Genomic DNA, 576,716 nt, shown 5'->3' with positions numbered 1-576,716 from the left:
ATTTAGGACAGACATCCAGAAGATTTTTCATCAATGGAAACTTCACCTTTTTTTTTGAAATGAGAAAACCACTCGTGCACCTGAGTTGAATAAACTGTGTTCAACATCACAACTTTTGCAGTATTTTCCCCAAGCAGGACACACAATTTCAGTCACACACTGTTCTCTTAAATCAGCCATCACGAAAAACGAGAGTCAAGCAAAACTGCTTTTATGAAAAAAATCACTGTGACCAAAGAGAACTTTCCCAGGTGATGCCACTTGGTGCATGTGGTAGTCACCTAATCTGCTGTCAATTTGAGTCTTAAGGGTTTAGGGGTGGAGTCTAGTCTGTCAATCTGAAGATAGCCAATGTGACCTCTGTGTGGGTATGGCCTTCTCCTGAGAATTCTGGGAAATCCAGTACTTCCTCCTTGGAGGCAAGAGACACCTCTCTCTGCTACTTCCTAGGGGACATTGCAGAAGGCAAGCTACATGGACATAACCATATCTCAGAAGCTGGAGAAGCCACAGAGAGACCCCTGCCAGCACTGAGATGCTTACAATGCCACTAGATCTAAAGACTTTCTACCCACTGGCTTATGATCTTCCTGTATTTGGCTTCATTGCATGTGTTTGGTATCGGACATATAGGCTAATATCAGACTTATGGCCTTGGATTGGACTGGGTTGGGATGCTTTCTCAATGTTCAACTCCTCTTGTATATAAAACTCTTTCTTATACACATATGTGTGTCCATGGATTTGTTTTTCTAGTCTACCCAGATTAACACAATGCACTAACTCAGAGCAGGTTACTCCATGCTCACCTAATGGGAAAAATGCATATTATGAAGGCTCTGCCAAGTGGAGACTTTTTTTCTTCCATTTTGGGGTACCCCTTGTGTTACCTATATGGATGATTTATGACCTTCTCTCTTAAGATGGTAAAGATACAGTTACTATGAATCAGGGGCCTGTGTAAACTATAGACTTATGAATACATTTTGAACATTCACTTAATTATAACCGTTCTTGTGACTTGGTCATATGATCACTGAAAATATGGTGCTATTGTAAAGTGTGGCAAACATCAGATGGCACTCGCCTATTGCAAAGGATAATGTGTGGGGCCTTAAAGGCTTGTCTTGATCCAATTTTTGTAATTAATGAAAGCCAAGACGAGAGAAGGGAATGGCATTAGAGCTTACCTTCTGTGCATCCAGTTTGCATAAGGCTGCGAAGGACAGGGAAAGTCCCAATACATTGTCAGGTTACCAACCTGGATTAAGCCTCGAGGGAATTCCCTCTGGCTATTGGCCATGAATGGGAATGGCCTTCCTATCAGACAGATTGCATTGGAATTGGATCAATGTAGATGTATTGCTGTTGTTGGTATCATCAAGTCTGTTCCATTTCATAGCAACGCTATGTAGAGCAGAACGAAACACTGCCTGGCCATGGGCCATCCTCACAATTGTTCATATGTATGAGCCCATTGTCATGGGCACCGTGTCAGTCCATCTGGTCAAGGATCTTTTTCTCTTTTACTGCTCCTCTAATTTACGAGTCTTGATGTCCTTTTTGAGACTGGTCTCTCTTGATAACATGTCCAAATGACATAAGACAAACCCCTTTTTCTGTCCCTCCACTGCTTCCCGCTGATAACATGTCCACAGCATGGGAGATGAAGTTCTGTCATCCTTGCTTATAAGGAGCAATTTGACTTACTTCTTCCAAGACTTATTTATGTGTTCTTTTGACAGTCCATTGTACTTTCAATATTCCTTGCCAGCCCCATAATTCAAATGCATAACTTTTTCTTTGATCATCCATATTCCATGTACAAGCTTCACATGAGCATGAGGCAATTGAAAATTCCAGGGTTTGAATCAGGCACACCTTAGTCCTCAAAGTAGCATCCTTGCTTTTCAGCTCTTTAAAGAGGATCTGTGCTGCATATTTACCCAATGCATTGTATCCTTTGATCTGTTCACCGATGCTTCTAAGAACATGATTGCGAATCCAAGCAAGGGGGAATCCTAGATAACTTCAATCTTTTGTCTATTTATCATGATGGTGTTACCTATTGGCTTTTCTTCACATTGAGTTGTAACTCATACTTAAGCCAGCAATTCTTGATCTTCACCAGCAAGTGCTTCAAGTCCTGCTCATTTGCAGCAAGGAAGGTGCTGTCCTCTGGCTATCGCACATTTTAATAAGCCTTTCTCCAGTCTTCTTCATAGAGCCCAGCTTCTCTGATTATTTCTCAGCAGCCAGATTGAAATACAGGCAAAGTTGGGTTAAAAGTTAACACCATATGCTTTGTTTCCTGTTGGACCAATTTTAAATTTGTTCTAGGTTTTAATATTTTCTGCTTTCCTTTCAATTGAGATTTTTCTCTGATTTATTTCATTGTTGGGCTTTTTGTGTTTGCTTTTAGTTTGGGGTTTTTTTCTGCATGTGAAATCTAGGATAAGTAAATCTATAGAGAGAGTTTCTTAGGGTTAATGGGGAAGTTTGAGGGAAATGGGGAGCTACTAAAGAGAACAAGAAAGTAGAACTATTCCAAAGTTGATTGTGGTTATGACTGCACAACTCTTTAATATGATTCAACAATTGGAGTTGAAAAATCAATCAATCAATAAAATCACAACGGTTGTTACGCATGGCCAAGGGGAGTCCAGAAGTGTATGTGGTAGGTGAACTTGTCTACCACGTTGAGCATGTGGAACAACAGATCGCATTGGCATACACATCTTGTCTCTTGCTGGCCCTGCCCTCTGTTTTGGTGTTCTCCATGGCAATTTGATCGGCTTCCATGTTTCCAGAGTAGATCTGCTCCCTAAGGTCTTCAAGGCTGAGGCCGTTTGGAAGCAGGGCACCAGACTCTTCCAAGGCACCTCTTGGTAGACTTGAATTCCCCAGCAGTCTGATGCTTTACCGCTTACAGACTCCTCATTCCTTTTCAACTTCTCAGAGATGTAAGAGTGTGGAAATGCTCTGTCTTTACTTATGTGGCCACTCTGTAGAAAAGACAATTGATTTTGACTATAGTGTATTTAGTCTAACTGACAAACAGTTCATAAAAATGTCACTTTAATAAAATAGAAATTATTTTGATTAGTATAAATTCCAGTTAGAGACTTCAGTTTATCTTATAAATAGACTTTAAGCCTCATTGCCAATTTGTGAACTTTCAGAGACCTACTAGTAATTGTTTGACTTTCTGTCATAGAGAATGCAGCCAAGTGACAAATAGAATCATCATTTTAATATGCTGAGGCTTGCATCATTGAATGTGCTATGAGGCTGGGATAAGGTATTTAAAGTACTTTAAAATGGACAACAAACAAACACAACTTCTAGTTAAGATGGCATGTGCTTCAGAAACTACACATTTCCTCATTATTTCATCAGGGAGTAATTAACTGAAAAGATGAGAATGGTACCGAAGATTAATGATAACATCAATAAGCTGTTTGAACTCAATAGGCTAAAAAAGCAATACATCGAACATAGCAATTAAGCACATTTGGTTTAAATAAAGCACCTTTAGTTGCCAGGAATATTACCCACTGTGTTTGTGTTTTCACTGGGAAATGTTTCTTGGGATTGGGGTAATGAAAACATTTAAAAAACAATGGGAACAATAAACTAGTTAAAAAGAGTTCAGAAAGAAAGCAAGAAAAGATCCTCTGGCCATTAGTATTTAAATTCTCAGTAAAATTCCAAGGCAGATATTAAAGGGAAATGTATACATGCATCAAGAGAGAAATGAAAGCTTGTATGATAAACAGCATGAGCATATAAAGAACAGATAATGCCAGAGATATTCAATTGCATTCCTTTGATCAAATTACCAAGTGGATGAAGGGAATTTAGTAGATGCAATATATCTGGGCTTTACTAAATCATTTGCTTTATGCTTTATGAAAACCTACTTAAAATTTTAATTAAAATTAGCTTAACTATTTACACTGTCCCATAGACTGAAGTAAACTCACAAATAGATCAAGAGAAATGAGACTTTGCAGCCGTATCTGCACTGAGGAAAAGGGCTGTGGAAAGTCCCCCGATGGCACGAGATGTAGAAGGAACAATTGTATGCTAAGGACAATGAGAACTGTTAAAAGCATAGAGGGGTGAGATGCTAATGTCGTGTTAGAAATTTCAAGGTTTTTCAAATATTATAATTCAATATTCATTTTAAGGAGCTTAGGAAAAATGAATTCTTTCACAACCTGATATATGATGCAGATATCAATAGTTTATAGATGTGCTAGCAGGAGGATATCTAGTTTATCACTGGCAGATGGTTTTCTTTCTAGAGAACCTTGAGTGATTGAAATCTGCCCTATTAAAATTATTATGTCAATAAAGCAAAGGGCCTTACGTCCTAAAGAGTGTAAAATTTGTAACAATAAACTTGTATTTCCTGTATACATCTTGATAAGTATTATCTGAGATCCTTTCTAGTTTTGGGTCACTATTAATTTTCCAGGGCTGTTCTAGCAACACACTAACAGGAAGGTGGCTTATCACAACAGGAGTTATTGACTAAAGTACAAATCAACATGTCAGACAGGCCAGGCTCCCTCCAAACCCTCTGGGGGCAGACAGAGCCTGTCTTGTGTCTCTCAACTGTTAGCCTGAGGCATTCTTGGGCTAGTAGATGTATCATTACATGACTGTTCTTCCCTTGTCTGTTTTTCTGTATCTCTTCTCTTCTTTTATAAGGACTTCGCGCAGATTTTATTAGTACCTACTCCAGTATGACCAAATGTTAACAGACGTTAACAGATGACAACATCTTCAAAGACCCTATTACCAAATAAGTTCACAATTACAGGTACCAGCAGTTGGTACTTCATATCTTTTTCAAAGACAAGTCAATCTGTAACACCAATTAATAATCATCTTTGTTTACTCATAGCCTTTAAGTATATAATTAGCATAGTGATTTCATGTTATTATCATCCATATTATCCCTATTATAATAAACAAAGTAGCTATTGTAGTAATTGTTTCATTCTTTTTCTTATATTTCCCCTCCTGACATTCATGTACCTGATACCAATATATTGCATAATATGTAGTCTGAATACTATACTTTCTAATTAATCAATCACATCATAACCAATCCAGAATGTGAAAATTTACACTTTCAAGCAAATACTGTTTATAGACACACATCAAAACTGAATCTCATTCTGGGTAACTAGGTAATTATAATATTATTATAATTTGCAGTTACTGTCACTAGATAGTGGAACTAGCTAATATACTGATTTTTAATAAAGTCTAGAGCTCCCCACTCAGAAAACCAAGCATTCCCCAGGGTGGCTGATTGCAAAAGCTCTCAGGGCACCTTAGCAGAAAAACCCATCAGCTTTGACAGGGTTGGGAGATACATTTTCCCTCCACTCTACTTGTGGTAAAAATTTCCCCGTGCAACATATGCTTATAAAAGTTGGCTGTGTCTTATAAGCTGCCAAAGCTTATAAATGAGAAAATACGGTGATGTGTTCAACAGATATGTAGTCTTCCCCCAACTGTAGCACAAGCTCTTTTTAAGTCAAACGTTGTTACTATGAATCATAATTCTGTTTTCATCACTCGATAGAAATGTAATTGAAAAATAACACACTGGGATTATTTTAGGACCAGAAATTAGCATAAACTGTGAAAAGAAAATGGGTAACAGAAATGATATTGTCATTTTTTGACTTTGGACATTCATCAACACTTAAAGTCAGAGCTGTGTTATACCCATAGAATTAATTCACACACGAGGCAGAATTTTAACTGATTAAGTTTTGCTATTTTTTGAGAAAAAATAAACAAACATAAGACATGTTTATTTGACAATGAAGAAAGAACATGAAAACAAAAAAGAGAAATATTTTAAAATCCTACAGAACACTTATATTTCACTACATTGATCCCCCACTGCTCTGTCAGGCCCTGGCTCATGTATGGCTGTGGGGCTTGACGAAGTCACCAGGATTTTAAATCCCAGAAAGGTGACTGACGGTAGACAGGCTGTAGTGGAGCTTCCAGCCTAAGAGAAGCTAAGAAGAAGGAAGAGGCATTTCACTACTGAAAAATTAACCACTAAAAATCTTATGAAGAGCAGGGGACATCATTTTACATACTAGAATCAGAAAAAAAACAAAACAAAAGTATTGCTGCTATGGTTCCAGTTCAGACACGAATGAGTTCCTTCCAAACAAACTGGTTTATACCTGGCTCAGCCATCAGCGACTGGCTGCCAACAAGGTAGTTCAGTGATACTCTCGTGTCAGTCCATTGGAACACTTCCAACAAGGTCTACTCAAGTAGTCGCTTCCAAGGACAAGTTAAAGGAAAGGCAGAAAGGTCAGTTCAGAAGATTTTGATCACTTGGGGGCGTGGGCAGACTTCAAAGGACAAATCATTTTTTCATTTTATTGTCTTTTTTAAAATTTAATCATTTGATTGGGGACTCATACAATTCTTATCACAATCCAGACATACATCCATTGTGTCAAGAACATATATACATTTGTTGCCATCATCATTCTCCAAACACTTGCCTTCTACTTGAGCCCTTAATGTCTGCTGCTCATTTTCCCCCTTCCTCCCCACTACCCCTTAACTCACGAACCCTTCATAATTCATAAATTATTATTATTTTGTCATCTATTACACTGTCTGATGTTTTGCCCTACCTTCTTCTCTGCTGTCCCTCTCCCAGGGAGGAGGCTATACGTAGATTCTTGTAATCAGCTCCCCCTTTCTACCACATAGCGTCTGGGGTCTTAAAGGCTTGAAGATAAACAAGCGGCCATCTAGCTGAGAAGCATCAAAGCCCACAGGGAAGAAGCACACTAGCCTGTGTGACCATGAGGTGTACAAGGGACCAGTTATTAGACATCAAAGAACTAAAAATCACATCAGTGGGTGCCCACCTTCCTGATACAATCACTGAAGACAAACGTGTGCATAAGAAAATGTGGTGAAGAAAGCTGATGGTGCCAGGCTATCAAAAGATGTAATGCCTGGGGTCTTAAAGGCTCAAAGATAAACAAGTGCCCATCTAGGTCAGAAGCAACAAAGCCCACATGGAAGAAACACACCAGCCTGTGTGACCACAAGCTGTCGAAGGGATCGGGTATCAAGCATCAAGGAACAAAAACTCATACCATTGAAAATGTGGGTGAGTGCAGAGTGGAGACTCAAAGCCCATTGGCAGCCAACCAGACACCCCCTTACTGAAGGGTTGTGGGGAAGAGATGACCAGTCAGTGTGTAGGGTAGCAAAGATGAACATACAACTTTCCTCTAGTTCTTAAATGCTTCCTCCCCCCCACTATCATGATCCCAATTGTACCTTACAAATGTGGCTAGACCAGAGGGTGTACATAGGTACAGATAGGAGTTGGAAACACAGGGAACCCAGGACAGATGACCCCTTCATGACCAGTGGTGAGAGTGGCGATGCCTGGAGGGTGCAAAGGACTAATCTTGATAGATTTTCTATAAGGGCATAGCACAATCATTCGGTGAGGAAAGGTCCAGTAAAATTGTGTCAAGGAATTTTCCCATCACAACAGTGCACCTGCTCATTCTTTGTGGGAAGCAAATTATCCTACAAGAACTTAATAGGAAACCTTATCCCATCTGCCCTACAGCCCTGATATCACCCCTTCAGTCATTGTGATATTGACAAAATTCAAAGAATATTTAGACAGAATATTGTTGTAGGCTCCCGAGGATGCCCAAAGTTTTGATTTAGTCTAAATCAAAGAGCACATTCTTCAGGAAGGATTACAGAGATGGAAACCACCTTCAGAAGTCTATAGACCTAGCTAGAGAACAATAGCTTCATATTTTGAAATTTTTGTTTAGTAAAGATTTCTGTGATGTTTTTGGCAATATTTTTTAACTTAACTTTTGGTGCCGAAGGTGGGCCCCTCAGGTTAGAAGGTATTCCAGATAAGGCTGGAGAAGCCATCTCCTCAGAGCAGAGGTGAACGCCGTAGTGGACGGCGGCTTTTGAGACCTTCATCTGCGGGTGTGACATGACGCAAGATGAGAAGAGACACTGGCAAACATCCATTGCTATTCAGAAGTTGGAATGTATAAAGTACAAATCTAGGAAAATTGGAAGTCATCAAAAATGAAATGGAAGGCATACAAAGCCACATCCTACACTTTTGTGAGGCGAAATGCACTGATCCTAGCCGCTTTGAATCCAGTCATTGGTTTAGTATTGCTGCAATGTCACAGTGTCAGGCATTCATCATTAGAAACGAACATTTCAACATCGATACCGCAGTACATCAGGTTTATTAACAATCTGCAGATAACACAGCCTTGGTGGCTGAAAGAGAAGATGGGAAGCTCTTGTTAATGAAGACGAGTGACTGCCGCCTTCTGTATGGACTGCAACTCAGTGTAAAGACTGAGATCCTCATCACATCATGATAAATGGAGCAAATATTGACATTTCCCAGGACTGTATCTTGCTTGCACCCATAATCAATGCTCATTACAGCACTAGTCAAGAACTCAAACAAGGCATTCTATTGGACACTCTGCTGCACAGGGTTCTTTGAAATGAGGACCATGGATGCTATATTGAGGACTCACGTGTGCTCGGCCTAAATCAGGGTCTTCGCTAAAGAGTGATGTATTTGAATTATGGTGCTGGGGATGAATAGTGCAAGTACCACGGCCTAACGGAAGAACAAACAAACCTGTCTTGGACAGAAGTACAACCAGAATGCTCCTTAGAAGCAAAGATGGCAAGACATTGTCTCACATACTTTGGATATGCTCTCAGGAGAGACCAGTTCCTGAAAAAGCACACTGTGCTTGGTCAAGTAGACAGGCAGCAAAAAAAGAGTAACTTTCCAGAAGACAGCTTGCCACAATGGCTGCGACAGAGGACTCCAACGTAACATTTGTGGAAGTGTTGCAGGACAAGACAGTGTTTCACTCTGGGGCTGCTAACCCCAAGGTCAGCAGAGTGAAACCACCAGCACTCCTGAGGGGAAAGATGGCGCCTGAACTTCCTGGGGGCAGTTCTTGTCCTCTGGAGTTTCTGGGAGTCGGCATGGATTCAGGGGCTGTGAGATTTCCTTCTCTGAGTTGAAGCTGACTTCACAGCACTGGTGGCAACAGTAATTGAAGTACAAGATGAGCAGAGGTAGGATAATGACCAGACGTCTTCAAGGAAGACCAACTAATATGACTATTATTCAAATGTACACTTTGGCCACTAATGCCAAAGATGAGGGACTTAAAGAGTTTGACCGTGTTCTGCATTCTCAATTTGATGAGATGTGCTATCAAGATGTATTGTCAATTACTAGTGGTTAGAAATTTGGATAAAAAGATGATTTTGAGTTTGGAAAAGATGGCTGTGGTGATGGAAACAATGTTGGAGATCATATGATAGAATTTTGTAATACCAGTGATACATTTTGAGTCAAATGGGGTCAAACCTGTCCTCCTGCATCAGCGTCTATAATACTCTATGCACGGACATTGCCAGTGGATAAGACAGCCCAGAGGGATACTGAGTGGTTTAAAACCGGAACAGATGTGGTTGGGGTTTTGTTATTTCCGTATACTTTTTCAAACTCTATGCTCAACATACAATTTTTGAAAATTGAACTATATGGATGAGAACCTGAAATCAAAATCGCCAGTTCCAACTCTTTGCTACATAAATCCGAACAAAACACTGCCTGGTCTTGCACCATGCTCATAATTGTTCTTACACTTGAACCTGCTGTTGCAGCCACTGTGTTGATCCATCTTGAGCAAGGCCTTCTTTTTCACTGGCCCTCTACTTTAGGAGACGGGCTGTTCTCTGGGGACTGGTCTCTCCTGACAACTTGTCTAACGTACTTGAGACAAAGTTTAATCATCCTTGCCTCTAAGGAGAGTTCTGGCTCTACTTCTTCCATGATAAATCTCTTTGTTCTTTTGCCACTTTCAATCTTTGCCAGCATCATAATTCATATCCAATGTTTATTCTTTGGTCTTCCTTATTGAACACCAAACTTTCACTATTATATGAGATGACTGAAAATATGACATGAGTCAGGCGCACCTTAGTCCACAAAGTAACACCCTTGCTTTGCAACACTTTAAAGAGGTTTTGTGCAGCAGATTGACCTAATGCACATGTCCTTTGATTTCTTAATTGCTGTTTCCATGAGCATTGTTTGCAGATTCAAGCAAGATCAAATTCTAGACAACCTTTTCTTTATTTATCATGATGCTACCTATTGGTCCCATCATGAGGAGTTTGGTCTTCTTCACATTGAATTGTAATCCCTACTGAAGGCTGACTTGATCTTCATCAGCAAGTGCTCCTCACTTTCAGCAAGCAAAGTGGTGTCATCTGTACATCACAGATTGTTAATAAGCCACCGCCTTCTTCCTGTAATCCAGCTCCTCTGATGATTTGCTTAGCATACAAATTGAGTAAATATGGCTGGTGGACACAACCCCAATGCACATCTATCCTCACTTTTAGTTATGCGGTATTCTCTTGATCTGTTTGTAAAAGAGCTCCTTGATCCAGGTACAAGTTCCACAGGCACCTGACAAAGTGCTCTGGAATTCCTATTCTTTTTAAGTCTATCCTTAGTTTGTTGAGATCTAAATAGTTGAACGCCTTTCCATAGTCAATAAAACACAAGTAAACATCTTTTTGGAAATCTCTCATTTCATCCAAGATTCATCTGATATCAGCAATGATATTACTCGTTACATGCTCTCTTCCAAGTTGGACCTGAAGCTCCCTGTTGATATTCTGCTGCAACTGTTGTTGGACGATATTCAGCAAAATTTTACTTGTATGTTATATCAATGATCTGGTTCTATAATATGAGCATGTCGCCTTTCTTTGGAATGGGTACAAATATGGATCTCTTCCAGTCAGTTGACCAAGTAGCTGTTTACTAAATTTCCTGGCATAGACCAGTGAGTGCTTCTATGCTTCGTGAGCTTGTTGAAACATTTTAATTGCTATTCTATTGACTATCCTGGAGCCTTGTTTTTGGTTAAGGCTCTCAGTGTAGCTTGAACGTCTTTCTCTAGTAACTTTGATTCTTGTTTATATGCTACCTCTTGAAATGGTTGCGTGTCAACTAGTTCTTTTTGGTACAGCGACTGTATCACTCAATATTTTGGCCATAGAATCTTTTAGAATTTCATCTTGAGGCTTGATTTTTTTCTTGAGTTCTTTCCATTTAAGATATGCTGAATGTGTTATTCATTTTGTATATTTCATTATAATATTTTACTTTGTCTTCTCAATCTGCCATTTGAAATGTTCTGTTTAACTCTTTGACTTTCTAAGCCCCGCCTCCATTTGCTTTAGCTACTCTAGGATTAAGAGCAAATTTCAGAGTCTCTTCTGACATTCACTTTGATCTTTTCTTCTTTCCTATGCTTTTAATGATCTTTTGCTTTCTTCATGAATGATGTTGTTTTCTTTTATTTTTTTGAAGTTGACAAAGATGTTTTTACTTGACTCCACAATCAACACCCATGGAAGCAGTAGTCAAGAAGTCAACTACAATATTGCTTTGCGCAAATCTGCTGCAGAAGTCCTCTTTACATGTTAAACGAAATAAGTAAATCACCTTGAGGACTAAAGTGCTCCTGACTCACAAAGTCATTATATTTTCATTGATTTATACCCAGCTGAAAATCAGGCAATGAAGAAAACTCAGAGCAGAATTCCTGGCTTTGAATCATAGTGTTGGTGAAGCATATTGAGCGTAGTATGGAGTCCTATAAGAACCCTCGGATCTCTTTTGGAGGAAGTCCAGTCAGAATACTCCTTGGATGTGCGAGTGACAAGGCTTCACCTCCCATACTTTGGTTATATCATCAGGGGTGAGCAGTCTTTGGAAACGAACACCATGCTTGGTAAAGAATAGTGCAATGAAAGAGCACAAACCCTCCAGGAGATAGATAGGCACGATGATGAATGATGTTCTTGATGTTGTCTCAGCAACTCAGGTCTCATCGTTCATGTTGTGTTCAATGTATCAAATCTGTCCTTGCGATATTCTCAGGTGGGATCTACTCAAGTCCTATTTTGGCTCTGGTGGACTTGTTTAATTTCTGCTTCACAGTCAAATTACATATAAACAAATGATGTCCTGTTTTACAGTCATTCCCTGGTCTGGCTTACCTGCTAATATTGAGCTTCCTCCTTGTTTCTTCTTACAGATGGAATCAATTTTGTTTCCTACATATTCCATATGGAGAAGTCTATGTGGACAGTCACTTTTTATATTGAACAATGGTATTTGCTTTGAAAAAAATATATTTGCATTGGTCTTGCAAAAGTCTCTAATGCAATCTCTAGCATCATTTCTATACTGTTCCTTCTTCTCGGCTTCTAACTTTTGTGATCCAATTTCCAATAATAATCAATGCATCTTGATTGCATAATTAACCAAGTTCAGAATGAAGAGTTGGTAGAAATCTTTAATTTCTGCATCAGTAGCATTAGTGATTGGTGTATAAATTTGAATAATAATTATCATAAATATTTGTGTATAAGTGGAGTTTTTCAGCACATTTTAATGCCATTTTTGTGGTAAAATTAGGTGCCTCGGCTGATATTCGGGTCAGCTTATGCTGAAGTATATATAGTATATTGACTTATTAACTTGCATTTGGATAGATATTATGCTATCACAAACAGCAGTGAAATGTCCTTTTTGACAATAAATCAGACACCATTCCTCTTGAATCTATCATTCCCAGCATCATAATTCATAAGATTTTTTCATTCAAAATGGCTAATACCAGTCCATTTCAGCTCACTAAAGCCTAGACCATCAATCTTTATGTGTTTCCTTTCATTTTTCACAACTTCTGAATTTCCTAGCGTCGTAGTCTATGCATTCCAAGTTCTGATGATGACCAATGGCGTTTGCGGTGCTTCCTTCTCATTTTGGGTCAGAGCCCATCAGCAAGTCCAAGTCCCAAAGGCTTTGCTCCTGTAAGCCTTTTCTCCATCCGTGTCATGATGACCCACCCTGCTTTGAGAAGCCAGGGCCTCATGACCCTGCATTGGCACCACACCGAGGCTGCATCACTGGGATGACTCATAGAAGTGATTGTGAATGCAGCCTGACCCTGGCAGTGTTTCCGTCTTCTGTCCATAATGTTTCCATGCGCTGGAACCAATGTGATGTCCCCTAGCACTAATCTGAGTCTTTGATATTCCAGAGAGTTGTGACTCTTTTCAGCATTTATTCACTTCCTTCTTTTCATTCTTATGTAAATGACGCGGCTATTTCAGCCTACTGGCCTAGAAGAAGTTGTGGAGGTGGTGCACACCATGGGATGGGTACCATCTTTTCCTTACCCAAAAACGCCTCTCCCTATTCCTTTTGAGGACCTTCCAGCTGATGACAGTCTGCTGCTGCTGTACAACACTTCGGAAAGCCCCCAACGGGAGTTAGACGTGGCCCGGGAGATCTCTTCTCCCCTTCACTCTTTTGGTCTCATCAAACCAGACCCATGCTTTTCTGTTCGCTTTGTTTTTATGTCTAGACAATGCAAACAGTACCTCCAGGAACCCAGTTTATTATGATTGGAATGTTGTCACCACTAAGAACGTAAGGCTTTGGGGTTACTTTTGAATATTCTGAATAGAATATTTTTAACTTTTTTATTAAAAATTACTGTGAATTAGGTGAAGGTTTACAGAGATGGTCATAGTTTTACATACAATGAGTCATACACCTTATGATTAAAATAATCCACTCCAATCCCCTCAGTATTTCATCATGTATCCCATATCCCCTGTTCAGACTCAGAGCTGAAGCTTTCGTGGGGATCCCACCTGATCTTTCCAAGAGGTTAACCTGTTTGTTTTTGAGTTGTGATACCATTTTATTTAGAAACATACCGACACCATTAAATCCATACAAAATGATTCTGGTATTTCATTTTTTTCTTTAAAATTGCATGAGTTACACAGCTCTGGATAATGGAAATATTAACACTCTGAATGTAAATTAAATACAAAACAACTGGACTCCTTTCGCACCCCCACTGCTCATCTTCTGTGGCATTTTTCGTTGCCTTTTGTAGATCTTTTTCTTCCTGGTTTTCAATCCCACCCGGGACTCTGATTTCACCCACTCGATTTTGATGGACTTTTCCTCGGCTGGGGGTTGAGCACATCTGCAGGGGACCATGGGCAGCTCAGTCGTGGGCTCTTTCTTTCTCCGTTTCTGCACCTCCTCCCTTGCTGTCGTGCTTTGTATTTTGCAGCTGTGATGGATTTCTTGATACGGCTGCGTGTTTGGTGACTGAATAGGGTTTTCCTATGAAGTTGGTGCTCTGAGCCTTCCCTGGAAAATCTGGATAAAGTTTAAGACAAAACGTTCCCTATCTCTACCAGAGCAGCATCTTCCTCTATAATCTGGAAATTCTGCAACCATAACCGATTATCCACAATGCTGAAAGCAAACACATGATTCACAAAGGGCTGACAAGGAGGTCAGCTGGGGCGACAGCGGGGCATCCAGAAGATCTGAATTTAGCAGTCTTTTAACAAAGTATCCTGTGGGATTCATCCAATACAGGGTCAAGACACAAAAGGGGCCGAGAAACCTGCAAACAGCTTCCAGTCAACTTGAGTTCAGCTAGGGTATGATTATTCTGAACAAGGAATTTAGCAGATGGTCCGTTAGGTGAATTTGAAAGCCACATATAAAGATGCTGCTTTTTCTTGGCCTCAAAATAGATGCACTTATTAGTTTTTCATTTAGTAGGCCTCATTAATCACGAATAACTTATCTTTATGATCTATTTTAGTATCTGCTTTTGAACGAGGCATCACCATTCTTAAATCTTGCATTAAGCATCTTGTTCTGAAATTTACTCCTCTGGAAGAATAGATGAGAACTTGATCCTTATTCTTCCACTTGCCCTTGCTGACAGGGCCTGGGATATGGTCTATGTATTCCTCTTGTGCCTCCTTTGCAGTGTCATGCTGCTTAGCCGGTGATGGGACATCTTTTTGGTTCCATTTTCATGTCTTGGCTTGGATGACCAGGTTTCAATGCCATCTAATATGATCTTTTTAATGCTTTTGAATTATGTTCCACATTTTCCACTCGTCATGTTCATGACATCCTACTGTGATGCTGCTCAGAGCAGTTGATAGTGGTCAACAAACATGCACCATCTACGTGTTTTGGTCTTAGAATGTTTACATGATCCATTAGTCCATCAGATGAATTATTTCTGTGTTTTTATTTTTATCACTCTTTTTTTGTTTTGAATTTGGTTCAATGTAAACACATTGTTCACAATTAAGATGCTGGAATCGTTCTGAGTTAGGAGGCACCACTTCTATTAAAGAGTTCAAGGGCGGTGGACAATTGGAGTACAACTAGAGAGTCAAAGTGAGGGCAGATGGTTATGATCTTGTTTTAATCCCTAACCTAACCCTAACCCTAACCCTCACCCTCATCCTAGCCCTAACACAACTCTAATTGGCTATGATCTTATAACCAGAGGTTGGAATTGGATTTGTGTGTTGTAACAAAGATTGGTTTTGTGTATGTGTATGTATGTATGTAATAATTTTCAGTTATACCGAGCTAGACTCTAAGACAGAATTTTGAATATTATAATATTCCGTTATAATAAAGAGAACCACCATTATTTTCTAATGAAATAAAAATAATTTCTGAGTTGCTCATCTGCTACCTGAGAGAAATTCTGGGAAGGAGGTATTAAGAACCATAGTCCTACCATCTTCCTTACCAGAACACTAACTTCCAAGGGGAAGGCCTAGCTCAAGTTCAAGGGGGAACACCTATATCAAAGTCTTTTTTTTCTTATTTCTAAGACATACTTTATCAGCATATATCTAGGTTCCCCCCTTATTTTCTTGATTCTATTACCAAAATAATACCTTCAGTCAATCTTCTTTCCCGCTGTCTCATATAAATCTGTTTTCTTCCACAGAGTCTCTTTTAATAACACCTATCATTCTATAATTTATACATTTTGCTTGTGTACTTTGCTTATTATCTATCTCCCTCATGAAACTGCAAGCTTGATTAAAGCAGGGAGTTTCATCTGTTGTGTTTACTACCGTTTCTCCATGGTTTTGAACAATGATGGCACACGGTAGATGCCTACTAAATATTTGTTGAAAACATCCCTTAATGAACCATGATGTCTGATGTTCAACTTAAAGCTGCTTTCTGTTCTTTTGAAACCTTCAATAACTTTTTTTTGCACACACAGCTTGAGGAATGAAGGCAGAAACGCAGGATAAAACTACAGGGTGAGCGTTATCTAGAAGGAATGTAGGCAACCTCAATCTAGTTCTTAGGAGGTAAGGCAACTGGGGTTTGGAATTTCCTGAGCACCTGGCTTGGGATTCAAATAATTTTATTTGAGTATTAATTTTAATTATTGAGTATTAATTTTAATAAAATTCAAATAATTTTATTTGAGTATTAAAAATATATTTGATTATTAAAATATATTCCAATTGGGTAGGGCAGTGGAGTGCGTATGTAGCACAATGATATTGCAAGAAAGTCTTGGGTAAAGAGAAAAAAATATTTTTAAAATATTCAATAAAAAGCAAAACTGTTAATAAGTTAAGTGAAATTCACAGGAAAAAAGGAAGCAACATGAGTTTCGTTTAAGGGAAGAGACATATTATATCACTACTTGTGTCATTCTCAATATTACTGTGTGATAGTTTCTCAAAACTGGGGTGATTGGCATGATTGAAATAACTCACCTGAGTCTGAATCGAGGCTTCATTGATTACTATTTAGCTACCTATTTACTTTTTGACTGCTATCTACTTTGTTTTCTATTTTGCCTTCAGAAGTGTACTGCCTGCTGTTTGGAGCCTTCTGACATTCCTGGAACATTTAGAACCTGAATAGCCAACAATGGAGGAGTCAAGGATGCTATTTGCAACAAAATGTGTGTTTGCCAGAGTGGTCTTGCAGGAGTATTTGAGCAGCATGCCTCAGCACGGTTATCCAGGGAGATGTTTCAGAGGATCACTTTCTAGGTTGGAGGGTGGATTAGCTAACCTTGCACTGTTCAATTTGCTGTTTTCCTATACATAATCCCTAATCCTGCCATCGCGCTCACCTTCTTCTTACCCCATTTTTCTATATAACGGTTCATCTCTCTCTCAGAATGTCAGAACATTGAGTTTCTTTTCCTGGGCTCTCTATTTCCCTTTTGACCTCTTAGTTTTACTCTGAATAGAGGATTGGAATTTTATTCTATGGCTCTTCCTTGATGATGTTCTGTGTGCACTTCACTGATATATGAGAAACACAAAACTTCAGCATAAAATTTCCTAGTTTGTGAGTCAACAGTGAAGGATAGGTACATAATGCAGCAACTTTTAGATACATAAAAACACTATTATTATTTCATACTGCTTGGTAACGTTATTCTCTTGTATACATTTTCAAAATTTAACTTTTGAGATGTGTTTTCTTCCCCAGTCAATGCAATACCTTTTCTGTTTTGTCACCTAATTTTTCAATTACTGACTTCCAGCTGATAATAGAAGAGAATGAATAATACCCCAGGTGTGTGCTAGATTCTGTGTTTGTATTGCAATAGTAGAAACTACTTGTACATAACGATAGTAGACCATTTCTCTAAACTGAGGGTAATTTAAGTTATTTGTATTTGTGATGTGACACATCTGCAGTATACCTCTGTAACAAGGAAATACTGAATTTATTGTAAAATTTCTTGATGAGGTATAGTATAATTCAATTTTGGTGTAAGTGAATACAATAATTTTTTCCTGTAAGTGATACAGAGAAAATATCTAAATATTGAGTAAATCCTTGTAATTTTTATGTTCACCGCTTTGTCAAAAAGATGTTATCTTCCCAGCAGCATCATGTTATCAAAGATGCAAACTTTAAATCAACAGTTGTTACACCTCCAGCAAGTCATGAATGTTTTCTGATTTATAGCAATCATTCTTTTTATATCTTTTCTCAGTCAAGCTGGGGCATTACAGTTATTTTCATGTAAAAGATCAAAACACTGTGGCTTACTGGTTCAAATAATCCACACCCAGTACTTTTAAAATTAATTGGCTATTGAAATAAATGTGACTTGAGGGCTCTTTTGATTAATAACATAAATATTGTTAACAAATACAAGGTAGAGACATTTACATAAGAATAAAATAGAAGATAACATAGACATAATGAAAAGAATCCTTTTTATGATTTATATTATAATGATATGCCAATAAAATATGACCATAAAAGCTGAAGAAATTTGTGGTATTTCAGGAGAGAAATATTACAGTTTTGTTTTTTGTTGGTTTTACATTCTCTTTTTAAAAAATCCACTTTGCCTAAATCAAACAAAGAAGGTTACCTTTTGGTGAATTTGCATAAATAATACTTTGAAGTTACAAACTACAGTACGCTAAAACTGACCTTATAGATCATAAAATTGTTTGCCCAAATTAATAATAATTAATCTGTTTTGATTTATAGTAAATTACAAGTGTAAATTACATACTGTATGAAAATACTTTCTATACAGCAGCTAACAGTTCTGGAAAGAACTTTTTGGAGCTAAATACTATTGCGTACTGATGATTCTGACTTACAGAGTCATGTGAGAGTAAAACTGTGCCACCCTCCTGGGCTGTAACCTTTATGGGAACAGAACAGCTGGTCTTTTCTTCTACGGAGCCTCTGGTGGGCTGAACCACCGAGCTTTCAGTTAGCAGCAGAGATCAGACTACTTTACCATGATAGCATCGGGGTTCCTAAGCACTATTATTGGTTCTATGTCATTGATGAGAAAAGTGAAATCCAGTGTCTGGGCCAGTGCCCAAGTCCTAGGTTGTTAAAACCTAGGTTTTTAAATCCAGAATTAAAAAACAGGATTTTGACTCATCTGAAGGAATAATTGAACAAACATAACCCTTAAACATTTTATTATACTGGCTTTGACTACAGTGTCTTAGAAAAAACTGGGAGAGTCTGATTGAAATGAAAAGAAAAGAGCTTTTATTGAGAGAGGCGTCAATTTACAGAGGATTCTTAACTGAGACAAGGGGGAGACAATTCACAGTGTTTATATATGGAGTTTTAATAAAAATTCAACAATTGGTAGATATTTAAGTAATAGTTACAAAATTGGGTGATAGTGTATCTGATTGGAAGATTATACAGTTTCTAAAGTGTTTTTTTGTTGCTGTTTTTTTCTTTTTACAAAGTGATCATTGCATTGGGTACATTTGGCCTTCAATCATGAGAACTTCCCCTGCCTGCATGGCTGCAGGGTGGACATACATAATTCTAAAGTTTCTTTTGGGTAAGCATCTTTTCTGAGAAGTGTTTTGGACATTGCTTCCTAAGCGGCAAACAAAACTTTTCAGTAAGTAATGGAGAATTAAGATCTGAAGTTGCTTACTGAATGATTTTCTCAAGACAGAATAGAAATTACAGGAATGAAACACTTCCTTCCTGGTGCAGAGGTTATATTTGATTTGAAACAGAATTGTTAGCCTTGACCTTACCAGAGTCACCCTCCTACATTAAGAACCCTAAATTAATTAGAGTTGCTCTCCTCCAGCAGGGAAGCACGTTTGCCAAACCCACACCAAGAACCGACCGGCCGAAGAAGCCAATGTAGAAATGGCCATGTTTTTTACCAGGGAGACCTAAAAATGTGGTTTAATTATACTCAAGAAGAAGAAGCAAAAATTACAGGTAGAGGGATAACAGTTCTAGTTATTTTCCAAACTAATTTTAGCTTGCTTGTAGAGTCCTATGCACATTGCAATTGTGCTTAACATTCTCTCCAAGGCCACTTATTGTCAACAATCAAGAATCACACTTTGGACACATTTCTCGGGCTCGAATAAGACAACTTCATAACGTGGTTACGTTCTTGATAGAAGTGCTTTCTCAACACATTGATTGGTTTATTTTATTTATCAAACACACTAGTAACGTAGTAACTGTGTGCTAGCTACTGTTGTAGGAACTTTGACATATTCGATTTTTGAGATAAATTCTATTATTGTCTCATTTTATGATTAAGATGACTGAAGCATAGCTTAAATAACTTGCTCCCATAAAACGTAACCGGTGAATGGTAGAGATTGGACAGAAAACGGGTTGCATTCACAATCTGTACTCTTAACCACACTACATTAGGATTCTCTGTATCACCCCACTATTGCTACATTGTTGCATTTGGCAAACCACCTCCAAACGTCACGATTCAGCACAAGGATGCTCTCTTCTTGTTTACAGATCTTCCGTTTCAGTCAGGTTTACATGACTTCAGACGGGCGCAGCTGATGGCTCTGCTTTCAGTTCTAATCCAGGCTCCTCACCAGACTCTCAGCTAGGGCCCAGTCTATTCCATATGTGTGTGCAGAGAGGTTCACGCCCACGAGGAGCAGAAACAAGGGCAAGCTCTTCTCAGGTAGATCACCAGAGGACCAAGCTAAACTTAATAAGTACATTAACTCGCCTTTAGAGTGAGGCATGTATTAGCTAACACGACTTTACGCTAGTGAATTAGAGACATTCTCACTCTACATTTGTTTAATACAAGAAGAGCTTGTTGCTCCGCAGCACGCCATATGAGCAGACTTCCTCAAGTGTATTTGTGGATTCAGCTAGGCCTCCATGTATCCTGGCTATTCCTTCCTCTAGCAATCAGACATTGTTCCGTCATAAGGGAAGGTACAGAAAGAATGGGAATTGGCCCTGACGGTAGCATCCTTTAATTCTCTGTATTACATTGGCTAGAACTCAGACACATCGTTCCTAACTCTGAGGGAGAAAGGAAAATGAACTAGAGTTTGTGCTCCAAGAGGGTATTGGGTTTGGTTAGCATCTAGCCAATTTTGAACATGCAAAACGAATCACGTGATTATACAACAATGAGCAGATATCTGTCTACACTTGTTCTTCATGCTATAGCAGCATTAAGTGCATTAGAGAGGTACCTTAAATCCCTTACTAAAATGAAGACAGAATATTAGCATAAAATCAAATCTTTAGGATAATAAATTCAACAAACTACTAGGGGTTTTTTGTTGGTAGTTGGGTGGGCAGGGTGGTCTTATAAAAGTAAGAAGTCACCAGCCACCTCTTTGAATTCCTAGTTCACACTATCATGTAAAAATGAACTTGGAGTATGAAAATCCATAGTTTGCACCAGAGTGAAACAGTTAAAAATGTGTAAATGTGAGTTTTTGAAGTCTCAAAGCAGTTTGTGTCTTCTGAGAAAAATATTTTGAGAAGACATTGTTTTTTCCTAGAGCCATAAGAAACAGACATTGATCTTTGGTTTTTATGAAAGTACACTGCCTTTCTGCAGACTCTCAACTACATCACATCTTCCAAAATTAATCTTCCACCATTTTTTTGTCAATCGTGACCAGTTAACACTCCATATCATTATTTAACCTCATGGTTTTTCTTTTCCTTTTTTGTATTCAGAAAAATAAAATTATTCATACGAGACAGATGGAAGATTAAGGATTAAATCTATGCTTCTCTACTGCCAAATTGAACCCCATTTTGAGTCAGAGCACCAGCTACACGGTGAACACAAGTATTCAATGAAGGAAGTTATTCACGATATGACTGGCCCATTACTAATGCAATTACTATAGCACTTGTTGCAATGACTACGAGTTCAATTACGTTACAACAAAATGACTCCGAAACACAAAATGGATATTTCTGGTCTCGTTAGTTGCAGGAGGTTGGAGCACCTAAATCACATCATGTAGCTGTCACTTTTCAATCATTATTTATGTCAGAGGTATTATCGACTGATAAATCCAGTTATTCCTTGCTCCCCTGAAAACACTTAGCATATTGCTTTTTTGTCTCTCATTTTTGACAAGTACTTTTTGTGTCAAAAACAGATTATGTCACAGTATAAATCACTGCTTCAACCTCTGCATGCATTATTTTCTTAATGGAGATAAAATCTGTTATATTCTTTTAAAGTTAAAAAAACCATAAAACACAACAATTTTTAAAAAGAAATGTCTGTTACTTCACATCCTAAACATTTAGCTTGATATATATAATTTGCTTTACCTACTGGTTATGCCACAAATATAATTGAACTTTGGATGAGGTCTTTTTGTGTCTGTGAGAATAACAAGGACAACACTAATAAGAATCCCTGCTTTAATTGATTTTGTTATTTTCATGGGAATGCCCGTATTTTGTTCCTACCAAAAGAAATCTTGCAATGTTAAAAAAAATCCAATTTATGTGTTTTTCTTTCTTTTTGGGTGTTTATTAGGTTTAGGTAGCCCTGCAAAGTAGTCTTGTATTTTTCTTTCTATTTTAAGTAACGTGTTGGTTCCTAGGAAGAACTAGTCTCCAGAGTTGAAACAGCTGGGGCTTCAATATCCATATTTTTAAGCTGAAATAGCACCGTAAGAGCATTGCGGCTAGAAAAGAAGGAAATAAATCAGCCTGTGAGATGTTATCATTCACTTTACATCGTGCAAAACAAATACAGCTGCCATATTCTAACATCCACCATAGATAGATTGAAAATGTATATCATTATTTAACATGGTGCAATGAGGGAGAGGGCGAGAGCATCTATGGCTTTGAAAGTACAGTATTTTGGTAATATGTCTTATTAAAGCAAAGTAAATTGGCTACTGGATGGTAAAATTTCAAAGAGGTTATCAAAGTGTTGAATTGTAGAGACTCAAAATTATATGAATTTAGGAGTGGAGAAGATTTCGCTGTTTATTAATCTCTGAAATAGGTTGTAACACCATGTAACATTTTTAAAAATATGAAGAGGTATCACTAGGCTTCTATTGATTTTTCTTCTTAATACCTCTGGGGAAAATGACTGTTTCCTTTGGAGAAATGCTCTCTCCTCGTTCCCTTTCATCTGTATGTTCAGGGTCTTTGCTATTGGGGAGTGCCGCTGGCATTTCTGACGTCAGTGGCTACTGTCAGAAGAGTAGCTCACCCCGTGAACTAAGCCTAGTGATTCACCTTTTCTATGAACAATGCACGTGATTCAAGCCTGGACCATTTCCCCCCTGTTATTTGCCTGTAATCTCTAAGAACATCTTGTGTCATGAGCTACTTCTCCTATTTTTTTCCTATTAAAATTTTCATAGTTTTATAGTTTCTATTTACTTCTCCGCTACATTTTGAGTTGTTTTTTTGCACTGTGTATGAGGTTTAGGGCAAGATTCTTCTTTTTTGTTGATGTTACTATTTTCTTCTAATTCAATGGCCCATTATCCTAGTACTGTTTTTATACATTTTCATTTCAATCCATTATTTAACTATTAAATATTTTCCAACATCTGTCAAAATCAATTAGTCATTTTTATAGCATTCTGTTTCTGGGTTCTTTATTGATCTTGATATCTTTCTCTGTGTCTGCAACATGTCATCTTAATTACACTGGCTATGTAGGAAGTCTTACAATTAAGTGAAATAATTCCTCCTGCTTTATTCTCATTTGTCACACTTGCTTTGACTCTTCAGGATCCTTCCCCTTTCCAAACATATATTATAATGAGCTTACTCATATCCAGAAAACAGTCTTCTGGAATTTTGATTGGTATTGTTTTAATTCTATAGGTCAATTTTTGGAGAATTGACATGATTATTGGTTGAAACTTTTGATATTAAAGCATTAGATGTCTCTTCATTGATTTATTGAATTAGTATTATATAATTCTGAGAATACAGACTCTATACATGGTTTATTATAGTAATTATTATTTCCTATTTTGTTGTTTTAGATATTTTACATGAACTAATTTTGATATTTTTTATTCCAATTCATTATTACTAGTTCATAAAAATACATTCTTTTAATTGATCATGTGGCCTGTAACTTTGCTAAACACCAGTTCTAACAGGTCCTTTGTAGATTCTTTGAGATATTTTTACATTAAAAATATTTCACCTCTGAAAAGGGTTGGTTTTATGCCTCCTGCTGTGTTTTTATGTTTTTAAAAAAAATTTCTCCTTCCTTTCTTTGCCATATTTTCTGTCTAGGGCTGATTAAAGTAGAAATTCTTATCCTTTCCCCAACTTTTGGGATGAAGCATTTAGGTTTGCATCATTAAATACAATGTTAGCTACAGATTTTTGTATATAACTCTTATCAGGCTAAGGGAATTGTTATATGTTCCTATTTTATTAAGAATTTTTATCTAGAATGCCTGTTGAATTTAAAAAAAGGCTGCTCTGCACTAATTGATCGAATCATCTGCTGTTTTCTTTAAGGCTGCTAATCAGATTTTTTCTATTGATTGATTTCTGAATGTTGAACTGCATTTGCATTCTCTGATGCACTCCACCTGACTTTCCTATTCGTCAGTTTATATATTGCTGAAATTGGTATATGGATATTTCTGAGAGTGTTTGTATTTATGTTCATGAGGTCTGTTTATCTGTTTCAGTTCTCTTGAACTCTTTGCTCGTTTGCTAGCAGGGGAATGTTGGCATCATAAGATGAACAGAGAAGTGTTCCCATTGCCCCTATAATTTGGAAAGTTGTGTAGAACTGGTGATAGTCTTCATTAAAAGGTTGATATATTTCACTGATATATACCAGTGAAATGGGGTTCTGGAGACATTTTTGGTTTTACTAATTTATTTTAATTCTCTCTAAGCACAAGATTTTTCTCATTTTTGGATTAATATTAAAATGACCACAAATATATTTTCTAGCTCCAGTCTCATAGATTCTGATTCAATAGGTAAAAGTAAAAACCATAACCCTGTATTTTTAGTAATCATTGATTTCAGTATTCTAGAATCCTTACTATAGATTAATATGTCTGACTATGTGCACATGAACTCACATGTTGCCATTTTCTTCAAATGCTTCAATTTCTCTCTTTACTCTAGGTTTTTGCCCCAAGATTCTACTGACACAGGCCTTTCAGAAGGTGACCAATGATTTTCACATAACTGTAACAGGCAATTCCAAATCCTGTGCTATTTGGCACAGTTTAATCTATAGTGAAATTCTTCCAATGTGGAATTCTTCGTTTGGATTCCAGGACACCAGTTACTTTTGTTTCTTCCCTATGGTCTCACTGGCTGATCCCTGTCATTGTCCTTGATTTTTGCTCCTAATCACTTAGACCTCATTCCTCGTGTTCTGTTTGTATCTGCAACCTTCTCTGGAGGCTCTCCATATGTCCTATCCGTGCTAATGATTCTCACATGTGTATCTTCATCCCAGATGCCTCCTCTGAATTCAGGACTTACATATCTAACTTTTCAACAGTTCCACTTAGAAATCTCATAGGTATTTAAATGTAATATGTCCAAAATAAAATTCCTAAAATTATCTCCAAATCTACTCTTTCTGTAGCCTTTCTCATCATAGTAAATGACAACTCCATACTTCAAATTGCGTAGATTAAATTTTTTATATTTTCCTTTTAAAAAAAGAAGCTTGGGAGCTCTTACAGATATTGGAACAATCCATATTTCAATTAAAATAAGCATAATTGTACAAATGCTACCACGATCAGTTTCAATATATTTTCTTTCTTCTTAAACTCTTTGATATCAGCTTCCCTTTATTCCCCCTTCCCCACCCTGCCCCCAGAGACCCTGTTTTATTACATATTATTATTTGCTGTATCTTACACCATCCAGTGAATCCATTGACCAGCAATTCTGTTATTCCTTCTCCTCAAGTGGGGTTATACAGTCATCATTACTATCAGATCCCAATTATCCCTCCCACCCCCCTCGCCAGTCTTCCAGACACTCAGGGAATCTTTACTCTCATTACTGTTACAGAAGGGTTATCTACTTAGCTTTCATGCATGGAGCGCTCTTAATTGTACAGATGAACATATGCAGGCCTACAAGTTTAATGAGGCAAATCAAAGACCATAATAGTAAGGGGAAGAAATGTTACAGAATTAGAAGATAGTTATGTGTTTCATCAGTGTTATCCTGCTCCCTAGATTTAACATTCCTACCGTGTGGCCCTTCTATGAAGTACTATCTAATTATCTTAGAGGTGGGTTTTGGGTCTCAACTTTGTCCATGCTCTTCCCTTCAATTTGATAGCTTGCTTTTGAACATCTGATACCCATTCCCATTGACACCTCATGATCACACAGGCTGGTGTGCTTCTTCCATGTGGACTTTGTTACTTCTCAGATAGATAGCCACTTGTTTATCTTCAAGCCTTTAAGGTCCCAGGCACTATATCTTTTGATAGCCGGGCACCATCAGCTTTCTTCACTACATTTGCTTATGCACCTGCTTTGTCTTCAGCGATCGTGTTGGGAAGGTGAGTATCACACATTGTCACATTATTAGAATAAATCATTCTCATACTGAGGTAAGGTTTAAGTAGAGGCCCAAAGTTCATCTGCTTATTTATTGAGTTGACACATGTATACATACATAGACAGATACAGTTATTTTTATATGTTTATATATTTACATTATATATGTATATTTATACCTTTATCTATAATTGTTACTTTCTTCTTCTTTCCCCTGTTCTGTCTGCTGTATTTCTCACCTTGCATCATTCAAATACTATCCTTAACCCAAGTCCATCACCCCATCATTTATACTCTATTTCAAGCCATCATCAAGTATTGTTTATATTATTGTAACAATGTGTATAGTAAACACAAATAACCCTCTTGAGAAGTAAGGTTATTTCCTTCCTCTGTTCACAGTCCTTCAGTGGTGAAACTCATCACTCAGGGTGGAAGGGATAAGACGGTCCCTGCTACTTCATTAACCTCATTGCCTCCTACTCCTGCTCGCTCTCATTTCGCTGCCGTCATGTGAACTTACACATGCCAACGAAGCTCCCGAAGAGTCTTTACTCTTCCTAGTCCACTACCTATCATGTGCTTTTTCTGGAGAGATATAAGGTTTGCTTGCTCACTTTTTTTGTATCGCTACTTAAATGTATGTGAGACCATGTGCCCACTCCCATGATATCCAGTCTTCCTTAGCTGGTTTTATTGTGGTCTTTCCATTGTCCTTATCACAAACACATACATGTGCATATATGTACATGTATATAAATATGTATGCATATACATATGTGTATTCTGTCTTCCTCCTCCCTTTCCTGCCCCTCCTAGAATATAAACTCCATCTGAGCTTGGTAGTTTTCTCTATCATTCATTGCTCTGTCTCAAGTATCTGGAGCAGGAATCAGCAACCTTTTGAGATGGAGAAGCCACTCCTGTTCCTCACAGCAATTTACAAATTATTCAAGAGCCATAAGTATATTTTCACAAACAAATGAAACTAGTACTATCTGAATAGTATCCATTAAAGGAAATGATGTTCGTTTCATTTTCATTTTCAATTTTACTTCACATCCCTGGGTGCCTTCTGAAGGAACTGCATACGGCATATCAGCTGACCCGGATCTAGAACAGTGTCTGCACAGGAAACTCATTTCACATCCAAACTAAGTCATTCCTTCCTCTTTTATTAAAGTTTTATCGGGCTTTACTCTCACATTTTACCTCTTGATATCTTTAGATTCTGATGCTTTTACTGTAGACTTCAAAGGATTTTATATTAAAAGAGGATAAAGAAGTAATAACTACAGAGTAGTTTCTCTCACAGTTTATTTTCTTTCTAGGGATTGCAAATATTAGCACACACAATTACGAACCTTTCAGGAAATTTATTAATGATGAGAACAGGTTGGTTAATCCATAATTGATATTCTCTGTTGCCCCTTTGTTGGTGTCATGAGCTACGTAAATGACGAATGCAGCTTCTCTGCGACCGATACTTCTTTTCTGGAGAGACAATGGAGGTGGTTTAACTCCGTTTACTCACTTTGATCCTAGGAGATTTGGGCCTGGTAAGACAAAATCTTGGACAAGAACAAGTGACTTTTCCACAGGGGCTATACCATTTTTGCATTCCCCTTAGTAATAGAGGAAGGTTCTGATTTCTCCACATGCTTATTAAGCCCTTACGTTCAGTTATGAGGCTCTATTTATCATTTGATGTTACTACATTTATTATCCTTTTTTGGCCCATTGATGCACACATGTTCAAGTCTATGATGTTACTAACTCCGTTCGTAGCAACTTCCTCATGGAATACCACTGTCAATTATGTCCTCTTGCTATACCATGATCTCGAAACTGCAGTAACCATAAACTTGGAGGTCAATGAAGCTACTCTATAGGTTTGATATTAGAATGGGAAATTTTACAGAAATGTATTTTAGATTCTATTGTAAATAATATATTTAACAATACATTTGAAAATTCAGCTCTTAGCCGTCACTTAACATACCTTAACATACTCTTCTTTTGGCTATTAATTTCCCTTCATTAATGATAGAAGTAAGCATTCCTGGTTAAATGCTCAACGACTAAATGAAAGATTGGCTGTTTGAACCCACAAGTTACTCCACAGAGGAAAGATGTGGCCGGCTTCTTCCATAAATATTACACCCTGCCAAATATGGGGCTGCTCTATGACCAACTGACTTGCCTACAGAAGTCATTTTGTTTTCTTAAAATAGATGAAAATAACTATTTTCTATAAATATATACACGAATTGCTAAAAAGGCATCACCATCTCATTAAGAAATCAATTTCGCAATTAAATATTACTTTATGTTTCTAATTATAATGATTTCGATATGTTTTTGATGGATTAGATACTAAAAGTAATTTTGTTGCTGTAAGGTGTTGTTGAATCAGTTCTAACTCCTAACGACTGTGTACAACGGAAGGTAGCACCACTGGCCCTGCACCGATTCAAAAGGAAACTCACTGTACTTGATGGGTCCATAATTATTTGCAAAGTAAAAATAAACGTTACATACATATTTTACTGATGAAAATGTGATAGGGGGTCAATAAAAGACTTCCAAGAACAATATTCAAGATAGTGTTCTGAGAACTAAGAGGTTATATGATTTACATAGGAGCCTTGGTGGCATAGTGGTTGGGCTGCTAACCAGAAGGGCACGGTTGGAAATCACCAGCCACTCTGCCAGAGGCCTCGGGGCCTTCCTATGCCCATCAGAAGTGACAAAACGGAAACTCCCAAGTCATCTCTACCTAGTCCTTCTGCATCAACTTAATGGCAGGTTTGGTTTCTGATGATTTCGATGTTGCACGAGCTAATAGTCCGGGCCTGGCTCTGGAATATGTTAGCGCTTAGTGGTGATCGTGAGTATGCCGAGAGGGATTCGCTTTATGTTTCATTTTCAAATTATATTATTAGCAGTTTGTCCATATTTACTATAGATCCCCCGGCACATTCATTAGCCCTGTTGCTTTCAGTGGAGCCAATCTTTTACAATGTAGAGCATTTCTTTTCCTTTTCTGAGTATCCTAATTGCCATGTGGGACAAGCCTAAATCGTGAGCGATAACATTCACTCATTTTCCACTTTACTCTTGTTCGTAACCTTGCTTCACTTCTGAATCAATATTTCTGCCTTTCCTTTGTATGTAGCTGCTAACAGTGTCAGCGATTCTGCCTTCCTCGGGAGCCATGAAGCACATCATGGAAATATTTTCTAAGGAAAATTGCAGAGAGATAATGCTAAAACTCTTGAGAGTTGTGCTCTTACATGATATTGCATGTTGCTGCCTATGAGTTGAAACATATTTGTTACCTTGTACATTTAAAAATAGAACAAACCGTACCATTAATATAAATGGTTATTATGCCTAGCCAGGCATACATATTTTAGTTTTATATTTTGACCGGGCAGTGCGATCCCTTGTACCCAAGAGGAATTAGATTCCCCTTGTCTTACCTGTGGGAAGCGTTGTGTTCTCTACGTACCATTCTTCAATTGGATTTTTGCACTCTGCACTAGTACATGTACATGTGTCAGATGTTCTGAGTAGATGTTATGTGGCATATGACTGCAAGATCAAATTCTTTGGGGACAGAGGACTAACAATATAATTTTAAAGAGGAAAAAGAATGGTAGAAATTTTCTGACTACCAAAGAGGAGCTTTATATTTATATTTCTGTGGTGTTTAGGCCATTGGCTTATATTAAACATAATGAAATGGGATTTTTAATTGAAAAACAATTTATTTTATATCCCTTAAATCATTAATCATAAAAGTGAAAAAGTGCTTGGAAAACAAGTAGGGAAATAGGAATGAGACAAACAGTCTTTGAACAATTATTTTACCCTTGAGAGATAGCTTAGTTTTGTTTTTTGCCATTCATTCAAAAAATAAACAAGCAAACAAAATATCTATCAGATTCCTTAAAAGGTACCTTTTAATATTTGAGTGGAAACACAGAAAATGACTCTTTCAACATTAAATTATCTATATTAGGCTAATTTATTACTTTACTATTTATTATAAATTGGGCAGATATAAAAGCACACCAGTTTTCCATCAAAGAATTTATTAATGTTTTGGTACATAGCATTAATTTCAATAATGTAACATCATTTACCCCACTTTCATATTTCCCGTTTCAATTCCTTTTTTTCTCACCCTTTTGAACTCTGCCGCTGCCCTTTTCACTACAAGTGGTGGCTTATTTAAGGTGTGCATATCTCTTTAGGGTCAGTGTTCTCCTTATTGACCTCACAACCGCTTGGCTAAAATACTGAGCCACGGAGGTGAGTTCATTTCCAGACGTGGAAGGTGACTAAGGGCCGTAGTCTTGGGTTCCACTACTCTCTGCACCACCAGTAAGGCTTCTCGTTATGATTTTGAGATCTCTTTCAGAACAGTTGTTTCTAGTATTCCAGTACCATGTAGTTCTTCTCCTCTTAGGGCCACAGAGGTTGTCTATGATTTATCATTACAATGGACTCAATTGTTTCCATGCATCCTCCGTTTTCTTCACTCCTCTCATCCATTCATAGAGAGACCAAGTTCCATCTGAGGCAGCTCTTCTGGAGTGTTTGGAGCCCCAGTGACACAGTCAACAGCTTGTTTTATTGATGCTTTGCTGTTTCATTTATTTCTGTTCTAAACTTCTTTTTCTTTCAGTAATTATAGGCCTATTTTGCTGTTCTTATCCTAATTGTTGTAGATATTGGGTTACGATGTTGATTTTATTCATTCGATGTGGTACTCATTGCTTTAAATTGCCTCTGAGCACTCTTTTTGTTGTGATCCCAAAACATTCTGATATGTTGTATTTTCACTATCACCTGATTCAGTAAATCTTAAATTTTCATTTCTTCTATTACCCAGTTTTTAAGCAAGTTGTTATTCAGTTTCCATGTATTTTACTCCCACTACCCTCAATCTTCCAATTGTTTACTTTTAATTTTATAACACTGTGAGCTGAAAAGATGCTATGTTGTTTTCCTATTTTTAAGAATTTCTCAAGGCTTGCATTGTGGCCTAAATTAAGCTCCTTTCTGGAGAATGTTCCATGTATTCTAGAGAAGAATGTATATTGTGGTGTTGTTAGGTAGGATGTTCTATATACATGTATGATGTTAATCTGATAGAACTGAAGGCAAACAATTAAAGTCTGTAGTTAGAATATTAAAAGATTATATGGACAAAATATTAAACATAAAAAAAACCCCAAGCCTTCTTTCCATCATGTAAATTCCAACTGACAGTAATCCTATAGATAGAATATAACTGCCTCTTTGGGTTTCTGAGACTTTAAATCTTTAAAGAAGTAGCCCGCCTTGTCTTACAACAATACAGGAGGCACACATTATGATGGAAGGAACACACAGTTAGTGCACCAAAAATAACTGATGGATATTCAATCCTTTCAAGAGATGGCATGTGATCAAGAACCAATGGTATAGAAAGAAGTCTAAGCTTCCGGAAGTCATCAGTGACAAATAAGGCTCCTGGAATGGATAGACTACCAACTGACATGTTTTAATAAACTGTTGAAGCCTTGGAAACCCTCACGCTTCCTTGCCAAGGAATTTGGCTAACCAATTGGAAGCTATTCATATATGTGTCTATTCCAGAGAAAGGCGACCCAAAAGAGTGGAGACATTATTGAACAATATAATCAATATTGCACACAAGTAAACTTGTGCAGAAACAATTCAACCATGGTTGCATTAGTACATTGCCAGAAATTCAAGCTGGATTGAGAAAAGGACGCAAAATGAAAGATATTATTGCTGAGAGTAATTTCATTGTGGCTGAAAATAGAGAATATCAAAAAAGAGGTTGACTTGTGGTTGATTAACTATGTAGATACATTTGTCTGAGTGGCTCATAACAAACAATGGATAGCCTTGAGAAGAATGGGAATTCCAGAACTCTTCATTGTGCCCCCGCATAACCTGTATGTGGACAAGAGGCAGTATTCAAACAGAAAAGGGGAATGCGGTGTAGCTTAAAAACAGGAAAGTAGCATGTCCGGGTTATAGCCTTTCACCCTACATATTCATGCCTGCTGAATAATCTGAGAAGCTGGATATCAATAAGACTAGAATCAGTGTAGGAGAAAGTCTTATTAACAAGCTGTCATTTGAAGATAACACACTCGCTTGTTGAAAGTAAGAAGGACTGGAAAGATTCGCTGAGACACAATACCAAGGAGCTCAGCTTGCGGTGTGGATTGCAACTCAATGTCAAAAACCAAAACCAAATATGCTCACCACTGGATGAAAGTCAGCATCATGATAAATGGGGAAAAAATGAAGTGCTCAGGATTTCATTCTGCTCATATTCACTTTCAATGCTCTGGAAGCAGCAACAGGGAGTCAAACAGTGCGTTGCACTGGAGAAATCTGCTGCACAAGCCTGTTTTTCAGTCTGGAACAGGAAGGCTCTCACTCTGAGCACCAAAGTACATCTGACCCAAGTTATGGTATTTCCAGTCACCTCACATCTATCAAAAAGTTGGGCAAGGGATAATGAAGACTGAATGATGTGTGGAATTATGGTGTTGGCGAAGAATATTGAAAGTACCATTGTCTGCCCAAAGAGCAAACAAATCTATATTGCCTAAGTACAATCAGAATGCTCCTTCGAAGCCAGGATGGTGAGATTTCATACTCTGGAAATGCTCTTAGGAGCAACCAGGCCTTGCAAAAGGACAGCAGGCATAGTGAACTCGAAGGTCAGCGCAAAAGGAGAGTCTCAACACAGTTAGGGATATGGGACAGCTAGGATGTGGTTTCCCAGTGAATTTCTCTAAGGAGAGCCCTTGCTACTCCTAAAGAACGAGCAGGGGCACCATTAAGATGGACGTGGGTCTGGTTACTTCTGGCCATTTTTTCACTAATTTAGGTGTACAGTTTTCTTAAAACTTCATATTAAGTTCCAGGAATCACCAAAACTTACTGGGTACTCTGTACCTCAAGAAAATCTGTCAAAATTATCCCTTTGGAATAACAGAAAACAACGGCATGACCCCCTAAGATGACTTGTATTTTACTGGTCAGTAGATGCCTTCAAAAGTCAGTTTTGATTGGACTTTTTTTCCCTTCCCCTCCCCCCTATTCCACCCACTAGCCGATTGGATTTTTTTAAGGTACTCTAATGAGGCTAAGATAAACACATTACTGAGAGAACTTGCCTGCAGTCACACACTGATCACAGACATATTTAAATATTTAATTTGGAATATATCATGCATGTGAATCAACTGGAACTATCGTAGCAATAACTTTGTACTTACTTTGTATTTATATGTAATCAGCCACTCATGTCGCTGATCCTACTTTTCTCCCCAAATCTCAACTTTAGTGGGAAAAAATTAAATCACTCTATTCTCACACACCTTGAAGGCTACACATTATTCAATTTTTCATCTGAGATATCCTAGTGCTGCTAGAAGTTTCCCAAGTCTCTTCTATGAAAACACTATGTTCTGATTCCTACAAGTATTCACAGGATATACTTTTCCTTGCAAAAAATAAACTTTTACTCCTATGGATATGTTTACCTATCTGTAAACCTTAAAACAATTTAATTTACTACTCTTTCAACATTTCAAAAAAATGATTAAGTAAATGAAGCATATGACTTTACAAATTACATTTTTTTACATTGCATTCTTCTAGTAAGGAAATTATTGTTAAAATTTTTGGTCATTATTTAAATTTACACAGGTACAGATAAGTTGATTAAAATTGATATGCACATATATATTTAATTTTAGGAGAAGCATATAATATATTAGGTTAAGTTTAAACAAATATTTTTCACAACAATAAAGTCTAAAATGCCATGATGTATTTAACCACACCCTAATGGTTTTTCCGCAAGATGTTTTCAAAGTCTTTCTCTTAATCACATGCAGTGTGACAAAGAGCGTCCTGGTGAAAATATCACTGCGTGTGTTTGATTATTTCTCAAATATAGATTCCTAAAGTGGGGTGACTTGGTCAATGATTTTACATGCTAATGTTTCAAAGATATTGTCTCCCCAAACAAAACTATTTTACATTTAGATAACAGTGGAAAAAAGGTTTCTTACACCTTCTGCAAAAATGCATATTTTCAACTTTTAAAACTTTTTGCCAAGCAAGTACGTGTGAGAAGCTGCAAGAAGTGTGACTTCATGTGGACATTGGCATTTCTCTGTAGCATATTGCTCTGCAGAGAGAAGTGGCATGTCTATAATTTGAGTTTCAGTAATGCTGAGTTACTTTTTCTCCCCCTTAGGCCATGTTTATCTGCACAATATCAGTTGGATATGGATTTTGATTCCCCTCTGTCTCCAGAGAAACATATTTTCCTGCTTTCTTTTTGGATCATTTCCTCCTTTCTATTTTCATCTTCAGGAGCTCTGGTGGCTTAGTGGGTCAGCGGTTTGAACCCATCAACAGTTCCACGGGAGAAAAATGAATGCGTCTGCATCTGCGAAAATGTGCAGTCTCTTAAACCCAAAGGGGAAGTTCTACTCTGTCCTATAGGCTTTCACTGAGTCGGAATCAACTTGATGGCTGATTCTGGGAGTAAAGTATAATTAGCATAACAAATGATTCCTTGTCTCCAAACAGGATTTACATCTACAGGTTTAGAGGTTAAATTTACAACATATATTTCAGGGTAACATAATTTAACCCATAATATTATTAATTCTTTTTTTATGTTGGACACAGAATATTGGAGTTAAGAACCAGTGAATTGAGGTGAGTGAAGAGGAAACTGACTTTTTCAGTGTTACACACGTTTGTATTTGACACACTAAATTCTACTTGTTTGGGAAGTTCAGAAAAGGAAGCAGGAGCAATGGGGAGCAGATGACCGCTGTTCCAAGATTGTAGACTTTGTGCTTGTTGGCCTTTGCTTCCAATTTCTTGCTTTGAGGGTGCCCAGTGAATAATGGGTGGCCTGGGACTACCAGATATTTACTATGTGAATACACTCTGCTTATTTATGACATGTGTTAGCCTGGCAGTCATGGTTTTGCCTTTGGTGAGTGAGTGTTATTGAAAGTGTTGCCCTATCCGCAATCCTCGCTGCTCCTGTGAATAGTGGCCAGTGACTTACGCACTGAACTTGACAGATCAACAATTCATGTATTGCTGTCTGAAAAGCTGACCTGTACGTGAACAATATCCTTTTCTCAACAGTTTTCAAAGTCTATACCTCTGGCTAAACTAATGAGACTATCAATAGGATTGCCTCCTGTCCATGGAGATGATTTATCATATTCTCTATCAAAAATAATGATGGCCCCAAAGTGACCAGAGACCTGTATTATTAATGGATTTTGGACGCACACTTAAGCATAGTCACAGTCTAAGAACACCTAGGTCTCATGATGTAATACTAGCCTTCTTGAGGAGAGCCCTGCGGATAAGGGCGCTACTGCAGAGTATGGGGAAGAAACCCGATGGTGCCTGGCATACGAATGAATACTATCTTGGGTTTTAAATTCTCGTCTCCAAGCAAGCAAGCATCTAAGTGATGGGTCAACTAAGTAAGTCCACATGAAAGAAGCGCATTAATCTGTGCGATCCAAGGATTGCAAATAATCAAATCCAAATCTAAAGGAGGGGACCATATCAGATCTTAAATTGTGAACACCTGGGCTTAAAAAGCTATGGAGGAGAATGGACGCCCAAAATCCATTTACAGGGTCCCCACGCCGAGTGAGGCTTCCTTGAATTCCCTCGGATGGCACTGCACCAATGGAACATTGCTTCCCCACAGAGAGTAGTATAAGATCAATTATGACAGATGTAGTTAATACCTTATCATTTGATCCCTATATGATCCATTTGAAAGCTGTTTCCATTTTTAATACTTTCTTTTCTATTAAGATTTTTTCCTCTGTCTCATTTTGTCATTGTTTCTGTTTGTGTTTTGTATGATTTTCTCTTTATGAAATCCAGAGTGGGTAACTCTATTGACAGTGACTGCATTAATAATCATCCGCGGGCATGGCAGGAGATGTTGGCTGCTGGGGTAGGATGCTAACAACAATGGGCATGAGAAAAAAGAAAATGTTCTGAAATTGACCATGGTGCTGATTGAACAATCCTTCTCAATATGCTCTATTAATGGTATGGCATGTGAATTATATCCAATAAAATTATTTAAAAAAGAAACATGTAGATCAGCACTTCTCAAATTTTTATATTATCAAAAGTTATTGAGGGCCTCAAAGTACTTTTGTCTTTGTGAGTTATAGTTATCCATGTAAACTATGAGATTAAAATGTCTTTATAAAATATGTTAATTAATGTAAAAAAACGATTCATTTATATTAATATAAATTATTTGTATTTTATTGAAAAATAATAGTTCTCCAATTAAAGATGACATTAAATGAGAAGAATGCCATTTTTTTACCCTTTTGAAAATCTCTAAAATGTGTGACTCAAGAGAAAACAGGTGTATTCTCATCTTTGTATCTGCTGTCTATCGTTGCAATATATGCTTAAATTGAGAATATAAATGAAATTTAATCTTTTACATAGTTATATACATATAAAAGAAAAGGATACTTTAGAAGTCCTTTTAGATCAGTAGTTCTCAGCCTGAGGGTCATGAGAAGACTCAGCACTATCTGGCCCTTTCAGGAGATACCTGTACCCAATCTGTCTGCTTTTGTGAACAATGTAGCGACTTAAAAAAAATTCCACAGATACTGCATTAAAAAACATGCCTTAACCAGCAGTTCTCAGCCTGTGGGTTGTGACCCTTTTGGGAGTATGACCCTTTCGCAGGGGTAGCCAAAGACCATCGGAAAACATATATTTCCAATGGTCTTAGGAACTGAGACACCGCTCCTCTATCCATCTCCAGGCGAGTCCACCCACAGGCAGATACGCCCACATACGAGCACCCAGCAAGAAGACTGTTACCCATGCTGTACCATGCTTCAAGACAAAATTTCATTTATTTGTAATTAGAAATATGTCACAAAATATAAATATATGTTGTTTTTGTGATTAATCACTATACTTTAATTATGTTCAATTTGTAACAATGAAAATATACCCGGTATATCATATATTTACATTATGATTCATAACAGTAGCAAAATTGCAGTTATGAGTAACAATGAAAATAGTTTTATGGTTGGTGGTCACTACAACCTGAGGCACTGTATTGAAGGTTGTGGCATGAGGAAGGTTGAAAACAAGTGGTGGTTTCTTGAAGGTTAGTTATAATGTGAAATCTACAGTTTGTCAATGTTTTTGTAATCTATTATATTATGTGCTATTGATCCATCCTGTTCTTTTACTAGATCTTTTACCCACGCATGACCTTGTAACACTATGCATGGCCACTTGTAAATGATTGATTTTCTGAGTCATGTAGGGTTTCCAAATGTTGCTACACTGCTTTGTACCATATAAAAAACTTTTTAGCCTAAGTATAAATTTCTTTAGAAAAATCATTAAGCCTTTTTATAGGCAGCAGTTTCACTGTGGCAGGAACACACTTTGCAAATTTCTAATTTTTCACTTCAAGTTCACATTTGATCATTGGCAACTGTTAGTGTATTGTTTTCCTTAAAGTGACAGCTAATTTGGTTTGTTGAGAAAATTTCTGCCAAATGCTCCTGTAGAAATAATTATTTTTCAGTCTTTAATTCAAACAAAAATTATGTTCATGCTAGAGTGATTAGTTTCATTCAGGACCTAAGCAATCACACAAATCCCTCTCTTGGAGACAAGTCATTTTATACAACAGTGTAAAAGTCCTGGATGTGTTTCTTTCATCTTGGTGCATAGAAGAGTAAAGGGATGTTTCTAAGAGTTAATATTTAATAACATTCATCTTTTTCTAATTAAATAATGGACATTATTTAATTTTGGGGGGTGTTCTCTTACCACGTGTTGGTGTGCGATGGTTGTAAGTTGCCGTGGAGTAGGTTCTGATGCTTACAACCCCATGTCCTACAGAATAAAACAATGCCCAGCACTGGCCCAGTGCCATGGTTTGAGTCCATCCTTGCAGTCATCAACCAGCAGCATTGGTCCATCTCCTTGACAGTCTTCCTCTTTGTTGTTGATCTTCTACTTGACTAAGCTTGAAGTCCTTTCCAGGGACTGGTTGGTCATATGCCCAAAGTACATGAGACATCGTTTCACCATACACACTTCTAAGGAGCCTTCTGGCTGGGTTTTTCCCATGAAAGATTTGTTTGTTCTTCCAACTGCCCATGGTACTTTCAATATTTTTTGCCAATACCATAATTGAAATAAATGCATCACATCTTCTTCGGTTTTCCTTATTCGTTGTCAAACTTTCACATGCATACAAGGTAATTGAACATATCAGGTCTTAATCATGTGGTAGTGAAAAGTTCAACAACTGGGGTAGCTTGTCCCACTTTCTTAATTCATGCTGCGACTCCAGAAACTTTACTAAGCATTAATAAAAATGTCGTCTTAACATTTTAAAAAAATGACATCTCTGCTTTAGCCTTTTAACTTTTGACCTTGTGGACCCCTGAAAATGTACAAGGGGCTTCCCGTGGTCCATGGACCAAGTTTTGACACCCCACACTAAAAAAAAAAAATGGTTCTCAATCCTGGCTGCATGTGACAGTGTCTTTCACACTGCAGGCCCTCAGATTACATGCTGGGATTATATTGGGAAACCTACAAGTACATAAACTTTTTAAAAAATTAAATCACCTTATATAACTATGGTACTTTGTGCAGAATATGGGCCAAAGCAATTTCAAGAATCTCTTTCTCAGACTTACAGAGAATTGAAAATATTTTGGAACTTCATTTATATTAGGTATAGAATATTTAGATACCCCAAACCAAGTCCACTGCCAGTGAGTTCCTTATGATTCAAAATGACCCTGTCTGGGGTTTCTGAGACTGGAAATCTTTATGGAGATGGACAGTCTCACCCTTCTCCCTGGAAGCAGCTGGTACATTTGAATCACCGACACTGAAATTAGAAGTCCAACATCTTACCCACAGCACCACACCAATGTAGACAAATGGAAAACAAACTATAAATCAAAAAGTGAAATTTTTATTTAATGCCTTTTCATATTTATATACAATTGAATTGCTCTTAAAAGATACCTTTGCTAAGTCTTCATACAATTTCCCTTTTTTGGCTCCTGAAGCCAACTTATTTCAGAGGGTAAATCATTCTAAATATGTTAGAATGTTAGGGAACAGAAAGTAGAGTGAAGGCATAAGATTTAGGGTTCACTAACGAAGCAGTAGCTGCCCTGACTCTTCTTGAGTATGGGAGGGGGTAGAATTGTTGGTCTCCTTTAGTCACTCCAGGAGAATCAGAACATTTTTATTTAAGGCACTTGCCTTGGTGTATCTGAAATATGGATATTTTGTTAAGAAACTATGTTGCTTATAAGTTTGGAGTCCATATTAGTAGATATCAGCTTTCTTATTTATTCCATTGATGGGAAGTTTTAGGTTTTAAAAGTAAAATATTGAATTTCTAATACATTAAATTAAATACTTGTTTATTTTTAATTTTATTTTATTGTTCAAAACAAAGGCAGGTACTGGCTGTAGACCGACCATCAGTTTCTTTATTTTCTATTTTAAATATCATTTTATTAGGTTCTTACGGTCCTTAAAGCAATCCTTACATCAGTTGTATCAAGCATAATTGTAAATATGTTGCCATCATTATTTTCTAAATATTTACATTCTACTCTGTCTCTGGTATCAGCTCCTCATTTTACTCTCCCTCCCCCAACCTTGTGACCCCTTGATACATGATAAACCATTATTAATTTCATATATTTTTAATAATTTTATTGGGGCTCATACAACTCTTATCACAATCCATACATACATCAATTGAGTAAAGCACCCTTATAGATTCATTGCCCTCCTCATCATTCTCAAATTTCACCTTCTGCTTGGGTTCCTGGAATCAGCTCATTTTCCTTTTTTCCCTCCCCCTCCCTCGCAGCTCCCCCCTCCCTCATGAACCCTTAATTATTTATAAATTATTATTTTATCTTATCTTACACTGCCCGGTGTCTCCCTTCACCTCCTTTTCTGTTGCCCATCCCCCAGAGAGGAGGTTATATGTAGATACCCGAGATCGGTTCCCCCTTTCTACCACCCCCTTCCTTCCCGGTATTGCCACTCTCACCGTTGGTCCTGAGGGGTTCATCTGTCCTAGATTCCCTGTGTTTCCAGATCCCAACTGTGCCGCTATGCATCCTCTGGTCTAACCAGGTTTGCAAGGTAGAATTGGGATCATGATAGTTGGGGGCGAGGAGGGGGACGGGAAGAAGCGTTTAAGAACTAGAGGAAGGTTGTGAGTTTCATTATTGCTATACTGAACCCTAAGTGACTAATCTCCTCCCCACTACTCCTCTGCAAGGGATGTCCAGTTGTCTCTCTTATACCCACTACTGTCTTCCTTCCCCTGAAGTTTCTTCCCTGTCTTCTCCCCACCTTCCCCCTACCCTCCTGATATTGCTACTCCCATTTCTGTTCCTGAGGGGTTTATCTGATCTGGATTCCATGTGTCCTGATCTGTATCTGTACCTGTGCACATGCTGTGGCCTAACCCACAGTGAAAGAAAGGACTGGGGTCATGATAGTGGGGAGGTGGGGGGTGAGGAAACCTCAAGGAACCAAGGACTATTATGTGTTTCATCAGTGCTATATTCACCCTGGCTTACTCGTGTCTTCCTTGTGACCCTTCTGTGAAGGGATGTCCCATTGTCTACAGACAGAGTTTGAGTGTCTGCTCTGACTTCCCTGGTCCTCTGAAATATATTTTTGTTTGTTTGTTTGGTTTGGGCCTTCTGGTGCCTGTTATCTGATCCCATCAATATCTCATGATCGCACAGACTGTTGTGCTTCTTCCACGTGGGCTTGTTGCTTCTCTGCTAGGTGGCCACTTATTTAACTTCAAGCATTTAAGACCCCAGACACGATATCTTTTTTCTTCACCACATTTGCTTGTGCACCCATTTGTCTTCAGTGATCGTGTCAGAAGGGTGATCATCACAGAAGGCCAGGTTGTTGGAACAAAGTGTTCTTACATCGTGGGAGGGCTTGAGCAGAGGCCCAACATCTGTCCACTTCCTCAATGTATTGTCATAGAAATGTATGTACCTATGCCAATACCCCTATTTTTATGAATTGATATATTTACATAAGTGCACACCTATGTTTAGGCCTCTATCCATAGCTCTGCTTTCTAGGTCTTTCCAGTTTCCTTTTACCTTCCTACTTTCCCACCATGATGACCCCTCGCTGGAGCATACCATGACAGAGGTCAGTGCTGGGGATACATGGTGGGGAGTGCGTCCAGTCTGAACCCCCGCAATAGGGCGACCCAAGAAGGGAACATAACAGATCCACAATGGGAGCAAAGCCAAGCCACAAAACCACTGAAGAGCCCCCAAAATAGACTTCCGGCTAGGAGGGGCAGTTCCCGGAACCCCCAAAGACCCATGGGAATATAATCAATATGGTCAGCAGGCAGCCCTGGAATTATTTATGCTTGTTCAGGGTTTTTATTTGTTTTGCTAGTTATTATTATTATATATATATATTTTTTCTATCTCTTTTTTCTCTCTTTTTATTCATATATTGTTTTCTTTTTGTATTGTCTGCATTGTTGTTGGGTTGCCTACCTATATACGATAGGCATGGGAAGCAAGCCAAAGGACCTAAGGTTCCAGAGGAGGCAGAAGGAAATGGTGAGGAAACAACTCCATAGACAGGGGAACAACTAGGGAATTAAAATCAACAACGAGGGGGACGTAGAAATCCTGGGGTTGCTGGAGCAACAACAATCTAGCTGAGAGGAACTACAAAGAGGCAGAAGAGAGGAGCATGCTGATGGGAAATACTTAAGTTTAATACTGAATACTTTAATACTAAGTAGTTAAGAACTAAGTTTAATACTAACTAACTTAAGCACTTAAGTTTAATACTACCTGAGAAAAAATTGAATTTAGCTCTGGATTTTATTATTTTTTAAAATTTTATTCCAAAGCTAGTTGGAATGTATCATAGACTTGATGTAAAATATCAAACAAAGGATCCTTTAGACAAAAAACAGTGGTTAAGATCTTTATGACATTGAGAGGAATAGATTTCTTGAGGCAAGAAACAAAAGGAATTAGCTATCAACATTTTATGTCCTAATTAAGATCTTGTTAGAATGAAAACTTCTGACAATTTATTATACTCTTAAGAAAAAGTATTAAAGTAAGAAACATATTGGGAGATAATATTCACAATGTATGCACACCTGACAAAGAGTTTTTATCTGTTATATATAAATTCCATAATAATAAGAAAAAGAACCCAATTAGAAAATGGGCCAAAATGTGAAAATTTCAATCAAAGAAGATGTGTGAAGGCCAACAAGCACAAAAATCTGTTCAGCATTAGTAATCACCAGCGACATATACCTTAGAACCACATGGCATTCTACCTACTAGAATGGTAAACATTTTAATGATTTCACAACAACCGAAAAAGCCCCGATCTTATCAACGATGCAGAACTAGTGGAACTCTCACACATTGCTGATGGGAATCTTTTCTTTATGTATTTGAGGGTCTGGCTTTCTTGGTTAAGTGGAACACATGTCTGCCTTTTGATTCTGCCATTCCACGGCCAGCTGTGTGCTCAGGAGTCTTTAGATAGCCCATAGAGACTTGTACATGAATGCTCTTAGCAACTTTATTGGTAATAGTCCCAAACGACAAGCATCCCCGATATCCTTCATCAAGTGAATGGCTAAGGACACCTCAGGTCATAACATGGAACATGCCTCAGAAACAGCAGCAGCAACAAAGCAACTGCTTAGATAAATCTCAAGACTCTCATCCCGAGTGAAACAAGTCAGACCCCAAAACATACATGCTATGTACTTCAGTAAAATTATGAAAGAGGCGAACTTAATCTATATTGATGAAAAGCAAATTAGTGGTTGCCTAGATCTGGGGTTTGGAAAAAGGGGACAAGTCAATTTGGGATGTTCAAAATGTTTCATAACTTGATTGTGATGATGGTTCCACAGGACTGAATCTATTTGTCACCATACACTGGATGTACATGTAAAATGAGTGCTTTTTACCACATATTAATGATGACTTAATTTAAAATAAATATGTTAATATAGGTAATAAGGGTTAGAGAAATTCAGAAATGAGCAAACTCATTAGGGCCTGGCAGTTTCAGTTGTAGAAATGTCAGGCTGGCAAAACTCTCTGAAAGGGGATCTAAATGGTAGGAAGATCACACTGTGAGTCAGATAATCCAGCTTTGAAGATGTTTCTCATATCCAAATTTTGTTGTCACAAATTTTAAAGGGCTAAAAGATGTTTCTCCATCATGCTAAAGGTCAGAAAGCAATCAGGAACCAGATAAAAGAGAGCTCATTTTATATGGTCAGCAAACAACACAAAAAAATTCTAACAAGTTATAAACAGGCTTTTAGATGATACTGAAAGAATTTTTGACACCAAGCTGCTTTGAAAAAGCGTCCGAGGCTTTCACAGTAAAAAGGGCAGGAGAAGGACTTTGAAGGTGTCTTTCTTCTTGGCCAGAGGTAGTTTGACTCTAATAGGTTGACATTAGCTCTCACAATGTATATGCTGCTTTTATTTCCTTGACTTTTGCCAAACATGTTTTGCTAAAATTTTCCGGATATTTTTTTGCATTTAAGTTCATGAGAAACATTGATGTATCATTTTTGTTCTGTCTTTGCTAATTTAGGGTAATATTATCCTCATAAAATGAATTGAGAATCAATACCTTTTCTTCTACGGTTTGAAGATATTGAATAAATTATTTTTACTTTTTCTCTCTGCTAAAATTGCCTAGTGAAGTTATCTGGGCCTTAATGTCTTTCTTTTAGGTACTTTTACAAATACATACTCAATTTCCTTAATGTTTATAAAACTACTTAGGTTGTTATTAAGTCTTGGTTGAGTTTTTGGTAGTTTGTGATTTTCAGGGAATTAGTTCATATTTAGGAGGATAAAACTTCCTGTAAAAATATAAATATATCCCATTTAATTACTGCAAGATATGTGGTGATATCCCTTTTTCATACATACTCTTGGTATTTTATGGCTTTCTCTTCATTCATCATGTTTTGGGGGTGGTATCTGACCTCCCCTAATTTCATGAAGAGGAAAGAGAAGAATTGCCATTGGTAGCAGCCCAGCACTGATGTCTATAAGATAAAGTTCAGGAATGCTTCTACCCTCCACATTTCTTACCAATTCTGACACCAATCGCCTCTCCCAAGACACACTATGCTTCTCTACTATGTTCAGTAGTTCGTTTTGAAAGCCACACAGAACTCACAGGCAACATTCACCATGAAGGGATTTATTAGTAAAGTTAACAGATACAGTTCAGGGTCAGAAATGCTCAGGACAGCATCTTTTCGGCCATGTCCACGGACATAACTCTCTCTTTTCCTTGATCTCTTAGCCACTTCTTTTGGCAGATGACGTTTAGAAATTATTTTAGCTCTGTCGATAAATGTCCAGAGGCACCAGACTCTGCCAACAAGCTTTCTCCTTGAAACCCCTTAACATTCTTGCTCTATCGGCTGGGAAGCTCACTGCACTGTCTGCTGCCAGTCCCCTAGCTCAGCTGCTGCCCTTTCTTTGCTGTCGCTCTGCCATTTGTGGTGTCACAGCCCTGTGGATCTGTGCAGGGATTTCTAGGTCAGCCTCCCCTCCTAGCTCTTCTTTCTTGATGGTGGTTGGACCCACGTGGCATCTCTGGAGTGGTTCATTTTCAGTTTAGCAGGATGGTGTAACTAACCAATCCCTTTGTCAAGGTCCCATCCTCCTTATTTGCAAGGTCCCACACAATGGTTTCATGTTTCTTATTTACACTGTTAACATACTAATTCAGTGTAGCAGCAATGAAACTCAAAACCTTTCTCTAGTTCTTGAATGCTCCCTCCCCTCCCAATTATCATGACCCCAATTCTACCTTGCGGACCTGGTTAGACCAGAGGATGTACAGTGGTGCAGTAGGGATCTGTAAACACAGGGAATCTAGGACTGACGAACCCCTCAACACCAGCGGTGGGAGTGGCGACACCGGGAGGGAAGGGGGTGTAGAAAGGGAGAACCGATCTTGGAGATCTATGTGTAACCTCCTCTCTGGGAGATGGGCAATGGGAAGGTGGGTGAGGGGAGACGCCGGGCAGTGTAAGATAAGATAAAATAATTATTTATAAACTATTAAGAGAGCAGGGAGAAGGGGGGAGTGGGGAGAGGGGGTTAGGAAACTGAGCTGATTCCAGGAACCCAAGTGGAAGGCGAATTTTGAGAATGACGAGTGCAACGAATGTATAAGGGTGCTTTGCTCAATTGATATATGTATGGATTGTGATAAGAGCTGTATGAGCCCCAATAAAAACATTTAGTAATAAAAAACAAACAAAACAACTAATCAATCCCTTGGGTGGATAACAAACACCTTAAATTTGTGGAGCCATGGTGGTGTAGTGGTTATACTTTAGGCTGCAATCTACCTGGTCCACATAGGCAGCAGTTCAAAACCATGAGCAACTCCACAGGAGAGACTTTCAACTCCAGTGAAGAGTTACCGTCTCAGAAACCCACAGGGAGTTGCTAGTAGTCAACATTGCCTTGATGGCAGTGAGACTACACCTCATCATGAAGGAGCCCTGGTGGTATAGGGAGTCACTCCGTGAATTGCTAATTGCAAGATCAGCAGCTGGAACCCACTAGTGTCTCCATGGGAACAAGATGAGCTTGTCTGATCCCATTACGATTTAAAGTCTCAGAAACCCAAAGACCGAGTGTTATTCCGGGTTGTGGGTTGGAGACCCAGTCTTTTGGTGAAAGTTACACAGATGATAGCTAGAAGAGCTATAATAAGCAATACACTACAGCACACTCTTTTAAACTTTATTGTTCTTGCTAAATGTTAATTAGCTATTTTACTTGTATTTCTAAGAAAGCAGTCTTTGGTATTGTTGATTTTCCCTATTGTTTACTGTTTTCAATTTCATTGATTTATCTTCCTTATCATATCCTTCTTTCTGACTATTTGAATTTATTTTTCTCTTTTTAAAAATTCTTTAGGTGAGAAGCATATCCTAGATTATTGATTTGATATTTTTACTCTTTTATTATATATAGTCATACATTTATCTTTTACCAAAGTTAGAGAGTTTTCAACCATTATTTCTTTGAATACTTTTTCAGTCCTGTATTTGCTCTCCTTTTCTCTTGGGACTCTGATGATGTGAATGTTGGATCTGTTATTGTCCCACAGGACTCTGGTGGTCTGTTCTGTGCCACCACCATCCCTGCCCCCCATTCCCCGCAGAATATTTTCTCTCTGCTTTACAGGTTTACTAAATTCTAATCAGCTCTTATCTACTCCACTGGTTCTAACTCTATAACTGAACCCATCTATCATTTTTCTTTATCATCATGTTATCTACTGGTATAGTGGTGAGGATTTTGGTTTCCTTTGCATTCACTTATAATCCATATTGAAGTCTGTAAACCTTGATCTTCATCAGCAAGTGTTTCACGTCTTCCTCACTTTCAGCAAACAAGATGGTGTCATTTGTATATTAAAGGTTAACAAGCCTTCTTATAATCCTGACGCTGGATTCTTTTTCATATATCCAGTTCTCAGAAGATTTGTTCAACATATAGATGAAACAAATATAGTGAAAGCATACAACCTTGATATAAATTTTTCTAATTTTAAACCATTCAGTATTTCCTTGTTCTGTTCAAACAACTGCTTCTTGTTCCATTTACCGGTACCTCATGGACCCAATGGTGTGCTTTGAAATTCCCATTGTTCTAAATGTTATTTCTTTATGATCCATACAGTCAATAAAACACAGATAAGTCTCTTTCTGGTGTTCACTGCTTTCAGCCAAACGCCAGCTGATGAAAGCAATGATCAGTCACTCTTCTATGTCCTTCTCTGTATCTGTCTTGAATTCCTGGCGACACCCTGTCTATGCATTGCTGCAACCATTGTTGAATAATCTTCTTAAAATTTACTTGTATTTATTATTAATGACATTGTTCTAAAATTTCAGAATTCTCTTGGGTTGCCTTTCTCAAGGTTTTGCACAAATATTTCACCGTAATATTTTATCTTCTTAAGCTGCTCTTTGAAATGTTTTCAGCTGTTTCACTTTGTTATTTCATTCAAGTGATTTATGTTAAAAAGCAAATTTCAGTCTCTTCTGACGTCCACTTTGGCCGACTCTTTCTTTCTTATCTTTTAATGACCTTTTGTTTTCTTCATCTGTGATGTAGTCAAGAAATAAAATAAGGCATTATATGGGTAATTTTTTTCACAAGATTTTTTTTAATGTGTTGAAGATCATTGATGTTACTATGAGGATTAAGGTGCTCCTGACTCAAGCCATGGTATTTTCAATCACCATGGTATTTTCAATCACCTTAAATGCAAATACTGGACATTGAATAATGAAGAATGAAGAAGAATTCAGGCATTTTAATTATGGTGCCATCAAAGTATACTGAGAGTACCATAATCTACCACCGGAATAAGCAGATGAAGTAGAGCTAGCATGTGCCTTGGAAGAGAGGATAGCGAGACTCTTTCTCTCATTCTTTGGATCAGGAGAGACCATTGCCTGTAAAAGAACATGCTTCTTAATGTAGAGGGGCAGCAAACAAGAGGGAGATCCTTGACCAAATGGATTGTTACAGTGGCTGCAAGGATGTACTTGACCATAACAATTGTGGGGGCCGGACCAGGCATTGCTTTGCTCTGTTGTACATAGGGTTGGTATGGGTTGAAACTAACTAGATGGCTCCATTTTATTTCAATTTTCAATTCTATAATTTCTTTTTAAAACTTCCATTTCATTCATTTGGAAGAAAGCAAACCTTTATTGTTGTGTCTAATTTATGGTGGCAACCTTATATTCTTTGTCAGATGGTTTCAATATTTGATTCCTCTCAGAATTTGTGCCTGCTGAAATGTCAGTATTTTCTCAGTTGAGCTGTGATTTTTAAAGGTTTTTGCTATAATGAGTAATCTTTGATTGTAGTGTGGACATTTTAGATATTATGTTTAGAGGCTCAGGTTTATTTAGATCTTCTATGTTAACTTGATACTTTCTGATGCTGGTTTGGCAGAGGTCTGGCAGGCCTTCCCCGTCTCTGCTGGGATTGTCATTTGGCAGAATGGGCGTGCTGGCTTAGGGAAGGACAGCTGTTAGCGCACTGGATACTGATGATGGTAGATCATGTTTGTGAGGCAAGGGATGAATTAACCCTCTGGGTGGCAAGTGACTGGCAATTGCACCCATTACTGTCACCCAGTGTGAATCAAGGGGTGGACAGGATTGCTTAGTCACTTGCTGACAACCCTATTGTTGACAGATCAGCTGCTGCTGCCAGAGTGTGGCTTGTCTCTGCTGGGCTACTGTCTCCCTTTGTTATTTTAGTTCATTAGTCAAAGCAACAGGACATTTCTCCCTCTTTCATCTTTTTCTTGTTTATGCCTGTCGAGAGTTCTGCATTGCAGGGCTTTCCAATGTCCAGCCTGGGCTACAGGAAAAATTAAACACCAGCAGCAACTTATAATGAAGTCTAAGAAGTCATTATAACCTTATTCTTTAAGCCCTAAGATGCCTAGCCAAATAATCTTCTTTCCACCTTCAGAGTTCTCCTATGATTTTGAGTGTTTTGCAGGGTATTTAGTTTTGCTTAGAGGGAGGGAGTAGAAGAAAGCTACTTTTTCTATTTTATCTCAGAAATAGACTCTTCTTTTAAAAGTTTTATTGGTAATTTCTTTATCCACATGCCATACAATTCAATAATCCAATCATACCAAGAAGAGTTGTAGAATTACCACTTCATTCAATTTTAAACATATTCTTCCTCCTTAGTATTCATGCAATTATTTTTTTAACCTTGGCAAAAATATGCATTACAAAACATTCTCCAATTTGACAATTTCTATGTGTATAATCAAGTGCCATTGGTTATACTCTTCATGCTATATATTCATTATTAATATCTGAGTTAGTTTAGGTAGACTAGGGAAAACAAATCCACAGAAACTCATATATGTATAAGAGAGTTTTATATAAGAGGTAAATGTACATTAAGGAAGCATCCCAACCCAGTGCTGTCCAAGCCCTTAAGTCTGACATTTGCCCATATGTCCAACACTGATCTACAAAGTCCTCCTCAATCTCACAAAACACATGCAATGACGCTGACTGTAGGAGGAAAGCCAAATCAGTCAGCCTGGAAGCATCTCAGTGCTGGCAGGGGTCTCCACGTGGTTGCTCCAGCACCCAGGGCTGCATCAGGGTAGGTCCATGTGGCTTCTCCTCAGGGGTGTCTCGCAGGAAGTGAGCCTTGCCAGCTGAGGCACGGAACTAGCTATGGCTGCACACTGGTCCCACTATCAGAGAGCAAGCGACAACACAGGCGAGGCTCGCTGACCCATTTATCTCTCTTCCCTTCAATTAACCCCAGGTGTTCATTGGCCAGTTTGGCATAACTATCACAATATCCTTTCCTAACATTAACATTAACTCTTCCCCTAACTATTAACATAAACTATTCCCCTAACATTAACATAAACTCAATGACTTCTAAGCAACAATTCTTCCTCCTTTACCCATGTTAACCATTAGTCAAGTTTGGTTTCATTTCCCCCCCTCAGTTTTCTTAATATAGTATTCACATATCATACACTCCTATATTTAAATTGATTTTAAAAAGAGTTGTATACACGTGATCACAATCCGTTCTAATGCTCCTTGCCCACTCCCGAATTTATTGTTTGTTCTCTCTCCCTCCAGTTGTCCCCCAAAATCCCCAATAAATCATTGCATCATGTATTAAGAAATAGATCATTCTTTCAGAATTATTACATCTGTCTACTTGGTAGCACTTTATCCAGGTTGCTTAGTATCTGTCAGGGAAATAAACATCCTGTCAAAAAATACAGAATGCTATTTTCACCAGAATTCTTTGTATTATTTTGATTTCTGTTATTTAGCTTTAATAATTAACCAGTATGTAAATAGAAGTTATTTGATTGGAAGATTTGATGTCTGAGTCTCACGTTATCTGTTTCCATCCATGACCCTTCTATTGCAGAGATAAAAGTTGAGAACCATGTCCTGTACTCATAAATGACACACATAATATTTTGTAGATTAAGTAATTTCACAAGTACATATATGCACCCATATAATTTCAAGGTTAATCGTATCTGAAAAGTCTCTTTGTCATGTAAAGTAATATAGGCATATCTTCCTGGGATTAGGATATGGGCATCTGGGGAGTCATTATTCAATGCACTGTGCCAAGCATACATAAAACGATGGCTTTAATTATGAATTCTTAAGGAAAAAAATATCTCCATTCCCTCCACACAGCACTTAAGCCTAGCCCAGAATAAGCTGCCGCATTGTTTGCTTTTTCTGGTGGAAACGATTTTATCTTATTCATCTGTTCATTGAAGACATATGTTCAATATAAAGTTCACCACTCCAACTTCGTTTGTTGGATACTCAGGTATTGACTATAGTTTTGCAAGGTAATTAAACACCACCTACTTTTGTTTTTAAAGTGGCACTATTCCCAGGTACCTGTCTGCTCAAGAATGTACCTGTATTGGTTTCTACCTTCTCTTTCTTTTTATTGTATGGAGGTATTTTTGTTGTGTGTGTTTTTTTTTAAAGAGCCCTGCTAGAATTGTAAAGGATCACTTTAAAGTAGTTTTGTTATGTTTCATCCAGAATTTCATGGTATTTTATTGCAGAATATCATTTAGGATACACCTATTTTCTTAAGAGTATATTAGACATACACTGAACCTTATAAGGTCAATGGAGACGATAAGAGAATAATCCCCCAAAACAACTCACTACCATCCAGTCAATATGGCCTCACTGTGAGCCGATCTGGATTTTTGAGGCGTAAATCTTTCCTGGAACAGATCACTTCCTCTTTCTGATGGGAAGTGCATCTGAATTGCCAACCTCGTCTTTAGCAGCCCAACACCAGGTCTATGGGGCTCACAGCCCAACACCAGGTCTCTAGGTCTCCAGGGGCTCCTGGCTCCTAGAGAATACCATAGTCTAGACTGAGAAATAGAGCCCTTGCTGTTCTTAAAGACCCTTCTATAGAAGTGCAGATTTCAAAGGAATGTTTTGGTTTTATGTATTTGATGTAGAAAATTGACAAAAATTTACTTAATAGTGTATGTTTTTTAAGATAAGAATATCAGCATTTTAAACTTAAAATACTGAATTATACAACTTTAAAATATTTCCTAATATTTGACCTATCTATCCAATATGTGCATTTTGTGATGTAATACTGTGCCACCCAAGACCATGGCTAACATCATGGCTAAAAAGAAAGATGATACCTTACACGAAACAGTATGTTTCCATCTTTATAATCATATTTATCAATAATTTCTTTTCTGTCACTCTAATAAAAACTTCCAGCTCAATTACATTCTAGTTACTTTAACCAATTTTAAGTGTTTCTCCAAATGTCATTTCATACCTCAAACTAGTTCACCTGTCATATAACATGCTGCAGAAATATATATAATTGGTATATATGTATATATTTTTATTAAATATTATCTGAATGAATTTTTAAATTCTGACTTGTTTCTAGTGACATTGCTCAATTTCCTTACTGTCATGGTTTATTTGTATTTCGTCCATACATAGTTATGTTATATGTGGCCAATGAAGCTTTCATTTCCTCTTTACCAATCCTTAATGTTTTTATCATTTTATTTGGGGCTCATACAATCCTTATCACAATCCATACATCCATCCATTGTGTCAATCACATTTGTACATTTGTTGCCCTCATCATTCTCAAAAATTTGCTTTCTACGTGAGCCCTTAATATCAGCTCATTTTCCCCCTCCCTCCCTGCTCCCTGCTCTTTCATGAACCCTTGATAAGTTATAAATTACTATTATTTTGTCATGTCTTACACTGTCCACCGTCTCCCTTCACCCACTTTTCTGTTATCCATCCCCCAGGGAGGAGGTTATATGTAGATCCTTGTAATTGGTTGCCCATTTCCACTCCACCCTCCCTCCACCCTCCCGGTATCGCCACTCTCAGCACTGGTCCTGAAGGGATCATCTGCCCTGGATTCCCTGTGTTTCCAGTTCCTATCTGTACCAGTGTCCATCCTCTGGTCTATCCAGATTTGTAAGGTAGAATTTGGATCATGATAGTGGGGGGAAGAAGCATTTAAGAATTAAAGGAAAAGTTGTATGTTTCATCATTGCTACCCTGCACCCCGAGTGGCTCATCTCCTCCCCACAACCCTTCAGTTAGGGGGTGTCCAGTTGCCTATGGATGGGTTTTGGGTCTCCACTCTGCAATCACCCTCATTTACAATGATATGATTTTTTGTTCTTTGATGCCTTATACCTGATCCCTTAGACACCTCATGGTCACACAGGCTGATGTACTTCTTCCATGTGGGCTTTGTTGCTTCTGTGCTAGATGGCCGCTTGTTCACCTTCAAGCCTTTAAGACCCCAGACGCTATATCTTTTGATAGCCAGGCACCATCAGCTTTCTTCACCACATTTGCTTATGCACAAATTTGTCTTCAGTGATTGTGTCGGGTAGGTGTGCATCATGGAATCCCAATTTAATAGGAAAAAAGTGTTCTTGCATTGAGTAATTACTTGAGTGGAGGTCCAATGTCCATCTGCTGTCTTAATACTAAACCTATAAGTATATGCACGTAGATATATTTCCCCATCATCTTATATATATTTACATATGTACATGCCTGTATTTGGGCCTCTATAAATACCCTTTGTCTCCTAGTTCTTTCCTCTATTTCCTTTTGCTTTCCTCCTGTCCCACTATCATGCTCAGCCTTCATTTGGGTTTCAGTAATTTCTCTTGGTTACATTGCCATTGCTGAATCCCTACCAGGCCTCTCACACCCTCCTTACCACTAATTTTGGAGAACTTGGGTCGGTCCATACCACCACTAATTTTGGAGAACTTGGGTCGGTCCATACCACCTACTTATCCCCACCTCCCCCTCGCCCATGTCCCCCTGGAACCATCGGTCCAATTGTTTTCTCCTCCAGACTGTTCATCCAGCCTATCTTATCTAGATAGATCTGTAGAGATAATAATAGACACCAAGAAACATGGCATAGCAAGACAAAGCAACAAAAGAGAACCCAACAATGACAACAAAAAAGAAAACCAATGACCCACAAAAGAATAAATTAATTTAAAAAGAAAAAATTAAAAAAGAAAGAAAACCTGTAAATAGATAAAGGTCTGAATTTTGACCTCTAGGCATGGCCTCCAGTCAAGTCTGATGGGGTGCCACGCTCTTTATCGAGTTTATCCTTTGTACTTCCACCAATCCTTAATTTTAAAATGAATTTTTATTGTGGTTGTGCACTGGGTAGGACCTTCAGAGCAATGTACTCTATAGGAGTGACAGATGACTTTTATTGTTCACAATTGTGAAAGGCATATTCTTATAGATCACCATTAATTATGATTTCTGCTGTAGGATTCCTGCCCCCCCCCACACACACTTTTTCTGGATATGTGTTGGTGTGTTTAACAAGTATCTTTCTACTCCTAGTTTGTTAAGGGTTTAAAATTTTTTTTTATTCTGAGTACTAGAGTTTTGTGGAATGCTTTTTCTATAATTATTTTCTTAAACTGATTGTTTTTCTTTATCCTGATGATAGGATACTTTATGTTGATTGATTTTTAAATGTTAAACCGCCACTGCATTCCTGGAATATACCATTTAGGATCATGATGCTTTAAAAAACCAAAAATACTGGATTAAAGTGTTATGCCGGGTTGACTGGAGAAACAAATCTAGAGACTATCTATCTATCTATCTATCTGTCTATCTATCTATCTATCTATCTATCTATCTATCTATCTATCTATCTATCTATCTATCTATCTGAAAGAGTTTTGTATCAAAGAGTAATGTATACCAAGAAAACATTCCAGTCCAGATCATCTTTTAGTCCAATTTCAAACAATAAGTCCAATACCAATCCATATGTCTTTCTTCAGACTCACACAGCCACATGCAATGATGCAGAATGCAGGAAGATCACAGGCCAGTGGGTGAAAAGTCTGTGAACCCAGTGGTGGTGGATGTATCTTGAGGTGCTAGTTGGTCTCAGCCATGTGGCTCCCAACAGGAAAGAGAAGCAGAGAGAGGAAGTTCCCGAATCCTCCTGAGGCCTTGCCCACAAGGAGGCATCATCAGTCTGTGACCTGATGGACAGACTAGACTCCACCCTTTCACTCTGAATACCCTCAAGTTGACACAAGATTGTATAACCACCACAGTGCCTAATATATGATTTAGGATTTTTGCATTTATTTTTATGAAAGAGAATGGTCTATAATCTTCCTTTTAAATTACATTCATGTCATTTTATTATGACAGTTATGCTGACCTCATAAGTGAATTGGAAAGCATTCTCTTTTTATCTGTTTTCTGAGTTTGTGTAAGGTTGGATTTATTTTTTCGTGAGCTATTTGGAAGAATTTATTATGGGAAATTTTTTATTACAAAGATTTTTAAGTAAATATATAAGGTTTTTAGTGTCAGATCTGATAAATTTTATTTTCTTAGGACTTTTCTTTATATCTAAACTTATAAATGTTTTGACTTATGTTTTTTCCATTGTATCATTTGATGTAATTTAATATTAACATTTGTAATTTGTGCCTTGTCTTTTGTCTTGATTAATCTTGTTAGGATTTTATAAGTGTTATCGGCATTTTCCAAGAATCTAATGTCAGTTAGTTAACTGTATTAATATGTACTATGTATGTTTAGATACAACTCATAGTATGACTTATCCCTCATAAAGTGTATTATATTAACCTTTTGAAGTACATACAATGGTTTTCAGTAATGAATCAGTGCTACTTCATGATTCCTACCAAACCATTAGTATTATTTATTGTTCTGGGCTAAGGATGTTTTAGGGTGTCTGGAAGTATTTCTTTGATGCATACAAAGAAGCCTCCAAACATGTCTCTTGCTGTCAATTTGGTTTGACTCGGAGACCCTGTAGAACTAGGCTTCTAAGACCATCAATAATGATGGAAGCGGATTTCTAAGTCTTCCGGGCAGCACCGAGCCCTGTGCCACCACGGCTTTTGATGCACACACGCTAGACTGTATGCGAAGACAGACGCTTGACTGATAATTACGTCAGACCTGTTTCAACTTATATGCACATTTGACGTCAAGACAAATTTGGCAACAGAACTCGTCATAATCCAGAGATTGCCTGTTTCGTATCTTTGCAGTTCTCTTGACTGACGGAGACTTGTTCGCGGCCCCACGCGTGCATAATTCTGCAAATTGGTCCACGTGTACTGAAAGGCATGAACGACATGCATTCTTCGGATGCTGAGTTCTCCATTTTCTGGCTAAGTTTGTGGATTATGCTTTTAAATCTTATGCAGTCTTGATATTTTCCCTGCTTATTTTGGAATTACTGAAAGATATATGTAACATTGTGAACTGTGAGTTTGTCCATTTGACTTTTTATTTCCGTCAAATCTTGCTTTATGTATTTTCAGGCTATGTTACCAATTTCACGCAAATTTAGATTTTGTCTTCATATGTTCTTGAATCTTCTATTATGGAAAATATTTTTTAGTGAAAGTTTTTAGTTAGTAAACCCTTCTTGTTTTCCAGCATACTTTGTCTGCTATTAGTAATGCAATCCCATGTAAATTCTTTGAGTTCATATTTGCTGTTATCTTTTCCTATTCTTTTATGCTTATCTCTTCCTCTATCTTTGCATTCAAGATGAGTAGTGCAATTTTTAAAACTCAGTTCATAATGCTTATCTTAAAGTGTTCAATGTCTTTCCACTTCATGCAGCTGCTGGTACAATGAAGGAAAAATTACCATCTCATCACTAGTCTTCCATATTTGCTTAAATAACCTTTTCTTCCCTTTCTTTCGTATTTGACATTAATCAAGGATTTTTTTGCATTTGTTTGGTTTGTTTGTCCCACGTATCTTCATTAGTTAGGTCTTGTTACAATTCTTTTGTTGATTACTTAAGCGTCTAGAAATGTCACCATGCGATACGGAAAGAAAACGTTTCTGTGCTCTCTCGACCACTTGTCTACTCCCACCACTTTTATTTTTCATTCACTCGCACTGTCTCCACTGCCCGTGTTCATGTTGTGCTCACCCATGTTCTTCAGACTGGCAAATAAGAGCAACCATCAGACCGCATATCAATTGATTACCAACAAGAGTAACCCCAAAATTTTTGTATTTTTCTCAATCTTGGTCCTCCTTCAGTCTTCTCTACTTCAGTAACTAAGTTCTGTCTCCTTATTGCTCAGGCCAAATATCCTGACATTATTCTTGAGGTCCCTCACAGGCAACAATAGAAATTCTTTAGCAAAATTCAGTTACTTTTCACCACTTGAAATGCTGCCACTCTAGTCCAAATCACAGCTGGCTTTTGCTTGGCTTATTATTATTTTTCAACTTTGTGTTGTGAATTGGATGAAGGTTTACAGAGCTGATCAATTTTCTCTTCAACAATTCACAAAGATTTTCATCTCACTGATTGTAATCTCCACACGTGACATCACTTATCCACTTCCTCTGTTTCCTATTTCGAGTCTTTCCTAACCCATCTGAAGCTTGTCTTTGGGTCAATGCTGCCCTTTTATAGCTCAGATGGTTGATGGCTCTCACTGGGCGGTTCTCAACCTGTGGGTGGCGACCCCTTTGAGGATCCAACGACCCTTTCACAGGAGTCACCTGATTAATCACAGTAGCACAATTACAGTGATGAAGTAGCAACGAAAATCATTTTATGGTGGTGTGCGGGGGGGAGGTCACCACATGAGGACCTGTATGAAAGAGTCCCGTAGTTAGCTAAGTTGAGAACCACTGCTCTAAGATAAGGATACCCCTCTACTGCTACTGTTCCTGTATAGACCTATTGTTTGGCTGAATAGTGAGCCCTGGGCAGGAGTTGTTTCCAGACCTGAAGCGTAATTAAGGTGAAAGTGTTGGAGGTTCCATTAGTCTCTATCTGACCAGTAAGCCTGGTCTTTCTGTGACCCCAGGTTTTGTTCCACATCTCCACTCTACTCAGGTGCTTCTAATGCGATCCCTTTTAGAGCCGTTGCCAGTGCTAGCTGGGTGCTCTCTACTTGTTCTGGTTTCAGGGTCATGGAGAATGATGTTTGCATGGCCTGTTAGTCCATCAGACTATTTGCGTCCACATGCTTTTGATTTTCTGCATGCTTTCCTCTGGACAGGGAGAAACATATGTTGAACATTAGATAGCCTGTATTATTTTGGATAGTTTCCACACTGTCACTTTTTGGGTTTTGTAAATTTACATCAATTACAAGAAGAATTTGTCATAAAGCTTTTGCTTTGTCCACTCCCTCAAGTACACACCTTACTTACCACTGGTGTTTATTCACATATAAGGCCTTCCCTGTCAGTTTAAATCCTGGGTCTAGCTCCATTTATAATATACTTATTTATTTTAATTCTAAAATTTTGTCTATTAGAATGAAATCTCCACACGGGAAAATTTTTGTTTTTGTTTTGTTCACGGTGCCCAGAGAAGTACTTTGCACAAAGTTCTTATAAGCATATGGTGAGTGAGTTAGTAAATAAATACCAGGAAGGACAATTTTGGGACAAGTTTCAAGACCCATGATCTAATATAAGAGAGGTTATGCTGAGAAGAGATTGGTTTAAATGGGGCCACATGTCCCAGCCCCTTTATTGTGGCAGAGAGTACCCAAGGAGGGCTGCAGATCCTGGCCTAGAAGAACTAGACCCAGGATTCGCAGCAGCACAGAGTGTGACTTACCAAGGGGCTGTTCTGGATGAAGTCACACAGTATAAGCTTGCAGTAGCTGGGTTTGAACACTGCATCATAGGAAATGTCCAATAAAAGCGGTTAACAGGTCTGGTTACAAGTAGTTCTCAGGGGGATGATCGCTTGGGCAGGGATTCTTAGAATGCCCCAAATACTACTTACCTGATTTGTGATTTCCATTCTTCTTCTATGGCCATTTTCCTTCTCGCCATTAACACCGAGACGGAATTAAGGAGAATGTGAGGTGATCATGACCATAATGGAGATGAGGCAGTTGGTGATTGCAGGTGAGAGCCCCAGGTTATCTAACCGTGTATTCCGTTAGTCTCTGTGAGGCAGATGAACACGAGAACTAAAATATCTCACCAGATAGACTGTGAGTCTATTGTTTCTCCTGATTTGTGGATATTGTTCCAGGTCTTAGAAAGCTCTGTGGCTGTCATTGCTGCTTCCTTTGTACTCCACCTGTCATTACTAAAGAATGGTGGCGATTTTAATTGCAGTCAAGGTGATTTGAATTTAGATCTTCTAAAGTTTTCTTTCAACAATTTCTCACATTCTTGACAAGTGGTGTTTCAGAGTGGCAGGCTGTTTTATAGCCCTGACTTGAATTGCAAGGGGAGAAAATTTAGAAAACCGAACAAAAGAGAATGAAAAGGAGGGGGGATGCTTACCACCCTGATTTCCTTTCTTCTCACAGCTTTAAGGGAGGGTTTGGAATAGAGTATAGGTCAAGAAATGTTGATGGTGGGCCTCTCTCTTTGAATGAGTCTCAGAAGCATTTTTACATCTCTGGTCAAGGGAAAAGGAGGCCTGGTGGTGTAGTGGTTATGAGATGGGGGCTAATTGCATTGTCAGCAGTTCAAAACCATCAGTCTCTGTGGGAGGAGGGTGGAGCTTTCTACTCCCATAAAGAGTTGGTCTCAAAAATTCAGTTCTCAGTTCTACTCTGTCCTGTCTGGACACTGAGTCAGCAGCAACTCAATGCAGGTGAGTTTTGGTTTTGGTGAAGAGAAGAGAGGAGGAAACGATGGATAAAGAAGAAGAGGCCTGTGAGGTAAATGAATGGGATAAAGAAAGCTAGGAAGACCAAACTAAACTCCCTGTCTCATAATTCAGTGACTAAGTTCATTGTGACTCACAACGATCCTATAGGACAATATAGAACTGCCCATGTGGATTTCTGGGAATGTAACTGTGGGAATAGAATCGCTCATCTTTCTCCTATGAACCGCTGGTGGTTTTAAACTACCGACTTGGTAGTTAGCAGCTAACGCTAACGCCCCAAGTTACCCCTTCCTCCGTCGGTGCTCGCAGGTGATTCATGGGGCTGGGAGAGTGGTCTAGCAATTTGCTGCTTAGCGTGGCCTCTTCCAGAATAATAAACGATGTCTCTAAAAATAAATTCGTGAAGAACAGGAAGGAAAACATACTCTCAAAATAAGTCTTTTTCGGTGTTTAAAATGGTTACACAGGCTTTCTTATGGTGGAAATGTACTTGCAAGACACCAGGAAAGTGAGTGAAAGCAAAAACTTGACTGTGAATTAGTCGGTGGATGGCTGCCACATGACCGCTTCACCTTTTCCCCCACTTTACTCCCGCTTTCCTTACTGCCGCTCTACCAATGTTCTGTTCCTAGCAGCACAGGGGCACCTAAAAATAATACTGATGAGCAAGCAGAGAGGCTTGCCAAACAGACTTTTATTTTCAATAATTCCAGCCTGATAGAAGCGTTGTATGAATAGCACAGCATGATGATCTGCCCAGTAACCGCGTTAGTCTGGGTGCTTCAGCGAAACAAAGCCATAGCAACCATGCATAAGACAGAGTTTCATATACAGGTTAAGTGCACATCAAGAGAACATCCCAGCCCAGTGCTGCCCAAGTCCACAAGTCCAACGTTAACCCACTAACCCAGATGTCCAATACCAATCCACAAAGTCCTCCTCCATCTCACAGAACACACACTATGACGCCGACTGCAGGAGGAAAGCGGAGTCAGTGAATGTGTAAGCGTCTCAGCACTGGCAGGGGTCTCTACACGGGTACTCCAGCACCCAGGGCTGCATCGGGGTAGATCCATGTGGCTTCTTCTTGGGGATGTCTTGCAGGAAGTGAGCCTTGCCAGCTGAAGCAGGGAATTGGCTAAGGCAGCTACATATTGGTCTGACCATTAGAAAGCAAGAGACTCGAGAACTCTAAAGGCAAGGTTCACCGAGCCATTTATCCCTCTGTCCTTCAATTAACCCCACATGTGTTTATAGGCCAGGCTGGCACAATAAACTAACTCAGTAACCTTCTCCCAGAGACCAAATTCAAAATATGCCAATTATTCCAGTAATGTGCTTGCAGCAACAACTGTCACTTCAGGATCGCATTACTCTCAGGTGTCATGTCTTCTCAGCCTCCGTCAGTCTGAAGTAGCTCCTCTGTCTCTCTGACGTTCATGGCCCTGACGTTTGTGAAGGCCAGTGATATTATAGAAACCCCCTCCAGTTTTGTTTGATGTGTATTCTGTTAGGTCAAGGTAATGCAGTTTTACCTGGAATACCAGAATTAGGATGCATTCTTACTGCATCTCATTAGGTGAGTTTTAATGGTTTGGCTTGCACTGACTGTTAACCAGAGTTGGCGGTTCAAAACCACCTAATAGTACCACAGAGGAACAGGCCGGACAACCTGTGTCTGAGAGGCCCTAGAGCCCATCGCATCCATGGGGCCCCCACAAGTGGAATCAATTTGATGACAATGAACAAGTGTTCATTTTTATCATTTGATTCAAATGGTGTTTTTAAATTAGGGTTCTCCACTATGAAGTTTTCTTCTTTTTTGCAATTGGTAACAATTTTGTCTGAAGATACTTTAAGACGGAGTAAAGTCGTGTCTCACTTTAAAGCACTAGATTTCGCATCATTGTTGTTTCTTGCTGAGTTCCCGGTACCTTGATTAGCTGGCATTCTAAGCTAAGAAAGCACTTCCTTTTCTATTTGTATATATCAGTGTGGACAAACAGATTTCTCTTTTATTCATGAATTTATTATCCATTACTCGCTTCATTGTGCTGCATCAATTGTCTTACCTTCCAGGTGGCTCCTGTGTTCTTTGGCCATGTTCACATCGTTCTTTGAGCTCACTGACTCCGTGGCATACCAAGATGTTAAAATCTCACTTCATTCCTGCTTTGACCCACCGTTGGAACCTCCAGTGATCTTGATTTCTTTAGTACGGAGAGATATTTAGAAACCAGGATTTGGCCATTAACTCTTCTCATTGCTTCGGCAATGTTGCTGCTTCCAGGTTATTTTAGTGGATGCACGCACCATCTCTCGGTGTGTGTCTTAGTTACATGTGGCAGAGTAGGCTTCATGTCGAGCTGCTAAGCACAAGGTCAGCAGTTCCACTCCACCAGCAGCTCCAGGGAGACGAAGCTGTATGCTCCAGCAAAGATTGTCAGGCTCAGAAACCCCAAGGGGCAGTTCTACTCTGTCATCTAGGGTTGCTATGAATCAGAATTAACTCGATGCTAGTGATCTGGAGTTTGTATCTATATTTGTTAAAAACTATGAAATTACATCTTTACCTCCACTTACAGCTTGACTCCACAAAGTTAATTTGAAGTCCTCCCTTTGCATATTTGTGTCTTCCTAAGAGACTTGGTTCCTTGTCCTCATATGTCAACATTCATCTGATGCTGTTGGTCCTCTGATCTGCTCAGGCATCCCTCCTTAGAGTCCTGAACTTTGCCAGATTGCCTTCTTGTCAGCTCCGATGCACTCTTTAGGCAAGCCCAGACAAGCACTGGACTGCTTTTCCTGCGGGACAGAGAGGAAGGCATTACGACTACAGGTAGACTCTGTATCTTTAAGCATTTGTAGACAACTCAGAACAGATGCATATGGTTTTTAAAATTTACCCTTACTTTATCACAAGAAGAAGAGGCCTGGTGGCCTAATATGTTGTGTATTGGGCTGTTACCCTCAAGTCAGCCGTTTTAACCTGCCAGTCATTCTCTAGGAGCAGGTGAGGCACTGGGTTCCTGTGTAGATTTACACCCTTGGAAACCCATAGGAGCAGTTCTACTCCCTCTGGATAGTCACCATGAGTAGGAATAGACTTGATGGCTAAGGGTTTACTATAGGAGCCCTGGTAGTGCAGTGACTAAAGTGCTCGGCTCCTAAGTAGAAATACAGTGATGTTAACGCACATACGGCAGCCTGCTTTTTTATTTTTTTAAAGGATTTTCAACCTAGGCAACCCTCTGGTTTCAGTTCTACAGGGTCCTAGAAGTCAGAGAAGACTCCAGGCAAGTGAGTTTAAAGGATAGGTTCCCAAACTTCTTTGGCCTACTGCCCTGTGTTCAGGAAAAAACAAACCAAAAACAGCACCCCCAAAACCAAAGCAAACAACTCCTGCCACAATAGCACACAATCCAGGATAAAGCGCAGGTGTCTGACTTTTCCAATCACTTGCAGCAGTCCAGCATCCCCAGGGGATGTACTACCTACTTCGGGAAACACAGATTTAATGCAACAAAAGGCTTGCTATCTTTCCAATGCCTTCAAGTGGCACATGCAGCAAATGCAAGCGACTGTGATGAAGAATTTGTTAGAGGTCTGTGTAGTTGGCTTTGTGTCAGGTTGTTAACCGCGTCAGCAGTTAAAGGTACCAATCTGTGGAAGAAAGATGAGGTTTTCTACTTCCTTAAAGATTTATAGGTTCAGAATCTCAAGGGTTGGTACGAGTAGCAGTTGACTCGATGGAAGTGAGTCTGGCGATTTGTTTTATTGGAGAGGTTGGCTCAACGGTTTCAAAGCAATAGCAAAATTATGTAACATTAAAATGTAAGTAGAAGTAGTCCATGAATCCTAGGTTAGTAAGCCAGTGAGCATATTTTTAAATTAAGCTTTCTGTATTAGCAAGTTATTTTGACATCATACAACTACAATAGTAAATTAGCAGCAGTGTTATTTAAAAAGGGAGGCAGACTAAATGTTGTGAAAATATCAACATTTTCAAAATACTTTACAAAGTCAGTGCACTTGTGATCCAAATTCCATCACAAATTTTCAAAGAAATGGAAAAACTAATTACCAAATTTATATGAGAGAGAAAGGAACCTAGGACAAACACACACACCCACAGACACTATTCAAATTTTTCACAAAGCTAAGTGGGTCTTTCACTCCCAGCCTTTCAAACCTACTTTATTGCCATGCTAACACGCAGCCTGGGACTGGCACAATGGCAGGAAGACCAATGGATGATAATAGACACCTCAGAAGAAGAACCACGTATATACAGACACCTCCATTTTTAAATAAAAACTACAACCTATTAAATGAGTGAGAGACAGCTTTTCAACGAATCATGCTGGAAAACTGGATCTTCACCTGCAGGAGAATGAAACAAGAGCCAAACTTCATCCCATGACCCCAAACATTACCAAAGATGACCCAGAGGTGGCCAAGAACCATATGAAGAATTGTTAAGCTCATTAGCAATGAGAGAAATACAAATGAAAGCAATAAGTTTCCATCGCACACCATCACTTTTCAAAAAATTCAATAAACTAGAAATTAAGAAGTGCTGCAGAGGATGCAGAGCAAGAGGAACGCTGTAACCCTGCTGGTGGGAGGGGGGCGCCGTGCCGGAAGCCAGCGCGACGCGTGCGGCCATCAGCACACGCAAAGCCAAGTCCCTTATGACCTGACCTAGCAATCTCTCTCCTCTCTCCAACTTCTACGAAGAAATTAAGAGGAAAACACAAACAGACATAAGTACACCCATGCTTCTTGCCGCGATTTCTGCAATAGCAAAAACAAAGAACCAAACCCCCAACCCCAGAGCCATGGCTAAACAAGTTCTGGTACATTCATATGATGGAATCTTATACATCAACAAGGAGCAGTAACACTCTTACGCACAGAAAGACATGGACAAATCTAGAGATCTTAGGCTGTCGATATTACAAATTGACATATTTAATCTCCATTGTTATATGCAAAACTAAAGGGGAGCAATGTGGCTTGGGCACCAAAAAACGACTTGATGCCCGCGAGGAGGCCAGCAACAGGCGTGGGGAAAGGGGGAGGGGATACATAGGAGATGACAGGTTAAAAATAAAAAAAGGTTTCCATTAGAGAAAATAAACGCACAAAACCCCTCCAGACTCCCCAGTCTTTAGATGTAATAAACATTGGTCTGAGTGGCTAAACAATGAACATTGAAGCGAACTTGAAGTCTTCAGTGACATACAAGTTCATTTCAAGCATATGGCGGGGTGGGGGAAAGGTAGTCAAATTACTTGAGTGTTTTATTGACCCAAATTTAACGTAATTAAAAATATTGTTTATGTATTACATGTGGCATTTAAACATACATATTGGTATAATGAAACAGGCACACAAAGCTGACTTACCAATTATTGTAGTAAGTCTGAGGTACTGTTTAGGAGTAAATTGCACCGCAGGTGCCTGTTACCTTATAGTCTTTATTTCAGAGTTTAAGTCCCGTGTGAAGTGTAGCTCATTTTGTAATGCCTAACGTGTTCCAACATCTAGTCACATCCTCCATGTGGGAAAACACATTCACTTTGGTTTCAAAATTTGAAACTTCGAGGATCTGATACTAATTTAGATCCTACTGACTTACTGGCTCATTCAGGGACAATGCTGTCATTTCTGTTAGCTTGTCTCCTCCCAAAATAGGTGGAACTGCTTTCAATAAATATTCTGGTGCCAAATCTCTGACGGGGTTGGAGAAGAGGCACCTTAGTGATGAGATCGCCCCCCAAAGGCGGTTCCTTGGGACGGGCGGTAGACGTCCGAGGTGAAGAGCGCCTGCAGCAGGCACGCATCCCGAGAGGATGTGGCAAAGCAAAGGCAGTGAAGGAGCCAGAAGGCCAAGGGAACTGATGATAAGCACTACTGACTTCACTCATGTAACGTATATGTACTAAGGGCTTGGGATGCCCTGGAGTGCTTGCTTTGTGCATACATAAATAAACATGCCTCTTTATTCCATTTTCCTACGAACCCCTGAAGCCCCTTTGACATATTCCTCACCCCTGAACAGCCTGCAGTCTAGTAAGTGAGGTTTCTGTTAACATTTATGATACAAGGTGTCTCAAACATCTCACTGCAGCTGTTTACTTTGGCGAATTTGACAAGCATTTGCCAAACTACTTTCCATAAGGTTTACATCACTCTATAATGAGAGTTGGAAAAGTAATTTCTAAATATTACTTAAAATCCCCACTCCACACAGGATCTTGTGTATTGGGAAGGCAAAGTGGAAGAAGGGTTTTGTTAACAATTTTAGACTTCCTCAGGACATTTTTTCCCTGCACATTTTCTTCTTCTTCCGAGTTGCTTAACAGGTACCAGGGAAGTGGTAATGCTTTTCTGAGAAACAGTGGCTAGTGGCTACATTTTTCTAGATGTTGACGGTACAGGACTGAACTCCAAGGGGTATGGAAATGATCTTCTTGTCCAGAGGTTGGTAAACTGTGGAGACAGAACAGCCAATCCTGTTCCACACCATTAAAAATCAAAGAGCCAAAAAGATACTTTTACAAACAAATGAAATCACAATTATCTGAACCCTATCCAAAATCCTTTACAATTTTCTGTTACTTCAGAGCCACACATGCCTACTCATAAAACGACATATGGTTTGAGAGGCGCAGTTTGCTGACTCGTTCTAGTCAAATCACTATTGGGTTGTTGGCCTGTTTATTGCCTATTAACTATATCCCAAACCATCGAGTCAATTCCAAGTCATAGTGGCCCTGTGTAGAGTAGGATACAACTGGTCCTCTGGGTTCATGAGACGTCAACTCGCTACAGTAGACAGCCTCAGCTTCCTGGATGGAGTGGTTGCTGGTGTCAAATGGCTAACCTAACGGGCAGCTGCCCAACTCAGTCATCATGCCGTCAATTGTTCAGCGACTGGTACATGAGAGGCATTCAGCTTAAAGCTCCCGGGACTTTGCAAAAGCAGGTGATCATTTCATAACAAACGCTTCCCTGAGATATTACGTGGCTGAGAGAAACCCATTTTGAGGTTATGGAAGAAATTACAGATTGCTCTTAAGTGATCTTCAATAAATAAACGATGAAGTCTGACATTTACACCTGTGCCTATGTATCTTCATTTTTCCCTCTAGAGAAAACACTGGAGAACATAGCAGTTTTGGGGAAAGTAATTAAGGAACTCAGAAGTAACACCAGAATATAAAGGTCCTCAGGCCGGATTACTGTTGGAGTTGGGGAGCAGACAGTAGGGAAGGTGTGCAGTGGGAGTCTGTCATTCTTCGTAGCAGAAGCTCCCCTCTCAGCTAGGAAGGTGCAGACAAAGCCTACTGAAGAGAGGGGAGATGCAGACCATAATTAATTCTCATGGTTAATGCAATTTCAACTAGCTAATAACAGACAAGGCAGTTCAAGAACATTAACACTTTGAGCCATAGGCAATCAAAACGGAGGGCTCATTCTGCTCAAGTCATAATACAGGTTATAGATTATAATGTTGCTGGGAAGCAACTATTTGCATACCCTAAAAGGTATAGCTTCTGCTTAGAATATTTCAAGAGAACTGCTATAGAATTCTGAACATTAAACAGAATTACCAGAGGTAAATCTCATGGAGCTAGAAAGAAATGATTCTACAATCATGGTTTTACAATTATATATTTGGATGATTATCACATCAGTTTAATTTGGCTATCTTGGCAAAAACTGAAAATGGAAGAGTGGCGCAGTATTTTATAATACTACAGGTCAGCAGAGTCTCTATTCAGACCCTATGGAAACATGTATTCCTTTCTCATCAAATGATACCTCTCTCTTATTCATAGATTTAGATACATAAAGTAATATATACGCAAATAAGACACAATGATCACAGAGAGGGTTTGTAAGCATTGATGCTAACTTGTGGGCACACATTGATTTTAAGTGTATCTTTTACTTTAAATAGCTTTGATTTTCTGTCTAGAAGACAAAAGGGAACATTAATAGGTGTCACTTACTGAGTTTTCCTAGTTGAATGTTAGCGCTTTTAAGAACAAGTCAAAATTCATCACTTTCCACTTTGGAAGATTAAAGGAACCAAGATGCTAAAGAATGTCAGGAATATATTTTGTGCAGCCAGACTTTAAGAGGAACTGAACAGAGACCATACATGCCATTTGACTTTAAAGTAGAAGTCTGTTGGTCTATAATGTAATCCAATTAGGATCTGTCCAACTTGAAATCTGTAACAGAGAAGATATCAAATATGTTTCCTGTATCTATTTACCATAAATAAAATAGAACTTCATCACTGCAGTTCAGCAGTCCCTATCTGCTCAATGGGTTTTCTAGATGGCTTACATAGCAGTTTCTGAAGCTTAGGGTATAATTTGCTGAGAGATTTATATCTGTTCCTAGCTGGTCGTAAGGGCGAGAAAGAAGATAGGCTTCTAATGTTAATGCTGAAGTTGAAGCATGAAGGAAAAACTGCTCAGCACTCTTCTTGGTCCAAGGTATAGGAGTCTAGCTCCGGGGTTTTTGATTTTAGGTTTGGATTTCAAAGCAACTTTCCGAGCACAGGATAAATCGAGAACAACGTAACTGACATCATTTGAAGGTATCTTTAAATTTGTTCCTGTATGAAATCTGTGGGAAACAATGAGGGCAAAATGGAACAATTAAAGTTCCTGAAATGGAAAACACAATGTATTAATTCTGGAAGCACAGTGTGAGACTTGATCAAGATCAAAGGTGAGTAGGGAGTTATATTCGAAGGGTTTGCAGTCTTACTGATAGTGTTTGACTGGACTGTGTCCTAGTTCTGTAATTAGACTTTAGCAAGCCTAGAAAAATACTTACATTTTCTTGTTTTGTTGGTGTGCTTCCAGCATTGATAACCAGTAGCTTAAGACATTCCGGTTATAGGTCAGGTCCGAGGCCTTATTGCAGATCCAGGGAAAATTACTTTTTGAATAATACATGGCCCAACCTTCAAATGTTAATAGGTTAGGAGGAGTTCAACTCTGAGCATTTACACATTCCAAGTAACCAGACTATACATGATTTTTACTTTCTCTTAAATGACTCCAAAAATACAATTTCAAAAAGTGTCCACATACACCCACAGCAGTAAGTTCAGACACATTCACTTTTTTTTACGTTTGTCTTTTTTTTTCTTTTTTTTACATTTTATTAGGGGCTCATACAACTCTTATCACAATCCACACATATACATACATCAATTGTATAAAGCACATCGGTACATTCTTTGCCCTAATCATTTTCAAAGCATTTGCTCTCCACTTAAGCCCTCTGCATTAGGTCCTCTTTTTTTCCCCCTCCCTCCCCGCTCCCCCCTCCCTCAGGAGCCCTTGATAATCCACAGATTGTTATTTTGTCATATCTTGCCCTATCCGGAGTCTCCCTTCCCCCCTTCTCTGCTGTCCATCTCCCAGGGAGGAGGTCACATGTGGATTACATTCACTTTTTAAAGAGGATAAGCCATGGATTTTTCTTTGACAATTTAAAAGATTATTATAATATGTAGAAAATGTTATGCCCTCAACCTTCCTCATGCCGCGACCCTTTCATACAGTTCCACATTGTGGTGACCCCCAACCACAAAATTATTTCCGTTACTACTTCATCACTGTTATTTTGCTACTGTTATGAATTGGGCGACCCCTGTGAAAGGGCCGTTTGACCCCCCAAAGGGGTCACAACCCACAGGTTGAGGACCGCCGTGTTAGGGAATATATATTTCCTGTATGTCTGAAAAAAGACATTCAATATATTGTGCGGAATTTTTCCTTCTTCTCTCATAGCAGCAGCATAATTGAAAAAAAAAAAACCTGAGTATGATAACTCAATGCAAATGCAATCTCATGTTAGAAGTAAGCTGCCTTAGCGACGAAATCAGATACCAGAGCTTTTCTACAACAGGATTAAGCAGCGCTGCGAATTACCTAGAATCAATTCTCATGGGACACTGTTGGAAACATCATGATACTGAATTGAGAAAACACTTTTCTTATGGAAAAATCACGTCCGAGCTGGCCAGTTATGTTATCCAAGATAAGTTTGGTGATTATCCTGTAAATTAACATCGATTTTTGTATAGACTCCAATATTGCCGATCTCTGAGAAATCATCCTGGTCTCCAGAAGGGCCAGTTGCAGAGGTATGGCACATACCTTCTGGTGCAGAGGCTGTCTGAGGACACGAATGGCCGAGTTTACCACACCACGATGAAGACTAGCTTAAACACAGCAGAAGACAAAAACTTCCCCCAAACCCCAGAGACTAAAAACTACGTATTTATTGTTACTGGCGAACCCACAAGGTGGCACTAAAGAGAAAAATGACTAAAGTGAATATACAAGGAAGACTTACATAATAAATCCTATACTGAGAATTAACCAATTTTATGAAAGGGTCAACTTTTATTTAATAATTCACAAATCGTCTCCTTCAGGTGCATTGCTTTTCCCCTCCCACAAACTGTTGAGAGGAAAAATGCTTCATTTTATGACACAGTTGGTTATTTTTCAAGAGTCAGCAGTTTGCATTTTCTGTGGATCCCTTTTGCAGGGACGACTTTGTACAGATATAAACTGGTCAACTGTTTGGCATATAAATGATGATCATTGCACTTTTACGTTTTGTATAGTCCCCAGCACTTAGTTTCTTAATATAAAAGGCAATCAGTGTAACAACATATTATATGAGCTGGGGGCCTTTCAAACATTCCTGGGAAAATTCCATTATTTCTCAAGTCCATTTTTTTATGAACTTTTTGAAGATCCTTTTAGTGAGATTTTTAATATTTGTAATAATACCCCATAGCCAAAAGTCTAAATGTTCGAGTTTCAAGAATATTTCTGCATTCCCAAATTCCTACTTTCTTTTTAAGCCATTGAAAAGTGCCTTCTGGGTGTGTGGAAATGTTCTCAGAAAACAATGTGTGTCTCAAACAAATTTGGTGTAGTCTTAGTATCCAATCCTGAGACTGAAGATGGGTTCTGAATTAGGGTATCATGAGCTGAAAGGAAGAGTTTCCCTTTACTGACTATGCACAAGCTTTACTGACTATGCGCAAAGAGATGGAGTGAACCAGAAGCTGCTCTTCAGTTCCGAGGGAAGGAATTATGCTATTTGCACACAGACCTAAAACTTGAAGAGGGAAAAAACACAATAATTCATTCCTGTGTTAGGCTGAGTTGTCTAGAGAAACAAAACCAGTGACACTCAGATATTTATAAAAAGAACTTTCTATCAAGATAAAATTATATATTAAGAAATCATTCCAGCCCAGTCCAACCAACGTCCGTGGTCCTCTTCAGACTCTGGTAGCCCAAGACTGATGACACCGAAAAGTGAAGCGGGACGCAGGGACATCAGCCTGTGAACACTGGGATCTAAGGTCGACGGAAGCAAGGTGGGGCGCCAACAGTTCTCTGGAGAACCACAGGGTGCTGCCCTTGGTGGCAGGCAGAGTCCCAGCAAGGAGGCCAGTCAAGGGCAAGAGAGGGAGTTCTTCCTGCCTCGCTTGCAAAAGGCCATACCCTAATGAGGCATCCTCAGGCTGTGACCTGAGGGATAGGTTGGACTCCACCTCTGCACCTTCACACAGACATAGTGGACTGACATCTAAGCACAACTCCTTTGCCTAGTATCCCGGTAGGAATTTAGTGTAGTTGACAATGTGATTTAAATTTTTAGCATTATTTTGCATGTTCGTCATGAACTATTTTCTAGCAGAAAGTCTGCTTCTGACACAGACATTAAAATGTCCTTGACCAGGAAGCTGACTATGCAAGAACAGGGTTTAATATTACAATATTAAAAATAAGACACCGTGTGCCAAAATCAGCTTTTAAAAAAATCACACCTAGGCATATGACTTCCATGTTAGCTGTATTTTAATACTACACTAATTCACCATATTTTTGTCAATTTATCCACAATGATCATCTGATAGCTAGATTTAATATTCTACTTAGTATAGTTATATTTATATATCAAATAAGGGGCTGTGATGATTTTTTTCTATTAATGTAAAGAGATGGGATAAATTACTGTAAGAAAGATTAACATTTACAGATTAGAGTACGTGGAGGCACTAAAGCAGGATGTGTTTCACCTTTATGTGCGTTTACACTCAGTATGTCTTTTATGCAGATACTGACTGTGGTTTGAAAGTGGTGAGGCGCCGTTCAAATCGTGTAAATTTGATCTGTCAAACCATCTTGGGTCAAAGGGGAATATTTTTAATGCATCCACAAGTTAAGATTTGTAAAGCACATAAACTGCTTGTTCTGCAGTATGAAAATAAGCTATCGTCAACTCTTTCAACTACTTAGTTCTCAATCCAGGATGGATAATGCTGTGCTTTCCATAATCATTATTTTATAAAATTATAATTATTCTGCGGAGGGTCACACTACACTATTCTCTATTTATTCACTTCACGTAACAAACACCCAGGTAGCACTTCTGTACGCTAGTAAGAGTAGAGCTCAGAGCTGTCTGGTTCTGCCCTACACTCCTAGTTCAGTGTCTCACCAACTTCATAACTTATATAAAGAGTTTCAGCTATGCACTCAGACTTGTTACAGTTGCTTACCTTTCTGAGAACAGGATAGCATTATGGTTACCTGTAGAAGTTACAGAACAACATGACCTGATTTGGAATCTGAGCATTGCCACAGCTGTTGATTGAAAAGGGCTCTCACAAAGGTATGTTGCAGTTCTAACCCTTGCTAGGTATGACGGTAGCTTTTTAGCACATAGGATTCTTGCAGACGCCCTCGGTTGGCATGAGGTCATCCTGGAGCAGCGTGGGTTCTAATCCTGTGTGGCTGGTGTTCTCGTAAAAGAGGAGCAGCACGGACTTAGGGCAGCCATGTGAGGATGCATCTGACAACCCGTGAATTTTTCAATTTTAAAAATGTTAAATTTTTAAAAAATTTTGAAAACTCATGAAACAATATTTATTGTAAATTAGGTGCGTGTTTAATTTTCAGATCACTAACTTTGTATTCAACAATTTAAACTACTAATCAAAGTCCCAATAGTTCACCCTTCATCCACTCGATTTCTCTTCTCCCTCTTGTGGACCGCCTTATTCCATTTCACCTAATGAAACACCTGTTAACAGCCTAGCCCATTGCTTTGTCTTTCCTCCATGGCCTCCCAAATTCCAAAGCCTGTTCCCTTTAGCATGGAAGTCCTCATCTTGGTTTCCCCCCTCGTTATAAGAGTGGTCTCATATCACACTTCTCCGTTTGTGACGGCTAATTTCATGCATCATCATATTCTCTAGTTCCATATGCCAGGACATGATTTGTGGTTTGGTGTTGGTAGTTTTAGTGATGCATACTATTCTATTGTGTCTTTGTGGCAGTTTCTTTATCCGTTCTTCTACACTTAGGTTTTTTCCATCTTCTTGTTCCAGCTTACAGTGTTGCATTGAACATGGATGTGCTTATGTCTGCTCCTGGTACGGCTCTTACTTCTTTATGATTTACACCCAGCAGCGAGATTACCAGGTCCTATGGAATTTTTATTCTCAGCTTGATTTCTTACCGATGACTTTATGGCTCTGGGTTTTACTTTTAGGTCTTTGATCCATCTTAAGTATGTTTCTGTTCATGGGGTGACAGGTCTTGTTTCATTCTTCTACAAAATGGAAATCTAATTTATCTAATGCCATTTGATGGTTTTAGGACCTTTTTTGAAGATAAATTTTCTTTAGGTGGAAGGATTTATTTCTGGCATCTCGATTTGGTTCAACAAGTCTATGTACCAGTGTCATTGTGCCAGTACCAGGACGTTTTCGATAATGTGGCTGTACAATGGGTTGTGAGGTCCAGAAGGGCGAAGCCTCCTCCTTTGCTTTTCTTAAGTATTATTTATTTTTATACCTCCTGGGTATCTTTCCTTACCACATGAAGTTAGTAGTGTCTTCTTCATGTCGTTAAAGAACGCATGTGGAGTCCGGATCTGAATTGCAATTGTATTCATAAATATTCTTTAAGTGGTTCTCTTTCGGCTTCTTGTAGAAGCATAGTTTCGCTGTACACGTCCTAGGTTTTTCTGGTGAGGCTTATCCTTTATTCCTAAGTACGTCTCATTGTTTGTGTGGATATTGTAACTAGTATTGTTTACTTGATTCCTTTTTCTCATATTCTTCCCGTATTGCTCTCATTAGCACACAGGGATCAGATTATGTGTATGTTAATCTTGTATCCTGCCACGTTGCTGAGTCTCCTCAGATTGTTTCTAACAATTTTCTGAATGTTTGGGGGATTTTCTATGTATAAAATCATATAATCTTCAAGTAGTGAGACTTTGACTTCTTCCTTGCCAATCCACATTCTTTGATTTCCTTTGACTGTCCAATAGCTCTGGCTAATCATTCCAGCACAAGGTTGAATAATAAGAGTGATGAGTCTCTGTCCGATTCCCACTCACTAGGCGGGGATCTTTGCCGCTTTCCTACATTGATGAAGAGAGTGGCCTTTGGTTTATAATCTATGGCCTTAATTGTGTTGAGAAATTTCCCATCTAATTCCCATTTTGTTGATTGTTTTCATCAGGAATAAGGGGTGGATGTTGTCAAATGCCTTTTCTGCATCAAACGATATGACCATATGGTTCTTAACAAAAGATCTTAAGAGTAGCAGTTCGCAACCTGTGGGTCGTGACCTTTTTGGGGATCAAAGGGCCCTTTCAAAGGGGTTGCCTGGTTCGTAACAGTATCAACATTACAGCCATGAAGTAGCAACAGAAATAATTATGTGGTTGGGAGGGGGTCACATGTGAGGGACTGTATTAAAAGGTCGCAGCCTTAGGAAGGTTGAGAACCACTGTCTTAGAGACTTGGAGTGGGGGGGAAGGGCTATGGCCTGGTCTACACATTGAATTAGACTTCTAGCTTCTAAAATTATGGGATAACATTTCTGTACTAATATGTTAACCACAGTTTATGATGTGATCTGAGCCTTAGAAACCTAAGACAGTCACCAACTAATTAAATTAGTTTAGGCACATTAATTTCTTTCAGTCTCATTTTTTTCAAATAGGGATCATGGTAGCAATGATCCTGTTGGGGTCATTTTCACGATAAATGAGATATTCTAAAGTCGCTCAACAACCATAGGGCACGTGGCAAGTTCTCGGTGTTGTTAGTTGCGGAGCTGGTTCTGACACACAGGGACTGCATGTACAGCAATGCCGCACCACCTCACAGCATTGCTCTGTTTCACATTAGTGCTGCGGCTGGGGCGCCGCTTTATCTGAGGTTCTTCCCATTGTCTTGCTGCCTCTCTAGTTTACACTGAAGTTCGAAGTTACCATTGATCGGGTCTCTCCTGATACCATGTCCAATGTGCGTCAGGTGACATTTCACCATGCTTGCCTCTAGGGAGCCTTCTGGCTGCACTTCTTCCAGGACCGGTGTGCTTCTTCTTATAGGCCACAGTATGATCTTCACCAAGACCGCAATCAAAGGTAACAATTTTCCTTCGGTTTTCTTTATTCATTGACCACAAGGGACTGAAAATACCATGGCTGTGGTCAGGCTCCCCTTAGTCATCAAAGAGGAACCCGCCTTTTGAACACCTTTCATAGGTCTTTTGCAACAGCTATTCCCAGTTCGGTATGTCGTTTGGCTCCCTGCCTGCTGCTTCCGTGGACATTGACGGTGCACTCAGTTAAAATGAGATCGTTGGCACTCCCATACTGCTCTCTTTATCATGGTGTTGCTTATGCTGCGAGGGCCTGTGTTTTCTTGATGCCGAAGGGAAATCCACATTGAAGGCTGCGTTCTTTGTTAGTCATCAGTACGTGCTTTCAATCTTCTTTACTTTTAACCAGCTAGGGTACATGATCTGCACATAGCAGGCTGTTAACGTGCCTTCCTGTAATCCTGAGTTCAGTTTCTCAGGTTACTGGCTGAGCACACAGATGGAGTAAGGATGATGAAAGCATACAGCCCTTCCAGTAACTTAGTCCTGATTTTAAACGATGCGCTATCCTCTTGTTCTGGTACAGCCTCTTTGTCTGCACACAGGCTCAATAGGAGCAATATGAAGTCTTTTGGAATTTCCATTCTTCGCAAAGTTATCCATAATTTGTTATGATCCACACAGTTGAATGCCTTTGTGTAATCAATAAAACACAGGTTGACTTCTTATTTGTATTTTCTGCTTTTCTGTAAGCTCCATCTGCCATCAGCCATAATATCCATCATTCTCCACCTTTCTCTAAATCTAGCTTGAATCTCTGGCAGTTGTCTGTCAATGTACTGCTATGCCCACTTAAGGATATTTCCAGGGAAAGCTTACTTGTACTAATATATTGGTGGATAGTTGCCAGAGTGAGCCGAATTACCTTTCTTGGGAACTGGCACAGATGTGAGTCTTTCCCAGTCAGTGGAGCAGGTGTCTCTCTTTCCCATTTCTTGCTGTAGGTGAATGTGTGCTTACAGTATTATCTGTTTGACAAAACAGCTCAATTGCTATCTGTTAACTGCACAATTCCCAGAGCCTTGTTTTCGCTGATGCCTTCAGTGTAACTTGGACTTCTTTTTTCAGTACTGTCAGTTCTTGATCAGCTGTTCTCTCCTGGCGTGAACTGAACATTGGTTGATCAGTTTTTTTGGCTCTCGATTCCTTCCTTATTATTTTGTTACTTTGTTTTGTTGAATTTTTGTCCATTCAATCTTTCAACATTGCAGTTGGAGGCCTGAAATGTTCTTTCAGCTTGAGAAAGTCCTCGATAAACCTTTACCATTACCTAATTCTTACATAATTAATTCTTGTCATAGTTATGTATTTGAACAACTTAAGTTCATGACAAAAATATGTTGGTATCTTATAGTTTTCCTTTCTTCAGCTAGTAGACTAGTTAGTTCAGACTAGTTCAACATAATGTATCCCTAGAAAATGACCCAATTTCTGTTCTGTGTGTAAAATCTGGTGCCTATTATGCTTGCAAGCTTTATAAATATATAAGATTTCCACAGTACATACTTTGCCTTTTTATAGAGTTTGCCTCCTGAGCTTATAAAACAAAGAACCCAGAGCAAACACTGAAGTTTTAAGTTGTCATTGATCCAGTGTCAGAGTGGAACTGAGCTCCACAGTGCTTCATCAATGTTTTTTTGGGGGGATGGTGGTGGTGGAGGGGGTAGTATACATTAACAGGCCTTTCTTCTGCTATGCCTCTGGAGGATTCGCTGTCAGTGATTTGGTTAGCAGCTGTATCTGTAACTGCACTACCCGGGGACTATAGCCAACTGTGTGTGTTACTGAGTTGATTCCAACTCATAGTGATCCTGTAAGCCAGAGCAGAACTGCCCGATAGGGCTTGCTAGGCCGGATGCATTACTGGAGCAGATTCCTAGGTCTTTTCTTCTGTGGTGTTACTGGATGGGTTTGAACCAAAGAGCTTGCTGTTAGCAGTGAAGCATTTAATTGTTGTGCCACCAGGCCTCCTTGATTAGGACCCCCCAACACCCCACCTTGGTGGAAACATAACTTTCCAGAGATCCCAGTTATCTCTTCTGTGCGTATAGTTTTCAATGCTTGATTGGGAAAAACCCTGGATATTTGGTCAGATTTTTCCTTACATTTCCCATCTATTTTCTGCTTAGACTTAACCTTGTTTTGATGTAAGAATAATCAGAAGACTTTCAATAATTCTATAGCAATGCTAGTGGGGGTGGGGTAATGACAGCTTGAAAGTTATTTGAAAAGTTCAAACCTACCTTCTGCTCCACAAAAGACCTGGCAATCAGATTTGCTTCCCCAGAGATTATAGCTTAGGGACCCTGACCACGTGTTCTACTTGGCTCCATGGAGTTGCTTTGACTTGACTTGAGATTGATTCAATGGCCTACAACAAGTAAACATATTAATGCATTAAGGGATTAAGGGACAATTCCATAGTTTCACCATTGTTTATGTGAGGAACAAAAGACAATGACATTTAGATGTAATTTCTATTCACATAGATCTTTAAAAACAAACAGAAGTCAGACAACTCCCAGTTAAATCAAAGGCCTTATCTATAGTGACAAACTACTCACATCATGGACATTTCCATGTTTCCATATTAGGGCTAATTTTAACCAATTCTCTTTCCATCCTCAAGATGGTGAGGAACGTTCTACCCACCAGGGTTGTTCTTGTGGAAATCCCTCACCACTGCTGACAGGTGCAGTGGCGCCACATGTGAAATCAACAAGTTGTGCAATATGAAAAGATTAATAAACCAGACAATAATATGAATTTTTCCAAAATAAAAATTTCATCACAATTTCACGAAAGGCAGTTCATTTTGATCATTTACAGGGACAGGTGAAGTATAAATTTAATTAAAAACAACTTCTCTTTGGACTCATGAATATTAAATATTCAGACTGTTTCCATTTTTACAAGTCAACTAGGGCCACAAAATTGACTTCACGGAAAAATCATAATATTATTCAAACAAATTTGTGTTTTCATTTTTCTGTTGTCACATGGCGGTAACCAGCTTCTCCATATTCATGTCAGCATGGCCCCCAATTGCGTGTGGTCTGCAGGACCTCAGCCCTCACAGCACACGCATCGACCCTGTTTGACTGCCAGTGTGGGGAAGGTTTGATCCTTCCTCTCTGCTCCACTGCTCCATTACATAGATGGCTTAAAGAACAGAGATTGTCTTGAAGTTAGTTGTGGAGGTTAGGAGTTCAAATCCAGGGTATTGGAAGAACCATGCTCCCTCAGCTCTAGAGCAAGATCTTTCCTTTCCTCTTCCAGTTTCCGCAGGCTCTGGGCGCTTCTCAGTGACTGGGCTTTGAAATGCATCTTTACATGGCGGCCCTCTTCCTCGAGTGACTTTATCCTCTCGCCTGCTCTCCTCTTTTAGAAACCGTCTCTCAGATGGAATCAGAGTCCTCTCTCATTCCTAAGTGACAAACCTCATTTCCAAACAGGGTCACATTTCGATACAAGGATGAGGGCTTCCACCTTTTAATTCAATCCATATCATATTTGCTATTAAACATTTTATAGTGTCTCTTTACCCATTAAAAAGGTAAAAATTAAAAATTTCTCAATGGAGATAATTGAGAAATCTATTGAAAGCAGAGAGGGTAATATATCAGTTTCTAAGTCTTTCATAAAAGTTAAGAACTAGTAGCGTTTGCCTAGTCCCACTTCTCCACAGTCAGTCACCCCCAAAACTGAGCTCATTCAGTCACTGGACTTAGGTTGTGTAAGCAGCTGGGGCTGACTCGGGCTCTATCTAGCTCTTTCTCCTGAGCAACAGCTGCTTCTGGATGAGAAGCAGTAATCGCACTTGAAGGGGCCGAGAATCCAAGGGCACTTAAATTGCACCTCACCATACAAACCAGTTTCCAAAGGAGAGCAAAAAGAGCTCAGGTGTAAACAATTAAAGCATAAAGTCTCTGCTCTGAAGCCAGCACATTCACGAAAGGCAGTTCATTTTGATCATTTACAGGGACAAGGTGAAGTATAAATTTAATTAAAAATAACTTCTCTTTGGACTCATGAATATTAAATATTCAGACTGTTTCCCTTTTTACAAGTCAACTAGGGCCACAAAATTGACTTCACTGGAAAAATCATAATATTATTCAAACAAATAAATGTGTTTCTGAGAAAAAACATCATGTACTTGGAAAGCTCGATATTTCCCTAGGGAAATGCATGGCTCCAGAACTGGCCCAGTCAAAAGTGTCTTTATCCCAGTGACTCACAACACAGAAGGCCCATAACACCAATATTCCTTGGTAGAAATATCAGGGTATTATTTCTTGATATTTTTGTTGGACATACAATCTAACAGAAACACAGGATAGAAATAGCAGGTTCTAAGAAGATATTACTATTTTTCCAAAGACCCTGCTTCTGAGGGTGAGGGTGCTAAAACACTTTCAGAAAACACAACACCATAAAATCAAACAAAACCTCACTAGGATGCTTTTATAACATTGATCTGAAAGGCAGAAATATCCATACACTTGACCTTGATAGTCAATTTATTGAGTGAGGCTACATTTGGGGAATCAGTGCATTAAGAGGTCATGTCCAGTCTACTTGAATTTCAAAAAAATCATTTATTAATTCAGTCACATTTAGTAAAGCCTTTACTAATTGGTACATATATATTCTTTATCTCAAAATATCTGAGAGTTTCCTTGTTGTAGCACTGAAAAGAACATGAACACACTGAAAAGGCATAAAGAACGGAAATGTGCCCCATCTTTTCATGACGACTAGCACTTCAGAGCAATACTGAGTGTGTAAACTTCTTCATTAGGTGGCGGCTGTCAGACCCCAGCGAATGGTTCCAGACCTTTCTGATCATCAACGTGTGATGAATCCATGGACTTCAGATCAATAACCTGAATTGGCAGATTAAAACCTGAGGTCAGGTGATCTGAGAAGGGTCCCACCATTCCGTTCCCCTGCTGTGTGATGCTATGAAAGCAAAATAGGTAACGCTGCGCCTTGCTTCTTCCAATGCATTTAGCCAGATACATATGGGCAGCAAGAGCACAGCGATGTAAAAACAGAGCAGAAAAAAGTAACTTGAACAGAATGTGGCATTTTCCCTTGGTTTTGCTAACGGCCCACATACAACATGCTTTTAAAAAGCCACCCTAGAACATTTTCTCTTCATCATGTTCAAGCAGCTTAAATGGACATTTAGAATGTATAGCACTGGGCATGTATTCAATCTGGGAAAAATGGAAAAGAGATTTAGCACGATGGGTTGCATTTCTATAATTGTTGTTAGGACAAAGTTGATGTGTACTTGATCTCTTGTCTTTTGGTCATATTTTAAGGTCATCGTACCTTTTCAGCTCTGCAGTAGCACTACATGTTGCTTTTTGTAAGGAAAATAATTTTGAACATAATCAGTACACTTTATATTTAATTATAAATATCGATTCATTTTAAATGCCTTGAGGATTTGAAGACTTGAAAGACACATATAAGAGGAATTCTCTTTATATTGTGAAAACTATTTTTATGGACTCTAAAGCCAGTAACACTTCGCTTTATTAAACACCAGTCCCCTGCCTCCTGGATGTTAATTTTATTGGGGCTGTCCTCTGAATATTCTTCCAATTCGAGCTATTCCTGCACAGCCCATGCACACTCATAGAAACTCTGCACCACCGTTCAGAACTTCCCCGTGCAGACATGTGTCCACAGCCAGCCAACGCCGCTCCGTGCCTTGATAAATATTGGCCTATTATAACCATTCTTAACAAAGTTTATTTCCAAACACATTTTTGTAACAATCTTCAAGATAACACCGAAAAACTGCACAAGAGTCATCTTGACTGGGTGAAGCGGGGAAAAAATGCCGACCAATTATAGCATTGCTTTGTTTACTCCTCCAGCAAGTCTGAAGTATTGGGGCTCTGAACCCTGTTGTTCTGTCTCAAGTATATGGTCCTGGATGTTATGTTTAGGTATTATGTTTTTATCATTTCTCAACTCTAAAGATACGGGAGGGAAATTCTCTCTCTAGCTTGTACAGCCAGAGGACTCCAATGCTTCCTTGCTAACCACAATTTAGTACTGCACACCTGCACACATCATACTGTATAATATATGTCGACAGTCTATGGAGAATTTATCTCAATTTACATACAGCTCTCCAAATCCTCTGGTGAGCCTGATGTGAAATCTGAGACAGGCCAAATCTCCCCAACAGGATCTTCTTTTCCTCCAGGGGGTTCACCGCCGAAGGCAATACAGATCCTTGGACAGCGCGGTGGGGCTCGAGATTCCGGGAGAGGAGTGGCTGCGGGGCTTGTTTCGCTGAAGATTTACAATGTAGTTCTTGCAGGCGGCTCAGCAACCCCCTCTGTGGCGGTGGGTGTCTGCTGTGACAGAGCGGGGAAAAGCTCTCTAATCTCCCGTGCCTGCCTCTGCCTTTCAGCCGCTCCCCTCTCCTGCCTTCCCTGCCGCCGAGCGCTCTCGCCTCCTTTGCCTTTCTAGGGGAGGGGGGGATGTTCGGGTGGGGTGGCGGGGGGTAATAGGTGTTCAGTCCCTGAAGGCAGCTAGAGTAGCTTTGGCAATATAGACCCGAGCCTGTGTGCGCGCACACACACACACACACACACACACACGCGCGCGCGCGCATACACACACACACACACACACACACACACACACTCACTCACTCCAGCTCTCCCCACGGGGATACCAAGCCAGCCCGAAGCTCCAGCTACCTGCAGGGGGTGGCCCGGCCGGGCGCTCAGCGCTTACTTGCCATCTGCGGAGGGCAGAGCCACATCCAAACCAGGGAGGGCGGTTGGCTGTCCGGTTGGCAAGCTGGAGACGTTGGCCGCCACCGCGGCTTAAAGTGTCCAGGGTGGCGAAGAAGGAGTCTCCAGGGCAGATTCCCGGAAGGGCTCCGAAGCTCCCGGACTTCCTCCGGCGCCGGCGCTCCAGTCGGTCCCTCCTGGCCATCCTCTCGGGCCCTTCTGCGGGGTGCTGGTCTGGGGCGCCCCGGGGCCGCCGCCGCCGCCGCCAGCGCAGCCCACCCGGAGGAGCACTGAACGCCCCGGCGACACCGGAGTGGGGGGCGAAAGCGGGAGCCCTAACTTCCCCCCGCGGGACCCTCGCTCGGCGTCCGCCTCGCAGTGTCGCGCAGCCCGGGGCCGGCGGACGGGCTCCCGCGGAGAGCGCGGCGCAGGGGAGGGCCCGGCGGGAGCGGCGGGCGCGCAGGGGGCGCCCGGACCCCGCCCAGGAAGTAGCGCGCCGGCGGCCGGCGGCGGCGCCTTCCAAGTTGGGCGCGTCCGCGAGCCCGCCCCGGGCGGCCCGGCCCGGGGGGAGGCGGGGCTCCCGGGGGCAGTCGGGGCGGCCCGCGCCCCGGGCGGGCGCCCGTCCTGCGAGAGCGCGGGCCGGAGGCTCCCGGCTGCCAGGCGGCGTCGCGCCGCGGGCCCGCGTGCGCTGCCGGATGCCCGCGCCGGAGGGGGCTCGGGGCGCCCGCCCGCGGGAGGTGCTGGGGAGGGCGGGGGAGGAGGCGGAGGAGGCGGCGTGATGGCCCTGGACGGCGAGCGGGGGGAGCAGGAGGAGGAGAAGGAAAAGAAGAAGAAGAAAAAGAAGAGGAGGAAGAAGAAGAGGGCAGAGGAGGGGGCCGCGGAGAGCCGCTCACCCTCGCAGGCCACCATGGGGGAGGCCGCCGTCGCCGCGCCCCGGCCGGGCGGCAGGGGGCCCTCGGACCCGTGGGCGGACTCGGTGGGCGTGCGACCCCGCACCACGGAGCGCCACATCACGGTGCACAAACGGCTTGTGCTGGCCTTCGCCGTGTCCCTCGTGGCGCTGCTCGCCGTCACCATACTCGCCGTGCTGCTCAGCTTGAGGTTCGACGAGTGCGGCGCGCCCGGCGCCGACGGCGGCCCCGCGGGCTCCCCCGCGCGTGACCGCAACGCCAGCCTCCCGGGAGCCGCCCCGCGCAACCACCCCGCGGGCGAGGGCTCGGCGCCGTCCGAAGCGGCCGGCCAGGCGACGCCGGCGACCCCGTCCGCCCGGCCACCATCGGAGGAGGAGCGCGAGCCGCGGCGCCCCTGGACCCAGTTGCGCTTGTCGGGCCACCTCAAGCCGCTGCACTACAATCTGATGCTCACCGCCTTCATGGAGAACTTCACCTTCGCCGGCGAGGTGAACGTGGAGATAGCGTGCCGGAACGCCACCCGCTACGTCGTGCTGCACGCCTCCCGGGTGGCCGTCGAGAAGGTGCAGGTGGCCGAGGACCGCGTGGCTGGGGCCGTGCCCGTGGCCGGCTTTTTCCTCTACCCACAGACCCAGGTCTTGGTGGTGGTGCTGAACCGGACCTTGGACGCCCAGAGGAATTACAACCTGAAGATCGTCTACAATGCCCTCATTGAAAACGAGCTCCTGGGCTTCTTCTGCAGCTCCTACGTGCTCCACGGGGAGAGAAGGTAGGGAGGGGCGGGGCCCCGCGGCGCGGGACCCTCAGGACCCTCTGGGCTGCCTGCCACCCACCCCCCAGACTCGGTCCCATTCCCTCTGGGAAGCAAGGGGTGGCGGCGTAAAGTCACCAGCCCAAACCCTCTACTCCCCAAAGCCCAAAGCCCGTCCCCAAAGCCTGTCCGCTCCGCAAACTCACTCACTCACTCAGTGCCAAACAGGGAATTCCGCCCCCCTTGCATAGTTGGGACCTTCTCCTGGGGTAAGCTTGCTGGGCCTTAGAATAGATTCCCACTCCCAGTGCTGCTGCTTTTCTAAGGGGAATGTGTAATTTGAGCGATGCCAGATTGACAGTAAAAGGCTATAACAAGTTATCCTCTAAAGAAAATGACTGAGCGCCTAAGGCCAACATAGCAGAGCCTCTCCGTTAAGGTATTGGCAAATTCCTCTTACCAGGTCCACCCTGTCTGACTCTTCGTCCCCTGGCAAACGCTTGGCAGAAGATGGGCTTTGGCTGCGTAAAGTTTTCTAAAAGTAGAACGTCAAGTTCACAGCCCTGCCTAGTACAGCTCAAGGCCGGAGAGGCTGGAGGGGTGGTTGGCATGGTACACGCTGCCAAGAGTGCCCCGCCGCCGGGAGCTGCAGTTTGAGGATCAAGGCATGGTCATTCCAGTGGCTTTTCCTAGAGTTATTGCCCCTGGAGATGTCTCTAGTGGTGAAGGGGGAGAAAACACGGCTAGTTAGTCTTCAAAGCCGAGTGCCTTTGATGCCTTTTAGATTGGTCAGTATTCTACTTATTAGTGCCTTAAAAAACTTTCCTTCACTTGTTTAGAGTTTGTGCTTAAGAATCCAACAGAACAGGTGCGAATTGCACCAGTTCCTCCAAAACTTTATGGTTTGGTGAAGTTGTTTAATTTAGCTAAGCCAATATTTCTGAACCTGATGACCTCTATCTAAGTTCTATCAACCCCACAGCAGCCCTGTAGGATAGGAGCTGATATCCCGAGTTTGACAGATGGGAAAAGGGGAGCATCGGGAAGTCAGGTATCTTGACTGTGATTACATGATGAACCGACAAAGCAGGGATTTGAGTTCAGGCAGCAAGGCTTGGTAGAGCCCATATATATCCCCTGACTTGGGAATAATAACAATAATAAATCCATAATGATACCATACTCTCACAGTATTGCATCAGGTGCCCATGACTCATTCACTTCCAGAGACTCAAGTCTGACTCACAGAGACCCTGCAGGACAGAGTAGACAGAGTAGAACTGCTCCTGTGAGTTCATGAGTTCATGAGACTGTAACTGTGTACCAGAGTAGAAAGCCCTGTCTGTCTGTCTCCTCAGAGCACTGATTCGAACCGTTGACCTAGTGTTTAGCAGACCAATGAGTGAGTACCATGCCACCAGGGCTCCTAGGTGCCTATGAGTAAATGTGTTAAACAACACTCGACCACGTGCGGGGAATATAATCTACCATAAATAAGTGTCTGGTAGTACGAGGTTCTTAGGTATATTTTAATGAAAGAATAAGATTCTTGCTCTTCCCCTGACTCATTGCGTTTAAAGCAAATGATTACTTAAATGACTAGAACAGGTGAGAGTTAAAAAATAACAAAGTAGTAGAAACATAACAAACTTAAAAATGCAAACAACTTGATTAAAGGTGTGTTGGAAATGACTGATGAGAGATCCTCAGTGATTCTCACAACGGCAAAAACGAAGGCTCAGCAGTCCAGCGCACTTGGGATCCCCAGGCTTGTCAGTGAAGAGCTGAGTTTGAACTCTGGTTTTCTGATCCCTAGACCTGAGCTTATGGTGCCTGGAAACTCTCAAGAGAAACTGCTAGTCTCTCAGAGACGGGAACTTCACCAAAGTTCTGTTTTATGAGGTCACGTTATATAAATAAAATACCGAAATGCCTCAATAGTTGCATGATAGTTAAGGTCTCCCATAAATTAGTCACTTGATAAATCGTAACATTAGGTATGGATAATTTAAACCCCTTTCCATCATTTTCCCATATATTATAAAGAATATAGATTAACCATTAAAAACCCCACTATCATCAAATATGGGGAAAGGCATAGAAGGTATATCTTCATATGCTGAGAAAAAAGCTTATTATATCAAAATATCAATACTGTAAATTGTACATCACTACTGATAAATCTTGCTGCGGTAAAATAAATACCTCCAACTAATGCTGGTTTTTGAGCCATGCCAAAATATATTTGGTGGAACTGAGTTTGTTTTGGTCAGTGCTTTCAAATTAACAGGACTCTTAAAAAGACCAGATGTTTCTGCTTGACCCATAACTGATTTCTTATACCCCTGGTACATATTTGCATTTCAATGCACTCCTTCAGTTCTCCCTACAGATGTAAAGAGCTCAGTTGAAAGTTTAACCTAGTGCCCATGCAGCTAAACTCTCCTCTTGCCCCCCCCCCCCCCCCCCCGGAACTACAGGATTCTGTGTTCCTAAGAGTTCTGTTCCTTTTTCTTTAAGGCCATGTTAATTTGATCATGTATTGGATGTTTATGCTAGAGTTGATAAGACAATGAAAATGTAGTAAATTATTATAAAAAAATCATACCAGCGTTCCAGATATTAACTCTTGTTGTTGTTGTTGCTGTTACTATGGCTACTTAGACTAATAGCAGGAACTCAGTCAAAGTTGGACTTTTGTTAGTAATAATTTTATCACCTAAATGCAGTGTAAATAACATTTAAAAACCCCACTCTCCAAAAGGACACAGGGGCAAGCTCTGGGAAACCTGGTTTAAAATAAATATGGTTGCAAAGGAAATTAATGCCATTATCAAAGTATAGTGGCCTAGTCTATGTGACCGTAGTTACTGTTCTAAGTGCAGTGGATACTGGCCATACCTACTCCCAGCCCACTGCCATCGAGTAGGTTTTGGCTCGCAGTGACCCTATGGGACAGAACAGAACCGCCCGAGAGGTTTCCAAAGCTGAACTCTTCACAGAAGCAGACTGCCACGTCTTTTATTTCCACGGGGCAGTTGGTGGGTTCGAACCACTGACGTCTCGCTTTGCAGCAGAGCAGTTTAAGCAGTGGACCATCAGGGATTTTATTTTGGATATAGAGGAACATGTTCTTCTTTTGCATCTATAATCATTTTATAGAAATCTTTAGATGCTTTTTGATGTTCTTATGGCCATTTCAAGGCTATACAGGTTAGATCATTTCGTGAAAGGAAATCCAAGACACCTCGTTTTCTCTCTGTCTTCAAAATTTGGTGTTTGATTTGATTTGAGTCACTTAGCACGTGGGGCAGGTACCGGAGGTGCTTTCTTCGGGCATGCTCCCTTGCAGCGGTGGTTCTCACCTTCCGACAGTTCCTCATCTGGTGGTGACCCCCCAACCATAACAATATTTTCGTTGCTACTTCATAATCATAGTTTGCTACCGTTATGAATTGGGCGACCCCTGTGAAAGGTTCCTTTGACCCCCACAGGTTGAGAACCGCTGCTGTAAAGTATCTTAAAATTGTTCTCAGTCCCACTCATCTGTACTTGTTGCTAAAGGTTTAAAATCAGACACACTAATTATTTAGATGTGACTTTTTATGAGTTAAGAATCTAAGTAATTAGTAAACATTTGAAAATTTGACTTCATAATTTTTATGTAGAAAAATAAAATAGCACACTATCAGAGAGTATCAAAGGTCAATTGGAAAAAACTTTTAGTTTGTATAATCTAAAAATGCCAAGATCAGTAAAACGGAAAACAAAATTGCCATAGGGAGTTCTTATTTAATACTGTGGAAATCTGATTTCAAAACCAGTCTCGCTTCTTCTGTCACCCTTTGAAAATTCAATCTGTTTTCTTTCTCCTGCCTTTCTTTTTTTATTACTGGAAACAGATAGGAATGACATTTATCAACCCTTACCAGCTGGAAGGAGTGAAAGTTTAGCTTCAGAATCTTGAGTGGGGGATAGTCATGTGAAATCCAGGTGGCCATTACAGAGCCGAAGATGAAACTCCTTCCTTTGGGATGAGAGCGATGAAGTTGAGTAGTGTCTTTGTAAACCCCAGCTGAATGACAGCAGCGCCTCAAGGTGGCACGTTTGAGACATCAGCCATATCCTCAGTACCTGCTTATTAAGCTACCTACTCCCTCCCCCCCCCCCCAACAGGCACTGCCCTGAGTAATCGGAAAGATAAAAAGCAGTCCAAGGTCCCACTGGTACAGAGATCGGACATGCAGCCTTCAGATAGACTTCAAGCCTGCAGACACGATTTGTTTACCTAACCCCCAAACAGCTTAATGTTATTTTTCTGATTAGCTGTAAAAGTTTAGAAATTGAGGGATTACATAGAAAAGTATTTATTTCTGGCCTTTTGGAAAATTGGAAAATCTTGTACCACTGGGCTTACATTCTAGCTTGGCAGTATTTGTCTTCATTTATTACTTCAACAGTTATTTATTGAATGTCCTCTGTGAGAGTCAGGCAGTTTCATAGGCTCTAGGGTCTAGAAATAAAGTGAACAAAATCACATTGTCAGGAAGCTTTTATACTTCTTAAGTTTGTGACTGACCCATTTACAAGTGACATTTGCTTCCATGTGTAACTTAATCTAGACCACTTCTGCATCTTTGTACCTAGTCTACTTCACCTTTTTCAATCAAGTGGCTATTTGGATTTTCAACCCTTGCTTGGGCCATAATTCACCAGGGAGGCCAATAATAAGGACCAGGAAAAAGAGGAATATGAATAAGAAAATCAACAAGTTCACTAATTGTGAATTAATGACAGTAGCATTCACTAACTGTCAAGTGTAACCTGTAGAGAATAAGTTTCTTGTACATAATGAGTCCAAGAGAGTTTAGAAGAGGGAGAAATTTCTGTGAGTTAGAGTCTAGAGATCTACTTTATAAAAGAAACATGATTTGGTATTCACTTAAATAATATTATAAAGAAAAGTCATAGAAATGGGGAGGTCTGTGGGAGAAAGTATAGCATTCTTGTTATAAATAGATCTGAGAATTTAGATTTCGTTTCTCTGTGTAACATGGGTTAATTACTTAACCTCTCTTTAATTCACATTTTTAAAACTAGAAATACAAATTCTTCATTTACATTGTTTTCCTGGTTACTATTGTGATAAAACAAACCATCCCAAAGCTTAGTGGCAGATAGAAACCACTTTGCTGTACTGAAGCTCTCCTTTAATGGATCAGGAATTTTGGACAGGAAAGAGGCAGGCTAGCCTGCACTCTATGATGAGAGGTGACTCTGTGTAGGTTCTTTTGTTGTGTCCGTGGGATTGGTGCTGGCACGCTCGTGGAACTCACCTGCTGCTCATTGTGGGTACTCTCTTTGGAACGCAGTGTGGCCTGGCCTTCTAACTCACGTGGTGATCTCCGAATGGCTGGTTTTCTTACACGGTACTTCAGGGCTCTGTAGGGGAGTTCTTACATGGTACTTCAGGCCTGTGTTCTTACATGGTACTTCAGGGCTCCGAAGGGGGGTGTTCTGAAAGAACTAGGTGGAGACTGTGGCCTTTACCGGCATCCTTACGGGTTGCTCAGTATCACATACATAATATCTCCTAATTATAAGTGGGTCATTAAGGATGGCCCTGATTCATTAGAAGAGAAAGTGTACCTCACCTCTTGATAGGAAAAGGGTCAACAGCTTATGGAAGTGTTTTAAATGTATATTATTTGCTCTCTGGTCCTAAAGAATTTTATCCACCCCTGTACGAATTTCCGCTGACCCTTCAGAGAGAGCGAACCACCAATAGGCCTCCTCCTATTACAACTCAAGCTCAAGCTTGAGGTCCAGGATCTTACCCTGCCCAGCTGCCACTCGGGGTTTGTCTCTTATGTGTACTTCCTCTACTCTGAAGACCATCAAGTCAGAAGACAAGTTGTTTCCCCCTGCACATCCAGTGTGCAGTAATAAAACAGGCATACGGTGATTACAGCAGCCATTTTCATGAAAATACGGAGAAAATAGGAGGATACAGACGTCACTGGCCGATGGCAGTTCTCCAATTCAGTTGAGCCCCTGCCGCCAATTCCTTTATTATGGCTCTTTTCGACTCCTTGAGAGTTGTTCTCCCTGATACGTGACCTTCCTTGCTGGGGCCTTTATATTTCATTCTAAATCTTCCTTTCTCTACATTTAAAAGGCAGTTTGCTCAATTCATTGACATCGGCTTTATTCTTCAGTTGTATAACCAGTCTCACTATTTTTTTCATAATCACTCCACCACTATTTATATAAACTTACTGCTCCTTAAGTTTCTTGCCTGATCTTTCTGGATGCTGTTGTTGATTCGATCCAAATGCCTGAGAGCAGTGCTCAAGGCACACATTGCTAATTAAGCTGAACTTGTAACAAGGGGTAATAGAGAGCTCATGGTCTCCTCTGTTGAGGAGAGTTTCTTGAATTAATTAATAGGCCTCATGTGATTGATTGCAATTTAATTTACATTTGGACCATAATTTCCCCTTTAGATGTTTTCTTCTTTTATTAAAATTCCACTGTGTTGTATGTTGGAATGAATCAAACTGTTACTTATCCGCAAAAGATGAGCTGTGAGCAGGACGTATAAATGTCGGCAGGAGAGACTGCCACATTTCTATTAATCCAAACTGTGGCATTTTGAAAGATAGAGCATAGGTTTATGATTGACTTACACATCATGAAAGAATATGAGTATATAATTCAGGTACTAAAACTTTGATCATTGTAAAACATTCAGTTGATTCTCCAAAAAAGTTGTTTACCATTTGATGATTTGTCAGTAAACTCAGGAAAACTTATGCAGACAACAACCAGTAGGTTGTGGTTGGTGTTGAATAACCTTCTCAGTTTGTTTCAGTGCAGGGTTGGGAAGCAAGGCTTCTGTTTTATTGTTTCGTTTCTATTGCAGTTGTAATTCTTTTAAAAATGGTGGGTTTTTTATGTATCAACTGGTATCCACTCGATTAGACAAAATTACATGCACAAATCTCTTTGAGATGAGCCTTTCTTTACCTTCGGGGTCTGTAGAACAAGACCCTTATAATTCTTACCTATCCTATTATTTAAAAGACAAGGCTCGGAAGAGGCTTAATCGAAAGACTCCAACAGCCTGTTGTCACGTTGAAAAGGCCCGTTAGGGTCTTAATAAAGTCATACTCTAGCATTATCTTTAGATCAAGCTTTTCTTTTTTATTTGTTTGTTTGGGAATTAAATTCAATGCAGTATCTATTACAAAAGAGTCTTGCTTTTGAAGAGGAAAATGTGAATTTGCCAACTTAAAAAAAATTATTAAGTACTTTCATTGGGGCTCTTACAGCTCTTATCACAATCCATCCATCCATCCATTGTGTCAAGCACATTTGTACATATGTTGCCATCATCATTTTCAAAGCATTTTCTTTCTACTTGAGCCTTTGATATCAGCTCCTCAGTTTTTCCCGCCCTCCCTCCCTCATGAACCCTTGATAAATTATAGTTTATTATTTTCATATATTACATAGTCCTCTGTCTCCCTTTACCCACTTTTCTGTTGGTTGTCCTCCTGGGATGGGATTGTATGTTGATTCTTGTGATCAATTCCCTTTTCTCCCCTACACACCCCGTATTCAACTGGTATCTCTAGTCTCATTATTGGTTCTGAGGGGTTTACCTGCCCTGGATTCCCTGTGTTATGGGCTCTTATCTGTAGCAGTGTATATGTTCTGGTCTAGTCAGATTTGTAAGGTAGAATTGAAGTCATGATAGTGGAGGGGAGGAAGCATTAAAGGCTCACAAGGAAGAGATGAGCCCGCCAGGGTGCAGTACAGCACCGATGAAACCTACAACTTTCTTCTAGTTCTTTAATGCTTCTCTCCCCGCTCACCCAACTAGATCATGTTTTCTAACCCTTTGATTTGAATATTTTTTTTCGGAGGCTGCTTTTACTTTAAGGATCTTAAGCCCTCTGTAGTCTGGGAAGGAAACACAATTTTAATTTAAAACCTAGAAAGTCCTGCTCGTTTATGGTTTAGCTACATTTTACTTGAAAACTGTAGAGATTGTTCTTAACGTGTGTGTGTGTGTGTGTGTGTGTGTGTGTTTCATGGCTAGTGAGTGATAAGCCAGGTCCAGACAGGCTCTCTGCTATCGAGGTGATGAAGACCCATAGCAGCTGCGGACAGGGTGGAACTGGCCCCGTGAGCTTCTGAGACCGTAACGCTTCAGAAGAGCAGAAAGCTCCACGTGTCTCCTGCAGAGTGCTTAGTGGTTTTGACTGCTCACCTTGTGATTAGCACCCCAGTGGGTCACCGCTACACTACCAGAGCTGCTGACGATCAGCCAGGTAGCACTGTCAGTACTCTTTCTGGAAGCTCCTTGGCTAGAAAAGAAGAGTGGAATGGGTTTCTTCTCCTTTCGCATACTGCAGACAACGGTAGAGCTAAACTTTCTGTGACCACACAAAAAGTTTGTCTTTTATTATGTTTCTACCCACATTTATCGTATTAGCCTCGAAGCCCTCATCAACAGTTTCCACTCATAGTCTTCTTATGTCTGAAGCTACGGCCATGTTTTAATTAAAAGCCCTTGTTACAGCAATGCTCCATGGATACAAATTTGCTTTGGCTGATTCTGCTGTAGAGCAAACCACTTGACAATATAATATACTTTTTATGGCACACACAGGCTCTTTGTGTGAGGGACTCAGATCGTTTTTGGAACGGAGCAATTTATCTCTGCTACATGATGTCTGGGGCCTTAGCTGGGAAGTGTCAGTGTTGGGATATCAAGATAATCTATAGCTGGAGGGCCCGAGCTGTCCAGCGGCCCCATCATCCACTGTCTAATGGGTGATGCCATTAGGACTTCACCTGGGGCTGGCAGCCGAGGGGTTTACATGTGGCCTCTCTCCGTCACTTGAGCGTCTTTGAAGCATGGGGATCACATGGTATTCACATGGTAGTTGGTCTTCTTAGCTATTGATTTCATTTTCCAAAGACACAAGTATAAAGAGATTTACATCATTTGTTCCTTGCATTATAAAATAGTTATGGAGAATTGCATTTGTCACTATATTTTTCTCTCTTGTTAGGAAGGTATTACCATTTCTAATGCAGCCATGTGTCAGTATTACTTTATTAATTTCAAGCTTAGGGTGACTCATGATCAATGGATGAGGCATAAACTCCATCTCTCAGTGAGAATAGAGTCAAAGAAGTTGTATAAATTTTCTCAAACTACCAAAAGTTTTTCTAAATATTAGAAGAGATTACATAAATAAAGGGAGTCCTGGTGGCTCAGTGTTTAAGTCTTGGTTGCTAACTAACCCATCAACTCCTTCTGTCAATATTTACAGCCTTTGAAACCTATGGAGTAATGCTACAGGGTCGCTGTGAGTCTGAATCGACTTGACAAAAATGAATTTATTTCAGTTTTATGGATATGAAATCGGAAGCACAGCATTTGGCACATAATACACTGATGATTATAAATCAATCTGTTCAGAAATTCTTTAATGAATTTGTGATATATACATTTAAGAGTTTAGATATAAACTAGATTATAGAGGATCTTGATACCAGACCAATCGAGTATTTGTTTTATTCACTGAATAATTTAAAGCTACATAGAAAGCTAATACAAACTCATTGCTTTTGAGTTGATTCCAACTGAGAGCAACCTTGTAAGACAGACTGCCTTAGGATTTCCAATGCTGTCATTTTTTTAAGTGTAAGAGAGAGCTTTATATCAAGGCGTAATTATATTTCCAGCTAACATCCCAGCCTAGTACAGATCAAGTCCATAAATCTGATTCTACACCATAAGTCCAATACTAGTCCATAAATACCCCTTCAGAGTCGTGCAGCCACATGCAGTGAGGCAGAATGGAGGAAGATCACGGGCCGGTGGGGGTGGGTGCAAAGTCTTGTAGGTCAATAGTGGTAGACACATTCTGGGCTCTGGCTGCCATCAGCATGACTTGAAGTGGCTTGTCAACAGGAAGATGAAACGGAGAGTGTGTATGGCCTGCCTTCAAGGAGAAAGAGACAGGAAGAGGCTGGCCTCACAGAGCCATTTATCTCGGTCCTCCATTCAAGCTGTGACCTCATTAATACACTAAACTCCAGGTTCCTACAAGAACCATGTGGACACAAGAAAACCTAACTATCACAGTCCTCAACTTGGCACATATATACCATTCTTTAGTCAAATATAATTTTTTTAAAAAGGACAATAGTAAAATCATATTTGTGCTTAAAAGGAAAAAACTAAAATTCAGAAAATTCAAAATATTCCAGGCTTTTTAAACATAATATTCTATACACTCATAGAAACAAAACTATTCTATGCGTAATAATTGCAGTATGTGAATACCTACATCATAATCCTATCAAAATATTCTTTTTAAAAAATGTTTCCTATCAAAATATTCTTATGAACATATTCCCATACCCATGGAAGTTTGTAAGCCAGCCATGTCATTACTTTGTCCTCCCTTTTTGGGTATCCAATTTCTATACTTCCCTCTTAGATCAACCCAGTGCTCTCAGGAGACCAGTGTGTTCTTTGGTGTGAAAACTCTGCGTTCCAGTTGGGAGCTAGTGAGTCTGCATTCACGAGCGAAGTCAAACCAGGACAGGCTGTTGCTGTAAGTGTCCTGGGCATTGACTGCCACACCTTTCTCCCGTGGAGCAGGTGGTGGCTTCCAATGGCAACCTGTTGGCCAGCAGCTAAGCACTTAACTGCCGTGCCACTGGGGTACCTTCAAAGCTGCATGTGTTTATTTATACTCTTGATAATCTGGTGCAGCTTTTATGGCACGAGGAGAGTTCACATAGGTAAGACTAAGTATTATCACTACTAAAGTCATTATAACTTAAAATGCATAGAACAAAGTGGATATGGAAGGGATTTTAAAGGAGGAATTGATAGGATTTGGATAGGGAAATAAAAAGTTGAGAAAGCAAAGATTGGCTTTAAAATTTAAAGTAATTACCAACACCAAATTTGCTGCCAGTGAGTCAGTTCTGACTATAGAAACCTTCTGTGGAGTTTCATAGGTTTTATAAATCTTTACAGGAACATACAGCCTCACCTTTGTCCTTCTGAGCAGCTGGTGGGTTTGAATTGCTGACTTTGAGGTTAGGAGCGTAATGCTTACCCAACAGCACACCAGGCCTCCTGTTTAAAGCAAAACCACTTTTTTTTTTCCTATCAGCATTTGTTGTGCATTTTGAACCAACTATTCACAGGCAATGTGGGTTTTCATTCTTTCTGGCCAATCCATTGGGCACATAAAGCACACTACCCAAATAACCCATTTGTTGCATTGTAACTTATTATACAGAATTTTATTAGTCACATTTTTTATTAGTAGCTAACAAAACTCCATCAAAGCTAAAGAAAAAGAGAATTTATTTTAGAAAGTGATTGAAGTCCACATCAAGGATGAACTTAGTGCTCGGGGCGCTGTGGGAACTTATGATTCCTATTTCAGCATGTGTTAGTTTCCTAGGCCATTGCAGCAAGTGGTCATTAAACTGAGTGGCCTAAAATAATAGGAATTTGCTTTCTCACCGTTCTGGAGACTAGAAGTTTGAAATTACACTTTCCCCAGGTTATACCCCTTCAAAGACTCTAGGGAAAGTCTGTGTTTTTTTTTTTGGGCGGGGGGGGGGGGCTCTTCTAGTTTTTTTCCCTTCCAATAGTCCTTGTCCTTCCACCGATTCATAAAGATACATTACTCCAGTCTGCCTTCAAGTTCTGGGTGTGTGTCTCTGTTTCTCTTCGCTTCTCCTTTTTCAAGGACACCATTCATTTAGAATGGATTATGACCCACTTCGTTGTGATCTGAATAATTGCAAGGAGCCCTGGTGGCTTAGTGGCTACACATTGGGTTGTCAACCACATGGTCAGCAGTTCGAGCCACCAGCTGTTGCTTGAGAGCACGACGTGCCTTCCTGCTGCAGTCAAGAGGTAAAGTATTGAAACTGCAAAGGGGGCAGCTCTACCCTGCCCCATTGGGCACCATCAGTCAGAATTGATTGAATGGCGGTGGATTTTTAACTAATTACATCTGCAAAGACCCTGTTTCTAAGTAAGGTCACATTCACAGATACTGAGGAAAAGACTTGATGATCGCTTTCTGGGGACATACTTTAGCTCACAGAATAGGCCCTTCTAAATGCTGTTTCTGGTTCATTTTCTCTCTCTTACGGTGGCATTCTTCCTCTGTTCCTCGATGCAGACAGTGAACTATGACTGCCCATATTTTCAGGCTTTACATATTGCTGTGCACACTCCAAGAGAGGAAGTGACCTTTATAAAGTCCCCAATTAATAACAAGAGTATTGATTGCCTGTGTTTGAACTACTGATCATCCATGGTTGCTAGGTCTGGAAAGTACACATGTGAAGGGAGATTTTCAGAACATGATATCTTTTCCTGCATCCTTGCAAACGGGAGTGGGTGTTTCAAGAAATACATTTCTAAAGAAGGACTTCAGGAAGAAAACGCAAGTCCCAAAGCTTGCATTTTACATATTTTCACTTTGGATTGACTACAACAGAAACCATAAACCAAATATGCAGTGGTAGTGTGTATACAATACACCCCCTGGAAAGTGTACACTTGCACATTCACACACGAATGTAAGGCACATTTCTTTTTTATGTTTATATATATACATATATATATGCACACATTTTAATCATTTTATTGGGGGCTCGTACAACTCTTCACAATCCATGCATCCATCCATTGTGTCAAGCACATTTTTATATTTGTTGCCATCATCATTCTCAAAACATTTGCTGTCTGCTTGAGCCCTTGGTATCAGCTCATTATTTGTTTCCCTCCCTCTCCACTCCCTCCTACCTCACGAACCCTTGATAATTTGTAAATTATTATTATTTTGTCTTATCTTACACTGTCCGACGTCTCCCTTTATCCACGTTTCTGTTGTCCATCCCCCAGGGAGGAGGTTGCGTGTGATATGTTTATATTTTTAAATGATCTGTAAGGCACATTTCTGATGGCCAGTTTTAGTGAAGAAATAATGTGTACATTTTTAAAAATTGAATTATTCTGTGTTATTTCCCATTGGAAGCAGAACTTAGGTCTTATTTTAATAAGAGAAATAGGTTAGTATATGGTTAGGCTTATTTTTCAGTTGTCATAGAAAAAAAAATCTATGTTTGATAACAAAAGTCTCTCTGTCATTAGCCTTTCTGTTTTGATTATATTGCACATGTAACAATGACCACAGAGAGAAAAAGAAAGCAAACAGTAAGAAATGTGTTAGCTTGCAGCCTGTCTTGGAATGTAAGCAGAGACTTCCTGACAAACCCAGAAAGAGTTAGTCATCTTCCGAGATCCTCTTAAAGTACGTGGAGCATGCATTTTTCCACAGATGTACAGCTGTCCATCGGCTGTATGGCTGGCCTCTTTGGAGCGCCAAAGTCTGCACACTTTGAGGCAGGCTCCTTTGCTTACCCAGGTTTGTAGGTTCGGTTGTTCGTAGTGTATAAAAAATGGTAGGTACTTAGGGAGAGTCCACTTGGTGTTTGAATGGGGGAGTTCCTTTCAGAGAGGTCCCAATTTCAGGAGCTTCTAACTGTTTGGGGTAGTTAATATGTAGGACAGATACTTCCATTATTATTGCCTCTAAGGAATTTTCCAGGAAGATGTAGGTGAAATGAGATTCCAGAGAGAATACTGAGGAGACTGTCAAATGGAAAAATGGAACCAGCAAAGTCTAGACACTGAAGACGTCACTATCAAGAAGCATAAATCATCTTTGTTTTCTTTTTAGGAAAGGACTCTGTGTGGTCCTGTGGGGTGGGTCACTACCTTGCTGCCAACTATAAGGCTGGTAGTTCAAACCCACCAGCTGCTCTGCAGGAGAAACACGAGGGTACTGCTATCTAAAGATTTCCAGTCTCAGAAACTACGCAGGGTTGCTGTCTGTCAGAGCTCACCAGATGGCAATACGTTTGGGTTTGGTTCTTTTTGAGCATCGTCTCTAAGAATTGTTGACAGGCTGGTCATGCCAAATAGGCACTGAGCTGGCAGGCAGAGATCTGTGAGGTGGGTGCCTGCCTTGGGTCATCATCAGTAACTTGCCTCGGATGTGCGGGAGATGTGCCAAGTCAGGGTTAGCGCTCCAAGTGAGATCAGCATTGCTATCAACAGGTGAGATGACAAGGCCAGGGTTACTGGGTCCAGGAATTAGAGAATATAAAAAGAACACACATACTATGAAAACCTCAGTATATTTCACGGATGTGGTGAGAAAAGGACAGGTTCTGTGATGGATAGAATGTCTAATGGAGAAATGGTTCCAGCTATTGCTGACTCTGTCTTCCAGCCACCATTTCGCTGTCTGTCTGTCATTCTGTGGTGGCTTGTGTATGGCTGTGATGTGGAAGCTGTGCCACTGACATCTCAGATACCAGCAGGGTAACTCGGCGTGAACAAGTTTCAGGAGAGCATCCAGACTGAGAATGGACTCTGAAGGACTAGTCTGTCGTCCACTTCAGAGCGATTAGCCTCTGGAAAGACTATGGATAGCAGAAAACATTGTCAGTTACTAAAAACCCAAGTAACAGAAGCAAATCAAAAGCAAAAGATTATGCTGGAAGATAAGCCCCTCACATTGGAAGTAAAACTATTACTTGTGAAGAACTGCCTTCTCAGAGTAGAGGGGACCATCAGGCCTGGATGAAGTAAAGCCTGCAGGCCCTTCGTTTTCTGATGGGGCATTTCACTCAAAACAGGAAGAAGGCGTTGCGAATGTAAATGAGTACTTGGAACGTGGTTTGTACAAAGAATGCATCTAGGAAAATTGGAAGTCATTAAAAGTGAAAAGCACAAAAGATTGATATTCTAGGCACTGTTCAGCTGAAATAGTCTGATATTGGCTGTTTTGAATCAGAAAATTATGTATTTTATTTCCCACCAGCAAAATCGAAAGGAAAGGAAGGCATTGCTTTCATCATCCAAAGGAACATCAAGATATAGCGTGCAGTGCAGTGCTGTCTGTGATAGGACTCTATCGATCCACATTCACACAAATCCCACCAATACCACTATTTTTCAAATTTATGCACCAACCTCAAAAGGTAGTGATGAATAAATTAAAGAATGCAATCCAGATGCAATGGCAATTAATGGTAATTAGAATGGAAAAGTTGGAAAGAGAGGAAGGATTAGTAGTTGGAAAATATAGTCTTGGTGATAGAACTAAACTGGAGATCGCATGATAGAATTTTGCAAGACTTGTTAATAGAAAATAACTTCTTTTCAACACACAAAAGGTTGAAGACATGTAGACTTCTCTAGATGAAATACACAGAAATCAAGTTGACTACATCTGTGGATAGATGTGGAAAGAGACAATGGCAAAGTTGATTGACTATCAGCAGCTAAACCAGGCCAGAGGCTGATTGTGGAACAGATCATCAATTGCTCATATTTAAGTTTAGGTTGAAGCAGAAGAAAATTGAAAGAAGTCCCCCCAAGTCAAAGTATGACCTTGAGTATATTGCAGCTGAATTTTGAGAATATCCCAACAGATTTGACGCTGTGCCCCTTAATTGCAGAAGACCAGATGAGCAGTGGAATGGCATCAAGAAAAATCTATAAAGAAACAAAACGTCATTAAAAAGCTAAGAAGGAAAAAAAAATCAAAGTGGATGTCTGGAGAGACATACAAATTTGCTCTATTTGTAGAGTAACTAAAGCAAATGGAAGAAATGAAGAAGTATAATAACTAAATAGAATTTTTCAGGAGACAACTTGAGAAGCAAATATAAAATATGAAATCCGAAAAGAAAGACACCCTCAGCATATCTTAGACTGAAATAACTAAAGAAAAATTCAAGCCTCAACTTGTCATATTGAAAGATTCCATTGACAAAATACAGCACGTTACAGGAAGCATCAAAAGAAGATGGAAATAATATGCAGAATCCTTTACCAAAAATAACTCGTCAATAGTGAATCATGTCAAGAGGTAGTATATAAGCAAGAACCAGTGGTACTGAAGGAAGAAGTTTAAGCTACACAGAAAGCACTGAAAGACTTCAGGAATTGATGGAGTACCAATTGGAATGTTTCAACAAGCTGATGAAGAACAGGAAGCACTTAGTCCTTTATGCTGAGAATTTTGGAAGACAGCTTCTTGGCAAACTAACTGGAATCAATCCATCTTTCTACCCATTCTTAAGAACTGAGACCCAACAGAATGTGAAAATTATACAGCAATAAAATTGATATCACCTACATGTGAAATTTTGTTGAAGATCATTCAACAGTGTTGCAGCAGGACATTGACAGAGAGTTCCAGAAATTCCAGGAATTCCATAAGTTCTGTCTGGAATTCTGTCAGGAATTCTGGAAATTCTGTCAAGAGGATTTAGCGCCAGGGTTATCATTGCTGATGTCAATGGATCTTGCCTGAAATCAGAAAACACCACAAAGATGTTTACTTGTGTTTTGTTGACTGTGCAAAAGTGTTTGGCTGTGTGGATCATAGCACATGGGACCACGAACAGGGGCACACTGCATGCTTTGACATCAAGAAAGTTGTGCCCCAAGGTTGTATCCTCCCATCGTACCTTTTCAGTCTGCATGCCAAGGAGAAGAACGGAGACGCTGAGGAAGAATGCGGTATCACCATTGGAGGAAGGCTTGTTAGCGACTTGTGACTTGCAGATGACACACACCTTGCTGGCTGAAAGGGAGGGGAACCTGAAGCACTTGCTGATGAAGATCATGGATTGTCCCCTTCAGTCTGGATCACAACTCGATGTAAAGACAACCGAAACCCTCCCACTGGAGCAATAGGCAACATCCTGATAAGTAGAGGAAAGATCGAATTGTCAAGGATTTCATGTTGGTCGACTCCGCAATCGATGTTTATGGAAGCAGCCAGCAGAAATGCATTGTGGTCAGTAACTCTGCTGCACGAGACCTCTTTAAATTGGTGAAAAGCAAAGATGATACTCTGGTGACGAAGGTGCTCCAGAACCAAGCATTGGGATTTTTAATCGACTTCTATGCATGTGAAAATTGGACATTGAAAAAGGAAAACTGAAGAAGAATCTGTGCATTTGAATTGTGGTGTTGTCAAGGAATATTTAAAATACCATGAGCTTCCAAAGGAACAGATAGATTTGTTTTGGAAGAATTACAGCCAGAATGCCCCTTAGAGGCAAGGACGGAGAGAAGTCCCATACTTTGGACGTGCTGTCAGGAGAGCTCAGTTCTTGGAAAGGTGCCCCATGCTTGTTTGAGTGGAGGGGCAGGTGGACGGACACAGTGGCTGCAACAGTAGGTGTAGACACACGAGCAACTGTGAGGTCGGCACAGGACTGGGCAGTGTTGTTTTGTTGTACGCACGGTCACGATGGATCAAGACTGATTGGAACATCAGTGTAAACAGTAACGTGACTTCAAAAGTATCCCTTATCCTTGAAGGGGTAGGAAAATGTATTCATGCATAGCATAGTTAAAATGATTTAGATAATGGGAGAGCTGTATTTATAAGACATTTTCAGATAGCAGTCACGGGTCACCTAATGCTTAACAACTCATCTTTCTGAGAGAAATACCCAGCACACTCTTGTGCCTATTTGCAAGTTTTATTAACCCAGAAATAGAGAGAGAGGAGATGCAGATTTTCAAACTTGGGGATTCACAAGACATACAGAGCCAGTTGTCTAGAGGACAAGATTTCTAGTACAACATATTAGTGTTGTAGAAATAATTATTCCTAATGTCAAGAACGATAAAGAGGGAAGCCAACCTTCAGTGGGAGCCTATAGGGACATAAGTGAAAAATGGATTGGGTGGGATTGAAGAATATAAGTCAACATGAGACTAAACTGTAGTTTCATGAAATAGAGAGATGAAGTGGATAAGGTAGGAAGATTGTTATAGAGAGTTTTCTAGGTAAGGTAAGCAGATTTCTAAGTAAGCTGGAGGGATTTTAAGTTCTACTGCAAATTGGGTGAATTGGGGCAATGAAGATAAGAGTTCTGGAGTGTACATGGAGAGGTCAGATTAGAACAGACAGTATTATTGAGAAGGGATTGATAAGAAATCTGTAAGCTAGACTTCAGCTCCTTGAAGAAATGCACGGCCAGAGGGCTGGCGCAGAAAGGATTTGTGAATGCCGTGAACTCCATCCAATAAGAGAGAAGGTTTTCCATGAAGTAGAAGAGGAATAGCATAAAGCAGCAATTGAGGGAGCTGGGAATGTGCCCACCCCTGTCTGTCTTTGAGGGTAGGTGAACAAGCTGTTTTCAGTGGGCACAGAAAGGAAGAGGAGTCAGAGGATGAGAACTGTCGGAATGGTAGACTAGAGGGACATATTTGCAGAACAGGGGAGGAGTAAGCAGGCAACATTTCGTTAATGGAGGCGCTGACACAAGCATCAAGCCCCAAGGTTTCCATCGGGATATCGGTGTAATGGAGTGTGCCTCCGCAAATCGCCATCCCCTGGTGGCGGGCCTCGGCTGATGGTGGCTTCAGTGATGAACGATAATGGGTTTTGTTATATAATCCACAATTTATCAACAGCCTTAAGGCTTAGAAGCATATATATTGAGGAGCAGAATAGAAACTAAGGGAAAGAGCTTGAATTGAAAATCAAACGTACAAAACAGAAGAGTTCAATTAGTGTAGAGCATTCATGTTTATGGTGTGTTTAGATATGATAACGCGATAACGCGTGTGCTAGATTGTATAGCGCACAACCAGGTTATTCTCCTTCCTTGTACAAACTGGGAAATGATCCTGGGGGTCTTCCAGCAGGATTTCAGGTGTTTACAGAGGGGACCATCAGTTCCCTTGTCTTCTAGTGTAGTCTCGGCATATCTAGACTAAAGAATAGTTTCTGTCCTCCCTCTCACTCACTGCCATCCAGTTGAGTCCAACTCCTAGCGACTCTTTGGGACAGAGTCAGATAGCTCCTGTGGGTTTCTGAGACTGTAAATCTTCATGGGAGTAGAAAGCTGCATTATTCTCCTCGCTTGAATCCTGATCAGTTTTAAAAAAGAGTCTTGGTTGCCCACTGTTAGGTACTCGGCTACATACTAACATGGTCAGCAATTTGAACCCACCAATTACTCTGGGGTGGAAAATGTGCCCCTCTGCTTCTTTTTTTGTATTTTATTTTATTTTATTAAAAAACATTTTATTAGGGGCTCATACAACTCTTATCACAATCCATACATATACATACATCAATTGTATAAAACACATCTGAACATTCTTTGCCCTAATCATTTTCTTTTTTAATTTTTTTTAAATTTTAACAATTTATTAGGGGCTCATACAATTCTTATCACAGTTCATGCATATACATACATCAATTTTATAAAGCACATCTGTACAGTCCCTGCCCTAATCATTTTTTTCTCCTCTTTTCTCTTTTTACATTTTATTAGGGACCCATACAACTCTTATCACCATCCATACATATACATACATCAATTGTATAAAGCACATCCATACATTCCCTGCCCCAATCATTCTCAAAGCATTTGCTCTCCACTTAAGCCCCTTGCATCAGGTCCTCTTTTTTTTCCCCTCCCTCCCCTTTCCCCCCTCCCTCATGTGCCCTTGGTAATTTATACCTTGTTATTTTGTCATATCTTGCCCTATCCGGGCAGCGCGACTGTGTCTTGTTGGGTACATGCTGGCTAGATCAGGAAATAATGATTTAATGGCAATCGCGTGCTCATCTAAATGTGAGGGGTACCAAAGCTGGAACGGCGCTGGGCAGAGGGCAGCTCGTGTAGTCTGCATTGTTCCTGCTAGGAGAGCATGGAGCAACTCGCTCTGAGCGAGTTTACCCAGTGGTGTCCCCTGGGAAGGCTCTCTTTGGTTACAGTGAATTTTTTCTTAAAAGCAATTTAGCTCAAACCTCGGATTTTTTTTTTTTTGTGACGGTTGATTTAAGAGAACAGTGTACGGCTGTGAAATTTTGTTTCCTGCTTGGGAAAAATGACACAGAAGCTGTTCTGATGTTGAGCACAGCTCATAAGGACAGTGTTATGGGAAATACTCAAGTGTATGAGTTGTTTTCTCATTTCAAAAAAAAGATGAAATGTCAGTTGATGACAAACCTCATTCTGGATGTCTGTCAACTTCCTGAATGGATGAAAATGTTGACTGCTAGTGCATTGGGAGTTCATTTCACCAGATCAGACTGTTAATCAAGCTTTCTATTTAGAGGTCTGAAAAGATTGCATAGCAGGGTGCAACAGAAAAGGCCTGATTTGTGGCAGAAGGGGACCGGTTTTGCCACTATGCCAATGCTCCTACTTACAGAGCTATCTCAATGTGCCAGTTTTGGGCAACAAAACAGCATGTCTGTCTTGTCCCGTGCCCCTTATTCACCGGGCCTCACTCTGTGCAACTCCTTTTTCTTTCTGCAAATGAAGAGGGACATGAAAGGACAGCAATTTGCTGATGTAGGAAGGTGAAGAAGATAATCAAGGAGGTGCTGTCAGCCATCCAAACAGATGAGCTTGAAAAATGTTTCCAAGAATGGAATTGCAGATTTGGCCAATGTATTAAGTGTAATGGAGAATACTTAGAATGTGATAAGGTTGTTTTGTAAAAAAATTAAATACCTAGCTTTGAAAACAAAATTCACTTTTTCAGAGTACCTCCTCATAGACTTGATTTTCTTTCCTTTGCAGTTGCGTTTATTTTCCTAATTTCAGATTTATTTTTCTTCTTTTTTACCTTTAAGTTCTTTAAGATTTTCGCTTTAAAGGATTGTTTGGCCACGTCTTTTTTCACCCCTGCCTGGGATGGGTGGACTGTGGAGCTCAGCAAGACATGCAGTTGCCAGGAGTTGGTCTCCACTTCACGGCAGCGGGTTGAGACAGGTAGAGAGAAGGGTGTGAGGAGAGATGAGGCTGATTATTTCTGCACGGTCGGGATTGCAAAGGGATTTGTAGGTCATATAAGGAGTTTGGATTTTATCTTTAAGCAGAGAGGAACCATTAAAAGGCTGTGCCGAGAGGCATTCAGATCATATCTGGAGCTTTCTGGAGAAGCACAGGAATAATAGACAATGTCTTATCACCTTTGCCCACATACTTGCAATAGTTCATTTTCTCCATTCTTACTGACCAGTATCTGTTTTCCTATTTGGTTAAGGCTACTAGATTAATCTAGTTTAAGGCTCAAGAAAAAGATTTATTGGCCTTGTGGACTTTCATGTCAAAGCTGACATGAAAACAAAGCCAAAGTTTTGCATCTGATCTCAGACACAAATTGTGTTACAGAGAAAATTTTCTGGTAAGTATCCTATAAAGTGTATGATGAGGCAAAGTCATAGTCTAAAGTTCAATATTACCTAGGTTCAAAAGATTCCTAGAGGATTGGATATTAATTTTTAGGAAGACTTACAAGTATATTTGGTGGAAGGTTGTTTAATATTTCTGGGTCTGGAATTTCCAAGGGGAGAAAAGAGAAAAACCATTTGCTGAAAGATCAAGGAATTATCTTCCTGGAAGGCCTTTCTATTTCAGCAGATAAACAAAGCTGCACATTCAGTGTGGAAGAAGCCATCAGAAGTACTGACAGTTCTGCCTGTCCTCAGCCGTTGCCACTTACTAATGTTTCTGCATGTCCTTATCAGACCAGATGGCAGGCTGGAAACTTACTGGCTCTGTGAGATGCTGCTGTTCTCTGATTAGATTTAATTTAGGGAGGAACTGGCCAGTGTTTGAAACTAATCATTATTCATGTGTACTGTTGACATTAAAATAAAATTATATATTGCTGACCCTATATATTAAAACCACAGAGAGCTATTAATTTATTCACAAACATAAGTTGAACAACTATAACGAATGATGAACTGAGATATTTGGAATACTTTAGCTTAATTAAGCATATTAAAAAGAGAACAGCTTGGGAAGAATTCATAAGCTGTTCACATAAATATAGGAATTTGAATGATAAGAAATGGAATAATTTTGATTAACCTTAATCAGTTGACTAGCAGACACCAGTGTCTTCTCTGAGTGTACTATGTGTAGACCAGCAGGACAATATAGATTTTATGTTTATTGGTTCAGGAAGTAGTTGAAGACACGATAGGCACGCTGCCACTCATGGGGCTTTCTTTACAAGGCACGTAGAAAGGTAAAGTCAGTAGACTGCTAGATGATGAAGAACAGAGAAGAAAGTCAATGAGTGCAGTATGATTACTGAAGAGTCTTGAAGCCTGGGAAGTGAGTGAACATGAGGTGTTAGAAAGCGAGTCAGAGAATGGTGTTTGAGAAGAAGAAAGGGTCAGGAAAGGGAGGAAGGATCATAAGGCTTTCCTCAGAGGGTGAACAGGTTGTGTCAGGACCTGCGTTATCTCTGTTTGCTGGACGAGGACAGTAAGACGCTGAGAGAGTGGTGAGGGTACTTGGTCCTGGTTACGTGGTCCATAAGTGGCAGGGGTGAGGTTCCGGCCCAGGTAGTTGAGCTCCAAGGTGTGTACTTTTGACTATGCTGAAGAAGTTGCAGAATGGAGACTCAGAAAATAAAGTTGAGTACGTAGAGGAGCCAAAAACACACTTTTATATTGAAGTGGGAGGAAATGATCATCATAGAAGAAAAAAGATAAATACTTAAAAAATGTTGTTTTTTATCTAAGTAGAGTGTCAAATAATATGGAGAAACTAAAGTCTGTAGTCCTGAAAGCCCATGGCCGAGTGAAGGCAAATTCATTGAATGCCTGTATACCTTTTTAACATGGCAATGAATTATTTTTAACACACTTTAATTTAAGTGAAAATTAACATAGCAAAATAATCTCCTAATCATTAATTCATACACACATTGTTCTGTGACATTAATTGAAATCTCCTAATTTCCCCTTGGGTACTCCTTTCCATTGATCTGGCTTTTCTGTTCCATCCTTCTTTGCCCCATTAGTCTCAATATAGAGCATGCTCTTCATGGCTGTTATTTATTTTATAGCCCCGTATTGAGTTTCAAGTTGGAAGATTGCCTTCGGGCAGTGGTTCTCAACCTTCTTAATGCTGGGGCCCTTTAATACAGTTCCTCATGTTGTGGGGAACCCCAACCATAAAACTTATTTTCATTGCTACTTCATAACTATAACCATAGCTGTAATTTTGCTACTGTCGTGAATTGGACAACCCCTGTGAAAGGGTCGTTAGACCCCCCAAAGGGGTCGGGACCCACAGGTTGAGAACCACTGTCTTAGGGAACTAGCCTTGCGGTGTCTTCCAATACCTTTCAGAGCAGTAAGCTGGTATTTTCTATTTTTGTTTTTGAATTTGCCCTACTTTTTAATCATTTTAATCAGGGTCATCTTCCGTGCTCCTAGTCAGCGCCAACTGTGGTGGCTGGGCACCACCTGGTTCTCTGGTCGCACATTATGGCTCATGTGGGCCGTGCGTCCTTTGGACTGGACTACTAATTGCTTCCTTGAGTCTTCAGTTTTCGTCTTCTTTCTAAACTAATTGTGATTAATACACCTATCAAACCAGGCCACAGTTCAATCACATCTAGCAGAATTGTACATTTGCTGCCACGGTCATTTTCCACACAATCTTTTTCTGTATGGACCCCCTTGATAACAGCCTCCCTTTACCTAATCTGTGGCCCCCTCCCCCACAAAACTCATATCCTACTGCTGACGATATAGGTTCATCTGTCCTGGTTTTCATAACCTGAAAAATGAAAAAGACATATACTGCAGCTTCCAGAGGGTGACTGCAATGATACTGCACTCCCAAGATACCCCTGAATATGCACAGTCAGAAACCCAGCCAAACAATACAATCCCCAATGCATACGATTTTGGAGACCAGATCAGGTCCAGCGTGCATCCTAGGGGGAATCTGTTGACAAGTTTTAACTTTTTCAGGCAGGCTTCTGCCTTTGACCTTCTATACTCAACTCACCAATGCCCTCCGTTTAGTGACCACTTTCCTCCTGTCCCTCGATTCTGGATAGAGTCTTATTTCCTGCATAGTTCCACCAATGAATCTCGGGCTCCCATGTCATCCATAGCGTCTGGCAAACCAGATTCTTGGGCTTTAGGCTCTGAAACTGAGCCCTCCCTTCAATTTGGATTATATGCTTCACAATCCTTTGGTGACTGGTGATGGTGTGCTTCTTCCATGTGGACTTGGTTGACATCTCACTTAGATCGCTGCTTGTTTGGAGACAAGATTTAAGACCCCAGATGCTATTTTATCTGATAGGTGGCACCATCTAATTTCTTTACCACATTTTGCGATAGCACCCGTCTCCTCCATGTTCCTTTCCTGGAGACGAGTATTGGAGTATTGAGCATGGCCATGATGTACGAACTAATTATTTTTAAGTTGGAACTGGGATTTAGTGTATGCCCAAACCAGTCCTGGATGTATGTTTGTTTGACGTGGTCTTTCAATTTATTCTTACTTTGGAATTAACCCAAATATCATACCACTTAATCTCATCAAGCAGAATTTTACCATTGCTTCCATAATCAGTTCCCAAACATTGGATTTCTCCTGGGTACTCTGACATTATCTCCCTTTTATTGCTATCCCCCTCCCCCACTTTCCTGGGTTTCATTTACCAAAAAAAGGAAAAACTTATTTCACTTCTTCTGAAGGCTAATTCCCTACTCCATAGCACCTGAGGTATGCCCTGCTATGAACAAACAAAAACCAAATATAGCAGAACGATCATCACATATTTGCCAGAACAATATTTGATCTTAGCACAATCTATGAGGCATTGATGTAGCAAGACCTTATTTGTCTACCTGCCAACAATTCTCCAAAATTGATACAGCTGTTTTCTGCTTCCTTGGACACATGTATTTTCCGGTTTAAGTCCACAAGTTCTAGGTGCGTCTGAGGTGGGATTCCTGCAAGGGATCTCTTTGATTCTGCCTCTGGGGCATGCCGTACGACGTAAAGGTCCAGGATTCAGTGTCCCAAGGCCCCGTGACACCCAGCCTGAGTCCCCAGGATACAGCCAGCAGCCTGCGTCAGGGTGACCCATCTGGTGCTCCAGGCTTCTGTGATGGCCAGTCTCAAGCTTTGCAGACTCCAGTAGCTTCTCTTCAAATGAGGATGTAGAAAATTATCTTTATGAGGTATGTTATGCCAATTAACCCAGATGTCCCTCGAGACGACGGTCCTTAACATTCAAACCCAATAGCTCAGTCCTCTGAGGTGTTTGGATAGGTCTAAGACGTTTCCCCAAAAGTGCCCCTATTTGTATACATACGCCCAATTTCCCTAATGATATCTACACGTGCATGCATGTGTACTCTCAGATGCCCTCCCACACTTAGCTAGCATACATGTTAAGAAGGTAACCACTCACAGATGTTTGGTCAATATTACTGTTCTTCCAGAATTGTATATGTTACAGCATTTACATACCCAAGCCAAATTAACTGCCACAGAGCACCCTATTGGACAGGATCGAATTGCCCCATAGAAAGCCTACGGCTGACCTTGGGGCAGCAGCCCGACTTGTACCCATGAAGCCCCTAGAGCCCCATAGCATTTACCACCGTTGTCCTTTCTGCTTACGATGTTCTCAGTGTCTCCCTTTGCCTTGGTCACATTGCGCCGACTTCCTCCATGTTGTATATTGCTTTTTCTTCACCAGAATCATCCTGTTTGCTGTCTAGTAAGTGATTCCCCTTCTTTCCTTGGTAATGATCAAATGATGTTTCTAAATCTGTTCTGGACATTTTATCATGGCAGTCTCATACAATATTTGTACTTTGGAGTTTGACTTATTTCACTCACATTATCTCTTCAAGATTCACCCGTGTTTAGTGGATTCGTCATTATCATTGCAGAATATTCCGTTGTATGTATGTGCCACTGCTTATTTATGTTTCGTCCTCGGTGGGCTCTTTTGTTGTTTCCATCTTTGGTTATTGTGACTGATGCTGCAGGGAACATGGATGTGCTTTTGTCTATTGATGTAATGCCTCTTATTTAGGATCTACATCTAGGAGTTAGATTGCTAACTCTTATGGCATTTCTCGTCCTGGCTTTCGGAGAAGTGTGGATTCCCTTTTTCACAGTGGGTGTGCTGATTTGTGCCCCGTCATACTGACAGTGTCTGAAAGTCCCCGTCTCCCCAAACCGCTCCAGCATTTGTTGTTCTGTGTTGCTGTTTTTGTTATTGTTCTCCTTTTCTATCAGTGCTATTCTGACTGGAGTGAGATGATATGTCATTGTAGTTTCAATCTGCATCTTCCTTCTGGCCAGTGATCCTGAGCATCTTCTGATGTTTGCTAGCCACCTGGATGTCTTGTTTGGTGACATGTCTTGTTCACTTTAAAATGGGTTGTCTTTTTGCTTCTTTTGGATTGAAGTGTTCTATTGAAAACATTAGCGATCAGACCATTTTTTCAGATACGTTATTGCCAAAAAATAGTACCCGACCTTAGATTCTCTTTTTATTCTTTTGGGGAAAGTTATTGATGAGCATAAATATTTAATCTTTAGGAGGTTAAAGTTTTCTAGTTTATAGTCTGGTGTTTGTGCATTTTTATTTATGTATGATAGTGTGTAGGTAATACATTTAGGTCTTTGCTCTGTCTTGAGTTTTGGTTTTCTGTGTGATATGAGATACGGGTCCTGTTTCATTATTCTGAAAATAGAAACCCAGCTTTGCCAGCACCATTTAATGAAGAGATGACCTCTTCCCCACTGAATGTAGTTCAGCCTTTGCCAAACATCAGCTGTTCATAGGTGGTTGTGTTTACTTCTGACGTCTCCAGTTTGTTCCATTAGTCTTCTAAAAAAATCACAAGAACACACTGTCACTGCTGTTTACTGTCACGTTGGCTTCAGCTCATGATGCCCCACAGTTCCAGGAAACACTGTGTTAAAGAGGCAGAGACTTCTTAAAAAATGGTCTAACAAGGAAGAATTATTCTGGCACAAGAACTTCGAGGGAAAATTTTCAGTTTCACTTCCTCCTTGAAGCCTTGTGATTTTTCCCATTTTGGTTCTTCTCTTTTTATTCATAATTTTTCTCTTCAGGAATGATTCTCATTGGATAGTTATCCCGGTTTATTCATTTTGTAGTTTGAAGATATGCGCTGTTACATGCGATAATATTCCTAGTCCCAGAAATGGTATACAAACTAGCTACTACTCACCGCATGGTCCCTAGCCCAGTGCCATGCCCTCGCTGTCTCTCAGGAGGCATCCAGAGCGCTTAGGAATGGGGCCAGGTACGATTTGAAGGGAAGTCATGTGGACGTGATGAGTGCCTTGATTTCGGTGACAAAGGGGTAAAAAGGGAATCAAAGAGAACTTACAGATTTTAGACCATTTTTCCTGAGAGGATGGCAAATTATTACTGTCCCTGCACTTTAGGTTTATTTTTTTTCCCTTTTGCTTCCCCTGCCTCCCTTATCTCATACTTTTTCTTACTACTCTTGTCTGTGAAGCCTCAGGTAGAGGGCCGGTCAGAATGCGATACTCCTTTCTCTCTCTCTCCACTTCCAATTTAACACAGCGCAATCCTGTCATGCCAGTGAAAGAAAATGAAGAAGTATGGCAGGTTTTCTTTAATATGGAAAACTTATAATATGTGTCTCTGATCAAATGTAAATCTTTCAAATGCCAAGTCAGGCTGAAAGTTAGGTTATTTCCACACATGCCTAGAATTAATGCCGAAGTCTCTCACAGAATTTCATATATGTATATAATATATATATACACATACGCGCGCAAATACACACTAACTGTTCAAAATCAGATTATTTTTCCAGCGTGAGTTTTATTTACATATTTATTCAGTAGTTCATTAGACAATGAAAAATTCTACCAGAAAGGCCTTTATATGAACATAGGAGAAGTGTGTGGTGGAGACAAAGAAACAGAAGATGCAATGTCCAGGCTCAGTATGTGGCTCTGAAAGAGTCCTCTGTAAAATAATCAACTGAGCATACAGTGAGTCTGTTCAGTGCTGTGGGGTTTCTGGGGGCCATGGAGGTTCCAGTGTAGATTGGTGAGAGGCTCGTGGAAATAGCGTTGGCTTTTGGCACAGTGGGGTTGGACTTCAGATTCTACCATGAACCAGCATTGGGTCTCAGACACCAGAAACTCACTCACTGCCATTGAGTATATTTTGACTCAGAGTGGTACTAGAGGACAAAGTAGGACTGCCCGTGTCAGTTTCTGAGACTGTAAATCTTTAGCGAGTTGAAAGCCTCATCTTTCTCTCTTGGAACAGCTGATAGTTTTGAATGACTGACCTTGTGATTTGCAGCCCCAAACCAGGACTAGAACCTTAGTCTTCTCTTACGAAGATGAGGATAACAATAAGTACTCTGTAATGCAGCTGAGAGGCTTAAAGAGAGACCAAGGAAGCGAAGCACCCATCCAAGTGCCTGATATGTAAGGGCTCTTTCTCAATGTGTAGCAACTATACAGACCAGAGTGCGTGTGTGTCTTGTGAGTGAACAGGGTAGAGCTGTGCATGGAATAGGGGAGAAAGTGCACAGGAGGCTCAAATGGGGAGCTTTGTGGGAGCAGGTTTAAAGATGGAGTTTGCAAAAGGGAAGGAGGCATAGATTGAGAGGACAATATACCCAGCATAATGCATCTGTGGCTAATGCTGTAAAAATGCATAGTGCTTATTATTCCTATGATAATCAACCTCGTTATTGGAGCAAATGAGCTAAGTTCTGTCATATGTTGGATGATCAGATCTTCTTAGGTTCAAGGCACTTTGTTCTCAGTAATATACTAGAGACGAAGTATTTAAAGAGATGGAGATTTGTAAGAAGTTGAATTAGCAAATGTTGTGTGATACATGCATGTATATCTGTTTTTTAATAGCAGCAGCAGTAAAGGAACAGAAAGGAGAGAAAGAGGAGAATCGTCGTAAAGGCTGCTTATATAGAGTCAGACACCTCAAGGGGTTTGATTTTTGATTTGAAGGTTTAGGGGTCACGATTTCATAGGACATTCAATTAATTGGCTTATCATTGGTTCTGGTACTTCTGTTTTGTCCCTGATTTGTCACAGGGTGCTAAACAGCTTGCAAGCAGGCATCTAAGTGACAATAACTGGTTTCGACGTACCTACCATGGGAACTCTGATGCTGGAGTGGGCTAAGAATTGGGCTGATAATCACAGCGTGGGGCTCACAGCCACTAGTGACTTCAAGACAGGAAAAGTAGGCTTTCTTCCCATCCCAAAGGCTTACAGCCTCGGAGGCCCACAGGGGCTACTCTGTTCTGCAGTATAGACTCGCTATGGGTTGGAATTGACTTGGTGGCCATGGGGTTCATGAAGAACAACAGAGGAAGAAGGAGAGTCAGGATTAGGAGGAAGAAATGGAATGCGCCCTGGGATAACATTTCAACTTTACATGAAAAGAATTGTTTCCGAATCCTTCTTCAGTCCAGGCCTCAGTGTAGCTTAATTAATGTGGAATAACTGCCGCGAGCACTTCACTCTGTCAGCGAACTATGTAGACAGGTCCAATAGCTCATCACACCTTGAGATGTGGCATGGGAAGCTTCGGGAACAGTGAAAGGCAGGCTGAACGTGGTTGTGCAACCTGAAGAATATAGTCAGTGTCACTGAATTGTAATTTTTAACTGTGGAAGTGGCATGTAAGGATACGTAAAAAAGTAATGCTACAAAATCATAGAAACCTCTATTAAACCTTTACAAAATGCGAAGCTATTGCTTCCTGACATATCTTCTGTCTACATCTATACTTCCAAAGGCAGTGTTTGTACCTATCTCGCCTGCCCTGAGGAAGGGGCATTCCTTTGCCCTCTTGGATTTAGACCATGTCAATGATAATTTTGGCATCCGCAAGGGATACAAATTGGGTTTCTTTCAAATGTTCTGTGAGTTTTCAGGACAAAGGGAAGTGTGAGGCCCAGGACCGAGGTTGTGGGGTGAATGGGCTAGGATTTCCCGAATAGCTGCTCTTAGGACCGAGCAGGTGTATTTTGATGGGAAAATTCTTGGCACAACTTTCCTGGCCCTTTCTCACCTATACGGTTTTCATTTTTCTCCCCCCCCCCCAGTAAACTCTAATTAATTGTGCATTTTTCTTTGAGAAAACCTATGAAGATTATCCCACTGGGATCCTTACAAACAGTGGCTGTAACTTTCGGAGCTGGCTTTGTTGTCTGGAGTTTAATTGGCCCGGCAGATCCTGTGGGGCGCCGCTGTCTTGCAGTGCCCCACCTTCTATTCCCTTTCCTTTATGAAGGCGCCCTGATCAGACCAGCACAAGGACATTGCTGACAGGGTTTGTCCGTACCCATCCACGGATCCAAGGACATGCTTACATACATTTTGTTTGGAATAAACCCATGCGCAAATGAACGGAAACGGTAGTATCAATACTTTTTGACTTACAGTTAGCTGTTTTACCGTGTTTATTTTCAACAACAAAAATAAAGCAGGTAAATGATTGCATTAGTCATGCACAGGTGCCTGTGACAAGTAGCCGTATGTAAAGCAGAGTGATATCCTGCTAGTTGTCCGGCTGTCTTGAAAGAAGGGGTGGGGGTGGGGGGCTGTACAGCAAGTTCGAAAGCTGGAAAAGAGATTGTCTGCACTGTTGGGGCTGTACAAAAATAAATCATTTATTCACCAAATAATGGCTAATACTTATGTTTCATTAATCAAATAATACCTAGTGTTTGCTTTATTGATTATTATGCATCAGTTATCTCATTTCATCTTCATAACAATTAGGAAGAAATTTCTGTCACATTATTTTACAATATTTTATGGAGGAGGGCACAGAAGCTCCGGGAGATTGGAGTGATGTTCCCATTGCCACGTGACTCTAACTTGTGGGGCTGAGACTCCAGCTGGGATGGTCTGCAGAGTCCCTTCTGCTCCTTCTGCCCTCCCCCACGGGTTGCGGTAGGAGGTCTGCAAGGCAGGCGCAGCGGGAAGCAGGGCAAGCCCTTTCTGTCTGTCTGCATGGAGTTAATTCCGAGGCAGAGATGAAATTCTCTGAGCATTCTAACTCCAGCTGTCGAGGGGAGGGACCCTTAAGCACTCTTTGGAACACAGTTTCTCCATCTCAGGACCATGCTCATGTTGACCTGACTGATTCTGTGGTTGCTGTTGTGATGGCCTGTCCGGCGCGTTACCGGCTGTGGATCAGCATTTCCTTGCCCACTAGATGCCAGCAGCGCCAGCAGCTGTGATAATCAGCAGTGTATTCAGAGATGGCCACATGTGCCGGGAGGACCCTCCCGAGTCTAGAAAAATGCGTTGGCTCTTGGTGAATTTAAATTGCAAAAGTGTGGAGGTGTGCAGCCAGCCTATATTCGGAGGTGACAGAGGGCTTGGCGAGACTCACCTTACTCCTTGGTAATCTTCTTTGTCTGCAGAAAAACTTGAACTCAAATGGCGCTGCAGGCAGGACATCTGGACTACAGCGCGAGAGACTTAAGGGCTTGGCGTAACCAATTGAGTGATTAAAAGGGAAAGGTTTTCAGATTTTCATTGGATAGTTATTTTAAATGAAGAGAAAATACAAGTAAAAGGAAGTGAGAAGTAAACATTTTATGAGCGAAACCCGTGAGAGTTGGGACTCAACACTACTGCTTTGCTTTTTCCAAGTCTCACAAGTATTTTCCTTTTACAGGGAAAAATCTTAGGACCTTTCTGTCACTTGTTTGAGCGGAAGGAGCCCTGGTACTGTAGTGGTTATGCATTGGGCCACTAATCGCAAGGTCAGCAGCTTGAAACCACCAGTTGCTCTGTGGCAGAAAGACAGGGCTTTCTACTCCTGTAAAAAATTACAGTCTCAGAAACTCAGCTAACTGCAAGGTCAGCAGTTTGAAACCAGTTGCTGGGGAGGAAAGAGTTAGTCTCAGCCTTGGAAACTCACAGGGGCAGCTCTGCCCTCTCCTGTAGGGTTGCTAGGAGTCAGCATCGACTGCACGCCTGTAAGCTTTTCTTTTGTCTTATTTTAATGGAAAAGATTTGAGTTTCCCTTTTCTGACAGGCTTCTACCGTACACGAATCTGGCTTTTGTCATTTTCAGAGTACCCTGGTTTGCTTCTGGGGGTTGCTGGTGTATTTTGGAATAGTCTGAACTTGCATTTAACAATGTTTTTAATGCATGATTGATTAGCCTTCGGTCCTCCTTATGTTTTAGTAGCCCTACAGTGGTGGTCATATATATATATCAGAATAAACTGAGGACATTTTTCTCTCAAATTCATACGTATAGATGCAGCTCCAAACCTGCTGCGTTGGAGTCTTTAGATGCAGGAGAGCATATGCTTTGACAGCATACAAGGGGGCTCCAGAAATTCATGGGAAATGTAATGAAAATAACGTAATTTTATTTTTGGAACAAAACTAAAAAGAAAAGTATGACCAGGCTTACTAGTCAGATAGCGACTGATGGAACATATGAGCCGATGACCCTTGGTAACCCTCAGGTGTGGACATGAATTCACTCTCACGCTTAATGTTGAGCTAGAACCATAGGGGGAGCAGTCACACTAGAGAGGGAGAAGACCCGACACTCAGGGCTCAGGGGCAGTGTGTGCGAAGAACACGGCTCAGCGGGTGAGAGAAGCAGGACACAGGGAAGTCTGGAGGAGGCGGGAGAAGCAGGATGCATTGTGAGGTTTGCAGCATGGTTTGTGGAGTAGAGGACTGATCTGCCCAGTAACCTTCTACTCAATTCACTAAGAAGGTTCAAAAGATAACAGAAGTTTTAGGACTGAACTTTTTGAAGCTTCCTTTGAGTTAGAAAGCTCTGAAGCACACTCTGATTGAGAGGCATCGACAGTCTTTTTTCCCTGCCTCTTGGTCTGCAGTGACCTATTGTGACCAAAGGACTATCCCCCAATTCACAAAGAGCAGTTCTGTTTAATTCTTATTGTCTAGAACTTCTCTGTCATATCGAAGTTCAAGGGATGTTGGGAAATGTAAATTGTAGTTAGGAAGGCCACATGTCCAGCTAAAAATGAGGGGTTCTACGGCTCAGTAACAAAAGAGAACAGACATTGATGGACTGTTAGCAGTCCTTAGCACATTCAATTATTATAATAGGGGGTAATTTATTGAGCACTGAACGGGTGCCAGGAAGAGGCAAAGCCACTACATGATGTCCCTGCTTTGAGCATCCTTGTTTTATAGATGAGGAAATGGAATCTTCAAGGCCTGAACAACTTGTTTATGGGGACATAGTTGCTGAATATTGTGCTGAAATGCTAAAACAGTTTCTCTCTATTCTATCGGCATTTGCGACGAGGCTATTGAATTCTATCACTTACCTCAGTTGCCCAGGACAATTTAGTTACAGTGTTTAGAGTCTTTAGATTTATATGTAAAGCCAATTTGGCCTCTGTTGGTAACAGGAGTATCAATAAGCCTTTATGTTTAAGATTTTATTAGAACCATAGTACTATTTATTTTGAATTTACTATCTTTTATTTTTAGAGAAAAAACTAAGATGCTTTATTGTAATTTGGCTTCCAGTTTACAGAGAAATTTGGATTTTCCTTCCATAGTTCATATACCTTTTGGTGCATGACATTGACTGCAATGTGTACAGTGTAACAACACCCTTTCCACACCCTTCTTTGGTTTACTCTTTCCATTTGTCCTTCTTTACTATCCCTTTCTGTCTACTGAGCTTTACGCTGGTAAACATGCTACCTGTGCTCAGGGAAACATTCATGCCAAGACACATGGAGATCTCCCGGAGATGCCATGTCTACAGATATTGAAGGGAGGTAAGAACTTCATCCTAGGGCTGACACCCTGAATTTGGACTTTTAGTTTCTAAACTAGGAGAGAATACATTCTCGTTTGCTCGAACCAGTCAGTCATAGTATTTCTGTTAAAGCAAAACTAGACAACTAAATCTAATGTCCTAATTTAATGTTTTTCAGGAAGAATGAGGAGGATTTTGACACTCCCATGTTTATGTATTTTCTGAGACTACATTGAATGACAGTACTCATTCATTTTTCTATCTGTTTTTGATTTCGTGTCAGAAAGTCATCATGGACTAAGAATAGTACCTGTATAAGTCACAGGATAGTAACCCTTTCTTAGAAATCTGCATAATACTACCATTTTAAAATCAGTGATTTTACAGGGCAGAAACCATGTAAGATAAAATTCTAGTACTAAACTGTAAAGCTGACTTTTGCCCTAGTTTCTTATTTATTTTAGATTTACATTTCAGCTGTTGTAGACATGAACGCAAGCGTTCTTCTCTGTGTTTTTGTCAGTCATTTATTCATCACACAATCATGCTCACTTGACAAATACCCCCTTTTGAATCTTAGCACGTGCCAGCCACTTCTCCTGGCACTGGGGACACAGCGGTGAAATAAACAGATAAAACTTCACAGACCTTACATGTTTTCTGGTCGAGGAAGATTGACAAAACAGAAAATACATGGTAAGTTCAATGGTGATGTGTGCTGAGAAGAAAAACAATGCCATTTAAAATAGGGTGGTTATCACAATGAACTGTGAATGAACGCTTGAACAAAGGTTTCATGAACTGCAGGTGTGAGCCTTCGGATAGCTGAGGCGAGAGGATTCCAGGCAGAGGGACAGCATATGCACAGGGCTCAGACAGAACGCTGCCTGGAGTTCTTCAGGTGCTACAAGAAAGCATTGACGCAAAGGAAAGGATGATTTGGGGGATTGCGTGTGCTGTGGAGAGGCCCTTGTAGGTTTACTGCAAGGACTTCCTATTCAGCCTGCAGGAGATGGGAATTCTCAGGCTTTTAGAAAAACAAAGGAGGGACCCACCAGGTTTACATTTGAAAGGGCCTCTCTATGAGGACTTTGAAAAGTTCAAGGACAAATTGAGTTGAAAAGTAATAAAAAATTTCCATGAGCTTTTTGGAACCCCTCCTATAGGGGGGCAAAACATAGAAGCTGAGTGGTCTTCTAAGTGATTTTTGCAGCCTCTGATAGCAGAACTTAGACAGGCGGCGGAATTTAAAACTTGTCTATATAAGATATTGCGTGTGGTTTGTAAGAAAATTTGAGAATGCAAGGTTCTAAGGTTTGTTTTGTACTTAAAAGATATTTAGAAATGACAAAATAACGATGTATAAATTACCAAGGGCACATGAGGGAGGGGGGAGAGGGGTGGGAGGGGAAAAAAAAAGAGGACCTGATGCAAAGGGCTTAAGTGGAGAGCAAATGCTTTGAGAATGATTGGGGCAGGGAATGTATGGATGTGCTTTATACAATTGATGTATGTATACGTATGGATTGTGATAAAAGTTGTATGAGTCCCTAATAAAATGTAAAAAAAGAAAAGAGGAGAAAAAAATGACCAGGGCAAAGAATGTACAGATGTGCTTTATACAATTGATGTATGTATATGTATGGACTGTGATAAGAGTTGTATGAGCCCCTAATAAATTGTTAAAAAAAAAGATATTTAGAATGTGGGGATACATAGGAAACAGCTGAGCTAGTTGTTCATTGTCAGAGAGCACAGGTCTAAACAAGCTCAACTGAATTAACATTGGGATCATTTAGTCTGTAAGTGGACAGTACTAAATTACTCTGCTCAACCCAGTAATTAATTGAACAGTTGAGAATTAATTTTACAGATGGCATATTGTATGCACACCCACAACAGAGTATTTATTAATAAAATCAGATTCTTTATCGCCTACATAGTCATTTTGTCATGCTTTCAATTCTATATGGTGTCGACTCTGAGATTTAACAATAACTATCTGAAGGTATTAACAGAATCAAGGCTGATTCTACTAATTCTGTTTTTTGCTTTCGTTCCTGAAGATCTTCATCACTGTGGAGATAAAGCTGGTTAAGAATATGGTTAGGCTCTCGGAGCAGGGCAATTCCCACTCCCCCTTCTAGTACTGGCTGCAATACGCTGACGGTCGTTTTCCTCCATGCACATGCCAGTGAATGGAAGGACAGATTGCGCGTGGTCCAGCATTTGTCAATGATTTCTTCAGACAATTGGTATTTGAGAAAGATCATGTCATCAGTAAACTGACAAACTACTTGTTTAGATTAGTGGCTGTGTATGGCATACAGGATGATTTTAAAGCTTGACATTTTCTGGAACTGATTCTGCTATAATTACATATTAGCCGTGTTACTTAACTATGTTAAATAAATAATTTCATTTCATCTAACACATTTTTATGCATGTCAGGCAAAATAAGATTACATATCTAAAATGCCTGGAATAGAGAAGCTGCTTTGTCTTCAGTTCTTTGCTATCACTGGGGTGTATTGTCAAAAAGCAGCAGCCACTGTCCAGGTTATCTTAGTAGCTGTTGCAGTTTTTTAATCAAGTAATTATTTTTAAAAGATTTTTTAAAACATTTTATTAGGGGCTCGTACAACTGTTATCACAATCCATTCATACATCCATTGTATCAAGCACATTTGTACATTTGTTGCCCTCATCATTCTCAAACATTTGCTTTCTACTTGAGCCCTTGGTATCAGCTCCTCTTTTGTTCCCTCTTCCTGCTCCCTCCTCCCTCATGAACCCTTGATAATTTATAATTTTTATTATTTTTTCATATCTTACACTGTCCAACGTCTCCCTTCACCCACTTTTCTGTTTTCCATCCCCCCGGGAGGAGGTTATATGTAGATACTTGTGGTTCCACCTTTCTACCCCACCCTCATCTGTCCTGGATTCCCTGTGTTTCCAGTTCCTATCTGTACCAGTGTACAGTGTACAAATCTGGTCTAGCCGGATTTGTAAGGTAGAATTGGGATCATGATAGTCGGGTAGGGGGAGGGGAGGGAGGAAGCATTTAGAAAGTAGAGGAAAGTTGTGTGTTTCATTGTTGCTACACTGTACCCTGACTGGCTCATCTCCTTCCAACGACCCTTCTGTAAGGGGATGTCCAGTTGCTTACAGATGTGTCTTGGGCCCCCAATCTGTACTTCCTCTCATTCACAATAATTTTATTTTTTTTCTTTGATGGCTGATATCTGATTCTTTCAACACCTGTTGATCACACAGGCTGATGTGCTTCTTTCATGTGGCCTTTGTTGCCTCTGAGTTAGATGGCCGCTGTTTACCTTCAAATTAAGACCCCACATGCTGTATCTTTTGATAGCGGGCATCATCAGCTTTCTTTACCACTTTTGCACCCTTTTGTCTTCAGCAATCATATCAGGAAGGTAAACACACAATGATATGATTTTTTGTTCTTTGGTGCCTGATAACGTGATCCCTCCCGCACCTTGTGATCACACAGGCTGGTGTGCTTCTTCCATGTGGGCTTTGTTGTTTCTGAGCTAGATGGCTGCTTGTTTACCTTCTAGTCTTTAAGACCCAAGACCAGACATCCCCAAACTACGGCCCGTGGGGTCACATGTGGTCCACTGAGGACATTTATCCGGCCCACTGGGTGTTTTTGACCGCCCCCCCTCTTTTTTACTTCAAAATAAGATATGTGCAGTATGCATAGGAATATGTTCATAGTTTTTTTTAGACTATAGTCTGGCCCTCCAACGGGTCTGAGGGACAGTGAACTGGCCCTCTGTTTTAAAAGTTTGAGGACCCCTGCCTAGATCCTATATCTTTTGATAGCCGGGCACCATCAGCTTTCTTCACCACATTTGCTTATGCACCTACTTTGTCTGCTGTGATTGTGTTGGGAAGGTGAGGATCATGGAATGTCAGTTTAATAGAGCAAGTATTCTTGTATTGAGGGAGTAGATCAAGTAATTTTTAATGTTATGTCTCATTTTTTAAAATAGAAGTGATGCATAAAATATTCACTAAAATATTTCTGAATTTTTATTATTTTTACCTAAAAACTTCATCTACAAGGACTAAGTGATACCATCTTCTTTGAATTCTGGTAACACAAAACATTTCTCTAATTTCATATTAATCCCTTTCTGACTTTGTTATGGAGAAACTCACCTCTCAGTTTAGTGTCTAGCCACATAGTTCATGTTCTCACCCCTTTTGATCAGTGTAATTCACTTCTTTGCAATTCATTCTTTCTTTGTTTTCTTAATCAGCTTATTTTTAAATCAATCTTGTGGGGAAATTTATGTATGATAAACTATCTTTGTAATATACCATTTTTATAATCATTTTCAATTTATAGCAAAATGATGAAGTACAAAGGGCTCCCATGTACCCTTTCTGTCTCTTGGACACAGTTTTTCCTTTCATTAATACTTGCATTGTGCATTAGAATTGCTACCACTGGAGAACCAATACAGCAGCATTATTATTAAGTATAGTACCTCATTTACATAAGGCTCCTACTCTGTGCTGTGTAGTTCTATGGATTTTGACAAATGCACAGTGTCATATGACTGCCAGCAAAATCACCTGCAGAATAGTCTCACTGCCCTAACACTCCTTTTGCCTATTTCCTTTCTTCTTCCCCTTGAGTCCCTAGAAACCACTATTTTTTTTAAAACTGGTTCTAGAGACTAGACTTCTCTAGGGTGTCATAGAGTTGGAATCATACAGTTCATATGCATTTTAGGTCCACCCATATATTTCCATAGCTTGCTAGATCATTTCTTTGTATTGCTGAATAATATTCCGTCTCGTGGCTGGACTGGAGTTTTTGTGTAGCACAAAGAGTTAAGTCCTAAACTCTTAACTGGAAGAGTTGTTTCTGGAACTTACCCAACAGCCCCTCCAAAGAAGGGTAACAGGCGTGAAAACCCTCAGAAGGGGTTGAGCTCTGAGTTGCCACATGTTGAAATTGACTTTATGTTCCATAGTTCATCCAGTCACCAACTACAAGGCATGTTGTTAGGTTCTTGCGTGCCATTGACTCAGTCCCAACGTAGCAAGCCTATGTACACGAGAGTGAAATGCTGCCCCACTCTGCATCCTTCTCACAACTGCTGCTGTTTGAGGCAGGTGCTGTAGCCCCTGCCCCTTTCCTGTCATTGCATCTGCAGCCCTCAACTTCCCCTGCAGTGTCATGTCCTTCTCTTGGGACTGCTGTGCCTGCACAGCCTGTGCGAAGTATGGGAGACAGCTCACAGTCCTTTCCTCCAAGGATCAGTCACGTTGTACTTCCGCTAAGACCTTTTTTTTTCTTCAATTTTTTGGCAGTCCAGAAGCTATTCAGTATTCTTCACCAACACCATAATCATAGATATCATTTCTCAGTTTTCCTTATTTACTGTCCAACATTTCCTTTCACATGATATCATTGAAAATACTGGGTCAGAGGTCCCCCCCAGCACCACCGCCAGCCCATTTGTCCAATAAAGTACATTATAATGCTTCTTGGAAGCTAGGGGTTAAGACCTGATCTCTCATGCTTTGGACGTATAATCAGGGGAAACCAGCCCTGGAGAAGGGCATCATACTTGGTGAAGTTAGTTGAAAAGAGGAAGATCTTTAGCAAGATGGATTTGCTCAAGTCAACCAGTGTGGTGATGTGAAGGACCGGGCAGTGGGGCCTTCTCTTGTAAATAAGGTGGCTGTGATTTGGAACTCACATGGGGGCACTTACCAACACCCTGCACCCATTAAGGGCGAACTATTCAGTGATGCAGTGAGCCTCAAAAGAAGATCGAAGGAACACATGGCATCACCGGACCGAAGGAATTAGTTGACCTATTTCAAGAGACAGCGTGTGACCAAGAATCGGTGGTATTACTGGGAGAAATGCAAGCTGCAGTGAAGGCACTGTGACAAACAAGGCTCTGGGAATTGAGGAAGTACCAATTGAAATGTGTCAACTAGCGGATACTATGCTGAAGCACTTACGACTCTGTGCCAAGTAATTTGGAACGCAAAGAGATACGTGTCAGTGCCATTCCAAAGAATGGTGAATCCAAGGAACACAGCAAATATTGAACAATATCCTTAATATTCCATGCAGGTGAGATTTTGCTGAAGATCATTTTACACTGACAGGGCGCTGCTAGAATTTCTAGCTGGACTCAGAAGAGGATGTGGTTGTAGACTCTGAGGTATCATTGCTAGTGTCAGGTGGGTATTTACAGAAAGCAGAAATCACCAGAACGATGATTATTTGTGTTTTATTAAATATGCAAAGGCATTAAACCATGATTCATTAGAATCGTAATAAATAATGTATGTGATTTAGAAACATGGGCTTTCTTGTACTCTCCGTTTTAGTCAAGCCAAGGTTGTATGTAGACATAAAGGTGGTCATTTGAACGCACAGGGTCCTGCGTGGTTTCAGATCCAGGAAAGGGTGTGTCAGGGTTGTGTCCTTTCTTCGTGCTTATCCAGTCTTCGCGTTGTGCAAAGAAGCTGAGCAGCTGGAGTTTATGAAGACAACTGTGGCCTCAAGATGGTAGGAAGAGCCAGTCACACCTGTGGGATTCAGGTGACACAGGCTCACTTGCTGACAGCAAGTGGGTGATATGTCCCTGAAGGGCTTTGTAACAATCCAGACATGCTGGAGTATGGGCTCTATAAGTAAGTTTTTAATTGCGAGGATGGTGCTGAGTAATTTTTTTAAAAGCCAGTGGCAGGCCAAATCAATCTGGGAAGCTATGGGCTAGACTCCTCTTCAACAAGGATTACACCTCAATGTTAAGAAAACAAAACCCCAAAGTTTCTAAGGACCCTTTTCTGCATGGCTCTCATATGAAGGCGAGGGAAGAGACTGAGAATTCCCTGTAACTGTGAGCAGGATTCCCTGGAATGCCATCCTGCTGCATTTAAAATGAGCCCTCTGAAAGGCAGGAGGAAGGATGGAGCTGAGCCTATTGTTTGGATGTGAGATCCCTGTGCAGCGAATCTCCTGGATTCAGGACACAACAGTGCTTTGTTCTGTTGTCCTGTGTATCAGGTCTGACCCACGACACCCAACAACAATTGACATTTGATACTGAGCGTTTTCCTTATGCCCTGTGTCCCTTTCCGGTGAAGTGCCTTCTCAGATATTTTAACCCATTTTGTAATTGGGCCGTTTGAGTTCTTATTGTTGAATTTTAGTAATTCTTGTGTATTTTGGATATAAATCCTTTATCAGGTGTACATCTTATAGATTTTCCCATTTTCTTCTCGAACTTTTATAATTTTACATTTTGCAATTTGGTCAGTGCTCTGTTTTAAAGTAGTTTTTTGAAGGATGTAAGGCTAGTGTTCAGATATTTGGGGCATGCTGTTGTTTTGTTAATCCAGTGCATTTATTATACAGCCCGTCATTTCTTTATTGGATTGTCTTTGCACACTTTTGAAAGATCAATAGACTAGATTTGTGTTGGTCTATTTAAATGCTATTTTACTGATCTATTTGTCTACTGTTTTACATAAACCATACTGCCTTGATTATTTTTCTTTCAAGATAGAAGCATTGCTTAAAGTCAGCTATTAACTGACTGTAAAAGAGGTGACCTTATTCTAGTTCATGTGCAATACGCTCCAGTATCCTTTTAAAAATGGATAAAATGCGTACATTGGTTGGAGTAGCATGTATGCCTATCACATATGGGATATGCTGTTTACACAAATATTCTGTGGTGAATTGTGCCACGGGGGCTCTATTACCATTAAGAGTCAGAAAACTTGAGTTCAAATCTCATATCTAAATTCAAAGCCAGTGGGAAAGCTGTCCATTCAGTGCTATTTGCTTACGTCAGCTGTGTTGTAGGTTAAATTAACTTACCTGAACGTAGTTGAGTGACAATGGAATGATATACTATATATGCTTGTGGTATATACAAATAATAACACAATTTTTAGTGTTAATTGTGTGTCCGATTACACAGGAATTCTGTAAAGTAATGAATATGAACATGTTATAGGCTAGGCAAGGCTATAAATGTAGAGCAGTGTTGAGATTAAAAATAGTCTGTAGATTTTTATTATGATCATGTGGTCCCTGGGTTTTCCAAATGATCGAGAGCTCAGTTGTTTACAGAAAGGTTGGAGGTTTGTGTCTACCTAGAAGCTCCTCGAAAGAGAGACCAGACAATTCACTTCTGGAAAAAATCAGCCAATGGACATTCATTAGAGAACAGCTCTACTGACATACATGGGCTCAGCATGAGTCATAACTGACTTCAAGGCAACTGATAGCATGGTGGGTTAGGAGTTGGGCTGCTAAATGCAAGATCAGTGGTGTGAAACCACCAGCTGCTCCTTGGGAGAAAGATGAGGCTTTCTACTACTGTGAAGAGTTACAGGTTAGGAAACCACAGGGGGCAGGTTCGACCCTGTCTTCTGGAATCATTATGAGTCAGAATTGACTCGATGGCAGTGAACCAATATTTATTATGTATTTATGCAATTATATTTTTAACCTGCAGCCTCGAAGAAATATTTTATTGGCAAGAAAAGAAGGCAACCGTTTAAATTTCTCATTAACAGAAAGTTTTGCTGTTCTTGTGGTGCTCAGTTCCTTTCTTTCCTTCAGCATGTGGCGTTGGAATTTGACAGTGCCTCGGCAATACCAATTTCAGTCGATCCCAACCTCTAATAGCATACAGCCCAAGAATTCATTCAGGTACAAAATGTTGCAAGTTCTTTTAAAGATTTGTGGTAACTCTGTGTATTAACTTCATGGAGCACCATTGGAGGATAAATTATAGCATTTGCTGTCAGTGTGGGTTCCCCTACTTTCTTTTCCTTTCTCCAGTGAGCTGTTTTATTTTTAAGTCAGATTTATTCATATGTAATTTGCATATCATCATATTTATCCTTTTAAGGTGAAAGTTCTCTGGATTTTGAAAAATGTGAGCAATCATGTATCCACTAACACAATCAAGATATAGCACAAGCTCATCACTCCCCAACGGGCCTTCGTGCCTCTGCGCTTCGTCTCTTTGCCCAACGCTCAGGCCATGGGAACCACGGATCTTTTTTCTTTCCCTGCCCTTTTATTTGTTCCAGGATTCCATTTATATCAAATATGTGAAGTTCTGTGAAGTTTGTAAGTTTGTCAGAACAAGTGGTGTAGTTCTTGTGTCCTCTTACTTCAGTGCAAGAAGAGCCCTGGTGGCAGAATGGGTGACATGTTGAGCTGATCACCACAACGTTAGCAGCTCAACCCCCCCATCGGTCCACTGGAGAAAGATGAGACTTTATTCCTGCAAAGACTTGGGAACCCAAATGCAGAGTTCTACTCTATCTGATGAGTTGGAATTGACTTGATGATCTTGGATTTTTTTTTTCAAGTGCAAGAAATTCTTCTTATTATTTTCATTGATTTGAAAGTTGAAGTGGTTGTGATGGCTAATTAATTGCATGTAGTGGTTGGTTCAATTGTTTCAAAGTTAGGATGAATTCACATAACATGAAAGCAGTGGTTCTCAACCTGTGGGTCGTACTCCTTTGGGAGTGGGTGTTGAATGACCCTTTCACACGGGTTGCCTGATTCATAACAGTAGCAAAATGACAATTATAAAGCAGCAATGAAAATAGTTTTGTTTTGGGGCTCACTACCACATGCAGAACTGTGTTAAAGGGTTGTGGCATTAAGAAGGTTGAGAACCACTGCATTAAAGGGTCAGTAGGATTCGTCGCTACGTGGGAATTTTGTTACCTGGTACTGCCTGTATGTCCAAATTTACCCATGGAGGCATGCGTGGGTGTATGAGTGCTGTGTCCATGTTTGTGAGTGGTTCGAGGCAGGTGGTAAAGGATGGTGCTAATGAGCCCCAGGGCCCAGGCCTCATTTATCGCCCGAGAGGCTGATGGGATGGGATTTTTAGAGGGCAGCACAGTTGCTGAAAATCAGAGAAAGGAGGAGGTTTCTTTTCTCAGTTGCCTCTCAGTCAACCCTGTTGACTGCTGACATGGTAATGGAACTAAGGAAATAGCTTTACTGCTGGGGAGAAGTCAGTTGATCTGTATGAAAAGGAGAATAATAATAACATCAGCATCAGTGCTGTTGTATCTGTTACACTGGCCAATTTGGAGTGCTACTGTTGCTCCACACATTTTGGTAGATGGCCAGCAATACAGCTGGAGAACACTAAATTGACTACAAAAGGGTCAATTGATGGGCAATAGAAATTCTTCCCACACACATGGGTGAGAAGGAAACTCATTACTTACCTCCTTACGAGTAGAGCTTCAAATCACTTAGAACCTCCATCCTAGGAAGTTTCATATCCTGATAAATTGGGATAATTATATAATCTTCTATTTTAGATTGTAGCATTATCATAGATGCAAATAGGTGGAAAGACAATACTAACAAGTATTTAAGTTTCTGCCACATGCGCACTTATGGATGCTTTAAATACATCTTACAAGCCGGACAGAAACCCTTAAAGGGGGCTTTGTGATTCCTATTTTCTACATACATAAAGTAAGCGGAGCCTTTCGAGGGCCATGCAGCCAGTCAAGCCAGATACCACCTTCAAAGACCACAGTCAATGTGCCTCCCCTCGTTGATTTCCCTGTATGCTGTGTGGTGACGCTTCAGTGTCATTCCTTTGGTCCATTTATCTACTAGCTAAATGCATTGATATTGTTCACAGAGCATCAACTTTATGATTATGTACAAGTGTTCAGCAAATAACAGGAATTGCTTTTTCATTTTCTATATTTAGGAGGTTAGAACAACTCATAATAAATATGATGACCTTAGGTCAGACATTTCCTGTAAAGTAATGACCAGAACTTCTGCAGCCTACTATTAATTATGATCCAAGAGCACTCAGCCATTGCTTTAAAAATAATAAAAAAATAAAGAATACAACAAATGATGCTTTGGTTGTTATGTAACAGTGTGGTGGGTGTTAAAAAGGTAATTTTGTTGGCCTATGACTATTTCCCGTAACTTCACTCACAAGAGCAGGCGAACTCATTTTCCGGTAGGTCGCAAATGTACCAGCTTGGGCTTTATTACCCACTTAAACTTTAATAAAGTCTCAAGAAGGTTATCAGTCTGTTAACTTTCTATGGTTACGTCATTGAAAATCTATGAGGTGACCATTCCGTTTTTTAAGCAAATGAAGAAAGATTGGGTCCAGGAATATTGTGAAGTATTTTTTTCTGCATTATTTTTCTTCTTCCTCCTTCTCTCTCTTTAAAAATTTTAAAATTTATTTTAAAGACCCGCTCCCCACCTTCCTCCTTCTCTTGTCATTCTGGGCAGGCCTTGACTTATGAAAGATTTTCAATCCTGCTTCTTTCTTTTCTTTTGTAAGTTACAATAGTTAGGTCGGTCAAATGTTTGCCTTTGTGTGTGTGTGTGTGTGTGTGTAATATTTCTATGAATAAAAATCATTAAAGAAGTACCCTGGGATATATTAAAACATCCTTAACACAATACAATAATACTTAATAATAATGTTTTGATGTGCATTGCAAAGTACCATCCCTTGTGACTACAATCCATTTCCTCTCATTTTTAGTAGGCAACACAGGGCTGGCCCTTCAGTACAGGCTGCAGCCAAGTCAGACCTGGGTGACCTGGAGACTGCCTACATACCTGAAGGGATTTGTAGGACGTTTTTGTGGGTCTTGAAACAAACTTTTCTTAAACTTCTTAAATTTTGAGAAGGAAGAAGTGTTTTCCCTCCCTCTATTCCTCCTTTCTTGTTTTATCCACTTGGAATGTTTCACTCCTGTGATGTAAGCCATTGGTTAATTTTATTAGATTAGAAGCATTCAACTTTGGACTTAGCTGTTCAGCTTGACAATTGTATTATTTCTGGCAGGATATATGTATAATTTCAAACAACTGTATCAGGGAACAAGGCAATGTATCTGTTCTTTCCAATGGCCAAACCATTTGGCTGCTTCTTAGAATTTTCATATTTTATTTGCCTTATAGAACACCTGATGAAGTGACTACTAATATAGATGCTTATTTTGGGAAAAAATGTAATGTACATTAGATGTTGAAGTGAACATTTTAAGAATGGTATTAGGCAAATAAACTATAATAGTGGTAAGGTTATTAATTCTATCATCAAAGGGGAATTTTTTATTTTTTGTCAACAGCAAACTTTGTTCCATTTTATCACTGGGGGAAAAAATGTGCTTCCAGCGCTAGTTCAAACCTTTATTTTTAGGTAAAGCGTGGAAGATTTTAGAAAAAACATATTTCAGAAAGTATATAGCATGTAGCTGAGAACTGCTAGTGTGGGGGTCGGGTGACAGTTCCCATGGGAATTCTCCACGTCTTGTGACCATTGTTGTTCTGGACTATCTTTTCAGGGGTGTTTGCCCAGCAAACAGCTTTAGAAGCTAGGAACAGTTCTGCCTTTGAGGCACAGGGGAGATTTTTTCCTTGATCCAAATAGATTCTGTGCAGAGAGGTTAGCAGGTTTGTGTGCAGCTCTCTATAAAATTGGGGATTTCCTAAATTTGGGATTCTTCCGGTGTGACACAGACACTGTGAGTACAGCACCCCCCGTGAGTGAGAGAGTCTGTGACTGGGACGTCAGCGTTTATGGAATTGTGACAGGCGAACAGGGGAGTTTGACAGCCAGATAGAGTTCTCAGTCCCTTCACAGTGCTTGATTTTTTTTTTATCACATGTAGCTAAACATTAGAACACCAGGCCTTCCTTTTAAAAAAGAGAAAAAAAAGGAATACAACTGCCTTATAAATTGCACTTATTTCTCAAACTAAATGCACTGGGAATGAAGCATTCATATACACTATTTGCCGTATAAAACTTCAACTTATGGCAGCATTTATTGCAGAGACAAGAGTATGAATATGAAATTAATTTTACTTGCATAAACTCACACTGCTTCAAATGCTAAGCAGTACTGATAGTTCGAGGCTTGATGTGTCCATGGTGTGTGGTTCTGTGCAGTTTAAGTGTTTGGCCCTCAAAGGAGCAGCAGGTGGCACTTATATCTGAGTTCTAGCAAATGAATAAAACACATGCAAGAGATTTAATAGATCAAGATGCCTGGTAACTGTGATCTTAATTTTTTTCCCCTTTGGTGTTGTGTTCCTTCTTCAGATGTGGCGCAACTGATACGGGAATTGAGAATTGGGATTAGAAATGGGGCTACTTTTTGAAAAGCTACTAAAGACGTTGCATTGAATGCCCATGCTCAGCTTGGTGGCAAGTTTGCAGTCAATGAACCACAAATACCTGTTAATATAAGTGATGTATTCATCGCAAGTTTACCAAATTAATTTGGTGCGCCCTAGATAAAAGTGAAATGCTCAGGCAGGTGTTATGGATTGAATGACGTCTCTCCAAAACATATGCTGTAATTCCTAACCTCCATGCCTGTAGGTGTAATTCCACTTGGGGGCGGGCTGTCTCTGTTACGATGTTTATGACGAGGGCTTTATGTAGGTGGTATTTCAGTCAGTCTCTTTTGATATACAGACGCAATTAAAGAAGCAAGCTAGTAGAGATGGGACTAGACTGAAGCTGAGCCACGTGGAGATCTGCAAGAAACCAGGAGGCTAGCTGAAGGGACCGGGCCGTCCACAGAACCAACACAAAGAAAATCCCTCCTCCAGCGCTGACTCCTCACCTCTTAACCTGTGAATTTTCACACAATTTCTGTTTGCCGTGGCCACCCACTTGTGGTATTTCTATTGTAGTAGTGCTAGACATAGAAGACAGCAGGCATATTGATAGATTTATATTGAGATAGAGCCTTAAATTTTATATAGGGTATTTTGCTTTTAGCTTTAGTAAAGAATAACTTTAGTTATATTTAAAGGAAAACTGCATTTTACTTTTATATATTTTTTAAGTGACAAGTTATTCTCAGCAACTAACTTCCAGATCTTTCATTTGTATATTCTACACGAGCAAGATAAACTTCTACCTTCAACTTTGGTGCTGTTAGGAAGTATTTCAATATGATAGCTACTGGCTGCTTCCTACTAATTTTCTCGGGAAAAAATAAGCAAATTTATAGGTGTTCCACAAGTTCCTCAAGGTGGTAATGTTTTATGGAATGAGTAGTTTAGATTTTGTAAAGTCCACATATACTTTAGATTTTTATGGAGTGTGTGTGTGTGTGGTGTGTGTGTGGTGTGTGCTGTGTGTGTGCGTGTGCACCATAATTTATGATGTCTTGTGCATTTTAATCAGCGTCTAGTTATGCACAGTCCTAGCCTTCCTGCTACCTAAATACTTAAAACAGCAAAGAGCTGTGGGATATAGGGCATGTAGCTGGAAAACTACTTCCTGCTTTGCCTCCCTGTACCTGAGCAGATGATCTGCGAACCAAGGCCTCTCGGAGGCACAGCTGCTGAACTGCTGGAGTGCGGTTGGCAGCAGGAAGCAGGGACTGGGTCTGTGGCTGCCAAGGGGCCTGACCTTCCTGCTGGTCAGCCTTGGGTGCTCTAGTTAGGGAGGGCAGCATGGCACCATTTTACCCATGGCTGTCTCTGAGTAGGCTTTCGGCGCTGGCGGAAAACGGGAGCTGGTGCTGCCATGTTGTTGCCATGCAGCCTCCTTTCCCGCAGGGTTTTAATTGCATTGTGTGGCTTTGGCACCATGGTCATTTTAATGGATAAGCATTCATTTTTCCCCCTTTGATGTGTAGTTTAGTCAGAAAAAACTGCAACTGAAATCCATTTCAAACAGAAATGCGTTGTGCCAGCTGCAGATTGAAGCCTGGCCTTGATTTGCAAATTTTCACAGATTTGGAGGATGTTCTGCCAGCGAGCCAGCGCAAAAGCTGGGATAGGGCCAAAACCAAGCTCCACTGAACACTTTCCATCCCAGCTTCTCAATGTACAGATCCAAGGAACTTTTTCCTTGAGAAGACACTGGTATATATGTTTTTTGAATAGCCTTATACACACATAAATCCAGAACCCTGGCATGGAGATAAGACTTCTGGGCTTTAATTCTGAGTCATGGGTTTGTTATATGACTTTGCTGGATTAATGGGACCTGGAAAGACCACAAGGCACTTGGGGATACCAATTTTCAAAATAAACTATTTTTTGAAGTATTATTAAGTCAAAAAGTATTGCTAAAATTAATAGTGGCCTTTCTTAAAAAAATCTAAAGGTGCAGGTATTACTTTTCAACAGATTCTCCATCTAGGTCTACATACTTTCTTTTCCTTTTTTAATCATTTTATTAGGGGCTCATACAGCTCTTATCATAATCCACACATACATCAATTGTGTAAAGAACATTTGTACATTCATTGTCCTCATCATTCTCAAAACATTTGCTCTCCACCTAAGCCCCTGGTATCGGTTCCTCCTTTTCCCCCTCCCTCCTTACTCCCCTGTCCCTCATGAACCCTTGAAAATTTATAAATTATTATTTTGTCATGTCTTGCCTTGTCCAACGTCTCCCTTCACCCACTTTTCTGTTGTCTGTTCCCCAGGGAGGAGGTAATGTACACATCCTTGTAATCGGTTCTCCCTTTCCAACTCACCCTCCCAATGCCCTCCCTGTATCGCCACTCACACCACTGGTCCTGAAGGGATCATCCGCCCTGGATTCCCTGTGTTTCCACTTCCTATCTGTACCAGTGTACATCCTCTGGTCTAGCCGGATTTGTAAGGTAGAATTGGGATCATGATAGTGGGGGGTGGGTTGTGGGGGAAGCATTTAGGAACTAGAGGAAAGTTGTATGTTTCATTGTTGCTACATTGCACCCTGACTGGCTCGTCTCCTCCCTGAAACCCTTTGGTAAGGGGATGTCCAGTGGCCTAAACATGGACTTTGGGGCTCCACCCCGCACAACCCCCCCGTATTCATTATGATATAATTTTTTGTTCTGATGATGCCTGATACCTGATCCCTTTGACACCTAGTGATCACACAGGCTGGTGTGCTTCTTCCATGCGGGCTTTGGTTTTCCTCTCTGTAACCCATTCCTGAAAAATTCTGCACTCTTGCTTTACACCATGCCCAAATGGCAGATTTGCCATCCTCCAGGGACTCAGATGAATTTCCCTGTTGAACAAAAGGAAGCCTGAAGAGGCAAGCTCAGGCTGTTGGGTGAATGAGGTAAAGATTTCTCAGTAAATTCTCAAGGAATACCTTTGCCACCCTCGAAGAATGAGCGGGACGTTTTGCCTCCCAGGATTCTGCCCCTGCTCGAGACTAGCAAGGGTTGCTCTAGGGGAAATTCTTTGAGAAACCTTATGGCAGACGATGGCCCCTCTTTCCTCTGAAGAACAGCTGGCTGTTCGAATCCCTGACCTTTTGGTTAGCAACAATGAATGCCTCAATCAGTGTGCCAGCAAGTCTCCTTTTATTACGAACATACCACAGCTCATTAACGAAGCAAGAGTGCGTGGCATCAAGTAGCTTCGCGCTAGTTGTGTAGTGTGCATTTCTAAGTCAGTGATCGTTCAAGTTTCTCACATGCAAGCTACATGCTTTTCTTGGATCATTCATACAGGATCAAGACTCACTTCTGACAGGGTAGGATGTATTCATTTATTTTTAATGAAAATATTTGTGTATAGCAGACATTAAAAGAAGTGTGTGCAGTTATGACATGTCCTATCCTATTAAATTCATTAAACACACCTTGAGTGTTCACACTACTATGTACTCTGGTCTTCAGAACAATCCTAGAAGGTATTGTCATTCCTTAGTGTGAGGAAATTGAGCCTCAGAAAGCTGAAGCTAGTTGCCTACAATGCAACTTCTAAGTGGTAAAGCAAAATTTAGGCTGCTTTCTTAGCTTCAAGTTCCACGTGTGTTCAACTCTACTTTCTTAAAACATGCTAAGGCATAACCTCAGCCTTCCTGTAGCTTGTATTCTGTGGCACTAGAGATACAAACAGAGAAAGTGACTGCTTAAATGTGAACTTTTGTACAATGGCTGTACATTGTAATGGAAGCATGGGAGCAATCAGTGCCATGGAAGTCTTCAGGGTAGGGAGACAGTTGTAGGTCGAATGTGCAAGAACCATGCAAAGTAGAACAGGTGCTTTTGCGGAGGCATGGCACGATGTGAGGAGCACAGCTACAGCTCAAGGTGGGCATGGGGTAGGATAGCAGGAGAAAGCACATGGTAGAACTGAGCCTTCAGTGCTGGCCTCTGAAGGAAATTCTTCTGGGGAGAGGGAGGGCTGCCCACCTAGTTGGGATTGGGGCTGGTCCTTCAGACCTCTCTATTGGATCTACAGCTCAGGGAGAGGGACATATATGATCAGAGCACACAGGAGTAAACGGAGGGGGAGGAAAAGAATGGGGAGCACATCCTGACCCACCAAGCCCCGAGGACAATATTCCTGCTCAGAGCAGCCAATGCACAGAGAGGAACATATGGCCGGGCCCACTATGACACACAACATCCCTCACTGACACATAGCTCTACGGGGGGCAACACTAGAGACACAGTGTGGGAATTGTGCCCAACCTGACCCCACCACACCGAGGCAAAACACTAAGGGTGTGCAACAGAACAGCAAGGTGAGCAGAGCAAGGAAGTCCAGAGGGGGTACCAAAACACAGACCTTGAACTATTTATAGGCTTTTGTCTTTTTGGTCATTGGGTTTTTTGTTGTTCTTATTTTTTGTGCATATTATCTCTATAGGTCTATCTAGATAAGATAGGTGGGATGAACAATCCGGAGGAGAAAACAACAGGATCCAGGGTTCCGGTGGGGTGGGGGTGGGACATGGGAAAGGAGGAGGTGGGGGAAAGGAAGTGGGTGTTAACAAACCAAGGACAAGAGAACAACAAGTGATCAAAAATCAATGGCAAGGAAAGTGTAGGCGGCCTGGTAGGGCTTGATCAAAGGCAATGTAACCCAGAGGAATTACTGAAACCCAAATGAAGGCTGAGCATGATAGTGGGACAAGTGGAAAGTAAAGGAAATAGAGGAAAGAGCTAGAAGGCAAAGGGCATTTATAAAGGTCTCAATAAAAGCATGTACATATATAAATATATTTCTATATGACAATGGGGAAATAAAGTAAATTCTTCTGGGGGGAATGGCAGTTGTCCACGTAGCTGGTATGGGGGACCGAGCCCTCGGGCCCCTCTAATGGCTCCCGTCCTCTAGTTCTTAATGCTTCCTCCCCCCGTCCCTATCATGATCCAAATTCTACCTTATAAATCTGGCTAGACCAGAGGATGTACACTGGTAACTGGAAACACAGGGAATTCAGAATAGATAAACCCCTCAGGTCTAATAATGAGAGTAGTGATATCAGGAGGGGAAGGGTAAGGTGGGGTAGAAAGGGTGGACAAATCATAAGGATCTACATATAACCTCCTCCCTGGGGGATGGGCAACAGAAAAGTGGGTAAAGGGAGATGTTGGAGAGTGTAAGACATGAAAAAAAATTATCAAAGGTTCATGAGGGAGGGGGATGGGGAAGGAGAAAAAGAAAATGAGCTGATATCAAGGACTCAAGTAGAAAGCAAATGTTTTGAGAATGATGATGGCAACAAATGTGAAAATGTGCTTGACACGATGGTTGTATGTATGGATTGTGATAAGAATTGTTAGAGCCCCAAATAAAATGATTTTAAAGGGGGAATAAAAATAAAGGACGTGAGGCATGGACAAGAACGAGGAGGACGGGGTTTTCCTGCTAATGAGTGTGAGCTTTTCCATATAGGTAATTTGTAGTGATTATAGGACTTTTATCAGGGGGGAAACAGGAGAATCAGTACTGCACAGTGACACCAATATCCTTTAACCAAAGCCCATAAATAATGCGTCTGCAATGGAATAACCTGGACTTATTCTTACTGTAGAGTATGTTAGAAAAAGTTAAGATATGATTTGGTGATTCAGGGTAGGTCAAAGGAACCAGAGTTTCACCATGGATTTGATGTTATCAGGAACCAGAGGTAATTCTGTAATTTGGTAATTTTATAAATTGGATTTAGTAGGAGTGCTGAAAGAAATCTGACACTGTGATTGGTCTCAGAAAAAGCAGAAATTATTCATATTAGCTGGGAGAGGGTGTGGTTGGCATTTTTTAACGGAGTACACGATACATCTGTTTTTTTATATGCTTAGGCAGGATTATGAAGTAGACTTGGCTTTGCTCTCCCTTCATCAAAGTCATAGTGACCTTGGGTGATGTTGGTGTTCCCTGGGACTGTTTGTGCCCACAGGACAACACTGCAGCTGTGCTGTGAGGGCCAGTCCGGGGTGTCTCTTCAGCCAGATTTTAGTGGTGCAAGCTATGTATTCAGACTCCACTGTCTTAGCTGAGTGAGCTTTGGCAAGCTATTTAGACTCATTATGCCTCCGTTTCCTTTTCTGAAAATAGGATTAGTTCATGGAGTTATGATGGAATATATGGGATGATAATATATGTAGTTAGAATCATGTCTGGGAGATAGTAAAATTTCAGTAATTATAATCGTTTCTATTATTTTGGAAATATTACTCCATCAGAATTGGAACCAAAGGCATGAGGAAGGAAATGCTTAGGAGAGCTGGTTGACTGCTCGGCCAGGGTGCTAGAAGTAGGCTCTGAGAGAGGCAATCCAAACGGACGTTAGACAAGACTCGGCCTCAGATGGTGGCGCGAAGACAAGAAGAGGCTATACGACAGTCTCCCTATGTTTATCCCCGAATGTGCGGTGGGAGGTGAGATTCTCACAATAGATCTGGAACACAGGAATCGCAAGGAAGATTAAAGGGCAAGAATGATAGCCAGCTGGAGATGTTCAGCAGCTGCTGGTGATACATAACCGAAACTCAGGGACAGGCCAGGCGCGCTAACCACTGTGCTTTCTGCTGTCTTAGAGAGGGCCTAACTGTCCACAGGTGAGAAGTGCCACTCATTTCATCCTTGCCCCCCTCCCCCCTTTGCTCTCTGCAGGTCTGAGGGAGGAGGTTTCCATGATCTCATATATAATACCAAACAATCAGCAGACTGTCAAAAATGATGGATTTGCTTTTTGTCAACAAAATGGAACAATCTTTTTAAAAAAAAATCATTTTATTGGGGCTCATACAACTCTTATCACAATCCACACATACATCAATTGTGCAAAGCACACTTATACACTCATTGCCCTCATCATTCTCAACATTTGCTTTCCGCTTGGGTTCCTAGAATCAGTTCCTCATTTTCCTTTTTCTCCTTCTCTTTCCCTCCCCCCGCTTCCCCCACCTTCATGAACCCTTAATAATATATAAATTATTGTTTTATTTTATCTTACACTGCCTGGTGTCTCCCTTCAGCCACTTTTCTGTTGCCCATCGCCCAGAGAGGAGGTTATATGTAGATCCCTGTGATTGGTTCCCCCTTTCTACCCCCTTTTCTCCTAGTATCGCCTCTCTCACCCTTGGTCCTGAGGGGTTAATCTGTCCTGGATTTCCTGTGTTTCCAGTTCCCATCTGTACCGCTGTGCATCCTTTGGTCTAACCAGGTTTGCAAGGTAGAATTGGGATCATGATAGTTGGGGGGAGGAAGCGTTTAAGAACTAGAGGAAGGTTGTGAGTTTCATTGTTGCTACATTGAACCCTGAGTGACTCGTCTCCTCCCCACTACCCCTCTGCAAGGGATGCAAAACAGAACATTCTTATGCCAAGAAAATCTTGTCTGGGGCTTTTAACTTTGAATAATTCTGCATGATACTTTCACAAATGCTTAGATGGAAAAACATAAGGTGTTCTTCTAGATAGTTCCTTAGATAATTTTATATATCTGTCTACACATCTGTCCTTCCATCCATCTATGGCCATCAGGTTTGCTGAGTAATGGACCGTATTAATTTGGTTCTTAATAAGGTTGCTTCTACAAACCATGATTTGGCAGGGTGCAACCAATTTTTACTGAGAGATGTTATAAGGAACTGGCAAGGAACCATGGTTTATTTTTTAATTCACTTTTGGTTTTGTGAATAATCTGGTTCTCGATAGTGTACTAGGTAGACTACATGAGGACTCTGGGAGAAAAGTAACTTCCAGTGATCAATGACAGGAAGTGCTCTACTTCTCTTGAATATTCACCGCCCCCCTCCCTTGATGGTGAATTATGTAGCTGCTGTTATTTCCTTCTTTGAGTTAGTCACTGGGAAACTCAGAGAAAAGCATATGGTTCTGAATGAAGTATCTGTTACCAATAACAGTAATTATAGTGCTAATCAAAATTCTGGCTTTATTCTCTCCTCTTTTTACTTCCTGTTACACACCTTTTCTCAGTTCTCTTTAGTCTCATTACTCGAGTAAGGTACTCGGAAGATGGTAAGGCGCTTACATTCTTGTTTGTCCTATAAATACCTGAGTGTGTATGTGTACCTACACGACAGTTTTGTTGCTACTTATAGGTGTTGTGTGTTCCACGTGACAGAGTAGAGCTGTCTCGTAGGCTCAATCTGTATGGAAGCAGATATCTGGCGTTTTCTTCCGTGGAGCCACTGTGGGGACCGGGGAGTATTGCATGCTACAGATATTTTCGTTGGAAGCTAAGCTGGAAACCATTGTGCCACCAGGGCTCCTTTGCACAGGCTTACACACGTGTCATTGTAAAAGCACTAACAAGGACCTGACAAACCGTCTCTTTATTCCACTGAAATGGGCTCTTTTGTGTGGCATATGTAAGAAACATCCTAATTTCATAAGATGGGAGTTTTATCTTTATTACAAAGATATATATATATTAAAGAATAATGGAAGCAGGGTAAGAGGTTTTCTAGAGTTAAAAGGAACCAGAGGCAAATACTACTATAGACACCATCGTTCAATCGTGGAGATCTACAAGTACATGCTTGTGTAGACACAAAGGCTGAACAGCTATGGGAGGTGGAGGGGGAAGTAAGCCCATGTACATACAGAGATTTGACAGAGGTTATTTGTATATGTGATTTTACCTTGAATTCAATGACAGAAATGAATGTGGCTGAGTGTACAGGGGATCAAGCTATCAAAACTTTTTAGACATAACCAAACAACCTCAGGGAATGGACCTGCTCTCTCAAGAAGGTAGTCTTGGGAGATACCATGGTCAATTGGCATGACAAAGACAATGTTCTACATCCTACTAAGGTGAGTAGTGACTGGGGTCATAAACACTATCAGCATCCATCTAAGGTGCAAATCTTGGGGTCTCCTCACCTGAGGAAAGAAGAGTGATGAAAATCAAGTGAAACCATTAGTCCAATGGACTAACGAACCATGCAGACATCAGTCACTATAATTCTGAGAGCAGAAGAACTAGATGTTGCCCACCACCACTGCCAACTGCCCTGAAAAGGATTATGTTCGGTCCTGGATGGAGCAGGAGAAAAATGTCGAACAAAACTAAAAATCATAAAAAAAGATCAGGCTTTCTAATGGTTGGATAGATACAGGTGGAACCCCCGTGATTATGGCCCTTAGTCCTTCTGTGTGTTTTGAACTGAACTCCTTTGTTAGAATCATCAACCATTTAAGAGCAACAGGAAATACTCAAGGCAAAGCTTAGCTGACGTGGAATGAAGAGGAATGGAAATAGGACACACAGGAAGGCAATGGTGTACGTGAGAGTACCTTGGGGGGAATTGCAACAAAGTGTGTAAGAATTGAGTATAAAACCGATTTCTGCTGTAAATCTCCATCTCATGAACAGTAAAAAAGTATTTTAAAATGCTATATGCAAGAAAAATGAGTTAGCTGTGTAACTCATGTGTAGATTGTGTTAGGAAAAGCTATGGATTTGAAATCAGAAGGATTTCATCCTTCTTGGTCTTTTAATAGCTGTGTGGCCTTACACAGCTACTTAATCTGTGTGAGCTTTGAATTTCTCGGTAGAATGAGAATAAAAATATCTGTTCTACCTACTTTTCCTTTATTGCAAAGATTACACTGGATAATGCATAATCCTCTGTAAACTGCAAAGAGCTAGAGGTAATATTGTTATCCAAGTTTTGATTTTCACTTCTTAGAAGAGTATCTGTCACAGCGTTAGAACAGGAGCCACCAACTTAACACCAATGTGAACGATCAGGCGTCAAGAAAACGAATCCTGTGATTCTCTGCCTTTTTCTCATCATCGATGGAGGCATTAGTAAAAGAAGTACTTCTCTCAATATTAGAATAGAAAACTCACTGCAACATCAGGGGTAACAGCAAGTAGCAGAGAAACAATACTTAGAAGAACCATCTGCTCTGTTCTGTAGGAGTTCCTGGGTAAAGCAAATAGTTAATGATCTTGGCTGCCAACCACAAGGTTGGCAGTGAAGGTCCACCAAGTAACACCCCCGATGAAAGGGCTAGCAATCTACCCTTGAAATAAACTTGTGGGACATCATTCCACTATAGCACACACAGGGAGGCTTGCCGTGAGAGGGAGTCAACTCAGTGGAAGATCGTTGATGCGTGTTTCTGTATGTCCTGTACAAGGAGCGCAAGTGGGGCCGGTAGGTAAGCATTGGACTGCTAACTTCCAGCTTCTCAGTTCAAACCCACCAGCCAAAGACAGCTGAGGTCATCTTGTCGCATAAACACACACACAATCTTGGAAACTGACTGGAGGATGACTGTGAGTCTAAGCACAGTGGCAGGAGGTGGGTTAATGTCAGATACAGCCAGCAGCCACGAGTCAGTGACTCCTCGTGGTTTCCAGGCATACATGGGAATGGTTTTGTTTTTAAAGAGAAGGCAGAAAAAAAACCTTTAAAAAAGTCTTCCCAATATAGTTTTTGGTAATTAATTCAAAATTTTAAAAATACATATATTGGTGAACACTGTTCAGGGAGGACAGGATAAGTTGTGGTTACTAGGTCATGACCTCAGTTACAGAAAGTATTTCTGAAATTCGGCTCATGTGTGAGGCAACACGGACCCAAAAAGGAATAAATTTTTAAGTTCTTTGTAGAAAGCAAACGCACATCTATTTTTTAAGTGTTACAAAGCATTTCTCTGGTGAATATTCATTAAATTCTATACATGGTGTTCTAAAAATATTCAAATTTGTTTCTAAAAGGCACTTTTTACTATGAATGCATTACAAAGGTATATTTTTAAATGCACAATTAATATATTCATGCAGCATACAAAGGAAGCAGTATTTATAAATAATTATTTGTGAATAATGTACAGTTTTGTTAGGTGTTGCTGTCTTCTGCCTAGTTGTGGTAACATGCTGATATCAAACAACAGGTATTCCTAGGGACTGTATTCCAGGAACATCAAAGGACTGTTGGCTGCTTATCTTATTATAGTAGGTCCCCGGGGTAAGATATCAAAAAATGAAATTGAGAAACTAGCACATTACCCAGATTATATATAAATATATGAACACCAGATAATAGACTAATTTCCACCATGTATTAGACTTGTTATCACTACTTTAGAATTAAAAGGGATATCTGAAAACGTCAGTAATCACCATATGATAAATTATAAATGAGCTTTTGAGCTTGAATTTATCAGGTATGTCTCAAAAAAAAAAGTAGATCAAGATTTTCTGTAATCGTCACACACTAAGCTGGGAGTGAGTTTTAAAAACCTGTTGCCCTTGAGTTGATTCCGACTCACATGACCCGTTAGGACAGAGTAGAATTGCACCTTTGTGTCTCCAATCCTGTGCTCTTTATGGAAGCTGATTGCCACATCTCTCCTGCAAAGAAGCTGATGGATTCTGTGTTTCGGTCACCACCTGAGAGCATTAACCTGTGTCCCTAGCACTCCTTTAAGTGAGCTCTAGGACCTGGGTTCTCCAGGGCTGGTACCATCAGCAATGGATGCTGGAAATACACGAGCACTGTTTGGAGCCCTTGCCGACCTAGTGCTAATCTTTGCCTCCTAACAAATTAGCCATTGTCAGTTTCTCAGGTTTCATTTTTAATCTTTAAAAGGATGGCATAAATGAAGATTTTCAGAGTTCTATTCTTACAATTATATTTGTCTGTGAAAATATTACCACTTGTGTTTCCCCATGCGCTAGGAGAAGGGAAAAAGAAATTCGGTTACAAAAATGTTTCTATAGAAAGCATAGTACTTACAGTGAGGAAGGTCACCACCAGTTGTAAGAGAACATACTGAAATTGAAACACAAAGATCGGAGATGATGTAACGAGATCAATTAGAGCCTATGGAGCCGTGCTTTCCAGCCTAGAGGAGGAGGAGGGCAGAGAGTAGCTTGTTAGAGTCATCTGGTGAGAAGCAGAATTTTTCGCATTAAAAACACATACCGCTCCTGTCGACTCTTTATGTTGGGTTTGAATAAGGTTGAAAACCATTTGTAATGAATATTGTATGAATTGCTAGAACAAAACAACAACTTACTTGCTGTCGGTTCTGAAGGCGCTGTGCTTATACAAACTACAAACAGGTTTGTTCCAGGTGATCCCAAACCCATCCTATTGCCCAGGTACACAAATAAATAACTGAGCTATCTGTCAAAATCTGACCCAAAGGAAACCATTTTAAAATAATTGACTATGATGGCTAATAGCATGACATGGGTCAAAAAAGTGTACTGGGCCAATCACATTGCTTCATCGTAAATTTTAAATAAGCCACATGGAGTTGCAGCTAAAAGGCGTCATGGTGTTGAGAGAGGTTGGGTTTGTTATGATGGGTATTCTGCAAGAAAAAAGTTATCAGAAAAACATAAACACAGAAAAATGAGGGTGGTGGGGAGTCTGGTTGACAGAGGATGAGAGAATAGACAGAGTGGGCGAGTCACACTGGCGGCAGGGTATTTACCGCAGACCCCATGACTCATCTCTGCCACTGATTTTGTTTTTCCCAGATCACACATTGCCCATAGTCATTTTACCAGTCTTTGGTACAAAAAATAAACAAAGAAATTTTCACACCTATTTTTATGTTGACTTCACAACATCACATTGTTATAAAAATGGTTTAATTCCAATTTAAATGTTATCTTTTTCCATTTAAGCCTGTTTATCCAGTTTTATTTGCACATAGTCACCATTTTTTCTCCGAACTATTTTTTTTACATAATTTCAAGTACTGTCCACTAAAGAGATTTAGACTTCATCTTGAGAGATTTATATATCTGTATGTTTCTACTCAAATCTCAGGGGGAAAATAGGAAAGAAAGCCTGTAAAACAAATGAACATTTCTGTTGATCAAATAACTTTTGTGAAGAAAGAAAACAAGGGTGATTTTGTTTTTGTAAACAGAATTTTGTATTTTTAAGAGTAGAGTAACTATGCTAATAAGAAAAGTACAGCAATCAACAATCCTTTTTTGCTGGAGAGGAAAAAGTAATAGAGAAGAATGTTTTACTTATATCACTTGTAGTGCCTTTCGCACTGTTTTGGATGGGTCCAAACTTGGTGATGAAGTAAAAGATACTCGACTTTTAAAATTTAGTGGGATCTAGAATGCGAACAGGCATTGGTAAAAACATGGTCAAAGCATTGGAATGGCAAGTCTCAGAAGAGGCCTGATGTTGTTACATGAAATGAGGCCAGTTTTGACTCAGAGCAACGGTTTGTACAACAGAACGACACACTACCGGGTCCTGCTCCAGCCTCACCGCCGTTCCTTTGTGTGCCCATTGTTGCCAGCCACTGTGCCAATCCATCTTATTGAGGGCTTTATTTAATTAATTTATTTATGCATCTCTACTGAGTAGGATGCCCTGTGGCAGGATCTTGTCTTTCCTGATAACATAGCCAAAATACTTGAGACGAAGTCTGACCATCCCTGCCTCTAAAGAGCACTCTGGCTGTGCTTCTTCCAAGGCAGATTTGTTTGTCCAGTTAGCAGTCCACGGTACCTTCAATATTCTTCCCCAGCACCACAATTCCAATGTGCAGATTCTTCTTCAGTCTTCCTTATTCATTGTTCAACATTCACATGCCTATGAAGCAAATGAAGAAGATCATGGCATGGCGCTGGGGCACCTTATTCTTCAAAATAGCAGCCTTGCTTTTCACACTTTAAATAGAACTTGAGCTGCGTATTTACTCAATGCAATGTGGCATTTGATCTCTTGACTAAGCTGCCCTCAATGTTGATTATGGATCCAAGCAAGATGAAACCCCTGGCAACTTCAATGTTCTTTTATCATGATGTTGCCTATTGGACTAGATGTGAGGATTTCTGTTTCCTTGACACTGAGTTGTAATGCATAGTGTAGGCTGCAGTCCTTGGACTTCATTTTCAGTATGCAAGGTTGTATCATCTGAATATCATAGGTGTTAATAAGCCTTTCTCCAATCCTGATGCCATATTCTTCTCCATACAATCCAGGGTCCTTAATTATTTGCTCAGTTTACAGATTGAACAAGTGAGGTGAGAAGACCCAACTCTTGACACACACCTTTCTTGATTTCAAATCATGTCATATACAAAGGGATACCCCCTAAAACCAGAATTGGGCTGGCAGAGCTTTCTTAGTATGTGTTTTCCCCACTGGGCAAGCATTAAGCAACTCTCTCTGAGTTAGTGTATCCAGTGGTGTCACCTGGGGAGGTTCTCTATGGTCTCAGTGGATTTTTTTCATAAAACCAGTTTCTCTCAAACCTCATTTCTTGTGATGGTTGATTTAAGTGAACAGCTTGTGGCTGTGAAGTTTTGTTTCCTGCTCGGGAAAAATGACACAGAAACTGTTGCGATGTTGAACACAGCTTACAGGATAGCACTATGGGAAAAACTCAAGCGTATGAGTGTTTTCCTTGTTTCAAAAAAAAGGTGAAATGTCTATTGATGACAAAACTCATTCTGGACATCCATTAACTTCCCAAACAGATTGAAACATTGACTTGTAGTGCATTTGGAGTTCATTCCACCACGTCAGACTGTTAGTCAAGTCAATCTTTCTATTTAGAGCAGTGGTTCTCAACCTTCCTAACGCCACGGCCCTTTGATATAGTTCCTCATTATTTTTGTTGCTACTTCATAACTGTAATTTTGCTACTCTTATGAATCGGGCGAACCCTGTGAAAGGGTCATTCGACCTCCAAATGGGTCGCAACCCACAGTTTGAGAACCTCCGATGTCGAGGTTCTATAAGGATAAATGTAATTACTTTGAAATGAAGGATTATTTAGTGAAATTGAAAATATGACTGCCAGTTCTTTTTAATGGTACATTTTATTTGCCTTAACTACTGTATATACTTGAGTATAAGCTGACCTGATTAACAACTGAGGCACCTAATTTTACCACAAAAACTGCATAAAAATGTGCTGAAAAATTTGGTTTATACACGAGTATATAACTAATTATTGTAACATGCATTTTGTCATTTACAGAATATTTGATTCTTGGTTATGGGACTACAAGCTCAATATTGGATGCAGTGCATACAAGAAAATAATTGTCTAGTTTTGGAGGGAGAAAATGTATTCTTGCTGACCATTAAAAACAAATGTCAGTCTGGGTGTCAAATTGTTCCTTGTTACTGATGAAAGCCATCTTTATTAATATTGTTATGTGAAGTGTATATGGATGTAATTTAAATAAAATCTTCCAACCTATTTTTTCTGGTTAACCTCCTGTTGAAAATTTCCTTTTTTTCTCCAGATAAATTGAAACTGACTCTATAGTTGGACAAGATATTCATGTGATTCTTTTAGACCCTATTAAAATGTAGATTCTGATTCAGTGTACGTGAGATGGATGTTGAAATTATCAGCAGTGGGTTGAACTGGAATTCCCGATGTAAACACCCTGATTTAGACCTCCACCCGATTGTTAGTTTGCTGTGCTCTGATGGCTGCGTGTTGCAGTGATCCTAGAAGCTATGCCTCTGGTCTTTCAAGTACCAACTGGGTCATCCGCAGTGAATAGGTTTAGCAGCGCTTGTAGACTAAGACAGAGTAGGAAGAAAGGCCCGATACAAACATTAACCAATGAAGACCTTAGTGATATGAACTGATCATTTTAAGACTAGTTTGATTTGAACTGGTCGAGTTATGGAATAGAACAGCACTTCTGGTCAAGTAGAAGACCACTAGAGTATCTAAGGAACAATTTGGCTGTACTTCTTTGAATACATATTTATTTGTTCTTCTCACAGTCCACAATACTTTCAGTATTCTTCTCCAACATATTAATTAAAATGCATCAATTCTTCCATCTCCCTTATTCATTGTCAAATTTTCACTTGCATATGAGGAAATTGAAAACACCAGGGCCTGGTCAGGCACACCTTAGTCTTCAAAGTGACCTGCTTGCTCTTCGACACCTTAGAGTAGTTTTATGTGGCAGATTTGCCTAATGAAATACTTCACTAAATTTCCTGGTTACTAAACAGAAGGCAGCTATACCAAGATTATTGAACAGTCAGTAGGCTGACAATCATTGTCTTACCACATCAATGCCCCATATGCTATAGGAAGATATATATTATTCTAGCAAACCTGTGACTGACATTCTCAGTGAGTATTATTTTAAGTTTTCCCTGGCAGCCAACTCCCATTGTTTGTATAAGTAGCGTCCAGCCATGAAACGATTGATTCTGTACAAGCGAATAATTCAGGTCCTGCGATAGGGAGTTAGTCTACATTGGACCGATATCTCTATTTAAAAAAAATTAGGTACCAGGGGCTAATCAATGACAATATTAACAGAAGATCTTTTTGCCTCAAGGAGGTGATCAATAAGACTCTCTAACATAAATTGACAATGCGGTCTCTAAAGGGAGCCAAATGCAGATAAAAATCCATACATCCAGAAATAGATTTTGGGTTCATACAATATCCTATAGAGAACAATTAGTGCTTACATCATGGCCCTGCTTGATAGGGAACCGAGGATATATGAATGCTATATCAAAGTGTGGTGAAGAAATTAGATGGTGCTTTACTATCAGAAAAAAGATAACATCAGAAGTCTTAAAGGATTGTTTCCAAATAAGCAGCCATCTAAGTGAGATGTCAACTAAATCCACTTAGAAGTACACCAATATCAGTGACCACCAAAGGATTATAAACCATATCATCTGAAGCCAAAGGAGGTCAACAATATCAGAACCTAAATTGTGAGACATTAGTTTGCAGAAGGCTATGAGTGATGGGGGGCGCCCAAGATACGTTTGTGAGTTCTACATAGGAAATAAGTCTTCCTTGATTCCCTAGATCCATAATTGAGGGATGGGACGAAACTGGTTGCCAAACCAAGTGCATGGCAAGATGACTCTAGGGAGATCAAAATGATAACCTAACTTGAGCAGTGAAAACCTTGGCAGCTGATTTCCCCTCTGTTAAGCCTGATCTGGTTTTCATCATTTTCTGTAGTTTCTTTCTTTTTTTCATTACGGGGTTTATCTTCGATGTATTTTATCATTGAGGGTAAGCTCCTGTGATGAATGTTGGGCCTGATCTGGTTTTCAATATTTTCTGTGTTGTGTGTGCGTCTGTGTTTTTATACTGGGTTTTATTTTAGATGCAATTTGTCTTTGGGGGTAATTATCTTGAATTTTTGTTACATTTTTCTGTTGATCAGATCCAGGAATGATGAACCTATAGAGACAGCAGGCAGAATAAGGGTTTCTGGGAGTATGATTGAGGGTGATGGGAGAAGAGAGAGAGATGATGTCAGAGTTCAAGAAGGAAGCGAATGTTTTGAACCTGATTGTGGTAGCAGTTGTACAATATTGCGCCATGTGATTGAACTATGGGATGACAATATATTAGCCCCCAATAAAATGGTTTTTGGGGGAAAAAACCAACAAAATAAAATTTTTGCAAACACTGATCTTTCCCCTGTTTATTGTGATGTTACGCATTGGTCCAGTTGTGAGTATTTTTGTTTTCTTTGCATTGAATTGCAACCTATACTAAAAAGCGACTGTCCTTCATCTTAATCAGCAAATTCTTCCTCCTCCTCACCTTCAGCAGGTAAGGTTGTATATCTGCATATCACAGGTTCTTAGTATGCCTTCCTACAATCTTGATGCCAATTTCTTCTTTATATCATGCAGCTTCACAGATCTTTTGATCAGCATGCTATTGCATAAGTATAGTGAAGGATACAACCCTAACACACACCTTGTTTGATTTTAAACCAATGTGTACATCCATTCATGTTCCTATGGCTGCCTCTTAGTCCATGTACAGGCTTTGCATAAGCACTATGATATCAGTATTTTGGAATTCCCGTTATTCTCAATGTTACCCAGAGTTTGTTATGATGCACACAGCTTCATGACTCTGCATAGTCCATCAATAAAACACAAGTAAACATCTTTCTGGGATCTTCTGTCATTGTTAGTCTTGTTGCATGTCCTCTTCTGAATCCAGCTTGAAATTCTGCCTGGTACCTGTCAATATGCTGCATTGACTATTGTTGAATTATCTTTGGCAAAGTTTTACTTCCATGTGGTACTTATGGTTTTATTTGATAACTTCCATCTTCATTTTGGTCACCTTAAGCTCTTACTTTATCCTCTCTGCAGTTTTCTATAGCTGTATATGTTCAGGAGTTAGCTTTAGAGTCTATTCTGATATGGATTTTGATCTCTTTTTGCTTCCTGTCTTTTAAACACCTTTTGTTTTCTTCATGTATGAGCTTCATGTCAACCTACAGATGACAGATTTTCTCTCATTAGTTTTCTATGGAGCATATCTGTTCCACAGGTATTCTTGAAATTCAGATGGGATATACTCAAAGTTGTATTTTAGCGATGTCAATTTGTTTTCATTTTCTTTAGTTTCAACTTGAACTTGTGTGTGAGCAATTGGTGATCTGTTCCACAGTTGGCTCATGGCTTCACTTTGGCTGCTGATATTGCATTTCTCCAACTTCAAAATGTGGTCCCTTTGATCCCTGTGTACTCTACCTGTTGAGATCCATGTGTACAAGTCACAGTTTATGTTGTTGAACAAGGTATTTGCATTGCAGAATTTGTTAACTCAAGTCCATAGTAACCCTGTAGGATAGAGTAGAACTGCCCCTTTGGATTTCTGAGACTAAATCTCTATAGGAGTAAGACAACTTCCTCTTTATCTTTCAGGGCTGCTGGTGTGTTTGAACCACTGACCTTGTGGTTTGAAGCTCAATGCATAGCCCACCATGCCTACAGAGATCCTTAAGGAGTCATTGTTCTTGCAAAATTCTGTTACTGTTTCTGTCAGCAGGGTCATAGTTCCCAATGACTGCCCCTTTTTCTTTGTTGCCAGCTTTTGCATTGCAATTGCCAATAACTGTGATGGCATCTTGATAGCATATTTGTTCAGTTTCATACTGAAGAAATTGGTACAGTTCTTCAATGTCTTCACCAGTAGCTTTAGTGTTAGTTTGTAAATTTGGATACAAGTTGTATTAACAGGACTTCCTGTAGATGTATAGATAATATTTTATCACGGACAACATTGTTCTTCAAGGGAGCGCTTCAAGTATTCTCTTTGATGATGAGTTTGACACTATCCCACTTCCCATAGCCAAATCACTACCTGATTCAAACTGATCAAAACCATTCCATTCAGCTCACGAATATGTAGGATATTGATCTCTGTGTGTTCCATTTCATTTTTGGTGACTTTCAACTTTACTAGATTCATACTCTGTTGTGGGGGAAGCCAGCCCCCCACAAATAATCATGGGTTCAGTAAGCACAGTTGTACTGTTGAGCTATATAAAGATTATAATAAAGTCATAGAGAAATGGGAGAGATGGGAGAGAGTAAAATAAAGAAGTCAGACACATTTCTTGGTAGCATGCTCACCTCCTGGATGGCCATGATCTCAACAGCCAGGTCCATGCACAGCGCGGGCAGAGAGGGCAGGAGGAAGATTTATTACTAACCAAGGCTTATATATCTTTTGGGGGTGTGCAAGCCCCCTAATTACAGGTAAAGACATATGTCACAGGAAAGGGTTGTACTATAGGTACTACAGTAATGAGGGAGACAATCTAGGGGTATACGCACAATAGGAAGGGGAGTTATTGGGGGTACACATGTGACAAGATGGGCAGATCCTAGACTCATGATGGTGGGCTAACCTTGATTGCCCTTGAGCTGCAGACTCCAAGCTTTCAGGGGAAGCATTCCATTGTCCCTAACAGCAGGGAGTGAGCCCCACCTGTGGTGGGACCAGACAGTAGTCTGATGGCTGAATGCCTTCAGGGCGGATATCTCTTAAGCATCTGACCTCCCACCATGTGCCTGCAAACAGCCTCTAATGTCTGGCATATCTTTGGGGGAGACAAAGCTGGGGAGAAGTCTTTTTTATATCCCACACTCTGTACATTCTATGTTCTAGTTATTAATTGATATTTGTAGCTCCTTCTTATTTTGATGCTTTGTCTGTAAATGAAGTTTCCCAAAGCTTTCCTCTATCCACATTATTATGGTGGACTCTGCCTTGAGAAGGCAGCTCTTCCTTATCTTATTTTGAGGGCCTTCCAAGGTGAGGGGCTCAGCTTCTGGCACTTTAGCGAGCAGTGTTCTTAATCCCTCAGCAGTGGGAGCCTGGTCCCCTTCAGGTACGCAGCTAACAGTGTTCCCCTCGTTATAGTGGTCAGTGGCTAATACCTGATTTCTGCTTTGGGGTCTCTGTGTGGGAACGCTCGCTGAAATGCGTTTCCTTTGGTGGCCCTAGCTGCATTTAAAGTACAGCGTCACAGCCACCGGTGAGTCGTCCATTATCTCAAACTGACACGCGAGGGGTGGGATCGCTCCTTCGGAGGAGCCTTATTCATTTCCCCGCTTACAGAGGCAAAGATGTTTCATAATGTGCACTGACCAGATGTGTCCAGTGAGAGGAGGTGCAAGAAGGTGGAGACCTTAAAGAAACAGATTTTAATTAGAGGGAATAGAGTTCGGAGGGGAGGGAGTCAGGGGCAGTGTCCGTATTTCTCCTTAATTCACATTAAGACTTCTATTGAGGAAGTGAGAATATGATGTGAACTTGAGGGTGGGACCCTCACAGGGGTAGGAGAGTTTCTGAAAAAATAAGTAGTGCTGGTCAGGCAAGTGAGTGAGTGAAAGAATGAACGATTGTTCTTATACCATTAACTCGTGCTGTTAACAAAAGTAATTAGGTTATGTGCACGAGTGATATTCTAAAATTATTAGTCTTTGGGAAATTGTCATTATTTTTTTGATCACCTATTAGAACACACTTACCAGAGATATTTCTTCTCAGAATTCAACTTCTACCCATCATGAAATTGCCAGTGTGGGAAACTGCTGAGACCACAATGAAGACATATCGTACAATCTCCAACCCCTTGCCATTGTTAACACTATTTATTTTCCTTTTAAAGCTCCTTAAATCCAAGATGAAGCTAGCTTTTAGCAGTTATTCTCTTTTATCGGATTAATAGTAGAAAGAAAGAAAATGTAACACATAAAATAAACACCTAAGCTATTTGATTACCTATCAGGGTGAAATATAAAAGATATAGCTTTGACTTTCAAAAGATTGTTTGGGGAATTCGTTCTGCTCAGACTTCCCTTTCTGCTTGTCTCCCACACGTTTTCTCATCAGTTTTCTTGCTAGGAGTGTATGCAGGGCAAGCAGCCCAGTTTTAGTAATTGTGCGTGTTTTGGCTTTTGCCTAATCAACACCAGGCACTCTGGTTTTTGCATATTGACATACATTGTAAATTACCCAGGGGTATCAGAGAGGAATAAACTGCTCTACTAGGTTTGAACAATGTCAGGTTATGAATTATATCATTCGAAGCCGAAATACTCCAACCCAATCTCGCAAATTCCATTCTGAATTTGATATGATTATAGTATGCTTTCGTGATGCTGTGTATAAGGAGGCTTCAAAAAGTTTTTTGACAAAATGGAAGTGAAAAATAATATAAAATTTCCATGAACTTCTTGGATCACCTCATATGGACACCTACTAAAATTAAATTCCTGTGAAGGCAGTCACTGATTGGGTGGGGTGCAGACTCAAGGAGATTTAAAATAGAAGCTGAGTGTTACTGACGCGTTCCAAGTAATTTCCTAATTTGGAATTTCTTTTCTGAAGTAGGGTCACTTATTACACATTAATGGGTCAAATTTAAGTTTGATCGATATTCTTTTCAGAAACAACGTTCCACTCATTTTCTTTGCAAATGCTGGCACTAAAGTGTTGTTACAGAGATATTTGTATATTTTCTTTTAGATTATCAGTGATTTAGTTCATTGTAATCATGGACAGACACAATAGGAGAATACTTTTTACTTTTATGACCTGGAGACTTTCATAGGCAAACAGACAATCTTTACCCTAGATACTTGTGAAATTTTATTAAATTGTCACCATGTTATATTTTAGAGAGAAATGGTACTACACATGAATCATAAGTGGTCTGGGTGAGAGATAAATTTGTTGAAATAGTTTAACCAGGCAAGATGAGATTGTAAGTGGGATGAAGTAATTTTACAGAGAGGAAAATTGTCCTTCTTTCTGACTTGCTTGCATTGCTATACTACGGTTTTTCAAGTGGCACAATCTCTAGAGTTTTTGCTATTGATGTAGCTTATAATTTATATGAACATGTTTAATAATATCTAGTGTATTTTAAAACCTTAATTATATATGCATCTATATATGAGTCATAATCAACTGACAGTAAGAAATGTATGTATGTATATATATTTATATCATATATATAATTTCTGACATCCTAATTTTATGTCACTGGAAATATATATGAAAATATGAATACTAGTTTCAAAGTTCTTTTATAAAGTTCACATTTCAAAAATATTTATGGAAAGCTCACCAGATTCTTGTCTTTTGTTAGGCTTTGAGGTGCTAGCCCATATTTCCCTACTCACAGTTGACTGATTGGAAGTCTGATAGGAAACTAGAGACCGTTGTCAACTCTGCTGAAGCCAGCAGAGGGGATTATGGGAGGTTAAAGGTTAAATAAAAAACAAGGACAGAGTCCATCTAGGTCAGATAAATCCTTAGAGGCTTCAATTAATAAAAATAAAGATATTCAAGTTTTTAAAATTATGAAAATACCATTTGATTTAGAAATACATATTGGGTATGACTCAAGCAGAGTGGGAAATCAGAGTGACTGTAATTATAGTAAAACATTGAACCCATTTTTCCTTACAGGTTGGTAATGCCTACCTTTACCTACCAATTCCATGATAAGAAAGTGTATTACATTAAAACAAAGCATATAGAACTTATCAAAGAACATCAGTTTTTGAGGCTATTGTACGTTGTTTCTGTTGTGCTTTACAGCTACATCATAGGGTGCAGCGCTAGTTGGTAGCATGTTGCATCTCCATTTTAAAGGAAAATAAGTAGTGGGAGTGAGTGGAACAGTCTCTCTGATTATCATTTGTTCCATTTGGATGGAAAAAGGAAGTTCTCTTCTGATTTATGCCTTGAAATAATGTTTTATTTATTCCATCTGTTTATCACAGAGGAGACGGATAGCTTGGGGCTTGTTACCCAAAGGAATCACTTGTCCTGCTTTCCCCCAGTTTGGTCTCATCAAAATTCAAGAACACTGGTGCGACAGGAGTAGGGTGTGGAGGGGACAGACAAGGGAAACAGGAGGGAAAGAGGAGAGATGGAAGTGGGGCTGTAGAAAAGATAAATGGTTTTGCTGTCAGTGCAGTGGAATGACAATGAAATCAGCGTAGGCCATGTCCATTTCCCCCATCATTCCAAACCCCAAACACTGCTTTAAATAAAACATATTTCTTTTATTTCCCATTTCTTGCTTGCTAACTTAAAGATAAATGACTTGCTTGCAAGTGCAGTGAAAAGGAAATAAAATCAGTAACAGGCAGTGCCCAAAAATGCCCCAGCTGCTTAACGGTCTGGCCTTGAGCAATACACAGTTTTTATGGAAAAGTTTTACTATTCGGCTGTTAAGGAAACAAAAGCAACTCTCCCCAACTCAGGCCCCTAATCCTCAAAAAATAAAAGCAAAGACAAAATAAAATCTAAACCTCAACAAATCCGAGCAATCCAGAACCCTGCATGTCGTGTACGTAGGGTGGTGACATTAAGGGTACGAGAGGAGGTGTCCAGCCTGGAGCTGCGTGAGCACCATTCTGAGGCCACTGGTGCTCGCCCCTGTGATGGGCTAGCTGATGGTCATGCGCCTACAGCCAGAGGTCAGGTGCTGTAATTAGACCCAGGGGTGTTCCTAGGCAGGCAATTGGATATCGTTTGTGAGCAGCAGTTTGGAGCAGCCTCAAAGGTTGGTAATTAGGCAGCGAGGTAACTGAATCAACTAGAGAGTTACTGATATACAGGCCAGGACATGTGTTCAGAAGTAGAGTGAAAGCACTTTTAGATTAAATATATCTTAATAAAAATAATAGGAACCATTTAGCTAGTATCTCTTTGCTTGTCACTAAGCGAAGCGGTTTACACATATGATCTAATTCTTACAACTTGGTGATTTTCTGGGGCAGTATTTAGTGTGTAGTTGATTTATCTGGAGGGCTTTTCCCAACATAGATTCTTTGGTTCCACTCCCAGGGCTTTTAATTCAGAAAGTCTGGGATGGGGCCTGGGGGGTTGCCTTTTTAGATGGTTCCCAGGTGATGCTGCCACTGCATCTCTCAGGAGTGTATGTGGAGAACCATTGCCTACATAAACTTGTCTGTGGTTGTCGTAGCCAGGTTAACATTTGAGGAGTTTATATGCAGCATGTATTCTGTAGGCAGCTCGCATGTATTTTATCTCATTTACTATTTATAATGGCTTTGTGAGGTATCATGTGCTCCTTTCAACAGAGCCTCTTGGCTTTACAGAAGCTATAGGACTTGGCCAAAGCTATCGATCTAATAAGTAGGAAGCCGATTGATCTTTAAGTGCTGGTCTCTAAAACCCTTGTAAGTACCACACCTCAGAATTTTGAGTGTCTTTTAAAATAAAAAAGAAAATACTTAAAAGAGTTCACCTGCCCGTATAGCCCACGCAAGGAATGAAAAACGCTCGGATGGTTACATTTCTTTACTCTGCATGGACAGTGCAAATACAAGACATTGAACTCGCAGGGAACTTTTTACACCAATAGAGCGCATTTCATGACTTTGCTCCTAAATAGACTAAATGTCTCTGATCTGAGATGCTTCCCATGCATTTTGCTCTCTTAGAGTGCCCTCAAAGACTGATGAGGTACACATTTCCTGAGGGGCAGAATAATGTCTGGTATGACTGAAGAAACTGGGCAAGACTTTATGGAGGAGGTAGGACTTGAGCGAGTGTAAGTGGGAAAGGGAGCAGGTGTGAAATGCTCGAGAGATGAACGGGCAGTTCAATAGATAAGTGCGGTGAGAAACATGGCCCCAGCTAAGGGAATGGTGTAGAACAATGCAAGGGGATAGGGATGCGGAGTTAAATGTGGGTGACCTTGATGGCCAGCATGGGAAATTGGATGCAGAAATGATTTGATCAACCCTCAAGTTTCAATCTGTATGCTGAGCACATAAGTTGAGAACCTGGACTCTAAGAAGAAAAACTTGCCATCAGGATTGGAGGAAGACTCATGAACAACTCTTGATATGCAGATGACGCAACATTGCTTGCTGAGAGCGAAGAGGACTTGAAAATGTTCACTGGTAAAGGAAGACAACGCCCTGCAGTAGACTGATGGTTGCCGGGGGCAAGGGAAGGGGCTGTGGGATGGAATAGGGAGTCAACAACAATGGGAACGAGAAGGAAGGAAAGGTTCCAAAATTGACTGTTGTCAGGACTGCACAAACCTTCACGTGGCTGAGTTATTGAACTGTACGTTAATTATAATGAAATGAAATTATAAAAAAGAAAGACAAAAATACTCACAAACAGGAAAAATCATAAGTAGAGAAAAGAAAGAAGTTGTCAAGGATTTCATTTTACTTGGATACACAATTAATATTCATGGAAGCAACAATCAAGAAATCTAATGACATATTGCTTGCATTGGTGAATCTGCACACGACCACTTTAAAGTTTCATTTTGAGGTCTAAGGCGTGACTTTGCGGTCTAAGCGATGGTCATTTCAGGTGGGTCCCATGCATGTGAAAGCTGAATGATGAGGACAGAAGATTGATGCCTTTGACTTTTGATATTGCTGAAGAATATTGAGAGTACCATGGACGGCCAGAAGAACGTACACGTTTGTCCTGGAAGAAGAGTAGCCATAATCCTCCTTAGGCCTTCATCTCATGGACGTTGGGCATGTTATCAGAAGAGACCAGTCCCCGGAAAAGGGCATCGTTTTTGTAAAGCAGTGAGTCAGTGGCAAAGAGGACGACCCGAACAAGGTGGATTTACACAGTGACTGCATCAATGGGCTCAAACAGCAAACACGCGACGATGGAGCAAGACTGGGCAGTGTTCCGTTCTGTTGGGTGTAGAGTTGCCTCAGCAGCGTCTAGCAGCAGCACACACAGGAAAGAGCCCTGGTGGTGTAGTGGTTAAGTGCTCACTGTTAACCAAAGGTCACAGACTGAACCCACCATGTGGTCTGCAGGTAAAAAGACTTGATCTGTTCCTGGAGATGTTCGGTTCAAGGAAGTAATGACCGTAGTCAAAGGCTTTACTTTCTTCACAGCCTCATTTGTTTCTGTTTACTTTGCTAGTTCTAGGGGAGCACGTCAATTATCTTTTTTTCCTTTAAATAATTTGCTTTATCTGTTTTTAATTTTTTTTGAACAGTTTTATTGGCATATAATGCACATATCATACCCTTCAGTAATTCAGCCATCTTAAGAGGAGTTGTACAATCCTCATCACCGTTTTAAAATATTTTCTTTTTTGTTGTACTCATTGTCATTAGCTTCCCATTTGCCCCAGCCTCTCCAGCCGTACCCTCAAGAAACTATTAATACTGTGTCTATAGATTTGTATATCCTAGATTTCATATGCAGAAAAACATACAAAACAACACCGCCAAAGCTAACAACAATAACAAAGGAAAACAGAGAAAAACTTCAGTTGAAAAGAGGATAGAAAATAGAACTAGAACACAAAGGAGCTCAAATGATAAGGTGTTTTAAATGACCATTTTAAGTGAGCTTCATCTGCGCTGACCTATTTCCCATTGCACTCTGGATGAGAATAAGGCTGTTCACAGCCCTGATCTGTGCTCTGAGAGGATTCACTGGCAGCTCTGTCCATGAATATTGTCTCTTCACTTAAAAAAAAAAACAAACTGAAAAAACTGGACAATGTGTCAAAAGGGTAATCAAATGATAAGATATTACATTTTAACCTAAATATACCCACCATAATCAACCTTACGATGCTCTTTGTCGGATAACAAGTGTATTCATATCCCTCGACTATGGTCAGAGGGGACTCAGGAGAAGCTTATTCCACACGTGGGCTCTGCAAGTGGATTTGGACTTCTACTCTCAGCACAGCCTTCTGCAAACCAGGCAGGTGTTCAGAACTTGGCTCTGAGACCAGGAGGGGAGGGAACACCTTTAGAAAGATTTGAGTTTTATTGCTTACCATTTTTTTGAATCACACAGTCTGGTTTGCTTCTTCTATGTGGACTTCGTTGGCCACTTACTTACATGGCTGCTTGTTTGAAGACAAGCCTTTAAGACTCCAGATGTGAGTCTTTCTGATTGCCAGACACTATCTAGTTTTTTCGTTTTTACCACACTTTGCTCTTACTTCCTTATCTTCAGTGATCTCTTCATGTGGATGAGCATCCAGCGGGGCCATGTCATAAAAGCTAATTGTTCTTAGATCCGGGCTGGCATTAAGTGCAAGCTCCAGATCCATTCATGTCTCTATGGTTAATACATGTCTCTGGTTCACCTTAGAGACATCGTTATCATTTTATGATACAGAACAGGGGCATCAGACAAATCTATTAATAGTGTCATTCATTTGTTCACTAGAATCAAAAACACCATCGAGCAAAGGAAATTACTCAAGTATAGGCTAGCTAAGACCAACAGTACATAAATTGTTGATTTGCACATGTTGAACTCTTAAGTGACTGGACACTACATACTCAATGGAGGTTGGCACCAGGGTAAATTTTCAATAATATTCATTCCTCACAGCATAACCAGGGCTACCAGATTAATGCATGTCATAATCATGAAAAGAGGACATTAAAATAGTAAGTATGCGGTAGTCTTGGACCACCGTTAATTACACACCTTCCTTTTTTATCTCTTCCTCAGCACCTACTTCAGAGCAAAGCACTTTAGTTGAACTCTGAGCAGAATGAAGATTATTGGAATCACGGATACACCTAATACAAATTACATCAGAAACTGTAGATTGTCTGAATATTTACCAAATATATTGGTGCTGTGCTGAACCTGGCGGCACATTGGTGGCGCTTATAGTTCAAGCCATGCAGTTGCTCCACAGGAGAAAGACGAAGCAGTCTGTTTCTGTAAATCTTTCCACCTTGGAAACCCCGTGGAGCAACTGTCCTCCATCACTGTTAGTCCGAATCAATAGCCCCAGGTTGAGTTTTGCTCTGTGTTTATCAGAAAGAAAGTTTTAGCAGATAGAAAGTTATCTGAATGAGAGAATGTTAAATCATAGGAATTTGAATTAGAAGAGAATGAATCAAAGATGATTACACATTGGGATGCTAACCACAAGGGCTGCAGGTCCACAGGAGAAAGCTGAAAGTTACTATTCCCGTGAAGGCTTCAGTCCTAGAAACTCCCAGGGACAGGGACAGCTCCACCCTGTCCTAGAATGCCATTATGTGTTGGAGTCGACTCAGTGGCAGTGAATGAGAATCAGAGTGAACATAATTCAGATCCACTTAGGAAACAAGGCAATTTGGAAAGTCTCTGGAATTTGTGACATTAAGAAGGTTAAAACAGTAGTGTGGTACTAAAGCATTCTTGCTCTAGGCATTAAAAGCAGAAGGATATAGATTGAAGGGCCCAGGTAATGGGGAAATTCACAAGCATTAATGATTAGCTCCATTTGTGTCCTTAGTGAGCCATGTCTGACCCTCTTGTCCATGTAGCCTAAATATACTTCAAGTGATGGGAAATAGGGATAAAAATATCTTCATACCATTTTTTTTTTAAACATTTTATTAGGGGCTCATACAACACTTATCACAATCCATACATAGACATACATCAATTGTATAAAGCACATATGTACATATTTTGCCCTAATCATTTTCTTTTTTTTTTTTTTCTTCTTTTACATTTTATTAGGGACTCCAACAACTCTTACCACAATCCATACATATACATACATCAATTGTACAAAGCACACCCATACACTCCCTGTCCCAATCACTCTCAAGGCATTTGCTCTTCACCTAAGCCCCTTGCATCAGGTCCTCCTTTTTTTCCCCCCCTCCCTCCCTTTTCCCCCATCCCTCATATGCCCTTGGTAATTTATACCTCGTTATTTTGTCATATCTTGCCCTATTCGGGGTCTCCCTTCCCCCCTTCTCTGCTGTCCCTCTCCCAGGGAAGAGGTCACATGTGGCTCCTTGTAATCAGTTTCCCCTTTCCAACCCACTCACCCTCCACTCTCCCAGCATCGTCCCTCACTCCCTTGGTCCTGGAGGTATCATCCACCCTGGATTCCCTGTATCTCCAACCCTCCTATGTACCAGTGTACAGCCTCTGTCCTATCCAGCCCTGCAAGGTAGAATTCGGATCATGGTAGTTGGGGGGAGGAAGCATCCAGGATCTGGGGGAAAGCTGTGTTCTTCATCGATACTACCTCACACCCTAATTAACCCATCTCCTCTCCTAAGCCCCTCTATGAGGGGATCTCCATTGGCTGACACTTGGGCCTTGGGTCTCCACTCTGCACTTCCCCCTTCATTTAATATAATATATATATACACATACATATATACATATACACATAAATACACATACATACACACACATATCTTTTTTTTTTTTTTTGCATGATGCCTTATATCTGGTCCCTTGGGCACCTCGTGATCGCACTGGCCGGTGTGCTTCTTCCATGTGGGCTTATTTGTTTCTGAGCGAGATGGCCGCTTGTTCACCTTCAAGCCTTTAAGACCCCAGACACTATCTCTTTTGATAGCCGGGCACCATCAGCTTTCTTCACCACATTTGCTTATGCACCCATTTGTCTTCAGCGATCCTATCATGGAGGTGTGCAGTCAATGATATGATTTTTTGTTCTTTGATGCCTGGTAACTGATCCCTTTGGGACCACTCGATCACACAGGCTGGTGTGTTCTTCCATGTGGACTTTGTTGCTTCTGAGCTAGATGGCCGCTTGTTTATCTTCAAGCCTTTAAGACCCCAGTCACTATCTCTTTTGATAGCCGGGCACCATCAGCTTTCTTCACCACATTTACTTGTTCACCCATGTTGGCTCCAGCTGTTGTGTCGGGAGAGTGAGCATCATAGAGTTCCAATTTAATAAAAGAAGGTATTCATGCATAGAGGGAGTGTTTGAGTAGAGGCCCAAGGTCCTTCCGCCACCTTAGTACTTGACCTATAAATATAGACACAAAGATCTATTTCCCCAACCTCCTATATATATTTGCATGTACATGTCTTTGTCTAGACCTCCATGAATGCCCTTTGACTCCTAGCTCTTTCCTCCATCTCCCTTGACCTTCCTCCTGCCCTACTACCATGCTTCATTGCCACCTGGGCTAGAGTATACCTCTTCTCTAAGCAACCTTACCCTTGATCATTTCCCACCAGGCCTGCCACTCCCCCTTCTCTACCCTTTGGGGTCCCATGTTTTTCCCTTGTCCCTGGGTTTGTTAACACCACTTCCTTACCCCCCCTACCCCCCACCCCAAGTCCCCCCGGAACTGTCGGTCCCGTTGTTTTTCCTCCAGATAGTTCATCCAGCCTGTCCTATTCAGACAGACCTGTGGAGTCACTAACATGCACGAAAACTAGACAGAGGAACACAAAGCAACAGTATATAACCGGACAACAAAACAACCAAAACAAACCACTGAAAAAGAACAGAACAAAACAGTTCACAAGAGAAAAGCTTGTAGTTAGTTCAGGGATCTTTGCTGGCCCTTAGGAGCGTTTTCCAGTCCAGTCTGTTGGGGCACCACGCCCTGGCCCCAAAGTCCACTTTCAGCATTCCCTGGGGACCTTGCCACTCCATTCCCTTGCTGTTCCGCTGCACTCCCCCAGTGCATTGCCTCGGTGTGGTGGGATCAGGTCAGGTGCAATTCCCACACTGTGTCTCCGGTGCTGTCCCCTGTATCTCCCTTAGTCACTGAGGGGCATCATGTCTCATAGTAGGGCCAGCCATGTTGTTCTCTCTGTGGACTGGCTGCTCTACTCAGGAACATCATCATCACGGCCTGGTGGGCCAGGCTGTGCTCCACTCTCTCCTCCTGCCCCTTCATCTGCTCCCGTGTGCTCTGGTCAAATATGACCATCTCCCATAGCTGCAGGGTCATTGTCGTCCTTTGGAACAAGTTCTTTTCGGGGGAGGGGCAGGAATCCACTTAATTTATGGTGCTGGGGCCTGCCTCCCAGACCTCTCCACCGGTTCCGTCCTCCACGCCGGGATAATGCATTCACACCTTGCGACACTGGGTTGAAGTCTGGTCCCACTTTCCCTGTGGAGATATAAACAATACCCTCCCCTTGGGTGGATTAATGCCCCATTTCTGTCATGCTGATTGTACTTACCTCAGGGGACTCATGTTGTACCTGTCCCTTTGGGACTGGCTTACCTCGCTTAGCATAATTCCTTCCAGCTCTTCCCATGAAATAACGTGTTTCATGTGCTCATCGGTGCTTTTCAATGCTGCATAATACTCCATTGTGTGTATGTGCCAAAGTTTGCTAATCCACTCGTCTATCGATGGAAACTTAGGCTGTTTCCAAGTCTTTGCTATTGTGAATTGTGCCGCAATAAACATTGGAGCGCATATGACTGGTCGTGTTTTATTTGCTGCTTCAACCGGGTATATGCCCAGTAGAGGGATGGCTGGGTCGTAAGGTAGATCGATTTCCATTTTCTTTAGGTATCGCCAGATTGCTTTCCACAGTGTCTGTACAAATCTGCACGACCACCAGCAGTGGAGGAGGGTTCCTATTTCACCACAGCCCCTCCAACACTTGTTGCTCTCTGATTTATTGATCTGGGCTAGCCTCAGGGGTGTTAGGTGGTATCTCATGGTTGTTTTGATTTGCATTTCTCTTATGGCAAGGGACTTCGAGCACTTTCTCATATATTTATTGGCCATATTGATCTCCTCTCTAGTGAAAGTTCTTCTCATTTCTTTTGCCCACTTCCTTAGGGGGTTAACTGTTTTCCTCTTTTTGCAGGTCATGATGGTGTTGTAGATTTTAGTAATGAGCCCTTTGTCTGACGTGTCATTACTAAAAATCTTCTCCCAGTCTGTGGGTTGCCTTGTCACCCTCTTGGCAAAGTCTTTCGAGGTGCACAGGTGTTTTATTCTTATTAGATCCCATTTGTCGATTTCCAGATCACCTGTGTGTGTCCCCTTCCCTGTTGCAGTGAGCCTATGTGCTCCCTGGGCCAGTGCTCTGAGATTAGTCCCGATTCCTTCCTTAATGGTCCTGATGGTTTGGGGTTTGACTTCTAGATCTGTGATCCACCTTGAGTGTATTCTTGTGCATGGGGTGAGGTAGACGTCTTGTTTCAACTTTCTACATGTGGATATCCATTGTTTCCAGCACCACTTATTAAAGAGGGCATCTGCTTCCCACTTGACGTTTTTGGGGCCCTTGTCGAAGATCAGTTGTCTATATGCTGATGATTTTACTCCTGGGCTTTCTATTCTTTTCCACTGGTCTGAGTGTCTATCATTGTGCCAGTACCATGCTGTTTTGACCACTGTAGCTGTGTAGTAGGCATTAAAATCAGGCAGGGCGAGTCCTCCAATTGTGTCCTTCTTCTTGAGGAGTTCTCTGCTAATTCTGGGTTTCTTCCCTCTCCATATGAAGTTGGTGGTCAGTTTTTCCAATTCTTTGAAGAAGGTTGATGGTAATTGGATTGGTATAGCATTGAACTTGTAGAGTGCTTTAGGAAGAACTGTCATCTTTACTATGTTCAGCCTACCTAACCATGAGCAGGGGAGCTTCATCCATTTGTGAAGGTCACTTTTGGTTTCCTGTAATAGGGTTTTATAATTATGCTTATATAGGTCTTTAGTATTTTTTGTTAAGTATATTCCTAGGTATTTCAGTTTGTTCTTGGCTACTGTGAAGGGTACTTCCCTCTTAATCGCCTCTTCCATGGCCCTGTCCGATGTGTATAGAAACCCTACCGACTTCTGTTTATTGATCTTGTATCCTGCTACCCTTCCGTATTCCTCTATTGCTGTAAGTATTCCAACTGTGGAGTTTTGGGGGTCTTCAATGTATAGGATCATGTCATCTGCAAATAACGATAGTTTCACCTCCTCCTCTCCCAACTGGATCCCTTTGATGTCCTTCCGCTGTCTTATGTTGTTAGCCAGAACCTCCGAAACGATATTGAATAGAAGAGGGGACAGGGGGCATCCTTGTCTTGTACCCTTTTTCAGTGGTATTGTTCTTGTCTTTTCTCCATTGACTATGATGTTGGCTGTTGGTCTTTCATAGATAGCTTGTATGAGCTTGAGGAACTTACCTTCCAATCCTATCTTCATGAGTGTTTTGATTAGGAATGGATGCTGGATGTTGTCAAATGCTTTTTCTGCATCTATGGATATTATCATATGGTTTTTATCCTTTTTCTTCTCGATGTGGTGTATGATATTGATGGATTTTCGGGTGTTAAACCATCCCTGCATCGCTGGGATGAATCCTACTTGGTCGTGGTGAATGATATGTTTGATGTTCCTTTGTATTCTATTGGCCAATATTTTGTTAAGGATTTTTGCATCTATGTTCATTAGAGATATTGGTCTATAATTCTCTACACTTGTGGGGTCTTTTCCCTGTTTGGGTATCAAAGTAATGCTGGCTTCGTAAAATGAGTTTGGGAGCTTGCCGTTCTTTTCTATGTTCTGGAATACTTTGTGGAGGATCGGTGTCAGCTCTTCCCTGAATGTTTGGTAAAATTCTGCTGTGTAGCCATCTGGCCCTGGGGCCTTTTTCCTTGGTAGGTTTTTGATGACACTCTCTATTTCTTCCTTCGCTATGGGTTTGTTGAGGTTCTTGATCTCTGTCTCAGATAATCTAGGGATAGATTGTTTTTCTAAATATTTATCCATGTCTTCCAGGTTTCTGAATTCATTAGAATACAAACCTTCATAGTACTTTGTGATTATCCTTTTTATCTCATTGGGGTCTGTTGTTATTGCCCCCGATTCATCCCTCATCCTGGCTATTGATGATTGTTCCTTTCTATCTTTGGTAAGCTTTGCCAGGGGAGTGTCAATTTTATTAATTCGTTCATAAAACCAGCTTCTAGTTGCGTTAATCCTTTGCATTGTTCTTTTGTCTTCCCACTGGTTTAACTCCGCCCTGATTTTTATTATTTCTTTTCTCTTGCTATTGGAGGGGTAGTTCTGTTGACTCTGTTCTAGTTGTTGGAGGTTTTGTGTTAACATATCTGTCATACGCCTTTCTTCTTTTTTCATGTATGCATTCAGTGATATCAAGCTACCTCTGATAACTGCCTTTGCAGTGTCCCATAAGTTTTGATATGTTGTATGCTCGTTCTCATTAGTTTCTAGAAATTTCCTGATATCCTCTCTGATCTGGACCTTAACCCATTCATGTCGCAGGAGATCGTTGTTTATTCTCCAATTGGTGACCCTTGCTTTTCTGGGTGCCCTCCTATTAATCTCCAGCTTTATGGCATGGTGGTCTGAGAAAGACGTCTGGATAATATCTATGTGTTTGAATTTACTCAGGCTGGCCTTGTGCCCCAGCATGTGATCTATTCTTGAGAAAGATCCGTGTGGATTGGAGAAGAATGTGAAACCTTTTGCTTTTGGATGAAAGGCTCTATAGATGTCTATCAGGCCCTGTTGCCTAATTACATTGTTTAGCTCTCTGGCCTCTTTGCTGAGCTTCTTTCCCTGTGACCTGTCTTTCTCTGATAGTGGAGTGTTGAAGTCCCCCACTATTATTGTTGTTTCCGTGATTTCTTCTGTCATTTTTTTAATAGTTTGTTTGACGAAATTTGCCGCACCATTATTAGGTGCGTAAATATTCAGTATGCTTATTGCTTCCTGGTTTACTGAGCCTTTGAGCATTATGTAATGTCCCTCTTTGTCTCTTTTTATGTTTTGGATCTTGAGATCCATTTTGTCGGAGATTAAGATAGCCACTCCTGCCTTCCTGGAGTTACCATTTGCTTGGTAAACTTTCTTCCAGCCCTTTATTCTCAGCATATGCTTGTCTGCTTGCTTAAGGTGTGTCTCTTGCAGGCAGCAGATTGATGGGTTATGTTTTCTAATCCAATCCTCCAGCCTCTTTCTTTTAACATATGAATTGAGCCCATTTGTATTCAAAGTGATTATTACAATCTCTGGCTTCATGGTTGCCATATTCTGTTTTGTGTTTTGGGTCTTTGCCTATCTTCCTTCATATCAGTGTACTGCGTTTGAGTGGAGGGTTTCTATCCTGTCCTCTTTTCCATCTGAGACCGTGTTGTCCTGGTACGTGTTGCTGGCATGTTGGCTTCTAGATGGAGATGGGCTATATGGTGGTCTCCTGGAGGTTCTAGTTGGAGCTTGATCTTCTGGCCATAGTGAGTCAGCCAGTATGTTCTGCAGGGTCGGGTGACTTGCAGTATATTTTTTGAGTTCTTCCTTGTCCTGGAAGACCCTTATCTTACCCTCTATCTTAATGGATAACTTGGCAGGGTATAGGATTCTGGGGGAGGCATTTTTATCTTTCAGAATTTGGAAGATGCTGCTCCATTCTCTCCTCCTCTTCATGGTTTCAGCTGATAAGTCTGAGCATACCCTTACCTGCGCTCCTTTGTATGTGACTGTCTTCCTTTCTCTTGATGCTCGAAGAATTTTCTCTTTTTCCTCTAAGTTGGATAATTTTACAATTATATGCCTTGGCGTGTTCTTCTTGGTGTTTAGCTTAGCCGGCGTCCTCTCTGCTTCCTGTATGAGAGTCGGATTCTCCTTTGTTAGGTTGGGGAAATTTTCTTCCAGGAATTCCTTTGCTATCTTGGCGGTCGATTTGTGTGTTATGTTGTGTTCCGGTAGACCGATTATTCGAATATTATTCCTCTTCATAGCATCTGTCATTGATCTCAGGCTGTCTTCTGTTTCTTTAATTTTCCTATCTGATTGTTTTTCTCGCTTGCTTCGCTTGGTTTGAGCGTCCTCGAGTTCACTGATACGGTTCTCAGCCTCCTCAAGCCTAGATATAGCTTCTGTGACCTTTTGTGTGGCATCTGCTACCTCCTCTGTTAGTTTCTGCAGTTCCTTTTGGTGGATAGTATTCATCCCCTCTATTGTGGACTTCATCCCCTCTATTGTGCATTTCATCCCTTCTATCGTTGCATCCTTATTTTGGTTTGCTTCTCTTAGCTCCTGTATTACTGCAAGCAGAGTTCTGAAGATTTCCTTTTGTGGCTGATCTATATCTGTTTCTTCTATGAGTGACGTTAGGTCTGTTAAAGTGCCTCGTTTTTCTGATTTTTTTGTTGGGAGTGATGTGGTCTGTTGATTTTTCCTTGATCCTTTAATAGGCCCCATGCTTCTGGGAGACAGGAGTAACCTTATTGTGTGGAGGCTCAGGCCACTGTGCCTTCTCCTGGGGTGTCTGGGGCAGGCTGCGGCAGGCTTAGGGCTGGCACTGGGGACCCAACAGGGCCCCAGGTGGTGAGAGCTGGCTGGAGCTCACTGATGGCTCCTCAGGGACTGCAAAGTCGAGACCCAGGCTCCACTGCAGGTGGAGTGTTTGATCTGCCCGGGCTGTGAGCGGGCGCGGGTGGGGGGGGGGGCCTTGGATAGCTGCACAGGCAGCTGCGGGACACTGCAGGGAACAATGGTGTTCGCTCTCCGCCCTTTTGGCGCGAAACCGCGGGGGGTAATGGCGCCGGCAAAGGAGGCTTGGCGCGAAACCGCAGGGGGCAATGGCGCCCTTCTTCTGCTCAGGCTCAGAGTCGCGGCTGCTGGGGTCCCCTCAGCACCCTGGGGAGGGCACCTAGTCTTGTGCCTTGCGCAGGGGGGGGCCCTTGGTGGGCAGACTCAGCAGCGCGGGGCGCGGCGCTCCGCGGAAGCTCAGGGTCCGGGACAGGCGCGGGTTGGGCTATGGCTCCTGTTGGCGGGAAGTGCTCAGCGCAGGGTCCCCGCCAGGAGTGGAGCTGGCGCTAGGCTGCCAGGGGCTGGCGGGGGCGGGCGGGGGTGGGAGGCCAGCGCACGGAGGGCAGGTGGAGAGGTCCGTGGCAGCGGTGCGGGTGGATGGTCCCCCGTGGGGGTCGCCAGACAACCCGCGGGTCCGCTCCCCTGAGCTTGGATGAATGGAGGGAGGGACGTGGGCCCGAGGGCAGATCGCTGCCCTGCGGGGAGAGGGGAACTGCGGGAGAGGAAAGCTTCTCTCCCAGTGGAGATCCGCGTATGGGGAGTGGGGAGTGGGCCGCTGGAGTAGGCAGGGCAGGCAAGTGGCTCTGGGCTGGCGTCCGTTTGGGGATGGAGCCTAAGCCGGTCGCCAGTGAGCTCATGGCAGCTTAGTGGCCAGAGATGTCCCACTAGTCCGGTCCTCATTGACCTAGACCCCTGCTCCGGACAAATACGTGGGGTAGGACTGGGGTGCTGTCCCAGGGGGATATTTCACTCACCAGACTGTTACTATTCAGCTACCTGGTCGCCAATCCCGCTTTGTTTGGAGGAGCTCTCAGAGTATGCGGGTGTCCCTGTCGGCCATCTTCCCCCTCTCTTCATACCATTTTTTAGGGTCAGTGATTTTGCACTGAGGTATAGATGAAATGTATCTTGTTCATTGTTTATTTACATCATATTTTGAATAGACAATATTGGAAAAATTTTCCTTTAGGAACAGGTTTTTTTATAAATAAAAAAATGAAAATATTGCATTGGATAATTCAAACACAAGTGTTGATGCACATAGAGAAATAGTGTTTTATGGTTCAGTTGTTTGGAGACTAAAGTCAACCTTTGATTTTTTTAATCTAGTGGAATGGGTACAATTCTGGGTTTACAGAGGCCTCTGGACGGTTTTCCTAATTATTTTCTCTTCTTCTAATCTTTGTAAAGGAGAAGGAGAACTGAGGTCGTTCGCTCCGCCTCTCCAGCGTGGATTGTATCTCAAGGGGTCTGGTATAAAATAATCACATTCCGATGCTCACAGAGAGCAGAAATCTCTGTAACGTTTGTTGTTCAGCAAATCATTCGTCATCCTGATTGCCTCAGTCGGCACTTTGCTCATTTGTAGATTTTTCCTTTCTTGCCAGAATTTTGCCTTAGTAAAAATGACTTAGGGTGTAGTTATAAGGTTCACTCTGATTCTTCATGATAGAACAGGTACAAGAACTGTGTATTTCCAAATCCACTCCCACTCAGATTCTGTTATTGTGACTATGTGTTGCTTAGAGCTTGCCAGTCATAGAGTGTTGACTTTATATTCTGCCGAGGACGACATCTGTGCTCTGGCAAGAAAGTTTAGGGAACATTAAGACTGCACAGCCCTAAATGACATTTTATATTTACTTTATGAGGAATTAATTTTTTGGACTACAGATATGAAATCCAGATAAACTGATGAGCACATATACATATGAAATGATTCTGGCATCTAGAGATATTTTATTTCAGCGCCTTTTTTGTTGGTATTTTGAAGTCTTTTGTGAAAAATTGCAAAATTTTGAAAGTATAATAACTTTTGGGGTTTCATGATAACAGCACCTATGTAACCATTATCTATAGTTCGGCTTTTAGAAAATTAAAACTGTTCATTGAATTGAGTTAAGAAGCATAAAAGCAGAGCGAGTGCAAAGAGAATGAGGAGGAAGAAGCAGTGCGCGCGTGCCCCTGTTCATTCCCCAGAAACCGGCTCAGTGCAACCACCCACCCACCGCCCTTGAGTCGCTCTGACTCAATCTTATGTAGGTTTTCTGAGGCTGTCAATCTTTATAGAAACGGTCTCAACTTTCTCCTGTGGAGATCTGGTGGGTTTGAACTGCCAACCTTGTTGGTGGCAGGCTAACTCTAATGTGACCCTGTTCAACGAACAGTGAATAAATACAGCATGGATGGAAGCCCCAGAATTCTGGGCTGCAGCTAAGAACCTGGGAGTTGGGGTGACTCCAGCAGCAGGGACGATGAGGACCAGCGATGGCAAAGCAGCCGAGAGAACCTTCCCACTAACGTTGTATGACTCCTTCTTCACAGCCATTTTGAGCTGGGATTGGGCAGTCCTCCAGAGAAGGGACATCAAAGAGAAACTCACCTGAATAAGCTGTCACCTGGTATGTTAAAGCAGTGTGGCTTGGTGATAGGAATTCATAGGCCTTGAACCTGAGAGGGGTTAACAGGAGGCTGTGCCGCTACGAGAGAACACTTGAATCTTGCTGAGGTTCGAGACAAATGGACAGCAGGACAGGGAGGAACTGCAAGCAGCAGGGTCGGGGGAAGAGTCCACACCGTTACTGACACAGAGAGAAGGAGCCAGCTTTTGGTCTACTGTGAGACACCATCGGAGAGCCTGTAAAGGGGTACTCAGGAGGGTAAAGGGGCACCCATGAGGGAAAGAAAGAGCCCTCTAGTCTTTGCCCTGGAAAGTCAAGCCCTGTTGCTTACATCACAGTCCAGGCAGCTAAATATTCCCGCCATTTCCATATATACCTGTTGTCTTTCTGAATTCAAGCATCCGGAACTGAATCAGCACTGAATAATGACTTCTTTCAGGAAAAGATAGCTAGTCCATGGCTGCTCTGTTGATTCGGATACACAGGGACCTGTGGACAGAGTGCAGCACCCCGCTGGTTTCCAAGGCAGGGGTCTTTCCCCACGCAGAGGCTGTTGAGTGTGGACCCGAGTCTTTTGATTGGCACCTGGTTATTTGACCTTGGTGCTACCAGGTCAGTCAATCAGAGACAGTTCCCACCGAAAACTAGAGTATGACATTTAAAATTAAAAAATAAATAGGAAAATGACCAAGGTTTAACTAAAAATAGTAAAGCACGCAGAATTACAAGAGAAGGATCAATCAAAAGAAAAGCATGGAGGAGAGAGATTTTATCCCATGAGGTCAGACTACTGCCAAGAATCAATCATTTTCAGACTGTGGTGCTAAATGTGTTTGGAGGAAGCAAAAGTCACAGAAAACAATGGAAGGAGTGTATTGGAAAGTGGATTATTAAAGATACAATTAGGTTAAAAATGTATCACCTTACCACTTGATCTCTCTTTTGAGCCTTTTAAAATTAGAACAAATTTAAACTAAACTAAGTACAACAAGGTTTTTTAATATTTCGACTGAGATAGAAATATATCAAGTAAGTAATTGGATGAATGGTTTCCTCATGGCACAGTGGGGGAGGTTGTAGGGAAATGGCGAGCTAATGACAAAGGATACACGAGGTAAATGTTCTGAAATTGATTGTGGTGATGATTGTATTACTTTTAAAAAATATGATTGAATTATTGTATTATATGTGAATTATATGCTAGTAAAATGGTTAAAAAAGAAAATGGAGGAACAAAATGAGAGATTCAACAAGGAAACTGAAACTTAAAAAAGAAAGAAAATTGGAAAACAAGGCAAAGTAGTAATATAATAGGAGAGAGACCATAGTAGAGGTCAACAGACAAACTGTAGAATGAGTGAATTAAAAGACAAAATAACAAGCCTCAAGAACAAGAAACAAAAGAAAAGGTAATATTTGATTTAATTAGGAATCAGTCTAATATAGACATTCCAGAACTCTATAGTAATAGTAAAGACATAGATATTATTTTTCAAGCGATAACCATAGAGATGATCAGAACTGAACAGAGAAACAAATACGAGAAGCTACATGAGCAGAACTTTGAGCAGGAATCAGAGGAGGGATGACATTGATGTTGCTGGATCTTAGATGAAAGAAAACATCCTTACCAGTAGTTTACTTGTGTTTTATTGATGCGAGAATGGCGAGACTTAGTTTTGTGTACTCTGAACATGTCACCAGTAGAGACTGGTTCCTGAAAAAGCACAATGTGATAGTTAGGGGTTTTTTTTTTTTGTTTGTACCTGGCTCCTGTAAGAAGATGTGGGTGGAGGATAGCCTGCCAGCCAGGTTGCAACTTGATGACCTCCTTAGGAGGTGCGATGAAATAAATGGCTGCCTGGAGACCGGCGCCTCTTTCTCTTTCCTTTCACCTTCCTGCTGGTGAGTCACTATGAGAACTCTCGGATCCACGGCCATTGGAACCACGAGACTTTGCACCCACCGGCCTGTGATCTTCTTGCATTCTGCATCATGGCATGTGACTGCATGAGTCCAATGAGGGACTTACGGACTCGTGTCGGCACAGTGAAAAAGCAGAAGGCCCTCACAGAGATTAACTGACACAGTGACTGCAACAATGACCTTGAAAAGAACAATTGTGAGGACAGTGGAAGACCAGGCAGTGTGTCCTTCTGTTGTACACAGGTCACTCTGAGTGGAATTTACACCACAGCCAACAACAACAACCAACAGCCACAACCGCCCAACTACCCAACCACAACCAGTCACCCCGCCCAAACCAACTGCAACCAAACACAATCCATGGATGTCAACCAAAAGAGACAAAGATTAACTCCCAGCCGTCTTCTAATAAAACTCTTCAAAACCAAAGCAAAAGAATTCGGAAAGCAGCAAGAGACAAAGATCAGTGTAACTTACTGAGAAGCATTCATAGAATCAGTGTACATACCCCCCAGCAATTTTAGACAATGGAACAAAATGTATAAATTATTAAACAAAAATGATCTCTAACTAAGAATCCTCTACCCAGAAAGATGTCACTTAAAAACAAGTGTGGAAAATCAAGATATTTTCCGCAACCAAATGCTCTGGGAATTCGCCACTACCAGGCCAACGCTGCAAGTATGAAGAGAATGCACCAAGGGAACAGCAAGGCCATCACATAATTGCCTGGATTTATGCACTGCAAGAGGCAACATGAAACAAACTTCTAACTAGGATCACAATACTTTGTTCCATGTAGAATGGGAGAGAAATGGGGAGCAGAATGCCTAGACTTTCTTTGTTTGGCTGGCAAGCAGAAGATGGAAACCAAAATAAGAGAGTCAAGTGTTGTCTGTGGGTCACTGGAAGAAATAACTGCCTTCAGCACACAAGAAGGTGCCCTGGTGGCATAAGGGTAATCCATTTGTTGCTAACTACCAGGTCAGCAGTTTGAAACCAACAGCCACTCTGTAAGCGAAAGAAGGGGCTTCCTTCTCCCATAAAGAGTTAGGGTCTGTGAAATGCACAGTGACAGTTCTACCCTGTCCTTGTAGGGTCACTGTGAGCTGGAATAGACTCAATAGCAGTGAGTTTGGTTTTGGGTTTGGTATTATGCAGACCAATTCCAACATTGTGGCAACCGGTTTTGCAGACTCACCCCCCAACCCCCAGATTATACACAATCTGAGTACAGGGATAATATGGTAATCATGGAGGTTTGCCCCATCATACCTTATATGTTAGGAATTGAAGACAAACATTAGAATGAGATTATTAAAAAAATTTTTTTTTAGTAAAACCCTTCCGCGGACCCATGGTGGCAATTTATTATGCTCTGTTTTATGTCAGTGGTAGCCATTTTTTAAACCAAAAATTGGTGATCATTATTTAATGAGTGGGCAGAATATTTGAAATCCAAGCTTCCTTGAAAAACTTAAGGCAGATATACGATGACCACATCTTTACTTATTTTGAGGAATAGGCTTATGAACTATTATTTAAAGAATAATAACAGTGAGCAAGTGGAATAATACATTTAACTCATTTTTCCCTAGAAGACAGAAAATTTGCAAATTCAGTGTTTTTTTAGAGACATAAGCACATTTAGAGCAATCAGAAATGAAAGTAACTATAAAGGATGGAGGGTGGGGAGAGCATTTATGGTGAGGTTGGAGTTGCCATTGATTTTAGATGCCAATAAAAGGGGAGAGAGCGTGACACATGTTAAGAGCTCACATTTGTTATACCTTCTACAACCCCAGAGACAGGTTTTATTGTGCCCATTTCCCCATGGGAAACATTCGTTCAGAGATGTTACCTGATTTGAAAGCCCGTGCTGTTCTGCTCCATACTGTCTTCTGTTCAGTCACTGTAAAATCCCAGGCCAACCAATGTCAATCAGGATCTAATTGAATCCTTCTTATTCCTCAACTTAGTCATATTAACTATCTGTGAATGGAAATGTCACGAGAATTTCTTGAGCGTCCTTTCAAGATCTTTAATAACATCATTTTTCAGAACTGAATGAAGAGTTTTCTTCTCTGGGAAACTGCACTTCCTCAGGCTTAGTTAGTGACCTATAATATGTTGTTGCTGTGCTTGTTATGTGCTACTGAGTCAATTGTGACCCACAAGGACCTCACGGGACCCCGTAAAGCTGTCCATACAGCGTTGTCTGTCGTCTTTATAGAGCAAATGGCCTGGTAGTTCTTTTGTGGAGCAATGGGGTGGGTTCAAACTACCGCCCTTTCAGTTAGCAACCAAACCCCTCACTCTTTTCATTACTAGGGCGAATTCTATTATTTGTTGCCGTGTCGTTAGATTAGTTTTATCTCTCTGTGCCTGTCTCTCCCACAAAACTCTCAACTCCTCCGATGCTTACTATTAAAGAGTGGCCCATAACACGGCAGCCTCAGGATCATTTAGGAGCACTAAGAAAAACAGACTCTCAAAGTCTTTCCCGGATCTGTTGTTGGTATTGTGGGTTGCCAATTTAATGGAGCACAGAGCAACCTATGTACAACAGGTGAAACGCAGTCCAGTTCTGGGTTACCCTGAAACACTGTTATCTTGGAACCCACTGTGTAGACTTCTGTGAGAATCGGTCTGTGTTGACCAGGGACCGGACCTTCTGGATCACATGTCCAGAGTACGTGAGACAAAGCCTTTTCATCCTTGCATCTAAAGAGCATTCTGCCTGTACTTCTTCTGAGGCAAACTTGTTTTTGTTCTGGAAGTCCATGGTTCTTTCAGTATCCTTCACCAACACCATGATTTATAGGCATCAATTCTTATTTATTGCTCGGTTTTTACATACACGAGCTAATGGAAAAGAATATGGCTTGAGTCAGGCACACCTTAGTCCTCAAAGTTAGCTCTTTAGCACTTTAAAGAACTCTTTTTGCAAAAGATTGCCCCAATGTAATAGATCATTTGATTTTTTGATTGATGCTCCGATGGACATTGATTATCGGTACAAATAAAATGAAAGACTTGAGAACATGAATCTTTTCTCAGTTTATCATGATGTTGACTTGGGTCCATTGTTTTCTTCACATGGATTTGCAGTCTGCTGAAGGCTACACTCTGATCTTCATTAGGAAGTGTTCCAAGTCCTCTTCACTTTCAGCAAGCAAGTTTATCTCATTTATATATTGCAGGTTGTCAATCTACTTCCAGTCCTGACGCCATATTCTTTAAAACATCCAGAATCTCAGATTACTTGCTCAGGACACAGATGGAATAGACACAACCCAGACACATTTCCCTTCTGCTCTAAACCTCACAGCATTCCGTTGTTCTGTTCTAACAGTTGCCTTGTGGTCTCTGACAGCTTCTGCATGCCTTCCGTGAAGTGTTCTGCAGTGGTCATTGTTTGCAGTGTACTCCATAATTTGTTAGGATGCTCACAGTCAAATGCTTCTGTGTAGTCAATAAAATACAGGTAAATAAGCTTCTGGTCTTCTCTGCTTCTTGCCAGGATCCCCCGACTCCCCCAATGGCGTCTCTAATTCAGCATCGTCTTTGGGACGCAGCTTGAGCTTTGGCAGCTTTCTGTCCACTCACTGCTGCAGCCATGGTTGAATTATCTTCAGTAAAGCTTTAACTGCATGTGATACTCGAAGGGGCACTGAATGATTTAATGTGGTTCTTCTGGCCAAAGTCTCTAACTCCCATAAACAACCTTTCCATGCATGGGTCTGGTAAGAAGGTGGGGATAATACTGATCAGATTCACTTGTGAGTCATTGAAAACAGGATTCCTGGGAGTGCCATCCTGCTGTGTATCACCTGAGAAGGAAGAGTAGGGATGTCCTTATCAGCAGGACGCAAGAGTGGACCAGAGATGACTGCATAGGGTCCTTCTGGATCCAGATGACAGTTATCGCAGCAGAGGGGCAGCTGTCACACCAGGAGCTAGAGCATGAGAGGGGAGGGCTGGGTTTCCGAGCTGAGATTAGGGCTGTTGTTCAGGAGGCAGACTTCTCCAGTGGGGCACCTCTGGGTTCTTAAAAGAGCTGGGTTGCTGATCCATAGAGCTTGAGCTGACTGCCTTTGGATTGAGGGTTACAGCAAAAGGGTACGCCAATTTGGCCGTATTAACAGACCTGTGACTTTGTCACACACATGTCCTGGTTAGCAACTACCCTGAGCACCTCTTATGGGCATTACAATTTGTTAACTTCTTTAATAAATCATTTAATCGTGGATTTGGTCTCTGAGTTGCTGTGTAGCCACTTCAATGGATATTGGAATCTAGAGAAGTAAAATAGAGAACGCTAAGACAATTCAATATTAAAGATATTGTTTGATAATGTAGGTACAAGGGGGCTTTAAAAAGTTAGTGGAAATTCATTTTCCTAATCTCTTTTCTTTTTCACAAACTTTTGAAAAGCCTGGTATTCAATTGGCTCACCTTTCTTTGGAATGGGAACAAATAGGCATCTTTTCAGGCTGTAGTCTGGTTACTATCTTCCAAACAGATAGCCATCTTCTAAACAGATGTGTGAGTGTGTCCAGGGTTGGAGCCATTTATTGAAACTTCTGAATGGGTGTGTCATTAGTTTCTTAGTGCTGTCAGTTCTTGATTATATTTTTGTTGTTCAGTATCTGGTCTATGATGTTGGTGTGATATTGCCAGGTCATCTTTGATTTATTACAACACTATATGTAGCAGAACACTATCTGGTCTTGCACCATCTCCATAATTGTCATGGATGAGCCCATTGTAACAGCCATTCTGGAAAGCCATCTTTTGTAGGGTTTCCCTCTTGTTTTGCCGAATCTATCAATATTATGACTGAACCCTTTCCTTTTCAGTTCTTTCAACTTGAAAAATATTGGGTATGTTTTTCCTTCTTAGTTGTTTATTTCCAGGTGTTTGAATTTTTCATGATAACAACCTCTAGGTTTTGAAACCTTCTGTGTAACTCTTTTGATTCAGCATCTCTCTATTGGCTTTAGCTACCATTCTGTGCCCCAAAGCACATTTCCGGGTCCCCTCTGTTTTTAATTTTTAAAAATTTTTCTGACTTTGCCTTTTTAATGTATGGTATCCTTGATATGATCCCACAACTCATCTGGTCTAATGTGTCCTATCTATTTTTGAGATGGCCTTTTAAATCCACGCTCTATTTTGGCTTTCATGGATTTCTTTTTTCAGCTTCAACTTGAACTTGCATATGAGCCATTGATGATCTCTTTTCATGGCTGTTCCTTGACGTTGTTTTGTCTAATGAAATTGAACTTTTTCCATCTTGTCTTTACACAGATAAAGTTGATTGATTCTTGTGTATTCTAACCAACCATTTCCACGTGTGTAGTTTATTCTGTTTAAAAAAGGCATTTCAATGAATAGGTAATTGGTCTTGAAATGTTTTATCAAACAATATTCAGCATTTTTTCTATGACCAAAGTCATATTTTTAAACTGATTTTTCTTTGTTCTCAACTTTCACATCTAATCCCCTCAGACCTACTTAGAATTGCACTTTAATGAAATCTCTAGATGTTTTACCTATACTTTACAGGTTGCTAAATGCCATGTTATTACATGGTGAGCACTCATTTGAGCAAATAGAATATATATACATATATATACATACATACATACATGCAGTAGACCCACTGTTACTGTGTTTCTTCCTTTGGACAGCTGTGGGCAGTGCTATTCTAAAACGTTGGTCACCTGGAGCTCAGTGCACATTAAGTCCTTACTTTCCTTCCCCCCCCTCTGAGCCTGAGGACCACTGATATACATTCTACGCTGTACATTTGCCTACTTTATTGCTTATTTAGGTGGGATTGTGCAACACCTGTCATTTTCTCTCTGGGTTATTTCACTTTGCAGAATGCTTTCTAAGTTCATCTATTGTAGTATGTGTATGTTAACTTCATTTATGTGTATGGAGTAAGTAATATTCCATCGTATGTGTGTACCTTCTTTGGGTGAGACACATAGTTGTCAGTTAATAATTACAAGGCTGGCTGTCTGAAATTATCAAGAAACTCTGCAGAAGAAAACCCTGCCAGTCTATTTCTGTAAAATTTCAGCCATGGAAAACTCTATGGAACAAACTTCCCCTCTGACATCCACGGGGTCCCCATGAGCCAGCGTAGATGACAGCAGATTTCATAGGTATGCACAGACATTTTGCTTATCCATTCATTTGTTGACAGGCATTTTGGTTGTTTCGAGTTTTTACTATTATGACTAATGCTACAATGAACATTGGTATATAAGTATCAGTGTCCTGCTTTTAATTTTTTGAACATATGCCTAGGAGTGGAATTGCTGTCTTATGTGGTCATTGCATTTTTTAAAATACTTTTATTGGGGACTCTTACATCCCTTATCACGATCCGTACATTCATCCAGTGTGCCAAGCACATTTGCACATATGCCGCCACCATCATTCTCAAGGCATTCTATTCCCAATTGAACCCCTGATATCAGCTCCCCATTTCTTCCCCTACCTCCCCTCCGCACCCACCCTCACAAACCCTTGATAAGTTATATATTATTATTTCCATATCTTACCTTGTCCCCCGTCATTCCTCACCCACTTTTCCATTATTTGTCCCCCTTGGAGGGGGTTCTTGTTGATCATTGTGATTGATTCCCCCTTTCTTCCCCCACTATCCCCTAATCCTCCTGGTATTGCCACTCTCATTGTTGTCCCTGAGGGTTTATCTATCCTGGATTCCCTGTGTTTGGGGCTTTTATCTATAGCAGTTGGCATGCTCTGGTCTAATCCAATTTGTAAGTTAGAATTGAGGTCATGATAGTGGGGTGAAGGAAACACCAAAGAACTAGAGAAAAGTTGTGTGTTTCATTGGTGCCACACTGCACCCTGACTGACTCATCTCTTCCCTATGACCCCTCATTTTTAACTTTTTGAGAAGCCACAAATCCAATTTCTTTTTCTTGTGTTTAGGAGGGTTGGACACTGGCTCCCTGGGGTGGTTAGAGGCATGCTTCAGAAGTGTTGATTGGCAGAGGTCTAATCCCTCCACTGCTGGGGGGTCTGAGCTGTATGGTCTGTGGGACAAAGGAGAGTCCTTCTTCTTATGCAGGGCCGAGTAACTATAGCCACATGTCAACTCTTCTGCCCCAATATGTCCTGGGCAGGAGCAACCAACTCTCAACACAAAGCTGTTTTGATGCCAAGAAGTGGGAATAGAGAAGTAAATCTAAAACTTCATTTTTAGAGCTCCTTCAGAGATGACGAATATTTCCTCTCCTTAATTATTTATGGTGTTACCTTGGTGGTATTTATAGAGTGTGATCAGCTTCCCTCCTTGATGCTCATTCTGGAGACTGTGTAAATTTAGTTTCCCCGAGTGTGTCTCATATGTCTTTTCCATGGAGCCAAGACTGACATGCATTCTATCTCTCTTTACTGACGCTGTGATTTATCTTCATTGTTACTAAAGTGCTGGGGTCAGAAGAGCTCCAGCTTATGGTCTTTGGCTGGTTTAGATTCACGGCTATCTGCCTGATTGTTTTAAATGCCTTTCATAAGAGACATATCTGAAAGTTGCATGCAGATTTCTTTTATTATTTTCTATTGCCAGTCTATGCAAACTTTGAAATGTCATAGAGTGGGTAAGTGTACCATTGTCCTGCTGCATGCACTTAACTATGGTTAAGCACAACACTAATAAGCCTTTTAGGTAGGAACTTGAAAAATGTGAAAACATCAACAAAATCCAGTAAATTCTCAAACCAACACAGTGAATAGAGTAACTTGCAGACATTTCCAATCTGCAGGATTTTCTACTAATTGGATTTCCAAAATATGTTTTATATGACTTTGTGAACAAGTGACACTGTGCCTGCTTATGTTTTCACACAGAGTGTTGGAAAGCAAAGCTTTCTCTCTTTCTTGGCGATACTTATTTATTAGCTTGATGCCAAGCTTTCTGCTGGAGCCTTTTATTGCCAATTTAAGGCTTTATTTCATCATCCCTCCTCAGGCAAAAATCCTGTTATTTTCTGAGGATGGCAGTGATGATGGTGTTTTTGCTGGGAAATTATGCCAAAGGTGAGTCGGTGATGTAAATAGAGTGTCACCTCCTCAGTTGGATAGTTTCTCTCTGTAGCACTTATCTAGTATATTTTAAAGAATTCCAGGAAAGTGAAGCAATAGATGTTTACTCTTTAAGTTGGCCTTTAGAATGTGGAATTATTGTTAGTAAAGAAAAGCTTGTTTGAGAATTGAAGTGTGGTGGGAAGTGTTAGACTAGGTGTTAGACAGTGTAGGTTCTCCCTTTAGATCCCCAAGTTATATGACTTTGCCCAGTTTGTTGATACCTGAGGATAAGTTTTTTCTGGTTCAAAACTCAGTACATAGAATTTACTAATTGATATATGTAAGCCCTAACCAAACAAAATCAAACCAAAATGACAAAACTAATTGATCCCGACTCAGGAACACAGGAGCGCAGAGTAGAACTGCCCCATAGGGTTTTTCTCAAGGCTGTAAGTCTTTGAAAGTAAGGCGGCTGGTGTATTCATGTTACTGGCTTCTGAGTTAGAAGCCCACCCCTTCATGTACTCACAGCCTTCTGCACACAGTGATGTGTGGTAAACAAGTGGCAGATGATGATGAGGATGTTCCCGATGTAATTTATTTTGGTAATGTAATTGATGCCCCACGAGAAAGACATATTCTAAGTAATTATTCAGAATGTACAACTTATCTTTGGAAAGATGAGATGTAAACACAAAGAGACTACTAATGTATGCCCCACTCCCACTCCTCACCTGTGCCCAGGAATTTAAGACACAACAGATAAGATACTGAAAACTTTTAAAAGAAGAAGTGATGTTGAAACGTTTTCTCTTTTTAAGAAGGTTGCATAACTTCTTCTTGACCTTTGGCAAATATCAAGAATAATATCTGTTCTTAGCAGTTTAAAAAGATTGTCTTTAGTTGGAGAATATATATTATAAATCTTTTTATTGGGGGCTCATACAACTCTTATCACAATCCATACATCCATCCATTGTGTCAAGCACATTTGTACATTTGTTGCCATCATCATTCTTAAAGCATTTTCTTTCTACTTGAACCTTTCGTATCTGCTCCTCATTTCACCCCTCCTTTCCAAACCCCTCTCCCTCACGAACCCTTGATAATTTACAAGTTATTATTATTTTGTCATGTCTTATACCGTCCAACATCTCCCTTCACCCACTTTTCTGTTGTCTGTCTCCCCAAAGAGGAGATTATATTTAGATCATTGTGATTGGTTCCTCCTTTCTCCCCCACCTTCCCCTTCCCCTCGTGGTATCACCACTCTCACCACTGGTCCTGAGGGGTTTATGTGTCTTGGATTCCCTGTGTTTCCAGCTCTTATCTGTACCAGTGCACATCCTCTGGTCTAGCTGGATTTGTAAGGTAGAATTGAAATCATGCTGTGGGTGGAGGGGGAGGGAGGAGAGAATCATTCAAGAACTAAAGGAAAGTTGTATATTTCATCCTTGCTACACTGCACCCTGACTTGCTTGTCTCCTCCCTGTGACCCTTCTGTAAAGGGATGTCCAGTTGCCTACAGATGGACCAGATGGACTTTGGGTCCCCACGCCACACTCCCCCCCATTCATAATTATATGATTTTTTATTCTTTGATGCCTGATACTTGATCCCTTTGACACCTCATGGTCACACAGGCTGGTCTGCTTTTTCCATGTAGGCTTTGTTGCTTCCGAGCTAGATGGCCACTTGTTTACCTTCAAACCTTAAAGACCCCAGACAATATATCTTTTGATAGCCAGGCACCATCAGCTTTCTTCACCACATTTCCTTATGCATCCACTTTGTCTTCACCAATCATGTCAGGAAGGTGAGCATCATAGAATGTCAGTTTAATAGAACAAAGTGTTCTTGCATTGAGGGAGTACTTGAGTACAGGCCCAATGTCCATCTGCTATGTTGATACTAAACCTATAAATATATGCACATAGATGTATTTCCCCATGTATAAAATATATATTTACATATTTTGAGAGAAAAACTCTATGGATTACTTTTGTGAGAATTGGACATTGTAACAAATTATTTTATTTGAACTTTCTGCTTGTTTGAATAACTGCATGTGGAAGAGTGTACTTTCTTCATCTCTCTCAATAGCCTAGGACAATCAACTAACAATTTTTATAAACTTTTGCCCTGTGGAGCTCATAAACACCTTTATTTGGTTTATGCTAATTATTTTAACAACTAGTTTAAAGAAAATAGTGAAGCTTTTAGTCTTAAATTTTTTTAGTTTTATTTTTCTATCTTATTTTCTATTCTGCTTAGGACCAACATTACCTATTTTGTGATTAGCCCAACAAATGACATTTCATTCTTTATATTTAAGCTCATTTTCTGAGCATTAAGTCTCAACTTGCACTCCTACTGTCTAGGTCATTTCACACTGAGTATGAACCTCAATAATGTCATTTAACCTCTTTGAGGTCTCATTTGCCTCATTTTTAATGAATGTCAGACTGAGACATATATGCTGTTTCAACTTTGATGGTCCTGTTGGCTATAGCAGTTATTTCCCTCTCTAGTCTTCTAGCTTTCACAGATAATTTCAATTTCTTCTTAATTAATATCATCCCCTTTGCTTGAAAATATACATCCTTTTTCATTCATCTCTATTTCTGTCTATCTATTCACTTTAAGTAAATTGTTTTAACTATACAAGGAATTTGTTTCTTGAAAAAAGAACAAGACATGGGTGTACAATCTCTGCCTGTAATGGATACTGACTAATTGATATAAAGATAGCAAGCCATGTCTCTCATCGTAACTGTGACAATTCTGAAGGGCATCCCATCTCCCGAGCACCCCATAGGATAGCCTGACACTTGATTTACAACAGCACTGCAAGGGAAATTCTTCTTCAGACCAATTCATTTATCTCACTTCTTTTCAATTTGTCTTTTGAGAAGACATGCAAACAGACCTCTTCATTCACCTCTCCTTCTCAGAGTTGGTTTCTAGAGAAACCATTCTAAGATGGTACCATTCAGAAGTTTACACTTCAATTAGGATTGTAGACAATAAAACTAGTGTTTAGTGTACACTGAGCTTCTGTTATAGGTAATGGGGAAATTTGAAACTAGATCCACTCAGTTGTGATCGGTCGAGCAACTTGGCGTATTTTGAAAAGAGACAGGGAAAAGTTGGTTGTACACACACACATGAGTGAGTATACATATATGCCACTTTTTTAAAGCATGGTAAGCACAATGGTGAAATTACATTTGGTTTTATGGGAATTTGCATGGGGGAGTGTGAAAAACATACAGCAACTCATCTTGGGACATGAGGATTCATGAGACAACAGGGGAAGTCCTGACCATTGATATATGTTGAGCTAGCCACTCCAATGAAGGGATAAAAGTACTTTAGTAGCCAATTGCTTTCACCAAGAGAACTTGAAATGATTCTCACTGAAATGAATTCTGGGTGGAGGGAATATGTGAACAGATTCAGAGCCATGAGTGGCTCATGTAGAGGACATCTGCTGGTTTGCTTGTTTTCCTGTCCAGCATCTGTACTCATCTATACTCTTCCAATATTAGCACTTTGATTCCAATTAGATTTAGCTACAAAAATGTGAACTCCACAAGTAAGTCAATTGGAAACGGACCTCACTCTCTTACACACACGCACACACAGTGTAGAGGTGCTCCTCTATTGTCTGAGGCCTAGCTTCACCTAATGCTGTTACTCTACCACATATGATTTCCATTCCCAAAGCTACTTGATGGGTGCACTGGCTGCTGAGCCTACAAATAGTCCTTCTGTGTTTCAGCCAGCCATTGGGAGAAAGAGGAGGAAAAGACATGTCATCTGTTGCTAAGGATACTTCTTATATAACAATGTCCATTTAGGTACCATTGGACAGAACCTACCTATGAGGGAGAGTAGGAATATAGTATGTATGCAACAGATCATCTAGGACATTAAATAAGTGAAAGAGAAAATATTGGGAAGTCTTTGCCGTAGAAACTGTCGCCTCTCAAAAACACAGTCTTGCTAGACTCCAAAGGGTAGGCATGGGATTTAGACCTGCTAAGCCATGCTCCGTCCACGGGATTTGAATGCAAGTTGAATGAATGAAGAGTAGTGTGGTGGGTGCTCTGGGGAGATTGTCCATGGGGCTCTGTCAGCTGGAACGCTCTGTTTTCACCAGTTTCCCCTTTGGCTTTTGTCAATGAACCTATATCTTTCTTAAGTTAGAAAGTTTTTTCATCACTTTTACCTACACACACACAAACCTCTAACACATTATGTTATCTATATAAAATTGTGACATTTTTGATAGGAAGAATGCACTGAAGAGTTTTAAGCAGAAAAATAATATCAATTTTTCTGTGTTAGAAATTAATTTTTTTTTAAGTGGAGCTCAAAATGAATTGGAAGGAGTTAAGTTTGAATGAATTGGAGAGTCCCAAGATTAGTTCATGATCTAGATGAGCGGCAGAATCTATGATAGCAATGTGATTAGATCCATGAAGTATGATTTGAAGGTTCTTGGGAGGTAGTACTTATTGACAAATATTATTCATTAGCAAAAGATGAATTTGTGTTTAAAAGACACTTCCAATAGAATCTCCTAAAAACAAGTGCAATGCTTCTTTCAAATCTTTGTCTAGTGAATAATAGATGTAGAATGTGAAAACAAATTTGAAAACATTTTTGGAACAAGTAGTCTAGAGAAATGGCAAGCTACAAAAAGACAGCACATATTAAGTAGCAAGGAGGATTGAAACAATTCGAAATCAGTTTTCAAGATATAAATAAATATCTTCTACGTAAAATGAAAATACCTTAAAAAGTCCCATGTTTCTGTGAATATGGAAAATTTGAAATAAAATCAGAGCTCATTTAGAAAAACAGTGCCAAAGTTTAACAATTCTTCTTCTGGATTGTCAGTATGTTTTATTGTTATATTTTGATTGTTTTTCTTTCTTTGTGTCATTACATAAATAAATGAAAATTTAAACTTATGAACATAACCTTTTTGTTAGATTGGAAAATATTTGAGGAAAGTGGTATAAATGAAAACAAGCTAAATCTACCAGAGCTAAACATTTCTCAGAACTCTTTTGTCTTTAGATGTGTTCTATAGATTTTAGTGTTTTGAAGGCACAGAAACAAGAAGAAAGTTTCCTGCCCTTTCTGAAAATGCAAGTGTATTCCTGTTCAATCAGTGATTTTGAATGAACTCTGTTTCCTAAAGAGGGCAGTAGTATAGAGTATATGGTTACTCTTGGTGATTGAGATGAAGAACTAGAAAAATCAATTTTTATTTTCATTAGCTAGGTAAATAGCAGTTAATAAACTGGATACTATTGAAGCCTGATTTTATAGTATTTATGTCAAACTTTCTCAAATTTAGTTAATAATTCGAAGGAAGAATTAGTTGTATTGTATTTTTTAACATTACAGGATGATGAAAATAGTTGTATGTATAGAATTTTGAACACATTGTTTTTCTTCATTTGAATGGCATGGAATATAGTTATGTCAAAAAGATTCCTGGATTGAGGTTTTTATTTTCTTTTTCATATTTTTTAACACAGCCATTATAGCGGCTAGACTTTGAAATCTTATTTAATTTTAATGACAATACTAATAATCACAGCCAACATAAAGATTTTCTTAAAATTTTCCCATTCTTCTCCTGGTATTTGGACAATCATAAAAACAATAAATCAGTTTTTCAGTTACTGATTTTTGTGGGCCACATCTGGTCGCCAGGGCCATCTTCAAGTTCCTGTGGTGATGCCACGGTATGTGGAGTCCAAGATACATAGAACACCATTGTTCATATGAAGGGCCTCTACTCAAACACTCCCTCAATGCATGAATACCTTCTTTTATTAAATTGGAACTCTATGATGCTCACTCTCCCGACACAATGGCTGGAGCCAAAGTGTGTGAACAAGTAAATGTGGTGAAGAAAGCTGATGGTGCCCGGCTATCAAAAGAGATAGTGACTGGGGTCTTAAAGGCTTGAAGATAAACAAGCGGCCATCTAGCTCAGAAGCAACAAAGTCCACATGGAAGAACACACCAGCCTGAGTGAGTGAGTGGTCCCAAAGGGATCAGTTACCAGGCATCAAAGAACAAAAAATCATATCATTGACTGCACACCTCCATGATAGGATCGCTGAAGACAAATGGGTGCATAAGCAAATGTGGTGAAGAAAGCTGATGGTGCCCGGCTATCAAAAGAGATAGTGTCTGGGGTCTTAAAGGCTTGAAGGTGAACAAGCGGCCATCTAGCTCAGAAGCAAATAAGCCCACATGGAAGAAGCACACCGGCCAGTGCGATCACGAGGTGCCCAAGGGACCAGGTATAAGGCATCATGCAAAAAAAAAAAAGAAAAAGATATAAGTGTGTGTATGTATGTGTATATATGTGTATATGTATATATGCATGTATATATATGTATATATATATCATATTAAATGAAGGGGGAAGTGCAGAGTGGAGACCCAAGGCCCAAGTGTCGACCAATGGAGATCCCCTCATAGAGGGGTTTAGGAGAGGAGATGGGTTAATTAGGGTGTGAGGTAGTATTGAAAAAATAGCAACATTATGAAGGTCATGCTACTAGCTTCATACATGCATACACATCTAAACATGTCTTTGATGCTTGTGTGACTGAGAAGAATCTCAATGTCTCCAGCCTTCCCAGACTAGGTTCTTATCTCACTTGAGAGAAAGATTTTAGGCAAGAGATAAGAGTCAGAACAGAGTCAGAGAAAAGGTTTTGATAGGAAGAGTGAGTTTATTGAAGGCGATACTTTGAAAAAGAAATCTGAAGGACCCTTCGTTAGTTTAAATGGCCTGGCAAAATGTAGGGCTGACCCTTAGAGTTTGCTTACGGTGGACCTCCCACCATTGCCTGGTTTCTGGTACATCTTCTGCTATCGGCTGGTCTTCTGTAGTGCACCTCCTCTTTCTAGGCATGTGCACCCCGCACCCCACACCTGGACTTCTTGCTGGCCTCTTCTCTGCGCTCACAGCCCGAGTGCCTACTCAGTCCCTGTGGGCATAGTGTGACTAGTCTGTCTTGTCCAGAAATGTCTCTTATTTGATCTTCCTCTTCCTTTGTGCTGGAGGGGCCTGTGAGGAAATATGTCTCTAGTGCTCCGTTGTGTTTCCATTCCTGCCATATTCCTGCCATCATTGCCTCTTCTCCCTTTGCCAGCCTCTGTTGGGCTAACATCCCCATCCTCAAGTGATACCATGCAAAGTCTTTGGTAAGTTTTGTTAGGCTGGGTTGACTAGAGAAATCAATCCTGTGACACTCATATATGTGTAAGAAAGAGCTTTATATCAAGTATTATATATCAAGCAAACACCCCAGCCCATAAGTCCTCTCGCACATAAGTCCTAGAGTCCAGAGTCCTGTAGACTCATGCGGCCACATGCCGGGATGCGGACTGCAGGAAGATCACAGGCCGGGTGGATGCAAAGCCTTGTGAATCCACTGACAGTGGCTCTGGCCGCCATCAGGGTCAGCAGGAAGGTGAAGTCAGAGAGAGAGGGAGCGGTCCCCAGGCCTCCTTATGAGAACACCATTGCCACAAGGCGTCACCATCAGCCTGTGACCTGACTGACAAACTAAACTCCAGCCTACACACTTATATATCTTAACGTTGACAGGAAATTGTGTAGTTAGCACAGCAATTGAGCGGTGAAGATCGTCCTCGTGGAACTACTTCATGCCGAACACAGACGTAGAGCTGAGCTGATCCAGTTGCCACCACTTTTGTTCCTTATTTGGGCATGGGTTTGGAGCCTGGTAGCAGCCTGATCTAGGTGGGTGAGCTGCAGGCTGGGCTCCATGATTATCTTAGCCTCACAGTTTCCACCTGGAGAGACCAAACGAACAAGGGCATTAAACCTACAAGGTCCAAAATGAAGTAGGAGAATAGTAGAGGCCAAGAGGTCCACAAAAGGGCGTCACAAGCCCATGACCAGACATATGATCAGGAGATCCATCCTTGTGCAAAAGAGCCTGCAGTTCCCGTGCCCAACCCAGGAATGAGCAAGCATGTTCTTGAATGCGGTCTTGTCTGACTTACCCAGAAACGGCTTTCTTCTTTGAGCATGGCACAAGTTCTGTGCTGAGCCACGGGCAGCTGGCCTAGGCCCCGCCGCGCTGGAAGAGAACTGCCACGGGGAACCAGTCTGTGCCTGTGTGGTCACGAATCCGCAGTCTTGATGCTGAGTTGTGCTAGTTTGGAAGAAAGCTGAACTGTTTTCTGCAGAGACCACTCCAAAGGTTCCAACAGCATCGCACTGATCCCGAGGAGAGGTGTGTGTGTGTGGGGGGGGGGGGTGGAGTGTTGGGGGTGGGGTGGGGGCACTCAGAGGCCCTGCTCTTTCGCTTAAGGGAGCAGATATAGGTGCTGGGGCCTTATCAACAGATACAGTAGGCACAAAATAAGATGGCTGCAGACAAGTTCTCTCAATGGTACACTTGTCACCTTAGGGTTAGAGAGATGGAGACACTGCCTTCAGAAGTGTATAGACCGAGATATAGCTCCCCCCCCCCAATAGCTTTCCGTTTTGATAATTTTATTTAATAATTTTTTCTATGATTTTGTATTAATACTGGAGAGGGTATAAGAATACTGTCGCATTATTCCCTCTACTTTTGTATGAATCTGGATCGTTTTATACTTAAAAATAATTGAATAGAGAAGTTTAAGGAATTAAAAAAATAAAGATTTAATGGACTTATTAATAGCTAGTGCTGAAATGCATGTTCCATAGGAATATATGAAAGTGCTTTCAAAAGTTTGTGGAAAAGAATAATTAAAATACAATGAAGATTTTCCACAGACGTTTAGATGTACCGTCCATCTTGCTCGTGTTCTCGCTCATGTCAGATATTTATTCAAATATCACCTTTTCAGTGAAGCTTTCCTCGACCTTCCACATTCCCTAACTCCTTCTCTTAGTTACGTGTGTGTAGGAATCTGACCAATTCCAACTTTCAGAATGAAGGGGACACTCCATGTCCACACCAGTTCAAGGTGGACTGCCACATGACCGAGGTTAGACCTGCCTCCACCCTCACTTTTCTTACCCTATTTTGATACCTTCTGTCCCTCCCACAGCACACTCCTTTCCTGCTGGGTTCAATAAGTCATTACGATGCCACCCAAAACTCTCAGACAATACTCATGATGAGTGGGCCTTATCATGGAATTGTGTTCGGCTGGGTTTTCTAGCGAGACAAAACTACATATATGTATGTGTGTGTATACATACACATATGAAAGAACTTTATAGCAAGAAATAAATTTATGTTCAACTCAAGTTCTTCGCTCAGCTGCAAACGGGAGGCCCTCAGGAAGCAAGCAGCGACCAGCTGATGAAACAAGGAGCTGAGAGCCCACCGGCCGGGAGTGCAGTTAGTCCCATGGGTCTAACATGCATGGTGCTCCCAGTGCCTCCCCAGTCCCAGGGGTGAGACACAGGGCCCAGTCAAGCAGGAAGGAGAACAAGAGAGAAGTTTCTCCTATGTCTCTTGAAGACCACACCACCAAGCAGGCATCATCAGATTGCGACCTGATGGATGCATTGGAGTCCAGCCCTCCCTTCACTCAGACGCATTAAGTTGGCATAGAATCTAGTCATCACAGGGCGTTAACAGGTTACCAAATGTTAGGATCATAAACATTAAGGATGCAGTCTTTGTATCATAACAGCACCTCTCCTCACCCACTGCCAAGTTTTCTGTCTGTTGCTCACCCTCTCAGATTCATGGTTTCTTGGCCTCTTCCTTGTTCTTTTATTGATGATCCTGGTGTTTTTTTTTTTTTTTCTTCCTTCCGAGATGGCTTTCTTATATGCAGAGGAATGGTTTAGATAGAGGTGTCTGTTTTGCCTTTTAGCATACCATACCCACAAGGAAACAGAGTGGTAGCTTGATTCACACCTTCCAGTAAGGTGCGGGTTAGGAGTCCTGGTGTTGTAGTGTTTATGACTGGAGCCACAAGCCCCATGTCAGCAGTTTGAAACCACCAGCCATTCCTCGGGAAAAAAGATGGGCATTTCTACTCCTACTAACAGTCTCAGAATCTCACAGGGGCAGTGACCCAAGAGGGTCACTAGAGTTGGCATTGCCTCTATGGCAGTGAGTTGTATTTTTTTTAAGGAAGGTGGGGATTCAAAATACATCCCTCTTAATCCCATCTATTAGCAAGATCAAGGACTTCTTCTAAAATGAGATTAAAGGCTAGAATTTACAACACATTACAAAGAGCTCATGGATCAAAGATCCGTGCTGTCTGAGTGTTCGGTACTGTACCTCTGTGAGGGATCCCGGTGGTGTCAGGGTTATGCATTGGGCTCTTACTCATAAGGTTTGACACTGAGCCACTTCGTGGGAGAAAGTTTTACCTTGCCCTACGAGGTTACAATGAGTTGGCGTTGACTCAATGACAGTGCATCTGGGCTTGGATTAGAGCCTCTGGGCTCTACTATCCATTGCAATGGCTACACTGAACTCGGATAAAACTCATGATTGAATGGTTTATTAAGAAAGTTAACAAGTTGTAATGCAAGTGAGAAATGCACACGGTTGAGTTGATTATCAGGACATGTTACACAGTTCTTTTAGGTCTTGCTACTAAATGCCAAAAGGGTCTACCGCTCCCCTATAGGCCTCAACCCAAAGGCATTCAGCGCAAGCTCCACGAATCAACAAATCCAGCTGCCTGAATTAAGTGTCCAGAGGTACCCCACTCTAGTAAGCATCAGCCTGAAGGCACTGAGCTCCCTCCTGTGGGTCAGCAAGTCCAACCTCCTCAACTAAGTGCCCACTCCACAAGCCCGCCTCCTGCACCCAGGCACTCAACTGCATTGCTCTGTGGGTTGGGAAGTCAATTACTCTGGACCCTGGTGCTGTTACCACTCCTCCAGTGTTAGACATGTCTTCTGGATCTTGGAGGTTCACTGTGCAGGGATCTTGGGCTTCAAGGATACATTCCACTCCTGGCTCTTGCTAATAATGAGATCCCTCCTGCTGCGGCTCAGAGGAAACCTTTTATACATAGCAGGAGGCACTCCAGGGAATTCTGTGAGTAATTACTCACAGGAAATTCCTATCCCTATCTTCCCTCACTCCTTTCCTGATCTAGGCAGCATAAAGTTGTCTGATGAGAGTTAGAGACTTTGGCTAGACAGTCCACATTAAATAATTCACTGCCCCTGCAGAGCCACATGAAGAAATTTCACTTCACCGCACAATTAATGCCATTTAACATTGTATATTTCATCTGTGTTATTTTTTTGTCTTTTCTACAAGACGAGGCGCTCTCCATGAGTTACCCTCATTTGGTTCACACTGTATCCTCAGTGCCTGGAAGAGTGACTAACACAGAATAGGCTCTCAAATATTTTGGTAAGTGAATGAATTAAAAAGCCAATTCTGGAATTTCCCCCCATAGTTCAAGAGCCCTGGGGATGCAACTGTGAAGCACATGGTTCATAATGGAAAGGTTCTTGGCTTGAACCTTTGGCAGAACTCCTTATAGAAAAATTAGAGCCAAGAAAGCCCTTTGAAGCTGTTCTGTGCTATCACGGGGTCAATGTGAGTCCGAATGAACTCCTGAAGACCCAGTAGCAGCAAACACAGCACTTACTTGCAAATGGATGCCAGCAGCTTTCTCTTCAATAGAAGAGAGGTGAGTGGTATGGGGAGCTGGATGCATTTGAAATAGATGTTGACTTAGGTGGGTGTGATAGGTTGTCAGGCCAACTTGGGTGGGTCAGGATTCTCTCATGATGTGGTCGAACATAGCGTGCTCAACTCCATGGCGGGCTCTGCCATGAAGCAGCCGACCTATTTTGGAAGAACGGGCTTCTTTTGGGAGAGCAGGGGTTGGCCAACTTTTGAGATGCAAGAGCCAATCTTGTCCCTCACAACTCTTCAGAAATTGTTTGAGAGCCAGAACCTATGTTTACAAACCAATGAAACCACCATTACCTGAATAATATCCTACAGAGATTTTAATTTTTACACCAGAGCCACACGTGTGTATCGGAAGAGGTGCTTATGGCTGGAGAGCCTTGGTTTGCGAGCCCACGCTGTGCATATGGCTTCCTCTATCTGGCCACAGCCTTGATACAGTTGAGGGAGTTTCACTTGAACATGGCCCACTTTTCAGACAGATGGACACTATGTGTAAGCTAGCTCACTTCTGCTGGATCTGGATTCTGCATCTGGTTCATCACCTCCTGTTATAATACCTGCCGACCCCAGAAGCCATCAGTTGCCTGGGGACCTTGGATTCCTGTGGCCAAGTTGAGATTCATTCCATTGGCATCCACCAGCCTGTGGTCTTCATATTTCCTGTTGGTCAGTCTCTGCAGGCGCTCGAATCAGGAGCAGCCCCTAGTTCACATCAGCGGCACAGGCTCGAATCACACTGGGCTTTGCACTTCTGCAACTGCGTGAGCAATAGCTTGATGTGAACCTCTTTCTATGTGCACATTCACACAAGCATCGCTGGCTCTGCTTCTCTCGAGATGCCAGCCAAACCCAAGGGGAAAAAAGGTGCACATAAAAGTGAGGTCAGCAGGCGGTTGGAAATCAGGGAATAAAAAGACAGATGGGACAAAGTAAATTGAAACCGAGTCCAGCTGTGCACCGAGCCCCTGGATTTACAAAAATATATACTTATCAGCCACTCTTGCTGAAGATATTTGACCAAGGATAAAATAGATATCTTAATAAGGACACTTTATAAGTTCATTCTATCTTGATTAAAAAACAACCAAACCAAAACAAAAACCTTGTGATTCAAAGGAGATACTTATCTCCAGTCACCCCCTGCCGTGGAGTCAGTTCTGATCCTTAGCTAGCCGAGGACATGAATCGCTGCCGCCGCCATGTCTGTGGGCGGTGGCAGTTCTAAACAACTTCTTTCCAACCATTGGGTATGTTTCATCTGTTCTTCATTGTTTATTGCACAGGGGGGAAAGTAGTCATTGTAAAAAATAATAGTGGGCATGTTAATTATATCTGCTTTGAGGATACAGAAGTTGCAAGGGATTTAAGGAATAAAGATGTATACGTAGATACACATTTTCTTATATGTTAGGCTTCGGATACATATTTCTTTTAAGGATTTATTGAGATTTGCTTGCTGTAGTGCTAAATGAACAAAAGAATGGTTATGTTGTGGGTTGTAATCACTGCAAGGTCAGCGGTTCAAAACCACTGCTGCCACTTGGGAGAAGAGAAGGGTTTTAATACTGATGAAGAGTGACAGCCTCAGAAACGCACAGGGACAGATCTGCTCCAGCTTAGAGGCTCACTAGGAGCCGCATTGACTTGGAATTTGCTAAATGAAGATTTTAAGGCCTTGCCTGAGAGAGATGACTCAAAACTTTTGTGTGGTGAAACCTAGGAATCTGAGTTTTAAACAACGATTCCGGGGAATTCTGATGCAAAACATTCTGAGACCACACTTGGAAAAACATCACTGCAGATCATTCTTACTGTCATTCAACCAGTGCACGTTCTCTTTCTTGTGCGCGCCTATGCACATTGGTATGTCGTGTGACTGGTGATCATGTGAAATGATGTGGAGGTGCCGAAACAACACCTTGAGAGCCGTAAGGCACAGGAAGAAGCATAAATTGTGCCCCAACTTTCAAAATCTGAAAAGAAAAAATGCTGTATTTAGTGACACGGAAATAAAAAAATGTTGTACTGCAGTACAAATGATCATAAATTCATGCCTTTAAGCAATACAGATTATAATTTTAACAGTTCTGGAGATCAGACGTCTAAATGAGTCTCAGAGAGTGGAAACAAGAGTGTCTCTGGGCCTTATTTCTAGGTTTTTCCCATCGTAGCGCCTGTAACTCTCTTCGCCATCACCTACCACCTTCTCTTCTTTTATTGCCTGCCTCCTTCTTTTAGGGTGCTTGTGATCATGACTAGGGTCCACTTAGGTAAGCTAGGATAACCTCCCTATTCCAAGATCCTTAATCACGTCTTCCAAAGTCTCCTGTGCCACATTAAGGAGTCGTCTCGGAATCCGGGATGAGGATGTAGTTATCTTTGGAGGCCACATTCAGTTTACCACATTTATAAGAGGTTTCAAAATGCTCAGGGGAAAATGGAATCAAATGATAATGCCATTTGTTCTCAAATCTTTGGACACCTCTCTATTTTCACTCCCCCATGCACATAGGAAAATCCCACTGTGGAATGCGTGACTGCGATAAAGCCTGTCTTGTCGTGAAGTGCCCGTACGTAACTTCAGCTTGGAAGTTCTACAGTGAAATGGCAAATACTACGCTTAGGAATAAATGCGAAGTGATCTTCAAGAAGAGACTGCACAGGTTGCCACAGTGCTAATTTCCTTGCCTGAAGCAAAATGCGGTTTGGAGATGCAATCAATCTATGATAACAGCATTTTAGTACCAGAGTGGACAAGGACTTTGAAAGTTTATTATCGGTTTATGGGAGCTAGCAACATGTAGTCAATCCATGCTGAGTGCAAGGCATTGCACTGGACAATGGACAGCGAAAAGAGAAATTTAAAAAATGCACTTGCTCTTTAAAGAACTTAACATCCTATTGAGAAATATAGGACACACTTTAGAGAGCCTGTGAACCCGTGTTCAGGACCTCTTGTGGTCTAGTGGGTGACAAATTGGGTTGCTAGTTCTAATCTGTCAGTGATTCAACAGGACGAAGATGAGGCGTTCTGTTCTTGTCACACTTTATACTCTTGGCAGCCCACTGGGGTAGTCCTATAAGGTCAAGATGAGTCTGCTACGACTTGATGACAGTGAATTTGGGTTGATTTACGAACCATGTTATCAGGAGAGACCAGTTCCTTGGGAAGACATCATGCTTAGGAACGTAAAAGGGCAGAGGAAATGAGGAAAGCTCCTGACAAGATGGATTGATCCAGTGGTGCAGGGCTCAGCAATGCTAAGTTCTGTTGTACGAAGGGTTTCCATGAGTAGGGACTGACTCAACAGCCACTGACAACAGTGGCCGCAACAACGACAGCAAACAGCAGCAGGATTCTGCAGAGTAAAGGCTGTGAGATCCAGAATTAACGCCATAAAAGTAGCAACTCATAATTTTCAGCCAATGCTTTACTAGGGAATTCTTTGTTATCATATTAATGGTAGCCCAGTGGTAGAATTTCCATTCCATGTAGGAGACCTAGTTTAGATTACCTGTCTATTCATTTCATATCACTCAACCACAGTGGAGGCTTTTGGATATTGATATGATGCTAAATACATTTCAGTGGGACTTCCAGACTAAGAAGGACTAGACAGAAAGGCCAGCAGATCTACTTACAGAGAGCCAGTCAATGGGAACTGTGGAATCACAATAGGTACCCAAAGTGGTATCTAGAAGCAGTGTGCGAAGCAAAAGGGGTAGGCACAAGAACCAGACGTTAGAGCAGCTTTATCAGTACCAATACTCCGGATTGTCTTTATGACAGTTAGTGATAAGATGGAATTTATTATAAGTCTGGCTTTAACATCTCTTGGTGACCCCACATGTTACAAAGTACAACTGTCTCACAGGGTTTTCCAAATGCTTATGGGAACATATCTTGATACTCTAGGCAGGTTCAAACCAGGAACCTGAAGTTAGTATTTGAGCCCAAACCATTTGCACACCTAGGGACTCAGGGCGAGTCTTTGTGAGATGTTTAAAATGATTAAGGTATGTTTTATGAAACGATCTACCCGAAAGGTGTATGGTTTTGGTTCCAAGTGAGACTCCTTGAGGAGGCTTGGTATGTACTTCTGCTTTGTGATTTGACGTCATGTTAGTTTTGACATCGTTGTGTGTCAGACCCTACCATGTGCCTCACCTCCTCATCGTGAGCTATTTCTGATCCCTTCACCTCTGATTTGAAAGTTTCCTCCTCAGAATTAAGACTTTAACTAAGGTGATAGTGCCTATTGCTGACGGTTTTCTCATTAAAATCTATAGGATACATCTATGTGCATATATTTATAGGTTTACTATTAAAGTAGCAGATGGACATTGGGCCTCCACTCAAGTACTCCCTCAATGCAAGAATATTTTGTTCTATTGAACTGGCATTCCATGATGCTCACCTTCCCGACACAACCACTGAAGACAAAGCAGGTGCATAAGCAAATGTGAAGAAAGCTGATGGTGCCCGACTATCAAAAGATAGAGTGTCTAGGGTCTTAAAGACTTGAAGGTAAACAAGTGGCCCTCTAGCTAAGAAGCAACAAGGTCCACATGGAAGAAGCACACCAGCCTGTGTAATCATGAGGGGCCGAAGGGATCAGTTATTAGGCATCATAGAACACAAAATCATATCATTGTGAATGAGGGAGGAGTGCAGATTGGGGACCCAAAGCCCATCGGTAGGCAACTGGATATCCCCTTACAGAAGGATCAAGAGGAGGAGACGAACCAGTCATGGTGTATTGTAGCAACAATGAAACATACAACTTTCCTTTAGTTCTTGAATGATTTCCCCCTGCCTCCCCACTATCATGATCCCAATTCTACCTTACAAATCTGGCTAGACCAGAGGATGTACACTGGAACATATAGGAACTGGAAACACAGGGAATCCAGGACATATGATCCCTTTAGGACCAGTGTTGAGAGTGATGATACCGGGTGGGTGGAGGGAGGGTGGAGTGGAAAGGGGGAACCGATTACAGGGATCTACATAGAACCTCCTCCCTGGGGGACGGGCAAAAGAAAAGTGGGTGAAGGGAGACATCGGACAGTGTAAGATATGACAAACTAATAATTTATAAATCATCAAGGGTTCATGAGGGAGGGGGGAAGCAGGGAGGGAGTGGTAAAAGTAAGGAGTTGATGCCAAGGGCTTAAGTGGAGAACAAATGTTTTGCGAATGATGAGGGTGATGAATGTACGAATGTGCTTTATACAATTGATGTATGGATTGTATGAACCCCTAGTAAAATGATTTTTAAAAAAAGAAGAAGAAAATCTATAGGATACATTTTTCACTTTTAATAGCATGATTTTCTATACTCTAGCCTCCCTGGCTCAAGATATCTTAAATTCTGTTGCCTACATAGTCTCTCTTTGTTGCTTTCAATCACATTACTCTGCTTTAGACTGAGAACTGGCTCCGAGCTTCTCCAGGCAGCGCCTCCAGACTCTTCACTGGGGTGTTCAGGCCCTGGTCAGTTACCTGATCCTTGGCTGCTCCTGCCAGGCCGGCCTCCTGCCTCTCCTTCTTCCAGGCACCTCTTTAAGTTTATTGCCTCCTGAGCTTAGCACTGGTCCCGTTTCTGTCAGGTTTGTGTGTATTAACTCACTGTACTTAGCTAAAATGAGATAAACATAAAACTAAAAATTTTTGGGTTTTATTTCTTGTTTACTATCTCCTTTTGTCGTTGTATCAATTTATTTCTCTGCGCTTAGTACCTGAAGCACCTGTGTCTTTCTCCTGGCCTTGTTACGGTTTAGTATTTTCTGTGAAGAATTCCCAAATCAAATTATATTCACGTAGGTGCATTAATTCAGCTTTATTGGTTGAGAATTTAGGGACAGTACATTGTCGCTTTGCAGTTATTAAAGGGACTAAGCTTTCCATTAGAGCAGAAAGGAAATGTAAACTTATTATTGTTATTATAGTGATATTTTAAAGGTGTGAAGTAATTACTGTCTCCCAAAATTCCTAACATACTCTTGCAGTGTAAAATTTTCTCAGAGAATAACTCCAGCAAGCCAGAAGGTTTATTTAATTTAAATACAAAATTACAGATGACAAATCAGAGAAAATTTCATTTAACAAGTGTGCTTCTGGTGTAGATTCTGTTCTTTGTTGTATGGTGTAACGACACACTGTTTCATACAGTTCATTTTCGAGCACAACAAATAACGAAAGCCGTCTAGTAGAAATGCTTTGGGAAGTTCAGCGACTATTAAAAAGCCTATCTCCATCTTCTTCATCTATAACACGTGAATTAATTACTTAAATCCCTATCTGTTACTTAGGAATTTTATAAAGAGAAGTGATAAACTATATGAAGTGTTTTAAATTGAGATGATACTGTTTGGGCACTTGCGAGTGTGGACTTGAACTTTTTTGCATTATGTTACAATTGCGTATGTACTTTTCCCTACATCTTTACCACAGAGAAAGGTATCAGCACTCTGTCCCAGAATCTGAAACTGTGTTTCTCCTGATTCCTCTGGTCCACTTACCCTGTTTTGCTGAATCACCACCGCTGTAGGGAGGCTATATTTGAAAAGCTCCTGTAACTGAGGTCCACTTTCTGCTTCTCAATATGAGTTCTTGTAGTTCTGTGTTCCCGCTAGACTGTGCCCTCCTGCAAAAATGAGACCCGTCTCTCTCGCTTCCCTTTGGACACTCAGCACACGCATGGCAGCCTGACCATCTGTGTTAGACAGGGTTCTCTAGAGAGACAAAACCAGATTGCTGATAATTATATATATATATTTACAAAGATAGGTAGATATATAACACAAGAAATGAACTGTTAAATTATATACAGACAGATAGATATATAATACAAGAAATGAACAGTTAAATTATAAATCAGTACGAATAGCTCAGTGCAACTCACTCCTGTGAGAGTGTTGTGAGCCACTGGCAGTCCTTCAAGTCTTGAGGGCCACCAGGTAGTCCTCTGTAGAGCGATGTTGGCTATCCCAGCACAGGCAGCCAACAGCAAGGCAGGTCACCAACAGTCAGTCTCCAGCTCCAGAGATGTACATTCCAATCCTCTGGCGAGGCAAGTCTTAAAGGGACCTCAAAGTACAGCGACACAGTTCACAGGTTAGGTGTCCCAAAGGTAGTGTAGCTTGAAAATTGAGGCACAGAACAAGAAAAGGCTCTTCAACAGGTTCAGGCTGCCGTGCATTTGTTAATAGAGGCTCATTAACTATTAATTAATAAACATAAATAAATGATGACGTTCTTAATCAGCCTTTGCTGTCCTTTCTCTAAATCGCACAACCACCAAAGGCCAGATCAATTCAAGTCTATGCAGAGTTGCCTTCCCTTACACCTCCCTGAAAGGTTAGTCTGTCCTGATCATGCATATGTCCCGCACCACCACAACGGCCTTTATCTGTAAATGCACAGCAGGAATTTCACAGATCCCCCTGCTGGGTCCAGATGTAGTTTTAGGATTCCTCCCAACATAGCCTCCAGGCAGTCACTCTCAGTCCTCGGGATAACTGAAATGTATCTACTCTTTGTGGGTTGGTTTTTTTTTTTTTTATAAAGGATTGAAAGATGCCGTTAGCATCCCTCCCCCCTTTTCAGGAATAAAAAAAATGAAAATACTACAGATAAATGAAACTTGCATAAAATATGGAGAGTCCAGGAAACTACACAGTCAATCCCACTGGGTCTAAGGAGAGACGCTACCAAAAGAACACTGATTTGGGGCATTGAAGTGCTTTAAGGGATCAGTAGCACCCCTGATGGTACACTGTGGGCTGCTAACTGCAAGGTCAGCAGTTCAAAAACACTATCTACTCCTTGGCAGAAAGATGGGGGCTATGTCATCCTATAAAGAAAGAGTTACCGTCTCAGGAACTCACAGGGGCAGTTCTTCCCTGTCCTGTAAGGTCACTGTGAGTCCGGCGTCAACTCAGTGGCAGTGAGTGAGTTTATTTTTTTTTAAGGGATCAAAAGTCTGAAGTTCTTAAACTTTAGCTCTTTTTATGATGCATCACCACAGGATTGGAGCCATAAGGACACGCCTCTTCCATTTGTGTTGGTTACTACAGCTATTTCTGTCTTCCCCGTCTCAAGTTCATGGAATAGAAGAGGAATATTCAAGGACAACAGATAGAGAACGAGAGCAAGATAGTTTATTTTCAAGAGAAGTGAAAGATGTAAAAATAGCCAAACTATACTGAGGAAATAAAAACCTTTTCTTTTATTCTGCTTGTAAATGGGGACTACACAGGGGAAGACAATAGGTTTATATCGCTGATCAGTCCCCTAGGCTTAAGGGGATTCTAGATTGTTGCTCCGGGAAGACACTGAGGAGCCGAGATTCAGAGAAGTTTGCTGACTCTCTTAAGCTGACACAAGTTGTCAGAGAGAAAGCCATCCCTGCAAATTCCTAGTGCATTGTCCTCCACATGGGACTCAGTGGCAACCTGGTTGACATTGGTGGTCGGAAAAGCTTTTAGAAGGAGAGATAAAGCCTGCTCCGGGAAAAGTAAGCAATTTGCCTCTTTAGCGCTTCACGCTTATCATGGCATGTCAGAAAATGCAAATAGGCAGGTGTAATAAAATTATATTTCAGTGCTTTTGAGTGATAAACGGGTTTATGAAGATTTAGTTTGTTTGTAATGATGAGGTAGAATCTAGTTACTCTAGAAGAAGAAAGCAAATAGAAATGTTTATGTACGGTCACGTAAATTATTATACAAAATGTTATTGATTAACCACAAGGTTATGCAATATTTTAAACTCTTCCCTCCACAGTTCAATCCAGGTTCACTTAGTACAACAGAGTAAGGTATGTGCATGTGTGAGTGGCTAGTTTTCAATGCGAATGGTCCTAAAATTCACCACGCGCAATATCTCAGTGACTTGTTTAAAAGCGAGTGAGAGCAGTTGAATAGCTCCATCTTTTCTCTGCCTCTCAATTGCTCTCTCTAGATCAAATCACTGTTCTCTTTCATCTGTCTTGCTGGCATAGTCTCAATTTATTTGTTTCACTCATTCCTAGCCCCTATAAGACATATACACTAAGATTTGTAACCCTTGTGGTGTAGTGGTTACATATTGGCTTGAGAATCCCATGGTGGGCAGTTCAAAACCACCAGCAGCTCCAGGAGAGAAAGACTGGGTTTTCTCCTCCCGTAAACAGTCATTGTCTCAGAAACCCACCCTGGTTCACTTTGTGTCAGTGTTCACTCCACGGCAGTGGATCAGTTCATGTAATCGCTTAACATAACTCTAGTCACGCCACCCTGTTGCTTCAAATCTTTAACTGATATATCTGTGCCTTAAATTCCTATTCTTTATTTCAGTTTACAGTCTATTCTGTAACATGCACGAGTAGATGTTCCATACTCCCCTAGCCTCCCCTTTCAGTGTTTATCTCATTTTTGTGAGTTTTGAAGCCTGAAGCCATCCCCTGTACTTCAGTTCACTAAGGTTTAGGCCCCTAAAACGATATTTCTGAAATGCAAAGGAATGTTATCACTCTGCGGCATCAGAGCCTTCGTGAGTGGAGGGCGGTATTACCTGTAAGGGAGCCCCGGTGACCGAGTGGCTGCTGCAGCAGGCTGCAGACCACCAGGTCTGCAGTGGGAGCTGACCTGCTACTCCCAGGGACAGAGGAGATGCGTTTTTTTTCTGTCAGCATGTACAGTTCACAGTCTTGGAGATCCTGGAAGTAGTTTGACTCTGTCCTACAGTGTCACGATGAGTCAGAATTGATTCAACAGTGGCTGCTTTGTTTTTTGGATTAGTTTTAAACAGGATGAAACAGACTATAGGAGAAGCAGGATGTGTGTGTGTGTGTGTGTGTGTGTGTGTGAGAGAGAGAGAGAGAGAGAGAGAGAGAGAGAGAGAGAGAGAGACAGATATCAAGGTATCAAGGTTTGGTTTTAATATGACTGATAGATATTTGAGTGGAGGTATCAGTTGGCAGCTGCATTTACAAATCTGAAATTGTAGGGAAAGTCTTCAGTTTTAATATCTGAAAACTAGATATGATATATGATTAGCAATATCTTAAGTGTAGACAGCCTGTGGAAGAAGCCTATGGCTTGCAATCCGGATCTCTCTACCATTGAGGGAAGAAAGAGGAGGAGCCAGCCAAACTTGGGAGTGCTTAAGTGGGAATAGAAGTCAAGTAACAAAAGTGTTTCAAAGGGAACACATGATCGCCTGTCCCAAGCACTGCTGACAGGGCAAGCATGCATTGTGAAGTCATTAGTAGGGTACTTTTGGTGCGTCTAGTTCTGGTAGACTGTTGGGGGCCCAGGTGGTACTTTGGGCTGACTACCAACCACAGTGTCAGGGCTTCAAACGCATCAACTGCTTCATGGAGGCAAGTTGAGGCTTTCTGCACCCTTGAAGATTTACAGCCTTGGAAACCCAACATGGAGTTGGAATCAACTCAGTGACATTGGATTTAGTGTTGGTTTTCTGGGTATAAAAGCCTGGTTAATGAACTGTGAAAAGAATTGTATGAGCCCCAATAAATTGTTAAAAAAAAAAAAAAAAAAAAAGCCTGGTTGTAGTTCATGAGCAACTTAAAAGCAGGGGATATACGTTTCAAAACACCCCATTTATAATTGTCTCTATATTATATGCCCACTTTCATGCTGGTTCATATTACATTTTATGTTGTTTATTATAATATAGGAAACTCTTTTGAGTATCATTGATATAAAAGGGAATGGAAATATGGGACAATAATTGGAGGAACAGAGGTTAAGGGTTTTTCGGTTTTTAATTTTAACAAAGGAGACAAAACAGAGTATGTGCCTACCGAGGAGAATGATCCAGGAGGCAGGCATCAGTTGGTGATGCAGGAAACGGGGAAGGCATTTTGGCAGTGACGTCTTTGTTCAAGTAAAAGGGGATGGAATAAGGACTTGGCCTTGGACAAGAGATTAATCAGTTGATCTGTTGGAATGAGAGGAAAAGCAAAAGATGCCCTTTTGATGTTCATATTGTCCTTTTGCTGTTAATCTGTGTGTCATTTAAGATGCCGTGAAGAGTAGTGGTGCTACAACACAGCTTAAGCACCGGGATGGCTTTGACAAGTTCGTTTATTTTCTCATGGTTTCAGGGCTAGAAGTCAGAACTCAAAATGCCAGATCTAGGGGAAGGCTTTCTTCCTCTATTGACTCTAAGACAAAGTCCTTGTCTGCCCTCAGCATCTGTGGGCTTGGCATTCCTTGGAGATTTCCATCTGTATGGACATCCCTCTTTCCCTGAATCTAGGCTCTCAGGGCAGGGATCCCGGTGAAAAAGACACACTCTGCTGGCTTTTCTTTCACTGTGGTGGGGAGGGTCCTCTCTCTCTTCTTATCTCCCCGGAGGATTCTCCTGACACTGGACGAGGGGCCTTATCTTGACTAGGGCTGTTGCCTCCCACTGAATCCTGCCTCGGTGACATAACAAACATAACATAATCCTCATCACCATGACCTAGTCCAGCTTCAGCTATACATAGAAGATCACGAAGTGGGGGAGTAATAAAATCACAATACAGGAAATCATGATCCAGCCAAGCTCACCCATCTTTTGAGGATACACAACTTAATCCATGCCATTACTTATCAACATCTAGGCACTGCTATGAAGTGCATGGTATGAATCTAGTCAATTCTGACTCACACTGACCTTATAGGACAGAGCAGAATTGCCACTTTTGGTTTCCAAGGCTGTAAATCTTTACAGGAACCAAAAACTTATCTTTTTTCCATTGGAGCGGCTGGTGAGTTCAAACTTCAGACCTTGAGGGCTACGCACTCTGTGGTCTTGTTTTATTTGTAGGCTCCCGTAAAGTGCCTGGTACACAGCAGGCATGCAATACATGTTGGAATGAATAAATGAAGACACTGCTTCTATGTCTTATTTCCTCACCTGGAATTGGATCATTTCCATCAATTCTTAACAACCAGATTGACTCAATCATGCTTTTCTTGTCTGGTCCTGCAGATAGCTTGACAGACTGGTGGAGTTGATTGATAGAAATAGCTGCATTTTTACCAAAATCGGTGATGGTGCTTAAGATTAAAATCAGTGACCCTTACTCTGTCATTTTGTAGTGGTCCTAGTTATAGTTTTAACTTGAATTTATTAGTTACTTCATTTCAAACCTTCTGAAAGCTATATATTTTTCTCATGATACATTTGCCATTTATATCACAGGAAAATGTTACTTGTACAATGTGTTTGCTGGACAGAGTGGATTCCAAGGACACTCATATATGTGTAAGAGAGAGCTTTATATCAAGAAGTAATTCTGCATAAATAAAATATCCCAGTATAGTCCTGATAAAGTCCTTATGTCCAATACTAGTCTGTAAGTCTGATCTTAGTCCATAAATTCCTCTTCAGACTCACACAGCTGCAAGCAATGATGCAAAATGCAGGAAGATCACAGGCTGGTAGGTGACAAGTCTTGTGGATCAAATGGTGGTAGAAGCATCACAGGGCTCTGGAAGGTCTCTGAGTGGCTTGCCAGCAGGAGGGTAAAGGCAGAGGGAAAGAGAAAAAGAGAGAGCGAGAGAGAGCGAGAGAGAGCGAGAGAGAGCGAGAGAGAGCGAGAGCGAGAGCGAGAGAGAGAGAGAGAGAGAGAGAGAGCGAGAGCGAGCGCGAGCCCAGGATCCTTCATATGAGAAGACCATGCCCAACAGGAGGCATCATCAGGCTGTGACCTGATTGACAGACTGGACTCCACCCCTACATTTTCATATCTTCAAGTTGATATGAAAATAATGTAACTAAAAAATACAAATACTAAATTACTGAATATATGTTAAGCTTTTTAATAATGATGATTATATTATCTCTGATCTTTGTACCTTAATGCTTTGTACCTCATTTAACTAGAGACCATGTTTTCTTCATCATTAAATAAAAAATACTTAGCCTTGACCATGGTACAAAATTCCCCCCAAAGAACAAAACACCCACTGCCATTGAGTCATTTCTCTCTCTCAATCTCTCACACACACATGCACACCTGCTCCTCCTGTAGTCTTTTTCATCCCTATTAAAAATAATCAAAAAACTAAACCAACTGCCATTGAGTAATTCTGATTCATAGTGACCCTGCGGGACAGAGAGGCAGGCAGTGTCCCTTAGAATTTCCGAGGCTGTAAACCTCAATGGAAGCAGATGGCCTCATGCTGCTCCTGAAGTGTGAGTTTGAAGTGGTGACCTCTCAGTTAGCTGGTGGCTTTGAACCACTGACCTTTTTGTGAGCAGTCCACCACTTCTCCGATTATTATGGCACCGAGCACGTGCTAATTAAATATCTGTTGACAGTGAATTAGTTTCTATGACAGTTGCTGTTGTATAGGCTAGATCCCCTTCCCTATTTGATGTCCCTATTGCTCCGTTTTAGTGATTTTACTCCTAACTGCTCACACCTGAGAGTCCCAAAACACGAGCAATTGACTAGGGGAGCTCCTTGCCCAGCTGTCTCAAGAACAGGAAGTGCCTGAGGTTTTATGCCCGCCCTTAGCAGTGAGCAGCCAATGAGGCCTGGTCCAGGCTCATGGGAGCCAGCCAATCACGCAGGACACACTTTCCAGATCATCGAGGCCCTTGTGGGTCAGTCTGTGCTCCAGATTTCACCTGAAATTGCAGCCTCGCTTGGATTCTCACGTTTCTGGATGCTGCTTTGCCTATTCCCTCGGAGGTATCTCCTGGGCACGCCTCTTTCCTGATCACCCACACACCCTACTTGTCTTGTGGCCTATCTCTTGGGAATTCCACCTAAAATACCGAATGTATACAGAATAGTTGATGCCAGGCACAGCAGGGACTCAGAATGACTGCATCTCCCCGAGTGTCAAGAGTGGCATGTGCTGCTCTTTCAGATGGGCTTTCCTGAGAGTGTCGGCTTTCTACCGCTGCCGACTAAATCTGTGGTGACTGGACCCAATTTTATATCTAACTTAGTTGCTGCATGAGAAGCAGCTTCATCATTTTAGTAGTTAATTGTTATTGAATTCATTGCAGATATCTTGACTGATTTGTGGAATTGATTGATGGAAGAGGTTATATTTCTGTCAGCCATTTTTGTTGGAAATGTGTTAGTCAGTAAATCTGGTATTGAATTATAGGTCTTTCAAGCTAAAGTCAAAATGTGTTTTCCTCGATTTTCTAGGCTTTTAGATTGTACTTATATCTTGACTGTACAGATAGTTTGCGATTGGCTCACCCCTACCCAGAAATTCTGTTGAGTTGAAGGAAGTCCCGAGGAACGACTTCCAGATGAATTACCGTGATACACTTCTATGGAGCGGGTCTGCTCTGGGACATATCGAGCCGCTGCTTCAGAATTGACTTAAGAGCAGCTGCTTTGGTTTTCCCTTCTCTCTCCTTTTAATATAGATGGTAAAGAGTCACCTGTACAATCATGTGTTATATTGCGATGGGGTAGGCTAAAGAAACAAAACCAATGACATAGATTGTTTATGGATTTGAAATCAGAAAAAAAAAACCCTTGATATCAAGAAACAATTTCACATCAAGAATGCATCCCAGCTGAGGCAGGCGGATGAAACAGAACAAGTACCTTTAGCGGAAGCAGGGGGATCACAGGTGGGCGCAGAGTCCTGTGGATCCAGGGTTGGTGGGAAATGGCAGGGTGTTGAAACATGCAGGGTCTGCAGTCCACATGGGGCTGACGCTAGAGGCAGACACAATCTTGGCAAGCAGGGAAGGCGGCGGGCTTGAGAAAGAAGTTCTTGCTGTTCGCTTATAAAAAGCCACGCCCCCAAGGAGGCGTCACTAGGCGACTACATGATTGACAGGTTTGACTCCACCCCTGCCTCCACAAAAGTACCAAGTTAGTATAAGATCTAACCATTACACATGGACTACAGTTTTCCTTTGTAGTCTTTATGAACATAAATATCCATTTACATATACTAAATAAAATATTTTATACTGATTTGGGAAAATCACCAGTAAGAAAATAAATCCTTTTATCTGTAAAATGGGATTGGGAATAGGTGTTTTAGAATTGAAAAACACTGTAGAACTATCTGGTGGCAAACACCTTTATTTTATAAATGAGAACATTTGAGACCCAAGCAGGTTAAGTAATTTGCTCACCAGCATCCCACGTTCTTAGTGGCAGAGTTGGACTAAAATCCAACTCCCAGGACACTGCTCTCCACTGCTGTACAAAATACACATTTCTTATTCACACAATTGATATGAGGATTAGGGACCACATCTGTGAAAAATAGACTTAGCCTTTGGAAAGAAGGATGCTGGATAGCTTTATGAAAGCTTTATGGAAACTAATCTCATTTTAGCCTTTTCTGTACAATTGTTAGTTTTGTTCAGTTTTATGTTACTTGCCTTAGGATCCTTCTTGGCTGAGGACTAGATAATATACAATGCTTGATTTAAAATCCATATTAAGGGTCCAGATTGTGCTGGAATATGAATGATGTTCAGCTGGGTTTGAGCCAGGAGCACTTGCAGAGTGCCCACCAGAATGAGGATTGTTGATGTCCAGGCAAGAATTTTCTATCCCTGGTTTGCAGATTGGGAACAAGACAGGTTTTTTCCAAAGAAAAGAAGGGGGCATAAATTATATTTCTGCCCTGCTCAGTAATACTTTCAAAGTTTGTTATAATATGTCTTTAACAAACCATGAATTTTCTCTCCTGCTGAGCCACCGTATCCTGACTATTTTCAGCATCATTAGGGACCCATTATATTAATCCACCATACCTTCAAATCTCTAACAGGCGCACATAAGTGATCACTTTGAATATTTATTTTGAAGCAAGGTATAGAATTGTTCTCTTTGTCGTCTTGCAAAGGGAGGAAATTGTAACTTGCTCACCTTGGTTACTTCAATTGTTGTAGTTTGATTCTTTCAATTACAAAGTGCCTTGATATAATGGACAAAGGATATTGTTTAATTTTTGTAGTCCTTGAAGTAATTTGTGTAGGTTCATATTTGCACGATAGATACAACTTGAGACCAAAAGGCTAAAGTGCTGCGTCTGCATATGTTTTAGGTGCGGTTGTATGCAAGACCCGACGCCATCAGAAGAGGATCCGGGCACTACGCCCTCCATATAACAAAGAGACTAATTGAGTTTTATGAAGACTACTTTAAAGTGCCCTATTCTTTGCCAAAACTCGGTAAGAATTTTCTTGTTTATTTTTTCAGAAGGGCTCCTTGAAGGTGGAGTTTATTGGTTAAGATGCTTAGGACGCATGAACAGTCTAAGGGTTATATTTTTAGAGGCTATGATTTCACAAGAGGTAAAATAAAGTTTGGTGCTTCTGGATTCTTGCCACAAAGTATGTGTATAATTATTTAAGAACTGATGTAGGTTTAGCATTTTAAAAGATAGCCAAAATAATTCTACTTTGTTAAAAACATGCGTAAAAGGTTCTTGGCAGTGTCACACTTCATGTTCTTAACTACCGTGTACAGTAGGCACTGCTACACGATTATTTTTTATATTAAGGAAATTGAGACCATGAAGTTTCCTATTCCTGCAGACAGCCATTAAATGAAGGAGCTGGGATGTCAAACACATTCTCTGTGATTCCCCAAAGTCTTCACTGTGACACTATGAGGAGGTGCCCATTGATTAGTGCTTGTTTCCTAACTCTCACATGCCGGGCTACAGTGTGTAAGCTGCCCCTCGGTTTTTTTCATTCAGCCACATGTTGGATGCCGAGTTATAGTAAGTTAAATAAAGAGAAGAGAGAAAGGAATTGCACTGGTCATGGGATTGTGTTCTCGAGTGTTCTTATGTTTCTTCCATGCACGAAAGTAGTATACTCAACACTGTTGGTTGAATGAATAAATTAATTACTTTTATTACTTTAACTTCAATGAGGCTGCTTTGGCAACGTCATTCTATGACTTTCCAGAAAGGTAGAATGCATACCCATTTTGAATGCTGAAGGTATTTTTTCTTCTGAGAAAATCTGTTTTGAAATCTCACATCACAACACTCCTTTGTTCCCCCCTCCCCACCGCTACACGTTTTTCCTTCCCAAGGGGATTTTTGATCAGGATCCACATCAAAAGTATTGCTCATTGGCAAGAACAAAGTGCTTTCATGATCACAGTGCTAGCGTTTCAACCACAGGTTCTTGTCCCCAGAGAATAGGCCTGTTTCATTAAAGTACCTGCCTGCTGTGTAGCTTTACTGGTCATACAATGAGCTGTTTAGAAAATAGACAGAATAGTTGACACTCTTACCACTAGGTGTAGCATGTGATGGAAAAGAATGAGATTGTACATATTTGAATTCATTTTAAAACATAAATAACTTCAAATCCATAGGCAACGTGATTTTTTGTTTTCTGTTTTGTTTGCGTTTTTGTTTTATCCTCTCTCTCAAGTCCTCAGTTAGCCCCGGTTACACTGACATCTCCCTGGTGGGAACCCAAGGCAGGGAGGTGTACCTGACCTTATTTGCGCGGGAGGTGACACCATGCTCTGTACTCGGTCAAACAAACTGGAGCTTCCCAGCTTGACCCTAATGTCCCATTCACGAGTGCTTGTTGCAAGTTCAGCAGAGAATAAAATGTGGATCATTCTTTGTCTCTTTCAGGCCGGTAATTAGCAGAGGAACTCAATTTAAAACTTCAGGGGTCCCATGTAACTGTCAGCTTGCAGCAGGGAGCATTTCTGCTCCTCTGCTTCACTCCCAGCCGAACCATGTACGCTTTCTCTGTAGAAATGGACGCTGTTCACTGTGATGGTGACTCGCTAACATACTTTAGGGTGTATGGCATGGAATGATTTGACTTTACCCCGGCATAGTCAGTGTTATCTTGGGAAGATATCACAGCCCATGTGCTTTGTAAAATTTCTCTCAGTTTCTATGCATTCTATAGATATTTTCATATGTCTGTTAATGACATTATAAGTACATTTTCTATATAAAATCCTACATAAAGTTTGGTAAAAGCAGAAGTAGTTTGACAAGGTCTTAGCTTTTGTTATACATTGTGAATTGTATTTTCAAAAAAGGAATATTTTGGAATCAACTCGGTTTTTATGAATGACCCAGGCAGACTCGTTTTGGGTATTCGCTGTGGCTGTCTTACTATAGAGTCTATTTCACCCATCCTCTCTTCCCTTACCTATCTTCCCTTCCTGCCCTCTCTTCGACCTTCCCTCCTCCTCTCATTTCCTCTGCAGGTGTTCGTTGGGTCACTCACCTGTTGTAGACACTTAACTTTCTGATAGCCATAGAGTTGTGGATAAAAAATACAAAACTTCATTCTATACTAATATTTAAAACCTATTAATTTGAGGCAAGTTAAATCATTAAGTAAAATATATAGCCTATCAGCTAAGATTAAAAGACAAAACAAAAACAACTCAATGCCATAAGATTGATGCAGACTCACAGCGACCTTGTAGGATAGGGTAGAATGCCCCTGTGGGTTTCCCAGACTGGAGCTCCTTACAGGAATGGAAAACCTCATCTTTTTCCCATGGAGTGGCTGGTGATTTTGAACTGCTGACCTTGGGGTTAGCAAAGGCAGAAAGGATGAATAGAAAGTGTGTGTGTGTGGCACTGTAGATGAAGCTCATATTTTTACTTGTTTTACTTTTTTCTTTTTGTAAATTGATTTTGTTGTGAATTGGGTGACGGTTTACAGAGCAGATCATCAGTTTTTTTCAACAATTAAACACATTTTGTTTCATCTCATGTACCATCACATATGTACTTCCTTTCTGTTACCCGTTCCCATCCATGCTTCTTTTCGAATGCTCTGAAATTTGTCCTTGGGGAAATGCTGCCCTTTGGGTCTTAATTGGTTGATTATACTCAGGTGTGCCTACCACACTAGCGCTGTTATCCCTCTTTGAGACCTGTCTGATGTGTGACTGAAACGTGAACTACAAGGGTGAGTCCAGTTACAGACCTGAGGAGTGACTAAGGATCATAGACTTCAGGGTGCCACCAGTCTCTCTCCAGCCTGTGAGCCCAGTCTCTTTTGTGATTCTGGAATCTGTACTGTATTCTCCTCTGCTCTACCCGAGCCTTCTGTGTAAGCCTTTCCATAGCAGGTGGAAGTGGTAGCCAGGCGCCACCTAGTGCTTTGTGTTTCATGGATGTGAAGGCTGATGTGTGCATGCCCCATACAACTATTAGACTAATTGTTTCCATGAGAGTTTCTATTTTTATCAGTCTTCTCTCCTCCCAGTGGGGGAGCAAAGGAGACCAGTAATTGTACCCTAGATGGCCACATGAGTTTTTCAGGCCTCAATCTCTACTCACCAAAGTAGGCCTTAGAACATCGCCTTCATGAATTACCTATGTCACCCTAACCATTGCTAATAAGTGTTTGGTTATGTCTAATAAGGTGTTGAGGTTTTTAAATGGGAAATCACAGAAGACACCATTGGGAAAATGGTTTTTGAGCAAAGGACTTAGGGTAGTAGAAAAATTAGCCCAATACATGGAAGAAATGATGGACACAAAGAGATGAACAGAAAATTTCAAAGGACAGCTTGAGAAGACAAAATAAATTATTATGATTAAATGTGCAAAGACTTAGAGTTAGAACACCAAAAAGAAAGAACATAGTTGGCATATCTTTAACTGAAATAACTCATTATTAAAAAAGTCAAGCCTTCAGTTTCAATCTTGAAAGATTCTATCTGCAAAATATTGAATGATGGAGAAAGCATTGAAAGAAGGAATACACAGTCATTGAACCACACTAATCAACATTTGTCCATTTCAAGATGTAGCATGTGACTAAGAACTAATGACACTGAAGGAATAGATCCAAGCTGTCCTGAAAGTATTAGCCAAAAACAAGGTTTCAGGAATCGATAGAATATCAATTGAAATGTTTCAACAAAGTGATGAACCACTGGTAGCACTCCTCTAGAAATTTGGAAGATGGCTGCTTTGTCAACTGACTGGAAGAAATCCATATTTATAATCATTCCAAATAAATGTGACTCAACAGAATAAGAAAATTATCCTTGATATCAGATGCAAGCAATATTTTGCTGAAGTAGTAAACAACAGTTGCAGTAGTTCATTGATTTGGAGCTGCCAGAGGTTCAGGCCAGATTCAATAGAGGATATTGAACAAAAGATATCATTGCTGAAATCAGATGGATTTGGCTTAACACAGAGAAGACCAGCTGTTGTGCAGCGTGTTTCATTCACTATGTGAAGGGATTCCACTGTATGAATCACTGCAAACTATGGATTACCTTGAGAAGAACAGGAACTACCTATTATGCTCATGTGAAACCTGTACATGGATCCAGAGGACATTGTGTGCACAGAGCAAGGGACTACTACTTGGTTTAAAATTCAGTAAAAGCGTGTGTCAGAATTGAATCCTCTTGTCCTACTTACTCAATTTGTTTGCACAGCAAATCATCAGAGAAACGGGATTATGTGAAGAACTCAGCATCAGGATTGGGAGGCAGGCTTATTAACAACCTTCAATATACAGATGACACACCTTGCTGGCTGAAAGACAGGAGGACTTAAAGCTCTAGTTGTTAAAAATCAAGGATTTCAGCCTCAGTATGGATTACAACTCAATGTAAAGAAAACCAAGATTCTCAAAACTGGACTAATAGGTAACATCAGGAAAAACAGAAAGATTGTAGTTGGCAAGCATTTCGTCTTGCTGGGATTCATCATCAACACTCATGGAAACAGCACTCAAGAAATGTAAATCTGTTGCATAAAATTTCTTTCAAGTATTGGAAAGTAAGAAGGTCACTTTGAGGACTGAGGTACAGCGGACAGAAACCATGGTATTTCAGTGACTTTTTGTGCGTGTGAAAGTTGGATATTGGATAAGGAAGCAGAAGAAGATTCTCTGCATTTGAGCTACGGTGTTGGCAAAGAAGAATGAAAGTCCCACGGACTGCCAAAAGAGCAAACTGGTCTATCTTGGTGAAGGACGGCCAGACGCTCTTTAGAGGAAAGATGGTAAGACCTTGTCTCACATACTTGGAACTTATTATCAGCAGAGACCGGTCCCTGGAGAAGTCCATCATGCTTGGTAAAGTGGAGCAGCAATGTAAAGAAGGAAGGCCCTCAATGAGAGAGAGGGATTGGCAGTGACTGCAACAGTGAGCTCAAAGTGAAGGACAGGCGTGACGCTGGGATGGAGACGAGTGCTTTGTTCCGATGTGCATAGGGTTACTGTGCAGCACCGACTTGATGACAACATTCAAGCGGGTATCCAAAAATAACCCAGGTTTTTTTTTCTAAGCTATGCATTTAAATTTTTTTACAAAACAACCTTTTAACCTTCAAAGTATTATCCATTATACTTAATACATTAGTCAAATCTGTGATTCCATTCTTGGAAACATTTTCAAACTCATCTGTTTGGATGGCTGAGAGCACCTCCCTCGTTATTTTATTCTACTGGTCAACAAAGTGAATCACGGCCCATTCCTATGTCATCCTCGCCATCATTTATTATTTTTGAGCCCGTTGTTACAGACACTATGTCAGTCCATGATGTTGGGGGGGTCTTCCTCCTTTTCTTTGACCCTCTATTAAACATAATTTCCTTTGGCATGGGTTAATCTCTCCTGGTAGCATGTCCAAAGTACATGAGATGAAGTCTTGCCTCACACACTTCTGAGCAGCATTCTAGCTGTATTCTATTTTTTTAAAAATTGGTAGCTCTTATAGATATTATAAAAATTTATATTTCAATTAGATCAAGCATATTTGTACAGTTGCTGCCACCATCATTTTCAAAACATGTTCTCCGTGAACTTGTTGATATCAGATCCCCTTTATCCCCTCCTTAGCCCTCCCTACCCCCCAGGAAACCTTATTATATATTATTATTATTAAATTGCCATATCTTACACCATCAAATGTTTCTGCTTACTACAGTTTTGTTATTTGATCCCCCAAATGGGACACAGTCATCATTGCTGTCCATCTCTTAGAAGAGAACTTTGTTTGTTCTTCTGGCAGCTCATGGTACTTTCCATATTGTTTGCCAGCACCATTGTTCAATTGCATCGATTCTTCTGTGGCTTTATTCACTATCCAACTTTCATGTGTATTTGAGGTGACCCATGGCTTGGATAAGACATGCTATATAGTATTGGTTCTTAATCATGGGTAAATTTGTTGCCCCATCCAAAAACCAAAACATTCGGAGGTTTTGGGGACATTTGCAATGGTCCCAAATGCGGAGAGATGATATTGACATTTAGAAGCCAGAGGTGCTGCTAAACATTTTACATCGTGAGGCCAACTGTTCATCTGAAAATGTCAGCAGTGGTTCACATAAAAGAACTTTGTTGTAGGTGGAAAGGGCAGAGGCATGAAAAGCAGTTAAAATTCAGGCCCAAAATGATGGCCACTTAGTGTAGGCTGTTAACAGTGGCATAGACAGGAGTAGAACAATTCTGGTTGGTAGCAGAACCATTTGGAATTTGTTGACGAAGATGTATGAGGTGTGAAAGAGAGAGAAATCAAGGCACCAACTCTAAGGTTTTGAGGAAAGAACCATAAATATATCAATAAACTCACTGACCCTGAGTCAATTCCAATTCAGTGACTCTGTAGGATAGAGTGTAACTGTCCCTTTGGGTGTCTGAGGCTGTAAACCTTTGTGGGAGCAGAAAACGTCATCCTTTCTCCTCAGTGTGGGTGATGGATTAGAACTGCTGATTTTGTGGTTAGCTCCACAAGCAAGTCACTTTGGCACCAGGGCTGAAGAATGAGAAGGGTGGAATTTCCATTTGCTGAGACAAAAGATCGTCTGTCCAAGAAGGAGATCACTTAGAGACTGACATATCTATTAAACATTTAGGTAGACATTTTATATCTGCTAGAAATTTAAACAGATGTTGGATTTGAAACTGGAGTTGACTGAGTGGTTTGGCTTGAGATATACATTTGTCAGTATCTAATGAAATGTGAAGCTTCGTGCACTCACCCTGGTGGTGAAAGAAGGTAGAAAAGAGAATGGGACAAGGCAGCACTGACAGAGATCAGTCATCTGAGGCTATCATCTACATGCCCTTGAGTGGATTCCAGCAACTGCAAAGCTGCTAATAGAGGTGCTGAGGAAACCAGGAATAGACAATGTCTAGAGAGTATCTCAAATAGGAGCAGACAATTCTGACACGTCATGTTACAGGCGGACTGACTGAGAATTAACTTTAGCAACGTTAAGGTAATTACTGACTGTGTTACAGATAAAGAAGCAAAACTAGGGACACTTATAAAGAGATAAATTGATATCAAGACAATGCCTCATACAATTGTAGACATGGGTAAGTTCAGTCTAGCTCAAGTGCATGGATCAGATGTTAAGCTGGGGGCTTCTCCTGACTTGCCTAACTATAGTGACTGATTACACAGAAAGAAAGAAGACAGAAAGGTCAATGACTACAGAGGAGGATGAGTCTGAGGTCCGAGGTCAGGCTTGTGGCTGCAGAGTTCATAAAATCCATGCACAGAAGGCCAAATGGCAAACTATTGGTGACGTCGAGGGTCATTAATGTAGATAGTGGGTCTTTGGTTGAAGTCCAAAGAACCCCAGGGGTTGATGAGCCAGATGTAGGATCCCCACCATCAAAAAGCGAGGCAGTTTCCCACAGCCTCAACTGACCAGTACATGAGTAGTAGGACACATTCCCCAAAGAAACCTCCTTCCCATTGCATGAGGGCTGTGACCTAAGTCAGGAGGTTGCATCCCGCCTTTATGTTCTCACCTGTGCTTGTCTACTCACAAGCAGACCCCAAGATGGGAATTGTTGTGCTGTGTTAGATCACATCGTGGAGGATTACTGGGAACGTATTGAGAATCCTGACCCAGCCAAGATGAGGCGCGACTTACCTGTCACAGTGACTTTGACAAGTTGCAGGGGATGTTGGCAACAAATACCTGATAGATGTGTTGAAGAGACAATGGATGTGGGGCATGGCTATAGACAATGGGTTTCTAGGAATTCCCAGTGATTTTCTAAGAGGAGGAGGGGAAGAAAGGCTTATGTTCTGATAACACTTATCTCTGGTGGACAAAGGCTGCTTCTGCAGAGCTGAGAGCTGAGAGCTGCCTTAACTTGCTTTCCCCAACCAAATCCCAGAGGAATAAGGAGCTTGCTACTTTCCATTAGAAAGTCAAATTTTAGACCAATTGAGCCAATAATAAACTACTAGTTGACCTGATTTTACTTAAGCTATGGAGGCGAAATGTGCATGTAAGGGTATTATATGACCAATGACCTTAAAATAAAATTTTCTATTAATAAATATTAAAATTTTAAAAATCTTAAAAGTAATTTTTATTTCTCGATTATAAACTCTGCAATGCCTTCTCTCCTCTCTTTTCCTTCTTTCCCAAGTTCTTTTTCAATTGTAGTACTGAGCAGTCTGTTTTTCTATTGTGGTCTCATCTGTTAACATACCCCCAAGGGTTTGAATTTTCTCCTCATGCGGTTTATCCAGGAGAGACCCCAGAGGAGAATTATGTAATTGGTGTTCACCATGTGAGGATTTGTTTTTAAATCTCTAAATTTGATAATTAACCTATCTGTAGGTAATCTATTTATATGAGATTGGCAGATCTTTTCTATTTCTAGCTGTTCAATTATAATTAAAAGTGTATCATCTACTTGATACAATACAGCAAGCTATCTTATTTATATTTTATCTTCATGAGAACCCTCAGAGGCATGGAGTGCTTCTTAAAAGGATGTGTTGTAGAAATTTGAAGAATGAAATTGTCCTCTTTCCTCCTATCCCAAAGACATACTAAAAATAACAACAACAAATACTTATATCACTTTTACTATATATGAGTCACTCCTTAGGACATGGAACATTTTGACCCATTTAGTGTTTTACTATGGCCTTAGGAGATAGTCCCTCTTATATTCTCATTTTCCAGATGAAGAAAACTAGGCATTTGGTGATGAAGTAAAGTACTCAGATTACACACTTGGATCTGGAATTTCAAACTCCATGATCTGTTCTCAGGAATAATACAAGACTTTTTCCTTTGTTGTTATTGTTGTTTTAGTTCCTTAAAGGCAATACATGTTCTTTATAGAAAAACTGGAAACTTAACTAGCTAAAAGTGCACATATGATAGCTCCTAATTTTATCTCCGAAGATATATTTGAGTATTTCAAGTGTGATTTCTTCATGGACATTTCATAATTAATTCAGTGATAGATAAAGTGAGTCAGAATTTTATTGGAATATTTTGTTATTCACCCTGTTTAAATTTCAATTAATTATAGACTGATAGTTTTCAGTTTCCTTTTGGTACTGCTCAAAATCTGTATATCAAGAAGTTCTCTAAAGCGTATGCTCGATTACTTCTTTTCAACACTTTATGCTTTTATGAAGATCCATTACCCACCTGGCACAGAGGTGCCATCTTAGAGGAGGAACTGGTATTTTGTAACAAGAATATCTGCCTTCAGGGAGATTGTGGTTTTGATGAGGAAGCAATGAGATATTTATAGGAATGTGTGAATTAGAGACTTACACAATATGGGATGTAATTAAGTACCAACGTGTACGGTACAAATGTTACGGTACAATTACCTGCTAGCCAGGCTATGAACAGTGACTCATTGTACTATATATCCAGAACATGAAATACCTATTAAAAGCAGCCTTCATTTTACTTAAGTCCAGAAAAAGAGAGGGGAATTGAATGAGAAGAAGAGATAGAAGTAGATGGGAGATCAGTTTTCATGTTGTGTACTAGGGAAAGCTCATAGATTTCACTTTATACATTTGGTTTTATATAGTATGTTGATCGATTTACTTTCCTATAATAGACAAATTATGAGATATAGTACCTTTTGAATTTTTGTAAATGAGAGAGGTTAGCTTGTGTAGTTTCTCAAATTGTCACAGATGTATCTATGTCTTCATGCTGACAGCACTGATGACAACGACAGTCCTTCTCCTTGAAGGTGGGCACGCTTACTGTCTCTCATCCGGTAGCGTGGTTACAGTTCCATACTTACTCTGTGATTGGGTCTTCTCCCTGTATCAGTGGCTGTATTGTTGTTTTTAATTGGAGGTAATAGATTTATAATACTTGATTATGCATATTATAGTGATTATTTGTGATCCTTTCAGTGTGTTTTTTCTTCCTCTGTATATATTTTTTCTGCTTTTGCTTAGCTATTGGAATGTACAAATACTGAATACCATTTACCATATATACTTGTGTATAAGCCGAGTTTTTCAGCACATTAAAAAAAATAATTTTATTGGGGCTCATATAACTCTTATCACAATCCATACATACATCAATTGTGCAAAGCACACTTATACATTCGTTGCCCTCATCATTCTCAAAATTCGCTTTCCATTTGGGTTCCTGGAATCAGCAACTCATTTTCCTTTTTTCCCTCCCAATCCCTCCCTGCCCCCCTCTCCCTCATGAACCCTTAATAATTTATAAATTATTATTTTATCCTATCTTACACTGCCCAGTGTCTCCCTTCACCCACTCTTCTGTTGCCCATCCCCCAGGGAGGAAGTTATATGTAGATCCTTGTGATCGGTTCCCCGTTTTTAACCCCCATCCCTCCTGGTATGGCCACTCTCACCAATGGTCCTGAGGGGTTCATCTGTCCTGGATTCCCTGTGTTTCCAGATCCCATCTGTACCACTGTGCATCCTCTGGTCTAACCAGGTCTGCAAGGTAGAATTTGGCTCATGATAGTTGGGAAGAGGGAGCATTTAAGAACTAGAGGAAAGTTTCATTATTGCTACAGTGAACACTGAGTGACTCATCTCCTCCCCACTACCCCTCTGCAAGGGATGTCCAGTTGTCCTCAGATGGGCATTGGGTCCCCGTCACATGCTCCTCTCCTTCACAATGATATGATTTTTTCCCCACCTGTCTTTGTTGCTTGAAACCTGGTCCCCTCGGCCCTGCATGATCACACATGTTGGTGTGCTGCTTCCATGTGGGCTTTGTTGCTTCTGGGCTAGATGGCCGCTAGTTTACTTTCAAGTCTTTAAGACCCCAGACACTATATCTCTCGATAGCCGGACACCATCAGCCTTCTTCACCACACTTGCTTATGCACACATTCATCTTCAGCGTTTATGTGGGGAAGGTGATCACACAATGATGGTTTTTGTTCTTTGGTGTCTGCTACCTGATCCCTTCAATACCTCGTGTTCACATAGGCTTGTGTGCTTCTTCTCTGTGGGCTTTGTGGCTTCCGAGCTAGATGACCGCTTATTTGTCTTCTAGCCTTTAAGACCCCAGATGCTATATCTTTTGATAGCCAGGCACCATCAGCTTTTCCCACCACATTTGCTTATGCATACGTCTATCTTTAGCGATCATGCTGGGAAGGTGGGAATCATGAAATGACCATTTAGCTGAGCAAGGTGCTCTTGTATTAAGGGAATGCACGTGAGGAGGCCAAATGTCCACCTGCTACCTTACTACTAAACCTATAAATATATGCACATAGGTCTATTTCCCCCATAATCATAAATATATTTACATATGTACATGTCTGTATTTAGGCTTCTGGGTATGCCCTTTTCCTCCTACTCCTTCCCTCTATTTCCTTACGCCTTCCTCCTGTCCCACTACCATGTTCAGCCTTCTTTCTGGTTTCAGTAATTCCTCTCAGTACCTTGCCCTTGGTCACTCCCTACCAGTCCTCCCATCCCCTCCCTGGCACTGGTTTTGAACCACTCCTTGTTCCCTTGTCCCTGAGTTGGCCAATACCTCCTCCTTTCCCCCACCTCTCACACTCTCATTTCCCTCTGGGACCTTTGGTCCCGTTATTTTCTTCTTACATTGTTTGTCCCGCCTATCTTATCTAGGTGGACCTGCAGATATAATAATATGTCAGCACATTTTTAATGCAGTTTTTATGATAAAATTATGTGCCTCAGCTGATATTCGGGTCGGCTTATATTTGAGTATATGGGGGTGTGTGTTTTCTTAAGTTGATCAAGTAACACTTTTTTTGTCGGGGGGAATAAAATTTCTGGGAGGTCTGTATAGCCTAGTCTAATTCTGACTTCATCCTCAAAACACTTTATTTCAACTAGAGCTCTTCAAACTTACAATAGAGCTATTTAATCTAGTGGGTTATTGGTGGAAACTAACATAAGCTGTCTCGGTGGGCTCTCAGGGAAACAGGTGAGGCAGTCCATCTCGTTTCAGTTTTCTAAGTACCACCGGGAAATACTTTTGTGCAAATGACTATCCTTGCTCCCCATTTGGAATCAAGTAAATGTAGACGCCTCCTGCCTCATGGAGCTAATTTATTTCGTCAAAGTCCTTCATAGGGTGATTTTTCTAAGGAAAAAGAAAGGCAGTTCCCATTAATTTCAATGGCAAATATTTTTATGCGTTTCCTACCCCCACTGCCTTATGCTAAAACAATACCAAATCCATGTCACTTCAGGATTTATCAGCCATTTTACAACAATCCAGCAAGGCAATTTTCCCTTCATTAATTATAATATGATCATTTAGCAGTCCTTGTTAAGATATTTTGCATTTACCGCATAGTGTACATTTCCAAGACTACACTAAAAATGCAAAGCCAAAAAATAGCACTGTGACAATGAGAGAAATCAATGAAAACAATGCATTTTAGTGGGGACGCTGCATGAGATTATTACGGCTATAAACCAGCAAACCATGAGTTCATTGAGAGGAGCATGTAATGCAACACAACAGAATTGAATTAACTAATTCAACTAGTATTTATTGAGTAGTGACCAGATAACGTTGTCCTCAGCGATGATAATAAATGGTCTCTTCCATTAGGAACCTAAAACCTAGTTGATTTTTATGACTGTGCAGCTTGCCAGCATTGTTTGATGTTCAGTTTGCTTACCACCCTCCCCTATGCGTTCGTTTTTAAGAGTGTCTGGCCTTTACAACGTTGGGTTTGTGCCCAAACATATTTTCATTAATTTAGTATTAGTCTTGTGAAAGAGTGCTTCTCCTCCTGAAACTACATGCAATTTCAGAAAGTGCTTAACTTGCTCGGGTGTGTTTGTAAGGAGCCCCCCAAGGCGTTGTTTACAGACTCCAGCAGCAGTATCCGGTCCTGACAGCTCTGCAGTGAAGTGAGAGAACGGACTGGCTCCACTATGTTGACTTGAATCATTGCTAAAGTCTCATGCTCTGTATTCTTCCCCCCCCCCCTATTCCCATGGCTTTAATGATGCCACGCCAGTGATGGGACCTTCTCTCAGGATCACCCGAGCCCAGCCTTGCTCGCCTGCTCCCAGACATCTCTCGGAGTTCTGTCCCTGCCCTAAATCCTTGATTTTCCCCTTTTATTGGGTCCTTTTCTGTTGGCACTAAAAATGGGGAACTGTTTCTCTTCACTTAAACACACAGACCCACACACTTCCACTCCCACTCATTCCAGCCACTGGACAATTTCTCTCCTTACTTTTATAGCCAAACTGCTTTAAGAGGTTAGCTGTCTGTACTGACTCCAATTTTTCTCTCTCCTTTGTCTTTTGAATGCACTTAACACCAGGCTTTTGCCCCCTACACGCCACTAAAACTGTGCTTGTCAAGTGCAAGAATGCCTCTCCATTGTGAACTTCAGTGGTCAATTCCCAGTTTTCATCTTGAACTGCCAGCAGATTCTGACACAGTTGTTCTCTCAACTCCTTAAGATACTTTTTTTTCACTTGTCTTTTCAGACAACACATTTCTCTTCCCTGCCCGCCATCCCTCCTGCTGCTCATTGGGAATTCTCTTCCTATGTATTTACTTTCCTTTCCGTCTCTCTTCACATTTTCTCTCGAAGTGTCCGGGTCTCAAGTTGCGTAGCTCTTTTCTTAACTACCAACTTTAGTCACTTATTGACTTCACCTAGCTTCTTTAATTACTATCGGCTGATAGCTAACAACTCCCAAATTTGATCTTTCCAATTGAGTTCGCTCTCAATTTCAGATGTCTACTTTGTACTATTTGGCATCTGTTTGAGTGTCTAAAGCGTATATGAAAATTACCATGTTCAAATTTGAGGTACACATTGTAAATCACTTTCTTTTTCCTTCTGAAGTTTTGCCTATCTCAGAACAGGGCAGATCCATTCCTCCAAAAGTTGTTTGGTGTTCTTGCTGGCTGCTGTCTGGTGATTCATTCTCACGGTGGTCCTGTGTGTGTGTAGACTAGAATACGACTCCGTTTGCTTTTCGTTGTTGTGAACTTTTGGAAGTAGATCGCTAGCCCTGTCTTCGCTGGTATCTCTGAGGGGAAATGAATCGTTAGCTTCTCAGCTAGGAGCCAAGCACTGAAGTGTGCTAGCTAGAGAACCCCTACATTGTTTAGAAAACACACAAACAAAGTAGCAACCTTAGATTTAAACTCTTTGTCTCTCATGTCACACACCCAAGTCATAATGCATCTTTTTGGTTCTATATTATAAATATCTTGGAAATCTGATCACTTCTAGCCATTTACCATTGTAACAGCTCATACTGTTATCTGACTCGCCGTGCTTTCTTTGTCTTTGTGCACCTTTTAACTGAAATGGATTCTGATGTTAAGTGGTATGTGAATGTGATATGTCCTGAATTTTAAGATTCTGTTGGACAGATGTTAGATTTAGCTGCTGCTGCTGCTCTCCAGTTCACACCTTGCCTTGGCACCTAGTGCCCATTCAGGGATTCTTTGGTGTTTCAAGACCCTGGACGGTGTGGCTGCCGCTCCATCCTCGTCTCCGATTCCTCTCCTCCTTGTGCACACCTGTTCTGGTTACACTGCCAGCCTACTGTTTCTTACAAGCACTACGCAGGCTCCTTACTTGGGTGTTTTCACTTGCCCTTCTTTCAGCCTAAAGCCCCCCTTCCTTCAGATGTATGCGTACTTAAAATAATCTGTTTTTCAGAGTTGTGTTTTCTGACTTCCGCTTTTTATATTATAGCCTTGCGGTCACTCCTTATCTTCCTTCTTTGTTTTACTCCTCTCCCTTTCCCTCATTTCATGCAGCATTAAGGTTATCATTTCCCTTATTAAATCTTGGTCTCTAGCCCTTGTCCCACAGCAGGCACTTGGACGGCGGGGAGAAGAGTGTCTTAGTCGGAGGGAAGATCCATTGCCAAGGCTTTGAGGTGTGCAATGTTTTAGTCTGATTAACAGCAACAAGGCCAGTGAGGTTGGACTAAAGTCAGTGGGGAAAGGGGTAGCAAGAGATGAGATCAGAAGGGGCCAATTATATATGACTTTAGGGGTTTTCACTCTGTGTTTTTTTAAGAGTTTGGTTTTGGGTGTTAGGAATGTGACCTCAAGATAGGCGATACAAGAAGAGATGGTTTTATTTTCTTGTTTGCAGCTCGATTTCCACTGCCGAGTGCCGTGCCTGACCCAAGGGAGGTACTTAACAAATCTTTCAGTGTTTTCCCATCTTCCATTTTAACCCTTTGTATTATGTGGAAGATAAGAAGCAAACCTTTTCTTTTACTGTTGTTGAAAGTATATACCAATTCCCCATGTTGACCTCAATGCTAGTGAGTACATACCCCAGGTCTGCAACCTTCCTCATTCTCCTTTGCCGAGTCATTCCCCTCCAGGAACTTGAACGTTTTGCCCCTGAGGTTTCTAGTTAATATTTCATGTTGCTTTGGTCAGCTTGATCTCATGCAGTTTCAAGGGCTCCAGGTAGTGTGAAGCCTATGAGCATTTGAAACGCTGGTACACACTTTTCTCCCGTTTGGTCCAGTTATTCCACAGAAGCTTTGGTCAAGATGTTCAGTAATGGTAGCTGGCTACCATCTAGTTCTCGTGGTTCATCTTGTTTGAGAAAATGATGACGGTTTTCCTCATAATTGCCAAAGCTGTGCCTTTTCGGTAAATAAGATGTCAATGAGACTAAAGATGTGGTATCTCTATTTGCAACAGCCCTGCCATTAGGGCCCCCAAGTAGAGTTTGCTGTGAAGACTGGGGGCAAGTGCATTGAGCTTTGTTTACCATCAGAGCAGTGTGAGGGTGGAACTGTTAAGAAGGGTGGTTTTGCATGAAATGCTTTTTTCTTCTGAAAATGCAGAATCTCGCTTTTCTTGGGCATTAGAACCACATTAATTAATGGATTTGACATATGTTTATTGGCTGTTTACTAGATACTATTCTGCCAACTGGTGGAAAATCAGCAGTTAATGAAACATATTCCTGTTCTCCTGGAGCATACTTTTTAATGGGAAAAGACAGGTCGAAAACAAAACATTTATGATGTTAGAAAGTGATAACTTATATACGAAAAATAAAATGTTGGCAGGTCGAGCTGTAGTTTTAAACAAGGTGTGTGGTCAGGAGAGAAAGCTGCTCAAAAGGCATGGAGGAGGTCCCACCTGACCCCTGGCCTGCCTGTTGACATGAGGCAGACGTCAGCCATGCCTCGACCTTCCGTCCTTCTCTATCCTATGCTGACACGGACCATTCCTGCCATGACACTCTACGTTCATGCTGCGTTTCATGCTGAGGCAGAAGTCACACATAGGACCCACAATTGTGTATTAGGGGAATTGGGAGGTAATCCCAAGTCAGGATCAGCAAACAATACAGTTATGGTCATTGGTCCACAGCAGCATCTTCATAGCCAATAGCCAGCTCTCTCTATAGTATCAGCCTCTCGCCACATGATCTCTTGGCCTCTGGCTCTTGCGGCCAAGAAGCTGACCTGCTGCTCTGCCTCGCAGTCTCAGTGTCTGCTCTCTCTCTCATGATCTCTCTGCTTCAGCCTCTGATGTTGGGTTGGTTTCTTTGCTAAGTCCCATGGTGTCTACATCATATCTTCTGGTGTATCTGGTGTCTTTGCTCTTGGCTTGTGCTACTTTAGAAAGGGATTTCAAACATACTCCTTTGGTAGTTGTTCTTCTGATGGGTGATCCTGGGACTTCTCTCTCTGCTCCTGCTTTTGAAATGTCTCTTATATAGAGAAAATGATTTTGAGGTGTGGTGTTTAATCTTTCAGCAGACCATAGCCCCAAGGAAACAGGGTGCTGGCTTGGTTCACCCCCTCTGCTGCAGTGGAGACTTCATCCCCCTAATCTACTGTCAGTGCAGTAGAGAGCTCTCTCCAAAATGGAATTCGAGCCAGCAGCGCAGAGGCCAGCAGTTTTAGTACATCATGTAAGGATTGTGGCCAAAGGACCATATTCATTGATGCTATCTCAAAGGCCTAATGGTGAAATGGTTCATTATTCAGCTCCCTACCAACTGGTTGGCAGACGGAACCCACCCATTCATTCGGTAGAAGCAAAAACTGGAGATCATTTGATTGCAGCTAAGATCATTCTAGTGCAGGGGTTCTCGATCTTTCTAATGCCATGACCCTTTAATACAGGTCCTCATGTTTGATACAGACCCCCAACCATAAAATTATTTTTGTTGCTACTTCATAACTGTAATTTTGATACTGTTATGAATCATAATGTAAATATCTTATATACAGGATGTATTTTCATTGTTAAACAAATTGAACATATTTAAAGCATAGGGATAATCACTGTAGTAATTATATATTGTGAAACATTTATTTTTAATGACAAATAAAAGAAATTTGGTCTTGAAGCATGGTGTAGCATGGGTAACAGTCTTCATGCCCTGTACTTGTATGTGGGTGTATCTGCATGTGGGCGGACCTGCCTGGAGACAGATAGAGAAGGGTCTCGGTTCCTAAGACCATTGGAAATGTGTTGAGAACCGCTGCTCTATAGGGTAATTTTACTTGGTCACATGGCATTACTGTGAATTGACATGGACTCAATGGCACCTGAGAGAAGCCTGAAGGAGAACATTGTCTGACTCCTTGGAGAAAAGTCGGGGGACCGGGTCAGACTGCATGGACCTGAGAGTAGGATTTGTAAACTAACTGTTGCTGACAATCAAAGATCTTCCATGGTTAATGAAAGGCTCACTTTCATTTTGAGCAGAGGAGCAATTGAACTCTGCTTTGAGTTAATATTAAGTGGTCACTTAAATAACCCTGATAGCATGGTTGTTACGCATTGGGCTGCCTAATTGCTAGGTCAGCAGTTCAAAACCACTAGAAACTTGGTTTGAGAAATATAGGGCTTTCTACTCCCATAAATAGGTCCAGTCTCAGAAACTCGCAGGGGCAGTTCTACTGTGTTTTCTAGGGTCATTGTGAATCAGCATAGACTCAATAGCAGTGAGTTTCAGTTTTTAGCTGCTTCATATAATATGGCTTTGGGGGATAGAGGAGAATCAAGGGCAGAAGCTGAGAGGCTCCTGCATTAATCTGAGAAAGAATGGAATTTTCTACAAGAGTGCTAGCAGTAGAGGTTGACAGAGTGAACTTATTTTGGATGGATTTTGAGAGGAGACCCACCACAGTTTGCTGCATTACATCTGGAAAAAAGGAAGTTGGGTGCCTCTTTCTCTGAACTGCTTTTTAGTGTAATTTGGTGGCAACTAGTTTGAAAAACGATGCTCTTTCTTCTTTCCCTTGTAGCTTACACTTCTGCATAGCTACAGTGAAGGGGCGCAATCTTTTCATGCTTCCTTATTCCCTCGTGGTTGTTTGAAATTAACATAGTGGGATAAGTCATTTGTATTTTCAGTTTTGTCCAAACAGAGCAGCTGTACTTGGAACAAAATAATGGTTGTAATAATCTTTTCTTAGAGTAAATTGTTCTTTCACTGGCCTTTGGTCAATCCGGAGTTAATTATAACCAAATAGCTATCCTAAGCCTCAGAGGACAAGCGCAACATTTCATTAAAGTCTAGGCTGGGGAGTACTGCTGACAGAAGCACTGCCAATCAGGCAATTTGAAAAGAAAGGTGACCATTCCTATAAACCTGAGAGCTAAAATAGCTTATATTGAGATCAGTAGGTTTTTCAAAATAGCTTCATTACAAGAAACTGAGACTGAGGGGTCGTTATGTAAATTAAGGTTACCCTTCTAAAAGCCAATAAAGGCAGAAAGCTCTCTAAGAGAGAAATAGTCAAAATATATTTTTTGTCTCCCTTTTCCCAGTGTTATTTTAAGCATTCTTTATCCAGTTCTGAGCTTCTCAGAAAAAAGACAGGGACTACTTGTTGATTGATGATCCTTTCTGCGGTTTAGGGGCTTCGAATGACCATGATCATGGCTTTCCTTTACCTTCAGCATTTAGGCTGTCTGATCTGATACAATAAAGAAGAGTAACAAAGATCTTTGTTGTAAACCATGGAATATTCACTCCCAATCTTGTGGAGCGAAAAGCAGATGTCCCTCTCTCACCTGAGTGAGGTATACTTTGTTTACTTTTTATTTTTTGTAATCTCAGAGGGGATTGTCTCTCAAACCATATTAAAATTAAACTGGGATGGATATGAGGAAATTATCACAAGAAAAATAAATTGAAATATTTTTCCAGTTAATAACAAAGGTACAGTCTTCTAAATAGTGATCGATGCTGTCATCATTAGGAGTCATTAAGTTGACACTAACTCAGAGAGAGTGCAAGTATGCTGTTAGGTACATGGAGTCAGTGACCACCCATAGTGACCACTATACACATCAGAATGCTACACCGCACGGCCCTGTGCCATCTGCACAATAGTTCCTACCCTTGAGCCCATTGTTTCAGCCACAGTGTCCGTCCATCTCCCTAAAGACTTTCCTTTTATATTGATGCTCCTCCACTTAACCAAGTTTGGTGTCATTCTCAAGGGACTTGTTTCTTTTGATAATATGTACAAATATGTAAGATGAAGTCTCTCCTTCCTTGCCTCTAAGGACCACTCTTGGCCATATTTCTTCCTCAACAGATATTTATTTCTCCTTTGGGCAGTCCAAGTACTTTCAATATTCTTGACCAGCACCACAGTTCAAATGGATCAATTCTTTTTTGGCCTTCCTTATTGCATATCCAACTTTCACATGCATATGAGGCAATTAAAAATACCATTGCATGGGTCAGGCACACTTTAGTCCTCAAGGTAACACCCTGCTTTTCAAGACTCTAAAGAGGTCTCGTGCAGCAGATTTACCAAATGCAATGCATCAGTTGCTTCCATGAGTAGCGATTGTGGATCCAAGCAAGATGGAATCCTTGGCAACTTCAGTTTCTACATTTACCATGTTGATACCCGTCAGTTCAGTTGTCAGGATCTTGGTCTTCTTGACATTGAGTTGTAATCCATACCATAGACTGCAGTTCTTGATCATCAACAGCAAATACTTCAAGTCCTCCTCATTTCCAGCAATCTAGGTTGTGCCATCTGCATGTTGCAGGTGCTCGAAGCCTTCCTCTACTTATCGCAGGGGTTAATAAGCCTTCCTCCAATTCTCATGCCACATTCTTCTCCTTATAAGCCAGCCTCTCATGATTTTCACAGCATATATATTAAACAAGTATGGTAAGAGGATACAACCCAGACGCATAACTTTCTTTATAGAGAGAGCAGAAGGAAACACTGCCTAGCTACATCCTCCTATCAGTTTTTGTTATCTTGAGCTTAATGTTGAAGCCAGGGTCAATCCATCTTGATGAGGGTAGTAATATTTTTGTGCTTCCTTCTTCTTTAGCAAACATGAAGCCCTTTTCCAGGGGCCAGTCTCTCCAGGTAACATGTCCAGAGTATGTGAGATGTCTCACCATCTTCGCTGCTGAGGAGCATTCTGTTCTTGAGCACTTCAATCTTCTCTCTGTTTCACATGATGTTATGTATTGATCCAATTTTAAGCACTTGGGGTTTTTGTTTCTTTTTTCAGATTGAGTTGAAATCCATATTGGAGTGAATTATATTTATAAAATAAGATTTTTGCAAACTACATTTTTACTTGATTGACTGTACCACTGCAGTATCTGAGATTGAGATTGAAACATTATGATTTTCAAATGGAAAATATATTACTACGTCAGTTTTAGCCTTACAACCTCTTTCACGATCTTTGAGAACTGTGATGCAGCTGTAGCACATGTAAATGTAAAACAGACTGAAGTGTAAAAAAGAGAGGTGGCCTGCATGGGAGGTTGCCATACATAAGCAGAGCGGATCCAATATGGCAGTCGTAAATGATGCCCCTGGGGCATCTCTAAAGCTTTAGGGAGTCTAATTTTGAAAGAAGGAGTGAGTTCCAAATGCCATTTTTCAACTGGAGGAATTTTAATGGTTTATAGTTTAGATTTATTCTTTATTGGCTTTATTTTCTCCTATGGGTTTAGTCTCCTTATGAGAAATAATTCATGAATGACCTAAAGTATCTCTTCAATAAGATAGAATAGCATGTTTTTTAGCTTTTAAATTGTTTAGCATTTTCTTCTATTTTACAGACTGGAAAAACATTCACTTGACTGTAAAATAATTGGTAGGTTTATAATGTTTAGGATCATTTAGCTTAAGTACATTTAGATAGACCCTGCAAGTTTTTATTAATATTAATAAAACTAGATAGTGAGTGGTATGAATCCTGGTGAGCCAAACTTCTCCAGTGGACGAAACCAACACTCTGTAGCTGTAGCAGAAGTTTGGTTATACTTCTATACTTATGCATGGACTTGGGTCACATTCAGTGCTACTTGCTGAGATTTGAGGGATTGTCAAAGACTATATGGCCCAAATGTAGATATGACAGCCATAAAGTGTATAAGGCTTCCCTTTCACAGTTTCACTTTATATTAATTATTTAATCATTTAAGAGATTTAATTGGGTTATCATCTTAATATCTGTTAAACTACCTTACCCTTTCCTGGCATCTGTATTGAGACAATTTATAAGAATAAATTTCAATCAAGGAAATAAATCTCCAAAATCAATATGATAGTGATTAGAGGACATTCACTGTAACAGATCAGACACTAGATAAATATTTTACAGTTTGGGAGCCATAACATGACATCGACAACTACTCAACTTCGTAGAGGTGGCAAGAAAGCAGCCATAAATAATTTATAAGTGAATGAGGATAGGCGTCCCAGTAAAATTTTACACAAAAACAGGTAGGCATGTGGATTTGGCCACGGACTCTACTTGATTGCCTCCTTCATTCAACAACACAAAAACCTATAGTTTCTTTAAACTAAGAGGTTATAATCAGGGATGTATTTTCTTTCTACATTTCTATATATGCTTAAAAATAAAACTCAACTGTCACATTAAAAATAACTGGTACATTTAGTTTTTATTAAGATAATCAATTTGTCTATAAATATATATAATGGTACCCACATTAATTGAGTATACATATGTATCAAAATTATAATCATATGCTATATTATTTGTATATGATAAATGACTATATTTGTTTCTATATAACTTTTGAAAAGTTTAAATTATATGTATGGGTAAATTAATTTATTTGTATGTACCATATTAAACATATTTATGTACAGTATATTAAAAATCAATATTGCATATTCATCTAAAGACTTATGTTGATACTTTTGTCTAATTTATTTAACATTCTCACCTGGAATGAATAATATCTGGAAACTTCAGGATCGATAAACCCATTTTTCTCACCACTTTGAATAATGCTGAAAATTAAGAAGAGCGGTAGTAAAGCATAATGACTGATTCTATACTGCTGACTCAGGGAACTGGATTTAAATTTCAGGTCTGCTACTCAGTGTCTGTGAGATCTCTGGCATTCAGATATTTAAATCTATAAATGGGAATGTTTCCAAGTTCACAGATTTACTGTGTCCATGGTATGTTTCAAGGAGCCCTGTGGTGTAGTGATTACACGTTGGGTAGTTGAAAACTACCAGCCCCTCCTGGAGAGGGAGATGAGGCTTTCTACTCCCATGAAGAGTTACAGACCCGGAGACTCACAGGGGCAGTGCTACCCTGTCTTACAGAGTTGCCGTGAGTCAGAAGTGACTCAATTGCAGTGAGTTTGGTTTTTGATTTTCTTTTTGTAGGTTGTAAGTATTTTAATATGTGTTTGTGGTAGTCACCTAATCTGGTGTCAATTTAAGGATTGAGAGTGTACGGGTTAAGTCTAGGTTGTCAATCTGGAGATAGCCAATGAGACTTCTGTGTGGGCATGGGCTTCTCCTGAGAATTCTGGGAAATCTGGTACTTCCTCCTTGGAGAGCTGGAAGACACCTCTCTCTCTCCCATTCCCTGGGAGACATTGCAGAAGACAAGTTACATGGACACAACCAGACCTCGGAAGCTGGAGAAGCCACAGAGAAACCCCTGCCAGCGCTGAGATGCTTACAACGCCACTGGACCCGGAGACTTTCTACCCACTGGCTTGTGATCATCCTGCATTTGGCTTCATTGCATGTGTTTCGTGATTCTGAAGAGGACTTTATAGATTGATATCAGACATATGGGCTTATATCAGACTACGGACTTGATCTGGACTGGGCTGGGATGTTTTCTCCATGTTCAATTGCTCTTGTACAGAAACCTGTCTCTTATATACATATACATGTTTGTGAATATGTTTCTCTAGTCTACCCGAACTAATACAGTATTTTTATTGTTAGTTGCTATCAAGACAGTTTTGGTGCATGGCTACTGCATATTTTCAGAGTTAAAAACCCTTTTAAATTTTTTAAGATATTTAAGAGTTCAGAACGAGAGTGCTAGGTTTCTCTTCCAAAATAGCTTTGGGTGGGTTCTAACCAGCAGCCTTTTGGCTAGCACTCAAGATTTTAACTATTTGAGCTACCCGGAGACTTTATAATATGTGCTGTCTATTTTTATTTTTATTGGTTCAATCTTTCTTAAAAGTTTAAGTTCACTAAGGCTCACGCTTAGGCATGTAACGCCCCTGCTTTAGAACTTGGCCATAGGAAGAATAGAGTTCTTCCCCACATGGCAATGGATTTACCCCTGCGAAGTGCGGGTGAAGTGAGGTCAGAGTAGGCAAGGGATGTCTTTAATGCAACAATCTTAGAGAGAACATAACATGTTTCAGAATGAATTCTATTTTTCAAAGCTAGAGGATATAAAAATTGAGGATCTGTACCCAGTGTCATCTTTTATATATATGTTGTCAAACATATCAGTCATTTGAAATTTAAGATTAAAAAACCCTACAAATAAATGATCACAATAAAGAAAATGTACTGATCCTCATTTTTTGATGGCAGTTGATTTATTTGGGCTGATATAATGCTGTTGTATTTTGTGTTTTTGTTTTATATAGTGAGCCTAGAAAGTGAATCTTTATGGTGGATGTCATGTGTGAAGTGTTAGAAATATAATGAAGATATTACTTTAAACTTCACAAAAATATTAAAGTTTTCTATTTATTAGTCTTTTTGTGCCCTTCAGGATATAGTAGAATCAAAGTTAATATGCAATGTATCTTTCATGCATGTGTTTCTAAAATTCTTTTGAAGACAATGAAAAGGGTTTGGAGTAAAAATAATAAATGTGCACTCCTTTCTTAAGTGAACACACTCAGGCGTGATATTTAGTTATCTGTACTGAGACTGGTAAAAATTTTAAGATGTTAAGGTAGATAGTTGCAAAAGCAGTAAAATTTATATATGTGTCTAAATAAAGAAAGAGACTTTTTTTTTAATCTTAAGGGAATGATTCATAGTGTTGCTGTTAGCTGTTAGGGGCCATCGAGTTGGGCCCAGCTCATAGCTCCGCCGCCTGGTGCTGCGCCATCCTCCCTATTGTCTTCTGCTTAAGCCCATTGATGCAGCCACTGTGTCAATCCTCTTGCTGAAGGTCTTCCTCTTTCTTTCTGCCTTGCTACTTTACACCAAGCATGATGTCCTTCTCCAAGGACTTGTCTCTCCTGAAAACATGTCCAAATTATGTGAGAGAAATCTCACCATCCTTGCCTCTGAGGAGCCTGCTGGCTGTACTTTTTCCAAGACAGATTTGTTGGTTCTTTTGGCAGTTCATGGTACATTCAGTATTCTGAGCCAGCATCATAGTTCAAATGCATCAAGTCTTCCTTAATCTTCTTATTCACTGCCCAACAGTGCATATGAGGTAATTAAAATTACCAGGGCTTGGGTCAGGTGTACCTTAGGTACATAGTTGAGAGGCTTGGAATTCCCAAGTCATGGGTGAAAAGTCAGTATGGCGGCTTCTCTTTACTCATGAAGCTACAGGGTTGATGAACCTAAGATTGGCAGGTCAAACAGACTGCTAACATCTATTGGAAGCAGATGAGTCTTAAGAGCAACAAGCAATACAATAGGACTCTGGTTCACATCCAAAGAATTAGAAGTCAGATGATGTGGTCCCGATACATGTCCTATACCAGTGGTTCACAACTTTCTAATGCTGCGACTCTTTCAGACAGTTCCTCATGTTGTGGTGACCCACTACCCATAACATTATTTTATTGCTATTTCATTACTGTAATTTTGCTACTGTTATGAATCGGATGACCCTGTGAAAGGGTCGTTCAATTCCCAAAGGGGTCACGACCCACAGGTTGAGAATCACTGCTCTAGAGCGAGAAAAAACCTAAAGATATTTATCTGAATGTCTGTATGTTATTGTTCTTAAGTGCCTTCAATTCGGTTCTGCTTCATAGCAACCCTACGCTCAACAGAACAAAACACTGCTCAGGCCTGTGCCGTTCTCACATTTGTCCTTATGTTTGAGCCGTATTGCTGCAACCAATGTCAGTCCATCGCATCGAGAAGTGCATCGCATCGACAAGTGCATCGCATCGACAAGTCCATATTGCTGCAACCACTGTGTCAGTCCTCTCATTGACAAGTCCATCGCATTGACAAGTCCATCGCATCGACAAGTTCATTGCATCGACAAGTCCATCACATAGCAAGTCCATATTGCTACATCCACTGTATCAGTCCATTGCATCGACAAATTGCATCATCAAGTCCATTGCATCGACAAGTCTGCTATAGTTTATTGTACCAGCCTGGCTGATAAACACAAGTAGGATTAACTGAAGGGCAGAGGGATAAATGGCTCGGTGACCCTCACTTTGGTTGTTCTGTGCCTCAGTTTAAAGGGGTACACTACCTGTGGGATGCCTAGCCTGTGGACTGTGTCGCTGTAAGTTGAGGTCCCTTTAAGCCCACACGATTGGAATGTTCATCTCTGGAGCGGGGGACTGACAGTTGATGACAGTTTGGGACAGGCCTTGCTGTTTGCTGCCTGGATATATGTAGCCCAGCTCTCTCTACAGAAGAGGACTGGCAACTGGCAGCTCTCAAACCTTAAAGGACTGCTAGTGTCTCACTGCTTTATAATTTAACTGTTAATTTCTTGTATTATATAGCTGTATATAATTTAACGGTTCATTTCTTGAATTATATGTCTATCTTTATAAGTATATTTATATATAATTACTAGCAATCTGGTTTGTCTCTCTAGAGAACCCTGTCCAATACAAAGTCCATCGTACTGACAAGTCCATATTGCTGCAACCACAGTGTCAGTCCCTCGCATTGACAATCTTCTGCTGTCACAAGCATATGCCCTCTTTCGGGCACTGGTATCGCCTAATAACATGTCCAGAGTATATGAGACGAAGTCTAACCATTTGCTTCTGAGGAGCATTCTGGCTGTATTTCTTTCAAAATTTGTTGGCTTATTTGGTAGTCCATGATATTTTCAATATTCTTTGCTGCCACCTTAATTCAAATGCATTGGTTCTCCAATCTTCCTTATTTAATGTCCAAATATTATACGCATATGAGGTAATTGCAAATACCATAGCTCGGGTCAGGTGCAGATTAGCCTTGAAAGTGACTTATTTGTTCTTCAACACTCTAAAGAACTCCCGCGCAACAGAGGTACCAGCGCAGTGCATCACGGAGCATGTTGAGTGCTGCTCCGTCAACATACATAGATGTGCATTTAAGTCAAATGGAACGCTTGACAATGCCAATCTTTTCTCCGTTTATCACGATGCTTTCAATGAACTCAGTTGTGAGGATTTTCATGGTCTTGAATATCCATACACATATATTCACTAGAACTTTATTAGTAGTCTAGGTAATAGATTATGAAGACATCACTTTCAACTTCCCATTTCACCCAGGTGAGATTATGTGATGTCTCACTGTAATCACTCCTCTGGCTTTTGTCTTTGACTCCTTTGCCTGGTCTTTCATCATAGTCATTATTGTTGGTATGGTTGATTCCATAATTTGTGGCCATTATGTAGTGTTTTCTAGTCTACATGCAGGGAGGTAAAGTTCTGGCAGTATATCAGAAAATATTGTGTTGTGACCCATAGTGTTTTCAATGGCTAATATATGGAGTTAGCTCACCAGACTTTTCCCCTAATTTATCTTAGTTTGTGTGATAGTTAGGTATTGTGTCAACATGGCCAATGAGAACATGTGGGATTAATAAAGTTGCAGTTTGTTTGGAGGGCAAATAGATAAATGGCTCGCCAAACCCTGGCCCCTCTCTCTTGCTCTCTGGTGATTGGACCAGCATAAGGCTGCTTTAGCTAGCTCTCAACTTGTGAGCTACACTACCTGTGGGACAGCCAACCTGTGGATCTTGTAGCTAGAACTTGAAGTTCCTGCAAGACCTGCTTCACCACGGAGCTGGTGTATACAGGGCTTGAGCTTGAGGCTGTTGGATCCTGTGTCTTGCACTGCTTGAGTTTGATGTCCCATCTGGGCCTGCTTCTCTAAGCTCCTGAGCTGCTGACTATTGGTGACCCGTCCTGCTGTTTTCTGCCTGATCAGCTGTCTGTTCCTTAACCTTGGACTGAGCAGTGCTCATGAGTTGGAGGACTTCCAGTATATTAACTATTCCATGGAAGTGAGTTGAACTGAGCCCTCTATACTGCTGCACGGACTAATTAGCTGTTATATTCCTTTGTGCTGTATCTAGCTTTCAAATCATAAGTGTCTAACACAGTTTGAAAGGTCTGCTTAAGTCTCTGGTGACCTTGCTGCTATCTGCAATGCTAATGGCACAACTTACAGCATCAGAAAAATACACAGCCACCGTATTATAACATAATATGACACCAGTCTCAGTTCCTTCTCCGAAGCTTTTTGTTCTCTTTCCCTCGATCTGAAGTACTTTTTCATTAGAGATTTATTTTGGTAATATACTCAAATAACACTTCCTAAAAGGGACCTTCCTATAACCAATCTTCCCTGATTACTTATCAAATACAGCTAAACTTAGACTCTATTGCCTTGTCCTATATAGTTTTTCAGAGGAGCCCTGGTAGCATAGTAGTTCTGAGTTGGGCTGCTTACTGCAAAGTTAGCAGTTTGAAACCACCAGCAGCTCCTCGGGAGAAAGTCAGGGCTTTTGACTCTTGTAAAGAGTTACAGTCTCAGAAACCCGCAGCTGTAGTTCTTCCCTGTCACCTGCGGTTGTTTTGAGTTGACATCAACTTGATGGCAGTGAGTTTTGAGTTTTATATTGGTTTTCTATGCAGTATTCGTTATTCTGTGCTCTTGAATTACATGGAGTAGTGGTTAAGCATTGGACTGCTAATTGCAAGGTTAGCGGTTGGAAACCACCAGCCGTTTTGTGGGAGAGATATGAGGTTTTCGACTCCTGTTAAAAGTTTTGGAAACTCACAGAGGCAGTTCTACACTGGGCTATAGGTTCACTATGAGACAGAACTGACTCAATGGCAGTGAGTTTGGTTTTGAGTTTCACTGAATTATATGCCATTTTATTTATATGAAGGGTCTTTAAAAAGATTGTGTAAAACCGCAATTCTTTAAATTTTTCCTATGTCAACTAAAGCAGAGAATACTAGAATGATTCTAGTATCAATAAAACTTGTGTTGTATTGATTTGACAAGGCATTCAATTGTGTAGATCATAGAATACCGTGTATAACTTTGAGGAAAATGGGAATTCCCGAACACTTCATTGTGCTCACTAGGAATGTATACATGCATCAAGAGGCAGTTGTGTGAATTGAACACGGGACTACTGTATGGTTTAAAATCAGAAAAGGTGTACGTCACGATAATTATTCAAGCTATATGTTGAAAAAATAGAGAAACTGCTTATATGAAGAAGAATGTGGCATCAAGATTGGAAAAAAGGGTTATTAACAACCTGCAATATGCAGATGACACACCTTGCTTGCTGAAAATGAGAACTTGGCGAACTTGTTGATCAAGATCAAGCATTGTAGCTTTCAGTATGGATTATGATTCAATGTCAAGAAAGATCCAAACCCTTATAGCTAGACCAACAGATAGCATCACTAAAAATGGCAAAAGATTGTAGCTGTTAAGGATTTGTCCTTCCTGGATCTGCAATCAGTGATCATGGAAGCAGCCGTGAGCAGATCAAGACCCATTGTATTGGGCAAATCTGCTGCACAAGACCTCTTTAGATTATTGAAAAGCAAGGATGTTACTGGGAGGACTCTGGTCATCCTGACCTCAAATGTGGTATTTTCAGTTGCTTCGTATGCAGGGGAGAGTTGGAAATTGATTAAGGAAGATCGAAGAGAAACTGGCACGTTGGAATTGTGCTGCCAAAGAATATTGAAAGTAACGTGTACTGATTCAGGGACAAACAGACCTGTCTCAGAAGAAGCATGGGAAGCGTGCCTTTGGAAGCAAGGCTAGCCAGATTCCATCTTAGATCACTTGAAGCTGTCAGGAGAGAGCAGTCCCTGGAGAAGGGCATCCAGCTTGGTGAAGGGGAGCGGCCGGGAATCGAGAAATAACCTGGAGGTGAATAAACGACACAGTGGCTGCAGCAATGGGGGTGGCACAGCTCTGGGTAGAGTTCTGTCCTGTGCATAAGGTGGTTCTGTTTGAAACGGACTTGGTGGCAGCTCACCACAGCAACAGTTTATTACATGTGTAAGGTTTGCCGGGAGAGGGATTTTTACTGGATTAACCATGCATGGTAGTCTCTGTTACAACAGTGTTTGGTTTATAATAAATGCTGACTCAACATGGATTTGGTAAATGAATTATTGAAATGCCAGTGTTTTATTGTAAATTAACTTTCCTCCCTATTATTTTTTACTACTTTTAAAATTTGAATACATTGTCCATTAATTTTAATCAACAGAATCCATTTAAAAAATCTTTTTTTAAGTCCCAATATAGAAAATGAATGAAAGTAGTCCTTATGTGTTTAATGTGGAGAGGAGGGGAGGTTGAACTGCCCTTACTCTACCCATCGTCAGCAGATGAATATTAAAATACTATATGTTTAATGTTATCAAAAACATTTTCTCTAGTCCACTCGAGTATTTACAGGTTAATAGAAAAAAACAAAACACAAAACCCCCAAATCCTCTGGGCATTACCAAAAATCATAGTGAAAAAAATCTTTACAAAATAATTTAGAAAGGTTTCCCCCCAAAATTAGATCATGACATTTAATTCACAAGAGAAGCATTCCTAAATCTTACTGTGAAAAATATAAGCCATTTTGGACAGCAAATGTTATCAATTTCTGAATAATACAAGCTTGAACTTAACTATTTTTGTTTAATAATTTAAAAATATTTCTGTGCTTCTTATAACCATACAGAATATTTAGATGATTTATTTATTACAGTAACATAACTGTCAATGTTGCAATAACATTTTTCACCAAGAAAGAGTTTTTTATCCTGATCAACCCTATAGCTCTTGGTAAACACTCAAATTTGGATGCAGAAAGTTCACATGAAACCCACTTTGTAATTGATGAGACATTTAAACTGCAAACATAACTTACTTCCACAAGATTTTAGAAGATTTCTGCACAAGTTTAATTAAAACCACTCTTTTCTTCTGATACTTTATTAAAGTGTAGTTATTTTGATGACTTGTTACGAAGACTACTTTTTTTAGAAAAATGTAAACTCTCAAAGACAGATGAGTGACAAATTTCTAGATTCTTTATTGCCTCGGTATCTCAATTGTCTGTCGTCTATTTTAAAATGTAGATGAATAGGCTATCAAGGGAAAAAGTTGGTGCAATGATTCTAGATTTAATTTCCCACACTGCCACTAACTCACTGTTTAATCTTGGGCAAAAATCTCTATGGACCTTAGTTTCTTAATCTAATAAATGGGGATCTTACTCTATGTCATATTAATTTTTGTCCAGATTATTGACAGACAGGTATGAAGCTATTTGTATCAAAATGACTTTTTGGTGAATGTACATTAAATACCTATATAGATTTGTGAATACTTCAGTTAAATCAGATTAGTGTGTTTTCTTGTGTATTAATAGAAATAAATATTTTTACAGTGAAAATCCACTGATAGGACACATAGTTGATGTTCTATTAACATTAAAGTCACTTGTTGATTTGGGAGAGTTTTTTTCTCATGGCAATGGAGAAAACTAGACAGTGGTATTAACTGCTATTGGTATGAAGAATTATTTTGCTGAAAGGATAAATACATTCTCTACAACTTGAAAATTTATTTAATATCACGGTATAACCAAATCATATTTTACACTTTGGGAGTAAAATTTTCAGTTTAAGTCAGTGTTTGGCATGCACACCTTCAGGTCACGGTGAGATGGAAATTGACGCAGTTGGCAGTGAGACAGTTGCGAGCTGTGTGGTGGGGAAGCTTCTATTGACAGATAATGCAGTGACTCCAAACTTTGGAAGAGATAGAACTTTGGGGAGGATAGTGGCAAAAATCCCTTAGGGTTTAGCATGCATTGGTAAGCTGCTTAACTAAGCTGTATACCAAGTTTATAGAGAAGATTTTAAGGGAATTCATATAAGACTGGATTTAAATGACATATATTTTGTTAAATTTCACATTTGTGCTGCAGCGTGCATTATGTGCAATTCGCTTTGAGATTTTTTTTCCTCAAGGAAGTTATAACTACTAAGACACTTTGCTGCCAAGTCACACAACTCTCCTATCTTCTTGTCTAGAATATTTTATTACCTTGCTTGAAGGAAGCGATTTTCAATTAGAAAATTATTCTAATGCACTGCACTATCTTTTCCCATGAATTATATGTCCTGTACAAATGAGATTAAATAAAAACCCCCAAAACAAAACCTGTCAGATTAAATTGAGACTGTGATTATAGATAGCCCCATGTATTCTTGACTAGACCTGTGTTCTATATGGACGCCGTTGTTAATTATAAAAACCAAGCCAAACTCACTGGTGTAGAATTATTTCTGACTCATAGAGACTTATAGGACAGGCTAGAACTCTCCTTCTGGGTTCTGAGACTAAACCTTTACTAGCGTCGAAAGTCTCATCTTTCTCCCTCAGAGCACTTAGTGGTTTCAAACTGCTGACCTTGCACCTAGAAGCCCAATACATAATCACTATACCACCAGTTTGTTGTTTAGCAAGTCATTATTATAAAGTATTTTAAGAAAGTCCTATTCACATATTTTCATTCTTTTACATTATGGTTAATGTTATATACTCTGTTTCACTTGGTTTAAAATCAGAGGAATAATTCTATTATTTTATTTTTAAGTGATTTCTGGCTTTTGAAATGATCATCCTTTTTGAAAGCAGACTGCTGTAACACTTTTTACCTTTTAAATTTCTCACAAGGATATTAACACATATCTATACAAATGATACATCACCCGCGGCTGAAACTCACTGAAAACTTGCTCTATATAAAGTGCCTTAGTTTCCTAGCATTGCCATTAGGACCTAGCTGACATCTTATTAACATAACAAAAGACAATCCTCTTTTGGAGCTGAGTCACATTCACAAATTCCATGAGATCGGACTGCAACATGGATTGTGGGGTGATACAATTTGCTCTCGAATATGAAGTAGTTACTAAGCATTTTGCATCCACTATCTCATCTAATCCTGACATTGATATTATCCACATTTAACGTATGAGAACTATGCCTTTACAAGATTAAGCCACGTAAGGTCATGCTCAAAGAAAACTCATAAGGGTTGAAACCAAATTGGGATGCTCCAGAACCTTCAGTCCATCCTTATACAGACAGAAGTCAAATTTTTAAGCGAAGGATTGGTAGTCAGTTGTCTCAAACGCTACCTACTTTTACATTTAGGTTCTAATAGTAATTACAGTTGCTACACAGCAATCTCACATACAATTTTAATGATTACAAGGCTTATTGAAGAAGTTAAAAAAGTTATAACACAAGTGATGTACTTTTCTCATCGTGACGTGTTGGAAATTTTTTTCAGGACTGCTAATAATGTGCAAAGGTCATGCCACTCCCCTGTAAGCCTCAGCTCAAGGTCTGTGGGTCAGCAAGCCCAGCTCCCTGAATTGAGTGTCCCAGGCACCTCACTCTAGTAAGCCTCAGCACAAAGGCACTTGGCTCTACTTTTGTGGTGATGAAAGGCCTGCTTTTCCAATTAAGTGGCCAGAGGCACTCCACTCCCCAAGGCAGTCTGTCATACAAAAGCATTCAGCTTTACTTTCTCTGAGGGCTACCCGTCCATCACTCTGTTTCACATTGTGGCTCCTGGTTCTCCTTGTGCTCTTCTGAAGTAACAACTATCTTCTGGAACCACGAGGTTCAGTGCACAGGGGTGTTGGGGTCTACAGGATTCACTCTGTTCCGGACTCTTGTGGACAACCGCATCCCTCCTCAGAAGCTTTTTTATCCTACCTGGATGGTATTCCAATAAATCCTACTCACGATTACTCACAGATGAATTCTATCAGTCCCTTCTTCCACCTTCTGCCCCAGACCCAGGCAGGAAAAAAGCAGTTAGGTCAGAGTTATGGACTTGGGCCCTAAAAGCCACATTCAACAGTTCAGTGCTCCTGCAGACCGTTTGAACATGTGACAAGAATGATCGAGTTCACACTAATAACAGTTTTTAAAATTGTTTTACAAAACATTGAAGAACATTATTAATAAGAAATCTTGAACCTTAAAAGCAGCGTCACTGAAAAAACACAAATTGTAAAACTACATGCGTCATTACCTATTCTACCTTTTAATAAACCATGGGACTTAAAAGGTCTCCTCAATTTTAGTTAAAAGAGTAGGAATAGGTCAGTGAAAATGAACTGGATATTTACAAAGAGCACTGGAATGATGGAAGATGAGGATGCTAGCCTATTCAGAGGTGAAAAATGAGCTTATCGTTGATATTATTGGCCAGAGATGGGGAACATCTTTTTCTATAATCCAAAGATTCCTTCACCTTCCGATGTATCATTCATGGGTAAAGTCACTGGTATTGGGTTTGAATAAAGGTTAAACTGATTACATTTATCTTTTTGACTGAGTTATTTTATACCTACTGCTTTTTAAAATTTCTCTGTTTACTGATCATTTCATTTCAATTATTGCAAACTTTTACTTCTTATGAAATAGTCCCACTGACTTCCTCTCAGTAGAACATGCAGTTTCCACCATTACTTCCTATGCTAGAAGGCAGTTGATTCATGTTGGAGAGCTGACCTGACTTGATAAGGGTGGAGGTGTCGGGTAACTCTGTTTGTCCTTGGAGAGGAGAGGCTGTGTTATAAGATGATGGTCTCTTCCTCAGCCATCATCCTGTGCTTTGCCTAACCCTATGATTTAGTCACTTACCACATCATCATTAGGTGGTATAGGCATAAGATGACCTATTCAGATTAATTAAAATCAGTAAAAAAAAACCAAAACTGGTGCCTTTGTTGCTTGAGACCTGGTCTCCTCTGCCCTTCACGATCACCTATGTTGGTGTGCTGCATCCATGTGGGCTTTGTTGCTTCTGGGCTAGATGGCCGCTTGTTTGCTTTCAAGCCTTTAAGTCCCCAGACTCTGTATTTCTCAGTAGCCGGGCACCATCAGCCTTCTTCACCACATTTGCTTATGCACACTTTCATCTTCAGCGATTATGTGAGGAAGGTGATCACACAATGATTGTTTTTGTTCCTTGGTGTCTGCTACATGGTCCATTCAACACCTTTTATTTGCTTAGGCTGTGTGCTTGGTGGTGAGAATCACATCACCGTGAAAGAGGGGGAGTGCGTGATAGGGACCCAATGCCCATCTGTAGACAGCTGGACATCCCTTCCAGAGGGGTAGGGGGAGGAGATGAGTCACTCAGGGTTCAGTATAGCAACAATAAAACTCAAAACCTTCCTCTAGTTCCTGAACGCTTCCTCCCCTCCCAATTATCACGACCCCAATTCTACCTTGTGGACCTTTTTATACCAGAGGATGTACAGCGGTGCAATAGGGATCTGGAAACACAGGGAATCTAGGACAGACGAACCCCTCAACACCCGCGGTAGGCGTGGCGACACTAGGATGGAAGGGACTGTAGAAAGGGAGAACCGATCTCGGAGATCTATGTGTAACCTCCTCTCTGGGAGATGGGCAATGGGGATGTGGGTGAGGGGAGATGCCGGGGAGTGTAAGATAAGATATAATAATTATTTATAAACTATCAAGGGACCAAGGGGAAGGGGGGAGTGGGGAGGGGGGGAGGGGGAAATAAAGGGAAGCCAAGCTGATTCCAGGAACCCATGTGGAAGATGAATTATGAGAATGACGAGTGCAACGAATGTAAAAGGGTGCTTTGCCCAATTGATGTATGTACAGATTGTGATAAGAGCTTTATGAGCCCCAATAAAAAGATTTATTAATTTAAAAAAACAAAAACAAAAAACTGGTGCCTATGTTGGTGGAAGAATGCCTGGGTGCCACAAACAGGTACGCACTTGACTACTAGTCAAAAGGCGAAAGAATTGAGTCCACCCAGTGAGAGGCCTGATGATCTGCTTCCAAAATATCAGACATCAGAAGTCTATGGATGGGGGCTACACATGTACAAATGTGCTTGAAACAATGGATGGATGGATTGTGATAAATGATGTATTTTAAAAATGTCCTATGGAAGATACTTGGATAGATAAGCAGGCTGAACCGTTGTAGGGGGGAGAAGGAAGTGTACCAACAAATTGTTAGGTTTGGCAGCATATTTCTGAATGTGCTTTCACCTTTGCAGAAAATATACCATATAAACTCCAGTAGAAAGCCCCCCAGTTTTTTTGTGTGGTAGAATTAAGTGCCTCGGCTTATACTCAGGTCTATACTCTATCCATTAATGTTGAATATGCAGGGGGCAAACTTAGGAAACCTTCTTAGACATAAGCAGGCAAACACCTGAGGGAGCGAGTCACTGGGTGTAGGGATTCAGGGTACCAAGGTCTCTGGGAACACCTATCTCAATTTGAAGAACATCATTCCCGAAGACACTGTTCTCTTTACAAACAAAAATCATTTTATTAGGAGCTCATACAATTTTATCACCATTCATCCATCCATCCATCCATCCATCCATCCATCCATCCATCCATCCATCCATCCATTGTGTCAAGCACATTTGTACATTTGTTGCCATCATCATTCTCAAAACATTTTTCTTTCTACTTGAGCCCTTGGTATCAGCTTCTCATTTTCCTCCTCCACCCCCTCCCTCCCTCCCTCATGAACCCTTGATAATTTAAAAATTATTATTATTATTTTCATGTCTTACACTGACCAATGTCTCCCTTTACCCACTTTTCTGTTGTCCATCCCCCTGGGAGGGGGTTCTATGTAGATCATTGTAATCAGTTCCCTCTTTCTCCCCCCACTTTCACCCTACCCTCCTGGTATGGCTACTCTCATTATTGGTCATAAGGGGTGTTTCCAGCTCCTATGTGTACCCATGTACATGCTCTAGTCTATACAGATTTGTAAGGTAGAATTGGGGTCATGATAGTTGTGGGGAGGAAGCATTGAAGAACTAGAGGAAAGTTGTATGTTTCATCGGTGTTATACCACACCCTGACTGGCTCGAAAGACACTTCTACATTCGGTTTTTCTGAATAGTGACTAGAGTCCTAAAAACTCATGAGTAGACACCTAAGGTTCAACTATTACTATTGATCTCTTCTTATCTGGAGGAAATAAATTAGTGTAATCAAAAGTCTTAAGGAAACCATGAACCTTGCAAATATTAGTTTCCAAACTTGAGGCCAGAAGAATGAGATGATGCCCAACCACCATTGCCCAGTTTTCTAAAGGATCACATTAGGGTCCTAGGTAGAGTGGAAGAAAGTGTAGAATGAAACTTGAATGAAACAAATCAGGTGAGACCCTCAAGACCAGAGTTTCTCAACCACTGCTACTTCATCACTGTAATTTTGCTACTGGCATGAATTGGGTGACCCTGTTAAAAGGTCCTTTGATCCCCCAAAGGGGTTGTGGCCCACAGGTTGAGAACACCTGGTTTAGATGTTGTGAAAACAGAAAGGAGGAGGAATCTTTTCTTTAAGAGATGATTTTTAAGCTGAATCTTGAATAATTTAAGTGATGTAAAAATTGGAAGGACAGTTAGACAAGATGACATAGCAACCTGAATTATCTATTACCCAACATTCATTCATTCAACAAACCTTCGCTTCATTTGCTATGTATCAAGCATCATTCTAAGTGTGTACCTACATTATTTCATTTTCAAAGAAATTCTATCAAGCAAGTCCGAATATTTTTCCCGTAAGAAATAGGCTGAGAGATTACAATATGCCTACTATCTTTGACCTTTAGTTCCAAGTTGAATTCACTCTAAATATTCATACTAGACTTCAAGGAAAAATGAATTCTATGTAGGGCTTAGAGTAGAATCCCGGGGAACTACATGGAATACTGGAGTAGGGTGAGTCAGACCCCGGAACAAGAGAAACTGAACCCGAAGACTAACCAAAATTTGAAAGTTTGCTTTGCTAACCAACCTGAGGCTGTTTCATCTCAAGTTAACCCTAACTATTTAACAATAGAGCTATACTTCATTGTGTTTTCAATGTTAGTTTAGTTTAGAAATATATCACGAAGCTTTTCTTCAGAAGTGTCTCTGGGTGTATTTGGACCATGAACCATTTGGCTGAAGGCCTAACATGTTACCTGTTAAGACTTTAATCTGAAGATGAGTCAGATAGGCAGAATGAAATAGGAGGGGAACCTAAATACATATCCTGCAAGAGCATGGAGAGCTTGGGGGATGGAGTGGAAAGGTGGGGTTCTCGGGAGATGACTTTAGTAGGTATTTCTCATGTGGACTACTCTGAGAAGAAAGCATAATTTGAAGATATCAAGTTGACTCAGACACTCAAGTATATTTTCTTTAGAGCTAGGCAATGTACACAAAAGTATGTCTGTGTACTTCTATAATGTCAGTACTCAACTTTGGTTTCCTTGTTAGGAGCTGGACTGCCTAAATTAACAGGCGTATCCATAGCAATGAAGGGTTGAGGAAAGGGTCTGGTGACCATGCCTGACTCCCCAAAGGGGAAAAAGAAGCTGACTTCACATCCACACAAAGTTGATTTCTGGTGGGTGGAAGTCAGACATGCTTCCACCTTCCAAATGTGTTGACCCTGCTCTGACACCTGTCTCACCTCCCAGTCTCCCTTCCCAAGATACTCTACTCTCTGCCGTGATAGTGTGCACCCTGTCTGTGCTTGACAGAATTCAATAAAATACCCATGGTTGTGGGATTTATTGGGGAAACAAAAAGGTTACATGTCAGGGTCAGAAATATTAAGGTTTGTCTGCAATATTTTTTTTTCTTAGCCATGCCCCATAGTTGTAAGTCTCTCTCTGGCCCTCAACTTTTCTGTCTTGTAGCCTGTTGGTCTCTGCTCTGGTCTCAGGACAGCATTGCAAAGCTCCTGGAGTACTGATATATCCCACAGGGTACCCCACTCTGCAAGCCAGCCACTTGCCCAAAGAGATGTAGCTTTATTCATTCTTGGGCCGGCAGGAGGCCTACTGCTCTGTCTCATGCAGTGCCACTAAGGCTTCTCCATGCAGAAGCCTCAGATACATTTTGCTCCTCTGCCACAGGGCTCAAAAGATTCTTTCTTCCTGCTTCTGATGTGACTCACCTTATACTCAGGCAGATGACAAAACTGACTGATTCCCTCCTCAGAGCCCTTCATACTTTCCTGGAATGTTTCCACTTGGTCATTTGGTGCTTGTTACAATGACTACGGATAGAAGATTAATAGCAATTAATTTCCCTTCACTCCAAGGTACCACTGGTACCTACTAACAAAGCACATAGACCAGAGTCCAGTGTATAGTCAGTTTTCAGATAAAAATATATATATAATTAGCTATGATAAGTTATGAATACTTCAGGAGATTTCAACAAAAGAAAACAAACAAACCGCATAACCATAATGAAATGATTTATTATTAAATCCTCACTGTGTTTAAAGCATATACCAAGACCTTTCAGGAGTCATTTTATTCCGTCCTTTACATGTTAGTTTTAAAAATAATTATTTACAAAAAATGTAAAACTGAGACCAAGAGAGCAATATATATGTGTGTGGTAGAGCACCCGCTGAGAACAGCACAAGGGTACTAGTCCGTGTTAGTGGCCTTTTGGATAAGATGATGTTTAATATTTCCTTTGTTGAATTTTAGAAATTGTATTCTGCTTGCTTGTTTATATTCATTTAAAGTGATCTCTCCAGAGATTACCACTAGAGTTTCTGTGTTAGAAATGTCTCCAATGGTTCCCAACTGTGATTTGAGTTAATTCTTCAGTAGCGAGTTTGGTCTCTAATATTGGGCTAATCTGTAATTACACTTTTCCCCAAAGTCATCCCTTATTCAGGCAGCTTTGGTTGAAGGCTTCTGTTATTTCTCGCTTTCTCTATCCAAAGTCTTCTCTCACATCTGTTCTCCAAGTGCTTGTGCCTTAGAAGGGAAAATTAAAAACAAGACAAACAAATTCAAAAAGAAAACACTCTACTAATTTGGATGAGGTTTTCTGTAGATTTATTTAAAGCCTGGCCTCTAGGGTCCTTTGTGATGAGTCTGAAAGGTGAGTGTTGGGCCTGGGACAGGAAACAGACCACACTGAGGGTCACAGCTGGAAGCACGCTGGCAGTTTTGCATCAGTTCCTGAGGACTGTGAAATAGATGGCAGTGTCTCTTTAATCCATAGCACTAGTACCTTTGCAGGAATCTTTGCTTTGTGGACCTTAGGAACGGAAACAGCTCTTTCTCTGTCTCATTAACTCCCCTCAATATTCAAACATTTCTTTGCTCACTGGCCCATAAGACTTTTACTTTCCTGCGTAAGAAAAAAAAAAAAGGAAGCAGCAGCAGCTTAAGTAAGTAACTTGGCTGTTTTACTGGAAATCATTCAGGGATGCGGGACTCTGAAGACTTGTGTATAAAATAACGTGTTATATTATTTCAAATACTGCATTTACAGAGTTTACAGGGCTGAGGATTAAAGGAATGTGCCGTGACAAATGGGATTTTGAGCAGGATTGCCTCCTCCAAAAGAGATCAGTTGCATTCAAGTAAAGCTTTTGATTTAGGAGAATTAGAACTACCCCGGCATTGTATAGTGCTCCATGTAATGTCAACAGATTACTGTTTCCCGGGGAGCTCCCAGTGGAAGTCCAGCAAAGTCCAGCCACACTTCAGTCTGTAATACTGCAGCATTTGAGCAAGGCCAAGATCTTCAGGCTTCCCCTGGTGCACAGGCACATAACTTTGACAGGAAATAGGGGGTTTGCTAGTAGGTATGAATTGTCTTACTAGGAAATGAGTGGGTATCTTTGCTGAGGGTGAAAGTGTTCCCAGAGAAGACATTAAAATATCTACTTCTTATTTTGTCGTATCTTACACCATCTAACATCTCCCTTCACCCACTTCTCTGCTGTCTGTCCCCCAGGGAGGAAGTTATATATAAATTGTAAAAGGCTCATTGGGGAGGGGAGAGTGGGGAGGGAGGAGAAAAATGAGCTGATACCAAGGGCTCAAGTAGAAAGCAAATGTTTTGAGAATGATGATGGCGACATATATACAAATGTACTTGACACATGGATGTATGTATGGATTGTGATAAGAGTTGTATGAGCCCTCCATAAAATTATTAAAAAAGAAAATTAACCTCAACTACATCATTTAATCATATAAAATTATAATTTTTCAACTTAACATTTAGTTGTCACATATATAATTGTTCAGTGGTTACACATTTTAAAAAATATTGTAAATAGAATTTTTCCACCTTGAAAAAACATCTACGGGGAACTGTAAAAACAACCTTTCCTATCTTTGAGAAAACATTGAAGCTTTCTCCTTTTATTGTCCCTTTATAATATATAGAGTGATTACCTTCTTTTTAACCACTGGAATTTGGATGTTTTCCTAAATGATTGTCATTGGATTTCAAGTGGGCTTCGACTCAAGAGGTCGTTGTGTGAACAGAGCAGGGCTACTGCGTGGTGTCAGGAAAGGTGTGCATCAAGGTTGTGTCTTCGCACCATACTTGGTCAGTCATTATGTTCAGCAAATAATCAAAGAAGCTGGATCATATGATGGATTCAACACTTAAGAGATCAAACGACGTGTCGCATTAGGTAAATCTTCTGCGTAAGACATCTTTTTAGAGTACTGAAGAGAAATGATGTTACTTTGAGGACTCGGGTTTGCCTGATCCAAGCCATGGTATTCTCCATTGCATGACAGTATGTGAAAGTCAGACATATATTATGAAAGACCATAGAGGAAAAGATGCACTTGGATTGTGGTGCTGGAGAAGAATATTGAGAGTACCATGGACTACTAAATGGACAACCGATCTGTGTTGGAAGAAGTAAGGCCAGAGAGTTCATTTGAGGCAAGGATGGCAAGACTGCATCTTACGTACACTGGACATGTTGTCAGGAGAGACCAGTGTTGGAGAAGTACATCATGTTCGGCAGAGTGGAGGGGTGCTGTATACAAGGAAGGCCCTCAGTGGGATGGAGTGACACAGTGGCTGCATCAATGGGCTCAGACATAGGAGTAATTGTTAGGATTAATCAGAATTGTGCAGTGTCTCGTTCTCTTGTTCAGATGGTCACTATGGGTTGGAGCCAACTACTCCATGGCACCTAAAAACAATAGCATGAACTCTCAAAAGAACAAATGGAATTGTCTTGGGAAAGATCAAGTCAGAATGCCTCTTGGCAGCAAGGATGATGAGACTTCACCTCATGTATTTTGGTCACGTCATGAGACACCATTTCCTGGAGAAAAGTATCATTCTTAACAAAGTAGGGTACAGCAAATATCAGGATACCCTTTGACAAGATGTCTTGCCACAATGGCTATATTGATAGGCTCAAATATGGAAAAAATGTGGAGAGAATGGCACTGTGCTGACAGTGGGTCATTTTGTTGTACATTTGGTCTCTATGAGTCACAACTGGCTTGATGGTACTTAAAAAGAACAACTTATTGAAGGTTGTATTTTGTTTTCTTGTTGGTGCACTGTTTTCGTTTTCTTCACCTTCAACCTGAACTTCCATATCAGCAATTGATGGTCTGTTCCACAGTCAAATCCTAGCCTTGTTTCGGCTGAAGCTATGAAGCTTCTCCATTGTCTTTCCCAGAGATATAATCTGTTTGATTCTTCTCTATTCCATTTGGTGAAGTCCATGTGTAGAATCACCATTTATGTTGTTGAAAAAAGTATGTTCAATGAAGAAGTCTTTGGTCTTGCAAAACTCTATCACGTAATCTCTACCTTTCTTTCACCCAGGTCATATTTTCCAACAATTGGTTTTTCCTTTGTTTTCCACTTTCATAGCCCAACCATCAGTCATTATCAAATCATCTTTTTGTCAGTTTGATCTATTTCAGCCTGAAGAAATTGGTAGATTTCTTTGGTTATTTCATTGCTAGCATTAGTAGTTAGTGTGCAGATCTTAATATGGTTGTATTGCCTGGATTTCCTGTGTGTGGATAGATATCATCCTGTCGCAGAAGCACGTAAGCCAGCATAGTGCAATAAACTGACATAGAGCCTTCAGTACTGCTTTTCCTTTCAGGTCTTGAGACATGCTGAGCAGATCCTTCCATTTTGGTGTGCTAACTCTAAATCTTTTCATGTTTCATAATAATGCTTTACTTTGAGACTTTCTCTTCAGCACTTTTATGCCGTAATTGCTTTCATTAGTTTTGGTTTTCTAAATTCAAGAGCTGTTTCAGAATCCCTTCTGATACCCATTTTGGTCTTTCATTTTTTTCTTGTATTTTTAAGTACCTTTTGCTTTCTTCATGTGTGATGTCCTTAATTTGACCCCACAATTCCTCTTCAGTCATTACTTTTTCACATGCCAAATCTGCTTCTGAGATGGTGTGTCTAAATTCAGGTAGGGTATAATATTTTAATTCTAATTGACTTTAAAAATTTGCTTCCATGTCATCCTGAACTTGCTTATGAGCAGATAATGGTTTGTTTCACTTAAGCTTGGCCTTATTGTGGTCAGTGATAGAGTTCCATACTCTTTTCTCACAGATGTAGTCAATTTGATCTCAATGGATTTTGTCTGATTGGGTTCATATGTACAGTCATTTTTTTTACATTGTTGGAAAAGGCAAGTATGTGAATTCAAAACTGTCATTCAAATTTCCACCTTCATATCTATTGCCAGGTAATGGGTTGTTTTTTTCTTTTTGCAACTACTTACCCTTCCTATTAATTTATAATTTATAAATACCAGTAATTATCAAAGCAATTGTTTGTGTTTTTAATCAAATTTAAACTGGAGAAGTTGGGAAATTTCTTCAATATCTTCATTAGTGAGTTTAATAGTGGTACATAAATTTGAATACAGTTGTATTAACCTGACTTATACTCATATAGATATTGCTCTATCACGACACTTCAAATTGATACTTCAAATTGATCTTGAAATATATTTTGGTGAGGAATGGAAGAACGTGGGGCTGATATTCTCGTATGTTTCAGTCCAGGCATAAGAAACAGTGTGACTTCAGTTCAAAGTGACCACGCCAGTCTTTCTCAGTGTCCTCAGGCTCACGATATAGAACTTTCTGTGGCTCGTTTTCTTTTTCACAACCCAATTTCCATAAATTTAGACTTTATTTTTTCTACTTTCCCATTACAAGTGGGATGTTTGCAACTGTTTCCCCTCATCTTGAGTTGGGACCTGTGATAGCGTGGCTAGGTCAGGATTCTCGTAGATTGTTGAGCCCTCCCACATGTGGTCTAGGGTTAGATGTGGTCTCACATATCCAATCAAACAGCCAAGCAGTTTTGGGAGGAACCATTGTGGGCAGAAGGCGGCTCTATACCCAAGCCACAGCCAGTGACGTTTCCTTCTGGTGTGGCCTACTTAATATGTAAGTTGACACTGTGGCAAAGCTAGCTTGCGCCTTATTAATTTGTATCCTCCATCTGTCTCACCAACCTCTGGTTCTTTGGACTTGAGCCCAAAGCTTGGGAATGACCTGCTGAACCTTAGAGCCACTAGAATCTGCCTTCAGTCCTGTGGAACTTGGATTCATCCACATCTGGATCCAACAGCCATGATTTTTGTGTGCTGTTTTCCTGCTGCTTGGTTCATCAGCCCCAGCAGAATAGAGTCCAGCTTAACATCTGGCCTGAGAAATTGAAAAAGATTCATTTTACTGGCTTCTATAAGTATGTGAGGCATTTTCTTGATATACATTTATGTGTGTGGTAACAATTTCTTTTAGAAGAATTCTTTGGAGATTAATGATGTCCCCAATTTCCAAGATGGCCATCTTCCATGATGCTATTCGGCTCCATTCTCTCCTGTTCTTCCCTTGGGTGTATTCCCTTGTGTTCGTGGGTTTTGAAAACCACTATAACGCCCCACAAATGCACACCATTTTGTGGAACTGTCTCACACTGTGAAAGGTAGTGCTCAGTCCCAAAGTCAAAGGTCGGGCAGGTCTAATCCAAGTGCAGGATCCAGAGCAGAAGCCAAACATTTCCAAAAGTCACAGCAGGTCTTCTTGTATCTGCCATGACTGAGTCAGAAGGTAGAGGTCTTGTTTTCTAGGTAGGGTTATGTATGCTAGAACCAGCATTTTATGCTCTTCCAAAAATAGTGCCTTAAGTCACACCCCCTACCAAGGTAACAGTCAAAGATGATCCCAAAGAAACAAAGGGTGTGGCCTTTTTCACAACTTCTCCTAAAGGTCTTAAAGATACTCCCAAAGAAATGAAGATCCTAGGACACATCCGTTACTGAAATGGGGTCTTAAAGATAACCCCAAGGAAACAAAGGGTGTGGCCACACCCTAAGGTTAGATCTGAATACCACCCCCCTTCTGTCCATAAACATGATAGAGAATTCTCGCTGTAATAGGCCCATAGACGCAGATATATAAAGGTGAGAATCATAATGTATCATGCAAGGAACCATGGCTAAAAAGGCCATATTAATGGACTATAACTCATTGTGTGTGTGTGTGTGTGTGTGTGTGTCCACACACACTGGTTTTTACGTTCTACAGACCCAGCCTGACACAGTCACCACCAAGTAATGAAGGTCCTGAGACCTTTGTTCTAGTCACACCTTTGTATTTTGAGGAAGCAGCTCTTCATCAATAATATTTAGAGTAGCATGAACTATATCTGACAATGTTCTACCGCTATTCATAAAACTTTCATGGTTAATAGTTAAGAAGTAGATTACATTTTATATCTGCCTTGTCGGTCTGTTCTTGAGTCTATTTGTAAACTCAGTTGAACTCTGATCCTCATGGGTGACCCTGTGGCAATAGGAAACACTAGTCACCTATCTTCTGTTTTCACTTCAACATGGAATTCACCAGGGTAAGGCAAACTGACAGATGAGGCATGGTTGCAAGTTAGCAATTTAAAATATGTTGTCTATTACAGGTGATGACATTATTCTGTTTTACTTCTATTGAAAAATTAGCGAAACAATTAGAATTGACCACACTCTCTCACCACTAAGAGCAGAGATTGTGGTTAAATGTAGGATTAATTTTTTTTAATTAAAGATCATTTTATCATTATGAAATATAACATCAGAGTCTAGGATGATACTTTATTTTTGACTGATGTGCTAAAATAGTAGATACAATGATACCAAACAAGAGTAGATGTGCTATTGCTGCTATAGAATTTATAGAAGATGAATGGAAAACTCGTGATATGACTCTTGCACAACTAAGCACAATCAGACACTTGAAATGGCAGGCGAATTGACTGCCAACATAGTTTCCATTAGAGAACTCTTGCCACAGGATGAGTTCCTAGTCTGTTTCATTGGATTGATAGATGGTCTATTCATTTTCAAAAGTTAATTAGGAAGAGTTCCCATGAGAGAATGTGGAGAGGTTTCAATGTGTTTCGTGCATCTGAACATTCTAGAATACTCATAGACAACACATGTGACTTTCACGTGAGGTGTGCTGCCTGTGTGAGAACTCTGGAGGTGATAACAAGGTGGCAATTGCTTTGCAAAATATAATCACCTGGTTATGGATTTTGATTGACCCGTAATTCCAGAGTTTTCTGGGGTCAAGGGAAGGGAAGCATTTCCTTTAGTCTACATATCCCCCAAACATGATCGACTAGTTTGTAATTACCTGAGGTTTAGTTCAGTGGTCACGCTCAGAGAACGGAGACTGGAGGTATATCACCAATGAGCAAAATTAAAAAAAATTTTTTCAAATGATCAAAAGAAAGAGAAATCAATCTGTCTCTTCAGGGAACACTCACTGAATCCACAATGTAAAGTAATCCATGAAAGTAAAACATTAACTGTCAACATACATTAAAAGAATTCCATTTTGGAATAATGAGTGAAAGATATAAAATTAAAGTTAAGGATGCTGAACAAAATAGCCTGATATAATGGCATTGTAAGTATGTCCTACTGAGTATGGAAAGGGAGAGAAAGGAACTTTATAAATGAGAAAGTCCATGACAAAAATAAAAAAAATCAACAAGTCAATGAGAACAACTGTATAGAAGGGCCGTTAGAGTAATTTTCAAGGCTAGAATACTAGGAAGCAATGATAGAAAAAATGCACAAACGAGACATTAAACACCACAGAGAACAGAAAGAGAGATTCTAGTCTATGAAACTAATAGATGTGTAATTGGAGTTCCAGAAAAAAATCTAGAGAGCAACGGGGCAGAGGGAATTCTTGAGAAGATGCTAGCTGCAAATTTTACACAATAGAAAAAAGATTCCTATCTATATGTTCAAGATGTCCAAAAAAATTCAAGATTTATAATTAGAGCGAGAGACATATCTAGGTATATCCTACTGAAACTGCAGTACACCCAATACAAATGAAGATCTTAGAGGCAGCCAGAAATTAAAGAGTGATAATCTCTGTTAATAATAAAAATGGTACTAGATGAAAGTAGGATGTTATCATTGCTATTCTGAAAGGAAATCTAGTGAATATATACGTTGAGAAGTTACATTTCAAGAGTGTCAGTAAATAAAACACATTTTCCCGACAAACAAATAATTGAGTTTGTCATCCACAAACCTTGTCTAATGAAAATGTCAAAGAATGTTCCAGTAGAGAATATTAATGTCAGTTGGTTTCTGGATCTTTATAACAGGGAACCCTTGCCTTACTGCCATCAGAATGAACATATCACTTTATTTCCCAATACAATGTGAGTGGAAGTGACATAAAATAATTCTGATCAGAAATTTTAAAGCTATTGTCCCAGATAGGGGTTACTTCTACAACCTAGATTCTAAAATAAAGAATGCATTGAATGGGTCTATGGTAACTCTACTATGAACATAGATTTGAGAAAGTAATAAACCTTTATTGTATGCCAGTAGAATTTTGGAATCATTTGTTATTGCAGTATAATTTGGCTTACGTTATTGATACAGATGTCATTCAGACTGGAGGAAAATGATCCCAGATGGAAAGTCTTAAATACAAGATGGAATGACAAAGGGGAAAAAAATAATTCTATCAACTGTGGCATAACATCAATTGTCTTAAAGAACAATAATTATGTAGTATAAAATTCCCAATAAAAGAAGAAAACTGGCAGTTATTTTATATATGTAAATGGGATTATAGCATTTTAAGGTCTTTCATAAACAAATAATTATGAATCTAAAAGATGTGATTTAAAAAGTATTATGAAATAAGGAAAGGCATAAAAAAGAATGAATAATTTTTCAATATGAGAAATAAAAAGCTTATCAGTACAGATATTGTGTGTGGTAGTTAGAATTTATGTCAAATTGCATTTACCATATATACTCAAGTATAAACCAAGCTTTTCAGTCCATTTTAATGCAGTTTTTTGGGTAAAATTAGGTGCCTTGGAAAATATTCGGGTTGGCTTGTGCTCGAGTATATATGGTATGTAGTGATTGAAAACAATCTGCCAGTCAGGTCCTAGCCTGATGCTGTTTCCTGGGAGGTGTGACATTTTATAAAAGAGAGGATGGACACTGGTACATATAGGAACTGGAAACACAGGGAATCCAGGGTAGATGATACCTTCAGGACCAGTGGTGTGAGTGGCCATACTGGGAACGTGGAGGGTGGGTGGGTTGGAAAGGGGGACCGAGTTACAAGGATCTACATGTGACCTCCTCCCTGAGGGATGAACAACAGAAACGTGGGTGAAGGGAGACATCAGACAGGGCAAGATATGACAAAATAATAATTTATAAATTATCAAGGGTTCATGAGGGAGCGGGGAGTGGGGTAGGAGGGGAAAAATGAGGAGCTGATGCCAGGGGCTTAAGTGGAGAGCAAATGTTTTGAGAATGATGAGGGCAATGAATGTACAAGTGTGCTTTACACAATTGATGTATGCATGGATTTGTGATAAGAATTGTATGAGCCCCTAATAAAACGATTTAAAAAAAGACATTGGAATTCCTCTTTCTGCCCCTCAGTCTTCCTACTGCTGGGGCTCTGTACCTGCCTTAAGGGGTAGACCATACCCAACCTCGACAACTGTCAAGCCATGCTATATTTCCACACAGACTGGATTTACATACCCACACCTACCAATCTATAATCTTCCCACGTCCCACTTCAACTTTTTTTGTCATTGGCTGCAGCTATGTGAGTTTGAAGAGGTTTCTTGCTAGCTTCAAACCCAGGCATTTAAGTTGGACTGGGTTGAAATACCTTCCTGATATCAGATTACTTTTTGATATAAAGCTCTTTCCTATACATATATGATTGCCATTGGTTTTGATTCTCTAGAGAATCCAGCCTAACACAAATTCATACCACGGGAATGGGCCTTTAGGGAAATAAATGATGAAGAAGAGTGGAGACTTTCGGACCTCAGCCTCATGGCAATTGGGTGGAATTGGATTTTCCTTCTCCTTCGGATACGCCGAGGAGGTCACATATGGCCACTGTTGTATTCAGTTCATTTTAGGAAAGGCATGGGGATGGAAAATTCTTAGTTGCTCTCTTTGGTGATTCCTGAAATGAAACAAAGGAATGTAACGAATGTTAACTGAAGCTGGGAAAGTATAGCACCATTTGGCTTTATTGAGGTAAAAGCTTTGCTGCTTAGACAGAAAGACCTTTAGCAGGTCAGGTTCTGGACCCTAACACCATGTTGCATATGAATAGAATAGTTTCGACAAGAAAGGATTGAATTAGAATATTTTTTAAAGAATTATGTTTAGGATCTGACTATTCTGGGATTATATTTACTTCCCCTTACTTACAGTTATTGACATAATATGATAGAAATGAATATTTGAAATTAATGACCAGAGAGAGGATTTTTGTTTTGTTTTGTTTTGTTTGGTGCCAAGGTTGAAGGCTTAGAAAAGGTAACCTCCTCTCAGGGCCTTAAGAGCCATGCTATTTGTGTTTGAAAATTCATGCAACTAGAACTTCAGTTTGGACACTGGAGGAAGAAATAAAAAGTGACTTTTTAAAAAAAATTGAGCAAGTGATTTTCTTGTGACTATACCTAGCTTGGAAAAATCAGTGCCTATCAGCACTCCTCTCTTAGGGTTGACAATTAAAGGGAGCTTGTGGACAGCCAGGGATGCTCGCTAGATGACCTCTTGAGTTCACCTGTGGAGTGGAAGTGGGGGAAACGCCGCAATGGAGAGACAGGTAGAGACCCTATCTTTGGATAGCCAGAAGAGGTCAAATGTGGCCACATGAATCCCGTGGAATGACATAGGGACTAGAGGAGAAATGAGAACTGGCTGCCTGGCCTATGGATTAAGAGTTGTGTGTGCCCTGAGTCTATGATAGGACCTAGCCTGAGGGGGCTGAGGTTGTTGAGAACTTGTGGAGGAGACAGTGGTCTGAAGTGAGGGGCACTTGTGTGGGGAACTCCCTGACTTGATATGGTACCCATTGACCTAGCATGGAAGGGCTAGGACAGAGTGGAGCAGAAGAAGATGTTTGACCATTGCTTGCTGACTTGATGGATGGTCTACTCTAGATTTGACTTTGTTTATGGATGCAAGCACAAGGTTCCAACTGGAGTGAAGATTCTTCACATCAAAGAACACCTTTGTCTTCTCCAGGGCAGGATAGAATGGATAGTGTAGCAATTAGATATCAGAATGGGGGAAAGTAAAGTCATGAAGTGACTGGCTTACACATTTTGATGGGTGGGAAATGTTAATAAGACTAGGATTAAGGTGTAGGTGTTCACAAACCTGCAATAATTAGGCATAGAATATTTTTGTTTTGTTCATTCATGTAATATATTTAAATAGGGATGGTGCATTTTTGTGTGTATGGTTTAGTTTTACCTTGTTAGGCATAAACATGATTTTATCATTAATTGTGTTTAACTATTATGTATGATTAAAGCATTGCTTCCAGGTGTCAGGTTGACAAGAGGTAGTCTGTGGCAGTTAGTTTTCTGTCTACCTGCACTTGTATAGGGGCAGATTCCACCTGGTCAATCAGGTCAAAACCAGATGGTGCCTACTGAGAAGTGTGATATTTTTATAAGAGAGTTACTGGGGACCCCTCCCCCTGTCTGTATTTTCACCTTCCTGCTTGCCCGGTCTCTATGCCTGCCATTAGGAGCAGCCCCATGTGAGCTGCTTGACCCTGAGAGATGTGAGAACCCTTCCATGTTTCTACTCAACTTGGATCCACATAATTACACTCATGAGCATCATGATTATCCTGTGATTGTCCTGAATCCCGCTTCATCCTTCTAGGTCATTGACCTGCAGCTACTTGAATCTGAAGAGGGCTCTGGCTAGCATCAGGCCCGTGTCTGGAACTGCAGTAGGCTGGGGAACCTCTTTTGGATTTAAAGCTTTTATATATACATATATATGTGCATTATGTGTATAAAATGTGAATAAAACCTTCGTATTATTTTAGAACATATACACCATATTAGGCTGGATTGTCCATGGGGGACATATGTGTCTCTGTGTGTGTGTGTGTGTGTAGAGAGAGAGAAGTTTTGTTTGAAAATAATATAAAGGTTTTATTAATATTTTATGCACCTACTTTTGACCTTTTATATAAATGGATACATTCGCAGAAAAATAAACTTGCTGATACTGACCACAGAAACCATTCAGCAGTGGATTTCTGACAAGGTGTCAGACTGGGTAGACATGCTTCCCAGACCGTGTATTGCAGAGAGAGGCGAGACTAACTGAAGAAGTTAGGGATGATGCTTCCGGAGCCCTGAGCTTCAGAAGAAAGGATAGAGAAGTGGTGTGAAGACCAATGAGCAGAAGAAGCTGAACTAAATGGCGCGTCAGAAGACCTAAGGAACAGGTGAATTGTCAGCTGGCAAGACACCACATGGCTACTTTGAACTCATGCCAGTCACGTTCTGACAGAGATAGCAACCTGGTAATCCACTTTGCCCACAGCATGAGTGCACAAATCAGCGGGTGGGGACCAGAAAAATGCATGTTTCCGCTTGTTTCCCAAACCCTTCTGAGGACCACAAACCAGGCCAGCCAATACCACCAGTGCCTGAGAGTCGGTGGTAAGGTGCTGTTCAGTTTGACCTATGAAGGCCTGGTAGAGGTGGGACAAATAAAGGGTCCAGATTCGAAAGCCAAAAATGTTCAAAAGTCATGGCAGGCCTTCTTACTTCTACCGAAGTTCAGTCCGGATCTAGAGGTCTGGCGTTCCAGGTGAGGTAATATGTCTTAGAACTCCTTGGTAGCCCCATTAACTACAAGGACAACAATGGGTGTGGATGGGTTTTCGCCCTGTATTAAGGTGGGTTCTTAAAGATGCCATCAAGGAAACAAAGTAAGAAAAAGAGCAATGAAAAGTTAAAGACATTCTTAGAAACTCGTTTAAAATGAAGAATTTTAAAAGGCTAAGAGTTTTGTTGTAAATTTTTCTCTGTCTAGAGCCTCAAATTAAGAATGGAGTGTGATAATTGAATAAGGTCAAGAAGAAAGTGACTTAATTTGCAGTTATGAAAGCAGTAGGGACAGGCATCTTGTCAGTGAGTGTGTTAATCACGACGATAATCTAGTAGCGATGCTTGGCTGTAAAATTGCTTTCTTTCCAAGTCTTTAATATGTATAACATATAGAAGCCTAGGGAAGCATTAATTTGACTCTATTTATAATCTGAGGTGGCAGGTGGGGGTAAAACATAATATATTAATTTACTACTCTTTGATGGTTCTTTTACATACGTTAAAATATTTCATTGTTAAAACATCTCCATGAAGGAGGTATTAATATGCTTTTACTTGTAATTACAAAATTGAGACTAAAGAAACAAGTGAATTGTTCAAAGCCTAACAGTTATTAAGGTTATGGACAAAGATTTAAATTTAGTTACTTCTGATTCTGAAGTTGGTGTAGCTGCCTCTATGTACGTGTCTCCTACTGTTATGTTCATTTATGAATCATTACTTCTAAATAAATAAAAACAGCATAGCATAGCACTGCTTTATATTGTCCAGATTCAAAACTTTACATAGAAATCACAACTATAGTTCATTAATCTATTCCTTAGTTCTTAATTCTTTTGTTTCTGCCACAAAAGTGTAAAAGTGAGGTAGTAACTACAAGGGGACTGGGACATAACTTTGATAGCCTTAAGTTTCAATTGTATTTTTTCAATAGTAAGATAATGGGAATCAGGGGGAGTTTAGCATTGGTGAAGATTACAGAATCAGGCACTTATTATTCTTGTAATTCAGATATATCTGGCTTATCTGATTACTCTAGTTTTCTTTTATGCCCTGTACAGAATGAGGCAAGCCAAGACCTCAGTGACTCTCTTGTAAAACAAAAAAGTGTATTTTCCGTATTGGGTTCTTGTAAGCAACTGATATCATCTGCAGTAATATACAACTTATGAATTTGAGTTTGAAATTGTTTTCTGGAGAAAATATTGTACCAGAAGTATGGAGTTTTACTATTTTTTTACAGTTTTATTTACATCAGCACTCTGTGATGGGTTTATACATTTTATAAAGTCACTAGGCTGTGAGGTTCTATTTGGTATATATAATTTCAATTGTTATTAAAATTATTTCCTGAGTTTCCTAGATAACTATGTCCCCTTCTGTGACTAATCCTATACATAAACTTCATATTTCCAGATTCCTATAATTTCCTTTGAACAAATATTAGGATGTAACATATTTTATTTCTTTTGAGTCATCTACCAACTGTAAAAGTCTACCAATTGTAACAATCTTTCTTATATATTTTCTTGAATTTATATTTCTCAATCAAGCAAATCAACGTGTATGTTAATTGTTTACCAAATACAGCAGAAAATGGATATTTCATGTTTGGCAGTTGCTGATTATTTGACTAAGAGAACCCTTTGCCACAGAAAATGAAATCAAGAGGAGGAACCCTGCCTGGTATGCCCAATAATCCAATCTCTGGACAAACGTCTTTACGAGAAAGTATATTTATTTCAAACTGCTAAGCAAGGAGTTGGGAGAGGGCAGTTCCTGAGATCTTTGTGAATAACTGGGTGTGTTGGACCAGAGAAACAAATCCAGAGACACTCACATGTGTGTAAGACAGAGCTTTATATCAAAGGGTAATTGTACACCGAGAAAACATCCTAGCCATTCCAGATCAAGTCCATAAATCGAATATTAGCTCATATGTCTGATACTCGTCCATAAACTTCTCTTCAGACTCACATTGCTACTTGCAGTGATGCCGAGTGCAGGCAGGTCCCAGGCCAGTGGGTGACGACTCTTGTGGATGCGGTGCCAGTGTATCTCTGCAGGTCTCCATTGGATGGCTCACTCAGATTTCAGCTTAACTGCACATGGCTTGTTCACAGGAAGATGAGGGCAGAGAGGAAGAGAGGACGTTCCCAGAATCCTCATGAGAAGGTCACTTCATTTGGTTGTGACCTTCTCATGAGGATTCTATCAAGGTGACATGAAATTATGTAACTACCATACTGGGCTTTGGCACTCTTGTGGGCTGGTCAAAATGGGAAGCTGTACGTGGTCAGACATCCTTTTTCTAGAAATCTCTGTGTTATGCATTGAGGTGACAGGGAGGATTGAGACCTTGGGGTGTCATGGTTATGCATTGGCTGCTAAACCACAAGCTCTGAGGTTACCTGCTAGAAAAAGGGTTACCTGCTGTCTGTTCCCATCGAGAGTTATAATCGCAGATACTCATAAGGGGAGTTCTCTGCCCTGTCCTATCAGGTCACTCTGAGTTGCCATTGACTCCATGGCAGGTGAGTTTGAGGATTTCTTTCTTTTTTTGGGGGGGGGGGGAACATGTGTGTTCTGGTGTTGGCTAAGAATCTTGAAAGTACCATAGACCGCCAAAGAAGAAACAGACCTGTTTTGCATGAAATACAGCCAGAATGCTCCTTAGAGGCAAGGATAGATAGACTTCATCTCACATACTTGGATATGTTTGTGAGAGAGAAGTCCTCTGAGAAAGGCATAAGTCTTGATATAAAGACAGTGAAACAGACTGACACATGGCTGCAGCCAGGGCTCAAACAATTGTGGGGATGGCACAGGACCAGGTGGTGTTTCTGTGGTCCGTATGTTTGCTATGAATCAGAAGTGTCCGGGTGGTCCCTAAGAACAACAACAGGGACCATGTGTAGCAGTGGCACACCTTGTGTCCCCCAAATACCAGTCTAACTCTATTGGTGGCGGATTTTATACTGGATGTATACGTTAAGGTCATTTATAAGACATGGCCAGATGAGACTGTAGAGGTGGATAAGTTCCAAGTCTGTGGGTGAGATGTCAGTGTGGTACCGTATATACTCATGTATAAACTGAGTGTTCCAGCACATTTTAAATGCGGTTTTAATGGTAAAATTAGGTGCCTTGGCTGATATTTGGGTCGGCTTATACTCGAGTATATACGGTAGGTACATTATCTGCTGTCAGTTTGGGACTTGAGAGGATTAAGAGTGAAGGGGTGGGACTAGTTTGTCAATCAGGTCATAGCCAATGAGGCCTCTGTGTGCATGGCCTTTTCCTAAGGATTCTGGGAACCCCTGTATTTCTTCCCTGGAGGCAGGAGACACACTTTCTCTCTGCTCACTCCTTTGGAGACTCTCTCTTGGCTCACTCCCTGAGAGACTCTCTGCTGTCAAGGCTGACTTCCTGTGAGACATCCCTGAGGAGAAGCCACATGGACCTACTCTGATGCAGCCCTGGTGCAGGAGAACCCATGTGGAGACCCCTGCCAGCGCTGAGATGCTCACACCACCCCTGGATCCAAAGACTTTCTACCCACTGGCCTGTGATCATCCTGCATTCGGCATCATTGCATGTGTTTTGTGATTTAGAAGAAGACTTTATAGCTTGGTTTTGGACATATGGGCTAATATCGAACTTATGGACTTTTTCCGGACAGGGCTGGGATATTTTCTCAATGTTCAATTCCTCTTGTATATAAACCTCTTTCTTATATGCATTTGAGTTTCTATGGCTTTGTCTCTCTAGTCTACCCAGACTAACACAGTCAGGTTGTAGTCTTCTGCTGATTCACACATCTGAAAGCCTACGATCAGCAGGTCAAAGAGCAGACTTTGGTCTGCAGGTGTGGACGAATCCAAGATTGAAAGGTGGATGACTGGGTACTGATTTCTCCCATAATTGTTAGGCATTACAGAAAAGCTCCGGCTCAAAACCAAAGAACTGTTTATTAATGAGCCAAAATCAGGACCCAGATCCAACAAGAACTAAGCAAACTCTCCCATGTGTCTACTTACGTTGGGTACAGGCCAGAGACTTGACATCTCTTCAGAGAGGATTTCTATTTTACTGTCAAAACACACATTCATGACCTGGCAGAGCTGATATAAAACCTTAACTGTCACACTGTGCCTAATGGTGGTTATTGAAAATCTTGAAAGCGATTTCTACAAGTTGAGATTTCTTCATACTAAGTCCCCTTCTACTACAATTCTGAAGGCCTGATCTTGATTCAACTTTAATAAGTGGTGCTTGTGATATATTTCCTGAATAACTAAAATATACCAGAATTTTCTGGATGCATTCCAAGGGGTTTAATTCTTTACTTGTTTGATTACCCATTCTTTAAGCAGCACACATTTAATCAAAGCTAGGTCAAAACCAGAAAACAAGAATTATTTCCAAATATAGAACCTGATCAGGACTCAAGCCACGCCTGTCTGGGGTGAAAGAGATAATGGATATCCTTCTTGGGCTACAACTCAAAAATGGGTTCAAGGAGATGTCTATAGTCTAGTCAAGGATAAATCTCCAATGTATCACATAAATGGTGGGATTCAAGTAAACTAACAATTAGTGCACTGCCCTAATGACTTTTAATTATACAAAATCTATTTAATGAAAGATAGTTCATTATTTCATACAGTTAATACTTACATAAGAACAATAAAAGAGGCACACAGAGCTAGGTTGTTATAAAATTTTGAAAGTATTATTGAAAAATATTAAATAGTACCTGACAAATAATTAAATTGTAATTTAAGATATTTTCATATTGCTTCTTTAATAGCGTCCTCATTTGCAATATTCTTCACTTTTATAAAACCATCATCAGCTGTGTGATTTATCCTTAACCGTCTTTTCACTGTAGAGATAGGATTCCATTCCGTTAATGGTAGGCCAATTAGACAATAGTCATTTTAATTGATATACTATAAACAGGCAACTTCTGTTTTCTAAACATTATGTTCATCTTCGAAAAGCTACCTGTTTCTGCTGAGCTCACAGCAATTATTGTGACAATATATTTTGCTCTGTGAACCCTTTCAGGAATTGCATAATTCCCTCACAATGTCTCATGGGAATTAGAGGTGTAACATAATGCTGAAATGAAGGACCACGTGTCGCCCTCTGGTTGGTTTGTTTCTCTTTATGCTACATGTTTGCTGAAGTAAGAAACACAAGGGAATAAAAAATGCAGCATTTTATCAAAAGCATAATGAGTTTTATACAATGAATAAGCAAATGTTACAAGCATAGTTCTGTCTATTTTTTATAAGTATGGATGGAATGAGCAGAAGGAGAAAATAAATGTGTGATTTCCGCATCGAGTGACAGATTACAAGTTTTTCTCTTCGAGAGACCCCTGATCGCACATGCCATTTAAAAACCAGTTCCACAACTCAAAGGCAGCAACAAATGGGGACCGGTCCTCCTGGAGTGGTGTGGACTGGCTGAATGAACTACATCCCTGGCATCACAGTCACGTCTGTTGCAGCACCATGAATCCCTATGAGATTTTAAATGGGTGACTCTTAAGACAAAATGACTTACCCAAATGTGGTAGTTATATCATCTGGTGTCAGTTTGAGACTTGAGAGGATTAAGAGTGAAGGGGTGGAGTCTAGTCTGTCCGTCAATTGGATCATAGCCAATGAGGCCTCTGTGTGGGCATGACCTTCCCCTGAGAATTCTAGGAACTCCTGTGTTTCCTTCTTGGAGGCGGGAGACTTTCTCTCGCTACTCACTCCCTTGGAGATACTCTACTGAGAAGATGCATGGTGATACACCCTGGGAATTGAAGAAGCCAAATGGACCTACCCTGATGCTGCCTTGGGAAATGGAGGAGCTACGTGGAGACCCCGCCAGCGCTGAGATGCTTGCAATGCTACTGGATTCAAAGACTTTCTATCCACTGGCCTGTGATCATCATGCATCCGACATCATTGCATGTGTTTTGTGAGTTTGAAAAGGATTTTATAGATTGGTATTGGGCAATATGGACTAATATCAGACTTATGGACTTGGACTGAACTGAGTTGGGATACTTTCTCAATGTCTAATTACCCTTTATATAAAACTCACTCTTATACACATACGAGTTTCTATGGATTTGTTTTTCTAGTCAACCCAGACTGACACACCAAAAGTCATCTTTATTCAGGCTAGTTTTGGATTCTCAAAACATGTTGTGTTTCAGACTGTAGACTGCCTCATTTTCAGATGGAAAACTCACCTGTTTCTCCTGAACAGAGGGATGACTTACTTTTCACACTATGATTTGGTATGCATGTATTGATCTTGTCCCATGTTCAGAAAAATGGCATCTTGCATGATCAGTAGGGAAGTTTTCATAGGGGATATATCTTAAAGTCATCGTTAAAACATAGCTCGTTCCAACTGTGCAGGCTTGCTGGGCAAGGAATGGATAGAGCCAATTTGAGCTGGTCCTAATAGCCACTGTTTCACCAAACAACTTGGATAAAGTGAGTTTAAACCTATCTGAGCTGGCTTCACTGTCAAGTTGATTGCAACTGATAGCGACCTTACAGGACAGAGTAAAACTGTCCCCTAGGGTGTCCTATGCTGTAAACCCTGGGTATTTTTTAAATGTTACTTTAGAACTTATGCTATAGTTAAAATTTCTAGTTTATCTTCATAATTCCTACTTTATTAACTCTTGTTCTAAAAAGGCAACTATCATGGAGAGAGTATTGCTCACTTTCTTTAGGGCATAAAGATATAAATCAAAAATGATTCTCAAGAGAAAATGTTAATTCTCACACTTATTAAGGCATGGCTTAACGTTTATATCACTTGAGTATTTTGTATTAGATTTTAGTGGCAAAATATGACAAATATTTTCATGAATAAATTAAAAATATATAATATTTACTAGCGAATGCTTGCTTATATAGAATATTTACATAATAAGGTAAATGCATATTTAACATGTTTAAAAGCTTTCAATTGCATGCAGAATTTATAAGTAGATCCAATATGTTCGGTGGTTTAATGACAACATATGGTAAGTACAATGTCATTGAGGTTGTCATTTCTTAGCAGTTTTACTGCCACATAATTCACGTGTCACACAGTTTAATAATTCAATCATATTAAAGAATAGTGGTGTAATCACCACCACAATCAATTCAGAACATTTTCTTCTTTCTTGTATTCATCGTTGTTAGGCCCCACATTCCCACTGACCCTCCCGCCATGACCCTACATAATTATTAATGTAGTTACTCTCTCTATAGATTTACCTGTCCTGGGTTTTATATACAGAAAATCATACAAAATAAAAATAAAAGACAAACAATAGCAAATGCAAACAACCATGACAAAAGAGGGAAAAATTTTGATCCAAAAAAGCAGAAACTATTAAAAACTGAAACAACCTTAAAATGGGTCAAAAGGGAGATCGAATGATAAAGTGTTACGTTTAACCTAACTACATCTACAATAATTGACTTTAGGTTCTATGTGTCTGATAATAAGGCTATGGTCAGCGGGTTTTCATAGAAGGCTTAATCCTTGCAAATGGATTTTTGCATCGAATGTCATCCATAATCTTCTGCAACTGGGTAGTCAGAATTTAAGCTCTTATATCTCCCTGCCTCTGGATTTCAATATTATTATTTGTAACCCTTGGATCACACAGCCTGGTGTACACCTTCCATGTGGATTTAGTTTGTCTTTCACTTAGATTTTTTGTTTTAAAACAAGCCTTTAAGACCTCAGATGCTGTTCTTTCTGATAGCTGGGCACCATTTGCTTTCTTCCTCACACTTTTCTGTAGCACCCACATCTTCAGTGATTCCTTCTTGAGGGTGGTATCCAGTAAGGCAATGTCATAAAAATGGATTGTTCTTAGATTAGGGCTAGAATTAAGAGAGAACCGCAAGTACATTCATATAACTATGGTTTATATGTATATATATCTGGTTCATTGTAGAGATATCATTTTATAATTGAGAACAATTATAAATCATCCACATGGGGCATAAAGCAATTCTATTGAAAGTGTCATTAATTTAGCCACTGATATAGAATATAAAGCACTGTTGAGAAAGGAAATTTTACATGTACAGGCCTGCCTTTCATACCGCAATACATGAATTGTTGACTTGTACCGATTAAAAGCATGAGTTACGGGACACAACCAATAACTGTTGGATAAAGGGCAAAGTTTTCAATAACACCCATTTGCAAGAGCAGAACCCAGCCTGCCAGACTAACACATCATAAAAAAACAAAGAAAGTACAACAATAGTAAATACATGGTGATTCCAGACTGCCTTCCTGGAGCACCTTCAAAACAAGCAAGGGATCCTAACTAAAGTCCAGTGAGCAGCAATTCCAAATTCTTGAGCTAGTGGTCTGCTTCTTACACTAAGGCAGTCCAGCCTTCAACCTAGGGAGGATGTCAGGTTCTTCAATGTACTACAGGTTATTTTAAGTGAAAGCTCAGTTCGCTTAGTGGATTTCCCCATTGAGTCCTTCTGGTGTGGCCCATCAAGGATGCTGTGAGCCTGGAAAGAACAGACTCTAGAGTCCGACTTGTCTATAACATTCAACTTGGGTCTCCAAGATTTGGAGAAAAACTAGATGGAAAGTGTCCCATTGGTTATATAATACTGGGTAAATTCTCCCCTTGGGGTTCTATATAATCATTGTTACGCATTTTTCACAATGTCAGGTGGTCCCACCCAGTCTTTGCACCAACAGAATTGTAATCACCTTCTCTGAGACAGACTTGTCCACCTCCAACATGCCTTGACTTGAATGCCAGTAATCATTCTTTTAAAAGAATTGGTGATTTGGCATAACCTCAGAATAATGTATGACAGCAACTGATTGGCATTCTCCTTCTCCCTCTACTTTGAGAAACTGACCCCCGCTGAGGCAAAATCTCCCGTGATCAAGTGATTTTTTTTAAGATGTACAAATAAAGGCGGTGTACAAATAAAGATGTACAAATAAAGGGAGATTAAGATGGACAAATAAAGGGGACTTCGTGGTCAATAGGCAGGTTCCTTACTTGTTGCTTAGGAGACAGGATTAGAAGATCATACGACCTAAGACCAAAAGCCTGCCTTGGTCTTGGTGTTTATTCTTACAGTAGGGAACTCATAAGTCATTTGACATTTTGCAATTCATTGATTTCATTCAGCATAAAGGTTTCTATGTCCTTTCTTGTCACGGGGTGTTTCATTGATTTTTTTTGTTTGTATTTTTAAGGAATACAGAGGATGCCATTGTGTGTATGTATCAGAGTTTCTTTATTCTACCGATGGGCATTTGGGATATTCCCACTTCCTTGGAAATGTAAACGGTGTTGCTATGGACCTGGGAGAGCATACATCTGTGTTGTCTTTTACCTCTTTGGAGTATATTCCCAGTAGAGGTATGGCGGTCTTCTGGTATTTCTCTTCCTAGTTGCTTTAGGTACCACTTATAATACTTTTCACAATGGTTATTTATACGTATTTGCAAGCCCACAAGAAGCAAAAAAAAGTTTCAATCCCTCTCAACCCTCCCCAGCATTTGCTGTAAAGTTTTTTGTTTTTTTTTTGAAATTGGGCTTTCATTGTGGGTGTAAGGTGGTATTATTGTTCTGATTTGCATCATCTGGATGACTAGTGATTGTGACCATGCTCCCATGTGTCACCTTTGTGAATTGTCAATTCATGTATTTGACCTCCTTTAAATTGGATTATTTTCTTTCTTCAAGTGATGCAGAATTTTATAGATTTTAGAAATTATTCCCTTGTCTGTTTTGTCATCGCTAAAGATTTTTTTTCCCATTCCGTTGGCTCTAATTTCACTCTTTGATGAAGTCATTTGATGTGCATTTTTCCCCAATAGGTCCCAATCATCACATCTGTTTTCCGTTCTGTGTGCTGCATCTTTTATATTTAGTAGTATACGTATTCCTGCAATAGGGACCTTAAGTTCATCCCAATTTTCTCACTGACAAGCCAGCCCTATAGCTCTGGGGTTAGTGTTTAGGTCTCTAATTCATCCTGAGTTCGTTTTGTGCATGGTTGAGGCATAACCCCCTTTCATTTTTATTCTGTATCATTTTCTATGTGTTTCCTTTATCCTTTAGCTCTGTTTTTTCCCAAGTAAAGTGGATTTTTTAACGTTCCAAAGAGACTAGTGAATTGATTTCTCCATCCTTTAAGGGGAAATCAGACTGACAATGAACAACTTTCTTTGGCGACATATAAAGCACCTTATAAACATTGCCTCATTAATCCTTATACCAATAATGGGGAAACATTAATGTCCCAGTATTTCAAGTGAGACAAAAATCAAGAGATCTTGTTTCAAATCACGTGCTAACTCAGCGATCAAGTCTATCATAGAATTTTGTCTTTTGTTTCTGTTGCCAACGAGCATTGCTGTCACCTGGGCATTCTGATATCAAAGTAAGAGAGAGGTCTTCGGAACAGTCACTGATTATTAAGAAGTTATCAAGGAAACACAAGGACAGTAATGCTAACTTTTGGCTTCCATGGAGTCAAAGGGACAAGACTTAACCTTGGCAAAGGAGCCCCCACAAGTAAAGAGGAAGGAACTGTAGGAGCAGATCACAGTGGCATCCAAGAGTTAATCAAACATGAGATCTTTGGGTACATTACAATAAAAATTATACAAGAAAAATACTTAGAATTATTTTGATGGAGACTTTAGGCATGAGATAAATCTGGAGAAGTGGAAAATACTCAAATATTTGACAAGATAATCATAAAGGATTGTAATGAAGTAGAGAATCTATCAGTGTTTGAAGAAATTAATGTGTCTGTTTGGAAAGCTCCCTGATGAATTTGTTTGCAAATAGATGAATTGGATATATACATATGCTGAAAAGAGATGGGGATGACCGATGATGACAGTAGAAATACTCGATGGCGTTCGTTTCACCTTAGTAGAGCTACAACCTGGCTAATATCTCATTGCACACAGTAAATTGGTTACTATTGCTACTTATATTTTAGAGATGAGACAGCTGAGCCACAGGGAAGTTAAGCAACTTAATTAATTATGTGTTAATCATGTTAGTCAAGTTAATCATATGTAGAAAGATAGTATGAACTTATGAGAACTATTTCTGAAAGATAAAGTTCAGAAGCTGTCCAGATTTTTAATAAATAAAAGAAGTACTAATAATCAAAAAGGCAAATCATGTGGAGAAAGAAGAGAAAGAGAATGGCCAAATCTTTTTGGGAAGATGGAAGAAAAAAAAGGAAGTTCTTAACCTGAGCTAAGGGAATCAGATAGATAACTGATATAAAACTAAACCCAACCTATTGTTATCTAATTTGGACTAGCCACCCTATGTCAATTTGTACAGGAATGGGCAGCTGGTTGGTTTGATCAGCTGAGCTTATCTACTTCACAGTGTCACCAGTGATCCTTAACTGTTATAAAGGACCTGGCCAATAGTGGCTCCTTAATATTTCTGTCTAACCAAACTCATCGCCATTGAGTGGATTCCAACTTAGAGACACGCCAGAAGACAAGTTGGAATTGCCCTTGTGAGTCTCCCTGATTGCCACTCTTTATGAGAGCCCTATCTTTCTCCCAGTGGAGCAGCTGGTAAGGTTTTGAACTGATGACCTTATAGATCACAACCTGAATTGTAAACACAATGCCACCAGGGGTGCTAATATTTATGTATATTTCTTTCTAAACAATTAACTCACTGCTATTGATTGATTCCAACTCATTGCAACCCTACTGGACAGAGTGGAACTACTCCTGTGGGCTTCTGTGGCTGTAAATATTTAAGAGTATGGAAAGCCTCATCTTTCTTGGGTGCAGCAGCTGGTGGGTTTGAACTGCTGTCCTTGTGGTTAGCATCCCACTGTCTAAGCCACAATGCCAGCATCCCAGTGAATTGAAGAGGATGTCACCAGCTAACATAGAAATGCTTACAAAAATAGGTAAAATTCTACAGTGTCTAAAAGACTGCCACTTTTGAATGTACTTAATTGTCCATTAGGGCCCCTGGTGGCATGGTGCTTACAATTTGGGCTGCCATCGAGCAGGCCATCAGTTCCTAGCCACCAGCTGCCCACTGGAGAAAGACAGGGCTCTCATAAAGAGTGACAACCAAGGAGACTCACAGAACGAGGGGACAAAGCTAGCTCGGGGGAAATCTTGAAAGGGAATGGTCACAGTCTCTGGAATGTGCAACCTGTTGCCATAAGCAAGTCTGATAGATTTAGGACCTTTTTAGCCAGAGCTAGGATCGCAGTCCATGCTAGGACAAAGTACATTATAGTATCAATTTTCTTTCATTCAGTGGGCTATTTATTGTCATAGATGAGGGCACTCGAATGCCTTCTTGGGCAGAGTTCAGCCCTAGAAAATGGGTCCTGAAAAGAGTCCCGCAGATTGGTTGGGTACCAGAGATTAGGGCATAGAGCCAATCAGGGACTAGCCAGGACAAAATGTATATAGCGGATTTATAGCTCAATTTCACATATACTGAGATAGATTACACATTTAAGTTATCAGATGAGGGGATCTCACTATTTAGGAGGGGAGGAAATCTCTAAAATCTCAGGCTAGGCTCTCAAACCCAATCTATGGGCTAGCCATGGCTCTGAGCCTGTGTGCTATATTAACTGGTATTCTGGGTTCTAGTACTCATTGCATGGAAGAGCTATATAGAACTCACAGATTCAAGGATTTTTTTTAAAGGACGTGACCATGCAATGTGATAAAGCAAGTGAGAAATGTCCAAGACACAAAGTCTTCCATCAGGACATGTTACAAAGTTTGTTCTGGGCTGCTGCCTCAACCCAAAAACGTTCAGCTCAAGTTCTGTGGGTCAGCTAACCCAGTCCCTGAATTAAGTATCCAGAGGCAGTCTACTCCTGTAAGCCTCAGCACAAAGGGACTCAGCTCTACTTTATTATGTCAGCAAGCCCAGCTCCCCCAAATAACAGAGACCCCCCCCCCACTCTACAATCCAGTCTCCTGCCCTAACCTTTGTATGCTCCATGGGCTAGGAAGTCCACCGCTCACTCGTGCTGTGGCTTCTGGCTTTGCTACTGCTACTGCTACTGCTCTGCTCTGATGGTACAGCTGCCTGCTGAATCCAGAAGGTTCGCTCCACAGGGGTCTAGGGGCCAGAGGACACTGCTCTCTTGCTTCTTGCTAGTGGTGAGGTTCTCCCCTTCTCTGTCTCAGAGGGCTCATTTTATGTGCAGCAAAAAAGCATTTCAGTGCATCTGTTCACAATTACATGTGAATCCTATCGGTATCTTCCCCCGTCTTCTTTCTAGACTCATGCAGGAAAAAGTGGGAGTTAGAAACTTCGACTAAAAAAGTCACATTGAACAATTCACTGCCCCTTCATACGTAGGTAGTACACCTTCCTTAGTACGTGCGTTGATTTGGATATTATTGCAGTCTCTACACCGAGTAGGGAATAGATAATGTAGTCTAATTATATGATGCTGAAGAAAGCACTCAACAACCAACCATTGTATTATGCTCCTGGGTTTTGTGGGGACGGTTGTTATCTCCTTAATGCTAGTTGAGGCTGGTTGAGAAACCCGAGAGCTGGAAGTGATTCCTGGATGGTTGGAAAGTCGTTTAGAGGCCTGTGTACACACAGATCCAGGATTACAGCGTTCACTATCAATTACCACTCATTGCGAAGACCAAGGTCCTCAAAACAACCACCAGGTAAAATCATGATCAGTGAAGAAGAGATTGCAATCGTCAAGGATTTTGTTTTGCTTGGAACCACAATCAGTGCTTGTGGAAACATCAGTCAAGAGATTAAAAAATGTGTCTGATCAGGTAACTCTCTTTAGAGTGTTGAAAAGCAAGGATGTTTCTTTAGGGACCAAGGTCCAGCAGCCTCAAGCTGTGGCATTTTCCTTTGCTCCATATTACGTGACAGTTGGGTATGAAATAAGGGAGACTGAAGAAGTCATTTGAATTGCGGTGCTGGGGAAGAATATTCAAAGCACCACAGAGCACTGAAAGGAATACAGATCTGTCTCGGAAGAAGCAAGGCCAGAGTATTCCTTAGAGGCAACGATACTGGATTTAAGACTCTTACATACCGTGGACATGTCAGAGGACACCAGTCTGTGGGAAACAAAGATTTTTCCCAAGTTGTCTTCCCCAAATATATGCAAACCCAAGACTTTGCTTGCTACATATGGTAAATGACAGTACACTAGGAGGTCAGTGAAAGTAGGTCAGGGGTTATTCTCCTTAAGGGTATCTAGAGCACCCAGACTGTATAATCTGCCCCCTCTCTAAGTAGGGCCCACTCCCTTCTGATATTATTCTCGAAGGAGGGCTCGAAGGCAATCCCAGGACCACTCAATGATGACTAAGGTTAGGCTACTATATTGAGTCTAGGGTAAGGTGACCAGATTTTAACATTAGTAAAGCAGGACACCATTGATGGGGGGGAGGAGGGGGGGTTCTTGATTAAAAATTTAGTTTATATGGAGCAACAAAAATTTTCATAGAATGCAAAAATAGTATTGTAATATATTTTTAAAATTTCAATGTAAGTACAATTTACAAATGTAATACATTAAAATTATGTACAGTATTATTTTATTCTTTCGCATATTTCTCATTTGAGTGAATTATTTTTAGTAGATTGCTGTCGTTGTTTAAAAGGTCATGAAATTTTTCACAAGAATTTGTTAAATTATATTTAACACATAAAATAACTTTCAATGTCTCAACACTTAATTGTGATTTTTCTGATGTTTACACTTTATTTACCGTAGAAAAATGCGTTCAGTCGCAGCATTAGTTCCTGGTAAGGACAGCGCGCATTCCACAATTTTTAGTGCATTATTGTATGGCACATGGTTTGTTTCAAAATGATGAAACATTTCTAACCATTTGTTCTCTATTGTGACTTTTGCTGATGCCCAAGATTTAACCTTTTCCTTATCAATATTTTTTAAAATAATGATACCTCATTAAAAAGATCATTTTAGGAAATATTACTTTTTGGAAATTTTTTAGTAATATGATCGATTGAGTTTTTGCAAATCATTCCAATTAAGTTCTTGTTTTAATGTAACCCAATAAAAATGTTCAATATCATTGTAATGTACCGTCCACTCTTCTAAATAATCTATGTAGTTACTATAGAACTTTTTAATGTGATTCATGATTTCTGCATGATTTATTGTACCTTGTTCTTCTAGCTGGCTTATACTATTATGGATAGTTAATGGAAGAAAATTATTTTCTAATTGCTCATGACACTGAAATTTTAAATTATTAACTTCATTTGCTACTTCGATTACCAAAATTTTGTCACCTTCAATAAGTTTTATTGCATTTTGAAAAAGAGCTGCTTGATTGTGTACAAACTCTAGCCAAATTTTTGAAGATTCTTTTTCAAAAAACTCTTTTAAAATTCTAGGACATTTATTCTGTGATAGAAAGTAGGATTTCGAAGGATCGTATATTTTCAAAATTCTTTTGATGGCTGGCCAAAGAGCTAACCAGCGCGTTTTACTGTACCCAAGTATTTTCTAATATTAGACTTCCGTAGTTTCACAAAATTCTTTAAGCATTTCAACGTGCACAGTGTATATATAGAAATAAAAATATATTTTAATAACAATATTTCCCACATCTTCGGGCAACAAATCAGCCTCTGTTTGAAAAGTATTATGTATTATGTGCACTGCACAACCAACACCAAAAAAGTTTGATCAAGGTTTTTGTTTAATTTATTAAAAATATTATTTGTACCTCTTCTTGCTTTTCCTCCAAAATTTGCATCCGTGTTGTCTGCACAATATGCAATCATTTTATGTTTAAAATTTTTTCCCAAAATATTAATAATGGAACTGAAAATTATTTCAGAAGTTTTGCCCGCCACAGAAATGAAATCTAAAATTCTAATTTTTATTCCAGTTTCTGAATAAAAAAATCTAATAATGGTTAGAAATAACTTTAAATCGTTATGATTCGATGCATCAGAATATATGGATATAAAATTAATTTTTTTCTAGATTTTTGTTTAATTCTGAAAATGCATTTGGAGAAAGCACATTACACACAATTGCTTCAGATTTTGTTCTAGCATAGGCAAACTTTTGTTGATTAACACTTTGACAACTTGTGATGTACAGTCCATAGATCTGAAGGAATAATTGTGATTAATAGCATGAAAAGACATAAGTCCTTCTGCTAATGCTAATTTCTTTTCTTTGTCTCCACAAGTTGTTTTTGAAAAAAAATTCCTGTATTTTGGAGGAAGATGCAGCAGTATTTAAATATCTTTTATCTTTCTGTTCTCCAAGTGCTTTGAAATATCATTCTTTCCGCCTGCAAAATAGAAAATTCACCATTACATTTCTCACACTCTACCATGTAATCACTTTTGGTATTTCTAATAAAAGGAAACTTACTTCTTAGATCATTGTTGAATTTGCATCCTCTTTTCTTACACATTATGTTAAAAATCTAAAAAAATAATTTAAAATTATATTAAAATTATTATATACATATTGCTTAAAAACACAGCAAGTAGGTACATAATTATATGAACATATTTTATAGTTAGTTTATGAATTAATTTGATTGTTTAAAATAACTATATTTTAAAAATTATTTTAAATTTAATCCTATATATTCTTATTTTACCATAGGAGTGAGTTCAATTCCAGATGTAAAAGATGGCTAGGGGCTATAGTCTGGTGGGGCCCACCGGTTAATTATATAGAAATGTAAACCAGAATGCCAAATATTTGTATGGCCCAGAGGTGATACTTATGTATGTCTACATGTATTCCTTAATACATGACATAGATTTGTTGTTTTACACTCTCTAATATAGAGTATTTTTTACCTTGTTCATAGCTATGATTCATTATTTTTCATTCTTAAGCAACTACTTAAAATACTCCAGAGCTACTGCTGTTCAATCTCTTATATTAAATTTTTATCTCTAGAAATAGTTCCTTTTTCAGTTGGAATTTTAAGGTTCTTAGAAATAAAGATTAGAGTGTGGAAACATTGCCAATTTAAAAGTGCATCTTAAAATGGGAAGAGTTTCAAAATTGGTTAAGAAGCAGCTCGTATCCTGAAATGGAAAGGGCTATCATATATTACAACATCTACAAGTGAATTTGGCATTCCCTATACAATTCTCCAGGTCTAAGAAATAGAGGACTCTATTTCTATAATGTGTTTGATTTCTTGACCTTTCAAGTAAAGTTAAATTTACTTAGAGTGGTCATCAATGTTCTTTAGACTCTATTCCTAATCTTATTTCCAAACTTATTTTTATGAATATCTTTGAAGCTAACCTTTGCTATAGTGGAATTACACCATGTACATTTCTATAACCATAATCCTCACTTCCTTATTTCTGTACATAGACTTGAGCTGCCCCTTCCATTTGGGACATAGTCCTCTCTCAAGGTCAAAAATCTCACTCAACTCTTAAGGTAGGTGGTGTTTCTGTACCAAGGGAGATAAACAACTCTTTTTTGACAGCTACTAAACAATTTATAATCAAAGCAGTCTGGATACCACGTTTTGCAAAATACTGGTTTATGAACTTTTTCAGGCAAAGTAATAGACACCCCAAAGAGATCCCTATCCTAATCTTCAGGACTAGTGAATATGTTACACTAAATAACAGAGAAGAATTATTTTGAAAATGAAATGTTTGCTGTTGACCTGGATATAAAAAGATTACCATAGATTATCTGTTTTAAAAGATTAAGGAAAAATTCATCTCTGAAAGTTCCAGAGGGACACTGTAAAGATTTGAGAGTCAGAGAAGGACATGTGATGATGGGGCAAGTTACCAATAGACAAGATAAACACGACGTGTGTGTGTGTGTGTGTGTATGTGTGTGTGTGTATCTAGGGAATAAATGTCATACCTTGGCGACAGCGGGAAGGAAGGGGTTATAGAAAGGGGGAACCAATCTCGGGGATCTACATGTAACCTCCTTTCTGCAGGATGGGCAACAGGATAGTGGGTGAGGGGAGTGTAGGATAGGATAGAGTAATAATTTATAAGTTATTAAGGGTTTGTGAGGGAGGTGGGAGTGGGAAGGGAGGGGGAGGGAAAAAGGAAAATGAGGAGCTGATTCCAGGAACCCAAGCGGAAGGCGAATTTTGAGAACGATGAGGGCAACAAATGTATAAATGTGCTTTACTCAATTGATGTATGTATGGATTGTGATAAGAGTTGTATGAGCTCCAATAAAATGATTTATAAAAAAGAAACACACACACACACAACCACATCAGAGATTCTGCGTTGATGACTGCCTGGCATCTGTCTCTCTCCCAGTCCACAGGACCATCTTACAGAATTAATGTGTCTTCAAATGTCCAATTCCTGACAGGGACTGGGTACCCAGTGAAGACGGTAAGCATGGGTTTATTTGCTCACTGAAGAACTCACAGCCTGTGCTGATAGAAGCAGAAATCCGAGTGATTTGATGTGAGAAGACATAGTCCACTGGCTTGGAGTTGGAGGAAAAGGGCTATTCACCAAGAAAGGCAGGAGGCCACCTTCATTCGCTGCCACCAAAGTGGTTCCACTTGTCACCACCCTGTAGGACGACGGGGTCAACCTGCCCCGCGTGTTTGCAAGATTGTAACTCTCTGCAGGAGTAGAAAGCCTCATCTCTCTCCTGTGGACCTGCTGCCCACCAAGCCACCCGGTGGTCTCTAGAAGCTGAAAAAGGAAGGGCTTTCCCACAAAATTTATACTGAAAGCCAACCTCATTACTCCTTTAATCTCCAGACTGAAGGAAAAGGAATCTGTGAGGCTTTTAACTACGAAATTTGTAACAATTTGTTACACTCTTCATAGAAAGCTAATATATGCACTAAACAAGTACAATCGCCCTTATAAAAGTTCTTTATCTTCCCTTATTAAATTCCAGCTCCCAGTATTAATTTGTTTATACTTCTCTAATAACCACGAATCATTTGTTATAGTTTGTATTGCATTAATACTAAATTTTTGTAGCGAGGAGGCATTTTGTTCTTAGTTTTTATACCTGCTCCAATAGCCAGCAATAGCAATAGCTAATAGCCATTCAATAAATACGTAGTGAAAGAGTGTTAAATTCTTATTTAAAGACTAATTCTTTTGTAGAGCATAATTTCCTTTGTCAGAGTGTGAAGTCATTCTTTCCAAATAGTAGCTACTTTAAAACTAAAGTAAAATAGAAACAAAAAATGAAGAAAGGAAAACTTCCCTTAAAACTTAACTGAAAAGGCCTTTTATAGTAACTTTTAAAGCAACTATAAAATCTTTATTCCTATAAGAGAACTGAAGGCAATATTAGCCTTGTGTTTTACATTAAATTTGATTGTGGGTTGTGGATACTTGACAAAATAAAGGGCAATCGCATATGCATTTTGCTACTGCTATTGTGGTTAAAGAGAGCTTTCTGGCATAGTGGGTCTTGCATTGGCTTGGTAATCAAAAGGTCAGCATTTCAAATCCACCGGCCTGTGTGAACGAGAAAGATCAGGTTTTCTACTCCCCTAAAGATTTCGAGCCTCGGAACCCCCCTGGAGCAGGTCCCCTCTATTGTATGGAGCTGCTTTGAGTCGGAATGAACTAGATGGCAGTGTGTTTAGAGCTGTTAAAACATTTTTGTCTAGACCAAGAGTGCTTTTCAAGTGTGGCCCCAAAGGGTTTCTGCCCTGTTAGCCAGCCAAACTCTTTCTCTTTCTGTTTGAAAAGCTACTATGGGCCAGCTTTGTTTTTCTGTTTGAGTTCTTCAGTTAATATATTCTTGATCAAATATGCTTAAAATATATAATGCTGTGGATTGAATTGTGTCCACCTAAAATGTGTATTAAAATCCTGATCTCTGAACCATAAGTATGACCTATTTGGAAATAGGCTTTATTTATCAAAGAGATCATACGAGAGTCATGCTGGACCTAAATCTAATCAATTTTGAGTTATATCAGAGCAGAATAAAAATAGAAAGACACACACACGTACACATATGGAAGAGGAGAAGAAGATATCCGGCTGAGCTAGGTGCATTTAAAAGTCTCGGAATCCAATGTTTGCTGGAAGCAATTAGAAACTCATATAGACCGGGAACGAACTTGTGTTAGAGTCATACCTGGAATTCAGCTGCCAGTGTCCTAAACTGTGGAAACTGAAAGTCTAGTCTTTGCAGCTACCTGACTTATGATATTCAAGGTACCACTATTGTAACTAAGACAGTTAATGCCAATAATTTTGTTTCATAGTTGTCAAATATTCTGTGGTACATTTAGATATTTTAAAGTTCTTATTTATAGCAGAATTTGAAAGATTTGTGAACCAGATTGCCTGTATGTGTGTTGGCTCCATTTAGTTTAAAATCACACTTTAAGTTATCAAATCAGTTGAGTTTCTGTAATTTATGTTCACTTTAGATTCCTCATAGTGACAACTGATGGATAGCCCTTGAATGATTTTTTATTACAAGACAAGATTGAATATGACTTGAAAATCAGTATTTTTATCAAGTCTGCACAATACCTTTTTTAAATTTGAAAATTTTGTTTAATTTTTCTATTTCTAATACCAGTTGACAGTAATTATCTTAAGGTACTTAAAGAATAAGCCATGATACTGTATCATATGATTGATGAGATCATTTAATGGACTAATTATTATTATTATTGTCATTTTTTCCCTTTACTATGGCTCTGTGACAACCATACTCATTGATGTGACTAATAACATCAACAATAAATATATATTTCCATTATATAATAGAGGCGCTGTAAAGGAGAAACAAGATACTAAGTGTTCATGCCAATAAGCATTTGTGACAGTCACTATCAATTGAGCTAGTGGTTAGGATGAAAGCTATTGTTTCTAAGGAATCTTGCTAATAGGGTGAAGTAAAAGCAATTACACAGCAGTCACATGTAGTGTGCATCTTTCCTGAATAATTAAGGATACACTTGTTTTTATAGGTACAGGTAAAGTGCTATGGGTGATAACTAAATTTATTTTAGTTTGGTAAAAGAAACAGCCAGATTGGCAATATATATTCTCGCTGTTTAATACATTTTTTAACAGGCAAAATGGTAAAATATCTTCAGAAGAATGAGTACTGTTTTGAGTTTTACTGCTCTATAATTTTATAAACTGTAAACTTTAAAATCTGTGAAAGAGATTGAAGAGGAAAGTTTCAATATTTCTAGGGAAAAATACACCCATTTTAGTAGTTGTGTTAGGCAGGGTTCAATAAAGAAGCAGAACCAGTGACATAGATATATGATAGGTAGATAGATAGAAAGAAATATAGAAAGAAAAATTTATATCAAGGAAATGACTCACACAGTGTAGAAGTGGAAAATCCAGTTGACTCAAGTTCGCAGACCCAATGCTAAGCTAGAGACTTTTGATTACTCATATCGTTGCAAGTGATGATGATGAACCAGGAAGTAGGAAGATGAAGTAATCACAGTCTGTTGGATGTCAGCAGGTCACGCTTGTGCTTGCAGAGGCAAGTAAATCCAAAGTTGGTAGATCAGATAAGAGATCAAATGGCACATCACTCATAGCTCCTGGGATCATCAGGCAATATGGCAGACCCTTGCCTAAAGTCCAAAGAACCCAAGAGCAACAGATAAAATGCAAGATGTAGGCTCAGCAGAAAAAATGAATGTGCTTAGCATAGCTTCTATTTATATATCAAGTAGACTATACCCCTGAGGAAACAACATTTGGTCCTGTAACCCAAGTCAGGGGTTGCAATCTACTCTCATCTCATAGCTACTTTGCTGCTCACTGCAGATCTCATAATAGAGTTGATTACATTATGTTAGGTAACATGGAAAAGCCTTACTGCCAAATCATGGTGCAGCCAAGTCGACACAAAACCTAACAGTAGTCATAGTCCTTGAAGATTTTCCTTGAAGATTTTCAGGACACAAGCAAACAGATGCACTACAATGTTCCAAACACTATTATAAATAATATACATATATCATCATAATTTATTCTCACAATAATTTTTTAGGGCAGTGGGCTTTTCTTGTTACTGGATGTAATCAAGTTGGCTCTGATTTGTAAAGACCCTGTGTACTGTCAGCCCTGTGGACCAATGGGTTTTATGTCCATGAACTCTAGAAATCAGTGATCAATCACATAAAGCAAAAGAAATAAAAAGGAGGAGCAGAAAAATAAAAACAAATAAATTATCAAAACAATCTCTCAAAAGCTAAGAGGGAGTTTAAAGTTCTATGCTTATTAGTAGTAGTATTTATGCTATATTATATAAGTAAGCTAGTGATGATTTGAAGAATACAGGAAGATGTGCATGGGTTATATGTAAGCACTATGCCATTTTATATCAGGAACTTGAACAGCCACAGCTTTTTGCATCTGCAGGTATACTGTAACCAATCCATGGAGGGGGAGGACACTGAATGAGAACTGGACAACAGAAGGACACATTTCTGGGTCCTGCACTATTCCTACATCACTGCTATGTTTGACCCCATTGTTTCTGCCATTGTGACAGTCCATCTTGCTGAGGGACTACCTCTGTTTTGCTGCATCTCTACTTTACCACGCATGATACCCTTCTCCAGGGACTGGTCTCTCTTGAAAACATGTCTAGGACGAGTCAACCAGGGTGCCCTATAGCACTGAGGAAACACACAACATTCCTCTAGTGCTTTAATGCTTCCTCCCTTCCCACTGTCATGACCCCAACTCTACCTACTAATCTGGCTAGACCAGAGTGTGTTCACTGGTATAGATAAGTGTTTTCAAGACATGGAATCCAGGACAGATAAATCTCACAGAGACATTAATGGGAGTATCAATACCATGAGGCTAGGGGGAAGGTTGGGGGAGAATGGGGAGAAAGGGGAATAATCACAACAATCAACATATAACACCCCCCGGGGGTGGGGATAAACAACAGAAACATGGGTAGTAGATGGTGTAAGATATGAAAAGAATAATAATTTATAATTTATGAAAGGGTTCACCGGGGTTGAAGGTTGGGGGAGGAAGAGAAAGAAAACTAGCTGATACCAAGAGCTCAAGTAGAAAGAAAATGTTTTGAAAATGTTGATGGCAACATATGTACAAAATGCTTGATACAATTGATGTATGGTTTGCTATTAGAGCTGTAAGAGAACCCAATAGAGTGATAAAAAAAGAAGAGTAACCTTGAAAAAAACAAAGTACATGAGACAAAGTCTAGCCATCCTTGACTCAAAGGAGCATTCTGGCTGTACTTCTTCCAAGACAGATTTATTGGTTCTTTTGGCAGTCGATGATTCTTTCAGTCTTCTTTGGTGGGGTTGGTAGTGGATCCAGGTAAAATAAAATCTATTACAATTTCCCTATTTTCTTGTGATGGTTTGTGTGCCCATCAATATTTTGCCCACATTATTTTCAATATTGCCCCTTGAGGCTTGAGTATTTTTTTCTGCTTCAGAAAATCTGAATGAATGTTTCTTTACCCTTGATTTCTATATACAGCTCTTTAACATTTTGCTATAATACTCTGCTTTTTCTTTTGTATTTTCTCTTTGGAATCTCTGTTTAGCTCATGTCCTCCAGTTAGTTTAGCGAGTCTATAGCCAGGAGCAAGTATGGAGGCATTTTCTTAACTTCCATTTGTTCTTTTCTTTCTTTGCTCGTTAGTGATTATTTCCTTCCTTTCTGTAGTATGTCCTCAATGTTTATTTGGTCATCAGTCAAGATTACTCATCATGTCAGAGTTATTTTGTGTCTGGACATGAAATTCAGGTAGGATATATTAAGGGCTCTGTTTGGTTATCTAGATTTATTTTGATTTTCATTAGCTTCAACTAGAACTTGCATGTGAACTATGTGTGGTCTCTGTTGTAGTAGGCCTTTGGCTTTGTTTGGACGGATGTATTAAGATTTTCTATGGTCTCTTGTGACAGATAGAACTGATTTTATTTTGTGTATTCCATGTTTATCTGGTGTGGTCCATATGTATGGTCATCACTCATGTATTTGAAAAGAAGTTTCCAATGTTTTATGTCATTCATTTTGAAAAAATCCTATCATGCAATTTCTGGCCTTGTTCCTACCACTAACATGATGTTTGCTACTTACTGATCTTTTTATTTCCACTTTTTCATTCCAGCCATCAATGATTATTAATGCATCTTGATTGCATGTTTGATTAATTTCAGACGGCAGAACTTGATAAAAACTTCCAACTGCTTCACCTTTAACATTAGTGGTCGGCGCATTCATTTGAGTAGTGGTATCTTACCTCATTGCCTGCAGGTGTATGAGCATTGTCCTGTGACTACCATGGCTGTACTTCAAACAGATCTTGACGTGTTCAGTTTGACCATGATTGTGGTACAATTCTGCTTCAATTTTGCATCCAGGCACAGTAGACCATGAGACTGTATGATTGAAAATACTCATTATCAGTTCATTTAAGCTTAGACTATTGATCGTTAAGAATGCTCTTTTATCTTTTGACAAGTTCTAGTTTTCCCGGATTCATACATTCTACTTCCCACCTTCCAATTGCTCATGGATTTTAGAAGAGATTTTTTTGTTATTTTGAGTTGTGCCACATCAGGGAATGGCCCCAAGGCTGTCCTCCATCCTATTGTTTGTTATGTGTGGCTGAGCTGTGAGGAAGCATCTCTTCCCCAGTTACATGGTGAATGCTTTTCAACCTGAGAAATGTATCTTCTGACAAAACATCAGACAATGCTGTACTGCTTATTATATGTTTCAATTGGTCACATTTTCAGAGTAGACCATTATATCTTACTTCCTCGTCTGTCTCAGTCTAGAAGCTCTATTGAAACCTTCCACCATGTATGATCCAATTGACAGTAGAAATAAAAGTGGCATAGCTGTCAGAATCCCAACAACAATGATATTTTGGGACTCCAAAGTGACCAAAGGAACATATTTTAAAGACGTTTTAGGAAAATAAAATATTGCATGAGCTAGCCAGACAAGCTGGATTATATGATTGGAAGATTGAAAATGAGGAGGAATTGAAGCACTTGCTGATAAAAATTAAGGACTGTAGCCTTCATTACGGATTGCAATTCAATGTAAGGCAGACCAAAATCCTCACAGCTGGATGAATTGTTAACATCATGGTAAATGGGGGAAAGGTCAAAGTTGCCGAGGATTGATTTGACTTTGATCCATAATCAGTTCTCATGGCAGCAGCAATCAAGAAATCAAAAGATGTGTTACACAAGGCAAATCTGCTACACAGACCTCTTTAGAATATTGAACAACAAGGATGTTACTTTGAGGACTGACCCAAGCCATGATTGTCCATTGCCTCATATGCATGTGAGAGTTGGACAATGAATAAGGAAGCCCATAGAAGAGCAGATGCATTTGAAATATGGTACTTAAGAATACTGCTGAAAGTGTCATGAACTCCAAGCCAGTCAAACAGATCAGTCTTGGAAGAAGTAAGGCCAGAGTGCTCCTGAGAGGCAAAGATGGCAAGTCAAGTCTTGCAAACTGTGGCCATGTTGTCAGAAGAGGTACATCCCTGGAGAAGAACATCTTTTTTAGTAAAGTAGAGGGGTGGCTAGAAAGAGGAAGACCTTTAAGAAGATGGCGTGACGCAGTGGCGGAGTCAATGCGCTCAGGCAGAGGAACAATGGTGAGGATGACGCAGGACCTTGCAGTGCCTCATTCTGTTGCTCTGGGTTGGAGCTGACTTGATGTCACCTAATGGCAACATTAGCAAGTTAAAGGCTAAACAATCTATCAGTAATTTATTTTCCAATAGCATTATTCACCTGTTCATTCTTTGTGGCTTAAAAAACTTTCTTGAATAATCGTTTTTTGCACTGGAAAATCTTTCGCCATATACCCTCAGCCTTGATTTTGCTCTTTCAGTCTTTTTTATTCCTCAAACTGCAGAATATTGAAAGAGAGTACAATTCAATCCTCGTGGATACTGTGGTACTAATGTTTTCTGCCATGGTGACACACCTGTGAAAAGATATGGGTAATGTCTAACCTGTCAATCAAGTCATAGACTAATGATTTCTCTTTGACAATGTGTCCTATTTATGAGACCCTGTGGATACCACATCCCTCTCTCTTGCCCATCTCCTTCCTGCTTCTGAGGCTGGTGGCCCATGTAAATGTTAATGTAACACTATTAGGATACAGGTTCTGTATCATTCATTTCATCTATTTAAAGTGTATGATAAAATGTATTTTAGTATATCGAACAGTTATGCAGATGTTGTCATGGTAAAGTTTATCATATTTTCAGCCAATGCAGAAGTCATTTTCCATTTTGCCCAAGCATTTTCTCCTCACCTCAGGCAACTACCTATCTGTTCCTTAATTTTTTATGAGATTTTCCCATTTTAGATATTTCATATAGACATACATTTTTGGTGTCTGACTTCTTTCATTTAACATAAAGTTTATGATTCCCCCATGTGTAGCAAGAATGAGTACTTGATTATTTTTTATTGCTAAATAATATTCTGCACTGTGGACATAGCATATTTTATCTGTCCATACCTTTGGGGATAGGTATTTTGGCTATTTCCACTCTTTTTGGTGCTATCAACGATGCTGCCTCAACACTTCTGCACACATTTTGTGTGGAAATCCATTTCTTTCTCTTGGTCTATAGCTGGAGGTCGACTTTCTGGGAAACATGATCGCTCTATCTTGAACGTTTTTTGAAGAACTCCGAGGATGTTTCTAAATTGGTTTCAACATTTTCCGTTCTCCTCAGCAGTGTATGTATGAGAGCCAAATTTCTTCCCATCTTTGCCAACACTGATTACCTACCCTTTCTATTATAGAGCTTCTGTTTAGTGGGAAAGGGTCCTGCTAACCTCAGGGTCAGTTGTTTGAAACCACCAGCTGCTTTATGAGGGAAAGATGAGGCTTTCTACTTCTGTAAAGATTTACAATCCGAGGGACCCACAGGGAAGTTTCACCCTATCCTTTAGGGTCACCATGAGTTGGAATCTCCTAGATGGCAGTGGAGGAGTTGTGAAATGGAATGTGATTTACATATATCCCTGATGACTCATGATTTGGAGAATATTTTCATGTAATTATTAACCTTTTTGTATGCTCATTTAAGAAGTACCTATTCAAATACGGTTTGTTTTAAAATTAGGTTATTTTTCATTTTTACCAAGAACTTGTAATAGTTTTGGCATACTCTAGTTACAAATTCCTTATCAGATACAGGATTTGCAAATATGTTCTTCTGTCCTGTGGGTTATATTTTCATTTATTTGGTGGCACCCTTTAAAAATAACATTTTTTAAAGTTTGATCAGGCCTAATTTTATCTATATTTTTATTTTGTTGTTTTTGCTTTTATTACTATAGTGATAAAGCTTTGCCTAATTCAAGTACACTATTAGGATTTACTCCTTTTTTATTTTCCAAGAGATTTATACTTTTAGCTCCTACATATAATTCATTTTGAATTTTTGGTACAGACAGTCTACAAATTGTCATAAACATACAGAAAAATTTAATCCAGGGCTTTAAACTTGCTTTGTCATTGCTGTAGGAGTTAAACAGGAAAAGATCAGACTTTTTATAGCATGCATGACTAGTCAAGGTGACCAGAACAGGAAACATTACAGGTGGAAGCCCTGGAGTGGGAGACTTGGAAGAGGTATAGGGAGGCCTTCTAGAAGAGAACCACACATAGGAAGCATCACTGTCTATTGAGATCTTTGAGTAGGGCACTGCCTTGTTTGAAGCTCTGCTTCAGTGTCATGTCAATACCATCACTTTGAAATCATTGGACCAACCTCTAAGCACAGTACATTCATTACCACAATCACCTTCAGTTGCTATGAATGCAGCTTTTAAAATATTGAAAATGCTTCTAGCTTTTCCTTGCTCTAAGGTTGAATAAGAACTATATACACCTGTTTCAACTGACCTACAAATTCTAAAAGAAGCAATATTAATGGGGTTGCCTGTATACCGCGAGAAAGTGATCCAACTTCATTCTTTTGCACGTGAATACTCAGTTTTTTAAGGATTGATTTTTTTATTATTCTGTTTCCCCATTGGATTTTGCACTCTTGTTGGAAAATCAAAAAAAAATATAAAAGTAAATGTGATTTTTAACTTATCCATATATATATTTGACTATCCTTTTGAGTATGCCACAGATGTGCTAATTAGTGAAACTTGGAACTACATCTCAGTTATCTACTGCTGTCATAATAAAAAATATAAGTGTGTAGCTTTAAAGAGTAGCAATTTATTTTCTCACTATTCCAGAGGTGAAAAATCTAAATTAAGTTCCTGGTTGATGACTTCTGTAGGCCTCCCTTCTGACTTCTGGTAACTGCCAGCATTCTCTGGTTTTCCTGTGTGCTTCCAATGCATCTGTGCTTCATTCCTTTCTATTTGTGCTCCTGGCTATTCTGTTTGTTATGTAAAACATGACTCCAATGTGATTAGGCTTAGGATCCATGCTATTCTGATATAATCTCACTGACGTAATAAAAGAAAACCTCCTTTTGATGATAGACAATTAGCTGGTGATCAGATTGAATGATGGAATTTTGCAAAACCATCAATTTCTTCATGTCCAGCAACTTAAATGGTTATTATTCATGTAGGCCTCACCAGATGGAATACACAGGTATCAAATTAACTACATCTGTGGGAAGAGATAATGGATTAAGCTTAATATGAACAGCCAAGATGAGAACAAGTGCTAACTGTATTTATATGTTAGCTCACATTGGCATTGAAAAAACAATGAAAACAAGTCCATGACAGCCAAAATTCAACTGTGAGTATATCCCACCTGAATTTAGGGACCATCTCTAATACAGAATTGACTCATTGAACACTAATGACCTGGTAAACTGTGGGATGGCATCAACAACATCAAACATGAAGAAAGCAAATTTCATTAAAAAGACAGGATAAAGAGAAAAGATCAAAGTGGATGTCAGAAGGGGCTCTGGGACTGGCTCCTGATAGAAGAGTCTCACTCTCAAACTCACTACCATCGAGTCAATGCTGACTCATAGCAATCCCTGTGGATTTCTGAGACTGTAACTATTTATGGGAGTAGAAAGCCCAGTCTTTTTCCTTTGGATCTGCTGGTTACTTTGAACTCTCAACCATGTAGATTACAGCCCATTGCGTAATCACTACACCACCAATGCTCCATTGATAAGAGAATACAAAGTATTATAATTAAATGAGCAAAGACAAGAAATTAGAAAACAAAATGGAAAAATATGCTTAGCATATCTCTATGAAATGGAAAAAACTCACGTCTTGAGTTTTAATATTAAAATATTCTATGGGGGGAAAAAACATCAAAAGAATGAGGAAGGCTCAAGTACTCCCTCAATGTAAGAATGCTTTGTTCTATGAAACAGGCATTTCATGATGCTCACCTTCCCAACGTGACCACTAAAGACAAAGTGGTGCATAAGCAAATGTGAAGAAAGCTGATGGAGCCCAGCTATCAAAAAATATAGCATTTGGGGTCTTAAAGACTTGAAGGTAAACAAATGGCCATCTAGCTGAGAAGCAACAAAGCCCACATGGAAGAAACATACCAGTCTGTGTAATCACAAGGTGTCAAAGGGAACAGTTATCAGGCATGCATCAAAGAACAAAAAAATCAAATCATTGTGAATGTGGGGAGTGCAGTTTGGGGACCCAAGACCCATCTGTAGGCAACTGGACATCCCCTTATAGAAGGGTTGCAGGGAGGAGGCAAGCCAGTCAGGGTGCAGTGCTTCCTTCCCCCCCTACCCTCCACTATCATGATCCCTATTCTACCTTACAAACCTGGCTAGACCAGAGGACGTACACTGGTACTGATAGGAACTGGAAACACAGGGAATCCAGGACAATGATCCCTTCAGGACCAGTAGTGAGAGTGGCTATACGGGGACGGTGGAGGGAGGGTGGGGTAGAAAGGGGGAACCAATTACAAGGATCTATATATAACCTCCTCCCTGGGGGACAGATAACAGAAAAGTGGGTGAAGGGAGACATTGGACAGTGTAAGATAAGACAAAATAATAATAATTTATAAATTATCAAGGGTTCATGAGGGAGTGGGGAGCAGGGAGGGAGGGGAAAATGAGGAGCTGAAACCAAGGACTCAAGCAGAAACCAGATATTTTGAGAATGATGATGGCAACAAATGTACAAATGTACTTGACACAATGGATGTATGTGTGTATTGTGATAAAAGCTGTAGGATTCCCCCAATAAAATGGTTTTATAAAAAATGTGGAAGGAATACACATTTAATGTATCAAGAAGAACTGGTCAATATTAAACCATTTCAATGATACTGAAGGAAACAGTCCAAGTTCTACTGAAGGCATTAGCCAAAAACAAAGATCCAGGAATTGATGGAATATTGAAACAAATGTCTCAACAAACTAAAGAAGCACTGGAATCAATCTCTGGCCTATGCCAAGAAATCTGAAAAACAGTGTCTTAGAAAAGTTATGGGAAGAGATCTGTATTTGTGTCCATTCCAAAGAAAGGTTATTTAGCAGAATGCACAAATCAGTGAACAATATCATTAACAGTTGTAGAAAAGCATTGTGAGGGAGCTACCAGAAATTCAAGTCCATTCAAAAGAGGACCTGGACTTAGGGATATCATTGCTAACAGCAGATGGATTTGATTGAATGAAGAGATCAGCAAAAATTTTAACTTATATTTTATTGACTATACAATAGTGCATCATAACAAACTGGATGGATTGTAACAATCTATGGATAATATTTCCAAGAATAGAAATTCCATAGCACTTCAACACGCTTCTGTATAATCTGCAAATTGACCAAGAGACAATTGTTTGAGTAGAACAAGGATATATTATGTGTTTTAATATCAGGAAAAGTATGCGCGAGGGTTATATACTATGAGAATTTCTGTTTGCTGTTAAGTTGGCTGGGGCAGGATCCTCCCATGATGTGATAACATAATGTAATAACCTTCCTGATGGAGTCTTACGTGAACAGCCAAGCAGTTGTGGGAAGAATAAAGTAAACTCTTTCCCCATTAATTAAGCTTAAGATCTGACCCATGAGCTTGAACTGCACAGGACCTACCTGCTTCTATAACTGTATGAGCCACCTTCTTGATATAAATTTCTTTTTTTATATACACAAAAATAAGCATCATTGGTTTTGCTTCTCTGATTTATATCCCATCACTGTACCTATTCAACCAAGAAGCTGGATGATATGAAAAAGAATGAGACACCTAGATCGGAGGAACACTTATTAACAACCTTTGAGATGTAGATGACAAAACCTTGCTTGCTGAACTAAAAGAGGACTTGAAGTACTTGCTGATAAGGCTCAAGGACTGGATCCTTCAGTACAGAATTTAATTCTATGTAAATAATACCCAAATCCTCACAATGGCAGCAATAGACAATACTATGATAAAGGAGGAAAGATTGAAGCTGTCAAACATTTCCTATTGCTTGGATCTACAATCAATATCCATGAAAGCAGCACTCAGGAGATCCAATTGTGTATTGCATTGGGAAACTCTGCTGCCCAAGAGCTCTTTAAAGTGTCGAGAAACTAGGATGTCACCTGGTGGAGTAAGGTGTACCTTCCTGAAGCCGTGGTTTTTTCGGTTGCCTCATGTGCATGTGAAATAAGAAAGGCTGAAGAAGAATTGATATATTTCAATTATGGTGGTGGTGAAGAATATTAAAGTACTATTGTCTTTCTGAAGAGCGAATAACTCTGTCTTAAATCAGAATGCTCCTTGCAATCAATGCTAAGACTCTGTCTCACATCCCGTGCACATGCTATCAGGAGAGACCAGTCCCTGGAGAAGGATGTCGTGCTGGTTACAGAGGAGGAGCAGTGGGAGAAAGGAAAACCCAGGAAATGGTAGACACGGTGGCTGAAGGAATGCACTCAGATGTAGCAGCAAGTGTGAGGTTGGGGAGGACCGGATCATCGAATGCACTGTTGTATGTGGGTCATTAGAAGTTGGACAACCTCACTGCACATAACAAGCTAACGACATCATCTCCTCCCAAGGAAAGCCTGCCTATCTACTTTTGAAAAATCATTGAGGGTAAACTCTTCGACACACAATCATATATGTACTCACTAAAATGACAATGAGTCAGCACTAATTTATGGTAATTAGTTAGGTTAGGTTTATATATAATTATTTTTATGGTTTTTTTTTTCTCGGGGTTCCATAGAACTGCTCAAGCTGCCATATCAGAAATGGAATTTCTGAACTAGATTTTCAGTCCTTAAAGTTTATCAATGATTCTGAATCTGATAATAGCCTGGTGTGGTAATAATTTCTTTCAGAAGAATTTACACTAGACTAGTCCAAATGAGGTGGAAATCATTGGTGTGCCTAATAGCCAACTCTTCTGAGATACTGATCTACTCCATTTTCCTCCGCCTCCTCCTTTGAATAATTCCTTAATGTCCCTGGGGCCTCCCATTTGCTGCAATGCCCACAGAGCCTTTTAGATCTTTGAGCAAGTGTCTCATGTGGTTGGTGGGTGGCATTTAGTCCAAATCTGAAGGTCAGGCAGCAGTGAGCCACAGGCAGGGTCCAGAGCCAGAAACCAAAGATGTCCAAAACTCACCACAGGTTTCTTGCTTCTACCAAAGCTCAGCCAGCAAATAAAGGTCTGATTTTGCAGGTGAGGCTATGTGTGTTATAACTGTATGATGGAACCAGTATCCCTATAACGCCGAGTGTGACATTTTCGTAACCTTTAATTAAATATATATATATAGATAGATAGATAGATAGATAACTATGAAAGTAAAGAATAAAAACAAAATTTTTTCCTGAAATTAAAAATTCTTGTGTTTTATGGTTAAATATCCAAGGAAAACAAAGGATGTTTTTAAAATCACACTCTCCATCAAGGTAGAGTAGGGCTCAAGGAAACCAAGGGCATGGCTTGATTCACCCCTTCAACAAAAAGCCAAGTCTAACTCCCACTATAGTACTGCCCCCTGGTAGAGAGAAGACCTCCAACAAGGGACCATGACCACAGGCATATAAAGTCCAGAAGTGGGAATCGTGGCTAGAAGTTACCATCTTAATTGACTACAACTCACCCTGTTTGGTGGGGACTTGGACTCAGTAACCTTATAGGTTATTTATTTCCATACTAAGGAAACCATGGGGAGAACTAGCACCCAGGCAAACAACACAACAACAACAGCAAAAGGAAGCAATATTGAACCCTACCTACCTAATTACTCTTAATCTCAGTACACCTTCACACTTTTGGGGGTACTTGCTTTCAGTTTGATGAGCTTACATGTTGCTCTTTAATTAGACAGGAATCCCTCATGAGTAGTGGAAACATGAACATTAATCTCCATGCTATGTAAAGGACTAGTATATATTTAAATATGCTTACAGGAATGCCAAGGAAACAAAAGATGTGGATTCATACCCTGTACTAAAGTCGAGTCTTTTTTTAAAGATAATTTTATTGGGGGCTCTTATAGTTCTTATAACAATCCGTACATCGATTGTATCAAGCATATTTGTACATCATTCTTTTCTAAACATTTTCTATTTGAGCCCTTGGTATGAGTTCTGCTTCGCACCCCCCACCCTTGTGACCGCTTGATAAATTATAGATTATAAGGATTTTTATACCTTACAATGACCAATATTTCCCTTCCCCACTGTTTCTGTTGTTCCTCCCGCTCTGGGGGTGGAGGGGGTGATTTTATGTCAATCATTGTGATCCATATTAATCCCACCCTTTTAGGCATGAACTGGGACCTGGAGACTTAGGGATGAAAGAGTTAGATTCTTTTTTGGCAGTAGCTGGTCATTTCCAGATGAGAATGTCTACCATTGTTATTGCTTGGCATTTTAAGACACGATGTATTTTTCAGATGAAAACACCTAAATTTTTAGCTATTGTCAGCAAACTTTAAAAAATAAATAAAACTTTCCAAATGCTTGAGGTTTAGCACAGCATGCTTGTCTTTTTGTCTGCCCAGGAGATAAGTTGAAGATGTAATTTAATAATGTGTCTTCCTCAAAGGAGGGAAATCATCTTTCAGTGGGCAACAAGTGGATAGCTTGCATGAACTCAGGAAGCCTCTATAAACCGGGGTGGGAAGATAGGCTCCCTATTGGGTCACTAAGCACAAGGTCAACCGTAGAACGCACTGCTGCTAGGGGCAACCAGGAGCCTTTCTACTCCTGTCAAGATCTGTGACCTCAGAACCCCCAGGGGCAAGTCTACTCTGTTGTTAGGGTTGCTCTGGATTGGAATTGACTTCAGGGTAGTGAGGTTTGAGGTTGTTTTGGAAACTGGGGTGGAAAGCTGTACAGAACTGAAGGATTGCCTTACGTTTTTCTAAATTAGGTTGTTACAGGCTTGATTTGAATACTAAAAATGAACTTTATGATACAAGTAATTCTATTGTGCTTTCTTGGACAATCATTTATAATACACTAAATTCAATATTGTGGATAAAATATCTGAATAAAAATATACTCAATGTTGAGCTTCTTTTCTTGGTCAAAATCTCCCCCATTCTACTGTTGCATTGTATATGTTTTGAATGAATTGACTAGTAGGCATTTTTTCATAGTTCTTTTGGGATGTAATATAAGAATTTATTATTATCAGTTGTTATGAGAAAAACATATAATTCTGAACTAATGACCTGAGAGCTAAAGAATAAATAGCTACATTATAAAAAACAAGTTCCCAAGGACATAATTATGTTATTACTTGCAAACAGAGAGTTTCTGGTTCATTAAGTTAGAAAGGGGAAAAAAGTATAAATGATAAAGGTGAAAAATTTATTTTTTCATTGTTCATGTCTTTTTCCCCCTTGACCAATAAAAAATAAGCAGGAGGTTTTTTACACTAAAAGAAAATGTAAATGGTGAAGCTTTCTTAAAGCCAGCTTCATGTGTCTGTTCCCATAGTTTGATTATGTGGAATTTGACCTTTATTTAAAGAGCATCTCTGTTGAATGATAATTGATGGTGCTTTGAGTGAGAGTTTATGACAGTACTTCTACTTATTAAAAATATTTTCCTTAAGGTGAAGATGTTTCTTTTTAACTTTTGTCCTAGCTTAACCTTTGGAAAGATCATGTGAGCTCAGTTGCATTTATAGATTTAATTAGCATATTGTAGGCTTTTCCTGGTCATTAATAAAGATTTGGTGGATGACTAGATTTAGTCCTAATCCTGATAACTCACCAGTTTATTTCACTTGGGAAGTCATTCATTCATCCTTTTTATCTTGCTGGGTTTGAGCTTTATTTAATTATAGTAATTCAAACCCATTAAAATTTTAAATTTTTCTTTATATAAAGGTAGTCTCCTAATTACTAATTTACCGGCATTACTTGTGACCCTATTAGAAAACAACAGTGCTTTGTTTTACTTATTCAAGCACGTACCCCCTGTTGGGTTTTGTAGTCTTATGAGGTTAAACCCAATGGTAAGATAATGACTGACTAAAAGTAATAATATAAAAAAAAAAAAGATTCCAAGGCAATCAGCCCATTCTGCTGCCTATAATTTAGAACACATGAACCTTCTGTAAGGTTGAGGTATCGATGAGCATAGTAATTTATCTAATTCTTTTGCTGTGTGACTTCTCTAAGCATATCTTATTTGATACTACACAGGCAAGAAGGGAATTTATAGTGTAGTTAACCTATCCATATGCTTCCTGTGCAGTATCAAATTAACTCTCTATTAATATCTGCTTGACTCTACCCTGAAACACACACTCCATTATCTATTTTCAAATATTTCTGAATTAAGCTTGTATACAACCTTATCTGGTTAATTCCTTAAGCCACTTGACATTGGAAGGAAGAAAGGTAGTAGAGGGAATAAAAGTCAGATTGTGCACAATTCCTCTCTACAGCCCTTAATAGCTGTAGACTTCCTAGCTGTATCCTTGCGGAAGTTGCTTAGGCTCTTTGTTCCTCTCTAAAATGGGAATTAAAATAAGAGTTGCTGTTATTTCCCATTGAGTCAAGGTATAACAGAATGATACGTAAACATGAACGATTGAAGCAGTTCCGGGTTTTATGCCATCTTCTTGATCATTGATATATCTGAGCTCATTGATTAGCAATTGTGTCAATTCTTTCTGTGTTGGTTTCCCTTGTTTCAGTGACCCTCTGTTTACCACACATGACTTCCTTTGGCAGAAACTAGTCTTTTGATATTGTTATGTCGGCAGTGAGCTAGCTATGTGCTATGTGGCCATTAGTCATTAGAGAGCTGAGAATCAAAATAATGAGATCTATCTCCCACAAGCAATTATAGCAAAGTTCAAAACGAAAAGCAACAAGTACTGGTCAGAGTACGGGGAGATTGGAGCTCCTCACAGCCTGGTGGTGAGACTATACAATGGTGCGAGCACTGTGGAAAAGGTCTGAATTTTCCTTCAAAAGTAGAAATATCAGATGATCTAGCAATCTTGCCACTAGATTTATATACCGGAGACATGAATTGATATATGCATGCTAATACTCACTGTGTTATTCACAGTAGCAAAGATGGAAACAACCTAAGTGCCCCTTAATGGATGAATGGATAAACAATTGTGATACGTACACACAACTCTAAGATTGATGAATCCATGAAACACCTCATAACACACATCAACCTGGAGGACATCATTCACCAAAGGACAAATATTGTATAAGACAACTATTATAAAATTTCAGGAAAAAGTTTCTACACAGAAAGAAACGTTCTTTAATAATTACCAGGGATGGAAAAAGGAAGGAGGGAAATCACTAGAAAGTAGACATGTATTAACTTTGGTTAAGTAAAAGGTGATAAATTTTGTATTGTTATACTTTGCAATTCTCAACAGAACTGGGTTTGTTTTCTATAATTAAAGTTATTATGAGAGTTAAATAAGTTAATATGAGTCAGTCACTCACTTAAAATACTGTCTAATGGAAAATAAGCACTCCATAATTATTATTGTGCCTTGTAGACTTATTATTATGTCACATCAAAGTAGACGCTTCCCTGTTCATTTGTCACCCATTTCTCCATTGTGTCTCTCGTGGTAATTCAACTTTATTCATCATGGACAGTTTCAGGCTGTTGAAAGAGGTCTGTAATTCTACCCCTATTCTCCTACCCTCCGGACTCTCCAGGTTTAATCCAGTCATACGACTTGTCATGTAAGTGTTTCACATTATAGATTGTTGGAAAGAACTCCTTAGAAATCAGAATCCATCAAGCTTTCAACTATGATTGTCACTTTTAGGTCATTATGTGGTTTCAAAATTTGTATGGACTAACGGGATGTTGGACATCTCCACAGCTTAAATCCTAATGGATCCTTACATGCGTACTTCACAGCCTACCTCTTCTGGTTGCTTTTGGCCTTGCCACCCCTGCCTTGGATGGTACTGTATTCACTTTTCACATACATGTTTTTGAGAGTAAGCTGATATCTGACATGACTTGACTTTTTTTGTAACATTTTTTTTCCCTTTTAGAGGAGCCAGAAATACATTTACCTCTCTACAGTCATGTTAATACTGCCAACTAAACTGTATGGAGCATCCATTATATGCTATCACATGTATCGACTTAATCTTCATAACCACTCTACAACATACATATAATGTACATATATATATAAAGATAATTTTAATATATATATACTATACATATACAACATAGCTATTAAATATGGGAACTAAGACATAGAGAGAGAAAGTAGCAGCAATAAGAGGTGGATTCAGTTTCCGTTCTGGGCGGCCTGACTCTAGGATCCAGAGATGCAGCTTTGTCTATTTACTTGGCACAGCTACTGGGTGCCGTTGTACCATTAGGAGGCAGTCTCATGCAGGGTTAAGTGTATCTCAGATTGTTGCTTCATGTTTGTAAGTGGGAGCAAGCAGGACATGTTACTGGCACTCCGATGTTATGCCTTCACGGCGTCTGTAAAGCACAGAAGTGTACATATGACACAGATTTAATCAAGGAACTAATAGAAATTATTTAAACCAGTAAATTATATACACTTAGTGATTGTGAAGGGGTGAGGATATTCATGGCTGTTACTAATCTCTGAAATGAGAAAAATTCAAAATGAATAAAGAAGCATCAAAATGCTATGTTATTGTTAGATATTTATACTTTACAAGAGGGCTCTGAACTTAGTAAAAAAAAATAAATGATGGCCAAATTGTATCTATTGAACAAGGGCTGTGTTATGCTGGGCTTCTTTCTCCTTGACTTTCGCGGCTATTTTGTTTAGTTTCTCAATTGGTACTGCTCCTTTCCCCAAATAACTGGCTTTACTTCTATGTAACTGAAGTTACGGCATGTCGTCATTTTGGTGGAAAGAGATAATTTGTTGTTTGGATGAAGGAGGAATAAAGCCGCTTGATAATAGCTTTTCAGATTACCTGGGAAAGGCAGTCCTCAGAATACGAACACCAACTTACTGTGCAACCTGCAGTCACTAACAGACTATAAAGCCAGTGGATTTAAATTTTTGACTTACATACAATAGTTCTTGGTGACAAATGGCCACTGCTTTGTGATGCTCATCTGAGCATTCTTTGTTTTATTAATTTACTAATATGTTCAAGATGTTGTAGTGTATCTGGAAAGTTTCTTTTGTGTTTCTATATAAGAATACAATCATTTAAAGTACTAATGTTTGATGATAAATGAACAACTTTTATATAACTTAGACTTAAAGAGATTTAGGAGCAGAACTTGGTTCAAACAGTACATTTTTGCTCGCCTCACCCCTACTCCCATAATGACTGATTTTCACTTTCCAGCAAAACCTCTTCTAATGAGTATCTCTGGATAAGACACTCCATCATTGCTGCACGCAAGGTGGTGACATCCAGCTGGACAGCTAGGATGGGGGAAATGGCAGAAGGTGTTGGAAAAGTTTGATGAAAAGTACAGCTTCCTGTTAATCCTCCTGGAGGAGAATGTCTTAAAACTCTTAAAGTGGTTTCCTGTTGCAGGTAAACTCGTAAAATGTAAGTAGCACTGGGTTTTGATTGAATGAAGACAGATGTTACAGATGCAGTCTCATTTCCAGACAACCCGCAGCTATTTCGTTCCTCTGGCTGTCAGTGGGGCAAACACAGGACATGAGTGTTAGTTAAACATCAGCCCTAACATGTAGGTATAAGCAAGATAGTAAAGCCAATGCGTGTGACCAATAGAAAGGAAAGTTATTTTCGAGGCAATGCTTGAAATTTAAAAAAAGAAGTGGGTTTGGATAAGAATCCTCCCCATGTCTTCTATTTCATTTGTGGTTTTTTTAATACATATGGGTTAAATATAGTGTTAGACATACCTAACACATTCTTGTAAATACTAATGATGTGATGGGGTGGCCCAAATAAAGCTTTAGGTCGTTTTACAGTCGTGTCTTTTTACTCTTTGACATATGTGTAGGATAGCATTCCATCCCCACAAAGATCTTGTCATTTCTGAAGTGATTGTTGGTTGCCGTTCAGCCAGTTTGGGTTCAGGGGTCTTTACATGTGGGGTAGCCCTGCTCTACGGGGTTTACCGGCTTGTCTGTGGAGGGGCCTCTAACTGGGTTTAAAGCAGGGACTAAGACTAATTTCAAATGGCCTGTTCATGACCCATGAAAATAAGGACAGTATACAGATCGCAGAGCAACCAAATCTCTCAAGGTGTCAGATTTTGACCAGAGTGGATATGGAACGCAATGGCCCACTCAGACCTCACAACTTTGAATGTCTGGGCTGGCTCCTGTCTGAGCTGGGCAAAGCCACCTTTCTTCAGTTCAGGTCAAAGCATTGGGCACAGAGGTATTTGGCTGTTAAACAGTATGTATGCAACCCTTGTGTCTGTGAGCCTTGACCAAACTTTTCAAACTGGTTCAAAATCCTGGTTTGAGCTGCCAACCTTTGGTTAGTAGTTGAGCGCTTAATGATCGCACCACTCAGGCATGTGTCCCAAGCACATTCATTTAGGAGACCTATGGAGGTACTTCTCATCCATAATGCCTTTTTTACTGTGATTGAAGTTCTATACTCAGGCTGAGGAAGATGACTCTATCTTTGAGCCATTTTGATAAAGATCGTCAGTGATATGTGCTAAAAGCATAAAGGCTATTTCTGCTCCATAAAAATAGGACAATTAGATTAGGGCAAATCTACCCCATCCACGTGGGTTTGCAGCCTCAGGAGGATGTGCTGCTTGTTCTTCTCTACTGCGTCATTCTTCAGGCTAGTGTTTGTCTGGCTCTCACCCCCAGTAGTCTATTCAAACTGCCTGGGAAAGGCAAAATGACCAAAGACAATAATTGCTTTCTCAGTCCTATCTAACTGCATCTCTGTGCTGCATTTGGATTATTGATCCTTTCTTTATTCTTGGGATTTTATTTCCTCTGACTGCACTATCTGTCGATTCTCCCTCTACCTTTTTGATGAATGCCTGTTGGCTGGCCACTCATGGATTGTGACTCATGTTTTTGCAACAGCAAACAAAACATTGCTTTCCGTTGTTTGCCTCTTCTTATTCATTCAGTATCAGTTGTTTGCGCGCCCACGTAAAAACTTGTCTGCGGACAATAAACACAGGAGGAGCCTTTTACATTCTTCCATGTTGCAGCTCTTCATAACGCTCCTTCAGGTTCACATATTTTAAAACACTTCTTCATCTAGTCACTGATTTTATTCCTCCTGCCACTTTCATCAGAGATTTGTTTCAAACCTCAAAGCTACAAAGCTGGTCATGTTGATCTTCTGCATCATTTCTTTGCTTCCCATTGCCCCTGAAATCAAATCCAAGCTCTTTCCGTGGAAGACACTGACCCCTGTGATGAACCATGGACATTCATTCCTTCAGCCTTGGACTCTCATGCTCCTGGCTTCCAAGTCCAGACTAAGATAGCAATCGATAGCTTGTTTCCCACAAAGACTGTGCCATTTCACCCACCGTGTCCTGGTTTGCCGCATTCCATCTGCTTAGCTTAACCCATTCCAACGTTCTCCAGTGGCTCTTACTCCTGCTTCATCTGTAGAGAAACTTCCTCAAGTGCTTCTGAAAAAATCCGCCATTGAAACCCATTAAACAAGGTTCTCCAACACATGGAGTTAGTTGTCTACTCAAGGCCTGATGCTAGCTTACTCAAGCATCATCTACTACAAGAAGCCTTTGTTCCACTCTCTTACGGGGCAGAGCTCAAACTTTATGTTTTCTTATCATGCTGGACATTTTTCACTTATGTACTTCAGCTATTTGATAATCATTTGAATAACAAGCAAGGGTTTGAATAGAATATTTGCTATTTCTTTATGTTGCTTAATTCTTCAATATTTATTTGCTTTTTAGGAAGCCTTTGCTCCCTCAAACCACTTGCCCCCAAGGTTAAAAATGCAATTTCAGTTCCATAGAAAATTATCCTAGTGAAAAATAGAAAATAATGAACAAGATGATGTGATATGGTAAGTGTGATGATAGAGCTATTAAGAGGGCAATATGGAGCTGTGAGATGCATCTATTTCACCCTTTTTGATTTTGTCTTGGCAAATCATGCTTGGGGTTTCTGGGATGGTGCCATCCCAGCATACCACCCTACCCCAGCATAGGGGTGTGTGGGGGGGAAACCACTCGGTGTTTCTTGTTCTCCTCTTGGAGCATAATCTTCTGATGGCGATGGCAAAGAGATATCAGGAAAGCCTGGATGCTCAATCATATTTTTTCTTGCCTTCGGAAATTCACCTGCCAAGGCAAGTTCCAAATGAAGAGACAGCCACATATGGAGACGTCTGGGAGGTTGCTAACAAGAACCTTCTACATCTCCACAAGGGGCAAGCTGCACTCTCATGCATATTAATGCCTTTCACAAACCAGAAAGCCCTGCATTTTATTTCTTCCCATATAACTAGATATGTAGCATGGTAGCTGGGTATGAACACAACAGTGGCTAATGACTGAACTATTAAAATAATATTTTTGAATTTGTGATAAAAAATGAAGAATATGTGAAGTGAAACATTTTGCATTAAGCTCTGTGTATGAACATAAAATACTATTTTCCTCCTCTGTTTCTCTCCTCTCTTAGGTTCTATTTTTATCATGTACTATGTCAACATAGTCAGGATGAGACAATTGTTGTTTTTCTACTGCATATCCTTTCTGTAGTTTTGGATTTAAGATTAACCCATAGGTAAAGGAGTTTCTTTTTGTAGAATAATAAGGCTATAATTGACAGGCAATTAATTCTAAGTCACAATTAATTCTGTGACTTACTGTGGTTAGGATTTACATATCAAATTGCTCAAATATTCCACAGAAAAGAGAGAGTTTTAATTAAAGAGACCATAAAGCTTGTCTCCTTCAACATCCCATCAGACTGGTGATTTTGTTAAGCACAGGGCCTGAGAGATTTTAGGCCATGATTAAATGTTACTGTCTTTCTTCTTCTTGCTTATAAAGAAACATAAGAGGTGAGTGCATTTTCATCTAGAGCAGCCGTTCTCAACCTGTGGGTCATGGCCCTTATGGGGATCGAATGACCCTTTCACAGGGGTCTGTCCGAATCATAGCAGTAGCAAAATTACACGTACGAAGTAGCAAGGAAAATAATTTTATGGTTGGGGGGGTCATCACCACACGAGGAACTGTGTGAAAGGGTCACAACATGAGGAAGTTTGAGAACCACTGACATAGAATAACTGAAAAAGTGAAGGCATTTTAATATAGAGTGTCTTTAATGTGTTGTACTGTGTATTGTGGCTTCTCACAGGCACAGGTAAACACAATGGACTTCGGATTTTCAGAACAATAATCTACACATCATGCACTCAATTTGGCCCTTTATAAAAAGACTCCCAAAGTGAATGCTTATCTTAGAATCCGTATTTTCCACAGTGGGAAGACTGCCCCGGGGGCACTGAAAGTGTCCAGAGGGCGGTGTGGGCTATAAAAGTAGATGGCTATACTTTGTTCTGGGTAAGGGCACTGATAGCTAGATCTGGATCTATACCTAAGATTTCATTTTCAGGGGAGGCGTTAAGGAAGGGTTTTTCCTGAGAGTGGGGCAGTAGGACAAATAAGTGTTGGAACCTGTGAGGTTGTAGGATCATTTACACTTGAAGCCGCTAATCATGGCAGCATCAAGTGAAACTCCCTTTATGTTTGTAGAACTGTCAAAGCCTATCTGTCTTCTCCTATTTACTATTCTATATGATGTGCGTCTTCCTTGCTAAAGGAAATAATGTCATCTAGTATATGTTTGCCTCATGCGTGTGTCTTGAATATTCAACTTGAAAAATAATGAAAACATATTGGTGTTAGAATCAACTATGAGATAATAGTAGTTCTTCAAATGTTGACCCCAAATCATCCTGCTAAACTTTAAGGTTTACTTCATTACTCCAATGGCAGACACTTGCCCGTTTTAAAGATATGTCTGTAGCGTGCAGACAAGGACCTATTGTCTTAATTGCTGGGCTAATTGGAGGGCTTTGGAAAGAGATGAGTTAATGCTTTCTGATTTAAGAGGATTAGAGCTAAACTGTCCTTGTATCGTGAACACCTTTTATGACAGACTAAGAAATGGGCTTGTGATCCGGGAGTGTCATTTGAGATTATGGAGTAAAGGGTCACTTCTTTAAAAAAAAAAAAAAAAAACATTTTTAGGGTCATTTCTTAAAGGAGATATAGTCACAAGCAGAGCCTACTGAGAGGTGACTGGAAAGTTTCCTGAGCCTTTTCTGTTTCATTCCATGTGTTTAGGAAACTTTGCTTGTTTACTCCTGTTCCAGGGAAGTAATAAGCAGTTCTCATCACTTTCCTGTTCGCCTTTCTCCTTCTCAGACACATCATTTGACTTTCATGGTTCTTTTCGGCGGCTTAGCTGCCTGCTGTGCACTTTCTAGTCCTAACTGACCTTGCTGAAAGATCCCTTCTTGTTATTTTCTAGATGGTTTACAAGTTTCTAAGGTATCTTTAAAAAGGGATGGCTTGATGACGGCCCAAGATCCTCACAATATAGTGCTTTGAGCCTATTTGTATATCTCGATTGTAGTTTTTCCACCCCCTAAACTACTTTTTCTTAAAAGGAAATGATAAAATTCAATAATTTTATATAAAGATGGAGAGATACTATGGAACTGATATTACTTTGGAACTGATATACTTACTTAATAAGTGAGTATAAATTCTACATCCATAAGGCGGCTGTTCTTTCATTCCTAAAGGCTTGTGACTAAAATATTTTCCATGCCCATGGTTGTATTTATTAGTAAACATAATCAAATGCCTCAAACCTTCCCATTTGAGATGGATTGCTCTCACATCTCCTGTTCTCAAAGGCCCTCCCGAGGCATTGGGCAGCCTCTCTTGCTTCCTGCCTTAAAGCTGCATAAATTTTCTCCCATAACTTATATTTCAAAGCTGCCCTGTCTAACATTCATTTCTGCTGCTTTGCTGAGTTCTTGTCAGACAAACTATGCCCAATGGAAAATAATTATGTTACCAAAGATACCATTTATCTAAAGCTTTTAAAGAGAGTGTTCTAAAGGCATCTCCAACATTTTCCCCCAAACTAACTTAAGTTACGATCGACTTTTTTTAGGTTAGGGGTTACATTAAGGCGGTGGGCGAACTATGGCCCACGGGCATATTTTATTTAGCCTAGAAGACGTTATGAGACCTTTGAATTAATTGCCAATATTTTACAGTTGGGAGATTTCACATAAGCATCCAGATTCACATTTTTTGAGATATTGGAATACCTGGCAACACGAGGCTTGAATTTCTGCACGACACTGTTAGTGCTGAAGGGTTTCGAAGGTTAGCGCTCAAGTTACCGGCAGTTCCAGATCCTGTTCCATCCCATTCCTAGTCCTCTTGGCCAAAGTAGGGGTATAATTTACACCACGCTTTCTGAAATGTTAATTTCTCTACGAATCACCAGAGGGTTTTGTGAAAATTCAGATTCTGATCCAATTGTTCTGTGCTGTGGCTTGAGATTCTGCTGCGTTCCTTCAAAGCTCTGTGGGAGGTCAGTGTGGCTGTCCCCGACATTTGAGTAACTGGTTGCTCAAGAGTCGGGCTCAGACCAGCAGCCTCAGCATCTACAGACTCATGCATTTGGGAGGAGGCCCAGGAAGTACAGTTTTATTGTACCCTCCTAGTGTTTCTTATGATCAAGGATTGCAGCCTTTAGTATGGATGGCAAGTTGATGGAAAGAAGGTCAGAATCCTCCTCACAATTGGATCACTAGGTGGTGTCATGATACGTGGAGAAAAGTTTGAAGTTGCCAAAGATTTCTTCTTGCTCATAAGCACAGTCCATCAGTGCTCATGGAAGCAGCCATCAAGAGATAAAAAGACACATTCGTTTGGGTAAATCTGCTGGACAAGATCTTTTTAGAGAAATGAAAATCAAGAACATTACTCTGAGTACTGAGGTGCGCCAGACCCAAGCCATGGTATTTTCAGTGGCCTCATATGCATGTGAAAGTCGGACATTGAATAAGGGAGACTGAAAAAGAGTACATACATTTGAATTGTGATGCTAAAGAAGAATATTGAAAGTACCATGGACTGCCAAAAGGTCGACCAAGCCTGTTTGGGTCAGAGACCAGCTTGGCGAGACTTCCTTATGTGTGTTGTATATATTGTCGGAAGAGACCAGTCCCTGGAGAAGGATATCGGACTAGGTAAAGGAGAGGGCCTCAAAATAGAGGAGGGCCCTCAATGAGATGGAGTGACACGGTGGCTACAACAATGGGCTCAAGCATAGGAGCAATTGTGAGGCTGGTGCAGGACCAGGCAGGTAGTGTCCCTGTTGTGCATGGGGTCACTCTGGGACAGAACCAATTAGATGCCACGTAACAACAAGGCATTCTGATGACACTAAAATGTAAAGACCAATCTTCTGGGCTCTTTCAGGATAGAGTATTAAACCTAAAACCATCTATTGAAGAGTTTCTAATCTCTGAGTTGGTATCAGGAACCATTTGGGGAAGTTTCAAAACCACTGATGCTTAGATTCAGAGATTCTGATTAAACTGGCCTGGGGTAAGGCATCAATATATTTTTTAAATGCTGTAATTGATCCTACTACTCAGCAAAGCTAAGAACCATGGCTAAATAACAAGGCTGTCTTGACACATTACCTGACATTCAATAGCTCTCGTCAGAAATTTATATTTATAGCTTATGTCCATTTGTGTTTTGTTATATTTGTTCTCAAGCAAAATGTAACTAGTTTCCAATTATGTGCTTGATGATTATCATGTTGTTTGATCAAAATAGGATAGTTCCCAAGTTAACGTGTGTACGTATGTGTGTGTGCTTTATTGACTTGAAAACCTATCTCAAAACCTCTGGGTTGTCATTGTTGTTAAGTGCCAGCGAATTAGCTTCCACCCATAACAAACTCACAAACAATGGAAGGAAATGCCGCCTAGTCCTGTGCCGTGGTCACATGTGTTCCTTTGCTTGGGCACACTGTTGGATCCATTGTGTCAATCCATCTTGTTGAGGGCCTTCCTCATTTTCATTGCCACCTAACTTCCCAAACATGATGGTCTCCTCCAGGGACTGATCTCTTCTGACAACATGTTCTAAGTATGTGAAGGCAATGTTTTGGCATCCTTGCCTCTGTGGAGCACTCTGGTCATACATCTTCCAAGGCAGATCAGTTTGTTCTTTAGACAGTTACTGATACTTTCAATATTCTTTTCACAATTCAGATGAATCAATTCATCTGTAGTCTTCCATATCTAATGTCCAACTTTCAAGTGCATGTCAGGGTATTGAAAATACCCTGACTTGAGTCAGGTCCACTTTATTGTTTACTCAGTTCTCTCTAAAGAGGTTTAGTACAGGTGCATCTTTGTTGCAGGTTCAGGTGCATCTTTGTTTCAGGTTCAGGTGCATCTTTGTTGCAGGTTCAGGTGAATCTTTGTTTATTCAGTTCTTTAAAGAGGTTGAGTACAGCAGATTTACCCAAGGCAACACATCCTTTGAGCTCGATATTGGGGCTTCCATAAGCATTGATTGTGCTTCCAAGCAGGATGAAATGCTAGACAATTTTAAACTTTTCTCCACTTATCATGTTACCTGTTGGTCCAAACATGAGGATTTTCATCTTCTTTACTTTGAGTGATCTATACTAAAGGCTGCAGTCCTTAATCTTCATTAGCAAGTGCTTCATCCCAAGGGTTCATGGGGGAGGTGGGTGTAGGGAGGGAGGGGAAAATTGAGCAGCTGATACCAAGGGCTCGAGTAGAGAGCAAATGTTTTGAGCATGATGATGGCAACATATGTACAAATGTGCTTGACACAATGGATGGATGTATGGATTATGATAAGAGTTGTACGAGCCCCCCAATAAAATGATTTAAAAAACAGCAACCAAAAAACCAGGCTACTACTAAGCCATCCTCAAATTCTGCTTCTGCTGCTTTTTTTCCTACAATCCAGCTTCTTTGAGTGTTACCTCAACTATTTGTGGAGAGTGCATTAAACATTTGATCTGAATGGATTGGAAAATTTATCTTCTACAAAGTTTTGGCATAATCTAATAGGTTAAGTTATACATTGTGCAACACTAGAAATCATGTTCATAAGCATAGATTTTTTTTGTGTGTGTACTGATACTGGTTTCAGATAACAAGCAGAACAGTGCTCGGAGGGAGAGGTGATGTTTTCTAAATTGTACAATGATGCTATTTGGGCTAGCAATAGGGTATATATAATTGCACTGATAACACCATTATAAATTCACGATAAAAATATTTTCCTTACATGAAGATGCATGCTAAGAAATCAATTTCTTTGAAAATAAGAATTGGTTCAATAGAATTTTAAGGCTAAGAAGTTAAGTGTTTTCATTTTCTAATGGCCCATTAAATTTAGGGTAGTAGTATCCCAGTACAATTTATTTAAAGTTCAGGTAATGATTTCTAATTGGTTTAACTACTTTAGAATGTCTAAAAAAGCCTTTGTGTTGCGCATGGGCCAAATGTTTATAGAGTTAATCAATGTTCCATTTAATAATTTTATACACATTTTGTTTCATCCCATTGGTTGCGATCCCGACAGTGTAACATCACTCATCTCACTTTCTCCCTGTGCTCTCTGTTATCCTTCCTCCTCCTTTCTCAACGTGTGTGAGCTTTGTTTTTGGCTCAATGGTGCCCTTTGGACATCAACTGCTTGATTCCTCTAAGGAGTGTGTGCCTCCATGGCGTTCCTATTTTCCTTAGAGATCGATTTAGCTAAAAAATGGAGTCTGCGCTGAGTTCATTTCTAGACTTGAAGGGAACTGAAGACCATAGTCTGGAGGCAGGTGGGGGCAGTAGTTTCCACCAGTCTCTAGTCAGCTACTAAGCTTCTTTATGATTTTTAATTTTCCTCCCCATCTATGTGGAACCCACTAATGTGACCCTTTTAGCAGCAGGTGGCTGTGGAGGCAGAGCACAGTCTAGTTCTCCTTGTGTCATGATTGTAGAGATTGATGTTGTCATGACCTTTAGTCTAATGGAATAACTGATTTCAATTTCTTCAAGCTTTTTCCTCTGGGGAAACCAATATTTGCACCTTACATGGCTGCATACCAACTTTTTAAATCATTGTCAGCAATCGCCGAAGTATGCCACAAGGACTGTGTCATGCCAGTTGATCTTGATGCCCCTTGAGATGATGGGCCTAAGATACTAGACCTGTGACTCAAGGTGTTCGGTGTGTGATTATGTCTAAGACATTTCAGAACCCTGTCCACTTTACTGCATTTCTAAATATATTTACAGCAAAGATATATAATCAAACACGCAGCTTCCAAGTCCATGAGACTGATATTAATTGAAGACTGTAAACGGTCGCCAGGGCAGGCAGCTTCCTCTATATCCTATGGAGCAGCTGGGAGGTTGAGCCTCCAACCTTGTGATGAGCGGTCCAACATTTAGCCAGAGGACTATTAGGTCTCCTTGTGAGAGACAGTATCCTGTGTCAAGCCCGTATAAAGTTGTGGCTATACTTCCACTTTCCCTCCCATATCCATCAGCCCATGTGCCCATCTATAGATCTCTTTAATATCATTATTGCAGGAAGTGGACATAATAGCACTACCTCTCCTTCCTTTAACTCTGAAGATTCCCCAATGTCTTCCCTGAACTCCAATATTTTTGAAAACTCCCCTCTTAGTGTAAATTGCCTTTCTTTGCACCCAAGTGAATACCTGTATAACTTCCCACCAGTAATTTACCCTCCTTTTCCCTTCTATCCAGGGTAATCATCAAAGATTTTCAATTTGAGTGTGAAAAAATTTTCATGGCACTTAATAGTAGGGGTCTCAGAATATTTCACCTTTTATGATTGACTTATTTCACTCATCAGCATAGACTCCAGGTCTTTCTTTGTTACGAAGACTTCTGCAGATTCATCCTTGTTCCTTCGTGTTGTCCAGTACTCATTGTGTATATGTTCCATAATTTGCTTATCCAGTTTTGATTGATGGCCATTTACATTGTTTCTATCTTTTTGCTATTATAACGTGAAAATGAGTGTACAAAAATCTGTTAATCTTACATATCTTGTTTTTTGATTTTAGGACATCCCAGCTGTAGAGATTGTTGGATCATATGGTATTTCTCTTCCTATCTTTCAAGGAAGCATACAATTTTCTACACCTTGCCTATTATAGATGATATTCTTAAATATGGGATTATAAGAAAACAATATCTATTATCTTAAAAATATTTTAGAGAATGCAGTGTGCTATCATGGGTTAGTCCAATTATAAGAAAGCAGTTTTGGAAGAAAATTCAAAGAAAGATAAAGAAAAGAAAAACAATATGAGCATTGTTATATCTCATATGTGTTTGCCTTTGGAGATAAGCAAACTTTAAAATTTTTACTATTGTCTTTTAATATATGTAGACAAGTGTAACACAATGATTTAAGCTAACTCTAAAAGTAAAATGGATCCTTTGCCTTTGTGCTTGAAGTGTAAGTGACTGGCTTATAATGCCACTTTACCACCTGCTGTTATGCACAGAGTGGAAGCGTCACTTTGTTAGAGTGGAGCCACCAGAGCTGTGTCCTATGTATTTTCTTAATTTAAGAGTGCCAACAGAGCATGGTTTGCATCTAATCTCAAATTTTCCCTTTTACTTGAAGGTTTGAAATTTCCTACTTCTTAATATAGAGTATTTATGTATGAGAGAAGACGGTTGTGATGTTTTTCATTAACACCAGATAATATGCCATCCTACTGAATACAAGCTCTCACTTAGTAAGGAGCAACGACATTTATAAAATAGTAATCTAGCTGAACATGTGCATGAACTCATTGGAACATGGGCAAATGAATTTATAGGAAGTCTACTGAGAGCCCTGGTACAATACAATTCTACAAGGACGGCTTGTGCAGAACTCATCGCCAGCATCCCATATAATAAACCTGGAGATTTTTTGTTTGTTTATTTTTTTCTATATAGTAACAGAAGATGTCTATGTGATCAGCATTTTCAATTCTTTTGTCCATGTTACGAACTGCCTTTATTATTTTTCTTTTTTATCATTTTATTGGAGGCTCATACAACTCTTATCACAAGCCATACATCCATCCATTGTGTCAGGCACATTTGTACATTCATTGCCATTACCATTCTCAAAACATTTGCTCTCCATCTAAGCCCCTGGCATCTGATCATTTTTCCCTTCCCTTTCTGCTCCCCCTCCCTCATAAACCCTTGATAATTTATAAATTATTATTTTGTCATATTTTGCACTGTGCAATGTCTCCTATCACCCACTTTTCTGTTGTTCATCCCCCAGGGAGGAAGTCATATGTAGATCCCTGTAATCACTTCCCTCTTTTCACCCCACCCTCCCTCCACCTTCCTGGTATCGCCACTCTCACCCCTGGTCCTGAAGGGATCATCTGTCCTGGATTCCCTGTTCCTATATGTGCCAGTGTACATCCTCTGGTCCAGCCGAATTTGTAAAGTAGAATTGGGATCATGATAGTGGAGGGGGTAGGTAGATTTTTTTTTTGAAAAAGATTTTTTAAATAATAAGTTTCACTTCAGGCTATGTAGTATAGTAAAGAATAAAAAGATAGATTGAGGTTAACCACAGTTTTTTCACATTTAAATGCTAATCCCACCTATTTTTGACATATTTGACCTTTAAATGAATATCTTTTTCATAAACATTAGCTAAAGAACAGATGCATCGAGATTAATGACATAGCTTCTCAAGCAAAGTAGCCTAGATTTTAAGTACCTGAAAAAAAATTTAAGGTATATATGGTAATAGTCCCTCGGTGGTGCCAATGGTTAACACTCTTAGCTACTTATGGAAAGGTTGAAGGTTTGGTTCCATCCAGCAATGTCTCAGAATAAATGTTTGGTACCTCTCTTTCAAAAAAGTAAAAACCAGCTATCAGGCACCCTGTGATGCTCACCTTTCTGACATGATCGCCGAAGACAAGGCAGGTGATTAAGCAAATGTGGTGAAGAAAGCTGATGGTGTCTGGCTATCAAAAGATATAGCATCTGGGGTCTTAAAGGCTTGAAGATAAACAAGTGGCCATCTAGCCCAGAAGCAACAAAACCCACATGGAAGAAGCACACCAGCCTGTGAGCAGGAGGTGTCAATAGGATCAGGTATCAGGCATCTAAGACCCAGAATAAAACCATACCCAAGGTGAATGGGAGGGGTGCCATGGAGTGGAGGCCCAATGCCCATCTGTAGACAGTTGGACATCCCCTCACAAAGAGGTCTCAGGGAATAGCACTGATGAAACACACAACTTTCTTGTTCTTGATGCTTCCTTCACCCCACTTTCATGACCTCAATTCTACCTTACAAATTGGGTTAGACTAGAGCATGCACACTGCTACAGATAAGAGCCCCCAACACAGGGAATCCAGGAAAGATAACTCCCCCAGGCCAACAATGAGAGTTGAGATACCTGTAGGATTAGGGGGGAGAAAGGAAGACTCGATCATAGGCATCTATTGGAATCCCCTCCCAGGGGGATGAATAATGGAAAAGTGGGTGAGGGGCAACAGAGGATGGAGTAAGTTATGGGAATAATAATCTATAACTTATAAAGGGTTTGTGAGGGAGGGAAAGTGGGAGAGGAAGGGGAAGAAATGGGGAGCTGATATCAGGTCTCAGGTTTCAAGAGCATACTTTGAAAATGATGATGGTACCCTCCAGATTCCTGTCCCTCTATGTATTGGTCTATGTATTGGTCTGAGTGGCGATAAAAGGAGGAAAAGTAAAGCTGAAGTGGACTCGGAGTCTTGAATGACCTGCAAGCTCATTTCAAACATAAAAAAAAATGATGATGGAGGCATGTGTGCAAATATGGTTGACACACTGGATGAATGTATGGATTGTGATAAGAGACATAAGAGCACCCAGTAAAAGTATTAAAAAACAAAACAAAACCAAAAAGACCTATGGAGAACCATTCCATTTGGACAGTCATGGAGTTGCCATTCATCAGAATGTACTCCCCTCAACTGGTTTCGTTCATAATGTTTGTTGGAAGGAACTTCGGATGTCTCCCAGGATCAACATATTCTGTCTGCAGAGACAAGTGAATCAAGGTAAGCAGGCTTGGCAGGCAAGCAACACACCAAATGAAGACCAGACGAGTGGAAGTTGGAGGTGTTCAAATGCAGCCTCATCTTCTTACAACTGCTTGATACCTCATAGCAGATCTCATGGAGGGGCTTTGGCATCTTGGGATCCCATGCTACCTGCTGAAATGTTTGACAGTTGCCCGTTCTTTTTGCTATCCTGACTCTGCATAACTATCTTCTTTGGATACTTCCAGAGTCTTTGAATCTTTTCATATTGCAAAATAGGCTTGGGTTTCTTCTTTAGTTAATCAGATGATTCTTCATTAGTTTTAGAAATGATGGCTTTGTTCACCTCATTTAGTTTTAGGGTTTTGCACATTTCATTACAACGCTTTACTTTGTTTCTGAAAGCCACCCTTGGCATCTTCTGTTCAACTTTTTATTTAAGCACATCTTCTGCTTGCTTTCCCCACTTGTCAGTCAGCCTGTCTTACTGTGGCGGCTTGTGTCTTGCTATGATTTCAGAAGCTATGCCACTGTTTCAAACGTCAGCACAATGACCCAAAGGGAACAGGTTTCAGCAGAGCTTCCAGACTAAGAACAACGAAGAAAGAATTGGCTGCCCACTTCAGGGAAGTAGCTGCTGAAAACCTTATGCTTAGCTTCAAAACATTACCAGCTTTTGATGGCTTGATGAATGGGAGGAAGGCTGCGTGGGAGATAGTGCTGGAGATGAGCCCTTCGGGTCAGGGGCACTCAACTGTGACTGAGGAGGAGCTACTTTCTTGGAGGAGAGTCAACCATGCTGGCATGAATGGTGTGTAGGCTTTGGAGTCTTCCTTTGTTGATGGGCTATGGGGGAAGAAAGAGCTGAAAAATCTGATACTGTTTGGAACTCGGAATGTGCAAAGTATGAATTTGGGAAAATTGGAACTAATCAAAAATAAAGGGGAATATATAAAGATTAATATCTTAGGCATTAGTAAGCAGAAATGAACTGTCATTAGCTTTTTTGAATCAGAAAAGCCTGTGATTTACTATGCCGGGAATGAAATAGTCAAGAGGAATGGCATGCCTTCATGGTCCAAAGGCACATTTCACGATCTACTCTGATGTATAATGCTGTCTGTGATATGGTTATCTCTGTCCACCTTTGAGGAAATCCAACCAATACTATTATTCAAATGTATGCACCTGCCACAAAAACCAGTGCTGAAAAACTGGCTAGTTCTACGAATGTCTTCGGTCTGAATTTGATCAAACATTAAGTTGCATTTGTACTTATTGAAAGTTGAAATGTACAAGTAGGAAGCCAAGAGGGAACAGTAGCTGGGGAAAGGGGGACATGAGGCTAGAAACAAAGCTGAAAAGTCCATGATTGAATTTGAAAGACCAACGACTTAGTCATAGCAAATACAGTTTTTCAACAACACAAAAGTCTGCTATACACACTGACTTCTCCGGATGGAATACATAGAAATCAAATCGACTACATCCCTGGGAAGAAACGATAGAGAAGCACTAAAACGAAGCCAGGAAACGACAGTGGGATGAACCACCAATTGTTCATATGTAAGTTAAGTTTGAAGTTGATGGAAAATAAAACAAGTCCCCCAGAGTGGAAATATGGCCATGCGTCTACCCCACCAGCATTTGAGCACATCTGGACTGATTTGATGAACACTTAAGTCACCGAAGTCCAGATGATCTGTTGGAGGACTCGAGAACATCATTCATGAAAAAGCAAAAGGTATTAAAAAAGACAGGAAAGAAGACAAGATTACAACCTACTCAATGGCCCCTAACAACAATTATCTCTTTGCTTTGTATACTCTATGGTCAGTGCAGTTTTGCAGTTATTTGTGACTCCATTTTGGTTTGTTCTTTATTTCCTGATTTTTATTTAATCTTCTTTGTTTTCTTCACGTGCGCTCCCTTAGCTATCTTTCCACAACTCCTGTTGTTTTATGTAATTAGTCCACAATGTGTCAAACCTGTTCTTGAAATGATCTCTGAATTCAGGTACACTATTCTCAAGGTCTATTGTGGCTTTTATGGACTTGTTTTAATTTATTAGCTTCATTTTGAACTTACATATGAGAACCTGTTGGTCTATTCTCTATTTGGCCCCTGGCTTTGTTCTGACTGATTATCCTGATGCAGATATGAAGTCTGTAGATAGTGATGCTTCAGAGATATAACATATTTGGGGATAGACTACCACAATAATAGATGAGGAGGTGCCCCCCCCTAAGAAAAACTGTAAAAAGCTCTGCTGATGTGAGGGAGATAGTGCATTTGGAGTCCATTCCACCAGGTCAGACTGTTAATCAAGCTTTCTATTTAGAGGTTCTAAAAAGATTGTGTAACATAGTATAACAAAAAAAAGACCTGATTTGTGGCAGACAGGGGGCTGGTTTTGTCACCATAAAAAAAATGTGCCTGCTTACAGTCATCTCAGTGTACCAGTTTGGGGCAAAAAAACCAGAATACTTTTCTTGCCCCATGCACCTTACTCACCTGACCTCGTTTTGTGGGGGTTTTTTTGTTTACACAAATGAAGAGGGACAGAAAGGCCAGCGTTTTGACAACATAGGACTGAAGAAAAAATGAAGGAGTTACTGTCAGATGTCCATACAGATGAGTTTGAGAAACGTTTTCAAGAATGAAATTGCATATTTATCAAAGGTATTAAAGTGTAATGAAGTATACCTTGAAGGTGATAAGGTTGTTTTGAAAAAAAATTTAAATACATAGCTTTGAAAACAAAACTTCTGGGTTGGGGGGGAGGATATGCCCTCATAGATATTGCCGTATAGTAAGCCATACTTTTTTTATTTCTTAGTCCATATAAAATTATGTTTACATTAAATACTGTTGGAAGCTTGGTCATGTAGTGAGTTCTGTACTGGGCGGAAAACCACAAGGTCAGCAATTTGAAAAAAACCACCTGATCGCAGGGAGAAAGATGAGGATCCAGTGAAGATTTGTAGTCGCAAAACCCCACAAGGCTGTTCTACTGTGCCCTGTAGCTTTGCTATGAGTTGGAACTAGTGCATGGACAATGTGTCTGACTCTCCGTCTGGTAGTCTATCAATGCAGTAGCATTGTGAAGGAGTTTGAAATATTTTAAGGATTAGATGTTACATAGTCACAACATGTTCACATGCTCCTAGAAAAATGGCTTCCATGGATATTCCCCTGAGCTCATAAAGTGAAGTGCAGTAAAACAAGGCATGCCGGCATTCGCTCTGGAGGGATCCATGTGCACAGTTGCCCTTTATGCTATTTAAAATGGTATTTATGATTAAATTATTCTTCTTGTAAAAATCTATCATGCAATCTCTGCATTATTTCTATCACTAAAGCCATGTTTTACAACTATTAATTCTTCTTAGTTTCCAAATATTGCATTACAGTCACTTAGTTAATCAATTTTAGAAGGCAGAGTTGATGAAAGTCCTCAATTTCTTCATTTTTGGCATCGCGACTCCTATGTAAGTATGAGCGTAATCGTCATATCAACTGGCCTTCCTTTTGGGTGTCTGGGTGTTATTCTATCATTGACTGCATTATATTTCAGGTCATATCTGCACTGTTCTTTTTGATGTTGGCTGTGACTCCGTTCTTCTTCAATTTGTCATTCTTGGGATATTAGACCATATGATGGTCCGGTTCAAATGTCCAGGACCAGTTCGTGTCGGTTCACCAATGCCGTGGATTAGTAAACAATCCATCATGTTTTACAACTTCCAGTTTTCTTTTATCCATATTTTATATATTTCAGTTTCTGATTTTTAGTTAATGTCGCACTTGTTCCCATTTGAATCGTGTTACAGTAGTAAATGAAGGTCTTCAAAGCTTTGCTCCATTCATGTCATCAAAGCTGACAGTACCTTTAAGAAGCAGCTCTTCCCAGTTGTATTTTTATTGCTTCCCAGACCAAGGGGCTTATCTGCCGCCACTATCTCCCGCAATGTCAAGCCACAATCTATAAGGTTCCCCTGGCCTCTTTTCCACCCAGAAACAGCTAGTCGGGTCTTAACTTTCAAGTTTGCTTTAATCTGAAAGCTCCATTGAAAATTTTCCACTGTGGGTGACTGCTTATATTTGATACACTTGCGATATAGCTTCAGTTTTTATCGCAACATGCAAGCCAGTACACAACATAATCTGACAAAGGAGTGGCTGGTATAACATGCTAATTATCTAATTAGATAATATAACTCATAAACCCATTAATTGGGCATTCATATCCTCCACGTATCCTAACTCCTTCAGGGTGAACTAATGAGAAGGGCAGTGCTGCCAAGGTATGGCATCTTGGTAAGGATCTACTCTCCAGAGTATTGTTAATCCCCACCAAATGATTGGATAGGAGAATGCAAATAGGGTCTATAGGACTGTATGTTTAGAGAATTTTGCCATTCCAGTGGCAAAATTTGAAAAATATTAAAATGGTATCGAAATTGAAAACAAACAAAGAGCACCCAAGCCTATGGGAAGGTTTAGAAAGAGAAACATCATCGTCAGAAATGTATAGACCTAGCTGGAAAATATGTGGAGAAACAACAGTTTCATATTTTTATCTTCTCGTTATCTGATGCTAAAACAGTGTTTTTAAAAATGTATCCTGGTTTATGGTATGTATTTAAATGATTTGCCTTGCACATGCGTAGGCACTGGAAAACCTCAAGTTTGTAGGATAAGTAAGCAGTCTATAATATGAAGCAGAAATTGGTGCTGCAGTTTGGGGACTGAATTTTTTCTTTTGGGATCCTCAGCTTTACTCAAGGTGTTTTACTTTACTGAACAAGGCTCTCTACATTTTCAAGGCTAGTCTCCTTTTTTTAAAGCAGTGTTTCCAAAATCAGGCAACATCACTCCATGGGGGACACTGGAATGATCCAAGGAAGCTGCAAAAACAGATACCTACACTTTATCGTGGATTATGGGCTACAGTACAAAAGTTTTTAATAGTCAAGGGAGTGCTGAGTATTTTATTTTCTGAAACAAGGTGACAGGCCAGATAAGGTTGGGAATCTAAAATGATATAAAGTCAATGGATTATTGTATTAACCACAGCTACAAAATACTTTTGTACAAAATAAGATTATTGGTTGACTCAGGCGCTATAGACTAGTTAAACTGACATACAAAAATAACCATCACATTAGTCTAAAATAAACGTTCCCTATCAGCTTCTGATAATTAAGTTTTTGGTATTAGATTACTATGCAGACAATCCAGAATTTTCTTAGAATTCCCAAGTAAATTAGCTTCCAAAATATTTGAATATTTTTCTGTTTTCAAGGCATTGAAAAATTGTGCTTGCATATTTTAATTGATGCAGCCTCATTAAAATTCAATTTTTAAATTAAATTAATTTCAGATATTGTGAATTAATATTTTCTTCTTGAGAATGGAGCAAAGGAATATTTGTTACTGAAATATTTAAAATGTAGAATTTGATGTTTTAACATTGTATAAAGTCATGTGCATATCATAACTAAGAAAATGAATCGATTATTTTCAAAAAATTTCTATTGCTTCATTGTAATTTCTTCCCACCCTATTATTTTTAATTCTATTCATCGCTATATATTAGTTTTCATTATCTACACTTGTATATAAATGAAATCATGCAGCATACATTCTTTTATTTTAAGTACAACTGTCTAGATTTACATATACTTTTGTACATATTGATTGTTAATTCCATTTATTGTTGTATAGTATTTAGTTGTATGGAAGTATCATCATGTTAATTCCATTTATTGTTATGTAGTATTTAGTTGGATGGAAATATCACCCTGTTATTATTTATTCATCTGTTAGTGAGTACTTGGGTTGTTTCCAGTACAAAGCAATATAAATAAAGTTCTTATGAGCATTGTTTTAAAAGTTTTTATATACTTATATTCTTTTATATAGGCAATTATATTGGTCATTAATACAGATATCATATCATTCCATAGTTCAGTTACATCAAGCAATATTGTACAAATGCTACCACAGTTTCAAAGCATCCTTTTTTTTCTTGAACTCCTTGTATCCTCCCACCCCCATTACCACTCTACCCCCATAAACCCTTATTATACTTTCTGTCCCTGTAAGTTCCGTGTACTGAAAAACAATGACCATAATGACAAATATTCAAGAGGGACACCTCCAATGACAAAACACATCTTAAACCAAAATATGAACAAACAGAAAACCCTCTCTTTTATCTTTGACCTGTCCCTCTAATGTGGATAAAAGGAAATCACCTGAGGCTTATTTTCTATGTAGATCCCACAAATGTATCTTGGACTCCTTCTGACATCCACAGCCTTCTGCAAACCTGATTCTCACAATTTAGGCTCTGATACTATTCCTTCCTTTGACTTTGGATTATATGATTTTTAAATCCATCAGCCACTGATGGTGGTGTGCTTCTTCCATGTTCTCTTAGTGACATCTCACTTAGATGGATGCCTCTGTGGAAACAAGCCTTTAAGAAGCATTTTCATATGACACCCAGGCACCATATAATTTCTTCACCATACTCTTCTATAGCTACCATAACTTCTGGGTTTTCTTCCATTGGGCAGGGTCATGAAGTAAGAATTAATTGTACTTAAGTTGGATCCAATATTTAATATAAACCCAAAACTCATTCCTGGATCTATGTTTGTTGTTTTTACAAATCAGCTTTTGGGTGCCATGCAGAATCTTCATGTGATTTTGTGGTAGAGAGTCTTATGGACCATCCCCTGGGGCATTAAGATCTTCTATTATTAATGTCTTTGAATAGCCTCTGCTGAATTTTTAAATTTTAAAACTATCACAGGTGATTCCTTGAGTTTTTAAGGTATAGAGAAGAGGATGGTTAAAATGCCTTTCTATAGTTGTTAGAACAAGCAGTGCTTTATTTGGGGGGGGGGGGAGATTAAACTTTTTAAAAATATTTTTATTAGGGGCTCATACATATCTTATCACAATCCATACATACATCAATTGTGTAAAACACATTTGTACATTCATTGCCCTCATCATTCTCAAAACATTTGCTCTCCACTTAAGTCCCTGACATCAGGTCCTCATTTTTCCCGTCCATCCCCACCCCGCCCTCCCTCATGAAACCTTGATAATTTATAAATTATTATTTTTGTCATATCTTGCCCTGTCCGATGTCTCCCTTCACACACTTTTCTGTTGTCCATCCCCCAGGGAGGAGGTAACATGTAGATCCTAGTAATTGGTTCCCTCTTTCCAACTCACCCTCCCTCAACACTCCCAGTATCACCACTCACACCACTGGTCCTGAAGGGACCATCCACCCTGGATTCCCTGTGTTTCCAGTTCCTATTTGTACCAGTGTACATCCTCTGGTCAAGCCAGACTTGCAAGGGAGAATTCGGATCATGATAGTGCAGGGGAGGAAACATTTAGGAACTTGAGGAAAGTTGTATGTTTCATCTTGCTACATCGCACCCTGACTGACTTGTTTCCTCTCTGAGACCCCTCTGCAAGGGAATGTCCAGTGGCCTACAAATGTGTTTTGGGTCTCCACTCTGCACTCCACCCCCCCCTCATTCACTATGGTAAGATTTTTTGTTCTGATGATGCCTTATACCTGATCCCTTTGACACCTCATGATCGTACAGGCTGCTGTGCTTCCATGTGGGCTTTGTTGCTTCTGAGCTAGATGACTGCTTGTTTACCTTCAAGCCTTTAAGACTCCAGACGCTTTATCTTTTGATAGCTGGCCACCATCAGCTTTCTTCACCATATTTGCTTGTTTACCCTCTTTGTCTTCAGCGGTTGTGTCGGGAAGGTGAGCATCATAGAATGCCAATTTAATAGAAGAAAGTATTCTTGCATTGAGGGAGTACTTGAGTGGAGGTCCAATGTCCTTCTTCTACCATAATACTAAACCTGTGAATATATGCATATAGATCTATTTCCCCATCCTCATACATAAATATATTTGCATATGCACATGTATTTAACTAGACCTCTATAAATGCTCTTTGACCCCCAGCTCTTTCCTCTATTTCCCTTGACTTTCCTCCTGTCCCACTATCATGCTCAGACCCCATCAGGGTTTCAGCAATTCCTCTTTGTTACATTACCCTTGATCATGCCTTACCAGGCCTCCCACACCCTCCTCACCAACAATTTGGATTACTTGTTGTTCCCTTGCCCTTGGGTTTGTTAACATCACTTCCTTCCCTGCCCCTTCCCCTCTCCCATGTCCCCTGGAACTGTCGGTCCCATTGTTTTCTCCTCCAGATTGTTCATCCAGCCTATCTTAGATAGACCTTCAGAGATAATAACATGCACAAAAACAAGACAGAGCAAAACCAAGCAACAATATACAACAAAACAATGACAAACAAAACACAACAAAAAAAGCTTGTAGTTAGTTCAAGGATCATTTGTTGGCCTTTACAAGTGTTTTCCAGTCCAGTCTGTTGGGGCACCGCGCCCTGGCCCCAAAGTCCACCATTCACTGGGGATCTCGCCACTCCATTACCTTGATGTTCTGTTACACCTCCTTAGTGTTTTGCCTCGGTATGGAGGGATCAGTTCGGGTGCAATTCACACACTGTGTCTCCGGTGTTGTGCCCTGTAGGGCCATGGGTCAGTGAGGGGCGTCATGTCTCATAGTGGGGCTGGCCATGTGGTCCTCTCTGTGAACATTCTGCTCTAATTGGGGTCATCGTCCTCAAGGCCTGGTGGCTCAGGATGTGCTCCACTCTCTCTTCCTCCCCTTTCATCTGCTTCTGTGTGCTCTGACCAGATATGTCCGTCTCAAGGAGCTGCATATTCAATGCTGTCTTTTGAAATAAATTCTTCTGGGGGAGGGGCAGGTGTCCACTTAGTAGTTGGGATTGGGGCCGGCCCCCCAGTCCTCTCCACTGGTTCCCTACTCCATGCTGGCATGTTGCATTCACATCTTGCAGCTTGGGTTGAAGTGTGGTCCTTCTTTCCCTGTGGAGATATAAGCAATACCCTCCCCTTGGGTAGATTAGTACCCTGTGCCCCAGCTACCCATTTCTTTTTATTATTATTGTTATTTTTTTCCTTGATCCACCTCCTTTTTAGTTGTATACCATGTGTATCCCTGTATTTGATCTGGTTCCTGCCATATTACCTGGTCCTCACCCCAGGAAAGTTTGTGTACAGTAGCTTTTTCCCTACGACAAGCAGTGTTTTCAATGCTTTGTTAAATGATTGCCTGCCCCCACCCTCCACACACACACCATCTGTAGACATTGTTTTCCATGCCTTTTGTAAAGCCTCTCTCTATTAGTCTGGGTTGACTAAATAAACAAATTTATAGACACTCATATGTATATAAGAAAGAGATTTATATAAAGAGTAATTGTATATTAAGAAAACATCCCAGTCCAGATCAAGTCCATAAGTCTGATATTTGCCCATATGTCCAATACTAGCCCATAAATTTCTCTTTAGACTCACACAACACATGTAATGATGCCGAGTGCAGGAAGATCACAGGCCAGTGGGTGGAAAGTCTTGTGGATCCAGTGGCAGTGGAAGTATCTTAGCACTGGCGTGGGTCTCCATTTGGTTCCTACAGCTCCAAGGCTCTGGCTGCCTCAGCATAGCTCCACGTGTCTTGTCAAGAGAGAGAGGAAGCAGAGAGCCGGTGTGTATCTGACCTCCAGTGAGCTATTTATCTCTGTTATGGCTCCAAACGAGGTTATCAAGCTGCGACCAAGACCGCATTGAGTTGACCCACATGAAATCGAACCTTTAAGTTGGTGCATATTGCTGTTAACTTCATGGACGGCCTGTCCTGATCTTACTTGCTTCTGGATATGGACTTCACAAGGTTCCCATTGGAATGAAGATTCTTCACATCAAAGGATATGATTATCTCTTCAGAGCACTAGGTTGATATAAGTGGGCAATATAAAAATTGGATACCCAAAATGGTGAGGGTAAAGACATGAAGTGTTTGGCTTATAAACTTTCATAGGTGGGGGAATATGTTCATAGGATCATGGTGTTCACATAAGTATAGAATATTTTTGTTTGGTTCAATTGTAGAATGTTATGTTGAAAAGGGGTGTCACATTTTTAAATTGTATGCCTTTAGTTTTATCCTGTTAGGTACAGACATGATTTTATTATTGTTTGCTTGAAAATTATATATGGCTAAAGAGTTGTGTACAAGTGCCAAATTGACCAGTGGTGGTCTGTGGCAGTTACATAATCTTGAAAAGGCATGTAGTCTAGCCTATCAGGCCCTAGCCAGTGAGGCCTCCATGTGGGCATGGCCTTCTCGTGAAGATTCTGGGAACTCCTGTATTCCTCCCTAGAGACAAGAGACACTCTCTGCTTAGTCTTCCTGCTGACAAGCCACATGGAGCTACACTGATGAAGCCAGAGTCCTGGAGCTGAAGGAGCCACGTGGAGACTCACACCAGTGCTGAGATTGGTATCGGCCACATGGTCTAATATCGGACTTATGGACTTGATCTGGCCTGGACTGGGATGTTTCCTTAATATACAATTGCTCTTTGATATAAGTTCTCTTTTGTACACATATGAGTGTCTCTGGATTTGCTTCTCTAGTTTACCTGGATTAACACACCCTCTGTATTTTATTCTGTTCATCAACCACTTCATCTGGAATCCAGTTGCACTTGCTAAAATTCTCTCCTCTGGTTGATATGTAACTTCATTACCCTGGCCTGACTTGTGTGCTTTTATATATGTGGATACCAATGAGTCACCAGCAACATGTTTTGATCACAATGATCGATTTCTTTGCCACCATTTTTAACTGTTCCTCCCTGCCCCTCACGATACCTGCCTGTGCTATGAGTCTTTTTTTTTAGCTTAATCTCCTGTGTGTATCTTCTTCTTTATCCCGGATCCCTCGACTATTTAGCCTCTGTATTTAGAATCTTCAATTGATGTCTTTTGAACCGATCTAAACTCTATTTTGGAACGTGAGATTTGCTCACTTAGTATTGAAAACCCACCTTCTCTGTGCTCTTGGAGAACTATAGCATGCATAGGTGCCTCCACTGTGTAACGGGCTGGATCCAAAAAGATAGGTCAGTAGTCCCTGAAAACAAATGACTGTAGATATACAACGCCTTTTGCCACATATTGGTGGCAGACAGAGTCATTACACTGTTTTTCTATTGTCTGTTTTGTTCTTATTTAAACCAGTTCTTAAATTAAAATCTTAAATCATCATTCTTGGTAGTCAGGTTATAATGGAGCTTACAGACTAAGACAGGATAAGAAGAAGACCTGACTGTCTGATTCCAAGATTTAGTCAGTCAAAAAGCTATGGGTCATAAAAGAGTACCGTGTGATAAAAAAATGGAACATGAGTACCATTAGCAGAATGCATTGTGGCCCCAGCAATGAACTGGGACATACCAACGATTCTGAAGGTGGCATAGAGCCAGGAGGTGTTTTGTTCTCTTGTACATGGAATCACTCTGAATTGAATCTGAGTTGACTGCAATTAAAAACAAAAAACAATAATTTTAAGTGTTTTTTAAATTATCACTGTTGCTAGGGAGAGTACTGGCTAGAATATAGTGGTAGGATAATTCATTTCAATTGTTGTATAATGCTCTTGTACATGGTGATTTCATAGTTTCTTTGTCCATTATCCTGGGCAGAGGCATTTAGTTTCTCATATTCCTGCTCCCAGTGAGTACTAGAGTGGGCATTCTTGTAAAGTTTTCCGTGGCATTTTAGAGAGTTACAAGAAATGTATCAAGAGATGAAACTTCGGAGCCAGAGACCGAGAAAACGATAGGATTGTGATTAAAAGTAGAGGTGCTGGAGGCAAGCTGCCTGGGTTCAAACCCCTATCCTGTCACTCTTCAGCATTCCCAGAAAGCCGTAGGCACAGCTTCTTTCAGCCCATTTTCATGAATGTATACCCTACCTCAACTCATGCCATCCAACCATCAGCTTGGCTTAGGTTCCCTCGGCTCGGGTACAGCCTGTCATAGCCAATGCCCAGCTACTACTGCCTGCTTCTGTCGCCAGAACCCCACAGGCCTGTGGCTTCGCAGCAATCACCATTTTGTGTGTCTGTACCATTTCTGATCCATGGAGAGATTTATTTTTGAGTGCGGAGGTGTTTTTGGTTTTCTCTTTTAATCTTTTATTTATACCTCTAGATGTCTGGAGCAGAGGAAGCACATCAAAGCATAGGTTATTGTGCCATCTTCACCCAAAAGTTGATCACACTTCTGTGATTTAAAATTAAACGCAGATCTTAGAATCATCTAATCAAAGACTTTTGAAGCTGGAGAGAGTTAGAGGGATGATTAAGGCAAATAAGCCAATTGCAATAGGTAAGGGGTCTGCAGTCTTAAGAAGTTACGTGATTTACTGCTACCATGTACTGGTTCATTTTAGGGCAGGACAACAGCTAAAGTGTTGGGCTGCCTCAGGTGTCCTTTGCCGCTCTGTCCACTGCCATATGACCCTCTACAGGCTATCCTTAAGTGCCATGTTTCCTTCAAACAGAACCTGGAAAGAGATATCAATGTAAGCAATCAGAAAATGACAAGTCTCATTTTAAGACTGATAGATAATACTTGTTTATCCTTGAGAAATATGGAAGTGAAAGTCAGAGCATAGTATGCCCAGTACTGAATTGAAAATACCGTATATACTAGAATATAAGCCGACCCGAATATAAGCCGAAGTACCTAATTATTACCTGGGAAACCAGAAAAACTGATTGACTCGAGTGTAAGCCTAGGGTGGGAAATGCAGGATGTGAATTAACACAGAGACCCGAGGGGAGAGACAGAGCGCAGCCACAGACACATCCTTACCAGTTCAACTGTCTACATAAGTGAATCACTACGGGTGCTTCTGCGAATTGGAGCCATCCACGTCATAGGACGCCTCTGATTGGTTAGATGTGAGTAAACAAACATTCAAAGCCCTGCAGTGTCAGCGGGGCTTCAAATGAACAGTGGAGGAACGACAATCGCCCATGAGATGTTACACCTCGCTGGGGTACCACTGACCCGTGCATAAGCCGAACCTCAGTTTTTCAGCACATTTTTTGTGCGTATACACGAGCATATACGGTATTTTCTTTAGAAGACCCAGTGCATTTGACTTTGTGGATGTCTATTGCCTTGGGTTTCTCTACGTTCCTGCAACTTACGAGATCAGTAATAGTGCCAATACTTCCAGCCACCCATATCATTGGGTTTAAAAAGCAACTGTGATGAATGGATCTGACCATCATTTACAGGGATAGCCTCTATTTCTGCTGTCATACAGACATGACAGGTAGGTTAATTTAGGAAATAAAAAAAGAGTGACCAAAATAGAGCAATACTCCCTTCTAATTAGGATTTCTGAATTTATTTTAGGATACAGGTTTAGAAACTGGTATTTTTATTAAAGTCTTTGGAACTGTTTTATTCTGTTTCTAGATCTTTTAGCTGTGCCTAAGCATCCGTATGCTGCTATGGAGAACTGGGGACTAAGTATTTTTGTGGAACAAAGAATACTACTGGATCCCAGTATGTCATCTATTTCTTATTTGCTGGATGTCACCATGGTCATTGTTCATGAGATATGTCACCAGGTATGAGAAAAAAAAAGATCAGGTGTAAGTATAATGTGCAAACGATTGAGAATGTAGAATGATTTCAGATACATAGATTAGGAGCTAAAGTATCATCCTTCTAATTAAGTTTTAATTATCCACTGAGGACTGCTTAATTCTTCCTAGAAGATAAGTCATTTTCCCCTGGATGGCAGCACAAACAAAACAAACACACAGTATATTGAAAAAGCAACTCTTATTCCGTTGACTTGAGTCATGAGGCGGCTCTGCCACTCGGCATCCTGTGTAGAGTCCTTCTCGGGCCACTGTTCCTTGTCAGCTCTGCTTTATCCTCTGTGATTATTGGGGTGTGTATATGGTAAATGCAGTGATAGCAATGATTTATTGCATTGCTGCAAGATGCAGCTGAATTTTGTGTACGTGTCAAAATGTGCTTTTGCTGAAATCAATTTGCTATTCCCTTTTCCCCATTACACAGACACTTAGGAAGTCTTTCACTAACTCAGCCGTAGACTCTTTGTTCTCAAATGATTGATATTTTTTGCCTTGGCATGTTTAGAAATTCATATGCAAATTAGTCAACTTTGTAGTGAAGCTAAGATAAAATTAATTTCACTTTGATTTTATACACTTGCTTACAATGAGTGGAAAGAATCGTCGAGCTTTTGCAGGGCTTATGGAATCCTGAATTTATTGAAGGAAAAAGAAACACACCGAAAAACATACGCTCATTCTAGTAAGAAGTAATAATTGCCCTGATTACCACAACTGTGTACAGGCTTTAGCTGAAAACATTAGGCATTTTATCATGCTGCAGTATGATTCTAATTTATCATAATCCACCAAAAATATAATCTATCAAAACTTAAAGAGTGGGGTGCAAAAAGGTTTCAGTGAGAAGTGAAATGCTAAGTACCAATAAATGAACTGGCAAACGATTCTGGAGCTCGGGATCCTTTCCTTAGATATTTGCCTTTTGCAGTGAAGTTGTGATGGAGAGATGCTGGTACCGGCATCCTGGTCACGTTGGGGATGTGCGCCTCTTTATCTGAGGTGCCATTGCTCAGATATCCAGGGCTTCTCTTTCATGGGGGAGAATCTAGTTTTCACCTAAGCATAAAATTCTTTGCAGGAAAAAGCACTTTTTCCTTGAATGTTCCTATGAATGACAAATTAGAAGCATTAACAAAGCACAAACTCCCTACCGTCAAGTCTACTCTAACTCGCTGAGCAGAACTGCCCCTGCTTCCAAGTCTGTACATCTTTACAGGGGTCGAGAGCCCCATCTTTCTCACCTGGAGTGTGCCAACTGCTGACCTTGGAGTTAACCACCCAGCGTGTAACTCACTTTGCCCCTGGAGCTCCTGGTTAGAAGCATAGTTCTGTAGCGGTAAGGCCGCACTGCTAATGCTTCAGTGGCTCATTAAACTGGATTCCCTTTATTCGATAGTCTACATAACTTCCTTGTGATCATTTAGTGGTGCTGTGCTATTTACTGTGAAAGAACAAACCAGGAAATAGGAGACACCTCCAAAAATGTTCAACTATTACTGCTACTTATATTTTATGCCATTCTGCCATTCTTCTTTCCCGCTAAATACTCATGTTCCTGTGATTCTTACAATAGACGTATTTTAAAGGTAAAACGTGCATTTTTAAAAGTAAACATTATTTTTAAAAACTTTATATTTTGTGATCAAGAACTTTAGGGTACTCTCTTACTTTATTTTCTTAGAGATCTTCTTGGGTAAATGATACTTACTTTTGGATAGTGGAATGTTCAGTCATCACAGTCTTTATTGTGACTCTTAATGACTGTTTATAACCCGCCTCTTCCTTGCTCCTGTGGAATGCTCCTGGCTCGCCTGGCCTACGGCATTGTTGCCCCGTTGGCTTTTTTGTTTCCTAAACAGTTCTTTTCTACCACAGTGATGGCACCAACCATTACATCTGCCTGGAATCTTCTTCCCCATGGCTTTCTCATGGCTGGTTCCTTCTGTCATTAAAGTCTGAGCTCACATGTCACCTAGTTAGAGGGATCTTTTTTTTGGTTTTATTTTCCAATCTAAAGGGACCTTCTCCCCTGATCATATTTTATCGTGCTTTATCACAATCTGAAACGATAGGGTTCATGTGCTTCTTTATTTTTGCCTTTCTCATTTCACACCATCCCCAATAAAATGTCAGCTGTCTGAATTTTCACTGCTGGATTGCAAAATCTTTAGGATAATTCATGGAATATATACATATATATATTTTCCAGCAATAAAAAGCACATACATATATATGTATACTTTTGAAAAATGAAAGATATTTATTTACCCTTTTGTTGAACTATTAAAGGGACTCAGAATAATGCATCATGATTTGATCAGAGGCCAGAGAAATTGCAGTATTTTTCTTGAAGGGACATGGAGGAATGTTATGCCTCAGTTGCTCATTATAATAATATCATGTAGAATTGGGTGTGGAGCACCTTAATATTCCTTCATTCCGGCACACAGCTGGTGTCTCCTGTGAATATTTCTTGCCACTGGAAGGTGATGCTTTGGTACCTTCTGTGATGAGTTGTTCACTATCTCTGGAGACAGTAGTTTCTATCTTCAGGCGTCTTTCAGCAGACATCTACTAACCAGAACTTTCATCCATTGGTTCTGGTTCACCCTTTGTGGGACCACCAGAAACAATCCTTCTTCTCATCCACATAAGAGACCTTCAGCTATTCGAGGACAACTGTCATTGACTTTTTTTTTTCTCATTTGTACTTTTTTCTTCAGATTAACTATTCTTTTTGTGTTTCTTGATAATTTTTCTCATCCTTCTTTGAAATATATGTGTATTTGACAAGTATAACGAAGCAGTTGAATAAATCAATACAGTCTTGCCACACATATTTTAAGATCATAAAATCAATGGGGAATGACTCCAGTTATGATGATTACAGTTTGATATATTTAATTTTAGATGAAATAATTCTGGACCATATTGTAAGTATATCTGTATCAATTCATTTTGTCACGACAGTGGTTTGGTGACCTTGTGACGCCTGTTTGGTGGGAAGACGTGTGGCTGAAGGAAGGCTTTGCTCACTACTTTGAATTTGTTGGCACAGACTATCTGTACCCCGGCTGGAACATGGTAAGTGCACTCTTCCAGAGTCAGATGGAAGCCCAGTGCCAGGCTGAGCTGGTGTTGCTTCAGGCTATTGGTACGGTCCAACATGCTTGAAAATACAAGCGATGCATGAAAAATATACATATCTAGTAATAAAGGAACCAGTTATAGAAATGATAGTGATATAAAAAGTTACCTTGTATTAGCAATGAAATAGCAATTTGTTTATTATACATTGATGTTGAAATAGTACATCTTATCCAAGTGGAAATATTTAACATTGTGGTATTTGATAATACAGATAAAACATCCTTCACAACAGAGAAGGTAGAAGTAATTGATAAGTGATATTTTCAATGTATACTGTATTTCAGTATGTGGCTATGTGAGACCTTACTATTTCTTGCATGTGATGAAACAAACAAAACATAGCTGAAGTATTTGGTGCATTGTGCTCAGAGATTTATGTAACATAACAGTAAGCTTAAATCATGTAAGTATGCGTTCACTTTACTTATGAAGAACAGTGTAAATTTTGCTCAGACTCCAGCAAGGTACTTACACATTTGAACCTGAAGTCGAGTTGGTTGTTTTTTATGTAGTGATGTTCAAGCACATTTGTAAGAAAAATGGGGAGATAATGTGGTTTGTATATTCCTTATTTTGTAAGTTTTCCCATCTTATATAAGCTTCCATTAATATTATTAATATTAACATTAAGTGTGCTTATATCAAGTAAAAGGATTTTAAATTGCACCCTGGATATATGGAGGTTTGCCATTTAACATTTTAATTTATTGTAAGTAGTAATGTGTAAAAATTTCTAAGTACAGAAATTTAACCAACTTAAAAAGATAGAATTTTATCTGTGATACATCATAAGTGATATAGTTTTTATACCTTTTTAGATATTATAAACTAAGATGAATAGGTGATTATCTAATTTCAAGTCATTATTCCAAGTGTGATGTTCAGATAATGTAAACCAAGGGGAAATCTGGAATATGAAAGTCATGTTGCAACTTCTTTACCATGAATTCAACTAACTCATGCTGATTAAATAATGTGACCTTACACATTCCTCAGAGGAAATGCTGCAATGGTAATTCCCTTTTGATATCTTTTAATTATGTTCCTTTAGTTTTGCCCATGTCTTCTAAAAGCAAGGTGTTTACTTTGAATAAATGTATGTTTACTTAGATTTGTATAGCTGGGTGTACACATAAAGAATTTTGTTAAAATCTTATAAGAATTATTTTATTATGATACTGGTGGTAATTAAAAATTCTTCATATATATGTAAAAATATCAATAATCACAAGAAATATTATTTTATGTATTCTTTAACAAAAATGAAATATTATAACTTAAATGTTTAAGGATATTGAAACATTAACAGAAGTACCTTTTGGTTTTTTGATGACTTTTAACCAACTTTGCTTATACTTTTCATTTAATTTTTATTGTGCTGTGGATTATTACTGATTTAAAATTTCATTATGTTTCAATATTAAAAGATGTCCTTATTACAAATGATATGTTAATCATACTGATAAAGGTTTTTCTTTTTTTTTGTTGGTTTCGCTTCATTAAGAAATAAAACTTGTCCATTCATAATTATGAAAAAGATGAGTACCTCTTAGATTAAAAATAATGAACAGAATTACACATGCCATCCTTGATAATCATTGAACAGTAAGATTAAGGTTAAATAACTGAATTTGTTTTTGAGAAATTTTTGAAAGAAAATATTTCTTCATCATTTCCCATTGTTATCAACATAGGTCACTGATAACATTCTTTTGTAAGGGGTATTTAAAAAATCATGTCTCAATAACATAAGTGAGACTTTGCCCTTCTTAGAATACAGGTCAAGCAATGAAAGAGCAGAAACCTGTGGTGATCAAGATATCAGCTATATGTCTTTGAAATCTACATTTTATCATTAAGAACTGGACACCATTACAGTGAGATGGAAAACTTCCTTATAAAACTAAGGACATTTATTCATGAGAAATAACAAGTCCTATGATGATAATTCTGCATTCCTATTATAAAAATTAAAATACGTTCCTTTTTGATGACACTTTTATTCAGTAGCTTGCCTTATTTGGTTTATAGAGAGCTCCCAATGTATTAAACACACACAATCTGTAAGAAGGAGCCCTAAATAAATGGACTTTTTAGATACTATTATCTCCTTTTAGAGAAAGTCTTAAGTTAGCCATATAAAAAAGAGAGAGTACTAAGTGGGTTCACGGCTGTACCAGCAATATTTTACATAATGGCGTCAGCAAAAGAGAGAAAGAAATACGCAGAGGAATAGGAGAGACAGCTGCGTCAGCAGTAACTCATACTGTTGTGAGAGGCACAAAAGCTTCGCTAGAAATGCACGGCTTAGGCTTCACAAGTGCTGAGACTAAAATAGAAAAACCAAAAGTCAGGCCCATGTCAGGAATAAAAAAAGTAGGAAGCTGACCTCTTTTACTTTTAATTTCAAAACAATACTTTAATTCTTTTTAGGCATGAAGGCTCATGCCTTGAAATTTGATTTAAATTTATTAAAGAGGTTTCTTTGGTCTATCTACCTTCTGTAGAGTATCGGTAAAGTAGCTTCAAATTATTTTGTATTCTTAATAAAGCTTCCATATTGATCGAGGCTAGTATATAGTTGCTTTGTCTGCTTAACTATTAGAGAAATCTGACGATGTGTGTGTGTTTTCAGAGCCCATTTATAACATAGAAATAATTAGTTTTTACAGTTGTAACACAACATGTGTGACTATTTGGTTCATAAACAAAGAAGTCAACTTTGGATATTTCATGAAATATGATTTAAGGTGGGCCAATGAATGGGAGACATTCTCTAAGTATTTGTACCTCACTGGCTCACGCTTATCATTTGAAAAATTGGACTCTGTTACTGATGTACTAAGCTCACTGTTTGTTTGCTTGTTTGTTGTGAAGATAAAAAGACTTATGAGCCTTTGAAATGTTTGAATTTCTAAACAAATGTGAGCAAGCAACCTGGACCTGGAAAATGAATGCTCCATTAGAACCGTGCATCGATTTTATAGAGAGAATTCGCTAACATTTCCAACCTTAGTAGACCACTCTGACACTCTATAGATTTATATCAATTATGTTTAGATTACAAAATAATTTCTATCAACTTTATATCAGGACTCAATCTCACCAAATCAATTCTTCTCTCTACTGGCAACAGAAACTACTGTACTCTACAGGAATATAAGCCTTAGATAATGTTTCATTCATCAAAGAGAATTGTCAAGATCATTAGAAGCAACTTCCTTTGCTCAGGGCTAAGGTTACATTTCAAGGGGCAAGTGGTCTTTTTGTTTGACATTATTTTATCAGAGTTGGCTGTTAGTGACAACTTTATTGGATGGATCAATTTATGGTTTGCTGTTGATAGCAGCTGTATTAAATCTTATTGTTTCCTCAAAGGATGAAAAAGAAAGACTAAAACAACATGTGATTGCTAGTCTTCAAGGGGTCTTTATCATTTGAAACTGAAAGAGGCTATGAAAAGATGCACAAATAAAGGCTGTGACGAACTCTTTGTTCATAGATCCGATGCTGATGCACGTTACATCAGAGGCCTGTGCATATTAGATAGTCTTTCATTGTAATTAGGATAGTCCATGTTTTTCTATTGTCAGTGTGTCCTTGAGTCTCCTGAAGGTGGCATTGTAAAGGAATGCTTCTACAATGACAATCATTTTACTTGGGCCTATGTTCTTTTATTACATGAATTGGCATGGTACAGAGCCTTATCCAATAATAAGGTTTTGAGTTTTACACTCATTAAGGTCTGCAGACTGGCTATTCTTCCTCGATTTTGACAGAGACAAATTGGCAGAGTGACAAATAATGTCGAATCATGAAGTTCACTTCATGGTGCTTACTGCTTAGGACATTACAAAATATATATATATGTATTAAACCCTTGCTAATTGTCCTCAGTGATTTCTAATGTGGGCAAAAGTAAGAGAATAAAAATGAATGGTGCCAGTAGAGTCCGTTTCTTTGTAATGTGCACCAACAAAGGAAACTTTAATAGGCATGACAATAAATTTACACTCACCTTTTAAGTAATTTTATTTTCATTAAAAAAGAAGTAAAGAAAATTATTGGCAAACATAAATAGGCATAAACAAACTTATTGAGTTCATGTTTTTCTAGTTTAAATGTAGAGATATAATTCTTGTGAGCAATAATACGCACTCTGTTGAATATTTGGCAAGTGGGGAATAGAAAATTAGAAAGCTTGGTTAACATTTCATTTGTTCTGTTGTTTGGTCCTGAAATCTTATTGATGTAGGGAATACTTCCGTAATCTTCGCACAGTTTCTTAGTGTATATCCTGGCAATAGCTGGCACATGATTGCTGTTGCATGTAATTTATCATTCAATATCTACTTGTTCACCAGAGCTGTGGGATGAGAGACACGGTGTTTGTGAAATGTTTATTTTAGAAGTTTACATTAGAAGTATAGAATACCAAGTACAGTTTTCTATATAGTTGTGCCTATCTATTGTGATCAGAACCCACATTATACTTTAATCCTAAAAAAAACCAGTCAATTCGAAAGTGATTCAATCCTTTGCTACTTTTGGGGATATTTTATTTTCAAATGACAAATACGTACATAGCACATACATAAATGTGAAAGCTTCAAAGTCTTCTCAGAGCTAGTGCCAGAGTCTGTAGTCATGTTGATTCTGTTCAGAAGCCTAAGAGTGGAATTTGCATAGAAAGAATTGAGGAAAGTTAGAGAACTTGCCTGGATCTCTTGAGGTCAGTCTCCCAAATGTGGGAATGAGTTTTCCCCTTACAACTTTTCTCCCCTCTCCCATTTGGAAGCAATTATTTAACCACTGAAAATAGGTATTTCATTTTAAAGAATAGGAAAAATAAGACAATAATTATTCTCCCCCTTTGAGAGGCATCAGGGATCCATAAGTCCCTATTCTGTAAGAAAAGTTTGCTTTTTCGGAGCGTTAGTGGACAGTTTTCGTCGTTGGTGGATAATGGACCTGTAACAAAAACAAAGGAAGTAAACCAGGGCGTACTAGCTGTGCTGAGAACAGCAGCTAATGCCATGAAAGGAAGCTATGTAGCGGAGGTGCTTTAGCCGGATTCACAGTAAACGCAGAGGGAATCCCAAGGTGCATGTGTCCAACACAGCGAGGGTTACACCAGGACTCAGAAAGTGTACAAATAAGAACAATTCAAAGGATTCTTAGTGTTTGGAAGCAGGACCAAGGGTCAGATTCTAACTAATGGTAATAATAGATATTAAGAATTTCATGAAAGAACTTACAGTTATCAAAGAAACAGTTTAAGCAGGTGCCTGTTATAATAAAGAGCATGGGGGGGGGTGTCATATTTGACCTCTGGTTTTCTTACTGCCCAGAGTCAGACATGCCTCCCAACATGGTCCATCCTCTTTCTCCCACTGTGTTAAGCTGAGTTGTCTAGAGAAGCAAATCCAGTGACTCGTATGTGAGATCCAGGCCCACATCTGGATGCGTCTTGAGGGGCAGTTGTGTGATTGAGGGGTAAATTAGAGAGACACGGGGCAAGGCATGCATGGGCTCACCTTTTCCATTGGAGATCAGACCCAGATGAGGCAGTACTGTACCTTCTCCAGCCTTACATAATTTCGGGCAAAGAAGCCACAGTAAGCACATACATAATAGGAAGTCGTTATATTTAGAGACATACGTGTAACAAGAGGAGGACGAGCTAGGGGTATACATACACTAGAAAGGGGAGATCCTAAAGGCATACATGTGACAGGACGGCGCATACATAACAAGATGAGTTGATGCTAGAGTCAAGATGGCAGCCGAACCTTAGTCATCTCTGAGCTGGCTTGACCACAGGTGTCTTTGAACTCTTCTCCAGGGGAACAATTTATGATCCTTACAAAAGGGAGCGGACCCTATTCTTAGCATGGGGCCGACATTAGGGTCTGATTGCTTTTGATGGCAGACAACCTTCAGGCAGATCGCTTTCAAGCAGTTGACTTTCAAGCATATATTATAATAACAAGCATGTGCATGCAAGCTCCTTAAGATTGACATTATTATGGGAGCGTCCTGGGGAATAACTTTTACTTATGAAACTGACAGGAATGTATCTCCAACCCATGAATGTGAAGGTGTCTCTCGAAGGGAGCCCCAGCCTCCCAGACTCCTTAATACATAATCATAGAAAATTTATTCGTGGATACTCTCTTCCCGGTTCTGTTTCCCACACATATATGTATAAGAAAGAGCTTATATCAACAAGTAATCTTATGTTGTCAAAAGAAGGCATGCCACCCAAGTCCAACTTCAGTCCATAACTGAGATTGTAGTTTATAAGTCCCTCATCATACTCACATAGGTTCATACTGGTGACACAGAATGGTGAAAATCACAGGCTGCTGGAAGCAGAGTTGTGTGGATCCAAGGTTGCTGGAAACATCAGGGTGCCAATAGTCCTCAGGGTAAAGCGGCCCATATGGGGCCACCTTTGGAGGTAGACGCAGCAGCCCAGGGAACTCCTAAAGAGGAGGAAGGCCAATTGATGAGAGGGAGGCAGTTTTCAGAGCCCCTTACTCATACAAAAGGCCACATCGCCAACGAGGTATCATAACTGACATTTGATAGGTCAGACTCCACCCCTAGTTCAGAGTGTATAGTTGGCATAAAATAATCCAATCACCACAGGCCATCACTTGTCAATTTGACACCTTTACAGATGTTTTTAGCCATAAATAATTTCAAAACAGAGATAACATTGACTTTATTTGTACCTAATATGATACAACTAACAGAGGTACTACTGAAAATACACCAGCCCTTCTTAAGCCCTTGTGGTAGTTACATAATCTGGTGCCAATTTTGGACCTGCCAGGACTAAGAGTGAAGGCGTACAGTCTAGTCTGGCAATCAGGTCGCAGCCAGTGAGGCCTCTGTGTGGGCATGGCCTTCTGAGAATTCTGGGAATTCTGATATTTTCCTCCTTAGAGACGGGAGACATTTTTCCTCCCTCTCCTCACTCCCTCGGAAATGCTCTACTGAAAAGGCTGACTCCCTGGGGGACATCCCTGAGGAGAAGTCACATGGACCTACTTGATGCAGCCCTGGGTGCTGGGGAAGCCCTGTGAAGACCCCTGCCAGCGCTGAGATGCTTGCAGTGCCACCGGATTCATACGACTTCCCACCTACTGGCTTATGATCTTCCTGTCCCTGCATTGGTTTCATCTGAAGAGCAATTTATATATTGGTATCACACATATGGGCTAATGCCAGACTTATGGACTTGATCTGGACTGGGCTATAATGTTTTCTCAATATTTAACTGCTCTTGTATGTAAACCTCATATGCATATGCATGTTTGTGAATTTGCTTCTCTAGTCTACCTGGACTAACACAGCCTTATATTCTATAGGTGAATTAAGCAAAACTATCCTCTGCCTAATGATTACAGCTTTCTGACACCCACACCTCAATTCCATAATCCTATTCATATGTTCCCCCACCTCTGACACTTTGTAAGCCAGCCACTTCATGCCTTTATCTCCGCTATTTTGGGAACTCTGCTTCTAAACTGCCTATTTCTCTGGTGCTCTAGTGCTCAGAGTAAACAAGCTTGATCTTTGATGTGAGGAATATTCCTTCCAGTGGAAACCTTATGAATTTTCAAACAGAAGGGAAGTCAAGTCGACATTGGTCATCCATCAAGCCAGCAGGCAAAGTGAACCAGCTCACAAGGTCAAATCACTTCTCTTCATCTGGTTGAGTTCTGGTCACTTCAGTACTAGCCATTCCTAGCTAGGTCAGTGGGTACACAGTAAGCTACGGAGTTCCCCACAGAACTCCCTCTGCTTCAGAACAATGGCCCTTCACAAAGTCTCTACAACTCTAGCTCCATAGCACTGTCATGCCATCAACATAGACTCTGCAAAAACTCTTCAAACTTCAGTTTTATCTGTTTCATCTGGCCTCTAAGTCTTGTACACCAAGTCTAAAGTATCAGTGTCCAAACTCAACATGTCTCTCTGTTGCTGCATTTCCTCCACTTCAATTCACCAGGTGGATCCAGGTGGTCACCTAGCAAGCATTTTTGGCTGCCCACAGATGCTTTGTGACCTTCAATCCTAGAGGGAGCTTTTCTTCCTGGTTCCCAGCTTAGGCACAAGCTACTGGAGCACAATTCAAAAAGGCAAAGACACCTGTTTTTCTTGTCTCCCAGCAATTGTCTCTCTTTGTAATTCTTTCAAAATGCAAACGTGTTGCCACTCAAAGCACTGAGTGGGGCTTAGCTTTGCTAAACCTTCCATGCAAGCCATTCCTAATTCCCATTTCACAGATCCAACTGTACAAGAAGCCAGTGAGCTTAGAAAGTCTCTGTGATCATTAAATTCAACCTTCATTTCTGCCAAATATTATGTCAATAAGTAGGGAAAACAACATAATCCCAGTACAGTCACATCTTAAACATAATTCTTAAAGCAGTCAAATCCAATACTTTCTTAGTTAACTGTCTGATTCAGATACAATAAGACCATAGGCCTCAGGCAAGACCAAACCAGGCTTGGGCCTTCTGTCACTATAGAAAAGTCCTAGAAGAATATTTGCCCCCTGAACTCAAATTTAACATCCTCTGCACTTATTTTCACCATTACAGTAGAAATAACCAAGTCCAGCTTATAAGAATCAAAAATGTCACTTCCCATGTCCTTGATAGATAACAGCCAAGCAAAGCACGTGGCTATATCCGACTTTCTCCAGCTGTCCCAGGAAGAAAAATCCAATCCCATAAGGCAGAGGTCAGAGAATCTCCGCTGTGCATCTTATGATTTATGGTCCCATGACTGGACCATAATGAGTTAGGCTGGGTGTTCTAGAGAACAAACCCAGTGAAACTCATTTCTGTGTAAGAAAGAATTGTATCTCAAGTAATTGTATCCCGGCACAGTTGAACTCCAGTCCATGATGCCGGTCCATAAGTCCCTCTTCAGACTCACGTAACGTCAAGCTGCTGCTGCAGGCTGGTGCAGCAGAAAGATCACAGGCAGGTGGGTGCGGAGGGGCATGAGCCCATGGGAGCTGCAAACACGGCAGTGCCCGTCACCTCTCAGATTTGGGCGGTCAACGTAGAGCAGCCCTTGGGTCAGGCACAGAGCCCAGAGAAGAGGACGTGGAAGAGCAAGGCAGTTCCTGCAGCTCCTTATGCTCATGCGCGGGGGTGAGGACGTGGTAAAGAAAACTGACCAATCCTCTCACTTAGTGTTGTGTACACCCTATGTGCATAGTACCATACAATCATTTGGCAGGAGTTACAAAGAAATGAGTAGAAAAATCATATTTCGATATTTCACTTGTTATACTTGTGTATTAAAATAGCTGTTAGTGTAACTAATATATAAACAAATTTTATGTATGCTTGCTTTCTTATTATAAGGTTAATTCTATATGTTTAAGTCAAATGTGATGCTGACTCACTAGTGGCCATGCAAAGGGCATCAATCAGAAGCAAGACTGTATCAGGATATACAGGTGTTAATTGTTGAAGTGTATTAATTGGGTTTGAAGCTTAGTGGCAAATAAAAGAAAAATTGATTTATGAGTGTAATAATACATCAGTGAAGAATAAGTAATTCATTCACACGGTAAGGTTTATTTACACCTTTATTTCCTTTACAAAAACTAGGACTTTGGGCTTCCGTTTGGTTTTTAGTGGCTTTTGAAGAGCTTGGAGGTTATCAAGGTGTGTCATTTAAGTCTTGGGACTGTAAGTCTTCTTTATTTATTGCTTCAAATGGCAGAATAGCTCTTTTAGGCAAGACATGTTAGACAGGAAAGAGAAAATAAACATTGGTTATTAGTATTCACACCTGTTTTCCTCCCTATAAATCCAGGTATGTGCTTTGGAGGTTTGTTTTAGTTTCATTTCCTCAAATTTTTATTTGAATTTTTCAAATTTAAAACAAACCTTCAAGTTAGTTCTACCTTACAAATCTGGCTAGGCCAGAGTATGTACACGGGTTCAGATGAGAACTCTCAACACAGGGAATCCAGCATTGATAACCCTTCAGGACCAATAACGAGAATAGTGATACCATGAGGGTAGGGGAAAGGTGGGGGGAGAAAGGGATAATTGAACACAATGATCGACATATAACCCCTCCTAGGGGGATGGACAACAGAAAAGTAGGTGAAGGGAGACAGCAGACAGTGTAAAATATGAAAATACAAATAATTTATACATTATCAAGGGTCCATAAGGGTTGGAGGGAGGATAAAAAAGGGCTGATACCAAGGGCTCGGGTAGAAAGAAAATGTTTTGGAAATGATGATGGCAACATGTGTACAAATATGCTTGATACATTTGATATATGGATATAAGAGCTATAAGAGCCCCTAATAAAATGATTTATTAAAATTTTAAAAAGAATTTTATATATGTTCTTAGTCAATGATTTTTAAAAAACATGAATTCATTTTAGAAAATACTGTTTTGAGTTTTGAAACTAGAGATAAAAGATAAATAAGCATTCCTTTCAGAATAAGGAATTTTCACAGAGAACCGTTTTAAGGCATTTTGGGTGTCAAGGTCTTTCTGTATGTCCTGAGGACTTTTAAAACCAAGTACTAAATGGGGAAAAATCATATATTTCCCAGTTAGAAGACCATTAATGAACGTGAAGCTGAATAGTAATGCAAGGATACCCCTTATATAATTTTATAATATTGTAGGGAAAGTTACTCTAGTTATTCCTTTTTCAAATAAGAGCAGTAGGTAAGCAAAATATGCCAACTTGCTAAATATATATATACACACATTTGATAAACTAAAATTTTGATAACACCAAAAAGAGATGCCAAAACTATGAAGTGTTCTGTCAGATATCCGTGCCTTTACATACAAGTGACCTTGAAACCACTGAGGACAGAAAGTAGTGAGATGACATTTTTAAATTGTTGTGAGTAAGTGAGAATTTTTCAGTCACGAATTCTGTATCTCAGAAATGAAAAGAGGAGAGAGAGAGAGAGAGAGAGAGAGAGAGAGAGAGAGAGAGAGATTCACAAAGAAAAATAGCCCGGTTGTTGTTGTTTGTTGTTACCATTAAACCTGCCCCCAAATGAAAGAAAAGGCATCACAACTGGGAAGGTTCACATAATCCCTGCCCATCACACTTGGATTTATGAATACATTTCCGAGAACAAGATTCAATAAAATAATGTCTCTGCAAGAGGTCTTTCAGGCAAGGTAAGTTCAGGGCGGTGATGTCAGCTCCGAAGATGGTGGCAGCTACCTAGAATCCTTGGGTTCTCCAACGAGTGCTATTTACAGAGGATCCATTAGAACATGCAGTGATCACAGATGCTTCTTGGGAGAAGGTGTCAGAAAACAGAACACTACACGGATGGCGAACGGTCAGGGAGCTGCGCCGAGTATTTATTTCGTCATAGACAGCATACTTGTTCCTTCCTCAAGGGCATCGGCGTTGTCCGGAGAGAAAGTCATTGGTAAACCTTACCCCATCTACCCTGCTGCCCTGGTGTTTTCCTTTCAGAAGCCCAGAACCTTAACCCCCTGGAGCAGTTCCGTTCTGCACGTGTGGGTTGCCACAGTCAGAATTGACTCAACAGCCACTGGTTAGGGTTTTTTCATTTTTATTTCAGCTTACAAGGATTTTTATTTTCAACTTGGGTCCAAAAGCAGCAGTCCTAAGAAGCGGCAGTCAAGAAAGTAAGCAACATATTTTTCCGGGCAAATCGGGTGCGTGAAAGCTTTTCATATTGTTAAAGAGCAAAAATTGTCATCATGAGGATTAGGAGGCGTCTGACTCAAGACAGGACATGTTCAGTTGCCCCACATGCGTATGAAAATTGGAGCACGAATGAGAAAGATGACGGTGTAATTGCTGCATGTGGATTAAGGGGTGGAGAGAGTGTCTGAAGGACCTTGCGTGAGGGCCCAAAGAACACACAGAAAGTTCTGGGAGAAGTCCAGCTGGCTTACTGGGTAGAAGAAGTTAGGGTGACAAAATGCTGTCTCATCTATTTTTGACTATTATCAGGAGGACAATCCCTAATAAAGGACATCTCACTTGGTAAGTTAGAGGGTCAGCAAAAAGAGTGGAAGGGCCTAAGTGAGATGGCTTGACAGGGGTCGCAGCACTGGGCTCAACATGATCATTGTGACGGTGACACAGGCCTGGGGAGTGTTTCCTTTGTGCGTAAGGTCGCTGTGGGTTGGAACTGACTCATAGGCACCTAACAACAACAACAACCATGATAGAGAAATGCTGGGTTTTCAGAACCTGATTCATATTCTAGTAGGGCACCCGATATGGTTCTTTATAAATTCTTAAAATTAGACAGACTGTGCTATTTACTGAACCACATTTTAAAACAAGTGCTATTGGAGAAAGGAGAGAATAATTTAATTTGGACTTAACTCAGGAAAGATTTCTTAGAAATGTTATACAAGTGTCTTCCCCTATAACGTTAACACTTTGATGTGTGGAAATTGGACAATTTCAGGCACGGAGAAGTTGTCTCGCGATAAAGATAAGGGAAGATGTAGAATCTGTTTCCGGAAGAGCTTTCAGAGGAAGAAGGACCTATCAGCAGGCTGGGGATGGCTCTCTTAGATGCTCTCAGAAAATAATGAGAATGGAATCTCAGAGAAGAAGCAGATGCAATCATTCTTTTTCATGTCAAACAGCCATCATCTTTCTTCTTTCAATAAGTCAAATTCAACCAAAGAAGGAACTAATGTGTTACAGATGTCATTTATATACATCTTGATATACATGGTAAAATAAAATACAAGTTGTATTTTAAAAGAAAACAAATGACTATAAAGGAACCATGGCAGCATGAGTTTAACCGTGTAACTAAATCTTGAATTTTAAACTAGTTTATAAATAATTGTACAGATATTTGGTTAATTTGGATTTTGATAGCTAGGTGAAAAGGTAACTATTTCAATTATCAAAAGAAATTGCAACTCAATAAAATTGGTACTTTATTTAGGATTAGTTCTGTACTCTATATTTTAGGAAAAATATCCATCTGACACTAAAATTGCATGATATTCACAATATTCTGTTTTTTGAAAAATAAACCATATAAGTTATTACTTTTCAACTAAATCCAGTAATGAATCTTAAAAAAACACAAACCTTGCGCCAGCTTTGAGATAAGGGAGAAATTAGGGAATTGTTTTACATTCAAAATGTACTTAAAATCTAATTTGTAATGATTCTGTTCATTACAAATGTGTATAATTTGTAACGATCCTGTTAATTTGTGACATTTGCTAGCACAATATTGTGCAAGTGTCATTTAAAAGCCTTGTTTATATAGCATGTTCGACAGGCCTTGTTCACTAGCATTAATTCATGCCGCGCTTTTTCTTAATACGCTAAATTTCGTATGGAATTCCAGCTGTGAACATCTAGTCCTAGTGCTGACAAGGAGCAATCGTCCAACAGTGAGTGACCAGGATGCCAATGGTGGGCTGATCTTCCAAAACACAACTGGTGCCGGCATCTTTATGCGGTTATTTTATATCCTGTCTGACTTGAAATATAAAACGAATTTAGGATGAAATAGTATATACTTTTTAAGAAAACTTGTGTATTGAATCTTTAAGACAAAGTAGTTTCACTTATTTAAAATTGTAATTGAGATTTCTCCATTTGGTTTAGAAATTTAGATATATGTATATATAGTATTCATTTTCATAAACATATATAATACTTTTTTGTGAATTAATGCTTTGCTAATATCCTTTATACCTTGGGGAATATGTCCCGGATGCTCATTAGACGCAAAGGCAGGAAAAGTATGTCCACAGGCTTCAGATATGTGGTCAGGAGGAACCAGGCCCTATGAAAGGACATCACGTTTGGCAAAGTGGGAGGTTAGCGGGAGAGGAAGATCCTCAAGGATCTTGCGGACACGGTGGCGGGCCCAGTGGAGCCTGCCTGGGAACTGTGAGGGCACTACAGGCCCAGGAGTGTTTCACTTTGTTTTCTGTAGGTTGTTACGAGTCAGAGTCAACTCAGTGCCAACTAACAACATTTATTAATTTTAAAATAAAATTTTTAATTGTAAGATTTTAATGTTTTAAAGGATTACTGCAAATATCTGGCAAATGCAATTTAACCCATCTTTCTATTGATTCTCTACTATATCTACTAAATCCGTTTATTTTAAAGAATAAAAAAACTCAGAAAAATCCCATAACAAAAATAAAAACTCAGAAAGCTCTCCATGTATGTTATGAAACAGGGATATTCCACCGGAAAAAATTGAGATAAAACATAGAAGACTAAACTGAAATTAATCTCAGATGTTCTAGTTTAGCAGGACACATATTACTTTTAAAATAAAGCATTAATTAATAAATATTTTAATCCTAAAGGGAATATCAGGCATAATCTCAAGCTCTAGACTCAAAAAAATATCAGCCTTTTGTTAAAAATATAGTAAAACATGCAAACACTGGAACTTGTGCATAAAAGAAGTCTGTGAGAGAAGGAAACCTGTACTGTTCCCACGAACAGAGCAATCGGGTCGTAGGAAGACTGCTCTCTGTCAAAAGTGGAAAACATGCTGGGTTGTAAAACACAAAGCAGGTCTGTTGAGTTCCAGCTTTTAAAGATTCCACTATAGCTTCTTAGACTTTTATTGAAAGAAATAAAACAGAAACGAATATATATAGAACTGAGTAAATGAAAGAGAATTGAAGAAATGTAGAACTGAGTAAATAAAACAATTGAAGCACCTAATCCTCTCCCTGATCCCACCCCCATCCCTGAGATAACCCTTCTAATGTGGTTGTTTTGTGCTCTAGAGTAGAACCCCTCCCATAGCGACCCTGCAGGACCCTACACTCACCCAATTGGGTTTTCTTGGCTGTGATCTTAACAAAGCTGATTGCTAGATCTTTCACCCAAGAGACTGTGTGAGTTTGAATTTACGACCTTTGGTATAGCAGCCAAATGCTTAAACATCGCAATACTAGGGCTTCTTAAACATTAAGCCTACTGTCATCTAAGAGATTCCAATGCATAGTGATCCTATGGATGGTTTTGAAGGCTATAATTTTTTTTAAATATCATTTTATTGGGGTCTTGGACAACTCATCACAATCCATTGACCTATCCATCCATGTGTCAAGCACATTTGTACATTTGTTATCATCATCCTCCTCTAAACATGTGCTTTCTACTTGAACCCTTGTCCTTATTTTTTTTCTCTCCCTCTCCCGCCTTCCCTCCCTCAAGAACCTTTGCTAATTTATAAATTTTTTTCATGTCTTACACTGTCTGATGTCTTCCTTCACCCACTTTTCTGTTTTCCGTCCCCCAGGGAGGGGTTTTATTTAGATCGTGTTAACGGTTCCCCCTTTCTCCCCGACCTTCCCTCTTACCCCACTGGTATGGCTACTCTCATCATCTGTCCTGGGGGGTTTTACTGTCCTGGATTCCCTGTGCTTCCAGTCTTATCTGTACCAAGGGCTATAAATCTTTATGAGAGAGGATAGCCTCATCTTTGTTGAGTATAGTGACTGGTGGATTTGAATCACCACCTTTTAGTTAGCATCTCAATGCTTACCCAACGCTCCACCAGAGCTCCTTCCTTAACCAGTGAGGAGACTGCAAATTTATCTCATCCATATTTTCTGTCATTCATGTTTACTAGTTTATAATATTGGTCTAAATTTGTTTGAAACTTTCATCTTTTATGAGGTACTGAAATTAGAAACTGGAAATTAGAAACAGTATTGCAATTATATCTTTTTATATGTGTCCTTTTACTTGCATTTTTCTCATGATGGAATTGCTGGATTATAAGGTATATATACACATATTCCAAGTCAATTTACATTTTCTCAAGACCTATTTTTTCTGTTCTTTAAAGTATCGCATCTTACAAGTCTCTCTGAATTATTGATATTCTTCTTATTTCACTAAATTATATAAACAACAAATATGTCGAAATTCTTTCATATCAAACCTATAATTCCACCTGCACATTCCATAAACTCTGCTTTCTTTTCTTTTTTTATGAAAATGAAGAATATCTTCTTCTATCTAGGCCAAACACTCCAGTGGATGCTGTAACTTTCTTTCTTGTACATTCAAGGATATTTCTCATGCAAAGCCATACTCTATTAAATCATCAGATTTCCTGCTTGACACATTAAGTCTTACAAACATGCATTAATATTTAAATATTAATATTCCCTTGACTCCTTTAATCTCAACTCTTTTATATCTTTGCATCATTATTAAAAATTCCAATTCTTTTACCATTCTCTTAACCAAAATACTAAATCAACTGCCATTGAGTTGCTTCAGACCAGCAACTGTATAGTACAAAGTAAATTTCCTCCCTAGGATTTCTGAGACTGTAAATCTTTCCTGGAGGTTACAGCCTCATCTTTATTCTGCAAAGCATATGGTAGATTTGAACTTGTGACCTTGAAGTTAGCAGCCAAATAGGTTAACGAGGGAAACCTCTGTATGTCTGAAAGCCCATCCCTTTAAGACTTCTTAATATTAAGGCTTTACTAATATGATCGAACTATTGAAATATAGAGTGTGTTAATTATAGCTAGATAAAAAATTTTTAAAAGAAAAAATTTGTAAGGGAAGCCAAAAACATTTTTTACTTGAAAATTATTTTTTAATGTATATAGATGTCAATTTTCCCCAAAAATCTATCTATGGAGCTAATATAATCCTAATAAAAAATTTAGAAGTTTTATGACAAAAATCAATACTCTGGTTCTGTCTTCAGTCTTACTGTTTTGTCATATCGCTCTTGTTATATCAAAATATAGCTTCAGTTCACCTTGGTTGACTTTCTTTCCCAGTACATTCTAGAGTCAGGATCCATCTCCTCTTGAAACAAACTTGATTTCAACTGTTGTTGTTAACAATTTCACTGTCAATTTCTCCTTCATTTCTTTTGGTGGCTTCTCCCAGGGAGCCCTGGTGGTGCAGTGGGCTACACACTAGTCCACAAACCACAAGGACAGCCATTGGAGACCAGCAGCTACTTCCTTTGAGAAAGCTGCAGTTTCTACTCTCACACACATTTAGAGATAGAAAACCACGGGGCAGTTATGCTCCATCCTACAGGGTCACTCTGAGTAAAAATCGACTTGATAACAAGTGTTTGTGTTTTAATTCCCTGACTTTACTCAGTAAATCTTGAAATGTCCCAGACTTGCTCTTCCTACTTTGTGTGTTTGTGTGAATCTTTTCCATTTATACTTGCTCCTTCTGGCTGTTAGCTCCTATCTCTCTTCTAAATTCTAACTTTCCAAATGCATCGATATTCTACTATTTGTCTGGAATGCTCTTTCCCTAAGTACAACAGAACAAAACACTATCCATTTCTGCACCATCTTCACAATTGTTACTGTGTCGAGCCCATTGTTATAGCCACTGTATCAATCAAGCTGGTTGCAGGTCCCCCTCTTGTACACTGACCTTCTGCTTTACCAATCCTGATGTTCATTTCCAGGGACTCACATCTCCTGATAACACACCTAAAGTATATGAGCCAGTCTTTCCATCATCGCTTCTAAGTAGCATTCTGACCACGCTTTGTCCAAGACAGAGTTTTCTATTCTTTTGGCAATAAGTGGTATTTTCAGTACTGTTCACCAGCACTGTAATTCAAATACTGTATTTACTCAAGTATAAGCCAACCCAAATAATAGCCATGGCACCTGATTTTACCTAATTATATGGTGTATCAATTCTTTTATCTTCCTTATACTTGGATTACTTTTAAATACATAATGCGGAGATTATATTGTATTGCATATTGTTTACATATTGTTTACATTGATGAGTTAGAAGATACATGGAGGAATATGTATGTATGTATATATATATAGAGAGAGAGAGTTTATATTTATATATAAGGAAGATTCAACAATTCCATGGGCAACTATAGCTTTTAATTCTATTTTACCATGAATTTCTGATGCTCTCTTGGATAAGAGGGCAATATCCCAGATGTTTATATTAAAATTTTATAATGTAAATTATCAGTAACCCTGTGGGAATAGTGGTTATGAGTTGAGCTGTGATCTAAAAGGTCAGCAGTTCAAAACCACCAGCTTCTCTAATCTTAGAAAGAGTTAAGGTCTCAGAAGCTCACAGGCATTTCTAACCTGTCCTATAGGGTCGCTGAGTGGGAATCCACTCAATGGCAGTGAGTGAATGAATATACATGATAAAAGAGCTCTGCTGACATAGTAGTTACATGTTGAAGTGCATACCACAAGGTCAGCAGCTTGAAACTCCCAGCTGTGCACGGGGGAAAGATGAGGCCTCTTATCCCATAAACAGTTACAGTATTGAACCCCACAGAAGCAGTTCTCCTCTGTCCTGGAGAGCCATTAAGAATCAGTGAGTGAGACTGGTACAAACCATTTGTAATCAGCTGCTAACTTAAAGGTTGGGGCTTTGATCCCACTCAATGAACACAGGAAGAAAGATCTGGCAATACAGCATTGTAAAGATTAACAGGGGAAAAAAAAAAACCTAAACGTGAAATTTCTATGAGCCAGGGGTCAACTAAATGGTATCTATCAATGACAAAATACATTATATACATTTTCTATATATTTATAAAGGTGACTGTAGTATGAAACTTCACATAATGATGTTAAGATAGATCCATGAAGGAGGAGAGCTTCTTGTGGGATTTTCACTGAGACACTTGGAATAAAAGCTGTGTGGAGATCGAGGCATGACTTCTGGAATTTATAATCCAGAGATCACCCCAAGGCTAAAGACTGGGACCCTGGGGCATGCATTCTGTTTTCTTATGCCAAATTAATTCCTTTCTATTTTTTCTTCTTCATCTACTTTGTCTCTCATCCTTCCTTTATGGTAACAAATTTGTGAGTGGGATATATTCAGGATTAGGTATTTCTTTCTATTATTCCTTTTTTTAACCTTAGAGAAATATAAAACCAAATAAATCTATTCTATTCTTTAAAAAGAAAACATGTCTAAAAGGGAGAATTATTTAAGATATGCTTTATTCCAGAACAAAAGTCATTCTTAAATAGAAAAACTACACTTGAACTTCAACTTATCTTCACACGTATCTAGGTTTAGTGCCATGACATCTTTCAGAAATTTGCATTTTAAAATCTACTTTGCTTTTAGAGTCAATAGCCTGATTGTTCAGCAACTTAAATGATAAGAAATCTCAACTCATAAGTCTCTGTGTCTAATTGAAGGACTCACCCAAGTGGAAGAAAGCTGGTCTGGAGGAGCGTTTAAGGAAGTACTGTGTTTATTAGACTATACTTCTGAAAATGTGAAGAAATTACCTGACACCTTTGCCTCAGTCTGTCCCACAGGCTAACTGAACTAATGATTCATGTTTTCCCCAACCTCATTAAAAGGAGGTTCAGGCCATAGGCAAACACCTTTGTAGGATGCAATGTTTACCCATTAACAGACTGGCTGAGAAGAGTAGAAGAATAAAGCTGGGCTTTGCATGTGGTTTCCCTGTTCTAGAACATATTCATTACTAACTTACTACAGTTACCTGCCATCCAACAGTCTACACTTGCTTAAACTCAGCATTTAAAATTGCTTTTCTAGGTTACTTCAGATCTACCAAGAAGTAGATCTATGATTGTAAAGAAGCAGGGAAAGGCAGGGAGAACTTTGTGTTCACATTATATGGTAGGTTGGTCGCCTGGGCAAGGAGATGGTTGGAAGGAGTATCAGTTCATAAGGCTTTCAGATTGTGCTCCAATTGCAAACACATTCGAAGAAGCCACTGAGGAGTCCTTAAGCGAGGGTTGGACGAGTCACTCGAACGAACCCCTGGAATTAACTTGCGTTAGTTGCATTATGGAGCCCTGGTTGTACAGTGGTTGCATGTGGGGCTGATCGTTGCCAAGTCAGTAGTTTGAAACCACCAGCTGCTCTAGGGAGAAAGACGAGCAGTTCTCCTCTGTCCTACAGGGCTACTGTTCGATGAGTCAGAATTGACTCAATGGCAGTGAGTTAGAAATGTGTTTAGTTCCCCGATTGTGCTCAGCCATTGACTGGTGGGACCTAGTGGAAAGTTTAGCTGGCTTAAATATGATAGGGATGGCAGTGGGACGTCAAAGAGGAATGATTTCATCAGCTCTACATGCACATATAACATCTGATCAGTCAAAATTTTCACTTTTGTTAGCCCAATACTTTTCTTTTCATCTATTTTATTTTTTCATCTATTTTATTAATAGATTCCCTTCCATTACAGATCTTAGGCATCTTGTTCAATTACATCAATTCTGATCCCATTGAATTAGATTCCCCTTCACAATCCTCTATCAAAACCTTACTGATTCCAAACAGTGTTTCTGGAGAGAATCCTGTAGCTATTTTGATTTGTGAGGATAAATTGCTCTGAAGTGCTCAAGATTACCAATTTTGGAGATGCATATAACTGAGGCCTTCTAATCCTAGCTCCATTACTTACTGTGCATCAATTTGGGTAAGTAATACAACTTTCTAAACTTTAATGTTCTGATCCAGAAAATAAAGTTTATAGTACTTATAATATTATATCATAATATCACACTGGTGATATAATAAGTGCTTAATAAATACTGAATATATTATTAATAATGTCAACTAGGATTTATGACTTTTTAACTTATATGACTTTTGTACTTCTTTTGAATCTCTATTAACTTCTCACTGGAGTTAGTTCAAACTTATTGTTACTCTTTAATTTTCTTAAACCTGTGTCCACATAGTCTACATTGTTAAGAAGTGAGAGACTTTCAATCAGTTAGCCAACTGGTAATTTATTGCGAATCTTTTGCATCTGGGACTGTTTATGACAGTGATTCCATGGTGGTGACCTGGGCAAATGAAGAGTCTATCTTGATTGAGCAAACAGTTTAGCCTGTGTAGTATATTATCATAAGTTATGAATTTACATATCAAAGTCCCCCATATATTTTACTTCCTTTTTATTATGCCTTTGTGCTATCTTTTCTAAGACTAACCTTGATCTTGTTCTTACTTGGCTTTTCTGGAGACTGGTTCCAACACTTGGCTTTTGCCATGCCGCATTTTCAGTCTTTATCACAATCAGTTCTTTTCACAAGATTTTCTCCCATAATTTTAAAAGAAAGAAATATAATTTACTTGAATGTATTTCTGGCTCTTTTTCCTTCCTTCTCTTTTCTCATTTTAGTTTCAATTTGTTTTTCATATTCATGAGCTTATACAAGGATCTCTCACAAAAGTGATCCGCTGTGATCATTGAAATTCCAAATATTTATTCTTATATGATATCTTTTATGATGCCACTTCTGTTTTTAACACAATATGCCATTCTTTGCACTTCATTCCATTTCTTTATTGATTCCCTTGAGTCATGAGTATAGTTCATTCATCTCTTGAGAGGCTATCATTGGTCCTCAAGTGCTAGTAATACAGAAGCTGTGGATTGGCTATAAGACTCTCTTTTCTTTGTCTGTATTTGGACTCCAGCACTTTTTTTGTTGCTAGTCTTAGCCACTTCAAAACCCAATTTGTATCTTCAGTCAATCTCATTCTCATGTTCACATTTTCTTCTGTTTCGAAAGTTCCTTACCCGTTCTTCAAGCCGCATGTGTTTCAAACTGCGCTGTAGGCACCTGAATAGCACTGCTTTTTCCATTCTTTATATTTCCTAATGTCACCTTCCAATCACTCAGATTTTAAAATTCAAAAATATCTTGGTTTTTTTTCCCCTTAAACGTACCTCTTCTTTTTATTTTCATTGAAGCCATTTTGCTTGGGTTAGTTTACTTTCTGGAGTAGCTTCATCACACTAATCATGCTGAGTGCGTGTGCTTTATTCTTCCACATATGTATGATACTACAAAGGCCACTTCTGCCATCTTCATGCCATTGTGTGTTTATTTATACTTTATTTGTGTTCATAGAATTCCCCCCATCCTGAAACTTCCAATACAATTACTACTACTTAAAACCTTTTAATCCTTCATTAACCAGAAATAACAATCTTTCCCCATTGTGAATATTTTATTTTTTCATTCCTCTATGTAAAACGGTGGGGAGGTTACTGTGTCTGGCCTCCCTGGCTTCCCTTTGCCATGAGGCCTGGTTCAGACATGCTACTACCTCCTTCCCTCCCCATCCTTTACCTTTTTCTGACACTACTGTACCTCTCAGGGTACTCCACTTCTAGGCGAGGTGTGAGGATTTATTGAAATGATTACACAGAACTCCAGACAGAACTATGGGAATTCATTAGGGAAGTCCCAGGAGCCATCCCAGATTACTAGAATCGTGTTTTTGCACTGGGCTACTCACTTCTGGGTCAGAAGTTTGGAATCACCAGCCACTACTTGGGAGTAAGATAAGGCTTTGTCCTCCTTTAAAGCATTAGAGTTTCAGAAGTTCTGCCTTGTCCAGAAGATCACACTATGAGTCAGAATTGACTGGATGGCAATGAGGTGTGTTGTTGTTGTTGGTTGGGATTAGGGTAGTTTTTGTTGTCAGGGGCTGTTGAGTCAGTTCTGACCCATAGCACTCCTGTATAGAACAGAGCCAAACACTGCCCACCCTGAGCTCTCCTATGCTTTAGCCCATTGTATCCATGGTGCCAATAGGCTAATGGGAAGTTAATAGGTTAGCACAAATCAGGATATCTGTAAGGATACAGTCATCATCCAGAGCAACAGCTCTCAACAAACAACCAAGTCTCTCCCTGGTCTTTGGCTTCTGCTTCCATGGCCCAGAAGCACAGCTCTGCCTCACAGCTTCATAGTCCTGATGCCGCTCCTCTGTTCAGACTCGTGATCCCTTGCCTTGGCCTCAGATCATGGACTGGGTCTTTCTGTCTAGTCCATATTTCCATGCCACGCCCTCCGGTGCCTCTGGTTCAGGCCCCACCTGCTCAGGCAGAGATCTATGATGCTCTCATCCATTGGTCCTGGGATTCTCTCTGTACAGAGATGGCTCTTATGTCCAGAGGAACAGCCGTGATCGATAGGGTGGGCTTTTGTTTTTGTGTCTTTTAGCAGAGTGTAACCCCAGGAAACGAAGGGCTTGATTTGGTTCATACCCTCTACTAAATTTCGGACTTAACTCTAGCTCAATCCTGTCCATTAGATTAGCATAGAAGTCCTTCTAAAGTAGGGTTACAGTCACAGGAATAGAGTCTAGAATTCTAATACACCACATAAGAAATTGTGGCTAGAAGGGCTGTCTTAACTGACTGCATCTCATTATCTCATACTGTTTTGCAGCTTCTCTTTTTTTGACATAGGCTCCTGAGAACCATGAGGACAGAGACTTGTGACATCTTCATTTATATTCTACAGTATAATAGGCATACTACCTTGCTTAATAAGCATCACTAAAAGAATAAATGAGAAGCTCTCTCTTAACACCGAAGTATACCAGTGAAGAAATAAACTCTGTAGCCCAGCTGAGTATCCAGTTTGCAAGAGCTCAGAGTAGTGGCGATGTCCATAGGTACTGGTTCTTTCTCTCTCCCCTAATTAATACCCTAAGGGAGCGCAGCCTTACTGAGTAGGCGCTGGGGATGGGGGCAATGGGGGCACGAGGACACAGCGCCTTCCCTGGAATTATTGAATGCCTGCAAGACTGACATGCATGCAATTTTGTATAATGTGGAATAAAATTAATTTTATGAAGACATCTGAAAAGGAATACTCAAGGTATAAAAATTACTACATGATCAATATTTCATAAGCAAAGTGTTGTATATTATTCTTTTTGAAACCTGGAAAAAAAAGAACCCATAAAAGTCATTTCCCGCCCCCCACTATTTCCCTGAACCTGTGTTTAGCTAACACAGTGGTGAATGTGCACGAATTAATTGGAAGCTTTCAAGAATCTTACAGAAACAAGTACATTATCCCCCTGAGCTTCTTAGGCTTCCTAAAGGTTCACTTTCTAATGTTGGGGCAGGAACTTGGCTTCTGAATATAAAGTACAGTGTGTAAACACTACTTCCTTGGTGAACACATGCTTTATGGAATCGTGACAAAGACTGTGGTGGTTAATAAACGCTCCCAGTAGCTCCTCATAGCGGGTGCTGATCACGTGCTGGCCTCCTGAGACAGTTGGCGAGCCTATCGGGGTATAAAACTCTATGAAATAGGGATGTTTACATTTTTGCGTTGGAAAGAAAAGGTTACATTAAATATAGAAGAGTGCATGCTACTCTGGAGACGTTAAAATGCCCAAGTGCGCAATGTAGACATGTGGTCTAGAAGTTAATTAAGCCACAATTAACCGAGTGGTGATAGTATGTAACTTTTAAAATATTGATATTTCTAGTCTCTATTTCCTGTTAGAACAGGGCTCCAACAACCCAGACAGAAAAGGAGCACATTCCTTATGATTAGAAAGGATTTTCTTCATCATTAGATGATGGGAAATTGATCGTTTTTATAGCCTGTCAAGAGACCAAGTCGTCATTACTTGGAGGGAAACACTTAAATCATCTGAAGACGGGGATTTTGCTCTGAAGGGAAGTTTGAGTTGACTGCTGGATATTTTAAGTCCCGCTCCCCAGATGGCCTGGTGAGATGTGCCGCAAAGCTGACAGTTTACAGCCTTGGGGTGGGCCGATTAGATTGGAAATGTATAGGAGGGAAGCTTGTCAAGGAAATTCAAGGAGCAGAAATGATAGGTCCTAAAGGGAATTCTAACCTGGTCCCAAGATTGAATCATAAATGCTTACATTTCATGAGCTTACACAAGTGTGCAGAAATAAGGAGGAGGGCACAAAAGAAAGGGAAAAAATGGTCAAACTTGTGGGAGGAAAAATATATCAGAAGACTCATAAAATTTCTGACTTGTCCGGCTCATCATTTATTGATTTGTGAATAAAATTTTGAAGAATTTTGGTGGTAAAAGAAACTTTTCGCAGACACATCTTCAGTGGATATCCTGGGAGCTGAGTGTGGCATGGCTTTAAAATTCTCGTTGTACGGGAAACAATCTGCATCACAAGGAATAGAAATACTTTCTTGCTTCTCGTGATCGGCTACAGCAGTCTGTCCCGGGCAGGCTGAGGATGTAGGCAGTTCTTACAGTTCTCTTGTCAAAATCGCAACTGGTAGGAGACGACTTATAGAGGGGATGCCTTCCTCGGAGGACCAGGCTACCATTGTATTTAAGCTTGTGTTACGGTGAATAGACCGAGTCCAGGGCAATATGTGTGGCTGGGGGTAACTGTTCACAATCCAGAGCGCCACAGGCCGAGAATTTTGCATGGATATAGATGCCTTCTTGAAGGCTTATTTATATTTGTTCAAGTCACTGGTTGTTGTTAGCTTCTATTGAGTCCCTTCCTAGTCACAGCAACTCCGGAACAACAGAATGAAAGACTCAGGAGCCCTGCGCCAGCCTCCCCACCGTTCTGTTTGAACTCCCTCTTGCAGCCACAGGTCAATCCATCCTTTACAACTGTCCCTCCCCTTTACCAGCATCGTGTCCTTTTCCAGACACTTCTGTTTCCTGACAACAGGTCCAAAGTGTAGCAGATTTCGCTTGCCGCTCTCAATTCTAAAGAGCATCTGGCTGTACTTGATCTAAGAGAGTCTTTTCTTCTGGAATTTCATGATACCGTCAACATTTTTCATCATCATAACCCCAATCCAGCCATTGTTCTTCTGCTTTCTCTATTCATTGTCCACCTTCCACAGGCACACGAGCCGACTGAAACACCGTGGCTTAAGGGAGGTTTGTCTCAGTCCTCTAACTGACATCTTGGCTCTTTCTCATTTTAATGCAAACTTTGAATCAGATTTGCCTCATTTGGTTTATTATTTAATTTCTTGGCTTCCCTTTCTATGAGCTTTGATTTGGTATCCCAGGAAAATAAGATCATTGATAACACTGATCGTCTTTTCGTTTATTGTGATGTGGTTTATTGGTACTACTGTAAGGGTTCTTGTTTCTTTTGCATTCAGTTGCAGTCTGTACTACTGAAGGTCGCAGTGGTTAATGTTCATTAGCAAGTGACTCAAGTCCCCATCACTTCCTGAAGCTAGACTGTGTGCATACCGTGGGTGGTTAATCTGCCTTTCTCTAATCCTGATGCTGAAATTTTCTTCCATCTAGTCCATCTTCTCAGATTATTTGCGCAACATACAGATTGAATAAATCCAGTAAAAGGTTGCGCACCCAACATATGCCGCTCCTGTTGAAATCAACCCATACTCCCTTGTTCTTTATGAATGCTGCCTTTTGGTCCTTGTACTGGTTCTGCATGAGCACCAATAAATGTTTTCAGGCTCCTTCTTCACAATGTCATCTGTAGTTTTCTATGATCCACCTAGCCATCTTTGCTACATGTAAACATCTTTCTGGTCTTCTGTTTCCAGCCCAAGATCCATATAATATCAGCAACAATAGGCCTGGTTCCCCATCGTCTTCTGAAGCTGGCTTGAATTTCTGGTAGCCCCCTGTCAATGTAAACCTCTATTTTCAAATGATCTTTGGCAACCATTTTCTTGAAAGTGATATTAATTATATTTTTTGTTAATTTCTACATTCTACATTCAATTTTACATTCTTTAGAATTGTTTACTCTTATGGCAGATACATATTTCTTCCTGTACATTGGCTAGTTAGCTCACTACCAGATTCTTGGCACAGACTGGAACCGTATATACTCAAGTATAAGCTGACCTGAATATCCAGCAAGGTACCTAATTTTACCACAAAAACGGCATTAAAAATGTGCTGAGAAGCTCGGCTTCTACACGAGTATATGCAGTAAGGACTTCCAGAGTTAGGTGATTTGCAAACATATTTTGATCGGTGTCTTTTCAGCTCCCAGGAGCCTGGGTTTCACCCGTGTCTTCAGTGCTTCTGCCTTCAGTACAATCAGTTCTTGGTCATACTCTACCTCTAAATGATTGAAACCAAACCATTATTTCTCTTATGTTGAGTCTGTGTACCTTCTATCTTCTTTTTATGCTTCCTGTATCATTTGATATTCTGCCCAGAAAAAATAAATCCATGTTATTAAGTTAATTGCAACAGGGGCACCCTCTATTGAGTTTCCCAGGCTATGAATTTTTACAGGAGCAGGTAACCTCATCTGTCTCCTGGAGAATAGCTGCTGGGTTTGAACTGCCAACCTTGTACTCTGAAAGCCAATGATTGCAAATCAAGCCTTGAATTTATCTCACTTAGAAGATAATCTATTCTACGTATACAATCAAATCTCTATATAGGCTCACTCCCATTGAGTTGGTTCAGACTCACAGCAACTGTGTAGGACAGGGTGGAACTGCTCATGTGGCTTCTGAAGCTGTAACACTTTATTGGAGCAGAAAGCCTCATTTTGACCCTGAGCAGTAATTAGTGGTTTTGAACTGTTAACTATGCAGTTAACAGCCAAACACAAAACCTCTATGCCACCAGGGTTCCATATATAACAGTAGATATTACATATTCAACTATAGGATATTAGTGGATATTTTACTTTCAAAACTATCTTTTTATCAGTGACTTTTAATGGGCAAAATATTTATAGAGGCACATATTTACATTTATTGGAGTTAGTTTACACAGACTAATTCAAGCAGATGAACCATCAAGCATTTGTAACAAAGTTAAAAAGACAAACAGGATAGTTCCTGGCAACTGACAACCTTCAATGATTTGAAGGGTGTTGATATTATTTTGGTGAAACCCAAGGCCTTGGATTAAAAATAGGAAAATAACTCCTTTCTTCCCAGTCGTACCTATCTCTGTACAGTAGAACCCCGGACCTCGACGCTAATCAGTTATAGGAGGAGCATCAAGATGCGATGCAGTTGAGCTCTGATTCAGTTTTTCCCACAAGAGACAACTGAGCATGGATTAATCTGTTCTTGACCACCAAGTGTTTACCTTAACCTTACCTTTTTTTATCAAACATTACACAGAAATTTCAAAGTGAATGCGTTCAGAGTTAAATTATATAATTTAAACAAGAAACACAACATTTAAAAGTTTCTAACAACTACAGTCTGACCCACACCTTGAGATTGATGAGGATCTGGATCTGTGGACACGGATGTGGAGAGAGAGTCACTGTTTGGGCAAATCAACTGGGAGCTGCTTTTGAGGTGTTTTCCCTTCTTTGCCTTTGTTTTTACTAGGACCTGGCTGGCTTTCTTAAAAAAAGAAAAACATATTCTGTTTAATATGGTCTGTGGTTGGCATTTCCTTATCTGTTTTCTAAAAGGGTTTACTAAATTATCATCAACAATATCAATAACAAGGTTAACCAGTTCCTTATCATGATAATTCTTTTCAAAATACTCTTTTTTTTGAACCCATGTTTTTTTTATTATCTAAAAACAGTACAGAAAGCCACGAAAACTAAGAAAAGAATAGCAAAAACGCTTGGAACGCAGCCGCAAAAGGTTTAAACAAGGCCTAGACTGACAATGCCAGCTAACGCACGTGACCGAACCACGAACTGCTTCCTTTACAAAAATCACGTGCGTCGGGTCAGGTTCTGATGTTTTGTTTGAGCTCTGATGCAAAATGCTCTCTACATTTCGCATCAAAATCCAATTATGTCGCTCACTGATGCAGTCGAGTACCGGGTTCTACTGTAGATAGATTTTAACCTTTTCCCCGGTGAAGCATGTTGATGGCAGCAGTTTCTGTTTTGGGTGCTATTTGTAAAGCATCAGGTAGGCGGTTATTACTGTTATTGTCCGTGTTAGGCGCCATGGAATAGAGTCTATTGTACTTACCCCCAGCCTGGACGTCGCCCAGCCACCATTCGGAGGTTGGAGCCCATGGTTGCAGGCAGTCTGCATCCTGGTTGGCAAGGGTCTTTCCGTCTGTTTGGTTTTGCCTTTCTACCATGCATACGGTGACCTCTTCCAGGACTTAGCTCTTGATAGCAAGATCAAAGTCCATTAGAAATGTCTTGCCAACCTCACTTCTTTGTAACATTTTCAATGCACTTCTTCTAAGCGATCCCTCCTCCTTTTTCTGGTACTGCGGGCTACCTTCCACAGCCTCTCTCAAGTGCCCCCGTGCTTTGGCTTTCCTTACTCAGCGCCGAACTTCCCCTGCCTATGAGGCCACTGGAAATACCAGGACTGGAGTCAGGTGCCCTTGATTTTCAAAGTGATGTTCTTACTCATCCCCATTTGAAGAGGTTTCTGCCGCAAGTTTGTCCTGTGCAGTATGTCTCTTCACTTCTTGACAGCAGTTCCATGAACATTGATCTAAGGAAGATGAAATCCTTGACCACTTCCATCTTTTCTTCATTTATCATGGTTTTATCTACTTGAAAGATCCAGGATTCAGTGTCCCGTGCACCTCAGGCCTTGGCCAGGGTCCCGAGATGCATTCAGAACCCTGGTCAATGTGGTCCATCCAGTGCATACTGGCAAAGGCACTTCCCCCCTCCCCCCCCCACCCTGCCGACTGTCCCCCAAAGCATTTCCACTCATTCTTTCCCACACCGGGAAGTCAGGCCTCTCGCTTTCCCTACCGACAGGTATGGCTTGTGTTCCCGGGTTATGTTTGCTCCCTTTCCCTTGCGTTGTTTGTTCCCTTACGTTGTTTTCCCATGTGTATGTCTGCTCTCTCTGATAGGGCTGTCTACCCGGCCCTGGGGGGGAGGGGGACCTCATCAAAGATGAACATGTCAGCCTCTTATTAGACACCTCTACCCTCTTGACCCGTTGATCCCACCTGAGGTGAGGCACCCTCAAGCCTGGTGACCTTAGGAAATCTAGAACAGAGGGTGTATGGTTCGTTGGCACCGGTCAGCCTCTCTACCAGACTGTATGGCCCTCAGCCAATAGATGAGAGTCCCACAAGTGTGAACTTTGATGCTTTTTCCTCCAGCCGCGGTCTCATAAAGGGCTCGTCCATGCGTGCAAACTAATTTCACTCAGCAGACTGACTTCCAGCTCCTTCCACATCTGAAGGTGTGTCATGGATTCACAGCTGTTTTTTTGGGATGTGTATGGTTCCATTGTTTGTATATACCCGTGTTTCTTTATCCAATCATCTACTGGTAGGAATTTAGCTGTTTCCAGATTCTTGCTATAGTGAACTATGCTGCCATGGAAACGGGGGCCCAAACGTCTGTTGTAATCTGCTTCTTGTTTGCGTTGGGTATATGCCCAGTAATGGTATTGCTGGATCATATCATTTTTCACTTGTTTGGTTTTTTCACAATTGGTTTTTATTCATTATGGTTTATCATATCACATAATTATGATGCAGAAGTAATAGCAGGTATGAATATGGTAAGTTACTTCAAAGAAACAATTCAGACACTTTTATGATGAGTTACATTGTCTACACCTTACCACAATGACATATTACTAGAATGTATTTGCTATTGCTATGTGTTGTCTGTTAATCATCTGTGTTAGGTGTCATCATATCACCTTGACAGTGGCTGTACTTATCTACAAGCCCACCAGCAGTGGATCAGAGTTCCAATCTCACCACACCCTCTCCAGCATTTGTTGTTCTCAGTCTTTTTGTTCTTTTTTTTTTTAATTGGTCAGTAGTTTTGGGTGTTAGGTGGTATCTTATGATTGTTTTGGCTTTGTTTTATTTGTTTGTTTGTTTTTACTTACTTTATTGGGGGATCTGATGGCTAGTGACCCGAGAGCATTCCTCAGGTGTTTATTAGCCTTTTGAATGTCATCCTTGGTTCTTGCTCACCTTCTCAGGGGATCATTAGTTGTTGTTTTTTTATTGTTGTAGATTTTTACATACTGTAGATTTTAGTAATTAGTCATTTGTTTGTTGCGTCATTACTAAATATCTTTTCCCAGTATGTGGGCTCTCTCTTTACTCTTTTAAGGAAGTTTTTTTTTTTACATTTATTAGGGGCTCATAGAACTCTTATCACAATCCATACATATACATACATCAATTGTATAAAGCACATCCATACATTCCCTGCCCCAATCATTCTCAAAGCATTTGCTCTCCACTTAAGCCCTTTGCATCAGGTCCTCTTTTTTTCCCCCTCCCTCCCTGCTCTCCCCTCTCTCATGAGCCCTTGATAATTTATAGATTGTTATTTTGTCATATCTTGCCCTATCTGGAGTCTCCCTTCCCCCTTCTCTTAAGGAAGTCTTTTGATGTACATAAGTGTTTAATTGTTAATAGGTCCCACTCATCTATTTTGTCTTCCATGGATTGTGATTGGTTTGTTATCTCTGATAGCCCATATATTCCCTGCCCTAGGGCACTTTACAATTGCCCCCAATTGTCTCCTGAATGACCCTGATAGCTTTGGGATTTACATTCAGGTCTTTTATCAACCTTGAGCTTATCCTTGTGCATGTGGTGAGATATGGGCCTTGTTTCATTCTCTGCAGGTGCATAGCCAATGTTTCAGCACTGTTTATTCAAGAGGGTATCAGCTTCCCAATTAAAGCCTTTTGGACCATTGTCAAAAATCAGTTGCCTCTATGCAAATGTTTTTACTTCTGTGTTTTCTGTCCTGATCTTTGGTGGGTGTTTCTGTCATTATACCAGTACCAGACTGCTTTGACAGCTGGTACTGGTTTTGAGGTCAGGGAATTCAAGACCACCTAATTTCTTTTTTTTTTTGGGACTTCTTAGCTTATCCTGGGCTGTTTTCCTCTCCAAATGAAGTTGGTAATAATTTTTTTCCATTTCTTTGAAGAATGATGCTGGGATTTGGATCGGGATTGCACTGAATCTGTAGATTGCTTTAGGTAATACTGATATTTTCACAATATTGAGTCTTCCAATCCATGAATATGGGTATCCTTCCATTTTTGTAGATCCCCTTTAGTCCTTTGGAGTAATCTGTAGTTTTCTTCATACAGATCTTTTATTTTTTTATTAGATTTATTGCTAGGTAACCAGCTTCTGTGCGGCTACTGTGAATGATATTGTTGCCCTGAAATCTTTCTTGGTGTTGCCCCCACTGGAATATAGGAATCCCATTGATTTCTGCTTGTTAATCTTGTATCCTGCTATACCACTAAACTGCTCTGTTGTTTTCAATATCCTATTGTGGACTCTTGTGATTCTCAATATATAAAATCACATTATCTATAAATAGCGACAGTTTCACTTCTAGTTTAGCCACGTGCACTCCCTTATTTCTCGCTGTTGTCTTAGGGTATTAATAGGCTAGGATGTCTAGCACAGTGTTGAATAAAAGTGGCGATAAAGGACATCCTTGTCAGGTTCCCATATTCAGAGGAAATATTTTCAGCTTTTCTCTATTGAGTGTAGTATTGGCTATAGGATTTTTGTATATGGCTTTTACTATATTGAGACTTTTCCCTTCTGTCTTCTTGAAAGTTTTTATTAGGAATGGGTGTTGGATATTATATTATCAAATGCTTTTTCTGAATCAGCTGATTTAATCACATGCTTCTTATCCTTTTTCTTGTTAACATGGTGCTTTACATGCATTATTTTTCAAATATTGAACCATCCCATCATCCCTGGTATGAATCCCACTTGGTCATGATGTAAAAATCCTCTTTTTACAATATACATGTCATTGCCTTTGAATTTGACATCTTAACGTGGTAAATTGTAGGATTGATTCAGAATGGTCAATGCTAAACCATTTCTGGTGACTAATGGCTAGGATATCCATCCTTTTGCTTTCCATTTGATTTCTGAGAACTCACAATTTTCCTAGATTCAAACAACATCACACATCTCATATTAGGGTTATTAATACATATTTGCAGCTTCTGCTACTCATTGTGAGTCACGCTTCAGCAGCTACTAGTCTTGCAGGCTGCACTCCATCTCCATTATTATGCTCAGCTGTACTTTTGAGAAGGCAGCTCTTCAAGGCATATTTTGAGTGACTTCTAACTTGAGTGGCTCATCATCTTGTGCTATATCTGTGAATATCCCCCTACTAATCATAAGGTTTTCAGTGTATCACACAATGCTCTGCTACTATTTATAAGGTATTCCACAGCGAATCCCTTAGAAGTTGAGAGCTGATTTCTTTTTTATAGCCTATTCCTAGTCTGGAAACTGTTGAAAACTTCTCACCTCAGGTGATCCTACTGGTATTTGACCCATCTTCTAGCAGTACAGCAACCTGCAATCTACCACAGTACAAGAAACTGACAGCTAGCAGTATTGACAAAGTGATTACTTAATTTTAAACCTAATGCTTGAATGAATGGTCTCTAAAAGAGGTAGACAAGCCTACAGTGATATCGCAGGTGTACCTTAATTTGAAGCCCTGTATGTGGGTGGTTCTTTTCATGTATTTTATCAATTTATCATTTTATCTACTAAAATAATATAATATGCCTCCCATTTCTTATCAAAGTGTAAAACATATGGTAAAGTAACGTAATATCAGGACTCGCATGGCTCTGTACCTCCCTGCTTCACAATCTTTCTCAAATGATGTGTGTTAAATCGCTGAATGTAACCATTCGTTGCTGGGGTAGAAAAATGTTCAGTATAAGATACATTTTGAGGAAACTAGGAGGTTTTCTATGAATTTATTTGCTGTTTCCAAAATCTACAGTAAGAATGTTGTCTTCAATTCTAGCCCTGTTAACCATTTGTACATTCTTTGTTACCTCTGTGTGAGCCGAAGGCCTATTCAGTACGAAATGACTCTTTAACAGAGGGAAGGAAAGGTCAGGGGGGGATAAAAGATATGTAAACTAATTTTCTTATATATTACCTGTGACCTGAGCAGCATTTTATATATATATATATATATATATATATATATATATATATATATATATATATATATATATATATATATATATATATATATATATATATATATTTCATTTCAAAATAACTGAAATAATTTGTTGTTTTATGAAATTATTGTAAACAATGATCTTGTGCTTTCTGATAGCAGAAAGCTTTACAAGTAACGCATGAATTAATATCCACTTATCTAGTCTCTGCTTTTTTGTGTGAAAGTTATGGTGAATAATTTTTTTGCTATTTACTAGATGACTCCACATAGGTAATGTTAGCTGTCAATAGCCGGGTCTTTAGTGTTTTCCTATGTAGATATTTAGACTAGATCAGACTTCCTGGGTCCCTAGCTCTATCACTTACTAGCTTTGAAAACTTGGATAGCTATACAGGCATGTATATATATAATTACATTTATATGCAATGACAGGGTACTAGAGCTCTACACGTATATTTATTTATAAAGTATTACAGTAGCAGATGAACATTGGGCCTCCACTCAAGTACTCCCTCACCCCAAGAACAATGTTTTACTAACACGGCACTCTGTGATGTTCACCTGCTCTGACATGATTGCTGAAGACAAAATGGGTGCATAAGCAAATGTGGTGAAGAAAGCTGATGGTGCTTGACTATCAACAGATATAATGTTATTGGATTGGGGAAAGGAACGCGAGCTCACCTTGGGCGCACGGAAGAATTACAGCCAGTTGAGATGCAAATGCGGCAAACGGAGTTTTATTTTTCTATCTCGAGCTAGAGCTTTCTTCCCTACACTGCCCAGCGCAGCGGGACCCAGCGTCCAAAAGGGAATCAGCCCCGAGTTCTTTGTTCCCTGGGCTTTTATGGGGCTAGGGACCGGGGGCAGTCCAGTGTTGCTGTTCTTTAAACTTATTGGAGAAAACTTCTGGCATCAGCGTTGTCCAGTGGTGGTTGGTGAGTAGTTCTGCACGTATTTTCTTGACTGGTCAATTGGGGGTGGTGGTCGCTGCTCCCTACTGGTCCGTCTGGGACAGGTGATGCCGTCTCTGATAGAATTACCTCAGTGTCCAGGAATCTGAAATTAGAGCTTAAGCCTGCCCCAGACTTTGGTTTTATACGGCCTGTCATGGTGCTAGTGCCGGCAGTTGTAAACCAGGACCCCACAGTGTCAGGGGTCTTAAAGGCTTGAAGAAAAACAAGTGGCCATCTGGCTGAGAAACAACAAAGCCCACATGGAAGAAGCACATCAGCCTGCGTGATTGCGATGTGTTGATGGGATTAGGTATCAGGCATCAAAGACCTCAAATAAAACAAACAAATTAAAGCATATCAATGGGAATGAGGGGGAGGGCAGAGTGGAGACTCAAAATCCTTCAATAGTAAATTGGACAACACGTGTCAGAATGGTCACAAGGAAGAGAAGATCCAGTCAGGGTACAATATAGCACCGATTAAACCCACAACCTTCCTCTGGTTCTTTACTTCTTCCTCCTCCCCCACTATCATGACCCAATTCTATCTTAAAAATCTGGGTAGACCAGAATTTGCATACTGGTACAGTATACACATTGAATCCAGAACAGATAACCCCCTCAGGACCAATAAGGGGTGAAAGCGATACTAGGAGGGTAAAGTTGGGGGGTGAGTAAGGGAAATACCATCACAATGACAGACATCTGGTCCCCAATCCCAGGGGGATGGATAGCAGAAAAGTGGGTGAAATGAGACAGCAGAAATTTAGACATGAAAAAAAGAGAGACAATAATTTACAAACTATCAAAGGGGCATAGGGGAGCAAAAGTGGGGGATGGAGGAAGAAAAAAATGAGGAACTGATGCCACAGGCTCAAGTAGAAAGAAAATGTTTTGAAAAAGATGATGACAAGATATGTACAGATGTGTTTGACACAATGGACATTTGTATAGGTTATGATAAGAGCTGTATGAGCCCTCAATACAATAAAATTAAAATGAAAATATATATCTTATTTATTGGGTCCTTATAAATTAAAATGTATAAAACTTTTTGATAACTATTTAACACTGTATGTGTTCTGTCAGCATTATCATCATAGTTATCTTCATCATTACCACATCACAAACATCTTTCTAGTCTGCCTAGTGTTGGGAAGATAATGAATCCTGTCTAGCCTTAATGAAGCAAGATCATAATTTTAAATGACAGGTTGTCCTTATTCACATGAACTCATTCATGAAACAAATACTTAACTGAAAATTTGCTGGCCAAGTTTCTATGCCCGAGGGATAGTGCGAGCAACAAGATAGATACATTTCTGCTACCGTGGAGCACATGTTCTGTGACGAGACAACAGAAAACAGACAAATACGTAAAATAATAAATGGGTAATATAAACAATAAAATATGTGACACAATAAAATTGGGATATTTTAATTTTAAAGAATTCTGTTTTGATGAAATATATGCAATAACATGTATAATAAAACATTTCATTTTCCCTGTGTTATCAAATGACATTAATTACATTTAATTATTGTATAAAATGATCATTATCTATGTCCAATTGTTTTCATTCCCCTTAGCAAAATCTCTGTATCCCTCAAGAAATACCCATTTGCATTCCCCTTCAACACAATGAAAGTTGGTTTCCAAACATTTGCTTATTCTTGATATTTTTTTTAAAAGACCTTGTTCTTTTTTTTTTTTTTAATTTTAACAATTTATTGGGGCTCATACAATTCTTTTCACAGTTCGTTCATACATATACATACATCAATTGTATAAAGCACATCTGTACAGTCTTTGTCCTGATCATTTTTTCTCTTTTCTTCTTTTAAATTTTATTAGGGACTCATACAACTCTTACCAGAATCCATACATATACATACATCAATTGTATAAAGCACATCCATACATTCCCTGCCCCAATCATTCTCAAGGCATTTGCTCTCCACTTAAGCCCCTTGCATCAGGTCCTCTTTTTTTCCCCCCCCTCCCTCGCCATTCCCCCCTCCCTCATATGCCCTTGGTAATTTACACATCGTTATTTTGTCATATCTTGCCCTATCCGGAGTCTCCCTTCCCCCCTTCTCTGCTGTCCCTCTCCCAAGGAAGAGGTCACATGTGGATCCTTATAATCAGTTCCCCCTTTCCAACTCACTCACCCTCTACTCTCCCAGCATCGCCCCTCACACCCTTGGTCCTGAAGGTATCATCCACCCTGGATTCCCTGTACCTCCAACCCTCATATGCACCAGTGTACATCCTCTGCCCTATCCAGCCCTGCAAGGTAGAATTCGGATCATGGTAGTTGGGGGGAGGAAGCATCCAGGATCTGGGGGAAAGCTGTGTTCTTCATCGATACTACCTCACACCCTAATTAACCCTTCTCCTTGATATTTTATATAACTTGTTTATACATATTCTTTTTATTCATGTAATCCATATAGCAAGTCTTTTCATGTTTCATACATATCATAGCACACATCAGGACTTTTTCTTTATGAGTTACAACTCAATGAATGTCTGTATCACATGGTATTTGTCTATTTCTCTGTTGATGGACATATCCGTTTTCCTTGTTTCTATCTTTTGGTTATTGTGGATAACACTGCAATGGACATTGGTGGACAAGTATTTCTTTGATTTACAAAGATTGTTAGCTCAAAGCAATTTGAATGCTGTAGCTAATTTACTATTTTCCCTTTCTACTTTTGTTTCTGTTGTTGGTTTCTGTTCATCTGGCTTTAGCCATCCATCATTACTTGGAACATCACGTTGACTACGTGCCTACCTTTTTGTCCAGATTTTGTTCTGTTATAGTAATGATACTTAATGTGAGTAGGCAGACGCCCGTAGTACTTTCCCTGACTTGCTAAGTATTCATATTAACCACATTAGTTATACTTACATTGTTTTATCTGTATTTGAGTAAACATTGCTTCTCAAAGATCTAGCACAAAACTTATGTAGTGAGGTGATATAATATTAATAACTAACACCCATATACGTTGTTTATACGTGTCATGCAGTGGATTCTTACTCATAGCGACTCTGAGAACAACGCAGACTTGTCCCATTGGGTTTCTTAGGCTGCTTGAATGTTAACTGAAAAATCAGCAGTGTGAACTCACCAGCTGCTTAATGCAGCAAAGAGGCATCAATCTACTTCCGTGAAATTCTTAACATTGGAAACCCTGTGCGGCAGCTCTGCCCCAGCCTGCAGAGTTGCTCTGAATTGGTTTGAATTGACAGCCATGGGCAATACTGATGTGAGCAGAGCGCAGGGCTGTGCTCTATGGAGCAGCCAGTAGGTTTGAACTACTGACCTTTTGATCACTAGTTGAACTCTTAACCATGGAGTTATCGGGGTTCCTAACACATGGTGCTTAGTATTTTTAAGATTCTGTTCAAACAATTTGCATTTGTTAATTAATTTAATCTTGGGAGCAGCCATATGAAATATGCACTCAAGGAATGTGAGATGAGAGGAGCACTGAGATCGTTGTCCCAGGGATACCTGGACAGTAATTGGCAGACACACTGTTTGAGGCCAGCAGTCTGGTGCAGAGTTTGAACTGTTAGCCAGTATTCCAAAGTCTCCAGTCCCACAACAATTCTATTCCGCATGGAGCCAGGGGTGCATTCAGTAGCTATGTCACTCTACATTTATACTTTATTATGCTTATTAATGTCATATCTTCCTTATTAGTTTATAAACTTATAGTGGAACTAATTTTTATTTACTTTGTAGATGGCTCAGTATGATTTTTATTTCACCCAAATTATAGCTTATTATTGTTCTGAGATATTCTTTCCAAGAATTTTCTATTCTGCAACGATCAGTATTGCATCCATAAAACTTTCAGATCTACAAAACAAATAAAGTTCTTCCAAGTGGTATACGTGTTCTTGCTTTTGTTTAAGGCATATTTTAAAATAAATTACAAGAATACACTGTGTTTTATTGGTGTCAGAAAATTTTGGAATCATATCACTAGGTTCAAATTCTTTTATTTTTTAAATATGTTTTCTACAGGGTGCTGCTTTAATTCGAATGCTGGCTAATTTTATGGGCCATTCAGTGTTTCAAAGGGGTTTGCAAGTAAGTAAATTGCTTTGTTTTCTCTTAAAATTTTTCTTATTTTATGCTATGCAGATGTTTTACAGTTTAAGAAATTACTGATATAAGATTACTAAATGGTATGGAAAAGTTTAAGATGTATAAGGTTAGCATCATCTTTCAATATGAGAAATGAAACTTATAAATACCATGTTCTCAATAGCACCAGAATAAGCTTGAAGTATTGTGTGATTGAGAATATGTTTAATTTTCATTTTAAATTAAAATTTAAGAGCCCAAATAATTGATATAAAATATTTAGAATGCCTACTTCTCTCTTTTTTCTCCACTGATAAGTTTATGTAAGGTAAGAAGTGATAATAACCTTAGGAAAATTATATTGTGAAGAAAAATCTTAATAGTATTTTCAGCTACGTGTATTTTGTGTTTCTGTTGCTCCGCTGTTGATATATATATATATATATATATATAGATAGAGATTGTTATTTATCTGATGGTCATTTAAATTTTTCTTTTTAATTAGAAAATACAGTGCTGTACAAATTAAAGGAAAATAAACAATTTTATCAAAATGTATTTGCAGTAGGAAGTATGAGATTTAGGAGTAAATTTCTTAGAAAAAGAGGCTTCTTAATGGCTTTTAAAGTAAATACAAATACAGAAAAATAAAACTTTTACTCCATTGAAATCTGCTAGAGCAAATCATGTTCCTAGCAGCTGTGATTGATGAATTATTTATGATGCATTCTGCTACTTAGAAGTGTCCTTTAAAGTAAATTGATGTTCACCTGAAATACAATTATGCTAAGACAGAGAGAGCTATCAATCTTATCTGTTCTTTGTAAGCTTTCATTTTAAAATTTTAATAAACTACATCTGAGATCAGGTCATATTTTAGTAGTATAATTCTATGTTTACCCCCCACAATTTTTAAAGGTAAAATACAAAGCAAGAGTTAACTATGTTTTGACAAGGCTAGTTATACGTAGCACAACAAAGCAAAACTATAAATTTCCTGAAGAATAATTTCCCTTAGAAAATATTTTCACAGATTTGTTCCAGCAGTGGTTGGAAGTTACTTTACTCAGCTCCTTCCATTAGGGAAACCTTCAGAATAGCTGAATCCATGGAACCTATTTTGTTGGGGAGAAAGGGTCTGTTCTGATCACATAGTTGGATTTCTCCCTCCTCTCGAGGAGCGCCCTCCAAGAATATCAGAGGAATGTCCTTCTCTACCGCCATTTCTTTGTTTTCCCCATTGATGTTGTAGCATGACAGTTCTTGAAAAAATCTAAACTTGTATAAGAGCAATACGAATTGAATTTGATTTCTTGGTAGCTAGTTGATGTGAAATCATTTTCTGAGTACAGTTTTTGTTCTTTTTCTCATCTGTCTGTATAGATTTGCTCAGCAGATTGAATAATCATAGTTATTTTATTTGGAAAGGATTATTATTTTGCAACCTTTTTTGCTTTATTTTGTCATATTTTCCTTAGTATGCAAAATGTGTACATTTTAAATATATCCTTTTATATTGAAGTATATTTAATAGACTTCAGATCAAGTATATCTGAAAAAACTATTCATCTGATTCTCATTACATTAAACTTGGATATAAAACTTGTTTTAATGTGTTACTTATCCTCTGAAACTTGATTTGGCTTTAATTTTCAAGTAAGGGGCTCTATGTTTGTCCACATTGCATTTTATTTGCATTGTGACATCTCATTGGTCAGATAGATCTGTATCCTTCAGTACTTCACTTTCAGCTTTATTTATACTCATCACTCAAACTGATTTAGTGTATCACCAGCAGTTTGGATTAGTGTACAGTAGATCTCTATGTCGGGGTGATAAATTATCATCTCCTGAGCATGAAGATGTATGGGATACATTTTGAAGATGACCTCCTGAACAGACACTTCATGTCATGATGCTGACGGGTCAGAGTTGATATTAATATGCTTCCTTTCCAAAGGGGCTCAGGGGAGTATTGGTTTGCATGTTGTTGAGACAGCTAAGCCTGGCTGTCAGGGTTTACCTCGGCTGGACAAACGATGAATTCTTTTCATAATAACTATGACTATTTTCTGTTGACAAATAGAATTTTTTCATTTGCAAATAGACACTAGATTATGTTAACAGTTATAGGCAATATAAAATTTAAAATTGTATGTTTTTTCCTTTTTTTTTTTTCGTTCCACCTCCCTACTCTTCTGGTCTCACTCGAGCATGCTCAAGCTTGTTCTGCCATCTGTCTGCCTGCCGGTCTATCTGTCTATCTCTTCTATTTATTCTCTGTTGTTTTATTTTTTGTATTTGCAGCTTTGTCTTCATGGTCCACACATGAAAAACATTACAATGATATTTTCTGTTAATTTTCTATATACCTAAATTTTTCTTTTCTGGAAGTTTCGTGTAATATTTGACAGTAAAATTTTGAGAGAAGAAACATTGAATCCTTTTGTTGTTGAGTTAATATACCACTTATAAACAACATACATATATTTAAAGTAGGTTGCTTATATTTTTCCAAATGTGCACTCTCTATATTGTTCTTAAGATTGCATTTCCCAAAATAATAGCAAACATATTTCAGAAAGCATGACACAGTGAAATGAATACAGAGCAAAAATGATAGTCTTATTTATTTAAAAAATATTGGTGGGATTTCTGCAAAACACTAAATCTCCCTTATCCTCTGGTTCCAAAGTTTACAATTCAAAAGTTGAACTAGATAATCTCTAAGAGCCTTTCCATGTTTCATCATCTCTGAATCCAAATTTTATTTAATTTGATTTGCTAGTTAGACAACTTGACTTTCATGTGAAACTAGTGTTCATAACTTGATGTGGAGAAATGTGAATAGATGGGCAAAAATATGCCACTGCTCTTCTTGAAGCTTGATTTAGATTCTGAATATTAACTCCATTTGACTTCTAGGGCATATAATACCTTAATTTTAGTCTATCAGACCAGCATTTATTGTTATGGAGAGTTTTGATAGTGACTTATTTCTTTTTGTCAATATTTGACATATATATTTGTTTGATTTTAGTTACCTAAAATCATTTCATGATTTGCTATGGATAATTTACATTTTCATAGTTAAGACTTTATCTGTCTTAAATTATGTTTTCGAAAAACTAAACAGTGCTTGGTGAATTTTACTGGATATTCTATCTCAATGATATTCCTTTTTAACCTGACAGGACACCTTCTTAAGTACCCATCTTTGAAGGTTTGCTTCAGGAAACCATAGCTGGTATATAATGCAGTAGCAAAGCATTGCAATATCATTCTAATATTTCAAGCACCAAGGGATTTAGCATAGAGAATATGGGTTTTATAAAACAGTTGGGAGGGATAAAAGAGTAAAAATGGGGAAGACTTCATAAAATCAAAACATTCAGGAAACACTATAAAATAACACTCATTTGCTTAGTTGCCAGCCGTACACCTGGAAGCCACCAGCAGTACCTTCTTCTGCACTTGACTAAGGGAAGTGTTTCTTTCTTAGTGCCTTCCCGATAGCTTGTGCCTGCTTCTCACCTGACAGACATTTGCCTTGGAGCCAATTAGCAAGGGATTCTGAGAAATGTGGCACCCAGGCCTCCAGCCTGCACAGTGCTCAACAGGGTATAGAAGGTAGCAAGGGGACAGGTGAGCTGACGACAGACAATTGAACAAACGTAATCGATCCATTTTGTTGTTGTTTTACTTTAGTGATTTTATTATTATTTGTACTATATATGTAGCTTTTTGTATTACGATACAGAGCTTTTTTATTTTCTTTTGTTACTTTAGTGATAGCTCCATTATTTTTGTTCCTTCCCTAATCATTGTATTACTTACTGCAGAAACATGTTCCCATTTCCACCGGGTTTGTAATCTCCAGGCCCCTCTGGGGAGGGACTGGACTGGCTTGGTGGTGTCAGGGTGAATCAGTACTGGTATGATATGTCTGAAATTTCCAACTATCTAATTATGACACTTCTAAAATAAGCGCTGACGAAAAAAGACAGGGGAATTGACTATTATAAAAGTTTTCTGTTTTTAATTAACTTAATATTTTATACTTCTGGTTTACGTGATCGAAACTGTTGGCTCTTCAGTCTACTCCCTTCACCCCCCTCCTACTAGGATATGATAAATATATGGAGAAGAAATTAAGCAGCAGTTTTTCTAAATTACATTTAATTTAAAATCAAATATGCACGGGACAAAAAGCCCATCTGGAAAGTGAGCCAGTATGGCGTCCCAACCTGTATGTCTTCCTCACTGTAAGTGTCTGTCCAGTGAGAATTGTTGTTAAAAAAAATTACTGCAGGCTGTGTTCCCAATGGAGACTTAAATAGAGTTAGTGAAAACGCAGTAAAGAATTAGCAATAACTAGAAAGCCTCCTTGCACGTCGGGAACAAGTTATGCATCATATAATGCTACCTTTGAGGCCTCATTTTTGACTGTGTTATGCATATATCAAACAGCTTCCTAGACCAGTCTGTGAAGAGAAACTCGAAGCATCACTTTGGGAGGTCTGTATTCGTTCTCTACCGATCACAACACCCCAAACTCGTGCCGTAACCTCAGTACTACCCTTTCCGCGCGTGGACAAGTTTCCGTGCTCAGTGCTGTTTTCCTTTCTTTCCCCGGGGTAACTGGAACTATAAATGTAATGTAAGTGTGCTCCTCTTTCGTCTCTCTATAAATTCTTGGTGATTGGACATGTCCCTCTGCAATGTCTCTTGCAACTCAAACCTTCAAATCCATTACAAATATTATCAAACAACATCCTTTGGTAATAGTTACATCTCTAATTTGCCAGAGTCTGTGCGGTTTCCATGCACACGCCTTCATCGTTACGCAGAGGAAGCAGTGTATGAGGTTAACGTGGGGGTGGGATGGGGGACGATCAACAAAGCAGGACAAACGAACTGGGATCTACTGCCTTTGTGCCATTCTTTCTTCCTAATTTGAGTCCGTTTAGTTCAGATCCTAGTTCTAGAAGAACTCGCAGGATTACTTTTAAAGTAACCAATTCAGGTGCTGATTCTTTGGACTTTTAAAATTACACGAGTCCTTTTAACTTCATTTATATTTGTTTTAATCTCCCTAATTACATTTTCTCTTGTTTTTCGCCCAGTAATAAAATAGTAAAGCTATAATTATAGGATCCTTAGATAACATTGATTGGCCCAGTAGCTATTACAAAAATAATTAGTATGTAATACTATTGCTTTTTCCTTTCAAACAAAACAATAATGTTTTAATGACTTGGGCCTGGTTGTACCATTCTTCATGTTGTTATGAGTCCACATGAGGGAATTAAAATTGTGAAGAAAGATCATTGTTAAGCTTGATATAAACCCAAGCCCTAAAATCTATGTCAGAAAGTGGGTCACCTTCCTGCTGAACCAGAGAGAGTAATTTAATATCATCTAAAATATGGTTGAATAGAGAAAGATTTCTCTTGATTAGTATTTAACTGCTCTTTTCCATAAGGTAACCTACAACACAGTGTTTGGGTCCAATTATCAAGGTGAAAATTGCTTATGCAAATCAATGTAAGGCAATGAGGTGTGGATAAAAAGCAAAAAGGAAATATCATTATTATTGGTTTGTGCTCATAAAATTCTGATGGCCTGAAGTAATGACAGGCATGATGCTACAGGGAGTATTAGCAGCAAAGCATGCTCAGTAACTTGTGTTCCAGGGAGATGCTGCTGTCTGTTAGCATGTGTATGCAGGACTTTTGTTTGAGACCTGCAGGCTTACAGTTGTGAAAGACTGCTCCCTGCATGTGGGTTTTCACGAAAATGAAAACTCAGATAGTAATAGAAGATCAGACACAGTGTGTCAAAGTTAAGGTCCTTTCTGTGGAGATGGTTTGTGTTTCCGTCCAGATGGTGACTCAGTCACACTTAATCTAAAATGAATGGCCATGGACAGTTTCTGCTCAAATGTCTCTCTGTTTCATTTAAAATACGGCACAGTTTTATATATGTGATAGGGAAAAGAGTTACCGCTTGGTAATCATTGTTTGTGATGATACTTATGATAGTCTTACAAAACCGATTCATCACAACTGGTTCTAGCCATTTGGACTTTACCAAATTAGCATTTATTAACAAGTTAAATTACAAAGGCAAGATTAATGAACATGTAAAAGAGAAAAACATTTGATTTTTATTGAAAGATTGCTTGATGTGAAAATAGTTTCATGTGTAACAAATACTTTTAAAACTTAAATAGCCATGGCTATTTATATCTCTAAATAAAAAGGGATTACTTTTTGTCACTGAATTTGTTTATTGGAAGGCTTACACACGGAATCCTTACCATGTGCTTCTGAACTGCAAGCTTTCCTGTGACCTCTGCAGCTATATGGATGGAGCCATGCCTTAAGCATTTCGGTGCTAACTGAAGAGTCCAAAGTTCAAACCTCGTAGTTTCTTCTCAGGAGAAAGAAAGGCCGTCTGCCCCTGTAGGGAGTGCAGCCATGAGACTGACCGGGACAGGGCGTCAGTGCCCACCGACGGTCGCTAGGTATTGGAATCCATACAGTAGCAATGCGTTTCTGTGTAAGGATACAATTATTTGTAATCAACCAAAAAGCCTTTACTATTAAAGATGCACCCTTTTCTCTCCTTTTTTTAATTTGGACATTGCTTAAGTAAGACCAAAAAAGAATTGATGCATCTGAATTATGGTGAGAACATTTTTGAAAGTTCCACAGGCTCCCAAAAGGACTAAGAAGTCTGTTTTGCAAGAAGTACGCCCAAAGTACTCCTTAGAGATGAGGACTTCAAGCGTTCATCCTAGATCCTTACATACTTTTTACAAACAAACTGACATCATGTTTGGTAAAGTAGAGGGCCGGTGGAAAGAGGAAGGTCCTCAAGGAGATGCACTGACTCAGTGGCTGCAACATTGGGTACAAACCAAGGCGAAATGGTGAGCACGGTCCAGGACAGGGCAGTGTTTCATTGTATGTGAATCGGGTCGCTATTGGGTGGCACTGATTTGATGGCACCTAATAGAAACAACACATTCATTTTATTTATACTTTTATGAAGATTTTAGCCTTGTGTTTTATACACTTAAAATTGCAGCTTTTACTCTCCTTTTCAAAACTTTGTACAAATGCATATGCACTACAGATACTGAACATTAACATTTATATTGAAAATATCCTTCTCCCCTGGGATATCAAATATCTAAAATCATATGAAAGATGACATTTTGTAAGTTGGTGACTTAAAAGAAATCTGTAAATACTGCTCCTGGTCACGTGTTTGAAAACTTACAGTAAGATCGAATGTGTTGAAAGACCTCTTTTCGGTCAATGGTAATCGTGCTTTAGCTCTCCTCTACCTTCTAAGTCTGTCTTGAGAAAGACACAACTTCACCTTGGCTGAACAAAGAGAGTGTGGGTCCTGCAAGCTATGGCCTTCAGACATTCTTTTAACTCAGACCTGAAGCCAAGCCTGAGACCACCTTTCAGCTGGTGTGTGAACAATAACACATGGGTGAAACTAACATGCCCCTCAGAAAAATCAAGTATATACACCTGAACAGATAGTATTTATCTAAAAGCAAAATCAAGCAGAATTGTTTCCAGTAAACTAACAGAAAGGGGGCAAACCATGGCTAATGAAAACAGGAAAACCAAGGCAGGAATGTGTGAAGTGCTGACACCTTGTGAGAATTGTAACCCCGGGCCAGGGAACTCCCCATGCATGCATTGCTGGATTAGAAATGAATTTGCTCTGGAAACTTTCATGTAAATCATAATAAATATTTTAAAGACAAAAAATGGTGGCATCACTTGCTTTCCTCAATATGATTCCATTTGTAAGCAATCTCCAATAGCCACCATCTGTTTGTTGGCTCAAGGCCTCCACCTGTGATTTTTAAAAACATTTAAGAACACTAACCATTTAAATATAAAAATTGCCTGTTAATACTTTGTGCTAACAGAACAAAATTATAGTTTTTCTTCCTATACTAAAAGCTATACTTAGTTATTTCTACAGCCCATATTTATGACCCATTAAATATCATTTATTCTATACATTCTTGTTATGTACTTACGGTAAGTAGTGAGTAATTAGTGCATGCTGTATAGAGCAGGTATAGTATACATTTCCATGAATCATAAAATATGATAAAGGATTCAAAGACAAATATATGGTGCTAACTGTGTTAAATGCTAAGAGGGAGTGAGAGGAGGTAACTTTATCGGGTATTTAGAAGATCTTTCTTCAGAAAATGGATGATACACAAAGTTCTGAGGGATATAAAAGGGCTGAGGGGAGATCATCAGGAAGAGGAAAGAGCTTGTGCAAAAGGTAAGAAAAATTGAGCATGTCAAAGGAAGCAAGCTAAGGTGCTTGAGAAAAGTTGGAAGGACAAAAGACAAGGTCGGAGAGGTACGGGTAGGAGCCCGTCATGGGGTATCCAAATAGACTTTGCGGAGAAAATTGGATTTTATCCTAAGTATAGTGGGGTGTTCTTAAAGGGTTTTAAACTGGGATGTTCTCTATCTTTCTGCAAATATTGCAGTGGCCTTGAAAGAATCAGCCTACCATTACGGTAACTGGCTAATAAAATTAGAAGGGAATTTAAGTATCTGGTAAAAGAGGATGAAAGGTTGGATATGGCATAATTAGGTATGCAGAGGCAGGGACATATTCAAAATGTATTTTGAAGGTACAATTAGCGGGGACTTGGCGTACATTGGACGAAGAGTGAGGTGTGGGAGCAGAGGGAGAGAACAGAGTCAAGGACGCCTCTGCGGTTTCCTGTCTGAGGACCTGGGACCAACCGGGAAGGACTGTACCGGTTGGGGGTTCCGAGAAGAGGGAGGGCCACCTCAGATCCAAATGGAGCAGCTGCCAAGGCAGACAGAGTACCAAGTGTGCAGTGTCGCCAGTGCCTGGAGAGAAACACGTTTCAACAACAAGAAAGCGAGCAGCAAGGTTAAATGTAAGATACATGTGGAGTAGGGGAAAAATGGAAACGTATTCTTTTGGAAGACTGCAATTTTATTAGGTTGAGTGGAATGGGTATAAGCGCATACTTTTTAAAAATTGCAAAAGAAGGATATTAGAAAAGTGAAGTAATTTTCTATAAAGGATATAAGGACTCACAGAAAGCTTTTGTTTTATTGACTACTTCAATATGGGAGCCCGTTGTACTAACAAGAAAAGGAATTTGGTAGTGCTCAAGAAGAGAAAACTGGCATCTCGGTCCTTGCGGTGGTGAAGGGACTAATTTTTATAGTAGAAAGATGCTTTCAATAAACTTGAAAATCTGGTAGTGGGGAGATGAGGGAGCTCCTTTCTAATTGTGCTTTTTTTCAGTGTTGTTTGAGCAAGGGTCTGTAGGGGAAAGCTGAGGATGAGAGGTGAAATGTGAGCATGTAGGTCTGAGAATAAAGAGGCACACCTACTAACTATTGATTGCCTCTTTGAGCTGGGTGATTATGAACGTATCATAGACTGAATCTGCTTAATTACAGGATTTTCTCCAGTGACGTTCAGCTGCACGAGTGCGGGTTTAGAGAAGAAAAATACTTGAATTCATCTGGAATTGTTTTTTTGCCAAGCTAGTATAATTGAAGAACAGAACTGAAAAGTTGAGGTGGCTATTTGCCAAGAATTGATTAAGATGAACTATGAAATCTAAGGAAAAAGAAGACAGAAAGTATCTCACACACATTAACAATACGAACACAAATAATAAACTAGTATAGTGTGTATGATTTTAGCACTGAAGAAAAGAAATTGCCTCTGAGAATATAAGAAATTTAATGTCCTTATAGAAGTGTCCTTAAGCCCATAAATGTAAAAATGTTCAAGGAAACCTTACCAATCTAGAACATGTGGGGCGGAACCTTCTGGTCTCGATTACATTGCTAGGCAGTCGTAGGTCCTGATGTCATGGAATGTGTAGGTATTGGAGAGAAGTGGAGATAGTGCGTATTTTTAAGTGTTACCTGTACGTCTTTCCAAACCTCTCCTCTTGAGGTCAGTGTCTGTACATAGAGGTATGGCGAGAATGAATGTCGTATGCCCATTTTCTGGGTTAGCTGCTAGCAAACCTGGCATCTCAGTAAATGGCTGCATAACTACATGTGCTAGGCCTTACAACTTCAGGAAATCTCTTAAACTCAGAGGGGAATTAGTTTATTTCAGGTATAAAGTTTCGACTTCAACTTTTTCCTCCGTGCTTTTTGTGTTTAATTTGTTGTTATTTTAATAGTTTTACTGGGGGCTCTTACAACTCTTATCACAATCCACACATGCATCCATTGTGTCAAGCACATTAGTACATAAGTTACCTTCATCATTTTCAAAACATTATCTTTCTACTTGAGCCCTTGGTAACAGCTCATTTTCCTCCCTCCCTCTCCCACGCGCCCTACCTCATGAACCTTTGATAATTTGTCATTTTTTTTCAGGTCTTACACCAATCTCCTTTCACCTGCTTTTCTGTTTGTTGTCTGTCCCCCTGGGAGAGGGTTATATGTTGACCATTGTGATCGGTTCCCCCTTTCTCCCCCACCTTCCCCTTGCCTTCCTGGTATCACTACTCTCATTATTGGTCCTGAGGGGGTTAGCTGTCCTGATTTCCCTGTGTTGCAAGCTCCCATCTGTACCAGTGTACATGCTCTGGTCTAGCCAGATTTGTAAGGTAGAATTGGGGTCATAATAGTGGGGAGTGGGGGTCACGGAGGAAGCATTAAAGAACTAGAGAAAAAGTATGTGCACACTGACTGGCTCATCTCTTCCTCGTGACCCTTCTGTGAGGGGAAGTCCAATTGTCTACAGACGGGCTTTGGGTCTCAACTCTGCCCTTCCCCTCATTGACATTGATGTGATTTTTTTTTATCCAAGCATTTTTCTCCTTTAGGTTAATTCATATAATTTCCTTTCATTGGCCCTCTGGAACATTTTGACTTCTCTTGGAAGTAAAGTTGAACAGAGAGAGGTTCAACCCAGATAGTATTTTTTTGAGCTTGCTCATAAAGTTTCTAATGTATCCTGATCTTTTTTGCATCATGTATATTTTTCTAAAGATTTATACTGTTTTCTGAGCACATGCTTGTAAGGTATACATTAATATTATCAGATGACTGGTAAGGGCCAAATTCCTTACCCAGTTCTTCTGAGTGTGTTGTCATTGAGTTGAATTTGACTCGTAGTGAGTCTTTGTGAAACTGACAAACAAACAAACACCACACTGCTTAGTCCTGAGATAAACTCACAATTGTTATATTTGTGCCACCATATATATTTATCTTACCAAGGATTTCCTTGCTGTGCACATCCAATATCTCTCAATTAAAATGCATTTTCGTTTCCTGTAGTCTCCTGCACTGGGTGCTGAGCAAGAGTAGGGTGGGGGCGGTGATGGTCATAGACGTGACTTAACGTCAGTGCCCTCTTGTTTCCTAGGAAATAGTGCATTTTGCCAGCCAAGACCAAATATGTCTGTTTGGTAAGCTTGTAGTGGTCTAAGTCCTTTACCAGGGCATTCAGCCAAGGCAGTTCCCAAACTTCAGTTTTACCAATAGATACATTTTATGTCTGAGTAATATTTCACTCTCGCAGTGAAAGTGAGAAGTAGGGCTATTTTAGTACTCCAGAGCACCCCAACAGACTATTACTTTCACACTATTTCACTTACAGGTGTAGGACCCTGTCAGGTTGTTCTGGAACACAGTACACATCCCAAAATAGAAATAACTGCCTTTCTGCTGGTGTGCCTGCATGTTGGAGTGTGATCTATAATTAATACATAAAATACATATAAAAACAAACCTGGTATAAGAATGTTTCGCTGTCTTTAATTAAAAATCAAATGAATAGACAACTAAAAATCTTCATGGACTTACAGTTTATTTTGAGTGAAAATCGTCTGCCATACTGAGTAGCTTATCATGAAAGTATGAGTTTTAAAATACTCATTAAGTAGAATGATGAAATTTTTAAACGTGCAAAATTGCATTTTGCTCCTGGAGAAATATCTGGATCCTCCTATAGCCAATCAAACTACTTAGGGAGATAACTTTTGGCATAAACACACATTAAAAAAAACCCACAGAATCAGAATGACATATCAACAATAAAGTACTTTTCAGCGATTGTTCTGCATATTTAAATAGCTTTGTTCTTAAATGGCACCTTGCTGTTTTATGGTGGCTGGAAACCTCCAGATCTTGACAAGTGAGTAAGGGTTCCAAGAGATCAAATGTTCTTCTGGGAAGCTTGACCACAGTTGAATGGTAAATAGGGACAATTAATACCTGTGCCTCTGTTTCCTCCTCTGTTCTTCTCTCTGATAATGAAAATGTGAACTTTACTGCTTTTATTTTGTTTTATGCTTTGTCACTGCTTTGATGCTCATTTTACATAATCTCATAATCTCTAACTAGTCTTCTCATATTACCTAAAATAGCATCTGGTCTATACTCCAGCTTTGTGGTATTTTACTTTGTCATCTGTCACTGTGTGAGTCTCCTTGCTGCTTTCGTTCAAGGTCAGGGATTGTAGAGACATCCTCTGAATGCTGGCACAGGCCAGCATTCCAATAGATTTTATCCCACTCTCGGTGACATTGCTGTGACCTGGCAGTTTGTAATCTGTGGTGGTGGTGTTCATGGACCCCTTCAGGTTACCACACTCTCACAGTGCACACACTGGCACAGATTGGAGTCCGGAGCTCGTGGTCCTTCCTCTGCTTATGGACCCCGGCTGTGGAAGCTTTTGTAAAGACAAGAAAGTAGCTTATTATAATTATGCACTGTCGTCGCTGTCGCTTTATGTGCACCTCCGTCTAAGAGCTTCTGCACAGGCTGCATCCCTTTCAGTTTCTGTGTGTGTACAGGTTTGTGTGTGTGGACTTTAACCTTCTGGTCTGCCTCTTTTGAAAACTTTCCCCGATACTTATTATGCGGAGCCCTGGTGGTGGAGGGGTTCTGTGTTGGCTGTGACTCACAGAGTTACAGTCTCAGAGACTCACAGGGGCAGGTCCCCCGTGCTACTGGGTTACTGTGAGGAGTCATCCACTCGTTGACAGTGAGTCCATTTTATAACACACACAAAAGCTGGTGGGTTATTAGGGAAATTTAGCCATATCTTTGTTTTGTTTGTTCAGCTTACGGCACCTTTTAGTATTCTATCAGTTAGGGTTTGGAGTTGCAAGCCACAAAAGCAAATTCCAGCTGTATTATACAGAACAAATTTAGTGCAGGGTTCAAAGGTAGCGCATTGGGTCAAAAGAAAGTCTAAATAGCTGGGCTTTGGAAATAGAGTAGTAACTAAAGGGTTCTGTGAAATACAGAGAGGCAGCCAGAGTCGAGCTACAGAACTCTCAGATCCAGTTGCTGACATGGCCCCCACCCAGCTCCTGTCACCAAGACAGGACATACATTTCAATGATCTTCCTTCCCTTCTTTGCTCTACTCCACGGGCATCCACAGACCTCGAAGGGAGCATGGGGTTGTCTGAGGACAGGGGGCATGCCCATCCTCTCTTACCAGAGAGAGTGGCAAGTGTGCCTGTAGTATTGTGTCCCTCTCCTTGCTCTCTTATAAAAGTCCGTATTGAATTATTGCCCCCATCGAAAAGTGCTGTTTAAATGTCGGAAAGCCAAACACTGACATATTTTGGTATCAATTGTTCAAGGCACATTTTATCGTGCTAGAAAGAAATAATGTTTTAAACCTGTTTCAACCTTCCTGCCATACAGTCAGGAAAAAAAAATCAATGCCTGAATTTATTTATCATTTCTCAAACTAGTCGTGCAAGTAGATGACATCCTCATAGCAGAGTCACTGCGTGCAACATGGGGCCTGGTCTCACTGTAGAAAGCATTGTTCGTGGTGTGCTCATGAGCGAGTCTTCCCTTTTACTCATGAACTGAATTCTGACTTTGTTCAACGTCTCACCTTCACCTACTCTAGGCAGCCATATCCTGCTAAGGACTGGATTCTGCCTTTTGCAAGATCCAAATGGTACTGCTTAGTGCATCAGAAGCATGTTTTAGCTAGGTTGGTTAAATTATATACTAAATAATCCTAATATGTATAATTCATGACATCATAAAATTCTGATAAAGGAGAAATTTGAGGTATTGGCTGCAGGATCTGAAGCAAAGGTCTCTTGAGTCTTTAACATCTGATGGAAGGAACAATTCTGTCTCTGCCGACTGTGATATCTGAATCTTGTGCTTGGGCCTCAGCTGCTAAGAGCCCAAACTGGAGGAAAGATTCCACTAAGGGGGCTCAGTGAAGTGCTCCGGAGGGAGGGGCTGCACCTCTACTGTAATCTTCCTTTTCTTAGAGGACGGGACATGTTTTTATCACTTTGAAAGTCATCCTGGGGAAAAAAATAAAGAAAAGTCATCATAGGGTAAATTTTCGTTTTACTTTCAGCTAAACACATCTAAAGTACGTCATGCATCTTTGGTTTTTATTGAATGGTCCCTCTGTAACCTGAGGGATAGACTACTCATGCAGCTAATCTGCTGCCCTAACACACGGAAAGACTCATTAATAAGAGAGTAAGCATTCCATAACTATTTGCATGTAAACCTTGAAAGATAATAGGCCTTTACTTCCTCAGCTCAACATTTTACTTTCCCTCTGGCCTTTCTTAGTCCCACTGGCTTTTATATATGAAACGTTATGAACTGTACTACTTGTTAGCCAAAAGTGGAAAACCAAAAATGGTATTATATTCAATCATTCAAAATCTTTTGATATGGAACTGCATATGTATTAATGTAAATTATATATAACAAATAAACACTGAGAAAAATAAGTTTGAGTATTTGAGCGAATCTGGTGTGAATAGTAAGGAGCACTGTTGGTGTGTGAGCTGCTAATCTCAAGGTCAGTTGTTCAAACCCAACAGCCACAGAAGAAAGATGAGCCTGTGCATGCCTGTCCAGATGTGGTTGGGAAAGCCTATACAGAGTTGCTATGAGTCAGAATGAACTCAGTGGCACTGGGTTTGGTTTTCTTGCTTTTATCAGTGTAATAAATCTTTTACTTCATTGCAAATTAGTAATAGAAAAGCATATTGACTAAGGAACCTCAGAAAACACACGCAGATTGAGCATTTATTGCGTACTATATTGGGAACACAGTTTGGTTAAACAGTGATAAGCCAAAACAACCAGGTCCTTACCTTACACAATAGAGCCCTGGTGGTATATTAGATCACTTATTGAACTGCTAAGTGCAAGGTCAATAGTTCAAAAGTACCAGCTGCTCTATATGATTTCTGCTCCTGTAAAGATTTATAACTTTAGACACCCAAAGGGGGCAATTCTACTTTGTGGTATACATCATAATCAATTGGATACCAGTACCATTTTGTTTTTGACCTTATGGCGAGAGGCTCTAGTCCTGCAGTGGGGAAGTGTTCTGTGCTAACCAAAAGCAAAGTAGTTTTAACCAAACATGGCAGATCTCTGTAAAACAAAAGAAGCAAAATTCTAGGAAATGCTACCGGAAGTGTGACTCCCTCCTACAGGACGACCATGCAGTGGAAACAGCTGGATGCCAATGGTTTGGGTGGGATTTACTTAGGGAGTTTTTAGATTATGTGGGCAGTTAAATTAATGAGCAGGCAATTGAAACACAGAGTAATATGTCTTCTGATAGGGTACAAGGTACTTGGCTCAGAATTAGAAAGGAGGCAGAAGTGGGCAAAGATTCTCAGGGAAAATGCATTAAAATTGAGACTTGACTATTAAAGTGAATTTGCACAGTAAAGGAGAAAGGTAAAGTTTGAGTGGAGAACTAGGAAATAGAGAAAATATTGTATTAGGCATCTTCAAATAAAGTAGCTAATCTGAGACTGGGCAACAAGTGCTAAGAGGCTTGAGGAAGTACAGCGGGGCTAGTCCATGAGGGAGCTCAAGGTGTAGTGTTTTCTGAGCACACCGTATTGGCTGGCTAGCACAGTGGTGTGTGGTAGGGTTGAAAGAGAGAAGAAGCAGTGGCAGGCGCTGTGTCCAGGTGAGAAGCTGTAATGTGTAGCGTGGCACCTTAGAGGAAGATTCAGGATATCAGAGCAGTAATGTGACGGGAAGGACAGGAAGGCGTGAAAGATGACTCTTTGGTTCACATTCATCCTTGGGAAAAAGCCCTCAAGAAGAGACAGTTTGGGGGAGGAGAGTGAGTTTAGCTTTCTTTGAATATGACCCTTAATTATCTTTGGGGAATCTAGTGGATATTGGGCTGTAGACATATGTATGGGGTTTGGATATGGACCAGGGTCTGTGATTTCAAATTTCCTGATATCTTAAATGATTATATTACCTATCCCAATGTTATGTGAATTAAGTGAAGGAATATAAAGCAATTCAGTGTTAAGAGAGGCAAATGACATTATAGTTTTTTATGTGAAACATTCCTTAATTATTAGTGATGCTACCCTTTGGTTGGTTACGTAATTCAGTTTCCTATTCAGTAGCCTGAGCTTATTAAGAAGATTATTGTAGCTAATATCACCTCAATCACTATTGGTGGTGTAGTATTTACGTGTGGGACTGTGATCCACATGGCTGGCAGTTCAAACCCACCAGCAGGTACATGGGAGGAAGACAGGGCTATCTACTCCCGCAAACAGTTACAGTTCAGAAACCCTCGGAGGGTCACTATGAGTCAGCATTGACTTGATGGCAGAGAGGTTTGGGTTATATAATATTGAACCTTCCTTTTAACTACATTTTAAAGTAGTTCACTTCACTTTTAACTACTATGCATGTTGGCTTCCCCATAGGTAGATATATCAGAATATGCTTTCGGTTAATCCCTTTTTAACTTGTAATCAGTTTATATTGCTAGATAGGTCTCATAAGTATATTCAACTAATCATCTTCATTATTTTCAACTTCTTTCATTTCTGAAATATCTAGTATAGACAGCCCATCACTGTTCTTACAGTGGATGTCAAAGCATTATACTTTATACATTTATATTGTAATGTCATATCTAATGTTGGATTTTCATATATGTGTCTATATTTATTAATAAATTTCTTATCCAATCATTGTCATATTCATTTACTGGTAGGTTAGAATAGAACTTAAAGTCGTTCGATGTAAACATGCACCAACCATTGGAATTGCTTTGGCTCTGTAATTTTTGGTCCAAGACTTTCACAGCTTCAGTCACAGGGACCTACTCAAATTGCATCTTGTTATTTACATTTTTTTCTCAACGACCTTTTGCCCATCACTGTTCCTCCATTCCCACGAAACCTTCCTGGTCTATACTAAGTGCATTATACAATTCATGGAAATAAAAGAATAAATAGATGATATGGTTTTTAATAGGCATGATCCTCACATTTTCTTTGTAATTCTCCAAAGACTAAGAATATATTTCCATATGTATATCGTTGTTGTATAAGAGAAAGGCTGGGATAACTAAAGAATATGTGTTTGGGGAGGAAAGACAGTTGAAATCTGAAGAATTCCAATGCCATGAATATTGAAGCTGATGGGATTCCAACAAAAACATACCATTTCTATCCTGAATATCCAGCCTGGCATATGAAGACCCCCTTCTTAATCCTGACTGATTGCCATTTCAGCTTGTTAGAAACAAATTGGAGCCTTATACAGAATTGGGAGAGTAAAAAAGACATTGAGCTAATGATCAAAATCAAGCTAAGATCCAACCGATCTCATGGTAGACTGACTGTAGATATTCTGATCCACCCCAAGGGGAAACCTGTATTCCTGCATCGGTCCTTTCCAGATCCATCCGTGTCCCTTTGCTGCCTCTCTTTTATTATCCCAATACCTCTGCATAAACAGAACTCAACAATAATAGTTCTCATTTAAATAGATGTTTCACATACATTTATAAGTTTCAATGTCCATTGTTTTTCAGTGTATTCAAGAGATTCCCCCAAGATACACACACAAACAAATTAAAAGCAAAATTTCTAATAATTTTAACACCTAATCAGAAAATGATTTAAATCCTAGTCCCAGGGTTCAAATAGAGAGTGCTTCATATAGCTCTCCTACCCAAAGCTAAACTCCAGGTTCAGATTAGTTCTTTGGAGATCTAAATTCGCAGTAAAGTTGTCCAGAGCATCTTGATGAGAAATCTGTCATTGCTAAGTCAGTGTGGATGTTGCTTCTCCAGGCGTCTGATTAAGTGGGAGGTGCCATCTGAACATGTGAGTTGCCCACAAAAGCTCAATCTGTCACAGGTGCTACAATTTGTATTTCAGAAAATCTGCTTCTACAACTTTAATTATCTCCAAAGCATCCCACTTTACATAAAGTTCTCAATGGAGTCAGCATTTTTCCCCCAGTTTCAGAACTGGCATGTAAATTAAGCATTTGCCTGTTACCTCCAAGTTCTAGGGCTGAAAGGATCTCAAATGAGACACTTTGCTTAACATCATCTATGTTCTTCTCCTTCTCCCACTTCGACATCGGAAAACTAAGTGCCCAGTCGTCATAACTGAGGACGCATTCACCGCGATGCATCCATGCCTCCCAGAGAGGAGGAAGGCTTAAATTAGAGAGTGTGTAGGTTTAACTAATAGTTGGGAATTCCTAAATTAAAAAAAATATTAGACCAGGATAAAATTTCTTTTTAATAATACTTTTTCATCAAGTCAATGAAAAGCAATGTTTATCTCTGTGATCATAGGCACCTTCGCACTAGAAAGCCTGTGACAACAGTCCTCTTTGGGCAAAGTGATACCTCTTACCTGTTTGACTAACAGAAGGCCATTGGGACTCATTTACACTGGCTACGTAGACAAAAATCAGCCAGTCCCACTTGACCAAATCTTTCTTAGTTAGGCCTTCTGATAAGGGTCACACAAAACCACACATTGCTTTCATTTTATACTCTTCCATGGAATCTGAACTCGAAAGACATCCACCGCAGTAAAGATTTGTTATTGTCAGAGTTGTTCTTATCCCATGAAATATTTTTTTAGATTCCAGTCTAAAATCCTGATGGGCAAGGTTTCCCAAAATATTACACTGGGGAGGTAATTTAATTCAAAAAGCCAAGGTTGACATGATAAATGAAGGGATGTTTTTTGACCCCCCCAAATCTATAAATGATTCAACTCTCAAAAATAATTTTTAAAGATTAAAGTTATTTGATACTTAATTAGAAAATATGCTATGCTTAAGTTTTTTTGAATAGTTTAAAATTTAATTCTTATAAACCTTTATGAGTATTTCTCTTTGTATCAATATAAGCACAGCAAATAGAATTGTTTATTTGATTTGAGAAATGATTATATTAACTGGTAATTGCTTAGCAGTTAAATTGTAATTCAAATCTTATTTTCTTTGTAGGATTATTTAACCATTCATAAGTATGGCAACGCAGCCAGAAATGATCTCTGGAATGCCTTCTCAGAGGTAAAGTATAGGAAGAAAAAGAACCCAAACCATTGGTAACTTTTATTGACGCTGACAGTATGTTTTCATTTTGAGCTTTTATTTCCTTTGTCGCATATTATTTATAAATGTATAGTAATGAGCTATATAAAATGTAATAAAAATACAATGGGATTTAAATGTACTTAATGTTATTGATGCCTTTCATACTTTAAAAAGATAATAATTATGGAATACAATTTTAATATATTTGGAAAGTGAGTCATGCTAAAGTGAGAAATACTGCAAGTTTTTAAGGAAATATGTTTTCTTGTGTGCATGACAAATATTTAAATATACCAACTAGACACACTGGGGATATTTAATGATGCTGCATGTATTTACTTTACCAGTAAAATGTATTTTATTCTCCATTATGTAAAAAAAATTAATGCTAATGAAACTTCCATATATATATGCATGAAGCCTAACTTAAGGTGAGAAAATTAATTTTAGTAACACATTATATTAGCTTCACTGATCTTGAAATGTTTCATATTTAGGTAAATATTAAAGGTAAAAGTGAAAATGATTTAATATAATTATATGTATAATTCATGCTTATAAAGCTCATTTATCCAATTTGGGTTCTAAAGGCTTTGAAGAGGAATGGAAAATATGTAAATATACAAGAAGTCATGGATCAGTGGACGCTCCAGAAGGGCTATCCCGTTATCACCATCTTGGGAAATGCAACAGCCGAAAAGAGGGTAACCATTACCCAGCAACGCTTCATTTATGATATAAGTGCTAAGACCAAAACCTTTGAACATCGAAACAGCAGGTACCACTGACTCTCTTTTAATTTAACATGAATATAGGAACTTTTCTTTTTGCCATTCACCTTTTAATTTTAATATTTTAAGATAATTTTGACAACATAATTCTGAAATATAAGTTAAGACTCTTTTTATTTCTTTATTTCCATATGGTATTTTTGATTCCTTTTACTGCCGATACCTTACATATTTTAACCCCTGATTGATGAGCACACTTATGGTATTTCATTGAAGACTATTTTAAATTATTCTAATCATTTTAAATGTGAGATATGATATTTTACTTTTTGTTATAATATTTTTTAATCATCTTTAAGAAAGTTAAGGTGTGTTGTGAATTGAATGGGATCAATCTAGAAAACCAAATCAAAAGTATTTAGATAATAAATATTATCCTAGTTAACAAAACTCAAAAACTAAATAAATACCTTAAGGTGATCTTAAGTAGAAGTGGCAATATGAAAATATATTCTCTTTCCCTCAAATGTGGTGTTTAAAACTATAGAAAACACACCTGAATTTTGATTTGCTATAAATTTAACATTGGGGAACCCATTTAATTACTTAAAATTCAGAATATAAACATTCTATCCAATTTTTCTAGTTTATTTTTACTACTTTGTTTCAGTAAAGACTGAGTCAATGTAAGAAAGTACACTTCAAATCAGGCAGTTTTAAAATTTATATATAGAATGCCCTGGTAAGGGATTGGAGGGGTGAAGGGAGGGCAAGTATAGAGATCAAAAGTAATAAGTAAATAGAAGTGCTCATATTAGTTTACTCATGCTGTGTCCTATCACCTTGGGAAATTAGGATGCTGGACTTCATCATCCATTATTATGTAGGATTGGTGGGGAATATTTTAAACTTACATGAATGGATAGCATCTCCAAGTTAGCTTGATGTGAATAAAAGTGTTAGGGAGATTCATGAACATTTTCTGGTGGCTGATATTGGAACTCCATTTAAGAAAACATGAAGTCTTCACTGTTGTATTGAGATAAATACTGGTACAGCAGCTATACTATACAATACGATACGATACTATAGTATACGATACGATACTATAGGTGTAGGAAGGAGCTGGGCTCCACAGCAGTTAGAATGGAAAGATTGGCCCTGGGTTCTCACCCAGCCATGCTGCCGGGGACAGACTTGCAGGTCTGCTGCCATACAGATGAAAACCCAATTCTGCGCCATCAGGTTGATGGCGACTCCTAGCCCCCCTAAACACAGGGTTGAACTAGCCTGGGAGTTTCTGAGACTGTGGCTGGGGCTGGGAGTAGGACCCCCTTCTTTCTCCAGCGGAAGAGCTGGAGGCTTCAAACTGCTGACTTTGCAGTTTGTTCTACTCTCGTCAAGATGGGGGCACATGGAGGTTAAAGGCTCAAGTAGAGAGAGGCCTTCACCAGGTATGAGGAGTTGCCTTTTGCAATTAAACTGCTCGAACACGCAGAATAACACTCCTCCCTTCACCCTGTCGGGATCTGCCTGTCACTGCTTCGTCCCCTTCTCTGGGTCCCCACAGCTGTCAAAGGCTGCCCTGATCACCCACCGTCTGGCCCCAGGCGAAACACGCTTCGGCATGGACCACGAAGTACACAAAAACGACTTGACTGTGGCGAAGCCAGATTGGGGCCATGCCTTTGAGAATGAACAGTCTGACACAGGCCTCCCCGATGCAGAAAAACAGAAAGGACACCCAGATGACAGAACAAATATTGAACAAAAATACTCTGCCAGCCCATAACCTGCATCAGAGGTGTCAGCCAGGAGCCTGGCTCTTCACAGGGGAAAGTCTCTCAGCATGAGTAAGCAGTTTTAGCACAGAGCGCTTAGCTTCTGCTGGCATTATAAAACCACCTGGATGGTTCTGAATCTGAGAAATTGGTATATAAAAATGTTGAGGAAAATTAAAATCCCCTTGGTGGCGTAGTGTTAAAGTGCTCAGCCGCCAGCAAAGATGGCATGTCGAAGCTGCCAGCCACTCCCTGGCAGAAAGGGGGAGCAGTGTGCTCCCATTAAGACAGCAGACCGGGACAACCCTAAGGCAGTTGTACCCCGACCTGTTGGAGGACCATGCGTCAGAATCCATTTAATGGCAAACAGAGCAAAAAATATATATACATGACATTCTATTATTTAAAATAATTTTCCTAGTAGGACAGAATCCATCTCTAGATGAGAATTTACTATTCCCCACTTAGATTATTGCTTAATTTATATTAATGTTCAGTTAAAGCTTGAAAATCAAGTCTGTGTGCTCCTTGTACAAGCCTTCCGAGGTCTCTAGAAGAGACATTGCTGACGTGCTAAAATAAATGTTTCCCACGGCTCTCGACTTTTCAGCTACTGACTTGGATCGTTCATTGGAGGGGCAACTGGGAACTCACAGACAATATTTGAGATTAAAGGGTTTTATTTAAGGAAGTTTACAGATTACATACAATCAAGGTGAAAAATACATAGGACATGGTTGTCCTGTCAGGAGAAGTCACCAAGTTCTCTTCCAGGTGATAACAAAGACCCAGCAAGCATGGCACTCCTGTGTAAGGTTCAGCCCAAAGCACTTAGGTCCAGCTCTGTGCATCAGCAAACCCAGTTAAGTGGCCAAAGGCCCCCCACTCTACAGGCCAGCCGTAGGTCCCAAAGCACCCAGCTTTACTGATCATGACTTTCGCTTTGCCATGACTGTTCTGTGGGACAATTATCATTACCTCTTACCTGTAACATTTTGAATGTGTAATGTAATTATTTTTCCATATGTAATAAATGTATATCCTAGCTGTTAAGTAGAGGAAGAATGAATCTTTGCTATTTCTAACAATTGCATATATTTAGTAATGTGTTTAAGTGCATAAAATCCTTGGTAGGACTTTGGTACACAGGAAGTTGTGAATTTTCGTAGTTTGTTTTTCCTTCATTTCATTATAAATTTAATACATTTCACTGTTAACTAATACCACCTGAAGCATGGGGCACCTCCTGGGAGTCTTGGGCGACAGGGCATTCTGTGTGTCCGCACACTCACCCTTTCCTTATGGGCCCCACCTGCAGCAGTCTCCGGAGGGTTTCCCTGTGTGCATCAATGCTTCGTGAATGTTAGTAGCAACTCCTGGGTGTGATTTTTCTCATTCCACTTTTTAAAACGTACCAATTCTTTTCCATGTTAGTACAATCAGAATTCTTAAGAACTACTGAAGAAAGGGATATATTTTTTGAAAATTTTCTATTGTTACTTAAAATATGATATCCATATGATCAGTTAAACAGAAACAACAAGAACATAATCTAACTACACACATTAATTTTTTCTAATCACTTTTTAAAATATTACATACTACTAGAGTCTTAGACTTATTTAGAGGGTCTTTAGATGTTTTTAGTCGTATATATTGTTTGCTTTTTAATTAATATCTGTTTGGCTTCACAATTTAGATCGTCAATTCAATGTGGAAGATATACACCTATAAAGTCTTGTTCATAAAGTTAGTCTATGTCTTACAGAGAAATTGATTTGGTCTTTCATTTTACTTATACTCCACCCAGTTCCTTTTGGTCTAATTACAGAGAGTAATTAATTGAATGTCTCCAATATCTATTGTTTGCAAGTACACACAAAAAATAAACTTGTGTTTTAAATTGAAAATTAGATCCAGCATTTAGATTAGATCCAGGTACTATTGCCTCTTAACTTATTTTTCCAATTAACCAAAATAGATTAATTATCTTTGGTGAGGGATGCTGTTTAAAAAATAATAAAATAATCTGGCTGTGATGTTCCCACGGTGTGTCCATTGTCATATATTTATCACATGTTTTTCATTGCATGCGTCGAGGCCTCTCTTAAGGAACATAAATTGTTTTGTTCACTAACTTCTATCCAAAGAACCAGGTTAGGCAACAATAAATTGGTTCTTTCATGATGGATTATGTGGAGTCAGTTACAGTGTAACAGGGTACCTTCACATGGTTGGCACTCAGAAATGTTTCTCTGATTAAGTTCAGCTTATCATTTAAAATTCAGAATGTCAAGGATGGCCTTTTGACTTTTGACTTTGGGGATAGCAGTTGTTATGACATAATGAATTTTCCTCTTTTCCATCTGACATATTACTCTTGATGAATTCCCATGTATTAATTGTGAGTGTGAGAAATGAACTCTGTGACACGTAAAACAATTATGTGTCGAGGGACCGATTCAGCACTGCTCTTCCCAAATCTCCAGAAAGACGCCCATTTTATGATCAGTCACTTGGCGTCTCCCCTGGTTCTCAGTTCTTCAGTCGCTCTCCAGTTATGAAGCTGACACAGTATAGCTTCTTATATCACAAACAAAATATATGACTTTAATACTCATTGCTCGCTTGTTGTGAAGTCTTGCCAATGACACAATGATAAAAGCAAACTAAAACAACAAGACAGGCCCACGTCAGCAAGTCCATTCTGACTCGTCATGACCCTGCATAGGGTTACTGACCCTGTAAACGTGTACAGTTGCTGATTGCCCCACTTTCCTCCCGTGGGACAGTTCTTAGCTTTGAACTTCCAGCTGTTTAGCAATAGCACAATGATTAGTTGAAGGAATCAGGTTATATTTCAAGAAAATAAAATATAATGCTTGAACGCAATGTAAAATCATCTATCATTAACTGGTTAGCCTTTCAGATTAAATAGATACTTTATGTAAACATATAGGCCTTGATTTTTATTACTATAAAAGGCAAACCTTATCAAATGTTTCTCTTTTATAACTCTGACCCACATTTGAACATTAAGTATCGGTGGTGCTTGGCCAATCCATTTGGAAATTTCATTTAAATCAGCAGGACATTAGGTGTGCCCTGTCGGGTGCATTGTGTTTATATGGATTTTAGGGGGATCTTGTCAGTCTTGTTTTATTCTCTTTGCCTGAATCACCTTATGTGTGCCATATTAACCTTATGGAAATATAATAAAATATCTCTCTGAACAGTTATAAAATAAATAAGGAGAAATTGGTGAAATGTGAATACATAAAATCACTAGTGTTTAATGTTAAAACAATAGAAATGAATTATTTTAAGATTCAAATCAATATATACTGTAGTATTTAGCCACTTTTAACTCCTAATGCAAACATTTTGGGTTTTTTTGGCAAAGTATATTATTAGGAGATCTCTTCTACATTGACAGAAAACTTCTGAGTGCACAGTCTTCTTGGTGAGATAGAAACAATGAATTAGAATCTACTTTGATGTCTGAGTGCTTTTTTTATTGTTGTTTTTGGTAGCTTCCCTAAAAAGCATTAATAAAAATCCCTCTGAAGATGCATGTTTTTCAAATGAACACCAATTTGTATTTTTAAAGCTACTCTTCTATTTTGCAACTACCTGTGGCAGATTCCATTAACCATTGTGGTAGGAAATAGAAGCCATGTGTCTTCAGAAGCAATTATTTGGGTGTCTAACAAATCAGGTAAGATATATATTCTCCCCTGTGGACAATTGGTTTCAGATAATTGTTCAGCAACTTAACCTCTGGTTTCTGGGGTTATAAAAATGTGCATAAAGACAAACTAGAAAGAGAAGATGGAAGAATGATAATCACCTCTACAAGATAAGAAAGCATAAGAGGATCTCTTCGGTATAATTTCTGACTCATCCAATTTCACCCTGCCTATATAATTCTTGTTTATTCGTTCCTTTCATGGTGAAGAGAAAACATTTAAATGCTTTTGTAGATCTCATCGTAGCTGTTTTAAACTGTATAATTTCATAATCACACATTTAATTAAAATGTAAGCAGAACTCCCATTAGAGCAGCGTCTCACAAACTGAAACTGAGGCAACAGTTTTAATCCCATTCCACTGTCTTTGCATTTTCAGACTATCTCTTTTAGAGACCAGAGAAGCAATATCCTTCATGGGATTAGATAATTATAATTATTGGATTTGAAGGGAGAGGATTAGAGTTGTCCTCAAAGTGCACCCTTTGGGGGTCAAACCTCAAGGTGCAGGGAGAAGAGCCAGTTCATTGTCTTTCTACCCACAGACCCAGTGCTATCAAATAGATTCCAACTCCCAGCAGTCCTCGGACACGGGAGCACTGCCCCTTAGGGTGTCCCAGGCTGTACCTGCACGCACAGGACACCGGTGTCCTCTTTCACCCCCAGAGGAGCTGTGAGACTGAACCAGGGACGCTTAGTTAGCAGCTGTTGCTCTTTGACCCCAGCACCACCAGGGCTCATTATTGTCTGTGTAAATGGCGCCAAACAGGAGAGGGGCCTATTTGCAATCACTCACAGAAGAGTACTTGAGTCCCTTCTAAGTCCTTCATGGACAGCAGGGTCCACATGAGGGTTCCTTTTGCTCCGCTTCCCAGCGAGTTGGAGAAAAGGCGATGATCATCTTCTATTAACACTTCAGTGGCACTAAGAAGGTCACATTTTTCTACCTTTTTCCCCTTGCTGCTTTCACCAATGCTGTTAGTGTATTTTAATTCTTTATGCTATAAACATCATTTTGAGCATATATCTTTTGTTTTAAGTAAATAAACAAATGTTTGTTTCATTTCATACATGGCACAGTTAAGTACTCAAAATAGATGCATGGCTACATATAGGCAAAATGTACTGAATCCAGAATGTAATCTGACTATCAGAAACATAAACACTTGTAATTCCCAGGGGTGAAGGTTACTCATAATTTCGTGTTAATGTAATTTTAATATGAAACTGCATATTATAAAGAGTTACAATTCCATTCACGTTTATTGTATATAAGACATTCACATGTAATGTGGTGGTACATTGAAATGCTGACTGTAACATTTATTGGTTTCTTCTCCTTTAAAATAACTCATTACAATTTGTTCTTTTAATTGCTTTGAGTTAGCATTTATTTCGTGATTCTGAATTCACACTTACTATCTTATTTTCCTTTATAATTCTCTTTTATCCCCATGAAGCACTTTTACTTGAATACATAATATGTTATTACATGGTGAATGAAACTAGGGAGTTGTAATTGTCCAACGATTTGAATTATGCCATCCCTCCATACATTTCTTAGAAACATGAGACATAATAATCTTCAGAAATAAACTACGACATATCCCTTTGAAATGTAGAGTGGAAATGAGAAAGTTAAAGAAATGTAGAAGTACTTACTGATTATATATTTGAATCAGCCTAAACACTCAGCTTAGAAGGTGAGGGCTATAGGGAGTCTGTTCTTACTGGAAACCTGCTGGAGAAGGTATTTCCTCTTTATCCTTTACTTTCTCCTTTTTGGGAAGACCATAAGCCTTCCCTTGACCAATACAGGTTGTACTTGAGAGATTGCTTCATCTTGAGTTATTAATCAGGATAATGACAGTCCATTCTTTCAACATGTTTGCCTTAAATATCACCAATGTTAATATGAAGAACTGCTATGAACAACTGCACAGGTATACGCTTTAAAACTCTAGGGGATGCTATTTATGAAGGGGGTATTGTGAGTGGCACATCCCCACCCCACAGTCAGGCACTGCACACATATCAGAGTGTAAGGTGTCCTTTTGTTTCAATCCCAGCAGTGTTCTCTATTTGACACGAACATGGTAACACTTAATACTTAAGGTTGCTCAATACCGTCAAGTGTTTACTCAATAGCAAGTAAGTTTTCCACATGTCACTTGAAGGCCTTATAAATGCTTTATAAATGCACAAATTGGGGTGACCGATTCCCAGTGAAGCTAAAAATAAAAGTCATCTTTCTAGTTTGCCTTTTTCAGTGTCATTTTACCTATGCACCATCTTCTCTTGAAGTCCTGAACTTCGATGAGGCCTAGTAAAAACCTGACACCACACTATAATTAGGTAAAAAGAAAAGATTGGTTAACCTCAACTTCTTTTATATGTTATCTCCTATTTTATTCAAAACAAACAACTAATGTACATGAAAAGTATCTGCATTAAGCCAGGGAGAAAAACGCATTGGTCAATTGTTATAAACACATGTAAAAAAAAAGCCAAATTTTAATGACAACAACCAGATCAATGTTTTGTAATTTTTCATGGTCAGTAAAGATTTTATTTCACATATATTCACACAAGGCCATAGTTAATTATAAAGTTTAAATTTGATTATCATCATCATATTTTCTTGAGAGTTAAATTTTTGAAGCCCTTTGGATAAATATATAATTATTTCTAAAGATGACATAAAACGCTACCTAAAGTATTAAGTCAATTTTTAAGTTATTAGAAACAGCCAAAATTTTTTCTCTCTTTCATTTTCACTGAGAAAATACCAACAATCTAGGCATTATAAATGTAATAGCTTGCATATTTACTGGATATTTGCTTACCCAAGAGTGGAAGGCAATACATTCAGTTACATTTTAGGAAAGAACACAGTCAGAATAGAGTAGACACTGGCTCTGAAAGGTCAGTAAACACTAAACTAGTGCTGAAGTGCTCTCACCTTTGCCTTCAGCATTGGCTTACTTGAGACTCAGAAGCCCTTAGAAGCAATATGATTTTAATCCCCATCTTCTAAATGAGTTTATTACAATTTGATGGTAACTTGGATCAAGTCCGTTGGCAAATTAGGTAAAGAGCTAGGTCTAGGGCTGTGATTTTCTTCTGTTATTTTTAATACTTCTCTCATGAGCACACCCTTATTTACCGTGGATAAAATTGTAAAGTTTTGTTAGGCTGTCTGGGCGATCTCTTAGTTATGTAACACTTTGTCATTGGGTGTATGCCAGTGACTCTTAAAGAGCTACAGAACATTATCTCATTTAATTCTCTTACAAGTTTAGGGAGGAAGTCCACCTAAGTTATCACAGAGTTTATTGTGTATTTCCAGTTTTGTTATCCTGGTTGACATTTCTTCTCATCTGCAGCCAGCCAAGTTTGTAAAGAATATATCACCTTCTTCTTTTGGTCCTGGGGTGTGTGTGTTGGGTGTGTGTGTTGGGTGTGTGTGTTGGGTGTGTGTTGGGTGTGTGGTGGTGGTAAATGAATGATAAGAACTAAAATATTTTAAAGTATTAACTGCTCTGTGTTTTGATATGGCCTAAGACTTGTGTCATTTTGGGAACATTCCAAATAGAAATTTTAATTATTATTACCGACCCTCAAAATATAGCTTCCATAATTTTTTATGGTTCTCATCATGCACTGTACATCACGAGGCCATGGAAAAAGAACACTTTAAAATTCATTGCTTGCCATTAGTTAATTTGAAGAATATTTTAGGGATATAATTAACTAGAACTGAAAAGGTATTTAAGAATGTATTACTATATCTTGCCAGGGATTATTTCTCTACAGATTTCACTTATACCAGAGACATAAAAATATTCACGAACAGTAATAACCTTCAGGTTTTAGTTATCAGTTTAATAATGGCAAACGTAAAAGCAGGAGATGGCTGCCTTTTATTTCCTTTCCTTCTTTTTTACTGACCAGACTACATAAAAGGGGTAAGAATTGCTTTTATCATTTATACATACATATTATTTTAATTTGAGTATAGATTTAAATTTTTGAATAAAATTGATTTAAAAACAAGAGCCAATTATATCACATGAGATTTATATAAAAGATGAGCATGAAATAACTTTTAAATTATATTTAATAATTATAAATCATGACAATTTGAAACCTGTAAAACCCTAAATTATATGATCAGATATGAGGCTTGAATTTTAAATATTATCACCTATAAAGTGACTACTTAAGGAGTGGGGAGATCCAATTTATTCTGTGAATTCAGACATGATTTTAATATTTTATAAGGAATAGATCATTGTGAACTTACAGATGCATGAAAATAAAGTCAAAGTTGATCAACAGAAACAGCATCCTTAATGTTTCAATTTTATTTTTTATACTTGCCACATGTTCTTGTTAACTATATCTCTTGTCATCATTGCATCCATAAAATGGGGATGATATTCTAAAGCTTCTTTATAGCAATTGTGTGGATAAACATTGAAGTTTTGAAGAAAAGGAGATTATAAAGTCTCATAGGTAGAGAAAATCATTCATACTCTAAAATAGAACTTGATAGACTTTTCCTTCTGCATACCACTATTAAACTAGAGATCAATTGTCAGCCTAAGAGAATGTATACCATTTCTTTTCCATTGAATTGTAGCATTGAAAGGGACCTTATAGGTCATTGTTTGTCCATCAGGTTATAGGTAAAGTGGTTTTAAAAAAGGAATATGCTATCGAAGTTTAAACATTTATGTATATAGATGTATAGTCGGGCATGACTTTCTTGCCCCTATTCTAGTTTATTTTAACTGTCATATTTCTCCTTTCAAATTAAAAAGAGAGAAGGAATGTGAAAATGTGTATTTTATGATAGTAAAAGCACTATACCACGTTGTGTCAGGAGCATAGACCAGACTAGAAAGAAGCCTAGATGGTGGAAGACCTGAGATGGACTATTTTCAGCTGTGTTGGACAATTGAATTACAACTGTCTGAACCTCGTTTGCACGGGTACTACATATAAATGTGGCCAAAGTACAGTGCTTTGAAACATTAAATATTAGATTTTTTTCAATAGTTTGGGATTATATTTTAGTGGACTGTAATAGGTGCCTCTTCATCTTGCTGGCATGTTTGGACTAAATCTTCCACTTCATTCCAGTTTTGAGCAATTAATGACCACTTTTGTCCACGATACCTTTTGTGGTAGTAGAATTATTTTCTGATGGACTCTATGTAAAGAGATTCCATTCAAAAACTATATGTTTGAATGCGTCCTTGGGGAAATAATAGGAAAACCTGATTTGGAGTCTGAGATGTAAAAACATTGACAATGGACTGAAGCTGACTCCAATGGGCTGCACATGGTCTCTGTGATACATTTTCTGGTGTGAGCTATCATGGAAATGATTTATTTTTCCCTTGGGCATGAGACACTGTTTTAGCATAAGCTCTGCTGAATCCTGGAGGCTTTGTAGATAGAGAACATGAACACATGCTATAGTAAACGGTGGCATAGCAAGCTAAGCATTTGGACTGCAAGCTGGTTCAAACTAGCCAGCTGTTCCTTCAGAGAAAGATGAGGCTAGCTGACCTCATAACCAGGAGCAGCAGTTCCGTTCTTCCCGATAGGGTCACTGTGAGTTAGAACTGACTCCATGGAAGTGGTTTTATACATGTATACGTGTACACTTACATATATTTCCTTACATTTATGCACAAAGATTAAAAATATTTTATTTAAAGAGTATGCAGGTTCTAGGACACATAAGGTCTGAAAGCATCCACAATGAAGTACAAAATCATTGGAATTGTGACCTATGGTGTGTAAATAAATAAGGAAACAATTGAAAATGAATAGCATTCTCCATATGTACCATATTTGAAGGAGTTAAATGTGTAAGAAGTTATAAGATTGTTTTTACCAGCTCGCTTTCTTTAATTGAATTACCTGGCTAATATAATCAAGTTACTATTTTCCAAGGTGATTCCAATAAGCAGAATTTATTATCTTTGTTTTTAATTATGTGTAGAAATATTAGAGTCTTAAGTAAATGCAGTTTCTTTTTCCGGCGTTATTGATGATGCTGCATCATCTGTTATTTATAGTATTTCCAAGAAAGCACAAGGAAGAGGCAAGGAACACCCATGACTCTGAAATAAATGAGCTCGATTGTTTTAATAACTTTCTTACTGAATGCGTTAAGAGAATGTAGTTCTCAAAACTTTTCCCTTCATTCTAATCATACTATATGCATATATAGTCTATGTCACACAGACACAAGTACATGTTAGGTCACATGTATGTTGAAAAAACAATTATGTGTAGGGGATAGGGATTTTATCAGGAATAGAGGCTAGTTATAACCTACTAAACATTTACTAGTATATCCTAGATGCAAATGATTACGTGAAAGATTAGCTTTTAATTGAGCAATAATAATTATTAGTAACTTTACACTTGGTATTAAGAAAATATACTTTATATATCATTAACATCTAAATCTATTTCATCCTGAAAAACATGCTGTTTGTAGAGCACCACAGGATCACTTCTCTGGGCAAAGGAAGCTGGTTGTTGGGGAACATCAAACAAACCAGATACTTTAGGGTCAACTATGACCTAAGGAATTGGAGATTATTAATCGAACAGTTAATAAGGAACCATGAGGTAAATTCTGGATTTTCTCTTTAAGATCCGTTTTCAGATGTGAACCCTGGATTTTAATTCTAAATTTCTAACCAGGACAATATTTTTCTGGTTGGCCTCATAGGTTCTCTCAGTCAGTAACCGAGCAGGTTTGATCGACGATGCCTTCAGCCTAGCCAGGTAGGTGTGTTTTCCTATGCAACTACCCAATCAAGACTCACACTAGTGAGACTTTCTCTATTAAACTCAATCGCGTGTATGTTTTGAGTAATCTTTTGAAATAATTTGTTTCATGTGCTCTGGGGGTGGGATATGAATTATAATCATATAATCTTGATCAATAGTTAGCCATAGGGTGTTTCTGAGTCAGAAGAAGCTTGATCAATTTCTACTGAAAATTCGATTGACCACTCGAGATTAATAATTGCTTCACCATTTCACTAATTAACTCTACAAAATGGCCATTGCACCATATTTAATGTTTGATAGACTACACTTTTCAGTGTTAGCAGTTTTTTTCTCTTACATAGATTAGTATATCTTTTTAAAATGTGGTGCATTATGAAAAGCTATTGCTTTCAGAAACAGGTAGTTCCAAATTTTGATTAAAAATGCAGATTAAACATCTCAAGAAAAGAGTCATAACAATCTTATAGTAGCATTTTCATTGATATTTTTCATAATTTGTTATACTATTAAAGTAAATCATGCTTTGCATAATTAAATAAAATTATTTAAATTAAATAATTTGAAAATAAACCCAAGTGATTTATTCAGTTTGGAGACGAACTAGTAAAACAGCTCAGTTCTGAATTGTTTGTACTGCTTCACATGCAAATTTTAATTTACTAATTTGATTTTACAAGCTACAGATTAGGACACAGTGGTTCTCTTAACTTAAGTGTTTGTCATTATTCGTTATGTTAATTCTCCTATGATACTGTGAAAACCACCTAGAGATGTCTCGTGCATTAGGCACTGTCTCATAACGGGACATTAAACTGCTTTCACAGTGTGCACATCCCATCACATAGCAACTTTCTTCTGCATGTTAAAAAGCATATAGTTCCCTAGAGCTTTGTATTTAATCAAAACTAATGAGTCTAAATATCGATCCCAGATAATTACTTTGATAGAGGCAAAATCAAAGCTTGGAATCAGGTTTCAGAAAACAGCACTCATTAAATAAATAATAATATATATAAGGAAAACCTCATTTAAAAAAAGGTAAAGGACTTTCAGTGGTTCTTTTAAAAGAAATTTATATCTGGCCTTTGCTGTTTCCTTGTTAAAGAAGCCAAGAACCAGTATCAAAATTTTCTGTTACTTGATGTCAGTGCCTCATTTTGGGTGGAACTTCAGGTTCAAAAATAGCTGCTCACAGAATACTAAGACTAAGGATCATTTAGCAGCAATAAAATGTCTAATACAGTTGTATTTATTCAAAACAGTTGTTTAATTAGAAGCATTTTTTGCTTACAACCAGGTAATTAAGAATTATTCCATATTACAACATCAACTTATTGGGCAAACATTTAGAAATAATAGAGATTGAGAGGATCTCCTTAGATACCGATGTGTGAAAATAATGATTAAGAGGTATTTTTTGCTTGAAAGTATGATGTAAAGACTTTAAAGTATGTTTTAGATACAGTGGAAAGATTAAGTCGACATAGAAGTTCCAAAAAATCCAGAAAGTCAATGAGCATACACTTACTCCAATATTTCACCCAGAGAAAATCAAGACAAGCAAGTAGTGCAATAGATTACCACAGAAAGTTAAAGTAGCTAGAAGAAAACTTATATCATGAACTAACAATTACCTGAAACTTAAAAGGCACCAGACACAAATCTGTGTACAGTTATTCATTTAATGAATAATTGATAAAGCCTTATGAAATATGTAGGATTGGTTGTTGTTGCTGTCGGTGCCCTTATGTCTGTTCTGACGTACAGTTACCCCATGTAAAACAGGACACAACATGCCAGTCCCGTGCCGCGCTCCCCCTCTGTTCTTATGTCCAATCCTATTGTTGCACCACAGCGTCAAGACGTCTTTGTCTCTGCTCCTCTGCTTTACCAAGTGTGCTATTCCTTTCTAGGGGCGGGTCTCCATCATGCCCATAGTAAATGAGATGCAGTTCAAGCAGCATTATGGCTGCCCATCTTCTGAGACAGATTGGTTTATTCACTTCACATGAATTGTATTCTCAATATTTTCTTGCCAGCACCATGATTCAAATGTGTTGACTCTTCTTCAGTCTTCCTTATTCAGTGTCCAACTTATCATGGTCACATGCGTGTGAGGTAATTGAAAAGACCATGGCACCTTAGTCCTCAAAGTAACATCCTTGCCTTTCAAAAGTTTGTTTTTTATATGTCGAATGATCCTGTTACTGTTTTATAAATAAGGAAGCTGAGGATCAGAGAAGTCATTGAACCTGACCACGTAACGCTGCTAGCAATTAACAGGGCATGTGTGTGCATCCAACTTGTAGGACGGTCGAACCCATACTGTTAAAAAGGACAAGAGTCTACACTTCAACAGCAATGCCATTTATTTTAATAAAAGGGAAGTTTACTTTAGAAAACTGAAGGACTTTAAAAAGACATTTCTATAAAGAGGGGGAACCCCCGCCCCCCAAATGGAGAAAAAAGCCCCACTGGGCATAACTTTCACACTATGCATTTTTCTTGGTAGGTGAGTAACTTGCTCTTAGCGCACCCAGTGGCGTCACCTGGGAAAGTTCTTTCTGGTCTCAGTGAATTTTTTTTTTTTTTTGTAGAAGTAATATCACTGGAAATCAGTTTTTCTTTTGGCCAATTTAGAGAACAGGATGCAGTTGTGAAATTTTATTTCCTGCCTGGAAAATATGCTTCAGAAACTCAAGTGTATGAATGCTTTTCTTATTTCAAGAAAGGTAAAATGCCGATTGATGATAAAACTCATTCTAGACATCCGTCGACATCTCAAAAAGACAAAAATGTTGACTCATAATCCACTTGGAGTTCCTTCCATCAGGTCAGATTGTTAATCAAGCTTTCTATTTAGAGGTTCTGAAATGATAGAGTAACTGTGCCACAAAAAAGACCTTATTTGTGGCGGATGGGACTCTGGTTCTGCCACCACAACAATGCACCTGCTCAGGTAGCCATCTCAGTGTGCCAATTTGGGGTGAAAAAACAGCATGCCCCTCTGGCCCCATGCATCTTAACTCACCTGACCTCACTCTGTGCACCTTCTTTTTATGTCCGTGAATCCAGAGGGATATGAAAGGACAGCAATTTGACGACACAGAAGGTGAAGAAAATAATGAGGGAGGTACTGTCAGCCATCCGAACAGATGACTTTTAATGTTTCCAAGAATGGAATCACAAATATGACAAATGTGTTAAGGGTAATGGAGAGTACTTTGAAGGTGATAAAGGTTGTTTTATTTAAAAATTTTAAATTTATAGTTTTGAAAAAATAATTCCATTTATTTTTTCCCTTTAGTGGGTACCTTCTCGTATTCTGAAAGTTTTAGAATGCTTATGAGAAAACAAGTAGTGATATTTTAAAGACAGAGAGCAAAAGAAAATGGAAAATATGTGAATATTTTTCACTCATTCACATTAACATGTTAATTTTAAATGTAATATTTAAAATATTTATAACCTTTGTCTGTCTGTTAGAATATTATTAGAAATATATCCCCTAATTTATATTCCTTGTTGACTGAGTCAGAACATTGCTTTCCATTTTAATTTTGGAAGTCTTAAACACTTGAAACAAACCATTTTATTCTCATTTATTAAAATTCACCAGGGAATATGCAAATGTTATTAGAGCAATAATTATGAATTTTTAAAATGATCATGAGATAACTTCATTTTAACATATGTAGTTGTAAACAAAGCCACATGGATGTAACACCCAAGAATCAAATCTCCTCAATGTGTGGAAAGGCAGATAGGGAAGCTCCGTATCCTTATCCAGAATTAGAACAAGGCAAACTATGGAACAGACCATCAATTGCTATTGTGCAAGTTCAAATTGAAACTGAAAAAGATGAGAACAAGTCTAGTAGGATAAAAATATAAGAGTATTCAGGTGAGTATATCCCACCTGAATTTAGAGAATATCTCAATAATAGCCTTGCAGCATTGCCTGATCATTAATGATAAAAGACTAGATGATTCTGGGATGACATCATGAGCATCATAGATGAAGGGAGCAAAAGGTCATTAAAAAGACAGGAAAGATAGAAGACATCAAAGTAGATGTCAGAAGGGACTCTGAACCTTGCTATTTATTGATCATAGAGCAACTAAAGCAAACGGAAAAATTAAAGACAAAGTAAAAGCTGACTTGAAAGTTTTATAGGCTCGCTCAAGAAGACAAGTGAAGCATTATGATGAATATGCATGAACATTCAGTTAGAAATCCTACACAGAACAACATGCAGCATTTTTCAAAATGAAATAAATAAGGAAAAAACTCAAGCCTTGAGCGAAAATACCAAAGGATTCTATGGAAAATATGCTTAATAATGCAGGAAGTATTAAAATAAGAATGAAAGAATCATAGTTACTGTACCCAAAAATTTGGTCACATTCAACCATTTTAGAGGTAGCATCTTAATCAAGAACCTATAGTATAACAGGAAGAAGCCCTAGCTTCACTGAAAATATTGAAGAAAAAAAAGATTCAGGAACGGACAGAATAGCAATTGAGATATTTCAATAACTAGCCATAAGCTGGAAACACTCCCTCATCCATGTCAAGTATTATAGGAAACAGCTACCCCATCAACCAACTGGAAGAAATTCATGTATTTACTCATTCCAAAGAAAGGTGGCCTAATATGTTGTGTAAATTATTAAAACAAAATCATAATATCACATGAAAGTAAATTTTTGCTGATAATAAGTTTAAAATAGTTATAACAATACATAGAGAAAAGACAGAAATTCAAGCTGGATTGAGAAGAGGATGTGAGATGAACTATATGATTGTAGATATCAGATGGATGCGTTTTGTTGACAATGCACAGGCATTTGATTGTGTATCCCAAAACAACCTATGGATTACTCTACGAAGAATACTTAATAGCGCTCATGCAGAGCCTATAGAAAGACCCAGAAGCAGTCACTGGGCAATCAAGGGGATGCTGAGAAAAATGATCCCAGAAGCCAGACTGCAAGAAGAACGCACCATCATGATTGTAAAAAGGCTCATAAACAACTTTCCATATGCAGATGGCACACCTTGCTTGCCAGCAGTCAAGAGGACCTGAAGCATTTACTGATAAAGATAAAAGGCTACAGCATTCAGCATGGATTGTACTTCTCCCTAAGGAAAAAATAAATCCTCACAATTCTGCCTAATGAAAAATAAATACAACTGAACTAATAGGGACATCATGATAAATGGAAGGCGGTGGTGGGGAGAATTGAAATTGTGAAGCATTTTGTTTTATTTGATACCACAATTACACTCATGCAAAGAAGCAATCGAGACATCAATTAAATCTGTAAAAGGATTATTTAATATGTTAAAGAGCAAAGATGTCACTTGCAGGATTAAAGTGTGCCTTATCAAAGTCATGATATTTTCAATCTCTTCATGTGCATGAGAAAGATGGACACAGACTGGAGAATAATGAGTCATTTGAATATGGTATTGACAAAGAATATTGTATTTACCTGGGTTGCCAGAAAAAGTGACCAGACTGTCTTTGAAACAGTACAGACCAAATGCTTCTTCAAGGTAAGGCTGGTGAGACTTACGTCAAGTACTTTGAACGTGTCATCAGGAGGGGCTAGTCCACAGTTGAGAGTGAGTGAAAAAGAAAAAGGTACTCATGTGCAGTGTGAAATTACTCCATCAATATTTCAAGGCTGGTACCATTGGAAAGCAGATAGCCAGGCCTTCTTCTCAGAAAGTTCCGGATAAATTTGATCCACCAACCTTTGGGTTAGTAGCTGAACGCTTCCTATTTGCACCACTTGGGTACTTACTCTTCTACAGGTGGGAACTCCAACTGTAAAAATGAACCCAAGTTCCTGTCTGGCATCAGAGGAGCTGCTAGAACATTTCACAGTTGCCCACCGCTGAGATTATCTGGGAGAATTACTGACCTTCAATCCAAAGTAGCTAGTGCTTTGGCAGGAACAAAATGTCTCCTCCGAGGAGCCCTGGTGGCATAGTAATCACTCATCAGCCTGCTAATGGTAAAGCCAGCAGCCAGAAATCACCATCTGCTCCTGGAGTGAAAGCTGGGACTTAATACTCCCAAGAAGAATTAAAGCAGTGATTCTCAACCTGTGGGTCGCAACTCCTGTGGGGGTGGAACGGCCCTTTCACAGAGGTCTCCTGATTCAAAACAGTAGCAAAATGACAGTGATGAAGTGGCAATGAAAATAATTCTATGAGAGGACCTGATGCAAAGGGCTTAAGTGGAGAGCAAATGCTTTGAGAATGATTGGGGCAGGGAATGTATGAATGTGCTTTATACAATTGATGTATGTATACGTATGGATTGTGATAAGAGTTGTATGAGTCCCTAATAAAATGTAAAAAAAGAAAAAAAGAAAGATCAATAAATAAAACTGAGAAAAATCTTAAAAAGAGTTGTATGAGCCCCTAATAAAATGTTGGTTTTTTTTTTTAAAAGAAAAGAAAAGAATTCTGTGGTTGGGGGGTCACTCCCCCATGAGGAACTGTGTGACAGGATCACAGCATTAGGAAGGTGGAGCACCACTGTGTTCGAGTCTCAGAAACCTCCAGGCACGGTTCCATCTTGTCCTATAGGGTTGCTCTGAGTCGCCATCAACTCGATGGCAGTGAGTTTGGTGTGGGGTTTCATTGCCAAAATGGTTGCAATGATCCCACACAGGAAAGGTTGTAAGAGTGCGCAGTGTTTCTTTCTGTTGTGCTTGTCACTACGAGTTGGAATTAACTCTGAGGCACTAACCACAAGAAATCCAAACTCAGATTTAATTGGGGAAATGTTTTGCATTTACTTGGACTTGCAGGACATACATATTTTAGTATATGCTAGTAAATTCTCTAATTATGTTATTTAATCTATTGTCAACCTTTGGAGTCTGACTACATCCTGCTCCATTAAGCATGTTCAAAGAGACTGAGTAGAAGATAGCAAATATTCATGAAATTCTTGAAGGATCTCATTCATACTTCTCAGTAAAAGCACTTCATGAACTGGTCACTATCAAAATTGTATAGCTGAGAAATCAAGGTTAAAAGTCACTCAGCTCAGCAAAAATTGGGCAGCTCTTAAGTTAGGGATGGGGGATAACCTCAAACAATTGAGCAGCAGTTGTTCTGACCCCAAATCATAGGAATTTTGCCCAGTATTTGAAAATTCTTAAATCCCCGTTTGCTTAGTCAATTGAAGATATAAGTATTCATTTAAAAAATGGTTCTACTTAAAAAAAAAAAAGCCTTGTCTACCCTCCCCAGCAAGAATAGGTATTTTTTTAGCAAGTCCAGTGTGTGTGTGTGTGTGTGTGTGTGAGAGAGAGAGAGAGAGAGAGAGAGAGAGAGAGAGAGAGAGAGAGAGAGAGAGAGAGAGAGAGAGATTTGCCAATTGGAAATCCTAGGGGGTAATTCTGTATTGTTCTATATACTTCGTGTGAACTGGCAACATGCTTGGTAGAGGAGCACTGATGACATAGTGCTTACCTGTTGGTCTGAAATCTGAAAGGTCAGCAGTTTGAAATCACCAACTTCTACACAGGATTGAAAGATGAGGCTTTCAATTCCTGTCAAGAGTTACAGTCTCAGTGCTGTCCTCTGAAGTGCATTCTTCTAGCGAAGGGGTGGGGGTGTCCACATAGTTGGGTTTGGGGCTGGCCCCGCACACCTGTCTATCGGTTCCCTGGTACATGCCGGTATGTTGTAGTCACATCTTGGCACATGGGGTTGAAGACTGGTCTCTCTCCTACAGCCTGGGGAGAGGGGCACATCTGATTAGAGCACACAGGAGAAAGGAAAAGGGATGGAGAGGGAGGGGAACTCATCCTGGCCCAGCAAGCCCCAAGGACGATATTTCTGCACAGATCAGACAATGCACAGAGAGGACCATAGGGCTGGCCCCACTATGAGGCACAACGTCCCTCACTGAGCCATAGCGCTAAGGGGGACAACACTGCAGACACAGTGCATGTGCCAGTCTGACCCCATCACCCTGGAGGGAAACACCGAAGGCATGCAACAGAGCAGCAAGGGGAACAAAGTGGTGAAATCTCCAGTGAATACAAAAAATAGACTTTGGAGACAGAATGTGAGACCCCATCAGACTTGACTAGAAAGCACTCTTAAAGGCTAGCAAAGAGACCTTGAACTATTTAGAGGCTTTTCCATTTTTATCAGTGGCTTTCTTTTTGGTTTTGGTTATTTTATTGTTTTGTTGATTTTGACTTCCTTTGTTGTCTCTTTTGGCTTTGCCTGGTTTTTGTGCTTATTAATGTCTCTGCATGTCTTCTATCTAAATAAGATAGGTGGGATAAACAATTCGGAGAAGATAAGAATGGACTGATGATTCTGGAGGGATAACGGAGAAAGGGAGGTGGGAGAAAGGAAGGGGATGAGATACCAACCCAGGGATAAGAGAACAAGAAGTGAACTAAAATCAATGGAGAGAAAGACTTCAGATGCCTAGTGGGCCCTAACCAAGGGCAATGTAGCAGCAAGGATTACTAAACCCAAATGAAGGCCTAACATGAACATGATGGTGGGACAAGAGGAACGTAAAAGGAAATAGAGGAAAGAACCAGGAGGCGCAAAGAACATTTATAGATGTCTAAATACAGGCATGTACATATGTAAATATATAATGAGAGGGGAATAGATCTATGTACATATATCTATATGTTAAGAATTAAGGTTGTAGATGGACATCGGGCCTCGACTCAAGTACTCCCTCAATACAGGAACATTTTTTTTCTAATAATCTGGCATTCTGTGATGCTCACCTTCCCAACAAAATCACTGAAGACAAAATGAGTGCATAAGCAAATGTGGTGAAGAAAGCTGATGGTGCCCGGGTATCAAATGATATACCATCTGGGGTCTTAAAAGCTTGAAGATAAACAAGTGGTCATATAGTTGAGAAGCCACAAAGCCCACATGGAAGAAACACACCAGCCTGTGCGATCATGATGTGTCAAAAGGATCAGGTATTAGGCATCTAAGACCCAGAACAAAATTATACTCAATGTGAATGGGAGTGGGGGGTTGGGGGGAGAAGTAGAGACCCAAAGCCCGTAGGTAGACAATTGGACATCCCCTCGCAGAAGGGTCACAAGGAAGAGATGAGCCAGTGCAGTAGAGCACCACCGAAACACACAACTTTCCTCTAATTCTTTAATGCTTCCTTCCCCCACACCATCATGACCTCAATTCTACCTTACAAATCGGATTAGACCAAAACATGCACAGTGCTACATATAAGAGCCTGCAACACAGGGAATCCATAAACCCCTCTGGGCCAACAATGAGAATAGAGATACCAGGAGGATAAGGGGAAGGTGAGGGGAGAAAGGAGAAATCGATCACAAGGATCAACATAAACCCCCTCCCATGGGGACGAACAACAGAAAACTGGGTGAGGGGCAACAGAGGAAGATTTAAGATATGAAAATAATAATCTATAACTCATCAAGAGTTCAGGAGGGTGGTGGGTAGGGGGGGAGGGAGAAAAATGAGGAGCTGATATGAAGGGCTCAAGTAGAAAGAAAATGCTTTGAAAATGAGGATGGCAGCATCTGTGCAAATGGGCTCGACACAATAGATGATTGTATGGATTGTGATCAGAGATGTAAGAGCCCCCAATAAAAGTAATTAAAAAAAAGTTACAGTCTTTGAAACTCAAAGGGACCGTTCTACGCTGCCCTATAGACTCGCTGTGGGTCTGCATTGACTGGGTTGCAGTGGGTTAGAGTGAGTTAGATGAGTGTAGCCTTATCCTGAGGATAGTGCAAGAGTGAGTTAGATGAGTGTAGCCTTATCTTGAGGATAGTGCATTATCTCATCCTTATACTACTGCTTGCTACTCCAATCCATAGTGCAATGTTGTATTTGTGTGTGTTGTTGAATTAATCAGTCATTGATTGTTGAAAGGATCGACTTCTATGCAACTCTTTTCAGTAAACTGCTCTAGGTATTCTTATTTATGGCTATATTAAAATATATAAGTAACCACTGAACGCTTTCTAATTGTCAAGACTAAAACAAAACATAAATATAGTATGAAAACCTTCTTTTGCTCTTGCTCCATACTCATTTAACCCTCCTCAGATGTGAAAGTACTAATACTATATGCTCATTCATTCTTTGTATTTTCACAGGGTTTAATATTTACATATGAAAGCATTCGTTCTCTACTCTCATTTGTAAAAATATGTCTGGAGAGTTTGATTCTAATTTTTCAGTACTATAATCATGACTGCAGTGAATATTTTGAACAATCTTTTATTATAAAAATGACTTATTAATTTGTTATTGTAAGTGGAATATTTGATACAAAATGTATAAACACTTTGATACATTCCAAGAGATTCTACCAGTGTAAAGGTTCATCAACCACGCACCTAAAAATTCCAATTCCCTCACAACTCAAAGTGAATACAATAGGTAGTATAAATACTTTTAAGTTTTTAACGTTTAGCAAATGTGATTATGCATCCTTCCAAATGTATTTGTGAATTTTGATTTTTATTCTGTGAAGTGTTTTCTGATTAATGAAGGATTAAAGCATAATAGAAAATCAACAAAGGGTTTTTTCTTTTATCCTACTTTATTTTCATTGTTGTGGGTATCTGGGATGTTAATCCTTTTTCTAGGCTACATTTTATTGGATGTTTTCACAGTACTATGTTGATTTCTTTATTTTAACTTTGTTGGGTAGTTTACATTCAAAGAATGTTCAAAATTGTCAAACTATTCCTTTTGTGGCTCTCTAGGTCTACTGTCCATAGAAGGCTCCCCTAAGAATTTAGAATATCTTTGTACTTCAGTTGTTACTTTAGTTTGCAATACAATTCGTCAACTCTTTCTTCTCTTTTATTATACGGGATAAAATGTAGATCTAATTTCCTTTAGCATTAACACACTCATAACCAGTTATTTTAATTAATTTTAAGCACTTTTATTTGGTAATTTTATATAATATCTTACTATTTACAGGGGATTGTCATTGGTCTGTTAGTATTCTTTTGGGCTTTGTTTTTGTTGTTGTTTGGCTCCCATACTGTGTGGTTCTCTTTACATTACTGTATAGGATGGCATCATTGGTAAGCATTTCCTGTTGCTCTTCTTTGAAACCTGACAGTTTTTCTCTTATTAGCAATTTTGTAATCAGTTTGGCATATTACATTAAAACTCTATTTTGACTTTGACTGAATATGCATGGGATGTATGAAACACTGTATGGAGAGTAACGTTCTTATTTCGATATGTTACAGAGGGAATTGTTCTCTTTACACACTTATCACAGCCCAGTTGTGCTTGCTTGTGTATAGGTAAACAATTACTCAGTTACTTCCAAATCAGATTATATTATGTCTCGATCTTTGAAATCAGTGATAAAATACCTAAATATTTTGATCATTGTTTTATTTGGTTTAGTTTCTTTTATTTTTGGAGGCAATATTTTAGATTGGGAAGGTATGCCAACGAGTAAGACAGATTCACTCTTCTCAAGACGCTCAACTCACAGTCTACTAGGGAAGATATTCAGTAGCTAAGTAGAATATTCAATATAGAAATGCTTTGGATAAGTATTACAAAATCATTGAGTAAATGTCACTTATTTCTGCACAGACAGTGATAACTTATGGCACTCTTAATGCGACGTTCTTTTAAAATACATAATATATAGTTTGGTCTGCAAAGTTTAAGGAAGATAGCATATTAAGAGAATAAAAGTTTACCATGGGGATCCATTAAAAGATTAAACACAGGTAAGTGGGAGCAAACACATTTATAAAGTAGATGGCTTGTGGCAGGAGAGTGATTCATGCTATCCCTTGTGTAAAGTGGAGATTTAAAATTTCTTAGAAATGGAAGTGGTGTCTAGATAGCTGATCTAAATATAACCCCCTCCCTAGGGCATGGACAACTGAAAAAGTGAGTGAAGGGAGACATGGGACAGTGTAAGACATGAAAAAATATATATTATGAAGGGTATGGAAGGGAGAGTGGGGGGAGGGAGGCGAAAAAAACAAGAAGCTGATACCAAGGGCTCAAGTAGGAAGAAAATGTTTTGAGAATGATGATAGCAACACATGTACAAATGTGCTTGACACAATGGATGGATGGATGGATGGATGGATTCGGATAAGAGTTGTATGAGCATCCAATAAAGTGATTTATTAAAAAATATTTTTGAGCTTAGTGTTTGATAAAAACTGAAAATTAGAAGAAAATGAAATAGGAATCAGTAATAACAAAAGGGCTGGCTATTTAAACTTATTCACATGCTCTGAGCACAGTTTTCAAAAATATGTGTATATTAATGCTTCATTGACCTATGGTATTTAATAACATATTTTAAAATACATGAAAATTATTTGGAAAATTTGTTCATAGTCTAAAGCCATTCAGAGATCGCTTTTAGTTGTTGCTCGGTACAATCGAATTGCTTCCTGCTCACAGCGACACTGTGCACCAGACTCACAGTGCTTGTTAGGTTGGGACCCTTTGTTGCTGCCACTTTGTCACTCCATCGGGCTTCTCATCTTTGTCAGTGCCCTCAGACTTCACCAAATAGATGTCCTTCTCCACAAATTGGTTTATCCTGATCACGTGTTCAAAGTATGTACAATGAAATCTGATCATGCTTGCATCTAGAGGGCATACTTTTAAGATTGATGTGTTGGTTCTCTTGGCAGTCATCGCACTTTTCAATAGTCCTCACCAGCACTGTATTCAAATGTATCTATTCTTCTGTATTATTTATTACTGGGTAGATAACTCTCACCTGCATAAGAATCTGTTGAAATTGCCACAGCTTCAGTTAGGAACACCTTAGCCCTGAACGCGATGGCCTTGCATGTCCACCATTTTAAGGGGACTAGGGACAGGAGATTCGCCCAGTGCAGTACAATGTTTTACTTGTTTTGACTGCTGCTTCCATAAAAATTGCTGTGGATCCAAGCAAGATGAAATTCTTAACAAAATCACCATCTCTACATTTATCAGGATAATGTCTATTGGTCCAATTGTGATGGTTTGTTTTTTCTTTACATTAATTTGTCATCCACACTAAAGACTGCAGTCCTTAATCTTCATCAGCAAGTGCTCCCATCCTCCTCACTTGCAGCAAGCAAGGTTGTGTCAACCGCCGATCATAGGTTGCTAGCAAGCTTTCCTCCAATCCAAATACTTCATTCCTCTGTATGCAATCCACTTTCTCCTGTTATCTCCCAGCACGCAGATTCAACAAGGATGCTGAAAGATTACAGCCCTTGTGCTCACCTGCCCTGATTCTAAATGATTCCGTCTTCTCTCGTTCTGTTCAGATGATGGCCATTGGTCCGCGTGCGGCTTTCCCAAGAGCACAGCGACGTGCCCCGTAGTCCTCACTCGTGTTTACCTCCCCCTCCTCATGTGCAGCTCTAAGTTGAGGTGGCAGCTCTCCATCAGCTGTGTACGGATTGCCTTCTGACTTGAGGGGCTTACCTTCCTGCACTATAGCTCACCATGATCTCTTGCTGTTCATCGTTTTTCCGCATAGTTGCCAGTGTTCCGTGACTGTTCATGACATTTTATGTTCCTAATAACTCTGAAGTGAATAGCCTTCACTTTGTTCTTAGTTGGTCTTAGTCTGGAAGCTCCACTGAAAACTGTTCACCTTGAATGATGCTGCTGGTATGTGAACTACCCAGCCATAACTGTCAGCAGCTTTTCTTTCCTGGCTTCTTACTCACCTCCTGCTTTCTTCATGTATATTGCTTTGGGTGTCATGTATGTTGAGACGCTGGAAGATCCCGAGGTAAATCTCCCTAATTGTCTTCATTGTAATCCTCACTGTTGTTGCCATCATCATCTTCACCATGAGCAGTTAGTTTATTGATATACAGGAAGACCCTCGATTATGATCATCCAGCCTGTAAAACAACTCCTTGCCCTTTAACTACGTAAATGCCCTCATTTTGAAACGAGTAAACCAGCCCCAATTGCACTGAAATGCTTTATCTCATCGCCTTCACTTGTTGCACTGGCAGCTCTTTAATCATGAAGGAAGCTTATAGCTTTCCCTTGGACAGCTAAATACGGACCGGTGCGCCTGCTCCGACTGACCTGGGAATTTTAAAGACACCATTAAGAGATGGTCTCCTTCATAACCCATGGGCTGCCAGCATTTAGTCACTGCCTAGATACATATTTCGATTATGCAGAATACATAATTTATAGCAACTTTTAATATTATAACACTTTTAGAGAGTAACAGTGATACTTTTTTTTTCTTTTCTTCTTTTACATTTTATTAGGGACTCATACAACTCTTACCACAATCCATACATATACATACATCAATTGTATAAAGCACATCCATACATTCCCTGCCCCAATCATTCTCAAGGCATTTGCTCTCCACTTAAGCCCCTTGCATCAGGTCCTCTTTTTTTTCCCCTCCTCCCTCCCCATTCCCCCCTCCCTCATATGCCCTTGGTAATTTATACATCGTTGTTTTGTCATATCTTGCCCTATCCGGAGTCTCCCTTCCCCCCTTCTCTGCTGTCCCTCTCCCAGGGAAGAGGTCACATGTGGATCCTTGTCATCAGTTTTATTGGATGTTAGAAACTCTCATTACATACATTAGTTTTCCAAGGGATAGCTGTTTTTAATTTTTTAAAATCATTTTATTAGGGGCTCATACAACTCTTTTCACAATCCGTACATACATCATTTGTGTCCAACACATTCGTACATATGTTGCCATCATCATTCTCAAAACATCTGCTTTCTAGTTGAGCCCTTGGTATCAGCTCCTCATTTTTCCCTGTCCTCCCTGCTTCCCCTCCCCCTGAACCCTTGATAATTTATAAATAATTAATAGTTTATCTTATCTTACACCATCCCACATCTCCCTCACCTAGTTCTCCGCTGTCCGTCCTCCAGGGAGGAGGTTATAGGTAGACCTTGTCATCTTTTCCCCACTTCTCCCTCATCTTCCCTTTATCCTGCCAATATTGCCACTCTTACCACTGATCCTAAGGGGGTCATCTGTCCTGGATTCCCTGTATTTTCAGTTCCTATCTGTGACAGTATACATTCTCCGATCCAGGTAAGGTAAAATTGGGATCATGATAGTGGGGGGAGGGGAAGCATTTAAGAATTAAAGGAAAATTGTATGTTTCACCTTTGCTATACTACACTCTGACTGGCTCGTCACGTCCCCACAGCCCTTCTGCTAGGAGACATCCAATCTCCCCCAGATGGGCCCTGGGTCCCCACTCTGCACTCCCCCTCATTCACAATGCTATGATTTTTTTTTCAGCACAACGTGCTTTCTCAACTTTTGTTAGGCCATGATTAATCTTTAATCTGCAAACTTAATTAAAGATGAAGAGAGCCCTCTGGTATAGTGGCTACATGTTTGGCTGCTAACCACAAAGCTATCAGTTTGAAACTCCTAGCTGCTCTTCTGGAGAAAGACGAGGGCAACAGCCTGGGAAACCCAAGGAGGCAATTCTACCCCATTGTATAAGGTCATTATAAATTAAAAATGGCTCTGTGACATTGAGTTTGGTTTTGAGAGTAGTTGTTTCAGTAATAACACACAAGGACATGTGTCTAGAGATTATTCCTGCCACTCTTAGTAGTGCCCTAAATATTAGCTAGCAGTCATCAGTAGTGTTTAATACATGTTTGATGAATGTATAATTTAAAAATTAATAACTATAGTTTTATTGTCTTGTTTCATCGCTTATAAATTTGTGTCATATTAGAGAAACTGGAAATTCAGTGAATTAGACACTGACAATAAAATGGCTCATAAAGAAGCACATTTTGAGAACATTCAAAATCTGCCTTTCAGTTTTATTTTATTTTTTATCTAAATCCTGGTTTCAGGAATTGTAACAGCATTGCAAATATAGCCTTAATATTTTTGCAAACTGGATTATAATAATCTCACTGAATCTGCTTTAAATCTCCTTATTGGGTTTTTACCAACATGTATTTTATTAAAGGGTCTTCTTTGTTTTCTGATGGGTCTCCAGTCTTTGGTTTAAAGTTTGCCAGATGAAACATGTGGTGATCATCTCTTTACGTATTGCAAAAGTGAAAAGTCAGAGGATGTGCTTGAAAACACAAAACTCTGAGCCAGATCAGAGGAACAGCCACTGGTTTTAGGTTGATAGGTGACTGCTTAACTTTGTAGAAATGCTGCCCTTTCAGGAATGAAATTGAGAATAGATGGCTTAGACACATTTTGTACAAAACACTGCCAGGTCGAAATCTTTCCCAGTTTCCTCAGTTTGCAATCATTGCAGCAGACACTTCACCGCAGTTAAGTAGGATTGTCCAAAGACAACTCTGGGATTACTGCATCCTTCTGACACTTCTTAGTGCTTTGCAAATGCAAATTTTATGGAAAACATTTAATTCTGGAGTTCTCTCTTCAATCCCTACCCTTTCCTAGATGGCCAAAGCCTAAACATTATTCTTTCTTAGTTGTGTTTTCTTCTAGAATCATGAGTAGTATTAATAATAATAGAGCACTAATTCAAATGTGTTTTTTTTACCCAGTAGGCAGGAAGTGAAAGATAATTCTCTAGCTACTTGTATTGTACTCATTTGGGAGAAATATTCCTATATGATTATGCTCTTAGCTATCTTCTGTTGAGACAACAGAATGTGTGTGAAAAAGAATTAGCATTATATATTAATGAAATCCCAAAAGTGATAAAATTGTTTATTGCAAAGTAAGATTCATTGTTGGCTATATGCTTCCAGTCTTCTGCCATGGACCAAAAGTGATTAAAATTAATTTGTATCGTAGCTATCTGCTCAGCCCTGTGGCCAGTGCAGGTTGTTGGGTGCTATCAGTGGTGATTCATAGGGAGGGAGCACACACAGGAACTTCATGGCCACCCTCAAAGGCTCACAACATTTCTCACATCGTTGAGCCTGGTGATTCTAATGATCTATTTGTCATAACTGTAAATGCCTATCTTCGGATATTCAAAAGAGCCACCATGAAATCCTTTCCTTTTAAATCATTTTTCTGTATGCAATTGCTTAAGAATTCATATTCCGAAGGCTTCTAAATTAGCCTGGGTGTGTGCAACACGTTATGACAGAGAAATGTTAAAAATAGCCTGAGACACATTTTCAGGATGTTCTACTGTAAAGAGCTGTGAGCCGTTAGCTGCCTTTCTATGATAACCCAGAAAGAGCCTCGAGACTAGAATTTTCACACTGACCTGTCTCTGCAGGCATAAGCTGGCTGGTTCAAGTGCAGACAGTTAACAAGTGCCTTTCAGCTTTATTTAGAAATTTGTTGAGTGTGTTCTCCTTGAAATGAGGCTATCACTATCGAGGGGACCACCCGACCTTCTGGCCTCCACTTTGACCTTTGTTTCTTGCCTGTCTTTTAAAAAGACTTTCTGCTTTCCTCTTGAGTGATGGTCTTGAGGTTCAACCACAGCTCACCAGGTCTGCTGTCAGTACTTGCCTTTTGTGTTGTGGAAAAAAGTACCTGCTGTGAACAAGTTGTTAGTTTTGTAAAATCCTATCATGAAATCTCCAGCTCATTTACCAACTACTGTTCTTCCACCAGTCTCCAACATTTGCATTCCAATCAACACTAATTATCAATGCATCCTGATCGCATGTGATCAATTTCCAAATGAAGTTTGTGGTAGAATTCTTCAATTTCTTCATCACTAGCTTTTGTGGTTGGTCCATACATTTGAATAATTGCTTATTGATTGGATTTCCTTGAAGCTGGATAGATATAATCCTGTAATTAACAGCATTGTACTTCATGATGGATGTAGTGAGATCCTTTCTGACAATGAATACCACACCATTCCTCTTGATTGTGTTTTTCCTGGTGTAGAAAATGAAATGACCTTCTGATTTTAAATTGCCAATACCAGTCCATTTCCATTTACTAATGCTTAGAGCATTGTTGTACATGCATTCCAGTTCATTTTTGAGCACTTCCACTTTTCTTACATTTATGCTTCACATATTCCAAGTTCCAATCATAGAAGACTGTTGCAGCTGTTTCGCTTTACCTTGAGTCCGGCGCCATGAGCAAATGAAGACAGCAAATGCTCCGCTCTTGCCGGCTTTCCTCAATTCACTTCCACGTAGTGGACTCCCCTCCAAGAAAGCAGCTCCTCTGCAGTCACATTTTGAGGGCCCTCCCACCTGAGGGTCCATCCACATGCAGTTTATCTGACAGTGTTCTGCTTCCTTTGTTCAGGCTTTCAACATGTGAGCCTGCTTTGAAGCTCTGTCCAAGGTTTTAAGCAGCTTCTTCCTCAAGAGTGGGAGTCTAGTCCCTCCTTAGTTGTGCTTGGGGTGGCCCTGCTGGCATTTGAAACACCAAAGACATAGCTTCCAGCATCACAACAACACAGAAGAGCCCACAGCATGACAAACTGGCAGACAAGTGGTGCATTTGAATTGAATTTGCATTTGAACTGGGGTGCTGGAGAAGGACAAACTGCTCTGTATTGAAATCAGTAAGACCAGAGTGCTCCTTAGAGGCAAGGATGACAAGACTTCCTCTTACATGCTTTGGACATGTAGTCACAAGACTAAAGTGGAAGGGTGGCAAAAAAGAGGAAGGGGTTCAGCCAAGTGGATTGGTTGACACCATGGCTTCATCAATGGGCTCAGGCGCAGGAACCATCGGGAGGGTGGTGCTGAACCATGCAGTGTTTTGTTCCGCTGTGCACAGGCTCACTATGTGTCACAGTGGACTGATGGCACAGAACAATACCGTCGACAACGACAGACAACAACCCCACCTTGCTTGCTGAAAGCGAGGAGAACTTGAAGCACCTGCTGATGAAGATCAAGGATGGCAGACTTCAGTATGGATTTCAATTCATTAAAAAAAAATAAAATGTAAAAGAAGAAAAGAGAAAAAAATGATTAGGGCAAAGACTGTACAGATGTGCTTTATACAATTGATGTATGTATATATATGAACTGTGAAAAGAATTGTATGAGCCCCAATAAATTGTTAAAATTAAAAAAAAAAAGAGTTGTACTAGCCTCCAATAAAATGATTAAAAAAACAAAAAAAAAACAAAAACCCAAAGTCTTAAAACTGCACTAATACATAATATCATGATAAATGGAGAAAAGATTGAAGTTATGAAGGATTTCATATTGCCCTTTTCCTTGCTTTGATCATGGAAGCCACAATCAAGATCTAAGGATATGTATTATATTAGGTCAATCTGCTGCACAAGACCTCTTTAGAGTGTTGCAAAGCAAGGGTATTATTTAGAGGCCCAAAGCATTGTCTCTTCAATCACCTCCTATGCAGTGACGTTCGACATTGAATAAGGAAGACCAAAGAAAAGTGATGCACTTGAGCCATGGTGTGGGAGAGTATTGACAGTACCAGGGACTGAAAGGACAAACACATCTGTCTTGAAGTGAGTACAGTCAGAGTTCTCCTTACAGAAGATGACGAGGCCTTGCCTCACATCCTTTGCACAGACCATCTGAGAGACCAGTCCCTGGAGAAGCACGTCATGCCTGGGACAGTGATGGGCAGTAAAAGAGGAAGGCCTCAAGGGCAGGCTGCCACAGTGCGTGCCTCAGGGAGCTCATAGGCACTCTGGTACGCACGGTGCAGGCTGGGCAATGTTACATTCTTTTGTACCCAGGGTCACAGGGCCAGTGCTGCCCCAAGGCAACTAGCCAATGCCACCCTACTAAGTAGTTCTAAAAAGTCCAACTATTTCAAGTACTCTGTGGCTTTTGAGGATGGTAAGCTCTTTTGGAGACCCATACGTCATTGCTTCTCATTCTTCCTAATGCGGGGACCCTTTAATACACTTCCTCATGTTGTGGTGACCCCCTAACCTTAAAATTATTTTTGTTGTGACTTCATAACTATAATTTTGCTACTGTTTTAAATCAGGCGACCCCTGTGAAAGGGTCATTTGACCTCCAAAGGGGTTGCATCTCAGGTTGAGAACTGCTCTTGTAGGTAGTGTGGCTTCAAAGCCAGCAGATTTGTAGACTCTGCTGCCAAATGTTGACATCAGCAGTTATAAGGGTGAAATATCTTAATGTTACGTCTAAATGTGTGAGAATGGTGACATCATTTAACATCATTCTGTGAGACTGATCCACTTTCTTTGAAAAGTACCCACTTGTGTTTGTCTCCTTGGGTTTCCTAGAGACTCAGAGTGTAGTCGTTCATGATATCTAATCCATATACTCTAGCGTTCTCCTTAATGTTTTAATTCAGTGTGAACTCACAGCATATAGGTTGACCATTTTCTTAACATATCCTTGAAAGAAATGCAGACTAATCCTGTCTTCCAGTTTGACCGCAGAAATGGCAAGTACATGGTGATCAGAGCAGGAATTAATCCACTTGTAGTCTATGCTTACTTCGCATTCTCTGTGGAAAATCCATCTCTCTGATCTCTTTTTGTTCTATACCATTATATAGCATCTTTATTTAAAAGCACTGTTATGAGAATTTTCAATGTTATTATTCCTTAGTTTGGGAATTCCATAATCTTATCAATGGTCAATAGATATTTGGCAGATTGGAAAATAAATATAACTAATCATTTACTTGTGCAAGAGTATCCAAGAACTCTGCTGTTTGCCAGCCACAGTACTGAATATTAAAAAAACAATATGGTCTGTAATCCCCTAGTTATTTATTCAGCCAAAGTAGAATGAGGTAGTTGTAAAAATGTGGCTCTTAGATAAAATCTGTTTCACTACTTCCTGGGAGAAGTTCTGCCTCTGTGTAATTCCTAGCATTCACCTGAACACCACTGCGGTCATGTCTGAACACGACTGGTTATTGCCCAAAGAGAATGGTCATTGCAATTGGGTGCAAATTGTTTGGAATTATATAGGTTGTTTGTGATTATAAATTCTCAAATCCACTTTTGTTTCTTCATTTTACTTTAATTTTGACAGTCACTCTGTTGATCCTCACTATTTTCTAGAAGTTCACTGCTGTCTAGCTTTCCTTTTCTTTGTACAAGGAGCACTTACCTCAGTCTACTGAATGCCTTTTACTTTCCTGATTGATAAGAGCCTTGGCTATTAAGCGAGGAAGAATTGGAATTATCACTCCATGAATTGGTTTTAGGGATAAAAACAAGCCACAGCATATTGGTCTAGTCAACACCCTTCATCGGCCTCAGCACATGTTCCATGGCTGTGGTTGTTAGTATGCACGCCTGCCCAGCCTGTACTGACAGCCACTTCACAATCACTAGACATCATATTTATTTCCTGTCTATCATCTCACAATTCACCACATTCATCGATTTCTTTCACACAAGCATCCAGACACTGCGTGAAAAGTGTTGTGTTGCTAATTTGAAGGTCAGTGGGTAACACCCACCAGCCCTCCTCTGGATCCCTATAGAGCAAGGGTTCTCAAACTGGGCCGTGACCTACTTTGGGTTTGGACGATCCTTTCACAGGGGCACCCAATTCATAACAGTAGCAAAATGACAGTGATGAAGTAGCAATGAAAATGTTATGGTTGGGGGCCACCACCACACGGGGACCTGTGTGACAGGGTCTCAGCGTCAGGAAGGTGGAGAAGCGCTGCTCTTGGACCTCTTTTTCGTGATGGTTGATTTAAGAGAACAGCAGGCGGGTGTGAAATTCTGTTTCCTGCTTTGTAAAAATGCCACAGAAACTGTTGTGACGTTGAACACAGCTTCCAACGGCAGCGCTATGGGAAAAACTCAAGTGTCTGAGTGGGTTTCTCATTTCAAAGAAGGTGGAGTATTGAATGATGACAAACCCCATTCTGGATGTCTTTTAACATCCCAAACGGATGCAAATGTCGACTCCTAGTGCCTTTGGAGTTCCTTCCACCAGGTCAGACTACTAATCAAACTTTCTACTTAGAGATTCTGAAAAGGTGGCATAAAACGTAACCATAAAAGGTGACCAAAAACGGCTTTATTTGTGGCAGACGGGGGACTGGTTTTTCCACCACAACAATGCACCTGCTCATACAGTCATCTCAGTGTGCTGGTTTTGGGCAAAAACAACATGCCTCTCTTGTCCCATGCACCTAACTCACCTGACCTCACTCCCTGTGACTACTTTTTGTTTCTGAGAATTTAGAGGGACATGAAAGGACAGTGATTTGATGACATAGAAGAGGTGAGGGAACAAAAATGAGGGAAGTGCTATCAACTATCCAAACAGATGAGTTGGAAAATGTTTCCAAGAATGGAATCACAGATTTGAAAAATGTATTACGTATAATGTAGAACACTTTGAAGGTGATAAGTTTGTGTTGTAAAAAAAAATTAAATACATAGCTTTGAAAAAAAAATCACTTTGAAGGATACACAAAAAATCTCCTTTCAATTCTATTGCAATGAATTAGAAAGGCATATTTAAAATAAGGAATATATGGATATAGAAATCAATACAGGAGTTATTAAAAGTAATTATGCATTACTTTATATTGTCTTGTAATATATCTCTAGCTCAAAATGGAGATTCATAGAGCCCCTTATGATAATCATTTTCCTTAACAAACAAATATCCAATAACAACAACAAAAGGATCTACTCATAATTTTCTTCCAGAATTTATCAAATCTACTTTTGGTCTCTTATTTATCCAAGGTAGCAGTGCTATCTTGTTTAAGAGGTTCAAAGATAATTGGAACATGATCGATAATTAACAGCTTATGATAGTTTTTGCTTGCAGTGAAACTATAGAAGGTTACGTTTTTCAGTTTGAAGAGGTGATGTTTTGAAGTGAGAGGAAAGGAAAACAAGGGGAGGGATCAATTCAAACTAAGCCAAACTTTGGCTTGGGTGGTAAATCTTCACATCTTGGGAGATGATTTTAAATACATCATGTACGCTGTTAATTGCATTCGATTTGGACTACCCTGTGTGGAATGCTTGAAATATTCTCATAGGGAATGGAGTGTCAGTGAAAAGGCTCTCACTGTTCTGGTGGTAAGAAAACATCAGATTAGGAAAATCGGACTGAGTGGAATTTTGCCAAAGCCTATTGGATATTGTTTAAAGATAAAAGTGCAGGCCGACTCAGGAGTTACGAAATAGCACCGTGCCCTCCAGAATCAAACCACATTTGATTAGCAGATTGGATTCTTCCTTTCTAGACTGAGACTGATCTGGAATGGAGTTGATTCAGGCATCTGAGTGAAGGGAGGCAGCGAGCCGTGGCTGCTCAGGTGCTTCACCCCATTAGAGTTTAGGATTAACGGAAGTTCGGCATCAAATTTCCATGTCACTTAGGTTGGAGTCTGGGCTGCCCAAAAGGGGGAAAATAGATTTCAGTAAGGTAGAACATATGTTAGGACTGCAGTCTTGATCGGGCAACTGCAGGCCAGGCTAATGGTCCCCAAGGAGAACCACGCTTGAGCGTCAGAAGGTGTTCCGTTTGCTCGCTGAACACACTCGCCATTAGCGGGACGTTCTTGGGAAGACTGTCAGAAATGCCAAGCAGAAAGAAAGAACAGGCGAAGATTAGTTGACTCTGCATTCCAAGTCACCAATGTATTGGAAGTTAATTGCAGACGCCTAGGGCAGATCATGAATTTTATCCATGGTATATGGAAGAAGCTGCTCCTTCTCCTCTTTCAGTGGGTAGTGAATGCTATTACAGGCATGTGGTCACTGAGCAGAGCAACTCGCGAGCTGCATTCCCAGCCCACTCTGCTTTTACTTTCTTAAGGTGCCTGATTCTATTTTTTAAATGTTCCTGGCTTCTGTTGGATCTTGATATTAATAGATTATTATTTCTTATAAGGGTGACGAGCGGAGAAATACACATAAAAATTTGAGCTTCATTAGACCCAGGCACCTGTGGTTTTCAATAAATTATATATGTAGTGTAAATATTAGGGAGTTGGTAGGTAGGTAAGTGTGTACATATGTGGGTAGGTTTGGTAGGGAAGTAGCTGGATAGATAGATAGATGGATGATAGGTGGAATGTAGAATGATAAAAGTAGATATATAACAGAGTCATGGTATTTGAATGTAGAATGATAAAAGTAGATATATAACAGAGTCATGGTACTTAGTTCATGCCATGATGAAATTACCATATTTAGTCTCAGGAAGATTAGTTTTGACATACTGTTGTCATATGAGCACAGATAGAGAAATTTAAAATTTGAGCACAAAAGCTGATGTTTAGTACATAAATTTAAGTTGTTTTCCTAATGGAGGAAAATGTCACTGAAGATAAGTATTGAAAACATGTGAATTCTATAAATTCTGTATTAAATAATTATCACATCCAACAATATGAAGTTACAAATGTTTGAAGCAGAAATATTAAGAAATTTTCCAACTTCAACTATATGCCAAAGGTAAAGTAAAAATGTGTCCTTTATTAATCATTATGAAACTATAAAAAGCATGTAAGCTAATAAAGTATTTTATATTCATGTAATTAGTCTGTATTTACTATTACCTTGTGATATATATGTATTATTCAGTTTACCAATGTAAATAGTGAGTTTGAAATAAATTGTGTATTCTCACAAATAAGTAATATGAGAGCTTCTTTACAAACAGGCAAAATGAAAATAGTGGGAAGCATTAGAAGTTCTCCAAATGGTTTTAGTGTGTTGACCTTTTTAATTTTAGTGTTTGATGCTTGTTACTAAGAATAATTTACAAATACTGAATTCTGTAATACAAAGTTCGTTAGCAGTATATTGCAACTATATGGTAGTTTTAGCCTGTACAACTGGAAATACATGCGGGTTGAAAATACATATAGGATAGGATGAAATTTTGCTTCAAAATGTTCTTTCAACAGTGTTACATTTCATATGTTCACCAAATATTTAATAAACACTATGTGCCAGAAATTAGTATAGACACAAGAGTAAATAGCAAAGAATAAAACAGCCAGTAAAACAACCAAAGTTCCTGCCCTCATAACTGCTCTTGTGTTTTAATTTTTAGTTTTGAGAAATTATATTCGTGAAGAGCACAAGCTCCATAATTAAATAGGAGTATTAATTCTCAGCTCCAGTAACATGTGACTGTGAGCAAGTTATTGAATTCTTTGATCCTAAATTCCTCTGTCTATAATATATCGCTAATACAGTATCTATGCCATAAGTTTGTTTAATTCAAAACATTCACTACATCCCAGCCACTATAAGTGCTCAATCTATTTTTTTGCTAGTAAAGCATATTAAGGAATATATGTATGACCAAACTACATCCTCAGTCAAGCATGGCATGCTGGGGAGGTACACCATAACACTGAGCTCAGGTTTGGAGGCCAGGTAAATAGTTAGTTCATATTATACCATTATACTTTAGTTTACTTCAGTGTAAATTTCTTAGGGTGTATTTCTTTGTAATGTACACCCATGTTTTATCATTTGAGTCCAGTTTTTGCTATTTTATTAGGTTCTTGAAGAAAATTTACAAAAGAAGCTTGGTTACATTCTGAGACTTTCCACACAAATTGAGCAATGGCATTGTTTGGTCACATTCTATTTAATATGGTACCCATGTTGTCGTTAGTTGTCCTCTGGTTCTCCAATCTAGTTTCCATGTTGCATGAAGTTTTCACCCGTGCTTTGGGTGGGGTGTTTCTCTTCTGCACTCACACAAGTTATTCTTCCCCCACGAACTGGAGTCCACTTGCCCTAAGATTCCTATCTAATTTTCCATGCTGCACTTGTCAGTTTGATCTCATATATGTCTCAAAAGAACACATTATTGAAAGCATAAATTATTTACTAGTCAAGGTAAACTATTGTTTAGATTTTTGTTTATTTTTCCCCAAACCATTTTATTAGTAACTAATCCAGACATTATACCATTCCATAGTTTAGTCACATCAAGCAGTATTATGCAATTGCTACCACCATCAGTTTCAAAACACTTTTGTCCTTCATGAACCTCTTGATATTTGCTTCCCCTTTACCCCAACTTCCCCACTGTTTACCCCAGGGACCCTTATTCTAATTTTGTTTCTACAGGTTCATCAATCCTGGTTTCATATACTGAAAAACATATTACAAAGGTTCCTTAAGGCTACCCATGATAACAGAATACTTCAGAGATAAACTTCAATATGCAAACAAATAAACAGAAAATATTGAAACCAGATCAAGTGATAAGGTTTTAATCATTCAAGTGAGGTTTGTCAGTTTAATCTGCTATGTCACCTCTCCAGTACTCTCTCTTTGTATCCAGTTTATTATGGTTAGAGGGAATTCACTGGAGGCTTAGTTATAGATCTCAAAAATATGTTGTCATCTGTCGCCTTCTGCAAACCTGAATCTCACAATGTAAGTTCTGATATCATTCCCTCCTTTTGCTTTGGATTATATAATTTACAGTCCTTAGGGCACGGGTGTTGGTGTGCTTCGTCCTTCTGGATTTAGTTGACATCTCACTTAGATGGCTGCTTGTTTGGAAACAAGCCTTTAAGACCCCAGATGCCATTCTAGCTGATAGCCAGGCACTATCAAATTTCTTCACCACACTTTGGTATAGCACCATATCTTCTTTGCTTTCTTCTTTAGGACAAGTATCTTACAGGGTCATGTCATGAGAACTAATTGATCTTAGATTAGAGCTAGGATTAAGGGGGAGCTCCATATCCATTCTTGGATCTATTTATGGATCATGTAGACTTTCTTCCAGGAATGACTGCTAACAAGTCACTCCAAAAGTTCGTTGGGATGTATTGTCTCCGTTCCAACCAGCTAGAAGGACATCAGACACGAAGAAACATCTGGTAGTTGTTAATACAGCAGCTTAAAAGAGACTCACATGAGAACAAGCATGTGGGGTTTTTATGCTGTTGTTGTTTTAAGATCATTTTATTGGAAGCTCTCACAGCTCTTTTAACAATCCGTACATGAATTGTATCAAGCATATTTGTACGTATGTTGCCATCATCATTTTCTAAACATTTAGTTTCTATTACAACCCTTGGTATCAGCTCCTCTTTTTTCCCTCCTTCCCCCTCTTCCCCTCTCATGACCCTTGATAAATTATAAATAATTATTATTTTTATATCTTACACCAATGGTTTCTGCTGTTTATTCCCCTGGGGGTGAGGGTTTATGTATCAATCATTGTGACTGGTCCCCCCTACCTCCCACCTCTCCTCATGTTCTCCCTACCACCCTGGTATCGCTACTCTCATTTCTGTCTCTGATGGTTTCATCTGACCTGGATCCAGTGTGTCATGAGGTCTTATCTGTACCTGTGTTCATGCTGTGATCTGGCCCACAGTGAAAGGCAGGACTGGGGTCATGATAGTTGGGGATAAGTAAGCCTCAAGGAACCAGAGGAATATTGTGTGTTTCACCAGTGCTCTCCTACCCCCTTGTTGACTCCTCCCTTTCTTGGGACCCTATTGTGAGGATCTGTCCTATTGTCTACAGATAGGTTTTGGGTCTCTGCTCTGACCCCCTTTGTTCTCAACACATTTTTTGTTGCTTATTTTGGGTCTTTTGATACTTGTTACCTGATCCTATTGACACCTCGTGATCACACAGGCTGGTGTGCTTTTTCCATGTGGATTGGTTACTTCTCTGCTAGATGGCTGCTTGTTTAACTTCAAGCCTTTAAGACCACAGATGCTGTATCTTTTGATAGCTGATCACCGTCAGCTTTTTTTCACCATATTTGCTTATGCACCCATTTTGACTTCAGCATTACACCAGGAGGGTGAGCCTCACAGAATTCCAGGTTGTTAGAACAAAGTGTTCTTGTGTTGAGGCAGGGCTTGAGCAGAGACCCAAAGTCTCACATGAGAACAGTCATGTAGTTAAAACAAAACAAAAAACAATACACAGAAATCACATGGTAAAGACTCATGTAGGCAATAATCACATGGTATCATTTATTTTAAAGGAAGTTTTAAAACTGAAGTTTCATGATTTCCTCCCAATGAAAAGAGAAATGATTTTTGGTAAAGAGTCAGCTGATTCATACCAACTGAATGTGCTACCAGAATATATGAGTGTGCTAATTTTGGTACAAATTTCATAGAATTATTATTAGCTTCACTTTTAAAATATATGTAGTGGTTTGATTATTTGCCTTTTAAGGACTTCAGTTATGGGAAGTGAAATGCTACATGATTTTGTTCTCTTCTACTTACCCCATGACTCACCGTTAGTGACAAAATAAATGGAAAAGATAAAACAAATATTTTTGCTACGCTCATACACAGGCACCAAAAACTATAAGCTATCAAAACAGACCAAAAAAAAGAGAACGACTGAAAATACAGTGAATTCTAGTCAAAATGTCAAAAGGATTCTGAGAATAGATACAAGAATCTATGGGCCTCCTCTCTATAGTTTACTGAGCACCGAGGTCTCCAGGAGTAGAAGGCCTTGTGTGGAAGAATGAAATCTTGATGGACTACATGGTGAAATCTTTGTACACATGGAAGAGCAGGAAGCAGTCAAGGCTGTAAGAGATTTACAAACCCCATATTTTTACAAGAAAAAGGGTGCAAAAATGGTGGAATGTGGAAGAAGTGTGTATATGGCAATTGACTTGGCAACCATTAATTGAGACAGCTGGAGAGAAACAATTACATGCTAAATCACCACCGTGATAACCTGCAATACACAGGGTTGAACTGTGAATCACACAGCTTTCCAGCATATTCTGAAATGGGACTATGGAGCAGAAATATGCCTCTAAACAGATGGAACCGTTGATTTGATTAGAACTAGGTCTGAAATAACACCCTTGATGTAAACTGCATTGGCTTCAAACTATTCTACATGATTGCTCTTTAGCCATAATTGTTCAGCAACCACTTCTATTGAATAAGACTTTCCCCGTCAAATACAAAGGATATTTAAGCATAAACTAGCATAAAAACCTAGCAACTATGGGGAAAATTATTAACAAGGAGAGCTAAAATCATGATTCAGCACAACTACAAATGTCATGCAGAACATGTTAAAAGTATCCCTCTCTTAATTCTAAGAGATTAAAATGAGAGTTTGTGGTGCCCAGCTATCAAAAGATATAGCGTCTGGGGTCTTAAAAGCTTGAAGGTAAATATGGGGCCATCTAGCTCAAAAGCAAAAAAAAACCCACATGGAAAAGCACACCAGCCTGTGTGATCACGAGGTGCTGAAGGGATCAGGTATCAGGCATCAAAGAATAAACAATCATATCATTGTGTGCTCACTCCATGGTACCATCGCTGAAGAAAAATGGGTGCATAAGCAAATGTGGCAAGAAAGCTGATGGTGCCCAGCTATCAAAAGATATAGCATCTGGTGTCTTAAAGGCTTGAAGGTAAACAAGTGGCCATCTAGCTCAGAAGCAACAAAGCCCACATGGAAGAAGCACACCAGCCTGTGCAATCACGAGGTGTTGAAGGGATCAGGCATCATCAGAACAAAAATTTTACCATAGTGAATGAGGTGGGGAGCACGGAGTGGAGACCCAAAGCCCATTTGTCGGCCACTGGACATCCACTTGCAGAGGAGTCTGGGGGGAGGGGGGAAGATGAGCCAGTCAAGGTGTAATGTAGAACTGATGAAAAATACAACTTTCCTCTAGTTCCTAAATACTTCCTCCCTCCCTGCCCCCCTCCCCCCGCCAACTATCATGATCCAAATTCTCCCTTGCAAGTCTGTCTGGCTAGACCAGAGGTTGTACACTGGCACAGATAGGAACTGGAAGCACAGGGAATTCAGGGCAAATGATCCCTGCAGGACCAGTGGTATGAGTGGTAATACTGGGACCGTAGAGGGAGGGTGGGTTGTAAAGGGGGAACCGATTTCAAGGATCTACATGTGACCTCCTCCCTGGGGGATAGACAACAGAAAAGTGGGTGAAGGGAAACGTCAGACAGGGCAAGATATGAGAAAATAATAATTTATAAATTATCAAGTGTTCATGAGGGAGGAGGTAGTGGGGAGGGTGGGAAAAGATGACCTGATGCCAGGGGCTTAAGTGGAGAGCAAATGTTTTGAGAATGATGAGGGCAATGAATGTACAAATGTGCTTTACACAATTGATGTATGTATGGATTGAGATAAGAGTTGTATGAGCCCCTAATAAAACTATTTAAAAAAGCAAAAATGAGAGTTTGAAGCAAGGATAGAAAAATTAAATACTCTGATAAGGAGAATAAAATTGATCTAGCATTAGAAGAGAATCATATAAAATCTAAGAATACTATAAGCACAAGGAACAACAAAAGGATATATAGCGTATGTCTCCGATAGTTGAGATAAATTAAATAGGAAATAGGTAATCATCATTATGCAATGACTATGTAAACAGGCATCATTTGTGTGTGTGCAACACACTTGATAATTCTGGAAATGTCAGATGAAGAGGAGATACAAATGGTAAAGACATTTAATACCTGGAAGCTCAGTGTTCTTAAAATAAGTATGTACATATGTATATTGAAAGGGTACTAGGTGTTTTAGAAAACAAAACAAGAGGATTAAAATTAAGATATTTTCTGTTGAACACACTGGATTTTAGGATGAAGAAAAAGGAACATTCAGGCTTACTCAGATGTTTATTAGCAAAAAAATTCCAGTAGATACATGATCATACGTGTAATCACATTATCACATATCAGAAAAACTGATGGCATCCTTGAGTCATTGAATTATGAAACTCCAATTTAAAGCTTACAATGAAAATAAATTTTTAAAATTTATTTCTTTAAGTCTTTATTTATTTTTACATTTTATTAGGGGCTCATACAATTCTTATCACAATCCATACATATACATACAATTGTATAAAGCACATCCATACATTCCCTGCCCCAATCATTCTCAAAGCATTTGCTCTCCACTTAAGCCCTTTGCATCAGGTCCTTTTTTTTTTTTTCCCCTCCCTCCCCGCTCCCCCTTCCCTAATGTGCCCTTGGTAATTTATACATTGTTATTTTGTCATATATTGCCCTGTCCGGAGTCTCCCTTACCCCCCTTCTCTGCCGTCCCTCTCCCAGGGAGGAGGTCACATGTGGATCCTTGTAATAAGTTCCCCCTTTCCAACCCACTCACCCTCCACTCTCCCAGCATCGCCCCTCACACCCTTGGTCCTGAAGGTATCATCCACCCTGGATTCCCTGTGCCTCCAGCCCTCATATGTACCTGTGTACAACCTCTGCCCTATCCAGCCCTGCAAGGTAGAATTCAGATCATGGTAGTTGGGGGGAAGAAGCACCCAGGATCTGGGGGAAAGCTGTGTTCTTCATCGGTACTACCTCGCATCCTGATTGACCCATCTACTCTCCTAAACCCCTCTATAAGGGGATCTCCATTGGCCGACACTTGGGCCTTGGGTCTCCACTTCCCCCTTCATTCAATATGGTATGTATATACATACATACATACACACACATATATATACATATACACACACATCATTTTTTTTTTGCATGATGCCTTAGACCTCGTCCCTTTGGCACCTCGTGATTGCACTGGCTGGTGTGTTTCTTCCATGTGGGCTTTTTTGCTTCTGAGCTAGATGGCCGCTTGTTCACCTTCAAGCCTTTAAGACCCCAGACACTATCTCTTTTGATAGCTGGGCACCATCCGCTTTCTTCACCACATTTGCTTATGCACCCATTTGTCTTCTGCGATCCTATCATGGAGGTGTGCAGCCAATGATATGATTTTTTGTTCTTTGATGCCTGTTAACTGATCCCTTGGGACCACTTGATCACACAGGCTGGTGTGTTCTTCCATGTGGACTTTGTTACTTCTGAGCTAGATGGCCGCTTGTTTATCTTCAAGCTTTTAAGACCCCAGCCACTATCTCTTTTGATAGCCGGGTACCATCAGCTTTCTTCACCACATTTACTTGTTCACCGACTTTGGCTCCAGCAGTTGTGTCGGGAGAGTGAGCATCATAGAGTTCCAATTTAATAAAAGAAAATATTCATGCATTGAGGGAGTGTTTGAGTAGAGGCCCAAGGTCCTTCCGCCACCTTAATACTTAACCTATAAATATAGACACATAGATCTATTTCCCTATCCTCCTATATATATTTGCATGTACATGTCTTTGTCTAGACCTCCATAAATGCCCTTTGACTCCTAGCTCTTTCCTCCATCTCCCTTGACTTTCCTCCTGCCCTACTACCATGCTTCGTCACCACCTGGGTTAGAGTATACCTCTTCTCTACGCAACCTTACCCTTGATCATTACCCACCAGGCCTGCCACTCCCCCCCCCCCCCCCGCTACCATTTTGGGCCCCATGTTGTTCCCTTGTCCCTGTGTTTGTGAACACCACTTCCTTACCTCCCTACCCCCCCACCCCAAGTCCCCCCGGAACTGTCGGTCCCGTTGTTTTTCCTCCAGATAGTTCATCCTGCCTGTCCTATTCAGACAGACCTGTGGAGATTCTAACATGCACGAAAACAAGAAAGAGGAAAACAGAGCAACAGTATACAACCAGACAAAACAACAAAACAAAACAAAAAAAAAACTGACAAAGAACAGAACAAAACAGTTCTCAAGAGAAAAGGTTGTAGTTAGTTCAGGGATCGTTTGCTGGCCCTTAGGAGCGTTTTCCATTCCAGTCTGTTGGGGCACCACGCCCTGGCCCCAAAGTCCACTTTCAGCATTCCCTGGGGACCTTGCCTCTCCATTCTCTTGCTGTTCTGCTGCACTCCCCCAGTGCTTTGCCTCAGTGTGGTGGGATCAGGTCAGGTGCAATTCACACACTGTGTCTCCGGTGCTGTCCCCTGTACCACCCTTGGTCAATGAGGGGCATTATGTCTCGTAGTGGGGCTAGCCATGTTGTCCTCTCTGTGGATTGGCTGCTCTACTCAGGAATATCATCCTCACGGCCTGGTGGGCCAGGCTGTGTTCCACTCTCTCCTCCTGCCCCTTCATCTTCTCCTGTGTGCTCTGATCAGATATGTGCATCTCCCGGAGCTGCAGAATCAATGCTGTCCTTTGGAACAATGAAAATAAAATTTTATACCAAGAAAGAAATTTAAAAGTCAATAAATAAAGCTCCATAAAGACAAGAGATATTATAGAAAGTGTAAATACCTGGCTTATTCATAATGCTTGTAGGATTCAGTGGATACTGGTTAAACTACTGATAAATCAGGTAAGAAAGAATAAATTGATTCTTTTATAATATTTTAATTGAGATATTTTCTTTTAGAACAAAATAACAGTGAGTCTACGTGTTATGGTGATTTTTAGCCACTTAGGTTCTATGAATTTTGCATTTTTTTCTTAAAACTATAATTTTTAATGAACTATTTTATCAGTCATCTTTTTTCTTATTACTATATGAGTCTTATAAAAATTATTGTTTTTCCAGTGTTGTGTGTTAAATAATAATGATATTGTTTTGTTTTAAATTTATATTTTAGACCTTTTGTAAATATGATTCAGTTAACTTGACGGTATTTTCTCACCTTTTCAATTTCTTTTTTTTATTAATCGTTTTATTAGGGACTCATAAAATTCTTATCAAAATCCATGCATACATCAATTGGTAAAGCACATTTGTACATTCATTGCCCTCATCATTCTTAAAATATTTGCTCTCCACTTAAGCCCCTGGCATCATGTCCTCGTTTTTCCCCTCCCTCCCTACACCCCCTCATCTTTTCAATTTCATGTGACTTGCAACTTCATTAATAATCTTGAATTATATACCATTATTTCAGGAAAATATAAGATATTTTGATAATTTAAAAAAGATATATACTTATTTGGATTTTCATATTTAGAATATGAGCACATATCACTGTTGTTAGATTGTATTTTTGTCATTCTTTGTTATTTTATTGATGCTTCTACTTTAGAAAATTACCTCTTACAAATGGTAATGAGGGATAATTTTCAGATAGTAACGAAGGATGATTATTTTAATTAATGAGTGTCACTGATAGAAAATAGTAAATCCGTACCATTAATGTCCTTGAATTGTTATTCATCATTGAGTTAGAACATCATAATCATTACTCTTTCCTAAACTTTATTTGAATATCATCAGCATTAAAGAAAAATCAAAGAAAGCTTATGGTTTATATTCCTAACCTAAAGATCCCCAATTTAATAAAATTTCTATATAAATAGTGTATTTTCAGAAACAAAATTGTATGTTAAATTGAGATACAGTAGAGATGTTGCCATTCCGCTGGTCAGAGAGCAATTTTCTCACCTCCATCGATGGTACAAAAACAGGTCGCCGTAGTTTTCTTCATGGCTGTGCTGAGTGGGTTGAAATATCAACCGTTAGTTTTGTAGTCTAGTGCAAACTCTTGCTAGAGAAAGCAATTTCCCTTCATCCCTCTTTGCCTGGAGAGATTTATAAATTGTCTCTTAGTTACTGTTACCTAGAAAAAAAATCTCCAGGTGATAGAGAAACTTCATGTATTTTTTGCTTAATTTGATTTGATTTAAACACTATTCCAGTGTATAATAATTCTAAGAATATAAAATGGTGAGGTATAAATACAAAGTCCTTTGCAGGTGTAAGTTCTCAAGTAACTTCATAGCATTGTTTCAGTGCAGCGTCTACTGTGTACATGTCACAGCTCAGCCATGGGTGTACCTTTACCCATTCTCTGTACTTGAACCCCTGAAGAAAGAGAGCAAAGTGTCAAAACAAACAAAAACTACCCAGCATACCTTCCTCCTCACCGCTGAATTCAGGGTAGCCCAGCTAGCTTTTCAACAGAACCCGCCTTTTAGTTGATGTCCCGCCTCGCTCTCCCATAGAAAAAATCTTTTTTACTGCCCACATTTCATCTGCAATGGGATTGGGTGGCTTTTAACTCTAATTTGAAATAGAGTATAACATTCTGAGAGGCAGGAAAATACCTCTGTACATCATGAGGAATTATAGTCGATGTTTCATCTCTCTGTTAAGTCAAGATGAACATTCCCCCAAGACTAGAGAAGAAAATAAGGACTCGCACAAAGATGTGTCCTTCTCTGGTCCTTGTCATGTCCCTCACTGTGATTGCTTGAGAGAAGTTTATTTCTTCGACAGGCTTTTATACCTCTAGTAACAGAAATGATTCAAGTTAAAAGAAAGAGACCCGAGTGCCTATTAAGCTTCTTAATTGTAATACGCACTCTCCCCTCCCCCTTCAATGCAGTAGAAAAATATGCAGAAGCAAACAAACAGCTTCCTGCAGCCACGTGTACAGTCGACAAGAGGCAGATGAAGGGGCTTTCTCTTGCTGACGGCTGTCTATCACCTCATTTGCATTGTTTCCACAGTGGTGCCCAACATGCTGCCAGCCTGGCTTTCCGCATCTGACGTGAACGCCTGCTTCAGGATGACGTTGGAGGGCGGTGGTACTCACGGATTTATGGGCACTTGTATGTGGGACTCTTGTCACTATAGAGCAGGCCTGTCGCTCTGGTGACAGAGCTTGTTTGACTGGTTTTGGATTTATGATGGAGATAATTCAGAACAGAGTCATAATTTTCCCATGGCAATTACACTACCATTTGGTAATTTGTCCCTAAGCAGGGAATGGATGTGCTGGGATCTACCCACGAGTTTAGTAGCTCAGTGCAGGGAACAAATCAAGGTCAGAATGCAGATGGAGAGCACATGGTCGCAGAAGTTCTAGTTCTGCTCCTTCAGCCTTAAGGCGCTGTACAGTTTATATAAGAAATACTCCTCTGTTTGTGATTTTTTAACCCCTAGAATGACCATGAGAGCTAAATATCATTTGCCCATTTTGTCTAGGAGGAAAGCAAGATTGAAATGATTGACTTTCTTGAAGATAATATTCATCAAATACTTTTAAACATATGCCTTAGGATGACATCATGATGCCTACTCCCGGCATACACAGAAAGCTTAGAACTATTTCCCACTTGACAGTCTAACATTTTATTATGAAGAATTTCAAATATATGAAAAAGCTGACAGAAGATGTAGTGAACTCTTTTGCATCCATCCCTTTGCCTCAGTAATAGTTAACTCAGGTGTGCCTCCTTTAATCCACCACCCTCTGTACCCATTCCTTCTGTGTGGAAGCCCATTTGAGGCATCATTCATTCCATCAGAGCAATTTTCACTATATATATATTTCTAAAATAAATATGTACTTCATGACACCCCCACCCCATGTTTTCAGTTTGTGAGTTATGCTAAGACCCAAAATATGATCTCTGTTCATTGAACTCTTCCCCTGTTTCTCATTCCTATTTGAGTCTCACCGATTGCTAAATCTGCCCATAGAAAATTGAGAATTGGATGGCTTAAAACTGACTGCTTTGCAAATAAAACAATATGCAAAGCCATGGAGAATACAGTAGCCATGCCTTATCATTTTTATCATTTGCTTTGTCTCTAAAAATAGATCCTGACTAGTGAAACTTGTTTGTTTATTATCCAGAAGTTTCGGACACATTTTCAATGGCTCACTGTGATACTGCCATAAGTTGGCCCTTGATCAGTCAAATAGTTTGCATCATTAGAAGGAAAATGATTCCACAAGTAGGAGCCGTGTTTCTGTTCTAATGGAATCTGCGGAGGTGGCTATTTCAGATACTGAAATAGTTGCACTTTCTTCAACATTATTACTATTATTTTACTACAGCCAGGACTGTATGTAGCATTTGGAACAGATTATGATGTATTTCTATTAATAACTTTAGCACTAGCTATACTAGTCCAATGATTTGAACCCATTAAGCCTGAGTGTATAATGAAATAAATCTCTTCATTTAATTTGAAGAAGGAACTTAATTTTGGAATTGTTTTTTATATGGGTTCACAAATCCTTTTTGTTTTATATTCTGTGAACTTTTATCTTTGTACTCCACTTAGTTGTTTTCATTTCATTTACCAAGATGCTAAATTATGTTGCTTTCAAAATTTGGTTTTATCATAGCAAGTGCATTTGAATAATTGAAAATAAAGGCAATTTATTAAAAACTAGCATTTGTCAAATGCAATTTACATTTGAATTTAGGCATTAGCACAAACATTTTATTTGGAAATTGGTAGCTAAAAAAATTAAGGCCTGAGGTAGTCAAAAGAAATAGTACTTTTAAGTCACATGGAAAGATTTCACTATTTTGTTTTGTAATGTTTGGTGGTGAGCCCTTCCCAGATATCCATGATCCTTGTTTCTTAAAATCATACTTTAAAATGTCCATATTCACTTTCTGTCCTGTGATCCTGCATCTTCTTAGTTCATTGAACCACTGCTGTTGGTTCCCAGCTGGAGCGAGGGCTGTTCTAAATACCATAGTACAATTTCAAGGGTATGCTCAACATGACGCTAAGTGTAAGTTAACTTTGTACAGGATCGGATAATGTCATGAGCCACCTGATTATAGTGCAGATGACTACCATTCTCATGTGGTCAATAAGAGCTGATTGTGAAGTTATAACTGATGGGTCCAAAATGAACCAGAAAATATAACTGTTATTGCATTCAACATTTTTTTAAATGTTAGTTTCATTTAGTCGCTCCCAGTTCCCTTCCACTCTGATGTTCTCTTTTCCCTATATCTTATCTGCTTGGCTTGCACATGTTATATGCTTTGGACATCTGCTACCCGTTTTGTTGATTCCATGAGCCTGTGCTTACACCTTTACCTATCATGTTATTTATTTCTGATCAAATCCAGTAGAGAAGTAAAGATTTCCATTAAGGAATGACTGCTGTCAGAGAAACCATGGAAGAGGGTCAACTAATAACCTGTGTATGGGAAACACATTTATGCTGATCCTAATTCTTAACGCTTACAAGTTCAGATTTCAAGGACTTCATTCCAACTCGACACACACCGAGGGTTGAATTCCTGTGGGCCATCACTGTGACTATCCCCACCGCATGATGGTGGACAAAGACTGAAAACACAAACTTAGAGATTTTTTCAGGGATCACAGAAGCCAAATGCCAATTTTCAAAACTCAACTTGGAGATTTCATGCATAGAAATTTATTTAGAACATGTAGAAGAGTAATAAAGATGCCAATAGCCCTGTTACTTTTTTTCATGGAAACTTATGTAGCCAAGATTCAATCCATGAGGGAATTTTGAACAGCTCATAGTAATGTAAAAAAATTAGGATGTTAATATGATATATAATTTTTTATATATAGTATAACAAAATCTCTATAAAAATGCAACACTCAAATGTTATACAAGGAGAAATATTCCTAGTTATTTTTAACTGGTTTGGTTTGAGTAATATCTTTCCCTCCTTTAGTTTCATGTTTTCCACACATTTCTCTATAAAGCAGTTTTTAAAAGGAAATTAAAGTCTCCTATGACTTATGGATCTTTAGGTTAATGATTTGAATCTGGATGGCATTAAACTCAACCTCCGCAAAATCCTGCTGGAATTTTTTGTCCATTTTTTATCCAGGTAGCTTTGTAGAACATCAGTAAATTCACCAATAAGCAGAATTCCATCACCTTTTGCCTGGGAATAGTACACTGCATGGATAATTTCCCCAGTTTCTTTTAAATATTTTCCCATATTTAAACCATTGGATAGCTCTGCTGATTAACTAAAGGTAGAATATATAATTTTCTAAGGGTATGCTTTTAAAATATCTTCACTATTAAACAACTTCTAAGTAACCTTCTCAGTATCTTGTTAGATTACACAGTTGAACAACAATAAATAATGTGTAGATAAGCTTTTGGAAAATGTTTAATGTCTGCACCTTTAAAAAAAGATTTCAAAAAGATATATCATGCAATGTCTATCTTAAAATATTGTGTTCTGTGTTTTCATGACATCCACTTCATTCACTAGTTATCTATTTTTCTCATGAGCATAGTCCATATAGTGAGAGAGGAGATCAAGTTGGAATCATATTTCATTTTGCTCTCATCTTGAAAAACTGTGTGACAGACTTGAGTGTGTTTTCTGCAGCAGCCAGAGTCACCCTTCCCAGTAATAAATCTGACCATGCCCTTCTCCAACAAGACTTGCAGTGGCCTTGTGTCCCACGTAGAAAGCAAACTCGAGCCTTATTACTTAAGGTTCTTTGTTCTGTAGCCATCACCCTCTGTCCTACCTCATTCCCATTCCACCCAGGAAGGTCTTCTTGCTACTTTTCCAACTCCCGCAGTGTTCCTGCTCAGGACTTCTGAGGTTGCTGCTCTTCTCAGCCATATTCTGAGATGTGTTCTGCTATGGTTGTTCAACCTGTTCCTTAACTTAATACAGTTTTGTTTAGTGAGGATTCAAGCTATTCTCTCATAATTCTCCTTCCCTAAACTTACTTGCTTTAATTTCACAACATCTGGAATTATGCTCTATGTTTAGTTGCATGTGGAATAGAGTGTCGTAAGTTCTAAGACAGTGACATGTGGACAGGTGTTAGGGAATGGTACGAGTGATACTAGAGGAGGCCAGTGTGTGGGAGCTTTCTTGGCAATATTATAAGGGCTTTCTCGCCTATCCTGGCTTTCATTCTTTGACTTTTTAACAAGGCGAGTTTGGCAATTTGTTTAATTGTAATAAACCTATGTCTATTTCTAAAATTGACGTACTAGTATTAACCTTGAAGTTTCTTAAAGATAGTAGTCTGAAATGAATTAACACATCTCTAGGTAACACAATAACTATAAAATGTCGCTGTGAGGACTAAGGTGTGCTCGACCCAAGCCGTGGTGTTTTCTTTTTTGTTGTTGTTGTTTTGTTTGTTTGTTTTTGTTTTGTTTTAAACGTTTTATTAGGGGCTCATACAACTCTTATCACAGTCCATACATATACATACATCAATTGTATAAAGCACATCTGTACATTCTTTGCCCTAATCATTTTCTTTTCTTTCTTTCTTTTCCCTTTTCTTTTTTTACATTTTATTAGGGAATCATACAACTCTTATCACAATCCATACATATACATACATCAATTGTATAAAGCACATCCATACATTCCCCGCACCAATCATTCTCAAAGCATTTGCTCTCCACTTAAGCCCTTTGCATCAGGTCCTCTTTTTTTTCCCCCTCCTTCCCCACTCCCCCCTCCCTCATGTGCCCTTGGTAATTTATACATCGTTATTTTGTCATATCTTGCTCTATCCGGAGTCTCCCTTCCCCCCCTTCTCTGCCGTCCCTCTCCCAGGGAGGAGGTCACATGTAGATCCTTGTAATTAGTTCCCCCTTTCCAACCCACTCACCCTCCACTCTCCCAGCCTTGCCCCTCACACCCCTGGTCCTGAAGGTATCATCCACCCTGGGTTCCCTGTGCCTCCAGCCCTCATATGTACCAGTGTACAACCTCTGCCCTATCCAGCCCTGCAAGGTAGAATTCGGATCATGGTAGTTGGGGGGAGGAAGCATCCAGGATCTGGGGGAAAGCTGTGCTCTTCGTCGGTACTACCTTGCACCCTGACTGACCCATCTCCTCTCCTAAGCCCCTCTGTGAGGGGATCTCCAGTTAAGCCATGGTGTTTTCAGTTGCCTCCTATGCGTGTAAAGTTGGACAATGAGTAAGGGGGGGAATCCATGTATTCTGACTGTGGTGTTGGTGAAGAATATTGGACGTGACATACCCTTCTCAAAAAGCAACCAGACTGATCTGTCCTGGAAGAAGTGCCGCTAGAGAGCACCTTAGAGGCAAGGCTGGCAAGACTTCATCTCATGTACCTTGGGCATGTTGTCAGGAGAGACCAGACCCTGGAGAAGGGCAGAATGCTTGGTAAAGTAGGGGGGCTAGTGAAAAAGAGGAAGGCCCTTGATGAGATGTATTGACACAGTGAAGTGACTGCGGCAAAGGGCTCAAACAGAAGACCAAGTGTGAGGATGGAGCAGGATGGGAGGTGCTTTACTCTGTTATGCATAGGGATGGTGGAACCAGTGTGAGGGTACCTAACAACATAGCGGCCATACAGGGAGTAGTCAGTGGGTAGGTGCTGTTGCATCGCTTCCAGCTCCTCGTGTCTTCAGGTAGAACTGAAAGAAATGCTGCCCAGCAGGGCGCTCCTTTACAATCACTGCAGTGGCTCAGCCAAGTTTTGCAGCGACTGGTTCACTCCATCACCCTGAGGGTGTGTTTCCTCTACGCTGACTGTTTTATCAAGTCTGAAGTCCTTCTTTAAGGACTAGGCCCTGCTGCTAACAATTCTTTATACAATTGTAATTCTTTTAACTTCAGCCTTTTACTTTGCCATTGTTTACGGAGCAAATCAGTTTTTCATTAAAGAGTTCGTACACATTTTATGTCATTCATTGCGTTTCCCACGATCTAAGATTACTTCCTCCCTCTGTTGCCTGTTCCCATTCCTACCTCATTCCTAATCCCACTGGCTGTTGTCCTTGGGAAGATGCTGCTCTTTTAGAGTCTCAAGGTGGACGTATATCTCTAGGATTATTGTACTCCTTAAAAAAAACAGTCTCTTGCCTGGCTGAAACTTGAGCGCCATGGGAGTGAGTTCATTTCCGGATCTAACAGGTGACCGAGGGCCATGATCAGAATCACCTGTGTCTGATTAGGAAGCCTGGTGGTTTCTGTTATTTTGAGTGTTCCTCATACGTCTGCTCTATTGGGAATATTCTGATGCGACCCCTTTCAGAGCAGCAAATAGTGGTAGTAGAGCCGGCCTAGTTCTTCTGGTCTCAGCGTGACAGAGACAGGTGTTTGCGTGACCCCTAGTTCATTGATCCAATTATTCCCATATGGCTTCAAATTTCTTCCTCACTCTTCCAGAGGGGGAAAGCCAGTAGTTCACTTGGATGACCCCTCAAAAGCGTTTAAGAACAAGACACTACTCCTTTAGGTGGGATGTACAGCATTGCCTTCGTGGACTCTGGTGTGACAGTTGACCATGACCCTGAGCCCGCAGCTCTAGCAACGTCTTCCCTCAAGGTTTTTGGTTATATCTAAGAAGGTTTCAGAACTTGGCCCCTATATGCTTGACTACATTCGTGGATGTATTTTTGGCAATAGTAAACATGCCTGTACAAGTAATCAGTTTTCAAACAAGTATACTTAACGGGTATACTCCCAGTCTCCCTTCCACACCTTACAGCCGTCATGCTTATCCTGAATCTACTTGGAAAACATCCTAATTGCAAGGTTGGGTATTAACAGTATTTACACCTGCTCACTTTGGCTGTGGGACTCCGGCTAGCGTTCGTCATTTTTGCTCTCCCTGCTCTTATGCATTGCCTTCCTCTCTACTGTAGTTAATATGCCTGCCTCTGGTCCGTAATCTACCTTCCCTTGCCCTCAACCTCTGATCATTATCAAAGAATATTTCTTTCAATGTGGATTTTTTTTACTTTTTAGAGTAGTGGTTTCATACTTTACCTGCCCTGTTACAACTGATTAATTTTACTCAGCAAAATATCCTCTAGGTTTATTCATGCTCCAGGTGTTTTACAAGTTCACGGTTTAGTTTGTGTAGTATTCAACTGTGCGCATGTACCTTAGAGAAGCCTTTCTCCCGTTGCTGACCATTAGATTGTCTCCATCGCTTTTGCTATTTTGAAGAGGGCTACAGGAACACGAGTGTGCATGTATCTGTGTGTGTCACAGCTCTTATTGTGTGACAGCTTTTATTTTCCAAGGAGATGGCTTGCTGGGTCGCATGGTATTTCTATTTCCACATTTAAGGAAGTGCTACGCCATTTTTCACAGTGACAGCATCACTTTACCGTGCCACCAGATTTATATGGAGTCTTGCTAGCCTTTTTTGTATGCTGTTTTACATTTTTTTTCTATAAACTTTGCTATTAATGCTGAAGTATAGTCATCCCTTTGTTGTGTTGATTTAATTTCTTAAATATCTTATAATCATAAGAATTACTTCATATGGTTGTTGGCCTCCTGGTTGACATTATGAAATTCCGTTTATGGTTTCTCAATTTTTATTGGATTATTTATCTTTTTCTTGTGTTCAAGTTCTCTATAAATTCTATAGATCAGTTCCCTTGCTGCGTTGGTACTGGCAAACACATTTCCCCGGGCTGTGGCTTCCCTTTCCATGTTTGGGTGGCACCTTGGGTGCACAGCAGTGCCTGCTCTTAGGAAGACCCCAGTGATCCAGCGTGTCTCCTGCTCTTGAAGTGTTCTCACTTACATTTGATCGTGTATTTAGCTCTGTGTTACGGCTCTCATGTGTGTCCCTGTGGTATCAGTGATAACCTCTCTAGCTCTAGGTTTCACATCTGTAATTCATCTTGAATTTCTTTTATGTATGATATGAGATATATCCCCAGTTTAATTTTTCTATAAATGAGTATCCAGCATGGTCAGTACCACTTTAATATTATTTTTTCCTAGATAATGCATTTTGACCCTTTACAAGGACCAGCTATCCATAGTCGGATGGATTTACCTCTGGATTTTTTTATTCCATTCCATTGATTATGAGTCTATTGAAACACTAAAAGGCTTTTTCTTTTCTTCTTCCCCTTCTGTTTTTTTTCCACTCCAGTGGCTGTTCAGTAGGTTTTGAGATTGAGAAGTATAATGTATCCTACCTTGTTTTTCCTTAGTATTGTTCTTACTCTAGAGTGTCTCTTTTCTTTCCATATAAAGCTGGTAATTGGTTTTTACCTCTCTTTAAAGAGTTATATTGGAAACTAGGTCAGGTTTGCATTATATCTATTGATCTTTTGGGGTGTTATTGATATTTCCACAATGCTGTGTCTTTCTGTATAATGAACATGGTGCACTCTATCATTTATTTATTTTTCTTTGGGTTGATTTTATTTGTGTTCTTAGTTTTCTTTGTATAGGCCTTTTGTTTCTCTGGTTAGATTTACTCTTAAGTATTTCCTTTGAGTAGTTCTTGTAAATGGTTGTAGCCTCTCACTGTACTGGTGCAGTCCGTATGCTAAGGAAAGAATCAGAGAGGCTGGCTTTTATGAAGGAGAATGTAGCATCAGGTTTGGAGGTAGGCTTATTAACAACCTAGTGTATGAAGATGACACAACCTTGCTTGGTGAAGATGAGGAGGTCTCGATGCACTTGAAGAACAAGGATTGCGGTCTTCATTCTGGATTATGAGTCAATTCAAGACAACGAAAATCTTCACAACTGGACCATCGTGGTAAAGGGAGAAAAGATTGAATTTGTCAAAAATCTGTCTTGCTTTGATCCACAATTAATGCTCATGGAAGCTGCTGTCAGGAGATCAGAAGGCATAATACTTTGGGTAAATTTGTTGCACGAGGCTTCCGGAGTTTTGAAAGGCTTTGATGTTACAAGCCATAGTATTTTCAGTTGCCTTACAAACATATGACTGTTGGACACTGAATAAGGATGAACGAAGAAGAATTAATCCAAATGAGTTGTGGTACTAAAGAAAAATATTGAAAGTACTGATGACTGGTACAATGAAAAACTGGTACAATGATGACTGCAGCTGATGACTGACTGGTACAATGAAAGAAGTTTAGCCAGAGCGCTTCTTCTAGACAAGGATGGCAAGACTTTGTCTCTCATACTTTGGACGTATTATCAGGAGAGACCAGTCCTTGAAGAAGGACATCATTCTTGGTAAAATGGAAGACCAGCAAACAAGAAGGCACATCAACGAGGCATTGGCACGTGTCTACAAGAATGGGCTCAGGCATGGGGACACTTGTAAGGACGGCGCAGGACTCTCAGGGTTTCGTTCTGTTGTGCGTCGGCTCCCTATGTGTCAGAATGGTCTCAGAGCAACGAAGAACAGCATTGTAAATGATCAGTGTTTTCCTGAGTTTCTTTTCAGATTTCTGCTTATTGGTGGAAACGAATCTTGACTTATTGTTTCAAATTGATAATAACATCTGAAAATAGAGTTTATTTATACTTTTTCAATTTGGATGATTTAAATTTTCCCTTTTTTGCACCGGAGCTCTAACTAAGACTCCCAGCACAACAGTGAATAGAAGTGACCCTTCAGGGCATTCTTGTGCAGTACCTGTGCACAGTGTGATACTTACAGTGATTCTTCATTGTGACTAATGTTGGCCATTGATTTGTATATGTGTCCTAGATTTTGATGGGAATTACCCATCTATTACTATTTTATCAAGAGTGTGTGTTATATTTAGGAAAATTAATTTTCTGGAAATTAAAATTTTTTAATGTAGTTATTGAACTGATTTCCCCCCCCCCTAATATTGAACCATTCTTAAATAAACATTATGGATCCCACTTGGTCTTGATGTATTTTTAAATATGTTCTTGTGTACTGTTGAATAAACTTTGTTGAGAATGTTAATATCTATGCTTATCAAGGATATGTGTCTATGATTTTCCCTCTTTAGTGATGCTTTTGCCTGGTTTTAATATCATGGGTATGTTTGCTTCATTAAGTGTGTTTGCAAGTATTTCATCTTTTTCTGTACTCTGGAATAGCCCAAGTAGGATTATAGTCAGCTCTTCTTTGAAGAGTTGGTAAGATTCTACAATGAAACTTTGTGTGCACAGACTTTTGTTCTGCTGCTGTTGTGAGTTTAATAATAGGATTCATTTCTGCTTAATGATGGCTCTGTTCAAAATATCTACTTCATTCTTTATTACTTTAGGTAAGTTGTGTGTTTCTATAAATATGTACATTTTATAGTTTAAAACATTTTTGGAGCACAGTTGTGCATATTTTGGGTATCCCTTTTATTTTACCTGACTCTTGTGGTGTTATCCATTTCACTAGTCTTTTTCCTTCTTTTTCTTTGTTACATTTCCAATGATTTGTGTATCTTTTCAAAGAAACAAGGTCTACATTGTTGAGTCTGTCTATTATTTTAATGTTTCATTAGTATCTGCTCTGATCTGTTGCTTCTGTTCTTCTGTTGATTGTAGGCCTTTTATAGAGCTCCTTTTCTAATTATTAGAGATGTTGGGTTAAAGTGGTGATTGGGTTCTTTGTTATTTGTGTGTGTGTGTGTGTGTGTGTGTGTTTATTGCTAGATTGTTTTTCTGAGCAGTACTTTTTCTGTGAGTATTGAGGTTTTATTCTTGTTTGCTTTAAGGAGTTTTAAAAAATATCTATTATTTGATAGTTTTTATTTAAAGCTATTATTTAACTTTGGTGTAGTTGATTGTTTATTGATATTTCTATTGCTGATTTCTAATTTTAGAGCACTTTGCTCTTAAAAGATGCATTATAGTATTTGATGTTTTTCTTAAATTATTGTGATTTAGCTTTGTGGCCTAGCATGTGATCTATTCTGTAGAATGATCCATATGTGTTGGAAAAGAATGTATAGTATGTTGTTGAGTGAAGTGATCTGTATGTGTGTATGAAATCATGTTGATTGATGCATTCAGTTTTGTTGCGTCTTTGTTGAGTTCCTATGTAGCTGTTCTAGTCTTCATTAAAAGTGGTGTATTAAAGTCTCTTGCTACTACTTGCAAGTTTTCTGTTTATCTCTTCAATTCTGTTAGAGTTTGATTTATGTCTCTTGAGGCTTTTTCATTGACTTTTTTATGACCTAGACAATTATTATGACAATATCTTCTTGTTCAATTGATTCTTTCATCATCATACAATCAATGGCTTGCCTCTTATGCTGCTTTGTCCCTTGTATGTTTTATCAGAAATTAATATTGCCCATCCCCTGTTCTTTTTTATTCTTATTAGCTTGAAATTTTTTATCTCTTGATTTTTAATCTATTTTTGTCTTTGTATCCAACGTGTGTTCCTTGAAGACAGTATCTGATAGGCCCCGTTTTCTTATCTATTTAGTTACTCTTTATCCCTTACATATTGCATTTAATCTATTTCTGTAGAGTGTAATTAACAATGGGTATTAATTTATTGCTGTTATTGTGTGTATGTGATGCTACTAGTTTCTTGCATATAATTTTCTGGACTTTGTTAATTTTTAAATTGTTGATCTTTCTTCACTTCTATTGTTATGGTTTTCCTTTTGCCATTGTTTTGAGGAAGTTTATTAATTTTTATTAATTTTCTTTATGTTATCTTGTTATTAATTAATTTTTCCAAGTTTAGAGCAATATAATTTAAAATAGACATGCCATCTCCAGTTGGACTTTCTATAAGTACAAAATATATTCCTTCTCTTTTACTTTATAATTCTCTCATTTAAATTGATACCCAGGGCTCCCTAATTTTAGTCTTGGCTGTTTGCCTTACCCAGGACACTCCTGTATTGCCCTGCGGGTATGCTGACTTGTGTGCTGACATCCGGTCGTTGCCTGGCATGGTTAGCTCTTTCCAAAGAAGTCCCTTTAGTATTTCCTGTAAAATGGGTTTTGCACATTCTTTTCATTTCTGTTTTTCTGTAAGTGTCCCAGTTTTGCTGTTGTATTTGAAATTATTGGTTGGCAATTTGATTTTTTTTCTTTTAAAGTTTTATATACATTATAGCAATGCCTTCATGCTTGTGCAGTATCTACCAAGAAATCAGAGCTTAATTTCATGATTTTTCTTTTAGTTAAGTTTTCAGTTCCCCTGAGTTTCTTTCCAGATTCTTTCCTTATCTTTGGTTTAACCAAGTTTGATTATAATATATTTGGTAATTTTATTTAGCAGTAGGTTTGGCATTCAGACAGCATTATCTACGTTTATATCTGGGTTCTAATATTTGTTGCAGTGGCTACACAGGACTCACAAAACTTTTTCATGATTAAAGGGTATATAATGCAAGTTAACAGGTTGCAATACAAGAAATGTTCAGGAGAGAGTTGTTCATCAGGACACATTACACAGTTCTTTCAGGTCTTTTAATAAATACCCCAAAGGCACGCTACTCTCCTGTAAGCCTCAACTCACAGGCCTTCAGCTCAATTCCCTGGTCCAGCAAATCCACCTTCCCACATTAAGAACCCAGAGGGAACCCACTTCACAACCAGGCTCCAGCCTCAAAGCCTTCCGTGTTAGTTTCTCCGGGGCCTGGGAAATCTGCCACGCTGCTCTCTGCTCTAGCTTCTGGTGGTACTGCTTCTCCTCGATGGGACAACCTCCTTCTGAAACAAGGAGCTTCACTATGCAGAGATCCCGGCGTCCAGAGGGCACTCCACTCCCGGCTCTTACAGCTAATGAGTTCCCCTTTCCTGCTTGACCTAAGGGGTCATATCTTATACCCAACAGGATGGTTAGCGAAAGTATCCTTTCAGCAGTTTCTCAAAGATGCATCCACTCAGTGCATCCCCCTTTTCTGACCCAGTCCAAGGCAGGGAAAGGTTTTAGGGGAGGTACAATAGCTTTCATTAGAAAAGTCATGTTAAGAAATTCACTGGCCCTGCAGCAATCTATCTGATTGGAGTTCAGTCAGCTTCTTGAAGGCATACCTTTTTGTTCTCTCAGCTACTGGGGACATTTTCTTCCCATAACTCTTTAACACTTTTCTCTGTGCTTTTTGTTGTATCTGCTTGCTCTGAAATTCTGATCTTACAAAGTTATTCCTTTTGATGGTATCCTGCATAATTCTTTGGCTTTCTTTAGTTTTTTTCTTTCTACTTTCTTTTTCTTCTCTGACTATTTTTCTAACATATTAGTATGGAGAAATGTTTATTTATGCTTACAAATACAGCCTTCTATTGCTGCATCTTACTTATCCTTTCAGTCTACTTTTTCAGAAATCGTAATGCAATTCTCAATTTCCATTTACTATTTTCGTATGTTTGCTCACTTTTTATATTTTTCAAGTTTGATTTTGTGTTTTCCTGCATTCTTCTAATATTTTATGTTTTATTTGATTTCTTCTTCAGCTTTATTGATTTTTTTCCCCTCAAGCCTTTGTAAATACCTAAATGTCATGTTATTTGAATTCCTTCTTAGTTAGCTTCATTGACAGTTCTTCTTAGAAATGTTCCTTAGTTCTATATTTTGGGCACATATTTAAGCTATTTTTGTTTTGTTTTGTTTGCTTAAGCTATTTAATATTGTGAATTGAAAGAATGTGTTTGTCTTGTTGTTGTTTGCTTTTGAGAAATTGTGATGCTGGTGTCCGCCTATTTAACTGGTGATTGTGTGCTAGTGTGCTCTTAAGCACTCAGCACCAGTATCTCTGTGGGAATAACAGATAATAGGAATGTGTCCAGGCCCCTCTGTTTTCTGCTTGTATATCACAGCTGATGGTGGATTTGGCTGGTGTGGGTCATTGTTAAACTAGGGAAGGTAGGAAAAAGAAAATAGAATAGTAAAGAAAAGTAAGGGGAAAAGAAAATAGAAGTAGAAAAGAAGAAAAAAATAAAATGAAAGCACAAAGAAGAAACACTACCATGAGGCAAAGGTCAAACAAGCATCCACTCTCCATCTTTACAATTCGTTTCTCTAGTACCCCACTCCTGGTACCATAATGTGTTAGTCTGGGTTGACTAGAGAAACAAATCCATGGACACTCATATAGAGGTAAGAAAGAGCTTTATATAATAGAGTAATTATATATTAAGAAAACATCCCATCCCAGTCCAGATCAAGTCCATACGTCCAATATTAGCCTATATTTCCAATACCAGTCTATAAATTCCTCTTCTGACTCATGCGACACATGCACTGACACCAAATGAAGGAAGGTCACAGGTCAGTAGGTGGGAAGTCTTGTGGATCCAGTGGCAGTGGAAGCATCTCAATGCTGGTGTGGGCCTCCACATGGTTACTGCAGCTCCAGGGCTATGGCTGCATCAGTGTAGCTCCATCTGGCTTGCCAACAGGCATGTCTCGCCAGGAGTGTGGGTCCTCCTCCATGGAGCTATTTATCTCCATAGCGCCTTCAAATGAGGTCATCAAGATGTGACCTGTTTGACAGGCTAAACTCCACCCCTTCACGCTTAAGAGTCTAAAGTTGACACTAAATTATGTAACCACCAAATGAAGAAAGTAAAAAATTTGATGAAACGTGAGGGAAAAAAGGAGAAAATTAGATGGGCAAAAACTCCAAGGAGAAGACTGTTGGAGGTAGAGCAACTGACACTATTCTTGCCTTCTAGTATCAAAGGAAACCACAGTATTACTTTTAGGTAGGTCTTTTACCAGTCAGAGAATAAAGAACAGAGATGTTTGCATAATGTCCCTACTATCTTACTCACTTTACAACTATTTCTTTTTGGCAGCCACCTGGCTATTCAAAACTATTGATTACGCAGCATTAACCTTTTCTTTTACACTCTGATGAATAAATGAAATTAGAAAAAATGTTATGAATATAGCTCTAATAATTTTTTTCAATCCTGCTGTTGTCTTTTAACCTTACAAAATGCTCAACATTTTAAAAAGTCATTATTTCTATGTTTAATATACCTAGCAAATGTACTTTGTTTTAAAATAACTTTGAGATTATATCCACAGTTTAATTTAGATTGAAACCCATGCATGAGGTGCCTATTTTGTGCTAGATTCTGCTTTAAACTTTGAGGATAAAGAGATAAAGTTTGCATCATTCTCTTCAAGACCCTGCATCCAATGAGGTGGAAAGTTAATATTATGATAGAATTATGATTGTTAAACATCATGAGTAAATGTGTTATAAAGTTATTATCTGAGTCCATAAAAGAAGCACCAAGTCTGTTTCTCCATAAAATGTTTCTGGAGGAGAAACAAACGAAAAGAAATGGGGAGGCCCAATAGTGGAGGAGAAAGAGGGGAAGCTGCGTGGCCTCTGCAGCGTGCACGCGGCCAGCTTCAGGGGACAGGAGCCTTTGACAGCTCAGCACTGCCGGTCAGATTCTTCTTTATCTAGAAAATTGCCGTGTGGATGGCTGGCAACAATACATCCTTGCTGTATTTTCTTTTTTGTTCTATGGTTTTCAGAGAACTATTTGGGTTTCCATCCTATAGCGTAGTATTTTTCCATAAAGAACCTATAAATAGCTTTTAATAATGAATAATAACGATTTACAGATAAAAGTTGGTAAGCCTTTAATTAAACATTTAACAAATGCTTAAAAAAAAAAGCTGTACCCTAAGGGACAATGATAATGTTTTCTGCATATATTGTACAATATTTAATAGGATGTTCATTAGTTTTTAAATGTACAATCAATTAATGAAAACTGGAAAGAGTCTGGTCAGAAAAGTATAAGGATTATTATTTTTCTCCCCAAGTTTCATGCACTCAGAAATCAATTGTTTAAAAAATAGTACAGAAAATATACTTATTTGTTTATAAGCCGTGGATCTCAGGAGATTCAAGTGTTCACATTTGCAGAATTTCATAATGGTTTTAAAACAGTGGTTTGGGATCTGAGATGAAAACAAAGCTCATAAGATTAATGTATTTCAATATCAGCATATATCATCTAATTTAAATCATCTTTTGAAATATATATATTTTAACCATTAAATATATATTTCTTTGCAAGTTCTGGTGAATTAGGGAAGAAAGAAGGTAAGTGATGGAACATTGGCTTGGGAAGAGATACAGTTGTATTTGACAGTTTTTCTCTGTTTCTTTAACAGTCTACATTTGCTTCCCTTCATTATTGTATTTTCTTTAATTCCTAAATAATTCTTCTGCTCATCCCACCTGAACAGTATAGAAAATAGGAGATATCATCTACAACCTTTTCATAATATATTAATAACACATTTAATAGTACATGAAATATTCTTTAAGTTTGTTTGTTTTTCATTTTGTTAGCAACGTTTTCCTGTAATGATGAAAATTTAGGAAAACTGCATTTCCACATCCGGACCTTAAGTGTACTCCCTACCGTGCTAATGACTTGAGCTAATGGAGTGCTCCATTCAGTGGAACCCACAGTTTGCTTATATTGATTACATTATCAGTAGTAGTAATCACAGATACCATTACCAACCAATTACACATACACATATCTAAGCTAGGTGACTTATTCACTAACATAATCTCTTACGATTCTTAATTTTGTAATGAAGCTGATCATCTCCTTGTCCAATTAAGTGTAACTACATAGTTTCATTGAGTAGGCTTGAATGCAAGTATATTGAATTATGTAGTGGGTAATTACTTGCATATGTTTGTAACAAGGCCAAATGAGGGCAATTTGAGTGTAATCTGTTTCTGATTCTATTTGAGAACTGCACTCGGGAAGGTTAACTGCTTTTAAAAATAGACCCAAACATGTATGTGGAGCAAACATCACAGAAGTATATGCCCCGTTCTCATAGCAGAATGGAGTTTACTAACTGGTACTCGGCCATGCAACCAGGACCCAAGGCAGTAGACTCCCTGGAACCTTCGAGATAAAATTTCCAAGGTCACCGTGGAAGGTTCATTCCAGGGAAAAACAACTTAGAGACACTCTTGAAGTTTTCTATGAGATAAACTAGGGGTAAGGCACAGTTATGTTCTACTTGCTAAATCTTCGACATGAGACCACACATGACTACCAGGGGCCATCACCTGTCAGTTGCCCTGCTTTGATGACTTGTACATTGTTACGAAGCTAGAAGCTATGTCACCACCATTTCAAACACCAAAAGGAATATATGAGCATGACAGGTTTGGACAGATCTTTCAGGCTAAGACAATAAAGAAAGACCTGGAAATCTTAATATTGGCCAATTAAAACCTCTGGGTAACAGTAGAATTTATCATTATGTTATACATTAGGGCTGTAGGGAGACTTATTAATAACCTGCAATACACAGATGTCACAATCTTGCTTGCTGAAAGTGAGGAGGACTTGAAGCACTTCCTGATGAAGAAGGATTGCAATCTCCATTGTGGATTACAATTCATTATAAAGGAAACCCAAATCCTAACAACCTGACCAAGAAATAACATCATGAGAAATGAAGGAAAGATTGAAGTTGTCAAAGATTTCCATCTTGTTTGGATCCAAAATCCATTCTCATCTTAGCAGCAGTTAAGGTATTGCTTTGGGTAACTCTGCTGCACAAGACATCTTTAAAGTGTTGAAAAGCAAGGATGTTACTTTCAGGACTAAGGTCGGTCTCACCTAACCTATGGTATTTTCTGTTACGTCATATCCATGTGAAAGTTGCACACGGAATAAAAAACACCGAAGAAATCGATGCATTGGAATTATGGTGTTGGTGAAGAATACTGAGAGTTTCACGGATGGCCAAAAAGAGAAGCCAGTCTGTCTTGGAGGAAGGAAAGCTAGAATGCGTATTAGAGCCAAGGCTGGCAAGGCTTTGCCTCACATACTTTAGACTATTTTAAGCAGAGGCTTGCCCCCGCAGGAGGAGCGCATGCTCGGTAAAGGAGAAGACCCTTAGTAGGATGGAATGACACAATGGATGCAGCATGAGGTTAAACAAAGCAACAACCATTAGACTAGCACAGGTCCGGGAGGTGTTTTGTTCTGATGGACAGAGGGTCGTGATCTGTCAAAACCAACTCAAGTGCAAGTACTAACAACAAACAACGAGCTTGTGTGTCCTCAGAATTTCTCAGCCTACTACATTATAGATATGATGTTGTTAGGTGCCGTCAGTCTAGCTCTGACGCATAGCAACCCTACGCACAACACAACGAAGCACTGCACGGTCCTGCACCCGCCGCCCAGTTGTTCCTGTGCCTGAGCCCATGGGAGCAGGCACTGTGTCAGTCCATCTACTTGAGGGCCTTCCTCCTTTTGCTGCCCTTGCACCTTACCAAGCATGATGTCCTTCTCCGGGGCTAGGTCTGTCCTGACAAAATGTTCGACGTATGTAAAGCGAAGTCTTGCCCTCCGTGCTCCCAAGGCCCACTCTGGCTGTCTTGCAGTACAGATCGGTTTGTGCTTCTAGCAGCACTTGGTACTTTCAATATTCTTCTCCAGCTCCACAACTCAAGTGCATCTTGTCTTCTTCTTTCTTCCTTACTCAACGTCCAACTTTGACATGCAAATGATGCCATGGAGAATGCCATATCTCGGCTTAGATGTACCTTTGACCTCAAAGTAACATCCACATTTGTGAGTACTCTAAGGAGGTCTGTGCCGCAGATTTACCGAATGCAATATGTTTTTTGATCTCTTGACTGCTGCTTCCAGGAGTATTCATTGTGGATCCAAGTAAGACAAAATCCTTGACCACTTCAATCTTTTCTGCCTTTATCATGATGCTCTCTGTGGGTCCAGCGATGAGGATTTGGGGCTTGCTTCCATAGAGGGTGAAGACTGCACTCCTCGCTCTTTCTCCACACGTGTTCCAAGTCCTTTCCACTGTCAGCAAGGTTGTGATGGCTACATACCCCCGGGTGTTAGTACCTTCCTCCACTCTTGATGCCACACTCTTCTTCAGATTGTCCAGTTTGGCTATCAGTGTGTCATATCGAGGTGGTGCTTGGGTTGCTGTGATGTTGGGTGCTGTGTCACTGGCATTTCAGATGCCAGCAATCACTCAATGGGAAAGGGTTTCAGAGGAACTTCCAGACCAAGAACAGACAACAAAGAACTGCTCATCTCCCCACAGATTCGAAGCACTGTCACATGAATATGTTACTTAGAGGAAAATGGGGAAGCCAAAAGGATATCTTGCAGTTCTATATTCTTATTTCAATCTTAACAAAAATTAGGATGAGATTTATTTGTTTTATTTTACAGAGTATAGGTGGGAGATGTGGTCTATACTCTTCAAATGAATGTTTCTTTTTGTACAGGATTTATGCACTTTTGATTTGTGGTTATATTTCCCACAGAGCATAAGTTATTAAACACTGTGAATCTGTTTATAGAAATGATGCAAAACCAATGAAATATAATTGACATAACACCGGATAAATCAAAAAGTATTCCTACAAGGAATTAGCCCATATATGCCTGAGTTTATTCCAAACAGCACACATTTCTGTAATCGGTGGAGAGCTGCAGACAAGTTCTCTCAGTAATGCACTTGCGATAGTTTTATTAGTGTCTTCAAAAATAGGAGACAGGTGCCATGGAAAGTCATGACTTTGAAATCGACTAATAGCAAATATTTAATAAAGTTTATATAGATAACTTCCCAAATCATTGAATCTGTGCAACACATTCGTGGGAATGAACCCCGACAAAAACAATTTTTTCACATGGATCAATCATTTTTAGGAATATCAAGAAGACCTCAAAATCCACCAATAGTTCATGAAGATCATTGAACAGTGTGATCCAGAGAGCAAGATCCGGTGAAAGCAGTGGCTTCCCAGGGGATCTGTTGAGCCCGTTAACTTCAAGTCAGTGTAGTCAGCTCCATAGGAAATCACTGCTACTTTGGCAGTCCTAAAGGATTGTCTTGATAAGCTTTCCCAAAACATGCAGGATAAGCATAGGTACTTATTATGAAGATAGTCCAAAGTGATGAAAAACTTAATTGATAAGAAAACATCCAAGAAAAAGGTGCACGAAGTAATTTTTTCCATGTCAGTAATATTATTATTGTTTGTTTTCAATGACATCAGGGTCTGCCCTATGTGAATTTCATCTGGGAGCCCTTACCCTATCCACTCTATAGGCCTGATCTTGATATTTTAGATTTCATTTTATTTCCAAAACTCAGAGAACTTTGAAAAGGAATACAAATTGAGTCCCTCAAAATTACCAAAACTGCCAGTTTGATATTGTGTAAAGCAGAGAGCAGAATTCTTTCAGGAAGTGTTATAGCGATAGGAACATTTCTTTCAGGAGTGTATAGACCTAGATGGAAGATATGTCAAGGAATAATAACTTTTATCAATAACTTAATATTATTAAGTTACAATAATAATATTTTCTATAATAAAGAAATACTTCTTTACTTATTTTCAAACTCATGACAATCTGTAGAAATGCAGATAAAAATTTTTGCATATGGAACTGAATTTGAAAACTCCAAATAATGTATCTAATTGCTAAACAATTTTATTTTTAGAAATATTTTTCTTCAGCATAGAATAATGGATTTTTAATACTTTTTTCAATGCCAATATAACATAATCCATGGCATATGTTAAGTGGAGGCAATTTTATGACCAACATACTAATTGATGTTTATAATTAAAAACTCAGGGAGACAAATGATTTAAAAGCACAAAATATTGGACGACATGGCTCTTTTGGGAAAGAAAATCTAGTAATTATTTCTATAAAAATTGTATACAATTTTCATTAGGAAGTTACTCTTGAAAGAAAATTTTAAATATGATTGAAATGTGACTCCAGGGAAGACATAAAGCTCTTTATTTTTGTTGCCATGGTCAACTTTCATGCTGTTCCTGACAGGATGTGTAGAATGGAAATTGTGCAAGAAGAGTGTTACACATATAACCATATATAAGCTATATTAGCTCTAGGAAATTTGGAAATTATCTAAGAATTTGGGGTACTTTTCACAGTTCCTTTTACTGAGGATGAACTTGCCCCACGAAGTCTGTCTTCATATCTGGATTTTATCTTGAATATGATAAATGTATCTGGAAGCTAATGTTCATTTATAGAATAATTTTTGCTTGACACATCAAATTTGGACTCAATAATGTGGCAAACTAAATAATGTTCCTTTGTTAATCTAATAGGTTATGATCATGGTTCTCAAGTCTTAAAATGTATAGTTTGCCATTATGTGTTCATTTCAGATTTTTAAAATTGATGAATTGGGTGAGCGTTTGCTGAAAAGGTCCGTTTCTCATGCAGCAACCCACAAACATTTTGTTTCACATCACTGATTGCGTTTCCCTCCATGTAACACCACGTATCCCAATCCCTGCCGGTATTTCCACTTGTCAATGTTGTCCTTGGGTAAACACTGCCCTTTGGATCTCTCAGCGGTTGATGGTTGAGAAATGGGTGTGCCTTCTTGAGAAGTGCCGTTTATGCTGCCTTGGTTCTGTAAGACTTGTGTATGCAGTCCACCAGCGAGGAGAGATACTTACTGTGGCTTTTTTTGGGTGGGGAGAGGTCAGGGGCAGGGGGTAAGGATTGGCTTTTTAAATACAAACCGTATATATTTAGATAATTCTCAAGAGATACATTTTAATATCTTCCAAGAAATCTGACATTGGTCCCCAAAGGAATATGAAATCATCTTGGAAATCCAAAGAAATCCAAAGATGATAATATTTAAAATTTTTTGTTTTTGAATTCTTTTAGAATCGTACTCTGATTTTTTTATAAGTGTTAAAGAAAGCAGTGCAATTTTTAAAAGCAGATACGAAATGCTTACACTGCAAGGTAGCAGTCAAAACTCTTGAGTTGCTTTCTATTATCTAACCCTGCTTTTTAAAGCAATCATGACACAGAACTACATGAAAAGCAACAAGAATACGTGGAGAAACCAAAATTTCAAGTCAATAAGCAATTATTTTTTACTTTTTACCTCTGAACCATTTCTGTGAATGAAAATAAAAAGGGTTGATTTTTATCCAAATTCAACAATCTTTCCTTTTTAAACATACAGCGTCTAGTTTTTCTGTGTGTTCGTTAAATTTTTAACTTACTATATGTATTAAGGGACGTTGCCATCTTTTGATATATTTAAAAGGTGAATCATTGTGTTTTTAAACACTAAGAATGGCTTCTTTATTCTGTGACAAATCATGCTGGTAGTCTGTTATTTGTATATGTAAAACCTTCCTTTTTGCCTTATCATGTATCTGTTACACACATCATTAACATTCTGTTCTTTGTTTGTGCAGAGCCGGCTACTTGCCTCAGAATATTCCCCTGGAGATGATCAGATACCTATCTGAGGAAAAGGATTTTCTTCCTTGGCATGCTGCCAGCCGGGCTCTTTATCCTCTGGATAAATTGCTGGACCGCATGGAGAACTATAATGTCTTCAATGTAATCATATATATTCTCTTACTCTCATAAGATAAGCTGTTATTTTCCTATTTGCTATTCACCATTGACTCTACGTTATTTTCGTTCTTTCTTCTAATTTGCGTGATTACTTTTGTCCTGATTTTTCTTTTCCACACTGATGAAAATTATTCGAAGAAATTTATTACAAGCGACATTTTTTTCCTGCCTCAAAGTGTCAATTAATCTTCAATGAATGCTTCGGAATTTAAGAACAAATATACAGAGCAAATCCTTAAAGTTCAACCGACTTCCCGATAGTTAAAGGACGCCGTGTTCACAAAGGACTTCCCCTGGTTAGAGAGGGTCCAAAAATCTAGCAGAATATAGACAGTTTCAGCAAGGCTTCTTAGTCATTATTTTTATCCAAAAGGGCAGAGTGAATTCAATTCACTTCCTTAATTAATGAGGATAAGATCAACATTGAGGCCAAAGCCCATTCATAATTGGGTCCAAGGGGACACAGGAGAGCAAACAACAGATAATCCAAATAGACGTGAGGACATGACACACGTTCCAACAGCCTGACCAGATTTCCAGAGCTGAAGCCTGGGAAACCAAATTGCACTGCTAACACCAACTAATCTAATTTAATCATCACTTTAAATAAGATTCAGATTAAAGACTGTTAATAAGCTTTTGATTTCCAAATTTTCTATCAGTTGTGAGGCTTTGCATATGACAATACGTTTCTGTGCCGTCTATTATCTTTGCTCACTGTTTTGCTCTCCTTCAAAGAGCCTGTTTCTGTCTTATAAAATCGTCTTGTGACATATTGGCTATACTGACTAACTTACGTATTTGGAAACTATATTTCCACGTCATGAAACTGGCTATTCAAGCCATTCTAAATGTCAGAGAGCCATCACAGGTCCTTCTTTCTTACCCTAAGCTAAATTGAAAGCCCCCGGTTAGTTACTTGTGGACAGGGACAATCGTGCCATGGCTATCATTAGCTTTGTCTCAACTATTACATCAGACGCTCAAAGAAATGTGGCGTTTCCATTGTGGTACAAATAATATCTACTAGAGAAAGACATATACTTTTCTTTTTTCCTTAACAAAACACACTGTAATGAAATTTTTGTAAAAGTAACACACATTTTTGTGTAATTTTTAGTTTTAAATAGTGTGTGATGCCAGACATTTCATTTTCAATAAAAGTTAAAAATTGCTTTGAATATATCATTAGCTGAATCGATTGTTGATTCTGAAATACCATGTAATTATACTGAAGATCATTCTGTGGCTTTCAGTTCAACAATAATAGTCTGTAGGCTGGCTGGGCCTACATAATACTTTAAGTATATTCTACTGGTAGAAAATAAATGTTATGTGCTCACGTTCTTATAGCATATCTATAGTAAATCTTATAGATATATAGTATTTCTTATAGAATATCAAGTCCAAGTATCATCAACGTTACTATTTATTCATTTGGTTGTAAACATTGTCAATGTTATAAATCATTCTTTTGTCCAATAGGAAAAGTAGACTTCCAAATTTTGATAGTATTAGATCTGTGTGTCCTGTATTTGAATTGCTAAGTTAAGTAACATTGTAATTGGGAAGTTATTGTGCTCATAATTTCAGTGTTATTTGAAAGCAGCTATATTTAGAAAGTGTGTTTTTGTTATTATAACATTTTAGTGGTCAGAATAGAGATGTTTCAAGCTGACACCATCTTTCTACCTTCCTTGTTCCATTTAGGAATATATTTTGAAGCAAGTGGCAACAACATATCTCAAACTTGGATGGCCCAAAAATAATTTTAATGGATCCCTTGTTCAAGCATCTTACCAACACGAGTACTGTATTATTTGATTATTCTTTCAGTTTCTCCATGAGCTATACAATAAAATCGTACTAGTGGCATTGTGGTTTTAGCTGCATGAGATGATCTTTCTTTCACGCTTGATCTTTCATTTCCGTTTTCTGGGAGGATCGCTACGGGGCAGCAGGTCCATTGCTTGACACGAGGACCCAGGTGTCCTTGCCATGTTTAATGTGAGCTCTGCCTTAATGAAGTAGTGAGATGGACTTATACCCTCCTCTGTGTACTGATTCCAGATCTGACTTTTATAGATCTCTGCTTAATTGTCTCTTCACAAGTAGTTTGTAATTTCAGAATCTAAAAAGCATCTATCTTTATGTTCATTCTTTACTAACCAACTGTTTATTTAATGTTGCCCCGACTTTCTCTTCAGACAGTAACACTGCTGTTTCATTTCATTTTTCTTCCTTTTAATGCCGTCTAGAGAACTACGCAGAGAGGTTATAATGCTGGTGTGCAGTTTTGGTAACAAGCACTGTCACCAACAGGCATCAACACTTATATCAGATTGGATTTCCAGCAACAGGAACAGGTAAATTGAAAACAGTCCTGTGTTGCTCAGATGATTTCAAACTGCTTTCAGAGTCTCAGTTGATGCATTCCATTTTCAATGCTGAAGTATTAGAGAGAAAGCAAAGGGATGTTTGTTCTGGTTCATAGTTTCAAATACAATGGCTTGAAAATAACAATATATTTCAAGTTTTAGGCTATCTTTCTTAATTTATGCCCTTATGTTTCAGGTATGAAGCTAAGTCAACAAGTATTGTTCCTAGTGTTTCAGCTCATGCATACTTGGGTCCATCCAAAACAACATGTCCCTGCCATCAGTGCTATAGAGGAGTTCTCTAAGTTGAATACTCACCCTAGTCTCATGAAGGCATTAGACTGAAGACAAAAACGATAACAACCACATCTCGCTGCCATCGGTCAATTCTGACGTTTAGCAAGCTTATAGGTGGAAGAGAGATGGGGTTTCCTATTCCTATAAAGAGTTAAAGTCTTGGAAACCTACAGGGGCAGTTCTGCTCTGACTAACAAGGTCACTGGGGCTGAATTGACTCTGGGTTTTCCAGCGGTCGATGTTTATGGAAGCAGACAGCCTCATCAGACCATTCTCCCTCAAAGTAGCCCGTGCCTTTACACTACTGCTCAATGCAAACCTTACGAGGCCACCAGGCTCCTTCATTAGGACAGTCAGGTGCAGTCAAGAAAAATGTCCAGTCAAGGCAGTGGCTTTTGCGGGGCCCTATTAACCCATTGAAATTCAAGACAGAGCGATCAGCCAGAAGGTTATGGCAACTGTTTATTCATACTTTTTATCCCAAAAGAGTAATTCTGATAGATTTTCTTGAAGGGCACTGAACAATTACAAAGACTTATTAGGAAGAAGCTGAAAAAAAAAATGGAAACAGCATCTGTGAAAAAAAATACCAGGAAATTTGCCCCAAGGAATTATTTTTCCATCCGAATGATGCACCTGCTAATTCTTTGGGGGTGGAGGAGGCTATTATGAGAATTTTCTTGGGAAAATTTACCCCTTCCAGCAAACAGCCATGATTTTGCTCCTTGAGATTTCACTTTGTCCCCAAATTTCAAAGGGAATGTAAAAGGGCATGATTTGAGCCCAGCAGGTTACCTAGCATGCTGTTTGGACTGGCTGTAAATCAAAGGACTGGGAAGGCCTTAGAATTAGAGAGATGGAAACACTGGATTTACGAGTGTGTAGAACTATGTCAAGAACCAACAACTGCCTTATACTTTGATATTTTATTAATAAAGATTTCATTTTGATATTTTTGTTTTATGAGATTTATATGGTTTTATAGCAGTCATTTTTATTTACCCTTGTGCAAAGCACCGGCTTGTTTCTAGTTGTGATAGCTTGGCCGTCATTCCATGAAAGGAAATCATTAAATTGGGGGAATCTCATTAAGGCTCTTGATAAAACCATGTTATTCTTTCAGAAACATTTATCTGCATATGTTATAAGCAAAGTAGCACAACAAACATGAATATTAAAAAATACAAATGGAAAGGAGATCTTTATTCTTTCAGTGATCCCTGGCAGCGACCTTGAACTTGTATCTTATCTGAAAATTTCACAGTCCAACAGGTCACTAGTGCATAATATGTGGTTAAAGTAATTTAATGTAATTGTTTTCAGAAAAAATTGAATATTAATGAAAGAAATATTAAGCATAAAAGAAAAATCCATTTATCTTCTTACTCTAGTGTTTAAACTTTCTGTAAGCATATTTGTAAAGATTTTCATACTCCTTTTTTTCATACATTGAACTACAAACGCATGCCCCACTCCAGTCATTGGCCTCTGTGTTTATTAATGTCAGAAGGGAAGGGCAGGATAGGGAGTCAGAGGACTTTATCGAGATGACGCCTGTGCCTCATAGGTGAGTCAGGGATGACCATCATGGACAGCAGAGGCAAGGTCTCGTTCCAGATGAGCACAGAGAACAGCAGAGTCTCTATAAGCTGCTATGGAACAAACTGGCATTTTCCTTGTCAGGAGTTACTTATGTTTAAATTTAGTATCTAAATGGCTCCAGTTCAAAGGGTAACTATCCTGTTTTAAAGGTTGCTGAGGGAAATATTTCACTGCAATATTTAGTAATTTGTCATAATTTTCATATCCCCTAGCATTTTTCTGTTTTCCCTTTAAGTTAAGTTAATCATTTTGAGCCTTGTACTAAGCTATGAGGGAAAATATTTTATCATTATATCTCTCAATTGATCCATCATATAATTGATGACAGTGATTAAATGCTTCATCAGTCTTCTGAAGAACTAAAAAAAAAATCTTCATTTAAAAAATATTTTCCTAGTGATAATCCTTTTGCTAAGTCTCTGGAAACTATTATATTTGACCTGAACATGTTAAATGAAGTTTTTTCCTCCGTATTTCTTATCCTGCCCTTCAATTCAACTACATATTACTAGGTTATAAAAATAAAATGTAGAGCTACTTAAAATCAATACATGCCTTTTATTAGAGTTGATAGTTGTAGTTTAAACTTTCATTTTTTAAAAAGATTCTTGATATAATTTTAAGCTTATAAAAAACTTGTGAGTTGGTTACTTTTTGACCCTTCAATGAATATACTCACATTATCATATAGTTTTACCTTAAACCAAAAATTGGGCTTGTACCATTGCTTTCACTGTTTCTATGAAAACAATTAAGTCTATTACCATTTCCTACATTTAAAGATACAGGTTCTTAATGTACTGTTTTATAATATTGTACTGAGCACCTCTTAGTGCCAGGTGGGAAAGCAAAGAAAAAAGTGAAGTTCAAATTAAAAAGAGAGGCAGTGCTCCAAGTAAAGAATTTTCCTACATGAGTAAAGCAAGTACTAAGCAAGAGACAAGGTGTAAAATGCCTTCCTTCTTTAGAGGACTTGCTCTCTGACGCATGAGCGTGACTAGGGGGTGGTAGAGGTAGGTGGTTGGGGGCTGCAGGTGGAATACACCTGAGTTGACATTTAGCTGGATAATCCTGGTGATTTCTCAGTTGGGAACGTGAAAAACCATCACTTCTGATATGTCAGTTCATTTCAGTTTTGATAACTCTGTCATTTATTCATAATGAAATAATTAAATTTGGACCCAATGCATGAAGGTGATTTTGTCATTTCCTTCATCATTTTTATATCTTCTTGCATCGCTTGCTTTTGCAAGTCGGCAAGTAAACCTGCTAAGTGGAACTAACTGTGTTTACTAAGATTTGCTCAACCGACCAGATGACAGATCTCAGCATATACAGGTAACCTCCTGCAGTGAGGGCACTGGCGCCACTGAGCCACCTCTGAGTGAAGATCAGAGGTTTAATCTGTGTTTTTCAGATGACAGCTTAATAGTAAAGCAATACTAGAATCTGGTTGCTGATGCTGAGTTCAACTTTCTTAAATTGAATCAATGAAGGGGATAGCATAGTTTCTTTTTAAATGAACCTGAAGCAAAACATCAGTCAGCTCTATTTTTTCTTGTTTAATTCTATTTTTTAAGTAACAAGTAAAAAAGCATAATCATAAAAGTTAGGAATACTATACAGGTATATTTTCTACTAATAACTGAGAAGTGGGTAGTTAGGGTTAGGTTCAGGGTCAGGGTCAGGGTCTCTGTAGGAGAAAGACTTGCTGATATACTTCCACAACAATTACAAACAAGAAAGTCTTACCGGGAAGTTCTACTCTGTCCTGTAGGATTATTATGTGTTGAAATTAATTGCATGACAGTGGAGTGGACATTACATTACAAAGAAGCATAATCTGGATATATTGGGACAGGTGTATAATCCCTGGTATGAAACTCCAGAAAACTGATGGTGTCAAAAAAAAAAAAAGTAGTTCAGGAGAGGCTAATGACACCCAAAAGTGCAATGAGAGAAAATGTGAGAGAAAAATTTAAGATGTACAGTGGATGATAAATTGAATGAGCCAGCATTCTTATCCGTGTTAAAATATTCAAATGTTACAGTGTGTGGAATTGTAATGGCGATGCCATGCATGAAAATGGATTGTGTTACATCCAGGTCTGGTTAGGCTCTGATTTGGACACGAAGTTCAGCAGAATGCCACATTTCAGAAACGAGACAGAGTGCCAAGCACACAGTGGAGAACAATACAAATGATAAAAAGATCTTGAAAACATGAGCTATGAGAGGAGCTGGTGAGCCCTGAAAATTTCACTCTAAAATAAATGTTAAAGGCATAGAAAAGACGATATCCATTTTTATATGTACAAAAAGCATAACAAAAGGTACAATAATTGGTTTCTTTCACTGGTTGGTGCAAATTAACAAGAAATAATAGCCCTAAGTATTGCTGGGTAAAATATAGGGAAACATTATTACAGCAGATGCATTATAATGTAAAATCTCTGAATTAGAATGCTATTGGGATGTACAATTAACCACATAGAAATCACAATATGATAATATGTGGTTTTCGATGAATAATAAATTTAACCAGAAATTAAATGCCTGTCTAAAACACAGACTTTTAATTTTGTACTAATGTATTATTTTAAAAATAATTTTAAAAGGCACAGTTTAAAACCTGAAGCCTATTAAATATAAAGAATTAACGGAGAGTAATATAGATCACCTATCCCAGAAATTGATGACTGGTATCTTCACTCTATTTGTAAAAAGTACTCTGAAACAGCATAGTACCTGGTAGCTTGTAATTATCCAACTGAGTCGACTCTATTTCACCTCATGAGGACCTTAGAGGTGTGAGAGTAGAGTTGTGGTCCAGGAGGTTTCCAGTGGCTTAGTTTCTCAAGGGCAGCACTAGGCCTCGCTTCCCGGTGCTTTTGGAAACTGGACCTTTCACTTAGCAGTCCAGTGCATCACCAGCTCCCTGTCCATTGGGTAATTAGGGAAAAGAGGTGTTACAGTTTAAAAGCAAAGAGAACTAGAGTAGATGCTGACTCTAGTCCAAGACTCTGGTATTGGGTTTCCAACTGCAAGGTTGGCATTTCAAACCTACTGGCCACTTCACGGCAGAAAGGTAAGGCGACCTGCCCCCACAAAAGTGACAGACTCAGAAACCCGAAATAGTGTTGTGAGAAGCTACGGTCGACTAAACGGCAGTGGGTTTAATGTTGAAAACTGCTTTGGCAGAGAAAAGATGAAGATTCATCAAAAGATTGTTGGCCCATGCATGTGTTGACTGAAGGCAGTGAATTTTGGCTCATATGTATTCATGTGTTCTTTTGATTTATAAACGTTACTCTCTAGGTTTTGATTTTGTAGTGTTTATTCCAATCAGTTGTTTATAGAAATGACTGTGCAAGATCTCATCATTTTATGTCATTTTGCAGATTACTAAATTAAAAGCCCACAAGGATTACGTCATTTGCCAAGATTATACCATCGTAAGTGGTGTAGCTCAAGTTCCATCCTCAGCCTGCCACGTTGTCTTAGTCAATTCTGTGATGGTATATAAAATAATCACGTGGCAATAATATATGCTTACTTAAAAATCGTTTGAGAAAACAACAGTCAAACTCCAGTACTCCCTGCAATTAGTATGTGCAACAACGTTATGCCCATAGCCAATGTTCCTTAAACGTGAAGTCATCTCAGAATTACCAGGACTTGCTTGATTCTGCGCCGCCCCCCACTCCTAGACTTCCTGGATCAGTAGATGGGACGGGACATGGAGGCATGTGGAAATACCAGTTGTCGTTGCCCCCAACGGCCACACTTTGGGGACGACTGCGGTGGGTAAAGGTTTCTGCCTCCAGTGTCATCGACACTGGTGATCACAATGGAATTGTTCTTCTAAAGAAGGTTCCTTAGTTCCCTTATTTAGAGCATAGCGGTATAATTACCAATAACTCACGTCATCAGAGTCATATGACAGAATGCCTATTTCATACCTGACACTGTTCAGAGTTACCCTCTGCTTACTTTGAATCCCCCAGGGCATCAATATGGGGATTGTTATTGCTGTTGGGTGAACTTTCATTAACATACTGACGATGTGATTTTTAATGGTGAAGTATGAACAGTAACCGTCACTGAATGCATTCGTTCCGATTCTTTGGGAGCCCTGGCCGCGTGGTGGGACCCTGTCGCCGGGCTGCCTGCAAGGTCAGCCGTGGGAAACCACCAGCCGCTCCAAGGAAGAAAGACCGTACTTTCTACTCCTGCAGAGATTTCCCGCCTCGGAAGCCGTGAGGGTGGTCCTGGCTGCCTGCAGGGCCAGTGTGAGCCCAGTGCCAGGGCAGTGATTTATCTGACTTTCCTTGGGCTCTGCCTCCTGGCAACCCCGCATGTTACAAAGCAAACTGCTCCGGGGGGTGTCTTGCTTGTCTTCGCTCCAAGGAGCAGGTCACAGGGCCTGTGCGGGCAGTGCCACGGGACGTGTTTTTACATCAATGGTTGGGTGAGTGAACAGGGCATATGTTCGCACTGTCTAGGCGTCCGCATTCGAATAGCCTCCTTTCAGAAGATTTTCAGAACTCCCCCACGAGCTCTCCCACAAGTCGGGGAGAAAGAATGGGCTCTCTGCTCCCACAGCAAACCCACAGGGGGCTCTGGGCTGGCATTGACTCCATGGCAGTGCGTTTGATTTTTTTTTTTAGTTTTATAAGATTTTAGGTTTACAAGGACTAACAAAAACAAAATATTATCTTAGGAATTCTCCATTATGAGCAGTGGGGGGAGCTTTAGTTTTTCTCCAACTTTTAGAGAGGTGGCCTGACTTGCAGGTAAGCATTATGTCTGCTGCTTTGCTCGCCTTAATTCGTTGCTATCTGTGGTCCCTGCCCCTCCATCAGGAGTGGCTCCTCTTATCTCAGAGAATAGATAAGCTCTTTCCTTGTGACTGATCGCTGTTCATCAGCTGAGATCCTTGGGTGAGAACAGAAAGATAGGGACACAAAGGGCTCTTTGCACTGGGACCTGTGTATGATCAGGGCGGGAAGCTTATGTGTGGTCCTTCTGAAACCAAGATTCCACCTTATTGTCCATGTTTCCTGTAAGGAGGTCGTCTTCTCCCTCCCCTTGCACTGCTTGTTCTGGTCTTCCCACAATGCACTGATCCACTCCAGATCATCACAGGGTAGAGTCCTTATATACATTCGCCGTAACTGCCACTTCAGTGCTCGGTCGCTGGCACCAGCATTTTGACCAAAGTAAATACAGACTGTAAGGCAGTAATGAAAAAACGGGCAGGGCCACCAAGGCCGTGTGTTAAGAATTTTGTGATCCATGAGTCAGGAACACTGGCGGCGTAGTGGTTACACGTTGGGCTGTGATTCACAGTGTCAGCGGTTTGAAATCACTAACCACTCTGAGGGAGAAAGACGGGGCTTTCTACTCCCTTAAACTGCCCATCCCTGCCTTCAAGGTGATGCTGAGTCACAGCCAGCCTGTAGGACAGCGCAGAACTCTCGCGGGAGTTTCCAAGACCACGACGGGAGTAGACAGCCTCATCGTTCCTCTGCAGATTTGCTGACAATTTCCCCTGCTGACCTTGCGGATGGCAGCCAACGGCTAACCACGAGGCCACCAGAGTCCCTGTTATCAAGAGTTACAGCCTCAGCCACTCACAGCGACGCTTGGACCCCATACTGCGGGCCTGATGTGGATCAGCCTACACTAGACAACAGTCAGTGAGAGGAACGAGAAATATAAAACCATGCCTAGTTTCCATAAAACAAGCAGTACATCATTGCATGTAACTGCGTAAGTTGGAAAGGAACTTATGGGCTAGTGTTGGACTTATGGACTTGAGTTGGACTGGCCTGGGATATTTCCTTGAAATAGAAATACTATAGTGACTTCTTGAAAGAAAACTATTTATTGCACATATATGAGTGGCACTTGATTTGTGTCTCTAGTCAGCCTGGCTTACATCCAGTTCACTGCCATCAAGTTGATTCCAACCCTTAGCAACTCTATAGGACAGGGGAGAGATATCCCTGTGGGTTTCCAATACTGGAACTTTGTATGGGAGCAGAACTGCTGATCTTGTGTTGAGCAACCCAACTGGGTTGGTTCTGACGCATTATGTTTGTAACCACTATACCACTAGGGCTCAGCTGTGCCTTATTCCTCAAAGTGACATCTTTTAACACTGGAAATTGATCTTCAGCAAGATCTACCAGTGTACTCGGTCATGTGACTTATTTTCTTTTTACACTGTCTTGATTGTCATGTGAGGGAAAATCTACAGAGTAAATTGATTTTCCTTACAATTCATGCAATGTTTTATGATATTGATTGCAATACCTACAATGCAATACTACTTTTCCTATTGCCTCCCTTTGTTTGCCGTTTCCATTGGTCTTTCATTCTCATTCCTTCCTGCCTTCTGAGTAACTCCCTGACAAATGCTGGGCTCTGAATTGTACATCGTTGACAGTATAGGTCTCCTATTTGGGGGCTGAAAGTTGAGCCATGGAGGTGAGGTCAGGTGTCAAATGGGAATTCCACTAGTGCCTTTCATATCCTAAGGTTAGTCTTCTTATTTTGAGTTCTACATTTTCCCCAGTTGATCCAGGGCCTACTACTGTGAGCACTTTCAGAGCAATCTGCAGTGAGAACCCTATGCTATCTTGGTCTTCTGGACTCAGCGCTGTGGAGCCGGGGCTTCCTGTGGTCAGTGAATCCCTTTCATCTTCTTTTGATGCTATCTGTGTAATTCTGTATTTTGAATTTCTCTTCCATTTTTTCAGCTAGTGAAATGCACATGCTTTTCATTTTTGCTGTCCTAATTCCAGGTCTTTGCACCTTTTCATATAATTCTTTATTCCATCTTTTTGAATTCCCCTTTGAAATTTTATGTTCAGCTTCTTTATTCAGCGTCTTTACTTCATCAATTATTTCTATATTTCTCTCTCTCTCTTTTTCGTACTTCATCATTTCTTTCATTGGCTTCAGCTACTCCACATTCAAGGTGACATCCATTTTGTCTTTTATTTAGTTTCTATCTTTTTAATTATCTTTGAATTTCTTTATTTATGATGTTCTTGATATTATTGCAGAAATCCTATCATCTCAGGTGATTTGTGTTCAATGTGTCAACTTTCTTCTTGAAATATCCTCTAATTTAGATGAGATATACTCAAATTCATACTTTGACTCTTGGGGACTTGTTTTAATTTTATTTGAATTCGAGTTGAATTTGCCATTGATGGTTTGTTCCACAGTTGGTCTCCAGTCTCGTGACTGATGATATTAAACTTCTTTATACCGTAAATACTTGAGTATAATCCGAGTTTTTTTCAGCACATTTTTTATGCTGAAAAAGCACCCCAGCTTTGGGGGGTAAAATTAGTTGCCTTGGGTTATACTCGAGTATATATAGTAGTTTATTTCAACAGATGTAGTTGATATAATTCCTGTGTATTTCTATCCAATATACATGATCCATGTCTATGGTTACTGTTTACATCACTGAAAAATAAATGTTCAATCAATAAGCCATCCTTATTGGAAAATTCTATCATGAGATCTCCCATGTGGCTTCCATCCCCATGGCCATATTTTCTAACTAGTGATCCTCCTCCTTAGTGTCCAATTTTTGCATTCAAGTCATCAGTAATCTTGATTGCATGTCTCATCAATTTCAGACTGAAAAGGTTGGTAAAAATCCTCAATGGCTTTATTGTTAGCATTAGTGGTTGGTGTGTAAATTTGAATAATAACTTTATTAATTATTCATCCTTGTAGGTGTAATATATCCTACACCTAACAATGGTGAACATTGGAATCGATGTTGAAACATTCTCTTTTTTAACATGAAAGTCATCCATTCCTTTCAAATTTGTTACTCTGGTATGTAAACCATATTATTATGACATTCATAATGGCCAATAGCAGTCTATTTCAGTTCAATAACACCTAGAGTGTTTCATCTTTATGTGTTCCATTTTTTCATGCCTTCCAATTTTTCTAGATCCATATTTCATGCATCCCATCTTCTTGTTAGTGGTTATTGCAGTACTGCTGTTTCTTCTCATTTTGAGTCATTGCCACATCAACAAATATAGGTCCTGAAAACTTTATATCACTAAGGTCAACTCTATTTGAGGAGACAGCTCTTCCCCAATTATATTTTGAGTGTCTTCCAACTTGAGGGGTTCATCATCCTGCACTATATGAAACAATATTCCACTGCTATCAATGTGCTCCACAAACACCACTATTTTTTTCAGATGTAGATTGGCAGGTTATTCTTTCTAGTCTATTTAGCTTGTAAGCTTTTCTGAAAATTTTCCACCACGGGTAACTATGCTTGTGTTTGAAATACCAGTGGTATATCTCACAAGTTATGATAGTGCAAGAACCTGACATGTCTGACAACTTGGCATGCTAGCCTAATTCTGAATGGCCAGCACATCTCTCTTCTTGCTTTCTCTAGTTTCTGTAGACCACTGTACCTGAGCATGCATGGCTTAGGAGGTTGTGGAGTTAATTCTTGCTTCCTGGAGTAACCCTTAACCAATGACCCATAGGAGTTGTTGGACAAATAGCCACACTCCCTCCCATTCTGGGCAGAATAACTAGTGGATTTTCTAGAGTGTCTCCAGTAAGATTAACCTCCAGTTGCTCACAATTTTAAATTGTTTGATAATGTACTTTTCATTGGCTGCCTTCTTTCCCTTTTCTATTTCCCATTTCCTTATTGATATCTCCCCCCAAATGGCTTAATTAAAACCTTTGTCTCAGGATCTAATCCTATGGGGAACCCAAATTCAATCACACAAGACATTTGTCAAATCATGGACTTAGTGGTTATAGCTATTATATGTGTAGGTCATGGAAGAGGAGGATTCATACCATCACTTTGAATAGTCATTCGGAGTGCCAACTGGGTCCCCAGTATAAATCCTGGACATCAAAACTCACTGTTTCCTGTATCACAACACTTCCTTTTAGACTTCTGTCATTCAAAAAACTCAACAAATAGCTTGCTGTCTCACTTCAAATTTTGTAGTGTGCAAATATGGCTATGTTTTCATTGTGTGTTTAGCCCTGGACAAATCAGCTTTGACCAGGAAGGTGAAGTCATGTGGAAAAACAAACCAAAAACACTAGTAGCTGTGTGTTGTGGAAGAAAACCCTGTGGATGAAGTGCAATTTTTAGGGAACAGAGACCAGAAAGATAAACCAATAAGTGTCCACTGTTCTGATGTTAAGGAGAACCCTGGTGAGGCAGTAATTAAGCACTTAAGGGCTAATCAATCAACAGTTCAAACCCACCATCTTCCCCAAGGAAGAGTTACGATGTGGAAGTCTGACCCCCTTAAGATTTACATTTATTACCACTACCAACTGATCTGAGAGGGATAGCATTAGGGAATCCTGGATAGCATTCTAAACGAGCTCTAATGGCAGAGTGGACTCCTCATTGAGCTCCTAACCACAAAGTAAGTGGTTCTACCCTATCAGTTGCTCCATGTGAGAAATATGAGTTTGTCTGCTCTGGTAAAGTTTTAAGCCTTGGAAAATCAAAGGGTGAAGTTCTATTCTATCTTGTAGGGTCTCTTTGAGTCAGCTTCAACACAATGATAATGAGTTTGCTTTGGAATTTTGGGATAGAATAGGAGAAATATGTGCAACAAAGTTTAAACTTATTTTAAAAGTTCAGGGGTATTGCTCAGAGAGAGATTCTTGGAACCCACAAGACTGTTGTCCTTAGGCACCTTCAGTTCTGGAACTGAACTCACTCCCTTGGCTCAATCTTCAGCCAAACAATAGGTAGATCTATAAGATAAAAAGTAACACTAATCAACTATTTGAATCAAAAGGATATAATTTATTCAAAGATAAAGTTCAGAAGGGTCAGGAAAGAAGGGGAATGGAAACAGGAAATACAAGGAGGAACTGCGATAAGTGATATTACGTTGAGCAGATTGCAGTCAATATCATGAAGCAAAATATGTGTGAACTGTCAAATGGAAAACGGATGTATTCTGTAAACCTTCACCCAACTCACAATAAAGAGATTTTTTTTCAGCCTTGGAAACCCATGAGGCAATACTATTCTGTCCTATAAGGTACCCATGAGTTGAAATCAACTCAGTGGCAATGGGATATTAATGCTGATGCTTTCTGCCGATTCTAAAAAATAGGGTTATTACAATTATTGTGGAAATAGCATGAATGAGACTATGTAAATGGGGTTGGCTACAGATAAATTCTTGTAAATGTTAAAGGATATGTGATTGAGGATGGACTTACCCAAAAAGGGAAAATTATTGCAAGATTTTGTTCAAGGGATAAAATAAAAATAAGCTTCCTGTGGGTAAGACTTAAGCCTATAGATATGGAATTTAAGGAACTGGTATTCCATGATGGTCACCTTCCCGACACAATCACTCAAGACAAAAGGTGGGTGTATAAATAAATGAGGTGAAGAAAGCTTATGGAGCCAGCTATCAAAAGATAAAGAGTCTAGGGTTGTAAAGACTAGAAGGTTAACAAGTGGCCATCTAACTCAGAACCAATGAAGTGCACATGAAAGAAGCACACCAGCCTGTGTGATCACAAGATGCAGAAGGGATCAGGTATCAGGCATGAAAGAACAAAAAAAATCATATCATTGTGAATGAGGGGGTGTACAGTTAGGGGATCCAAGATCTATCTGTAGGCAACTGGACAACCCCTTACAGAAGGGTCGCTGGGAGGAGATGAGCCAATCAGGATGCAGTGTAGCAACGATGAAACATATAACTTTCCTCTCGTTCCTAAATTCTACCGCGCCCACTATCATGATCCCAATTCTACCTTACAAACCTGGCTAGACCAGAGAATATACACTGGTCCATATAGGAACTGGAAACACAGGGAAACCAGGACAGATGACCCCTTCAGGACCAGTGCTGAGAGTAGCAATAACAGGAGGATGGAGGAAAGGTGGGGTAGAAAGAGGGATCTGAATACAAGGATCTACATATAACCTCCTCCATGAGGGAGGGACAACAAAAAAGTGGGTGAAGATAGATGTCGGACAGTGTAAGATAGGACAGAATAATAATTTATAAATTATCAAGGGTCCATGAGGGAGGGGGAGGGGGAAGGAGGGGAAATGAGGAGCTACTACCAAGGGCTCAAGTAGAAAGCAAATGTTTTGAGAATGATGATGGCAACAAATGTACACAGTGGATGTATGTATAGATTGTGATAAGAGTTGTAGGAGCCCCCAATAAAATGATTCTTTTTAAAAACCTCAAAGAGCAAAACACACTATGGTTTATTGTACATCAATGATACTTCAATAAAATTACATAAAAGAGCGGAAAAAGAAATGGAATTTAAGGTAAAGAAAGTATTCCCTTTGAAGACCATATTGCAAACATATATTTAGGCAGGGAATTAGATAAAGACATTTTAAGTCTGGGCTTCTATACCTGCCATCTGTCTGTTATGAAAAGTATAATTAGCAACTAGAATCTCTCATACAAAATCAACTCAATATGGTCTTTCTGGTCTGACCTCCGTGGTGTTCTACTCTGCTTTGATGGAGCTCATCATATCATGACTCTATAACAAGATTGAGGAGTTATTTATATTCTTATGTGGAAGGTAAATCTGTTTGGCCATTCTGTTAGACTAGTTCATTTTCTTTCCTACCATCCCATCTGCCATTTTAATTCAAAACAAGGAGAAAAGCATGTATGTGCCTTTTGAGGAAGGAGAAGATTTTGGTGTGGAAGAAATTCTCTTCTAGACTGCAAGGTAAGTATTTACCCCCTCTAGCCCTGTTGGAGGAGGGGAAAATGAAGAGAGACAAGGCAAAGAGAACAACATAGTTATTTTCATGCCTCCTTACTTGACCTGGGGATTGAGGGTAATATCAGTGACTATGGACCTGTTGTGCTCCCCATTTGGAAGCATGAAGAATAGAGGCTGCCAGGCAGAGCAGCCCTATGGGAAGTCACTGAAGACAAACATATAGAGAGTGCCATCAAGTCTACTGTGATCCATAGAGACCTTATATGAAATGGAATGGAGTGCTGTCTGATCTTGCACCATTGTCACACATTCCTGAATGTTGAAGTCCATTGTTGCAGCGATTAGGTCAATCTGCCTCAATAAGGATCTTCCATGTCCCTCTATTTCATCAAATATGATGTCTTCCTCTAGCAATTGTCCACTGATAGTGTGTCCAAAACACATTAGTCAGTCAGTGTTCTCTTGTGCTCCATAAGGTTTTCTTTCAGTAATTTTTGGAAGTGGACTGGCAGGCCCCTCTTCCTTGTCTGTCTTAGTCTAGAAGCTTCACTGAAACCAGTCCACCATGGGCAATCCTGCTGGTATTTGAAATTCTGGTAACAGAGCTTCCAGCATCATAACAATACACAAACCATTATAGGACAACCAACTGACAGAAGAGTGGAGGAGATATATATACATATACATATATATATCTGTATATAGATATATAGATATATATGTATGTATGTATATATATGTGTATATATATATGGAGAGAGAGAGTAAAACTGGCAATGCAGTCTGATTAGGCAGTATTCTGATGATCTGCTGCTAACAGAAAGTATCCCCACAAATAACATCTTAAAGTAATGATAATATCAATTTTGCTCACAAATCTGCAATCTGGGCAGAGCACAGTGAGAACACTAGTTTTGGCTTCATCAAGCATTAGCTGGGGTAGCTCAAAGGACAGGCTGCAGCTCTCTTAAGACTCACTCCCTCACACAACTGATACTTCTATTGGTTGGAGCTCAAGAAGAACCCTATATGTGACATTTTCATTTGGCCTGGTCTTCCTTGCAACATCCTGACAGGGTCCCAATGGTGAACAACCCAATACGACCAGGTGGAAGTCACAGAGCAACACTTCTGCCATAGTCAAAGGCCTGCCAAGATGCAAGGAAGAGGGAAAGCGGGCCCTGTTTCTGGAAAAGTGAACACAAACTCATAACAAGAGAATGTGCGATGTGAAACATTAGGACAGTCATCTTTGAAGGACACAACCTGCCACGAGCCAAGATACAGAGACAGATTTCTACGAAAGCGAAAGGTCAGGACTTAGACTTAAAGATAAAGCCACAGACTTCATAGGACAAGAGCAATAGGGAGACAAGCAAAGGAAAGCTCTAGGACTCAAGCCTAACATGGCTAAAGATAGGGACAATGTCAGGACTGAACTGGAAGCAAGCAGACACCTGTGCAAGGCAGAACCCGTGAAGTTGTGAGTGCCTTCAAAGCTAAGTCAAAGTACCTTGGGGCATGAGAAGGGAAGGAACAGGAGAAGAAATTAATGGGTAGGTTTATGGAATTTGTAGGTCTGGGGACAGAGCATCAGGAATAGCTGGGTTCTGGCACTCAGTTGATACCATCAGAGTTTGAACCTTTTCCTTTCAGTGCTGTTTCCTTTTGAGTTTCACGCAGGCTTCCTGATGACAGCTGTAGTTTTTTCTAGAAGCTCAGGAATTCTATTAGAGAGAGGCTCTTTTCCTTTCTAATCATTGGTGGTACTATCAGGTAAGCATTGGATTGCTAACTGCAAGGTTAGCAGTGCTACCCTACCAGCTACCTCATAGGGAAAAAGATGGAACTTTCTGCTCACATAAATATTTACAGTCTGAGAAACCCCACAGGGACCTTCTATGATTCAAAATGGACTCATTGGCAATGGGGCAATTGTTTCTGGGGCATTTTTTAGGGTTAGATATCATTAACCTAGCATGAGTCACATACTGAGTCTGACCCAGTCCCTTTGGACAGAGGAAAGTCATGCCCTGACTAGCCAGGCCTGGAGCTGGCAGATTGGGTCAATGCCAGCAGAAGCATGGAGATGGAGCATGGTGGAAGAGTGATCCCAAAGATACAAGCTATGTGCTGTATGTGGAAGAAGGGCAAATGAATGCTGCATTAATTAACCAGTCATTGACAAAATGAGGTTGCATAACAAATGGCTCCAAAACCCAGCAGTTCAACAAACAGCCCAACTCCTTCCCTCCCACACACACAGTTCTTAAAATTCAGGATCAGGGAGATTAACTGGAACTTTGAACTTGGCACTTCAGGGCTTTGAAGAGATGACAGTGCATGTAAAGTCCTTGGGGCAGGAGAGAACTTGGTGTGACTAAAAGCCCAGAAGAAGACTAATTTGGGGGAGGTGAGATAATAGGAATGGAGTTTTCGGTGAGCATTTCCTTGAGAGCCTTCAAACAAAAGCGATTTTTCTATATTCATGTTTTAGAAGTAGATCTCCACCCTTTGGGTAAAGCTTTGGGTATTGGATTGGCGTCGGTATGCAGGGAAAAAATAAATGGGCTTGTTATGGATTAGGAGCCTGTGGTAGTCACCTAACCTTGTTTCACGTTAAGGATTAGGAGTGTAGGCGTGGAGTCTAGGCTGCCAATCTGGAGATAGTCAGTGAGATTTTTATGTGGGCATAGCCGTCTCCTGAGAACTCTGAGAAATCTGGTACTTCCTGCTTGGAGGTGGAAGACACCTTTCTCTCTCTCTCTCGGCTACTCCTTGGGAGACATTGCACAAGGCAAGCCAAATGGATGCGACCAGACCTCTGAAGCCAAAGAAGCCTCAGAGAGATCGCTGCCAGCACTGAGATGCTTACAATGCCACTGGATCCACAAGACTTTCCACCCATTGGCCTGTGATTATCCTGCATTCAGCATCACTGCACATGTTTTATGGGTCTGAAAAGGAATGTATAGATTGGTATCAGACATATGGGCTAATATCAGACTTATGGATTTGATCTGCACTGGGCTGGGACGTTTGCTTAATGTACAATTACTGTTTGATATAAAACTCTCTCTCTTGATTTATAAGGTAGAATTAGACCAGAACATGTACTCTGGTACAGACAGGAGCTGGAAACACAGGGAATCCACGAGAGATGATCCCTTCAGGACCAGTGGTGAGAGTGGCAATACCAGGAGGGTGGAGGGAAGGTGGGGTAGAAAGGGTGAACCGATTACAAGGATCTACATAAAACCTCTGCCCTGGGGGACGGACAACAGAAAAGTGGGGGAAGTGAGATGTTTGATGTGTAAGAGATGACAAAATAATTTATATATTATCAAGAATTTATGAGGGGGGGGAGGATGGAAGTGGGGAAATGAGGAGCTGATACCAAGGGATCAAGTAGAAAGCAAATGTTTTGAGAATGATGAGGGCAACACATGTACAAATGTACTTGACACACAATGGGTGGATGGATGGATGGATGGATGGAATGACTGTGATAAGAGTTGTATGAGCCCCCAATAAAATTATCAAGGGTTCATAAGGAGGGGGGAGTGGGGAGGGAGGAGAAAAACGAGGAGCAGGTGCCAGGGGCTTATGTGGAGAGCAAATGTTTTGACAATGATGAGGGCAATGAATGTATAAATGTGCTTTATAATGGATGGATGGATGGATGGATTGTGATAAGAGTTGGATGAATCCCTAATAAAATGATTAAATAATAGGGAAATGATTTTTAAAAACCACCAACTCTCTGTCATACACATGAGTCTCCCTCGAGTTTTCTCTAGCATACCCAGACTAATACACAGTTCGCCCCTGGCCTATAGGGCCGCTATGAATTTGCATGGACTTGAGGGCAGTGGGTTTGTTAGGGCTTTGGAGTTCAGCAGGCCTTTGTTGGTGTGTTTGAGTCTATTTTTGTAGCTGTTGTGTGCAGGTCAGTGGCTCATCTTCCAGCACTCTATAGGACCATATTTTGTTGTGACCCATAAGGCTTTCATTTGTTAATATTTGGAAGTAGATCACCAGGTCTTTCTTCCTAGTCTGCCTTAGGCTAGAGCAGTGGTTCTCAATCTGTGGGTTGTGACCCCTTTTGGGGTCCAGCGACCTTTTAACAGGAGTCACCCGATTCATGGCAGTAGCAAAATTACAGTTATGAAGTAGCAAGGAAAATGATTTTATGGTTGGGGGTCACCACAACATGAGGAATTGTATTAAAGGAAGGTTGAGCACCACAGGGCTTGAGGTTCAACTGAAGCCTGCCCATCGTTGCTGACCCTTCTGGGGTTTGTCATATCGGTGGCACGGCTTCCAATTTCACAGCAACACTCTAGCTACCACTGCACCACGAACTGATAGACAGGTGGTGGACTGTTCTTAAAAGCCACCTGATTTACGATGCTTTGTTTTGACAGCCCTGGAAAATGGATACAGAATCTAGTTTCATAGTCAATGCAAGACACACCTTGGGGCAGTAGGGATGGCATGAAGTGAATAGATTCAAAGTATATTTTAGGGAGAGGAAGGATGACAGTTAATGCCTGGGGGATGTGCAAGAAGGAAGGAAGCAGAGACACCAATGATATTAAGTGCCTGAGTTAAGACAGGAATTTCCAGGGAAGCTGGTGGGTCATGATGGGAGAATTTCACACTCCCCGGGGACAGGGGGAGCATTGATTAGTTCACATGTCTGCGCATCTTCTCAGAAAATAGAGGCTTTGTCATCCTCAAATGAAGCATGCATTTGGAGCTCAGAGAGGGCATGGAGTGCAAATGAAGCCTGGGTTGGTTGAGATGGGTGGACCAGGGCCACTAGTCAATTCTGAGGAGTTTCAGCAAACCTGCCCAGTGTCTCTTGGAGAGTGGGCATGTCTCATGGCCACAGAGGGCCTTTTAATGTTTCACCTCCCACTGCAGCAGCGAGAGGCTCTATCAGCTCATCCTGGAAAGGAAACATACTACCTGCCATCAGGTTCATTTCTTCAAAAAGGATGGAAGAATACAAATGAAAGACTACAGTTTGAAGGGGTCTTAGGCAGACTATCAGGCTCATTAAAGCTTCATTTATTAAAACTTCATTATTCAGAGACATTCTCCCAGTAGGATGTATGCTGGGGTGGGGGTGGGCATGAGGAGGAAGGCTTGGAGCAAGGTAGGGGAACAACCCAACACCACCAAAAAATACCTTCCCACGAAGCAATTCCAGTGGGCACAGATTAGATAGAAGTTTCATCCTCTGGTCACTTGATGTTTGTCCCTCTCTTTTATCTGAATGCTCTTTCCACATTGCTCAGATGAAGCATCAAATTTGTATTAAAATGCAAGTTAGGAAGCATCATCCCCAACCAACCCTGTTCATCGAAATGGTAGTGCTCTCCCCGGGTAGTGCTTGTTTGTCAACAAGCTGAAGCAGTTGAGCTGGGGCTCTGTGAGGCCCAGGAGCATGAGTTCATTAATATCCGACCCATAATGCCTTGCTGGGTTTATGCCAACAAAGCCCTGTCACTCCTTACCTTAGGATTTACTCACTCCTTGAAACAGGCATTTATTTACACACAGTTTGACCTCATGATGGTGTTCAGCAGATGTGGATCTTACTTATTTGCATTGTTCTGTGACAGTTGCAAAATTCGTTAGTGGCTCAGGGATCAATCCTCTGTGGACTGCCCCCAAAGCTAGATGAAGCAAGCGGGTTCTCACTGATTCATCCTCCCTCCTTAGCAATGCTTGCTAATCAGGATAACATAGTGCTCATTAAAGAAACTGCCTGTATCAGTTTAAATTTGTGACCTGGGCGGGAGGGAGGATCATGATCACAAGTGACGGAAACTGATGCTTGACTAACTTAGGGGAAAAGGCCTAATGGTGGATAAATGGTGGGAAGACAAGAAAATGTGGCAAATGCCTGGGAAATTACAGGGCTGTGAAGCCGGTACTGGCGAAACACTCCTCATGAGGCCAAAGCGTACCCTCTGTAGTACATTAAATCACATTCACAAACACACATTCATGTTCACATGGAACCTGAGGCTATGGCCTTACTTGGAGAGGAGGTCTTGGCAGATGTGCTTAGTTAAGGATTTCAAGAGCTCCATCTTTCTGGGTTTAGATTTCAGATGGATGCTACATGCACTGATTGGTGTGTTCTTATAAGAAGAGGACTGGGCACACAGAGACCCCGTGTGAAGACACTGGCAGAGATTGGATCAGTGCATCTATAAGCCAAGAAATATCAAGGATTAGCAGCAGTGACCAGAAGCAGAGAGAGGCTACTTTGATTCTCCTTCAGAGCTCTCAGAAGGAATGAATCTTGCCCACACCTTAATTTTAACCCTTTGCCCTTCAGAAAAGTGAGAGAACAGATGCCTGCTGTTTAAGTCACTCGATTGGTAGCCATTTGTTACAGCTACCCAAAAGAACCATTATGGATTGATCTGTAGCCCCCTCAAAATATGTGAGAAATTTGAGCCTTGGTGGACATGATCCTGTTTGAAAAGAAGGGAGTTCTTTTGTAATATAAATGAGGCCATATGGCCACTGGAGATCCCCTCATAGAGGGGTTTAGAAGAGGAGATGGGTCAGTCAGAGGGGCGATTCTGGAGAGTGGAGGGTGAGTGGGTTGGAAAGGGGCAACTGATTACGAGGATCCACATGTGACCTCCTCCCTGGGAGATGGACAGCAGAGTAGGGGGGGAAGGGAGACTCGGGATAGGGCAAGATATGACAAAATAACAATGTATAAATTACCAAGGGTACATGAGCAAGGGGGGAGGGGGAGGGAGAGGGAAAAAAAAGAGGACCTGATGCAAAGGGCTTAAGTGGAGAGCAAATGCTTTGAGAATGATTGGGGCAGGGAATGTGCGGATGTGCTTTATACATTTGATGTATGAATATGTATGGATTGTGATAAAAGTTGTATGAGCCCCTAATAAAATGTAAAAAAAGAAAATGATTAGGGCAAAGAATGTACAGATGTGCTTTATACAATTGATGTATGTATATGTATGGATTGTGACAAGAGTTGTATGAGTCCCTAATAAAATGTTAAAAAAAAAATGAGGCCATATGAGAATAGGCTTGAGCCTAAACCTAAACACTTCTGAGTTAAAGGCCAGGATAGACCCAGTAACACACAGTACGGAGAGAAAGATAGCGAGGAATGCCAAGGAACTTTCTGGTATCCACAAAGAAGGACCCTGACCTAGAGTCGCACCCCAAATTTGAACCTGTAAGCTCCAAAGCAGTGGGAAAAGTGTTTTAAGGCTACTGACTTGTTGGATAATTTTTGGTTAAGGAGATTAAGACAGGAACTTAAGACATCCTCCAATCCTTCCGCTGGCTTCGTTCCATTTTTCTCACATTCAAGAGTCCTCCCAGAGGATTCAGTCATGTTGTTGTTGTTGTTGTTCAGTGTCATAGGGAGGGTTTGGATTCATTGTGACCATACATACAACATAATCATACACTGCCAGGTACTGTACCATTCTCACAGTTGTTCTTAAGTTTGAGCCCATTGTTGCAGCCACTGTGTCAATCCCATTTGTTGAAGGCCTTCCTCTTTTTCATTGCCCCTCTACTTTCCAGAACACGATGTCCTGCTCCAGGGACTGATCTCTCCGGACAACATGTCAAAGTTAAAGCGAAGTCACATTATCCTTGCCCTGAGGAACATTCTGGCTGTCCTTCATCCAAGTTAGATGGGTTTGTTCTTTTGGCAGTCCATGGTACATTCATTACTCTTTTACATCACTATTAATCAAATATATCTATTCTTCTTTGGTCTTCCTTATTCAGTGTTCAACTTTCACATAAATATGAGACAGTTGAAAATACCATGGCCTGGGTCAACCCGCCCCAGTCCTCAAAGTAATCTCTTGCTTTTCAACACTTTAAAGAGGTCTCATGTAGCAGATTTGACTAGTGAAATGTGTCATTTGTTCTCTTCTCTGCTGCTTCCATGAGAATTGATTGTGGATTCAAGCAAGACAAAATCCTTGACAATTTCGAACTTTCCTCCATTTATCATGATGTTATCAATAGGTCCAGTTGTGAGGGTCTGGGCTTTCTCCACCTTGAGTCATAATCCAAACTGAAGGCTTTAATCCTTCATCTTCATCAGCAAGTGAATCAAGTCCTTCTCATTTTCAGCAAAATTGTGTCATCTGTATAATGCAGGTTGTTAATAAGCCTTCCTCCAACCTGATGCTCCATCAGGCACTGCCCCTTAATGAGTTTAGGTCATGAAGGATATTCCTCCATAGGCACATTAATTATTACCCTTCCCCCCTCACATAATAAATTCAGAAAGAGAAAATTTTCCCCAAAGCAATGGAAAGCTTACTAGAGAAGTGGAGGGTGCTCAAAGCCAAAGGTGACACAAACTGGAAATCAGTACTAGTTTTCAATACCTGCAGTCATCTAATAGTTCACTGCACTATCAAAGGAAAGGTGAGGAGAACTGGGGCAATTCCATTAAAAAAAGACAATGCAGGGTATGTAAGTCCGTCATTCCTCTGGAGAAGAAAAACACATAGTTGGGTTGTAGAGCTTTGTTTGCTAATCAACCGAATGTAGTTGTAAGGCAGGGGTGTTTGTGCGCGCGTGTGTGTGCGTGTGTGTGTGTGTGTGTGTGTGTGTGTGTGTGTGTGTGTGTGTGTTGAAGGGAGGGGCTTGCCATTCTATTTCACAGCCAGGAGAAAGATGAGCCTCTTCCCATATCTTTTGCTCTGTGGCAAGTTACTGATCTACAAGGAACTTTTATTTGACAAGGACATTGCCGAGAAAAAAACGGGAAGCTTGTGTTCATCTCTGCTGAGAGGTGGAGTCAAAGAGATCGGCTTTATGACAGACACCCTGATCGTGCAGCCAAACTATGAAATGGCCTCATACATTCAACACACATTTGCTGCACCTCCCCAGGGTGCTGCCCACATATTACCAGGCAGAGTGTTTTATGGGCAGCATTTTAGAGTTAGGCAGGCAGAGGGAGTGTCTTTGTGGGTGTTGCCTTTACCAGTCCTTGGATTGTTCTGGGACAGGCATGTCTTTTTCCTCTAAAGTAACTGATCGCATGTAAAGAAGGAGTCTCCTCAGTAAGACGGGTTAAACCAAACCCAACCTATGACAATCATCTCAATTGGAACACATAGCGACCCTATACAAATACCCGTAGGGTTTCCAAGTTTGTAACTCTTTTGGGGGTCAACTACCATACCCTTCTCTTTCAGAACCACTAGAGAGTTGACCGTTGTGTTAGCAGCTGAATGCTTAATCACTGTGCCCATTTTGTTTGCTGAGCCGCCCTCAAAACACTGAACAGGTTTTCTGGGTACCAAGTATGTCCACTTCTATATCTGGCATAGGGTCTTTTCCCCAAGTTGATAGGAGGTGCAAATCAGTTACTAGGGGTTTGGCAGAGTAAGTATGGAAACTGGGAGGGTGTGTGAAATTTGAACCAGAGTAGAACAATTCCAAGACACTTCCAAGGATTCCTGGCATATAATATGCAAATGATAATCAAGATATATAAATGTGTCTCTGTTCTTGGTTCTGTCAGTACCTGGTGTGGCCACAAAGGAGAAACCTGGTCTCCTGCTATTTTGACAGGTGATAAGTCACATGCTAATGAACCCTGGTGGTGTAGTAGTTAAGCACCATGGTTCCCGGCTATCAAAGGATATAGCGTCTGGGGTCTTAAAGGCTGGAAGATAAACAGGGGGCCATCTAGCTAAGAAACAACAAAGCCCACATGGAAAAAGCACACCAGCATACCCCGACATGATCGCTGAAGACAAAGCGGGTGCATAAGCACATACGAGCATGTTTTCTTGATGTGCACTCACCCTTTACACACAACTCTCTTATACATAAGTTTTTCTGTGGATTTGTTTCTCGAATGCACCCAGACTAAAATAAGCTGCGTGGAACGCATTTAAGAAGCCTAGACAAGGGCAGGGCAGGATATTCGGAGGGACTGGATCCAGAATTAGAGAGGAAGGAGCCCTGGTGACAAAACGGGCTGCTAGCTCGCTGTCCCAAGGGGGACAATGAGACTGCTGGCTCCCATGAAGATTTACAGTCTTGAAAACTCCATATAGGGTCACTGTGGTTGGAATCCACTGGACGGCAGTGACCTTTTGGGATTGAAGGTGGAAGCCACCAATGACTTCCTGCCATTCAGCCAAGGAGCCTCCGGAGAGTGTGTGAACTTCTGGAATGCAGTGAACAACCTCTGCACATCTGCTTTTTGTGCTGCCCAAGTCATGCCCTTGGCCTTTGCTTAAACATATTCATCCAGAAGTGAACCATCACAGCTGCTCCCTCGGGAAGCTGGGGGCTGAGCTCTCTGGTTCCACTCTGTCAGCATTTCTGGTCCGGGTACCTCCCCTCTGCCCCGGCACAGGCAATGTGCTTTTGGAAGCAGTGCTCCCTGGGTAGTGGGTGTGATTTGCCTCCTCTGGCCTAACATGATGATTGCTGAGAGTGGGTGGATGCTAGGGTGTAAAACTCCCTGAACTTTACCTATCCCAGGGGAAAACTTATTATTTAAAGTAAGTTTTAGACAGAATCTTTAGAAAGATAAATTGTTAACTTTATGTACACAAGTACTCCCCAACACATAGGCTCAACCTCATAGGCTGTGGATGACCTTGAGCAGGTGCTCAGTCACAATGGGTTTCTATCAGGATTGAGAGTTCAGCTCTCTCAACTCTCCAACTGGTTATTAGCACCATAGTCTCGTTTCTATTTATGTATTTACTTTGTTTTTAGGGGAAAATGACTCCCAATTCAACTATATTTTATTAGGAACTCCTTTGCTAAGTTTTACACAAGAAAAAGGCACAAACTGCTGTTCTGGATGAAGGACAGCATCCGCATGAGGCCACAATGGTGTGGAAGGACCCACAGCCACAGTGACTTAAATAAAATGACACCCATTCTGTCCTGCTGACTCTGACTCATAGTGACTCTGTGTAGGGATCCTGAACTTGCTACCTTTACAGGAAGCAATAACCTCATCTTTTTCCTGTGGAATGACTAGTGGCTTTGAACCAGCGACCTTGCTCTTAATAGTCCAACACTATCCAGCATTACCACCTGGGCTCCTGAAAACTTAAATAAGACATAGAAAACAAACAACTTTGTCACAAAATTGTGACTGAAGACAGATCAATTCATGGAGTTTCAGGAGGGCCTGTGAGAGCATGAGCGGGACCTTCATAGGGATGTGCACACTACCATATATCGTTGAGTCTGGCCCAGGGAGTGGACGCAAGCATACTGCCTGAGGGACAAACTTTCCACTGCCAGTCAGCAGTAGGAAAGAACTCAATGGTGGCTGAATCTGTGGCCCCTCAAAATGGATGTAGGGTCTCCACATAGACTCTGTGAGCCACAGCCTATTGCTCAAAATTTAAGCTCAAATACGACTTAAACGCCAAACATTCTGTTTCCTTAAAATAGGGTACTGCCAGGATCAGCTAGAAGTCTGCATGACCTATCAGATCTCAACGCCGATCTCAAATCACTTCACATGATCCATTCTACCAGTCATGTCAAGGACAACTAGAGGTCTGCATGAACGAGCCCAAATCGCCTCCTCACTTACCCATTCCAGAGGCTGTGCCTGTATAACCTATCGACTAACACATTCCCATATGCCGTGGTTATGAAACCAACCATCATGCTGGAATAAGGACCAATCACGATGCAAGGGTCAGGGTCAATGGGAAAGCAAAATAGGGGCTGAGGGGAGCCAAGAGGGGTCCCTTCACTCAATCCCTAAACCTGATCTAATGTCACTAGACTGGGGTCTTCCTCACATCTCAAGGGCACCCGATTCATGATTGAAATGAATTGTGCTTATTCAATCATTGTTCTGCTTGCTGTCCTGCTGTGCTGCATCCTCTTCTTGCTTTTTTGTGCATGGCTCCCTCTGTTGTGGTGACAAATGGCTCGAGAGGGATTTGACATAGGGAGAAAGCCCACCTGCATCAACTGTCACCAGAAGCAGACACTAAGTCCATTTCTCTCACCTCACAGAACTATGCACACCAGACACTGGTAGGGCTGCCTGGGAGGGGAACCCTTAGTGCAGTGTTTCTCAACCTGTGGGTTGCGACCCCTTTGGGAGTCATATGACCCTTTCACAGGGCTCACCCAATTCATAACTGTAGGAAAATTACAGTGATGAAGTAGCAAGAAAATCATTTAATGGTTGGGGGAGGGGGGCATCACCACAACAAGAGGACCTGTATTAGGAAGGTTGAGAACCACTGCCCGAGTGTGTTTAGGACTTTGCTGCCCTCAAGGTCATCAGACATTCCTGAAGGCAGAGCCACTGCAGGAAGCCCTTCTGGGAAATGCCCTGAAGACAGGTCTCAACCAACTCCACCTTCACTCTCTGAGATCCTAATCATAGGACGCATGGAAATGCTCCCTGCCACTTCGAAGGCTGTAAGTCCATGGGAGCAGAAAGCCTCCTCTTTCTCCCTTGGAGTGGTGGCTGGTGAGTTCAAACTGCTCACTTTCTGGCTAACATAACCCACAGACCAGCTCCCCCTGAGCTCAGTTTGGTTTGCCGCACAGCACACATTGTTTGGAACCTTCTGAAATAGCTATGCACATGTGCAGGTTGGGGGAATTTCGCACAAGATGCAGTTTTCCACCCTCTCTTGGCAAAAATATTTTTTGCAAAAGGCTTGTATTCTCTTCTGGATCTGAGTAGCAGCTACTCTCATGAAGTCATAGCACATACATTCATGCTACATTCCTCCCAACTCCCTAATGTCTTACGCCGAGTCTGCTCCATGCTTTTCTGTGTCCTACATGGCAGCTGTAGGCACCCAAGGCATGGGCTCTGCAGCCTGGGTCCAAATCTCTCCTTCCCACTTCCTTACTGTGTGGTCCTAGGCTCATGACTTTATCATCCTGTGCCACTGATTTTTCATCTGTAAAAGGAGGCCAAATAGTGTCCACACATAGGCTTGTTAAGTGGAATAATTGAATTATTATACACAAAAAGCTTAGAACGGTGCTTGGCATCTTGCAAATACTATTAGGTGGTTTAGCATAAGGCTGGGTCATCCATTACATATGCTCAGGTTCAAACTTCCGGCCAGGAAGGGGTGGTACACCTAGGTGGGCATTACACCTGGATTGGCCCATCTGGGCCAGGTGAATTCAATCCAGCCATTGGGGTTGACCATGACCATCAACCATGCCTCCCTATGGAGGAATTGAAAAGGCAGGATCTTGACCGTTCCGATGTCTCCCTTCACCCACTTTTCTGTTGTCCGTCCCCCAGGGAGGAGGTCACATGTAGATACTTGTAATCAGTTCCCTCTTTCCAATCCACCCTCCCACAACCCTCTCAGTATCACCACTCACAAATGTGATGTTTCCAGACTGAAATAGAATAAGGACGAAAGACCTGATCATCTCCATCCACACATCGACCTCTGGCCCGCCACGGTTGGCTTCCCCTCCCAGACCTGGTGATAGCACAGACTGGCAGAGTTTGCTCCGCTTCCCATGAGGTGCCCATGAGAGGCTGACTCGACAACCACGGTCAAGATCAACAGCTTGAACTCCTTTATGGGTCTACAGAAACAAGAACAACCTTCTGAAAGGAGGTCGCATTGCTATTTGGGACTGGGAGAATGCCTTTGTGACAAGGATTGTGCTCTGGATCCCAAAGGCGACTTTTAAACACAGCCACATAGCAACTCCGGAAATTGCCATAGTAGAAGCCAGGTTTAAAAAAAAAAAAGCTCTACTGGCTTGCTCAAAGGAGGCCAGAGTTGGATGGGGGTGGGGTGGGGTGGGGTGGGGTGGGAGACTCCTCTAAAATTGAACAAATTTGTTTCCTTACATATTTGTCATTTCTTTTGGTCCTGAAAGAAAGGGGGGGGGAAAGCAGACGAGAGGAGGAAACGGCGACTGACAGTCATCTTGTTGGTATTCCCACAGCATCCCCTCCTTAGGCACTTGCTGCCATCTCATCCAACTCCACTCAGTATATTTTCACCCAGCAATGATGCAGAAATGTCTGTGTACTCCAGTGTTATTGTAGTCGGGCAGCGTTTACGGGTTTGACTTTCAACTCAGCATGGCAGGACGTCTAGAAGCAATTATAACCAGCACCTGCTCTGTCTGTGCGGTGGGCAGGCAGTGACGGATCCCCAGCTTCCAGAACACTACTGCCCCCTCCCAGCTCAGGATAATGACGGTGACACTCGGCCTCCTTGTTGTCTGGGGGAGCTCTAGGAGCTCTCCTCTGAAACCTCATATTATTGGCATTTCTTTGAGTGAACACATCAAATTAGTGACTGTAAAGGAAGGTGTAGGAGATGATTATTGGTGAGAAGACAAGCCTCAACCACCTCCAGAGAGCATGTCTCCTAAGTGCAAAGTATGGAGAGGGAGGAAACAATTGACCACAAATAGAATAGGCTCTGAGTCTCGCCACACAATGTATGTGCGTGGTCCCTGAGGCGCCAACATTATGGCTGGAGGACGGATATGGTTTGTGCAGCCGTGATTGCCATCCAGAACGTGCCGTGCTATTGTGAAAAATGATTTTTTTATTCTGAGCAAATCTCTGCTTCCACTTGCTTTAATGCTTCGCCAGAGAGCCAGGGACTCTGGGAGGGGTGGGGACGCACAGGGCTGGGCTGACCTCAGGAACTCATGTGTAAAGGGCTTTTTCTCACTTGGAAGCAAGCTGGGTTCACAGCTGTTCTTTCTGGTAAAGCTTGTTTCTGAACCTTGCCACGTCTGAGTCCAAAGAGGGAAATGAAGGTGACAAATGATGCGAGGAGCCCTGGGCACATCTTGGCTATGGTCCTGCTTAAGTCTGTTTCATTTGAATCCCAGTTTTACCTTTCCTCCTTTCTGGGTTCCGGAGCATCAGATGGGTGCCAAACGCTTCCACGGACAACTAAAGCTGAACAAGGTGCAGGCAGATGAAGAGCAACGGGAGGCTGGTGTTTGGGAGAATGAATACTTGGGCTTCCTAGGCCAGTCCAGCTGGTGGTTAGAGCCCTGTTTCAGATTCCACTGAAATCCCCTAGCGTCCAAGGACCAAGTGGCTCCTAAGTCCAGAATTTCTGTTACATGTCTCACCAAGGAGAAGCTGGGCCAAAATGCATTGAAGAATAAAGCAGGAGCTTGGCTTATGAATCCACTCTCTGATTCTGAAATTTCAAAGGCTCCGTGCACAGACATTTCAACACTGAAAGCACAGCAGGGAAAATCAAAGACTTGGGCTTCCTCCTTGCCCCTCATTTAGGGCTTTTATGGTTTTCCAAGGCGCCTCCCAGAACCGAGTGTTGTATAGGTCATGTTTAAAAATGTCGCAGTTCTGAGGGACTTGCTGTTCTGCTTTCTTTTGCAAGGAGACCCGGTTTCTTGTCTTGTGGCCAAACACAGAGCACAGATGTCTGTGGGCCCCCTCCCTTTCCCCTGACCTTTGCTCTCTTCTCTGGATACCCTACTGACCTGTTCTCCCTTACAAGATCTGAACTGCTCACACACTTCGTTAAATTCTCATCCTAGCGAGAAGCATCCGAGCATCTTATTAGAGCCTGTATGAGTTCTGTTCTGGATGCCTATTTGTGTAACTTCAGGTCTCTGGCATGGAAACGTCCCATGCCCACAGACCCACACAGGTAATATAAACTCCAACAGTAGTTTAAGGTTTAAGGTGGTCACAGGGAACACTGGGGCCCGTGTCTCCTGGTGAACCCCTCAGGCTGTCTAAAGGGGCTAGTTCCATCTCAATGTAGCCATGCAGGAATGTAGACCGGTTAGGTAGCAAGACAAGGGGTTGTTCCTCTCCATGCTTAGGGGGCCCCCTACAGGAGGTTGGAAGCCAATGCGGGCTAAGCCCAAGCCAGGAGAGCTTACTTGACGCCTCCCAGCTGAAAGCCCTTAAAAGGCTGGAATCTGGAGACCACCGCCCCTTCCCTTCAGCTGCTTCTCTGCCTTCCACTCAGCAGGGCTGAGTGTGCAGTGTCATGAGGGTGCCCGTGTTCAGTTTAGTGTAACGCCGGAACCTTCTTCTCTCATGTATATAAACCCACTCGGATTACCAACCAGGCTTTGGTGTGAATTTCTTTCCAGTGTGTAGCCAAGGACCGAGACATTTCCCACCCGAGAAACCTAACAGACCCAGACTTACAATAAACCCATATTTTTATTTATAAGGCAAGAGGTGACCAGGTCTAGACAATAATGGTGAAGAGGGCCCTGGGTTTGAGAAAGATTCTGAAGTAGAATCCATAACCCTTAGAAATGTATTGGCCTTAGGGGAGGGGCAAAGAGGGCTGGATTGAAAAAGTCTCTGGCATCCAGTTCTGACTTGACTTCTGGATCCTGAATCCTTCAGGGCCATGACCTTGCCCTCCAGCCAGACCTTCCAATAGCCATCTTCTCAGAAATTTGTTAATTTCTCATAATACATTACACCTGCCATCCTGTGAGCGGCTACCAAACCCAGGCACTTTTTTCAAAGACAAGCTCGCTCTCTCTACCCCTAAGAGCAGGTAGTTTGAGGATGATGGATATGAGATACCACAGAAGACAAATCTGTTATCTTCCATGGTGCACAAAACATGCTGTCACAACCAGGACTCGTGACAATCCCTCAGTTTCCTAAATTGCTTCACTGCTACTTTTTAATTAAGCCTCATTAGATTGTCATATATTGATAAGAGGGATGACCCTGAACTAGATGCATAAATTAAAGCTATCCTCATCCTGTGCTTTTATATGAATGTGTTAATTATTTTTGTCATTAGGGAGAATAATGGAGGGATGGAGCAATACCAAACGGAGTTTGACAAAGTGTTGGTGTTTGCTGCGGCAAACGTGGTGCGTGTCAGATACAATCCGTCACCCAGTGAGTCTGCAATTAACACCAAGGGACAAAGGTAGGATTCCCTGTAATAAATAACCTTCCTCCCAGATGCTAATGGAGACCCAGCAGGACCCACTGTTGTGTTGTCGCAGTTGTACACGGGCCCTTAGAGGAGACAGAGCTGGTGTTTGAAACGAGTCTTGTTTACCCCCAGTTGGCTCACACATTTGTTTTTTAAATGGCATAATCACTAACATTTAAACACAGGGTGATGTCACATAACAGTCTGCAGCTTCTGAGAAATGGAGAGGCCCGACTTTGCTGGTTGACAGTGCAGAGGGACTGGGGGAGCAGTCAGATATGGTTATCAGAGTTTGGAATCCTTGCTTTCCAAGTACATGTGTCAAGGAGTTCAAGGGTTCAGAAATTTAGGAGGGAAGTTCCAGAAGACAAGTTTGTGTGGTCGATAATAAACCAATATAGGGGTTGAGATTTCAATCTGTTGGCTATTTATTTTGTGCTTGGTAGCCAACCAGCCCAGAATTCCTGACCTCGCCGACCTGTGAAACAAGGACCATTCCAGAATGACATAGAAGCAAGCACGGAAGCGAGGGCATCCATTACCCCGAATGCATAGGGGTCAGGAACTAAGTGCTTTCTGTAGAACAGCTCCAGAAGGCAGACCTTTGGCTGGAAAACCTGTTAGGGAGCTAGCATAGGGACTGGCAGGCCTATTACACATGCTCAGAGGTCCAAGCTACCGGCTCATGAAGCAGTGGCTCACTGCATGCTCAGAAGTTCAAGTTTCCAGCCAGGAGGGGGAGCTATGCCTGGGTGGGGCTGTACCTGCATTGGCTCACCTAGGCCAGGTGAATTCAATTCAACAATTCAGCCAATGGGGTCGACCCACGTCATCGACCACGCCTCCCTAACCGCTCATAAAACTCACGGGGATCCCAAACCAGGCCTCAGCGTGAGCTGTTTCTCGCGTGGAGCCGAGGACCGAGGCACACCTGTCCCCGGAGAGGTCGAAAAGAAGCGGTGCTGTGTGATTCGGAGCTATGAGGCAAGCTGGCCCCAGGAGTGGGCCCTCCCATGTTGGTCTCACGGATTGGGGGCCCCTCTGGGCTCCTTTTACCTCACCACCCTCAGGAGAATTGTTGGGTTGAATTCACGGTGTCCGTCTTTGCGCCGTTTCTTGCTGGTGTCCGTCTTTGCGCCGTTTCTTGCTGGTGTCCGTCTTTGCGCCGTTTCTTGCTGGTGTCCGTCTTTGCGCCGTTTCTTGCTGGTGTGCGGGACATGACGTGCCTGCTTTCCCGGGAACTCGCCTGCCTTCCCGGGCTGCATTTGTGAGGGGGCTGGGACGCTGCTGCCTGGAGGCTGGGAGGATTTTGACTCCCAAAGCCTTCTCGAGGCTCAGTGTATAAGGTTTATTTGGACGTGAAAACAGAATCAAAGATGCAATTAACGAAGTTTTAGAAGCAGGCTTTATTGAGAAGCTTGCGGGCGGGTTCAGCAACTCAGGGTATTGAGCTATTGAAGCCGCGCAGGGGGAAAAAATCCTGGCAGCGTTTTTATACCCACTGCTGGCAGGCACAGCTGGGGAGGATCAAAGCTGGGGAGGATCTGCGCACACAGGTGCTTCAGAAGGGAGAAGGTCGTTAATCTTACCTTTATGTCAGGGACGCGTGGAGTGACCATATCTTCAGAAAACATTCTGGCTTTGGGACGAGCTGGTTCCAGGAATTTGGGGTTGAGCAGGGGAGGGGAGGTCGGTTAGGGGTCAGCCTTGAGAGCTAAGATGGAGGTGCAGGACTCAAAATGGAGTCTGTTGTGCCAAGACCGGACATTTTAGACTGTGCCCTATAGGGAAAAGGGATGTAACCGTTTCTGTAACTGCTTCCTGTGGGTAGTGGGTAAAAAGCAAGGGGAGGGGCTTTTCAGGCAGAGTACTGACAGTTGCGGCCTAGCACAGGGTGGAGAGGTTGGTATTGCTGGTGAACTGCTATACGGGTAATTTCGCGGAGTCGACTTTGCCGGAGCTGGATGAGACAAGGAGCAATTAAGAGCAAAATTATAACTAAAATTATGGGTCCTAGTATGAGGGCTAGGAAGGAGTACAGAGAAGAGTTCCACCAGGAGGAAGATCCATCTGTTCTGAATCTGTTGTTTTGCAGCTCTCGGTTTAGCTTGTTGAGGATCTGGACTCTAGTTTCCACAATCCCCAGTTTATTGATATAATAACAGCCTTCCTCCTGGAGGAAGAGGCAGGTTCCTCCTTTTTCAGCCGTGATGAGGTGTAAAGCGCGGTGGTTCTGCAAGGCAACTTGGGCAACAGAGGTTATTTGTCTTTGCAGGGAGGCTAGAGACTTGGCAGAGGCATCGACTGCCAGCTGGAAGCATGCGGTTAACTTGTCTGCTGTGATGATAGTGTCCAAGGGCTCCGCCGCTGAGTCCTACTGCAATTGCTGCTGAGGCGAAGGAGATTCTCACTGCTATCAGGAGAAAAACTGCTCTTTTAGTTTGACGACTGTATACTTGGATGTATTTGTCCTGGAACTCAGCCGGAGTGTATATAGGGAGCTGCGGAACCAGAGTGACGGGTAGAGGTAGAACTGATGTTTATATGCATAGTGAGTGTATGGTTGCACCAAAAGAAAATTTTTTCTGGCCCTGTTAGTGGTTTGGAGGGGATTTGGGTGACATTACATGTCTGTGTCGATGGATTGGAGTAGCAAAAGGGCACTTGAGTGTTTTCTGGTTGGATGTACAGAGGGACGTTGGGGATGGTTATGGCTTTTGTGGTCTTTACGTTGGATGAAAATGACAGGGCAGGACCTGGTACTGCTACCAGAGGAGGGCGTTCTAGGGCCGCACACATGAAGCAGGTGGAGAGGTTGCCTAGTCCAGCAAAGTGGCGATGGCCAGTCCCTGCTGAAGCAGGGTGAGCCAGGAGAAGGGAGACTCAGAAGGTTTAGAAATTTAGTTAGTGAGTTGAAGGTCTTGGATCTGAATATTACGGTGGATGGTGGATTGGACCTGCAGTAGCGACCTCCATACATACAGTTTGGCGTCCAGAAATTTCTCTCGGCGAGTGGTGCACTAGGCTCCTGGAACCGGAGACGTCCACCGGCTATCCCAGGGGTCTGGGATTGTGAGAGTGTATTTAGATTGATGGTAGTAGAATCATCCCTGGGGACGAAGGGAAAGGTAATGTATCTGGCAGGAAGACCAAGGACACCCTACATTTTTCTGCATTCACTTTTTTGCACATTGGGTAGTTGCCTTCTGGTCATATAGGAAGCGTTTTAAAATCAGTGAAATTTAAGTATATGCGTGCTCTGTCCCCTGTTGGTGGGCAGTTAGCGGTGGCCAGCAAATAATCATAACACTTAGTGCAGGCGTAATTGGTATAGTTTTCAGTCAAGTAAAATCGCCAGGCAAAAGGGGAAATTATACTAGGTTTAGCTGGCTGGCTTGGTGAGGTGAGTGAGGCAGAGAGACATAGGACGAGTAGACTGAGCAGACCACTGGGAGCCATGGCCAGAGTTTACTGCCATCTGGACTTGGGACAAATGTACCCAGGAATCTATTCTAAGAACCTTGATTGCTGAGGGAGTGGTAAGGGACAGTGTAAGGGCCTTTCCACCGGGGTGCTAAGGGTTTGGGTGCAAGGGATTTAATTAACACAGCATCTCCAGGATGCACTGGTTTTTGGTGATCAGCAGAGGTCAGAGAGGGTTCAGGGATGGCAGAGTTGGCGTGTTGTCTAAGAAGGTTGTGGAGCAAGCACAAGTATGGAAGGTAAAAAGCTAGCAGAGGGCAATCGGTTGCAGGAAGAGGCGAGAAAAGGAAAGGTTGTCTGTAGAGTATTTTGAAAGGACTGAGGCCGGACGGCTCCTGAGGGGCTGCGCCAAGGCGAGTATAAGAGCAAAGGGTAATAGTTGAGGCTAAGAAAGTTGCAGTTCTAGGGAGAGTTTGGTGAGCTGTTGTTTTATGAGACCGTTAGCTCGTTCAACCTTACCAGAAGACTGGGGGTGGTAGGCTGCGTGGAGTTTCCAGCAGATGCCCAGTGAGGCGCAAACTGCCTGCTGCACCATAGATATGAAGTCTGGACCGTTGTCCGACTGAATTGAAGCAGGCTGGCCAAAACGAGTAATGATGTCTTGAAGAAGGTGAGTGGCGACTATGCTTGCACTCTCAGAGGAGGTGGGAAAGGCTTTGATCCATCCTGAAAATGTGTTCACCATAGTGAGGAGATATTTAAACCACTTATGCTTTGGCATGTGGGTAACGTTTATCTGCCAGTCCTGTCCCAGTAGGTGCCCTTACATCTGGTGGAGCTGTTTATGAGGGTGTTGAGCTTTCTGGCTATTGGAGAGGGCACCGATGTTGCATTTTGCATGTACTGTGTTGATAGTACTCCATAGTCCAGTGGGGTGAAATATGGGGTTAGAAACGTGTAGAGAGCTTTTGGCCCGATGTGTGGAGAATTGTGAATATTGGTGATGATTGTTTCCTCATATAACTTTGGGAGAATGAGTAAGTTCTATTTGTGTACCCACCATTTTTGTTGGGGAAGAGAGCAATACTGGGTGTTTTCCTGATCAGTGTAAGTTGGAGTGTAAGTGGGAGGTAAAAAGCATACTGAGCTAGGAGCGGGAAAGTTGTTGGGCTAAGTCAGTAACAGGATCTGCAGAGTGGGAGGGGGGCCTGTCTATTCCCATAACTGAGACCAGGGAAGGGGAAGTAGGGCCTGAGTGAGAGGGCGAAATGGAGAAGGTAGTCCGCTACCTGGAGCACAACCCTGGGCTCGGCGAGGGTTACCAGAGTCGAGGAGCCAGGGCCTCTTCAGTCCATGAACCCCAGCAGCTCCATACCTTGCAGCTATGTGTCTGGAGTTTCCAGGATCTCGGCACCTCGGCTTTGCAGAGCCGGTGGCAGAGCCAGGGTCGGGCAGTTCGACTTCCAGTGGCCTGGCTGTTTGCACTGCGGGCAGGGCTTGGTAGGAGGCTTGGGATTGGGGCAAACTTTTGCCCAGTGGCCTACCCGGCCACATTTGAAGCAGGCTCCTGGCGGTAGGTGCCGGCTCCCCTGGGGAGCGTGGCGATGGACGGGATTGCCTGCCGGCCTTAGGGCTGCTACCAGGGCTTGGGAATGGAGGCTAACCATCTGTTGGACCCTCACCTGGCATGTGGCCTCAGCTGGCTCCTCCCAAGCGTTGAAAACTTTAAATGCCATTTTTACCAGATCCTGTATAGGGGTTTCAGGGCCCTCCTCAGCCTTCTTTAGCTTTTCTTTCTGATTTCAGGGACTGACTGGAAGGTGAAGTGAGAGGCCAAAATAGAGGCCCCACTTTTTAGACCCTGGGTCTAAACGAGTGTACTTTGTGAGTGCCTCCTGGAGGCGGTTAAGAAAAAGAGCAGTAACTTCTCTCAGTTTGTCATAGTTGACAACCTTGTTGGAGACTGTTTCCAGACCTCTAATGAGGTACCTGAGCATGAGGTTTCTATAAGGAAGATCAGACGCCCGGCCGGGATGGTAACTCCAACTGGGGTCCTCTATTGGGAAGGCATGCGCCCCCAAGGGGACATTTGGGTCGATAGCGTGGTTTTTGTCTGTGTACATTCCTCGGCAGTAAGGGTAGAAGCAAGGATCATTTGGATGCCATGCCAGGTTAAATCATACGTTTGGGAAATGTAGGTAAATTCTTTAATAAACTTAGAGGGGTCTGCTGAGAAAGAGCCCAGGCGGGTCTCTATCTGCGACAGGTCCTTTAAGGAAAAAGGGACGTGGACTTGAACGAGTCCCTATACACCTGCATCCTCTCTTAATGGACAAAGGGCAGCTGGAGGGTTGTGGGAGCAGGTATGAAAGGCAAGCGGTGAGGACAGGAGAGAGCGATGGGGTGGCGCAGCGGGCGGGGGAGACTGATAGGGCAGCGGGAGAGGCGCGCTGAGGAGCTTGGCTGGCTCTTCTGGGGTTTGAATGGCAGGTTCTTTCTGCTGAGGAGATAGAGCTAACCGTATTTGGCGGGCGGAACAATGGCTACAGAGGTCAGGGCGGGAAGTCAAGTCCCAAAAAGCCTGCACATAGGGGACTTCAGAATCCTTACCAGTCCTCCTGCAGAAATTGTGGTCCTGTAGAACGTTGAAATCAAAAATGCCCGTCGGAAGCCAATGTGCGTGGTTGTTAAGCTGGGACTAGGGCCAGGCAACTTGGGAGAGAAAAACAAGTCTTTTCTTTCACAAGGTCTGAGTGAGAGGGAGAGACTCATCAGGGCAGCCATAGACTGATTTTGAACGTAGGCAAGCGCCGCGCCTAAAGGTCCTGGAGATTTGGGGAAGATGGGTGGCTCTTAGGGGACCCCAAAAGAAGGGGGGAGCCACACACCTATCCCGGGTTTTTGGCACCAAAACACAAGGTCTATTTGGATGTGAAAACAGAATGAAAGACCCAATTAACGAAGTTTTAGAAGCAGGCTTTATTGAGAAGCTTGCGGGCGGGTTCAGCAACTCAGGATATTGAGCTATTGAAGCTGCGCCGGGGGAAAAAATCCTGGCGGCGTTTTTATGCCCACTGTTGGCAGGCACAGCTGGGGAGGATCATAGCTGGGGAGGTTCTGCACGCACAGGTGCTTCAGAAGGGAGAAGGTCGTTAATCTTATCTATATGTCAAGGAAGGATGGAGTGACCATATCTTCAGAAAACATTCTGGCTTTGGGACGAGCTGGTTCCAGGAATTTGGGGTTGAGCAGGGGAGGGGAGGTCGGTTAGGGTTCAGCCTTGAGAGCTAAGATGGAGGTGCAGGACTCAAAATGAAGTCTGTTGTGCCAAGACTGGGACACAGCGTTGTGCCGCGGCTCCGGCAAGCAGCAGGCCTGGGGGCGCCTGCCCACCCTGTTGGTTTGGGCAGGACTCTGGCTGGGTGGCCGGCTCCAGGCTGGCTTTCGGCTGGGCCGCAACCTGCGGCCTCCATTTTCCCAGCCACGTGACTCCACTATCAGGCAGAATGGCACCACCTGTGTCTGTTGTAGCTACACTCCATTCCCAGATAGCAAACCGCCCCGACTGCCGGAAAGTTCAGCAGAACAAGTTTCTTTTCCTGCGCAGGGACCAGACCATCTGCTCTCTTGACGGGAGACTGAGCGGCCCCCCCAGTCTAATTTTCCAAAGGTTTTTATACTTTTGCAATGTGCAGGTGTGCAAGCAGGCAGAACTCAGAAGCGAGGTATTGTGGTTAGCCATTCTTAGTTGAACCAAAACTGCTCTGGTCCTTCTCGCAAGCCTTCTGAACATCCATTTCCTTCTGTACGTTCCCTTGGGCTACGTCTGCACAGCCTAACTCCCCAGTATCAGCTAGTTCATTGGCAGTTCATAGCTAGTTTATTTACCATTCATAATGGCTTCTGAAAGCTCAAAATGACTTCTCTTGTCAAGGCTATTTAAGCTTTGCCCAGAGCTGCTATATTCTCTCCTGTTCTTAGCCAAGTTCAAATCATTGAATCTTCGGTAGCCAGCCCAGTGTATAGTGGGCTCAGCACTAAGAGTTTTGTGGCTTGTACTTTCTGTGTAAGGAATGCCACTAGCTTATTGGTTATTACTGGGCCAAATGTGAGGCTTAGCAGGAGGAGGATTAGGGGCCGGCTAGGGCCGTTCATAGGGTGTTAGCCAGGCTGACCAATTAAGTAGCTTTTCAAACCAATTGGTTCCTCCATTTCTTTTCTTGACTCTTTGTTCTAATCCTTTCCTAACCAGGGCTCATCTATCTTTATTGATTCCCGATTGCTTTGCATAGAATTAGTTTCTCCCAATGCTGTGCACAGCATTCCTTGTTTCCAAAAGAGCAAGTCAAGCCCTCGGCGGGTTTGCAACACAACTGCTACAAGGGAGTCTAGGGATCTTTCTAAATGGGAGACAGGTTTTTTTTAATCACTGTAGATCTAAAGCAATTTGCTGACTAAGAGTCTGATAGTTTAAGTTTCCTTGTATTAAAGCAACTGACCCGACTGCAGCTAATCCCATAATCCCAAGCCCTGTTACCAGTGGGACCAATACTGGGACTCTTTGAACTCATCCGGAAATTCCAAAGTTATCCCTACACCTCCTTCACCAGAACACAGGTACACTTGAGGACTAACATGCACTAGCACACAAATACCCGGGTCCGCTATGAATACTGGGGAAAAGAGACAGGGTGTTCGTCCTGTGGAACAAGTAAAGAAAGTACTCATTGGAGCAGATAACAAATTAGGATCAACATTTGGTTCAATGGGAACAGCTTGAAGGCAAAAATCTCGATATCTTGATATATTAAAGGGATACTTAAATGAATAAAAACACAGTCCTTGCCCTTGCAAATCTTTTAAAGTGAGCTTAGACTTGAGTCCATACTAACATCACCTATAGACTGCTGCTTCGTGTAATCCTTTTCACTAACATTTCTAATTGGATTACACTCTGTACCAATAGTGCTATTTGTACCTGTGCCTACATAGTAAGGGGAAGCTGGGTTCAGACAAAGCCAACAATCAGCTGTGAGGTGAGGATTTGAGTTCATAAATTGGAATATAGCATCCCGAGAATCAAACACAGAACCTTGAGGTGGCTCCTGAATGAGAAGGGCCCTGTGAGTTGGGCTGGCAGTAAACGGGAAAGTTACTGGAGAGTCTGGAGGGTGCGGCAAAGGAATCTTAATGACACCAGCTGTGGCTCTTCAGGATTTATCCCGAGGTTTGGGCCTTTGTACGGATGGCAGGTTGCCATATTTTACTTTGCTGGATAGAAAAGGTTGTCCCGGGATCTCTATCATTTACATAATGTTGAATTCCCCATGTTTTCCCAGTGAACCCAATAACGCTTGAATCCAATTCTTATTGGGCTACATTTGGAAACCATACACGTAGTGGGATCAAACCCTTCCGACTTGAGTCTCATTCTTGTAAAAATAATAGGGTCATCTTTAACAAGTTTCCACCCTGAAAATGATAGTTTCACAACCCCAAGCTGCACAATGGTAATGTCCCTCCCCTTGGCAGTTAAGGAGTCCATGAGCCGGGCATATATAGACATGGTTTGTTTGGAGCCTTCTTTCTATAGAGGGTATTCCGCACCCATAGGACGGGATTCCAGTATAGGTCCCATTGTGCCCTTTACCTTTAAAGGATCCAGAATGCCAATTCTTTCCTAGCAAATCAAACAAATCAAAATGAAAACAGGGGGTCATACCCAGTATAAGAGGTTACATATTCACCGCTGGAGGTTAGAATAGCAGTCCATAGATGTGTTTGTACTTGGGGGAAACACTGGGTGCTGTCAGCAATACTCGGAGAAAAACAATTAAGTTCTGTAAAGCCTTAATTTTGAGGGATTTTCCGTCTTTCTGGGTGTCCATCTTTTCAGGATATGCTCAGGGAGGGCTTTTTTTTAACTTATGACTGATGAATCCACGGCCCCCTCCCCACTATTTTAACAGCAGTTGGTGTTGTAAGTATCACCTGGTATGGGCCAGTCCACCTAGGTTCTAAGGTGTCAGGTTGGTGTTTCTTTACCCATGTCCAGTTTCCTGGTTGCACGTTGTTGGCTGCCTGTTCCCTTTCCCTTGGTTAGGCCCAAAATGAAGGTGTCAGAGCAGATGATTTGTCTCTCACCTGTTGCACAGCCTGCAGGCACTCGATGAGGGAACGATTAGTGACTTCCATTATTTCTACTTCCTTCAATCTTGGGAGGATTTGGGGAAGGTCTGCCAAACATAAATTCAAATGGGGTCATGCTTTTCACATAGGGAGCGCATCGGACTTGAAGTAGGGCAAAAGGTAAAGTAAGGATCAACCCAGTTCTCGCCAGGTCCTAAATGCAACTTAACGAACAATTCCTTTAGGGTTCTGTTTATTTTTTTCTACTTGCCCTGAAGAGCATTGCTAAGACTTTAGTAATTTGAGCAATAAACGTTGGGCCATTGTTGGACCCCAAGGTGGTGGGAAGGCCAAATCTAGGGACGATTTTAGTTACTAATAATTTACACACAGTGGCAGCAGTTTCCTTCTTGGTTGGGAAGGCTTCCACCCATCCAGAATAGGTGTCTACGAACACCAGCAAATATCGGTAGCCATACTTTCTAAGTTTGATATCCATAAAGTCCACCTCCCAGAATTCTCCAGGACTACTACCTCGAGCTCGTGGTTGGGGTTGCTCCTTTTCTTTCTGGGATTGTTTACCCGAGCACAGTGCAATCAACGGTGGGTGACATCTGCCACCCAGTGTCCAAGCCTGGGTATGTAAAAGTGCCTGAGAAGCAACTGAGACAGTTTAGAGAGGATCCCAAATGCATACCTTCATGTAGTCCTTGAATCAGATCTCTCCCAGAGCTTCTGGCATGAATCTTCTTCCATCAGGATGGAGCAGCCACCCTGGATGCTCCCAGTCATTTTGGCAGGCCAGCTCTTGGCTTATCTTTAGATCATTTTCTGAGTATGTAGGTTGTGGCTGTAACACTGGGGATGGCATGGTCACAGCCACTACCTTGGGGATTTGTGGTATAGTCCTGGCATTCGAGATCCACCGGTCCGGGGGACTGGTTAGGAGTGGTTCAACCATAGGTCCCCCTACCACAGCAATATCCTGTCCCAGTGTAAGCTTCCTAGCTTCTATGACTAGGATGGCCGTGGCAGCCTCAGCTCGCATGCAGCTCAGCCATCCTGCAGCTAGAGAGTCCAGTTTCTTTGAAAGATAGGCCACAGGTCTCTTCCATGGCCGCAAGTTCTCAGTTAGCACTTCTTTTGCTGTGCCTCTGGCCTCACATAGACAATTGGAAGGGCTTTACTATGTCTAGTAGGGCAAGAGAGGTTGCCCATATGAGCGACTTTTTAAAGGATTCAAACGCTTGTTGTTCTACTTCAGTCCATTTAAGTTCTTTTTCCTTTCCCCAGTACTTGCATATAGGGGTTTCGTTGTTTTTGCAAATCCCAAATTCCACAATGGACAGTACCCCACAGCTCCTAGAAACGCTTGCAACTGCCTCTTAGTCTCAGGGACTGGGATTTTGAGGATCGCCTCAGTGCGGCTGGGGGACAAGGTCCGTTTTCCCTCCTCCAGTTGGTAGCCTAGGTATACAGCTTTATGGACACACAGTTGAGCCTTTCTTGCAGATACCCTGTACCCCAATGGGCCAAGGACTATTATCAGGTCCTTGGTAGCCCGTTGGCATTCCTCCAGGGTTTCGGAGTCCAGGAGGAGGTCATCTGCATACTGGAGCAAGGTGGTTTGGGGGTGTATCTCCTTGTGTCCCTGTAAGTCTTCACTGGGTTGATGTGCAGGGGACATGGGTATGGAGAACAAAGCATCCTTTAAGTCCAAAACAGTATAACAAATTCAGTTTGATGGAATAGTACTCAGGAGGGTCTCGGGGTTTGGCACGTGGGGTGGCCAGTTTCTATCCTCTCATTTGCCTCTCTGAGAACCTGCACCGGTTGGAAGTCCTCAGTTCCCGGTTTCTGCATGGGTAGCAGGGGAGCATTCCATGTGGACTTGCAGAGGACCCAAATGCCTGTCCTCTTTAGTCTGCAAATGGGAACAGAAATACCCACCTTTGCTATACAGGGAGTAGGGTTAGCTTGACACACCAGTGTAGCTGAGCTCAGAAGTTGTACGACCCCAGGCACCTGAAGTTCAGAAAGGTCTCGCACGTTGTTCTCTGCCCAAATAAAAGGAATATCTTTTAGCGATTTATCAAGAAGTTCCTTTGAGGAGGTCTCTTCTGCTCCTTGATAAAACACATATCACTCTGACATTGGAGCGGTGAGCAAAACTTTTGGCTTTTCAAGTTCAAGTGTTAAGGTGGTTGTAGCAGATGAGAAAGTAATTATGGCTGCCATTTTTCATAATAAGTCACGATCAATTAGGGGAAAGGGGCATTGAGGCATTACCAGGAAGGAGAATTTGTGTAACTGTCTCTTGTGTTAAATCTGTTATTCTGGCCGTTGTCCATGGGTGTGCTTGGGTCTGCCCTGGGGCCCCTGTAATGGCCTTTCCTTTTGACAAGGCACCTGTAGTCTTTTCTGAAACCAAGAAGGTGACCCCTTTGTCCACCTAGAAATTTACTGGCTGGCTCCCTACATGGAGAGTGAGCATGGGCTCTTTGGGGCCAAGTGAAACAGAGCCTGGACACCTTTATTCAGCTTCGAGCATTATTGTCTGTAGCTTCGATTTCTCTAGGCAAGGACTAGGCCCGTTCTCTCTAGTGGTGGCTCGTCTGCCTCTCCTGGGCTTCTCAAGGCACTGATTTTTCCAATGTCACTGTTTTGTACAGTAGGTACCTGGATACTTCCTCAGGACTAGGCGAGTGAGAAGCAGGATATTAGGGTTCGCCATTCTTAGTTGAACCAAAACTGCTCTGGTCGTTCTCGCAAGCCTTCTGAACACCCATTTCCTTCATGACATTCCCTTGGGCGACGTCTGCACAGCCTACCTCCCCAATATCAGCTAGTTCATTTACACCTCCTAGCTACTTATTTTCTTTTCATGGTGGCTTCTGTCAGCCCCAAATGGCTTCACTCTTGTCAAAGCTGTTTCAGCTTTTCCCAGAGATCCTACACAGTCGCCATTGTAGCCGAGAGGTAACAGGATCTGTGACCATGGCCAAGATGGCACCCACCAGTCCAAACATGTGGAAGGGCGCTGCCTAGGGAGCTGGGTGAAGAGGCCTGGGAGTTAGCCCTGCCTGGTCCCGGGAGCGAAACGTTTCCCTTTTCCCCTCCATTCCCTTTGCCTTTCTCCTGGTTTTTCAAACAAGCTGCTCTAGCCCTATAACGCCAAGCACAAAATTGTCATAATTCTTAATGAAAACGTATCTGGTACCCAAATTATAAAGGTGACAATTTGGTCACATTTCAAAAACACTGAAAATTTTATGCTTTTAAAATATATTTTGAATGCCATATATATTGATAACTATGAAAGTAAAGAATAAAAACCAAAAAAAAAATACTTCCTAAATTTAAAACTTGAGGCGTTATAGGGCTAGTGTTCTTCCAGATTTGGTTTGTTCCTTCTTACAGGCTGGTTTTCCGTGGCCCAGGCTTAGGCCAGTGGCGTTCGGAAGCCTAGGTGGAGTCACTGTTACCTTTAGGCTTTCAGCTATGCTGCTTCAGGCACTTTTGGGGACAGCTCTTACTTAATACACAGCTCCTCTGCCATGATGTTCCAGCCAGAAATTCCAATTTCCCTTAAGGTTCCCTGAGCTGCCACGTGTCCCTTCCCTTCAGAGATTTGAGCATCAGCCCCGCCAGCAGGCATCTTGGAGGGCCTTGGGGCCATCCCAAGCAGTGGTCCTCCTAGCCTGTTGTCCAGAAAAATGGTTGGACCTAAAGGTCGCCCTCGGCGACTAGTCCTTGACCCCTTCCCTCGGGCTGAGGCATGAGATTCAGGGCAACCCAGGGGTGCGCTCTCAAGTGGGGGTTATTAACCTGGAGGCAGCAAGCTGTCAATCGCCTCCTTGTTTTGTGCTTTCTAGATGGGACTTAGCAGCTTGATGCTCAGGAATTGCCCCCTTGCATGAATCGTGTGCAATTGGGATAGAGTTGATACAGAGAGGCTGGGCAAACAAAAGCTGATAGATTCACTTTGCAACTCTATTTGGCCACAGTATCATTTTGAGAAAGGAGAATGGTGGGCAGAGAATGGTACGCTTTCCCTTCCAACCGTGATTCACCGGGAACAGTTCGGTAGAGTGCCGGGAAAGTGGGCGGAGATGCCAGGGCTTAGAGCATTTCTCCTCTCGAGGAGCAGTAGGTGACCTTCATCCCCAGTGCACCCAGGAACCCCTAAGGCAGGCGTCCTCAAACTGTGGTCCATGGGGCACATGTGGCGCGATGCCATTTATCCCACCCTCGGGATGTTTTTGCTGCCACTGCCTGTCCTGCTTAGCAGCCGACTCGTGCAGTGTGCATAGGAATTTGACCATAGGTTTTTTGAAAACCATAGTCTGGCCCTCCAACGGTCGGAGAGACAATGAACTGGCCCCCTGTGTAAACAATTTGAGGACCCCTGCCCTAAGGGATCCTGGACTTCAGGTCACTATTGTCCCAGCCCTGAACCCTCCCTGAACATTCTACCCCTAGTAGAGGCACCAGGGGCATTTGGTCCCCAGGTAACTTACAAGCCTTTTACTCAAATGGAACCCGAGAAAATTAAAAACGACACAGGCAGTTACTCTACTTTTGATCCCTGTTGAATCCGCCTGTAGCATACCATAAACTGGTACTGGCAGTTAGTAAATCGTCTGGATTTGTCAGAAATTTCTGCTACAAGTAAGACCACTGGACTTACACTGAATATGTAAGCAACGTGCTCAGTGCGAGGCCAGGTTGGAATTCAGTGGAATGCCTCTGAGGTAGTGGTTCTCAGCCTTCCTCATGCCGCGACCCTTTAATACAGGTCCTCATGTTGTGGTGATCTCCAACCACAACATTATTTTCGTTGCTACTTCATCACTTATTTTTCTTCTGTTATGAATCATAATGTAAATATCTGATATGCAGGATGTATTTTCATGGGTAAAAATTGAATATAATTAAAGCATAGTGATAATCACAAAACAATATGTAATTATAGATTGTGAAATATTTATTTCTAATAACAATTAAATGAAACTTTGTCATGAAGCATGGTGTAGCATCGGTAACAGTCTATGCGGGCGGACCTGCCTGGAGACAGAGCTGTGTCTCAGTTCCTATAACCATGTGTTTTCTGATGGTCTTGAGCGACCTCTGTGAAAGGGTTGTTTGACCCCCAAAGGGGTCACGACCCACAGGTTGAGAACTGCTGTTCCAACTCCTTCCCCTGGATTAAAAGCTCAAGATTTGAATCAACCAAACGATAGTGAAACTGTCTTTCCTCTGGTTTGTCTTCGCTGGCGACTTCTATTTCAGTTCCAGCTCTTTAGAAGCCTGGTAAAGCTTGACAAGCCATCACCCCTGTCTCTCCTGCTCATTATTCCTCATGGCTGTCTCCTCCTGTATGTTTTCCAGGAGCTTCTAAGCTTGGTCCATCAACCCAGAAATGTTTTAAGCTTTATGGTTGTGCCTTCCCAGGGACAGCTACTCCGTGTCACCACTGCAGGGCACCCACCATTTATTCCATCCCCTCACCTTTCACCTGCTATTCGTACATATGAGCAGCCTTCCAAGAGTTGGTGGACAATTTCTTTGGTCTTTCAATTTCGTGTGTCTGTGAACGTCCTGAAGCACCCTCATCTACGGAATGACTGCAGCTCCCAGAGATGTGCACGTGTGAGGGACAGGGACGGTGACAGGGACGGGGACAGGGACAGAGAGTGGGTGCATGCGGGGAGAGCAGAACACCCAACCTCACTGCCATCAAGTCCATGCTAGCTCCGGGGAGCAGGAGAAGGAAGCACTGCCTTTCTGCCCTGGGGCCATTGGTGGTTTTGAACTATCGACCATACGGCTAACAGCCCAGGGTGTAACCAGTATGCGGCCAGGGCTCCTGAACGAGTGCAGGTGGGGAGAACTACATTGCTCCCTGGAAAGTACTAGCAGTCTCCAAAAGTGAAATACCTTCGCTAGAGTATGGAGACAGTCAGAACCCTAGTGACAAGACCCCAGCTTATATTTTTTCATGTATTTCCATGACTAATTCAATCAAAAAGGATGGAGGGGAAGATGGGAAATAAATCCAACGCCCAGCAAAGACAGAGTAGATGACCCAGTTTTTGAGCAGCGGCTCTCAACCTGTGGGTTGTGATGAAGTAGCAATGAAAATAATTGTATGGTTGCGGGGTCACCACAACAGGAGGAACTAGGAAAGGGCCGCAGCATTAGGAAGGTCGAGAATCAGTCTTTTAGATGGCGGAGGTTGGGTCAGTGGCCTTACACCTTGTGCTAATAGCCCCTGAGAAATCCTTGCTGATGTGATATGATAGCTATCCTTATTGTCTCCATTGAGTTGAGCCGAGTTTTCTGTTCACTGTCTTCAGTGACAGTTTAGCAGAAGAAAGATAATTATAACAGTTGCAAAATTAAAATTGGAGCTGTGAAGGAGGGAGCCAGCACAACGCATAATCGAAAAAACCGAGACGTTCTTGAAACGTGTCAAGGAGAAGACAGCCATGAGGGATGTTGAGAGACAGTGCCCTGGGTGTGCCAAGGTGCACAGGAGCCCCTGAAGCTCGAGCTGAAATAGAAGCGGTCATCAAAGACATGCCGGAGGAAAGCCTTTCTGAGTTGCACCTGGAATTAGGGGCACACATAGAACAGCTGCATTGTGCTTCCAAGCAGGTCTGTGAAAACAGCACCTCACCTCTGGGGAAAAGTTTTTAATGAGCAAGACAAAGAAAAATGTATTCATTCTGGTTTAAAATCTGCCCTCCACCTAAGCCCCTGGCATCAGCTCCTCATTTTTTCCCCTCTCTCCTTCATGAACCCTTGATAATTTAGAAATTATTATTTTGTCATATCTTGCCCTGTCCAACACCTCCCTTCACCTAATTTCCTGTTGTCCATCCCCCAGGGAGGAGGTTATATGTAGATGCTTGTAATCGGTTCCTCCTTTCCACCCCACCCTCCCTCCACTCTCCCAGTATCGCCACTCACACCACTGGTCCTGAAGGGATCATCTGCCCTGGATTCCCTGTGTTTCCAGTTCCTATCTGTGCCAGTGTACATCCTCTGGTCTAGCCAGATTTGTAAGGCAGAATTGGGATCATGATAGTGGGAGGAAGAGGGAGGAAGCATTTAGGAACTAGAGGAAAGTTGTATGTTCCATCATTGCTACACGACACCCTGACTGGCTCATCTCCTCCCCAAGATCCTTCTGTAAGGGGATGTCCAGTGGCCTACAAATGGGCTTTCTTCTTGAGGAGTTCTTGACCTCCTTGCTCTCCTGCTACCGCTTTCCACCCACATTCAAATTCAACTCTGAAAGTGCATGAGGACAGGGCCTGTCCAATGTTACCTAATATTTATCGAGCTTTCAATTATATGCGAGGTACTGTGCTGAGTGTTGTTTAGGTATTATTTTCATTCCCATGTAAACCTGAGGTAGGCGCTGTTGCCTCTACCCTCATTTGGTATGTGAGGAAACAGAAGCACAGAGAGGCTGAGAAACTAGAACCAGATAAAGGATGCATGGTTGAGACCAAGTAGGACTCTAGAAACCACCATGCCATGTTGCTCTTTCTTTCTGCATTCCAAGGAAGGCCGTTCATAGCTCAATAGCCTCTGGGGCTGGTCAGTGGGAGGGACTTAGCCATGTAGATTGAAAACACTTACTTCAGCCCAGGAGGGGACAGACTAAAGGTAATGGAAGGAAGGATGTGAATGGAAGGCCAATTCCTAGTTTCAGAGTTAGGCCACCTAGGGAAGTCCACTCAGAGATGCTGTCATATGACAAAGGAAAAGTCAAGGAAAAGGCCATATGTGAAAATCCACATGGACCACCAACAGAGAGGTCTGGAAAGACCTATGAGCAAAGCAAAAGCCCTTAGAAGAACTAGACTGACAGGCAGATTATTGACACTAAATTTCAGTTGTTATGGATGTGAAGCCCCAAACTAATTCCTTATTTCCCACCTGAGCTTGAATTTCCTTGTGAGACAGATAGAAATCAGGCAGATAGTTTAAAATATAGTTTAATAGAGATAGAAGAATAAGCCTTCGCTCTGCAGATGAAGCTTTCTAATAGTGAAACCTAGAATAAGGCAGGTGTACCCCGTAGTCATAGCAGTCCTGGGCCACCATCGGCCTCTTCCAGGGGGAGAGGGACAGTTTGGTGTAAGTAAGAAAGTGGAGCAGAAATCCTATTGTCTTCAGGCAGGGGGCTCCCAAGAACTGACAGAGAGCTGAGGTAGGTAGGTTCAGAGGTATATTATCCCCAAAGAAGTTACCCACGTCCCTAAAGTGGAGCTTGTCCACATACGACGAGCAGCAGAAATGAGGCGGAAACTTTCCTTCTTCCTGCTCCTGATAACACAGGACACTGGGGCACAAGGTGGAGAGAAAATTGCTGAGACCAAGCAGCACAGTTAGGGGTAAGCAAGGAGACAAGCAGGAGGTCCAGTTATGGGAACTGGAACAAAAGACAGGAAGTTAATGACAGTGGTGCAAGGTAAGTTTCTCCTAGTAGGCTAAATTCCCAATCAGGAAAAACCACCGATTGCAACAGTCTCTTACTTGGTTGTTCCTTTTCCACTCTTGCCCCATGACAGTGCGTTTGCCACACGGCTGCTGGAAGACCTTTCAAAGTTCAGATAATATCCACTATCGATTTAGAAGGTTTCACTGGCCATTCTCTGCATGGGCCCCCCAGCACCACACAACAGACCCTTACTCAACTCTCTTCGTTCATCTCCTCTCTTCTCTGCTCATTTATCAAAGCACCAGCTTTTAATGATGACCCAATTTTGGTCTCTTGAACACTCTACACTCATTTCCTATCTCATTTTGCACCGATCCTTTTCTTGGACTGTTTTCTAGTATTCCATGGTTGCACATCATTCAATGCCTTAACATTGAATGGCTTCAAACAGCAACCCTTTTACCATCCGTCAGTGTTGTAGGTCAGTGTGATGGATTGCTTGTGTTCTCCCTAAAGATATGTTGAAGTCGAAGTCCCTGAGCCCGTGAGTGTGATCCTGTTTTGAAAGTGGGGGTTTCTTTGGCTAAACAGCTAAGTCAAATGAGATCCTATCAAAGTTGGGTGGGATTTGCTTCATGATGAGCATCTTATAAAAAGAAGAGGACGAACAGAAAGTCACACTCCGCGTGAGGACAGCATGGCACATCCTTCTAAAGCCAAGGGATGCCGATGGTTGCTCAGAGTCACCAGGAACTAAGGGAGACACAGGAAACAACTCTTCTCTCAAACGTCTCAGGAGACAGCATGGCAGACACTCTGAATTGTACTTTTAGCCTCCAGAACTGTGAGGAATACATTTCTGTGCTATCTTGTTATCACAGCCCTGGAAGACTAAGTCAGGCAGAACTCAACTATACATCTTTTGTTCCAAATGGCATTGACTAGGGTCACATGCTGGTATGCACTTGACAGCTAGTCTGGAGGGTCTACGACGGTTTTGCTAAATGTTCCTCATTGCCAAAGATGATGAGAAGGTTGGGCTCAGCTGGGCGCCTCTCCCTGTCTGTGTGTTCTCAAGGCTTCTCCACATGGGCTCTGCAGCAGGGCACACAGGCTTCTTACCTGGCAGCTAAAAGTTCTGAGTGAGGACTCTTCAGAGTCAGGAAGTGGAAGCAGCCAGTTTCTTACAGACTGGATACGGGCACTGTGTCAACTCTGCTGTATTCTATTGATCAAGGCCCTCAGGGAGGCCAGCTACTTCAAAGTGCTTAGACTCCTTCCAGCTCTCACTGGGAAGGAAGGCAACTAATTTCCGAGCCTCTTTTAGTTTGCTGCATCCTGAAATGTCCTTCCCCGAGATCTTGCCTCCAACATTCAGGCCTCAGCTCAGATGATTTTCACATGGTCCGCCATCAATCCTCTTAGGCTGTCTTCTTCAGAATTCTCATCAACATTTGAAATTAGTCTACTTGTCTTTTCCCACTGAAATCGAAGCTCTTTGTTCGGTCTACTGTTTCATCCAAGGACCTAGAACAGTGTCTGTCATGTTGTTGTTGTTAATTGCCCCTCGTCATCACCAACTTATGGTGCCTGAGATAGTTAACATTTATTGTGCCGACCTGGCTGATTAACACATGTGCGGTTAATTGAAGAGCAGAGGGATAAATAGTTCCGTGAGCCTGGCGTTTCTAGTTCTCGGGTCTCTTGCTTTCTGATGGTTGGAGCAGGGTGCAGCTGCCTTAACTAGCTCCCTGTTCACCTAGCCGGGCTCACTTCCTTCAAGACATTGCTGAGGAGAAGCCGTATGGACCTACCCCGATGCAGCCCTGGGTGCTGGAGCAGCCGCGTGGTGACCCCTGCCAGCGCTGAGATGCTTACACGCTCACTGATTCAACTTTCCTCCTGCAGTCGGCCACATAGGTGTGTTTTGTGAAATCGAGGAGGACTTTGTGGATTGTTGTTGGACATATGGGTTAATGTTGAACTTACAGGCTTGGGCAGCACTGAGTTGGGATTGTTTTCTTGATGTGCACTTACCCTTTATATAAAACTCTCTTATATCCTTTATATAAAACTCCCCCTCTCTCTGGATTTGTTTCTCTAATGTGCCCAGATTAACACATAATGGTACCTTGGGAGTGGGGTACTGGAGAAACAAATCCTAAGATAGAGAGTAGATGTTTGACCTCTCCCTCATGGTAGTTCTTCTTCCTTGTCTAGCCAGAGGCCAGACAAAGCCACCCTTTACTCGGTTGTTTTCTGGGGAAAATATGGGAAGTATGAAAATAGAAAGTTTGTAAGTCCACTTGATTTGAGCCATTAAAATTTGATCTTTAGGTAGATTTAGCCCATGCCTGTAAAGAAAACTTTGAAAATATATGCCCCACTCAGTGCTTTGGAGGATTCAGGAACCAATGGTTTTTGTTAGAAGCTGGATAAAATCTGGAGCCATGAAGAAAACTCCTCTCTGGGACAGAATGTTAAAGGGAGCCTGAGAGAAGGCTGAAAGGCTTGCTAGGGGACCAGCTGAATCTACTAGTTGAGTGGAAGTGGGAGAAAGGCAGCAATAAAGAGACGGGTTGAGTTTGACCACTGACACCTGTGGACTCGGTTTACAGGAAAAAGGGGAGAAGAGAACGGGTTGACTGGTCTAAAGTTCATGACCTAGCACGAGGGGGCTAGGCTTGCTGAGTATTGGTGAGAGCCTATGGTCTTAAAGACAGAATGACCATATGGGCCCCCTGTGGAGGCGGAGTGAGGCAGCCACACGGAGTTGACCTTGTGGTTAGCAGCCCAGTGCTTGCTTGACAGCACCAGCTCCGGGGACAGTTTTCTGTGCTTCCCATCGGTTCTCAAGCCTATCAAGAGACCACCTACACTAGAACAATTTAGTGTGCTTCATAAGAATGCAGATTGTTAACTCAATCCTGAGCAGTGAATCTGAATCATTTGGGTCAGAGGTCAGTTAACTAGGACTTGTGGTTGTCCTGTGAACTGAGAACTCCTGCCTCAGGTGCACTGTGAACATTAATAGTCTATATTAAACTATGTCAGTGGATAGATTATATCACCATATTAAAGCTCCCTAAAGTAAGGGGTTATGTCTAGATGATTTTGATTCTCTGATTTATACTGAAAATCATTTCCTTCAGTCAATAACTCATAGGTTTTACTTATAATTTGCATACTTGTCTAAAAATAGGGATTATAAAACTCAGTTATGTAATTCCCTGACAAAGTATATGATTGTTATCTGAAAATATATTCGTATCCCAAAAAGTTACCAGAATATTTTTATCCAAATGATTTTGTATTCTCAAGAAATTTTTGAGGGGAACTGATAGCAACGATGGATGTTTCCACCCCACCTCGGATGGGGGCAAATAATGGAAATGTGGGTGAAGGGGATACAGTGGATGGTGTAAGATATGGAAACAAAAAACGGGAGAAATTCACCTTTTCTGTTTGTAGTGGAGCTGTTATTCTTGTGGGATGGCAAACGGTGTCTACTACCTGTGTTAAATGTCATGCCACTCTGCTTCTGCACCTCCGCGGTCGGCAGCTTATTCCCCACCAGGTGCCACTCCTTTACCAAAGCACCAGGCTGTCTCTCCCCACTCCTCAGGCCCCACACCTCAAATCGGGAAACAGTACACAGGGGCCTATCAATTGCATTGGTTTATTGTTCTGAAATTGGTTCTTATTGTGTGTCCATGTATTAATGTGGAAATAATCTGAACCTCTCAGATTTCTTTGAAATTTGTTTAGTGAAATAATACTTTATTGGGTTTATGTGAAAGTTTACAAAGTAAATTAGGTTCCCAGTTAATATTTTTAATGCAAATTGTTCCATAACATTGGTTATATTTTTCACAAAATATCAACATTTTTGTTATTTCTATTCTGTTTGTTCTTTTTCAATTAATTGAACTTCCTTGCATCTTCCTACCATCTGATTTTTGCTTTAGGGTAAATGTTTATCATTTGGTTGATTACGTACGGGAGCTCAGCACTCAGGGGTGAGATTGTTTGTTATTAGAGAATGTATTGATTGATGGAACGTGGCCTCCAGGAGTGACTTCTGCTTCAAGGTCAAATGGAGTTCCTTTAGGCGATCAGTCCAATAAAGGAATTTGAATTTTGTTCTTCCTTTTTCTCCCGTTTTATATGACATCTACTTGGATGGAACGGTAGGTCAGTATAAGGCATCATTTAGTTCTGAGCTCAGGATAAATGAAGTGATGGTTCCTGTGGACAATTAGACTGTGGACTAGTTTCTTCTTTGAGTCTTTGGTTTCTTTAATTCTCTGGTGTCTGAGTTGGATTCTTGGAAGCTTTTAAAGGACAGGTGCTACTCACCAAACTAGGAGGGAGACAATTAACTTCAAGAACTATGTATGTCAATTGACTAAGTTGTCCCACAGAACTATGGTCCCATAGTTTTTTAAATCGCTTTATTAGGGGCTCATACAACTCTTATCATAATCCACACATACATCAGTTTTGTAAAACACATCTGTATATTCATTGCCCTCATCATTCTCAAAACATGTGATCTCTACTTAAGCTCCTGGCATCAGGTCCTCCTTTTCCCCCTCCCTCCCTGCTTCCCCTCCCCCTCCCTCATGAACCCTTGATAATTTATAAATTATTATTTTGTTATATCTTGCCCTGTCCGACGTCTCCCAAGTTCACCCACTTTTCTGTTGTCCATCCCCCAGGGAGGAGGTCACATGTAGATCCTTGTAATCGGTCCCGTAGTTTTTAACTGAACAATTTAACCAAGGATTTGTTCAATTCTGAAAGGTGTGTGGAGATGCCTAGACAATGTCTGTAACAGTGCCTGCGCTTTTTCCTTCTAAATTGTGTTTATGGTTTTGTGGTTCTTGAGAAGACACACAGCAAACCATATACTGTTGGGTTTCTACATGTATGACAGTTTCTACATGTATGAGAGCCTCTACATGTAGAGAAACTGATGACATGCTTCCAGCTGTGGGAGCATTAGCACCCTTCTTTTCTGAGTTGTTCCTTCCTTAGTAATACACACCCACTCCCCTCGAACTTTTCTACTTAATCTTTGTAGTTACTGTTCGCAATGTGATTCCATATAGGTCGTTCTCAAAAGAGCATCATGCTCAAGTTCATGAAGCTCACTACAAGGAGATTTTAAGATGGTGCTCGGGGATACTTTGGTTTCAGTCTTTAAAATTATCTCAGGGCAATGGTTCCAGAGCTTTATCCCTCTTCTTGGCTCCAGAAAGACTAGACTCTAGGAGAGTTTGAAATTCTGCTTGGTTTTTGTTTTGTTTTATTGAGTTGTAGGACAGGATTCTTCTATAAAATCCATGACCAAATTGTGCAGTAATGAGAGGGGGGCACCAGCCCAGTTTCTGGCCTCAAAGGGAGGCAGTTGTTTAGAGAGGTAATTAGCCAGACCCTTCATATCCGCCTACGTCCAGTTCTTTCTCTCCCTCTGTTTCTCTGGGTCAATAGAGCTACATTATCGTGCCTTGGATGACTGCTTGCAAGCTTTAAAGAGTCCAGAGGGTATTCAGTGAAGCAGGAAGTAAATCAGTAGCTCTGCACACTTTACCAGGCAAAACGAACAACAACAACTACTGGGATGTTCCATGAAACCATGTCCCTAAACCTCCAAACTAAGGAACCAAATATCAGTTTTGATTGAATATAAGCAGGGTCAGCAGCTACTCTTATTTAGCTTGTTATTGTAAACATACTTCTTGTACAACGTTTGCTAATTCTACTTTTACAGCTATATAAATCATTGACAGCAATTACAATAATTGGGTGTGCAACGTACCCGTAATCAATTCTATTGTTTTATTCAATCCTTCCCCCCTCCTTCCTGCCTCTGGTAGCCACTAGTAAACTTTGGTGTTTATATATTTGCCTTTTCTTTCTTGTAAGTGAAGTCATACAGTATTTATCCTGTAATTGGCTTATTTTGCTCAGCTTAGTTCCTCAAGTTCCACGCATACGTAGCATGTATTAAGACTTCTCCTAAAGGCTGAGTAGTATTCCTGTATGAGGGGGTACAAAAAGTACATCACAGGAAAAAGCTCCTCTGGGCAGACCTTTCGTAGTAGGCTTTTCCCCCTGCTAGGACAGCATCTACTTGTTCTGAGTTAGTGCACCCAGTAGCATCTCTTGGGAAGCTTCTCTCTGATCACAGTGAATTTTTTTCATAAAGCTGTTTTGCTCTAATCTCGTTTTCTTTCCTTTTTTTGTGTGATGGCTGGTTTAAGAGAACAGTGTGTGGCTGTGAAATTTGTTTCTTCCTTGGGGAAAAATGCGGCAGACACTGTTGTGATGTTGCACACAGCTTATACGGAGAGCACTATGGGAAAAACTCGTGTACAAGTGGTTTGCTCATTTCAAAAAAGGTGAAATGTTGACTGATGACAAACCTTGTTCTACATGTCCATCAACTTCTGAAAGAGACAAAAATGCCAAATTGTGGGGCATTTGGTGTTTGTTTCACCAGCTCACACTGTTGACTAAGCTTTCTATTTAGAGGTTCTGAAAAGATTGCATAACAGTGTGCAACAAAAAAGGCCTGATTTGTGGCAGATGGGGGATGGGTTTTGCCACCACGATAATGTACCTGCTCATGCAGTCATCTCAGTGCACCAGTTTTTAGCTAAAAGAGCATGCCTCTCTCGCCCCATGCACCTGGCTCACCTGACCTCACTCTGAGCGACTTCTTTTCATTTCCACGAATGAAAAGGGGCATGAAAGGCCAGCAATTTGATGATGTAGAAGAAATGAAGAAAAAACTAAGGAAGTGCTGTCAGCCACCCAAATAGGAGTTTGAAAAGGGTTTCCAAGGAAGGAATGGCAGATTTGTCAAATGTATTAAGTATAATGGAAAGTACTTTGAAAGTGATAGGTGTCTTGTCAAAAAATTAAGTACACAGCTTTGGAAAATTTTTGTTTCTTTATGGGGGTTCTATATATATATGCATGCATTTATATGTGTATATATACATACACAGCACGTTCTTGATATAAATCTATGTGTGTGTGTGTGTCTGTGTGTGTGTGTGTGTGTGTGTGTGTGTGTGTGTACATACATAACAGAGCTCATACAGCTGTAGAAGTAGGTAAGGACAGTGTGGCTTTAAGTCAGCCAGTCAGATTTTAAACTGGAAGCTTCTCCTGACTTGAGTAGCTTCAGCTTCTATACCACAGGCTGTAGAAGTAGATGAATCTCGGGTCAGCAAATCAGGCTGTGACAGGAGAGAGAAACGAAGTCAAGGTTGGCAGGTCAGATAGCAGGTTGCTGATTGCTCTATGGATCGGCAGCCATTATGGCAGGCCGCTGGTTCAAGTACAAAGAATAAGAGACAGACAAGTCAGATACAGGACTCAGACGCAAAAAAGCCAGCAAGTGTCTCCTCAACCTCCGCTTAAATATGAATTAGGCCCCACTCTGAGTAAACTTCCTCTCAGGTGTATTGGTGCTGTTACCTGAGTAAGAGGATTGTACTCCACCTTAATCTGATTAGCTGATCACAGCAGATCCCATTATGGGATACATTGTGTTATACAACATCATAGGGATTCCTAGGCCTCAGTTACCAACCCCCTGAGAATTCTGATCTGGTCAAGGTGATACAAAACCTAACTATGACAGTTAGTTCTCTATTTTTGGTTGTTTTCTTTGTCACTAGCTAGAGTTTTGTTATTCTTAATGATTGTTTCAAAGAAACAACTTCTGATTTTATTGGTTCTATTATCTTTCTGTTTTTAATTTTATTTCTGAGTGATCTTTGCTATTTCCCTTTTTCTGGTACATTAAGGCTTCTTTTTGGTCTCCTCTTTCTAGTTTCTAGAATTATCAAGTTAGGCTGTTAATTGGAGATCCCTTCACCCTCTCCTTCCTGTTTATTGCTGTAAGTTTCCCTCTGCACACTGTCTTCTCTGAATATTGTATGTTGTGCTTTCATTTTCATCAGATTTTTAAAATGTGGGATTTCTCTTTTGATATTTACCGTGACCCACTATTAGTTTCATAGTATGTTAATTAATTTCCATATTTTCAGGGTTTTTTCTGTTACTGATTTCTGGTTTCACTCACTTGTGATCAGAGAAAATACTTCATATGATTTCAATTTTTAAAAATTTATCAAGACTTGCTTGGATTTGACTCAATGGCAATGGGGTAGAACAAGATCTCTCAATTTTATCTTAGTCAGTAAAATTGCTGGCATTACCCTTAATGAAGACTCTCTTTAGGATACCTGGTCATTCATTCTCCAGGAGACCTTTTGTTTCTCATCAACCTTTCCTCTTCCACTTCCAGAATTATATTTTTCCTTTCTCCTGAGGCCTGTTTTTGAGCCCATCATTTGCATATTTACTCAGTTTATGAGTGGTGTCATTGACTACTTCATTTCCGTGCAGTTTGTTATTTCTAGCTTCCAGCTACTGGATCTAATAGTTTACACACCCAGATCTGTGCCTAAATTGTGAGTAATATCCACAACAGTATCCCCAACATTCCACTCATGAGGAGGAGTCCAGGGTCCCAGCACGAGCTCCCAGATACAGTCTACCTGGTTCCCAGGGTTGGACCAATCCTCACCACTGGGATCCTGTTTGGCCTCACTTTTCATCGTTTTTCCACCTGCTATTTGCCAAGGGTTCTGCCTCCCTCCCTCGTTCTTGCTGCATCCTCTTCTGTGGTGGGAAAGCAATAAAAGGCTGGATCATCTTCACGTGCTGGTGATCTGGTGCTTCACAGCAGATCTCCCAGAATGACCACAGTGTTCTCCTTGCATCTCCATTATTGCCCAACACGTTCACTTCCATGTGTTGCTACATAATACCCAGGCTTTCTTAATCATGCCGTGTTTTTATTTTTAAACTTCCTTGCCCCTTTATCTGACCGTTCTCTGTTGCTGTTGATGCTTGTTTAGTTCAGTTTACATAAAAGCTCCAGCGGGTCAGTTTTGCTTTGTGTTATGTATGTGTTTTGGTGGTTCCTAAGGCTTAATAAACCAATACTAGGGAGTATCTTACAACATATAAAGAAAGATTAGCATTGAGGGTCTCAGAAACAGACCAAAACTCAACTTCAGAAAAGCTCCCTGCTTGAGCAAATCTCCCAGAATTTGGTGAATTCTTCTGTACTTGCTGAGGATTATTTGAAAACCAGCACATTGTTAGGCTCTCTCTTTTCTGGTGCTTTTGCGTAGTCAATAAAACACAAATAAGCATCTCTCTGCCATTTTATAGTTTCATCCACCATCTATCTCATGTCAGCAAGAATTCTCTTTGTATCATATCTGCTTCTAAATCCAGCTTGAATTTCTGGCAGCTCACCGTTGATGTCCTGTTGTAACCATTTTTGAAATATTTTCATCAAAATTTTACCGGCATGTGTTATCAGTGAAAATTTTATCATTTCCATTCTGTTGCATCACTTCATTTTTCTTTGGAATGGCCAGAAGTATGGATTTCTTCCAGTGGGTTGACCGGGCAGCTGTCTTCCAGATTTCTTGGTGAGTGAGTGTTTCCTGTATTTTGTCAGTTCCCAGAGCCTGGTGTTTCTCTAGTGCCTTTAATGCAGCTTGGGCTTCTTCCTTCAGTACTATTGGTTCTTGGTCCGATGCCACCTCTGGAAATGGTTGAATGTCAACCTATTCTTTTGATACCATAACTCTGTGTATTCTTTCCATCTTTATTTAAATGATTTTATTGGGGGCTCATACAACTCTTATCACAATCCATACATAAATCTATTGTTTCAAGCACATTTTTATGTTTGTTTCCTTCATCAATCTCAAAACATGTTCTTTCTACTTGAGCCTATGGTATCTGCTCCACATGTTTTCCCTCCCTCCTGCCACACCCTCCCTCATGAATACTTGATAATTTAGCACTGTCCAACATCTATCTGCCTTCACTGACTTTTCTCTTGTCCATCCTGCAGGGAGGGGTGTTATATGTAGATTCTTGTTACTGGTTCCCCCTTTTTACCCCATCTTCCTTCTACCCTCCTGGTTTTGCCACTCTCATCACTGGTCCTGAAGGGATTCCCTGTGTTTCCAGTTCCTGTCTGTATCAGTGTATATCCTGTGGGTCTAGCTGGATTTGTAAGGTAGAATTGGAATCATGATAGTGGGGGTGGGGGTCGGGGAGAGGAAGCATTTAAGAACTAGAGGAAAGTTGTATGTTTCATCGTTGACTGGCTCTTCTCCTCCCTGTGACCCTTCTGTAAGGCGTTCCCAATCTGTACTCCGCCTCATTCACAATGATTTGATTTTTTGTTCTTTGATACCTTAAACCTGATCACACAGGCTGCTGTGCTTTTTCCATGTGGGCTTTGTTGTTTCTGAGCTAGAGGGCCACTTGTATACCTTCAAGACTTTATGACTTCAGATGCTATATCTTTTGATAGTCGAGCACTATCAGCTTTCTTCACCACATTTGCTTATGCACACATTTTTCTTCAGTGATCATGTCAGGAAGGTGAGCATCATGGAATGCCAATTTAACAGAACAAAATGTTCTTGCATTGAGGGAGTACTTGAGTGGAAGCCCAATGTCCATTTGCTAACTTAATACTAAACCTATAATATGTGCACATAGATCTATTTTCCCATTGTCATATATAAATATATTTACATATGTCCATGCCTGTATTTAGACCTCTGTAAGTGCCCTTTGCCTCCTGGACACCCCCTTACTGAAGGGTTGTGGAAAGTAGATGAGCCAGTCTGGGTTCAGGGTAGCAACGATGAAACATATAACTTTCCTCTAGTTCTTAATGCTTCCTTCCCACAATATCATAATCCCAATCCCACCTTACAAAGCTGGCTAGACCAGAGGATGTACATTGGTACAGATAGAAACTGGAAACACAGGGAATCCAGGGTAGATGACCCCTTCAGGACCAATGGTGAGAGTGGCGATGCCTGGAGGGTAGAAGGAATGTGGGGTGGAAAGGGGGAACCGACTACAAGAATCTACGAATAGCCTCCTCCCTTGGGGATGGACAGCAGAGAAGTGGGCAGGGGGAGATGTCAGACAGTGTAACATATGACATAATAATTTATGAATTATGAAGGATTCATGAGGGAGGGGAAGGAGGCAGGAGGGGCACAAAAGGAGGAGCCAATATTAAGGACTGAAGTAGAAGGCAAATTTTTTGAGAATGATGATGGCAACAAATGTACATATGTGCTTGACACAATGGATGGATGTATAGATTGTGATAAGAATTGTATGAGCTCCCAGTAAAATGATTAAAAAAAAGATTAAGTGACTGGTCACTACACATACACTGGGAATAGGATAAAATTTTCAATAACATTCATTCACAAAGCCAGGACTATACCTTCCAGATTAACATATGTGACAAAAAAGCAAAGAGAGAATACAAACAGTAACTATATGATAGTCCTGGGACACCATTCACAGGGTATTCCCAAAGCAAGAGATCCAGACTGAAATCCAACAAACTCAAATTCCAGAGTATTAAGATAGCAGTCATCTGCATCTTTGGACACTAGAGCACTTTGCCCTAAGTCCAAGGGAGTATGTTTTAAAGCACTTTCTTAAACCTGTTTCAGGCGAATCTAAGGTAAATCCCACTGATTTGGAAAGCCACTAAGGAGCTAATAAGGTCTAGTGGGCTTTATCTTATCAGCTCCTTAGTGACTTTCCAAATCTGATCCTTCTGATGTGGCCCATGGAGGATGTTGTGAGCCTGGAAAGAACAGAGTCTAAAATCCTAGATGACTACAGCATCCAGTCTGGATCACCAAGGACTGGATAGAAACCAGGTCAAAAGTGTCCAGTTAGGAATGTAATACCAGGCGTATTCTCTCCTTGGGTTCTATAAGTACCGTTAAACATGTTTCCCCCCAGATGGCATCTTGCTCTACCCAGTTTACCCATCAACGAAAGTGTAATTGCCTTTTCCAAGACAGACCCGTCTCCCCCTCATGTCTTGACTTGAGTTTCCAGGATGGTTTGCTAATCACTCTCGTAGGAGTATCTGTTGAATTTGGGTGACCGTAGGACAATGTTGTATGGCAGCAACTGATTGGTCGTCTCCCTCCTTCCTCCCTTCCCATCTTGAGAAATTGATCCCAGTGGAGGGGACGTGTCTTCCGTTGAAGTGGTTTGTAAGATGCAATTATAAAGAGGGCAATATATAGTGCACGGGTACTATACTGGCTCACTACCTTGTTTGGGAGGCCAGATTTCATGACAAAAAGATGATTACATGACCCAAGAGCAGAATTCTGCCTTTATCTTGGTGTTTATCCTTATAGTAGTGTGCCAGTCCTTTTGTGATTGACTAACTTTACGAAGCATAATCATTTCCAGGCCCATCTATGTAATGGGGTGTTTCATGGTTTCATCACTGTTTTTCAGGGGCACATAATTTCCATGTGTACCAGAGTTTCTTCCTCCATTCTTTTACTGATGGGCATTTGGGCTCTTTCCAGCCTCTTGCTATTGTGAACAGTGCTACGGTGAATGTAGGAGAACACATGTCTGGGGTCTGTCTCTTACTTCTTTGGGGTATATGACAAGCAGAGGTGTTGCTGGGTCTAATGCTACTTGCTTCAGGTAGTCTCATAGCGTTCCCCACTGGTTGTAAATGTTTACAAGACTACCAGCCATGTATAAGAGTTTCAAATGCTCCATGCCCTCTCTAGCATTTGTCATTCTCTGTTGTGTGTTTCAATTGCTATTGTGAGGAGTGTACGGTAATAACTCATTGTTGTTTTGATTTGCATTTCCTGGGTGGCTAGGAAATGGTGAGCATATCTTCATGTATGTGTTAGTCATTCACAAGCCAGCTTTGGTGAATGTCTATTTTATGTCCTTTGCCCACCTTTCAATTGGACTAATTTTTTTCTTAGAAAAATTCCATAGATTTTGGTAACAAGTCTCTCGTTAGTTGTGTCATTGTTACCCCACCACCCCAATCTGTGAGTTCTCATTTTACTATTTTGATGAAATTTTTTGAGGTGCATAAGTGTTTTATTTTAGTAGGTCCCAGGCATCTGTGTTGTCTTTTGCTCTGTGTACTTCCTTTATTAGATTTGCTAGTCCATGTATGCCCTGCAATAGACCCCTTAAGTTTCTAATTGATGATCCTGATAGCTCTGGGGTTTACATTTAGGTCTGTAATCCAGTTTAAGTTTGTTTTTGTACATGGAGTGAGGTATGGGTCCTGTTTCATTCTTCTGCAGATGGAGATCCAAGTTTTCACCCACTTTCCTGTTGCCCATCCTCCAGGGAGGAGGTTATATGTAGATCACTGAGGGGTCTACGGGGCCATCCCCAATCAAAGCCAAACTGACAACCCCACCTCCATTTCCCCTAGAAGTATGCGCTACAGAGGACAACACTTAGCCTACAGGTTGGGGAGAGGGGCTGGCCCGCCATGCCCATATGGAAGTGTAAACCCAAAGGAAAAAGGGAGTGAGGGTTTAGACTGGATACTGGCACACCAAGTCCTGAGGAGGACGGCCCTGCATGCTGCTGCTAAGGCACAGAGAGGACTGTAGGGCTGACAACAGCTTGAGACATGGTGTCCCCTCACTGGAACATATTGTGAATGAGGACAATACTCGGGACACCCAGCAGGGAGTGAGTCGGGCCTGACCATCCCCACAATGGGATGAACCAGGAAGGAAACAGAACAGATCAGCAATGGGGGCATTGCCAAGCCACGAAGCCCTTGAAGTGTCCCCACAATAGATTTCAGGCTAGGAGGGGCAGTTCTCAGAACCCCTCTAGACTGGTGGGGAGATAATCATAAAGGTCAGCAGATAGATTTGGAATTTTGTATGTGTTTTCAGGGGGGTTTTCTAGGTTTCCCCCCTTTTTTTGTTTTCCCTTTTTATTCAGTCTTTTGTTTTCTTTTTGCTTTGTCTCTTTTATTGCTTTGCCTACCAATATAAGATAGGTTTGGGAAGAAAGCCCAAGGAGAAAGTAAAGGGACCGGCATTTCTGGAGGCACTTGGGAGAGGAGACAGTGGGAGGAAAGGAGTGGTGAGCAAACGATGCCATAGACAGGAAACAACTAGGGAATTAAAAGGAACAACAAGGAGGACATAGAGATCCTGGTGGTGGTGGTGGAGCAACGGCAATCTAGCTGAGAGAAGAAGGGCACGCATGATGTTGGGAAAGGAGGAAGGTAAAAAGAAAACAGGAACGATCTAGGAAGCAAATCTAAGGATACAGGAATAAACATAGGTGTGCACTTATGAAAATATATTAATAAAAATCGAGGTATTGGCCTATGTACATATATTTACATAGCGATAAATTAAGGAAGTGGATGGACTTTGGGCCTCTGCTTAAGCCCTCCCTCAACACAAGAACACTTTGTTCTAACAATCCAGCATTCAGTGATGCTCACCCTCCCAGCATAATAGCTGAAGGCAAAATGAATGCATAAGCAAATGAGGTAAAGAAAGCTGATGATGCCCAGCTATAAAAAGATAAAACATCTGGGTTCTTAAAAAACTGATGGTAAACTTGCAGCCATCTAGCAAAGAAGCAACAAATCCCATATGAAAGGGCCCTAGCCTGTAAGATCATGAGGTGTTGACAGAATCAGGTAGGCACCAGAAGACTGCAAACAAACAAAAACCCCCATATTGTTTAGGATAAAGGGGTTGGAGCAGAGCCCCAAAACCCATCTGTAGACGGGAGGACATACCCTCACAGAAGGGTCACAACAAAAGGATGAGGCAACCAGAGCACAGTATAACACTAATGAAATGTACAACATACCTCTGTATCTTTAAGGCTTCCTCACCCCCCTCTATCATGATCCCAGTTCTGCCAATCAGTTGTGCGTAGGCAAGAGCATGCATACAGGTACAGATAAAGGATCATGACACACAGAATCAAGGTCAGACTAACCCCTCAGGAACAGAAACCGAAGGGTACCAGGAGGGTAGATGGAAGGTAGGGGTAGAAAGGGGAAACCGATCACAATGATTGCTGTATAATACTGCTCCCCAGGGGGGTAAACAACATAAATGTGGTGAAGGGACACAGCACTCAGTATAAGATAGGAAATCAAGGGGTCACGAGAGTGGGAGTGTAGGAAAAGAGAAGAATTGAACCAAGAGTTCAAAAAGAAAGTAACTGTTTAGAAAATGATGGCAACAAATGATAGTGGTATAAATGAGCTTGATACAATTGATGTCATGGACTGTTAGAAGAGCTGTGAGGTAGTTAGTTTGCTGTGACAAGCTGGCCGATAAACACATGTGGGGCGAATTGAAAGGGAGAGGGATAAGTGGTTCAGGGATCCACGCCTTTCTAATGCTGGGGTGCCTTGCTTTATGATGGTCAGATCCGGATGCAGCTCCCTTAGCCAGTTCCCTGCTTTAGCTCCCAAGAATAATTTCCTGAAAGACATCCCTGAGGAGAAGCCACATGGACCTAGTAGACACGATGCCGGTGCAGAGATGCTTACACATTCACTGAATCGGCTTTCCTCCTCCAGTCAATATCATGGTGTCTGGTTTGTGAGATGGAGGAGGACTTTGTGGTTTGATACTGGATAAAGGGGTTGAGGGATTAATTTTGGACTTGTGGGTTTTTGCAGGACAGGTTTGGGATTTTTGCTTGATGCACACTATATATAAACTATATAAAGCACTTTATATAAACTATATAAAACTCTCCCTTAGACATGAGTTTCACTGTAGTTCTTTCCCTAAAGTACCCTGACTAACACATTGTGGTACCTTAGCAGTGGTGTACTGGAGAAACTAGCCATAAGATGGAGAGTAGATGTTTGTCTGACCTCTCCCTCATGGTAGTTTTCCTTCTCTGTCTAGCCAGTGGTCAGACAAAGCCACCCTTTATTCAATAGATTACTGGGGAAACTATGGGAAGTATGAGAGCAGAAAGTTTGTAAGCCCACTTGCTTTGAGCCAACAAAATTTGATCTTTACATGGGCTTAGGAAACACCTTAGAAGACAGCTATGCAGAGAATTGATTTATATGCGAAACAGCGCTTTCCTGTACTCAGGAACCACAAGTCTTTGCCAACACTAAAAAAATCTGGGAGTACAAAGAAAATACCTCCCAGGGAATGGGTGTAAAAGGGAGCTTATGAGCAGGCTGACGGTTTGCAAGGTGACCACGTGAATCTACTTGCTCAGTAGAAGTTGGAGAAATGTAGTAATAAAAACACTAATTGAGTTTGGCCTCTGACACTTGTGTATTTGGTTTACAGGAGAAATGGAGAATATGAGAGTGAATCAACAAAAATTCATGATCTAGCATGAGTAACCCAAGCTTCTTGAATATTGGAGAGAGCTCATGGTCTACAAGCAAGGTGATCGGTGGACACCGTAGAGCTGAGGAAGGCATGGGTTGACCAGAACCCCAACAGATGGCGGATTTTCGAGGCTGTGAACTGGTGTGGATCATGGCTGACTTTATGAATGGCTTGTTCGGTTTTGACTTTGTTGATGGACGCAAAATTCAATAGGTTCCTATTGGAATGAAGATTAATTCAGGTCGAAAATGATTTTTTCCTCTGAGAAAAGGTTTGATCTAAGAGGGCCGTAGATTAAGCAAACAGCGAAAATATGAGGTACAAGTGCACGGAGTAGATGGCTTAAAAACATTCCAGAGGGAGGAACATAATCAGAGGCTTATAGAATTAAGTTATTGGTGTCACGTAATTTCAATTCTGAATGGGTGCCAGGATGGCAAGTTTGGATATAGTTCGTGGATTGTGCCAACCTGGGCGATACACACGTGCGGTTAAATGAAGGGCGGAGGGATCAATGGCTCCTTGAGCATTGCCATTCTAGTTGGGTCTCTTCATTTCTGAATGTGGGGGCTGGGTGCAGCTGCCTCAGCTTGTTCCCTGCTTTAGCTGTCAAGGCTCCTTTCCGGCAAGACGTCCCTGAGCCGAAGACACATGGACCTACCCAGTGGAAGCCCGGGCTGTTGGAGTAGCCGTGCAGAGATATGCTGACATATCCACTGCCCACGCTGCTCTGCTTACACATTCAATGCCTCAGCTCTCCTCCCTCAGCCAGCAACATGTCGTCTGTTTTGAAATATGGAGGAGGACATTGCAATTGGTGTTGGACATGTGGGTTAATGGGTTATTGTCGGACTTGTGGGTTTGGACCACACTGCTTTCGGATGACTGCTTGATGAACACTTAATCTTGATATATGAGTCTCACTTAGACATGAGTTTCTGTGCCCCTGTTTCTCTACGAGAGCCAGAGTCACAAATAGGATACCTAGCAGTGGGGCAATGGAAAAACTCATCTTAAGATGGAGAGTAGCTATTTGTTTGACCTTGCCCTCATGGTAATTCTTCTTCCTTGTCTATGTAGAGGTCAGACAAAGCTACCCTTTACTCGGTTGTTTTCTGGGGAAAATATGGGAAGTGGGAAAATTGAAAGTTTGTAAGCCCACATGCTTAGAGCCACCAAAATTGGGTGATCTTTAGCTGGGTTAAGCTACCTCTGGGAAGACTGCTGTGCAGTGAATTAGATGCCCACCAGTGCTTTCGTGTACTCAGGAAACATAAGCCTTTGCCAGAAGTTAAAATAAAATCTGAGAGTAGGGAGAAAACATCTCCCTGGACTGTGTGTTAAAGAGAGCCTGTGAGCAGGCTGAATTGCTTGCTGGGTGACCACGTGGATCTTCATATGGAGTGGAGGTCGGAGAACTGCAGCAATAAAAGGACTGCTTGTGTATGGGCCCAGGTACCTGTGGATTTGGTTTACCTGAAAAGGAGAAAAAGAGGGTGATTCGACTAAAGTTCACCACGTCGCATCAGGAGCCCAGGCTTGTTGAACATTAGCGAGAGCCCATGGTCTACAAGCAAGGAGACCGGTGGACACCCCGTGGAGGCTGAGTGAGGTAGCTGGCACGGGTCGACCAGAAGCCCACCATAGGGCGATATTGGAGACTGTGAACTGGTGCCTAAGAGTGCTGACTTTATGCACGGCCTGTCCGGCTTTGATTTTGCCGATGGACACAGACTTTGAAAGGTTCCTATTGGAATGAAGATTTCTTCATAGCGAGCAATGATTGTTTCCTCTGAGCACTGGTTTTATATTAGTGGGCCGTAGACAAAGTGGATAGCTAAAATTTGGCGTATAAAGGCACAGAGTAGTTGGCTTACAAACTTTCTGAGTGGGTGAACATTCCATAAGTTTTAGAATTAAGGTCTGATGTAACTTAATTCCATGTTGGGGTTAAAGAATTTAGAACGGGTGCCTGGTTCGCAAATGTGAATTTAGTTCGTGGATTGTGCCAACCTGGGCGATACACACGTGCGGTTAAATGAAGGGCGGAGTGATCAATGGCTCCTTGATCATTGCCATTCTAGTTGGGTCCCTTCATGTCTGAATGTGGGAGCAGGGTGCAGCTGCCTCAGCTTGTTCCCTGCTTTAGCTGTCAAGGCTCCTTTCCGGCAAGACGTCCCTGAGCCGAAGACACATGGACCTACCCAGAGGAAGCCCGGGCTGTTGGAGTAGCCGTGTAGAGATATGCTGACATATCCACTGCCCACGCTCTTCTGCTTACACATTCACTGCCTCGTCTCTGCTCCTTCAGCCAGCAACATGTCATCTGTTTTGAAAGATGGAGGAGGACACTGCAATTGTTGTTAGACATGTGGGTTAATGGGTTAATGTCGGACTTGGGGGTTTGGACCACACTGCTTTCGGATGTCTGCTTGATGAACACTTAACCTTTATATATGAGTCTCACTTAGACATGAGTTTCTGTGCCCCTGTTTCTCTACAAGAGCCAGAGTCACAAATAGGATACCTAGCAGTGGGGCAATGGAAAAACTCATCTTAAGATGGAGAGTAACTACATGTTTGACCTTGCCCTCATGGTAATTCTTCTTCCTTGTCGATCCAGAGGTCAGACAAAGCCACCCTTTACTCGGTTGTTTTCTGGGGAAACTAGGGTAAGGGGGAAAAATGAAAGTTTGTAAGCCCATTTCCTTGATCCACCAAAATGGGGTGATCTTTAGCTGGGTTTTGACCACCTCTCGGAAGACAGGTATGCAGTGAAATAGATGCCCACCAGTTCTTTGGTGTACTCAGGAATCATAAGACTTGGCCAGAAGTAAAAAAAAAAAATCTGGGATTAGGGAGAAAACATCTCCCTGGGAGTGTGTGTTAAAGAGAGCATGTGAGCAGGCTGAATTGCTTGCTGGGTGTCCACGTGGATCTACATATGGTGTGGAGGTCGGAAAAATGCAGCAATAACAGGATTGCTTGCGTATGGGCACGGATACCTGTGGATTTGTTTACCTGTAAAGGGGAACACAAGGGTGACTAGAGGAATGTTCACCACGTCGCATCAGGAGCCCAACTTGTTGAATAGTGGCGAGAGGCCATGGTCTACAAGCAAGGTGACCAGTGGACACCCCGTGGAGGCTGAGTGAGGTAACCGGCACGGCTCGACCAGAAGCCCACCAGAGGTCGATATTGGAGACTGAACTGGTGCCTAAGAGTGCTGACTTTGTGCACGGCCTGTCCGGCTTTGATTTTGCCGATGGACACGGACTGTGAAAGGTTCCTATTAGAATGAAGATTTCTTCATGGCGAGCAATGATTGTTTCCTCTGAGCACTGGTTTTTTATTAGTGGGCCATACATAAAGTGAATAGCTAAAATTAGGGGTATAAAGGCACAGAGCAGTTGGCTTACAAACTTTCGGAGTGGGGGAACATTCCATAAGGCTTTGAATTAAGGTCCTGATGTTACTTAATTCCATGTTGGGGTTAAAGAATTTTGAACGGGTGCCAGGTTCACAAATGTGGATTTAGTTCGTGGATTGTGCCAACCTGGGTGATACACACGTGCAGTTAAATGAAGGGCGGAGGGATCAATGGCTCCTTGAGCATTGCCATTCTAGTTGGGTCTCTTCTTTTCTGAACGTGGGAGCAGGGTGCAGCTGCCTCAGCTTGTTCCCTGCTTTAGCTGTCAAGGCTCCTTTCCGGCAAGACGTCCCTGAGCCGAAGACACATGTACTTACCCAAAGGAAGCCCGGGTTGTTGGAGTAGCCGTGCAGAGATATGCTGATATATCCACAGACCACGGGGCTCTGCTTACACATTCACTGTCTCGGCCCCCCTCCTTCAGCCTGCAACATGTCGTCTGTTTTGAAAGATGGAGGAGGACATTGCAATTGGTTTCGACATGTGGGTTAATGGGTTAATGTCGGACTTGTGGGTTTGGACCACACTGCTTTCAGATGTCTGCTTGATGAACACTTAACCTTTATATATGAGTCTCACTTAGACATGAGATTCTGTGCCCCTGTTTCTCTACGAGAGCCAGAGTCACAAATAGGATACCTAGCAGTGGGGCAATGGAAAAACTCATCTTAAGATGGAGAGTAGCTATTTGTTTGACTTTGCCCTCATGGTAATTCTTCTTCCTTGTCTATCCAGAGGTCAGACAAAGCCACCCTTTACTCGGTTGTTTTCTGGGGAAAATATGGGAAGTGGGAAAAATGAAAGTTTGTAAGCCCACATGCTTAGAGCCACCAAAATTGGTTGATCTTTAGCTGGGTTAAGCTACCTCTGGGAAGACTGCTGTGCAGTGAATTAGATGCCCACCAGTGCTTTCGTGTACTCAGGAACCATAAGCCTTTGCCAGAAGTTAAAATAAAATCTGAGAGTAGGGAGAAAACATCTCCCTGAACTGTGTGTTAAAGAGAGCCTGTGAGCAGGCTGAATTGCTTGCTGGGTGACCACGTGGATCTTCATATGGAGTGGAGGTCAGAGAACTGCAGCAATAAAAGGACTGCTTGTGTATGGGCCCAGATACCTGTGGATTTGGTTTACCTGAAAAGGAGAAAAAGAGGGTGATTCGACTAAAGTTCACCACGTCGCATCAGGAGCCCAGGCTTGTTGAACATTAGCGAGAGCCCATGGTCTACAAGCAAGGAGACCGGTGGACACCCCGTGGAGCCTGAGTGAGGTAGCTGGCACGGGTCGACCAGAAGCCCACCATAGGGCGATATTGGAGACTGTGAACTGGTGCCTAAGAGTGCTGACTTTATGCACGGCCTGTCCGGCTTTGATTTTGCCGATGGACACGGACTGTGAAAGGTTCCTATTAGAATGAAGATTTCTTCATGGCGAGCAATGATTGTTTCCTCTGAGCACTGGTTTTTTATTAGTGGGCCATACATAAAGTGAATAGCTAAAATTAGGGGTATAAAGGCACAGAGCAGTTGGCTTACAAACTTTCGGAGTGGGGGAACATTCCATAAGGCTTTGAATTAAGGTCCTGATGTTACTTAATTCCATGTTGGGGTTAAAGAATTTTGAACGGGTGCCAGGTTCACAAATGTGGATTTAGTTCGTGGATTGTGCCAACCTGGGTGATACACACGTGCAGTTAAATGAAGGGCGGAGGGATCAATGGCTCCTTGAGCATTTCCATTCTAGTTGGGTCTCTTCTTTTCTGAATGTGGGAGCAGGGTGCAGCTGCCTCAGCTTGTTCCCTGCTTTAGCTGTCAAGGCTCCTTTCCGGCAAGACGTCCCTGAGCCGAAGACACATGTACTTACCCAAAGGAAGCCCGGGTTGTTGGAGTAGCCGTGCAGAGATATGCTGATATATCCACAGACCACGCGGCTCTGCTTACACATTCACTGTCTCGGCCCCCCTCCTTCAGCCTGCAACATGTCGTCTGTTTTGAAAGATGGAGGAGGACATTGCAATTGGTTTCGACATGTGGGTTAATGGGTTAATGTCGGACTTGTGGGTTTGGACCACACTGCTTTCAGATGTCTGCTTGATGAACACTTAACCTTTATATATGAGTCTCACTTAGACATGAGTTTCTGTGCCCCTGTTTCTCTACGAGAGCCAGAGTCACAAATAGGATACCTAGCAGTGGGGCAATGGAAAAACTCATCTTAAGATGGAGAGTAGCTATTTGTTTGACTTTGCCCTCATGGTAATTCGTCTTCCTTGTCTATCCAGAGGTCAGACAAAGCCACCCTTTACTCGGTTGTTTTCTGGGGAAAATATGGGAAGTGGGAAAAATGAAAGTTTGTAAGCCCACATGCTTAGAGCCACCAAAATTGGGTGATCTTTAGCTGGGTTAAGCTACCTCTGGGAAGACTGCTGTGCAGTGAATTAGATGCCCACCAGTGCTTTCGTGTACTCTGGAACCATAAGCCTTTGCCAGAAGTTAAAATCTGAGAGTAGGGAGAAAACATCTCCCTGGACTGTGTGTTAAAGAGAGCCTGTGAGCAGGCTGAATTGCTTGCTGGGTGACCACGTGGATCTTCATATGGAGTGGAGGTCGGAGAAGTGCAGCAATAAAAGGACTGCTTGTGTATGGGCCCAGATACCTGTGGATTTGGTTTACCTGAAAAGGAGAAAAAGAGGGTGATTCGACTAAAGATCACCACGTTGCATCAGGAGCCCAGGCTTGTTGAACATTAGCGAGAGCCCATGGTCTACAAGCAAGGAGACCGGTGGACACCCCGTGGAGGCTGAGTGCGGTAGCTGGCACTGGTCGACCAGAAGCCCACCATAGGGCGATATTGTAGACTGTGAACTGGTGCCTAAGAGTGCTGACTTTATGCACGGCCTGTCCGGCTTTGATTTTGCCGATGGACACAGACTTTGAAAGGTTCCTATTGGAATGAAGATTTCTTCATAGCGAGAAATGATTGTTTGCTCTGAGCACTGGTTTTATATTAGTGGGCCATAGATAAAGTGGATAGCTAAAATTTGGCGTATAAAGGCACAGAGTAGTTGGCTTACAAACTTTCCGAGTGGGGGAACATTCCATAAGTTTTAGAATTAAGGTCTGATGTAACTTAATTCCATGTTGGGTTTAAAGAATTTTGGACGGGTGCCTGGTTCACAAATGTGGATTTAGTTCGTGGAATGTGCCAACATGGGCGATACACACGTGCGGTTAAATGAAGGGCGGAGAGATCAATGGCTCCTTGATCATTGCCATTCTAGTTGGGTCTCTTCATTTCTGAATGTGGGAGCAGGGTGCAGCTGACTCAGCTTGTTCCCTGATTTAGCTGTCAAGGCTCCTTTCTGGCAAGACGTCCCTGAGCTGAAGACACATGGACCTACCAAGAGGAAACCCGGGCTGCTGGAGTAGCCATGCAGAGATTTGCTGACATATCCACTGCCCATGCTGCTCTGCTTACACATTCACTGCCTGGGCTCTCCTCCTTCAGCCAGCAACATGTCGAATGTTTTGAAAGATGGAGGAGGACATTGCAATTGGTGTTGGGCATGTGGGTTAATGGGTTATTGTCGGAATTGTGGGTTTGGACCACACTGCTTTCGGTTGTCTGCTTGATGAACACTTAACCTTGATATATGAGTCTCACTTAGACATGAGTTTCTGTGCCCTTGTTTCTCTACGAGAGCCAGAATCACAAATAGGTTACCTAGCAGTTGGGCAATGGAAAAACTCATCTTAAGATGGAGAGTAGCTATTTGTTTGACCTTGCCTCATGGTAATTCTACTTCCTTGTCTATCCAGAAGTCAGACAAAGCCTCCCTGTACTCGGTTGTTTTCTGGGGAAACTATGGAAAGGTGGAAAAATGAAAGTTTGTAAGCCCACATGCTTATAGCCACCAAAATTGCGTGATCTTTACCTGGGTTAAGCTACCTCTGGGAAGACTGCTGTGCAGTGAATTAGATGCCCACCAGTGCTTTCTTTTACTCAGGAACCATAAGCCTTTGCCAGAAGTTGAAATAAAATCTGAGAGTAGGGAGAAAACATCTCCCTGGACTGTGTCTTAAAGAGAGCCTGTGAGCAGGCTGAATTGCTTGCTGGGTGACCATGTGAATCTTCATATGGAGTGGAGGTCGGAGAACTGCAGCAATAAAAGGACTGCTTGTGTATGGGCCCAGATACCTGTGGATTTGGTTTATCTGAAAAGGAGAAAAAGAGGGTGATTCGACTAAAGTTCACCACGTCGCATCAGGAGCCCAGGCTTGTTGAACATTAGCGAGAGCCCATGGTCTACAAGCAAGGAGACCGGTGGACACCCCGTGGAGGCTGAGTGAGGTAGCTGGCACGGGTCGACCAGAAGCCCACCATAGGGCGATATTGGAGACTGTGAACTGGTGCCTAAGAGTGCTGACTTTATGCACGGCCTGTCCGGCTTTGATTTTGCCGATGGACACAGACTTTGAATGGTTCCTATGGAATGAAGATTTCTTCATGGCGAGCAATGATATTTCCTCTGAGCACTTGTTTTATATTTTGGGCCTTAGATAAAGTGAATAGCTAAAATTTGGCGTATGATGGCACAGAGTAGTTGGCTTACAATCTTTCTGAGTGGGGAAACATTCCATAAGTTTTAGAATTAAGGTCCTGGTGTTACTTAATTCCATGTTGTGGTTAAAGAATTTTGAACGGGTGCCAGGTTCGCAAATGTGGATTTAGTTCGTGGATTGTGCCAACCTGGGCGATACAAACGTGCGGTTAAATCAAGGGCGGAGGGATCAATGGCTCCTTGAGCATTGCCATTCTAGTTGGGTCTCTTCATTTCTGAACATGGGAGCAGGGTGAAGCTGCCTCACCTTGTTCCCTGCTTTAGCTGACAAGGCTCCTTTCCGGCAAGACGTCCCTGAGTTGAAGACACATGGACCTACCCAGAGGAAGCCCGGGCTGTTGGAGTAGCCGTGTAGAGATATACTGACATATCCACTGCCCACGCTCTTCTGCTTACACATTCACTGCCTCGTCTCTCCTCCTTCAGCCAGCAACATGTCATCGGTTTTGAAAGATGGAGGAGGACACTGCAATTGTTGTTAGACATGTGGGTTAATGGGTTAATGTCGGACTTGGGGGTTTGGACCACACTGCTTTCGGATGTCTGCTTGATGAACACTTAACCTTTATATATGAGTCTCACTTAGACATGAGTTTCTGTGCCCCTTTTTCTCTACGAGAGCCAGAGTCACAAATAGGATACCTAGCAGTGGGGCAATGGAAAAACTCATCTTAAGATGGAGAGTAACTACATGTTTGACCTTGCCCTCATGGTAATTCTTCTTCCATGTAGATCCAGAGGTCAGACAAAGCCACCCTTTACTCGGTTGTTTTCTGGGGAAACTAGGGTAAGGTGAAAAAATGAAAGTTTGTAAGCCCATTTGCTTGAGCCACCAAAATGGGGTGATCTTTAGCTGGGTTTTGACCACCTCTGGGAAGACAGGTATGCAGTGAAATAGATGCCCACCAGTTCTTTGGTGTACTTAGGAATCATAAGACTTGGCCAGAAGTAAAAAAAAAAATCTGGGAGTAGGGAGAAAACATCTCCCTGGGAGTGTGTGTTAAAGAGAGCCTGTGAGCAGGCTGAATTGCTTGCTGGGTGTCCACGTGGATCTACATATGGTGTGGAGGTCGGAGAAATGCAGCAATAACAGGATTGCTTGCGTATGGGCACGGATACCTGTGGATTTGTTACCTGTAAAGGGGAACACAAGGGTGACTCGAGGAATGTTCACCACATCGCATCAGGAGCCCAACTTGTTGAATAGTGGCGAGAGCCCATGGTCTACAAGCAAGGTGACCGGTGGACACCCCGTGGAGGCTGAGTGAGGTAGCCGGCACGGGTCGACCAGAAGCCCACCAGAGGGCGATATTGGAGACTGTGAACTGGTGCCTAAGAGTGCTGACTTTATGTACGGCCTGTCCGGCTTTGATTTTGCCGATGGACACAGACTGTGAAAGGTTCCTATTAGAATGAAGATTTCTTCATGGCGAGCAATGATTGTTTCCTCTGAGCACTGGTTTTATATTAGTGGGCCATACATAAAGTGAATAGGTAAAAGTAGGGGTATAAAGGCACAGAGCAGTTGGCTTACAAACTTTCGGAGTGGGGGAACATTCCATAAGGCTTTGAATTAAGGTCCTGATGTTACTTAATTCCATGTTGGGGTTAAAGAATTTTGAACGGGTGCCAGATTCACAAATGTGGATTTAGTTCGTGGATTGTGCCAACCTGGGTGATACACACGTGCAGTTAATTGAAGGGCGGAGGGATCAATGGCTCCTTGAACATTGCCATTCTAGTTGGGTCTCTTCTTTTCTGAACGTGGGAGCAGGGTGCAGCTGCCTCAGCTTGTTCCCTGCTTTAGCTGTCAAGGCTCCTTTCCGGCAAGACGTCCCTGAGCCGAAGACACATGTACTTACCCAAAGGAAGCCCGGGTTGTTGGAGTAGCCGTGCAGAGATATGCTGATATATCCACAGACCACGCGGCTCTGCTTACACATTCACTGTCTCGGCCCCCCTCCTTCAGCCTGCAACATGTCGTCTGTTTTGAAAGATGGAGGAGGACATTGCAATTGGTTTCGACATGTGGGTTAATGGGTTAATGTCGGACTTGTGGGTTTGGACCACACTGCTTTCAGATGTCTGCTTGATGAACACTTAACCTTTATATGTGAGTCTCACTTAGACATGAGTTTCTGTGCCCCTGTTTCTCTATGAGAGCCAGAGTCACAAATAGGATACCTAGCAGTGGGGCGATGGAAAAACGCATCTTAAGATGGAGAGTAGCTATTTGTTTGACTTTGCCCTCATGGTAATTCTTCTTCCTTGTCTATCCAGAGGTCAGACAAAGCCACCCTTTACTCGGTTGTTTTCTGGGGAAAATATGGGAAGTGGGAAAAATGAAAGTTTGTAAGCCCACATGCTTAGAGCCACCAAAATTGGGTGATCTTTAGCTGGGTGAAGCTTTCTTTGGGAAGACTGCTGTGCAGTGAATTAGATGCCCACCAGTGCTTTCGTGTACTCAGGAACCAAAAGCCTTTGCCAGAAGTTAAAATAAAATCTGAGAGTAGGGAGAAAACATCTCCCTGGACTGTGTGTTAAAGAGAGCCTGTGGCAGGCTGAATTGCTTGCTGGGTGACCACGTGGATCTTCATATGGAGTGGAGGTCGGAGAAGTGCAGCAATAAAAGGACTGCTTGTGTATGGGCCCAGATACCTGTGGATTTGGTTTGCCTGAAAAGGAGAACACGAGGGTGACTCGAGCAAAGTTCACCACGTCGCATCAGGAGCCCAGGCTTGTTGAACATTGGCGAGAGCCCATGGTCTACAAGCAAGGAGACCGGTGGACACCCCGTGGAGGCTAAGTGAGGTAGCTGGCACGGGTCGACCAGAAGCCCACCATAGGGCGATATTGGAGACTGTGAACTGTTGCCTAAGAGTGCTAAATTTATGCACGGCCTATCCGGCTTTGATTTTGCCGATTGACACAGACTTTGAAAGGTTCCTATTGGAATGAAGATTCCTTCATAGCGAGCAATGATTGTTTCCTCTGAGCACTGGTTTTATATTAGTGGGCCATGGATAAAGTGGATAGCTAAAATTTGGCGTTTAAAGGCACAGAGTAGTTGGCTTACAAACTTTCCGAGTGGGGGAACATTCCATAAGTTTTAGAATTAAGGTCTGATATAACTTAATTCCATGTTGGGGTTAAAGAATTTTGGACGGGTGCCTGGTTCACAAATGTGGATTTAGTTCGTGGACTGTGCCAACCTGGGCGATACACACGTGCGGTTAAATGAAGGGCGGAGGGATCAATTGCTCCTTGATCATTGCCATTCTAGTTGGGTCTCTTCATTTCTGAATGTGGGAGCAGGGTGCAGCTGACTCAGCTTGTTCCCTGCTTTAGCTGTCAAGGCTCCTTTCTGGCAAGACGTCCCTGAGCCGAACACACATGGACCAACCAAGAGGAAACCCGGGCTGCTGGAGTAGCCATGCAGAGATTTGCTGACATATCCACTGCCCATGCTGCTCTGCTTACACATTCACTGCCTGGGCTCTCCTTCAGCCAGCAACATGTCGAATGTTTTGAAAGATGGAGGAGGACATTGCAATTGCTTTCGACATGTGGGTTAATGGGTTATTGTCGGAATTGTGGGTTTGGACCACACTGCTTTCAGATGTCTGCTTGATGAACACTTAACCTTTATATATGAGTCTCACTTAGACATGAGTTTCTGTGCCCCTGTTTCTCTACGAGAGCCAGAGTCACAAATAGGATACCTAGCAGTGGGGCAATGGAAAAACTCATCTTAAGATGGAGAGTAGCTATTTGTTTGACTTTGCCCTCATGGTAATTCGTCTTCCTTGTCTATCCAGAGGTCAGACAAAGCCACCCTTTACTCGGTTGTTTTCTGGGGAAAATATGGGAAGTGGGAAAAATGAAAGTTTGTAAGCCCACATGCTTAGAGCCACCAAAATTGGTTGATCTTTAGCTGGGTTAAGCTACCTCTGGGAAGACTGCTGTGCAGTGAATTAGATGCCCACCAGTGCTTTCGTGTACTCAGGAACCAAAAGCCTTTGCCAGAAGTTAAAATAAAATCTGAGAGTAGGGAGAAAACATCTCCCTGGACTGTGTGTTAAAGAGAGTCTGTGAGCAGGCTGAATTGCTTGCTGGGCGACCACGTGGATCTTCATATGGAGTGGAGGTCGGAGAAGTGCAGCAATAAAAGGACTGCTTGTGTATGGGCCCAGATACCTGTGGATTTGGTTTACCTGAAAAGGAGAAAAAGAGGGTGATTCGACTAAAGTTCACCACGTCGCATCAGGAGCCCAGGCTTGTTGAACATTAGCGAGAGCCCATGGTCTACAAGCAAGGAGACCGGTGGACACCCCGTGGAGGCTAAGTGAGGTAGCTGGCACGGGTCGACCAGAAGCCCACCATAGGGCGATATTGGAGACTGTGAACTGGTGCCTAAGAGTGCTGACTTTATGCAGGGCCTCTCCGGCTTTGATTTTGCCGATGGACACAGACTTTGAAAGGTTCCTATTGGAATGAAGATTTCTTCATAGCGAGCAATGATTGTTTCTTCTGAGCACTGGTTTTATATTAGTGGGCCATAGACAAAGTGGATAGCTAAAATTTGGTGTATAAAGGCACAGAGTAGTTGGCTTACAAACTTTCCGAGTGGGGGAACATTCCATAAGTTTTAGAATTAAGGTCTGATGTAACTTAATTCCATGTTGGGTTTAAAGAATTTTGAACGGGTGCCTGGTTCGCAAATGTGAATTTAGTTCGTGGATTGTGCCAACCCGGGCGATACACACGTGCGGTTAAACGAAGGGTGGAGTGATCAATGGCTCCTTGATCATTGCCATTCTAGTTGGGTCTCTTCATTTCTGAACATGGGAGCAGGGTGCAGCTGCCTCATCTTGTTCCCTGCTTTAGCTGACAAGGCTCCTTTCCGGCAAGACGTCCCTGAGTCGAAGACACATGGACCTACCCAGAGGAAGCCCGGGCTGTTGGAGTAGCCGTGTAGAGATATGCTGACATGTCCACTGCCCACGCTCTTCTGCTTACACATTCACTGCCTCGTCTCTCCTCCTTCAGCCAGCAACATGTCATCGGTTTTGAAAGATGGAGGAGGACACTGCAATTGTTGTTAGACATGTGGGTTAATGGGTTAATGTCGGACTTGGGGGTTTGGACCACACTGCTTTCGGATGTCTGCTTGATGAACACTTAACCTTTATATATGAGTCTCACTTAGACATGAGTTTCTGTGCCCCTGTTTCTCTACGAGAGCCAGAGTCACAAATAGGATACCTAGCAGTGGGGCAATGGAAAAACTCATCTTAAGATGGAGAGTAGCTATTTGTTTGACTTTGCCCTCATGGTAATGCTTCTTCCTTGTCTATCCAGAGGTCAGACAAAGCCACCCTTTACTCGGTTGTTTTCTGGGGAAACTAGGGTAAGGTGAAAAAATGAAAGTTTGTAAGCCCATTTGCTTGAGCCACCAAAATGGGGTGATCTTTAGCTGGGTTTTGACCACCTCTGGGAAGACAGGTATGCAGTGAAATAGATGCCCACCAGTTCTTTGGTGTACTTAGGAATCATAAGACTTGGCCAGAAGTAAACAAAAAAAATCTGGGAGTAGGGAGAAAACATCTCCCTGGGAGTGTGTGTTAAAGAGAGCCTGTGAGCAGGCTGAATTGCTTGCTGGGTGTCCACGTGGATCTACATATGGTGTGGAGGTCGGAGAAATGCAGCAATAACAGGATTGCTTGCGTATGGGCACGGATACCTGTGGATTTGTTACCTGTAAAGGGGAACACAAGGGTGACTCGAGGAATGTTCACCACGTCGCATCAGGAGCCCAACTTGTTGAATAGTGGCGAGAGCCCATGGTCTACAAGCAAGGTGACCGGTGGACACCCCGTGGAGGCTGAGTGAGGTAGCCGGCACGGGTCGACCAGAAGCCCACCAGAGGGCGATATTGGAGACTGTGAACTGGTGCCTAAGAGTGCTGACTTTATGTACGGCCTGTCCGGCTTTGATTTTGCCGATGGACACAGACTGTGAAAGGTTCCTATTAGAATGAAGATTTCTTCATGGCGAGCAATGATTGTTTCCTCTGAGCACTGGTTTTATATTAGTGGGCCATACATAAAGTGAATAGCTAAAATTAGGGGTATAAAGGCACAGAGCAGTTGGCTTACAAACTTTCGGAGTGGGGGAACATTCCATAAGGCTTTGAATTAAGGTCCTGATGTTACTTAATTCCATGTTGGGGTTAAAGAATTTTGAACGGGTGCCAGATTCACAAATGTGGATTTAGTTCGTGGATTGTGCCAACCTGGGTGATACACACGTGCAGTTAATTGAAGGGCGGAGGGATCAATGGCTCCTTGAACATTGCCATTCTAGTTGGGTCTCTTCTTTTCTGAACGTGGGAGCAGGGTGCAGCTGCCTCAGCTTGTTCCCTGCTTTAGCTGTCAAGGCTCCTTTCCGGCAAGACGTCCCTGAGCCGAAGACACATGTACTTACCCAAAGGAAGCCCGGGTTGTTGGAGTAGCCGTGCAGAGATATGCTGATATATCCACAGACCACGCGGCTCTGCTTACACATTCACTGTCTCGGCCCCCCTCCTTCAGCCTGCAACATGTCGTCTGTTTTGAAAGATGGAGGAGGACATTGCAATTGGTTTCGACATGTGGGTTAATGGGTTAATGTCGGACTTGTGGGTTTGGACCACACTGCTTTCAGATGTCTGCTTGATGAACACTTAACCTTTATATATGAGTCTCACTTAGACATGAGTTTCTGTGCCCCTGTTTCTCTATGAGAGCCAGAGTCACAAATAGGATACCTAGCAGTGGGGCGATGGAAAAACGCATCTTAAGATGGAGAGTAGCTATTTGTTTGACTTTGCCCTCATGGTAATTCTTCTTCCTTGTCTATCCAGAGGTCAGACAAAGCCACCCTTTACTCGGTTGTTTTCTGGGGAAAATATGGGAAGTGGGAAAAATGAAAGTTTGTAAGCCCACATGCTTAGAGCCACCAAAATTGGGTGATCTTTAGCTGGGTGAAGCTTTCTTTGGGAAGACTGCTGTGCAGTGAATTAGATGCCCACCAGTGCTTTCGTGTACTCAGGAACCAAAAGCCTTTGCCAGAAGTTAAAATAAAATCTGAGAGTAGGGAGAAAACATCTCCCTGGACTGTGTGTTAAAGAGAGCCTGTGGCAGGCTGAATTGCTTGCTGGGTGACCACGTGGATCTTCATATGGAGTGGAGGTCGGAGAAGTGCAGCAATAAAAGGACTGCTTGTGTATGGGCCCAGATACCTGTGGATTTGGTTTGCCTGAAAAGGAGAACACGAGGGTGACTCGAGCAAAGTTCACCACGTCGCATCAGGAGCCCAGGCTTGTTGAACATTGGCGAGAGCCCATGGTCTACAAGCAAGGAGACCGGTGGACACCCCGTGGAGGCTAAGTGAGGTAGCTGGCACGGGTCGACCAGAAGCCCACCATAGGGCGATATTGGAGACTGTGAACTGTTGCCTAAGAGTGCTAAATTTATGCACGGCCTATCCGGCTTTGATTTTGCCGATTGACACAGACTTTGAAAGGTTCCTATTGGAATGAAGATTCCTTCATAGCGAGCAATGATTGTTTCCTCTGAGCACTGGTTTTATATTAGTGGGCCATGGATAAAGTGGATAGCTAAAATTTGGCGTTTAAAGGCACAGAGTAGTTGGCTTACAAACTTTCCGAGTGGGGGAACATTCCATAAGTTTTAGAATTAAGGTCTGATATAACTTAATTCCATGTTGGGGTTAAAGAATTTTGGACGGGTGCCTGGTTCACAAATGTGGATTTAGTTCGTGGACTGTGCCAACCTGGGCGATACACACGTGCGGTTAAATGAAGGGCGGAGGGATCAATTGCTCCTTGATCATTGCCATTCTAGTTGGGTCTCTTCATTTCTGAATGTGGGAGCAGGGTGCAGCTGACTCAGCTTGTTCCCTGCTTTAGCTGTCAAGGCTCCTTTCTGGCAAGACGTCCCTGAGCCGAACACACATGGACCAACCAAGAGGAAACCCGGGCTGCTGGAGTAGCCATGCAGAGATTTGCTGACATATCCACTGCCCATGCTGCTCTGCTTACACATTCACTGCCTGGGCTCTCCTCCTTCAGCCAGCAACATGTCGAATGTTTTGAAAGATGGAGGAGGACATTGCAATTGCTTTCGACATGTGGGTTAATGGGTTATTGTCGGAATTGTGGGTTTGGACCACACTGCTTTCAGATGTCTGCTTGATGAACACTTAACCTTTATATATGAGTCTCACTTAGACATGAGTTTCTGTGCCCCTGTTTCTCTACGAGAGCCAGAGTCACAAATAGGATACCTAGCAGTGGGGCAATGGAAAAACTCATCTTAAGATGGAGAGTAGCTATTTGTTTGACTTTGCCCTCATGGTAATTCGTCTTCCTTGTCTATCCAGAGGTCAGACAAAGCCACCCTTTACTCGGTTGTTTTCTGGGGAAAATATGGGAAGTGGGAAAAATGAAAGTTTGTAAGCCCACATGCTTAGAGCCACCAAAATTGGTTGATCTTTAGCTGGGTTAAGCTACCTCTGGGAAGACTGCTGTGCAGTGAATTAGATGCCCACCAGTGCTTTCGTGTACTCAGGAACCAAAAGCCTTTGCCAGAAGTTAAAATAAAATCTGAGAGTAGGGAGAAAACATCTCCCTGGACTGTGTGTTAAAGAGAGTCTGTGAGCAGGCTGAATTGCTTGCTGGGCGACCACGTGGATCTTCATATGGAGTGGAGGTCGGAGAAGTGCAGCAATAAAAGGACTGCTTGTGTATGGGCCCAGATACCTGTGGATTTGGTTTACCTGAAAAGGAGAAAAAGAGGGTGATTCGACTAAAGTTCACCACGTCGCATCAGGAGCCCAGGCTTGTTGAACATTAGCGAGAGCCCATGGTCTACAAGCAAGGAGACCGGTGGACACCCCGTGGAGGCTGAGTGAGGTAGCTGGCACGGGTCGACCAGAAGCCCACCATAGGGCGATATTGGAGACTGTGAACTGGTGCCTAAGAGTGCTGACTTTATGCAGGGCCTCTCCGGCTTTGATTTTGCCGATGGACACAGACTTTGAAAGGTTCCTATTGGAATGAAGATTTCTTCATAGCGAGCAATGATTGTTTCTTCTGAGCACTGGTTTTATATTAGTGGGCCATAGACAAAGTGGATAGCTAAAATTTGGTGTATAAAGGCACAGAGTAGTTGGCTTACAAACTTTCCGAGTGGGGGAACATTCCATAAGTTTTAGAATTAAGGTCTGATGTAACTTAATTCCATGTTGGGTTTAAAGAATTTTGAACGGGTGCCTGGTTCGCAAATGTGAATTTAGTTCGTGGATTGTGCCAACCCGGGCGATACACACGTGTGGTTAAACGAAGGGTGGAGTGATCAATGGCTCCTTGATCATTGCCATTCTAGTTGGGTCTCTTCATTTCTGAACATGGGAGCAGGGTGCAGCTGCCTCATCTTGTTCCCTGCTTTAGCTGACAAGGCTCCTTTCCGGCAAGACGTCCCTGAGTCGAAGACACATGGACCTACCCAGAGGAAGCCCGGGCTGTTGGAGTAGCCGTGTAGAGATATGCTGACATGTCCACTGCCCACGCTCTTCTGCTTACACATTCACTGCCTCGTCTCTCCTCCTTCAGCCAGCAACATGTCATCGGTTTTGAAAGATGGAGGAGGACACTGCAATTGTTGTTAGACATGTGGGTTAATGGGTTAATGTCGGACTTGGGGGTTTGGACCACACTGCTTTCGGATGTCTGCTTGATGAACACTTAACCTTGATATATGAGTCTCACTTAGACATGAGTTTCTGTGCCCCTGTTTCTCTACGAGAGCCAGAGTCACAAATAGGATACCTAGCAGTGGGGCAATGGAAAAACTCATCTTAAGATGGAGAGTAACTATATGTTTGACCTTGCCCTCATGGTAATTCTTCTTCCTTTTCGATCCAGAGGTCAGACAAAGCCACCCTTTACTCGGTTGTTTTCTGGGGAAACTAGGGTAAGGGGGAAAAATGAAAGTTTGTAAGCCCATTTGCTTGAGCCACCAAAATGGGGTGATCTTTAGCTGGGTTTTGACCACCTCTGGGAAGACAGGTATGCAGTGAAATAGATGCCCACCAGTTCTTTGGTGTACTCAGGAATCATAAGACTTGGCCAGAAGTAAAAAAAAAACATCTGGGAGTAGGGAGAAAACATCTCCCTGGGAGTGTGTGTTAAAGAGAGCCTGTGAGCAGGCTGAATTGCTTGCTGGGTGTCCACGTGGATCTACATATGGTGTGGAGGTCGGAGAAATGCATTAATAACAGGATTGCTTGCGTATGGGCACGGATACCTGTGGATTTGTTTACCTGTAAAGGGGAACACAAGGGTGACTCGAGGAATGTTCACCACGTCGCATCAGGAGCCCAACTTGTTGAATAGTGGCGAGAGCCCATGGTCTACAAGCAAGGTGACCGGTGGACACCCCGTGGAGGCTGAGTGAGGTAGCCGGCACGGGTCGACCAGAAGCCCACCAGAGGGCGATATTGGAGACTGTGAACTGGTGCCTAAGAGTGCTGACTTTATGCACGGCCTGTCCGGCTTTGATTTTGCCGATGGACACAGACTGTGAAAGGTTCCTATTAGAATGAAGATTTCTTCATGGCAAGCAATGATTGTTTCCTCTGAGCACTGGTTTTATATTAGTGGGCCATACATAAAGTGAATAGCTAAAATTAGGGGTATAAAGGCACAGAGCAGTTGGCTTACAAACTTTCGGAGTGGGGGAACATTCCATAAGGCTTTGAATTAAGGTCCTGATGTTACTTAATTCCATGTTGGGGTTAAAGAATTTTGAACGGGTGCCAGGTTCACAAATGTGGATTTAGTTCGTGGATTGTGCCAACCTGGGTGATACACACGTGCAGTTAAATGAAGGGCGGAGGGATCAATGGCTCCTTGAGCATTTCCATTCTAGTTGGGTCTCTTCTTTTCTGAACGTGGGAGCAGGGTGCAGCTGCCTCAGCTTGTTCCCTGCTTTAGCTGTCAAGGCTCCTTTCCGGCAAGACGTCCCTGAGCCGAAGACACATGTACTTACCCAAAGGAAGCCCGGGTTGTTGGAGTAGCCGTGTAGAGATATGCTGATATATCCACAGACCACGCGGCTCTGCTTACACATTCACTGTCTCGGCCCCCCTCCTTCAGCCTGCAACATGTCGTCTGTTTTGAAAGATGGAGGAGGACATTGCAATTGGTTTCGACATGTGGGTTAATGGGTTAATGTCAGACTTGTGGGTTTGGACCACACTGCTTTCAGATGTCTGCTTGATGAACACTTAACCTTTATATATGAGTCTCACTTAGACATGAGTTTCTGTGCCCCTGTTTCTATACGAGAGCCAGAGTCACAAATAGGATACCTAGCAGTGGGGCAATGGAAAAACTCATCTTAAGATGGAGAGTAGCTATTTGTTTGACTTTGCCCTCATGGTAATTCTTCTTCCTTGTCTATCCAGAGGTCAGACAAAGCCACCCTTTACTCGGTTGTTTTCTGGGGAAAATATGGGAAGTGGAAAAATGAAAGTTTGTAAGCCCACATGCTTAGAGCCACCAAAATTGGGTGATCTTTAGCTGGGTTAAGCTTCCTCTGGGAAGACTGCTGTGCAGTGAATTAGATGCCCACCAGTGCTTTCGTGTACTCAGGAACCAAAAGCCTTTGCCAGAAGTTAAAATAAAATCTGAGAGTAGGGAGAAAACATCTCCCTGGACTGTGTGTTAAAGAGAGTCTGTGAGCAGGCTGAATTGCTTGCTGGGCGACCACGTGGATCTTCATATGGAGTGGAGGTCGGAGAAGTGCAGCAATAAAAGGACTGCTTGTGTATGGGCCCAGATACCTGTGGATTTGGTTTACCTGAAAAGGAGAAAAAGAGGGTGATTCGACTAAAGTTCATCACGTCGCATCAGGAGCCCAGGCTTGTTGAACATTAGCGAGAGCCCATGGTCTACAAGCAAGGAGACCGGTGGACACCCCGTGGAGGCTGAGTGAGGTAGCTGGCACGGGTAGACCAGAAGCCCACCATAGGGCGATATTGGAGACTGTGAACTGGTGCCTAAGAGTGCTGACTTTATGCAGGGCCTCTCCGGCTTTGATTTTGCCGATGGACACAGACCTTGAAAGGTTCCTATTGGAATGAAGATTTCTTCATAGCGAGCAATGATTGTTTCCTCTGAGCACTGGTTTTATATTAGTGGGCCATAGATAAAGTGGATAGCTAAAATTTGGCGTTTAAAGGCACAGAGTAGTTGGCTTACAAACTTTCCGAGTGGGGGAACATTCATAAGTTTTAGAATTAAGGTCTGATATAACTTAATTCCATGTTGGGGTTAAAGAATTTTGGACGGGTGCCTGGTTCACAAATGTGGATTTAGTTCGTGGACTGTGCCAACCTGGGCGATACACACGTGCGGTTAAATGAAGGGCGGAGGGATCAATGGCTCCTTGATCATTGCCATTCTAGTTGGGTCTCTTCATTTCTGAATGTGGGAGCAGGGTGAGTCTGACTCAGCTTGTTCCCTGCTTTAGCTGTCAAGGCTCCTTTCTGGCAAGACGTCCCTGAGCCGAAGACACGTGGACCTACCAAGAGGAAACCCGGGCTGCTGGAGTAGCCATGCAGAGATTTGCTGATATATCCACTGCCCATGCTGCTCTGCTTACACATTCACTGCCTGGGCTCTCCTCCTTCAGCCAGCAACATGTCGAATGTTTTGAAAGATGGAGGAGGACATTGCAATTGGTGTTGGGCATGTGGGTTAATGGGTTATTGTCGGACTTGTGGGTTTGGACCACACTGCTTTCGGATGTCTGCTTGATGAACACTTAACCTTGATATATGAGTCTCACTTAGACATGAGTTTCTGTGTCCCTGTTTCTCTACGAGAGCCAGAGTCACAAATAGGATACCTAGCAGTGGGGCAATGGAAAAAGTCATCTTAAGATGGAGAGTAGCTATTTGTTTGACCTTACCTCATGGTAATTCTACTTCCTTGTCTATCCAGAAGTCAGACAAAGCTACCCTGTACTCGGTTGTTTTCTGGGGAAACTATGGAAAGGTGGAAAAATGAAAGTTTGTAAGCCCACTTGCTTTGAACCACTAAAATGGGGTTATCTTTAGCTGGGTTTAGACCACCTCTGGGTACACAGCTATGCAGTGAAATAGATGCCCACCAGTGCTTTCATGAACTCAGGAACCATAAGTCTTTGCCAGAAGTTAAAAAAACATGTGGGAGTAGGGAGAAAACATCTCCCAGGGACTGTGTGTTAAAGAGAGACTGTGAGCAGGCTGAATTGCTATCTGGGTGACCTCGGGGAGCTACATATGGAGTGGAGGTCAGAGAAATGCAGCAATAAAAGGACTGCTAGCGTATGGGCACGGATACCTGTGGATTTGGTTTACCTGAAAAGGAGAACACGAGGGTGACTCGAGTAAAGTTCACCATGTGCATCAGGACCCCAGGCTTGTTGAATAGTGGCGAGAGCCCATGGTCTACAAGCAAGGTGACCGTTGGATACCCCATGAAGGCTGAGCGAGGTCCCCGGTACGGGTCAACAAGAAGCACACCAGAGGACGATATTGGAGACTGTGAACTGGTACCTAAGAGTGCTGACTTTATGCACGGCGTGTCCGGCTTTGATTTTGCCGATGGACACAGACTTTGAATGGTTCCTATTGGAATGAAGATTTCTTCATGGCGAGCAATGATATTTCCTCTGAGCACTTGTTTTATATTTTGGGCCATAGATAAAGTGAATAGCTAAAATTTGGCGTATGATGGCACAGAGTAGTTGGCTTACAATCTTTCTGAGTGGGGAAACATTTCATAAGTTTTAGAATTAAGGTCCTGGTGTTACTTAATTCCATGCTGTGGTTAAAGAATTTTGAACGGGTGCCAGGTTCGCAAATGTGGATTTAGTTCGTGGATTGTGCCAACCTGGGCGATACACACGTGCGGTTAAATGAAGGGCGGAGGGATCAATGGCTCCTTGAGCATTGCCATTCTTGTTGGGTCTCTTCATTTCTGAACATGGGAGCAGGGTGCAGCTGCCTCACCTTGTTCCCTGCTTTAGCTGACAAGGCTCCTTTCCGGCAAGACGTCCCTGAGTCGAAGACACATGGACCTACCCAGAGGAAGCCCGGGCTGTTGGAGTAGCCGTGTAGAGATATGCTGACATATCCACTGCCCACGCTCTTCTGCTTACACATTCACTGCCTCGTCTCTCCTCCTTCAGCCAGCAACATGTCATCGGTTTTGAAAGATGGAGGAGGACACTGCAATTGTTGTTAGACATGTGGGTTAATGGGTTAATGTCGGACTTGGGGGTTTGGACCACACTGCTTTCGGATGTCTGCTTGATGAACACTTAACCTTGATATATGAGTCTCACTTAGACATGAGTTTCTGTGCCCCTGTTTCTCTACGAGAGCCAGAGTCACAAATAGAATACCTAGCAGTGGGGCAATGGAAAAACTCATCTTAAGATGGAGAGTAACTATATGTTTGACCTTGCCCTCATGGTAATTCTTCTTCCTTTTCGATCCAGAGGTCAGACAAAGCCACCCTTTACTCGGTTGTTTTCTGGGGAAACTAGGGTAAGGGGGAAAAATGAAAGTTTGTAAGCCCATTTGCTTGAGCCACCAAAATGGGGTGATCTTTAGCTGGGTTTTGACCACCTCTGGGAAGACAGGTATGCAGTGAAATAGATGCCCACCAGTTCTTTGGTGTACTCAGGAATCATAAGACTTGGCCAGAAGTAAAAAAAAAACATCTGGGAGTAGGGAGAAAACATCTCCCTGGGAGTGTGTGTTAAAGAGAGCCTGTGAGCAGGCTGAATTGCTTGCTGGGTGTCCACGTGGATCTACATATGGTGTGGAGGTCGGAGAAATGCATTAATAACAGGATTGCTTGCGTATGGGCACGGATACCTGTGGATTTGTTTACCTGTAAAGGGGAACACAAGGGTGACTCGAGGAATGTTCACCACGTCGCATCAGGAGCCCAACTTGTTGAATAGTGGCGAGAGCCCATGGTCTACAAGCAAGGTGACCGGTGGACACCCCGTGGAGGCTGAGTGAGGTAGCCGGCACGGGTCGACCAGAAGCCCACCAGAGGGCGATATTGGAGACTGTGAACTGGTGCCTAAGAGTGCTGACTTTATGCACGGCCTGTCCGGCTTTGATTTTGCCGATGGACACAGACTGTGAAAGGTTCCTATTAGAATGAAGATTTCTTCATGGCAAGCAATGATTGTTTCCTCTGAGCACTGGTTTTATATTAGTGGGCCATACATAAAGTGAATAGCTAAAATTAGGGGTATAAAGGCACAGAGCAGTTGGCTTACAAACTTTCGGAGTGGGGGAACATTCCATAAGGCTTTGAATTAAGGTCCTGATGTTACTTAATTCCATGTTGGGGTTAAAGAATTTTGAACGGGTGCCAGGTTCACAAATGTGGATTTAGTTCGTGGATTGTGCCAACCTGGGTGATACACACGTGCAGTTAAATGAAGGGCGGAGGGATCAATGGCTCCTTGAGCATTGCCATTCTAGTTGGGTCTCTTCTTTTCTGAACGTGGGAGCAGGGTGCAGCTGCCTCAGCTTGTTCCCTGCTTTAGCTGTCAAGGCTCCTTTCCGGCAAGACGTCCCTGAGCCGAAGACACATGTACTTACCCAAAGGAAGCCCGGATTGTTGGAGTAGCCGTGTAGAGATATGCTGATATATCCACAGACCACGTGGCTCTGCTTACACATTCACTGTCTCGGCCCCCCTCCTTCAGCCTGCAACATGTCGTCTGTTTTGAAAGATGGAGGAGGACATTGCAATTGGTTTCGACATGTGGGTTAATGGGTTAATGTCAGACTTGTGGGTTTGGACCACACTGCTTTCAGATGTCTGCTTGATGAACACTTAACCTTTATATATGAGTCTCACTTAGACATGAGTTTCTGTGCCCCTGTTTCTCTACGAGAGCCAGAGTCACAAATAGGATACCTAGCAGTGGGGCAATGGAAAAACTCATCTTAAGATGGAGAGTAGCTATTTGTTTGACTTTGCCCTCATGGTAATTCTTCTTCCTTGTCTATCCAGAGGTCAGACAAAGCCACCCTTTACTCGGTTTCTTTGAAAGATAGGCCACAGGTCTCTTCCATGGCCGCAAGTTCTCAGTTAGCACTTCTTTTGCTGTGCCTCTGGCCTCACATAGACAATTGGAAGGGCTTTACTATGTCTAGTAGGGCAAGAGAGGTTGCCCATATGAGCGACTTTTTAAAGGATTCAAACGCTTGTTGTTCTATTTCAGACCATTTAAGTTCTTTTTCCTTTCCCCAGTACTTGCATATAGGGGTTTCATTGTTTTTGCAAATCCCAAATTCCACAATGGACAGTACCCCACAGCTCCTAGAAACTCTTGCAACTGCCTCTTAGTCTCAGGGACTGGGGTTTTGAGGATCGCCTCAGTGCGGCTGGGGGACAAGGTCCGTTTTCCCTCCTCCAGTTGGTAGCCTAGGTATACATCTTTATGGACACACATTTGAGCCTTTCTTGCAGATACCCTGTACCCCAATGGGCCAAGGACTATTATCAGGTCCTTGGTAGCCCGTTGGCATTCCTCCAGGGTTTCAGAGGCCAGGAGGAGGTCATCTGCATACTGGAGCAAGGTGGGTTGGGGGTGTTCCTCTTTGTGTCCCTGTAAGTCTTCACTGGGTTGATGTGCAGGGGACACGGGTATGGAGAACAAAGCATCCTTTAAGTCCAAAACAGTATAAGAAATCCAGTTTGACGGGATAGTACTCAGGTGGGTCTCGGGTTTTGGCACGTGGGGTGGCCAGTTTCTATCCTCTCATTTGCCTCTCTGAGATCCTGCACCGGTTGGAAGTCCTCAGTTCCCGGCTTCTGCATGGGCAGCAGGGGAGCATTCCATGTGGACTTGCAGAGGACCCAAATGCCTGTCCTCTTTAGTCTGCAAATGGGAACAGAAATACCCACCTTTGCTATCCAGGGAGTAGGGTTAGCTTGACACCCCGGTGTAGCTGAGCTCAGAAGTTGTACGACCCCAGGCACCTGAAGTTCAGAAAGGTCTGGCAGGTTGTTCTCTGCCCAAACAAAAGGAATAATTTTTAGCGATTTATCAAGAAGTTCCTTTGAGGCGGTCTCTTCTGCTCCTTGATAAAACACATATCACTCTGACATTGGAGCGGTGAGCAAAACTTTTGGCTTTTCAAGTTCAAGGGTTAAGGTGGTTGTAGCAGATGAGAAAGTAATTATGGCTGCCATTTTTCATAATAAGTAACGATCAATTAGGGGAAAGGGGCATTGAGGCATTACCAGGAAGGAGCGTGTAACTGTCTCTTGTGCTAAATCTGTTATTCTGGCCGTTGTCCATGTGTGTGCTTGGGTCTGCCCTGGGGCCCCTGTAGTGAAAGCCTTTCCTTTTGACAAGGCACCTGTAGTCTTTTCTGAAACCAAGAAGGTGACCCCTTTGTCCACCTAGAAATTTACTGGCTGGCTCCCTACATGGAGAGTGAGCATGGGCTCTTTGGGGTCATGTGAAACAGAGCCTGGACACCTTTATTCAGCTTCGAGCATTATTGTCTGTAGCTTCGATTTTTCTAGGCGAAGACTAGGCCCATTCCCTCTAGTGGTGGCTTATCCGCCTCTCCGGGGCTTTTCAAGGCACTGATTTTTCCAATGGCACTGTTTTGTATAGTAGGTACCTGGATACTTCCTCAGGACTAGGCGAGTGAGAAGCGGGGTATTAGGGTTCGCCATTCTTAGTTGAACCAAAACTGCTCTGGTCGTTCTCGCAAGCCTTCTGAACACCCATTTCCTTCATGACATTCCCTTGGGCGACGTCTGCACAGCCTATCTCCCCAATATCAGCTAGTTCATTTACACTTCCTAGTTACTTTATTTTCTTTTCATGGTGGCTTCTGTCAGCCCCAAATGGCTTCACTCTTGTCAAAGCTGTTTCAGCTTTTCCCAGAGATCCTACACAGTCGCCATTGTAGCCGAGAGATAACAGGATCTCTGACCATGACCAAGATGACACCCACCAGTCCAAACATGTGGAAGGGCGCTGCCTAGGGAGCTGGGTGAAGAGGCCTTGGAGTTAGCCCTGCCTGGTCCCGGGAGCCAAAAGTTTCCCTTTTCCCCTCCATTCCCTTTGCCTTTCTCCTGGTTTTTCAAACAAGCTGCTCTAGCCCTATAACGCCAAGCACAAAATTGTCATAATTCTTAATGAAAACGTATCTGGTACCCAAATTATAAATGTGACAATTTGGTCACATTTCAAAAACACTGAAAATTTTATGCTTTTAAAATATATTTTGAATGTCATATATATTGATAACTATGAAAGTAAAGAATAAAAACAAAAAAAATATTTCCTAAATTTAAAACTTGAGGCGTTATAGGGCTAGTGTTCTTCCAGATTTGGTTTGTTCCTTCTTACAGGCTGGTTTTCCGTGGCCCAGGCTTAGGCCAATGGCGTTCGGAAGCCTAGGCGGGGTCACTGTTACCTTTAGGCTTTCAGCGATGCTGCTTCAGGCCCTTTTGGGGACAGCTCTTACTTAATACACAGCTCCTCTGCCATGATGTTCCAGCCAGAAATTCCAATTTCCCTTAAGGTTCCCTTTAGAGATTTGAGCATCAGCCCCGCCAGCAGGCGTCTTGGAGGGCCTTGGGGCCATCCCAAGCAGTGGTCTTCCTAGCCTGTTGTCCAGAAAAATGGTTGGACCTAACGTTTGCCCTCGGCGCCTAGTCCTTGACCCCTTCCCACGGGCTGAGGCATGAGATTCAGGGCAACCCAGGGGTACGCTCTCAAGTGGGGGTTATTGACCTGGAGGCAGCAAGCTGTCAATCGCCTCCTTGTTTTGTGCTTTCTAGATGGGACTTAGCAGCTTGATGCTCAGGAATTGCCCCCTTGCATGAATCGTGTCCAATTGGGATAGAGTTGATACAGAGAGGCTGGGCAAACAAAAGCTGATAGATTCACTTTGCAACTCTATTTGGCCACAGTATCGTTTTGAGAAAGGAGAATGATGGGCAGAGAATGGTACGCTTTCCCATCCAACCGTGATTCACCGGGAACAGTTCGGTAGGGTGCCGGGTAAGTGGGCGGAGATGCCAGAACTTAGAGCACTTCTCCTCTCGAGGAGCAGTAGGAGACCTTCATCCCCAGTGCACCCAGGAACCCCTAAGGCAGGCGTCCTCAAACTGTGGTCCATGGGGCACATGTGGCGCGATGCCATTTATCCCACCCTCGGGGTGTTTTTGCTGCCACTGCCTGTCCTGCTTAGCAGCCGACTCGTGCAGTGTGCATAGGAATTTGTCCGTAGGTTTTTTGAAAACCATAGTCTGGCCCTCCAACGGTCGGAGAGACAATGAACTGGCCCCCTGTGTAAACAATTTGAGGATCCCTGCCCTAAGGGATCCTGGACTTCAGGTCACTATTGTCCCAGCCCTGAACCCTCCCTGAACATTCTACCCCTAGTAGAGGCACCAGGGGCATTTGGTCCGCGGGTAACTTACAAGCCTTTTACTCAAATGGAACCCGAGAAAATTAAAAATGACACAGGCAGTTACTCTACTTTTGATCCCTGTTGAATCCGCCTGTAGCATCCCAATATTACAATTTAACCCTAAAACGCCGATCATAACCTTTCCCTAACATTTAATGAAATGTATATAAATGTATATATATTGATAACTATGAAAGTAATGAATCAAAACGAAATTTTTTTTGCCCCAAAATTTAAAAGTGAAGCGTTATAGGGTTAAAAAGAAGGATGGTTCTTATCAGAGGGGCCAATGCCTTAGGAACATAAGTGAAGCGGTGATCCCACTGCACCCAGTAGTGCCCAAACCCTGGACCCCCCTAGGGGAAATTGTGAATGCTTTTACCCCCCTGCCGGTACTTAGAATGAACAAACACACACGCCTGATAATCCTAAGATTTTTACTTACTTCCTGTGATACTCACCTACTTTCAAGGGCACTCCCACCTCACAATCCTAGCCTTATCTCAGTTAAACTGTTCACCCTTTTGTGCGTTTGTTGGTTTTTCCAGAAGTTCTCAAGTTACCAAAGCCCCTAATCCAAGTGTGCCAGCTCCAGGACCACCATCTCCTGGACCACTTCAACCTTATCCATCCTAGCGCTGAATGGACAACCCCTCCCAGCAGAGCAGGAAGGGTGTGGACCCAAAGCCCCACATCGCCCCTTTTGCCAGCAGGAAGTAGCTAGATATGTCGTCGCCCAGTACCCCAAAGATTTGAGTCCACATCTCTTCAGGGTGGAATTGTTAGGTAGCTGGCATAGGGACTGGGGTGTCCATTACACATGCTCAGAGGGCCCAGTTAGCGGCCCAGGAAGGAGTGGCACACTGTGCGTGCTCAGAGGTCCAGGTTTACGGCCAGGAAGGGCAGGTCCACTTGGGTGGGCGCTGCACCTGCATCGACCCACCTAGGCCAAGTATATTCAATTCAGCCACTAGGATCGACCAGGGTTGCCCACCACACCTCCCTAACTCTCCTAAACCTCACTTGGATCACAAACCAGGCTTTGGCGTGATTCTTTCTCACGCAGAACCAAGGACCGAGGGATATCTGTCCCCAGGGAGATCTGACCAACCCAGGAAAGCTCTTTGGAGGCAGCAGGAGTGGACGTGAGTGGCTGGTGGATACTGTTCAGATGCATGGCTTTCTGCTTGGAAGGGTTTTTAGTCTCGGCTGACAGGATCAGAGGAGGTAGTATGTCTGGATCACATAGTATCCATGTCCACAAATGAGCTGCCCATTCCAAAGTCCTGACAGTGCCTTTGGAAAACACTGTGCTTTGGAATGTCACTCCTTGCAGAGGGCAGTGGGAGGGGCTGGGACCCAGGTATGCTGCCCCTTACTCCCAGTTGCCGGTTTCTGGATCCTGATTATATCTCTCTCAGGATCAGTTAGTGGGCTTGTTGTCGGCCTCAGGCTTTGTTCACCATGGTCCTCCAGCTAGGTGGTGGTGTGTGTGCATGAGCAGAGGCTTCCTGCCAATCCCCCATGAGTTGAAGAGCTCCCCTGGTGTGGGCTCCGTGAAAGAGGTGCCCCAGACAGCAGGACTACCCAGGAGGGTGGGCCCTGCAGGAACCGGAGGGCCATTCCCCCTGTGGAATGACCTCAGAGCCCCGCCTCTCTCACTGTCCAGCTGCCGGGGCTGTGGACCCTAAGCTTCATGCCTCACATAGGAATAGACACAGGGTGAGGCGACTGCAGCACCTGCTTTTGCTGGTCCAATCCAGCCTGAGATCATCCTAGCATCAGCCCTCTGCCAGGGTCTTTTTTTCCCCCTCCTTTTATAGGGGCTCATACAACAAAAACCACAATATGTGCAAACACCTCTGATATAAGGCACATTTGTACATTCATTGCCCTCATTATTCTCAAAATATCTTCTCTCCACCCAAGCCCCTGGCCTCAGCTCCTCATTCCCCCCGCCCCCATTCTCACTACCCCTCCTCATAAATCCTTCATCATTTACTAATTATTATTTTGTCATAACTTGCACTGTCTGATGTCCCCCTTCACCCCCTTTTCTTTTGAGGTTTTATGTAGATCCTTGTCATCCGTTCCCTGGTGCCAGCCTACCCTCCCTCCACCCTCCCAGCATCCCCATTCATAACACTGGTCCTAAAGGGCTCATCCACCTTGAATTCCCTGTTTCTAGTTCCTACCTGTCCCAGTGTACATTCTCTGGTCTAGTCAGATTTGTAAGTTATAATTGGGATCTTGATAGTGAGGGGAGAGGAAGCATTGAGGAGCTAGAGGAAAGTTGTGTTTCACCGTTGCTGTCTAGTACCCTGTGTAGGCTTGTCTCTTCCCCAAGACCTTACTTAAGGGAATGTCCAGTGTACTGCAAATGGGCTTTGGCTCTCTACCCAGCATTCCCTGCTCATTCGCAATGAGATTTTTTTGTGCTGATGATGCCTGATCCCTTTGATACCTCGTGATCGCACAGGCTGGTATGCTTATTCCATGTGGGCTCTGTTGTTTCTGAGCTACATGGCCGCTTGCTTACCCTTCAGGCCTTTAAGACCTCAGACGCCATATCTTTTGATAGCAGGGCACCATCAGCTTTCTTGACCACATTTGCTTATGCAACCGCTTAGACTTCAGGGAACGTGTCGGGAAGGTGAGCATCATAGAATGCCAATGTAATAGAAAAAGGTATTCTTGCAATGAGAGAGTCCTTGAGTGGAGGCCCAAAGGCCATCTGCTACCTTAATAGGACACCTATAAAGATATGGACATAGGTGTATTTCCCCATGTTCACAGATAAATATATTTACATCTGTGCGTGCCTTTCTTTAGACCTCTATAACTGGCCCGTGTTTCCTAGGTCGCTCTGCTATTCCCTTTCATTTCCCTCTTGTGCCCACTGCCATGCTCAGTCTTCATTTGGGTTTCAGTAAATCCTCTTGGTTCCTTCACCCTTGATCACGCCCTACCAGGATTCCTACATCGCCCTCACCACGGATTTGCATCCACTTGTTGTTCCCTTGTCTCTGGGTTTCTTGACATCACTCCCTTTCCCCCCAACTCCCTCTTTCCCGTGGCCCTCCCCCGAAGCGTTGGTCCCCTTTTTCTCTCCAGCAGATTGTGCATCCAGCATCTCTTTTTAGACATACAGTAGAGGTAATAACATGCGCAAACACAAGACAGAGCGAAAGCAAGCACCAAAAGAAAGAAAACAGCCAAAATCCAATGACCATTAAAGAAAACACAACTCCTCAAGAAAGGAAAGCTCGTTGTTAGTTCACGGACTGTTTGTTGGCCCTTAGCAGTGTGTTCCAGTCCAGTCTGTGCGGGCACCAAGTCCTGCCCCCAAAGTCCTCCTTTGGTATTCCCTGGGCACCTTGTTGCTCCACCTCCTTGCTCTTCTGCTGCACCCCCTTAGTGCTATGCCTCGGTGTGGCGGGATCCGTTCCTGCATTGTTTCTCCAGTGTTGTCCCTTCTAGGGCTATGGGTCTTTGAGGGACGTCGTGTCTCATCTTGGGCTGGCCATGTGGTCTTCTGTGTGGACTGTCTTCTCTGAGTGGGATCATCATCCTCAAGCCTGGTGGGCCAGGATGTGCTCCACTCTCCCCTCCTCCCCCTTTGTCTGCTCCGTATTCTCCATCAGATATGTCCCTCTCCCAGAGCTGCAGATTCAGTGCCATCCTATGAAAAAACATATTTGGGCGTGGGAGGGGGGGCCTTGTGGGGGAGGATCTGCTCAGATCTTTCGAGGGTCCAGGAGAGGGTGACTGCTCAGCTGGGCACAGGCATATGGGGCTGTGAGCTCTGGCTCCAGACACTGGTTGGGAATGTGGCTTTGTTGTTAACCAGTTGTGTTCCTGTTGGTCAGTACCTGTGTCTTTTTGAGTGAGTTTTCTCATCTGGAAAGTAAAGGTATTCCAGGGTCTAGTGTCCCATGTCACTAAGTGATCGAGAGGGGTTAACCCGAACCTGATTCAAACCATGTGGACATGTCAGGCGCATTCTAGATCTGGGGTGGCGATTCAGAGTCCAGGACAATGATAATGTCCAAGAGGTGATATAGGTGGCTTTGTATTGAAACGGGAAGCCCACTGTGGAGGTTTTGTCCTTCCGCTGATGGCCACTTCAACTCCTGCTAAAAGAGTTTCACTGGCTCAACAGCCGAGCCGGGAGCCAGTGCCATGAAAACCATGTGGCTAACTGGGACATAGGGCAGAGAGACATTTTTTACCTTGATGGCTTGGGAAGCCCCCCAATCTCCATGCAAACCTTCTGGTGTGAATACTTTGGAAGCAATCATAGGCTAACAGTAATTCCAATCTTTCCTTTGACCATGTGTCCGTTCTCTTTTTTGAACCTGAGAAGATGGCCCCTGTGTCCTCCAAGATATTTCCTGGCTGGCCCCCAACTTGGACAGTTAGCACGAGAACCTGGGGGCCAGTGAAACAGAGCCCTGAGACATTCCTTCAGCTTCCTCAAGCGTTATTGTCTCTCACTTGGGTTTTTCTAGGCGAGGACGAGGCCCGTCCTCTCTAGTGGAGGTTTGTCCGTCTCTCCTAGAGTTTTCAATGCAATGTTTTTTCCAATGTCTGTCTCTTCTGTAGTAGGCACCTGGATCCTTCCTTCCTCAGGGCTTGGCGGTGCCACAGGTCAGTCTCTCCGTGAGTGGGCCATGATCTCTTTTTCTGAGTCTCTGTTGTGTCTCATGGCAATTCCTAGTATTTTAGCTATTTCTTTGTCTCTGTCGTGGTAGGGTCATCTGTGTTGTGATACACCCAATAAGACACTTCTACCAAATCACGAAGATTGTTCCCTTCAAATGCTTCCCATTTCTTTTTCATGTCTGAGGCGGGCTGAGTAATAAAGGCAATACTTATTTCCCTCTTGTTTTCGGGGGCCTCTGGGTCATTGGGGGTACAAAGAACGCAGGCTTCCATCAGCCACTCTAAAAAGGCAGGCAGGCAGGCAGACAGACATTCGCTTGTAGGCGCCTGAAAATTCTCACTGACCTTAGATAAATGCATAGGTTTCCTAGTTGTCCCGCGGAGGCCCTGCAAGAGAGACTGGTGATACCTGGCTAAGCCCTCGGGGCCTTACTGGGAGTTTGGGTCCCACATTATTCGTGGAGTGGTAAAAAGAGTTTCTCTCCACTGGGGAGTGCCCGCTGGCTGACCATCAGTTCTATTGACTGCTTTCTGGGCCTCTCTCTGGAAGGGCTCCCCATCCTCTGCTGTGAACAGCACCTGCAGAAGTGGCTGGCACTTGTCTGAGGTGGGCTGCTGCATGTGGAAAAGCTAGTCTAGCAAAGAAATCAGACCTTGTGGTTTCTCAGACAGGGGGTTTTGTTTATTCCAATTATGCAATCCTGGGGGAAAAAATGGGACATAGACCCAAAGAGGGACTCTTGGGGTTTCCCCAGGTGTTTGGGCTGCTTGCCTTAAGCAGAGAATGCTGCTGACCAGTGATCCTTCTTGGGGGGTGGAGAGGACATGCCAGCCCTAGTGCACGTGTTGGGGGGTGACTTTAAAAGAAGTGGTATTTCTCTTCCTTTTGCCCCCATGAACTGATAGGCAGGCAGCGGTCACAATGGGTCTTAAGCCAGCTCTCCCGCTCCTGAGTCGTCCTGCAAAGTGGGATAAAGAGGACGGGGATGGGGAGGGGAGGAGAGGGACGGCCTCCACTTTGGTGGCTTTAGGAATTTGGACCGGTTGTCTTTCCTGGTCATGCCATGTTTCGTGAAATCTTGGAGAAAAGAACCCATTCTGTTGTGGGAGGGAGTAAGTCATTTATATATGCTGGCTTACTAGATGCCCTATCAAGTCACACATCAATTTTATCTAACCCTAACCCTAACCCTAACCCTAACCCTAACCCTAACCCTAACCCTTACCCTTACCCTTACCCTTACCCTTACCCTTACCCTTCAGAAGACCCCACCAGAAAGCCAGCCTTTGGTGGTGGTGGTGGTGGTGAGCCCTTTTCAGTATATAATGTCTGGCTCTACATTTTGCCAGACCTGTTAGATTGACTAAGTGCCCTTTTGGCATAGTGGTTACAAGTTGAGCTGACATCACAAAGGCCAGTCATTTGATACCACCATCAGCCCTGTGGCAGAAACCTGGTGCTTTCTGCTTCCATGGAGTTAGTCTTGGAGAGTCACAGGGACAGAGCTACCCTGTACCATAGGATCCTGTTCAACAGGGTCCCTCAGTATGAGCTAGTATTGACTTGATGGCCATGAGTTTAGAGGGCAATTTTGGCTTCCTTTTAAAAGGAACCTCATTCAGTGAACTGACACTTTCTGGTCAATCCTTTCCTCTGACTCTGGTATGAATGTAGCACCTCACCTGGGGAGTGAAGAGGTCTGAAGCTTGGAGCTGCCTCCCAATGAAAGAAAGTAAACCATGATAGTTCATAAAGGCACTTGTGTAAATTGTAAACCACCAACCTTGGCTTAATTCATTTTTTAATTGGATAGAAATACTCTAATTATGTTGATGACAAATAAACCAAACATATATATGTGGATACACACATACACACACACAAATACACACACACAAGACGGATGTTTAGGGGCATCTACCCAGCTCTGTCAGAGAGATTTGTCCCAGGTCTGGGCATAGGAGTCAGTCTTCTTGCATTTCAGTGTCTGGCTCTGTACCTGACCTTAAGCCTCATGACCTTGATCAGATTGCTTAACATCTCTGAGCCCTTTTGGCAACATCGTGTATCAGGGCTGAGAAGGGGCACTGAGTAAGCCCTGACACATGTGGTGGAGGGTCTCAGCCAAAATAAAGCATACAAGGGTAATGACAATGGCATTCTCTCCAGTGTGGGCCTCAGAGCAGCTCTGGTTCTAGAAAATCCCACAGAAATAATTTTACCAACCTGGGCCTTCAGCCCTCACGCCAAACTTAACACGTTTCTAATCCACACAATGTTTACAGCTTTGGGTTCTCATCCCTCTCCTTCTTCCAAGAGACCAAGGAGAATGGAGTGTTTGAGCAATATCCAGGCCACATGACCATCTTTCTCAGTTCTTAACTCACCTTTTCCTCTCTCAAGCACAACTTTAATGTTTCCATGAGTGTCCGTGGCTATGATAAAGAATACGTGTTATGGGAGGTAATCAGGGCCTGCGTCTTCCATAAACCATTGCCAAAACTCTTTACAGATAGGTAATGGTAGGCCCATATGTTTTACTTACCTATTGCTGCATAGTGACTTTCAATCCCACTCAGTGTATTATTTGCTCATAATTTTGTAATTTGAGGAAGGTTTGGCTGGGGCAGCACATCTCCACTCCATGTGGCATTGGCCAAACCAGCTCAAGCAGCGAGACCCGGCAAGATGGGTTTGCTTTGGTTCATAGGTCTAGGGCCTGGGTTCTTGCTGTTGCATTGGCTCCCCAATTTCCCTCCATGTGATCGTATCATGTGCTTGCCTTTAGCTTCCTCACAGCAGGGTGATTTTCAAGATAGATTTTTTTGTCAGGATAGTTGGGCTGTAGGCCCAGTGACAAAATCCCTTAAAGGGATTAAATTGAATGCATAATTTAATACGTGACAGCCAAATATCCCCCAGAGTACACAAGTTGAAACCACAAGACTTCTCCCTAAGAGAGGTTCCTTGTAGCTTTTGATTGTCTTCTAAGTCCCTTTTCCTTTTCCACAATAATGTCTGGGTTGCTTTATCAATCATCTTCTTTCTTTTTATGTAGCACTATCTCTGGCTCTTTAGTCCAAGCCAATGCAGTTCCTTCCCAAAGTTACTGGGTTTCCCTTGCACTGGATTACATGATGCATTCAATTTTATGAAAGCCATGTCCCCACATCTCTTTGAAATGGGTCCCTCTCTGTTTTAGGTTGCAATTCAGCCTATTTAGGCTGTAGCACAGCCTTCTGGAGACTCTTAGAAAACCTTTTGTGTACACGAGACTGTCTACAAGGCACTGGATTACATTCTTTTGTGATCTTAGTACAGAGAATGAAAGCTATCTTCTTGATCTGATCCAACGCAGAAGCCCTGCTCATGCCATTCCTATTATGGGACAATATTTTTTGGCAAGAAAGACTTGGGGTTGAAAAATAGGTTTTGTTAGGCAGATAGGCAGGAATGAGATGTCCATTGACGCATGCCCAGGAGAACCAGGCATAGAACAAAAGCCTAGGTTTTCCCGCTGGTGGGTACGGATGGGCGTTAAACCTGGATCAGCCCACCTGGGCCAGGTGATTGCAATTCAGCCAATGGGATCGACCTGGGGTCATTCACCATGCCTCCCCCCGGGAATCCTTGAAAAGGCAGGAGCGAGGGGGAGAAAGGAAAAACTGGGGACAGGAACTGGGGAGAGAACTTGAGAAAGAACATGAGACAGGTCTTTTTTTGGAGGAAAACTTAGGAGAGAGATCTTTGCGTGACCTCGAGCAGTCTCTGCCAGGCTGCATGGTGGGGAGCAATCCTAGGGGTGGCGCGTAAAACCTGAAACTTCTTTTAACTTTCATTAAACTCACTTGGATCACGAGCCAGGCTTTGGCGTGAATTCTTTCTCATGCAGAGCCAAGAACTGAGATGTAACTCTAGCCCGGAGAGAGATCTTACAGTTCATATTTAAGTCCAGCAAGTCCCTGCTCCTTCATAGTTCATATTTTCTGCTAAAAAAAGCACACAACTAAACCCCAAACAGAAGTAACTTCTTTAGCTTTTCTTTACCCTTCTGTAGTTTATAATTATTTGTCTGTTGCCTCCATTGTTAATGACGCTGAGAGTTCAGATTCTAGATAAAGCAGAAGAATGTCACTGCCACCCAAAATAGTTGCTCTTAGTGTTAGTTGGTGCCCAATCAATCCCTGCCCATCCACTCACTTGCTGCCATTGAGTCAATTCTGACTCATGGCAGCAGAGTATACTTGCCCTGGTAGGTTTCTGAGACTATACATCTGTACAGTAGAAAGCTTCAGCTTTCTCTCTCAGAGCAGCTGGTAGTATTGAACTGCTGACCTTATGGCTAGCAGGACAATATGTTACCAGGGATCCTTTTCAAGACTGTGCCCTTTCAGAAACAGATCACCAGGCCTGCTTTCCTAGGAACCTGTGGGTGGGTTTGAAGCATCAACCTTTTGGTTAATATGCAAGTGCTTAACAAATGGGCTTTATCGTGGTTTGGAAAACCTAAGTCACTGGTCTTTTGCCTAAAGAGTCACTTTCAATGGCCCTGGCTTGTTTCATGGGAAGGGCCAGTTCAGGGGCTCCCGGACAGATGGTGGGGTAGGATCCTTATTTAGTAGGGCCATATTGGGTGGGGCGGCAGGGAAGTGTGTGTGTGCTGTATGCGTGTGTAATCTGCATCTTTAACAAATGCCCCCCCCCCCACTCAAATGAGAAACACTGGCGCCAATTGTCCCCTGCCTCTCTTGCTGCTGCCTTTTTTGGGATTTTTCTGGCTTTTAGCAGCCCTGGAGGCCCCTCCTATCTAGGCAGGAAAAGGAGCCAATAAATAAGTTCACACTAAGGTGCTAGAGAGTGATAACAGCTAATCCCTTCCAAGGGAAATTGCTCTCAGAAAGAAAGAAAAAAAAGAGAGAGAGAGAGAGCTCAGGGGGTTGGGGGGAGCAATTTAACTCCAATGAAGAGTGTCTCCTGGAAGAGTCCTACACTTTGTCGCTGCAATGGGAGTCATATATGAACATGTGTGTGTGTGAAACCCCTCGCATCAGTCTCTTCTTCTGCTTTTGTGTAAATTGGACTTTAAACACATTCTCTAGGAAGTGTTTGAATGCCTCTGTTTATGGAAGCTTCTTGACAGAAGGGGGATTTTTGTCTCTTTTGTTCAGTGAGAGAGCCCCAAGGTCTGGCATTTAATAAGTAAGTAGCAAGCTGGTTGAATGAATGAGTGAATGAGTGAGTGAGGTAAAGAAGCTCTCAGCAGCCTTCCAGGTCGAGACTGGCCCCCTCAGAAGCCTGGCTCTTGTCTAAAGTGAGGTACACCTCTCCCCCTTCCCATTTCATGCTTCCCCGTGGTCTGCCTGGGATTGAGCTGAAAAATGATTTTTCATGCATGTCATCCTAATTATATCATTATCCCTCACAGCAAAGCTCTCTGACCACCCTGAAGACCTGTATTTAATGTGAGGAAAGGTGATTTAATGGAGTGGAGAGCGCAGCATAAAACAGACAACCCTTTCAGAATAGCAGAGCAGGCTGTCCCTCCAAGGGGAAAGGGACAAAAAGGGAAAAGAAAAATGGCGAGGGAGGGGGGCAACTCTCACTCTCCTAATAGGCTGAAATAAGAAGTCATTTTGGTCAACTTCATCAGAAGACAAACCTGAAAGGGGCCCCTTGCCCTCCCCGCCAGCGCATAACTGACTTACCATGCATTTTACCGTGGAGCTGATTATGCGCTGAGTTGTGGCAGACGGGGAGAGTTTATTGACATATGGTCTCCCTTCACACCTTTTGTTACAGCCAGACACCAGGGACTGAGCTGCAGGATATTAAAGGATTTGGAAGCGTTATCAAGGAATGGTACATATTTATCAAAACCAGGGTGATATTACAAAGCTGGGTTGCTGCTACACCTGGGTGTGTTATGTGATTAAAAATAATGACAATGCATCCTCTTGATGGATTTTGCACCTGGGCGAATACTGAGCAGGTCTGCTGGACCACCCTTGGTCGAGAATTCACAGCTAACAACCCCTTTGGTCTCAGAAGAAAATTGTGGCTGCTAGCTCACACTTGGAATCCAGGTAGGGCAATGTTTAAGCACTGCACTGTTAACCGAAAGAGCAACACTTGGAATTCACCAGCTATCCCGAGTGAGAAAGATGTGACCATGTGCTGCCACAAAGATTACAGCCTTGGAAACCTTCCGGGAGGTTCTTTCCTGGCCTACAGTGTTGCTCAAGTCAGAATTGACTTGACTTCCATGGCATTGAGCTGTTTTGAGTTTTGAATGGCTGAATTGGAGACTTCAGGATTGCAGGAAGATTTGAGAACAGCCTGAAATATGCAGGCGACCAGCCTTGCTTGCTGCAAGGGAAGAGGAGTTGAAGCACTTACTGATGAAGTTCAAAGATGATAGTCTTCAGTATGGATTACAACTCGAGGTTAAAAGAACAAGAATCCTCACCACTGAACCAATAAGCAACATGATAAACAGAGAAAAGATTTAAATGATGAAGCATTTCATCTTACTTGGACCCATCCACAACCAACGCTCATAGAAATATCTGTAAAGAAATCACTGGATAAATTGCTTTCAGTGAATTTGCTGCAAAAGGCCTTTTAAACATTTTTTTTGAACCAAGGTGACTTTGTCACCTTAAAAACTCAGGAGTATCCTATCCCAAGGCATGATTATTTTCATGTGGAAGCTGGAAAATGCATAAGGAAGTCCCATGAGAAGAATTGATGCATTTGAAATATGGTCCTGGTGAGGAATATTGAATACACCAAGGAACTTCTAGGAGAACAAACAAATCCATGTTGAAAGAACTACAGCCAGATTGATTCTTAGAAGCGAGGATGGTGACATTTGGCTTCATGTACTTTGGGTGTTATCAGGAGGGACCAGTCCCTGGAGTTGGACAGCATGCTTGGTCAAGACAAAAGGAGGACAAACCTCCACAAGATGAGTTGACACAGTGGCTCAAATGTAGGAATGGCTGTGAGAAATGCGCAGGGCAGCGTGTTGTTTTGTTCTGCTGTACATAAAGTGGCCATGAATTGGAACCAAATTGACAGCACCTGGTTACGCAATGGACTAATGGCAAGATCAACCATTCAAAACCACCAGCCACTCCTCAAGAGAAAGATGAGGCTTTTTTACTCCTGTAAAGAGTCACAGTGTCAGAAAGTCACAGGGGGAATTCTACCCTGTCATATAGGGTCACTGTGAATCGGCATCGACTCTACGGACGTGAACGGCAACAACAACAACAACAACAAACGCACTAATGGTGGCTGGGTACATGTGCAGACACCCATCCACTCGCACTGGAGCTAAGTTAGTGGTTTCAGCAGGAAGCTTACCTCGGTGGTTTCCAGAACTCCCCTGGGCTGAACCAATTTACACCAGGTCTTTCAAATATTCCTGGTACCCCGGGCATCTCTCATTTCCCAGAGTTGGTTGCATGACTTAAGGCCTGATGATCATGGGGCCACATGAAGGACGCCTATGTGCTCCAACCACTGCCTTCCTAGAGAGTGCTGTGGACAATTGCCTTCAAGTCAGCCAGCTGACTCATGCGGACTCCATGCGCTACAGAACTCAATGCCCACTGGTCCTACCCCATTCCTTCAATGGGTTGTAGATTTGACCCCTTGTCAGCTGGGGGGTTTTCAGTGGCTGATGGCTTGAAGGAGTTCACCAGGCCTTTCCTCCTAGTCTGTCTGTAGGCAGAAAACATCGCTAAAATCTGTTCAGCATCATAGCAATATGCCAGCCTCCACTAGCAGTTAGGTGGTAGCTGTAACAGGAGGCGCACTGGCCAAGAATCAAACCCAAATTTCCTGCATGGCTAGTGAGAATTCTGCCATGGAACCACCATTTCCTCTCTCCTGGTTTCTAGTGTTTATGTATATAAGATTTCAGTACCTTCTAACAAGCAGTAAGTAAGACTGCACCACGGGTCACCTCTATTTAGCTCTCCCCCAAATTTTTCCACATGAATTATAAAGTGTGTGACAGTTGTAATATGTTTCTCTTTTTAAAAATTGCTGGGTGAACTTAAAACAGCACAAGGAAGTGCCAGCAGAGCAAAATGATACCCACCTGCTTATTTATCTTAAGAGAAGAAAAGTCGTGAATGCATTCACTCAGGTGAAAATATCATTCATGGAAAGAAGTGCCTAATGGTCACCAGGACCCATGGTTAATCCAGGCGTGGTCATCTGATTCCAATCGATCAGACCTAGCTATAAATCACTTATGTGTCTGGGTAATTAAAAGCAAATATAAATTTTCAAAAAAAATAAGGTTGCATGGGATAGAAAGAGAATACATAACAACATCAGACATAAATATGCCTCAAGACAAACTCATTGTGCACATCCAGAATACATAATGGCTCTTGCTAAGATGCGTTTCCCACTAGACCCTACCCCAAGCCAGTAAAAGCCAGAAACTCTACAGGAAACTGTGGATTGTACTACTCTGAAATGGGAGCTGTGTCTCTAGACCGAATTTGGGGCTGTTCGTGCTGAGGACTCACCAATACCTGCTGCAGTGACAACAGTCCAGGTGAGAATAAGGAAATCTGGATGACAGCCAGGATATAGGAGCACTGAGACCTCAAATTGCTTCTAGGCGAGCATGGCCTAATGGGCTTCCATTTCTGCACCTCTGGCAGGAGGAGTTTGTTCTGGAAAGTAATGGTTTCTAAGGAAGTATTTCTTAAACTTTCACATGCATGCACTTACCCAGGTTCCTGGAAATCGGGCTGGGGGGCAGATTCTGATTTTGTGGGTTCAGGGTGGGGTCTAGGATCCAGCAGTTCTAGAGGCCCTGGTACTCTTGGGCTGTTAACCACAAGGAGAGTAGTCCTAAACCACCAGCCACTCCTTGGGAGAAATATGAGGCTGTAGACTCCGGGCAAGAGTGACAGTCTGGGAAACCCACAAGGGCAGTTCTGCCCTGTCCTGTAGGGTCTATATGAGTCAGCATCAACTCGATGGCATTAGCATGGGAGAAGCTAATGCTGATGTTGCTGTTTCCTTGACCTATCATACTTTGAGTGGCAAAGTCCCAAGGGCCTTCCCGGATGTGATGGCCAAAAACAGTAGTGTTCACCCTTGGTCATACTTTGGAATCCCTTAGGAGCTTTCAAGCCTCCCATTGGCCTGGCCCCATCCCAGACCAATGAAGCAAGGCTTAGTGGAAGCAGGATTCAGGTCACGGTCAGTGAGAAAGCCCCCTTGGCAATGCCAACGTACAGCCAGTGCAGAGTCAAACTGGTCGACGACTCCACATGGTTCCATATACTTTGGTGAAGCCAGCTGTTTGGGCAAGGTTTTCAGAGTTACCACCCATGTAGACTTGTTGGTGATAGTGCATTAAATAGAGCACATGCAGTGCATTGCATGAGTGGCCTATGTCATGCAACCACATCAGGGGGATGTTGAGCCAATTTCTCTGGGAAACCAAGGGTGTTGGCTCCATCCTGAACGTTGGCAGGTAATGGACTGACACAGAGGAAACTCATTCTCTTTGTGGCGGTGCACTAATGGGTTCTTCACAGAAGGCCAAGTCCATGGCTTCGGATGCAGATGCTCACAGGGCTGAGGGAGCAGGTCAAATCCTAAGTCCGAGGTGGGTGTTTGCATATTTACATGCCCTCACTGCCATCAAGTCCATTCCAACTCACAGGCCCATGGGACTGAGTAAAATGGCCCCCGTGGGTTTCTGAGACTGTGATTCTTTAGAGGAGTAGAAAATCTCCTCTTTCTCCAGAGGAGCGGTTGGTCATTCAAACTGCTGACCTTGAGATTAACAGTCCAACTCCTGACCACTCTTGCCGCCGTCAGAATTCTATTTATATACACAAGTGTATATATATATATATATATATATATATATATTTATACATATATATATATATATCCTTTCCCAAAAGAACTCCACATTTTCAAATCATTCTTGACACTCATGGCCTTTTTTCCTTTATAGCCATGCCTTTGGTTGAAACACAGATATAAGAGAAATATTTATCTACTTATAGGAGTACAAAAGGAGCTTTGGTGGCATAGTGTTTGCATGTTGGGCTGCTAACACCAAAGTCAGCACTTTGAAACCACCAGCCACTCCGTGGGAAGAAGAGTCTGTCTACTCCTATAAAGAGTTACAGTCTCAGAAACTCACAGGGACAGATCTACTCTGCCTCACAGGGTCACTATGAGTCAGCATCACCTCCCTGGCAGTGAGGTAGATTTTGGTTTCATAGAGGTACAAGTCAGTCCTGAGCTGCTAAAGACAAAGTTGGCAGTTTGAACCCACCAGCTGCAGAGAAAGAGGAGGCTTTCTATTCCCATAAGGAGCTACAGTTTCTGAAATACCCACAGGGGAAATTTTAACCTCTCCTGTAGGATCAATATGAGTCAGAATCGACTTATCGGTGGTGAGCAAGTGGAGGGGACCCTAAACAGGTTCCGGTGGACCTTAAGAGTTCTACTCATTGTGCATGCTCTGTAAAATGTAAACCAAGATTTTACTTTTGCAAACATTATATTTTCTAAACACGTCTAACTGTGAAACTATACTCGCATGCGGGTCTTTGAACCTGGTCAGTGGTCTGGGGAAGTGAAGGGCCCTGACATCCTTTGTTGTTGTTAGTGCTGTTCAATCATTCTGACGTCACAGGGACCTTCTTTGCAACACAAGGCAGCACTGCCCGGTCCTTTGCCAGCCTCAGAGGTAGTATGTTGAAGCCCATGGTTTCAGCTACCGTGTCCTCCAGTTCACCAAGGAGTTTCCTCTTTGTGCTGCTTACTAAACCCGTTTCTGAGGAGTCCATTCCAACTCACGGTGACGCCGTGTGGGTCAGCACCACGGGACCCCACAGAGCTTTCAAAGGCTGGTCGTTCAGAAGTCAATCAGCAGGCCTTTCTTCTGAGGGGCCTTGGATTTGAATCGCAAACCTTTTAATCAGCAGTGGTTGAGCGTGCTAACTGTTCACATTACCCGGGGACACCCAACCCTTCTTACCCTCATCGATTCATAGGAGATCCATCTCCAATCCAAGAGGGCAGAGAAGATAGATAATACAGCCTGAGCTGCGTATGTCAGGTCCAAACTTTTCAGTGTCATGGAACAAATAGCCAAAAACCTTGATGAAATGGCTGGGAAAACTCAGTCCAAATCATTCCAAAGAAATGAGTAGCGGTGCACTCTTGGGAACTTGCGCTGTGACAGCAGCCACCAGGAAGACCCCGGGAGTCCAGAGCCTTGCCATCCTAAATATGGTCACAGACTAGCAACATCAGGAGCTTGTTAGAAGTGCAAATTCTCAAGCCCTGCACAAGGTCCACTGAACCAGCTTGTGCAATTTACCAAGACCACCAACGGATCGGGGTACCTGTGAAAACCAAACCAAACCCATACTCACTGCTGTCCAGTCGAGTCAGACTCAGAGCAGCCCTATGGGCCAGGGTAGAGCTACCACTGTGCATTCCCAAGACTGTAATTCTTTAAAGGAGCAGACAGCTTGTTGTTCTCCTTCAGAATGCCTGTTAATTTAGAACTGCTAGTTTGGTGGTTAGCAGCCCACTGCCTAACCGCTAGGCCACCAGGGCTCCTTTTGTGCTTGTGAGAGGTCGAGCAAATACCATTAGCAACTAGAGAAGAACCTGGAAGAAGAAGAGCAGGATGGGAACTGTGAGTCAATTTGATCATTAGCACATTTCTGTGTTCACTTATTCTGTTCCTTCCCTTGTGTATTCAGTCAATAATTCTTCTTTGAACATCACCTCTGAGCCAGGATCTGTGATATGCTAATTAAGCTGGTTTAGGAAAGGGGTCTGCCTAAGTGACTCCTGCTTCCTGGCTTTTCCTGCTTCCAGATCCCCTCTCTTTACTTCCTTCCACATTAGAAGCACATTCTTACATGTGCAGCTGATCCCTAGTTCAGGACCGGAAGTTACGTATTGGCATGCATGCATGCTCATAGCTCGCTCAGTGGGAGTGCAAAAAGTCAATTCCTTCAAGAGCCTAGCACAGTCTGTAAGGTTGGGATGGTGTTAAAAGTGGTGGGGTTGGTGTTAGTTCCCGTTGAGCCCATTCTGCACAGGATGCCTTCATGTGACAGAGTAGAAATGTCCCCATTGGGTTTCCTAGTCTGTCATCGTTACCAAAGGAGCCCCGGGGGGTACTTTAAGGGAAGTGTTAGACTGTCAACTGCAAAGTCAGGGGTTCACACCTACCAGCTGCTCCGCAGGAGACAGATGAGGCCCTCTGCTCCCATGAAGATTTACAGCCTCAGAATCCCATGATTTGGTCGCTATGAGCCAGGGTTGGTTCCATGACAGACCCAAAGCCCAGTTTCTGTCGAGTTGATTCCATCTCATGGTGATCTTATATACTTGTTGTTGTTGCTGTCGGGTGCCATTGAGTTTTTTCTGACCCAAAGTGACCCTATGCACAACAGAACCAAACACTTCCAGGTCCTGCACCATCATCACATTTGTTCTCTGCCTGAGTTCATTGATGCAGCCACGGTGTCAATCCAGCTCGTTGAGGGCCTTCCTATTTTGTGCTGCCCCTCCACTTTACCAAGCAGGATGTCCTTCTCCAGGCAATATGTCCAACATATTTGGGAGGCAAAATCTTGCCATATATGCTGTCAAGGGCACTCTGGCCTGACTTCTTCCAAGTCAGATTAGGTTGTTCGTTTAGTAGTCCATGGCAGGGTAGAATTTTCCCTATAGGTTTCTGAGATATTATGTCTCTATAGGAATAGATAGCTTCATCTTTCTCCCACAGTGAAGCTGGTGGGTTAGAACTGTTGACTTTGCATTTAGTAGCTCTGTGAGTAGCCCGCCATGTCACCAGAGGTCCTTTGCGTTTGATGGCAGTGGGGTGGAATGTTTACAATGGCATGACCTTTTTCTCATGCATTGCTACTGACCGCGGTCTAAAGCCCAAGTGCTTAGCCATTGGGCCACCAGGATTCTTCGTGGTAAGGATGTGTTCCTGCCAAAGTTCATGAACACTACACAGCAGTGGGGTTTTGGAACTGCTAGGTAGTTTAGCTTAGGGACTGAGGCATCCATTACGCAGGGTCAGCAGTCTGAGCCTTTGTCCCATGAACGAGTGGTACACTGCGCATGCTCAAAGGCTCAGGTTCCCAGCCAGGAAGGGGAGGTACACCTGGCTGTGTTCTGCACCTGAATTGGCCCAACAAGGCCAGGTGAATTCAGTTCAGCCAATGAGTTCAACCAGGGTCACCAGCACGCCCCACCTCTGGGAGTGATTTAAAAGGCAGGAGCACAGATCAAACTTCGTGACTTTCAGGAAAGCTTCTAAGGAGATGCACATTTCTGAAGAGCCCTGCAGGTGCCTTTATAAACCTGAAACTTCTTCTAATTCTCATAAAACTCACTTGGATCACAAACTAGGCTTGGAGGTGAATGCTTTCTCGTGTGTAGCCAATGAGCAAGGTATATCTCTATCCTGAGAGATCTCACAGAACCATTGATTGCCCTGGCATGTTTTGGAGTCCTGATGGTGTCATGGTTATGCTTTGTGCAACAGTTTAAAACCACTAGCCACTCCACAAGGGAAAGATGGGGCTTTCTATTCCTATAAAGAGATACATCCTCAGTAACTCACAGGGGAATTCTACCCTGTCCTATAGGGTTGTTATGAGTCAGCATTGACTCAATGGCAGTGAGTGAGTGCCCTGGCAAGTAAGCCTTGGGTATCTACATTGACTCTCAGTTTCTGGTTAGCTTTTCACCACTTCACCCCATGAACTTGAACTGCAGTGGATGAGGGTTGGGAGCTCTGGTTCTGGGGCTGCTTGCTTGAATTTTCACATCATGGCCCTGCCCGTGATGGGACCTTTGAGAGTTGGGCAAATGAGCTCAAGCCCGAGTTTCCTTTTCTGCAGCATAGACTGAGGAAGGAGATGTCTTCCTTCTTGTGTGCTAACTGACTTTTACCAGTTAGTATGAATTAGATCTTTCCACGAGGAAGATCAGGGAGAAGGGGGAAGGATGAAGCAACTTGGATAGAGGTGAAGGCAGCGTGAGGGGTCAGAGAGAGATGAAAGGACCACCATGTCACCTTTGACTTCTCTTAGTGAGGCTGGCTTGGAGTGCAGGAGACGGGGAGAGTGAGGACACGGGCTAAAGGCAGTGCTCATTCATTACTTCCGGGCAGAGTTCAGACTTTGGCATGCTTGTTGGATGCTGGCGCTGTGTTCATCCAATGAAACTTCAAAATTCTGTCCTGTCATTAACCCTTTGTCTCTCCTTTGTTCACGATTTAGAACTTCTATTCTCGGGTTCTCTTTAGAGCCCCAGGAAATCAGAAGTCACAAGTCACTTCTGTTTACAGAGAGGCCCCCAGCATGCAAAGGCAGGAGGGTGTGTTAATAGCACACCGGTCCAGTGGCTGGTCACGCCCATGCAGTACATTCTCCATCCCTTAGCTCAACAAAAGGAAAATCACCAATGAAAAAAATTTTTCTTTTTCATGGATATGTACTTTTTCAGTTCCCTCCCCCACCCATAATCTGTGTGAATTACAGTTGAACACGCACACACACACATACACACAATTTTCTGCCAGAATGTGTTACTCCAGTACATTCTACCCTCCTCCCTCACTGCCTCCTACCCTTTTTTCTCCTATCTACATTCTTCCCATGACACCCAATGGACAGGTAGGGGAATTCAAAATAGACCCCAGTCCCAAATGTAGTTTAAAGCTCACTCACGCACTGCTATTGTGCCAGTTCTGACCCATAGTTACAGGATACAACTGTCCTTGTGGATTTCTGAAACAATTCTTTGTGTGAGTTGAAACCGCCCTTTCTACAGGAATGCAGCAGGTGCGTTTGAACTGCCAACCCTGCAGTTAACAGGTCACTGTGAAGGGATTTTGCCACTTTGCCAGCAAGGATCCTAAACGTAGCATGAGGAGAACATTTATTAAATCTTCCATGGTACACAGGCAAGGGGGAGACCTGAACTACAGTTCTCGGGATTCTTGGTGCCTCGCAGTGGACAGTTCCAGCCACATCGGATCCAGGCTTCCCAAGATTTCCAGAGCCACCAGCATAGTCTTTGCTCCTCTCCAGGATTCACAATTGCTTCCTGGTTGCTCAGGTATATAGGAGTTTAGTGGTTCTCTAATGCAATCATCCCATTTTGCAAAGAAGGTGCTGATGCCCAGACCGGGGAGAAGATTATCTGAGGCCACTGAGAAGGACACCATCACCTCAAGTCCTTCTGACCCCCCACAAGTTTCTGCCAACAGCAATGAGCTCTGGGTTACCTACTCAGTCTTTTGAAGCCTTAGCCAGCTGATGCAGCTGCCAGTTGGATTGATCAGGGTATGTGACCCAGAGCTCCTTAGAACGCCCCCCCCCAAATGCAAATTTACTGCCATAGAGTTGATACTGATTCATAATGACACTATAAGGCAGGGTAGAACTTCCACTGTAGGTTTCTGAGACTAACTTTTAGCCTTTCTCCTGAGAAGTGGCTGGTTGTGTGGTGGTTTAGATCTTGCAGTTAGCAGCCTTTTAGCATGAGAGGTAGGGTCACATTTCTGTTCTGATTATGCTCCATTTTCTGAGATGCCAGTGCCGAGGCTCCCACCTTGCAGGTAGCAGTGAGATTTTTCTCACTAAAATGCGCTGGATGGGAAACTTGGGGCAAGTAGTGCATCGCAGCCAAGGAAGATCTCATTGACAGTGCAGTACTTGAATAAGGCAGGAAGACACAGGAGTGGCCATCTGGCGGTAGGGAAAGTGTTCCAGGTAGGAGACAGTCAGTGCAAAAGGCCTTGTGATTGGGTTCTCCAAGCTTCTTCCTGGTACAGCAAGGAGACCAATGTGAGTGGGGCATGACACTCTGTGTAATGGGGAAAGATGATCACTGTGTGGGCCTCCTGTATGATTGAGAAGCCAAGGGGAATTTTTAAACCCTAAGCCAGATCAATGCTCAAGGAAGCATCAGTCAAGACATCAAACGACACGTTGCATTGGCTAAATGTGCTACAACAGATCTCTTAAAAAGACTGAAGATCAAGGATGTTACTTTGAGGACACTGCCTGATCTTGTGCCAAATCTCACCATGGTTGTTAGGTTGGAGTCCATTGTTGCAGCCATGGTGTCAGCCCATCTCCTTGATGGTCAGTCTCTTTTCTTGTGGACCTTCAGTTTTACCGAGCATGATGTCCCTTTCCATGGACTGGTCTTTCCTCATAAAATGTAGTAGCTACCAGATTGGATGTCATGCCTTTAGAACAGTGGTTCTCAACCTTCCTAATGTTGTGACACTTTCATATAGTTCCTCATGTGTGGTGCTCCCCCCAACTATAAAATTATTTTTGTTGCTACTTCATAACTATAATATTGCTACTGTGATGAATCGGATGACCCCTGTGAAAGCATTGTTCGACCCCCCCCCAAGGGGGTCGCGACCCACAGGTTGAGAATAACTGCTCTGGAACTTTTTCATCATAGAAGAGAGTTCGGTTGCACAGCTCTGAGTTAGAGGGTGAGACGCGTTATTTGACATTCATTTGCTGATGTGTTTGCGAACCCAGTGGAAACACTCGGGAATGAGCATCTTCTTTAGCCATATTCCTGGATCATTCAAATGCCATCTCACCTGTGAATGCCTCACTCCATCCTTGGCTTTCCATACTTGCCATATGAAAATGGGATAATATTTCAATACTTAGCATTATATATAACCCAGTATTTGGTAGTCTGCCTCAAACAGATGCGAGTCTCTCTCTTTTTCTACTAGTATTTAATTTTGTTATGTGAAAACATACAAAGCAAAATCTGTTCCATTTCAACCCTTTCTGGACACAATGTTCAGTGACATTGGTCACACTCTTCATATTGAATTAACATTCTTGTTCTTTCTATTCTAGGTGTTTCCTTTCTTTTTACTTAATCTCTCTGCCACAACCCTCTCACATATATTTTGACTTATCTGTAGCCCATTTAGTTTTGTGCTGATTTTTTAAAGACTGCAATACTCAAGGATGAAATCCTTTAAGAGCTAAATTGTTATTTAGTTTAAAGATGACTTCAGGGGACAGTTTCAATTCAAGGTTTGAAGAGTAACTCAGGGTCATAGTCTCTGGGACTCTTCCAGTTAAGTAAGTCCAGATAATTAAAGAATTTTAAATTATGTTCCACAAGGTTCTCCCTTTCTACCAGCATCCTTAGGAATCATGGTGCTATGGTGCCTGCTAACCTCAAAGTCAATAGTTGAAACCACCAGCCACTCTGCAGGGGAAAGAAAAGGCTTTCTGTTTCCTTAAAGAATAGCAAGCGAGGAAACCACAGGGGGTGTTCTATACTGAGTCAAAATTGACTCCATGGCAGTGAGTTTATGTTGTTATCGAAAAAAGAACACATTTTAATGGGGGCTCTGACAGATAATATAACAATCCATAAATCAATTAGATCAAGCGAGTTTGTACATATGCTGCCACCATCATTTTCTAAACACTATCATTCTACTTGACCCCTTTGATATCAGCTCCTGTTTTTTCCCTCTTTCCTCAACCCTCACACCCTTACTAAATTATATATAAATTAATATCTTTATACACACCGTCTTCTGTGTCCCTTTACCCATATTTCTGTTATTTGGCCCCTAAGTTGTGTGTGTGTGTGTGTGTGTTCCATTGTTATCAGTTCCCTTTTCCTCCCCTTCCCTACACAGCCACCCTGTGCCCTCATGGTATCTGAGTCAGTTCGAGTTGACTAGAGAAGCACATTCATAAACACTCATGTGTCTTAAAAAAGCTTTATATAGAAGAATAATTGTATATTAAGAAAACATCCCAGCCCAGTCCAGACCACGTCCATAAGTACGAAATTAACCCATATATCCAACAACAGTGTGTAAATTTTTTTCAGACTTATGCAACACATGCAATGACACCAAGTGCTGGAAGATCACAGGGCAGTCGGTGGAATGTCTTATGGACCCAGTGGAGGTGGAAAGTGGCATGGGTCTCCACATGACTCCTCCCCGTTCAAGGCTCTGGCTGCCGTCAATGTAGATCCATGTATCTTGTCAGCAGGAATATCAAGTCATGGGTGTCTCTCACCCCCAGGAAAGAATACAGGAGTTGCCAGAATCCTCAAGAGAAGGCCATGCCCACATTGAGACCTCACTGGCTATGGCCTGAGTGACAGTCTGGACTCCAGCCCTATGTAAGATGATGGGAGATTAAAAAGCTACCACAGTATCGCTACTCCCATTGCTGTTCCTGAGGACTTTATCTGTCCTGGATTCCGTGCGTGGTTTCTATTTTTTTTTAATGATTTTTCTTTCAGCATCTATCTGTGGTGTCCCTGATCTGAATGCCCTGATGCAGTATCTGTGAGTCTCCTGTGAGCAGGGACTGTGTTCTCTACATCTGGGTCTTCTTAAAGCTTTGCAAAATGTTGTCATTTAAATAACACTCAATAAATATTTATTGAAGGAATGGCATTGCAGGTGACAGTCAGTACCTATTCTCCCATCAGTTATATGGTTGGCGGTCTTTTTACCTCTCAGACATATAGCTGAATCATTACAATGTGAGGGTCTGAGCCTGGTTATATTATTGGGACATGTAGTCAAAAGACAAAATATGTTTGCCTAAAGCACCTTTTGAGTATGATGTTTCAATAAAATAAATTGGACAGATCCTGGCAGCAGACATGTTTCAGCCGCTCACAAGGTATGTGGCTTTGGGTAGTGTACCCTAAGCTCTGAATTCAAGGTAAGTAGTTTCAATGGTCAATTGCATGTGAGAGCTGGACAGTGAGTAAGGAAAACTGAAGAAGAATCAATGCATGTGAATGATGTGCAAACAATACCGAAAGTCGTCTGGGCTGTCAGAAGAACAAGCAAATCCCTCTTGGAGAAAGCACGGCCAGAATGCCCCTTAGAAGTGAGGATGGCAAGTCTTCATCTCACATCCATTGGACATGCTATCAGGAGAGACTGGTTCTTAAGAAAGGACATAATGCTTGTTAAAGTACAGGGGCAGCAAGAGGGAAGAAGGCCCTTGATAAGATGGATGTCCACAGTGGCTACAGCAATGGGCTCAACATGGACCAACGACTGTGGTCATGACACAAGAGCAGGCAGGGTTTCATTCCGTTGTACAGTTCCGGTCTCTGGTACAAAGGAAAATAAGTTGCCCTATCCTGTGGGGTCGAGGCTATTGTGCCTGCTGTGTATTTTGTCCTAAGGACTTGCAGTGTTGTTCTTTATACAGTGTTGTTGTTATTAGCTGCTTTTCGGTCCATTTTGACTCATAGCGACCCCCATGCATTTCAGAGTAGAACTGTTCCATAGGGTTTTTAAGGCTATGACCTTTTGGAAGCAGATATTCAGGCCTACCTTCCTTAGGCACCTCTTGGATTCTGGGTGGGATTTAACTGCCGACCTCCTGGGTGCTAGTCAAACACTACCCAGGGAGTCCTCCCACTGAATCGTGTGAGTGTATTCCCACCTAGGGTGCTCCTCTTCCAGTACTTGTTTGGACGGTATTCTCTTTTGATCCATAGGGTTCCATGGACTCATTTTCAGTAGTACATCATCAGGTCTTTCTTCCCAGTGTGTCCTAGCTTGGATGCTCTGGTGAAGCGTGTCCAGAGTGGCTTGTTCTGGTTATAATTGTAGCTGGTGACACCGCTTACAGCAATCACAGCTATAGACAAATGACAACATGATGACAAACTGACAGATGGGTGGCAGCCTAGGGAAGGGATGATCAGCACAACACAACCTGAGTGGAAATCGAGCTATGGAGTCTCTGAGAGTCCAGGCTCTTCGT

At 40.8% G+C, this 576,716-nt stretch overlaps 2 protein-coding genes and 1 pseudogene across 5 annotated transcripts; 1 reads left to right on the top strand and 2 right to left on the bottom strand.

Moving 5' to 3' along the window:
* Nucleotides 1-14,029: 14,029 nt before the first annotated feature.
* LOC142435929 (ribosome biogenesis protein BRX1 homolog pseudogene) lies at nucleotides 14,030-15,042 on the bottom strand (annotated as a pseudogene).
* Nucleotides 15,043-60,031: 44,989 nt separating this feature from the next.
* LOC142435928 (uncharacterized) lies at nucleotides 60,032-82,572 on the bottom strand. The gene is made up of 3 exons (XM_075539969.1): nucleotides 82,540-82,572; nucleotides 81,665-82,447; nucleotides 60,032-62,162 (listed from the first exon to the last, which is right to left on the bottom strand). Exons 1-3 carry the CDS (start codon nucleotides 82,570-82,572, stop codon nucleotides 62,076-62,078), a joined length of 903 nt encoding a protein of 300 aa, XP_075396084.1. The 3' UTR covers nucleotides 60,032-62,075.
* A 108,372-nt stretch (nucleotides 82,573-190,944) lies between these two features.
* Nucleotides 190,945-525,052, top strand: LOC142435924 (thyrotropin-releasing hormone-degrading ectoenzyme-like). 4 transcript variants are annotated; one of them, XM_075539961.1, is made up of 12 exons: nucleotides 190,947-191,053; nucleotides 207,112-207,238; nucleotides 324,966-325,120; nucleotides 328,127-328,240; nucleotides 367,032-367,097; nucleotides 386,440-386,505; nucleotides 387,120-387,307; nucleotides 457,070-457,217; nucleotides 458,946-459,043; nucleotides 459,494-459,601; nucleotides 490,099-490,230; nucleotides 524,506-525,052. In XM_075539961.1, exons 1-12 carry the CDS (start codon nucleotides 191,018-191,020, stop codon nucleotides 524,555-524,557), a joined length of 1,290 nt encoding a protein of 429 aa, XP_075396076.1. In that variant the 5' UTR covers nucleotides 190,947-191,017; the 3' UTR covers nucleotides 524,558-525,052. The 4 variants fall into 4 exon arrangements, with proteins under 4 accessions (XP_075396078.1, XP_075396076.1, XP_075396079.1 ...); XM_075539963.1 differs by lacking the exon at nucleotides 328,127-328,240 and having other exon boundaries at nucleotides 190,945-191,053; XM_075539964.1 differs by lacking the exons at nucleotides 490,099-490,230; nucleotides 524,506-525,052 and adding an exon at nucleotides 464,914-468,336 and having other exon boundaries at nucleotides 190,949-191,053.
* Nucleotides 525,053-576,716: the final 51,664 nt, after the last annotated feature.

The sequence above is a fragment of the Tenrec ecaudatus genome, assembly GCF_050624435.1.
Source record: "Tenrec ecaudatus isolate mTenEca1 chromosome 11 unlocalized genomic scaffold, mTenEca1.hap1 SUPER_11_unloc_2, whole genome shotgun sequence".
Taxonomy (NCBI): Eukaryota; Metazoa; Chordata; class Mammalia; order Afrosoricida; family Tenrecidae; genus Tenrec; species Tenrec ecaudatus.
The sequence above is the reverse complement of the archived record's forward strand: the minus strand, read 5'-3'. Positions and strand labels throughout refer to the sequence as shown.

What these genes read in the sequence shown, in the direction of transcription:
- LOC142435928 (XM_075539969.1), bottom strand. Translation starts at nt 82,572, where the DNA reads ATGGTGGCCTGCGAGGGTGAGCGGCTCTCCGCG. An exon ending in AGGGTGAGCGGCTCTCCGCG is followed by an intron (nt 82,448 to 82,539) that starts GCCCCCTCCTCT and finishes CTCGCCGTCCAG; the next exon opens with GGCCATCACGCCGCCTCCTC. An exon ending in CTGCCCTCCGCAGATGGCAA is followed by an intron (nt 62,163 to 81,664) that starts GTAAGCGCTGAG and finishes TCTGTCCCGCAG; the next exon opens with GAAAAGCAGTCCAGTGCTTG.
- LOC142435924 (XM_075539961.1), top strand. Translation starts at nt 191,018, where the DNA reads ATGGATGCCAGCAGCTTTCTCTTCAATAGAAGAGAG. An exon ending in TTCATGAGATATGTCACCAG is followed by an intron (nt 325,121 to 328,126) that starts GTATGAGAAAAA and finishes TTGTCACGACAG; the next exon opens with TGGTTTGGTGACCTTGTGAC. An exon ending in TGTACCCCGGCTGGAACATG is followed by an intron (nt 328,241 to 367,031) that starts GTAAGTGCACTC and finishes TGTTTTCTACAG; the next exon opens with GGTGCTGCTTTAATTCGAAT.